At 41.3% G+C, this 576,716-nt stretch overlaps 20 protein-coding genes, 4 long non-coding RNA genes and 2 other non-coding genes across 38 annotated transcripts; 15 read left to right on the top strand and 11 right to left on the bottom strand.

The window, feature by feature from the left end:
- The first annotated feature begins 33,624 nt into the window (after positions 1-33,624).
- LOC145548890 (uncharacterized) lies at positions 33,625-72,402 on the top strand. Its single transcript, XM_081599968.1, has 17 exons — positions 33,625-33,635; positions 37,171-38,597; positions 38,677-38,746; positions 38,883-39,922; positions 40,359-40,414; positions 40,690-41,521; positions 49,714-49,723; positions 51,729-51,899; positions 55,818-55,934; positions 57,678-57,794; positions 62,586-62,738; positions 63,675-63,827; positions 64,746-64,898; positions 65,835-65,987; positions 68,211-68,363; positions 69,300-69,509; positions 72,300-72,402. Exons 1-17 carry the CDS (start codon positions 33,625-33,627, stop codon positions 72,400-72,402), a joined length of 4,929 nt encoding a protein of 1,642 aa, XP_081456094.1.
- Positions 72,403-111,398: 38,996 nt separating this feature from the next.
- Positions 111,399-191,440, top strand: LOC103480537 (scavenger receptor cysteine-rich type 1 protein M160-like). The gene is made up of 25 exons (XM_081599967.1): positions 111,399-111,417; positions 111,520-111,831; positions 112,925-113,236; positions 115,600-115,857; positions 124,571-124,882; positions 125,614-125,925; positions 126,946-127,257; positions 128,039-128,296; positions 134,249-134,560; positions 135,077-135,385; positions 136,031-136,339; positions 137,128-137,385; positions 150,226-150,537; positions 151,420-151,677; positions 155,272-155,583; positions 173,945-174,202; positions 174,588-174,845; positions 181,027-181,284; positions 181,920-182,177; positions 182,776-183,033; positions 186,357-186,614; positions 187,116-187,373; positions 188,130-188,387; positions 189,796-190,053; positions 190,548-191,440. Exons 1-25 carry the CDS (start codon positions 111,399-111,401, stop codon positions 190,622-190,624), a joined length of 6,564 nt encoding a protein of 2,187 aa, XP_081456093.1. The 3' UTR covers positions 190,625-191,440.
- A 360-nt stretch (positions 191,441-191,800) lies between these two features.
- Positions 191,801-199,203, top strand: LOC103480430 (claudin domain-containing protein 1). The gene is made up of 4 exons (XM_008435366.3): positions 191,801-192,564; positions 194,039-194,146; positions 194,272-194,409; positions 195,829-199,203. Exons 1-4 carry the CDS (start codon positions 192,273-192,275, stop codon positions 196,047-196,049), a joined length of 759 nt encoding a protein of 252 aa, XP_008433588.2. The 5' UTR covers positions 191,801-192,272; the 3' UTR covers positions 196,050-199,203.
- Positions 199,189-206,465, bottom strand: LOC103480428 (N-acyl-aromatic-L-amino acid amidohydrolase (carboxylate-forming) B-like). Its single transcript, XM_008435364.2, has 7 exons — positions 205,768-206,465; positions 205,360-205,601; positions 204,464-204,659; positions 203,260-203,353; positions 203,066-203,173; positions 200,988-201,100; positions 199,189-199,441 (listed from the first exon to the last, which is right to left on the bottom strand). Exons 2-7 carry the CDS (start codon positions 205,599-205,601, stop codon positions 199,196-199,198), a joined length of 999 nt encoding a protein of 332 aa, XP_008433586.2. The 5' UTR covers positions 205,768-206,465; the 3' UTR covers positions 199,189-199,195.
- A 1,259-nt stretch (positions 206,466-207,724) lies between these two features.
- LOC103480431 (oxysterol-binding protein 1-like) lies at positions 207,725-226,197 on the bottom strand. 2 transcript variants are annotated; one of them, XM_008435367.3, is made up of 17 exons: positions 225,862-226,197; positions 223,756-223,931; positions 222,725-222,933; positions 221,189-221,357; positions 220,915-221,026; positions 219,782-219,965; positions 219,078-219,195; positions 218,397-218,454; positions 218,111-218,275; positions 215,603-215,848; positions 215,152-215,272; positions 214,760-214,863; positions 211,453-211,548; positions 211,168-211,355; positions 209,602-209,837; positions 209,439-209,477; positions 207,725-209,336 (listed from the first exon to the last, which is right to left on the bottom strand). In XM_008435367.3, the coding sequence occupies exons 2-17, from the start codon at positions 223,890-223,892 to the stop codon at positions 209,194-209,196; spliced, it is 2,325 nt and encodes a 774-aa protein (XP_008433589.1). In that variant the 5' UTR covers positions 223,893-223,931; positions 225,862-226,197; the 3' UTR covers positions 207,725-209,193. The 2 variants fall into 2 exon arrangements, with proteins under 2 accessions (XP_008433589.1, XP_008433591.1); XM_008435369.3 differs by lacking the exon at positions 209,439-209,477.
- Positions 226,198-226,955: 758 nt separating this feature from the next.
- trnar-ucu (transfer RNA arginine (anticodon UCU)) lies at positions 226,956-227,043 on the bottom strand. Its single transcript is given in 2 exon segments — positions 226,956-226,991; positions 227,007-227,043. It is a non-coding gene; the product is annotated as a tRNA-Arg (tRNA).
- A 980-nt stretch (positions 227,044-228,023) lies between these two features.
- coro1b (coronin, actin binding protein, 1B) lies at positions 228,024-238,476 on the top strand. Of its 4 annotated transcripts, XM_081600121.1 has the most exons (13): positions 228,024-228,290; positions 228,419-228,586; positions 229,199-229,308; positions 230,959-231,164; positions 231,373-231,495; positions 232,531-232,660; positions 233,736-233,917; positions 234,056-234,175; positions 234,677-234,781; positions 234,856-235,001; positions 236,445-236,502; positions 236,611-236,955; positions 237,060-238,476. In XM_081600121.1, the coding sequence occupies exons 4-13, from the start codon at positions 230,961-230,963 to the stop codon at positions 237,180-237,182; spliced, it is 1,536 nt and encodes a 511-aa protein (XP_081456247.1). In that variant the 5' UTR covers positions 228,024-228,290; positions 228,419-228,586; positions 229,199-229,308; positions 230,959-230,960; the 3' UTR covers positions 237,183-238,476. The 4 variants fall into 4 exon arrangements, with proteins under 4 accessions (XP_081456247.1, XP_008433592.1, XP_008433594.1 ...); XM_008435370.3 differs by lacking the exon at positions 229,199-229,308; XM_008435372.3 differs by lacking the exon at positions 229,199-229,308 and having other exon boundaries at positions 228,401-228,586.
- A 124-nt stretch (positions 238,477-238,600) lies between these two features.
- LOC145548975 (uncharacterized) lies at positions 238,601-244,450 on the top strand. The gene is made up of 4 exons (XM_081600124.1): positions 238,601-240,548; positions 240,837-240,927; positions 241,128-241,276; positions 243,282-244,450. Exon 4 carries the CDS (start codon positions 243,286-243,288, stop codon positions 243,889-243,891), a length of 606 nt encoding a protein of 201 aa, XP_081456250.1. The 5' UTR covers positions 238,601-240,548; positions 240,837-240,927; positions 241,128-241,276; positions 243,282-243,285; the 3' UTR covers positions 243,892-244,450.
- Positions 244,451-244,888: 438 nt separating this feature from the next.
- Positions 244,889-244,960, top strand: trnaa-cgc (transfer RNA alanine (anticodon CGC)). Its single transcript has one exon. It is a non-coding gene; the product is annotated as a tRNA-Ala (tRNA).
- A 243-nt stretch (positions 244,961-245,203) lies between these two features.
- Positions 245,204-260,560, top strand: dtx4a (deltex 4, E3 ubiquitin ligase a). 2 transcript variants are annotated; one of them, XM_008435375.3, is made up of 9 exons: positions 245,204-245,637; positions 245,863-246,077; positions 248,866-250,051; positions 256,860-256,921; positions 257,519-257,680; positions 257,770-257,831; positions 258,470-258,790; positions 258,880-258,969; positions 259,056-260,560. In XM_008435375.3, the coding sequence occupies exons 2-9, from the start codon at positions 245,870-245,872 to the stop codon at positions 259,284-259,286; spliced, it is 2,322 nt and encodes a 773-aa protein (XP_008433597.1). In that variant the 5' UTR covers positions 245,204-245,637; positions 245,863-245,869; the 3' UTR covers positions 259,287-260,560. The 2 variants fall into 2 exon arrangements, with proteins under 2 accessions (XP_008433597.1, XP_008433598.1); XM_008435376.3 differs by lacking the exon at positions 245,204-245,637 and having other exon boundaries at positions 245,770-246,077.
- A 2,462-nt stretch (positions 260,561-263,022) lies between these two features.
- msantd1 (Myb/SANT-like DNA-binding domain containing 1) lies at positions 263,023-265,400 on the top strand. Of its 2 annotated transcripts, none has more exons than XM_008435378.3 (3): positions 263,023-263,707; positions 263,812-264,108; positions 264,769-265,400. In XM_008435378.3, the coding sequence occupies exons 1-3, from the start codon at positions 263,454-263,456 to the stop codon at positions 265,058-265,060; spliced, it is 843 nt and encodes a 280-aa protein (XP_008433600.1). In that variant the 5' UTR covers positions 263,023-263,453; the 3' UTR covers positions 265,061-265,400. The 2 variants fall into 2 exon arrangements, with proteins under 2 accessions (XP_008433600.1, XP_008433599.1); XM_008435377.3 differs by having other exon boundaries at positions 264,748-265,400.
- Positions 265,401-267,326: 1,926 nt separating this feature from the next.
- Positions 267,327-313,458, top strand: LOC103480437 (regulator of G-protein signaling 12-like). 4 transcript variants are annotated; one of them, XM_081600117.1, is made up of 18 exons: positions 267,327-267,549; positions 268,977-270,793; positions 271,908-272,000; positions 291,491-291,512; positions 294,874-295,043; positions 295,681-295,773; positions 296,604-296,747; positions 297,254-297,436; positions 297,561-297,711; positions 298,328-298,425; positions 298,623-298,814; positions 298,934-299,007; positions 299,090-299,216; positions 299,631-299,727; positions 301,385-301,443; positions 301,922-302,033; positions 302,239-302,802; positions 312,084-313,458. In XM_081600117.1, the coding sequence occupies exons 2-18, from the start codon at positions 269,033-269,035 to the stop codon at positions 312,362-312,364; spliced, it is 4,221 nt and encodes a 1,406-aa protein (XP_081456243.1). In that variant the 5' UTR covers positions 267,327-267,549; positions 268,977-269,032; the 3' UTR covers positions 312,365-313,458. The 4 variants fall into 4 exon arrangements, with proteins under 4 accessions (XP_081456243.1, XP_081456245.1, XP_081456244.1 ...); XM_081600119.1 differs by lacking the exons at positions 267,327-267,549; positions 268,977-270,793; positions 271,908-272,000 and adding an exon at positions 275,611-275,997; XM_081600118.1 differs by lacking the exons at positions 267,327-267,549; positions 268,977-270,793; positions 271,908-272,000 and adding an exon at positions 286,177-286,290.
- Positions 313,459-313,555: 97 nt separating this feature from the next.
- hgfac (HGF activator) lies at positions 313,556-330,221 on the top strand. 2 transcript variants are annotated; one of them, XR_014084919.1, is made up of 14 exons: positions 313,556-316,050; positions 316,161-316,215; positions 317,242-317,335; positions 318,979-319,040; positions 319,119-319,256; positions 320,251-320,382; positions 322,666-322,776; positions 323,019-323,193; positions 323,802-323,914; positions 326,786-327,050; positions 327,393-327,532; positions 328,042-328,182; positions 328,335-328,451; positions 329,863-329,991. XR_014084919.1 is itself a non-coding variant. In XM_008435388.3 (14 exons), the coding sequence occupies exons 1-14, from the start codon at positions 316,000-316,002 to the stop codon at positions 330,034-330,036; spliced, it is 1,794 nt and encodes a 597-aa protein (XP_008433610.1). In that variant the 5' UTR covers positions 315,629-315,999; the 3' UTR covers positions 330,037-330,221. The 2 variants fall into 2 exon arrangements, 1 of the variants encoding a protein (XP_008433610.1); XM_008435388.3 differs by having other exon boundaries at positions 315,629-316,050; positions 328,309-328,451; positions 329,863-330,221.
- Positions 319,157-323,456, bottom strand: LOC103480438 (uncharacterized). The gene is made up of 3 exons (XR_536091.3): positions 323,367-323,456; positions 323,117-323,212; positions 319,157-319,245 (listed from the first exon to the last, which is right to left on the bottom strand). It is a non-coding gene; the product is annotated as an uncharacterized LOC103480438 (long non-coding RNA).
- A 1,430-nt stretch (positions 330,222-331,651) lies between the features above and the next one.
- Positions 331,652-367,187, top strand: LOC103480440 (protein Dok-7). Of its 2 annotated transcripts, XM_008435389.3 has the most exons (13): positions 331,652-332,074; positions 332,202-332,247; positions 333,947-334,177; positions 336,344-336,544; positions 342,288-342,407; positions 345,276-345,374; positions 346,219-347,000; positions 349,663-349,711; positions 349,846-350,358; positions 351,666-351,754; positions 352,867-352,936; positions 362,036-362,215; positions 365,077-367,187. In XM_008435389.3, exons 1-13 carry the CDS (start codon positions 332,021-332,023, stop codon positions 365,211-365,213), a joined length of 2,571 nt encoding a protein of 856 aa, XP_008433611.2. In that variant the 5' UTR covers positions 331,652-332,020; the 3' UTR covers positions 365,214-367,187. The 2 variants fall into 2 exon arrangements, with proteins under 2 accessions (XP_008433611.2, XP_008433612.2); XM_008435390.3 differs by lacking the exon at positions 349,846-350,358 and having other exon boundaries at positions 331,656-332,074.
- A 25,868-nt stretch (positions 367,188-393,055) lies between these two features.
- On the bottom strand, positions 393,056-467,463 carry LOC108167224 (uncharacterized). The gene is made up of 5 exons (XR_001777593.2): positions 467,329-467,463; positions 414,586-414,668; positions 395,617-395,656; positions 395,449-395,517; positions 393,056-394,994 (listed from the first exon to the last, which is right to left on the bottom strand). It is a non-coding gene; the product is annotated as an uncharacterized LOC108167224 (long non-coding RNA).
- On the top strand, positions 398,504-402,956 carry LOC103480445 (alpha-2 adrenergic receptor-like). Its single transcript, XM_008435394.3, has one exon. The coding sequence runs from the start codon at positions 399,157-399,159 to the stop codon at positions 400,438-400,440; it is 1,284 nt and encodes a 427-aa protein (XP_008433616.1). The 5' UTR covers positions 398,504-399,156; the 3' UTR covers positions 400,441-402,956.
- On the bottom strand, positions 423,638-426,312 carry LOC145548704 (uncharacterized). The gene is made up of 2 exons (XR_014084709.1): positions 426,134-426,312; positions 423,638-425,257 (listed from the first exon to the last, which is right to left on the bottom strand). It is a non-coding gene; the product is annotated as an uncharacterized LOC145548704 (long non-coding RNA).
- LOC103480444 (uncharacterized) lies at positions 432,171-438,250 on the top strand. Its single transcript, XM_008435392.3, has 3 exons — positions 432,171-433,744; positions 435,812-436,006; positions 436,310-438,250. The coding sequence occupies exons 1-3, from the start codon at positions 433,549-433,551 to the stop codon at positions 436,732-436,734; spliced, it is 816 nt and encodes a 271-aa protein (XP_008433614.1). The 5' UTR covers positions 432,171-433,548; the 3' UTR covers positions 436,735-438,250.
- On the top strand, positions 438,592-440,491 carry LOC103480443 (uncharacterized). Its single transcript, XM_008435391.3, has 2 exons — positions 438,592-439,014; positions 439,168-440,491. Exons 1-2 carry the CDS (start codon positions 438,798-438,800, stop codon positions 439,707-439,709), a joined length of 759 nt encoding a protein of 252 aa, XP_008433613.1. The 5' UTR covers positions 438,592-438,797; the 3' UTR covers positions 439,710-440,491.
- Positions 467,464-469,598: 2,135 nt separating the features above from the next.
- LOC103480446 (carboxypeptidase Z) lies at positions 469,599-478,255 on the bottom strand. The gene is made up of 11 exons (XM_008435395.3): positions 478,064-478,255; positions 477,721-477,753; positions 476,510-476,884; positions 473,787-474,014; positions 473,484-473,710; positions 472,364-472,525; positions 472,088-472,246; positions 471,360-471,486; positions 471,026-471,165; positions 470,777-470,876; positions 469,599-470,004 (listed from the first exon to the last, which is right to left on the bottom strand). Exons 1-11 carry the CDS (start codon positions 478,134-478,136, stop codon positions 469,649-469,651), a joined length of 1,980 nt encoding a protein of 659 aa, XP_008433617.2. The 5' UTR covers positions 478,137-478,255; the 3' UTR covers positions 469,599-469,648.
- Positions 478,256-482,281: 4,026 nt separating this feature from the next.
- Positions 482,282-492,613, bottom strand: gpr78b (G protein-coupled receptor 78b). Its single transcript, XM_081599180.1, has 4 exons — positions 491,466-492,613; positions 490,226-491,363; positions 487,185-487,298; positions 482,282-485,366 (listed from the first exon to the last, which is right to left on the bottom strand). Exons 2-4 carry the CDS (start codon positions 490,894-490,896, stop codon positions 485,129-485,131), a joined length of 1,023 nt encoding a protein of 340 aa, XP_081455306.1. The 5' UTR covers positions 490,897-491,363; positions 491,466-492,613; the 3' UTR covers positions 482,282-485,128.
- A 3,630-nt stretch (positions 492,614-496,243) lies between these two features.
- Positions 496,244-499,039, bottom strand: LOC145548775 (uncharacterized). Its single transcript, XR_014084766.1, has 4 exons — positions 497,603-499,039; positions 497,291-497,428; positions 497,077-497,182; positions 496,244-496,985 (listed from the first exon to the last, which is right to left on the bottom strand). It is a non-coding gene; the product is annotated as an uncharacterized LOC145548775 (long non-coding RNA).
- Positions 499,040-528,297: 29,258 nt separating this feature from the next.
- trmt44 (tRNA methyltransferase 44 homolog) lies at positions 528,298-540,746 on the bottom strand. Of its 2 annotated transcripts, XM_017310251.2 has the most exons (12): positions 540,620-540,746; positions 540,132-540,530; positions 539,937-540,057; positions 539,393-539,612; positions 539,248-539,316; positions 538,939-539,046; positions 538,681-538,752; positions 537,663-537,769; positions 537,216-537,399; positions 534,879-535,218; positions 529,201-529,317; positions 528,298-528,639 (listed from the first exon to the last, which is right to left on the bottom strand). In XM_017310251.2, the coding sequence occupies exons 2-12, from the start codon at positions 540,484-540,486 to the stop codon at positions 528,425-528,427; spliced, it is 1,908 nt and encodes a 635-aa protein (XP_017165740.2). In that variant the 5' UTR covers positions 540,487-540,530; positions 540,620-540,746; the 3' UTR covers positions 528,298-528,424. The 2 variants fall into 2 exon arrangements, with proteins under 2 accessions (XP_017165740.2, XP_008433620.2); XM_008435398.3 differs by having other exon boundaries at positions 540,132-540,740.
- Positions 540,747-543,854: 3,108 nt separating this feature from the next.
- tnk1 (tyrosine kinase, non-receptor, 1) lies at positions 543,855-556,635 on the top strand. The gene is made up of 14 exons (XM_008435399.3): positions 543,855-544,254; positions 546,785-546,965; positions 548,281-548,351; positions 548,470-548,646; positions 548,728-548,880; positions 548,971-549,248; positions 550,181-550,307; positions 550,477-550,623; positions 550,745-550,839; positions 551,785-551,997; positions 553,862-553,926; positions 554,424-554,881; positions 554,981-555,076; positions 556,121-556,635. The coding sequence occupies exons 2-14, from the start codon at positions 546,803-546,805 to the stop codon at positions 556,295-556,297; spliced, it is 2,220 nt and encodes a 739-aa protein (XP_008433621.2). The 5' UTR covers positions 543,855-544,254; positions 546,785-546,802; the 3' UTR covers positions 556,298-556,635.
- Positions 556,636-557,980: 1,345 nt separating this feature from the next.
- LOC103480450 (phospholipid scramblase 1) lies at positions 557,981-575,215 on the bottom strand. The gene is made up of 8 exons (XM_008435401.3): positions 574,861-575,215; positions 574,270-574,355; positions 566,964-567,232; positions 565,924-565,966; positions 565,236-565,456; positions 560,519-560,680; positions 559,697-559,858; positions 557,981-559,602 (listed from the first exon to the last, which is right to left on the bottom strand). Exons 2-8 carry the CDS (start codon positions 574,280-574,282, stop codon positions 559,543-559,545), a joined length of 930 nt encoding a protein of 309 aa, XP_008433623.1. The 5' UTR covers positions 574,283-574,355; positions 574,861-575,215; the 3' UTR covers positions 557,981-559,542.
- Between the last annotated feature and the right edge of the window lie 1,501 nt (positions 575,216-576,716).

Raw genomic sequence — 576,716 nt, 5'->3', positions numbered from 1 at the left:
CACAACTACAGCAGCACCAACCACAACTACAGCAACTCCAACCACAACTACAGCAACACCAATCACAGCAACATCAGCTCCAACCACAACAACAGCTGCTCCAACCACAAATACAGCAACTCCAACCACAACTACAGCTGTCCCAACCACAACAGGTGCTCCATCTACAACAACAGCAACTCCAACCTCAACTACAGCTGTCTCAACCACATCCACAGCTGCACCAACCACCACAGCAGCTCCATCCACAACAACAGCTGTCCCAACCTCAACAACAGCAGCTCCAACCTCTATTACAGCTTTCCCAAGCACAACTACCGCAGCTGCAATCACAACAACAGCAGCACCAACGACAACAACAGCTCCAACCACAGCCACAGCTGGACCAACCACAACTACAGCAGCTCCAACCACAGCAACAGCGGCTCCATCCACAAATACAGCTGCTCCAACCACAACAGCAACTCCAACCCCAGCTGCTCCAACCACAACAACAGCTGTTCCAATCACAACAGCATCTCCAACCACAACCACAGCATCTCCAACCACAACAACAGCTGCTCCAATCACAATCACAGCTGCACCAACCACCACAGCAGCTACAACCACAGCTTCTCCTACCACAGCCACAGCTTCTCCATCCACAGCTGCTCCAACCACAGCTTCTCCAACCACAGCTGCTCCATCCACAATCACAGCAGCTCTAACCACAGCAGCTACAACCACAACCACAGCAGCTTCTACAACCACAACAACTACAACCACAACCACTGCAGCAACAACCACAACCACAGCCTATCAACCAGTCCCAGCTACTAACACAACTACGCCTACTACAACTGAATCTCCTGCTCCAGTTTATCATGTTGGAGTGGTTGTTTACGAACCATTTGATGAAGATCTCAAAGATGAAAAGAGCCAAAAATTTAAGGATTTTGCACAAAGAATCACAGCAGTAGTAAGTGCATCAGTAAAATGTATCATTATGGTCATATTATCAGACATTCATTTGAAATATTAAGTTATTCAGTTATACAATATTCTTATTGTTCTTATTCTTTTGTCCTACAGTATGACATGCTCTACAGGAAAGCTTTCGGAGCCCGCTTCATCCGTAGTTATGTCATTGCATTTAAGTAAGTTTACTTATTCCTTTATTTATTTTAAAAAAAATGTATATATGTTTTCCTAAACTTGTTTGTTTTTTATGATTATTTTGCAGAGTTTCTTTAGCATCCCGAATTCGAATGAATGTCACAGAAGCAGATGTTGGGGTGGAGTTTAACAAATCCACTCCACTTGTGGACCTCCCAAAGAACGAAGTAGTACAAAAAACATTAGCAGATGCTATAGATACATCCAATAATAACACTATCATGAATGTCCCATTTTCACCTGGTTCTGTCCAAGTAATAAGTAAGTATAATGTAGTTTAACACTACCCAGAAAAAGAGCAATGTAAGTTTTTATTTAAACAGCATTGTCTTTTTTCTTTTCTTTTTCTGGCAGGCTCACCTTTGCCAACCACACTGCCCACTACAAATTCTACAGTCACTACCATGGCTCCAAACTCAACTACAACTACTGCAGCTAAACCAACAACCAATACCACAACTACAACTACTGCAGTTAAACCAACAACCAATACCACAACTACAACTACTGCAGTTAAACCAACAACCAATACCACAACTACAACTACTGCAGCTAAACCAACAACCAAAACCACAACTACGACTACTGCAGCTAAACCAACAACCAATACCACAACTACAACTACTGCAGTTAAACCAACAACCAATACCACAACTACAACTACTGCAGTTAAACCAACAACCAATACCACAACTACGACTACTGCAGCTAAACCAACAACCAAAACCACAACTACAACTACTGCAGCTAAACCAACAACCAATACCACAACTACAACTACTGCAGCTAAACCAACAACCAATACCACAACTACAACTACTGCAGCTAAACCAACAACCAAAATAACTCCAACTGTGGAGTTAAGATTCACAAGGAAACTGACTTTTAGGTCTCGTGGCGAGACCTTCACCACTGACTTGCTGAACCCATCATCTGCTGCATTTAAAAGTCGAGCTGCACTTATAAAGTCATATGTAAGTCTTATTTCAGCTCATAGCAAAATATTTGTAAAAGAGCTTTAACAAACAACACTTTCAAGTTGATATTTGTTGTGAGACAGAACCATAAAGCCATATAAATATGTCTACATTATTTTGTATTGAAAAAATGAAAATTGAATGAAAGAAACAGATTTCTATACCACAGGGGGAGGGGGGGGGGAATTAGGGTTGTTAGAAAAATTTACACCTTACTCTGTATGGTGTAGATGTATTCCCCAATTTAGAATTAGAATATATTTTCCAGGTCCTGAAGGAGAAGTTGTTTATTTGTTGACAAGCTTCTCCCATCTGAAGTGTCAAATACGGGTAAATATAACCATGCATGATATAAAAATTTAAAATATATGCATGTGTGAAATTATGAGCTATTTAAAAGAAACTAATAAACAAAAAACAAATATACATGCTTGTATGGTGCATAAGTCCAGGGTAAATGTAAAATTAAAGTCGCTCAGAATTTGGTGTTATATAGTCTGATGGCACATTTAAAATATCAAATTATGATTCAGATTGTTTAATCTAAACCTTTAACCAACTTCTGTAGAACCTTGTCAGACAATTCTTTATTTAAATTAGGTGTATTTAAGAAATACACTTTATGCAGGGCAATAAATTGGTTAAAAAAATGTTTCTTCAGTTTGTGAATTCACATTTTCCTTTAGCAAAAGTTAGTAATATCTAATATCAGTGAAATACCACACGTACACATGAGGTCGTGCTGTATCATGATAAATTTTGCATGAACTAACATAAGAAAAATTTATATTTGATGTAATTTCAGGATTTCAGGATTTGGATACATATATATATATATATATATATATATATATATATATATATATATATATATATATATATATATATATATATATATATATAAACAACTTTATTATTTATAAATTACCACTTTAATTTACATAACAATATTTTCTTTGTCTTCCTGCAGCTTGAACCTCTCTTCCAGCGAGAGTTTTCTACGTTACGCGACTTCATTGTAACTTCATTCAGGTATGATTTGCAGGCGATTTTAAACATTGTTAAATATAAATGTGGACAAATTAACTGATATTCTGTTTCATTTTTAGCAACGGATCAATTATCAACAACATGAACCTTAAATTTTCAGCAGCGTCTGTACCTAGCAACATTCAAATTGCAGAGGTTTTGCTGAAAGCAGCTTCAAACGTCACAACTTTCAACATCGACACTGGTTCTATTCTTGTGGATGACACAGGTAAGCTAAATTACATTCAAATAAAAAGAAGTCAGCATTGCAATGATACAAAATCTGCAATATAACACTGGAGCTTTTTTCTTCAAATAAGGTCATGTGTTTCTTTTCCTCACTTCCAGGGGTTTCAAGTGGAGTAAGCCACAACATCAGCCTCATCACGGCACTCAGCTTGGTCCTGCTGTCATGGCTTCTTTCAAACCAGCAATAACGACTCTGCTGGTTTCCAGAGGAAGATGTGCTGGAAAATAACAATTCTTAGTGGTGCGAAGAAGGACATTCTAAAAATTCACTCATGACACTTTAAAACTTTAAAAACCTTTATTGAAACTTGATGCTGTGTAACAGTGATTGTGTTTATTTGAATTGTCAGGCCATTCAAGTTTGTTCGTATCAGTTCTTTCTTTCTTATTTATTTATGTAAACTTAATTATTATGGTAAAGTAATATAATTTATGATCTTTGAAAGGTAATATGAAGGTAATTAAGGATTATTTAGGTCAGAGACTGTTTAGGTAATCCTTAAGATTTCTCTCTCAATGAATATTGTATGGCTGTCTGATCAATGTCCTGTATGATTGTCTAGTTTTTCTTTTTCTTTTAGTTATATTTATCACACAAAAATATTCTGTATTCAGTATTCTGAAAGTATTTTACCTATTTTTTCCTGTGTATCGATCAGTATAATAAAGATAAATTATAAGATACAGCATTGGTCCTAGACTAAATTTATCAGAGGGTCCAAGGTGGGGCGATTGTTTGTTGTTTTTTTAATGTGGGCACAGAGCAAAAAAATGAAAGAAAAATCTTCATTTTATATATTATGTGAAGCTCCAGATTGCAGAGCACTGATCCAGAGGCGGTTTGAGGTTGAAATTCAACCTGGGGACTTGATTTGAAGAGGCCTTTTAACACAATCCACATTTAACATGTACGCATTTAATGACACAGTTAAAATAACAAAAGTTTATTAAACAAGCAGGTTATAAAAATTAAAGCAAATTTAATGGAACAAATAAACAACCTCTAAAGCTATACAGACCTATTTCAATCTGGAAAGACTCGGACGGAGAAAGAAAGCGATTAAAAGGTTTATTAACAAGTAAGTTCTTTGGCGTTCAGGCCCCGGCCGAGAACGTAGAGCTGGAAATGCGTTAAGTTTGATGGACATTCCTGATGCTGCATAGGAATTTTGTCCCCAATAAGTGAGGGCTGAGGCCGGTGCCGAAGCCCAGGTAGGAGAGGTTGCATTATGCAGGGTTTGCAGGGACCGAAGGAGGCAGCAATACAGTGAGGGCTTCAGTGAGGAGTTGTGAGGAAGATGTTGACTATGGTCACTATAAGGAGTAGGACTGATAGAGGCTAATATGGGACGCCGCGAGGCGTTGGATGATAGGATGCTAGTGAATGTAGGCTAGCATGTGACGCCGCTAAGCGTTGAATAGTGGGATGCTGATAGATGAAGGCCTGCTGGGGTGATGAGGTGATGCTATGAAATAATGTTTAGCAGGTGGAAGGTGCCGGCTGTGCATTACTAAAGCTCAATTTCAGTTAATTATAATGATTTACTTTTTAAAACTAATGGAAACGTGACATTCAAGATTAAAATGTTACATCAGACCAATAAAACAAATGTTAATGCAGAATTGTTGGTCTAATGACAAATATGTTCAATCTTACAAACGAGACTAAACATAATCCATATTCTAATTTATTGAATATGATTAAATTTGATCTAGGCACATGATATGCAATTAATTAATATAATTGACTCATTATCACCCATTGACTTTGACTCTTCTCCATTAAGTAACAACAGGTGAATTTTAAAACTTTTAAATGTCTTTTTGTTCTTCCTTCTATTTGTGTTCATGTTTCTTTTTACTCTGTTAGCAGAAAAATCTTCTGCTTTAGTGATGAACAAACCGATTCTCCTTGAGTTGCCGATGACCTTCAGTTCTGCTGATACTTAAACTTAAGCAATCTGAAGTCACTTGAGTTTAAGTATCTCCAGTTCATGAATGAGGGGAGAAATGGAGGGGGTAATTGATCAATTGTGCTGGGTCTGTAGTGATGTGGACTCGGTCCTGGTTTGTTAGTCTGAAGAGGGAGCTGACTCAAAAGGCCAAGCTCACAATTTACTGGTCGAGATACGGTCCAACCCTCCTCTGCACTTTTTCTGTCTGTAATCAGACATTAAAGTGACCTGAAACCATTCCTCCCTCCTGGGCACCTCCCCGGGCCGGGGGGAAACCCCCCCATAGCTCCGCCCCTGGTCTGGACTCTCCCTTAGAAACAGGTCCCTCCTCTGAGTCCCTCCTCGGTCATCCGGGAGGGACTCAGAGTAGAGCTGCTGCTTCTCCACATTGACACAAGCCAGTGGCGGAGGTTCTGGACACGTCCCACCAGGAGGAGACCCAGAAGTAGACCTAAGACACACTGAAGGGATGATGCGCCTCTGCTGGCTTCGAAACACCGATGGAAGGATGGAAAATGCTTTAGGAATGATTCACTGTACCTGACATACTTTTGAATGGAAACAACCAAAAACAACATCCTACTTCTGTTATTCATAATTCCAGTCATAGATCAGTCATTTTAATCTGGGGCTCAGTGGTCTTTTTATTAAATGCAGCTAACTGTGACGTGGCAAGATTATACCTGTCTGCATATGACGCATAGCAAAAGAAATCCAAGCATTTACTGATTTTAGTTTCCTCTTGGATTTTTCTTGTGGTTGAATGGATGTACTTGTTAAAACATTTTTCTATGCAGTTAAACGTCTAAATCAAACACGTGCGAATTGTAATTTCACACATAGTAATTAATAAAGAATTACACATTAAAGTTTATTGTAAAACGTTTGACTGTTCGTAAATGTATTTTACAATTACATTCTCAACGGACATTGGGGACTTTAACAATGGAACAATGTCGCTTTTTGACTCAGAATATTTTTAAAATACATTTCAAATAGTTTTGAATTTCTCATGTATGTTTTGTTACAGTGTGGCTCCACATGTTATGACATAACTTTTGTAAGACCTTACACAAAAAACAAGTTCTCATTTAAGGATGTGGACTTCTTGTGATCCCTTTTGTGAACCTTAGCACGGTTTGTTTTGAACCTGATCCGACCTGTCAAATAAGAATTTCACAAATTAACAATGGATTTCTGAACAATGTCTATTCCAAATTTGGATTCTCTAAAGCTCCAAGCATTGCACAACAGATGGCATTACAGCCACACCTCTGGCATTTTTTTCACACAATTTGCATTCAATAAATTTGCTGCGCATCATAGCAAAATTAAACTAAGCCAAAAAAATATATATTTTCACCGTTTTTATTCGCAACAATGTCTTATCTTTATATTTTGACATACACATCCACAAATAAAAGCAAAAACATCTGAATTGTTTACTTGGGTGGAATGAAGTAATATCACTGAGCTGAGTGTGGTATAGATGAAGGAAACTTGAAAACAAAGGGTAGTTGCACAGCCAGATTTTTTACCTCGCCACTCCTGAAATACCTATATTGTTTCAAAAGAAATTTCATATCTGCGTCATTCTTGTAATAACTTAGAGCTAATATATAAGGCAGAGCAAGCTCAAGAATAACAAGTTTCAGAAGCAGCAAGAGAGATTTTAGGAACCTTTGGATTGATTTACTGCTCTGGGTAAGTACATTTCAGAGTGTAACGTTAAGATTTAAAGGTTTAAATACAATAAACCTTTAAAACTGGCACTTTTTTTTTTGAAAGATTTGCCTTTTAGATCTGATTTATTGACAGATTTGTTTTTAGATATTTAGAGACTAGTTTCGAATTGAGGAATTTGTAAACATTTAAAACTAGTTTGCACTGATTCAAGGGCATTCCATATAATGAGTAAAATAGGCAAAAATTATGTCAAAGTTCCACCACATTAAGGAGTATCAAAACAGAATTTTATTTTTATATGTATTATCAAAATTACAGAATTTGGAAAAAAACATTTTTTTGTTGCTTTTTCTCACTTTTTCATAAAAACGGCTTTTGTTTAGAAGTCATGAGTACCTTTTCCCATTTTTTGTTAAATTCTTACTTTAGCAGTCATTCTAAAAGTATATTTAAAAAAAATATTTTGTGCTTTGTGGACCTTATAGTAACATCTTAAAATAGGTACCAAACAATATTCTAACATGTGGAGTTTATATTCACATTTTAGTTCAGATTAATCCCAGAGTTCAGCCCTCTCTGATCTGTATTGACCTGATATTGACCTGAATATGAATGTCAGTACAGTTCAATCTGGAAAGACTCAGACGGAGAAAAAGGAACAATTAAAATATTTAATGACAGGAATGAGTAACAATTCTTTGGCGCTCGGGCCCCGGCAGCTGACTTGAGCTGAGATTTTTTGTGAACTCAATGAACATCCCGATAACTGACTATGGATGCTCTCCTTCGGGGCCCGACACTGATGGTGGAGGTCAGGAAAGGGTGCTCTCCTGGAGAGCCGAAGGATGTGGGTGGAGAAGGGGCGGTGGTGGGTTGAACGCAGCTGGGAACCGGTTGACGGCTTGGGTGTGGATCTTTTATGCAGAGCTTGATTGATGATTAGACGCACCGGGTGAGGTCCAGCGCTGAGGTCGGAGATGAGCATGACTCTGATGGGCGAACGGAGGGGGCGGAGTATTCCAGCGTGAACTTTCGCTATTAGCTCCATTAGCAATTTTCAGATTGGCAAAAGAGGCTTTTTTCTTTCCTTTTTTTTTTTATGTCTCCGGATCTGTTTTGATCGTTGACTTGAATTTGACCACTTGGGCAGGATCATTATCTGAGCTCTCCATCCATTCGGAGAGATGAAGGCAGAATCACAGAGTACCAAAAATACCTGTCTCTTCATTCTTGTTCATTCTCCTGGAAACATTGTAACACTTTTTGCGTTGGCATATTTAACACCCCCATTTTTAAGACAGACCTTTCAAACTGTTTTACAAAATACCCCACTACAAATAGTGTTGAAAGAAAACCATATACGGAGATTGCAGACTTTATGAGTTTGTATCAAAGACAAAGATGGCCTTTATTAAAACCTACTCCATTATGTAGGATTCAATGCATGTTGGGATGAGTTGGAGGATATACATATATATATATATATATATATATATATATATATATATATATATATATATATATATATATATATATATATATATATATTTTTTTTTTTTTTTTTTTTTTTTTTTTTTTTTTAAAAAAAGCAAAATTAGAAGCCACATTCTAGATGCAATTTAACACGTGTAATTGAGAAATAAGCCAACCCAGAATAGCATCTTGTTATTCTTTATAGACAACTTTCAGATAATTAGCGCTTGAGGAACAGTTTTTTCAACTGACAGACAAGATTATAGCTCCAACTGTGTAAAAACCAATCAAAATTCATCTTTTGTAAAAAAAAAAAAAAAAAAAAAAAAGTTTTTACCTCTAATTCAGTTTTTTCTCAATAAAATTGGAACAAGATAGGTCTCAGTCCTGACATCCACCTTGTGGACTTTGGGAGTGAATAGCTCACTAATCAAAGAGTTGATGTAGCTCCATCAATTATAAATGGTAGAATTGATGGTTTAACAACTCACAACGCGTTGCAATCATCCCTGTTTTCCCTTGCCTGCAACAGGGAAAAAAATCAATTAGAATATAGTTAATTACTTATTTACTTATATGACATTATTTCTCTCTAAAACAAACACAGGACAGTGAAGAATAAATTTGGTTAAATTTGCCTGCAGGGTTCCAGTAGCGTTTCCAACTTCTGCTGTCTGTCCACTTCAGCTGTAATTGGTGTTGTGTGTGGTGAGGACATCCCTGAATTCCATCTGGATGGGAATATTTATTTTGTCCGTGTTCAGTTTATTGCTCCCGCGTTCAAAGTTGCCCTAACCGTTTCTTCATTTATCCAAAACATTGCCGAATGCACTGTTAAAAAGGGATACCGTGACAGGACGCCGGAGAAAGCTGCGAAACGCATTATATTTCTTGGCATTATCGGGTAACTGAACTGGCTTCATGAAAACGCCAGTTTCAGCAAAATGTCTTTAAAGTTTCCCGGCGACGTAACAGTCTCCATAGCATCAGCTGCATGTTTTAGCGCTCTCATAGCTTTTGTGTCTTTCTTGTGTGACCGCAAGAGCTTTGCTCAGACCCACGACACTGTTGTCGAAGACTGTTAGTTGAAAAAAAAATAATAATAATGAATTTAAAACACTGCCTCAATGCGAGCTAAACTTAATTATCAGCGCTATTCAAAACATTGCATATTTACATACAGGCCAGCTGCCCTCCCACCACTTTGTAAGTAATCAGAATTTTTTTTTCTTTTTCTTTCTTTCATTTTTTAAACATTTAAAGACGTGGTTCATCTTGCTCTTTGGTCTTTCCTAGCTGCTCAACACTTTAAATTATTTTTAGTTTTCCTCTTACAAACAGGTTCAACATGATATTCCTGTTGTAGACTGCTAACGATTACAAATGAGTACCGAGTTATTAAATACGCGTTATAGGCTATGTGATAATTTGAATAAAACTGGTAATATTTCAAATGAATAAATCAGTATTGTTTTCTCAAATCATTACTCAAAAATATATTAAATTGGGAATCAGAGCTAAATTTGATCCAAATGCATGGTAAATTCATCTATTATTTTTTTTCAAGTTATGTTACTAAAGTAGATTATGGAATCATTTTAACTGCTCCTGTGTCTAACAAAATCCTAAGAGCTGCACAGGACATCAGTGGCAGAATAGCCACAGATGAAAATGGGTTTTATGTTTTATTGTATCTGGTTGGTAATATGGAGAGATAAAAATAAATTAAAATTTTAAAGTACTGAACTGACACTTGTAGCCTTCCATACACAAGACTCGGTTCAAATTATTAATATTTTACGCTTCTGTGTGTGTGACACGTGTACATTTTTATCTAGTTTTGAACCTTCCTCTCACGGCTGAGGTTATACAGGAGTTTCTACATTTCATTCATACCTATTTTTAAGGTGCAGCAGTGAGGAGGAAACTGGTATCAATGTCAAGCGAGATCTAACTTTGAAACACTGCAGCCACTTGGTTACCAGTATCCAAACATTAACCATCAGATTCAGACCTGCTCTAATTATAACTCCCGCAAGTAAATGTGCACTGTAAGTCTCTCTGGCAGAAAGAGCATACCTATTTTTTTCTTTTTAATTTTGAATTATTTTTACCAATTGCTAATCCAAAGCTGCATGCGGCCATCATCTTTGCAGCTTACCGAAACTTACATAGTGAAACTGCTGGAGTTGAAAACCTACATAAGTGTTTTGAAAAATTACACTAAATACATCACCACATTTAGAATTGAATTTTAGAATATTATAAATTGTATGAAAGTCTCAAAAATTGCTGTAAATAATAATAAACCTTACTTATGACATTAATGTATTTAATAAAATGACTTGACAGCCTAAATTAAGCAAGCATTAGTATAGGTAAATACATATGCATAGGAAAGCAGGTATGTCTATTTCCAAGTCTGTCTGACTTGGAAATGTCTCTATGTTAAATGATATTAAGTACTGATGAAATATTTCCCTGATTCACTAATGTTTGAATGAGTTGTTTGTTTTGCCTAAAATTACAGCATTAAGATTGAAAAAGTATGGGTCCTGAAAAAGTGCTACCACTGCTACTAATACTAACAGGTACGTATAATATTACAAATTCAGTGCCTAAATACAACAGCATATGATGCAAAAATTGATTATTTAAAATGTTTCCACCCTAAAAAATAAACAGCTCAGAAGATGATGACTGCACAGACATCTACAAATCCTTCTTACATGACAAGTGATAATTCAGCAACAAACGAAGTGACACCAACGACAAGTACAGCAGCTCCAACCACAGCGAAGACTACTCCAGACACAAGGACAGCAGTTATTACCACAACATCAGACACAACTACAGAACCTCCCCCAACAACTGTAGTTGTTCCAGAAACTACAACAGCTATTACAGTACAAACTCCAGCTGTTCCAATTACAACCACACTCACTGTAACGACAACAAAAGTTGCTCCAACAACAACCACAGAAGATACATCCAAAACAACAGCAACTCTAACAACAGCAGCTCCCTCCACAACAGCTCCAACCACAACAACAGCTGCTCCAATCACAACAGCTGTTCCAACCACAACAGCACCTCCAACCACATCCACAGCAGCTCCAACCACAACTACAGCTCCTCCATCCACAACCACTAATGTTCCAACCACAACAACAGCAGCTCCAACCACAACTACAGCTGCTCCAACCACAACTACAGCTGCTCCAACCATAACCACAGCAACTCCAACCACAACTACAGCTGCTCCAACCACAACAACAGCAACTCCAACCACAACAACAGCATCTCCCACTACCACCACAGCAACTACAAAAACAACAACCACTAATGTTCCAACCACAACAACAGCAGCTCCAGCCATAACAACAGCACCTCCATCCACAACTACAGCTGCTCCAACCACAACAGTTGCTCCAACCACAACCACAGCAGCTGCAACCACAACCACAGGTGCACCAACCACAACTGCAGCAGCTCCAACCACAACCACTGCTGCTCTGACCACAACAACAGCGGCTCCAGCTACAACCACAGCGGCTCCAACCACAACAACAGCAGCTCCAACCATTACAACTTCAGCTCCAACCACAACTACAGCAATTGCAACCACAACCACAGCAGCTCCAACCATGACTACCGCTGTTCGGACTACAACAACAGCAGCTACAACCACAACAACAGCTACCCCAACCACAACAGTTACCCCAACCACAACTATAGCATCTAAAACAACTACAGCACCTTCAACCACAACTACAGCGGCTCCAACCACAACAACAGCTTCTCCTACCGTAACAACAACAGCTCCAACAACAGCTCCAACCACATCCACCGCTGCTCTAACCGTAACAACAGCTGCTCCAACAACAACAACAGCAGCTCCGACCACCACAACAGCAGTTCCATCCTCAACCATAGCAGCTCCAACACCGACTAACGCTGTACGGCCCACAACAACAGCTGCTCCAACTACGACAACTGCTGCTACAACCACAACCACTACGGCTCCAACCACAACAACAGCATCTCAATCCACAATAAGAGCTGTTCCAACCACAACTACAGCAGCTCCAACCACAACCACCACTGCTCCATCCGTAACAGCAACTCCAAAAGCAACAACAGCAGCTCCGACCAAAACCACTGCTGCTCCGACCACAACCACTGCTGCTCCATCTACAACAGCAGCTCCAACCACTACAACAGCAGCTCCAACCACAACCGCAGCAGCTCCAACCACAACAACAGCTGCTCTAACCACAACTAACCCTGCTCCAACCTCAACTACAGCTGCTCCAACCACATCCACAGCAGCTCCAACCACAACCACCGCTCCTCCGACCACAACAACAGCTGCTCCAACCTCAACAACAGCTGCTCCAACCACAACTGCAGCAGCTCCACCCACAACAACAGCAGCTCCAACTACAACAACAGCAGCTCCAACCACAACAACGGATGCTCCAACCACAACCACTGCTGCTCCGACCACAACATCAGCAGCTCCAACCATTACAACTTCAGCTCCAACCATAACTACAGCAGCTCCAACGACAACCACAGCAGCTCCATTCATGACTACCGCTTTTCGGACTACAACAACTGCAGCTGCAACCACAACCCCAGCGGCTCCAACCACAACCACAGTTCCTCAAACCACCACAACAACAGCGGCTCCAACCACAACTACAGTAGCTCCAACCGTAACAACAGCAGCTCCAACCACAACCACAGCTTCTCCAACCACAACCACAGCTTCTCCAACCACAACTACTGCGGCTCCAACCATAACAGCAGCAGCTCCAACAACAACAACAACAGCTCCAACCACAGCAGCTCCAACCACATCCACCGCTGCTTCAACCGTAACAACAGCAGGTCCAACAACAACAACAGCTGTCCCAACCACAACAACACCTGCTTCAACCACAAAAACGGTTTCTCTAACGACAACTACAGCAGGTCCAACCACAACAACGGCTGCTCCAACCACAACTACAGGTGCTGCAACCACAACAACAGCAACTCCAACCACAACAACAGCAACTCCAACCACAACAACAGAAGTTCCAACCACAAGTTCAGCAACTCCATCCACAACAACAGCTCCAACAACAAGTACAGCAACTCCAACCACAACAACAGCAGCTCCAACCACAACAGCAGCAGCTCCAGTCACAACTACTGCTCCTCCAACTACAACTACAGCAGCTCCAACCACAACAACTGCTCCAACCTCACCAACGGCTGCTCCCACCACAACCACTGGTGGTGCAACCACAACAACAGCAACTCCAACCACAACAACAGCTGCTCCAACCACAACTACAGCTGCTCCAACCGTAACAACAGCAGGTCAAACAACAACAGCTCTAACTACATCCACCGCTGCTCCAACCGTAACAACAGCAGCTCCATCCACAACAGCTGTTCCAATCACAACAACAGCTGCTCCAACCACCACCACAGGTGCTCCAACTGCGACAACTACTACCACAACTACAGCTGCTCCTACCACTACTACAGCAGCTCCAACCATAACAGCAACTCCAACAGCAACAACAGCAGCTCCGACAACAACCACCGCTGCTCCATCCACAACAGCAGCTCCAACCACTACACCAGCAGCTCCAACCACAGCTGCTCCAACCACAACAACAGTTGCTCCAACCACAACCACAGCAGCTGCAACCACAACCACAGGTGCACCAACCACAACTACAGCAGCTCCAACCACAACAGCAGCTCCAACCACAACCACTGCTGCTCTGACCACAACAACAGCGGCTCCAGCTACAACCACAGCGGCTCCAACCACAACTACATCAATTGCAACCACAACCATAGCAGCTCCAACCATGACTACCACTGTTCGGACTACAACAACAGCAGCTCCAACCTTAACAACAGCAGCTCCACCCACAACAACAGCAGCTCCAACCACAACAACAGCAGCTCCAACCACAACAACGGCTGCTCCAACCACAACCTCTGCTGCTCCGACCACAACATCAGCAGCTCCAACCATTACAACTTCAGCTCCAACCATAATTACAGCAGCTCCAACCACAACCACAGCAGCTTCATCCATGACTACCGCTTTTCGGACTACAACAACTGCAGCTGCAACCACAACCCCAGCAGCTCCAACCACAACCACAGTTCCTCAAACCACCACAACTACAGTGGCTCCAACCGTAACAACAGCAGCTCCAACCTCAACCACAGCTTCTCCAACCACAACTACTGTGGCTCCAACCATAACAACAGCAGCTCCAACAGCAACAACAACAGCTCCAACCACAGCAGCTCCAACCACATCCACCGCTGCTCCAACCGTAACAACAGCAGGTCCAACAACAACAACAGCTGTCCCAACCACAACAACACCTGCTTCAACCACAAAAACGGTTTCTCTAACGACAACTACAGCAGGTCCAACCACAACAACGGCTGCTCCAACCACAACTACAGGTGCTGCAACCACAACAACAGCAACTCCAACCACAACAACAGAAGCTCCAACCACAAGTTCAGCAACTCCATCCACAACAACAGCTCCAACAACAAGTACAGCAACTCCAACCACAACAACAGCAGCTCCAACCACAACAGCAGCAGTCTCAGTCACAACTACTGCTCCTCCAACTACAACTACAGCAGCTCCAACCACAACAACTGCTCCAACCTCACCAACGGCTGCTCCCACCACAACCACTGGTGGTGCAACCACAACAACAGCAACTCCAACCACAACAACAGCTGCTCCAACCACAACTACAGCTGCTCCAACAGTAACAACAGCAGGTCAAACAACAACAGCTTTAACTACATCCACCGCTGCTCCAACCGTAACAACAGCAGCTCCATCCACAACAGCAGCTGCTCCAACCACAACAGCTGTTCCAATCACAACAACAGCTGCTCCAACCACCACCACAGGTGCTCCAACTGCGACAGCTGCTTACCCAACCACAACCACAGCGGCTCCAACCGCAACAACACCATCTCAATCCACAACAACAGCTGCTCCAACCACAACTACAGCGGGTTCAACCCCAACGACAGCATCTACTACCACAACTACAGCTGCTCCTACCACTACTACAGCAGCTCCAACCATAACAGCAACTCCAACAGCAACAACAGCAGCTCCGACAACAACCACCGCTGCTCCATCCACAACAGCAGCTCCAACCACTACACCAGCAACTCCAACCAAAGCTGCTCCTACCACAACAACAGTTGCTCCAACCACAACCACAGAAGCAGCAACAACAACCACAGGTGCAACAACCACAACTACAGCAGCTCCAACCACAACAGCAGCTCCAACCACAACCACTGCTGCTCTGACCACAACAACAGCGGCTCCAGCTACAACCACAGCGGCTCCAACCACAACTACATCAATTGCAACCACAACCATAGCAGCTCCAACCATGACTACCACTGTACGGACTACAACAACAGCAGCTCCAACCACAACAGCTACCCCAAACACAACTATAGCATCTACAACAACTACAGCACCTTCAACCACATCCACCGCTGCTCTAACCGTAACAAAAGCTGCTCCGACCACAACCACTACGGCTCCATCCACGACTAACGCTTTACGGCCCACAACAACAGCTGCTCCAACTACGAAAACTGCTGCTCCAACCACAACCACTACGGCTCCAACCACAACCACCACTGCTCCATCCGTAACAACAACTTCAAAAGCAACAACAGCAGCTCCGACCACAACCACTGCTGCTCCGACCACAACCACAGCTTCTCCAACCACAACTACAGCGGCTCCAACCACAACTACAGCGGCTCCAACCGTAACAACAGCAGCTCCATCCACAACAGCAGCTCCAACCACTACAACAGCAGCTCCAACCACAACCGCAACAGCTCCAACCACAACAACAGCTGCTCCAACCACAACCACAGCAGCTCCAACCACAACAACAGCAGCTCCAACCATGACTACCGCTTTTCGTACTACAACAACTGCAGCTCCCACCACAACCCCAGCGGCTCCAACCACAACCACAGTTCCTCAAACCACCACAACTGCAGCGGCTCCAACCACAACCACAGCTTCTCCAACCTCAACCACAGCTTCTCCAACCACAACTACAGCGGCTCCAACCACAACTACAGCGGCTCCAACCGTAACAACAGCAGCTCCATCCACAACAGCAGCTCCAACCATATCCACCGCTGCTCCAACCTTAACAACAGCAGGTCCAACAACAACAACAGCTGTCCCAACCACAACAACGGCTGCTTCAACCACAAAAATGGTTTCTCTAACGACAACTACAGCAGGTCCAACCACAACAACGGCTGCTCCAACCACAACTACAGGTGCTGCAACCACAACAACAGCAACTCCAACCACAACAACAGAAGCTCCAATCACAAGTTCAGCAACTCCATCCACAACAGCAGCTCCAACAACAAGTACAGCAACTCCAACCACAACAACAGCAGCTCCAACCACAACAACAGCAGCTCCAATCACAACTACTGCTCCTCCAACTACAACTACAGCAGCTCCAACCACAACAACTGCTCCAACCTCAACAACGGCTGCTCCCACCACAACCACTGGTGGTGCAACCACAACAACAGCAACTCCAACCACAACAACAGTAGCTCCAACCACAACAGCAGCTCCAACCACAAGTACAGCAGCTCCAGTCAAAACAGCAGCTCCAACCACAACTACAGCTGCTCCAACCACAACAACAGCAGCTCCAACCACAACAACAGCAGCTCCAATCACAACTACTGCTCCTCCAACTACAACTACAGCAGCTCCAACCACAACAACAGCAGCTCCAACCACAAGTACAGCAGCTCCAGTCAAAACAGCAGCTCCAACCACAACTACAGCTGCTCCAACCACAACAACAGCAGCTGCAACCACATCTACAGCAGCTCCATCTACAACAACAGCAGTTCCAACCACTACAACAGCAGCTCCAATCACAACCGCAGCTGTTCCAACCACAACTACAGCGGCTCCAACCACAACCACTGCTACTCCGACCACAACCACTGCTGCTCCGACCACAACCACCGCTGCTCCATCTACAACAGCAGCTCCAACCACTACAACAGCAGTTCCAACCACAACCACAGCAGTTCCAACCACAACAACAGCTTCTCTAACCACAACCACAGCAGCTCCAACCACATCCACAGGTGCTCAATCCACACCTACAGCGGCTTCAGCCACAACAACAGCAGCTCCAACCTCAACTACAGCAGCTCCAACCACATCCACAGCAGCTCCACCCACAACCACCGCTCCTCCGACCACAACAACAGCTACTCCAACCTCAACAACAGCTGCTCCAACCACAACTGCAGTAGCTCCACCCACAACAACAGCAGCTCCAACAGTAACAACAGCAGCTCCAACCACAACCACAGCTTCTCCAACCTCAACCACAGCTTCTCCAACCACAACTACAGCGGCTCCAACCACAACTGCAGCGGCTCCAACCGTAACAACAGCAGCTGCAACAACAACAGCTCCAACCACAGCAGCTCCAACCACACCCACCGCTGCTCCAACCGTAACAACAGCAGGTCCAACAACAACAACAGCTGTCCCAAACACAACAACGGCTGCTTCAACCACAAAAATGGTTTCTCTAACGACAACTACAGCAGGTCCAACCACAAAAACGGCTGCTCCAACCACAACTACAGGTGATGCAACCACAACAACAGCAACTCCAACCACAACAACAGCAGCTCCAACCACAACAACAGAAGCTCCAACCACAAGTACAGCAACTCCAACCACAACAACAGCTCCTTCAACTACAACAACAGCAGCTCCAATCACAACTACTGCTCCTCCAACTACAACTACAGCAGCTCCAACCACAACAACTGCTCCAACCTCAACAACGGCTGCTCCCACCACAACCACTGGTGGTGCAACCACAACAACAGCAACTCCAACCACAACAACAGTAGCTCCAACCACAACAGCAGCTCCAACCACAAGGACAGCAGCTCCAGTCAAAACAGCAGCTCCAACCACAACTACAGCAGCTCCATCTACAACAACAGCAGTTCCAACCACAACCGCAGCTGTTCCAACCACAAATAGAGCGGCTCCAACCACAACCACCACTGCTCCAACCGTAACAGCAACTCCAAAAGCAACCACAGCAGTTCAAACTATAACCACAGGTGCTCAATCCACAACTACAGCAGCTCCAACCTCAACTACAGCAGCTCCAACCACATCCACAGCAGCTCCACCCACAACCACCGCTTCTCCGACCACAACAACAGCTACTCCAACCTCAACAACAGCTCCTTCAACTACAACAGCAGCTCCAATCACAAGTACAGCAACTCCAACCACAACAACAGCTCCTTCAACTACAACAACAGCAGCTCCAATCACAACTACTGCTCCTCCAACTACAACTACAGCAGCTCCAACCACAACAACTGCTCCTACCTCAACAACGGCTGCTCCCACCACAATCACTGGTGGTGCAACCACAACAACAGCAACTCCAACCACAACAACAGTAGCTCCAACCACAACAGCAGCTCCAACCACAACTACAGCTGCTCCAACCACATCTACAGCAGCTCCATCTACAACAACAGCAGTTCCAACCACTACAACAGCAGCTCCAACCACAACCGCAGCTGTTCCAACCACAAATACAGCGGCTCCAACCACAACCACCACTGCTCCAACCGTAACAGCAACTCCAAAAGCAACAACAGCAGCTCCGACCACAAACACTGCTACTCCGACCACAACCACTGCTGCTCCGACCACAACCACCGCTGCTCCATCTACAACAGCAGCTCCAACCACTACAACAGCAGTTCCAACCACAACCACAGCAGTTCCAACCATAACCACAGGTGCTCAATCCACACCTACAGCGGCATCGGCCACAACAACAGCAGCTCCAACCTCAACTACAGCAGCTCCAACCACATCCACAGCAGCTCCACCCACAACCACCGCTCCTCCGACCACAACAACAGCTACTCCAACCTCAACAACAGCTGCTCCAACCACAACTGCAGTAGCTCCACCCACAACAACAGCAGCTCCAACCGTAACAACAGCAGCTCCAACCACAACCACAGCTTCTCCAACCTCAACCACAACTTCTCCAACCACAACTACAGCGGCTCCAACCACCACTGCAGCGGCTCCAACCGTAACAACAGCAGCTGCAACAACAACAGCTCCAACCACAGCAGCTCCAACCACACCCACCGCTGCTCCAACCGTAACAACAGCAGGTCCAACAACAACAACAGCTGTCCCAAACACAACAATGGCTACTTCAACCACAACTACAGGTGATGCAACCACAACAACAGCAGCTCCAACCACAACAACAGCAACTCCAACCACAACAACAGCAGCTCCAACAACAAGTACAGCAACTCCAACCACAACAACCGCAGCTGCAACCACAACAACAGCAGCTCCAATCACAACTACTGCCCCTCCAACTACAACAACAGCAGCTCCAATCACAACTAATGCTCCTCCAACTACAACAACAGCAGCTCCAATAACAACTACTGCTCCTCCAACTACAACTACAGCAGCTCCAACCACAACAACTGCTCCAACCACAACAACGGCTGCTCCCACCACAACCACTGGTGGTTCAACCACAACAACAGCAGCTCCAACCACAACAACAGCAGCTCCAACCACATCTACAGCAGCTCCATCTACAACAACAGCAGATCCAACCACATCTACAGCAGCTCCATCTATAACAACAGCAGCTCCAACCACATCTACAGCAGCTCCATCTACAACAACAGCAGCTCCAACTACAATAACAGCAGCTCCAACCACAACAACTGCAGCTCCAACCACATCAACGGTACCTCGAACCACAACTACAGCAACTCCAACAACAGCCTTCCCAACCAGAACAACAGCTGCTCCAACCACAACAACGGTTTCTCCAACCACAACTACAGAAGGTCCAACCACAACAGCAGCTCCAACCACAACAGCAGCTTCAGTTAAAACAGCAGCTCCAACCACAACTACAGCAGCTCCAACTACAACAACAGCAGCTCCAACCCCAACAACTGCAGCTCCAACCCCAACAACTGCAGCTCACACCACATCAACGGTACCTCGAACCACAACTACAGCAACTCCAACAACAGCTGTCCCAACCAGAACAACAGCAGCTCCAACCACAACAACGGTTTCTACAACCACAACTACAGAAGGTCCAACCACAACAGCTGCTCCAACCACAACTACAAGTGCTGCAACCACAACAACTGCAACTCCAACCACAACAACAGCTTCAACCACAACAGCAGCTCCAACCATAACTACATCAACTCCAACCACAACAACAGCAGCTCCAACCACAACAACGGCTGCTCCAACAACAACAACAGCAGCTCCAACCACATCTACAGCAGCTCCAACTACAACAACAGCAGCTCCAACCCCAACAACTGCAGCTCAAACCACATCAACGGTACCTCGAACCACAACTACAGCAACTCCAACAACAGCTGTCCCAACCAGAACAACAGCAGCTCCAACCACAACAACGGTTTCTACAACCACAACTACAGAAGGTCCAACCACAACAGCTGCTCCAACCACAACTACAAGTGCTGCAACCACAACAATTGCAACTCCAACCACAACAACAGCTTCAACCACAACAGCAGCTCCAACCATAACTACATCAACTCCAACCACAACAACAGCAGCTCCAACCACAACAACGGCTACTCCAACAACAACAACTGCTGCTCCAACCACAACAACCGCTGCTCCAACCCCAACCACAGCTTCTCCAACCACATCTTCTGCTGCTCCAACCACATCTACAGCAGCTCCAACTACAGCAACGGCTGCTCCAACCACAACTACTGGTGCTGCAACCACAACAGCAATTCCAACCACAACAGCAGCTCCAACCACACCAACGGCTGCTCCAACAACAACGACAGCTCCAACAACAACGACTGCTCAAACCACAACAACAGCTGCTCCAACCACAACAACAGCTTCTCCAACCACAACAATGACTGCTCCAACCACAACAACTTCTGATCCAACCACAGCAACAGCATCTCAAACCACAACAACGGCTACTCCATCCACAACAACGACTGCTCAAACTACACCAACGGCTGTTCCAACCACAACAATGGCAGCTCCAACAACAACGGCAGCTCCAACAACGGCTGCTCCAACCTCAACAACTGCTGCTCCAACCACAACAACCGCTGCTCCAACCCCAACCACAGCTTCTCCAACCACATCTTCTGCTGCTCCAACCACATCTACAGCAGCTCCAACGACAGCAACGGCTGCTCCAACCACAACTACTGGTGCTGCAACCACAACAGCAATTCCAACCACAACAACAGCAGCTCCAACCACACCAACGGCTGCTCCAACAACAACGGCAGCTCCAACAACAACGACTGCTCACACCTCAACAACAGCAGCTCCAACTTCAACAACGGTTGCTCCAACCACAACAACAGCTTCTCCAACCACAACAATGACTGCTCCAACCACAACAACTTCTGATCCAACCACAGCAACAGCATCTCAAACCACAACAACGGCTACTCCATCCACAACGACTGCTCAAACTACACCAACGGCTGTTCCAACCACAACAATGGCAGCTCCAACAACAACGGCAGCTCCAACAACGGCTGCTCCAACCTCAACAACAGCAGCTCCAACCACAACAACTGCTACTCCAACCACAACGACTGCTCCAACCACAACGTCTGATCCAACCACAGCAACAGCATCTCCAACCACAACAACGACTGCTCCAACCACAAAAACTGCTACTCCAGCCACAACAACGACTGCTCCAACCACAACAACGTCTGATCCAACCACAACAACCGCATCTCCAACCACAACAACGGCTACTCCAACTTCCACAACGACTGCTCAGACCACAACAATGGCAGCTCCAACAACAACGGCAGCTCCAACAACAACGGCTGCTCCATCCTCAACAACGGTTGCTCCAACCACAACAACGACTGCTCCAACCACCACAACGGCTACTCCAACCACAACAACGACTGCTCAAACCACAACAACAGCTGCTCCAACCACAAACACAATTTCTACAACAGCAACAACTACCGTTGGCACAACTGAAATGAGAGTTGTCCGCCGGATCACCTTTAGGTCTCCTGATGATACCTTTTCCAGCGATCTTGAAATCAGTTCTTCAACTGCTTTCAACGAACGATCCCAACGTTTGTGGAATCGTGTAAGTTTTATTTTCTTAATCTCTCAATTTCTTCTACTTTTTTTAAAATCAGATAACATAATGTCTAACATTGGTATAACAGCAGTCCTCGTATTATGATCTTGTAGCAATAAGATCCTGCTTTAGAATTTAGATAGGCAAGGGAACCTTTTTTATCAAGACTAAGGAAGTATACATTATTGTTAGATGAATTAAAACATTCTTTAAAGAACATGACCATTTGTACCTCTTTTTTTTTGGCAAAACAAAATTTTGTAATAAGAAAATACAATGATCCTTTACCACTCAAATAATGTCATTGATGGTGTTAATTACATACTTTCTCAATGTTTTGAAATCAGATGGAAATCAGATGACAGCATGTTTTTACTACTTCAAATTCTGAGATATAACATTGTAAAACAAAAAGGAAATAATTAATTTCACTTCATATCCTTGCAGCTTTATGACCTCTACAGACGAGCATTTTCATCATTCTTGAGGTTGACAATTGTGTCATTCAGGTACTCACATAAAAAAAAGACATTTATGTATTCTAAATGAGACTTTTGAATAAATTTGTTTTTGTTTCTTTACATCTGCAGAAGAGGATCAGTTATCAACACGCTGGACCTTGAATTTCAGGCAACAAATTTACCTAGTGATCAAGATATAGAAAATGTTTTAATCAAAGAGGCACCAAGCATAACTGAATTCTCAGTGCAAGCGTCATCGGTTGTTGTTGATGGCAATGGTAAGCAAAGTAAAATACATCGATAAAAGTTTGTAATTCTGTGCATTACCAAAATTCTTGAAATTTAGAGTGATTCAATATTGCTTCACTAATGCTCATATCAAACTACAATCACAGTTCCTCAGACGACAACACTTTCTCCAACCACAACATCACTTGCTCCAACCACAACAGCTGCTCCGACCACAACAACAGTTGCTCCAACCACAACAGTTGCTTCGACCAGAACAGCTTCTCCAACCACAACCACAGCATCTCCGACGACAACAGCTGCTCCAAACACAACAACGGCTGCTCCTACATCATCAACAGTTTCTCCAAACACAACCACAGTGGCTCCAACCACAACCACAGCGAATCCAACCACAACAACACCTGTCCCAACTACAACAACAGGTGTCCCAATTACAACAACAGCGCCTCCAACCACATCAATGGCTGCTCCATCTACAACAACAGCAAGTCCAACCACAACTACAGCAAATCCAACCACAACAACTGCTCCAACCACAACGGCTGCTCCAACCAAAACAACAACGGCTGCTAGAACCATGACAACAGCTGCTCCAACCACAACCACAGTTGTCCCAACCACAACAGCAGCTCCAACCACTACAACAGCTGTCCCAACAACAACTACAGCAACTCCAACCACAATTACAGCAACTCCAACCACAACTACAGCAACTCCAACCACAACAACAGCTACTCCAACCCCAACAACAGCTGTCCCAACCACAACAAGAGGTGCTCCAACCACAACAGTGGCTGCTTCAACCACAACCAGCACGGCTCCAACCACAACCACTGCGGCTCCAACCACAACCACAGCGGCTCCAACCACAACAACAGCTGTCCCAACCACAACAAGAGGTGCTCCAACCACAACACTGGCTGCTTCAACCAAAACCAGCACGGCTCCAACCACAACCACCGCGGCTCCAACCACAACCACAGCGGCTCCAACCACAACAACAGCTCTCCCAACCACAACTACAGGTGCTCCAACCACAACAGCAGCGGCTGCTCCAACCACAACAACGGCTGCAACCACAACCACAGCGGTTCCAACAACAACAACAGCTGTCCCAACCACAGCATCGGCTGCTCGAACCACAACAACAGTAGCTCCAACCACAACCACAGCAGCTCCAACCACAACAACAGCTGTCCCAACCACAACATCGGCTGCTCCAACAACAACAACAGCTGCTCCACCCACAACAGCTGTCCCAACCACAACAGCTATCCCTACCACAACAAAAGCTGATCCAACCACGACAATACCTCTCGCAACAACAACAACGGCTGCTCCAGCCACAACACCGGGTTCTCCAGCCACAACAACAGCAGCTCCAACAACAACAGCAGCTGTGACCACAACCACTGCTACTACATCCACAACAGCAGCTCCAACCACTACCACAGCAGCTCCAACCACAACTAACGCTGCACGGCCCACATCAACAGCTGCTCCAACCACAACAACAGCTGTTCCAACCACAGCTTCTCCAACCACAACAGCACCTCCAACCACAACTACAGCAACTCCAACCACAACAACTATGGCTGCTGTATCCACGACAATGGCTGCTCCAACCACGACAACAGCTGCTCCAACCACAACAACAGCGGCTCCAACCATAACAACAGCATCTCCCACCACAACAACAGCTGTCCCAACCACAACTACAGGTGCTACAACCACAACCACAGCAGCTCCAACCACAACAACAACTGTCCCAACCACAACATCGGCTGCTCCAACAACAACAACAGCTGCTCCAACCACAACAGCTGTCCCAACCACAACAGCTATCCCTACCACAACAAAAGCTGATCCAACCACGACAATACCTCTCGCAACAACAACAACGGCTTCTCCAACCACAACACCGGGTTCTCCAGCCACAACAACAGAATCCGCAACCACAACAACAGCAGCTCCAACAACAACAGCAGCTCTGACCACAACCACTGCTGCTACATCCACAACAGCAGCTCCAACCACTACCACAGCAGCTCCAACCACAACTAACGCTGCACGGCCCACATCAACAGCTGCTCCAACCACAACAACAGCTGTTCCAACCACAGCTTCTCAAACCACAACAGCACCTCCAACCACAACTACAGCAACTCCAACCACAACAACTATGGCTGCTGTATCCACGACTATGGCTGCTCCAACCACGACAACAGCTGCTCCAACCACAACAACAGCGGCTCCAACCATAACAACAGCATCTCCCACCACAACAACAGCTGTCCCAACCACAACTACAGGTGCTAGAACCACAACAACAGCAGCTCCAACCACAACAACAGCTGTCCCAAGCACAACTACAGGTGCTCCAACCACAACAACGGCGGCTGCTCCAACTGCAACAGCGGCTGCACCAACCACAACAACGGCTGCTCCAACCACAACAACGGCTGCTCCAACCACAACAACACCTCCAACCACAACAACGGCTGCTCCAACCACAACAACACCTCCAACCACAACTACAGCAACTCCAACCACAACAACTATGGCTGCTGCATCCACGGCAACGGTTGCTCCAACCACGACAACAGCTGTCCCAACCACAACTACAGGTGCTACAACCACAACAACAGCAGCTCCAACCACAACAACAGCTGTCCCAAGCACAAATACAGGTGCTACAACCACAACAACAGCAGTTCCAACCACAGCAACGGCTGCTCCAACCACAATAGCTGCACCAACCACAACAACATTGGCGGCTCCAACCACATCAACAGTTGCTCCAACCGCAACCACCGCGTCTCCAACCACAACCACAGCGGCTCCAACCACAACAACAGCTGCTCAAACCACAACAACAGCTGCTCCAACAATAACCACAGCTGCTCAAACCACAACTACAGCTGTCCCAACCACAACAACAGCTGCTTCAACCACAACAACAGCTGCTCCAACAATAACCACAGCTGCTCAAACCACAACTACAGCTGTCCCAACCACAACAACAGCTACGTCAACCACAACAACAGCTGCTCCAACAACAACCACAGCTGCACTAACCACAACAACAGCTACTCCTACCACAACCACAGCGGCTCCAACCACAACAACACCTCTCCCAACCACAGCAACAGCTGCTCCAGCCACGACAACAGTTCCTCCAACCACAACAACGGCTGCTGCCATGACGACAACGGCTGCTTCATCCACCACAACGGCGGCTCAAGCCACAACAACAGCTGCTCCAACCACAAAAACGGCTTCTACAGCCACGACAACAGCTGCTCCAACCACAACAACGGCTGCTGCCATGACGACCACTGCTGCTCCATCCACAACAACGGCTGCTCCAGCCACAACAACACCTGCTCCAACCACAACAACGGCTGCTGCCATGACGACAACAGCTGCTCCATCCACAACAACAGCAGCTCCAACCACAACAACAGCTGCTTCAACCTCAACGGCTGCTCTGACCAGAACAACGGCTGCTCCAACCACATCAAAATTTGCTTCAACCACAACCACCGCGGCTCCAACCACAACCATAGCGGCTCCAACCACAACAACAGCTGTCCCAACCACATCATCGGCTGCTCAAACCACAACTACAGCTGCTCCAACCACAACCATAGCGGCTCCAACCACAACAACAGCTGTCCCAACCACATCATCGGCTGCTCAAACCTCAACTACAGCTGCTCCAACCACAACCACGGCGGCTCCAACCACAACAACAGCTGTCCCAACCACAACATCGGCTGCTCAAACCACAACAACAGCTGCTCCAACCACAACAGCTGTCCCAACCACAACAGCTATCCCTACCACAGCAAAAGCTAATCCAACCACGACAACACCTCTCGCTACAACAACAACGGCTGCTCCAACCACAACACCGGCTTCTCCAGCCACGACAACAGCATCCCCAATCACAACAACAGCTGCTACAACAACAACAGCAGTTCCAACAACAACAGCAGCAGCTCCAACCACAACAACAGCAGCTCCAACCACAACAACAGCTGCTCCAACAACAACAGCAGTTCCAACAACAACAACAGCAGCTCCAACCACATCCACAGCAGATCCACCCACAACTACAGCGGAACCAACCACATCCACAGCTACTCAAACCACAACGACAGCAGCTCCAACCAAAACAGCTACCCCAACTACAGCATCTAAAACAACTACAGCTGCTCCAACCACAACGAACCTTGCTCCAACCACAACAACAGCTGCTTCAATGACAACAGCACCTCCAACCACATCTACAGCAGCTCCACTCATGACAACAGCGGCTATAACCACAACAACAGCAGCTCCAACCACTACCACAGCAGCTCCAACCTCAACAACAGCTGTTCCAACCACAGCTTCTCCAACCACAACTACAACTGCTCCAACCACAACAACAGCTGCTCCAACCACAACAGCACCTCCAACCACAACTACAGCAACTCCAACCACAACAACTATGGCTTCTGCATCCACGACAACGGCTGCTCCAACCACGACAACAGCATCTCCCACCGCAACAACAGCTGTCCCAACCACAACTACAGGTGCTACAACCACAACAACAGCAGTTCCAACCACAACAACAGCTGCACCAACCACAACAACAGCAGCTCAAACCACAACAACAGCTGTCCCAACCACAATTACAGGTGCTCCAACCACAACAACGGCGGCTGCTCCAATCACAACAGGGGCTGCACCAACCACAACAACGGCTGCTCAAACCCCAACAACGGCTGCTCCAACCACAACAACGGCAGCTCCAACCACAATATTGGCTGCTCCAACCACATCAACAGTTGCTCCAACCGCAACCACCGCGGCTCCAACCACAACAACAGCTGTCCCAACCACAACATCGGATGCTCAAACCACAACTACAACTGCTCCAACCACAACAACAGCTGCTCCAACCACAACAGCACCTCCAACCACAACTACAGCAACTCCAACCACAACAACTATGGCTTCTGCATCCACGACAACGGCTGCTCCAACCACGACAACAGCATCTCCCACCGCAACAACAGCTGTCCCAACCACAACTACAGGTGCTACAACCACAACAACAGCAGTTCCAACCACAACAACAGCTGTCCCAACCACAACAACAGCTGCACCAACCACAACAACAGCAGCTCCAACCACAACAACAGCTGTCCCAACCACAATTACAGGTGCTCCAACCACAACAACGGCGGCTGCTCCAATCACAACACGGGCTGCACCAACCACAACAATGGCTGCTCAAACCCCAACAACGCCTGCTCCAACCACAACAACGGCAGCTCCAACCACAATATTGGCTGCTCCAACCACATCAACAGTTGCTCCAACCGCAACCACCGCGGCTCCAACCACAACAACAGCTGTCCCAACCACAAAATCGGATGCTCAAACCACAACTACAGCTGTCCCAACCACAACAACAGCAACTCCAACCACAACAACAGCTGTCCCAACCACAACCACAGATGCCCCAACTACAACAACAGCAGCTTCAACCACAACAACCACTTGTCAAACCACAACAACAGCAGCTCCAACCACAACAACATCGCCTCCAAACACATCTACGGCTGCTCCAGCCACAACCACCGCGACTCCAACCACAACCACAGCGGCTCCAACCACAACATCGGCTGCTAAAACCACAACTACAGCAGTCCCAACCACAACAACAGCGGCTCCAACCACAACAACAGCTGCTTCAACCACAACAACAGCTGCTCCAACAACAACCACAGCTGCACAAACCACAACAACAGCTACTCCTACCACTACCACAGCGGCATCAACCACAACAACACCTCTCCCAACCACCACTACAGGTGCTACAACCACAACAACAGCAGCTCCAACCACAACAACAGTTGTCCCAACCACATCATCGGCTGCTCAAACCACAACTACAGCTGCTCCAACCACAACCACCGCGGCTCCAACCACAACAACAGCTGTCCCAACCACAACATCGGATGCTCAAACCACAACTACAGCTGTCCCAACCACAACAACAGCGGCTCCAACCACAACAGCAGCTCCAACCACAACCATAGCTCTTCCAACCACAACAACAGCAACTCCAACCACAACAACAGCTGTCCCAACCACAACCACAGATGCCCCAACTACAACAACAGCTTATTCAACCACAACAACAGCTGCTCCAACAACAACCACAGCTGCACAAACCACAACAACAGCTACTCCTACCACTACCACAGTGGCACCAACCACAACAACACCTCTCCCAACCACAACTGAAGCTGCTACAACCACAACAACAGCAGCTCCAAACACAACAACTGCTGCTTCATCCACCACAATGGTGGCTCCAGCCACAACTACAGCTGCTCCAACCACAACAACGGCTGCTACAGCCACGACAACAGCTGCTCCAACCACAACAACGGCTGCTCCAGCCACGACAACAGCTGCTCCATCCACAACAACGGCTGCTCCAGCCACGACAACAGCTGCTCCAACCACAACAACGGCTGCTGCCATGACGACAACAGCTGCTCCATCCACAACAACAGAAGCTCCAACCACAGCAACAGCTGCTTCAACCACAACAGCGGCTGCTCCAACCTCAACGGCTGCTCTTACCAGAACAACGGGTGCTCCAACCACATCAACAGTTGCTCAAACCACAAACACCGTGGCTCCAACCACAACCACAGCGGCTCCAACAACAACAGCAGCAACTCCAACCACAACAACAGCAGTTCCAACCACAACAGCAGCTCCAACCACAACCATAGCGCTTCCAACCACAACAACAACAACTGGTCCAACCACAACAACTGCTGTCCCAACCACAGCAACAGCTGCTCCAGGCACGACAACAGTTGCTCCAACCAAAACAACTGCTGCTGCCATGACGACAACTGCTGCTTCATCCACCACAACAGCTGCTACAGCCACGACAACAGCTGCTCCAACCACAACAACGGCTGCTGCCATGACGACAACAGCTGCTCCATCCACAACAACGTCTGCTCCAGCCACGACAACAGCTGCTCCAACCACAACAACGGATGCTACAGCCACGACAACAGCTGCTCCAACCACAACAACGGCTGCTGCCATGACGACAACAGCTGCTCCATCCACAACAACGGCTGCTCCAGCCACGACAACAGCTGCTCCAACCACAACAACGGCTGCTGCCATGACGACAACAGCTGCACCATCCACAACAGCAGCTCCAACCACAACAGCAGGTGCTTCAACCACAACAACAGCGGCTGCTCCAACCTCAACGGCTGCTCTGACCAGAACAACGGGTGCTCCAACCACAACAACGGCTGCTCCAACCACATCAACAGTTGCTCCAACCACAAACACCGTGGCTCCAACCACAACCACAGCGGCTTCAACAACAGCAACTCCAACCACAACAACAGCAGCTCCAACCACAACCATAGCGCTTCCAACCACAACAACAGCAACTCCAACCACAACAACAGCTGTTCCAACCACAACCACAGATGCCCCAACAACAACAACAGCAGCTTCAACCATAACAACAACTGGTCCAACCACAACAACAGCAGCTCCAACCACAACAACATCGCCTCCAACCACATCAACGGCTGCTCCAGCCACAACAACAGCAACTCCAACCACAACTACAGCAAATCCAACCACAACAACTGCTCCAACCACAACGGCTGCTCCACCCAAAACAACAACAGCAGCTAGAACCATGACAACAGCTGCTCCTACCACAACAACGGTTGTCCCAACCACAACAGCTGCCCCAACCACAACAGCTGTCCTAACCACAACAACAGCAGTTCCAACCTCTACAACAGCTGTCCCAACCACAACTACAGCAACTCCAACCACAACTACAGCAACTCCAACCAAAACTACAAAAACTCCAACCCCAACAACAGCTGTCCCAACAACAACAGATGTCCCAACCACAGCAAGAGCTGCTCCAACCACAACAGCGGCTGCTCCAACCACAACCAGCGCGGCTCCAACCACAGCCACCGCGGCTCCAACCACAACCACAGCGGCTCCAACCACAACAACAGCTGTCTCAACCACGACAACATCTGCTCCATCCACAACAACACCAGCTAAAACCACAACAACAGCTGTCCCAACCACAACTACAGGTGCTCCAACCACAATAACAGCTGCTCCAACCACAACAGCAGCGGCTGCTCCAACTACAACAACAACAACCCCAACCTCAACAACAGCAACTCCAACCACAACTACAGCAACTCCAACCACAACAACAGCTGCTCCAACAACAACCACAGCTGCACAAACCACAACAACACCTCTCCCAACCACCACTACAGGTGCTACAACCACAACAACAGCTGCTCCATCCACAACAACAGCTGTCCCAACCACAACATCGGCTGTCGCAACCACAACAACATCGGCTCCAACCACAACAACTGCTCCAACCACAACAGCTGTCCCAACCACAACAACAGCAGTTCCAACCACAACAACAGCTGTCCCAACCACAACTACAGCAACTCCAACCACAACTACAGCAACTCCAACCACAACTACAAAAACTCCAACCCCAACAACAGCTGTCCCAACCACAACAACAGATGTCCCAACCACAACCAGCGCGGCTCCAACCACAACCACCGCGGCTCCAACCACAACCACAGCGGCTCCAACCACAACAACGGCTGTCTCTACCACAACAACACCAGCTAAAACCACAATAACAGCTGCTCCAACCACAACAGCAGCGGCTGCTCCAACTACAACAACAACAATCCCAACCACAACAGCATCTCCAACCACAACTACAGCTACTCCAACCACAACAACAATGGCTGCTCTTACCACGACAACGGGTGCTCCAACCACGACAACAGCTGCTCCAACCACAACAACAGCTGTCCCAACCACAACATCGGCTGCTCAAACCACAACTACAGCTGTCCCAACCGCAACAACGGCTGTCCCAACCACAACATCGGCTGCTCCCACGACGACAACAGCTGCTCCAATAACAACAACAGTTGTCCCAACCACAACATCGGCTGCTCAAACCAAAACTACAGCGGCTCCAACCACAACCATAGCGGCTCCAACCACAACAACAGCTCTCCCAACCACAACATTGGCTGCTCCAACCGCAACAACAGCTGTCCCAACCACAACAAGAGCTGCTCCAACCACAACAGCGGCTGCTCCCACCACAACCAGCGCGGCTCCAACCACAACCACCGTGGCTCCAACCACAATCACAGCGGCTCCAACTTCAACAACAGCAGCTAAAACCACAACAACTGCTGTCCCAACCCCGACAACATCTGCTCCATCCACAACAACAGCAGCTAAAACCACAACAACAGCTGTCCCAACCACAACTACAGGTGCTCCAACCACAATAAAAGCTGCTCCAACCACAACAGCAGTGGCTACTCCAACTACAACAACGGCTGCTCCAACTACAACAACGGCTACTCCAACCACATCAACTGTTGCTCCAGCCACAACAACAGCAACCCCAACAACAACAACAGCGACTCCGACCACAACTACAGCAACTCCAACCACTACAACAATGGCTGCTCCAACCACGACAACGGGTGCTTCAACCACGAGAACAGCTGCTCCATCCACATCAACAGCTGTCCCATCCGCATCAACGGCTGTCACAACCACAACAACAGCGGCTCCAATCACAACAACAGCGGCTCCAATCACAACAACAGCGGCTCCAACCACAACAAAAGCTGGTCCAACAACAACCACAGCTGCACCAATCACAACAACTGTTGTCCCAACCACAACATCGGCTGCTCAAACCAAAACTACAGCGGCTCCAACCACAACCATAGCGGCTCCAACCACAACAACAGCTGTCCCAACCACAACATTGACTGCTCCAACCACAACAACAGCTGTCCCAACCACAACAACGGCAGTCCCAACCACAACAACTGCTGCTCCTACCACAAACACAATTTCTACAACAGCAACAACTACCGTTGGCACAACTGAAATGAGAGTTGTCCGCCGGATGACCTTTAGGTCTCCTGATGATACCTTTTCCAGCGATCTTGAAATCAGTTCTTCAACTGCTTTCAACGAACGATCCCAACGTTTGTGGAATCGTGTAAGTTTTATTTTCTTAATCTCCCAATTTTTTCTACTTTTTTAAAATCAGATAACATTATGCTGCCTAACATTGGTATAACAGCTTCCTTGTATTATGATCTTGTAGCAATAAGATCCTGCTTTAGAATTTAGATAGGCAAGGCCAACCTTTTCATCAAGACTAAGGAAGTATAAAGTATTGTTAGATGAATTAAAACATTCTTTAAAGAACATAACCTCAGTTTTCTTTTGGCAAAACAAAATATTGTAATAAGAAAATACAATGATCCTTTACCACTCAAATAATGTCATTGATGGTGTTAATTACATACTTCCTCAATGTTTTGAAATCAGATGGAAATCAGATGACAGCATGTTTTTACTACTTCAAATTCTGAGATATAACATTTTAAAACATAAAGGAAATAATTAATTTCACATCATTTCCTTGCAGCTTTATGCCCTCTACAGACAAGCATTTTCATCATTCTTGAGATTGACAATTGTGTCATTCAGGTACTGAAATAAAAAAACACATTTATGTATTCTAAATGAGACATGTGTCTAAATTAGATTTTGTTTCTCTATATTTGCAGAAGAGGATCAGTTATCAACACGCTGGACCTTGAATTTCAAGCAACAAATCTTCCTAGTGATCAAGATATCGAAAATGTTTTAATAAATGAGGCACCAAACATAGCTGAATTCTCGGTGCAAGCGTCAACGGTTAGCATTGGAGAATATGGTAAGCAAAGTAAAATACATCCATAAAAGTTTGTAATTCTGTACATTACCAAAATTCTTGAAATTTAGAGTGATTCAATATTGCTTCACTAATGCTCATATCAAACTACAATCACAGTTCCTCCGACGACAACACTTTCTCCAACCACAACATCACTTGCTCCAACCACAAAAGCTGCTCCGACAACAACAACAGTTGCTCCAACCATAACAAGAGCTAAAACCACAACAGCTTCTCCAACCACAACAGTTGCTCCGACCACAACAGCAACTCCGACCACAACAACAGCAGCTCCAACTACAACAGCTGCTCCAACCACAACATCTTCTCCAACCACAACCACAGCAGCTCCAACCACAACAACAGCTGCTCCGACCACAACAGTTGCTCCAACCACAACAGCTTCTCCCACCACAACAGCTACTCCAACCACAACAACTGCAGCTCAAACCACAACAGTTGCTCCGACCACAACAACACTTTCTCCGACCACTACAACTTCTCCCACCACAACATCTTTTCCAACCACAACCACAGCAGCTCCAACCACAACAACAGCTGCTACAACCACAACGATTGCTCCAACCACAACAGCTTCTCCCACCACAACAGCTACTCCAACCACAACAACTGCAGCTCAAACCACAACAATTGCTCCGACCACAACAACACTTTCTCCGACCACTACAACTTCTCCCACCACAACATCTTTTCCAACCACAACCACAGCAGCTCCAACCACAACAACAGCTGCTCCGACCACAACAGCTGCTTCGACCACAACGATTGCTCCAACCACAACAGCTTCTCCCACCACAACAGCTACTCCAACCACAACAACTGCAGCTCAAACCACAACAGTTGCTCCGACCACAACAACACTTTCTCCGACCACTACAACTTCTCCCACCACAACATCTTTTCCAACCACAACCACAGCAGCTCCAACCACAACAACAGCTGCTCCGACCACAACAACTTCTCCCACCACAACATCTTTTCCAACCACAACCACAGCTGCTCCAACCACAACAACAGTTGCTCCGACCACAACAGTAACTCCAACCAGAACAGCTTCAACAACATCAACACCTGCTCCAACCACAACAGCTGCTCAAACCACAACTACAGCGGCTCCAACCACGACAGGTTCTTCGACCACAACAACAGCTTCTCTGACCACAACAACAGTTGCTCCTACCACAACAGCTTCAACAACATCAACACCTGCTCCAACCACAACAGCGGCTCAAACCACATCAGTTGCTCCAACCACAACAGCAGCTTCAACCATAACAACAACTGGTCCAACCACAACAACAGCCGCTCCAACAACAACAGCTTCTACGACCACAACAACAGCTGCTCCAACCACAACAGGTGCTCCAACCACAACAGCAGCTCAAACCACAACAGTTTCTCTGACCACAACAACACTTTCTCCGACCACTACAACTTCTCCCACCACAACAATTGCTCCAACCACAACCACAGCAGCTCCAACCACAACAACAGCTGCTCCGACCACAACAGCTGCTTCGACCACAACGATTGCTCCAACCACAACAGCTTCTCCCACCACAACAGGTACTCCAACCACAACAACTGCAGCTCAAACCACAACAGCTGCTTCGACCACAACAACACTTTCTCCGACCACTACAACTTCTCCCACCACAACATCTTTTCCAACCACAACCACAGCAGCTCCAACCACCACAACAGCTACTCCAACCACAACAACAGCAGCTCAAACCACAACAGCTGCTGCGACCACAACAACTTCTCCGACCACAACATCTTTTCCAACCACAACCACAGCTGCTCCAACCACAACAACAGCTGCTCCGACCACAACAGCTGCTCCGACCACAACAGTTGCTCCGACCACAACAACAGTTGCTGCGACCTCAACAGCAGCTCCAACCACAACAGCTTCATCAACCACAACACCTGCTCCAACCACAACAACAGTTGCTCCAAAATCAACAGGAGCTCAAACCACAACAGCTGCTCCAACCACTACAGCTTCTCCAACCACAACAACAGCTACTCCGACCACAACAGCTTCTCTGACCACAACAACTGTTGCTCCGATCACAACAGCTTCTCCGACCACAACAACAGTTGCTCCGACCACAGCAGCTTCTCCAACCACATCGATTGCTCCCACCACAACAGCGGCTCCAACCACAACAGCTTCTCTAACCACAACCACAGCAGCTCCAACCACAACAGCTTCTCCAACCACAACAACAGTTGCTCCGACCACAACCGCTGCTCCGACCACGACAGCTTCTTCGACCACAACAGTTTCTCCGACCACGACAGCTTCTCCGACCACAACAGTTTCTCCGACCACAACAACTTCTCCAACCACTACAGCTTCTCCAACCACAACAACAGCTACTCCGACCACAACAGCTTCTCTGACCACAACAACAGTTGCTCCGACCACAGCAGCTTCTCCAACCACATCAATTGCTCCCACCACAACAGCGGCTCCAACCACAACAGCTTCTCTAACCACAACCACAGCAGCTCCAACCACAACAGCTTCTCCAACCACAACAACAGTTGCTCCGACCACAACCGCTGCTCCGACCACGACAGCTTCTTCGACCACAACAGTTTCTCCGACCACGACAGCTTCTCCGACCACAACAGTTTCTCCGACCACAACAACTTCTCCAACCACTACAGCTTCTCCAACCACAACAACAGCTACTCCGACCACAACAGCTTCTCTGACCACAACAACAGTTGCTCCGACCACAGCAGCTTCTCCAACCACATCAATTGCTCCCACCACAACAGCGGCTCCAACCACAACAGCTTCTCTAACCACAACCACAGCAGCTCCAACCACAACAGCTTCTCCAACCACAACAACAGCTGCTCCGACCACAACCGCTGCTCCGACCTCAACGATTGCTCCAACCACAACAGCTTCTCCCACCACAACAGCTACTCCAACCACAACAGCTTCTCCAACGACATCAGCTTCACCGACCACAACAGCTTCTCTAATCACGACAACAGCAACTCCAACCACAACAACAGCAGCTCAAACCACAACAGCTTCCCCGACCACGACAGCTTCTTCGACCACAACAGTTTCTCTAACCACAACCACAGCAGCTCCAACCACAACAGCTTCTCCGATCACAACAGTTGCTCTAACCACAACAACAGCTGCTTCGACCACAACTGCTGCTCCGACCTCAACGATTGCTCCAACCACAACAGCTCCAACCACAACAACAGTTGGTCCCACCACATCATCGGCTCCAACCACAACAGCTTCTCTAACCACAACCACAGCAGCTCCAACCACAACAGCTTATCTAACCACAACCACAGCAGCTCCAACCACAACAGCTTCTCTAACCACAACCACAGCAGCTCCAACCACAACAGCTTCTCTAACCACAACCACAGCAGCTCCAACCACAACAGCTGCTCCAACAACATCAGCAACTCCAACCTCAACAGCAGCTCCAACCACAACAGCTGCCCCGACCACGACAGTTTCTCCGACCACGACAGCTTCTCCGACCACAACAGTTTCTCCGACCACAACAACTTCTCCCACCACAACATCTTCTCCAACCACAACCACAGCTGCTCCAACCACTACAGCTTCTCCAACCACAACAACAGCTACTCCGACCACAACAGCTTCTCTGACCACAACAACTGTTGCTCCGATCACAACAGCTTCTCCGACCACAACAACAGTTGCTCCGACCACAGCAGCTTCTCCAACCACATCAATTGCTCCCACCACAACAGCGGCTCCAACCACAACAGCTTCTCTAACCACAACCACAGCAGCTCCAACCACAACAGCTTCTCCAACCACAACAACAGCAGCTCCAACCACAACAGCTTCATCAACCACAACACCTGCTCTAACCACAACAACAGCTGCTCCGACCACAACCGCTGCTCCGACCTCAACGATTGCTCCAACCACAACAGCTTCTCCAACCACAGCAGCTACTCCAACCACAACAGCTTCTCCAACGACATCAGCTTCACCGACCACAACAGCTTCTCTAATCACGACAACAGCAACTCCAACCACAACAACAGCAGCTCAAACCACAACAGCTTCCCCGACCACGACAGCTTCTTCGACCACAACAGTTTCTCTAACCACAACCACAGCAGCTCCAACCACAACAGCTTCTCCGATCACAACAGTTGCTCCAACCACAACAACAGCTGCTCCGACCACAACTGCTGCTCCGACCTCAACGATTGCTCCAACCACAACAGCTCCAACCACAGAACAGTTGGTCCCACCACATCATCGGCTCCAACCACAACAGCTTCTCTAACCACAACCACAGCAGCTCCAACCACAACAGCTTATCTAACCACAACCACAGCAGCTCCAACCACAACAGCTTCTCTAACCACAACCACAGGAGCTCCAACCACAACAGCTTCTCTAACCACAACCACAGCAGCTCCAACCACAACAGCTTCTCCTATCACAACAGTTGCTCCAACCACAACAACAGCTGCTCCGACCACAACTGCTGCTCCAACCACAACCACAACAGCTCCAACCACAACAACAGTTGGTCCGACACCCACTGCTTCTCTGACCACAACAACAGCTGCTCCAACCACAACAGCTGCTCCAACAACATCAGCAACTCCAACCTCAACAGCAGCTCCAACCACAACAGCTTCAACAACCACAACAGCTACTCCAACCACAACAGCTTCTCCAACGACAACAGCCTCACCGACCACAACAGCTTCTCTAATCGCGACAACAGCAACTCCAACCACAACAACAGCAACTCAAACCACAACCACAGCAGCTCCAACCACAACAACAGTTGCTCCAACAACAGGAGCTCAAACCACAACAGCTTCTCCAACCACTACAGCTTCTCCAACCACAACGATTGCTCCAACCACAACAACAGCAGCTCCAACCACAACAGTTGCTATGACCACAACAGCTTCTCCGACCACAACAACCGTTGCTCCATCCACAACAGCTTCTCCAACCACAACAGCTACTCCAACCACAACAGCTTCTCCAACGACAACAGCTTCACCGACCACAACAGCTTCTCTAATCACGACAACAGCAACTCCTACCACAACAAAAGCAGCTCAAACCACAACAGCTGCCCCGACCACGACAGCTTCTTCGACCACAACAGTTTCTCCGACCACAACAACTTCTCCCACCACAACATCTTCTCTAACCACAACGACATCAGCTCCAACCACAACAACACTAGCTCAAACCACAACAGCTTCTCTAACCACAACCACAGCAGCTCCAACCACAACAGCTTCTCTAACCACAACCACAGCAGCTCCAACCACAACAGCTTCTCCGATCACAACAGTTGCTCCAACCACAACAACAGCTGCTCCGACCACAACTGCTGCTCCGACCTCAACGATTGCTCCAACCACAACAGCTCCAACCACAACAACAGTTGGTCCCACCACATCAGCGGCTCCAACCACAACAGCTTCTCTAACCACAACCACAGCAGCTCCAACCACAACAGCTTCTCTAACCACAACCACAGCAGCTCCAACCACAACTGCTGCTCCAACCTCAACGATTGCTCCAACCACAACCACAACAGCTCCAACCACAACAACAATTGGTCCGACACCCACTGCTTCTCTGACCACAACAACAGCTGCTCCAACCACAACAGCTGCTCCAACAACATCAGCAACTCCAACCTCAACAGCAGCTCCAACCACAACAGCTTCAACAACCACAACACCTGCTCCAACCACAACCACAGCAGCTCCAACCACAACAACAGTTGCTCCAACAACAGGAGCTCAAACCACAACATCTTCTCCAACCACTACAGCTTCTCCAACCACAACGATTGCTCCAACCACAACCACAGCAGCTCCAACCACAACAGTTGCTTCGACCACAACACCTGCTCCCACCACAACAACAGTTGCTCCAACCACAACAACAGTTGCTCCAACATCAACAGGAGCTCAAACCACAACAGCTGCTCCAACCACTACAGCTTCTCCAACAACAACATCAGCAACTCCAACCTCAACAGCAGCTCCAACCACAACAGCTTCAACAACCACAACACCTGCTCCAACCACAACCACAGCAGCTCCAACCACAACAACAGTTGCTCAAACAACAGGAGCTCAAACCACAACAGCTTCTCCAACCACTACAGCTTCTCCAACCACAACAACAGCTACTCCGACCACAACAGCTTCTCTGACCACAACAACAGTTGCTCCGACCACAGCAGCTTCTCCAACCACATCAATTGCTCCCACCACAACAGCGGCTCCAACCACAACAGCTTCTCTAACCACAACCACAGCAGCTCCAACCACAACAGCTTCTCCAACCACAACAACAGCTGCTCCGACCACAACCGCTGCTCCGACCTCAACGATTGCTCCAACCACAAAAGCTTCTCCCACCACAACAGCTACTCCAACCACAACAGCTTCTCCAACGACATCAGCTTCACCGACCACAACAGCTTCTCTAATCACGACAACAGCAACTCCAACCACAACAACAGCAGCTCAAACCACAACAGCTTCCCCGACCACGACAGCTTCTTCGACCACAACAGTTTCTCTAACCACAACCACAGCAGCTCCAACCACAACAGCTTCTCCGATCACAACAGTTGCTCTAACCACAACAACAGCTGCTTCGACCACAACTGCTGCTCCGACCTCAACGATTGCTCCAACCACAACAGCTCCAACCACAACAACAGTTGGTCCCACCACATCATCGGCTCCAACCACAACAGCTTCTCTAACCACAACCACAGCAGCTCCAACCACAACAGCTTCTCTAACCACAACCACAGCAGCTCCAACCACAACAGCTTCTCTAACCACAACCACAGCAGCTCCAACCACAACAGCTTCTCTAACCACAACCACAGCAGCTCCAACCACAACAGCTGCTCCAACAACATCAGCAACTCCAACCTCAACAGCAGCTCCAACCACAACAGCTGCCCCGACCACGACAGTTTCTCCGACCACGACAGCTTCTCCGACCACAACAGTTTCTCCGACCACAACAACTTCTCCCACCACAACATCTTCTCCAACCACAACCACAGCTGCTCCAACCACTACAGCTTCTCCAACCACAACAACAGCTACTCCGACCACAACAGCTTCTCTGACCACAACAACTGTTGCTCCGATCACAACAGCTTCTCCGACCACAACAACAGTTGCTCCGACCACAGCAGCTTCTCCAACCACATCAATTGCTCCCACCACAACAGCGGCTCCAACCACAACAGCTTCTCTAACCAAAACCACAGCAGCTCCAACCACAACAGCTTCTCCAACCACAACAACAGCAGCTCCAACCACAACAGCTTCATCAACCACAACACCTGCTCTAACCACAACAACAGCTGCTCCGACCACAACCGCTGCTCCGACCTCAACGATTGCTCCAACCACAACAGCTTCTCCAACCACAGCAGCTACTCCAACCACAACAGCTTCTCCAACGACATCAGCTTCACCGACCACAACAGCTTCTCTAATCACGACAACAGCAACTCCAACCACAACAACAGCAGCTCAAACCACAACAGCTTCCCCGACCACGACAGCTTCTTCGACCACAACAGTTTCTCTAACCACAACCACAGCAGCTCCAACCACAACAGCTTCTCCGATCACAACAGTTGCTCCAACCACAACAACAGCTGCTCCGACCACAACTGCTGCTCCGACCTCAACGATTGCTCCAACCACAACAGCTCCAACCACAAGAACAGTTGGTCCCACCACATCATCGGCTCCAACCACAACAGCTTCTCTAACCACAACCACAGCAGCTCCAACCACAACAGCTTATCTAACCACAACCACAGCAGCTCCAACCACAACAGCTTCTCTAACCACAACCACAGGAGCTCCAACCACAACAGCTTCTCTAACCACAACCACAGCAGCTCCAACCACAACAGCTTCTCCTATCACAACAGTTGCTCCAACCACAACAACAGCTGCTCCGACCACAACTGCTGCTCCAACCACAACCACAACAGCTCCAACCACAACAACAGTTGGTCCGACACCCACTGCTTCTCTGACCACAACAACAGCTGCTCCAACCACAACAGCTGCTCCAACAACATCAGCAACTCCAACCTCAACAGCAGCTCCAACCACAACAGCTTCAACAACCACAACAGCTACTCCAACCACAACAGCTTCTCCAACGACAACAGCCTCACCGACCACAACAGCTTCTCTAATCGCGACAACAGCAACTCCAACCACAACAACAGCAACTCAAACCACAACCACAGCAGCTCCAACCACAACAACAGTTGCTCCAACAACAGGAGCTCAAACCACAACAGCTTCTCCAACCACTACAGCTTCTCCAACCACAACGATTGCTCCAACCACAACAACAGCAGCTCCAACCACAACAGTTGCTATGACCACAACAGCTTCTCCGACCACAACAACCGTTGCTCCATCCACAACAGCTTCTCCAACCACAACAGCTACTCCAACCACAACAGCTTCTCCAACGACAACAGCTTCACCGACCACAACAGCTTCTCTAATCACGACAACAGCAACTCCTACCACAACAAAAGCAGCTCAAACCACAACAGCTGCCCCGACCACGACAGCTTCTTCGACCACAACAGTTTCTCCGACCACAACAACTTCTCCCACCACAACATCTTCTCTAACCACAACGACATCAGCTCCAACCACAACAACACTAGCTCAAACCACAACAGCTTCTCTAACCACAACCACAGCAGCTCCAACCACAACAGCTTCTCTAACCACAACCACAGCAGCTCCAACCACAACAGCTTCTCCGATCACAACAGTTGCTCCAACCACAACAACAGCTGCTCCGACCACAACTGCTGCTCCGACCTCAACGATTGCTCCAACCACAACAGCTCCAACCACAACAACAGTTGGTCCCACCACATCAGCGGCTCCAACCACAACAGCTTCTCTAACCACAACCACAGCAGCTCCAACCACAACAGCTTCTCTAACCACAACCACAGCAGCTCCAACCACAACTGCTGCTCCAACCTCAACGATTGCTCCAACCACAACCACAACAGCTCCAACCACAACAACAATTGGTCCGACACCCACTGCTTCTCTGACCACAACAACAGCTGCTCCAACCACAACAGCTGCTCCAACAACATCAGCAACTCCAACCTCAACAGCAGCTCCAACCACAACAGCTTCAACAACCACAACACCTGCTCCAACCACAACCACAGCAGCTCCAACCACAACAACAGTTGCTCCAACAACAGGAGCTCAAACCACAACATCTTCTCCAACCACTACAGCTTCTCCAACCACAACGATTGCTCCAACCACAACCACAGCAGCTCCAACCACAACAGTTGCTTCGACCACAACACCTGCTCCCACCACAACAACAGTTGCTCCAACCACAACAACAGTTGCTCCAACATCAACAGGAGCTCAAACCACAACAGCTGCTCCAACCACTACAGCTTCTCCAACAACAACATCAGCAACTCCAACCTCAACAGCAGCTCCAACCACAACAGCTTCAACAACCACAACACCTGCTACAACCACAACCACAGCAGCTCCAACCACAACAACAGTTGCTCCAACAACAGGAGCTCAAACCACAACAGCTTCTCCAACCACTACAGCTTCTCCAACCACAACAGTTGCTTCGACCACAACACCTGCTCCCACCACAACAACAGTTGCTCCAACATCAACAGGAGCTCCAACCACAACAGCTTCAACAACATCATCGCCTGCTCCAACCACAACAGGTGCTCAAACTACATTAGTTGCTTCAACCACAACAGCTTCTCCAACCACAACGATTGCTCCAACCACAACAGCTCCAACCACAACAACAGTTGGTCCGACAACATCTGCTTCTCTGACCACAACAACACCTGCTCCAACCACAATAGCTGCTCCAACAACAACATCAGCAACTCCAACCACAACAACTTTAACAACATCAACACCTGCTCCAACAACAACAGGAGCTCAAACCCCATCAGCTGCTCTAACCACTACAGCTTCTCCAACGACAACAATTGCTCCAACCACAACCTCAGCTGCTCCAACCACGACAGCTGCTCCAACCACAACAGCTTCTCCGACCACAACAGTTTCTCCGACCACAACAACGGCTCCAACCACAGCCACAGCTGCTCCAACCGCAACAGCATCTCCAACCACAACAACAGCTGCTCCAACCACGACAGCTTCTCCGACGACAACAACAGCTGGTCCAACCAAAACAACGGTTGCTCTGACCACAACGGTTTCTCCGACCAGAACAGGTGCTGCAACCACAACAGCAACTCCGACCACAACAGCTTCTCTGACCACAACAACTGTTGCTCCGATCACAACAGCTTCTCCAACCACAACAACAGTTGCTCCAACCACATCGATTGCTCCCACCACAACAGCGGCTCCAACCACAACAGTTTCTCTAACCACAACCACAGCAGCTCCAATCACAACAGCTTCTCCAACCACAACAACAGTTGCTCCAACCACAACAGCTTCTCTGATCACAACAACAGTTGCTCCAACCACAACAACAGCCGCTCCGACCACAACCGCTGCTCCGACCTCAACCATTGCTCCAACCACAACAGCTTCTCCAACCACAACAGCTACTCCAACCACAACAGCGTCTCCAACGACAACAGCCTCACCGACCACAACAGCTTCTCTAATCGCGACAACAGCAACTCCAACCACAACAACAGCAACTCAAACCACAACAGCTGCCCCGACCACGACAGCTTCTTCGACCACAACAGTTTCTCCGACCACGACAGCTTCTCCGACCACAACAGTTTCTCCAACCACAAAAACTTCTCCCACCACAACATCTTCTCCAACCACAACCACAGCAGCTCCAACCACGACAACAGCTGCTCCGACCACAACAGCAGCTCCGACCACAACAGCTTCAACAACCACAACAACAGCTTCTCCAACCACAACAGCTTCTCCCATCACAACAACAGCAGCTGAAACCACATCAGCTTCTCCGACCACAACAACTTCTCCCACCACAACCACAGCTGCTCCGACCACAACAGCTGCTCCGACCACAACAGCTTCTCCGACCACAACAACTGTTGCTCCGACGACAACAGTAGCTCCAACCATAACAGCTTCTACAACATCAACACCTGCTCCATCCACAACAGCTGCTCAAACCACAACTTCAGCTGCTCCAACCATAACAACGGTTGCTCCGACCACAACAACAGCTTCTCCAACCATAACAACGGTTGCTCCGACCACAACAACAGCTTCTCCGACCACAACAACTGTTGCTCCGACCACAACAGCAGCTCCAAGCACAACAGCTTCAACAACATCAACACCTGCTCAAACCACAACATCAGTTGCTCCAACCACAACAGCTTCTCCAACCACAACGATTGCTCCAACCACAACCACAACAGCTCTAACCACAGCTCTAACCACAACAGTTGGTCCGACAACAACTGCTTCTCTGACCACAACACCTGCTCCAACCACAACAGCTGCTCCAACAACAACATCAGCAACTCCAAACACAACAGCAGCTCCAACCACAACAGCTTCAACAACATCAACACCTCCTCCAACAACAACAGGAGCTCAAACCACAACAGCTGCTCCCACCACTACAGCTTCTCCAACCACAACCACAACAGCTCCAACCACAACAGCTTCTCCGACCACAACCACAGCAGCTCAAACCACAACAACATTTGCTTCGACCACAACAGCTTCTCTGACCACGACAGCTGCTCCAACCACAACAACAGTTGCTCCGACCACAACAGTAACTCCAACCAGAACAGCTTCAACAACATCAACACCTGCTCCAACCACAACAGCTGCTCAAAGCACAACTACAGCGGCTCCAACCACGACAGGTTCTTCGACCACAACAACAGCTTCTCTGACCACAACAACAGTTGCTCCAACCACAACAGCTTCAACAACATCAACACCTGCTACAACAACAACAGGAGGTCAAACCACAACAGCTGCTCCCACCACTACAGCTTCTCCAACCACAACAACTGCTCCAACCACAACCACAACAGCTCCAACCACAACAGCTTCTCCGACCACAACCACAGCAGCTCAAACCACAACATCTTCTCCGACCACAACAACTTCTCCCAGCACAACATCTTCTCCAACCACAACCACAGCAGCTCCACCCACAGCCACAGCTGCTCAAACCACAACAACATTTGCTTCGACCACAACAGCTTCTCTGACCACAACGACAGCTGCTCCAACCACAACAACAGTTGCTCCGACCACAACAGTAACTCCAACCAGAACAGCTTCAACAACATCAACACCTGCTCCAACCACAACAGCTGCTCAAAGCACAACTACAGCGGCTCCAACCACGACAGGTTCTTCGACCACAACAACAGCTTCTCTGACCACAACAACAGTTGCTCCAACCACAACAGCTTCAACAACATCAACACCTGCTACAACAACAACAGGAGGTCAAACCACAACAGCTGCTCCCACCACTACAGCTTCTCCAACCACAACAACTGCTCCAACCACAACCACAACAGCTCCAACCACAACATCTTCTCCGACCACAACAACTTCTCCCAGCACAACATCTTCTCCAACCACAACCACAGCAGCTCCACCCACAGCCACAGCTGCTCCAACCACAACAGCATCTCCATCCACAACAACAGCTGCTCCAACCACGACAGCTTCTCCGACGACAACAACAGCTGGTCCAACCAAAACAACGGTTGCTCTGACCACAACAGTTTCTCCGACCAGAACAGGTGCTGCAACCACAACAGCAACTCCGACCACAACAGCTTCTCTGACCACAACAACTGTTGCTCTGATCACAACAGCTTCTCCAACCACAACAACAGTTGCTCCAACCACATCAATTGCTCCCACCACAACAGCGGCTCCAACCACAACAGCTTCTCTAACCACAACCACAGCAGCTCCAACCACAACAGCTTCTCTAACCACAACCACAGCAGCTCCAACCACAACAGCTTCTCCAACCACAACAACAGTTGCTCCAACCACAACAGCTTCTCTGATCACAACAACAGTTGCTCCAACCACAACAACAGCTGCTCCGACCACAACCGCTGCTCCGACCTCAACGATTGCTCCAACCACAACAGCTTCTCTAATCACGACAACAGCAACTCCAACCACAACAACAGCAACTCAAACCACAACAGCTGCCCCAACCACGACAGCTTCTTCGACCACAACAGTTTCTCCGACCACGACAGCTTCTCCGACCACAACAGTTTCTCCGACCACAACAACTCCTCCCACCACAACATCTTCTACAACCACAACCACAGCAGCTCCAACCACAATAACAGCTGCTCCAACCACAACAGCAGCTCCGACCACAACAGCTTCAACAACCACAACAGCTGCTCCTACCACTACAGCTTCTCCAACCACAACAACAGCTTCTCCCAAAACAACAGCTTCTCCAATCACAACAACAGCAGCAGAAACCACAACAACAGCTGCTCCGACCACAACAGCTGCTCCGACCACAACAGCTTCTCCGACCACAACAACTGTTGCTCCAACCACAACAGCTTCTCTGATCACAACAACAGTTGCTCCAACCACAACAACAGCTGCTCCGACCACAACCGCTGCTCCGACCTCAACGATTGCTCCAACCACATCAGCTTCTCCAACCACAACAGCTGCTCCAACGACAACAGCTTCACCGACCACAACAGCTTCTCTAATCGCGACAACAGCAACTCCAACCACAACAACAGCAACTCAAACCACAACAGCTGCCCCGACCACGACAGCTTCTTCGACCACAACAGTTTCTCCGACCACGACAGCTTCTCCGACCACAACAGTTTCTCCGACCACAACAACTTCTCCCACCACAACATCTTCTACAACCACAACCACAGCAGCTCCAACCACAATAACAGCTGCTCCGACCACAACAGCAGCTCCGACCACAACAGCTTCAACAACCACAACAGCTGCTCCTACCACTACAGCTTCTCCAACCACAACAACAGCTTCTCCCACCACAACAGCTTCTCCAACCACAACAACAGCAGCTGAAACCACAAAAACAGCTGCTCCGACCACAACAGCTGCTCCGACCACAACAGCTTCTCCGACCACAACAACTGTTGCTCCGACCACAACAGTAGCTCCAACCATAACAGCTTCTACAACATCAACACCTGCTCCATCCACAACAGCTGCTCAAACCACAACTTCAGCTGCTCCAACCATAACAACGGTTGCTCCGACCACAACAACAGCTTCTCCAACCATAACCACGGTTGCTCCGACCACAACAACAGCTTCTCCGACCACAACAACTGTTGCTCCGACCACAACCACAACAGCTCTAACCACAACAACAGTTGGTCCGACAACAACTGCTTCTCTGACCACAACACCTGCTCCAACCACAACAGCTGCTCCAACAACAACATCAGCAACTCCAAACACAACAGCAGCTCCAACCACAACAGCTTCAACAACATCAACACCTGCTCCAACAACAACAGGCGCTCAAACCACAACAGCTGCTCCCACCACTACAGCTTCTCCAACCACAACCACAACAGCTCCAACCACAACAGCTTCTCCGACCACAACCACAGCAGCTCAAACCACAACAACATTTGCTTCGACCAAAACAGCTTCTCTGACCACAACGACAGCTGCTCCGACCACAACAGCAGCTCCAACCACAACAGCTGCTTCTACAACAACATCAGCAACTCCAACCACAACAGCAGCTCCAACCACAACAGCTTCAACAACATCAACACCTGCTACAACAACAACAGGAGGTCAAACCACATCAGCTGCTCCCACCACTACAGCTTCTCCAACCACAACAATTGCTCCAACCACAACCACAACAGCTCCAACCACAACAGCTTCTCCGACCACAACCACAGCAGCTCAAACCACAACAGCTTCTCCGATCACAACAACTTCTCCCAGCACAACATCTTCTCCAACCACAACCACAGCAGCTCCACCCACAGCCACAGCTGCTCCAACCACAACAGCATCTCCAACCACAACAACAGCTGCTCCAACCACGACATCTTCTCCGACGACAACAACAGCTGGTCCAACCAAAACAACGGTTGCTCTGACCACAACGGTTTCTCCGACCAGAACAGGTGCTGCAACCACAACAGCAACTCCGATCACAACAGCTTCTCCGACCACAACAACAGTTGCTCCTACCACATCAACTGCTCGAACCACAGCAGCTTCTCCAACCACATCGATTGCTCCTACCACAACAGCAACTCCATCCACAACAGCTTCTCTAACCACAACCACAGCCGCTCCAACCACAACAGCTTCTCCAACCACAACCACAGTTGCTCCGACCACAACAGCTTCTCTGATCACAACATCAGTTGCTCCAACCACAACAGCTGCTCCGACCACAACCGCTGCTCCGACCTCAACGATTGCTCCAACCACAAAAGCTTCTCCCACCACAACAGCTACTCCAACCACAACAGCTTCTCCAACGACAACAGCTTCACCGACCACAACAGCTTCTCTAATCGCAACAACAGCAACTCCAACCACAACAACAGCAACTCAAACCACAACAGCTGCCCCGACCACGACAGCTTCTTCGACCACAACAGTTTCTCCGACCACAACAACTTCTCCCACCACAACATCTTCTCCAACCACAACCACAGCAGCTCCAACCACAACAACAGCAGCTCCGACCACAACAGCTTCAACAACCACAACAGCTGCCCCTACCACTACAGCTTCTCCAACCACAACAACAGCTTCTCCAACCACAACAGCTTCTCCCATCACAACAACAGCAGCTGAAACCACATCAGCTTCTCCGACCACAACAACTTCTCCCACCACAACCACAGCAGCTCCAACCACAACAACAGCTGCTCCGACCACAACAGCTTCTCCGACCACAACAACTGTTGCTCCGACCACAACAGTAGCTCCAAGCACAACAGCTTCAACAACATCAACACCTGCTCAAACCACAACATCAGTTGCTCCAACCACAACAGCTTCTCCAACCACAACGATTGCTCCAACCACAACCACAACAGCTCTAACCACAACAACAGTTGGTCCAACCACAACAGCTGCTCCAACAACAACATCAGCAACTCCAAACACAACAGCAGCTCCAACCACAACAGCTTCAACAACATCAACACCTGCTCCAACAACAACAGGCGCTCAAACCACAACAGCTGCTCCCACCACTACAGCTTCTCCAACCACAACCACAACAGCTCCAACCACAACAGCTTCTCCAACCACAACCACAACCGCTCCAACCACAACAGCTTCTCCGACCACAACCACAGCAGCTCAAACCACAACAACATTTGCTTCGACCACTAAAGCTTCTCTGACCACAACGACAGCTGCTCCGACCACAACAGCAGCTCCAACCACAACAGCTGCTTCTACAACAACATCAGCAACTCCAACCACAACAGCAGCTCCAACCACAACAGCTTCAACAACATCAACACCTGCTACAACAACAACAGGAGGTCAAAGCACAACAGCTGCTCCCACCACTACAGCTTCTCCAACCACAACAATTGCTCCAACCACAACCACAACAGCTCCAAGCACAACAGCTTCTCCGACCACAACCACAGCAGCTCAAACCACAACAGCTTCTCCGACCACAACAACTTCTCCCAGCACAACATCTTCTCCAACCACAACAACAGCAGCTCCAACCACAACAACAGCTGCTCCGACCACAACAGCTGCTCCGACCACAACAGCTTCTCCGACCACATCAACTGTTGCTCCCACCACAACAGTCGCTCCAGCCATAACAGCTTCTACAACATCAGCACCTGCTCCATCCACAACAGCTGCTCAAACCACAACTACAACATCTCCAACCATAACAACAGCTGCTCCGACCACAACTGCTGCTCCGACCTCAACGATTGCTCCAACCACAACAGCTTCTCCGACCACAACCACAGCAGCTCAAACCACAACAGCTTCTCCGAACACAACAACTTCTCCCAGCACAACATCTTCTCCAACCACAACAACAGCAGCTCCAACCACAACAACAGCTGCTCCGACCACAACAGCTGCTCCGACCACAACAGCTTCTCCGACCACATCAACTGTTGCTCCCACCACAACAGTCGCTCCGGCCATAACAGCTTCTACAACATCAGCACCTGCTCCATCCACAACAGCTGCTCAAACCACAACTACAACGGCTCCAACCATAACAACAGCTGCTCCGACCACAACTGCTGCTCCGACCTCAACGATTGCTCCAACCACAACAGCTCCAACCACAACAACAGTTGGTCGCACCACAACAGCGGCTCCAACCACAACAGCTTCTCTAACCACAACCACAGCAGCTCCAACCACAACAGCTGCTCCAACAACATCAGCAACTCCAACCACAACTTCAGCTCCAACCACAACAGCTTCAACAACATCAACACCATCTCCAACAACAACCGGAGCTCAAACCACATCAGGTACTCTAACCACTACAGCTTCTCCAACGACAACAATTGCTCCAACCACAACCTCAGCTGCTCCAACCACAACAGCTGTTCCAACCACAACAGCTACTCCGACCACAACAACAGTTTCTCCGACCACAACGGCTCCAACCACAGCCACAGCTGCTCCAACCACAACAGTATCTCCAACCACAACAACAGCGGCTCCAACCACAACAGCTTCTCCAACCACAACAGCTACTCCGACCACAACAACAGTTTCTCCGACCACAACAACGGCTCCAACCACAGCCACAGCTGCTCCAACCACAACAGCATCTCCAACCACAACAACATTTGCTCCGACCACAACAGCAGCTCCAACCACAACAGCTTCAACAACATCAACACCTGCTCCAACAACAACAGGAGCTCAAACCACATCAGGTACTCTAACCACTACAGCTTCTCCAACAACAAGAATTGCTCCAACCACAACCTCAGCTGCTTCAACCACAACAGCTGCTCCAACCACAACAGCTACTCCAACCACAACAACAGTTTCTCCGACCACAACAACGGCTCCAACCACAACAACAGTTTCTCCGACCACAACGACGGCTCCAACCACAGCCAAAGCTGCTCCAACCACAACAGCATCTCCAACCAGAACAACAGCCGCTCCAACCACGACAGCTTCTACGACCACAACAACAGTTGGTCCCACCACAACAGCGGCTCCAACCACAACAGCTTCTCTAACCACAACCTCAGCAGCTCCAACCACAACAGCTGCTCGAACAACAACATCAGCAACTCCAACCACAACAGCAGCTCCAACCACAACAGCTTCAACAACATCAACACCTGCTCCAACAACAACAGGAGCTCAAACCACATCAGGTGCTCTAACCACTACAGCTTCTCCAACGACAACAATTGCTCCAACCACAACCTCAGCTGCTCCAACCACGACAGCTGCTGCAACCACAACAGCTACTCCGACCACAACAACGGCTCCAACCACAGCCACAGCTGCTCCAACCACAACAGCATCTTCAACCACAACAACAGCCGCTCCAACCACAACAGCTTCTCCGACGACAACAACAGCTGGTCCAACCAAAACAACGGTTGCTCTGACCACAACGGTTTCTCCGACCACAACAGGTGCTCCAACCACAACAGCAGCTCCAACCACAACAGCTTCATCAACCACAACACCTGCTCCAACTACAACAACAGTTGCTCCAACATCAACAGGAGCTCAAACCACAACAGCTGCTCCAACCACTACAGCTTCTCCAATCACAAAAACAGCAACTCCGACCACAACAGCTTCTCTGACCACAACAACTGTTGCTCCGATCACAACAGCGTCTCCGACCACAACAACAGTTGCTCCTACCACATCAACTGCTCCGACCACAGCAGCTTCTCCAACCACATCGATTGCTCCAATCACAACAGCAGCTCCAACCACAACAGCTTCTCCAACCACAACAACAGTTGCTCCGACCACAACAGCTTCTCTGATCACAACAGTTGCTCCAACCACAACAACAGTTGCTCCAACCACAACAACAGCTGCTCCGACTACAACCACTGCTCCGACCTCAATGATTGCTTTAACCACAACAGCTTCACCGACCACAACAACAGCAGCTCAAACCACAACAGCTGCTCCGACCACGACAGCTTCTCCGACCACAACAGTTTCTCCGACCACGATAACTTCTCCCACCACAACATCTTCTCCAACCACAACCACAGCAGCTCCAACCACAACAACAGCTGCTCTGTCCACAACAGCTGCTCCTACCACAACAGCTGCTCCTACCACAACAGTTTCTCTGACCACAACAACAGTTGCTCCGACCACAACAGCTTCAACAGCATCAACACCTGCTCCACCCACAACAGCTGCTCAAACCACAACATCAGCAACTCCAACCACAACAGCAGCTCCAACCACAACAGCTTCAACAACATCAACACCTGCTCCCACAACAACAGGAGCTCAAACCACATCAGGTGCTCTAACCACTACAGCTTCTATAACGACAACAATTGCTCCAACCACAACCTCAGCTGCTCCAACCACGACAGCTGCTGCAACCACAACAGCTACTCCGACCACAACAACGGCTCCAACCACAGCCACAGCTGCTCCAACCACAACAGCATCTTCAACCACAACAACAGCCGCTCCAACCACGACAGCTTCTCCGACGACAACAACAGCTGGTCCAACCAAAACAACGGTTGCTCTGACCACAACGGTTTCTCCGACAACAACAGGAGCTCAAACCACAACAGCTGCTCCAACCACTACAGCTTCTCCAATCACAAAAACAGCAACTCCGACCACAACAGCTTCTCTGACCACAACAACTGTTGCTCCGATCACAACAGCGTCTCCGACCACAACAACAGTTGCTCCTACCACATCAACTGCTCCGACCACAGCAGCTTCTCCAACCACATCGATTGCTCCAACCACAACAGCAGCTCCAACCACAACAGCTTCTCCAACCACAACAACAGTTGCTCCGACCACAACAGCTTCTCTGATCACAACAGTTGCTCCAACCACAACAACAGTTGCTCCAACCACAACAACAGCTGCTCCGACCACAACCGCTGCTCCGACCTCAACGATTGCTTTAACCACAACAGCTTCACCGACCACAACAGCTTCTCTAATCACGACAACAGCAACTCCAACCACAACAACAGCAGCTCAAACCACAACAGCTGCTCCGACCACGACAGCTTCTCCGACCACGATAACTTCTCCCACCACAACATCTTCTCCAACCACAACCACAGCAGCTCCAACCACAACAACAGCTGCTCCGACCACAACAGCTGCTCCTACCACAACAGTTTCTCCGACCACAACAACAGCTGGTCCAACCAAAACAACGGTTGCTCTGACCACAACGGTTTCTCCGACCACAACAAGTGCTCCAACCACAACAGCAGCTCCAACCACAACAGCTTCATCAACCACAACACCTGCTCCAACCACAACAACAGTTGCTCCAACATCAACAGGAGCTCAAACCACAACAGCTGCTCCAACCACTACAGCTTCTCCGACCACAACAACTGTTGCTCCTACCACATCAACTGCTCCGACGACAGCAGCTTCTCCAACCACATCGATTGCTCCAACCACAACAGCTTCTCTAACCACAACCACAGCAGCTTCAACCACAACAGCATCTTCAACCACAACAACAGCCGCTCAAACCACAACAGCTGCTCCGACCACGACAGCTTCTCCGACCACAACAGTTTCTCCGACAACGACAACTTCTCCCACCACAACATCTTCTCCAACCACAACCACAGCAGCTCCAACCACAACAACAGCTGCTCCGACCACAACAGCTGCTCCTACCACAACAGCTGCTCCTACCACAACAGTTTCTCTGACCACAACAACAGTTGCTCCGACCTCAACAGCTTCAACAGCATCAACAGCTGCTCCACCCACAACAGCTGCTCAAACCACAACATCAGCAACTCCAACCACAACAGCAGCTCCAACCACAACAGCTTCAACAACATCAACACCTGCTCCCACAACAACAGGAGCTCAAACCACATCAGGTGCTCTAACCACTACAGCTTCTATAACGACAACAATTGCTCCAACCACAACCTCAGCTGCTCCAACCACGACAGCTGCTGCAACCACAACAGCTACTCCGACCACAACAACGGCTCCAACCACAGCCACAGCTGCTCCAACCACAACAGCATCTTCAACCACAACAACAGCCGCTCCAACCACGACAGCTTCTCCGACGACAACAACAGCTGGTCCAACCAAAACAACGGTTGCTCTGACCACAACGGTTTCTCCGACCACAACAGGTGCTCCAACCACAACAGCAGCTCCAACCACAACAGCTTCATCAACCACAACACCTGCTCCAACCACAACAACAGTTGCTCCAACATCAACAGGAACTCAAACCACAACAGCTCCTCCAACCACTACAGCTTCTCCAATCACAACAACAGCAACTCCGACCACAACAGCTTCTCTGACCACAACAACTGTTGCTCCGATCACAACAGCTTCTCCGACCACAACAACAGTTGCTCCTACCACATCAACTGCTCCAACCACAGCAGCTTCTCCAACCACATCGATTGCTCCTACCACAACAGCAGCTCCAACCACAACAGCTTCTCCAACCACAACCACAGTTGCTCCGACCACAACAGCATCTCTGATCACAACAACAGTTGCTCCAACCACAACAACAGTTGCTCCAACCATAACAACAGCTGCTCCGACCACAACCGCTGCTCCGACCTCAACGATTGCTTTAACCACAACAGCTTCTCTAATCACGACAACAGCAGCTTCAACCACAACAGCTTCTCCAACCACAACAACAGCAGCTCCAACAACAACAACAGTTGCTCCATCCACAACAACAGCTGCTCCTACCACAACAGCTGCTCCTACCACAACAGTTTCTCCGACCACAACAACAGTTGCTCCGACCACAGCAGCTTCAACAGCATCAACACCTGCTCCACCCACAACAGCTGCTCAAACCACAACAGCTTCTCCGACCCCAAGAACAGTTTCTCCGACCACAACAGCAGCTCCAACCACGACAGCTGCTCCAACCACAACCACAGCAGCTCAAACCACAACCACAGCAGCTCCAACCACAACAACAGCTGCTCCGACCACAACAGCTGCTCCTACCACAACAGTTTCTCCGACCACAACAACAGCTGGTCCAACCAAAACAACGGTTGCTCTGATCACAACGGTTTCTCCGACCACAAGAAGTGCTCCAACCACAACAGCAGCTCCAACCACAACAACTTCATCAACCACAACACCTGCTCCAACCACAACAACAGTTGCTCCAACATCAACAGGAGCTCAAACCACAACAGCTGCTCCAACCACTACAGCTTCTCCGACCACAACAACTGTTGCTCCTACCACATCAACTGCTCCGACGACAGCAGCTTCTCCAACCACATCGATTGCTCCAACCACAACAGCTTCTCTAACCACAACCACAGCAGCTTCAACCACAACAGCATCTTCAACCACAACAACAGCCGCTCAAACCACAACAGCTGCTCCGACCACGACAGCTTCTCCGACCACAACAGTTTCTCCGACCACGACAACTTCTCCCACCACAACATCTTCTCCAACCACAACCACAGCAGCTCCAACCACAACAACAGCTGCTCCGTCCACAACAGCTGCTCCTACCACAACAGCTGCTCCTACCACAACAGTTTCTCTGACCACAACAACAGTTGCTCCGACCACAACAGCTTCAACAGCATCAACACCTGCTCCACCCACAACAGCTGCTCAAACCACAACATCAGCAACTCCAACCACAACAGCAGCTCCAACCACAACAGCTTCAACAACATCAACACCTGCTCCCACAACAACAGGAGCTCAAACCACATCAGGTGCTCTAACCACTACAGCTTCTATAACGACAACAATTGCTCCAACCACAACCTCAGCTGCTCCAACCACGACAGCTGCTGCAACCACAACAGCTACTCCGACCACAACAACGGCTCCAACCACAGCCACAGCTGCTCCAACCACAACAGCATCTTCAACCACAACAACAGCCGCTCCAACCACGACAGCTTCTCCGACGACAACAACAGGTGGTCCAACCAAAACAACGGTTGCTCTGACCACAACGGTTTCTCCGACCACAACAGGTGCTCCAACCACAACAGCAGCTCCAACCACAACAGCTTCATCAACCACAACACCTGCTCCAACCACAACAACAGTTGCTCCAACATCAACAGGAACTCAAACCACAACAGCTGCTCCAACCACTACAGCTTCTCCAATCACAACAACAGCAACTCCGACCACAACAGCTTCTCTGACCACAACAACTGTTGCTCCGATCACAACAGCTTCTCCGACCACAACAACAGTTGCTCCTACCACATCAACTGCTCCAACCACAGCAGCTTCTCCAACCACATCGATTGCTCCAACCACAACAGCAGCTCCAACCACAACAGCTTCTCCAACCACAACCACAGTTGCTCCGACCACAACAGCTTCTCTGATCACAACAACAGTTGCTCCAACCACAACAACAGTTGCTCCAACCACAACAACAGCTGCTCCGACCACAACCGCTGCTCCGACCTCAACGATTGCTTTAACCACAACAGCTTCTCTAACCACAACCACAGCAGCTTCAACCACAACAGCTTCTCCAACCACAACAACAGCAGCTCCAACAACAACAACAGTTGCTCCATCCACAACAACAGCTGCTCCTACCACAACAGCTGCTCCTACCACAACAGTTTCTCCGACCACAACAACAGTTGCTCCGACCACAGCAGCTTCAACAGCATCAACACCTGCTCCACCCACAACAGCTGCTCAAACCACAACAGCTTCTCCGACCCCAAGAACAGTTTCTCCGACCACAACAGCAGCTCCAACCACGACAGCTGCTCCAACCACAACCACAGCAGCTCAAACCACAACAACAGTTGCTTCGACCACAACAGCTTCTCTGACCACAACAACAGCCGCTCCAACCACAACAGGTGCTCCAACCACAACTGCAGCTCCGACCACAACAGCTACAACAACCACAACAGCTACTTTTACCACTACAGCTTCTCCAACCACAACAACAGTTTCTCCGACCACAACATCTTCTCTAACCACAACCACAGCAGCTCCAACCACAACAACAACTGCTCCGACCACAACAGCTGCTCCGACCACAACAGCTACTCCGACCACAACAACTGTTGCTCCGACCACAACAGCAGCTCCAACCACAACATCTTCCCCAATCACAACGATTGCTCCAACCACAACCACAACAGCTCCAACCACAACAACAGTTGGTCCGACAACAACTGCTTCTGTGACCACAACAACACCTGCTCCAACCACAACAGCTGCTCCAAACACAACATCAGCAACTCCAACCACAACCGCAGCTCCAGCCACAACAGGAGCTCAAACCACAACACCTGCTCCATCCACAACAGCTGCTCAAACCACAACTTCAGCGGCTCCAACCATAACAACAATTGCTCCAACCACAACCACAGCTGCTCCAACCACAACAGCATCTCCAACCACAACAACAGCCGCTCCAACCACGACAGCTTCTCCGACCACAACAATATTTGCTCCGACCACAACAGCGGCTCCAACCACAACAGCTTCTCTAACCACAACCACAGCAGCTCCAACCACAACAGCTGCTCCGACCACAACAACAGTTTCTCCGACCACAACAACGGCTCCAACCACAGCCACAGCTGCTCCAACCACGACAGCTTCTACGACCACAACAACAGTTGCTCCCACCACAACAGCGGCTCCAACCACAACAGCTTCTCTAACCACAACCACAGCAGCTCCAACCACATTAGCTGCTCCAACAACAACATCAACAACTCCAACCACAACAGCAGCTCCAACCACAACAGCTTCAACAACATCAACACCTGCTCCAACAACAACAGGAGCTCAAACCACATCAGGTGCTCTAACCACTACAGCTTCTCCAACGACAACAATTGCTCCAACCACAACCTCAGCTGCTCCAACCACAGCCACAGCTGCTCCAACCACAACAGCATTTTCAACCACAACAACAGCCGCACCAACCACGACAGGTTCTCCGACGACAACAACAGCTGGTCCAACCAAAACAACGGTTGCTCTGACCACAACGGTTTCTCCGACCACAACAGGTGCTCCAACCACAACAGCAGCTCCAACCACAACAGCTTCATCAACCACAACACCTGCTCCAACCACAACAACAGTTGCTCCAACATCAACAGGAGCTCAAACCACAACAGCTGCTCCAACCACTACAGCTTCTCCAATCACAACAACAGCAACTCCGACCACAACAGCTTCTCCGACCACAACAACAGTTGCTCCTACCACATCAACTGCTCCGACCACAGCAGCTTCTCCAACCACATCGATTGCTCCAACCACAACAGCAGCTCAAACCACAACTTCTGCGGCTCCAACCATAACAACAATTGCTCCAACCACAACCACAGCAGCTCCAACCACAACAGCTTCTCCGACCACATCAACTGTTGCTCCCACCACAACAGTAGCTCCAGCCATAACAGCTTCTACAACATCAGCACCTGCTCCATCCACAACAGCTGCTCAAACCACAACTACACTTTCTCCGACCACAACAACTTCTCCAGCCACAACATCTCCAACCACAACAACAGCAGCTCCAACCACAACAACAGCTGCTCCTACCACAACAGTTTCTCCGACCACAACAACAGTTGCTCCGACCACAACAGCTTCAACAGCATCAACACCTGCTCCACCCACAACAGCTGCTCAAACCACAACATCAGTTGCTCCAACCGCAACAGCTGCTCAAACCACAACAGCTTCTCTGACCCCAAGAACAGTTTCTCCAACCACAACAACTGCAGTTCCATCCACAACAGCTTCTCCAACCACAGCAGCTCCATCCACAACAACAGTTGCTTCGACCACAACAGCTTCTCCGACCACAACAACAGCCGCTCCAACCACAACAGGTGCTCCAACCACAACAGCAGCTCCAACCACAACAGCTTCAACAACCACAACAGTTGCTCCAACAACAACAGGAGCTCAAACCACAACAGCTGCTCCTACCACTACAGCTTCTCCAACCACAACAACACCTGCTCCAACCACAACAGCTGCTCCAACAGCAACATCAGCAACTCCAACCACAACAGCAGCTGCAACCACAACAGCTGCTCCAACAGCAACATCAGCAACTCCAACCACAACAGCAGCTCCGACCACAACAGCTTCAACAACATCAACACCTGCTCCAACAACAACAGGAGCTCAAACCACAACAGCTGCTCCAACCACTACAGCTTCTCCAACCACATCAATTGCTCCAACCACAACCACAGCAGCTCCAACCACAACAGCTTCTCCGACCACAACCACAGCAGCTCAAACCACAACAACAGTTGCTCCAACCACAGCCACAGCTGCTCCAAACACAACAGCATCTCCAACCACAACAACAACCGCTCCAACCACGACAGCTGCTCCGACCACAACAACAGCTGCCCCAACCACAACAACGGTTGCTCCGACCACAACAGGTACTCCAACCACAACAGTAGCTCCGACCACAACAGCTTCAACAACCACAATACCTGCTCCAACCACAGCCACAGCTGCTCCAACCACAACAGTATCTCCAACCACAACAACAGCCGCTCCAACCACGACAGCTTCTCCGACCACAATAACATTTGCTCAAACAACAACAGTATCTCCAACCACAACAACAGCTGCTCCAACCACTACAGCTTCTCTGACCACAACTGTTGCTCCAACCACAATAGCGTCTCCGACCTCAACAGCAGTTGCTCCGACCACAGCAATTTCTCCAACCACAACAGCTTCTCCCACCACAACTTCTTCTCCAACCACAACCACAGCAGCTCCAACCACAACAACAGCTGCTCCGACAACAACAGGTTCTCCGACCACAACAGTAGCTTCAACCATAACAGCTTCTACAACATCAACACCTGCTCCATCCATAACAGCTGCTCAAACCACAACTACAGCGTCTCCGACCTCAACAACAGTTGCTCCGACCACAGCAATTTCTCCAACCACAACAGCTTCTCCCACCACAACATCTTCTCCAACCACAACCACAGCAGCTCCAACCACAACAACAGCTGCTCCGACAACAACATCAGCAACTCCAACCACAACAGCAGCTCCAACCACAACAACTTCAACAACATCAACACCTGCTCCAACCACTACAGCTTCTCCAACAACAACATCAGCAACTCCAACCACATCAGCAGCTCCAACCACAACAACATCAACAACATCAACACCTGCTCCAACCACTACAGCTTCTCCAACCACAACAATTGCTCCAACCACAACCACAGCAGCTCCAACCACAACAGCTTCTCCGACCACAAGAACAGTTGGTCCGACCACAACAGCTACTCCGACCACAACAGCAGTTTCTCCAACGACAACAACTGCTCCAGCCACAACCACAACAGCTCAAACCACAACAACACCTGCTCCAACCACAACAGCATCTCCAACCAAAACAACAGCCGCTCCAACCACGACAGCTTCTCCGACCACAACTGCTGCTCCAACCACAACATCGGTTGCTCCGACCACACCAGCAGCTCCAACCACAACAACAGTTGCTCCAACATCAACAGGAGCTCAAACCACAACAGCTTCTCCAACCACAACAACAGCAACTCCGACCTCAGCAGCTTCTCTGACCACAACAACTGTTTCTCCGACCACAACAACTTCTCCGACCAGAACAACAGTTGCTCCGACCACAACAACTGCTCCAACCACAACAGCTTCTCCAACCACAACAGCTTCTCCCACCACAACATCTTCTCCAACCACAACCACAGCAGCTCCAACCACAACAACAGCTGCTCCGACAACAACAGGTTCTCCGACCACAACAGTAGCTTCAACCATAACAGCTTCTACAACATCAACACCTGCTCCATCCACAACAGCTGCTCAAACCACAACTACAGCGGCTCCAACCATAACAACGGTTGCTCCGACCACAACAACAGCAGCTACAACCACGTTAGGTTCTCCGACCACAACAACAGCTTCTCCGACCACAACAACTGTTGCTCCGACCACAACAGCTTCAACAACATCAACACCTGCTCAAACCACAACATCAGTTGCTCCAACCACAACAGCTTCTCCAACCACAACGATTGCTCCAACCACATCAGCTCCAACCACAACAACAGTTGGTCCGACAACATCTGCTTCTCTGACCACAACAACACCTGCTCCAACCACAACAGCTGCTCCAACAACAACATCAGCAACTCCAACCACAACAGCAGCTCCAACCACAACAGCTTCAACAACATCAACACCTGCTCCAACAACAACAGGAGCTCAAACAACAACAGCTGCTCCAACCACTACAGCTTCTCCAACCACAACAATTGCTCCAACCACAACCACAGCAGCTCCAACCACAACAGCTTCTCCGACCACAAGAACAGTTGGTCCGACCACAACAGCTACTCCGACCACAACAGCAGTTTCTCCGACGACAACAACTGCTCCAGCCACAACCACAACAGCTCAATCCACAACAACAGCTGCTCCAACCACAACAGCATCTCCAACCAAAACAACAGCCGCTCCAACCACAACAGCTGCAACAACATCAACACCTGGTCAAACCACAACATCGGTTGCTCCGACCACACCAGCAGCTCCAACCACAACAACAGTTGCTCCAACATCAACAGGAGCTCAAACCACAACAGCTTCTCCAACCACAACAACAGCAACTCCGACCTCAGCAGCTTCTCTGACCACAACAACTGTTGCTCCGACCACAACAACTTCTCCGACCAGAACAACAGTTGCTCCGACCACAACAACTGCTCCAACCACAACAGCTTCTCCAACCACAACAGCTTCTCCCACCACAACATCTTCTCCAACCACAACCACAGCAGCTCCAACCACAACAACAGCTGCTCCGACAACAACAGGTTCTCCGACCACAACAGTAGCTTCAACCATAACAGCTTCTACAACATCAACACCTGCTCCATCCACAACAGCTGCTCAAACCACAACTACAGCGGCTCCAACCATAACAACGGTTGCTCCGACCACAACAACAACAGCTACAACCACGTTAGGTTCTCCGACCACAACAACAGCTTCTCCGACCACAACAACTGTTGCTCCGACCACAACAGCTTCAACAACATCAACACCTGCTCAAACCACAACATCAGTTGCTCCAACCACAACAGCTTCTCCAACCACAACGATTGCTCCAACCACATCAGCTCCAACCACAACAACAGTTGGTCCGACAACATCTGCTTCTCTGACCACAACAACACCTGCTCCAACCACAACAGCTGCTCCAACAACAACATCAGCAACTCCAACCACAACAGCAGCTCCAACCACAACAGCTTCAACAACATCAACACCTGCTCCAACAACAACAGGAGCTCAAACAACAACAGCTACTCCAACCACTACAGCTTCTCCAACCACAACAATTGCTCCAACCACAACCACAGCAGCTCCAACCACAACAGCTTCTCCGACCACAAGAACAGTTGGTCCGACCACAACAGCTACTCCGACCACAACAGCAGTTTCTCCGACGACAACAACTGCTCCAGCCACAACTACAACAGCTCAATCCACAACAACAGCTGCTCCAACCACAACAGCATCTCCAACCAAAACAACAGCCGCTCCAACCACAACAGCTGCAACAACATCAACACCTGGTCAAACCACAACATCGGTTGCTCCGACCACACCAGCAGCTCCAACCACAACAACAGTTGCTCCAACATCAACAGGAGCTCAAACCACAACAGCTTCTCCAACCACAACAACAGCAACTCCGACCTCAGCAGCTTCTCTGACCACAACAACTGTTGCTCCGACCACAACAACTTCTCCGACCAGAACAACAGTTGCTCCGACCACAACAACTGCTCCAACCACAACAGCTTCTCCAACCACAACAGCTTCTCCCACCACAACCACAGCAGCTCCAACCACAACAACAGCTGCTCCGACAACAACAGGTTCTCCGACCACAACAGTAGCTTCAACCATAACAGCTTCTACAACATCAACACCTGCTCCATCCACAACAGCTGCTCAAACCACAACTACAGCGGCTCCAACCATAACAACGGTTGCTCCGACCACAACAACAGCAGCTACAACCACGTTAGGTTCTCCGACCACAACAACAGCTTCTCCGACCACAACAACTGTTGCTCCGACCACAACAGCTTCAACAACATCAACACCTGCTCAAACCACAACATCAGTTGCTCCAACCACAACAGCTTCTCCAACCACAACGATTGCTCCAACCACATCAGCTCCAACCACAACAACAGTTGGTCCGACAACATCTGCTTCTCTGACCACAACAACACCTGCTCCAACCACAACAGCTGCTCCAACAACAACATCAGCAACTCCAACCACAACAGCAGCTCCAACCACAACAGCTTCAACAACATCAACACCTGCTCCAACAACAACAGGAGCTCAAACAACAACAGCTGCTCCAACCACTACAGCTTCTCCAACCACAACAATTGCTCCAACCACAACCACAGCAGCTCCAACCACAACAGCTTCTCCGACCACAAGAACAGTTGGTCCGACCACAACAGCTACTCCGACCACAACAGCAGTTTCTCCGACGACAACAACTGCTCCAGCCACAACCACAACAGCTCAATCCACAACAACAGCTGCTCCAACCACAACAGCATCTCCAACCAAAACAACAGCCGCTCCAACCACGACAGCTTCTCCGACCACAACTGCTGCTCCAACCACAACATACGTTGCTCCGACCACACCAACAGCTCCAACCACAATAACAGTTGCTCCAACATCAACAGGAGCTCAAACCACAACAGCTTCTCCAACCACAACAACAGCAACTCCGACCTCAGCAGCTTCTCTGACCACAACAACTGTTGCTCCGACCACAACAACTTCTCCGACCAGAACAACAGTTGCTCCGACCACAACAACTGCTCCAACCACAACAGCTTCTCCAACCACAACAGCTTCTCCCACCACAACATCTTCTCCAACCACAACCACAGCAGCTCCAACCACAACAACAGCTGCTCCGACAACAACAGGTTCTCCGACCACAACAGTAGCTTCAACCATAACAGCTTCTACAACATCAACACCTGCTCCATCCACAACAGCTGCTCAAACCACAACTACAGCGGCTCCAACCATAACAACGGTTGCTCCGACCACAACAACAGCAGCTACAACCACGTTAGGTTCTCCGACCACAACAACAGCTTCTCCGACCACAACAACTGTTGCTCCGACCACAACAGCAGCTCCAACCACAACAGCTTCAACAACATCAACACCTGCTCAAACCACAACATCAGTTGCTCCAACCACAACAGCTTCTCCAACCACAACGATTGCTCCAACCACAACAGCTCCAACCACAACAACAGTTGGTCCGACAACATCTGCTTCTCTGACCACAACAACACCTGCTCCAACCAGAACAGCTTCTCTAACCACAACCACAGCAGCTCCAACCACAACAACAGTTGCTCCTACCACAACAACTGCTGCTCCGTCCACAACCGCTGCTCCGACCTCAATGACTGCTCCAACCACAACAGCTTCTCTAACCACATCAGCTTTTCCGAACACAACACCTGTTCCAACCACAACATCTTCTTCAACTTCAACAGCCGCTCCAACCACAACAAGAGCAGCTCCAACAACAACAGCTCCAACAACCACAACACCTGCTCCATCCACAACCACAGCAGCTCCAACCACAAAAGCTTCTCTGACCACAACCACAGCAGCTCCAACCACAACAGCTTCTCCAACCACAACAACAGTTGCTCCAACCACAACAAAGGCAAATCCGACCACAACAACAGCAACTCCAACCACAACAACAGGAGCTCCAACCATGACAGCGACTCCAACCCCAACATTTTTTCCAACCTCGACAACAGCAACTCCGACCACAACAAGAGCATCTCAAGCCACAACAGCTGCTCCAACCACAACCACAGCAGCTCCAACCACGACAGCTGCACCAAACACAACACCTGCTCCATCCGCAACAGTTGCTCCAACAAGAGGAGCTCAAACCACAACAGCTGCTCCAACCACAACAGCTTCTCCAACCACAACAGCTGCTCCACCCACAACAGCTTCTCTGACCACAACCACAGCAGCTCCAACCACAACAGCTTCTCCAACCACAATAGCAGCTCAAACCACAACATTTGCTTCGACCACAACAGCTTCTCCAACCGCAACAGCTTCTAAAACAACAGTTGCTCAAGCCACAACAACTTCTCCAACCACAACAACAGCAACTCCGACCACAACTACAGCAGCTCCAACCACAACAGCTGCTCCAACCACAACAGCTTCTCTAACCACAACAGCTGCTCCAACCACAACAACAGTTGCTCCGACCACAACAACAGTTGCTCCAACAACAACAGGAGCTCAAACCACAACAGCTGCTCCAACCACTACTGCTTCTCCACCCACAACCACAGCAGCTCCGAGCACAACAGCTTCTCCAACCACAACAACATCTTCTCCAACCACAACACCTGCTCCGACCACAACACCTGCTCCAACCACAACAACAGTTGCTCCAACAACAACAGGAGCTCAAACCACAACAGCTGCTCCAACCACTACTACTTCTCCAACCACAACAACAGCAACTCCGACCACAACAGATTCTCTGACCACAACAACTGTTGCTCCGACCACAACAACAGTTGTTCCGACTACAACAACTGCTCCAACCACAACAGCTTCTCCCACCATAACATCCACTCCAACCACAACAACAGTTGCTCCAACCACAACAGCTTCTCCAACCACAACAACAGGACCTCAAACCACAACAGCTGCTCCAACCACTACAGTTTCTCCAACCACAACGATTGCTCCAACCTCAACCACAGCAGCTCCAACCAGAACAACTTCTCTGACCACAACCACAACAGCTCCAACAACAACAGCAGCTCCAACCACAACAGCTTCAACAACCACAACACCTACTCCAATCACAACAACAGTTGCTCCAACAACCGGAGCTCATACCACAACAGCTGCTCCAACCACTACAGCTTCTACAACCACAACAACAGCAACTCCGACCACAACAACAGCTGCTTCGACCACAACAACTGCTCCAACAACAACAACTGCTCCAACCACAACCACAGCAGCTCCAACCACAACAACAGTTGCTCCAACATCAACAGGAGCTCAAACCACAACAGCTTCTCCAACCACAACAACAGCAACTCCGACCTCAGCAGCTTCTCTGACCACAACAACTGTTGCTCCGACCAGAACAACAGTTGCTCCGACCACAACAACTGCTCCAACCACAACAGCTTCTCCAACCACAACAGCTTCTCCCACCACAACATCTTCTCCAACCACAACCACAGCAGCTCCAACCACAACAACAGCTGCTCCGACAACAACAGGTTCTCCGACCACAACAGTAGCTTCAACCATAACAGCTTCTACAACATCAACACCTGCTCCATCCACAACAGCTGCTCAAACCACAACTACAGCGGCTCCAACCATAACAACGGTTGCTCCGACCACAACAACAGCAGCTACAACCACGTTAGGTTCTCCGACCACAACAACAGCTTCTCCGACCACAACAACTGTTGCTCCGACCACAACAGCAGCTCCAACCACAACAGCTGCAACAACATCAACACCTGCTCAAACCACAACATCAGTTTCTCCAACCACAACAGCTTCTCCAACCACAACAGCTCCAACCACAACAACAGTTGGTCCGACAACATCTGCTTCTCTGACCACAACAACAACTGCTCCAACCACAACAGCTTCTCTAACCACAACCACAGCAGCTCCAACCACAACAACAGTTGCTCCTACCACAACAAATGCTGCTCCGTCCACAACCGCTGCTCCGACCTCAATGACTGCTCCAACCACAACAGCTTCTCTAACCACATCAGCTTTTCCGAACACAACACCTGTTCCAACCACAACAGGAGCTCAAACAACAACAGCTGCTCCAACCACTACAGCTTCTCCAACCACAACAATTGCTCCAACCACAACCACAGCAGCTCCAACCACAACAGCTTCTCCGACCACAAGAACAGTTGGTCCGACCACAACAGCTACTCCGACCACAACAGCAGTTTCTCCGACGACAACAACTGCTCCAGCCACAACCACAACAGCTCAATCCACAACAACAGCTGCTCCAACCACAACAGCATCTCCAACCAAAACAACAGCCGCTCCAACCACGACAGCTTCTCCGACCACAACTGCTGCTCCAACCACAACATCCGTTGCTCCGACCACACCAGCAGCTCCAACCACAACAACAGTTGCTCCAACATCAACAGGAGCTCAAACCACAACAGCTTCTCCAACCACAACAACAGCAACTCCGACCTCAGCAGCTTCTCTGACCACAACAACTGTTGCTCCGACCACAACAACTTCTCCGACCAGAACAACAGTTGCTCCGACCACAACAACTGCTCCAACCACAACAGCTTCTCCAACCACAACAGCTTCTCCCACCACAACATCTTCTCCAACCACAACAACAGCTGCTCCGACAACAACAGGTTCTCCGACCACAACAGTAGCTTCAACCATAACAGCTTCTACAACATCAACACCTGCTCCATCCACAACAGCTGCTCAAACCACAACTACAGCGGCTCCAACCATAACAACGGTTGCTCCGACCACAACAACAGCAGCTACAACCACGTTAGGTTCTCCGACCACAACAACAGCTTCTCCGACCACAACAACTGTTGCTCCGACCACAACAGCAGCTCCAACCACAACAGCTGCAACAACCACAACGATTGCTCCAACCACAACAGCTCCAACCACAACAACAGTTGGTCCGACAACATCTGCTTCTCTGACCACAACAACAACTGCTCCAACCACAACAGCTTCTCTAACCACAACCACAGCAGCTCCAACCACAACAACAGTTGCTCCTACCACAACAACTGCTGCTCCGTCCACAACCGCTGCTCCGACCTCAATGACTGCTCCAACCACAACATCTTCATCAACTTCAACAGCCGCTCCAACCACAACAAGAGCAGCTCCAACCACAACAGCTCCAACAACCACAACACCTGCTCCATCCACAACCACAGCAGCTCCAACCACAAAAGCTTCTCTGACCACAACCACAGCAGCTCCAACCACAACAGCTTCTCCAACCACAACAACAGTTGCTCCAACCACAACAAAGGCAAATCCGACCACAACAACAGCAACTCCAACCACAACAACAGGAGCTCCAACCATGACAGCGACTCCAACCCCAACATTTTTTCCAACCTCGACAACAGCAACTCCGACCACAACAAGAGCATCTCAAGCCACAACAGCTGCTCCAACCACAACCACAGCAGCTCCAACCACGACAGCTGCACCAAACACAACACCTGCTCCATCCGCAACAGTTGCTCCAACAAGAGGAGCTCAAACCACAACAGCTGCTCCAACCACAACAGCTTCTCCAACCACAACAGCTGCTCCACCCACAACAGCTTCTCTGACCACAACCACAGCAGCTCCAACCACAACAGCTTCTCCAACCACAATAGCAGCTCAAACCACAACATTTGATTCGACCACAACAGCTTCTCCAACCGCAACAGCTTCTAAAACAACAGTTGCTCAAGCCACAACAACTTCTCCAACCACAACAACAGCAACTCCGACCACAACTACAGCAGCTCCAACCACGACAGCTGCACCAACCACAATGATTGCTCCAACCACAACAGCTTCTCTAACCACAACAGCTGCTCCAACCACAACAACAGTTGCTCCGACCACAACAACAGTTGTTCCAACAACAACAGGAGCTCAAACCACAACAGCTGCTCCAACCACTACTGCTTCTCCACCCACAACCACAGCAGCTCCGAGCACAACAGCTTCTCCAACCACAATAACATCTTCTCCAACCACAACAGCTGCTCCGACCACAACACCTGCTCCAACCACAACAACAGTTACTCCAACAACAACAGGAGCTCAAACCACAACAGCTGCTCCAACCACTACTACTTCTCCACCCACAACCACAGCAGCTCCGAGCACAACAGCTTCTCCAACCACAATAACATCTTCTCCAACAACAACAGCTGCTCCGACCACCACACCTGCTCCAACCACAACAACAGTTACTCCAACAACAACAGGAGCTCAAACCACAACAGCTGCTCCAACCACTACTACTTCTCCAACCACAACAACAGCAACTCCGACCACAACAGATTCTCTGACCACAACAACTGTTGCTCCGACCACAACAACAGTTGTTCCGACTACAACAACTGCTCCAACCACAACAGCTTTTCCCACCATAACATCCACTCCAACCACAACAACAGTTGCTCCAACCACAACAGCTTCTCCAACCACAACAACAGGACCTCAAACCACAACAGCTGCTCCAACCACTACAGTTTCTCCAACCACAACGATTGCTCCAACCTCAACCACAGCAGCTCCAACCAGAACAACTTCTCTGACCACAACCACAACAGCTCCAACAACAACAGCAGCTCCAACCACAACAGCTTCAACAACCACAACACCTACTCCAATCACAACAACAGTTGCTCCAACAACCGGAGCTCATACCACAACAGCTGCTCCAACCACTACAGCTTCTACAACCACAACAACAGCAACTCCGACCACAACAACAGCTGCTTCGACCACAACAACTGCTCCAACAACAACAACTGCTCCAACCACAACCACAGCAGCTCCAACCACAACAACAGCTGCTCCAAACACAACAGCTTCTCCGACCACAACAACTGCTCCAACCACAACAGCTTCAACAACATCAACACCTTCTCCAACTACAACAACTGCAACTCCGACCACAACAACTGGATCTCCAATCATGACAGCTGCTCCAACCACAACAGCTGCTCCGACCACAACAGTTGCTCTGACCTCAACAACAGCTGCTCCAACCGCAACAGCTTCTCCAACCACAACAACGGTTGCTTCTACCACAACAGCTTCTCCAACCACAGCAGCTCCAACCACGACAGCTGCACCAACCACAACAGCTTCTCCAATCACAACAGAAGCTCCAACCACAGGAGCACCAACCACAACAGGATCGCCAACCACAAAAACAGCTTCACCAACCACAACCACAGAAGCTCCATCCACAACAGCTCCTCCAACCACTACAGCTTCTCAAACCACAACAGCTGCTCCAACCACTACAGCTTCTCCAACCACAACAGCTGCTCCAAGCACAACAGCAGCTCCAACCACAACAGTTGCACCAATCACATCAGCTGCTCCAACAACAACAGCTTCTCCAACCACAAAATCTTCTCCAACCACAAGAGCTGCACCAACCACAACAACAGTTTCTCCATCCACAACAGCAGCTCCAAGTACAGCGACTCCAACCATAACAGCAGCTCCAACGACAACAGTTTCTCCAACCACAACATCAGCAGCTCCAACTACAACATCTTCTGCAACCACAACCACAGCTGCACCGACAACTACGGCAGTTTCCAAAACTACAGCTATTCCAACCACAACAACTGCATCGACCACAACCACATCAGCTCCATCCTCAACCACATCGGCTAAAACTACTACAGCAGTTTATGCTCCAAGCATCACAAATACAGCTGGCTCAAATACAACTACAAATCTGCAATCCACATCTGCTCCACCCACAACTGCAATTGCGCTGTCCACTAGCAAAGGTGCAACAGCCACTCCCAAAACGTCTCCAACTACATCCATAGAAACTCTGTCCACATCCTCAGTTTTTCCTGCAACAATATCAGCTTCATCAGTAACAAAAGCTTCTGGAGTTACAAGTCAAACTTCTCTTACAGAGACTACAGTGTCTCATAAAACATTCACAACTGCTCCAACTATAACCACATCTGCCATAGGTGGTCCAATCAAAACTTCAACTGCTCCAGCAGCAAGTACACCTGCTCTAATGACATCCACAGCTTTTCCTTTAACAACCACAGCTTCTCTGACCACAATGATTCCGTCAAACACAACAGTTTCATCTCCCACCACAGCTGCTCCGACACTGTCAGCTAAGCCAACCTTAATGTCATCTACTCAAATCCAAATCACAGCTCATCAAACGATTCCCGCTACTAAGGCATCTACAACGTCTACAACTGAATCTCCTGCTCCAGTTTATCATGTTGGAGTGGTTGTTTACGAACCATTTGATGAAGATCTCAAAGATGAAAAGAGCCAAAAATTTAAGGATTTTGCACAAAGGATCACAGCAGTAGTAAGTACCATAGTAAAATAGATCATTATGGTCATATTATCCGACCTTCAATTGAAATATTAAAATATTCAGTTATACAATATTCTTATCATGGTACTTAATCCTTTGTCCTACAGTATGACATGCTCTACAGGAAGGCTTTTGGAGCCCGCTTCATCCGTAGTTATGTCATTTCATTTAGGTAAGATTACCTATTTACTTAAAAAAAATAATAATAATGCATGTTTTCTTAAACTTGTTTGTTTTTTATATTTATATTGCAGAGTTTCTTTAGCAACCCGAATTCGAATGAATGTCACAGAAGTGGAAGTTGGCGTGGAGTTTAACAAATCCACTCCACTTGTGGACCTCCCAAGGAACGAAGTAGTACAAAAAACGTTAGCAGATGCTATAGATACAGCCAATAATAACACTATCATGAATGTCCCATTTTCACCTGGTTCTGTCCAAGTAATAAGTAAGTAAAATGTAGTCTATCACTACACAGAAACAGAGCAATGTAAGTTTTTATTTAAACAGCATTGTCTTTTTTCTTTTCTTTTTCTGGCAGGCTCACCTTTGCCAACCACACTGCCCACTACAAATTCTACAGTCACTACCATGGCTCCAAACTCAACTACATCTACTGCAGTTCGACCAACAACCAATACCACAACTACAACTACTGCAGCTAAACTAACAACCAAAACCACAACTACAACTACTGCAGTTAAACCAACAACCAAAACCACAACTACAACTACTGCAGTTAAACCAACAACCAAAACCACAACTACAACTACTGCAGCTAAACCAACAACCAAAACCACAACTACAACTACTGCAGCTAAACCAACAACCAAAATAACTCCAACTGTGGAGTTAAGATTCACAAGGAAACTGACTTTTAGGTCTCGTGGCGAGACCTTCACAACTGACTTGCTGAACCCATCATCTGCTGCATTTAAAAGTCGAGCTGCACTTATAAAGTCATATGTAAGTCTTATGTCAGCTGATAGTAAAATATTTGTAAAAGAGCTTTAACAAACAACACTTTCAAGTTGATATTTGTTGTGAGACAGAACCATAAAGCCATATAAATATGTCTACATTTTTTTCTATTGAAATGAAAGTAATCATTTTCTAAACCACAGGGGGCAAATTAGAGTTGTTAGAAAAAAATCTACACCTTGCCCTGTACGGTGTAGATTTATTCCCGGATTTAGAATTAGAATATAGAATATATTTGTTGACAAGCTTCTCCCATCTAAAGTGTCATGTACTGGTAAATATAACCATACATGATATAAAAATTAAAAATACATGCATAAGTGTGAAATTATGAGCAATTTAAAAAACAAATAAACAAAAGACAAATATGTATGCTTGCATGGAAATATCTGAATCTATAAATAAGTCCAGGGTAAATTTAAAAGTAAAGTCACTCAGAATTGGGTGTCATATGGTCTAATGGCACATTTAAAATATCCAATTATGATTCAAATTGTTTAGTTATACAATTAACCTTTAACCAACTTCTATAGAACCTTGTGGGTCAATTCTTCATTTAAATCAGGTGTATTTAAGAAATACACTTTATGCAGGGCAATAAATTGGTTAAAAAATGTTTCTTCAGTTTGTGTATTCACATTTTCCTTTAGCAAAAGTTAGTAATATCTAATATCAGTGAAATACCACACATACACATGAGGTCATGCTGTATCATGATTTTATTTTTGCCTTAACCAACATAGGAAAAAATGATATTTGATGTAATTTCAAGATTTGGATGAATGATTTATATAAAAATTACAACTTTAATTTACATAACAATATTTTCTTTGTCTTCCTGCAGCTTGAACCTCTCTTCCAGCGAGAGTTTTCTACATTACGTGATTTCATTGTAACTTCATTCAGGTATGATTTGCAGGTGATTTTAAGCATTGTTAAATATAAATGTGGACAAATTAACTGATATTTTGTTTCATTTTTAGCAACGGATCAATTATCAACAACATGAACCTTAAATTTTCAGCAGCGTCTGTACCTAGCAACATTCAAATTGCAGAGGTTTTGCTGAAAGCAGCTTCAAACGTCACAACTTTCAACATCGACACTGGTTCTATTCTTGTGGATGACACAGGTAAGCTAAATTACATTCAAATAAAAAGAAGTCAGCATTGCAATGATACAAAATCTGCAATATAGCAGAGGAGCTTTTTTTTTCAAATAAGGTCATGTGTTTCTTTTCCTCACTTGCAGCGGTTTCAAGTGGAGTAAGCCACAACATCAGCCTCATCACGGCACTCAGCTTGGTCCTGCTGTCATGGCTTCTTTCAAACCAGCAATAACGACTCTGCTGGTTTCCAGAGGAAGATGTGCTGGAAAATGACAATTCTTAGTGGTGCGAAGAAGGACATTCTAAAAATTCACTCATGACACTTTAAAACTTTAAAAACCTTTATTGAAACTTGATACTGTGTAACAGTGATTGTGTTTATTTGAATTGTCAGGTCATTCAAGTTTGTTCGTATCAGTTCTTTCTTATTTATTTATGTACACTTAATTATTATGGTAAAATAATATAATTTATGATCTTTGAAAGGTAACATGAAGGTAATTAAGGATTATTTAGGTCAGAGACTGTTTAGGTAATCCTTAAGATTTCTCTCTCAATGAATATTGTATGGCTGTCTGATCAATGTCCTGTATGATTGTCTAGTTTTTCTTTTTCTTTTAGTTATATTTATCACACAAAAATATTCTGTATTCAGTATTCTGAAAGTATTTTGCTTTTTTTTTCTGTATATCGATCAGTATAATAAAGATAAATTATAAGATACAGCATTGGTCCTAGACTAAATTTATCAGAGGGTCCAAGGTGGGGCGATTGTTTGTTGTTGTTTTTTAATATGGGCACAGAGCAAAAAAATGAAAGAAAATCTTCATTTTATATATTATGTGAAGCTCCAGATTGCAGAGCACTGATCCAGAGGCGGTTTGAGGTTGAAATTCAGCCTGGGGACTTGATTTGAAGAGGCCTTTTAACACAATCAACATTTAACATGTACGTATTTAATGACACAGTTAAAATAACAAAAGTTTATTAAACAAGCAGGTTATAAAAATTAAAGCAAATTTAATAGAACAAATAAACAACCTCCAAAGCTATACAGACCTATTTCAATCTGGAGAGACTCGGACGGAGAAAGAAAGCCATTAAAAGGTTTATTAACAAGTAAACCAACATGTTCTATGTTCTCGGCCGGGGCCTTTGACGTTCAGGCCCCGGCCGAGAACATAGAGCTGGAACTGCGATAAGCTTGATGGACATTCCTGATGCTGCATAGGAATGTTGTCCCCAATAAGTGAGGGCTGAGGCCGGGGCCAAAGCCCGGGTAGGAGAGGTTACATTATGCAGGGTTTGCAGGGACCGAAGGAGGCAGCAATACAGTGAGGGCTTCAGTGAGGAGTTGTGAGGAAGATGTTGACTAAGGAATAGGACTGATAGTGAACGTAGGCTAGCATGGGACGCCGCTAGGCGTTGAATAGTGGGATGCTGATAGATGAAGGCCAGCTGGGGTGATGAGGTGATGCTATGAAATAATGTTTAGCAGGTGGAAGGTGCTGGCTGTGCATTACTAAGATGGAGAGAAAATGATAAAAGAGGGAATAGGTTAAAAAGTAAGAAGATGACTTCCTGCTACTGGAGACAAGATGCTAGAGTTAAGATTAGCCTCACGGGGTGATGGTTGGAGGATGCGGACGAGAGATGAGATCATTCTGGAATGAAACCTGAAAATAAGGACAGAGGGACAAAATGGGGAAAGTTTGCATGACATTTACTGGAAAAGAGCATGGGCTTGGATGAGGTTGACCAACCACCACCAGTAAATGCACAGTGCTTACTGACACTGAAGGTAACTGCGAACACAGAAAAGAGATATGAATAATTATATGGAGAGGATGCTGAGGATGAAACGATGGAGCTGTTGGCGTGATGCTGAAGGGATACCCTGAAGACTGAAATCTAAAGGCTGCATGATGTCATATGTAGATTCTAGCTTCGAGGTTGCAAGGATGTGGGGGCTTGAAATGATAGACGAGCATAAAGAAATATAAATTCGGACTCAAATGGGAATGAAAGACTAAGAAAATATAGGGAATAAATTTCAGTGCGAGACATGAGATTGAGATTTGAAGTGTGTGACTTTGTCTAATAGCGGGACTGGGCTGCACGAAGGCTGAGAGGGACGGCTTATCAGCAAGGATGTTAGAATGACCAGGGCTGAAACGAGCAGAGATGATAACATGATTGATGCCGGTTGATTGCAGCAGGTAAGCGGAGGAGGCCATGGATGAAGGTCCTTATCAACTGGAGCTCGGTTGGTGGTTGGCCATGACGTGGCCAACCACCCCTGAACACACACACATGTAGGAAATACTCGCTGACCTGCTGTAGTCCTCCTGCTTGGTCATCACTGACCTCCTCCACACAGGAAATGTGTTAACATGCTACATTTGCATGTGTCCTGCACACCCATTTGGATTCGTCTCCCTAAATTTTTCAGCCCCACCCACCTCTTTCTCCTGTCTTTTTTAATTTGAATGTCACATTTAGTTGAGCAAAATCACACTCCTGCAAAAATGCATATTCACGTGATGCGTGAGGTTTTTTTTTTTTTTGGGCGGGGGGTCCGCCTGTGTCTGTTTTCTCTGTCACAACACCTGTAGAGGCTGAAGGCCAGCCTGAGAAAACTCTCTTCATTACACCCACTGAGGGATGATGATGTTACACATTCAGCTGAAGTTTTCCGACATGTTTGTTCTTATTTTCCCAGCAGAAATTGATGTCTAAGAGATAGCATTGGATGTAGAGCAACTACTGAAGGGGCCAAGTGAAAAGTGAAAAATGGGTTTCACTACAATGGGAGTCAATGCTAACTAAACTGAGTGGAAACCTTGTAATTCTCAATATTGAGCCACATCTTTGAACTTTGTCATATATACATTTGGCTTGATTCACAAATAACTGACCAGAAGATTATCCATCCATCCATCCATTGTCTTTACACCCTTGTCCCTTAGTGGGGTCGGGAGGTGCTGGTGCCCATCTCCAGCTAACGTCCCGGGCGAGAGGCGGGGTCACCCTGGACAGGTCGTCAGTCTGTCACAGGGCAGACCAGAGGATTATAAAACATTCAAATAGAGGCTTTTTTTTTTTTTTTTTACACGTAACTGCTTTGAATAATGGGTGTGGGCAGAAATATTTATTTTTGTTGAGAAAAACTTAGTATGATGTCATGAAAGCTTCAAAGCAATAGACATGATCCGTTCTCGGAATAGTTGAAAGAGGAATGCTATCCATCTGAGCCTGGAAATCAGGCTATTTAAAGATATTACATAAGTGAGGTTCCATAAAATTCCTGAAAAAAACTTTAATTTATGCTGCATAAAGCATAGGGTTAGTGACCATGTGACGGTGGATATCACAATAAAGAAAATTCTTCCTGAATTTCACATTTGAGTAAGTACTTTTGTCCACTTTTCTACCTCAATATTTGTGTGTTTATGTGTTTTTCCTTGATTATTTTTAGATTTGAATTTCCAAAGACTTTAGGATGTACTACATTATATATTATATTGAACTTTTTTTTTAATGCTGCTGTAGGAGGGAACGCTAATCATTTCTAAAACACAACTTCTCCAAGCTTCTACATTTTCAACGCAGGTAAAGCATATCAAATTGAAGAAGCCCAGTTATGGTGACACTAGCATGACTACAGTGAAGCTTGTTTTGGGGACGTTACTCTGCTACCCTAACACTTAACGCTAACTAAAATATTAACATGGAAATGTTGTGGGTATAAATAATAAAGTATTTTTTGTCATTCAAAAGAGGTTTTTCATTATTACCTGCTGATTACTGTTTATGTACATCTATGTACATCTCTTCCAGCATTTATGATCTGCCATTGCTTCTTCAGAGTAAATCTTGCTTTAAGAATGTCATCAACTTATTCTCTGATAATACAGTTTTTTCTTCGCCAATAGAAAAGGAATATTTAAAAAGATCTTAACATAAACTTTTATCTGGATTAGATCATGAAAAAATGTCTTGGGGAGAGAAATAAATCAGTTTCACTGGTGATCACCATAAAATACATGCATTTGTCTAACAGTCATAAGGCTGTTCTTCTGACTGTTCTCTAACAAAAGGTTAAAGAGGGACATGAAGAGGAAGTGTCCACTCTTTGCATAAGATGTACCATTCTAGCTGTTGTGTAACGTTTAAGCAAATGTGTCACATAGTTACACGGATCGGTTTCAGACAACATCCACAGCTGAAGCACTTTAGGTTGTTGACCGTCTTCTGTAGGAACGATTTGCTCTGTTTTCACTATACACTATACATTTTCATAACATAAAATATCAACTAATTTATTTATTGCTTTCCTTTTCTTTTAAAGTCAAGTTAAAATAGTTTAGATTTAGGGTTATGATCAGCATAAGTATGTTGTAAAATAAGATGTTAAGTTGTTGTTTGGAGGGCTATTTAAATATAAATATAAAAATAAATATAAATATAATGCAGGCTTGAAATGTTGCCAATGATGCAGCCATCTGAAAATTATGTTTACCAGAGCTTCTAGTTTTTCAAAGTCTGGGCAAAGTCAGAGTATTATCTTATCATTTTGCTGGTCTAGATACGTTTATTCTTTCCTATCAATTCCTATGAATTGAATTATTGAAACGAAGTGCCAATAATTCAAGGAGTAGGTTTAGCATTCATAACAACAGAAAATATATAGTCTTGTCTCTGTAAAGTCCTTATAAGTAACAGACTAACAAATATGTTACTGTATATACTTTGTCAAATAATTCAAATTAAATCTTAACTGACAGGGGTAGATTTTTTTTAAATATTCAGTAATTAATGTACAATGTAAATGTGTGTGCATAATTTCAGCAGATAAAAGTCTGTATTTGATTTTACAGATTCCACTGGAATCATAATGGATTTACAAGTCATTTTAAGTCTTCTGTTTCTAACAGGTGAGACGATTAAAGTGGATCTTTGAAATGTCTTAATTTATAGAAAGACAAACAGAAACAAGTAGTTATCACAAAGACTTTGAACTGATTCGTTGGATGGTGATTCATTACATTCAATTTGAAAATACTTCATTAATTCTAAAGGAAATTTAATGTTGTTTTAAGACATCTTACCCAAGTTTATTTAAAGAGTTATTGTTGATGTTTAGGGCTACGGACAGAAAAGCTCTCCTATAGTGATCTGAGTCACAGCATGTTGGAAGAAGCCTCAGGATGAAGACACTTTGTTGTCTGACAGGCAAAGAGTCTAATCTGATGACAGATTAGTGAGCTAGTGAGATTAGTGCCTTGAAAAAAGAAAGATCTAACAAAGGATGATGTTTTCATGCAGCACAGAAAAAATTATAAGTTTAGATTGATTAAAACAGCAGCAATGCCATACTGAGGAAATATACGATTTAAATTAGTGGAGGGTATTTAGAGTGATCTACATGCAATGAATATTAACTTCTTCCACCATTTAGTGAAGGAAAAAAAATTAGAATTTTTCTGCTATAAAATCCTTCACATAAAATGTATATTCAGCTGTCACTACAATAAGTTTTATTGCGTTACAGCTGCTCCTGCTGCACTTGCAGTTGCCAACTCTACATCTTCTCTTGAACCTACCAGTTCAACAACAGCCACAATTCCTCCAACATCCACATCAGTTCCCTCAGCAACAACAACAAACACAATTGCTCCCAGAACAACCAGAGTTGCTCCAACAGCTACAGCTGAACCTCTGACAACCGCAGCTTCTCCCACAACCACATCTGCTAATTCAACAACAACTTCTACTCCCACCATAATCACCACTGCATCTGTGACAACCACAGTTTCTCCAACAACTACAGCTGTTCTTCACACATCCGCTCTTGCACCAACAACCACAGTTGTACCTCAAATTACAACCCCTACCTATGCTCAAACAACTACGACTGGTCCTGCAACAACAACCACCACTATTCCTCCAGCAACAACTACAGCTGTTCCTCCAACAGTGACCACAGGTCCTCCAACAATTACAACTGTTAATCCTACCATAGCCACCACTGAACCAACAACCACAGTTTCTTCAACAACAACCACTTCAGCTGCTTCAACAACTACAGCTGTTCCTCTAAGAATTACTGCTGTTCCTCCTACCATTACCTCAATTTCATCTGCAACAACCACAGTTTCTCCTACAACCACAGTTGTTTCTGCAACTACAACAGTTCCTCCAACAGCTACCACTGGTCCTGCAACAGCAACCACAATTACGCCAACAACCACCATCCTTCCTCCAACAACTACAGCTGTTCTTCACACATCTGCCCTTGCACCAACAACCACAGTTGTGCCTCAAATTACAACCCCTACCTATGCTCAAACAACTACGACTGGTCCTGTAACAACAACCACCGCTATTCCTCCAGCAACAACTACAGCTGTTCCTCTAAGAATTACTACTGTTCCTCCTACCATTACCTCAATTTCATTTGCAACAACCACAGTTTCTCCTACAACCACAGTTGTTTCTGCAACTACAACAGTTCCTCCAACAGCTACCACTGGTCCTGCAACAACAACCATAAATGCTTCAACAGCAACACCACCTGCTTCAACAGCTCGTCTTTCACCACAAACAACCACAGTTGCTCCTACAACCACAAAAGTCACTCTAAAAGCAACCAGTGTCACTCAGTCAACTACAACTGGTGCAACATTAGCCACAATTCTGATAAAAACCACAAGTACATCCTCCACTGTTGCCCAACCAACTACCACTAAGAGAGCAACCACAGTTGCTCCAACCTCTACAATGAATGCCAGGACAACTACAGTTGCACAAACAACAGTTTCTACAACAACAACAGCAACAACTGCCCTTAACACTACTGCAAACGTTGCAAGTGGAGAAATTCACAGGATAAGTTTCAACACTGTATTCTGCATGGTGGTTTTGTCATCGTTACTATTGAGCCAGTATGAATATTAAGTGTTTCTATTACCTAAAAGGAAGATATTAATCAAAATGTATGTTGGTACAAATTGGCCTAGACTTTAGGAAGACTTTAGGAAGACTTTAGGAAGTATTGCTTTAGCTAATAGGCTGGAGATTAAGTTATATTTATGCAGAGCAAACATGAATATTAAGATCTATTCAGGTTGAATGGAAATCCAGCATCATTTCCAGCCTTTTATTTTTGTGAGGTTCGTAAGACATACATCACAGTATGTTGGTTTTCAATCATTTTATTGAATTTTTTTTAATGAAATACAAACTTGTATATTCAGTATATTTGCTTTTCTGTGGGAGACGTTATAAGATGTGTCACCAGTAGCTACACAATAATTATACATGAAAATGTCTCAGTGATAGTCTTCTGTTAACTGTGGCATGTCAAAAAGTCAGAGAAAAGTCATTTGTATTCTTAATGAAAATTGTGAAATATGCAGAAAAGTCAAATTTAATAACAGCTAAACAGATTTTTCCAATAGTACAATAAGTGTAAATCTTGATTGAATATTCACCAATGAAAAACATATTTTAAAACTATATGTTCATTACTATTTATTGTATTAACTTGGGATTTATTCATTAAAAGCTCAAAGGAAAAAAGACAACTAATTTCCCATGTTTCTGTCAAAATTTCTTTCAACCTTTCCAATCACTAATTAGTTTAAAACCAGCCCAAGGAGACAAATAAAAAAGTTACTTTTTTTGGATTCACTTAGACTTTAGACACCTCTTTCATTTCATTTTCCTTTTATTTATTTATTTAAAACAGGGACAATGTGCAAAAAAACAACAAGAAATGCTTTGCACCAGGATTTGGTTTCAGTCTGTTGTGCCTAAGCAGGTGAACTAATGAGCCAGTCTAAAATCATCATATTAAGCCATATTATAAAGGTTTTCTTATTACGTTTCATGCGGTTACTTAGAAATGTATTTGCATAACTTCCTGTGCACATGTAAAACGGTAAAAATAAAAAAATGTGTTCTGAACAGGGTGTGACTTTTGACAGGTGTTTGTGTCAAAAAGTGCGGTTTTGTTTTTGCATGATGGGAGTTGAGAGAGCTCAAAATTTTATTATCAAAGTGGTGGCATTTTTATTAATATGACTATGTTGACAGTCTATGAATGTGGTTGAATGTGGGGAAGTGAACTGGCACCAGTAACGATGTTTTGATGATGTCGCACTTTCCCACATAGGGCATTCATTCATTCACAGCTGGGTGACAGCACACAAAATAAGTTTTTAACACCCTTGACAGACACCACACATCTTCTTCATAAAGCTATCGTAAGGTTTTTATTTTAGTTATTTTTTAACCATTTCACACAGAATGAATTAATACATAAATAGATAAACAATATTTGATTTACTGTAACAGGAATTCCTCAGGAAAAACTCGCTGTGACTGATCAAATCAAACTTTATTGTCCTTTAGCTGTAAACAGCACAACAGAGAAAATGAATGTGTTTCTCCAGAGTCCAAATAGCTAAAAACATCCACACCCCCAACACACACACACACACACACACACACGCACACACACACCCACACACACACACGCACACACACACACACACACACACACACACACACACACACACACACACACACACACACACACACACACACACATCTCAAAGGCACAAAAGTGGCCATCACAACAGCAGCCTGTGACGTAACATGCCAAATAAAGTGACTGTAAAATATTAATTTAAAAATAAATTATAATGATTAATTTACATACATACTGCAGTACAAATATAAATGTTTAAGAAACACAACAGCTGGTATAAAATAGGAATGAATTGTTTCTTTTCACACCATCAGATTTGAACAAGTCAAAACAGAATGCAAAACACTGAATGCAAAGTAAAATGCAAAACTGCATCACTGTTTTGTTTTCAACAGACATAATTTTCCTATTGCTTTTGTTTGGATTTTAACTTCCCTGTTCTGTGTTTCTGACTTGACCACAGAAATTATAAAGCAGCAAAAGTAATTTTATGATCAACAATGAAATCATATAAGACTATATATATATAAAACAAACTGTTATATTGCTTTTTTTTGTTCAACTTTGTTTTCTAAAGTTTCTTAAGAAACATTAAATATTAAGTGTACAAATATTGTATAATAAAAAAATGAAGCATAGACATAAACACAAACTGGAAGACTTTCTTCAGCCTCTCCTGCATCATCCAATCACTGCGTCTTGCGCTTCTACCAGAGTCTATCAGCATCAAACTCCTAATAAACCTCAAACTCCTCCATCCACGGCTCCATCTGCTCACCAGCCAAGCTTCAATCCATCTCTTCTTCTTCTCCACCCTTGTCCTTCCATCTTCTTCAGACTTCCATCCTCTCCTTAGGCTCCTCCACCACTTTCCAGGTCCTGGATGGAAGACGTCTCTAATCCTCAACCTAAGCTGCTCATCCAAGCCTAAAGCAATTCACAGGGCCCATGTCTTCTGCTGGACGCCTTAACCTTAATTTCTGTCAATTAAAACTTTGTATTTGCAGCTTTTTATTTGTGTTACTCATCCAGTTATGCTTGGTTTTCCATTTACTTGACTTAGGAAATGTTTCTGTCAGGACTCTGGGTTCTTGGGTTGAGATCCAGTTGATAGTATAATCAAAGTCAGTAAAAAGTTATCTAAAAAAGAGTTTAAGCATTCCCATCTGGGTACATGGAAACATTGACTTTGCAGCAATCTGTCATTCTGAACAAGCAACTGGTGAAGGTGGAGATTAACCTTTCCCTTCATGAAGAAACTGAATGGTTAGTATGAGAGACAGAAAATTTAAAAAAGAAAATATACAAAGTTAATAATTACAAACAATCCACAAACAGAAAGCAGAAGGAGGATATGTCAGAGTGGGAAAAATTGTTGATATATCTTCAAGCAGCCGAAATGTATACAAAAATTACACCTAATCTAATCTATGTGAAGTATAAATGCTGTCAAAAATAAATATTTTATGCCGTGAGCTTCAAAGCCAAAAATGTGAGCACCTCATAGGCAACGACAGGGAGATCTACAAGGAAAACCAGAACATTGAATCTGGAGTTTCTGATCCTGAGCAAGCATCAGGTGACAGTGGGGACGACTATCTCAGTTTAACAGAAGAAAACCTCCAGCAGTTTGAGTCTGACAGGAGAGGAATCAGATGTTATGGGCCTCACATCTTTGTATGGAAACTGATCAACCACATGTGGTGATGAGAGTATGACCTGAAGACTATATTCAAATATTTTCAGGTGACTTGCAAGGAACTTGTTTGAATAATGGCTGTAGGGAGAAAGTTATTTTTGTCCAAGTTACACAGTGGGATATTATACTGGTGCAGCTGAGAATTTGACCATTGTTTCACTGGACAGAGAAGAATCTGAGCAAGGAAGCCGAGTGTCTATCGATTAAATAATTATTTCCAAATATTTGTTCACCAATGAGGTCTAGATAATGGAAATACTAATATAAAGACATTAGCATATGTCAAAAACATTTCAGCTTTCATTTTAGGTGAGTACTTTTGTTCATTTAGTTCCACACTGTACGTATTTTTGTCATGTTGTAAATGTTTATAACGATAATGCTCAAGTTTCAATTTTCATGTGTAACTGAAAAAAATTTAAATCTCCTAGTTAGAAATGCAGAAATGAGCTATTTGTTGTTAACATTTAACAAATCTTCATCAACATTGTTTTACTTTCACTCATAAACTGTTTAGATGAAATTATGGTAACAACAATAGTTAACTCTGGAACTGTGAATTATTGCAGATTGTAGTTAATTATATTTTTCAATTATAGTTAGTTAATTATAGACCAGAAGCTGCTCTTCTGGTTGTTGTTTTTGTCTTTTTTTTTTAAGCAAACATCTGCTCCCTCTCAATGTGACCTTTGTTCATAGTCATGCCATGATTCTGGGGTGCTAATGTTAGTCTTTTGATTATTTCCTTGTTAATCTACTTTATGTTTGAGTTTATAATTCACGTTAAATGTTTTCCCTTTGGTCCCAATGATCACTCTATGACCCTCTGTGAAGTCTGTACTCAGTCAAAGTGCAATAAGCATACAAAAAAATTGAGTTGGGACAGTACTCCTCTTGTTGAATACAGAGCAAAATTTGCTCTGAAGTCACACTTTTAAGGTATAATGAAACAAAAATTATTTCATTACTTTAGATTTGAATCAGATTTTTTTCTCAACATTCAGCTTGCTCAGTGAACATTACCATATTAATGCCTTTTAATTCAAAACGTCACATGCAGCGATGATTTGTGGGGGATACATTTTTCACCAAATTCAGCTCTGATGGGGGTAGAAACTAAAGAAGTAATGTCCAAATTTAGGCAAACAAGCTAAAGCCTCCAATGTGAAGGTGCTGAAAATTTTATTGTTTTACTCGATGGCCTCCTGTGTTACCCTCTCTTTCCCTAAAAATCGCAAACAAAGACAGATTCTGTAGTTGTAAAAATGTGAAATTATACATTTGAATCTATATTTAGAAGATTGATCAAAGTACCAAATAGGAGCAATACAACGGTCTCTCTGAATAATAAAAATATATTGAGTAATCAAAACTCCAAATTCAGTAAAATGGTTTATAAAACTATAGTAATTATTTTGATAGAGAAAATGAGAATGATTCCATATACCTTAATGTCAAACACATCTCCTATAATGTGAACTAAATTCCTGTGCAGACTAAATAATCAGGAAGATTAATCTACAGAAGAACCTCAGTTTATAAGTGAACATTTGTTTTTTTTATATTAGAGTGATCTACTCAAAGTTGCCAATTGTACTTTTCATAATAATGGTTTCATAAACACAAGGCATCAATTTATACACCAAGTAGGGGAACGTATATCCAAAATCTCATCCACCATGAATGAATGTCCTTGTTCTTCTTTTAATTTTGAACAGACCAAGCACGAAATCCAAACTTTTTGCACGCATGTTTTGCATGTCATTTGCATATCTGACTTCAAGGCAAACATGAAAATTTTAAATGAAGTATTTCTGTAACAGAGCCAAAACCAAAAAGCCTGAACCTCAAACAGCCTTTTGTTTGAAGGTATAAATAATACCTTTAGTATTTAACAGTGCAGATGGTTTAAATGTAAATGTTTTTCATAATGAAATCAAGAAAAATCAAGAATGTCTATTGAAGTATATGAGTCTTTCTTGATGTATTTATGACTAAGATTTGCATCAGGGTTAAATTAGCCATAGTTTTACTAAATAGACAAGTTTGCAAGTATTAGCAAAAGCTCAACAGCCAAACTGTCCGTATTCAAATTTTCCTGCTAATTTTGCACTCTAACAGGAACGCCTCTATTCTTAAATTGAAATAGATGGAACTAACGATCAAGTGTTGGATTTGCAACTTCAGGAAATGAAAGTTTAGAATGTTTGATTTTTCAGATTCCTGTACTGTCACAATGGAGTTTAAATGGATCACATTAATTCTCGTCACTCTAGCAGGTAAAGTATGTCAAGTTAAAGTAAAGTCTTTAAACATTTGTTCCTATTTCACAGAATACCTACAACCATTTATATTAATTACATGTCTTGTTTCTAAGTGGAGTTGTTTGTTCCAGCGAGTACAACCACAACACCACCAACTACATCTGATCCAACTACAACCGCAACACCACCAACTACATCTGATCCAACTACAACCGCAACACCACCAACTACATCTGATCCAACTACAACCGCAACACCACCAACTACATCTGATCCAACTACAGCCACAACACCACCAACTACATCTGTTCCAACCACAACCACAGTAGCAACAACCATAACCACAGCAGGTCCAACCACAACTACAGCTCCAACCACAACCACAGCTGCTCCAACCACAACCACAGCTGCTCCAACCACAACCACAGTAGCAACAACCATAACCACAGCAGCTCCAACCACAACAACTACAGCTCCAACCACAACCACAGCAGCTCCAACCACAACCACAGTAGCAACAACCATAACCACAGCAGCTCCAACCACAACAACTACAGCTCCAACCACAACCACAGTAGCAACAACCATAACCACAGCAGCTCCAAGCACAACTACAGCTCTAACCACAACCACAGCTGCTCCAACCACAACCACAACAGCTCCAACCACAACCACAGTAGCAACAACCATAACCACAGCAGCTCCAACCACAGTAGCAACAACCACAAGAGCTCCAACCACAACAACAGCTCCAACCACAACCACAGCTGCTCCAACCCTAACCACAACAGCTCCAACCACATCAGCTCCAACCACAACCACAGTAGCAACAACCATAACCACAGCAGCTCCAACCACAACAGCTCCAACCACAACCACAGCTGCTCCAATCCTAACTACAGCAGCTCCAACCACAACAGCTCCAACCACAACAACAGCTGCTCCAACCACAACAACAGCTCCAACCACAACCACAGCTGCTCCAACCCTAACCACAGCAGCTCCAACCACAACAGCTCCAACCACAACCACAGTAGCAACAACCATAACCACAGCAGCTCCAACCACAACAACAGCTCCAACCACAACCACAGCTGCTCCAATCCTAACCACAGCAGCTCCAACCACAACAGCTCCAAACACAACAACAGCTGCTCCAACCACAACCACAACAGCACCTACAACTGTGGAGTCAACAGTAACAAGGCGACTGACTTTTCGGACTACTGAGGAGACCTTCACAGCTGATTTACTGAACCTATCATCTACAGCATTTAGGAATCGAACTGCACTTTTAAAGTCCACTGTAAGTTTTATTTTACCTGGCAGCTGAATATTTGCATCACTATTTTTTTGCAGGAAATTGCCTTTAAATGTAAGTTTTTTGAGACATTACATGATTCCTCTCATCTATGATATATATGTGTGTTTGAGTATGTGTGTAAAAAATGGTTTTTAATAATACAAATATTTCAAACCTTGTGCTGAGTTTTGAACTTTAAAATTAGCCATTTATAAAAACCTTACATCTGTCTTCCTGCATGCAGATTGAACCACTCTACAAGAATAGGTTCCCTTCATTGCGTGGCTTCACTGTGATTTCATTCAGGTATAATTTGCAGAAAAATTTTGATTATTGTTAAATATAAATGTGCATTGATTGACTGATATTTTCTTATGCTTGCAGCAATGGGTCAATTGTCAACAACATTGATCTTGAATTTGTAACAGCATCTGTTCCGAATAAAACCCAAATTGTGGACGTTTTGGTCCAAGCAGTTCCAAACATCACCGTTTTCATTATCGACACGGGTTCGATTGTTGTGGATGTCACATGTAAGCCAAATTACATTCACATAAAAGAAAATATATTATGTAAATTATGCAAAGTTTGGTCAATCTCAGAGAAGCTTGATAAAATAATGTCCTGTGTCTCTTATTTGTTACCTTTGAGTCAAACTATTATTTTATGTATTTTGATCTTTGCTGGAAACTGAAAATATGATTCCTCTCATCTATGATATATATGTGTGTATATATATCACATTGTAATTAGTCAAGATGCATGATATTTGTACCAGGTAGGTATACTTGAAACAAAGACACAGTTCCAATTACAAATGATCATGACTAAATGCACACTTCTTTAAAATATGATTACATACAATTTCTACATGGATTTAGAGGAAGAATGCATGTTATGGCTTTTATCCAGGGGCTCATCGTCCAACTAATTCAGATGCAGTGAAAATTTAAATGCCTTTATGCTACTAAGTGTGAAAGGTGTTGCGGGTACATGGCATGGTGCATACAGTTGGGGGCCAGCAGCAGCCTATGGATTTAAAGTTACAAGGGGCCAGAATATTCTGAAAGGAGCAGAACTGACCAAACTGAAACCTCATCATCCAAGAATGATTTTATGCAAAAAAAAAACAAAGATGAAATGAGAATGTTTTGTATTTCCATAGATGTGTAATAACCTGTTCAAAGGAGTACAAAAGGAAGTTCAGTTATCTCTATGACTCACAGAAAGCTAGGAAAACAACAGTCTTGCTCATTCTGGTGTTAAATGGCTGAAAATATTCTGGTAATGCAAGAATATTTGTATTACCAGAATATTTTCTGGTAATACAAATATTATTGTATTTGTATTTGTTATTTGGTAATACAAATACTACCAAATACAAATAGTCGCCAAACTTGATGACTTTTTACTTCTCACCTCATTGTGTTTTTAGCTCCTGAAAATGCAGACGGCTTCAGAGCATCCAGTCAAGATGAGAGCAGCATCACTCTGCAGTGGAATAAAGTGAACAACTATACCAGCTTTGTTCTCCAGTTTAATGGCACAGAGACATTCATCAGAGCTCCAGATGGAGATGGACCAGTTAGCCACAAAGTTTCATCTCTCAGTTCTGGAACCAAATACACATTCACTCTCTTCTCTGAGTTTGAGAACATAAGAAGTGGAGAATCACAGATTACAGCGGCTACTGGTAAGATGTTTAATGTAATCCCTATGTAGCATTAATGCCTATCTGCACGGTTTTTTATTCACCACCAGTTATATACATGTAACAATTGCATATTAAATGTTGCTAGAGATTTTATATTTGTTTGAAATAATGTCAGAAATGACCCTATTGTTGTACCTTATTCCAGAGACAAAATGCCTATTTGTCATCAGCATTATTTCTAGCCCTTAGAGAGGAGCATTAACTGGTCAAGAGACCATAGTTTGGCATAATGTAAATATTCAAAATGCATTAAAAAAATATCAAAGAATCCTCTGTTTTCACAACAACAAAAACAAACAAATTTTGATATTGAATACAAAACATTTATCTACCACAAAGGGGAACACAAAATTACTTATGACAGTAAAAAGCTTCCTGTATTTTATTTTTATACATTTGAAATTACACTGCAAAGCATATGAATAAACTACTTCCCATCATGTTGTGTTTTCAGCTCCTGAAAATGCCAAAGGCTTCAGAGCATCCAGTCAAGATGAGAGCAGCATCACTCTGCAGTGGAATAAAATAAACAACAATATCAGCTTTGTTCTCCAGTTTAATGGCAGAGAGACATTCATCAGAGCACCAGATGGAGATGGACCAGTTAACCACACAGTGTCATCTCTCACTGCTGGAACCAAATACACATTCACTCTCTTCTCTGTGTTTTACAATGTCAGGAGCAGTGGAGTCAACGTTACCGCATCTACCAGTAAGATGTTCTTCATTACTAAACCACAAAGAAGGAATCTTTAAAAAGTACTAAAGATGTAAAGAGGTGCTTTTTGCAAATGCTCCTGCTCCTGTTAATCTAGTCTGATGCTTGGCCAACCAGCACTCCACCTCACAACCAACCATTAATGACCAATAAAAGGTTTACAGGCAGAAAAGGTTCAGTAAAACACAAGAAAAATCACAGACTTGTCAGTACTTTGGTAAGAAGGTTGTATTGTAAGAGACAAACACTTGTGGGAGACAGGAAGCCCAACACTGATTCCCTAAACATTGGTAAGGTGCACAGAAGGTCATGAATAGTTCTGCTGAACTGCTCACACTGCTCATTTCCAGCAGGATGTCAAGGAGTATGTAACTTTCTCAAGCCTAACAGGTTACAGAGCTGTTGAATTCACAAATCCAGATCCAAAATAATGTGGCTTGGATTACCAAACCTGAAGAAAGACTCAGTCAGCAACACCTGGGAAACAGTGGATGCTTTTTAATCCCAGGTTGATACAGCAACTGTGTCCTCACTAAATACATCAGTAATTATAAGACGTTTTCCCTACTCATTGTCCAACGTGGTCAAATCCATGGCAACAATGGATTTGATTGCCATTGGCCATTGGTGATGCCAATAGATGACTCATGAAAGTCTTTGAAGTTACATTTTTAGCAACCTGGCACCACTGACACTCTTGTACCCAACTGTACAGGAGGCAGTTTGTGACGTTTCCTGTCCTGATACAATGACTTGGTTTTGCCCTTTACTCATAATGTGCCAAATATTTCCTTCCAACAGTTGCTAATAAGAGGACATGAGAAAAACATATGGTATAGAGAGAAAGACCTCCATAAAGTTGCATATCAGGGATGTTGGACTAACAGTAAGATATATGCATAGATATGCATAGGCGTAAATCCTGGGACCTCGGGGGAGGGGGTTCCGGACCACCCAATCTTGGACAAGTCTATAATTGCCCTAATCAGAATCCCCAAAATAATTGAAGATTTGCATTTAAATAAATATCAATATGAAAAGGCAAAATAAACAAAAGATGAAATAAATCTGCCATTTATCTCAGAAAAAAATAAGAATACATTTTTAGTCCCCCGCCCCACCATTGTTAGAACAATGTGTCAGTGATGACTTTTTTGAGATTGAAAACGAACCAAAGGGAACACGACAGCCTACCATCATTCTTTTATTCTTCATTTACTCCAACAGACAAGCAGGTCACACTCAGAATGACAGGCAAAAGGTGAAACACAGACAAGAATCCCGCAACCCACAAAGACACCACTCAGACTTAAATAACCTGGAGAACAGGTCAGGGGAATAACTAGATAGTGGACACGGGTGACACACGAGGACTAAATTAACAGGGAGCCCTGGAAACCACATGGTACAAAATAAACACTGACATCAGACAGAAACACACACCTAAACATCAGAAACCCCCACAAAACTACTAACATCATGACACAATGGTTCAGTCCAAAGTGGAGGAGGACCAACAGCAGTGCTGAACGGCACAGGTACGGCAGAGCCGCTGAAGTGAAGAGCTGAACTGAGGGGTTTTTATTTGTGGCTCTACAGCACAAGTAAAAACCCCTCAGCTTCTAAATACTTAAAGCAAGAGACATGTAAACATTTTATTTACTTCCACTGCTCAGTGGGAAGAAACGCATAAATAATAAAAATCAGACTGCAGTTCATTATTTTCTTAACTTTTGCTGAATCATGATAAGCTGCCTTATTTGCAAAACCGCTATACTGCTTTCAGACTTTTTTTGTTAAAGGAAGCATCTCATTCATATTTAACTCTTTAACTTTTAGTTAAATTAGAAGAGTTTGGGATGGGAGGGAGGAGATGAGCAAGTGGACCAGCCCAGAGTGTGGGAACCAAGAACAGAAGAGAAAACAGATAGAAAAAACAAAGATATGCCTTTATTTCTCATTGTCTTCAACATAAAGCCCTTAAAACCCACAAAATAAAATCTGAATATTTTTCTATACCCTGGTGCTTTCAACGTTGAGTTTAAATTGTGATACCCCCCAGATATTCATTTCTATCTACTTGTTTGTTCTCAGTCACCCTGGACATGACAAAAACTAAAAAGGGCTTAAAACTAAAGCAACTTAACAAGATATTATTTAAATAGCCCATAACTTGTATTGGGAGACATTTCAATAAATCAATTTTTATGAGTTATTTTATTAAAAGGAGTCATTAAATCTAGGGCTGAAACGATTCCTCGAGTGATTCGAGTACCTCGATTATTAAAATTCCTCGAGGAAAATTGACCTGCCTCGAAGCTTCGTTAATTTATGTTTTATCATTTAGCGCACTGTGTTTCCGCCGGAACTTTATTTGCGTTGAGCGGAGCTCTGACTTCCGCCTCTGAGTTGTTGACGGAAGCTACGTGTTAGCGGCATAACGTCCAATCTTCAAGTTCGGCCCGCGGGGATTTTACTGATTGGTGATAATTCCGGGTTTTCGTCGTTTTTGTGGGACCAATAAACATACTTAAAATGACCGGCGCGATGCCGGGAGTTCGGCAGCTTTTCTGCTCCGGAGCTGCTGGTTGAACGGCGGGAAGAAGCTGAGGAGGATTTATACAGGTGAGCGGAGAGACTGAACACGGCGGGCGGCTGAGGGTTGATGCTTACAGGGTAAGAGCAGCTTTACGGACGAACCGCACAATAAACTTATATCATCCCGGTCTGAACAAACGGGAGGCGGAACATGGCTGGTAGATGAGTTTCTGAATGGAGGAGCCGTAAATATCCCATATTGCACCCCCGGTCTACAAAAAAGTAACTGGTAGGGAAGCTCAAATGTGGAAAAAATAGACTGATATTGATATCCGATAGTAACACTGGTGTTATGGAAGATTTACCAATATTTTATTTCATAATTGTTTTTATCCGATTACTCAATTAATCGTAAGAAAAATCTATAGATTACTCGATTACTAAAATAATCGTTTACAACAGCCCTAATTAAATCATTTGTATTTAGAACCTTAAATTTTTGTAAAGCTGCCCAAGTAAAAAAAAAAAAAAAAAAGTATGCTTTAGTATACTGAATTTTAACATGCTTTGATTGTTGTACTTAAACTGTACTATTTTGGAACAACTTTTTTGTGCTTAGTATACTTTAGTAGAATTTAAATGCTACTAAAGTAAATTAAATTACAACTTTTAGTATACTTAAGTACACTCAAAGTACTTTTTAGGAACAACTTAAAGTTGTACTTAGTATACTTTAAGTATACTTTTTTAAATGTACTATTCAAAAGAAATATTCCAAAAATATTCCATATTGAGTGTACTAATTCTAGCATAGAATTATATTAAAAATATACTTTTAGTATATTTTTAATATACTACTAATATATTGGTAATGTATTTAAATTACACTTATTTTTTATTTTTTATTTACTGCTACTGTTAATAAAGTACAATTTTAATTACTCATAAGTCTTTATTAGAAATGTGCCGATCAGGTTTTTTCCTGAAGATACCGATCACCCATGAGGGCCGATCACCGATACTGATCACATAATTATTTTATTTTTTTTTTTTTAATCATAAACACTACCGGTAACATTATGTGGAAAAAAGAACCATGAATTCACCTTAATTTAGACAAAAATTAGTTTTTAAATAACTTTTTCCAAGAAGAAAACTAAACAAAACCGGCATTCTGCAAATTGTACCGCTATCGGTAAGACTATAGTATTACCGTTACTAACATATGAACCTTCATATGTTATAAAGGCTCATATGTTATGAGCCTTCATAACATATGAAGGCTCTGAAGAGGCTAAATAATGCAAAGAGCCAAAATAAAACCTCTCAACATTGCCAAAAAAATTCAAGTATAAAACTTAACATTCAAAGGCAAATACAGGATCCATTACAATAAACAATCCTGAGTTACTGAATGAAAACTTCAGTTTTCATTTTCTAGCATAGCGGCTAGCTGATTACTGCTAGTTCTGAGTGGCTGTTTCTGACTGAGCGGAGTAATTATTCAGAGCAGGGAGGAGATCAATTATTTTTTTAGAGATTATCTGTCTCGTGTTAGGACAGCGAAAGTTTTAATACGTATGTAAAATTTATTTTTTTAGGTTAGATGCTGCAGCTTTAAACAGAGGTTCGGTGTGAGAGTCACTACCAGGTGGAGCAGAAGCGGCGCTCCATCTGTGAAATATTACTACCTGTAGCGCGTAGCAGCGGTTCAACAGCGAGAGCAGAAAGAGCGTCTTACATCGCAGCTCGAAGACTTAAATAATTTTGCGGGTTATTTGTTTAGCTTTCTGACCGTCAAGTATGGAGTGAAAATAGTCTCAAAATATCTGTGTGTGTGTAAAATGATTTGTGCGTGTGTAAAATGTTTTGTCCGTGCGTAACAAGATTTGTGCGTGTGTAAAAAGATTTGTGCGTGTGTAAAAAGATTTGTGCGTGTGTAAAAAGATTTGTGTGTGTGTAAAATTATCTATGTGTGCGTAATACTCGCTTTGTAAAACTTAAAAATAAAATAAACCTTCTCCTACGCCTATTCATGTTGAAAAAGTACACACAAATCACCTGGTACACACACACAAAACTGAATTTACACACAAGTCCGGTTACGAGTGCACAACTATTTTTGAGACTCATTTCACGCTTCGGGGAAGCTCCCAGATTTGTGTGTAGATGTTGCGTTTACATGCTAGTAAAAGCTGGGACATCTGAGTTTTACTTGGAGTCTAGTGTTTTTATCCTCTGAACGTTTCTCACTGTGCTTGTGCCGAAGTGGCAAATACATTAGTTCGCTGGAAAACAGTATATCTCAGCACTTCCTTGTAATATCCTAAAATTATTTAGGACATATTGTGCATTTTTGAACGGTACAGGAGACTAAGTGGTCTGAAAAACGACCACTGGGTGACGGAATGGTTCGCTGGCCGGAAAAATAGCCAGGCAAACCCAGAAGCAAGACGGAGCGTCCTGGTGGTCTGTCCTCTGAAGTAAGTAGGAGATAAACCTGCAGGCTTTGCCCTCCGATTATAATGAGACATGGAGTAATTATAAATTATTTCAGATTACATTTTATATGTCTGGTATTTTGACACTCTGCCCTCATGTTTCTGTTTGCGGGAGCTAATGTTTATGTAAGTCGGTCGTGGAGCAACATGCTGCTGTGGCTGCTGATGCAAGGGCCCTGAAGCTGAAGAACGATCACATGCTAAAGCAGCTTGGGGAAAACAGACAGCAAATGGTGCCACATCGGCTGGCAACGCAGCACTGGGTGACTGAGCACCAAGCTGAGGAAGACAGGAGAGAACAGGGCCTGTAGATGAACCAACAGCCCTGTTCATAGTAACCATTGGCCTCCTAAGGCTCGCAACATGGTTATCAAGGCGGCTCTGGACCTCAGCAGCAGTCCACTCCTCAACAGGTTTCAGCTGGAAGGAAAGAGCTAGACCAGGATCAGGACAGTGTTTGATGAACATTCAATCAATCAATCAAATTTTATTTGTGTAGCACATTTCAGCAGCAAGGCATTTCAAAGAGCTTTACATAACTAAAATAAAAACAGCACGTGGCATTAAATAAACAGTGAGAAAGATAAAAAAAAAAAAAGATAAAAACATTAAAACCCGCACCCCTTTAGGACTTCAGTTAAACGTCGTTTAACTGGGATTCTAACCCTCAGGGACTTTAGTCAAAAACACCGTTTGACAAGGACTCCAACCTCTAGGTTTTTAGTTGAAACTCCGTCAACTGGGACTCTAAACCCTGTAGAACTTTAGTTAAACGTCGTTTAACTGGGACGTTTTCCGGGGGGCTTTACATCATTAAAACGTAGAAAAGAAATAAAAAGAAATTAAAAACATTAAAGACATAAAAACATGGAAGACATCAAAACCCGCACTCTAACCCTAATTTAGCCATAAGCAACTATAAACAGGTGGGTTTTAAGTTAAGATTTAAAGGCACCCAGTGTTTCAGCTGTTTTACAGTTTTCTGGAAGTTTGTTCCAAATCTGTGGTGCATAGAAGCTGAATGCTGCTTCTCCTCGTTTGGTTCTGGTTCTGGGGATGCAGAGCAGACCAGAACCAGAAGATCTGAGGGGTCTAGACGGTTGATACAACAACAACAGATCTTTAATGTATTGTGGTGCTAAACCGTTCAGTGATTTATAAAGTAACAGTATTTTAAAGTCTATTCTCTGAGCTACAGGGAGCCAGTGTAGGGACTTTAAAACTGGTGTTATGTGCTCTATCTTCCTGGTTTTAGTGAGAACGCGAGCAGCAGCATTCTGGATCAGCTGCAGCTGTTTGATTGATTTATTAGTCAGACCTGTGAAGACGATGTTGCAGTAATCAATGCGGCTAAAGATAAACGCATGGATGAGTTTCTCTAGATCGCGCTGAGACATAAGTCCTCTAATCCTGGAGATGTTCTTCAGGTGATAGAATGCTGACTTTGTGACTGTCTTAATGTGGCTCTAAAGGTTCAGGTCAGAGTCCATCACTACTCCCACGTTTCGGGCCTGATCGCTGGTTTTTAGTTGTAATAACTGAAGCTGTGCATTGATTGTGGTTCGCTCCTCTTTAGGTCCAAAGATAATAACTTCAGTTTTGTTTCTATTCAGCTGGAGAAAGTTTTGGCACATCCACACATTGATCTGTTCTAAGCATCTATTCAGTGATTGGATGGGTTCACAGTCACCTGGTGACATCGTGATGTAGAGCTGTGTATCATCCGCATAATTGTGGTAGCACAATGGTAACATTGTAACAACTTCAGCTCCTGGATCCTCCACCTGCTTCCCTCTTCTACGCAAACACTCATCAGCGGCTTCAATAGACTTGTTCAGTCGAATCCAGTAGTCCATGGCTGTCTCCCCATCAGCAGGCAGGATGTTATAGAAGTCTCTCATTTGTAAACTGGAGAAGATCAGCTCTGGTTGTTGCTATCAAAAACAGTAGAAACCAACTTGTCACTACATGACTGAGGCTGGCAGCGAAGCGACATCTGAACCACATCTCTAGCTTTCCCTACAAGTCTGGATGTGATGATCTCACACATTTCTACAGGGTTCACACATCTTATTCTTGCCTTTAACCGGATTCTCTCGGTTACTTGAGCGCCAACACTGAGCCCACAAGCAGCAAAATGAGTAAGAAACAGATCAGATGTCTTTGGAAAGTTTCTTTGCAAAGGGGAAAGGGCCAGAGAAGAGACAGGAGAATGGATTTATCCCAGACCAGTAGGTGAGTCCCACATTACAAGCCCGCTCTGAGTAACATGCGGCGACCGGCTGCTAATGAGGCACAATGAAGCTTCAAGCTGCTTCACCACGTAGAGACCAAGCAGGCTGTGGATATCAGCAACACTTCGGGTGTCATTGTCTCTCGTCACTCCCAGATGGGACCGTCTCGTTACAGAGAAACAAGCTCATGGCTCCCGTTAGTCATTATCGTGAGTTAAAATGTTCACGAAAGTAAAATGTTCATTTTTGTGGCGCATCTACATATCAAAATAAGATACAAACGTTACCATAGCGACCAGAGGCAGAGACCCTTTTGGGCAGTGGTCGAGAGGAGATATAGAGCTTGTGAGTCTTAAAACTGGTTTAGATGGCAAGATTTAAGAATTGTCGGCCGATTATCCAAACCTCTGTGACCACAGAGCTGATAAAAGTACAACAGGTTCGATCAGTTCGTGTTTCCAAGGCAGGAGCAACACACCACACGAAGCGATTCCAGACACAAACATCGCGTTTCCAGAAGAAACTCCACAAAACTTCCAACATAGCATACGGAAATTTAGAATAACCAAACACGGATGACGACGTAGAACCAATAGTGATAGTTTGTGGACTCATTTTAAGAGATAAAAGTTGTAACAAAAAGAAAAGGCGGTGGATAAAAGACGACGGGAGCAGCCGCTCTATTTGCTGCACTATGATTTGGAGGTTTTTAACTGAATAAACATAAACATATAATAATGACCTTTACATATAATATTAAACATTTCCACATATAATCTCCAATATCCACCGGACTCTCAGTTGCGCGATATGTCAGCTGTTTGGGATTCCCCTCTGTTCTGACGTTACCGCGCTTTGTGATTGGTTACCTGTCACATTCAGCAGGTTGTATTTTCGTTCCCAGTCAGGGAAAACCCCACAGGCTGCGATAAAAGGGCCAAGACAACCCAAATTGGGTATATTCAGGATTTAGCAGGAACATCAACATCCAGAAGCCTTATCTGACGGTTCACGCCCCCCGACCCCCGGGCCGCAGCAAAATTTCCAAGTCTTGACCGGTCCGCGGTAATGAAAAGGTTGGGGACCACTGGTCTAGACCACCAAACCCGAGACCAAATCAAGACCAAGACCAACACCCTGCACTACATGACACAATAAAATTAAGTTTACCTATCCAAATTGCTTCTGAAATTGATCTGAAAGATCCACATTCCCATAAAAACACCTAGATATTAAATACTTAGGGCTGAAATAAATTTAACTAGTATCAATTCAAACTCTTCTTCATTCTGTTTTGCTTTCATCTCTGTGCCACAATCCAGAGGTCTCCTACCATCCCTAAAAAAATAACGCCCTGGGCGGTTGCCCAAACTGCCCATGTCAGAAACCACAACTGTCTGCACTATTTATTAAACAGCAATTAACGGTAAACAACGCTCAACTATGAACACTGTCCAAGGCGCAATAAGCAAGAAGTAAGTAACCAAGCAGAAGGAACACTGTGACTGTTTTCATCCTCCCTCCTGCTGCAATGTCTGCCACCATGACAGTTGACGAAAACAAAGAAAAGAGCAATTAGCATGCTCTGCGTTCTTATGTTCTTTTTTTATTTATTCGCCAATTTTATATATATATATTTTTTTTTATGAAATAAAATAATAGCTACTGCAGTGTATGCACGCAGAGCATTACAAGAACACAGAACGGCTCTCAGTGAGGCTTCAGTCCTATCAACCTTAGTAAAGATCCGTCCAGAAGAATAGGATCGTTTATGAATGTCATATTAGTATATTGCACTTTGGTCACAGCGTTGTCCCATATATGCGACACCTCAGTCAACACCTCCGCACAATAATTAAGCGCATGAGTGACAACTTTTTTTCATAGCAGTCAGTACAGCTAGCTTTGCTAGCATCACGTCCACATAGCTTACCTTTCTTTAAGCTTTCCTTCCAAGTGGCGCTAAAAGTTGGACAAAGTCCCCACCGTCTGTGAAAGCGAAGGGCTGCTGATTTTACATGTTGCCATGTAAAACCTTATGATTTATGCAGCGCTATTACTGACAATTAGACAAACATCTTCTTCCGCTCACTGGAAACCACTGCGCATGTCTGGAGCTACGCATGCGAGTAAAGGGGGAGGCGATGGGTGACAACAGAGACGTAAGTCATGTTATTGCTTGGATTTTACGGCGCCATTTTAAGTCCCCGAACTTCACATTCTAACGAAAAAAAGCGCAATGCGACTTGGATGTAACAAGTAACGTGATAGTTTTGTAGAAATGTAGTGAAGTAGAAAGTACAGATACTTACTGTAAAATGTAGTGGAGTAAAAGTAGAAAGTATCCATTATTAAATCTACTTAAGTAAAGTACAGATACACGAAAATTGTACTTAAGTACAGTAACGAAGTACTTGTACTTTATTACTTCCCACCACTGCAATTACATGGAAAGATTAATTACACAAGATGTTCAAGGTAATTCAAATATTTTGTTTTATTACCAATATTTTAAAATTGTCCAATTTTACTCACAACTTTATGAACTTTACATAAATTATCAGTTTACACATCTAAAGTGAACACATTTATTTTATCGTTTATTGACGCTCATCATCATTAATCTTCACTCATCACCTGCGCCGCCTAATCATGTGTTTCACATCATGTGTTGATTTTTTCACTGTTCAGCGTCGGATTCTCTGTTTTTATGCCATAATTCACATCTAGTTCGTCGCTCTGTTTTATGTCCCGCTTCTCCTGTTTCAGAGATTTGCGCAATGTGTGCATCGGTACCGCCCACGTTGAGAACCGCTATTCTATAGTATTAATTTCTCTGTATTTTATTTTGAAGGAGAACTTTGAGACAGCAGTGCATTGTGGGTAGCAGAGGCAGTTGCAGTTTGGAATACCTGTTCGCAGAGAGAAAGCCTACCTGTTAATTAGGGCTATATAAATAAATCGATTCGGCGATATATATCGATATTTTCCTCCCTGGGAAGGTATCGATTTTTCATCCGCGAGTATTGATCCGTTAAACCATAGGGGTCCATAGCCTTATAGCTCTTTTTAACGTCTAGTTTGTTACGGCGTAGCAGCAAGACTCCGCCTCCCTCAGTCTCACTTTCAACTTGAGCTTAAAGTGCACATTATAAACTACACACCAGTTTTTAAATTGTGTAAATAGGCCAAGTATAACCGGAGTTATGCTAAAATTAGTAAACCATATATTTCCGAATGTCAGAGAAATGTCAAAAGCGCCGCCATTCCCCGGCTTTTCCGATTATGTGAGAGGGACTGAGCTTCCAAACGTACGAAACGAAACATTAGATTCCTGTGTTTTTGGACATGTAAAATCTTCATTAAATAACGATGAGCAGTATTTTGTTGCTGAGAAACGAAGTAAAGTTGCGCAAGTAACCGAGAAAGAGAAGCGGAACGGAGAAGCGGAAAGGAGTAGCGGCGCGAACGGAGCAGCTGCAAAAGCAGTGAGATCGCGAAATTAATGCAAATTTCGACTGGTAGCATTCACTTCGTTATTAGTTTTTAGCTTAGCGGTTTCTGTTCTGTATATAAAGTATTACCTGAAGAATGAACATGGGTTGATAATATCCGAAGCGGGCGCGCAGCGGCGCTGTGTTTTGAGCAGGAAGACGAAGAGGAAAAAAAAAACCTAGCCGGAAACCGCGGCGCAGTGAGGATTTCCATGATAACAATGGGTGATCGATCATTTTTATTAGCAACAGACAGAGTATCAGAGACTGAGAGTACTATGAGATCCTGGCAGTCTGAGAGGCAGCTACTCAGAGATCCAAGCAGGGGAATAGCGGCGCTGCGTAGCTGCAGGGAGTCGATCACTACGGGGTGAGGCGGAGCCACTACTTTAGCAGAAGAAAGCAGCTTACAGCCACGGCTAACTCCGGGAGCCAAGGTAGAAAAGCCCTTTTCCCCATAGTCCAAAAGACTGCATTTGTGGCTGCATTTTTACTCCAAAATGCAGCCACAGTGTCCAAAAGAAAAAACATAAATGCAATCATTTGCATATTGAGAGTCTACAAAGTCTGATAATCTCCCCACTCTGCTCCTGGATTACCGTTTAAACTTTTGAGTTTTATGTCAAATCCACATGAATTAAATGACAGAAACTAATTCTCTCACTGCATCTTTGATTCATTTTGTCCAGCTGCAGACTGTTAGACTGTCCAATCAGAGTCAGGTATTGTGTAGTTGGTGCTGTTAATCAGTTTTCAGTTAAATAATTCAAGTCTATGGAACACAAAATGTCACTAAAATTACTCTGTCCTTCTAAAATCTTTCAGAAAATGGAAAAAAATGCACTGAATCGTATCGAATTGTATCGCTCAACAAATTTCGTGATACATATTGTATTGTGACCAGAATGTCGTAAATTGTATCGTATCGTGAAATTATTGTATCACTACACCCCTACTGTTAATGTATAAACTTCACCTCCTGTGTTGTCAATCTTTTCTTACACCTCCGAGAACAATGGCTGTAAATTCAATCTATGTTCTGTTTGGTGTTATATGTTTTGTTAGTTTATTTTGAAATTGTTTTCCAAAAGTGTTAATTCTAGAAAAGCCATATCCTGATTTGGTTTTTATTTACATAGCAACGGTTGCTATGCGACTGTTTCTTAACTGCAGTAAGGGGGCGTTTACACGACAACGATCCAACAAAAACGGCACTTTTGTTCCGTTTTTGTTGGATCGTTTACACGATAACGTTCTGATTATGATCTGTGTTTACACAGTAACGGTGCACATCGAAAACGTGTAATGCTCTCGCTGCGCCTAGTTGGTGCTAGGTTCTTTGAAACTTTGAAAGTGCGCATGTGTTTAAAAAAAAGTTGTACTTGAAGGCATGTGGATTTCCGTGAGAGAACACGCATTGTGTGCGTCTGATTAGGGCGCATGCAGTTGGAAAAAGTGGGATAACTTTGCCGAAAAACCTTGTTTGAGCTTTCACGGTGTCTGTAGCGGCCCCGGACTGGAAGCTGTTTATTGTTTTTACCTTGGAATGGCCAACAGTCTGTTATTCCTATATTAATTTGATAAAATAGGAGTTCCCGCACGTCCCATATCCGTGTCCTCTGTTACCTTTTTCAGCAGTTAAAACAGTTTAATCCGTCGCTAACAAGTCGTAACCTGTTTTTCCGAGCCGCCTTCAAACGCAACATGAACGCTGAGACGCTTGCACTGGGTTTACACCTGTGAGGCAGCGAAGGAGACCTGCTGCTGCTGCGCAGGTGTGTTAGAATCATGGCAGCAACCCAGCAAAACGTAAATAACTTGGCACAGTTTTGCCCCCGAACTAACCGACTGAGTTGAGTAAAGCTGTTGGATGCAGGTGATGATAGCTAAAAGATGACTAGCTGATATCAATACAGCATGTTAAGCTTGTTAACAAGTAGCCTGTAGGCTGCTGGTGTTGTTGTCTATGTTCAGCTACGTAGACTCATAGCCCCCCTCCCCCCAAAATAAGTCGATGCCCCTCCTGTTAAACTCGTCTGGAGCCGGGGCTGGTCCTGGTCCTTAATTCTCTAGATAATAGCGCTGAATAAGCAGCCTGTATTTTGCCATCTGGGCGGTGCGGAGCGGTGAAGAGACGCTGAGGGAACCGTATCTGATGGGGAAACAGTAACACCAGCATTGTGAGTAGTTTCTTCTTCTTCTGTGGATTGTAGGAAGCAGCTATGTTTTGCGTCATACTATGCATGAGCTGGGGATTCTCTGGAAGAAAAGATCCGTTTTCTAGGTTTACACGACAACGGAAAACGTTACGTTTCAGAAATATCGCACTCTGGAACCCGTTTTCAATCTGTGCCGTTGTTAGAGAAAACATTCGGTGGTTTCGTGTAAATGCGCACTACAAACGCAACAAAACTCTTCCGTTTTCCCCCGAAATCGTTGTCGTGTAAACGGGCCCCGTTTACACGACAACGATAAGGCTAATTCTATTCTGACACTAGAAGTTTATTCTGTGTATTTAGAGCTGACGCATATTTTATTTTTCTGTTTCTTATAGTTTCACTCAACCTTTCATTGAGCTTTTCCACACCACTGCTCAAAGTTGTAAGTGTCAAGAAAACGTAATAAAGGAGCAAGACGCTCAGCTTCCTGGCTCATGAAATAGAGTTTGGCTTGCTGTTGATCTATGTTAACATACACAGAGTATCTAATACGTAGTGATAACAGTACAGTGAAAAGCCATTCTCAGCAGTTGGTGGAAGATAAAACTTATGACACAGCGATGAAAATTTCCAAGCTTACAAATTTGTATTTGTGAACAAAGGGAGCTGAAACTCAAAGATTCAACTCAGCATCAGATTGTATCTGTGGTAACAAACCAATCTGACTATGAATATTGTTCTTTGAACTTCTACAAAGTAAACTTGCCAGCTCCTGCAAATCTTACATATAAATGTTAAATAATTTAAAGTCTTTTAATTTATGCTGAAACCATTATGTCAAATTTAGCAGCAATGATAATCTCAATAAACAAATGCTACATTTATATATCTGTGGTCTATGTTAAAATATTAGCATTGATGGGCCCCCTGAAGCTCTGGGGGGCCTGACGGAGCCGGTGACTTAATTTGGATTTAACAGATTTAATCCAGATTTAATTTGGATTTAACTAATTGATATTTATTTTAATTGTATTTTTTGATTAGTTGTTTTTACGACTAGTTGTGGGTTTATATAGCAGTTCACTGACGATGTTTTCCCATAACATATAATTACCCAGTGATATTTTTATTTTTATTGTCTACTTGACATCTTTTGAACCACCAGTGGACCGCCTCGGCGCCCTGGCTTAGCAAGTTTTCTGGGGAAAACCCTGCTACATATTGTTATATTTACATCACATTCCCAGGAGAGTACATTAGTAGCTAAGACTACTTTCTCTCTTTTTTTAGTCTCAGGTAGACTGGATGCTGTTTTTTCTTTGTTTTTTTTATTTTTATGGGATTTTTACGGGATTTCATTTGGGGGGATGCTACGGCGAACAGGTGGGTTTAGGGAGGTTTTAGGTTTACAGGGTTGTGTGCGTTACTTTGTTCTTTTCGTCCTTTTGTCTGTGTATGTCTGTTTTTTCAGGTGACCAGGGTGATTCTTGTTTACTCTTTTTTATTTTACTCTGACCTATGACTGATCTTCACTTGACACCAGCTACAGTGGAAGGATGAGAGATCCGTTTCACCAGCTTTAACTGCAGGGGGCTCAACAATCCTGTAAAGCGTAGTAAGGTACTACATCATATGCAACGTTTGGGAGCACATATAGCATTCCTTCAAGAGACATACGTTAAGAACATGGACCATGTGAAGCTGAAACGCAGCTGGATTAGTCAAGTTTATCATTCCTCTTTTAACACTAAATCCAGAGGAGTGGCTATTCTTATCAGTAAATCTGTCCCTTATGTGCACTCTCAAACCATTTCTGATTCTTGTGGTAAATACGTTATTATTACTGGTACCATTTGCAATATCCCAGTGGCGTTGGCCAATATATATGCTCCTAATTGTGATAACGAATACTTTTTCAAACATGTTTTCCAGTCACTTCCCGATCTGTCCACTTATCACTTAGAATTGGGAAGTGATTTTAACTGCTGGCTTGATCCTCAGCTGGATCGCTCGTCAACAAACATAACCGTGCCTTCGCGCTCATCCAAAATTATTAACTCCTTTATGTCCGAATTTAATGTTCATGATGCCTGGCGTTTTCTTCACCTCTCCCAGAAGGTTTACTCGTGTATAAATATAAATAAATATTAGATTTGACTCTTTCCCCATTGAGCGGCCACCGTGGAGGCTGGGCACCCATTTGCTATCAAATAAAAATTTATCTTTTGTGCCACGACAAATAGACTTTTTTTCCTAGAAAATAATAGAGGACCTGAGGTGTCGGCCTCAATACTCTGGGAGACACGTAAAGCCTTCATCAGAGGGGAAATTATCTCCTATCTAAAGTATGGAAACAAGCTGCGAAGAGAGAAAATTAGTACTTTGACACGCCACATTTCTCAAATTGACAACTTGTATGCAATATCACCTTCTCCCACTTTGTACCAGGATCGCCTTGTGTTGCAAGCTGAGCTTGATGGAGATAAGGCTGGTTCCTGGCTCACCAAATTCGACGTGTGTCAGCCTCCCGCCACGTTTCTCAGATCCAAACTACTCGGGGTGTCACAACTAACCCAATGGAAATTAATTTGGCCTTCAAGGATTTTTATAGGACATTATACTCCTCAGAATGTACTCCTGTAACCGATTTTTATGACTTTTTTAATGATTTGGAAATTCCTATCATCGGTCAGGATGTAGCTGACAATCTTGAGAGACCTATTGTCATCTCTGAATTCACTGAGGCTGTTAAGGCCCTACAGGGGGGTAAATGCCCAGGCCCTGATGGGTACCCTTGAGAGTTTTATAGGATATTTTGGGACAAGCTTTCTCCACTACTTTTATAAGTATACAATGAATCTTTGACTTCTGGGTGCCTATCTCAGACCCTTAATCAGGCAATTATTGCTTTACTTGCTAAAAATGGCAAAGACCCTCAACTCTGTTCTTCCTATCGCCCAATAAGTTTACTTAATGTTGACTTTAAATTGCTAGCAAAAACAATAGCACTGAGACTAGAAAAAGTGCTTCCTACTAGGTGGTTGGAATAGATCAGACTAGCTTTGTACAAAATAGAAACTCCTTTTCCAACATAAGACGACTCTTTAATGTAATATACAACCTTCTTGAGTACTTCTGTCAGTACTCACTGACAGAAGTACTGACAGTGAGTACTGTCAGTACTCACTGTCTGACTCACAGTCTGACTGAGTACTCAAGTACTTCTTGAGTACTTGAATACTCAAGAAGTACTCAAGTACTTCTTGAGTACTTCTGTCAGTACTCAATAAGTTGTGATATCTTTGGATGCCGAAAAGGCCTTCGACATAGTCGAGTGGCCATATTTATTCTACTCGATTAAGAAATTTGGCTTTGGAGATAATTATCTGTCTTGGATTAAATCACTTTATTCTGACCCATATGCATCGATTAGGACAAACGATACTCAATCTGGCTATTTTCGTCTCAGTCGCTCTACTCGCCAAGGCTGCCCGCTGAGTCCGCTATTATTTGCTTTGGCAATTGAACCCCTTGCAATAGCGCTTAGATGTAATGCAAGCATTATTGGTATTAAGAGGAATGACGTGGAAAACGAGGTTTCTCTATATGCTGATGATCTTCTTTTGTACATCTCTAATTTGAACATTTCTATTCCCGCTGTACTTGCCGCATTTGGTAAATTTGGGCAGCTGTCGGGCTATAAATTAAACCTCAGCAGAAGTGAATTATTCCCAGTTAATGCATTAGCTAAAAGTTACCCACTGCATACATTACCATTTAAGGTCGTAGACCAGAGCTTTACCTACTTAGGGATCCTGATTACATCCAAATACGAGGATTTTTTTAAAGCTAACTTTTCCCTTTGATCGTTGGTCGGTGGTCGGTGATCGTTGGTCGGTGCTTGGCCTCTCGTTGGTTGCTCGGGTTAACTCAATCAAAATGAACATCCTGCCGCGTTTTTCCTACCTATTTCAGTGCATCCCTATTTTTCTTTCACTGACCTTTTTTAGCAAACTTGATAGTATAATTATAAAATTTCTCTGGAATGGGAAGGCTCCTCGTATACATACTCAATTCTTACAAAGACCTAAAAGGCTTGGGGGAATGGCCTTGCCAAATTTTAGATATTATTATTGGGCCTCAAATATTAGCCTTTTTAGATATTGGCTCGATGCAGATGGCCCTTCTTCTCCAGCTTGGCTTGTTACGGAGGCCAAGTCTGTAAAACCTGTGTCCTTGGCAGCCTTACTACATTCACCATTACAGTCTTCAACTAAACCTTATACTTCTAATAAAATAGTCGATGCGTCCTTAAGGCTGTGGATGCAATTTAGACGGCAGTTTGGCTTGCAATCTCTTTCTGTCTATGCTCCTATAGCTTCAAATCATACCTTTCCGCCGTCTCTCTCAGATGGTATTTTCTTGTCGTGGCAGAAACTAGCAATTTCAACTTTTCATGATATGTATCTTGATAATACTTTTGCCTCGTTCCAACAAATCTCTGAGAAGTTTCATATCCCGCGCCACCAATTTTTTAGATACTTGCAAGTGCGCAGCTTTGTCCTCTCTACCTATTCAAATTTTCCCAACCTTCCCAGGGAGTCACCCTTAGATATTTTTCTAAAACCTCCTGTCAAACTGAAAGTGGCTATATCTTTTATTTACAATCAAATCACACTTCTACGTCCACAAACCTTTAATTCCTTTAGAGCACTTTGGGAGGAAGACCTTGGACAGGCCATTTCAGAGGATCTTTGGACACAAATCCTGTCATTAGTGCATAAGTCCTCTATTTGTGCCAGACATAATCTAATTCAATGCAAACTTGTGTATCGCACTTATTATACTAAAGCACATCTGGCTAAGTTTTATACCAACGTTTATCCTGCCTGTGATAGCTGCCAACATTCTCCAGCTAATTTGATCCACACTATCTGGCTTTGCCCTCGGCTTTTTAATTATTGGTCCAAAGTTTTTGCTATTCTGTCGGACATTTTCGACAAGAAATTGGAGCTTGACCCCTTGACTGCTTTGTTTGGAGTTGCACCTCCACAGTCCACCCTGTCCTCCTGTCAGAAATCCTCCTTGGCTTTCTTGACATTTTTGGTGCGGAAAGTGATTATAATGAAATGGAAGTCACCTCAACCTCCATCATATACACATTTGCTTCGAGATGCACTGTAATTCATTAAACTTGAGAAAATCCGTTTAAGTTTAAGAGGCTCTTCTATGAGATTTTTGGGTCTGTGGAGCCCCTTGCTAAGAACCCTTAGAAAGATTAATTTCCCTAATATTCCAGACTGGTAAGGTGGTACGTACGTAGCTGGTGTTTATTATTATTATTATCATTTTTATTATTATTATTATTATTATTATTATTATTATCTCTTTTACTTTCATCTTTTTTGAGTTAAGCTTGACGGATCTTTTGACAGAAGTATCCCCTAGCACCTGAATTAAAACAAAAAAATTTCTTGTTTTCTTGTCTTTGTGTATTTGTATGGGTTGAGGGAAAGAAATTTACATAGATCCATTTCATGCATCTCATGTATATGTGTGTATAATTGGGTGTGTTCTAGCCCAATTATGTTTGTATGTTAATGGTACAATGTTAACTATGTAACTACTGCCCTGCCTTTATACTGTACCTCATGTTAAAGCATAAATACATTTAAAAAAAAAAAAAAACTGCTTGTCTCTCATCACTCACAGATGGGACCGTCTCGTTGCAGAGAAATAAGCTTAGGGCTCCAATTAGTCGTTATAGTGAGTTAAAATTTTCACAAAAGTAAATTGTTCCTGGTGACTTTCTATCTTATTTTGAAGGGATATAGCGACCAGAGTCAGAGAGTGTTACGGCAATTGTCGAGAAGAGAAGAGTGGAGCCTGTGAGTCTTAAGACTGGTACACACTGGTCTGCCGATTTTCCAAACCTCTGTCACCACACACACTACAAGAGCCAAAAAAAGTTCAACAGATTCGATCGGTCCGTGTGTCCAGCCACACTGCAGGAGGAACACGCCACACACGAACCGATTCCACTCAAGAATATCCCAATTCCAGAAGAAAATTCAGTAAAACCCCCAACATACCATACGTGAATTTAGAATAATCAAACACGGATGACGATGTGGAAGCAGTAGTTGGAACAAAGGGCTTTAGAAGCCGTAGCCGTATCTCACCCAAACCCTAGGGCCGCAGCAAACTTGCCAAGTCTTGACCGGTCCGGTCCACGCTAATAAAAAGGTTGCGGACCACTGCAACAGAGGTTCAGTCAAAGATAAGAAAAGTCAGAGACTAAGGTCAGAGGAAGTATTGTAAGAGAAAAGCACTTGTGGGAGCCAGGAAGCCCAATCCTGATTCCCTAAACATTGGTAAGGTGCACAGAAGGTCATGAAGAGTTCTGCTGAACTGCTCACACTTCTCATTTCCAGCAGGATACAAAGGAGTACAAGATTTCTCAAGTTAAATACCGAGTAATAGATGTGAAAGTTTGGCAAAGTGACACCTTACTCTTGCAGTTTAGTTTTCCAGAGATTCTTTTATTCTCCAATAACTATGACTTCCAGATGTGTGAAATTGTTGATACTGTACTTTTAAAAGTGAGGTGAGCTAGGTCTAAGGCTCGTCTCTTATTGATGTTCAACTGATAGCCTAAAAACTGTAGAAATGTTTAACCAACACTAGAGCAGAAGGAAGCGATTTGGTTGGGATGGAGACATAAAGCAGGAGATCATCTGCATAGAGAGGGACCCTGTGCTTCACACCTACTCTCAAAATTGTAGATATATCTTTGCTACTGTGAAGGGAAGCATTCGCCACAGTAAGCACACATTTGGGGTAAACCTTCAGGAGCAGAGTAGAGAACATGAAAAGATTTTTAATGTTGATGTTAACAATGAAAGATATGGACTTCACATGAAGGTTCACTCCAGAACATATTAGGAAATTGTGCTCAAGTCACTTCTCTATCCGTGTCCTTCTTGGCATAAAACTTTCATTTTAAAGTTTCTCACTAGTCCAGCATAGCAATACAATTTATGATCTGAAGTTTATTTGTTCATATGACCAGGAGACTAATGCAGTCTGATTTATAAGGACATGAGTGGAATCTGTGAACGTACACTAGCAGAAAGTGACTGGATTTTTTTGTGTTTTAGAAGAACCAAAAGTCTTTAAATCACAGTTAAATATTAATATATGTTTCTTCTTCTGCTTCAAGGTCAGATCAGGTTAGCTGGTGCTGGATTACCTCGATGTTCTGGAAGAGTTGAAGTCTACCACAACAGCATCTGGGGAACAGTCTGTGATGATTATTGGGATTTAAACGATGCCATTGTGGTCTGTAGAGAGCTGGACTGTGGAACAGCACTGTACACTACCAGTACAGCCTTCTTTGGTCCAGGATCTGGACAGATCTGGCTTGATGACGTGTCGTGTTCTGGCTATGAAACTTCACTTACACAGTGTCAGCACAGAGAATATGGGATACATGACTGTGTACACTGGGAGGATGCTGGTGTCGTCTGTTCAGGTAAAACTAATTATTTAAAGGAAAAATGTTTTGCTCAAATGATTTAATTTTTATTTACATCCAAAACTTCAATGAACAAGAGGAAATAAATGGATTTGGTTTGAAAATTAGAAACTATTCAATTTGTTATGGAGTACTGAGAAAAGTTCAGTCTGGAAGACTCTAGTTGCACTTGCCTCATCAATCAGCGCCTCCCTCTCTGCAACCTGGACCTAGCAGCTCCGGTCCAAGCCTCGCTCCAGCCAATCATTGTTTGGGCTCCAGTTCAAAAGGAGCCCAAACAATGCCGGGTTTGGCAGAGGAGGCCAAACCCATGGCCTCCTCTGCTCACCAGCTGCGATTGACCCACCTCCGCCCCATCTCCACCTTCTGCTCCCGGCTCCCAGCTCGACGTCCCCGGCCGGGGCCTGAACGCCAAAGACTTTATTTTCATGTTCATTTTGTCATTAAACTCTATTAATCGCTTTCTTTCTCTGTTCGAGTCTCTCCAGATTGAAATAACATTTTTGTCAGTAACTTAATTTCCAGAGTGTCATCTTATGTAGAAGAATTACAGATATTTTCTTTAAATGTAAAGATTATTCACTATGTTTTATGATGATCATGAGAATATTGCATTAGATCAATTACAAAAAAAAACTTAATACAAAATGTGGACATAATAATAAGTATGTTTATTACCTGCTAAAAGATTGAGCCTAAGGTCTTCGGTGATTTGTTCAAGTGAAGAAATGTGTTAATCCTGGAAATTTAAAAAAAAAATTTCCTTGGTCCAGTTCGGAGTCGATTCCAAAGGACGACCTGTGTGTTAAGTTGGTCAACATCCATGCAACTTGCCAGTCATGACTCTTGCAATAAATCTATTTGTGACTTGTACACATACACATGCAAAAGGCATAAATTCCCAGCTATTTAATTTTACAAGGTTACAAAACTAAATTGTAAACCATACTGTCTGTTTTACAAATACAATCTATGAGTCAAAATTTTGATCATACATTTGCTGAAAGTAACTGGATTTTCTTGTGTTTTAGAAGATGCAATATTGTTTAAATCCAAACCAAATAATACAGTGTTTTTTTTTTCCTTCAAGGTCAGATCAAGTTAGCTGGTGCTGGATTACCTCGATGTTCTGGAAGAGTTGAAGTTTACCACAACAGTACCTGGGGAACAGTCTGTGATAATTTTTGGGATTTAAACGATGCCAATGTGGTCTGTAGAGAGTTGGGCTGTGGAACAGCAGTGAATGCTACCATTACAGCCTTCTTTGGTCAAGGAACTGGACAGATCTGGCTTGATGATGTGTCGTGTTCTGGCAATGAAACTTCACTTACACAGTGTCGGCACGGGGGATTTGGGGTACACAATTGTGGACACAGTCAGGATGCTGGTGTCATCTGTTCAGGTAAAATTTACATCTACTTCTAAAATAATTACATTTCTATTTACATTCAAAAAAACTCAGTAGCTACTTGATTGTGCTATAAAACAGAACTCTGGCTCAATTACTCTACTGGGATAATAGTACATTTATTTCTATTACATCAAGTAGGATTTCAAGAAGGACTTAAATAATTACAATTTCTTTGTGTTGTCAAACTGAACATTAGCAACTAAATCTTCAGGGAAAATAAGTCAATTCGACAATTTAGACACTCATTTGAAATGTACACTGCTCAAAAAAATAAAGGGAACACTCTAACACATCCTAGATCTGAATGAATGAAATATTATCATTGAATACTTTGTCCTGTACAAAGTTGAATGTGCTGACAACAAAATCACACAAAAATCATCAATGGAAATCAAATGTATTAACCAATGGAGGCCTGGATTTGGAGCCACACACAAAATTAAAGTGAAAAAACACACTACAGGCTGATCCAACTTTAATGTAATGTCCTTAAAACAAGTCAAAATGAGCCTCAGTATTGTGTGTGGCCTCCACGTGCCTGTATGACCTCCCTACAACGCCTGGGCATGCTCCTGATGAGGTGGCGGATGGTTTCCTGAGGGATCTCCTCCCAGACCTGGGCTAAAGCATCTGCCAACTCCTGGACAGTCTGTGGTGCAACGTGACGTTGGTGGATGGAGCGAGACATGATGTCCCAGATGTGCTCAATCGGATTCAGGTCTGGGGAACGGGCGGGCCAGTCCATAGCTTCAATGCCTTCATCTTGCAGGAACTGCTGACACACTCCAGCCACGTGAGGTCTAGCATTGTCCTGCATTAGGAGGAACCCAGGGCCAACCGCACCAGCATATGGTCTCACAAAGGGGTCTGAGGATCTCATCTTGGTACCTAATGGCAGTCAGGCTACCTCTGGTGAGCACATAGAGGGCTGTGCGGCCCTCCAAAGAAATGCCACCCCACACCATTACTGACCCACTGCCAAACCGGTCATGCTGAAGGATGTTGCAGGCAGCAGACCGCTCTCCACGGCGTCTCCAGACTCTGTCATGTCTGTCACATGTGCTCAGTGTAAACCTGCTTTCATCTGTGAAGAGCACAAGGCGCCAGTGGCGAATTTGCCAATCCTGGTGTTCTCTGGCAAATGCCAAGCGTCCTGCACGGTGTTGGGCTGTGAGCACAACCCCCATCTGTGGACGTCGGGCCCTCATACCATCCTCATGGAGTCGGTTTCTAACAGTTTGTGCAGACACATGCACATTTGTGGCCTGCTGGAGGTCATTTTGCTGGGCTCTGGCAGTGCTCCTCCTGCTTGCACAAAGGCGGAGGTAACAGTCCTGCTGCTGGGTTGTTGCCCTCCTACGGCCTCCTCCACGTCTCCTGGTGTACTGGCCTGTCTCCTGGTAGCGCCTCCAGCCTCTGGACACTATGCTGACAGACACAGCAAACCTTCTTGCCACAGCTCGCATTGATGTGCCATCCTGGATGAGCTGCACTACCTGAGCCACTTGTGTGGGTTGTAGAGTCAGTCTCACGCTACCACGAGTGTGAAAGCACCACCAACATTCAAAACTGACCAAAACATCAGCCAGACAGCATAGGTACTGAGAAGTGGTCTGTGGTCCCCACCTGCAGAACCACTCCTTTATTGAGTGTGTCTTGCTAATTGCCAATAATTTCCATCTGTTGTCTATTCCATTTGCACAACAACAGGGGAAATTGATTGTCAATCTGTGTTGCTTCCTAAGTGGACAGTTTGATTTCACAGAAGTTTGATTTACTTGGAGTTATATTGTGTTGTTTAAGTGTTCCCTTTATTTTTTTGAGCAGTGTACATACATCCATAATCTCCATTTTAAAGGAAGTGGATTCTTTAAATGTAGTGTTGAATTCCCATGTTCCACAGTATACACTTCATTGTTAGTTGTGCAGGAGTCTCCACTTCTGCTATTCATAGGTGTATGGTTGTATAATCGAGCATTTGTTTGCAGGCGTTTTTACTAGCGAATGTAAATGTAGAGTTGGGGGCCAGTAGTAGGCTATTTGGATTTAAAGTTACAAGAAGCCCTAAAACAACTCATTCTGAAACTCACCAAACTGAAATCTCATCATCCAAGAAGGATTTTGTGCAAAGAATTTAATGATCATGTTGTTTACAGCCATAGACATGTCCTAACTTGTACAGGGAATCATAAGGAAGTTTATCTACCTCTGACTCAAAGAAAGTTTAAAACAAAACTGTCTTGTTCAATCTTGCATTAAATAGCTGAAAATATTTTGGTAATACAAAGTGGCAAATGTACAATGTCAGACTAACCAACTTTTATAATTTTCTTCTAACCTCATTGTGTTTTTAGAGCTTGAAAATGCAGACGGCTTCAGAGCATCCAGTCAAGATGAGAGCAGCATCACTCTGCAGTGGAATAAAGTGAACAACAATATCAGCTTTGTTCTCCAGTTTAATGGCAGAGAGACATTCATCAGAGCTCCAGATGGAGATGGACCAGTGAACCACACAGTGTCATCTCTCAGTCCTGGAACCAAGTACACATTCACTCTCTTCTCTGTGTTTTACAATATCAGGAGCAGTGGAGTCAACATTACAGCTACTACACGTAAGGTGTTTTTCATTACCACAAAAAATTTACCTTTAAAAAGTACTAAAGATGTAATATAAAAAACAACCCTACTTGGTTGCAATGTAACAAAAATAACTGAACAGATTAAAATGAAGAGCATGTATCTCAACAGTGGTTCATGTGAGAATGTCCACAATCCCATATGATTTCTGGTAGTGAGCTGAATCATTAGGCTGTTAGGACCTGATAGACAACTGGGTTTCAGAGGTCCTGGATTTTATGACGGCTTCTATAGCTATGATCACGAAGGTAAGCCAACTGGGTCATTCAAATGCTCCTGCTCCTGTTGTAATCTAGTCTGATACATGACCAACCAGCACTTCGCCTCACAACCATTAACAACCAATAAAAAGTTTACAGGCAGCAGAGGTTCAGTCAAACATAAGAAAAATCAGAGACTAAGAGGTCAGAGGGTAGTATTGTAACAGAAAAGCACTTGTGGGAGGCAGGAAGCCCAATCCTGATTCCCTAAATCAGAGGTTCCCAAACTGTGGGGCGCGCCCCCTAGGGGGGCGCCATGCCATTGCAGTGGAAGCGGTATGGATGAATGAAAAAAACAACGATGTATGCGCTGGGGTTTTTACCTTAGATTGACCAAGTTTCTGTTATTCCTATGTCAATTTGATACAGTAGGGGCTTCTGCACTTTTCTGTGTCCCCTGTCACAGTTTTCTGCAGTTAAAACTGTATAAGCCGTTGTTAACACTTTGTAACCTGTTTTTCCGAGCTGCCTTTAAACACAGCATGAGCGATACGACGCTCGCGCTGGGTTTACACCTGTGTGGCAGTGACGGAGACCTGCTACTCAGGCGTGTGTTGGAATCATGGCAGCAAACCAGCAAAAACGTAAAGACCTTTTTACAGTTTTTCCTCCAAACTAACTGGGTTGAGTAAAGCTGTTGGATGCAGCAGTGACGTGCGTGAGATTCATAGCTATTGAGGCAATGACTTAATTATAATCAAATTTACAAATCTAGACCCCATGAGAAAATTTTGCGCATGCGGACAGTGCTGGAGGGCAAAAAGGCTATTCCTTTTACATGCCATCCATAGCCGCGCTCCCGCCGTAGAATAATTCCGTTAACGCAATCAAACTTGGACATAGATATTATAAATTTCGTGATGTGCTCCAAAGCAAAGGGAAAAATCGTTAAAACTGAACTTCTCTTAATTGGTACTAATTCAATACTAAGTAAACTTGATAATTTCTCCATCTCAGTTGATAACTCCTCCATTTTTCCCTCCCCTCAGGTTAAGAGTCTGGGTGTCGTCCTCAATAGCACCCTCTCTTTTGCCTCCCATGTCAATAATATCACTCGGTCAGCTTATTTTCATCTCCGAAATATTCGCCGTCTCTGTCCTTTTCTCACTCCGCACTCTACTGCTGTTCTGGTCCACAGTTTGGTCACATCTCGTTTAGACTATTGTAATTCTCTACTTTTTGGTCTGCCACAGAAAACTCTGCATAAATTACAATTGGTTCAAAATTCAGCTGCTCGTATCATTACACAGACCCCTTTAATTCATCACATCACACCTATTTTACAACAGCTCCATTGGCTTCCAATCACATATCGCATCAACTATAAAATACTTCTTCTAACTTTTAAAGTAGTTCACAACCTCACACCTTCATATCTCTCTGACTTACTTCACATTGCCACACCCACCCGCTCCCTCAGATCTTCTTCTGTCCATCTCACCGTCCCCCCTGCTCGTCTTGTCACTATGGGGAGCAGAGCATTCAGCCGCTCTGCTCCCAAACTCTGGAACTCACTCCCACCTGATCTCCGGAGCATCGAGTCTTTGCAATATTTTAAGTCCAAACTCAAAACCCATTTGTTTGAACTAGCATACAATCTTTAATTATATTTGTACTATCTTATAAATCTTGTTTGTGTTGTTTTATAATTTGCTTGTTTTTATGTCAAGGTGACCTTGGGTGTCCAGAAAGGCGCCTACAAATAAAATGTATTATTATTATTCTTATTAACTCAAAACCACGTCTCTCTTGCTCTCTGTATCAGCGCAGCTACAAGCAGACTCGTTGCCATAACTGACAACAACGCCACAAAAAATAAACACTCCGATATTTCCCACACAAAGAGCAGACAATTCAGTCTTTCGCAGTAGTATGGTTTTAGCAGGACCGTGCAGAGGCTACTAAAGGGGCAGGTGCTCAACAACAAAAAAAGGGCAATCTAACCGCATTCTAGGACAGAATATTAACAAAGCCACTCAGCTTTCAGAGTTTAATAAACAATGATAAATTACAAAAATGTCACATATACAATCAAAGCTAACGAACATCTCCATATAGAGCATAACACTATGCACATGTAAGATATTTTATTAGTAATTTCTTTCTGCAGGTCTATTTTGTTATAGGAAAGTATTGCGATATTCAAACCCGCAATTTAGCAAGATATGTAAATCAAAGCTGGACCACCAGACATATTTACTCTTTACAGAATTACACTATTAAAAATATAAACAAGGGCACAATGCAACCTTTTAGTGGACTGTAATCTACAAAAAGAGCTGCCTGTTTGCTGCAGTGGAAATTAAGACAGTCCATTCAGGAAAGCAGAGCTGAATCAAACTTTAACGTGGAACTGCAGAAAAAAAACAAAAGCAAATATTGAATTGTTAATGCATGTCACCATGAGAAAAGCCTACTGATATTTGCTTAAAAAAAACTTTTTAAAAAATTTAAATCACACATTTTTGACTCATAAAGTTAACTTTCTTTTTTGCAAAACAAACTTATTTGCGCTTGTCAGAAATCGTTTCTTGCTATTCTAAGTTTGTTTATGACTCAAAATTTTGCTTGTGATTCTCATATGACATCTTGAACAGGGCCTAAAATCCAAAGGGCCTAAAATCCAAACTATTTCAGATTTCCTTTTCTTCCTGATCCTGCCAGTTGTTTTCCTTGGCCCTGCTTTTGGAAATGGCCGCATAGCCAAAGGATTGAATGCCTGACCAGGAGACACCCCCGAGGTGCTTGGCTCATCTGGAGCACAGGACATGTTCACATCATTAACTGCAGAGGAACCAGAAGTAGTAGTCTCCAGGTGAGTTGGAGGAGAGGAGGCTGTCCCCAGGTGAGGAGAGGAGGCAATCCCCAGGTGAGTTGGAGGAGAGGAGGCTATCCCCAGATGAGTTGGTGGAGACTGTGGCTGGAAAGCTCCAGATGTCAGTGATGTACCTGGGTCGGGACGGTCAGTGACTTGTGAGGGTGCATAGTCACACTCCTCAAAAATGTCAGGATTGAAGGGCCAAATACCTGTGGATTGGAAACCGGCTTGAATGTTTTTCGGTGTTCCTGCTGCAGGCAGAGCGGTCTTCACAATACTTGGAATATCGTCATCGTCTTGGCAGGATTCATCTTCATCCAGGCATCACTTGCGGTTTTTCACAATTTTCTTAAATGGGCCGTAGACACTGCGATCCAGTGGCTGAAGTTTATGGCTACAAGGGAGGGGGGGGGAGGTAAGTAGCACTATTCCTTTTTCTTTGCAGAAATCAATAGCTTTAACAGATATATGTGAACAGTGATTATCCAGCAAAAGTAAAACCTTTTTCTCTGGGCTGACCTTTGTGTGTTTTGCAAAATGAGCAAGGAATAAGAGGAAGTCTTCCTCTTGCATCCATCCTGAGGCGTTACCACTTCCTGCACTCCCTGTTGGCCCACTCTGAATGAAGAGTTCCTTGTAACGTTTACGGGGGAATACAAAGAAGGGAGGAATTGCATTTCCCAGCGCTTGCACAGCGCATGCTACTGACACGAGCACACCTCTCTCACCTGATGTCATCGCACCCACCTGCTTGACACCACGACGAGCAACAACACGGTCTGGTGATTGGACTGTTGTTACACCAGTTTCATCTACATTCCATATATCGCTCCCGTCGAAGTTGTATCTCTCAATGACCTGTCCAAGGCTGTTGAAGAAACGTTCCACATTTTGGCGGTTAAAACTTGTGGCCCGTGTAAGGCTGGTTGCCTCAGGACTCCTTATTGAGTCCTGAGGCAACCAGGACTCAATAAGGAGTCCTGGTTGCCTCAGGACTCCTTAGGCCTGACTGCAGATGGCAGTCAGGCCCTGCCATCTGCTTCTCATCCCATGTTTGTGGGTGTTTGATGTTATATGTTACTGCCAGCTGATATGCAAACTTTCTGACCTAAAAGAAAGAGGAATAGAAAATCAGAATACATAGACACAAAAAGTTTTTAAATTTGTCTAGCACCTACGCTGGTATTCAATTCTTCTCTGGTCTCCAGTGACTAACCTGTCATATGCTTACCTCAAGTGGAGTCAGTCCATAATACAGGTCTGCTGCCTGAGTCAAATAGTCAGCCAACACTTCCTCCTGCACCTCAGAGAAGACTTTGTTGCTGCTCCAATAACCTACACTGGGAAGATCACTGGACCCCTGTTCTCTCAGCTTCTGCAGTGATTTGCAGTATCTGCTCAGTGTTACATGGCAGATCCCATGCGCCTTCGCAACTGATCTGACTGACTTGCTCTTCTTTGTGACCTCATCAGATGCCTTTTTTAAAACATCTGCAGGCACACCTCTATTAGTCTTTCGTATCCACTGCCTAGGCATTCTGTAAAATTATTAAAATGAAAATGTTCTTAGGTGTATGTAAGGGGATGGTTGTAACACTTTGTGAAATCTAGGACAGGGGGAGTAGTTTAACTGGCAAACCTGAAAAGCAGTAAATTATAACTGCAGCTAGGTAATTTCCCTGCGTGAAGCTGACACCCCACCCACGTCAAAAAATCCAGCAAATAGTCTGAATGGTTAGTGCTCCGTTTGTGCAGGTTTGTGCCGTTAAAATTTTCGTTTGTGCAGTTTAGGTTTCTGAGATATTAAACATTATTTTTTAGGTCATCTAGAGTTCACCATCCCCCCATATCTCTCCAAAACAAACCAAAGTGGGCTAGTTCGTTAGTGCTCTGTTTGTGCAGGTTTGTGCCGTTAAAATTTTCGTTTGTGCAGCTTTCGTCTTTGAGATATTAAAAGTTATAATTTTGGCCGATGACGTCATCATCCCCCCATATGCTCCAAAACAAACCAAAGTGGGCTAGTTCGTTAGTGCGCTGTTTGTGCAGGTTTGTGCCGTTAAAATTTTCGTTTGTGCAGTTTTGGTTTCTGAGATATTAAACATTATTTTTTAGGTCATCTAGAGTTCACCATCCCCCCATATCGCTCCAAAACAAACCAAAGTGGGCTAATTCGTTAGTGCTCCGTTTGTGCAGGTTTGTGCCGTTAAAATTTTCGTTTGTGCAGTTTTGGTTTCTGAGATATTCAAAGTTATAATTTTGGCTGATGACGTCATCATCCCCCCATATGCTCCAAAACAAACCAAAGTGGGCTAGTTCGTTAGTGCTCCGTTTGTGCAGGTTTGTGCCGTTAAAATTTTCGTTTGTGCAGTTTTGGTTTCTGAGATATTCAAAGTTATAATTTTGGCCGATGACGTCACCGTCACCCTATCATGTTCCAAATCAAACCTAAGTGTGGGCTACTTCTTTTAATTCTTCTGATTCTCAGCTGTTGTACAATGTGTACATTTTGTTTTGAACTTCAATAAAGAGAACAAGAAAAAATGTGTCTCATTTCAAGAAATGTTTTAAGATAGCAATGTTTTTTCACGAACGTAGCGTTCTCTCCACAATAATTGAATCCTGCTAATAAAGGACATGCAGCCTGACCCTAACGTAATGTGTATAACCTGTTCAACTGTGCTTTGATTTCGGAGGTGGTCTGAAGAATTATATTCACATTGTTGATGTACTGTCTGCTGATTAAGCAGCAAACGTGTAAAAAAAATTACATGAGCCTATAAAAGGCCTTCAACTAAACCTTATACTTCTAATAAAATAGTCGATGCGTCCTTAAGGCTGTGGATGCAATTTAGACGGCAGTTTGGCTTGCAATCTCTTTCTGTCTATGCTCCTATAGCTTCAAATCATACCTTTCCGCCGTCTCTCTCAGATGGTATTTTCTTGTCGTGGCAGAAACTAGCAATTTCAACTTTTCATGATATGTAACTTGATAATACTTTTGCCTCGTTCCAACAAATCTCTGAGAAGTTTCATATCCCGCGCCACCAATTTTTTAGATACTTGCAAGTGCGCAGCTTTGTCCTCTCTACCTATTCAAATTTTCCCAACCTTCCCAGGGAGTCACCCTTAGATATTTTTCTAAAACCTCCTGTCAAACTGAAAGTGGCTATATCTTTTATTTACAATCAAATCACACTTCTACGTCCACAAACCTTTAATTCCTTTAGAGCACTTTGGGAGGAAGACCTTGGACAGGCCATTTCAGAGGATCTTTGGACACAAATCCTGTCATTAGTGCATAAGTCCTCTATTTGTGCCAGACATAATCTAATTCAATGCAAACTTGTGTATCGCACTTATTATACTAAAGCACATCTGGCTAAGTTTTATACCAACGTTTATCCTGCCTGTGATAGCTGCCAACATTCTCCAGCTAATTTGATCCACACTATCTGGCTTTGCCCTCGGCTTTTTAATTATTGGTCCAAAGTTTTTGCTATTCTGTCGGACATTTTCGACAAGAAATTGGAGCTTGACCCCTTGACTGCTTTGTTTGGAGTTGCACCTCCACAGTCCACCCTGTCCTCCTGTCAGAAATCCTCCTTGGCTTTCTTGACATTTTTGGTGCGGAAAGTGATTATAATGAAATGGAAGTCACCTCAACCTCCATCATATACACATTTGCTTCGAGATGCACTGTAATTCATTAAACTTGAGAAAATCCGTTTAAGTTTAAGAGGCTCTTCTATGAGATTTTTGGGTCTGTGGAGCCCCTTGCTAAGAACCCTTAGAAAGATTAATTTCCCTAATATTCCAGACTGGTAAGGTGGTACGTACGTAGCTGGTGTTTATTATTATTATTATCATTTTTATTATTATTATTATTATTATTATTATTATTATTATTATTATCTCTTTTACTTTCATCTTTTTTGAGTTAAGCTTGACGGATCTTTTGACAGAAGTATCCCCTAGCACCTGAATTAAAACAAAAAAATTTCTTGTTTTCTTGTCTTTGTGTATTTGTATGGGTTGAGGGAAAGAAATTTACATAGATCCATTTCATGCATCTCATGTATATGTGTGTATAATTGGGTGTGTTCTAGCCCAATTATGTTTGTATGTTAATGGTACAATGCTAACTATGTAACTACTGCCCTGCCTTTATACTGTACCTCATGTTAAAGCATAAATACATTTTTGAAAAAAAAAAAATTGCCTCATCTCTCATCACTCACAGATGGGACCGTCTCGTTGTAGAGAAATAAGCTTAGGGCTCCAATTAGTCGTTATCGTGAGTTAAAATTTTCACAAAAGTAAATTGTTCCTGGTGCCTTTCTATCTTATTTTGAAGGGATATAGCGACCAGAGTCAGAGAGTGTTACGGCAATTGTCGAGAAGAGAAGAGTGGAACTTGTGAGTCTTAAGTCTGGTACACACTGGTCTGCCAATTTTCCAAACCTCTGTCACCACACACACAACAAGAGCCAAAAAAAAGTACAACAGATTCGATCGGTCCGTGTGTCCAGCCACACTGCAGGAGGAACACGCCACACACGAACCGATTCCACTCAAGAATATCCCAATTCCAGAAGAAAATTCAGTAAAACCCCCAACATACCATACGTGAATTTAGAATAATCAAACACGGATGACGATGTGGAAGCAGTAGTTGGAACAAAGGGCTTTAGAAGCCGTAGCCGTATCTCACCCAAACCCTAGGGCCGCAGCAAACTTGCCAAGTCTTGACCGGTCCGGTCCGGTCCACGCTAATAAAAAGGTTGCGGACCACTGCAACAGAGGTTCAGTCAAAGATAAGAAAAGTCAGAGACTAAGGTCAGAGGAAGTATTGTAAGAGAAAAGCACTTGTGGGAGCCAGGAAGCCCAATCCTGATTCCCTAAACATTGGTAAGGTGCACAGAAGGTCATGAAGAGTTCTGCTGAACTGCTCACACTTCTCATTTCCAGCAGGATACAAAGGAGTACAAGATTTCTCAAGTTAAATACCGAGTAATAGATGTGAAAGTTTGGCAAAGTGACGCCTAAACACTGTAGAAATGTTTAACCAACACTAGAGCAGAAGGAAGCGATTTGGTTGGGATGGAGACATAAAGCAGGAGATCATCTGCATAGAGAGGGACCCTGTGCTTCACACCTACTCTCAAAATTGTAGATATATCTTTGCTACTGTGAAGGGAAGCATTCGCCACAGTAAGCACACATTTGGGGTAAACCTTCAGGAGCAGAGTAGAGAACATGAAAAGATTTTTAATGTTGATGTTAACAATGAAAGATATGGACTTCACATGAAGGTTCACTCCAGAACATATTAGGAAATTGTGCTCAAGTCACTTCTCTATCCGTGTCCTTCTTGGCATAAAACTTTCATTTTAAAGTTTCTCACTAGTCCAGCATAGCAATACAATTTATGATCTGAAGTCTATTTGTTCATATGACCAGGAAACTAATGCAGTCTGATTTATAAGGACATGAGTGGAATCTGTGAACGTACACTAGCAGAAAGTGACTGGATTTTTTTGTGTTTTAGAAGAACCAAAAGTCTTTAAATCAAAGTTAAATATTAATATATGTTTCTTCTTCTGCTTCAAGGTCAGATCAGGTTAGCTGGTGTTGGATTACCTCGATGTTCTGGAAGAGTTGAAGTCTACCACAACAGCATCTGGGGAACAGTCTGTGATGATTATTGGGATTTAAACGATGCCAATGTGGTCTGTAGAGAGTTGGACTGTGGAACAGCAGTGAAAGCTACCAGTACAGCCTTCTTTGGTCAAGGAACAGGACAGATCTGGCTTGATGACGTGTCGTGTTCTGGCAATGAAGCTTCACTTACACAGTGTGGGCACAGAGGATTTGGGACACACAACTGTGGACACAGTCAGGATGCTGGTGTCATCTGTTCAGGTAAAACTAATTACCAGACTGGTATTTTCTGTAAATTTAAAGATTATTCACTATTTTTTCTGATGATGAGAACATTACAACTACAAATTCTATTTACAAGCACAAAACATATAAAACTTGGATTTTTGACTGGTACACATATACACGCAAAAGGCATACATGTCCAGCTATTTAATTTTACAAGGTTACAAAACTCAGTTGTAAACCATCCATTTTCTTACACCCTTGTCCCTCAGTGGGGACGGGAGGGTTGCTGGTAACTATCTCCAGCTAGTGTGCTGGGCGAGAGGTGGGTTCACCCTGGACAGGTCGCCAGTCTGTCGCAGGGCAATACAGAGACACACAGGACACACAACCATGCACACACACACTCACACCTAGGGGCAATTTGGAGAGGTCAATTCATGTGAAGTCATGTTTTTGGAGTGCGGGAGGAAACCGGAGTACCCGGAGAAAACCCACGCATGCACAGGGAGAACATGCAAACTCCATGCAGAAAGACTGGGGGCGGGAATCGAACCCAGAACCTTCTTGCTGCAAGGCAACAGCTCTACCAACTGCGCCACTGTGCAGCCCCAGTTGTAAACCATACTGTGTGTTTTACAAATACAATCTATGAGTCGAAATTTTGATCATAGAGTTGCTGAAAGTAACTAGATTTTCTTGTGTTTTAGAAGATGCAATATTGTTTAAATCCAAACCAAATAATACAGTGTTTCTTCTTCTTCAAGGTCAGATCAGGTTAGCTGGTATTGAATTACCTCGATGTTCTGGAAGAGTTGAAGTCTACCACAACAGCATCTGGGGAACAGTCTGTGATGATAATTGGGATTTAAACGATGCCAATGTGGTCTGTAGAGAGTTGGCCTGTGGAACGGCATTGTACGCTACCAGTACAGCCTTCTTTGGTCAAGGAGCAGGACAGATCTGGCTTGATGATGTGTCGTGTTCTGGCAATGAAACTTCACTTACACAGTGTCAGCACAGAGAATATGGGACACATGACTGTGGACACTGGGAGGATGCTGGTGTCGTCTGTTCAGGTAAAACTAATTATTATTTAAGGGAAAAATGTTTTGCTCAAATTATTTAATTTTTATTTACATCCAAAACTTCAATGAACACAAGGAAATAAATGGATTTGTTTTGAAAAGTAGAAGCTATTCAATGTGTTATAACATTTATTTCAGTAACTCCATTTCCAGAGTGTCATCTTATGTAGAAGAATTACAGATATTTTCTCTAAATTTAAAGATTATTCACTATTTTTTATGATGATGAGAATATTGCATAAGATCAATTACAAAAAAACTTAATACAAAATGTGGGCCTGATAATAAGTATGTTTATTACCTGCTAAAAGATTGAGCCTAAGGTCATCTGTGATTTGTTCAAGTGAAGAAATGTGTTAATCCTGGAAATTAAAAAAAAAAAATTCCTTGGTCCAGTTCCGAGTCGATTCCAAAGGACGACCTGTGTGTTGAGTTGGTCAACATCCATGCAACTTGCCAGTTTTGACTCTTGCAATAAATCTTCCTACCAAGCGTTAAGTCCATCTTGAGATCTTAAATCCTCTTGCGGTCTTGAGAGATGGGGTCTCCTAAGAGATTTTTTTACTCTGTGCGCGGTCCAGCACAGTTGCTCTGACCCTGCGTGTGCTTTTGCAAGATTTGGTCTGACAGGATGATGCTTCGCTTCCAAGATGTTCGACTGTAACATTTTCCTTACTCCTCTTTAGTGTTGCCCTAAGACCGTGGGAAGATCAAACCTTTTAGTTACAAGGTAGCAAAATGTATGAACAACTGCACAAAACAAGCACAAAACATATAAAACATGGATTTGTGACTTGTACACATACACATGCAAAAGGCATAAATTCCCAGCTATTTAATTTTACAAGGTTACAAAACTCAATTCAAAACTACACAGTCAGATTTGCAAATACAATCTATGAGTCAAAATTTTGATCATACATTTGCTGAAAGTAACTGGATTTTCTTGTGTTTTAAAAGATGTAATATTGTTTAAATTCGAGCCAAATAATACAATGTTTCTTCTTCAAGGTCAGATCAGGTTAGCTGGTGCTGGATTACCTCGATGTTCTGGAAGAGTTGAAGTCGACCACAACAGTACCTGGGGAACAGTCTGTGATAATTCTTGGGACTTAAACGATGCCAATGTGGTCTGTAGAGAGTTGGGCTGTGGAACAGCAGTGAATGCTACCATTACAGCCTTCTTTGGTCAAGGAACAGGACAGATCTGGCTTGATGACGTGTCGTGTTCTGGCAATGAAACTTCACTTACACAGTGTGGGCACAGAGGATTTGGGAAACACGACTGTGGACACAGTCAGGATGCTGGTGTCATCTGTTCAGGTAAAATTTACATCTACTTCTAAAATAATTACATTTCTATTTACATTCAAAAAAACTCAGTAGCTACTTGATTGTGCTATAAAACAGAACTCTGGCTCAATTACTCTACTGGGATAATAGTACATTTATTTCTATTACATCAAGTAGGATTTTAAGAAGGACTTAAGTACAATTTCTTTATGTTGTCAAGCTGAACTTTAGCAACCAAATCTTCAGGGAAAATAAGTCAATTTGACAATTTAGACACTCAATTGAAATGTACATACATCCATAATTTCCATTTTAAAGGAAGTGGATTATTTTAAATATAGAGCTGAATTCCCATGTTCCACAGTAGACAGTTCCTTGTTAGTTGTGCAGGAATCTCCACTTCTGCTTTTCATAGGTGTATGGTTGTTAAATCGAGCATTTGTTTGCAGGCGTTTTTACTAGCGAATGTAAATGTAGAGTTGGGGGCCAGTAGTAGGCTATTTGGATTTAAAGTTACAAGAAGCCCTAAAACAACTCATTCTGAAACTCACCAAACTGAAATCTCATCATCCTAGAAGGATTTTGTGCAAAGAATTTAATGATCATGTTGTTTACAGTTACATGTCCTGACCTGTACAGGGAATCATAAGGAAGTTCATCTACCTCTGATTCCAAGAAAGTTTCAAACAAAACTGTCTTGTTCAATCTTGCATTAAATAGCTGAAAATATTTTGGTAATACAAAGTGGCAAATGTACAATGTCAGACTAACCAACTTTTATAATTTTCTTCTAACCTCATTGTGTTTTTAGAGCTTGAAAATGCAGACGGCTTCAGAGCATCCAGTCAAGATGAGACCAGCATCACTCTGCAGTGGAATAAAGTGAACAACAATATCAGCTTTGTTCTCCAGTTTAATGGCAGAGAGACATTCATCAGAGCTCCAGATGGAGATGGACCAGTGAACCACACAGTGTCATCTCTCAGTCCTGGAACCACATACACATTCACTCTCTTCTCTGTGTTTTACAATATCAGGAGCAGTGGAGTCAACATTACAGCTACTACACGTAAGGTGTTTTTCATTACCACAAAAAATTTACCTTTAAAAAGTACTAAAGATGTAATATAAAAAACAACCCTACTTGGTTGCAATGTAACAAAAATAACTGAACAGATTAAAATGAAGAGCATGTATCTCAACAGTGGTTCATGTGAGAATGTCCACAATCCCATATGATTTCTGGTAGTGAGCTGAATCATTAGGCTGTTAGGACCTGATAGACAACTGGGTTTCAGAGGTCCTGGATTTTATGACGGCCTCTATAGCTATGATCACGAAGGTAAGCCAACTGGGTCATTCAAATGCTCCTGCTCCTGTTGTAATCTAGTCTGATACTTGACCAACCAGCGCTTCGCCTCACAACCATTAACAACCAATAAAAAGTTTACAGGCAGCAGAGGTTCAGTCAAATATAAGAAAAAGCAGAGACTAAGTGGTCAGAGGAAGTATTGTAACGGAAAAGCACTTGTGGGAGGCAGGAAGCCCAATCCTGATTCCCTAAACATTGGTAAGGTGCACAGAAGGTCATGAAGAGTTCTGCTGAACTGCTCACACTGCTAATTTCCAGCAGGACCCCAAGGAGTATGTAACTTTCTCAAGCCTAACAATAACTCCTAGACACTTCAAACCGGGAAGAGCAGAATAGCAGAATAATTTAGAACCATGATTGTGATTTGTGAAACCATTTTTCTGATTTGTGAAAACTCAATAAAGTTAGATTTTCACCATTTTTTTTTTTTTTTGCATCTGGATCACATTAGATCTGCTCTAATTAAATAACTACAACACTTAGACTCTTCAAACCTGCACTGGATTATTCTGCTCTACTAGAAGAATATTTAAAAACATGTTTGGAATTTGTGAAACCTTTATCTGATTTGTGAAACTTCAGTAAAGGGCGATTTTACCACTTTTTTGCATCTGGATCACACTAGAACTGTTCTACTTACATACATTACATACATAATGAGTTACAACAACATTTCATTTCCCATTGGGATTGATAAAGTGGTTTTGAATTAGAATTGAATTTGAAAAAAAACTGCATGGAACAAGTGTGAATAGTAATCTGATCTTTAGTGAAGTTTCACAAATCAGAAAAAGGTTTCACAAATCCCAAACATGGTTTCAAATATTCTGCTTTAGAGCAGAATAATGCAGTCCAAGTTTGAAGAGTCTATGAGTTGGATTTTAGGAACTTGAGCAATTCTGATGAGATCCACACACAAAAAAATGGTAAAATCGCCCTTTACTGAAGTTTCACAAATCAGATAAAAGTTTCACAAATCCCAAACATGGTTTTAAATATTCTTCTACTAGAGTAGGTTTGAAGTGTCTGGGTGTTGTATTTTTGGAATTAGAGCAGATCTTGTATGATCCAGATGCAACAAATGGTGAAAATCAAACGTTATTGAGTTTTCACAAGTCAGAAAAAAGGTTTCACAAATCACAAACATGGTTATAAATATTCTGCTCTTAGAGCAGAATAATTTAGTCCAGGTTTGAAGTGTCTAGGAGTTGTAGTTTTTAAACTAGGGTCGATTAAAAATGCGGAAGGTAATGAAAAATTAGGTGGAATCGCCCTTTAGCTACTTTAAGCTAGAAATGTAAACCAACTTCAGCTTCATATGTCTTTGGAAAGTTTATTTGCAAAGGGGAAAGAAACAGAGAAGAGACAGGAGAATGGATTTATCCCGGACCAGTAGGCGATTCCCACATTACTAGCCAAGCCGCTCTGTGTGACATGTGGCGACCGTGCTGCGGTATTAAAATCTGACAAGGTACCAACCCAGATATGATTGAAATAACATTAAATCAATGTCAGCCAGAAACATTGAATCAACGTTGAACGCTGACATTGAAACAACATTGAAAATGGACGGTGACTTGTATGTTGAATCAATATTAGGGTTTCAACTAGAGATGTGCCGATCAGGTTTTTTCCTGCCGATCACATAATTATTATTTTTTAATCATAAGCACAACCAGTTACATTATGTGGAAAAAAGAACCATAAATTCACCTTGATTTAGACAAAAACTTGTTTTAATACTTTTTTCCAAGAATAAACAAATCGGGCATTGTGCAAATTGTACTGCTATCTGTAATACTATCTTTAACAGACTGAAAACATATGAAGGCTCTGAAAAGGCTAACGCAAAAAAAGTCTAAATAAAACCTCTCAACATTGCCAAAGAAATTCAAGTATAAAACTTAACATTCGAAGGCAAAAACAGGATCCATTGCAATAAACAATCCTGAGTTACTGAATGAAAATTTCCTGATAGCATGGAGGCTAGCTGATTACTGTTAGTTCTGAGTGGCTCCCAGATAGCACAGAATGATTGAAATAACATTGAATCAATGTTGAACACTGACACTGAAACAACATTGAAAGTGGTCGGTGACTTGTATGTTGAATCAACATTAGGGTTTCAACCATAACTGACATATCAATGTTGATTCAAACTTTATCTGAACGTGGATCTGCATTCAGAGTTATGTTGATTCTACATTGAATAAAAGTTGATTCGCCACTCATTTGACTGTTGATTTGCATGCATATTTGTGTTAATTGTACACTGAAACAGGAATCAATGCTGATTCAACCTTAATCTGAACGTGGATCTCCATGCAGATTTATGTTAATTCTACATTGAATCAAAGTTGATTCAACACTCATTTGACCGTGGATCTGCATGCATATTTGTGTTTATTCTAAATTTAATCAGTTAGGAATCAATGTTGATTCAACCTTCATCTGAATGTTGCTCTACATGCAGATTTGGGTTGATTTTATATTGAAAGCTAAGGATTTATGTACATTTTTAGGTCTGATAGGTCTATATCATAACATACCACTACTGGTTTTAAACACACTATATTATTGGCAGATCATGGGTAAACTGAACAAAAGGGTAAAAATAACATGGTTTTGACATAACATTTTATTTAAGAAAAGAGGGACAGATCTTTAAACATATTTGACTCCTTTTTGACTGTCAGAATAACAATCTATTGTTCACAGAAGAACTGAGTCCATGAGGTTAAACTTTGTACTGTATGAACGGAAACAGTACTAGTTGTGGTAACCCCAGTTTGACTCTGTTTGGCGTCACTTTGATTACTTGTGATGTCTTCCTCTCATTCTGGCGTGTAATGAAGCCACTTCTTAACAGTTTTACTGCAGTCCTCAAGAGTCAGCTTTCAGTCAAACTGCAGAGCAACGGCTGAAAAACACAAAATAAAGTGTGAAAGGTGCCGGTTAGAAAGATGATAAACATTTGAAAAGTTCTGAAAGTCATTGAAAGATTAAACAGTGTACTGGTTACAGGTCTGAGAACAAATACAAACCATATAGTTCCCCATGTACACTCACTGTTAAATTAATATTTATCTTAATGTTTACGTATACAACTACATTTACCTATCAAGCTGCAGTCTAGTGTAGGATTTATGATTCTGCACCCATGTTAAAATGAGGGAATCAATATTTAAAATAAAGGCTGTTTATCAGAAAACCTAAAAATAAAACTCAGGGTTTATTTAACACACCAGAGACAGATAAATGGAGCAAAAGGTGATTTATACTGTAGTTGGAAAATTATTTATAATTTATACAGAATAAACTTCCATCAAATAGCTTGTTCAATCTTCCATCAACTACAAATATTTCCAAATAAGTTGATTAAATTTCTTTAAAAGTGTCTATATGCTGATAAAGATCCCACACAAGTAATAATAGCCCAGATCAGTTTAACCAGTTACCAACCCAAGAATCAACAGACTGAATTGGTCATTAGCAGGTTTAGTTCAGTGTTTCACCTGCCTTGCATGTTTTAAGTGTTTCCTTTCTCCCTCATGTGGATGGAATCTGTGGATGATTAACAACCATCTGCACTTCTTGATGGAAGCATATCTAAGCACGTCCCCAAGCACATCATAATAAAAAATGAAAAACAAGTGATTACTATCACAACAGTTTAATGCCTACCTGGAGCAGCCAGCCTTACACTTCCTTGTCCACCACATGCTCTCCCAGACCAAACAATAGGCCCCGCCCTATTTTAAAAACTCAAATCTCACAAAATCTCGGAGGACTTCATACTTAGACCTGGAGTGGTGGGTAGGATGAAAATAATACAAAATGAGACATGACCTCAATTATTAAAAATATCTGTTTTGCCCCAAAATAACCAGGATTAGTATGGGCACAAAACAATGCCCTTATTTTTCAATAAACACATTTAAGATCAAAGTAATATTGAAAAACTTACCATAAAACTGCTCAGAGGAGAATTCAATTCAGAAGCCAGTTGCAAACAAGCCAGCAGCAAAATGGCTGTTTGATTGGGACAAACCACTAGTGTAAAAAGGGGGAGTTGGACTGTACAACTCCTAGTAGAGACTTGTAGATGTTTTGTGTCAACACATTATGCACAGTCAGTAATAATATTTACAGACAAGTAAGAAAATGTACATAAAGGAATCACAACCCAATGTTCTCAACATGTAGTGCGTAATTTGAAACATGATTAACCCCCACTTAGTAATAAAATGTTCTGACCCAAAGCTCAAGGATGGGGGGAGGGAAGAAGGGATGAGGGGGAGTAAAGAGGGGAAGGCTGGGACGAGCAGGTGGGTGTGGGGAGCCTTGGGAGAGAGTAGGGGGAGATAAGAGGGTGATGAGGGGTGCAACAAACTGCACAGATTGCACACATGGAGGCCTCCCAGTCCCTGACGCAGCTCTCGCAGGCTTGATTCCCAGCCTTGTCAACCTTTGCTGCATATTTTCCCCCTTTTCTCATTGCCCCCTTTCTTGTCAATTAACTATCAAATAAAGGCCACTAGAGCCAAAAAAATCTTAAACAAAATAAAATGTGAAAATTTAAAACCCTCACCTAAAATTAAAATTGTTTCACCTGGAGCCCAAGGAGGAGGGGAGGAGAGTGGAAAGGGGGAGGAGATTGAGGGGTAGATGGGCCCAGGTGAGGGGTTGGTGGTGGAGGGAGAGAGGGGTGTGAAAACCAGCTTCCACTGATTGAACATTTAGATCACGAGTTCTTCCCCAAACCTTGTCCTCAAGGCAAACTGACCTGCATGTTTTCATTTCAGCAAAACCCCGTTAATCAGACATCAATTAAAATCATGTGTGCCGAATTAGGGAAATGCCTAAAACTTGCAGGGCTTGCAGGACCAGTGCTGAAACACACTGGATTCACTTTTACTTTACTTGAAATAATTAATGTTTGTATCCCTCGTCTGACACAATGACTCAGGCTAACCACATTAGCCACTGTGGCTCTGTGGGTAGAGCAGTTGTCTGGTGATCGGAAGGTTGACGGCTCAATTCCAGCTCCCTCCTGCCACATGTCAATGTGACCCCTGGGTGCTTTACCCCAACTGATCTGTGCATTAAGTCAATGTGACTCTAGTGTAAAGTGCTTTCAGTGGTCAAAATGACTGGAAAAATGCTTTGCAAGTTTATTTACCGTTTTTGAAGTAAACTAAATGATTTGAGTAAGACTGACTTAAATCTGTTATCTTAAACATTACATTTGTTAAAAATAAATTAACAAATTGAGTTGGATGATTATAATATATTGAATTGGTTAAACTTAAATTAAGTTGGAGAAAGGTGTATTTAATGTTAGAGTAAACAGTTTCAGTCGCCCCCCCCCCCCCCGCTCCTCCTGCTCAACAGTTTCCAGCAGCTGATGCACGTTAGGGGCTGATCCACCGTCATTTGTCGACTTCAACCAAAAATCAACGATTCTAACTATAATTCAACGTTGATTTAACATTGTGTGCTATCTGGGACTGATAGTCAGATCACCAGCTCGCTAAAGAGGGAATGAAGCCTTCAAACTGCTTGTCTCTCATCATTTATGTTTTAGAAGAAGGAAAAGTCTTTAAATCAAAGTTAAATATTAATATACGTTTCTTATTCTTCTTCAAGGTCAGATCAGGTTAGCTGGTATTGAATTACCTCGATGTTCTGGAAGAGTTGAAGTCTACCACAACAGCATCTGGGGAACTGTCTGTGATGATTATTGGGATTTAAACGATGCCAATGTGGTCTGTAGAGAGTTGGACTGTGGAACAGCACTGAATGCTACCATTACAGCCTTCTTTGGTAAAGGAACTGGACAGATCTGGCTTGATGACGTGTCGTGTTCTGGCTATGAAGCTTCACTTACACAGTGTCGGCACAGAGAATATGGGACACACAACTGTGGACACAGTCAGGATGCTGGTGTCATCTGTTCAGGTAAAACTAATTATTATTTAAGAGGAAAAAATGTTTTTGCTCAAATGATTTAATTTTTATTTACATCCAACACTTCAATGAACACAAGGAAATAAATTGATATGTTTTGAAAAGTAGATAATATCCGTTAAGTTATAAACATTTTTTCAGTAACTCAATTTCCAGAGTGTCATCTTATGTAGGAAAAATACCCTCAGACTGGTATTTTCTGTAAATTTAAAGATTATTCACTATTTTTTATGTTGATGAGAATATTACAACTACACATTCTATTTACAAGCACAAAACATATAAAACGTGGATTTGTGACACATATACATGCAAAAGAGGAAAATTCCCAGCTATTTTACAAGGTTACAAACTCAATTGTAAACCATACTGTGTGTTTTACAAATAAAATCTGAGTCGAAATTTTTATCAGACATTAACTGAAAGTAACTGGATTTTCTTGTGTTTTAGAAGATGCAATATTGTTTAAATACAAGACAAATAATACAGTGTTTCTTCTGCTTCAAGGTCAGATCAGGTTAGCTGGTGCTGGAACTCGATGTTCTGGAAGAGTTGAAGTCTACCACAACAGCATCTGGGGAACAGTCTGTGATGATTATTGGGATTTAAACGATGCCAATGTGGTCTGTAGAGAGTTGGGCTGTGGAACGGCATTGTACGCTACCAGTACAGCCTTCTTTGGTCAAGGAACTGGACAGATCTGGCTTGATGATGTGTCGTGTTCTGGCAATGAAACTTCACTTACACAGTGTCAGCACAGAGAATTTGGGACACATGACTGTGGACACTGGGAGGATGCTGGTGTCATCTGTTCAGGTAAAACTAATTATTATTTAAGGGAAAAATGTTTTGCTCAAATGATTTAATTTTTATTTACATCCAAAACTTCAATGAACACAAGAAAATAAATGGATTTGTTTTGAAAAGTAGAAACTATTCAATATGTTATAACATTTTTTTCAGTAACTTAATTCCAGAGTGTCATCTTATGTAGAAGAATTACAGATATTTTCTTTAAATTTAAAGATTATTCACTATGTTTTCTGATGATCATGATAATATTGCATTAGATCAATTACAAAAAAAACTTAATACAAAATGTGGACATTTTCCTTACTCCTCTTGAGTGTTGCCCTAAGACTGTGGGAAGATCAAAACTTTTAGTTACAAGGTAGCAAAATGTATGAACAACTGCACATTCTATTTACAAGCACAAAACATATAAAACGTGGATTTGTGACTTGTACACATACACATGCAAAAGGCATAAATTCCCAGCTATTTCATTTTACAAGATTACAAAACTCAATTGTAAACCATACTGTCTGTTTTACAAATACAATGTATGAGTCGAAATTTTGATCAGACATTAACTGAAAGTAACTGGATTTTCTTGTGTTTTAGAAGATGCAATATTGTTTAAATACAAGACAAATAATACAGTGTTTCTTCTGCTTCAAGGTCAGATCAGGTTAGCTGGTGCTGGAGCTCGATGTTCTGGAAGAGTTGAAGTTTACCACAACAGTACCTGGGGAACAGTCTGTGATGATTATTGGGATTTAAACGATGCCAATGTGGTCTGTAGAGAGTTGGGCTGTGGAACAGCAGTGAATGCTACCATTACAGCCTTCTTTGGTCAAGGAACAGGACAGATCTGGCTTGATGACGTGTCGTGTTCTGGCAATGAAACTTCACTTACACAGTGTGGGCACAGAGGATTTGGGAAACACGACTGTGGACACAGTCAGGATGCTGGTGTCGTCTGTTCAGGTAAAATTTACATCTACTTCTAAAATAATTACATTTCTATTTACATTCAAAAAAACTCAGTAGCTACTTGATTGTGCTATAAAACAGAACTCTGGCTCAATTACTCTACTGGGATAATAGTACATTTATTTCTATTACATCAAGTAGGATTTCAAGAAGGACTTAAATAAGTACAATTTCTTAATCCTGTCGGTCTGAACATTAGAAACAAAATCTTCAGGGAAAATAACAAGTCAATTTGACAATTTAGACACTCATTTGAAATGTACATACATCCATAATTTCCATTTTAAAGGAAGTGGATTATTTTGAATATAGAGCTGACTTCCCATGTTCCACAGTATACACTTCATTGTTAGTTGTGCAGGAGTCTCCACTTCTGCTATTCATAGGTGTATGGTTGTATAATCGAGCATTTGTTTGCAGGCGTTTTTACTAGCGAATGTAAATGTAGAGTTGGGGGCCAGTAGTAGGCTATTTGGACTTAAAGTTACAAGAAGCCCTAAAACAACTCATTCTGAAACTCACCAAACTGAAATCTCATCATCCTAGAAGGATTTTGTGCAAAGAATTTAATGATCATGTTGTTTACAGTTACATGTCCTGACCTGTACAAGGAATCATAAGGAAGTTCATCTACCTCTGATTCCAAGAAAGTTTAAAACAAAACTGTCTTGTTCAATCTTGCATTAAATAGCTGAAAATATTTTGGTAATACAAAGTGGCAAATGTACAATGTCAGACTAACCAACTTTTATAATTTTCTTCTAACCTCATTGTGTTTTTAGAGCTTAAAAATGCAGACGGCTTCAGAGCATCCAGTCAAGATGAGAGCAGCATCACTCTGCAGTGGAATAAAGTGAACAACAATATCAGCTTTGTTCTCCAGTTTAATGGCAGAGAGACATTCATCAGAGCTCCAGATGGAGATGGACCAGTGAACCACACAGTGTCATCTCTCAGTCCTGGAACCACATACACATTCACTCTCTTCTCTGTGTTTTACAATATCAGGAGCAGTGGAGTCAACATTACAGCTACTACACGTAAGGTGTTTTTCATTACCACAAAAAATTTACCTTTAAAAAGTACTAAAGATGCAATATAAAAAACAACCCTACTTGGTTGAAATGTAACAAAAATAACTGAACAGATTAAAATGAAGAGCATGTATCTCAACAGTGGTTCATGTGAGAATGTCCACAATCCCATATGATTTCTGGTAGTGAGCTGAATCATTAGGCTGTTAGGACCTGATAGACAACTGGGTTTCAGAGGTCCTGGATTTTATGACAGCCTCTATATCAGTGGTTCTTAACCTGGGTTCGATCGAACCCCAGGGGTTCGGTGAGTCGGTCTCAGGGGTTCGGCGGAGCCTCTGCCGCGGAGGTAAAGACACACTTGTGTAAAGTCGAGATGACACCAAGCTTTGCCATCACTTGCTCCCGAGGATCACGTTACATTGCTTAGCCAATCAGAGTTGCGGAAGAGCCCTGATTGAAGGAGTTCCACTCTCAGCATGGATTTGAACTTGTGTCTTTAATTACTTCAGCAAAGCTCAGTTTTTACCAAATTCTGTAGCTTTCGGTGTAGTTCTGAGGGGGCGTTTACACGACAACGATCCAACAAAAACGGCACTTTTGTTCCGTTTTTGTTGGATCGTTTACACGATAACGTTCTGATTACGATCTGTGTTTACACAGTAACGGTGCACATCGAAAACGTGTAATGCTCTCGCTGCGCCTAGTTGGTGCTAGGTTCTTTGAAACTTTGAAAGTGGGCATGTGTTTAAAAAAAAGTTGTACTTGAAGGCATGTGGATTTCCGTGAGAGAACACGCATTGTGTGCGTCTGATTAGGGCGCATGCAGTTGGAAAAAGTGGGATAACTTTGCCGAAAAACCTTTTTTGAGCTTTCACGGTGTCTGTAGCGGCCCGGACTGGAAGCTGTTTGTTTTTACCTTGGAATGGCCAACAGTCTGTTATTCCTATATCAATTTGATAAAATAGGAGTTCCCGCACGTCCCATATCCGTGTCCTCTGTTACCTTTTTCAGCAGTTAAAACAGTTTAATCCGTCGCTAACAAGTCGTAACCTGTTTTTCCGAGCCGCCTTCAAACGCAACATGAACGCTGAGACGCTCGCGCTGGGTTTACACCTGTGAGGCAGCGAAGGAGACCTGCTGCTGCTGCTGCGCAGGTGTGTTAGAATCATGGCAGCAACCCAGCAAAACGTAAATAACTTGGCACAGTTTTGCCCCCGAACTAACCGACTGAGTTGAGTAAAGCTGTTGGATGCAGGTGATGATAGCTAAAAGATGACTAGCTAATATCAATTCAGCACGTTAAGCTTGTTAACAAGTAGCCTGTAGGCTGCTGGTGTTGTTGTCTATGTTCAGCTACGTAGATTCATTTTGCCCCCCAAAATAAGTCGGTGCCCCCCTGTTAAACTCGTCTGGAGCCGGTCTTGTGAGAAATTCTGTTCCCCTGAGAAAATCTGTTCCCCCTGTGTCGGGAGCGCGCATAGCAGCCAGAGAAGTGGATCCGGCGGATCTGACCATATTCACGGCGCTTCTGATCGATTTCTCGGTAAAACCACTCATATGATCACGTCACTGTTGTAACTTTAAGTTTAATCGGCAGCTATCAAAATAAAAATACATACATAAATAAACGAGGTCTTGTGTGGAGGTCTTTTTACGCTGTTTTGTGTTATTTTAAACGCGAAGTGAATCGATCTTTTTTCAGCTTTTGTCTCGTAAGCCTGACAAATAAAAGTCAGTCAACAAACACAGGTTTCCAACACGTTGTGTGCATTTATAATTTTTCATTTCTCATAAAGGAGGAGGAGGGAAGCTGGCCGATAGCAGGGCAAAAAAATAAAGACTTCCTGAAAAGATCAGAGTGTAAACGTTTTGGTAAATCCCGTTGTAATGTAAAATATGACATTACTGGATTAAGGAAATGTCTAGTATGGTATCACACATAATATTTTTTGAGAATTTGGAAACAGGTGCTTTTTATTTCACAAAGGTATTGGAGGGGAAGAGGAGAGGATGGATATTTCAGCTGCCTGAAATAATGTGTTTGCCCTCTCTAAAATGGAAACAAATTAATTTACCTGCAAGTCTTTTGCTGTGTTTATTCCCCTTATGATAAATAAGAAATCCTGCAAGTTTGAAAACATTACGATCTGTGTTTACACAGTAACGGTGCACATCGAAAACGTGTAATGCTCTCGCTGCGCCTAGTTGGTGCTAGGTTCTTTGAAACTTTGAAAGTGCGCATGTGTTTAAAAAAAAGTTGTACTTGAAGGCTTGTGGATTTCTGTGAGAGAACACGCATTGTGTGCGTCTGATTAGGGCGCATGCAGTTGGAAAAAGTGGGATAACTTTGAGCTTTCACGGTGTCCGTAGCGGCCCGGACTGGAAGCTGTTTATTGTTTTTACCTTGGAATGGCCAACAGTCTGTTATTCCTATATCAATTTGATAAAAATAGGAGTTCCCGCACGTCCCATATCAGTGTCCTCTGTTACCTTTTTCAGCAGTTAAAACAGTTTAATCCGTTGCTAACAAGTCGTAACTTGTTTTTCCGAGCCGCCTTCAAACGCAACATGAAAGCTGAGACGCTCGCGCTGGGTTTACGGAGACCTGCTGCTGCTGCGCAGGTGTGTTAGAATCATGGCAGCAAACCAGCAAAACGTAAATAACTGCACAGTTTTTTTTTCCCGAACTAACCGACTGAGTTGAGTAAAGCTGTTGGATGCAGGTGATGTTAGCTAAAAGATGACTAGCTAAAATCAATTCAGCACGCTAAGCTTGTTAACAAGTAGCCTGTAGGCTGCTGATGTTGTTGTCTATGTTCAGCAACTTAGATTCATTTTGACCCCCAAAATAAGTCGATGCCCCTCCTGTTAAACTCTTCTGGAGCCGGGCTGGTCCGTAGTTCTCTACATAAGAGCGCTGAACAAGCAGCCGTGTATTTTGCCACCTGGGCGGTGCGGGGCGGTGAAGAGACGCTGAGGGAACCGTATCTGATGGGGAAACAGTAACACCAGCATTGTGAGTAGTTTCTTCTTCTTCTGTGGATTGTAGGAAGCAGCTATGTTTTGCGTCATACTATGCATGAGCTGGGGATTCTCTGGAAGAAAAGATCCGTTTTCTAGGTTTACACGACAACGTTTCAGAAACATCGCACTCTGGAACCCGTTTTCAATCTGTGCCGTTGTTAGAGAAAACATTCGATGGTTTCGTGTAAATGCGCACTACAAACGCAACAAAACTCTTCCGTTTTCCCCCGAAAATTGTTGTCGTGTAAACGGGGCCTGAATCTGCTCCTTAGGTCCATCTTTTTGGGGTTGCTTCTGCCTCTAGTGACGTGGGGGTGGTAACACAACTAATATAATTACATTACTAATTCAGAATACCGCAAAGTCTTCATTATTTATTATTAATTTTTCATTCTCTTAAGAATGTAGAGCTAATAAAATAATCTAAACGAGACCTTAAAGTGGTTCCAGTTTCTCAATGGCCAACCTGTTGAAACTGTGGCAAATTTTAAATACCTTGGGTCATTCCTGGACAGACAGCTCAACTTTGCTGAAAACAGACTATATTTTGAAGAACTGTTCTCAGAGACTCTACTTTTTAAGAAAACTTAGTGATCTTGGGGTGACCCAACTGGACTCTAATTGGGTCACCCCCGTGTCTTTATTTGGGGGAAAAAATCATTTTATTTATCATTGCAGAAGGGTTCAGTGAAACTGGTGGGTTCGGTATCTCAAAAAAGGTTAAGAACCACTGGACTATAGCTATGATCACGAAGGTAAGCCAACTGGGCCATTTGCAAAAGAGGTGGTTTTTCAAATGCTCCTGCTCCTGTTGTAATCTAGTCTGATGCTTGACCAACCAGCACTCCGCCTCACAACCATTAACGGCCAATGTTACGACTGGCTCAGGGTCGTAACAAAAAACATGAAACCATACCGTGGTTAAAGTGAATAAAAGTAAATGTTTATTAACAAAAACAACTATCAAAACAAAAGAAACTCAAAAGTGCAAAAGACGGGGAGCTGGGGCCTGGCAACTAACATTGCCTCTGCAGAGTGGACAGCTGAGGCGACAAACCACCAACGACCAGCAACCAGCGACGAGCCACCCAGCGCCGCTGAAAGACGGAGACAGCCAGGTTTAAGTATCCTGCACTCCAATCACCCGATCAGGGACACCTGCAAATGGGAGGAGCACAAAGAGGGACAACAAGACCAGCCTACAAGGCCCAGGGCCGCCACACCAATAAAAGGTTTACAGGCAGTAGAGGTTCAATCAAACAAGAAAAATCAGAGACTAAGTGGTCAGAGGAAGTATTGTAACAGAAAAACACTTGTGGGAGGCAGGAAGCCCAATCCTGATTCCCTAAACATTGGTAAGGTGCACAGAAGGTCATGAAGAGTTCTGCTGAACTTGCTAATTTCCAGCAGGATCCCAAGCAGTATGTAACTTTCTCAAGCCTAACAGGTTACAGAGTTGTTGAATTCACATGCTCTCAAATCCAAATCCAAAATAATGTGGCTTGGATTACCAAACCTGAAGAACTACTCAGCAACATCTGGGAAACAGTGGATGCTTTTTAGTCCCAGGTTGATACAGCAGATGTGTCTTCACCAAGTACATCAGTAATTATAAGACGTTGTCACTACTCATTTTCCAACGTGGTCAAATCCATGGCAACAATCTCAATTGGTCGTGACATCAATAGATGACTCATGAATGTGCTTGAAGTTACATTTTTTGCAACCTGGCACCACTGACACTTGTGTACCCAGCGGTTCCCAAACTTTTTCTCCTGGACCACCCCAGTGGTTTGTAAACATTTTCTGGGCCCCTCCTATGGATCACAAATAGCTGTCTTGTTGAACGACGTGTGTGTGTTGGTGGGGGGGTGGGGGGTCGACATTTTTGGGTGAAAACTGAATGTACATAGCTGAACATAGAAAACAACATCAGTAGCCTGCACACTACATGTTTAGCTTAAGGTGCTGTATTGATATTAGCTAGTCATTTTTTAGCTAACATTACCTGCATCCAGCAGCTTTATTCAACTCAGTCGGTTAGTTTGGGGGAAAAACTGAAAAGTTCTTTGCGTTTTGCTAGTTTGCTGACATGATTCTAACACACCTGTGTAGCTCCGCACAGCAGCAGCAGCAGGTCTCCTTCGCTGCCGCACAGGTGTAAACCCAGCGCGAGCGTCGTAGCGTTCATGTTGCGTTTAAAGGCGGCTCGGAAAAAGTTTACTACATGTTAACAACGGTTTTAAATACTGATAAAAGTGACAGAGGACACAGATATGGGAAGTGTGGAAGCCCCTACTGTATCAAGTTGACATAGGAATAACAGAGAGTTGGCCATTCTAAGGTAAAAACCCAGCGCATACAGCGTTCATGTTTTGTTTTGGGGTTTTTTCATCCAGACGGCTTCCCACAGTTTGGGAACCTCTGCTTGTATCCAACTGTACAGGAGGTAGTTTGTGACGTGTCCTGTCCTGATACAAGACTTGGTTTTACCCTTTACTCATAATGTGCCAAATATTTCCTTCCAACAGTTGCTAAGAAGAGGACATGAGAAAAACATATGGTAGAAAGAGACCTCATATGGTGGCATTTAATGAATAGAGGACTAACAGTAAGGTATATGGAAGACAGCTTAGCCTTTGAGTAATGAAACTGATGAACCACCTTAAAATGGTTCACTCATCCTCAGTTTGTTCCCGACAAATTGTACAAATTATATAATCTATAACCAGATCCCTAAAATGTATTTTACCACTTGTAAGCCATTAGCAAAATCCTAAATATAATACGAAAAATAGAAAATAGAAAATTATTTACTGGCCACTCAGACATTTCACCAGCCACTGATTTTTTTTCTTTCGATTACAAACCCTGCCTGTACAAGCAAATTATACAAAATATATGATTTATTCTTAACTCTATGAAAACCCATTTACTGACAGTAAATTTGCCATACATATGTACGTAGACATATGTATGGCATTAATTTAGCATAACAAAGTATGGACACCTTAACAGAGGTGTAAAGCAATAAGTTCCCTTGAAGTAACAGCAAATTTTAACTACACAACCCTAAAACTCTTGCTGTCATTTTCTATGTTGAACATTTGCACATTTTAGCTACAACTCCCCCAGATAATATTAAGATGTGTCTAGTGATTTTTAAAAACATTTTTAAATGGTTTCAGCTGTTTTCTAACTGTTCTGTTTCCCCTTACTTATTACGTTTTCTATTGAAATTCACAATTATTATTTTTACTAAAAGCATCTCAGAACGTGTTATTAATTCCACGGCCGTCATTATTCCTGTGTTATGTCAGAGTTTTTCTTACTACCTGCTAGCTTCCCAGATAGCACAGAATGATTGAAACATCATTGAATCAATGTCAGCCAGAAACATTGAATCAACATTGAACGCTGACATTGAAACAATAATGAAAGTGGTCGGTGACTTGAATGTTGAATCAACGTTAGGGTTTCAACCATAACTGACATATCAATGTTGATCCAACCATCGTCTGTATGTCAATTTACATGCATATTTGTGTTGATATTGCATTGAATCAGTTAGGAATCAACATTGATTCAACCTTCATCTGAATGTGGTTCTGCACACATATTTCTGTTTACATTAAATCAATGTTGATTCAACACTCATTTGACTGTGGATCTGCATGCATATTTGTGTTGATTCTACATTGAATCAGTCAGGAATCAATGTTGATTCAACCATCATCTGAACGTGGATCTGCATGCATATTTGTGTTGATTTTACATTGAATCAGTTACGAGTCAATGTTGATTCAACCTTCATCTGAATGTGGATCTGCACACATTTCTGTTGATTCTACATTGAATTAGTCAGGAATCAATGTTGATTCAACCATCATCTGAACGTGGATCTGCATGCATATTTGTGTTGATTTTATATTGAATCAGTTACGAGTCAATGTTGATTCAACCTTCATCTGAATGTGGATCTACATGCAGATTTGGGTTGATTTCATATTGAATGAAAGCTAAGGATTTATGTACATTTTTAGGTCTGATAGGTCTACATAACATACCACTAGAAGTTTCTTCACTGGTGTTAAACACTATATTATTGGCAGATCATGGGTAAACTGTACAAAAGTTTAAAAATGACAAGATAGGTTTGATATAACATTTTATTTAAGAAAAGAGGGACAGATCTTTAAACATATTTGACTCCTTTTTGACTGTCAGAATAACAATCTATTGTCCACAGAAGAACAGAGTCCATGAGGTTAAGCTTTGTACTGTATGAACCAGGGAAAAGGTACTAGTTGTGGTAACCCCAGTTTCACTCTGGTTGGCGTCACTGATTCCTTGCGATGTCTTCCTCTCATTCTGGCGTGTAATGAAGCCACTTCTTAACAGTTTTACTGCAGTCCTCAAGAGTCAGCTTTCAGTCAAACTGCAGAGCAACGGCTGAAAAACACAAAAATAAAAGTGAGGAAGGTGCCGGTTAGAAAGATGATAAACATTTGAAAAGTTCTGAAAGACATTGAAAGATTAAACAGTGTACTGGTTGTAGGTCTGAGAACAAATACAAACCATATAGTTCCTGTTAAGGAAGGAATTTTTTATACAATTAAATTTAGCAAAAAAATCTGGCTCTGATTCTTCCTGTTGATCCTGGGTTCTCTCGCGTGGCCACGTGTGGAGACAAACACAACAATGCGTGTGGACGTCACAGAATTATAGAATTTAATCCAATCAGAAGAAAGTATAAGATAGAACAGGAAACTGGAGAAACACAGATACAAACATTACCTGAGACAAGAAGACAGAAATATCAAGGACGTCCTTGGAGAAAGAGCTGGTGCAGAAGTAAAATAAATCAGCTTCTTCTGAATTGTTTTCCTTGTGCACAAACTTTTATACCTGTAGGCGTGTTTTCCTCTTTAATGTATTCAAATAAGGCGTATCTCTACTTGACCAACTGGAAGGCATCTCTGCCCCTTTTTGAATTTAGAAAGTGCCTGCAATTTGTTCACAAGACCAAAGACCTTTTGTTAAATAAAGTGGAAGCAGACTCTCCGAATTCATGGTGGTTTATGGCTTTCACAGATCAGTGTGAAAAGCTAGAACTTCCTACTGATTGTTTCCCAGACAAAGAGCAGATCAGAGATCTTGGCAAACCATCTACTTTAACTACAAGTAAAATAAAGATCAATAGGTCAGAATATGTTATAAATTTTAAAACTATTAGGCTATTTCAATCAAGTCATGATAAATTCTAAAACTAACATTTTAAATTTATTTTCTTAACACTATCCGGCCTCCTGCGGCTCTACAGCCATCTGGGCAAAGATAAACAGATGAAGGAACCTCATAGGTAGCTGTGAAATTCTGGTTTCTCTTCTGCTCTGCCAGGAACAAACCTTTAAAACTGTATTTTAATTCAATGAAAAGTTATCTCCAGAAACCCATTTGTTCTTCTGCACTCAGCATCTCCAAAGTTTAGTCCTGATATCAAACAAAAGCAATAGATAATATCAACAGAAAATAATGGAGTACAATTCCTGTTTTCTAACCTAATATAAAATTCAAAATAAGAATTAAGACATTCATTCACCATAAACCTAAGTATTTTTCTAATACTAAACAAAACATTTTCATTTGATTCTAATACAGTCAGAAATAATACAATTTCAAATACATTCATCATTAACTAAATTCTGAAACAAGAATACAATTTTCAGTCAAAGCATGTTATTAATAACTAAGAAAAATGTCTTACAAATTAAATGTTAGTGATTTAAAACATTTAATGTTATATTCAGTTGTTTTGCATCATGTCAGATGTTAGTTTTGGAAGACTTCTCATCCTGGTAACGTGAACCGACCAAAGTTCCCTTTCTCACAGTAATTCAAGTGATACTGTCCTCCATGGCTGCAGATGGTCATGCAATCATCTAACTCAGTTGTTCTGGAACAGAAGCATATCTAAGCGCGTCCCTCAGCACATCATAATAAAAAATGAAAAACAAGTGATTACTATCACAACAATTTAAAGCCTACCTGGAGCAGCCAGCCTCCTTGTCCACCACATGCTCTCTCAGACCAAACAATAGGCCCCGCCCCATTTTAAAAACTAAAATCTCACAAAATCTTGCAGGACTTCATACTTAGACCTGGAGCGGTGAGCAGGATGAAAATAATACAAAATGAGACATGACCTCAATTATTAAAAATATCTGTTTTGCCCCAAAATAACCAGGATTAGTATGGGCACAAAACAATGCCCTTATTTTTCAATAAACACATTTAAGATCAAAGTAATATTGAAAAACTTACCATAAAACTGCTCAGAGAAGATTTCAATTCAGAAGCCAGTTGCAAACAAACCAGCAGCAAAATGGCTGTTTGATTGGGACAAACCACTAGTGTAAAAAGGGGGAGTCGGACTGTACAACTCCTAGTAGAGACTTGTAGATGTTTTTGTGTCAACACATTATGCACAGTCAATAATAATATTTACAGACAAGTAAGAAAATGTACATAAAGGAATCACAACCCAATGTTCTCAACATGTAGTGCGTAATTTGAAACATGATTAACCCCCACTTAGTAATAAAATGTTCTGACCCAGAGCTCAAGGATGGGGGGAGGGCAGAAGGGATGAGAGGGAGGCCTTAGGGGTGGGCCATCCTGGTCCTCGAGGGCCGGTGTCCTGCAACTCTTTGAGGTCTCCCTGGTAGAACACACCTGGATCCAATAGCTGAATCACCTCCTCTGTTCAGACAGGTTCTCCAGAGTCCTGCTAACAACCTTATTATTTGACTCAGGTGTGTTGAAGTAGAGACACATCTAAAAGTTGCAGGAGACCAGCCCTCGAGGCCTGGAGTTACCCACCCCAGTCCCTGATGCAGCTGTCACAGGTTCAATTCCCGGCCTTGGCAACCTTCGCTGCATGTCTTCCCCCCTTTCTCATTACCCCCTTTCTTGTCAATTAACTATCAAATAAATGCCACTAGAGCCCAAAAAATCTGGTGTGAAAATAAAAAAAATAAAATAAAATGTGAAAATTTAAAACCCTCACCTAAAATTAAAATTGTTTCACCCGGAGCCCAAGGAGGAGGGGAGGAGAGTGGAAAGGGGAAGGAGATTGAGGGGTAGATGGGCCCAGGTGAGGGGTTGGTGGTGGAGGGAGAGAGGGGTGTGAAAACCAGCTTCCATTGATTGAACATTTAGATCACGAGTTCTTCCCCAAACCTTGTCCTCAAGGCAAACTGACCTGCGTGTTTTCATTTCAGCAAAACCCTGTTAATCAGACATCAATTAAAATCATGTGTGCCGAATTAGGGAAATGCCTAAAACATGCAGGGCTTGCAGGACCAGTGCTGAAACACACTGGATTCACTTTTTGTTGTGGATAGGTGTAGCACGGGATCACGTGGTGTTATTAGTGATTGTAGATCACCTGTTGCTCAGCTGGTGACTTCAGTGAGTGGGTGATAGGGGAGGTCTACCTTTTTGCTGACCGCTATGTTTTGTTTTTGATCACTGTTTAATTCTACGGATCCGTTTTTATGCTGCCTTTGAACACTGTTTGCTTTTTGGATATTGACAATAAAATCATTGCAACTGCAGCTTGGATTTACGTTTTGATCAGCTACCGCGTCAACAACCACCTCCCTACTCAGCCGCTCAGCGACTTTGTTTGGCAGTCGCTACACTTTTACTTTACTTGAAATAATTGTTTGTATCCCTCGTCTGACACAATGACTCAGTGCTTTCAGTGGTCAAAATGACTGGAAAAATGCTATGTACGTTTATTTACCATTTTTGAAGTAAACTAAATGATTTGAGTAAGACTGACTTAAATCTGTTATCTTAAACATACTTAATAAATTTGTTAAAAATAAATTAACAAATTGAGTTGGATGATTATAATATATTGAATTGGTTAAACTTAATAAATTAAGTTGGATAAATTTAATAAATTCAGTTGGATAAACTTAATTGAATTGCTTGTTACCTACAGAAGCAATTCAATTAAGTTGGTTCAACTATTTTCTTTTTAGAGTGTGTTTTATAGTTGATCCACCGTCATTTGTCGACTTCAACCAAAAATCAACCATTAATCAGACCTCGGCATTTCAGTCATCAGATTTCAACCACAAAACAACATTGATTCAATGACACAGTTTCAACGGTTTGATTGGATGGTTGTTTGATGGTTGATCCACCGTCATTTGTCAACTTCAACCAAAAATCAACGATTCTAACTATTTTTCAACGTTGATTTAACATCGTGTGCTCTCTGGGAAGCTTTCTCCACAGTAAGCACACATTTGGGGTAAACCTTCAGGAGCAGAGTAGAGAACATGAAAAGATTTCTAATGTTGATGTTAACAATGAAAGATATGGACTTCACATGAAGGTTCACTTCAGAACATATTAGGAAATTGTGCTCAAGTCACTTCTCTATCCATGTCCTTCTTGGCATAAAACTTTCATTTTAAAGTTTCTCACTAGTCCAGCATAGCAATACAATTTATGATCTGAAGTCTATTTGTTCATATGACCAGGAGACGAATGCTGTCTGATTTATAATGACATGAGTGGAATCTGTGAACGTACACCAGCAGAAAGTGACTGGATTTTTTTGTGTTTTAGAAGAACCAAAAGTCTTTAAATCACAGTTTTATATTTTAAATATGTTTCTTCTTCTGCTTCCAGATCAGATCAGGTTAGCTGGTGCTGGATTACCTCGATGTTCTGGAAGAGTTGAATTACTCACATACTGTAAATTTTAAAGATAATTCACTATTTTTTTATGATGATGAGAATATTACAACAACTACACATTCTATTTACAAGCAAAAAACGTATAAAACGTGGATTTTTGACTTGTACACATACACATTCAAAAGGGATAAATTCTCAGGCATTTAATTTTACAAGGTTACAAAACTCAATTTGAAACTATACAGTCTGTTTTACAAATACAATCTATGAGTATTGAGTATTGAGCTGGAAAAGGGTAGAGTGCCTTCTCCGGGTCAGGGGGGTCGTCCTGCCTCAAGTGGAGGAGTTTAAGTATCTGGGGATCTTGTTCACGAATGAGGGAAGAAGGGAGCGGGAGATCAACAGGCGGATTGGGGCAGTGTCTGCCGTGAAGCGGGCGCTGTACTGGTCCGTCGTGGTGAAGAGAGAGCTGAGCCAAAAAACGAAGCTCTCGATTTACCGGTCGATCTACGTTCCTACCCTCATCTGTGATCATGAGCTTTGGGTCATGACCGAAGGAACGAGATCACGGATACAAGCGGCCAAAATGGGTTTCCTCCGCAGGGTGGCTGGGCTCTCCCTTAGAGATGGGGTGAGAAGCTCGGTCATCCGGGAGGGACGCAGAGTAGGGCCACTTCTCCCCCACGTCGAGAGGAGACAGTTGAGGTGGCTTGGGTATCTGGTAAGGATGCCTCCTGGACGCCTCCCTGGTGAGGTGTTCTGGGCACATCCCACCAGGAGGAGGCCTCGGGGAAGACCCAGGACACGCTGGAGGGACTATGTCTCTTGGCTGGCCTGGGAACGCCTTGGGGTTCCCCCGGAGGAGCTGGAAGAAGTGGCTGGGGAGAGGGAAGTCTGGGCCTCCCTTATGAAGCTGCTGTCCCCGCGACCTGATCCCGGATAAGCGGAAGAAAATGGATGGATGGATGGATGGATGGAATCTATGAATGGGATTTGTGATCATACATTTGCTGAAAGTAACTGGATTTTCTTGTGTTTTAGAAGATGCAATATTGTTTAAATACAAGACCAATAATACAGTGTTTCTTCTTCTTCAAGGTCAGATCAGGTTAGCTGGTGCTGGATTACCTCGATGTTCTGGAAGAGTTGAAGTCTACCACAAAAGTACCTGGGGAACAGTCTGTGATGATTTTTGGGATTTAAACAATGCCAATGTGGTCTGTAGAGAGTTGGGCTGTGGAACAGCAGTGAATGCTACCAGTACAGCCTTCTTTGGTCAAGGAACTGGACAGATCTGGCTTGATGACGTGTCGTGTTCTGGCAATGAAACTTCACTTACACAGTGTGGGCACCGAGGATTTGAGAAACACGATTGTGGACACTGGGAGGATGCTGGTGTCATCTGTTCAAGTAAAATTTACTTTTACTTCAGAAAATTACAACATTCTTAAGATGAAATAATTTAATTTCTATTTGCATTAAAAAAAATCTAACATAAGGAAACAACTAATTTAAAAAAACACTCAGTAGCTACTTGATTGTGCTATAAAACAGAACTCTGGCTCAATTACTCTACTGGGATAATAGTACATTTATTTCTATTACATCAAGTAGGATTTCCAGAAGGACTTAAATAAGTACAATTTCTTAACGTTTTCAAATAGAACATTAGAAACAAAATCTCAAGGGAAAATAATAAGTCAAATTGACAATTTAGACACACATTTCAAATACATCCATAATTTCCATTTTAAAGGAAGTGGATTATTTAAATGTAGTGTTGAATTCCCATGTTCCACAGTAGACAGTTCCTTGTTAGTTGTGCAGGAGTCTCCACTTCTGCTACTCATAAACATATGGTTGCTAGAAATTTTATATTTGTCTTGAGCATCTGTTTGCAGGCGTTTTTACTTGCAAATGTAAATGTTGAGATTTTGGCCAGTAGGCAGCCAATTGATATGAAGTTACAAGAGGCCCTAAAACAACTCATTCTGAAAGGAGCAGAACTGACCAAACTGAAATCTCATCATCCAAGAAGGATTTTGTGCAAAAAAATGTAATGAGCATGTTGTGTATAGCCATAGACGTGTCCTAACCTGTTCAAGGAAGCATAATAGGCCACTTTTAAGGAAGTGTATTTACCTCTATGGCTCAAAGAAAGCTAAAAACAAAACTGTCTTGATCAATCTGGCATTAAGTAGCTAAACATACTCTGGTAGTAGAAAGTGACCAATGTACAATGTCAGACTTACCAACTTTTATAATTTTCTTCTAACCTCATTGTGTTTTTAGAGCTTGAAAATGCAGACGGCTTCAGAGCATCCAGTCAAGATGAGAGCAGCATCACTCTGCAGTGGAATAAAGTGAACAACAATATCAGCTTTGTTCTCCAGTTTAATGGCAGAGAGACATTCATCAGAGCTCCAGATGGAGATGGACCAGTGAACCACACAGTGTCATCTCTCACTGCTGAAACCAAGTACACATTCACTCTCTTCTCTGTGTTTTACAATATCAGGAGCAGTGGAGTCAACATTACAGCTACTACACGTAAGGTGTTTTTCATTACCACAAAAAATTTACCTTTAAAAAGTACTAAAGATGTAATATAAAAAACAACCCTACTTGGTTGCAATGTAACAAAAATAACTGAACAGATTAAAATGAAGAGCATGTATCTCAACAGTGGTTCATGTGAGAATGTCCACAATCCCATATGATTTCTGGTAGTGAGCTGAATCATTAGGCTGTTAGGACCTGGTAGACAACTGGGTTTCAGAGGTCCTGGATTTTATGACGGCCTCTATAGCTATGATCACGAAGGTAAGCCAACTGGGTCATTCAAATGCTCCTGCTCCTGTTGTAATCTAGTCTGATACATGACCAACCAGCACTTCGCCTCACAACCATTAACCAATAAAAGGTTTACAGACGGTAGAAGTTCAGTCAAACATAAGAAAAATCAGAGGCTTGTCAGCAGGGGTGAGGTATAGGGGCTGAAAGTTATGACAATTCTAAGGGCTCCTGACCAACATGGGGTCCTCCACAATTTAATTTTTGTTCATAGAAATGAAAAAATATTGCAGATATAAATCTAAAAGTATTACTGATTGCACTTTAAAAATCAGGTAACTTTGTTATTGAAGGTAAAGTTTAAACAGTAATGATTTATTGGTTAATGTCAAGTTGTCATAACAAAGACTTTTTGAATAATGTCAACTTTGTATTGAAAGTGTCATAATTTACCGAATGATGCTTTATGACAACAGTCATAAATATTCATGAAGGCTTATTCATGTTCATGACAGGTGTTATGTCATGTTTATGAAAGTGTCATGTCAGTCTTATTCAACCCCTTTCAAATAAAGTGTTACCGACTCAGTCTTATTGATATTCAATTGATAGCCCAAAAATCTGTAGAAATGATTAACACTACAGCAGAAGAAGGCAATTTGGTTGGGATGGAGACATAAAGCAGGAGATCATCTGCATACATTGACATGCTGTGCTGCACACTTTCTCTCACAATTATAGATATATCTTTGCTATTGTGAAGCAAAGCTTTTTTCTCAGTAAGCACATGTAACGCTCAAGAAAAGTTACTTCAAATACCCTTAATAGTAGATGACTAATAACATTACACATTAATAAGGGATGTTGGGCCTGATCAGAAGTTTCTGAATTTGTGGGAGCCTACGTGTGAGCAGCAACAGAGGAGAGCACACAATGTCAATGAAGAGTACAATTTAATATAATGAACATAGTGTGGATCCACATTTACAAATAAACAAAACGTGCATGCTTCTGAAAAAATAAAAAACACATCCATCCATGCATTTTCTGCTATTTTTTAGTCTTCTCAATTGGTTCACTCAGTCCTCTGGGCTGGACCTTGCCATCCAAGTTCTGGAGAGGTCTTGGGGTCTCTGGGCACTACAGGCCAAAGAGTGCACCATAACAAAAAATCTGACCTCAAACAAGCCCAGAGTAAAGCATCTTAAAATACAGGATGCTAAAAGCAATTAAGCTCAAGCTACAAATTAAATGGATCTGTTGTGGCCATTTATGTAATGTTTGCAACTTGTAATTTCTACTAATTTAGTTTTCTATTTTGGGAAGTTAGAATTTATTTAAGTTAAGTGTAGATCCAAAATCTCTAGTTAATTTGTATATTTGAATTGATTAGATTGTTGGTAACTGGTTAGACCCTCCCATTAATTTGAGTAATTAAAAACACACCGGGTGCTTGGTGGAGCCATTGTTTGGCAAATGTTTGGTGTGTGAATGGGAGGTTTTTTTGTAAATGATTTTTTGGACCACTTTCACTTTTGACTTTACACTTTTTGTACTTGAAGCGTCATATTAAGTCGTTTTTGACTAAGGTGTAGGACATTTTTGGTAATTATTTGGTCGCTAATTTTTACAAGAAATAAAAAATATTTTTTTTCAAACAAATTAAGTCGGAAGTGTGTTCAAATCAGAAACCACTTGTTGACACCCACGGCCTTTGTTGGAGTATTGTACAACAAGTTTTCCCATGTTGTACAACAATATTATTCAAGTTAATGCAATTAATTACCAAGACATTAGTAAAACTAAAGAAATTGAAGCACCATTGAAATATTAGAACATGTGCTAATAAAAAAATAAGTGCAATTACATAGAAAAAAATACACAATAATACAAAACCTTTCAATACTATTTCAATCTGGAGAGACTTAAACGGAGAAAGAAAGCGATTAAAAGAGTTTAATGACAAAATGAACAAGGAAATAAACAAAGTCCTTTGGCGTTCAGGCCCCGGCCGGGGACGTCGAGCTGGTCTTTGATAAGCTTGATGAACATTCCTGATGCAGCATAGGAATGTAGACCCCCCGGGGCCTGTACTGGCGGCGGCGGTCGGAGGAAGATGAGGCCTGAGAGCCGGGAGCAGAAGGTGGAGATGGGGCGGAGGTGGGTCAATCGCAGCTGGTGAGCAGAGGAGGCCATGGGTGAAGGTCCTTTTGAACTGGAGCCCAAACAATGATTGGCTGGAGCGAGGCTTGGACCGGAGCTGCTAGGTCCAGGTTGCAGAGAGGGAGGCAGGTGCAACTAGAGTCTTCCAGATTGAACTTTTGTCAAAACTACATTTCCATTTTATTAAATTAGATCAGACAGTTACTGAGAATTGTAAACTCGGCGAATTTACTGAGCCAACTGAACACGTGTAATCACTCACCGATGCTCCAATGCTACAGGACGTTACACAAGGATTTCCGGGCTTCAGCTGCTCACAGCGGAAGCTTTCTGAGATTTAATAGAAATGCACTTAGTATTTTGAAATGTATATTTTGCAGAGCCATTTTAACATTGTTTTTCTTACCGATTTCAAAGATTCTTCTTCGAATTTTACAAGACCTTGTAGGACCAACCATCAGCGCTGAGCTCTCAAGCATGTCTGATGCAATCTGAGCAAATTCTCGGCGAAGCAGTTAAAGGAAAGGGACAATCACCTTATTGGCTGATATGAAATCAGACTGACCCAGTTATTGGCTGTTTAACTTTAAGCTGTCACTAAAAACGATCACTGAAGGCGTATTTCACAGTTGTTAAACATTTGTAGCACTTTTTACATATATTTATGAACTTTACTATTACTTTTTAAATCTTATTGTATAATAGGACATGAAATCTATTTATACCTTTTAATCTCATTGTAGAAGAAGATATTAAATCAATATCTAATCACTTTTGCTTACATATTTAACATTGGGTTACACGCACATTTGGGGTATGCCTTCAGCAGCAGACAGGAAAAAATAAAAAGCTTTGATGTTAACGAAAGATATGGACTTCACATGAAGGTTCACTCCAGATCATATTAGGAAACTGTGTTCAAGTCACTTCCCTATCACGTCCTTCTTGGCATAAAACTTTCATAGGAATTACAGTTTCTCACTAGTCCAGCATAGTAACACAATTTATGATTTGAAGTCTATTTGTTCATATGACCAGGAAACTAATGCAGTCTGATTTACAAAGATAAAACATGAGTGGAATCTGTGAATGTACAGTAGAAGATGACTGGATTTTTGTGTGTGTGTGTTTTAGAAGATGAAAAAGTGTTTAAATCAAAGTTAAATAATATGTTTCTTCTTCTTCAAGGTCAGATCAGGTTAGCTGGTATTGAATTACCTCGATGTTCTGGAAGAGTTGAAGTCTACCACAAAAATATCTGGGGAACAGTCTGTGATGATTCTTGGGATTTAAACGATGCCAATGTGGTCTGTAGAGAGTTGGACTGTGGAACAGCAGTGAATGCTACCAGTACAGCCTTCTTTGGTCAAGGAACAGGACAGATCTGGCTTGGTAACGTGTCGTGTTCTGGCTATGAAGCTTCACTTACACAGTGTCGGCACGGAGGATTTGAGACACGCAACTGTGGACACAGTCAGAATGCTGGTGTCATCTGTTCAGGTAAAATTTACATCTACTTCTGAAAGAAATGAAACATTCTTTTGATGAAATAATTTAATTTCTATTTACATAAAAAAATTAACAAAAGGAAACAAATGTAATTTTTATGTAATACTCGGTATTACATAAAATACCGAGTACGCCTTGATCGTGCTATAAAACACAACTCACTGTGTGGCTCAGTTTGTAAAGTAGTTGGGTACAAGGGTCAGAGGGTGAACAGAAAAATCAGCATCAGGCACTGGTTTCAGTTTCTTCAGATGACATATTCTTCCTGACATCTCTCCTGAGCTGCTGCTTCTTCTCTTCTATTATGGCAGATCGCAAGTAACTTTAAAGTGCATACCGCCACCTACTGTACACAAGTGTGTAGCAACATTTCTTTACATCTATCAAATTCTATTTATTAATCTTGTTTTTATTTTATTTTTTATCTTAGCAATTTTCACAGCATATTCTTTACAGCATTTAAGTTTTATACAGCGCTGTCCACTTTAACATATAAAACCCTTACACGAAGCAAACAAAAAACAACCAAAAATAAATAAATCGCACACACACAAAAAAAAAAAGACAAATAAAAATGCAAAAATCTGTTCACTTTACAGCTAACTAAAAGTAGCAGAAGTTTAGTTACGATGGGGTACTCATCTTGAATGTTTCCATGTATTGTAAAAATGGCTGCCATGCCTTGACAAATTTAGCAGTTGAACCTGCCAATGTACATCTCATCTTTTCTAAATGCAAAAACCTCATGAGCACTGCAAGCCACCGTTCATGTGTAGGAGGGGCCTCCTGTTTCCACCTCAGAAGTACCAAACGTAATCAATGTAGCAAAAGCTACTGTGTTTGAATTATTCTTGGAAAGTAAAATATTTGGAGGTATGACTCCAAAAATTGCAGTTGGAGCAGAAGGTCAAATTTAACATGTAATTTCTGAGAAGTATTGAATATAGATGTCCAATAGGTAAATTTTGAACACGCCCAGAAAGTGTGAATAAGGGAACCGACTTCTGACTGCATCGGTTACACAAGGGATCAGTCCCTGATAAAACTAGCTAGCTTTTCTTAGAGATATGCAACCGGTGCAGGACTTGAACTGAAGGAGCCCATGTCTAGCGATTTAGAAGAGGAGTGTACTCTGTGAAGAATAGATTGCCAGAGCTCATCTCTTAATGTAACTGCAAGATCTTCTCCCAATTGATTTAATAATGGAAAGAGAAGGAGATGTAGATCTAGCAGTATAGTATAGATCTCTTTAATTACCCCCCTTTACAAATGTTATGCCTATGATTTATCAAGAGCTGTTTCCTCAGGTAATCAGGAAATGAGGATATCCATTCTTCACAAAATGCCGCAGTTGCAAATAGCGGAAAAAATGTGCATGTGGGATATTAAACTGTTCTATGAGTTGTGTAAACAATGCAAATATCCCATCAATGAAAAGGTGTTTAACTTTACTTAATCCATTTCTTTTCCAAATTTTAAAGGGAGAATCAGACATAGAAGGTGGGAACATATGATTTGAGCAGATAGGAGTTTTAATTGACATAAAGTGTAGCCCATATCTTTTCCTACAGTGCACCCGGATCCTCAGAGAGTTATATAACTCTCCCTTTAGTTATATAACTAAAGGGAGAGCAGAGGTCAGCAAAGCAGAGGCTAGTCTGGCCACAATTAGACGACTCAATGTGAAGCTAAGAAGGGGTATCTGTAGAAAAGTCACTAATCCAATATAGCATGTTTCGTATATTGCTGCCCAGTAATAAGACTAGAAATTTGGCCAAGCCAATCCACCCACAGGCCGAGGTCTCTGCATAAAATCTTTACGTATTCTGGGGTTCTTACTATTCCAAATAAAAGCAGAAACATGTTTATCTAGTATCACAAAGTATTTCTTTGGGATATAACATGGAATGCACTGAAATAAATAAAGGAACTTGGGCAATATGTTCATTTTTATAGAATTGACACGGCCTATTAACGATAGTGGCAAATTATTCCACCTTTGAAGATCTAATTTAGTATTTTCAAGAAGTGGTACAAAGTTCTTTTTAAAGAGATCTTTATATTTGTGAATAACTTAGACCCCTAGGTAAGTCACGTAATCTGATTTAACTTTTTTTTTTTTATACTCTTTATTTAACATTTTTCTTTATTACAATAGAACATACAACACACAGAACTTGGGGCGCTGATTTACAGTCGAGTAAAAGAAAACATTATAAGATGTTGCACTTAGTTACGCTTCTTTGCTCTTATATGCCAGCCATTTAGACCAGCGTTTGTAGTACACATGACCTTTTATATGTAAAAGATATGTCAGTTTCTCCATAGAGTGGATCTCTTCCACAGCTTCCCACCAATGGACCTGCTGGGGGAGGAGTTTCTGTAGCCAAGACTGTGTAATAGCTTTTTTGCTTGCAATTGATAAAATTTTAAAAAGGTATTCATCTTCTTTTTGAAACTCTTCTCCACTTATCAGCCCCAGCATAAAGATTCTGGGGTCTTTGGGGATGGCATACCCCAAAATTATCCCGATAGTCCGGCAGATTCCATCCCAATACGATGCCATCTCAGGGCAGGACCAAAATACATGAGAGTGATTGACATTCTGGTGGCCGCATTGTCTCCAACATTGCTGCACTTATCCTCTATATCTACTAGTAATTTCAGGCGTAATAAAGTATCTAATTAAGCACTTCCATCCAAATTCCTTCCATCTTTTAGAGCTGGTAGATGTCTGAAGAGTCACAGACATTGAAAGCCAATCACCGTCTGTAATCCTTACTCCCAGTTCCTTCTCCCATTTTGACTTAATATTCAAGGTGTTATTTCCATTCTGCTTCTGCAACCCCTTATATAATTTGGAAACTGTTTTGCATGGGAGGTGAGTATAGGCATTTGTGAAAGTTTGCACTATAATATTACCTTCTGGGGGGACACCTTTTTTCACTTTGGTGTTATAGAAATGTCTTACCTGAAAGTATTTAAATAAGTCTCTGTTCTCGAGATGAAATTCCCTTTTCAGTTGTTCAAATGTTTTAAAGATGTTACCCTCTACAAATTGGTTCAAAACTACAAGGCCTCTATCTTTCCAGTCTAAAAAGGAAGAGTCTAGTTCTCCTGGCTGAAAGTTTCGGTTACAAGAGGGCCACATCAGGAGTCCAATGACATCTGCCAATTTGTACTTGACAACTATTTCTTTCCAGATTAACAACGTGTCTTCAACTATACTATTCCCACTCTGGACCGAAACAATTTTACCTCCCAAGCGTGTTTGTGGTTGGGCCACAACCTGCCCAAGTTCAATCTGTTTCCATCCAGGATCCACTTTTGGGGAGCACCAGCAGACCATAAATCTCATTTGAGCTGCATAGTAGTAATCCCTCAGATTTGGAAGGGCCAGACCTCCCTGATCTCTATTAATTTGGAGTGTTTTAAATTTTATTCTTGGTCTGGACCCTGACCAAATAAATCTTGAGATCATCCTATCCCAGGCGTGGAAGTGTGTGTTTGATATACTAATAGGCAGTGACATAAAAAGATATAAGAATCGAGGAAGCAGATTCATCCTCACAATTTCCATTCTAGCTGTGAAATCTAACAGTAGCCGTGTCCAGGTTGCCAAATCTTTTTGTATGATTTCAATAAGTTTACCAAAGTTCAAATTAAATAACTCGTCCAAATCTCGGGATATAAACACTCCCAGGTATTTTAGTTTTTTTAGCATCCCAATTAAGTCCATAGGTTTTTCTTATAAGTTTACTAGGGGAGTAGTTAATTGTCAAAACCTGAGTTTTTGTGATGTTTAGACTGTAGCCTGACAGTTGACTAAACTCATTTAGAGCTGACATAAGTTTAGGGAGCGTTATATTTGGATTTTGGAGAATCTGATTTAACTTTTAAAGGAAAATTTATAAATGAAATCTTCCTGGCTTTAGAGTCTATACTAAATAATTAACTTTTATGCAAATTTAATTTGTAACCCGAAATAGTGCCAAATTGTTCAAATATAGTAAGAGCATGGGGAAGAGAGCACAAAGGGTCTGAGATATACAGCAGGAGGTCGTCAGCATATAAAGATATCTTGTGCTCCTGATCAGCTCTGTAGATGCCCATAACATTATCTTCTGCTCGCAACTTAATTGCCAACGGTTCAATTGCTAACGTAAATAAAAGAGGGAACAAAGGACACCCCTGTCTTGTCCCGCGGTGGAGTGGGAAGTAACAGGAATATAATGAATTTGTTCGAACACACGCCATAGGACAGGAGTAAAGTACCCAAGAAATGAAGTTAGGGCCAAATCCAAATTTAATATGTAAAACAGATAGTCCCACTCCACCCGGTCAAAAGCCTTTTCAGCGTCAAGTGATAAGGGGTTGCAGTTGATTCCGTGTGTAATATGTTAAAAAAAATCTACGCAAGAAAAGCCATGATTTTCCTTTACAAATCCTGTTTGATCAGAAGAGATATGAGGTAAACATCGTTCTAGTCTGAGAACCAGGATTTTAGACAATATTTTTAGATCCACATTTAAAAGCGAAATTGGACGATATGATGAACACTCAAGTGGATCCTTATTTGGCTTCAATAATAAAGAAATAGTAGCTTGACGAAGCGTTGGGGGAAGACATTGCTAGTTAAATGATTCAATAAACATATCTCGTAACAATGGAGACAAACTATCTTTAAAGGTCTTGAAAAATTCAACTGGGTAGCCATCTGGTCCCGGAGACTTTGCATTCTGCATTGAGTTAATTGCCAATTTAATTTCTTCTACCGTAATCTGTTCCTCCAGTTGATCCCTAAATGTAGAGTCTAAAGTTGGAATTGCCATATTTTCAAAAAATTTATCAAACAGTCCAGGCATTTTTAAAGATTCTGATTCATAAAGGTTAGAGTAAAACATTTTATAACTCTCATTTATTTTTTTGTGGATCTGTAGTGATCTGTCCAGATTGGGTTTTAATCTCAGGAATTAAACGTGCAGTTTCGGATCTACACAGCTGATGTGCCAAAATCCTAGATGCCTTCTCCCCATGCTCATACCACATCCCTCTAGACCAGTGTTTCTCAACCTTTTTTTGGCCAGCGCCCCCCTAGCCTTCATCCAGATCCCTCACCACCCCCACCAAAGAATTTGCAGGCTACTTTGCACTGACCATTATTTTATCATTAATATTACTATCACTATTGTAGATGTTTTGATTTGTATGCTTGTTTCTGTATTTATCATCAAAAATAATACAAATAATAATATAAAAATAATACAGGCGTCTACAAAAAATGCAATAAACATTCGAGTTAAAATTTGTAGTCCTAACAGCAGCCAATCATAGTGGAAAAAATATTCTTATTCTTTGCCATTTTCTAGTTGTTAAATATTCCACAAAATGACCAGATAAAAGATGTACAGCAATGCCAGTTTAAACTTTGATCTATTTGCAAAATGACTGAGCTCTGCAACATTAAACATGGATAGAACTGTAACTACATTAATCATAGCTCTTCTTCTCTTCAGTGTTTCTGTCAGTTTCTGGTGGTGCAGCTGCTGCCTTCAGGAGAATGGGACATCAGAGTATCATCCATAAAACTTCACCCACATGGCATTTATTGTACAAACCAGAGCTTTCAGTGGAAAAATAAAAGTTCCTTTTAATGCCGTACAAATATGAGACAGAAACATGAATAATATCTTTATATAGACCTGTCTATTGATTTATAGATTAATATAGTTTTACTGGACAGAAATTACAAAGAACAAATCTGGTTCAAATCCTAATGAGTCAAATTGAAAGTGTCATGGAGTCATCAGCCTCATGACATTAACACTGACATGAAAAATAATATTGAAGAAATAAATATATCAAATCTAATTAAAAACATAAATAAGTGATCAGTTCTTTACTGTTATGGTCTGTAAGATATATTTATTCTCAGTACTAGATGTGGTCTCAACAAACCCATGGCACTTCAACAATATTATTTAACTTTTTATCTGGAAATAGTGTCTGTTTATTCTTGCCATTCTGTCCTCTGTATTAATTATTGCTTGAAAGGTCTTGCCATACCAGTTTATTCCTCCGTATTTACTTTAGTTTCTTAGTTTATTCTTGCATTTTGTTCTTCATTCATTTCCATTTAGTTTCATTTGATTAGTATTATCCTCTCTTGGTTTAATGCTATGTTCACTTTAGTTTTTTTCCTGTTGCTAGATTTATTTTATCGTTTATTGATGCTCACCATCAGTAATCTTCACTCATCACCTGCTGCTCCATCTAATCGTCATGTGTTGATTTTTTCACTGTTCAGCGTCGGATTCTCTGTTTTTATGCCATAATTCACATCTAGTTCGTCGCTCCGTTTTATGTCCCGCTTCTCCTGTTTCAGAGTTTTGCGCAATGTGCGCGTCTTTTTCTTTTTTTTTTTTAAGCCCCTAAGGTGCAGGGCGGTCGGGAACCGTATCGATGGGGAAAAGGCAGACTGACACAAACCTTTTAAAACAACAGAAACAATTTCTGCATTCTGATTATTGAAATGTAAAAGTGCTGTGTTGTTCTATCACCCCGTTTCATACCGGACCACTTACAGCACCGGTGTTAACGCTATAAAATGAACGCCCTCTATTGTGGTATCACCCATGGAGGGATTTCTTGATTTCTTTATTTAAATGGGTTCATTTTTCAGAGGGATACACAGTGAGGGTATTGTGATTTTAGCTACCAGTAGCAGGAGAACAGAGCTGCGCCAAGAAGCTAACAGAAGCTAACAAACACTGAATAGAAGAAGAGCTGCCATCGATACAGTTGAAGTCAAGCATGTTTTAATGTTACACAATACAGTTTTACCAAGTTGCTCCAAGTCTAAACTGGTATTGTTGTGCATTTAAGGTGTAAAGTTTACCTTCGACCAAACGTCCCCCAAAGGCATCCCAGCGGCCCCCTTTTGTAAAAATGTCCGCCAGCACCCCCTGCCGTCCCCGGGGGGGCGGTACCGCCCACGTTGAGAACCGCTACTCTAGACTAAAGAATCATACGTTCAGACTGTTCAGTGGAAATTAAATTAAACTCAGTTTGCAAGGTTAGTCTTTGTTTATACAAATCCAGAAATGGAGTTATAGAGTGCTGTTTGTCTAGTTGTGAAATCAGATCAGTCAGTTCAGTAAAACGTTTTACCTTTTGTTTCTTGGTATGTGAGCATTAGGATATAATGTGACCACGTAAAAATGCTTTCAAGCTTTCCCAAACTGTACTAAAAGCTATGCCAGGTGAAATGTAAATTTTTAAGAAAAAATCTATTTGTTCAGAAATATATTATACAAATTCTTTATCTGACAAAAGAAGAGGATTGAATTGCCAAGAATACACAGAACGTTTGTCTGGAAAACTGAGTTCCAAAATAAGCGGGTTATGATCAGATATAACTATACTATCTTATCTACAAGTTTTAATATTAGGAAGCAGTTTTTTATCTACAAAAAAATAATCTATACGTGAATATGTTTGATGAACTGCAGAAAAAAAGGAATATTGTCGGGTATATGGGTATAAATATCGCCACACATTCACAGCACCGTAATCCTGTAAAAATGACTGTAAAACTACTGAAGACTTGGGAGTGAAACGTTTTTGGTCGAGGAACGATTCAACACTGAGTCCATGACAGTATTCATGTCTCCTCCGAATATCAGTTGGTGAGTATCGATTAGAAGAAGGGAGTGAATCAAGTTGTTGAAGAATTTAGAGTCGTCCAAGTTAGGGGCGCATATGTTTGCTAAAATAACAGGAGTGTTAAAAAGTGACCCAGTCACAATTACGTAACGGCCATTCGAGTCAGTCATTATATCCGACCCTATAAATGGAGTGTTTTTATTGACCAGAATTGTTGCGCCTCACGCTTTACCATTAAAACTAGAATGAAAAATTTGCCCAACCCAACTTCTAAGTCTTGAATGATCTATATCTTTAAGGTGCGTTTCTTGCAGAAATGCTATATGTACCTTAAGGCGGCAGAGATGAGAAAGTACCTTATTCCGTTTCACTGGATGATTCAATTCCTTTTAGCTAACAAAATTAACATGGCAACCATTACTTACAGAGGTAGAGGTATAGTCAGTGGAAGTCAACATTTACATACATGATGAGAGCAAATGGTCCAAATCACATTGATTAGTCTCGTCATTGGTGTACACTGTAAATTTGTAGTTAGCCAGCATCTGTGTAAATAATAAATGACATAAAGAGAACAAAAAGCACACACACAAAGCAAGAAAAACCCCAAAAAACATGTACCCACCCATCCCTTCACATTCAGTGTTGTCCCCAACTGAAAAACACAACATCCCCAAAGCCTCTCTGCTTTCTATAGGAACCATTCACCATAAACTCAACCACAGTCCCAAACAAAAGTAAAGGGAAAAAAATCTAAACTATAAATCACCCATTTACCCCAAAGCGCATTTGAGAAAGTCACAACATCAAACATTATATGTTTAAATGTATTTTTTTTTAAAGACAAGAACGAACTCCTAAAACAACTAAAATAACATAACATAGGGTGCGTCTATTTAACGTCCAACATTAACGTCTGGGCGGATCGTTTAGTACACAGTCCACTAATGCCGCTGTCCACTCGGCTGTCCCAGAAATACAAACAAACGCACCATCCGTACGCATCAGTCTGTAGAGATACAGGAGTATCGCTTAAAGTTTTTCAGTCAAATCGGAAAACCATCAGCTAAATAATTATATATATATAAACAACAACCAGAGACTAGAGACAAAGAGTCCTTCATTTAAAAATTAGCAACGTTTTAAGTAAAAGTCCCAGGTCTCACGAAATGTAAACAAATTAACAGTACCGTCTCGTATCCTTACAGCCTTTCCTGTACTGATCACTCAGGAGAGGGACCAAACTTGGATTCAATAAAGTTTTTCGCTCTCAGGAGAATAACACTTTTGTTTCGCCGTTGATGGAGATCCTAAAACGGGCAGAATAAATAAGACCATAGCGAACTCCGTCTTTTTTTCTGTAGTAGCTTCTTTACTTCGTTGAAGGCAGCCCGGCGTCTAGGCAGGTCGATGCTGTAGTCGGAAAAGATTGAAATCTGCTCCCCTCGAACTTGCCTTTCTGTCTGGCCAGTTGTTGTATCCGCTCCTTCTCCTGGTAGTAATGGATCCGCACAATAAATGCCCGCCGACGTTGTCCCTTCGGAGGCACCGCCGCTACCGCTCGATGAGCTCTGTCCAGGAATGGAGCCTTTTCCAGACCGCCGGGACCACCCAGTATGTCGAATAACAGGTCAGCAATGAATCTGGTGGGGTTCCCCTTCTCCATTCCTTCAGGTACTCCCAGTATGCGTAGGTTACAACGTCTTCCCCTATTTTCCAAGTCGTCTGTTTTTGCCAATAACTTTTTATATTGGTTGTTTAGGTCTGCATTGCAGGTTTCCACAACTTCCAAGCGTTTGTCCAAATTTTCCAGGTCCTCTTCATAATCACCCATTCTCTTTATGAATTCGTCAATAGCAGCTTGAATGGGTGAAACGGCTTTGGCAATTTCCTCTTTAAATTCTCCTCTTAGGTTTTCGTTTTCCTCTCGAATTACTTCTCCAACAATATCGCGGAATGTAAGCAGCATGATCTCGTCTATAGCCGCTTTGCTAGCAGCCTCCGGGTCAGGCGCGGACCTATGGGGGGGGGGGGCTGGGTGGGCGGCTAAAATCAAGACATACGCAACAGTTCATTAATACATGTTCTACAATACATGTTCTACGTGTTCTACATTTTCTTTCTCTCCACATCCTTCACATTTACCATTATTTTCCCTCCCTATTAAATATAAAATATCATTCAAATAGGTATGACCTACTCTTAATCTGATCATTATTATTTCTTCCCTTCTGTTTCTCTCATTAATATTTCTAATTACTACCGACTTTGTACTTTATATAATCTTCTCCCTTTCTTATTTTTCATTCTACCTTTTTTTTGTTGTTGCCATTTTTCAATTTCTTTACTCTTAATAAATGATTTTCCTTCCCCTTTCCCAAAAGGAATTATAATCGTTATTGCCACTTATAAAGCCCTTTTTGCTCATTTATCTGCCTTTTCATTTGCTTTAACCCTTTCATGAGCTGGTACCCAGCAGAACCAAACATCAATGCCACCCCTATATAATCTAAATAAACTATGCTGAATTTCTAATACTAAATCTTTCCTATTATGTCATCCTCCCTTAATACTTTCTAAGACTGTCTTAGAATCTGTGCATATCAGCACCCTGTCTGGTCAAACCTCCTCTACCCACTGTAAGTGTTGAATTGGGGTTAGGTTTGTAGGTATTTGCAGCTAACAAGATGGTGTATCGGTCAGGATACAGGAAGGAGGACATGAGACCAAAACATGCTGTAGCTGTGAGCTGGTTTATTTTGCCTCGATACTCAGTGTTGCCAGCAGTCTGCAATAACAATAAATTGCCATTAGGCTAATGTATTACAGCAATACAGGTTCAACTTATACAAACTCAGTGAAGCCCACAAATAGACAGTCTTTGGCCGAATTTAACATTAGAAGCACTTTGGCGCCATCATGTGGCCAGATAAAACTACACAATGGCAGCAACTGACGTAGGACGTCGTAATCGACCTCCTACTCTGATAAGGCCTGCTGAGGTATCCAGTTGAGGTGCCAAGGTGAGTAACCGACTTCTGGATGGAACAGGTTTTGCTTCAGCAAGCAAACGACACTCCTCTGGAAATGACTCCTGTTGAGCTCGTCTAAGGATGGCCTGTTCAGCAGCTTGATATTCCTCAGCATTAGGTAGAGAAGTTGAGATCGTTTGCTCTTGATGTTCCTTAACAATTACATCCAAGAGCTCCTGCCAGGTCTTGTACTCCATTCCATCCTGACAGGTAGGTGTGGAGGCACTGTTCCACAGAAGACAGTCTTTTGGAGCTCTGATTCCTCATTAATGGGCTCAGAGTTGGGCTTTTCTGGCCATGTGTCGGGACTGTGGAGCAGAAAGGGGGTTCCATCTGACCACCTGTTTGGCACGTTGAGTTCTGCTAGAGCCTTCCCTCTGGTAAGGTCATCAGCTGGATTACTTTTGGAATCTACATAGCGCAATGTACAGTTCCTGTCAACTCCTGTATCTCAGCTATCCTGGCTCCAACAAAGATTTTATTGCGACAGGACTGCGAGCTCAACCAGTTGAGGACAGTTGTCGAGTCCGACCACAGGACTGTTCTTCTGATAGTCAAGGTGAGTTTTCTTCAGGATACTGTTCAACTGTGCTGCCACTAAAGCTCCACAAAGTTCTAGACGAGAGATAGAGAGGGTCCGTTTTGGAGCTACACGGGAATGAGCTAGGATAAAGGTGAGGTGAACCTGACCGCTGCACTCTTCTGTCCACATGTAAGCCACAGCTCCATAAGCTTTCTCCGATGCATCTGCGAAGATGTGCACTTCACGGCTGTCCTCTTCTAAGTTGGCTTTGGTAGGAGCGTAAGCACGTGGGAAGGTAAGCTGAGGTAGAAACTTCAGCTCCGCCTCCCAGTCATTCCAAGCTTGAAGGAGTGTGGATGGAAGGTTTGAATCATCCCAACTATGTTTCTTATCCCACAACTGCCTGAGGAGGAGCTTGGCCCGGGTAGTGAAAGGTAACAGATAGCCTAAGGGGTCATACTGTGATGCTACAACTCTGTAGATGTTTTGAAGAGTTAGCACAGGGGTCCCCAAACTGCGGCCCGCGGGCCGAATCCGGCCCGCCTCCACATTTGGTCCGGCCCCCTGAACAATACCAGAAAGCATTTAGATTTTTTTTCATATATAGTATTTTCGGGACTACAAGCCGTTTATATGTAAATTTTTCTTCAACCACCAGGGGGCTCTTTAGCAGGAAGTGAATCATTGGAAGTCTGGTTACTTGCGCACCAACATTGAGCTCACAAGCAGCAAAATGAGTAGGAAACAGATCAGATGTCTTTGGAAAGTTTCTTTGCAAAGGGGAAAAGGCCCAGAGAAGAGACAGGAGAATGGATTTATCCCGGACCGGTAGGTGAGTCCCACATTACAAGCTGCTCTGCTTAACATGCGGCGACCGGCTGCTAATGAGGCAATGAAGCTTCAAGCTGCTTCGCCACATAGAGACCAAGCAGGCTGTTGATATAAGCAACACTTCGGGTGTTATTGTCTCCCATCACTCCCAGATGGAACCGTCTCGTTGCAGAGAAACAAGCTCAGGGCTCCCGTTAGTCAGTATTGTGAGTTAAAATTTTCACGAAAGTAAAATGTTCGTTTTTGTGGCGTATCTGTGGCGTATTTTTTTCTGTGAAGAATCCAGAGAGGGTTATTTGACTGTGCTTTCTGGAAAACAATGTATTTTTGCATTTAGGCACTCCTGCAATCGTCACACTTTTTCTGTTACAAACTGACTCCGGCCCCTCACCAGAGAAGGAAAAAGTCATGTGGCCCTCACAGGAAAACGTTTGGGGACCCCTGAGTTAGCATCTCATAGGACACAGATCTGTGCTTATAGCCCAAAGTGTCTGTATTCCAGTCCCAACTGAGCCCGAGTGTTGTCTCTGCAGATTTGGATTTGTCTTCTGCCAGCCACAGATCCAGACTTTGTGATCTCGCTTCGGGAGGCAAATGATTCACAACACTGGGATCATTACAAGCCCACTGACGTAACTCAAAGCCGGCTGATTTTAGCAGTTCCCTCAGTCGGTTTACAAGGATCTTGGCTTCTTTAGATGAACCAACACTCTGCAGACAGTTGTCTACGTAGAAACACTTCTCAATGGAGAATCTTAGGTTGTCATCGGGCTGGGTGTATTCTGTCACATGACGCAGTAGAGCGAATGTTGCACAGCAGGGGCTTCAGGTTGTCACAAAGGGCAGGACCTGCCACTAAAAGATTTTAGGAGGTTCATCCACCTTTAAATCTCGCCAAAGGAACTTCAATAGGGGGCGATCCTTCAGGAGGAGAAGTACTTGATGGAACATCCCTTTGATATCTCCACTCACAGCAATGGGATATTCACGGAACCTGACTAGGACTCCTAGTAAGGGGGCTCCAAGTGTGGGGCCAGGCAGCAGAAACTGATTCAGGGACTGTCCAAGGTATTTATGAGAGCAGTTGAAAACCAGGCGATTCTTCCCATTATGACTGACGAGATGATGGGGAATGTACCAGCTCTCTGTTGATGAGGTGCTTGGTGTTACTCTTTTACAGCTCCAGATTGAATCAACTTCTGGATTTCTGCTCTGTAGGCTTCAGCCTGACGGGAATCCTTTAATAGGCGTCTCTCTGTGCTTTGAAGCATGGCCATGACAGATTCCTTTGGTGCATTCAATTGTGGCATCTGTGCGTGGCGAAGGAGAGGCGTGGCATACCTCAGCACTCCATCCACCATTATGCGAACCGTTTGAGCTTCGATCAGAGCCACAGCTTGAAGATCCTTCTTTGACCGGGTCACTTCCTTCTCAGATGTGTAAGGTACTGCATCCATCTGCCAGAGCCACTCTACATGCTTAAATAACTCATCCGACTGGGAGGATGTGTATAAACATAGGGCAGGCTGGGTTGGCCACCCCATCAAAAGACTTGGCCCCTGAAGCGTCCACCCCAGTCGAGTATGGACAGCTGCTGGACTGCCAGGTGGGCCAAGCCGAACCGGTTCTATGGGGGTTATCAGATGCGGCTGGTCTGAACCAATAAGGAGTAGCGGCTCGGCTCGCTTCAACGCCGGCCCTGGGATCCCTTGCAGGTGTTTATACTTCCTCTGTAGCTGATCAATAGGATATGTATGATGAGCTAAGTTTAGGCAGTCAGCTGTGAATGCTCCCTCAATCTTGTGTTGCAACCCAGGATTGGTAGCTGCAGAGACACTGAAAGATACATTACGTCCACGTAGCATTTGAATATTGTAGCATACGGTGTGTAATGGAAGGTCCTCAGCGATGCCCGCCAGACCAAGGATTTTTGCAGCAGCCGGGAGCAGCATGGTCCTCTCGGAACTGTCATCCAGGATTGCAAAGGTATCTAGAGTGCGTTGCCCATAACTTAAAACCACAGGTACAATCTTAAGCAGGACACGATGGCCGACCCCATGTCAATCTAAGTAGAGGGAACCTGACGCTGAATTGGTAAGGCAACTTTCTTCCTTTTCAGCAACACCCATGTCGTTTCTTTCAGTTCTGGCATTTACCTCGTGAAGAGCTAGCAGGTGTTTTCCTTGGCAAAGGCTGCAGGATTTCTTCAGTGTGCACTGAGCAGCTAGGTGGTTTCGGGCACAACACCAGCATCGATTGTTAACTTGAATCCAGTTCTTTATTTCTTCTTTGGAGAGCTTAGCTACACCATCACATTGACTGAAATAATGTTCTGCGCTCTCACAGTAGGCACCATAGGCTTTGCTCTTAATCTTCCCTCTAGCTCTACTCTCCTTTGGTGGCAGCGAAGTGTTTTCTGAGGGTCCTTTCACATTGTGTAGGACTGTTACAGTCTGTTTGAAGGGATGGGCATCTGCCTTTCTGCAGGTCCGTTCTCTACTATCCTTCCCACCATCTTGGCTATCAAACCCTTGGCACCATGACTCATGACGAAGCCATTTAGATAAGTCATACAGGGTGTAGGTGGTGCCAGGTTGTTTGAACTAATATCGACGTAAGTCAGCTCTTTGCTCTGGAGGGAGCTTGCTTATCAGACGGGCAACGTGTGAGCCACAGTTCAGTTCTACTTCTCCCTCAAGTCCTAATGTTTGCAACAGACCAACTAGGGATTGCACCTGGAGAGAGAACCTTTGGAAGGCTACTATATCACCGCGCCTTATCTCTGGGCCATCTAAGACACTTGCTATTTTCCTTAAGGCGAGCTGATGTGGTTGTCCAAATTTATCATAGAGGGCAGCCATAGTGTCAGTATAAGGCTTTGGTGAGTTCAGGTAAGCGTCAGCTATTAGCCGAGCTTCATCAAACTTAAGATGGTCCACAAGTATTTGATACTTAAAGAGCTCAGTTGCATTAGGAGGGAGTAGGTTCTCCAGGGCCATCCGGAGCCTGGCAAACTCAGAAGGATCTGGATGAATAAACTTTTAAATTGTTGGTTTGGGCCCCCTATACACCAACTCAGCTGAAGGAGGTGGAGCTGAATTGTGCCAGTTTGACATCTCACACACTGTCCCTGTGACTGGAGTAGGGGAGTTAGCTGGAACAGGCTTTGGTTGCAACAGACCTGCATGACTTGGTGTCCAGCGTGAAGATGGCTCAAAATGTTGCGACGGAGCATGGAAGACGTTTCTTCTATGATTCTGAGCCTGGGGGATGCGTGTCAGCAGAAAAGATTTACGGGGCAAAGATGCTGTAATAGGAGGGGGGTAGTACTGTAAGCCATAATCTGAATGCTGTTCTTCAACCTTTAGTTGGGAGAATCCTGTGTGCAGCTCCTCTTCAGTTTCAGGCCACGGAGGTGGATCAGGCCACTCCTCCTCATCTTCATCTTTAATCGGCCTTGTGTTAGTGATGGTGTTGTACACCCTTTCTGAGCTGCTTATAGGGGGCTGATGAATGGTATATTTTGAGGAAGCCAGCTGAGCCATGTCCTCCTTCAGTGAGTGAGCAGCTTCAATCAGTGCTTTGATATCACTCCTCGCTTCTTTAAGTTCTCTCAGGCTCTCCTATAGAACTTCCTGTGATTTTAGTAGCTTCTCTCTTTCCACCTGTAAAGCTCTGAATTCTGTATGAGGTGGTTGGATGGAGGACTCCAGTCGGTTGTAGGGGGAAAATTCAGGTGAGAGGTCTTTATAGTCCCTCCTTTGTTCACTTCTCTCCAGCCGAGGAGAAGTATTATAGCAGGTCCCATCGCTATCACCGTAGTGAGATGGTGCATTGCTATACTGCGGTTGGTGTTCCACATGTCTTGGAAGAGGCGGTGGGGTTTCCCATTGTGGCATTTCCCTAATGGAATGATGTGTGTACTCAACTTCAAAGTCATCAAATCGGCTTGGTCAGCGTGTCGACCGCTTAGGTCTTACATCAGGAGGTGTCACTCTGTCTGGCTCCATCTTGAGAGCTGCCTCCGGCTCGAAGGACCAGTGTTGAATTGGGGTTAGGTTCGTAGGTATTTGCAGCTAACAAGATGGTGTATCGGTCAGGATACAGGAAGGAGGACATGAGACCAAAACTTGCTGTAGCTGTGAGCTGGTTTATTTTGCCTTGATACTCAGTGTTGCCAGCAGTCTGCAATAACAATAAATTGCCATTAGGCTAATGTATTACAGCAATACAGGTTCAACTTATACAAACTCAGTGAAGCCCACAAATAGACAGTCTTTGGCCGAATTTAACATAAGAAGCACTTTGGCGCCATCATGTGGCCAGATAAAACTACACAATGGCGGCAACTGACAGCGCGTGGCCCTTAATTACTCTAACGCGACAACTCGACGTAAAGCAGTAACAGATACGGCTGAAACGCACATATAACTGAATCTAGAGTGAACAAATAGAACGCTAAATGCGGTAACTTACTTTCTGTCATAAACTTAACACTCGGAGCATCACTTCTCAGGACTACACCGGGAATGCGGTCTCACGGTTGGAAAATGCAACAAACTGACCCGGAGGTATATTAGGTTGCCCTGGTGAGCGCTAGCTCAGTACTAACTCAGGCTTACGTCACTTCCTAGAATGACCTCTAAACCAATATTACAAAATAAAATACAGAAAAAATCAGAGCCTTTTATACAGTAAGCTTAATATAACTGCCCTCTCCTGAGCTTCTAAGAACTCACTGTTCTTATAGCCAATTGGCAACACACCTATGCTTGATTGGCCAAAGCCACAATGAAACAGGGCAAAACAAAATCTAAACAGGCAGTCACTAAAATTATGAATGTAATTTACAAACTCCTACATAATTAAATTGTCTGCAAAATAAACCACATAATACAAGATAACTCAAAAAGTTACTTAAAAGAAAAACAAACAAAGCAATACTCAAAAGAAAACCCCCTAATTGGTAGAACCCAGCAAGGTAATCAATGACATCATCCAGCCATTTAAGCAGAAAATACTGGGCCAGCCCCTCCCATACTCCTGCCCTGCGGCAGATCTACAAGGGACAAACAGTGGTGAGTAAAAAGGAAAACAAATACCATAAATATACCTTGAAACAAAAGAAACAAATTCAACCCATAGTCCAGAAGTGGTTGCTTTAACCTAAACATATAAATAGTGCAACATAGAGGGTATACAGTATAACCAACTATAGAAAGTAAGTGAACCAGAAATGAAAATAAGGGACAAGTAGTGAATACAAACTGAACCACTTTGTCACACAGTTACTCTACTGGAATAATTGTACATTTATTTATATTACATCAAGTTGGATTTCAAGAAGGACTTAAGTAGAATTTCTTAATATTGTCAAATAGAACATTAGAAACCAAATCTCCAGGGAAAATAAGCAAATTGGGAATTTAGACAATTTAGACACTCAATTCACATGTACATACATTCATAATTTCCATTTTAAAGGAAGTGGATTATTTTAAATGTAGTGTTGAATTCCCATGTTCCACAGTAGACGGTTCCTTGTTGGTTGTGCAGGAGTCTCCACTTCTGCAGTTTATAAATATATGGTTGTATAATTGAGCATCTCTTTGCAGGGATTTTTACTTGCAAATGTAAATGTAGAGTTGGGGGCCAGCAGCAGCTTATTTCTATTTAGTTACAAGAAGCCCTAAAACAACTCATTCTGAAACTGACCAAACTGAAATCTCATCATTTAAGAAGGATTTTGTGCAGAAAAATAGAATGAGCAAGTTGTGTATAGCCATAGACGTGTTCTAACCTATTTAATGAAGCATAATAGGCCACTTTTAAGGGAGTGTTGTGATGATCTGTGTTTTAAGTGTATTTATTTTTGAGTCCTGTTCCTGTCCTGTCTTCTCTGTTGATTGCATCCCAGGTGTGTCTCATTCCCTGATTACCCTCCTTGTGTGTTTATGTCCACCTATTGTCTTTGTTCTTTGTCGGGTCCTAGTTGTTCACCTCGTTTGTTCTGAGATCTGTTCTGTGTTTCCTCATGCTGTCTGTTTGGACTGTGTTTTTGGATTTACCATTAAATCTTAACCTTCATCATGACAACCTGGACTTACCAGCGTCTTACTCACTTCCATTACCCTCATGACAAGTGTATTTACCTCTATGACTCAAATAAAGTTAAATAAAAAACTGTCTTGTTCAATTTGGCATTAAGTAGCTAAAACATTTTGGTAATATAAAGTGACCAATGTACAATGTTAGATTTGCCAACTTTTATAATTTTCTTCTAACCTCATTGTGTTTTTAGAGCTTGAAAATGCAGACGGCTTCAGAGCATCTAGTCAGGATGAGAGCAGCATCACTCTGCAGTGGAATAAAGTGAACAACAATATCAGCTTTGTTCTCCAGTTTAATGGCAGAGAGACATTCATCAGAGCTCCAGATGGAGATGTACCAGTGAACCACACAGTGTCATCTCTCAGTCCTATAACCAAATACACATTCACTCTCTTCTCTGTGTTTGAGAATGTTAGAAGTAGAGGAGTAAACCTTACATCTGCCACTGGTAAGATGCTTCATGCGATCCTTACATAGTATTAATGCATATCTGTACAATTTTGTATTTGGTACTGGTGATATATGTGTAACAATTGAAATGTTGTCATGTGGTGTTTTCACAGTCCCAGTCTTTGGTCATGCAGTAAATCACAGGTTAATCAATGAATTTAGTTGTCTGTCAATCAAGTAACTTGCCCACCAGCAATATATGGTACACAATCAATGTTGCTCATAATACATGGTTTGGCACAGCTTGCACTACCCTGGTAGTTGTTCCTGCTAATGGAGATGAAGTTGTTTGGAGTGGAGTGGTGAAGAATTGTTAAAGCTTTTTCCATGGACAAGAGGCTTTAGAGATGTGAATGATATTCTTCTCATCATGTTGTTTTCAGCTCCTGAAAATGCAGACGGTTTCAGAGCATCCAGTCAAAATGAGACCAGCATCACTCTGCAGTGGAATAAAGTGAACAACTATACCAGCTTTGTTCTCCAGTTTAATGGCACAGAGACATTCATCAGAGCTCCAGATGGAGATGGACCAGTTAACCACACTGTGTCATCTCTCACTGCTGGAACCACATACACATTCACTCTCTTCTCTGAGTTTAAAAACATAAGAAGTGGAGGATCACAGATTACAGCGGCTACTGGTAAGATGTTTAATGTAATCCTTACTTAATGCATATCTGTACAGTTTTGTATTCAACAAGAGTGACATGTAACAATTACATCTTAAATGGTGCTAGAGTTTTTATATTTCTCAAATAATGTCAGAAATGACCCAAGTGTTGCACCTTATTCTAGAGACAAGATGGCTGTGTGCCATTAACACTATTTCTAACCTTTAGTGAGGAACATTAACTGGCCACATTATTATATTGTTTGGGATGACTTCAATATTCAAAAGGCATTGCAAAAAAAAAATTAAAGAATCCTCTGTTTTCGCTAGTCCTGTCGCGATGAACGGTAAATCAATTAATCGGACGATAAATTAAACCTATCTGCCTCATTTTAATTATTTTCTTTATCGTCTCTCTTCCGGCCATTTTTCTTTCTGTTGATGACACTGAATGAGAATAGGCTCAGCTCCGGTGCTCTCCACTGACCTTCCCCAACTCATTTCATTGGTCTAATGTGCAGCGCACATTACAGCACATTACACGAGTTGTCGGCCCATTTTCAAAATGTGAAAGACACATTAGCCGACAGAAATCCTAGGTATAACTGTTCGAACGGGTTCGTCGTGCCGTGTGGTGTCCAGCCACATGGGCAAAAAATAATGGCTACAAGTCCAGTTAACTCATTTTAAAACCAGGCATTAATCAATGCTTTACTAGAATCTACCTGTGATGCATGTGGCTAGAGTCAGCGTAAAGTCCTGACTGAATGAAAATCCTTATAACCTATTTATGTCACCAGGGGCGGATCTAGCAGAGTGGCAGTTGCCACCCCAAACGAGAGCCTCGCCACCCCTGTTGCCACCCCACCCCTGTTGCCACCCCAGCTAGCGACAATGAATTCAATAAATAGTTAAGGCAAATCGGACATTAAGTGCATGAAACTCTTTTTTTCCCGACAACATTGAATGCAATACAATGTAACCTGACACCTACTGCTAAGTAGCGGGAAGTGCGAGAGAAGGACAGAGCACGAGGCAGCAACATTGATAGATGTATATGTGACAGGACTGGACATTATGTGATTTATCATAAGTCACACATGCGCCATTGCTGTCCATTGAGGTCAGGATCACGCAAAGAATCAGAACAACGGACGCAATGTTTAGTATTTAATTCAACCATAGATAATGGTAATAAGGGCTTCAGATTTCACAGGTGAGGAAAACTTTTAATTTAAAAAAAAAGATTGAACAAGTGAGCAGTGGGTCAGGTATTCTAGTCTAACTGTTAGCCTGCTACTGACTTTGATAACCTTAACATGTGCTGTGCAATTCGGTGTGTTTTGGTTCCCTTGGCACTAAAACGGGTCAAGCCGCCCACCACGTCATCAGCAGAGCAGCTGTTTATTAAATCAGCTAATCAACCACCGCTGTGCTCAGGCAAAAACTTATTAATAATCCAAATATAGACATTAAGCCTGACAACATAATGTAACAGACTGAATGTTCTGTTTTAGTGTTTTTGCTACTTTTTTGTGTGGGAAATGTTTGTTTTTTGGTGTTGATTCCCATCCATCCATCCATCCATCCATTTTCTTCCGCTTATCCGGGGTCGGGTCGCGGGGGCAGCAGCTTCAGAAGGGAGGCCCAGACTTCCCTCTCCCCAGCCACTTCTTCCAGCTCCTCCGGGGGAATCCCAAGGCGTTCCCAGGCCAGCCGAGAGATGTAATCCCTCCAGCGTGTCCTGGGTCTTCCCAGAGGCCTCCTCCCGGTGGGACGTGCCCGGAACACCTCACCAGGGAGGCGTCCAGGAGGCATCCTTACCAGATGCCCGAGCCACCTCAACTGGCTCCTCTCGACGTGGAGGAGCAGCGGCTCTACTCTGAGTCCCTCCCGGATGACCGAGCTTCTCACCCTATCTCTAAGGGAGAGCCCAGCCACCCTGCGGAGGAAACCCATTTCGGCCGCTTGTACCCGTGATCTCGTTCTTTCGGTCATGACCCAAAGCTCATGACCATAGATGAGGGTGGGAACATAGATCGACCGGTAAATCGAGAGCTTCGCTTTTTGGCTCAGCTCTCTCTTCACCACGACGGACCGGTACAGCGCCCGCTTCACAGTAGACGCTGCCCCAATCCGCCTGTCGATCTCCCGCTCCCTTGTTCCCTCATTCGTGAACAAGATCCCCAGATACTTAAACTCCTCCACTTGAGGCAGGACGACCCCCCTGACCCGGAGAAGGCACTCTACCCTTTTCTGGCTCAAGACCATGGCCTCGGATTTGGAGGCACTGAGCCTCATCCCGGCCGCTTCACTCTCGGCTGCGAACCGCTCCAGTGAGAGCTGCAGATCACGTTCCGATGAAGCCAACAGGACCACATCATCCGCAAAAAGCAGAGATGCGATCCTAAGGCCACCAAAACGGATCCCCTCAACACCTCGGCTGCGCCTAGAAATTCTGTCCATAAAAGTAAGGAACAGAATCGGTGACAAAGGGCAGCCTTGGCGGAGTCCAACTCTCACCGGAAACGAGCCCGACTTACTGCCGGCAATGCGGACCAGACTCTGACACCGGTCATACAGGGACCTGACAGCCCGTATCAAAGGGCCCGGTACCCCATACTCCCGGAATACCCCCCACAGGGCCCCCCGAGGGACACGGTCAAACGCCTTCTCCAAGTCCACAAAACACATGTAGACTGGTTGGGCGAACTCCCATGCACCCTCCAGGACCCCGCTGAGGGTGTAGAGCTGGTCCAGTGTTCCACGACCAGGACGAAAACCACACTGCTCTTCCTGAATCCGAGGTTCGACTATCCGACGGACCCTCCTCTCCAGGACCCCTGAATAGACCTTACCAGGGAGGCTTAAGAGTGTGATCCCCCTGTAATTGGAGCACACCCTCCGGTCCCCCTTTTTAAACAGGGGACCACCACCCCAGTCTGCCAGTCCAGGGAACTGCCCCCGATGTCCATGCGATATTGCAGAGTCGCGTTAGCCAACACAACCCCGCAACATCCAGAGCCTTAAGGAACTCCGGGCGGATCTCATCCACCCCCGGGGCCCTGCCACCGAGGAGCTTTTTGACCACCTCGGCGACCTCGTCCCCAGAGATTGGAGAGCCCAGCCCAGAGTCCCAATGCTCAGCTTCCTCAACAGAAGGCATGTTGGTGGGATTGAGGAGGTAATCGAAGTATTCCGTCCACCGGCCCACAACGTCCCGAGTTGAGGTCAGCAGCGCACCATCCCCACTATAAACAGTGTTGGTGCTGCTCTGCTTCCCCGTCGTGAGACGCCGGATGGTGGACCAGAATCGCCTCGAAGCCGTACGGAAGTCTGTCTCCATGGCCTCTCCAAACTCCTCCCACGCCCGAGTTTTTGCCTCAGCGACAACCCGAGCCGCATGCCGTTTCACCCGCCGGTACCCATCAGCTGCTTCTGGAGTCCCACAGGCCAAAAAGGCCCGGTAGGACTCCTTCTTCAGCTTGACAGCATCCCTCACCGAAGGTGTCCACCAACGGGTTCGAGGGTTGCCGCCGCGACAGGCACCAACAACCTTGCGGCCGCAGCTCCGATAGGCCGCCTCAGCAATGGAGGTACGGAACATGGTCCACTCAGACTCAATGTCCCCCACCTCCCCCGGAACGTGTTCGAAGTTTTGCCGGAGATGAGAGTTGAAGCTCCGTCTCACAGGGGACTCCGCCAGACGTTCCCAGCAGACCCTCACTACACGTTTGGGCCTGCCAGGTCTGACCGGCTTCCTCCCCCACCACCGGAGCCAACTCGTCATCAGGTAGTGGTCAGTGGACAGCTCCGCACCTCTCTTCACCCAAGTGTCCAAGACACACGGCCGCAAATCCGATGAGACGATGACAAAATCAATCATCGAACTGCGGCCTAGGGCGTCCTGGTGCCAAGTGCACATATGGACGCCCTTATGCCTGAACATGGTGTTCGTGATGGACAATCCGTGACGAGCACAGAAGTCCAACAACAGAACACCGCTTGGGTTCAGATCGGGGGGGCCGTTCCTCCCAACCACTCCTCTCCAGGTCTCACTGTCATTGCCCATGTGAGCGTTGAAGTCTCCCAGTAGAACAAGGGAGTCCCCAGGAGGGGCACTCTCCAGTACCCCCTCTAAGGACTCCAAGAAGGGTGGGTAATCTGAACTGCCGTTCGGCCCGTAAGCACAAACAACAGTCAGAACCCGTCCCCCCACCCGTAGGCGGAGGGAGGCTACCCTCTCGTTCACCGGGGTGAACCCCAACGTACAGGCGCCCAAATGGGGGGCAACAAGTATGCCCACTCCAGCCCGGCGCCTCTCACCGTGGGCAACTCCAGAGTGGAAGTACGTCCAGCCCCTCTCAAGGAGACTGGTTCCAGAACCAGAGCCACGCGTCGAGGTGAGGCCGACTATTTCTAGCCGGAACCTCTCAGCCTTGCACACTAGCTCCGGCTCCTTCCCCACCAGAGATGTGATGTTCCACGTCCCAAGAGCCAGCTTCTGCAGCCGAGGATCAGACCGCCAGGGTCCCCTCCCTTGGCTGCCACCCATAGCACAATGCACCCGACCCCTTTGGCCCCTCGGACAGGTGGTGAGCCCATCGGAAGGGGGACCCACGTCTCCTCTTCGGGCTGAGCCCGGCCGGGCTCCGTGGGTAAAAGCCCGGCCACCAGGCGCTCGCCATCGTGCCCCACCTCCAGGCCTGGCTCCAGAGTGGGGCCCCGGTGACCCGCGTCCAGGCGAGGGAAAACGCAGTCCAAAGTTTGTATTCATCATAGGGGTCTTCATGGTGTTGATTCCCCTGATTGGTAATCTCTGCTCTATGTGCTCGTTGAGCTGTTGTCTGTCGGTTGCCAAGGCAACGGGTCCGCGTAAAGCCGACACACTGAGCGAGAAAAGGCAGAATAAAAGTTGTTGGAGCTATTTTTTCTTCATTTCATTATCCATTTGAATTTTGTTAATTTATTCTTACATTTCTATTTTTTTTATTATTTATAGAGTCTATTTGTAGGTTGATAATTGTTGATTTTATTTATTTTTTTGTTTTATTATTTTCTTATTTATTTTCTAAATTTAGACAGGAAGTAATGTGGGTCAGTCCACATAGATAAGTGCAGGGGCCTGGAGAAGGACCAGCAGGCATTTAGGTTCGGGGCCGATGGTTTTTAAGAGTGGTAGCATGAGAAGCATGAGTCCGCCCCTGTATGTCACGTTAACGAAGAACAGCTGAAAACTTACCGGGTTTATCAACTGCTGTAGCAATTTGGCTCCAACTCCTCCCCTTGTCATATCTATATTCTTTGCACGAAATGTTGAATAAACATTAATGATGCCACATATCTTCTCCAATGTCCGCTGGACTTTTATTGCGCTGTGTCACCTGTCAGCTGTTTGGGATTCCCCTCATAATTTCCTTCAGAAAGCAGAGGAGAATCCGCGCTTTCTGATTGGCTTCCTGTCACATTCAGCGTTAAGCTCCCAGTCGGGAAAAACCCCTGATTTAGATCGGAGCGGCCACGACGATCTACCGTAACCTACCACACACTACAGGACGATCGGTTAGATCGGCCAACGATCCAAGATTGTCATAAGGGGCAAAAAATGGTGTAGTGTGAACTGTTGCATTATGTAGTCGGATGTGCCCTTTTTCTCTATTTAAATCTAGTGATTACTGAAGAAGAGCAATATAGTATACAGACTTCATAATCTCCACTCTTTTGGTTGAATGCAGTCTTTATTTCCACTTTGGCTTTATGTTGTTTAGTTTTTATTCAAGTGCGTTTTTTGTTAATGGAGACAGAGAATCAATTTTATTTTTGTTTTTGGTTGTTTTATTTAATCAGTTCCAGTGTTACACATTATTTTCAAAAGAACACGTATCTATCAGGAAATCGCATGTATTATTAGTCATTTCCATTAAATCAGTGTCAAAAGGTCTCGAAACAATATTATCATTTATCGCAATAATTTTTTAGACAATTAATCCAGCAAAATTTGTTATTGTGACAGGCCTAGTTTTCGCAACAGAAAAAAACCTAATTCTGGTATTAAATTTTAAGAAATAGAAATGATCTTTAATCTATCACAAATAGGAAATTCAGGTATAATACCAAATGACTTATGACTAATTCCTGTGTTTTCTTTCTTTTTGTACAATGTCAGACTTGGCAACATGAATAATTTTCTTCCCATCATGTTGTGTTTTTAGCTCCTGAAAATGCAGACGGCTTCAGAGCATCTAGTCAGGATGAGAGCAGCATCACTCTGCAGTGGAATAAAGTGAACAACAATATCAGCTTTGTTCTCCAGTTTAATGGCAGAGAGACATTCATCAGAGCTCCAGATGGAGATGGACCAGTTAACCACACAGTTTCATCTATCAGTTCTGGAACCACATACACATTCACTCTCTTCTCTGTGTTTGAGAACATAAGAAGTGGAAAAGTACACATTACAGCGGCTACTGGTAAGATGTTTAACTTAAACCTTACTTAATGCATATTTGTACAGGTTTGTATTCAGCACCGATGATATGCGTGTAACATTTGCATCTTAAATGTTGCTGTAATTTTTATATTTGTCTGGAATAATGTCAGAAATTACCATATTGTTGTACCTTGTTCCTGGGACAAGATGTGTGTGTCAGTAGGAACAGGCCATGAACCTTATTTCTAGCCTTTAGTGAGGAGCATTAAGTGGTCATGACATTATTGTATTGTGGGATTACTCAAGCAAGTTTTAAATAATCAAGACATTTTCTAGAAAATATTAAAGAAGCTTCTGTTTTCACAACAGAAAAAAAAAATCTGGTATTAAATTTCAAAAAATGACCAAAAAACCCCGTATTTATACAAAAATGTGGGCCTGAAATAAGCGTATTTATTATCAGGTTAAAGATTGAGGCTAAGGTCTTATGTGGTCAGTTGAAAGAAGAGGAAAAAAAATTGGAATAAAATACAGAAAAGGACATGTGCTGCAATTGGGAAATTCAGGCGAATTGACTATAAAACAAAAAAAAAGCTTCCTGTATTATCCTTCATTTTGTACAATGTCAGACTTGGAAACATGAATAATTTTCTTCCCATCATGTTGTGATTTTAGCTCCTGAAAATGCAGTCGGCTTCAGAGCATCCAGTCAAGATGAGAGCAGCATCACTCTGCAGTGGAATAAAGTGAACAACAATATCAGCTTTGTTCTCCAGTTTAATGGCACAGAGACATTCATCAGAGCTCCAGATGGAGATGGACCAGGAAACCACACAGTGTCATCTCTCAGTCCTGTAACCAAATACACATTCACTCTCTTCTCTGTGTTTGAGAACATAAGGAGTGGAAAAGTACAGATTACAGCGGCTACTGGTAAGATATTTAACTTAATCCTTACTTAATGCACATCTGTACAGGTTTGTATTCAGCACCGATGATATGCGTGTAACATTTGCATCTTAAATGTTACTAGAGTTTTTAAGTTTGTTTGAAATTATGTCAGAAATTACCATATTGTTGTACCTTGTTCCTGGGACAAGATGTGTGTGTCAGTAGGAACAGGCCATGAATCTTATTTCTAGCCTTTAGTGAGGAGCATTAAGGTGATCATGACATTATTATATTGTGGGATTACTCAAGCAAGTTTTAAATATTCAAGGCATTTCAACAAAATATTAAAGAAGCCTCTCATAACAGAAAAAAATCAGGTATTAAATTTAGTAAAATGGCAAAAAAACCCCACCTTATTTATACAAAACTGTGGTCCGTTGAAAGAAGAGGAAAAAAAATTGAAATTAAATACTAAATACAAAAAAAGAAAAGGGCCTTTAATCTGCCACAAACGGCACATTCAGGCATAATACCAAATGACTTGACTGTAAAAATAAAAAGCTTCCTGTATTTTCCTTCATTTTGTACAGTGTCAGACTTAGAAACATGAATAATTTTCTTCCCATCATGTTGTTTTTAGCTCCTGAAAATGCAGTCGGCTTCAGAGCATCCAGTCAAGATGAGAGCAGCATCACTCTGCAGTGGAATAAAGTGAACAACAATATCAGCTTTGTTCTCCAGTTTAATAGCAGAGAGACATTCATCAGAGCACCAGATGGAGATGGACCAGTTAACCACACAGTTTCATCTCTCAGTCCTGTAACCAAATACACATTCACTCTCTTCTCTGTGTTTGAGAACATAAGAAGTGGAGGAGTACAGATTACCGCTGCTACTGGTAAGATGTTTAATGTAATTCCTGTGTAGTATTAAGGCAAATCTGTACAGTTTTGCACCGATGATGTGTAACATTTGCATCTTAAAAGTTGACAGAGATTTTAAGTTTGTTTGAAATAATGTCAGAAGTAACCATATTGAGCAAGTTACAAAAGTTCAAATGGATTTCAACAAATAAATCAAATTTTATTTGTATAGCACATTTCAGCAGCAAGGCATTTCATAGTGTTTTACATAATTAAAATAAAAACAGCATGTGACATTGAATAAACGGTAAGAGAGAGAAATTTTGAAAAAAAAAAGATTAAAAAAGATAAAAACGGTAAAACCCAAGCCCCTTTTAGGACTTCAGTTCAGTTGTTTAACTGGGACTCTAATCCTCAGGGATTTTAGTAAACACCATTAGATAAGGACTCCAACCTCTAGGTTTTTTGTTGAAACGCCGTCAACTGGGACTCTAAACCCCGTAGGACTTTAGTTAAACGTTGTTTAACTGGGACGTTTTCCGGGGGGCTTTACATCATTAAAACGGAAACAGTGAGAAAGAAATGAAAAGAAATTAAAAAGTAAAGGGAAAAAAATTCAAAACATCAAAGACATCAAAACCCACACTCTAACCCTAATTTAGCCATAAGCAACTCTAAACAGGTGGGTTTTAAATAGATTTTTAAAGGCACCCAATGTTTCAGCTGTTTTACAGTTTTCTGGAAGTTTGTTCCAAATTTGTGGTGCATAGAAGCTGAATGCTGCTTCTCCTCGTTTGGTTCTGATTCTGGGGATGCAGAGCAGACTAGAACCAGAAGATCTAAGGGGTCTATATGGTTGGTGCAGAAATAACAGATCTTTAATGTATTGTGGTGCTAAACCGTTCAGTGATTTATAAACTAACAGTATTTTAAAGTCTATTCTTTGAGCTACAGGGAGTCAGTGTAGGGACTTTAAAACTGGTGTTATGTGCTCTATCTTCCTGGTTTTAGTGAGAACGCGAGCAGCAGCATTCTGGATCAGCTGCAGCTGTTTGATTGATTTATTAGTCAGTCCTGTGAAGACGCTGTTGCAGTAATCAATGCGGCTAGAGATAAACGCATGGATGAGTTTCTCTAGATCGCGCTGAGACATAAGTCCTCTAATCCTGGAGATGTTCTTCGGGTGATAGAAGGCTGACTTTGTAACTGTCTTAATGTGGCTCTGAAGGTTCAGGTCAGAGTCCATTACTATTCCCAGGTTTCGGGCTGATCTCTGGTTTTCAGTTGTAATAACTGAAGCTGTGCATTGATTCTAGTTCGTTCCTCTTTAGGTCCAAAGATAATAACTTCAGTTTTGTTTCTGTTCAGTTTTGGCAGATCCACACACTGATCTGTTCTAAGCATGGGTTCAGAGCCACCTGGTGACATCGTGATGTAGAGCTGTTTGTCATCCGCATAGTTATGGTAGCTAATCTTATTTTATGTTATAACCGGAGCCAGTGGGAGCATATAAATATTGAAAAGAAGGGGTCCTAGGATTGAACCTTGGGGTACCCCACATGTGACCTTTGACCTCTCTGATGAGAAGTTTCGGATTGAAACAAAGAAATTAAGACATTAAGAAAATTGACAAAGTATTAAGGAAGTTTATTCCTTAATATCCATCCATCCATCCATCCATCCATCCATTTTCTTCCGCTTATCCGGGGTCGGGTCGCGGGGGCAGCAGCTTCAGAAGGGAGGCCCAGACTTCCCTCTACCCAGACGATGACAAAGTCGATCATCGAACTGCGTTCTGGTGCCAAGTGCACATATGGACGCCCTTATGCCTGAACATGGTGTTTGTGATGGACAATCCGTGACGAGCACAGAAGTCCAACAACAGAACACCACTCGAGTTCAGATCGGGGGGGTCGTTCCTCCCAACCACGTCGCTCCAGGTCTCACTGTCATTGCCCACGTAAGTGTTGAAGTCCCCCAGTAGAACAAGGGAAGTCCCCAGGTGGGGCACCCTCCAGTACCCCCTAAGGACTCCAAGAAGGGTGGGTAATCTGAATTGCTGTTCGGCCCGTAAGCACAGACAACAGTCAGAACCCGTCCCCCCACCCGTAGGCGGAGGGAGGCTACCCTCTCGTTCACCGGGGTGAACCCCAAAGTACAGGCGCCAAGATGGGGGGGCAACAAGTATGCCCACTCCTGCCCGGCGCCTCTCACCGTGGGCAACTCCAGAGTGGAAGTACGTCCAGCCCCTCTCAAGGAGACTGGTTCCAGAACCAGAGCCATGCGTCGAGGTGAGGCCGACTATTTCTAGCCGGAACCTCTCAGCCTCGCACAATAGCTCCGGTTCCTTCCCCACCAGAGAGGTGATGTTCCACGTCCCAAGAGCCAGCTACTGCAGTCGAGGATCAGACCGCCAGGGTCCCCTCCCTCGGCTGCCGCCCGTAACACAACGCACCCGACCCCTTTGGCCCCTCCGACAGGTGGTGAGCCCATTGGAAGGGGGACCCACATCTCCTCTTCGGGCTGAGCCCTGCCGGGCTACGTGGGTAAAAGCCTGACCACCAGGCGCTCGCCATCGTGCCCCACCTCCAGGCCTGGCTCCAGAGTGGGGCCCCGGTGACCCGCGTCCGGGCGAGGGAAAACAAAGTCCAACATTCGTCTCCATCATGGGGGACACTCAAACCCCTCCACCACGATAAGGTGGCAGCCCGAGGAGAGATTTATTTTGTCTGATTTCAAGACAAAATAAATATTCCTGCTGATTCTGGTATTAAATTTCTGGTATTATTTTTCTACTCTTGCAACCTGTTGCATTTAGATGATGCAGTCAAAAAAGATGTACCCCAATATTCAAACTATTTCTGGCCTCCCCCCCTATGGCTTACAAATAGCTGTCTGGTTGAACAAAGTGTGTTAGCGAAGGGGACAAGGGATGGGGGGGGATGTAAGAGGGAGGGGGTTATCTACTTTTTGGGGGGCAAAATGAATCCTAGCTAAACATGGACAACAGCACCAGTAGCCTACAAGCTACTTGTTAACAAGCTTAAGGTGATGTATTGATATTGGCTAGCTAGTCATCTTTTAGCTAACTTCACCTGTATCCAACAGCTTTACTCAACTGTCTGTTAGTTTGGGGAAAAAACTGAAAAGTTCTTTGCGTTTTGCTGGTTTGCTGCCATGATCCTAACACATCCTAACAATACATGGTTTGAAATGGCTTGACTACTCCTCTAGAGATTCCTGCTAATGGAGATGAAGCTGTTTCGAGTAGAGAGGTGAACAATTCTTTAAGCTTTTTCCATAGACAAGAGGCTTTAGTGACATGAATAAACTGTTTCCCATCATGTTGTGTTTATAGCTCCTGAAAATGCAGACGGCTTCAGAGCATCCAGTCAAGATGAGAGCAGCATCACTCTGCAGTGGAATAAAGTGAACAACAATATCAGCTTTGTTCTCCAGTTTAATGGCAGAGACACATTCATCGGAGCTCCAGATGGAGATGGACCAGTTAACCACACAGTTTCATCTCTCACTGCTGGAACCAAATACACATTCACTCTCTTCTCTGTGTTTGAGAACATGAGAAGTGGAGGAGTACACATTACAGGGGCTACTGGTAAGGTGTTTAATGTAATCCTTATGTAGTATTAATGCATAATACTACACGCATTAATACTAAATTAGTATTAGGAACCGGTGAAACACATGTAACATTTGCATTTTAAATGTTGCTAGATATTTTGTATTTGTTTGAAATGATGTTAAAAATGAGCCTTTTGTTGCACCTTAAATTTCTAAAGTTCAAGGGGATTTCAACCAAGTATTGAAGAAGTTTATGTAAATGATGCTGTCAAAATCTGTACACCAAAATTCACACATTAGCATTACTGAAAAGAAAAATCCAAACCCACACTACTTTTGGCTTGCCAGCCATCGTTGTATATTATATAATCAATGCTGATTGCAATACAGTTTGGCACATCTTGCACTACTAATGTGGTTCCTGCTACTAATGAAGCTGTTTGAGTAGAGTGGGGAAGAATTGTTAATGCTTTTTCCATAGACAAGAGGCTTTAGTGACATGAATAAACTGATTCCCATCATGTTGTGTTTTCAGCTCCTGAAAATGCAGACGGCTTCAAAGCATCCAGTCAAGATGAGACCAGCATCACTCTGCAGTGGAATAAAGTGAACAACTATACCAGCTTTGTTCTTCAGCTTAATTGCAGAGAGACATTCATCAGAGCTCCAGATGGAGATGGACCAGTTAACCACACAGTTTCATCTCTCAGTCCTGTAACCAAATACACATTCACTCTCTTCTCTGTGTTTGAGAACATAAGAAGTGGAGGATCACAACTTACAGCTGCCACTGGTAAGATGTTTAATGTAATTCTTGTGTAGTATTAAGACAAATCTGTACAGTTTTGTATTCAGCACCAACAATGTATAACATTGGCATCTTAAAGTTGCCAGAGATTATAAGTTTGTTTGAAATGTCAGAAGTGACCATATTAAACAAGTTACAAAAGTTCAAATGGATTTGAACAAAGTATTAAGGAAGTTTATATAAACGTCTGTTTAAGACAAAATAATTATTCCTGTTAATTCTGGTATTAAATTTCTGGTATTAGTTATTTTTCTACTCTTGCAACCTCTTGCATTTAGATGCAGTCAAAAGATGTACACCAATATTCACACATTGGCATTACTGAAAAGAAAAATCCAAATCCAAACTACTGCTACTATTAACTAGTAGTTTAGCTGCACCTTTTCTTGCTTTTTCATTTGCAGTTCAATAAATCATAAGAGACGTAAGAGACGTTCTACTGGTAGGATTGTGAAATCATGAAGTCATTCCACTTGAAAAGTTGAAATGCAGTAAATCACAAGTTAATCAATGAATTTAGTTTGCTGTCAATCAAATACCTTACCTGCCATCAATATATACATTATACAATCAATGTTGCTCACAATACATGGTTTGAAATGGCTTGACTACTCCAGTGATTCCTGCTAATGGAGATGAAGCTGTTTCGAGTAGAGCGGTGAAAAATTCTTTAAGCTTTTTCCATAGACAAGAGGCTTTAGTGACATGAATAAACTGTTTCCCATCATGTTGTGTTTATAGCTCCTGAAAATGCAGACGGCTTCAGAGCATCCAGTCAAGATGAGAGCAGCATCACTCTGCAGTGGAATAAAGTGAACAACAATATCAGCTTTGTTCTCCAGTTTAATGGCAGAGACACATTCATCGGAGCTCCAGATGGAGATGGACCAGTTAACCACACAGTTTCATCTCTCACTGCTGGAACCAAATACACATTCACTCTCTTCTCTGTGTTTGAGAACATGAGAAGTGGAGGAGTACACATTACAGGGGCTACTGGTAAGGTGTTTAACTTAATTCCTATGTAGTTTTAATGCATAATACTACATGCATTAATAATAAATTAGTATTGGGAACAGGTGAAATACATGTAACATTTGCATCTTAAATGTTGCTAGAGATTTTATATTTGTTTGAAATTATGTTAAAAATGACCCTATTCAATCAATCAAATTTTGTTTTTGTATAGCACATTTCAGCAGCAAGGCATTTCAAAGTGCTTTACATAATTAAAATAAAAACAGCATGTGACATTGAATAAGCAGTGAGAAAGAGATTTGAAAAAAAAAATAGATAAACATTAAAACCCACACCCCTTTTTAGGACTTCAGTTAAACGTCGTTTAACTGGGATTCTAACCCTCAGGGACTTTAGTCAAAAACACCGTTTGACAAGGACTCCAACCTCTAGGTTTTTAGTTGAAACACCGTCAACTGGGACTCTAAATCCCATAGAACTTTAGTTAAACGTCGTTTAACTGGGACTTGAAGTTTGTTCTTTACATCATTAAAACTTAGAAAAGAAATAAAAAAAAATTAAAAACATTAAAGACATAAAAACATGGAAGACATCAAAACCCGCACTCTAACCCTAATTTAGCCATAAGCAACTATAAACAGGTGGGTTTTAAATTGATTTTTAAAGGCACCCGGTGTTTCAGCTGTTTTACAGTTTTCTTGAAGTTTGTTCCAAATCTGTGGTGCATAGAAGTTGAATGCTGCTTCTCCTCGTTTGGTTCTGGTTCTGGGGATGCAGAGCAGACCAGAACCAGAAGATCTGAGGGGTCTAGATGGTTGGTACAACAACAACAGATCTTTAAGGTATTGTGGTGCTAAACCGTTCAGTGATTTATAAACTAACAACAGTATTTTAAAGTCTATTCTCTGAGCTACAGGGAGCCAGTGTAGGGACTTTAAAAACTGGTGTTATGTGCTCTATCTTCCTGGTTTTAGTGAGAACCCGAGCAGCACCTTAAGCAAGTTTCTAAAGTTCAAAGGGATTTCAACCAAGTATTGAAGAAGTTTATGTGAACCTCTGTTTTCAAGACAGAAAAATCATATTTCTGGTCACTTTGGTATTACCTTTCTGAAATTATTTTTCTACTTGTGAGACCTTTTGGATTTAGATGATGCTGTCAAAATCTGTACACCAAAATTCACACATTAGCATTACGGAAAAGAAAAATGCGAACCCAAAGTACTATTGGCTTGCCAGCCATCGTTATATATTATATAATCAATGTTGATTGCAATACACAGTTTGGCACATCTTGCACTACCAATGTAGTGGTTCCTGCTACTGATGAAGCTGTTTGGAGTAGAGTGGGGAAGAATTGTTAAAGCTTTTCCCAAAGACAAGAGGCTTTAGTGACATGAATAAACTGATTCCCATCATGTTGTGTTTTCAGCTCCTGAAAATGCAGACGGCTTCACAGTATCCAGTCAAGATGAGACCAGCATCACTCTGCAGTGGAATAAAGTGAACAACTATACCAGCTTTGTTCTTCAGCTTAATTGCAGAGAGACATTCATCAGAGCTCCAGATGGAGATGGACCAGTTAACCACACAGTATCATCTCTCACTGCTGGAACCAAATACACATTCACTCTCTTCTCTGTGTTTGAGAACATCAGGAGCATTGGAGTCAGCGTTACAGCATCTACCAGTAAGATGTTTTTCATTTTATACCACAAAGAAGGAATCTTTAAAAAGTCCTAAAGATATTCTATGAAAATATATAGAAATGCATCGATACATATTTGCTGTGCAATTAAACAAAAAAAGACAAACATCTGTTTCTGGACTTTTTAGGATGGGTTTTGAATCTGTTATCTGAAAAGAAAACGATTCTAAGCTAGTTGAATCTAAATTACTCCTTCTACAAGAAAACATTTTAATGTCCTAATTAAGTATAAAATAAGGTATACAAATGTCTTATTACTATGACATTTTCTTTTAAAGTCCTGAAATATTTATTTTATACCTTTTGCTTTTTCCTGCCTTGACTAATTACTAGAGATCTAACAGTGCAGATTTATTGCCATTTATTCGCAAGATTACTTACTTTAATTAACCAAAATTTACACTTTTTTTTACGTCCATGTTTGTTTAAAATTTGCTTCGATCTTGACATATTTTCTTCCATACTTGTTTTGACAGGTCCTAGGCCTACATCATCCAGGGTTTGCAAATGTACACTGGTATCTGATTCATGTGACCAAACTTCAAGATCTTAAATACACATATTACTCCTTGTGCTAAAGCCTAATGTCTATAAAAATGTAATTGTTGTGCTGTAATAATTGGATTTAAACATGTAATAATTATTTTACTTGCTACTGAGGGATTCACCTGGAAGGCATGCTTTAAGACATTTATGTCCTTGTCAAATATTAACTGTTTATGTGATTTTATGGTCTTTTCTGAGTTCAAAAAGAAAAAAAAACAACTGTGAATAAGTAACTTATTTCTTGAGATGCTTCTAAGCCTTGACTGCTATTAAGCTTATAATATTTATAAAGTTGTATTCAAAGTGTGCTTAAAATGGTGTGGCTACGTTTCATTTGAATTCTAAGTCTTTAAAATAAAAAATAAAAGTGATTGCAAAACTAAAGTGTGTTCTCTCATTTTGGTTTTCGTAGCTAAAATGAATCTGTTAGTGGGAAGTAGACGTAAAGGTGATCAACTATACTGTACGAGTTTCATCTTTCTCAAAAGTGGATCAGGTTTGGGCACATTCGTAAGTCTGGGAAAGGCTTTAAGTTTGTTTAGGTGAAGAGTCTCTTTGTTAGTCATTGTTCCTCTGTCACCATTAAATTCTATTTACCAGACACTGCCTATGGTAGCACAAAGAAATGCCAGGACTTACAGGACATAATGACCTAGAGCACAAAAGGGCCTTTCTGCGGGCCAGATATTAAAATGGGAATGACTAATAATAGGAACAACAATGGCAGTAAGAAAAATCAATCTGAGAACAAAAGCTGGTGTTTCAGAAAAGAATATAAAAAGACAGCAGATACAATCAAGAGTGATCTCACTGTGAAAGATCTTTATGCACTGAAGCCCAGCGATTTCAATATCACAGTCAATATGAGGGGTTCAGGTTTGGGAGTTTTTTCATCAGGAGAACTTTTCCCTTGCTCATTTAACTCTTAAATCAGTCAATTTAAATATTTGTGGAATACTTTTTGTCATATGACAGCATCTGAATAAAAGTTAAGTTCCCAATAAAAAAATAAAACTACAGCAGCTCCGTTCATTGAAAATTAAAACAGTTAAAAAATGAAAGTAATAACTGGATTCTGTGGGAAGTGGGAATTTATCCGTTTGTGGCGATCTGGTAAAAACAGATCGCCAGGGATTTTATTTTGGTATTGCCGCTGCATATACAATGAAAGGTTAACCGGAAGAGGAAAACGCAGAAATTATAGTGTGGACCCATCATCCTGGGTGCACCGAGCATCCTAAAAACAAACTCCTCGTGAAATCTGCCTTTATTATTATTATTATTTTTTTGGGGGGGGTATAACGCATTTTATTACTGAGGACTTATTCGCTGCTTCCGCTGAGGAGGGATCTGCTGTTGTTGCGGACTGTAGCTGCAGCAGGCCACCCACCATCTGTGGAAGTGGGACAGCGGAACAGATGGCGTGTCCAAGCCGAGCCGCAGGGCTGTGTCCAGCACCAGAGACGAGGTGCCATCATTAAAATAGCCCGCCTTTACCGTTTGTTTTATTTTTTTGCGCGACTTTCTCCTCCACCATAATCAGCCATGTTGCAGTGATTTGATGCAACCGGAGGACCGAAACGCGTCCCTGTACCGCCTGAGCTGAGACCAACCCCCGCCGACTTAATCCCCCTTTAAGTCCGTCTGGGTGAACAATGGTCGACAACCGCTACGCCACCGCTCTGGTCATCGCCTGCGTGCTGAGCCTCCTGGCCACCGTGTATCTGTCGGTGGCCGTCGGCACGCAGCACTGGTACCAGTACAGCAGCCCCACCGTGCGCGGCGAGGCCAACGTGTCCGAGCTGCGCTCCCTCTACGACGAGTTCATGACCGGGGAGTTCGACGAGAAGACCTACAGCGACACGCTGTTCCGCCTCAACGGGACCGTGGGGCTGTGGTGGCGGTGCGTGCTCGTCCCACCCGCTGCTCACTGGAACAGGGAGCCAGGTATGTGGCTGTGACCCTCCCACCCAGTAGCCCCAGTGTCCAGAGGCACACCTGCAGACATACCAGCTGCGCACCTTTCACCTGTCGCCGCAGGTGTGACTCACATCATCTGTTCTAACGAACTGAATTGCATGTGCCAAAAACCATGAGTCACTGCAGCTTGATGAAGGTTAGATGGGGTTAGGCCACATTCATTTCGTTTCAGTATCAGTTGTATTTTTTCCAAACTCTTTTAACAGGTGCCAGTTTTATTTGTTTTGTTTTTATTACACAACCGCTACGCCACTGCTGCGGTCATCGCCTGCGTGCCGAGCATCCTGGCCACCGTGTATCTGTGGGCACGCAGCACTGGTGCTGTTTCAGTAATAAGAGAAAGATGAATCTTTGTCTTTAAGTTTCTTTATTCAAAGGCAAAAGCGTTCGAAGACCCGTCTCACTGAGCGCAGTCAGGAGAAGAGGCCTGAACAGCACACATCACATCGTTATATAGTCACAGCCAGGCAAAGACCCATCAAGGTCTGACCTTATCTCTACTACCAGATGGACCACAGAGACAATCCTGACCCCGACCTCATGAGCCGTCCCTCACCTCTTGGAGATGATTTTATGGCAGGAAAGAGAACTGATAAGGATGTCAAGAGAAACCTCTAATTCTTCTTTGTCAGATACTCATGGGTTCAGGTCAAACAGGGTACAACCTACATTCTACATACATCAGTCCTTTAAGACAATCACCAGCTTAAGCGTTTTACCCAAGATGTCTTCAGGTCTCTTCTGCTATCACAGCTGTGGAAACATCTAAACATTACCTGGAAACTTCTTTAATGGAAAAACACATCTTACAGAAATACAAAACACAGCAGATATAATCAGTAAATAAATGATAAAAAAGTATCCATCAGTTCCATCAAAGATGAAATAAGGCTAAAAACGAAATTTTCTATTATAGCTCCAATTGTTACCCTACTAGAAAAGCATTAAGTATCAAATAGTTACAAAATACCAGACCAGACTCAAAAGCCACAATATGTGCATGTATAAGAGTTTTGGAATAAAAATATTCATCACAAACTACAGTTAAAAATCAAAATTTACCATTAATCAAATCTATGGCTCATGGTAAAGTGTAGTGATGTGCAATTAAGTTAATTTGCAAAGCGAAAGGCAGCAGCATACCTGTGGAGGCGAGCAGAGTTGGCAACGGTACATACCATTGGTGGATGAGCTATGAATAACTCAATAGAACTTAATTAACATCTGTAATGGAATCTCCCAACATGGCTGCAGTTTGTGTTTTCTCATTTATGACAGTTATTCCACTGATTTGACTGATTGATGGACAGATGCGTCATTTGTTTGCGACATTGTTGCATTTTTACACACCACGCCCAGTTTTGCAACAGTTTTTGCTAACTGAATTGTCTGACTTGTACTCAAAGTGAACAACTAAATCCATGGCGACTGCCTCTTTCAGATGCGAAGATGCTGCTGGAGTGTCGAAACTTCACTCTGCCGGAGCAGTTCACCCCTAAATACAAAGAGCCAGGGAACCACAACAGCGGAGAGGACATGCTCCGCACCTGTACGTTCAGAAGACACACACATAATAAAAATCACCCCGTTACATGACCGAAATGTGCATGACAATGAACATGTGCTTCTTTGTCAGTGTGGTTTATCAGTGACATTTTATCTCCTATAAAAAAGATTTGTGGAGGTGCCAATTTCTGCTGCCACTGGCGTCTCTGGGGCTGGTAGTGCTGGCGGGCCTGATTGGGTTTTGCGCCTGCCTTTGCAGAAGCCTCACTCCCACATTGGGCATCGGAGTTCTTCATCTCTTGGCTGGTAAGACCTGTTTCTCTGCATCTCAAGGCAGCAAACATTGCAGTCAGCAATTTACCACTCTAATTAAGATGTCAGCACAGACTATTCAAAGGGTGACCTACACATCAATGTTTTCTACTGACAATGTGCCAGGATGTACAGTACTGTAAAAAAGAAACTAATTAAAACATTTCTGCTTTAATTCACTTCCATGTAACCAAACCTTCTGGTACAGAGTTCTGAAGATCTCTTAAGGGTTTTTCATTGGGTTAGGATGTAGAATTGTGGCTCTCATGTACTTACAGTATATAGTTAACTTTTCTTGTACAAGCTTAGACATCAGTTTTGCTTGGGACTCAAAATGTATTAACAAAGTATATCCCCACACAAGTACACCACTGCCACCCTATATGGACCAACTCAAATCAACCTATAAACGTTTTTCTGATCCGTCACTGTCCAGTTTTGATGAGCCTGTGTGAATTGTACGTTTAGTTTTCCTAGTTTTAGCCCTCAGGATTGGCATCTGGTGGGCTCTCCTGCTGGCCCATCGGCTCACAGTTAGCATTCTGAGAATGTGTTCTCCATACATTGGAGCTAGAGAGTTTCATTTGAGCTTCTGCTGCCTGTCTCTCATCTTAAGCTAACTTTTCTGTACTCCTTTGACATCTACAAGGCGTCTAAGGCCATAAAAAATGTTTCTCACTAATCATCTGTATTTCGGTCCATTTCCTCCCCTCAGTGGGCGTAAATATTCCTCTGAGAAAGTAGGACCTACATGCAAAGACACTTCAATCCAATTTATTCCAGATTATAACACTTAGTTTGAACTTCAACGGTTTATCTTCACCTCATATAAATGCCTAATTCATTAAGTTTCAGGCCCTTTGACTAATTCACTAGTTTTATAATAACCAATTAGAAATGTGTATCTAATAAGGTGGCCAGACAAAGAAATGGAAAACATCTAAGTAAGCGCAAAGGAGCGTAAAACTGAGTAATTCATTGATTGGCTACAGTAAAATGTTGTGGTTTGGTAGTTTTATTTGGTGAGCAACATTGCAGTTCTCATAAGAGCCTCTTCAGACTTTCATCTAGGAAGTGACCTATTCCCTATATGAAGTCTAGTGCTTGTACAGCCTTTCCATTTCTGTACAAGCATAAATATAATGCAACATCATCGGTTGGAGCATGACTGACTGATTTGAGTTCAGTCACAGACGGTGAAATACCGTGGAGTCGTCTTGACAAAGAACCGTACAAAAAGCAACCCCAGAAAACAGGATCGTTGAGACAAACGCAAACAGTTTTTCCCCCGTACGTCAATTTGTATTGTCACGTTTCGGTTAACCGCTGCATAATTTTCTCAGGATTCATGTCAGAAACCGGATTAGCAAAGCAAACTCTTGACGGGTGTCTGTGTCGTCGTGCATTTTCCAGGTCTGTGCACCCTGGCCACAGTGTGCTGCTACCTGGCTGGGATGGACCTGCTCCACAGGGTGTCGATGCTTCCCGACAAGGTGGACGGCTCCCTCGGTTGGTCCCTTTACCTGGCCCTCATCTCCTCGCCCCTGCACATGATGGCTGCCGCGCTGCTGGTGTGGGCGGCGCGCAGTCACAGCCAGAACTACTACCGCATGACTGCCTACCGGGTGGCGTGAATATGTGGTTTTTATCCCACCTTATCTTTTAAAGGCTTGAGTAAAAACCCTACAGTATGCTGCTGCATTCATTTTTATTTTTCTATAGGGCTGCTGATGTGAAAAGATAAGTTGAGTGTAGCACCAAGTCCAGGTAAGAAATACAGAAAATTAGCTGATTTTTAAAAAATTTTGATTTGTTGGTAAAACCTCGAAATCAACAATATTAAAAAAATACCTGCCTGGATCTCTGGTTAAGCTTTAATATAATTTACTTCCACAGGAGTAAAAACAAGGTCTCCTCAACGCTTTTAAAAGTGACACCTTTTCTTTTATGTCTTCTGAAAAGCGACGACGCCAAATTCCACAAGTGTAGTTCACTGGTTTGCTACAGTCAGGCTATAGCAAAGCAAGGTGGAGGTTTGCTATGCTGCGGTTTGGCTGTGTGTCACAGCCAAACCGCAGTGTGTCACTTAATCTGCTGAAAAAATAATGAAGATCAAAAACATGTTAGACCCAAGTGCACCACCCAGCGCCATGTGAAATTAGGTCATGGGAGGAGGTTTCTGGGACATACGCCCTCCAAAACAAAGGCACGAAATAAATTATTTTTTTAAAGTTGGCATGCAAATTGTCCTGACCTAAATACCTTTAACATTTTAAGTTATTAAATAATCCATGTCACCACAAGACATTAAACATCCTCATACCCGATAGAGGAAGAGTGCCAAAAAATCAGGACATGGATGCCAGATTCAGGTTGTTCTTGTTGAGGACGTTTACGTGCTCCGTCTTCAGTCTTGGATTATTTCGGTTGTTGCTTTTGATCTTCAAATCAATTTATATTTATATTGCAGCAATTTACAACAATTATCATCTCAAAGCCCTTTATGCCGATCCAATTTCTAAGCAAAAATCGTAGTTATAATGGATTGCACTCGGGTTCAGTTTATAACGCTAATTGGCAAAATGTTGAGAAATCACAAATGATTGCTTTAAGTCACTGACTTTGCAGCAATCCCTCCTCCAGGGCAAGAAAGTGGGACATTGACTTTTACTTTGCAGCAATCCCTCGTATTGAGCAAGAAATTTGCTGAAGTGGAAAAGAACAGGCAGCCCCAACCACTAGCAGCAGCAAAGTGAAGCCATCGTGTGGCTTAAATTATAAAGTGAAAATTCATCTGCGTGTTTTAGTCATTTGGTTGAGATACAGAGAAGGATTCAACCTTCATGCAGCTTCTTTCAAGTCCTTTTGACACTTAAGTATTTTGTAAGCCAGCTGCTTCCTTCCGTGTGATCTTTGTACGGTGTTGATGGACGCTGCACGCCTCCAACGATCCTCATCTGATGAGGATCTGAGCAGAATGCTGTCTGTTCACTTCTCAGAGCCAAGTAGTGTTAACAATTTCAGGAAACAGACGCAAATTAAGATCCAGTCATCCATCTGAGCAGGTGCGCTTTAAATTGCTTTGTGTTTTTTTTTTTTTCTTTGTATAAATATTGTACATATCAAACAGGTTAAGGTGAATTTTAGAAGTGAATCAAAGAGGATTTTAAAGCTTTGAAAAATATCTAGCAGGAGGTTTTGGTCAGAAGTTTTACGTGCAGCACACTCCTTGCCATGAATGTCGTTTTGGGATTTAACGGTTAATTTAACAGTTTTTCTTGTTTCCAAGTTGGAATGATTACACAAAAAAGAATGTCAATAAGTAAAAACAAGAATTGGAAGCTCAGGTTTGAAATTATTGTGAATTTTTCTGTAATCCACCCATGGGGAAAAAAAGTACGCTCACAGTCTAAAACGTATACTATCCCCTGGAATATTTGGTAAAAGGTCACCTGGCAGATTGACCTTTAACCTTACACTTTTTGAAGTCATCACCTCCACCATATTCCAAGCTTTTAGGCGCAGCGCACAAATTTTCAGTCAAGCTGAGGAAGGCCTTCTACGTAGCTTTATGCTACCCAGTCTTGAAGGCTGCACAAAGCTTGTGGTTGATGTTCAGCTATCGAAGCAACATGCAAGCAAATGAATGTTTATTTTTAAGGCGATTTTTAAAATGTATTAAAGTCAATACAGTTCAGTCTTTTCAATCTGGAACCCAAGATTAATAAGGCTATAACGACTTCTTTAAAATCCGATTCAAAACGGATTTTATGTACGTCAGTATAGTGTTTTAGCGGTATGTTCTTAAGAGAGAAAAAAAAAAACAAAAGGTCATGAACTCTGAAGCGTATTCACATAATTTCTGCTATTTCACAATTGCTCCTGTGATCTCATTCAAAGTTACAGTGAAGAATGACAATTCAGTGGCTGTCTCAGAGTTATGAGACCACACCTGTTTGACAGACACACCTTATGTACTGAATGTTTCAAGCGAAACACAAAAACATTCGTGTTATCTTCTTCAGAGGCTTTTGACGCAGAATGCTTTGTCACTGAGAAGTGAAAGATTATTACTGCATCCATGTCAGTCCTGACCAAATGTCCACATTGATGGCTTTCTGTTTGTTATTTAACTGGTTTATTTATTTTTTATATATACAAAGTATGTCGTTTTGTTACTTTTCATGCACATTTGATCGGATTTTGTAGGGGGAAACTTTTCATTTGTGTCATTTAAAACCTTCTGTTTTGTCCATCTGGCTATTTTTGTGGTTTCGTTTCCTGCTTTGTGTTTGATGTTTCTTTGATCGCTAAAAATCGCTGCTGTGAACAGAAAGTCATCAGAAATAAGGGAGAGTATGTCCACCCCTTATTAATTATGAATGTACTTTAAGGCCATATGTGGAAAAACTGCTGAATTTGTTCTGCAATTTTACATTACTTTAATCATATCCTGAATATTCATGTAATTTTACATTGATAGATAAATATAAATATATATTTGGAGGAAATAGACACATTTGCTGGATGGGAACAGATGAGCATCGTTTTCCAAAGTTTCCTGACATTTCCGAATGGTTTGATAAACGTTCTGCTGAGTTGGATTGTATTTTACTCATCCAAACATCAAACACAAACGGCTCTTCTATCCCTGAATGATTTGTTGAAACATGTTTGTGAACCTAAAGTGAAACTGTTACTAGGTGTGTAAATATGTGTGCGCATATGCAAGGCTTGTACGTGTTGTCATTTCGATAAAAAAATAAAATAAAATAAATCTTCACTCTTCTTCCTCTGATGCAAAACTTTCCTCGCTCGCTCGCTCTTCCTCGTCCGTTTGCACACGGATAGAAGGGACGGTCACACGCCTCTTCCTGGCCAGGGACAGCGCGATGCCTTTCTCGTAGTAGGCGCATTCGTTGATGAAGAAAGCGTAGAGCGCTTCGTCGCCCTGGTATTTCAATGTTTCTCCTGAGAACGTCTGGAAGAGGGGCTCTCCGGGGCGGAGCAGGCAAAAGTCTCGGTCCTGTGAGAGAAAGCACTTTGAGGTTTTAAAACCGGAGTAAAGTGAAACCAAACATGAAAATGGAAATGTTTAAAGCTGAAAACAGTCGAAGCGTGCCGGTGAAGTATGAAAATGTCAACTGGAACATTTTCATACTTGGGTTAAATAAATTAACCCATATTTCCTGAAACAAATTCCTGGTTTTGTTGCAACAGCAAAACGTGACATAAAATCATGTAGAAAAACCCAACCTTTAATTGAGAGACATTTAGTCAGCAGTTGGAAAATCAAAAGCAAAGAACTGTTACACAATCCAATGACTAGAAATTTTCATTTCTGGAAGTTAAAATTTGGCAGAAACTTTTAAAAAATAATCTATGAACTGGTGCAGGAATGTGATGTGTCACAAAACGGTAATTTCTTCTTAAAATGGGAAAGACAAGAGCACATGTCATTCAGGTGAAGCAGCTGTGTGCTGAGCCTAAAAACTCAGCCATTTTCTACAAAAATAAAAATCTTTGTCTTTTTACAGACAAAGTAATATCACTTCATGTACTAAGTGAATCCAACAGCATAAACATTTATTTAGGTTGTTACATTGAGCTAGAGGTCTGAGTTGAGACTAATCTCAACCGAAACATGGTGACAATTTAAAGTTGGACACGTATTTTGAAAGAGAATAAAAGTTGCTAAACCTTAATTTAAAGCCTGCATCATGTTCAGAAATGTTAGTAGAGTTAAATCACGTTTTTATTTCATTTTTGTCAACCAACAGTTGTTTTTATGAGAAATGCTTTCACTCAGTCAGGCAGAGGCTGAACTTTCACTCATCACGTCTGCATCAATATTAGGCTTCATACGTTATATGAAAGCAATTAAATGTTTTTAATGTTGATGTTTTCCATTCTCGTTGCTTTTATACGTGAAGCTACCGAGATTTTATTAAATTTACAATAGAAGTTAACATTTCTCAAATTGCAGTTTTGCAAGCTCTTGCTTGCTTTTCTTTGGTTTAGCAAATTATTTCAAATAATTTATGAATCTTTGCTTGTTTTGTATTTAAAATAAACAATAACTTTTCTTGAATTTGCCAAATTTTTAAATCATGCTGAGTAATATTTAACTTTTTTTTTTTTTTGCTTCATGACACCTAGAATAAATAAGAAACTGGGACAAATGTCACTCTGGATACTTGAACGTGTTGTAAGCTCACTATGTAAACTAGAATCGATCAATAAAACATACTAATGCAATCACTTCATTGAAGCCATAAACATGTTTGTGAAGGAGATGGTTTATTTGCTACACTAACTAGCTCCTTCACAAGTAATAAGGTAGTTTTTAATTGAATTGCCTCATGAGCTGGGCCTCTGCAGCTCGTCAAACATTTATTATCTAATGACCTCTTAATGATAGTTATTTACCTCATTCGTTGCTTCATTGTTTATATCCCAACGCTTACTAAGAATTTTATGTCTGGTTTTATGGTTTTATCTCCAGGATAACTGGAAATGAGAGATTAATCGTTTGCATCAATTTGAATCTGGATGCTCAGAGAAGGCTGTACCTGGAGGCGTGGATGGATGGCTGCCGTAATGTTGCGAGTCTCGCCGTCTCTGGGATAATCTAAGTTTTTAACCATGGTGAACACGTCGACTGGTCCTCCCTCAAACACACAACCTGAAGATACAAGCAGGACAAAAAAACAAAACAGTTTAAATCACATGGAAGCTTTTAAAACAAACACGAGGTGCCGTTTTTGAACAAAAACACTTAATTTTGATATTAAGCTAGAAATTTTCTGAGGAAATTTAAATGGTGCCCGTCGGTTGGAACACAGCGTTCTCTTGCTAAAAATTAGCATCAATGCTAAAGTAAGCTACAATGTATTCAATAGAATGTGGAGAGTCACAAGCATGTTGAGTAACATGGACTTACTCCATTCAGTGAGTTAAATTAGTGTATAAGCTAAAATTAGCCAAAATGTTAACGTTAGCTTAAATGCTGCCAGTGGCATGTGAGGTATAACTAGCATGATGTCTTACATTGACCTCCTCCATTCAGCGTGCTAAATATGGCTAATAAACAAATTGCTAAAAAGTTTATTTTAAGGAGGTTACTGATAATGTGGACAGTAGCTACATTAGCAATGTCTGTGCTAATGTTAATGCACCGCCATCTGATTTTTACTTTCGGAAAACTAAAAATTTGATGTTTACTTCGTGGCACTTCGTTACCAGAAAACGCGCTCGTCTCTTAGCAACAGATTAACAACAAATATTGTTATTGTTCAAAAAACAAAAAGACTTTCTGCTCTTTTGAAATACTACTTATATTACTCTACTTACTACTTTACAATAATTGTGCAGTTGGTGAATTTTTCAGAAAACTGAAAATGTTTGTTTTTTTGTCATTGGTGTAAATAAATTATAAAATAGATATTCAACTCAAAAGAAAAAATCTGATTTATACTTCGCGGTAGTTCGTTACCAGAAAAAAACGCTAATCTTTTAGCACAAAATTAATTAAAGTTTATAAAATATAAGCTCTTTTGAAATACTGCTTATCTGCTTAGACACAAGAAATTTACAGCTGATAAATTTTGCAAATAAAAATCAGATGTTTACTTTGTGGCACTTGGTTACCAGGAAACTCGCTCATCTCTTAGCAACAGATTAACAACAAATACTGTTATCGCTCAAAAAATATAATATTTCTCTTCTGCTCTTTTGAAATACTAAAGAAATGTGCAGTTGGTGAATTTGGCAGGAAAGTAAAAAAAAAATTTTTTTCTGTCATTGATGGGACATAGGCCTATATCATAAAACAGACATTCAACACAAAAGTAAAAATCTGATTTATACTTTGTGGCTGTTCGTTACCAGAAAGAAAACAATCTCTTGACACCGAATTAATAACAAGTAACATAATTGTTTATAAAACACAAGCTCTTTTGAAATACTGCTTAGACACATGAAATTTATAGTTCACAAATTTTGCAAAAGTAAAAATCAGATGTTTAAGTCGTGGTACCTGGTTACCAGAAAACTCGCTCATCTCTTAGCAACAGATTAACAACAAATATTGTTATTGCTCAAAAAACATAAGATTTCTCTTCTGCTCTTTTGAAATACTAATTAACAAGAATTGTGCTGTTGGTGAATTTGGCAGGAAAGTGAAAATGTTTTGTTTTTTTGTCATTGGTGTAAGTAAATTATAAAACAGACATTCAATACAAAAAAAAGACAATATGATTTATACTTCGTGGCAGTTCGTTCCCAGAAACAAACACTAATCTTTTAACAACAAATTAGTTGTTTAGACCAATGAAATTTACAGTTGATATATTTTCTGAAAGTAAAAATCAGATGTTTACTTCGTGGCGCTTGGTCACCAGAAAACTCGCTCATCTCTTAGCAACAGATTAACAACAAAATATATTATAAAACAGATACTCTGCTGCAACAGGACTCCATGCAGCCTCTGGTCTCTCTATTATGCTTTGTTACTCTGTATGTCGAGTGAGCATCTAGTAATTAGTACTATTTAACTTTTCTTACCGATACTGCTTAATGGAGTACAATGTTGGGGTACTCTACCCACCTCCGCATACAGGTAACTGAGCCATGCTCACATTGGACTCACCTGAGTTAAAACAGCTGACCCAATCCCGCATGTGCTGCACGCCTTCTTTCATTGCTGTGTAAATGTTTGACTTGACACACCCATGAGGCTGAGGACCAATCTCCATGGCTACGCAAAGCAGGATTTACATGAAAATATCCTTTCAGTGGGATCAGATGCATTTATGTTAAAAACAGCAAAAGACAAAAACTCACCAAAGCCGTGTTTCCCAATGGAGTCGAGGGAATACGACTCTTTAGTGGAGACGTCAAAATGGATGAATCTCATTGGCGTATCCGGCATCTGCTTCTGACAGGAAGTAAGAATAAACCCAAAGTTATTACAAACAAACGATTTTCATGGAAATGGTTGTTCAAGTTTTCTGGAGCTTGTGTCTGTCCACTGGGATCATTTTGCGAATCTGATCCGATCTATCTAGGAATCATCACCCAGGCGTAAAAATATTGAAAAACTTGAGGCATGAACCAGAGTTGAGTGTACTCCTATCAGATAATGTAACAAAGAACCGGTTTGGAATTAATCTTTCTGCCCAATTACCGTCAGTCTGTCACAAAGGTACAATTTGTTCTTGTTTCTTCGGTTTCAAAGCAACTATGCACAACTGGCTTACAGAAAATACTGGTATCACTTGAACATTTACACACTTACTCTACAAACAACGTGACAAGCGCATTACAAAGAGAAACATCCAAGAGGTAATCCTCGAGAAGCTGCATGTGACAAATATTATTGTCACATTCTCTCAAGTGCACATCTCCAGCTGGCTCAGCTGCCTTCCTCTCCTGCAATTGGCCATGCAGCTTCTTGGCTGAAATAAATGGTTTTGTTATCTTTCATACATCACTGTTCTTATCCTCATCAGAAAACAAAGAAAAAAAACCCTCTGCTTTCAGAGTCCATGGAGCAAATCTACGCATACCTCCACTAGAGCACTTGAGTGCAGCCACTTTGGAAACTGTGACAGGTATTGACATTAGTAAGACCATTTCCAAAGAGATATTCGGGTAAAAACATCCTTAAAATGATGTTGTGTGTTGAGAAAAAAAAAAACAAAGCACAGGTTTAGGAAGAGCTGCAGAAGACGATTTAACTTTGGCTGATTTATGTCTCGGGTTTGCAACAAATTTTGTCCCATTTTTTTAAGACCTTCAGATACTGTTCATCTACTGTAGACAGTTTTTATTTCAGCTTGATGTGGTCTCTTTACACTTTGTCCACAGTTCTTACATTTTAAACAGACATGGTCAGGTCATGGCCAGGTGCTACGCAGAAAAACATTGAAACTACTTAAGATCTCTATTAAACGTTACAAGGCAGTCAGGACGCTCTCTGCCAGATCTCGACTAACACGTCCACTACTTCTACTCAGGTTGCCACTGAAAACTTAAAAGCATTTACCTGCAAGTGTCTGAATATGTGAAGACAGACCCAGTCACAGTCAGAATAAGCGATGAAGCACAGGCCCATGTTGGCGGTGGTGTTGTGGAGGTCACAGATGAGATCCACTGCCGCCCGGCTGCCTTTGGGACCGAGCAGGGTGTTCAGTTCACGGGCCCGGATGATCTCATAGGGGGCCCCATCTGATGCGGGGCCACTAGGACACAAACACTTTAGCCAATGGAGTGCTGTACTAACTTAATATATGATTTCATTTATTAAGGTTAAGGTGGAATCCAAATCAATCTGCTCACAGGTAAAAAAAAAAAAAAAGTAATTCCCTCTGAAATCTAATAACTGGTTGTTTCAACAAAGAAAACATTATTCTCTGCATAATTGTTTTTAATTCATCCATACTGGGGAGTTTTCTAACATACAAGCAAATGGCCTGTTCAAGGTCATGTCACATAATCGTAGTTTTTATGTTTGAGCCGTTCAGAGGTCGGCTTGTTTAGGGCATTTCGAATCGTTTCTCTTGCAGCAGGACCAAACTGAGGTTGAGCTTATCGCCTTAAACTGGTGCCTGGACTTTCTGTTTTGGGATTTCCCAATAAAAAGCCAAATTTATGGTTCTGCCAGTCTTGGCTTAGGCTGGTACCTCTGACACCCAACCAGAGATAAACAGAAGACAATGGATGAAAGGATAAATCTGTTCAGTCACAGTTTAACAAAAGGGTCAATTGCATCTTTTCACATTGACCCAAGCCAGTTTGAAGAACTTTTTCCCTCAACACAGTAAAAACTCAGTTTTGAACCTGCAGAGCTCCTCTGTGTGATATTTGAACTAGTTTGATGACCTGAAACATTGTGACTGTGACACAAGCGGATGGTTTTCTGCAACAAAAGCAGTGCCTCACTTGAGGGTTGCGTGGGTGAAGCAGCGGTTCAGGTCAGTGTCAACGTATCTGGTGCACTGCTGCATGGCCCGAGGGTTGGACAGCACCATCAGCACCGACGCGGGCCCCCCGTCCTCCTTTCTGTTCTCCGGCTTCAACATCTCTCGCACCAAGTACACTCCTGAGAGCTCGTTGCCGTGCGTGCCGCCACAAACTGCGACACGGGACAACCTGGGCAAACGCACCGGCTCATCTACCTGCATCTGACAGAGGAAACCAGAGTTAAAATAAGAGATCGAAGGGTGGCGCTTATGTTCTCATGTTTTATTCAGTGGGCATCGATGCGAAAAAGAAAAGGAAAAGCAGCCAATATGACACTAGGGTTGGACAATTGGTGCAAAACAAAAATATAGATTTGTGGAATCTTACCTTGGTTCTCAGGGCTGACGTTAACTGTGAGCACAAAAATGTCGCCTTTAAACCAAAGTAAACAAAAGTCACCACTGAGATTTACTTTAGCTTAAAGTTTCTTTGGAAAACACAGACATGGCTGAAATAGTGGTAAACTCGATAGGTTATTGACGAAATGAGTGAAAAGGAATCATGCAGCTCATCTTTCTCCACCTACCCCCTTCCTGTTACCTTTCTCTCCCTGCCATTTACCCACTCGCTCACCCTCTCCTGGACCTTTTATGTAGTTTCACTGATTCAGCATTCCCATCCCTCCCTCTCTACAAGGCTGCAGCCGCCCGTCATGGTCTCCATCAGCCTCTCGTCACACTGCACCGCTCTAGGGCAGGCAGGGTGTGTCCCTGACGGTGGAAACAGAGCATCCCTCTCTTCCTCTGGTCGCAAACAAATGAAGAGTTCAAGCCAAACCCCTCCCCTCCTGCCCTCCCCCCCGCTCACCGTTGTCTCTGCGCGCTCCGTGCATGGGATGGTAGGTTCCAGCGGGCTTTTCAGATAAACCTGCCAGCATGACACAGCAAGAGAACAGAGGCGCCTGTGGTGTGTGGAGTGGAAGGAACAGCTCTTCTAGCTGAGAGCAAAGCAGGACGGGTCAACTGGGGATTTGCAGCGTCCGATGCACAACTATTGGTAAAGATGCAGGGAGCAGCTTAAGATAAGTTTGGCTGAAAGACACCAGACATTACAAGACGTTTCAGACAAAGTAAAAGTTGCAACAACTATTAGCACCAGAAGTGATGCAGGTAAATAAAAACCAACACATTAAAAACAAAGTATATATATATATATATATATAGGCCTATATGGTTTTCTGCCCAATAAACGACATATATATATACATACATGTCGTTTACTGTTTTTAAAATCGGGATACTAAAATGTTAAGTCAGCGAGGTCTTGAGTTACAAATATGTGACACAGATGACCATTTTGCTTCAAAATGGGAAAGATGAGAGAAGATGCATTTCTAATATGGGTAAATGTGTCGCTATCTATAGACGGATAACGTTATAACAAAGCATAGAGCAGCATCCCTTGTTCAGTAATTTATTTTTTTCCCCTCCTCTGTGTATTTTTGTATGTATTTTTTTCTTGGAAAGTTTCCATGATGTCTTGGAACGTACCAATAAATAAAACACATTATTACTTTAATTATTATTACTATCCCAGCACAAGGCTATGGTGAGGTTAAGCTACAACTAGCATGTGTGTGAAGTAGCTGAGTACAACTAAAAGGTGTGATATTCTGCTCAATTAGTGCTGGAAATCTACTTAATTCAACCGTAAATATTGCCCATATTTTTTTGTAGCAAATATAAATTTGCTACAGTATTATAACTGTATTATAACTGTGGCAGTATTATAACTGTAAATATCAGTGTTAAATAAATTAGCAACAGTAATATTTGTTGAAGCAGAGGTATTTGCACTCCAGGTTATCCACATCTTTACAGGGATGAGAATATTTGTGAAGGTTAAGATGTGAATGAAAGGAAATTGAAAACTACAGTAAAACTAAAAATGAACCTAAGATAGTTACAGGAGTGTAGTTATATTTATTTTCAAATATTTCACATTTTAGGTATTGAGTTAATTGCATGTCCAGACGGCTTTCATGTGTAATGTTAATATTTTAAGATAGTACTCTTAATTTTAAGACACAAATATGATTTTGATATTTGTGTATACAAAGATCATGACTGAAATAATATTAAAAATATATATTCATTTAAACAGGTTCAAAAGCAAACAGCTTTTTCAAAAATATGTTTTGTATCGTTTTCTGTATTTCTATAAAATGCAGATTTACAAAAAATGCAGATGTACAAAAAGTATTAGAAATGTTTTTAGACTGCTGTGTAAAAGGTGGCAGGAAGGCTAACTATTAAAAGATCTGAAATAAACGAGCAGACAGAGGAAACATTTGACGTCGCAGTATTTATTACAGATTCTCTTTTGTGTTAATACAAAATACTGAACAATGTCAAGTCTCTACTCAGTCAAGTACAGAATTCCCTTTTTTTCTGAAAAATGAAGACAGTCCTCCCACATTACAAGAACCAAACATTTGGAAAAAAAAACCCTACAATTGTCCATACTATATTGTGAATTTATATACATTTATAAATTCATTGTTATTCGCCACGTCTGTGTTTGAACTCTTTATTTTTAAGTACACTTAAAATTTTTTGAAATTCACACACACATACATACGCACACACAAACGAGGAAACATTTCAACTCATATTTTTGGTGTTAAATTATACTTGCATATAAACAAACTCTCCATCAGACATACGGTGGGGTTGTGATGTTTACTTTTACCTCGAATGTTTGCTTTATTGTCATCGTTTGAGTCCCGTACTTGGTCAACCAATTCTTCTTCTGTATTTCCAATTCATCTGAAACTACATTTAATTTGCTTATGACAACAAATATCGGCATCTTGCGTGAGTGAATGAGACCGCCGTCATTTTCCAACATGTTTTTACATTTAACACCAAATAAATGCAGGTATTTTTGTTCATTTAGCTGCAACGACGGAGCAGATGAGAGCAGGTTGCTCTTTTTTAAGGCGATGAATGTTTAAACCTTGTAGCCGACTTATTTATTTTTCAGTCATATCTTCCTTTCAATCTTTTTTTTAAAAAAAAAACCTATCTATAAAATGTGACAGTGTTGATGGTCGATAAGTGTTCTGGATGGTAGAGTCTTTTCTCGAGCGCACTGTAATCCAGCCGCCATGTTTTTTTCTTTCGTTAATGGAAGAGCAGATAAGATGTCTTACCCACAAGCACACAAACAAGCAGACCTTCACTTCTTTACATTAAGACACTAAATCAGAGAAACAGAAACATTTTAAAGGCCACCAGTTGACATTTCAATGAAAGTGTAAGCATATTTTAATATAACTGTATATATTAGCCAGGTTTTACCCTCTTTTTTTTAGCGTTATTATCCGAGTAGATAGTTCTGTGGATCACTTTATCACACTGAAAGAAATCTCCTCTCCACCTGATTTGACTTGGGCACAGACTCGACAAATTTGGAAGCACTGCTTATTTCTTCAGACCGAGCCAACTCAGAAAACCCTCGACAATAATAAGAATTAAAAAAACAAAACATTCAATCCCAATCCTCCTGGATACGCCACAGCGAGAGGAAAACAAGTAGTTTGAGACTCGATTGGACACAGAAGACTAGATCCTTCAGTCTCTCTTGCGTCTCTGAAGCAGACAGTAGTGACCGTCCGGGATGGGGAGGGGGATCTCTTAGAACAGAGAGCCGCTGGAGGGGAGCAGCCGTCCGATCAGGGGACAAACGGGGCTTCGTGAAGCTGTCCGTCCAGCTCTGATGTGTGTCAGTCTCCGCAGAGAGCTTCACGGGTCAAAATATGTCCGGGCAACCCTCCCAGTTGCCGAGCTCCTTCGTTTCCCAGTAGCCTCCCTTATAGATGTGAACTTGCTCACCTGTGAATTGGTCCTCGCAGCTCTCGAACCAGAGCGCTTTGTAGGAGTCGTGCGGAGCGCCTGGAAGAGGGAGAACTCGTGAAAACATGCTTGGAAAACTTCACAGGCGGCGATTTAAGCGTAAGGAGAGGGGATGTTGGCAGATTAAAGAGGGATACTTGCTTTTCATGGAGTGATCAACAAAAGAGTCCTCATCGACAGCTTTTAGAAGAGAAAAGGGCGGGATCACAGAGATTTTGTTTTTACCTCATCAACTCCAGGATTTTCCCCAAGCAAGCCAAAAGAGGAACGCAAAACAAAGCGCGTGTGCCCCTTCTCCTCTTACCTTCCTCCGACTGGCTCGAGGCGCGCTGGCTCGCTGCTTCCCGCTCCCGCTCGCGCCGGGCGCTGCGCTGCTTCTCCTCCAGCCGCTGCTTCTCGCCGTTGGCCTCATCCCAACGGCCGTCCTCCATCAGGCGCTGGTCGGGCCTGCGGCGGCTGTCGGTGGGCGCCACCCCGTCTTCGGGCTCGTTCAGGGTCAGAGCCAGGGCGGTGAAGTAGTACATGGATTCGGCTCCGTCGCTGGAGAGAGAAGCAAACGCAGGGAGCAAAGTGAGTCGTACGTACGTCTGAAAAAAACTCACAAGGACAAAGACCTTTGGCTCATCGCGGCAAATTACACAAATGTGGGGATTTTCTAAAGTCCAATTTACTTTAAAGATGTTTAGAAAACATCTTAAAATTACAAATATTATAATAAAAAAAATTTGAAATCGAGAAAGTCACCATCAACTTTTACATTGTTTTTTAAAGCAGGTTTTAATAGGGCTTGAGTCACATCTTCTAAAATAAGAAGGAACTTCCATATTTTTTTTGATGCAGGATTGTGAAGCAATTCTTCTTGGAGAAATCCTGGATTTCAAGGCAGAGAGAAGAAAACATAAAACTGTTTAGACAATATGGACATTAGTTCAAGCAAAGTAGAAAAATCCGCGCAAGTTTTTAGAAATTAATATTTTTATCTGTTGGATAACCAAATGTGAAATTACGTCTGGAAAGCCAAACTTTATCCTGTTCTCCGTTTCGGCTCGTTAGCCAAATTACTACGCCGTGTGGTTTGACGGGTTCAACAGGACGCATCGTTACGCGAGATGCTGGAGTTTGTCTTTGACAACATAACAGGTATGTTTTGATTTTGTATTGCAGCCAGAAAAAACTCACAGCTCTCCTCCCTCTTTCACCAACTATTCTATGCGCAATTTGGGGCTGTGTGTGCTTCTTCATAGCCGGGATTCCTACTCCAGTGGTAGTCCGGCACCATACTGGTGTCTCGTTGTGTAATTACCTGTGTGTTGGGACACTCCATGGATGTTATTTTACAGCCAAGTTATTACAACGAGTTACTTAAAAAAAAGTTACTTGAAGCAACGTCACTCCGTTATGGAGTGATGAGGTTGCACATTATACAGCTCCATGTTTGTGTACACCACAAATCTGGAACAAATTTCTGGAACAGCCAAAACACTGAGTTTCTTCAAATCAAGGTTAGAAACCCACCTGTTTAGAGAGTTGCCTTTGATTAACTTAACTGGAACATTGTTTAACATATTTGATGGCATTTGACAGAATGTAATGTTCATTGCTGGTTTACTGCATCACGTTCTCATGGTGTAAAGCAGTTTTAAATGCCTCGCTGCTGAAATGTGCTGCACAATTGAACTCGTTTTAACTTGAGCGTTGATGAAAACTACTAACGTTTACGGGGTGACTGCTGGGTTTGTCGTTTGAGGGCTAAAGCGAGTGCTTGAACCGAAGGGTATGTAAACAACAGCGAAACAAACTGAAATGACCTTAAATAGTTATGCATAGCCTCTGGCCCTGCAGTAAAAACTCTGCAACCAAAACCACTTACGGCAAAGGGTTTCTCTTCCACAACTCTCTGGCTTTCAGGGTTTGATACACGGTCTTCTGTTTGCCCTCGGTGCCGTTCTCTCCCCCCCGACTGCTCTGCATGACCCGGGAGAACTCCATCTTCTCGTCCCACGTGCCCGACAGCACATAGTGGGCCTTTCCGTCCTTGTCCATCACCACTCCTGTCACCTACAAACGAGACACAGAAACACAGCTCAAAACCGGAAAAACAGGGGGAAAAAAAAGAAGAAATAAATATGTCAAGCCGTTTCCGCTTCTTTCTGACCTTTCTGGCTACGTCTCGTGAGAAGTAGCTGTAGGGAGCAAACTTCAGGTGGCACCGATCCCCTGTGGTGTGGTTCACTATGTCGATTTCTCCAGACTGCGAGGAAACAGGAGGAGTTTGAGGAGTTAAAATTGTTGGCATTAAAAAGATAGCCATCTGCATCATTTCATGAAGAGCTAATAACCGACTGTTAATATGTTAATATACACAACATTTGCTTTGCTGCAAATGTATAAAAAGCCAGATAAATTTATTGGCATTCCTAGTAAAGATGAGTGAAAATTCATAAGATAAATTAATCTTTTAAATAAGAAGCATAACTGTCCTATCTTAGGGGTACGATTTGTAAAAATAGCGTTTCTATGAATCATTAACTCCACTAAAATGTTAAAGATGCCCTTGTTGAAGCACTTGAACGTAAATGGCGTTGAAACTTGACGCCGAGTTCATTATGAAATCTACAAAGAGAAACCATGTCGCTATCAATCAACACTTCAAAGACTGCAGGACAAAAAATAACAAAAGCATTGACGCTGCATGTCAACTGTTGCAGCGCCTGCAATGGATTTGTCAACTTCTTGATAGAGAAAATTGAAAAAAATTAGACGGTCAGTCTGCACATCAACAGCACCGATGCTACGCATCAAACATAATAAATGTAGAGAAAATGGCAAAATTTCACCAATTCAATCATGAAAACTTTGAAGAAATTATAAATCAACCAAGATCCTCGTCCTGCTAACTCGATATCGTGCCTGTGATTGCATCTGATCCGATTGAAATGTGAAACTCATTCCTCTAGGCTGGTGCTTTCCCTCAGGCTTTATCAACAACAGTTGCCAAACCACCAACACTAAAACAATCTTGAAAAGTCACTTCTGCAGAATTACAGGCCAGTTTTTATTCTCTGGAACAAACTTTCAAGAAAACTGCAAAACGTTCAAAACACCGAGTTCCTTTAAATCCAGGTTAAAACCCCACCTGCTTAGAGCTGCCTTTGATTAATAACTGGAATACTGATCAATATATTTGATAATTGTGCTTGATGATGGCTACATTTGACAAAATATAATGCTTATACTGTGATAATTGGTTACTGTATTATATTTTTATCATGTTTCTATCAGTGCCCTGCTGCTGACATGTGCTGTTCAAATAAACCTGGCTTACTCATCCGTGGCTTCCTGTTTCACCTGGGTGTGAATATGACATACCACAAAGGTCCGATTCTCTTACTCACTCTGGCATGGGAAACAAGAGAGATGCCATTTAAATCAGAGACTCAGTAATAATTATTATTATTAGTCAAAAAATGGCTTACTTAGTTTGAGAGCAATTAAAGAACAATATCTGAAAAGTCTTAAACAACTGGAAGTGTAATAAACAAGTCTGGATGAGGACTCCATTTTTCATGCCACCAACTAGATAAGCAGGATAGTTAGGGAATCCAACATTCAAACGTCTCATAGGCTTACTGTTTGAGAACTACTGCAAAGAGCGACATCTAGTGGTCAGAGGTCTTAACAGCAGTCATTAGATGCCATCTACTTGTCTCATTTGAGTGATAAAATGAAGATTTCTCAATAACAACCATGTGGTTTCTTAAACGCTGTACTTTAGTCATATGAGACCAACACCTCCATCAGGCTTTTGTTTCAAAGGAGTAACAAGACATGATAAAAAATAAAATAAAAAAAGGTTTTAAAATAATCTCATTGTGCTGCAGTGTCTGTAATTTGATCACAGATTTGCTTTTTGGGCCATGTGAAAAATTTCCACCGCAGCTCAATGTTTCGATGCGTCCCTGATCAAACAGATCTGAATTAGGGGAACGAATCATTACCCAGACACCCTGAGGAGGCAATTCAGCCATTAGCCTCAGGTCTGCTGGAGCCGAGACGCATCATGGCTTTGTTTATCGTCTGATTAAACTGGCAAATAATCATCACTAGATAATTCCTAGATGTTAAGTTGACCCATTAATATGAAAAAGAAAAGCTAAAAATTATGACGCACCGAACCTTGGATACCACATCAATGATCTCAATATTTTTAGAACAATAGCTCATCTGCACAGACACCAAAGCAGTGACAGAACTTGTTCTTCCAGAAATTCCTTTTCATCTGCTCAGGCTGAGTGACGCGTTTTAGTTTTGTTTTTAAAATTTCCCATGGCAATATTAGAAACAGTGTGTGAGCAGCTTAATATTGAGATTTTCTTGTCCAAAAAAATAAAAGAGAAGCACTTCACAATGAGCTTGGTGTTAAAGGACGAATAGAGAAAAGCGCCTCATGGCCACTGCTAAGTGGAGTGAAAGATCTATCATGCTGTGGGCCTGTTTGTCTGCTAAAGGCCTTGGGGAACCTTGTGAAACAGCACAGCATGTTAAAATCTCTGGAATACCAAAATGGTAAAAGTCACGAGATGTGAAGGGTAATGATCACCCTGGGGGATAAATTGTGTCTTAAACAATTACAGATTTTACGGTCTACAAGTTACTCCGCATTATAAGTAAAAAAAAATGCATCGAGAGGAGTAGAAAAACATATACAAGTTGAACTGGAGTGTGAGTCGCATTTACTTAGAAATTGTCAAATGTCAGGCGGATCTTTTGTATGTTAATGATTTGATCTGGTGACACGCTGTGATCAGTTACCTACTTTTCAACAAACTCATGAAAACGACTCTGTTCTGCCGGTGAAGTGCACAGCAAAGTGGAGACGCATGTAATGTAAATCCGGGATGATAGCTAGGTGGTTGCTAGGCGGTTGCGTGGCAAGAAGCGACAAACACAAAGAAGATCCGCCAGCAATGTCATTTACATTCATTTCCCTGGCAACCACCTGGCACAACGCTCAAGGACCCATAAGGAGACTCATTCCTCCAGCTCTGGTGGACTTGCTTTCAGCCATGTCCGTCAGTATGAATTAAAATTTAACCCAACAGACAATAAAGGTGCAATGAAAAGAAAAACAAACATATGAGTCACACCTGATTAACCCAGGATTAGCAAAACTATACAAAAAAGTGTGATTTGTATTGCATATAATACTGTATGACTACGCGTCCTTTTCTTCTTTTGAAAGAAAAACGGAAGGTAACAAGTCAAGATATAATGTTAGGTAAAGGTTCTTCAACCCCAGCTTGATCAACTTCAAGCTAGAAATGTTTCCTAATGACTAATCAAAAACTGGTCCTGCAATAACGTGGCAATGTTTCAACTTATCAGGTCACTGGGTACAAGTTTATCTTATTTAATATCCAGGTTTTCTTCGTTTTATTTGCACCGGCACCGATCACTCTCACCTGATCAATCCACAGCTTTCCAACAATGATGTTGTGCACTGTGGTGGTAACCTTCTTCCATGTGTAGTGATTGTTGCTCTTCTCAAAGATGGCATGTATAGTGCCTGTGAGAGAAAACGCACGCAACAAAAAGAAAAACTGAATGTGCTAAAACAACAACTGGGTGATTGATAATACCTTGGAAAAACTAAACAAAACAAAACAAAAAAAACAGGCGTGTCAGAAACATTTTTTCCTAGCTATTATCAGCCTGCATAAAAAAAACATTTTGTCCATTTGTTTGTGAAGGCTTTCTAGGCTTTATTAACGCTGCAAAAATGCAGCGACTGAAACACGCCCTGTACTAACACAAAAACTCCAGGCACGTGTTTGACTCGCATATCATCTCTTACCTAAAGGCATGATTGACAGGTATTTGCCTCTGAACTTGCTTGCAACAGTAATCTCCTGCCTCAGAGTCCAGCCTCGGTCAGAGATAGCGTGGTGTGCCGCAGCAGGAGGGTGGTGACTCACCTGTGAAAAGAAAACATGAATAAATAGATGTAACAAAAGAAATTTGCTATGCCCATCCCTGCTGGGCTAAACGTACATCCAGTTCTTAAAAGAAATTCCTCTTAGGAAGATAATGACGACCAAAAAACTGCGCTAAAGAAACTCCCACGTGTACAAGTAAATATAAATCCAAACATTCATCTTCAATAAGATTAAAGGATTTGCACCTCCACTATTCTATTGCCTAAATGTAAATACACAAGCTCGTCTCCTCTCTCTTCCCGCTGTCATTATTTTCCCATCACTTCCTGAATCAAATCCCTTCTTTCCTTTTGTGCCGTTCTTCAGTACCTGCTCACAGAGGGAGCGGTAGCCGCTCTCTCTCCGGCGGTCCAGCTCGTACGTTTCCCCCAGCAGCGGGTTGAAGGGCTTCCCCGTGCGGTACACCGTCGTGGAGTAGGCGGATACGCAGAAGGCCGCAACGTAGCACATCTGCTCCAGGGAGCTGTGGCACTTGGCCGCCTTGTCCAGCAGCTCGTGATACTCGAGGTCCTCCGACAGCCGCTGCAGCATGGAGATCGGCTCGTTGAAGTTCACCTAGAAAGGAGGAATTTTTGCGCTTAAAGTCGTTTTAGGTGAATAATAAAAAAAAAAAAAAAAACAGAAAATTTGATACAATTAAAACGTTTGTTCCTTTAATTAATTCAATTTTTTAAAAAGTGAAACCTTTGATTTTATGTAGATGTGATTAACAGAATGACGTACTTCAAGTACAATAATGTACTTGAAGTACATTATTTGTACATTATTCGTTCTTGCTCAAAAATGTAAAGATTTTTAAATCCAGAAATGTTACATGATGGGATTAAGGGGTAGGGTGCTGTGTTTAAAGTGAGGATGGTAAACCACAAATAATCATCACAAAACAGCCTCTCATACATTAATAATTAAAAGTTTAGTGGATGGAAAAAGTGTGGTGGACAAAGAAGCACGAGCAACAGGGAGGATTGTAAAGCTAAGCTGAGCAAACAAATTGAGGAAGATTCTCGATGCTAAATAAAAGAGTTTCACGATCTCAATTCAGTCTGACGAGGCTCCAACCTGGATTTAATGTCCCTCAGTACAAGTACTGCAACTCTTAATCTCTTTTTAATAATATTAAGGTCCAGATTTGATTTTAGTCCATCTCATGTTGTGTCTTTTCAATGATTCACCACCAAAGGGATAAAGCAAATTCAGTCGCACAGTCAGATGTGAATGTTACTCATTATGGAGCCAACAGGAAATAAAGAGCCATGTCACCTGAATAAACCCAGGATAATATAACGCAAACATGGCCGGCGTGTCGACGTCAAGCAGCGACTGGGAAAAATCATTGCGTGCGAATCAGGCTCAGCACAGACGCAGTGGGCAGGTTGACTTCCTCTGAATAAGCGTAGAATAACCTATTCTATTCTGCAGCAGATCAGTCAGCGGAACGTCGCTCCACCAGTTTGGCAGACATGGGGAGGATCTGTGAACGGTGACACTGGAATTTAACAAGTCAACAACCGTTGCCAAGACATGCAAGAGGCCCGGCGGCGACCTTTGATCTGACTGGTTGAAATGTGTTATTGTTTTAACGATAAAAATGAAAGAGCTAAAAGATCACATTGCTGGTGCAATAATGCGTCAGGGCGTTCTGTTTACGCCTACAGAAAGTTGATTTTTAACTCTAGTTTGTTTTTATGGATTAAATGAATATTAAGTTTATTCACTTCAGTCTTTTTTAAACTGTTGACATTTCTTTCTCTTGATAAAAAAACAACAACTTTAAAACATAATATACTTGACCCAGTAGAAAATCAAAACAAGGGGGAAAAAAAACCTAACAAATGCACAAATTACAAAACTAAACAAAACAAAGCTTAAGTATAAACAAATACAATTATAGATTTCAGTGACAACTTAATTGTTTGAAAAAAATAACTGCTGTGAATAACAGCAATTTAGATTATTATACTTGTAAATAGGTACATCCACACAGTGCATATTAAAAGAATAAATTATGACAACCTTTGCTCTTCTTCTTCATTTAAACAGGAAATGTCCTAAACCCTTCAGGTCAGGGCTGGGTGATTATTTAATTTGATCAATTAATCAAATTTCTTGTCTTTGAAGATAACTTGAAGATTTGGTAGAAAAAAGAAAAAAGAAAAATCAGGATTTTTTTTTTCCACCAACTGCACTCCATATAACCCACTCAAGAACTGCCATCTTATTTGACATGTATGTTTTAAATCTCCTATTTATTTCAACTTTGAATTCACATCAACTCACAGAAGGAATGACTGAAACATTAGCAAGTTTCAAATGTTTTCTGTCATTTATCCCCCCAAGGAAAAACACGAGGAAAAAATACATGTTTAAAATTGGAAATTAAATTTGACATAAAACAATTGGGAGATGTTATTTTTAAGACATTTTTCCTCAGCTCTACTTTATGTTAATACTCGATAGCTAGATTACATTTCTTCACTTTTTTATTTTTGTTAAATGAGGCTTAATGATTTCAGAATGTCAGATTTAAATGATAAAATGCAGATTATGCAAAAATAACTGAACATCCTTTGAAAGGAGCGGCTATAAAAACTTGATATGGGTATTAATTTACGATGCCAACAATTAAACGAAACCGACTTCCTCCTCTCTGTTTATACAAGAACCAACAGCACTACCAGGTGGTTTCCCTTCTTGCACTTCACAAGGAAAATATTGCGACCGAGTATCACCTTTGTGGTTTTTCCTTAACTCTTAACAGCTGATTCGAGCCATGCCAGAAGCAGAAGTTCAGCTCATACAGTTGCCGTGGTTACTCACAGGCATGGGGATCTTGGACAGATCTTTGCCGATGCAGTTCTTCATGATGCTCCAGAGGTTCAGAGAGTAGTTGGGCTTGTCTGGGATGCGTGCTCGCCTCTTTTTCAGTGGCACCAGCTCCTGAGAGGGCGACTCCTGGTTCATCGCGAGAGGCTCCTCGTTGAGCTAAAATATGAAAAATTAAAAGGTTTGAATATCTGTGTTGGTGTCTCTGATTCAAATTCACTTTACATGGTGGTACAACGATACTAATCCAGGTGCATAAAGGAGCTGAAGTCGGACCTACCGACTGATCGTCTGCACACAAATCGGTGTTCAACCCGCTCGCGTTACTGCTTGAACGTCTGAAACGAGAGAGTTTTTCTGTCAGCACAGTTTCTGACTACTTTACCACATTAAGACGTAAATAAAGACCACAATAAGTTACATGGATTCTAAAGTAACATAAACATTTTTCCTTTTATGCCAAATAAGGGTAAAAAAAAAATTATAGACTCAAACTACTCCACAACAACTTTCCTTAAGGTTTAACATTATTTTAATTGATGTCAGAAAAAATGTTTTGCCAGATTTTATGCATCAACTAGAGAAACACTGATGCCCCACCCCAACATGTTGCTGGCTGAAAGAAGGCTGGTGAACTTTTTTCCTACTAATAAGATTAACACCATCACTAAGTTTTTTTTAATCATCAGTCTACCGATAGTAGTTAATGTGTTCTTATATTTTAGAAACATTTGCTTTTCTGTTATTTAAATCCATTTTAAATCAGCCATTTTGTCATAAACATTTGTATGAATGCAGCAGCGCTGTATTTTTGCTTAGAGTCTGTCAGACCATGAAATCTCATCTTCCCTGTTGTTCATCAATTATGTTAACAAGCAGGAAAAACACAAAGAAACCATTATGCAAATGCGTAAATATGTGAAATTAAAATATGGGCTCTTAAAGAGACAGTGACACTGACTTGTGGAACTGTGGGTCTGCAGGTACGGTTATAAACTCAGGGGCGTCCTCCATGGCATCAAAAAACTCGTTCTCATCGTCCTCGTCGCTCGCCTCACCTTTTCCTGGCCCAGCACCACCTGAGAAGCAACAACAGGCTCGTTTCCACTTTCACTTCTCACTGGAAACAGCTGAAACCTGAAACTTTGAATGAAAGTCGTGCCAACAGCTGTCATTATGGGAACCCGACTTTACACATCAATCATATTATTTTGCCTTTAAATTGTTGGAGAGGAGTTTCGAATTCGCACCAAGATGGATTTAAATCTCTGCAGGGTTTCCCCCAGAAAACTTGCTAAGCCCGGCGCGCTAGGCGCTAGGGCAGTCATCCAGCCGGCCGCCATGTTTTTGAGTTAAAAATGTTTAAAATTGACTGGAAATTTGAAAATATCACCTGATAGTTGTGCGTTATTGAAAGTCTGGAAGATTCATACCCAAACACCAACTATAAAGTCATAAAAAAGGCAATAATTTAAAAGAAACAACTAAAATAAATAAACAATGCTAAGCCTGGTGGGGGCTCAAGTAAAGCCTGGTTGCCCGCCAGGCTTATAATAAATACACTGTGGGGAAACCCTGCTCTGGTTTTCAAAAAACCCAAGTTCAAGAGGCTATGAGATGATTAGCAAGTTAGAGAAAGAGCTCTGGTTCACATTAGAGCTTTACCTTTATTGTCCACGATGGCGTGAGCCTGCGCGGCCCCTCTGAACGCTCGCTCCAGGTGGTTGTGCTGCTTGGCCAATTGCTCTAAGGCCTCCTCCAGCCGCACTCGCTGCTCTCGCTCAGCTTGCAAGGCTTTCTGCCACCGCTTGCTGTGACTCTGCGCCAGGGCCAGGAAGTCCCTGCAGGCCTGCAGCCGCCACGGACATACCAAGAGGGTTTTAATGTAAAAAAAAAAAAAAAAAAGGCAGAGGTGAGGAGAAGTTCTGCAATAAGTACTTTTCATCATACCAGGGCTGCAACTAACAATAATTCTATCGATTATTCCGATGATTAATCAGATAAAAGTGTGCAGATTTTTCAATTGCCCACTTAAGTCTTTTTAATACAACATTGCAAATGCATTAAAAGAAACAAATACAAATTAATTCCTTGTTAAAGAGGAAAATGAAAATTTTACTGACAAAAATGTAACACGCATGCCTTTTGTAGCAAAAAATGCATCTGCAGCTAAAAATATACAACTAGCAACAAGTGAAGAGCTCAGTCCTTTCAGACTCACTTAACGACGCAGTGTGGGACTAATCCGTTGACAATTTTTTTTTATTAATCGATTAATAATTGGATAGCTAAAGGTGCTTTTTTTTTTTTTTTTTTTTTACAAAACTTAAACCAGTGAAAGCGAAAACTGTCACTCCAGGACTTCGGGATAGAACATATTTAGTTTTTTTTTCTTTAATCTTGAATGCAAAATGTGTATATATTTCCAAACAGTTTTGGTTTCATTACTTCTCTGACTATGTTGATCTTTCATCGAATGTTATTTTTTCAAAGTCTAAATAACTCCAGGTAACGATTTAATGATTGCTAAATTAGTTGACCATCATTTCAAAAATCAATTCATCCCAATTAATTCGATTGATCATTTTCAGTCTTTGCAAAACCCAAAGCAATTGTTAGAAAAACCAGCTTTGTATATAAAATGCAGTGACAATGTCTGTTGCGCAACTCAAAGATGGACACTGTAAATCATGTCAGACTGTAAATCTCTGCTGTCAGGTAATTGTTATTGCTATGACTCACTTTCACTGCCAGTTTCTATTTACAATAGATACAAAGGCGGAGGAAGTGACACTTACGTTAATCATAGCGTTAGAGGTTATCCGAAACAGCGTGGCTCTTTCCGTCACCTGACGAATCTTATCCCCGGCCTCTCCGGTCAGCCGTAAACTGTCCAGCTCAGATAAAGACCTGAAATACGACGACGTCAAGAAAGATTTGCGAAATCCTGTATTTTATTTGACAATTAAGGCTGTGGAATGCTGCTCAGTCAGGAGTAGAACCGGACAAACAAGCCAGGCGGTCTGTGAGAGAGAGAGTTGCCTTCAGTGCGATGAGCTGCGTTAGACTGACCTCTGCAGGGCAGAGCCGTGCTTGGAGATCAGATCGTTGCAGGTGCTGAGATCCTCCACCTTACTGCCCAGCGTTCGGAGAGTGGACTGGACCTCCGAGTTCTGAGAGCCCCCACCCTGACCTCCGCCCCCGGGCAGGGACGACGGGGGGAAGTCGTCACCGGAGTCATCTGTTCACAATTAGAGCAAGAGGAACAAATACTAGATGAAAATGTGTTAAGAATGTAGATATATAAGGAAAGCTTTAAAGGGAAAGAAACTGAATATTTTTACTTGAGTGAAGTTCAGTGGTTGTACAATGATTGTTATAAAGACAAAAATTGAGAATTTAAAAGAGAAAGGCTTTTGCTTGTGACCACCAGGGGGAGCTATAAGCCCTGAAAGACATTTATTAAAGGGCAAAAGCTCATGACAGATCACAGTCCCAATAGTTTTAAAGCTATTTTAATAACTAGCACAAATAAACACACTTTTTGTTTGACTTGAAGGGACCTGGTCGATCTGTTATGACCTACTCTTAAACTTATATTTATATCTTTAAAGTGATGAGGTACAGATCATTTAAATATTGTACGGGAGGAATCTTCACTTGGATAATAGCTATATTTATTATATTTATCATATGACTTTTAATCCTTACACGTTATTGCAAAAAGATTCATAACATTTTCATATGTTTTTTTATGCCAAGTCACAAAGGTCAAAGTATTTCACAGTAATTTTCTGTGAAAGACACACATGGTAGTGGATAATTGTAAAGTGTAGGGAAATTGATTCATGATCTTTAAACATTTATCACATTTAAAAAAATCCAATATGTCGTATATTCAGTCCTCTTTATTGATGCTCCTAAACATCCGTGCCCAAACGGCAAAAAGAAAACCCAAGTAATTTATAATTTCTTTGACATAGAAAAATTTTTTATTTGTAAAGAGCTGAACTTTCTGACATAGAAACGGTGCAATCGTCAAGATGTACGCAGGAAGTTAAGTCACTCTAAAAGGGCAGCTGTGTGTGTAAATGCAGCATCTGATGCACACAAAGTTTATCTTTTCATCCCCATTTAATGTGCGGTTATTCGTTTTAATGTTGCCATTAAAGCCACATGTAGTTTTAAAACGTGATTCTACAAAATATAAATTTGGCTCAAACTTTGTTTTCTGTCTCACAACACAGGACGTTAAGAAGTGCTGGTGTGAGCCTCAGTTAAACTCTGAGGAGCCTGTATCACTTCAAAAGACTGAAACAGTTTGTTGTTGCATCCGATGCGTTTGCTATTGAGAGCCACTATTAACATGGTAACACCAGGAGGATTCACCAGATTAAGAGTTTAAAATCGGCTGGATTTCCAAAGCCGTCTATCCCTCGCACTAAATCCAGACGATCTGATCTGGAAACACACTGAGGGGCCGATGTAAACTGTTTAATTAATATTAAAACTTACCATATTTACAAGATAAAAGTCGCCCTCTTGATATGATTTTCACCACATCAAATATTTTTTTCTGGCCTGGATAAAAATGCATATTTGATGTACCTGATTCGGCTTGCATGCGGGCGGCCTTGGCTTTGGCCAGCTCCAGCGCAGTAATCCACCGCTGGCGCTCCACCTCGGAGCTGGCCTTCAGGTGATACGTCTGAGCCCCGCCGTTAGAGATGACAAAGTTGCAGGCGTCGTCCACGGAGATGACCGCTGTGGCCAAGTTGATTGTGCCCCGACACGTGTGACCCATCTCAGCCTGGGTCCTAATGATTTAAAAAAAAAACAACAAACAACATAAATCCTAATTTGGCTTTTAGACAAAAAAAATGCAACAACTATCATTTCAAACTCTAAGTCTGATATGATCAGACCTCAATTCAGATTTGCGAGTTGTAATTGTTAGATATTAGAGATGTTAAATTAGAACGTAAATAGGTGAAACAATGAGGATAAACGGATGTAATAAATAAGAAATTAGGCTATGTTGACACAGCAGGTCAACATAGCCTAATTGTTGAGGCTATTGTTGAGGATTTCAGCAAAAAATCGGATTTTTTGCTGAAATCCGATTTTCTTTTCTTTTTTTTTTACGCAGCTGTTCTGAATGATTTGACCGAAATCAGACTCGTGTAAACAAACAAACCACACAGCGAATGCACAGAAGAACGCAGACGCCACTCAGCGGTGCATCGTTTGCAGAATAATGGATGTCGACACCTACGGATCAATTTTCGACGGTATTGTCACAAGATCGTAAAACATGAAGGAAGCTTTAAAAATAGGAAGCACAACTAATAGCAACGTCCTTGTATAGAGCATTTACTGCAACTGTTTGGATGAGTAGTTGGACCAGAAGTGGCAGGATTGTTAAGTGATGACTTCTTCCACAAATTCATCGTTTTGGTTTTCAGCTTTACCGCATCTGGCTTCTTCTGCTGAAGAATTATGGAAGCGGCCCATATTGAGCTTTTTGGAGGGTGAAAAGATTGGAAAAGGTTGGACACGGGTTTCATCTGCCCGCTGTGTGACCGTGGCCTAAGATGACTGATGTTTTTCCTGACATGCTTTCTGCAAGGAAGCCTCACCTGTAGTATGATAGCAGGCCGTTGCTCAGAACGAACCACCTTCGCTGATAACCCTTGATGTAGTTTGTCCACTTGAAGACCCATCCTTTGTACGTGTCGCCGGCCGGGGTGGGAGTAGGGCTCTTCGGTTCTGACATCGCACCCCCCCGAAATCAGGTTCCAGATTTAAAATAAACCTTGAAAAGGAAGGTGTCCAAAAAGTAAAAAAAAAAAATTAAAATAAAATAAATTACAATCCTAAGATTAAAAATTTTCAACAGCAGTAACAGCAGCCAATAAGAGCGATTTGCTCTTAAAGAACATTTTCTTTCTCTGGAAGATTAACATGGTTTAACAGCCGTTATAGGTTTGTATGGGAGTAAGTTTCGAGCTGACTGGGACTTTTTTTTTTTCCCCCTCTTAGTAGTAGTCACATTTTTGTCATCCACATAAACGGGTTTAGTGCGAATGTGTGCATGTTTCACTTCTCTGTTTTTGGGATCGGGACAGACAGGTCAACAACCTCTCCATACGAGCAAAATGGAAGCAACTCATTTTTAAAATCTACCTTTCAAAAATGTTGGCACAGCTCAATTCGCCTCCTAGCCATTCTGCTTGTGTCACAGCTCTGTATAGATGCTTCTGATCAAATATGCACCTTCTTTGACAGCTGATGATTTAAAGGAAATAAAAATATCTATGTACATGACGTCTCTCGGAGTCATTTTTATCTAGATCAAAGGTCATAACTTCTCATATTTCATGGAGGTCGGCTGGTCCACACAACCACCAGGACCCAAAATAAATGTAAAAATATGTTGTAACATAAATACAAATATGTGGAGCACATTACACATTTTCCAACTGCCAAAAAAGGCAATTTGTCTTGTACAGGGCGCACGCTGAAATTGTTTTTAGGTGGGTTTTATTCTTAACACACTATCAGTAAATATTTGAAAGTGTTTGGTGATTATCAATGATGCTGAAATAATAATAATAATAATAATAATAATAATAATAATAAAAAGCTTTAATTCACTAGAAATATTTTGTAGTTTATCCAGACAATAGAAAAGACTTATTTTGCCATCAAAGAAAATGACCACAAAAAAACTTATCTGTGCATTTCTGAATATACTCCTCAATATTAAAGTAAACACAAGAAAACAATATTTTTATTATCATTTAAATGCATAAATAATCAAAACACTTAACCAGAGCAAGAAATGCATATGCAATATTTAAGTGCATGAGTATAGTGGGTTTGTTTAAGAGTGACAAACTGAAGCAGGGTTTTGATTGGAACTGCAACTAGTGCATCCAAAATGCAAATTTCTCTTAAGTAAAATTTGTCTAATTGGTTTTAATAGATGAGATTCAACAGGGAGGTGGACATTTTCATTCCAGGTCGCAGTCTATGACTGCACTTTCCTTATTTATCAAACATGCCATCAACTTGTTGTTGAGAAAACGTTCTACTTTTGTTATGGTAATAAACAGTTTTAGCTCTTATTCCAGTCTAGTTTACAACCTATAATATCTTAAAGTAGTTTTTATTTTCAGTTCCTGGTTGCTTTCGTTGATATTTGAATGTAGTATCACAGGTCGAAGGTCAACTAATGAATCAATACACGTTCACATCTGACCGTTCTTGCCCAGAAATGTAGTACTGAATTCAAGAGCACTTATTAATTAGCAAATAAAATCCAGCTTATAAATTAAATGAAGCCTGCCATTGATTTGTTTTGAATTATATAAATGATCTATCGATCTAGAGATTTTAAAACTGAATATTGCTCATTTTTAAGTCAAAATATGACAAATGCTAAGCTGGTGGAGGTCCATCGCCAACGAAAAGAAGTAAATGAACAGTGACACCACACTTTCGATGAAGTTGTTCAAGCAGAAACGAGCCTGACCTGCAAGGAGCTAGCCTGTCCTGACAGCAGATAAAAACTTTAAAATCTGCGCTGATATCCGCTCACAGCTAACAAGAGCTAAAGTCGGGAAACAACCTGACATGGTTCACCTGCTGACATTGAAACAATGCAGGCGAAATACAACGCTGGATATTAATTTGCTCAAAAAGTAGCTAGCTCTGAAATTCGCTGGCGGTTGAATGTTTACCTTGACGTGTCCAAAATGCCAGATGAGGAAACCAGACAGGCAGTGAAGTCACTGCTAGCTCTGACGCCCCATACGCTGCCAGGCTAGCCGAGCTAACTCAGGCTAATACGACTCGGCTAAAGCTGGAAATAATTCAGAGGACGTTGACGACGACAACGGTGTCACTGTCAGCAAATTGGCCTATGAAATGTGATCGCTGTCCTTCAGTAGTACTGTTTATAATGTTCACCGTACTGCTGCGTACGATGATAATTATCTAAAGCTAGCTGGCTACATCTAACTAGCCTAACATTAGCTTGTAAAAGACAGCCGGTGCAACTTCATTGAAGACCGTGTGGAAACGCTGCTACTTTCCCTCAAATTATCTCAATCACACAAGTTAATTTATGTACATAACTGATGTTTTTATGATGCACTGTGATCATAGATCTTACATTAAGCCACATATAAGCGGTCCTGTTAAAGTTTGAGTTTCTTTTCGGATTCTGTCACTATTACATTTTCAGCTCATTTCAAATTTTGTTTCACAAAACTCCCCAACTACTAAGCGGTAGCATTGGTTTAATCATTTCTTACGCAGTGCCAAACAAACAAAGTAACCCTAGTGATAAAAACATTGGTCATAAAGAATGTTCCTGTGGCAAACGATTTTAATTTACGAAGATATCTTCGTAAATTAGGAAGAAAACATTAATGAATAAATGACCAGATCTCATCTGTAATTCAATTCAGGTGAATTTTTATTTGTGAACAATTTGTATAAAACTTAATTTCTATACCTTTTGGATCTAAACCCTTATATGACAAAATACCTAAGCGATTGCTCGTAGACATTTATGGGAGTGATAAAACCATAATACTTTGTGACAGATTAACCGCAGTGGCAACGAGGCAAAGGGAATGTCATCGGTTCCCCACAAGGGAACGAATAGAGGCATAATCGGCACGACCATTTAATTTCGTACTAAATCTGTTTTTTGTTATAGATCTGTTACCAAAGTAAAGAATGTGTGTTTAAACTTATGCATATGAATATACAGCTAAAATAACATATTTAAAAGTAGTTTCTACTTTTCTGCTGTCTCGCCAAAAAGCGACTCCGGTGGGACTCGAACCCACAACCTTTGAATCACTTCGCCTTTGCCTAGAAGTCCAATGCGCTATCCATTGCGCCACGGAGCCACCTGTTGATACAGACGTACACTGCTGAATTTGAACGAAACCGAACAATTTCTCAGGAACAGTTTGTGGTTTTACAGAAAAAGTAGCTCCTGTTGTGTGTAACCTCCAAAAGAATTTCGGTGAGGACATCGCCTTCTGAATACAGATCTATATGGTGGTAAAGTAATCCCACATGTATTGCCAAAGTAATACACAGGGTGGCGCTAAAGCTCCACATAAACGAGTCATAATAATAACACGTAGTCCACGTCCACGGTGGTAAAATAAAATGTCACTTTGTAGTTCCTTTTTTTCTAATTGACAACTGTTGGGTTTTTTTTCGAAAAAAATTGTTTTCATTCACACGTGTGACAGCAAAACCTTTTCGATTTTCATCTATTTTTTCCCAACATTTGCGCGTCTTAGAGAGCTTTTTACGGCCGCGTTTTACCTCCGTGATGCATTCAAGTCATGTCCTATGCTGGATTATCAATGTTGACTAAAGAAAGTAATGATGTGTCCTCAACGTTGTTATGTTGATGACACTTTAATAATTATGTTATCTTAGCTGTATTATATAATTGACCCAGAAATAATAAGAAAAAAAGGTCAGCATGATAAATTAGCTAGTTTTAAAAAGTCCAACTTTTTATATTAAATTTAAGATCTTCTGGAAAATGTATAATATGTTCAGAAATTCCCTGACATTTCAGAGTACAGTCACAATAACTATAGACTTGATAAAACCCTGTGGACTGCAGTAACTCCCAAAATTTTTCTTTCTTTTCTTTCCCTTTTTCTATTTTTTTTTAATCTTTACTAAGGACCAGGATATTGTGTCTCTAATAAGTTTGAACTGATCTGAATTTTTTTCATAGTAATATTAAAAAGATGTATTAATTTTGTATATATTTTTTTTAATAGATCACGTAGTTTACCACTTAACTTGAATGCACTGTGAAGTCACAGCGCGGCCGTAATTCCCAGTGTAGACGCGCGGCCTGAGGGGGAAGGGGTGCAGGGACACATCCCAACACACAGGAAAGCCTATGGGAGATAAGTATCTTGTCCTCCCACCTAATCTTTGATGTGTCCTCCCAGGAGCGGAAGTGTCTGGGATTCCGCTCAATCCATCGCTCCAAAACCAGGCGTTTGCACAGGGAGAACGGAGCGTTTGCATCTCTTCCCAATAGAGGAGGCGGGGGGGTCTTTCAACGTCGCTGTGCACTATTTATTAGGCTTTACCAGCGCGGGACATGGTCTTTGAGGTTAGAACATTTTCTTTCCTGCAGCAGACTTTCAATAAAACCAAGCGGAGTGGCTTAGAATGCTTGAAATTTACAACAGAGGCATGTTCGCTCTTTTCTTCTTCATCCAGCGTCATGTTTTATTATAGGTCTGCGCAATAGCCACGGACGCCTGCCTGGACACGGGAGGGGATTAAGTTACTGCTGCTGGCGGCGGATTATTTTATTGGCCTCCTGTCACGCCTGCCACCAGCCTTTGGTGATCCTGTTTCTAATTAAGCACGATCGCTGAAGAAGAAGAAGAAAAAAAAAAACAGGTACGTTACTGTCCTCTAAAATATGGGAGCGTTCCTCTTTAAAAAAAACGTCTCACTATTGGTTTAACCACGCTGTGACGCCCATCCTTTGTTGCTCTTTCCCCTAGTCACTCTTTGCATGTCGAGATGCTGTGTATAAATACCTCGTTATTAAGAGAGGGCTACAATTGGGAAAAAAAATAATGAGAATTGATACAAGCTTGGTGATGTTGGAGTAAAACGCTTAGAATATGGTCTACATAGAGCGGGATATTGCAGGCTTTTGAAGCAATGGCATCCTCATTTGCAAATTATGCATAACAGTGCTTTGCATGAGTATTTATATCTCTTGAGCTTTTTTCTTTTTGCCACGTTACGGCCACAATTTGTTTTTCGTAGAATTTTTAATTGTGAAACGGAAAAATAAATGGGTTTTGCTGGAGTATTTAGGTCTTTACCGGTCTGTCTTCGCGGAATAGCTCAGACAGCAGGCAGATCGGTTGGAAGAGGGACGTCAACTTTAAATCTCGCCACAGCTTTTTGGGTGTAGGTCTAGGCTTTGACTAGGCCTTTGTAGAACATGCATATGCTTTGATGTAAACTGTCCCACTGAAGTTCTGGCTGTATGTTTAGGGTCCAGTCTGAAGAGACTCCGCTCTGGTCTCCAAAGCTTTTGCAGCTTCTGAAGCGCCACCACGCTTTTAATGTGTGAACCGGGGTGTTAAGGGTGCTGGTTTTTAAAAGTAGGTAAAAAAGTTCAAAGTTGTCGTCGTCTTCTTCGTGTTTGCTGTCCTTTTACATTCCCTATTGGAAATGAACAAATTCTCCCACCTGGTAGACGACCAAGAGTTGATGTAGTCTTCTATTTTCAGCCCTGTGTGTTCAAAGTTTGGGATATTGCTTTCAGATTTATCCATCCATCCATTGTCTATGCCTACTTTTCCTTACAAGGTTCAAAGTTGTTGTCCTCTTAACCCTCCCTGCACCGAGGGATTGGTGCAGGGGGGGTTCAGTAGTTATTGGGTAAGAAGTGGGGACCTCCATGGACAGGTTGAGTCCAAAATCTAACTCTCCATACCTTTTCTCCCTGACCTGTCTGCTGTGTTTCTTGGTCTTAATGATGTTGTTTGTTCTGTAATGTTTTTTTTTTTTTTAAACAAATCTCTGAGGCCTTCACAACATGCATTTACATCCAGATAAAACCATACACTGTCTACTCATGTGACTTCTGAAGGCAACTGGCTGCACTTGATTTTATTTAGGGGTATCAAACTAAAAAGATTTAACACAAATGTACACCTCGTCACTCCTAATTCTGCTCTACTTTGCGTCGACCCGTCACAGAAAAACCTAATGACATGAAAACCTTCCAGGTGTGTGTGTAGACTTCCTCCTTCCCGTGTGTTTTCATGTTGTGCCTTTGCTTCACGAGCCACACAGCATTAGCTGGACCTCAGCAGCTTCCACTGCCCAACCCCCCTCCCCCAGTTCTGCTTCCTCTGTCCCAGCATGTTTTGGTCCGCTCGTGCCGTTTTCGTCCACTCAGTCTTGACTGTACTTTTCCAGGACAAAGTCTAAGCACAAAAGAATTTGCCTGATGTTTTGACAGCCCTGTTTTCTCCCTCTTATAGACTTAAAACAAACAGACAGAGACGGAGACAGAGTTTCTTTCAAACACAGGCGTAAAACTCCGGTCCCTTGGTGTTCTGCAACTTTTTGATGTGCCTCAACTGAATCAAATAATTGGTAAATAATTAAAAGTTGAAGGATATCGGACCTTGAAGGACAGGAGTTTGACGCACGGGGCTTTAAAATGTTGCAAATTGTTCTAATTATATTTATTTTATTTTACAATAAGGATAGCCTATGTTATAAGCTTTAACCTTTAGTTAAGGTAAATGGACATTTTGGCCTTAACCCATTTCATAAATCTGCTTTCCTCTGCAAATAATAAAAAACACAGTTGAAATCTGATTTCTCTGCTTTCTTATCAAATATATTTAACATGTTGTCACTTCATTTTATACTAAATAGCATATAACAAAAGGAGACGGCATCTCTGGAGTATTTAGCTTTAGAAAGTATTAATTTAGATACACAACAATAGAGGCAAATACATAAAAACACAAAGTTTATTTGAAATCAATAGCAAATTAAAGTCATCGCCTTTAAAAATAAAACAAAAACAATTCTGAAGACCTATTTGCTTTTGTATAATATATATCTATATATTGCGAAAAAACATTTAATTCAAACATTTAGCAAGCTTGCATTCTGCTGACAGCGGAACAAAAACTGACGAGTAGATCACATTTCGTCAAATCAAATCACATAAATTAATGTCTCCACGTTTTTCCGCTCTAACAGTGTTTTCCTCATCCATCCGTCCGCAGGGATGTCGTTCCGTAGAGGTGTGGTCCGGCAGAGCAAGTTTCGCCACGTCTTCGCTCAGGCCTGGAAGGCCGAGCACTGCCTCGACGACGTCAGAGTGTCCCGGGTGACATGGGACGGCCCACTCTGCGCGGTCAACCCCAAGTTCATCGCGGTCATCATCGAAGCGGGGGGAGGAGGCGCCTTCCTCGTCGTTCCGATCGGCAAGGTCTGACCGTCTGCATTAGCGTCCCGTATCCGATAAAACCAGGGATCAATATGTTTCTTTCGAGCCAATGAGCTTCGCTCTGACATCACCCTTTGTATCCCACTAATGCACGCGAAGCACTTTTGCAGTCCAGACTGTACGGCAGTGTACTGTAACGCATGCGGCCTTTCAGGTCAGTGGAGTTGAGCTTTTTGTTTTCTCCAAACAGAGCGGCAGAATCGACCAGTCCTGCCCCACGGTCTGCGGACACGCGGCGCCTGTGTTGGACATCCAGTGGTGTCCCCATGACGACAACATCATCGCAAGTGCCTCAGAGGACTGCACAGTGAAGGCAAGCGTTGGTCACTTGGAGGTGGTTTGTGGCCCCTTAACCAGCTGGTTTCAGATCAACCACTGGCATGTTTTTTACTACCACGAGTTAACGGCCAGGTTTCAAGATTTACAGTTATTATTCTGGGCTTTTAGAGGCTTTCTTAGGAACTAGTTTTCCAGGATGCAACAAACAAACATTTTTAGAAACGAGGATTGTGCTGCAGAAGTTGGAATTTCTCGTCGCTTTGTTTCATCCTCACATTGTCAAAACCGTACATGCAGGCTCAAATGTATGCAGACAGTCGCCAAGTCTTGTAGTAAGTGACGTTTTAACTGCTAACTTGATGAGGGCAAGTTTGATGACAGTTGAGGCAAAGTCTGAGCTGTTTAGCCGGAAATCTTTTGGAGGATTCACAGCGAGACTTTCCAAACTGAAGAACGCAATGCAAACTGCCAAGTATGGTGGTGATTTACTTCATCTGCACTGTGTAAAATGGACGATAAAGCTCCAAAATCTTCAGCTCAAATCAAGAGCTAGAACTCTGAATACTCTTCCAATTCTTGTTTTGAAAATCCCTTCACGCTGGACGTTATATAATCACTCTAACCTGGAACAAGAGCAACTTTAATAAATTATTATGAGCCTCAAAGTCACATCACATTCATTCTCAGGACCAGTGTTTGTATAATTCTTGTAAAATCATAATAATTTCAATATAAGAAACTAGTAACTGTGTTACTAAAGGAAATATGTTTCTATTATTAGAATATTTAAAAAAAAACAACTGAGTAAGGGCAACAAAGAAATTAAATGGTTGATATATATAAAATAAGGGAGCAAAGTGAAACTGTTGCTCTAAAATGATGTTGCAAAGTAGAACAGTTGCACACAAAGCAAAATATTATCCACTTCCGCACGGGAAACAGATAAATGGTTTTATTTTTGCACACTGCTGGGTCTTGAGTGACTCAGCCTAATCGGGTCTGTGAGAGGGCAAGACGAGAAGCACTGCAGAGGTGCAGCATTACACAGAGTTTGTTGTGTCATTCGAAGGTGTGGCAGATCCCCGACGGCGGGCTGACCAGCCCGATGACTGACCCGATTGTGACCCTGGAGGGCCACAGTAAAAGAGTGGGAATCCTGGCTTGGCACCCTTGTGCCTTCAACATCCTACTGACTGCAGGTGGGATCATTTTTTACTGTCCAGTTCTCGTTAACCCTGGCTGAGAGCCCCGGATAAGGAAGTGTTTTTCCATTGCTTACTTGTAGGTTATTCATCAACCAATAGTGACTTTTCCTCCTCTCTGTGTATTGTAGCAACATAACTCCAGGTCCTCATCCAGCCATTGCTGAGGTTGTTTGAATTTTTGTGATTTGCGCACTAGCTACATTCTTGTAGCCATTTCTCAAAGGTTAACACAAGCCCGCCTTACGGGAAGAGTGTGTTCTCTTCTGCATTCTCCAGACTGAAACTATTTTATATTTGTCATATTTGGTTTTGTTGCAATTATAATAAACATACAATTGCTTAAGATAAGTATATTTGTCCACCCCAATTCTAGTAACAATATTATAAATGCAGAAGTATCCTACTGAAGTAAAGTAAGAACATTTCTAATAATCACGATTCAATGTAAAGGTTAGATTTTGCTCAGTTTTCTGTTGTAAGGTTGTTCTGCTGTAATCCAAACTTTTTCAAATGTATATTATTTTCTATCTTTTGTTAAATACAATTTATAAATGGACTTCTCTATATCTTTGCGCGAGTTCTGTAGAAAGTGAGAGTTGAGGAGCTGCTCTCCTCTTCCTGTTTGGTGTTCAGTGACGGCGGCGGTCAGGTCCAACGCTGCTGCATAATGAAGGCGGGGAATAGGATTTCCCTTCTTGGGGATTTATTAACACGTAGCGAGATTAAAGGAGAACGTAAATAACCCGGCGAATAATTACAGTTTCAAACGCATGCCGAAGCTGCCAGATTTCGTTTCGTTTGAAATCCGTCTGAGTAACTCAAGCTTTGGACATGGCGAGCTTCCTCTTTGCCTCGTTCGATTTGGTGGTTTCTGCTCTCATGTGTCTTATTTCAATTTTGCCTCCTTGATGAAATTCCAGCAATAGATTTAAAAAAAAAAAGGTTGAACTTTCATGCAAAATAATATCGTGTGTGTATATTTCATCACGATGCTTCAAAGACGAGAACTTTTACCTCGACTCCCCGTCTTTTGATTTTAAGCAAGCTTCTTTGTCGGCCGTCTGTCTAGGCTGCGATAACGTGGTTTTTGTGTGGAACGTGGGCACGGGCGAACTCGTGTACCAGCTCGCCGACGCCCATCCGGACCTGATCTACAGCGTCAGCTGGAATAAGGACGGCAGCGCCGTGTGCACTGTGTGCAAGGACAAGGCCCTGCGCATCATCGACCCACGCCGCGGCGCTGTCCTGAAGGTAGCATCACAGTTTTATGCATACATATATATATATATATATATATCTGTGTGTGTAGACATGTGGGAAACATTTGTATCATTACTCATGATGTGTGTGTGTGTGAGTCTGTTATCAGCCTCTCTTCCCTCCCAAAAGGTCAGAGAAAAGGTCCATGATGGTACAAGGCCCATGAGAGCCGTCTTCCTCGCCGATGGGAAAATTTTGACCACGGGCTTCAGCCGGATGAGTGAGAGGCAGCTCGCTTTGTGGGACGCAGTAAGTCTCCACCACAACAGCTTTCCGAAGCCGTTTACAAACTCAGTGGAGTTTCACAGCAGAAAATGTTGTTGTACAGGATAGCTTGCTAGCTGTTCAGACCCTTATGAAAGCATCCATCCATTCCTCTTGAACGTTTTTTTTTTCCCTAATTTTGTGACGGTATAACATCAAGCTACATTTTATTTAATTTTATTTTACATGATAGACCAACTCAGACCAACTCATAAGTTAGACGGAGATGGAAAATGATACATGGGTTTACTTTTTTATTATTATTATTTAATTAGGCGCATCTGTGTCAATGCTTTGTCGAAACACTTTTTGCTGCAATTACTGCTGGAAGTATTTTGGGGTATGTCTCTAACATCTAGAAGTCGCTACCCTTTCTTTCCTTTCATGCAAAACAACTCGGACTCCTGAGACTCGACAGAGAACATCTCTGCACTTTAATTTCTAATGTTCTCCTGTAACGCGTTCGATGTGTTTTTGTTTTTACAGAAAGATCTCTCTGAGCCAATGGCTGTACAAGAAATGGACACAAGTAACGGAGTTCTCCTTCCCTTTTATGACCCCGACACAAACATGGTGTACCTCTGTGGGAAGGTAACGGCTTTAAATGCAGAACGTAGCCTCGCACCCATTTTCAAGCAGGTGAGTTTGATTTCTCTCCATTTCAGGGTGACTGCACCATCCGGTACTTTGAAGTGACAGACGAGTCTCCCTACGTTCACTTCCTGAGTTTATACAGCAGTAAGGAGCCTCAGAGAGGCGCGGGGTTTCTCTGTAAAAGAGGCGTGGATGTCAACAAGTGTGAAATTGCCAGGTTAGCTCTTTAAATCTGCTTTTTTTTTGCTGTAATCATTTGGAATATTATGTTTAGAATATTCTGCAGAAACAGGTGAGTACATTTCACTAGAGGCATCAAACAAACAGCACGCTGCATCCGTGGCTCTACTGGTAAAGATTTCGTAAAAGGCATTAAAATGTTTAATCTTACTCCCATTTGACTGAAGTTCAAAGTAAAGTTGTTATCCTGACATGCCCCTCAGTGAACTGGTTAGCATGTGGTAGCATACTGTGGATGTTAAGGTGACTTGATGATGCAGACATGGCACCCTACGTTGAAGGTTTCTAACGGTGAGCATCCTGCACACTGTGCGTGGTTGCAGCTTGCAGCTTCAGTCCTCATCCAGCTTTTTTTTTTCTTTTTTTTTTTGCACATTTCTGATTGTTTTTCATTTTTTTTGTTATTGCTCTAACTGTTAATATGCCCATCTTTAGATGAGTAACTGTTCTTCTTTGTTAGTCTCCAACTTACCAGGTCAGTATCGATAACAAATTTTGCTGGATGATTAATTGCTCCAGAAGTTATCGCGATAAACGGTAATATTGTTGTTTTTGAGACAATTTTTTAAGTAATATAATGGTTATGGCAAGATAATAATGCAAGAATACATTCTCAAAGAGGAGCTTTCAATTCTAATGAACTGGAAGACATGTTAAATATCCAAAATAGATAAATAAAGCAACAAATAAAATGAATTCTGAAGTCTTGGTAAACAAAGCTGTCCTTCAAAATAAGGGCTGGCTCAGGCCAAAGCACCAAACTGAAGACTTTTATCCTCCAGTATTTGGCAGAAAGACAGAAAAATAAATCATGCCAATGGAAATTACTGAGTTTGTTTTAATTTATCATTAAATAAATTGACAGGCCTACTTAACTTTCATCTGCCATTTCTTATGTTAAAGATTTTATTACCCCAACTGACTGAATGTACTCAGATATTTAGATTGGATGTCAATAGGATTTAAAAAGAACAATTAAAATATGAAGTAATGTCACTCCAGTAAAAGAATACTTTATTTTAATGGTGGCACTAAATACAGTATATGGGAAGTTGTGTTACAAGGTTGTTTTTTTTTTCTTTATCCTGCTCGTTAAATTGGTTTGCATGCTTTCCTGCTGACTCTCATTGGTAGAGTCATGCTGTGGCCAACGTAAAATACAATCTTGGTCGCTCGCATTTTGATGCAAAAATACCGATATTGCGAAACGTCTCCGTGTGGTTTACAGTGTTCTGAGCAAAATTACGCTACAGTTATCACATCAAACTTCATCTGCTTCCTCAAAAATATTCAAAAGTTGACTTAAGGTGTATTTCTGCCAGTTCAAAGTACATATAGTTTCCACTCAACCTTTTTTCTACATCAAGATTGAACTATTAAGATTATTCAGTTCCGTTATTAATTTCCTGTCGACCTGCAGGTTCTACAAGCTGCATGAAAGGAAAGTGGAACCCATTTCTATGACTGTACCACGTAAAGTAAGTCGCACACACGCCCTTTAAAAGAATGTTACTTGGATTAATGTACAGAAGAGAGAAAAAAAACAAACACCTTTTCTCGCTATGTTTCAATTTTTGCCCCACCAGTCAGATCTCTTCCAGGGAGACCTTTACCCAGACACTGCAGGCCTGGAGCCGGCTCTGCTGGCAGACGAATGGATCGCGGGACAGGACGCGGCGCCCCTGCTCATCTCTCTGAGCGGAGGGTACGCGGCTCCTCCCTCCAAACACAGAGACACCCTCAGAAGCAAGCCCAAGCTCAGCTCTCAGGACTCCGGGGCCGGGGGCGCCGCCACGGCAGCAACCGTAGCGGCCACTCCCACACCTACGCCTACGCCTACCTCTGCCGCCAAGGAGGTGGAAGAAGAAACGCCGCAGCCACGGGCGACCGCGAGGGAGACGGATGGAAATACCGAGAGGCCGAGGAGAGAGGTAAAGATCCTTTCCTAATGGTTTAAACCGTCTGCACACCCACAGGCGGCCATCTTTATGCTCTCGTAACCTGCTTTCTGATTTGCTGCTCTCCTTTGTTTCAGGATGAAATGTTGAGCGAACTGTTAGCGGAGATGAAGGCCCTACGGGCGGTCGTGCTCGCTCAGAACCAGAGAATCGAGCTGCTGGAGAGGCAGCTCGCCCGGATCGAAGACGGCGACGTGTGAGGAGGCGTAAAACTCACCGCACTCCCGCAGAAGCGATAGACTGTAGCCTCACTAGTCTTAACAATACCTTCTTATTGCTTTGTGAGTGTAAAAAACTGTGTGTAAAGACTGTGAATCACAGTGGTTTCCAGCTGCTGTGATTAAGGCTGTACTTCCCAGATGATTTTTCTTTTTTAGTAAATAACAGTGTCATCTGCATAGAGTGAAATTTATAGCAAAACTAAAAGGATCTTGTAGCAGTTATTGGATCTTGCAACTTTGAGCTTTTTAAAAAAAATAAATAAAAAAAATAATGCTTTGATTCTGCAAGACTAGAGGAGTTACAACGATATGACTCTAAACTGACTGACTTTAACGCAAAAGTTCATAATAGGCGTAATGTGGAGCTCTGCTGACTCGGTTGAAGGTTGCCAATTTATAGCAAAGCATCTAATTACCTCCAATATGTGTGTTTTCCTGGCGGACATTCATAAACGTCACCTTTAGGGCTTATTATTCAGGTAGTTAGAGGTGCAAAAGTGTCGAGTCGCGGCTCAAAGTTCTACATGACTTGGGCTTTGTTCTCCCTCCGTTTTCTATAGTTTGCTCTGTTCAAATGTACGAACCCAAAATCTCAATGAACAAACAGTGAGAACCACGTGAGCGATGGGCGGTGAGAAAGTTGTGGAGTGTTTATGTGTAGTTTCATCCCGTGTTGTGGCAGTAAAGGAAACGGTCGAGCGCTGGTGATTTTGTGTGCTAAGAACAGCGGCTGTGTTTTATGGGTCCCTTTGAGGTTAAGCGTTTGATTGAAATTACACATACGCATTTATAGCAGTTTCAGTCAACAGCAATTTAACATGACACTATTTTTCCTTTTGGTTTCAGCAAAACACGTATCAATATGCACTTTTAGTTCCGTTTGTTTCGTTTTAGTCGTACTTTTGTGAATGTTCTTTATTTAGAGGCATTACTGTGTGTTTTACGTAGCAGTCAGTTGTATAATAACATTACATTCCAGTTGAGCCCTTTAATACTTTAATTCTAATTATGCACTGACCTCTTAACACTGCTACGAACAACGGGTTCGGCCAGACAACGGTGTAACGATTGACTCGACTTTGTTTCATGTTTTGTACGAAAAAGCCTTTCGGTTTACACTAATGTTCCCTTCGTGGTCAAGTGTTTGTGATCAGTTCTAGCTCTGATTACCCTTGAAAATACTGTGTTTGAGTGTGGTAATTGTTAAATAGATGATGAATGGACTTTGTTTTTAACCCAACTTGTCATTCTTAATAAAATATCCCATACAATATGTGTCTGGTTAAGAGAGTACAATATTATTCTTTAGCTTGTTGCCTCACTGCAGTTCATTTCACCTTAAAGCCGACTGAGTGCAAATAAACAGTAGCGTGCGCTGCCGTGATAAAGATAAACTTGAGAAGATTTTCTGGATTAAGTGGAATGTTATCTGCATCGAGTGAAATTTATAGAAAAAAACTGAAAGAGCTTGTTTTTTTTTTGCTACGAATTTGAGCTTTTAAAGTCAATGCTTTGAGTTTTCAGCATTATTTTGAGCTGATCCTGACATCCAAAGTGTGTTATTCTTCTTTCTCTGACATCTGCTTCATCTCTCTAGCGGTTATTTGATGGTGCTACTTGAACTTTTTCAAACAAATACTTGGATACTGCATAGATTAGAACAAAAAGGTAAAAAATTAACAACTTAGAATTTGATTATTTGTGCTGTCAAGTACTCATTACATTATTTCCTCTCATTTCCAGAAATAAATGTCACCACTATTCTGGTAATTTTAGCTCATAGTCTAGTCTCTGACTATTTGTGTATTTTGTGTTTTGGTTTTTCTTTCCATCTTTCTAATATGCTGCGTTCAAACTCATGAGTGAACATCTGTTGTTCACTCATAAATGAATTTTCTTTAAAAATCCAATTTGCCACTCTTAATAAATTGTCTGGTAAACCACATTTTAAGAAGAGAACATTAAAAAAACAACGTTTAGGTCCGATTTGGTTGTAGAGAGTAAAAGTTTGAAAGTTCAGTGGATCAAAAAGGGAAGTGAGCAAAGGCCAAATGGAAAAGTAAATTCTGGTGTTTGAAACCAAGTGTGTGTGTTCTGTATTTTTTTAAGAGGCTGGAAAGCATTATAAACAAAACTCTGTGGTCTGACAAGATGAAAACTTAGTCAACTGTGGAAAAACACTGAAACAGTTTTCAAGTTCCTTCATCCAATGTTTTAACGAAGAAAAGCTCTAGAGCTGACCTCAGACTAAAGTAACATTTCTAGAAATGAGTCCATTTGAAAGAATTCGAATTTGACTAAATGCTACAGATGCTTTGCTGTCTGTAATTTTAATGTATGCTGTTGAACTAAGAAGAATTTTTTTTACACGTGAACAACGCAGGAAATAATCAAAAACTATTAAAACCTCCACAAACTTTGCAGCCCTAAAGCACAATTCTTTCATGCTAAAATAGCTTTAAAAATTGTAGTGGCTTCAACAAAACTATCCGAATCTACATTTAGCTTTGTGTAATGATATTTAACAGGTGTGTACAGTGTGCAGTTAAGGTACAGATTTGGTTGGTGACATTGTTGCTAAGTGCACACGACGTGTGAGCCGGCCAGCAGAGCAGAAACAGGATGTGGCCAACTCGGTTCAGAAGCTCTGCACAATGTTTAAACTTTGCATACACTTGTAGAAGGCTCCAGTTATGCAGATGCAATATTTTTAAGAATTAAATCAGACACCAATTCAATCGCTGGTTCATACAGATTCAAGTTGCTCGGCTGGCATGTTTGTGCCCAACACCAGGGCTGAATTGACATTTGTCTCATGAACTCTGTTCTCCATTGTAGAGCTTCGTTGTTTGCCACAAAACCAGACTCAACAGGATGTACACTGTTCAATTTGAAAACCGTCAGTGAGTTTGCGAGATTTTTTTAATTTTTTTATATATCTTCCATGTCCTAAGGCATCTAACTGCACCTGTTCTGTCAACTTGTACTGATACAAGTCTGCCTTGAAAGAGAAAAAAAAATCACAAAGACATGTTCCTCTTTCTATAAATATTTGTGCATTTTCATATCTGTGCCTTCCACCACACCTCGCTGCAAGTTTGCCTTTAATCTGTGCTTGCACTCCCTCCCCCAGCCTCCACCCACTTCAAACGGTTTCAGCTAACCTTTTTTTTTTTTGTTTCTCATGTCATGCATCACGCTCTTCTTCTCTCCCTCTCATCTGCATGCATGCAGTGGCATTAGTCAAACACACCCTTACTGACATGTAAGCTAGTCTCAGCCTCGTCGCCAGTCTTCTGTCTTTGGCGCCACAAACTTTTGGTTTATCTCTCCTAAGCAACTTTGGTGAGTTTTCTTCATAGCTTTCTGTTTTTTTTTTCTTTTTTTCTTTTATATCTGCTGAAGTCTGTTTTTTTTTACATGCTGTTGATCTCAAGTGTTTAAGTTGTCAAACATGTGTCACTGTACAACTTAAAGCATTTCTACTACAGCTACTAGTTCTACTACTACGACTTATTTAGAGCATCTTTTTTAAAAATTGTTTATTACACAATGTCTCATTGTGATCATCTAAAGTTGAATGTTTTGTGCCACAGCAGACTGACTGAGGCTGCTCAATTATCACTTTGACAGGAAACCAGCAGCACTGAGAGCGATCTGCTCAGCTTCCTGTCTTTCAAGTCATTGCAGACGGCGCAAAGTGCTACAGAAATAGACGTCTTGAGTATGTACAATACTATTTGCTTTTTAATTGTTTGAAATGGGATATACAGCATTCATCATGTGCTGATATTGTTCACAAATAAGCTGATAATGCGATGCGGCAAATTAGTTAAGTATAAAATGTGGTTTATTAAAGTGATTACATTCACAAAGTGATTTCTAAACGATCCTTTGCTTTTGTAATTTTTCTATTTTCTATAGGCTGTAGATGTAAACATACAGATGGATTGTCAGATGAGAAGCTCCAGGTTCCCTTGAAACTACCCGGTTTTTTTTTTTGACTGCACACTTCAGCTGGAACAAAGGCACTTGAGATTTTTTTCACACTCAACTGAAGGTTTATCGCAAAGGTAAAGTATCTTGAACAATAACTTTTAGAGTCTATTGTCAGACCTGCACACATCCCATTGACAATCATCAATTGAAGTTCAATATTTGGATTTCATTCTGTTTTAAAACCATAAGTGTGCGCTACATAGGAAATAGTTTGGAAACTACTGAATAAGTTCATACGTTTTACATGGGAGGTAAATAAAAACCTGCAAATTCGACTTCATATGCAGAGCTGTGAAAATGTACGCGCCCCTCTCCGGACGTCTTCTGTTTTTGTTTTATTGTCACACCTAAGCGTCAGTGGTTTTGGATTTTATAACGAGTTACAACAAAACCGCCTAAGGTTGAAAAACTAGGGGGGGAAAAAGCAGCTCCTGATTTTACAAAACTCGTGTAAAACGTATCTTTGCTGTTGAGCACAACACCAAGACGCATTTTCTTGAAAGTTAAAAACTATTCAATGCAAAGTGGAAGCTGGTTTCATCAAACCAAGCTGCATGTAATTAATGATCCTCAGCTAACAAAAGCTTTCATAAACAGTTTAATAACATGCATTGTGCCTTGAAGAGGTTGTTTTATATTTTGGAAGGGAAAGTTTGGGAAAATGTTTTGAACCTTTAATATCATACCTGCAGTAAGTCTTTCTTATTATTTCATTTTTAATACGTTAATTTATCCCAGAGCGGCTAGCCAACTTATACAACTTATATAATTAACCTTCAAACCTCTTCATGTTTGCATTGGTAGGTTATTAACAGGGAAGCAAATAATTATTTACACTGAAAATGGAGGTAGGAGGCGGTGCGCCACCAGTAAACTTTCTATATGAAACACGTACTGGAATGAACACAAAGTGTTTCCAGTGAGGTAAAAAAAAAACAACAACAAAAAAACCCAGCTTCTCTGTCAATAACCATCCAATACGAACATGTTAACAATGAAACGTTGATAAAACAATGCTTGCATAGACTTCAATATGACTTTCTGAGGCTGAAGTTGCTTTAAGACGATTTGGTTTAGGCCAATATTGGACTAGCTTCAGCTTCTGGAGCCAATTAATCTACCTTCATTCAAAATCAGGGTAGTACAGGAGCTTTCTACTGCAGCTGGGATCTTAACTGCCTAAAACTTTTTGATATTAAAGAACATAGCCTGAAAAATGTCTGTCAAAATCAGCAGACAATGTTCCCAATGATTCTGTTTCTTTGCTCGTCATGAAATAGATATGTAGAATTTTTACCATCAGCATTACAGCTTTCACCATCATGCTCCACTTGATATGTATGAGAAACTTTATCAGAAATTGCTTTGGGTTTATCTCTGGACACTAAAACAAAAAAGAAAGGAGTAGGTAGAAAGATGGGGGAAAGGAAAAATAAGGGACAAGAGCAGAGGAGAGAATGAAGCACTGAAACAACACAAGTCAGCCCCCTGGTAGTCTGAATCTAGACCTGCAGAAAGAGAGAAAAAATTAAACTAAACTGAGAGATCACAACATGATATGTTTTAAAAACAGGACTCCTACGACAATCTTTCTTTAATCTAAACAGTTGCCTTTGCTTTCTTCAGCTCCCACCTTAGATTTAATTTATTTCACTTTAATTCTTAAATTGAAATTTTTTTTTTTGTCAAACCTAATCACAGCTACTTATTTTTTTATTTGTTTATGTACTACAATGGGTGCCACTGTTGCGGTCTCTCCTGTTTCAGAGGTGGACTGCATTTATATACAGCATATATATTTTTCATTCATTTATAATTTTGTACATATATCATTTTTGTATAACAAATATTTTATGTATTTTTACATCAACATGTTATGTACAGAAAAGCAGCACAGGTTACATGTAAAAAACTAAAACTTATTGCATAAATTTGACGGTGTTAATGTACTTCGTGGCTTAACTAGAATACGGTTAATGTCCTAGCCACAAACTTTCTTTTAAAAATCATAAGGAAGTTTATGCAACTTAAGTTTCATGGTTTTACTTATTCTAAATCTCCTTTTTCTCCTCGCCCCAGGAAAATGTCCACCGTTGTGATTCTTTCTTTCATCCTGGTGGCCCTAATTGTACTGCTGGTTTTCTGCTACAAGAAATTGAACAAGGAGGCAAATAACCAATACACAGTCCGGAACATAATATACAAGAAAGGTGGGGTAAGGGACCGGGTGAGGGCCACAGCACTGGCTGTGGAAACACGTCTTGGCATCCAGGTGTGGCCTCGCGGACACGGCGAAGAGGAAGAGATGGAGGAAATTCGGGACGAGGAGGGAGAAGTGGAGTCCGGAGACAGCCAGCACCAGAGTGACGGGAGCGGCACGGATGGAGAGGATGAACAAGAGGAGGATAGTGTGGACCACAGCGGTAGCACAAAGGAGAACGAAGGAGATGACTCAGATGCGGAGGGCTCAGAAGCAGGGGAGGAAGACAGGCTGATAGACAATAAACCAGAAGAGAATGAGGAGGTGGGGGGTAACAGTGAGGAAAAGCAGGAGTTAAAAGTAGAAGGTAAAGCAGAAGCAAGTGGTGGGACTGGATTGTTGATAGACCTGAAGCAGTTCTCTGGGAGTGCTATCTGGTCGGAGCAGAAAGAAGTTGAGAGTCAGGGCGGAGATGTGACTGCACTGTGAAAACGCAAGCAGAATTTATAAGGTGTAAAAATGGGCTATTTATAAAGAAAAAGATCACAATTTCAAGTAAGTCAGAGTGGAAGTCATACCATTTGAAAATAAAAATCAAATTTAGAAAACCGATGCCTTTAGTGTTGACACATAAGGGGAAAACACAAAGGCTGAATGAAGCTGTTATAAATATGCATTTAAATGGTTCTTGTAAAGTTTGTGTAAAGTTTCTCATTTTGGACATGAAACTATTTTTTTAGGAAACAAAAAGATATTTGTCAAACTTTTCAATATAAACGGGTTCAGAATATTTTCTCAGCTGAGTAGTGATTAACTCTCTTTGACTATATATATTGTAAAAAGCAACAGCTACTCAAAAGGTGAATATTTCATAGTAAAAATAAAGGCTTTTTGTTGCTGTATTAACACTTTGAAACAAGGTGTTAATATCCTCAACTGTCTGTGTCATATGCTCATGATGTCCATGTTGCTACAAAACAAAATAAACTACAAATTTAAATGTTTTTATTTCATAATTGAATTCTTTTTAAATAAACTTTTCAAAATATTTAAAGCTTTTGAATTTTTCTTGACCAATTTTTAAAATATACATATTTTCTAACCCTAACCCTCTACTGTGGTGTTCTTTTCATTAATACTTTTTAAAGCTATATTAACTTTAAAAATTTCTTACTTTTTATTTCAGAATATTTCTCTTTTTCTCCATTTGTTTTTGTAAATTCTTAATTTTAGAAAAGGTCTTTTTAAACATGCAAATTAATAATGCAATTTTGCAGGCCATTAAAAAAAATAACTACAAACAAATTTTGTGTTTATATTTTGTTATTTGTAGTAGTTATTTCGCCCCGATAGTATTCTCTGTGTCTGTCTTGCATCATTAAAAAAGATGTTAATAGTAAATAGTTTTTCTAGTAGCACTGGACGAAGACGGCAGACGTCATCATCACTACCTTCATATTGCAAAGTTGAAGCCGCGTCTTCCAATGGGGATGTAGCTCAGTGGTAGAGCGCATGCTTCGCATGTATGAGGTCCCGGGTTCAATCCCCGGCATCTCCACAACTTGGATTTTTTATTTTTTTCCCTTTCTTTCAGCTATTCATAATTTGTTATAATATATAATAAAATATGTCGCTACCATAGTATGCCACGGACAAATTTGTTTTTGCGACATAAAAACACCCATATCCAATATAAATATGACATCAGTTTCTGATTGGTAAGAGAGGCTCTTGCTAGATTCTGATTGGATACTGGGCGTTCTCTGAAGAGGATGATATTTATTTTATATGGAGCTACCGTATGGAGGTATAACAGATTAACTAATAGGAAAATCCTTAGTACAATTAAAACTACAGTATTAATTTAGCAAATGTTCTCAGTTCTCACACAATAATATTTGCAACAGTTCTGCAATTCCTCTTAACGGCGAAGACAATGGTCGTGGAAAATCAGGATGATCTACCGATACATAAACGTGCTTTTTCACAATCACAGTCAGAATATACCTGTGGCTTATTTATTTGGGCTGCTGCATTCAGTTTGCGTCTTCCTCTCTCACCCAAACTTGACTGTTCCAAAGAAATGATTTCAGCAGACGTCACTCATCTGCATAGGGAGTAAGATGCAACCATCCTGCGAGCAGGCTCCTCGGAACCTGAAAACCTCCGTGTCTCTTCCAGGGAAAAACACTGGGCCCGCCGATTGCTGCATACATCAGACTACAAACATGGAAGGTACACTTTGCACGGACTGTCATTCCGCGATGTGCGCTTATATCCGCATCCAGAGGACGCCTTCAGGTTGCAAGATGGATGCAAAGCCGCCTTGCACAAGGATGCACGTAGAGGAGGCTGCAGGGCGTCTTTAAATACCCCCACCGCTGCCAACACCTCTCGCGGTTCATTGTCGGCTCTTAATGCCCAGCTGTTATTGCGCTTATTTGTGTTTTGTGTCTGCAGGGGTAGGATGTTACTAGCATCCGCCGTGGTGGTATGGGAATGGCTGAACGAGCACGGACGCTGGCGGCCGTACAGCCCGGCTGTATGTCACCACATCGAGGCGGTCATCCGGAGCGACCCGCGGTGTGGTAGCGTGGTCCTCGGCCAAGTGGACTCTCGCCTCTCGCCCTACATCATCGATTTACATTCCATGCACCAGTTCCGACAAGACACAGGTGAGAGTCAGAGGGGAGCGACTTTGGGTGGAACAGTGACATGGAAGCGAAAGGCCTTTTCTTATTTATTCCCATTGTAACGCTCTTGTTTGGATTCCCTGGGAAAATTGTCTTGCATGGATTTGTCCTCTGATGATTTGATGCCTTGTTGGGTTTGTTTCCATATGATTTGCGTAACCGTACTCGTAAATAGCATTTTAATTCCACACATTGCTTTTTTTTTTATTTAGTGTTTTCTTTAAAATACTCAGTTAGTATTTACATCTGGGGCCCATGTGGGAACGAAATTGTGTGAAGAATGGGCCTCAAATGGGATTACATAACACCCTCGTGTTAATTTCAAACATTTAGCATTTGGCCTCTGAAAAGTTAATAATTTTTCACAAGTAAGTCGAACTTAATTTATGCATGTTTATGACACATCCATCCATTTTCTTTCACCCTTGTCCCTCAGTGGGGTTGGGAGGGTTGCTAGTGCCCATCTCCACTCTGGCTTGCTTGGGCGAGAGGCGGGGTTCACCCTGGACAGGTTGCCAGTCTGTTGCAGGGCAACACAGAGACACACAGGACAAGCAACCATGCACACACACACACACACTCACACCTAGGGACAATTTAGAGAGGCCAATTAACCTGACAGTCATGTTTTTTGGAATGTGGGAGGAAGCCGGAGTACCCGGAGAAAGCCCATGCTTGCACAGGGAGAACATGCAAACTCCATGCAGAAAGACCCCAGGCTGGGAATTGAACCCAGAGCCTTCTTGCTGCAAGGCAACAGCTCTACCAACTGCGCCACTGTGCAGCCCCCCATTAATTATAATGATTAGGAAAAAAGTTAACCAAAAACAGATTTTTGATAGGGAAATATTCTTCTGTGTCCATTCTTCTTCAAATTCACCGTAATGCGGACCGCTACAAGAGACTTCTCCTGCCAACATGCATCACTGTCTACAATTACTCTTTTGAAGAATTTCAGTCTGAGATGTGCCGATTTGAAAGGCCCATGTAAACAAAATCTAAAAGAATCTAATGTTGGAGATAAAAGCAACAGTAACGAGAGAAGTAATGTGTCAGATATGTATTTATTATCGACTTCAAAATCTGAAGTTTACAAACAGAATCAAGGAAGAAAAGGCAAGATGAGGTTGTCAAGGCGTCTGAAAGGAAAACTGACACATTTGAGTTAAGTGGAGGAAGGCCTGTGGCTGTATTTGGTCTAAAATGAGCAGTGTCATTGACCACAGCGAAACGTATTCTGTACCAACATGGACTGAAAGGCCACACGGTGAGAAGGAAGACATTACTTGAAAAGAAACATAGAAAAGCCAGACTGCAGTTTGCAAATCCACACAGAGACAAAGACAGTGTAAAAGATTCATGTGTTGCTAATTGTATCAGATTTCTTCAAAAATTATCCTAATTTCGGATCATAAAACTGTTTAGGATCACGTGCGTCACACTGTGATAGGAACAGAACAAGAACACAGGCTCACAGACACGTATGACGGAACTATTTTGTATTTTCAAACATTTCTACCTCACCAGCTCATCCATCTGTAACAAATCAAGGCCTTCAGCTAGTCACAATCCGGAACACTCAGCGTTGTTACCAGGGGCAACACGTTTGCCCAGATTCACAGCAAGTAAATAAAATCCTTGTTGATTTTTGTCAGGGCTACACTCTCCTTGTTCAGTGCAAATAGCAGTGCAGTAAATTGTGTCTACCTCCTGTCATACAACACCAGGCTGTTTGTTTAGTAGTCAGGAGAGATAACATCACTGCATGGACTCTTTTCAAGTGAGGATATGTGGAGTAGCTATGAGATGTCTGCATGTTACCTTTAGTTTAAGTAATTTGGGAGGCATTCTTATAAAGAAGAGAAAATAATAGCTGCTTTGGACAGCTTTTTCAGCATTTTATTTAAAAAAAAAGATCAATACTCAGAGGGATTTGTGGTTTTTTATCACATTTCTCTTGTTGAATCTATCAATATACAAATAAGAGGAATTTGAGAAAGTTCAGGTATTTACAACCAAGTGAACACATAATCCCCACAGAAAATGTCTCGAATCTCTAAGAGGAAGTTACGTCATTCAGGGCCAATGAAATGCCTTTTGTGGATTTTCTATTAATTGTAAAATGTTTAACCTTCAAATAATATTTTGCTTTTTGTTTGTTTTCCAAATGTCCACATATTGATCAATGTGTTCAATATTTGTTCCTTGAACACATTGAACTTTATGAGGTGACGATCAGCTACAAAGACTGTATCTTGTGTGAAAATACAAAGTCAAATAAAAAAAATGTATCAAAATACCTTCAGAAAACTATTGATCAAGACCGAGACTTTAAAAACATTCCAAGAACGTTTGGCTCCTTAGAAAGAAAGGCTGAAGGTACAAAGCTGTGAAATCTGTTAAATGACAACAGTCACTGTAATATCAAGGTGTAAAATATTACCTTGTTGCAATATTTGGTAGGATAAATATTGCAGGCACCATGGAATCAAGTTATCTTTAAAAATGTTATGTGTAGCCAGATGGACTTTTCACTTTCCATTCTACCTTCACTAGATATAGTTCTTAGCTCAGGTAGAGTTTTCATTCAAAAGATGGAAAAGAAAGAGAATAGTAAGCGAAAGAGGGTGATAACAATCAACTTCACCAATATTCAACCATAATATATACGGTGCAACACAGGTAGGGTTCATCCAACCGTGACAATTAGTAATAAATGATCTTCCTGACAGATACAGATCTACTACCTGTGGTGTGATTCTTGCTTCAGGTACCCTTCGACCTGTTCGACGTAGCTTCTACGATCCCACCACAGCACCAGGCCAAGGCTGGTTGTGGGAGTGGGAGAACGACGCTGGCAGTTGGACAGCATACGACACAGAGGTGGGCATCGCCATCCAGGCAGCTCGTGATCGTCAGCAGCCCTGGCTGGACCTGGCGCCGCTGGGGTTTTGCTACCTGATTGACTTTGAAAGCATGACCCAAATCAATGGGCAGACGCAGCGCTGCCGACGGATCCAGAGACGCGCCGATCTGGCATACCCACTGGTGTCTGGACCCTTACCCAGATCCCACCACGCATGGGGACCCGCGTCTATGCCCGGCTATGGAGGACTGCTCGGCGTTGACGTTTCCGGTGTAGGCATGGGGATGAGGATGAGCAGCGGTGGGATTGGGAATGGGAGCGCTTACCCAAGCGGGGCACTTCCCGCTTCGGCAATCACTTCTTTGGGACAACCCTGCGCCTGTCAGCAGTGTATGTTGGTGCTAAGTCTCAAAGCAGGAACAATGTCGACTGCCCACACTCTGGGCCGGAGACCACCGCAGACTAAGCTGCCCAGTCCCAAATTAAACAGCTACCCCATCCCAGGAAGTTCTTATTCTCTGACTCTGCCCCGGCCCCCGTCGCTGTCGTCAAGATCTCTCTCTCCTCACAGGACTTCTGGGTTTGGGGCGACTGGTGGTTACAATGTAACTGGTATGGGAGTTCCAGGAGGGATGGGGGTTATTGGTGCTGGTGGCATCGGCAGTAACACCTTCGGGTTTGGAAGTAGCTTCACACACTCTCTTTCCCTGCTCGGACCAGCTACTGCTGCCCTCTCCATCTCCTCAACTCGTCCCCCACCTCCTCCTCTCCCACCACCTCCTCCGCCACCTCCTCCACCCTCTACAGCTCCCATGTCGGCCTCCATCCCTCCGCCTCAAACCTCAGCCTCCTCCACCCTCTCCGTCTCCTTTTCGGCCCCCATGCAGCAAAACCCAGCCCCGGCTCTCATCTCAACAGCTGCCTCCACCTGCACGCCGTCGCCTTCTGCCCGTGTTCTCGGTCCAGTGTCTTCATCTGGTGCTGCTGCCTGCGCGGCCCCCTTGCCGCCGCGGTCTAGCCTCGCCGGTCTGAGTCGTCCTGCCCTGCAGCGCATCGCCATGGCTCAGTCGCGAGCACTTATCGCCTCCGGGTGAGTAGGAGAAACGTGCAATGCAACGAGGTTGTGCTATGTATGTAACTTATTGTTAGATGGATTGCTTTATGTGTTTCGGTATGTTTTCATGTACAATTTGGTTCTTCATGAACAAAATATTTGAGCCTTACTCCCACAAGCCAATTTGGTTTCCTTTTGCAGCTGTGTTTCCTAAAAACATTGCAACATACTTTTAACTGAGAATTGTATACAGTTTAAGTATATTAAATGTCATTTCATTTTTGGTCAAAATGCAATTTTGTTTATAGAAACACGCTGCCAGGAGTGAGTCTAGACTGCAGAAGTGTTTCTGGTAAATTAGTGAATCATGTGTAGCATGGCTAGCTATCAGCGTCAAGGTAGGTCGATGTGTTGCCATGTCGCAGTTTTACAAATGCCAACATTTTCCACTTTGTTGTTCCTAGGATTTAATGTCGTTTTACAAGATCCCTGATAAAGTGCGGTAGTGACCAACATTTTCTCAGACACTGTTTCTTAAAGCAGCACGAGCTACACCCCTGTTATTGTTGCTGCGCCCTGCCAGTAAGCTGGCCTTAAACAAGGCTACTGTACTTTTGTCCTTGCTTAAAACAAAGATAATTTTAGCAGAAAATCAGATACTTATATTCTGGTATTTAAAAGACACAACCTTTTTGTCACTGTCTTTTATCAATTCACACTAAACATTTTCTGTCTTAGGTCAGCAAGAATTACCTAAATTATTTCTATTTGGTAAATGGCAGAGGAAATTGAAAACACGAGTTATAGATACTTAAACTATTTACCCTTGTCGCTTCTGTATCGCTGAATCCTATTTAAGGCATAAGCAAATTCACTGGGATGTTCTTTTATAAAACTCACGAACTGTGAAGTTTCACAAGTTTCAAAAGTATTCCAGGTTTTTTTTTTAAAGTAAGCGATGCTGATTTAAAGTAGATGTTTTGTTTCCTGTGAAATGAGTTGCTCGTAACAAGAAAAACCCGTTTCTCAACTTTCCTGATAAAATTGTCGTATCGCAGCCGTATGTAAGCAGAAGATGTGTGTTTTAAAAGAATGCCTATGAATCATGATCGCAGCACAGACTGTATGTAAAAGTATAGTCTGTACCCTAGGAATAAAATTAGGCATTAAATTAGTATTCACAAAGCAGAATTCTGTTGACGGTGTTTTATTAGGTTAGTTGTCTGTGTATTAAAATTGAGGGAGCTCAGAGAAACAGCAGGTCATGTAAGGAATTACAATTAAAGGAATTCCCTGTTAATTAGTCCTTTGTACACAGCGTCTTGCATCGGTGCTCACTGGGATTTGTGAGAGTTTAATCTTTGAGACAAAGTTCAGCAGGCTTGTTCATATCCAGGCGAAAACAATGATGGCCATTCATGTTGAAGGAGCCGAGTTCACACAAGTGGTTTGCTCTCGTTTGCAATGCAAATGTTCCATAATGAAACCATTCAAAAAAAAATGCTTGAATAGAACCAAAGACAATAAAAAGGTTAAACACTAAATATAAAACCAGCATACGGTAAGGTTTGCAAGTAGATACTCATATTTAGGAAAATTAGCCTAAAAGCCTTTTTTTTTTTAATCAAAATTGTCTGGCCATCTCATGTGTCTCTCAGAATAAATTTTTTTTGTGCACCTAATATTTCTGTACAGCATAAGTTTTCAGTTAAATATAGCAAGGAGTGATTTAGGTGTGTCTTAATGTTTTTTGTTTGAGTTGTATTTATTTCAGTGTTCCTGGGCTTGGCTTGGCTGTGGGTCAAGGATTACCATTTACTCCACTTTCCCTGTCATTTTACACCAGTAGACAAAAATGTTTTGTACCTATTGACTTTATTTATGTACAAAATCTCAACACTGCTAAAGTTCTGAATCTATTCCCAGTCAGTGTGCAAAGGGCATTCCTACAGTCCAGTATTATTGATTATTGTTTGTCTGCTTCATCCCTTGACAACAGTTCACTGTTACATAACAGTAAAGTGGATTTGTGAAGAAAGCTGCACTGAGCAACAGACATAAATCCATAGAAAAGCAGTGTGTTCAATTGGGTTGCTTTCTACACAAAGAATGGACGTGGTTCTGCAGTTCATGAAGAAAGTAAACAATGACAAACAGTGTTCTGACTGTCTGTTTCCACCTGTTTGGAAAAAAAAAAAGTTGTTTTTCTGGATTTTATGCTGTATTCCATTGTCCAAGTGTCATCCATCCACCAGTCTATCCATCCATCGTCTGTGATGTTTCTAACTATCATATTTAAAACCTGACCACTGTAGAAATATTGGTCATAAATTCACAGTGAACTTCTGCGTGTAAAAAAAAAAAAGAAAAAAAAAAAGAATTTAAAACTTTGAAAATTTGAGTTGGGAACAGATGTCGTTTAAAAAAATAGGATGTATGATTTATTGTCCCAAACTTCCTTTTTCGCAGCTCAACTGTTAAAAAGGAATAACCCCGACCATCTTTGTAATAAGGTGATTTTCAGGTGTAAAGTGAAGGATGCCGCTATTGCCAAGTGCCAAAGCCAGGGGGCGCCAGTTAGTCGTCTCACTTTAGCATTACTGTTTTAAATCAATTACCCTGTTTTAGGCTCGTGCTGTTTGGGTTGTTTATGTTGACATTTCTGTTACCTCCATGTAATCTGATTTTAAATATAACCAAATGTTGTCTTCCACTCGAACATATTTATAAGTAATGTACAGCTGCAAAATTAAATGAAAATGGAGGGCAACAAATAAATTATTCAATTTCATTTCGGCATTCTTCAGATCCACGTCTTCTGCTCGTGGGTTTCTGCAAAGCAGTTGCCTCAGCTGCGATCATAAATGAGACACTACCTCATGCCGAGGATCATTCCCATGTGACCAAATCCAACTGTGGCCCGGCACAGTGACCCGACTTTCACGAAGCCTGGTATTACCCAAAACAGCCCTGATGTTCCACAGCCACAGAGCGGTTAAATACAAAATAAACATGGGGATTAACATTTTTTTACCTCAGATAATCTGTGAGTTTTGTGTCGGGCTCACTGTGTGGTGACCTGCGACTCTAATCGTTGCAGGTGAGAGTGTCCGCCTTCACAGCAGATGGCCGAACCTGCTGCTGCGGTAAAACCCAGTGGAACGTCACAGATAAAGGGCGATCCCGTCACTCCAGTATTCAGCACTCACTGCTTCTATTTCTCTATTTGTAGAACCTGAGATGGATGGAGAGGTTTTACTCTTTAAATCCACAGTTTGTATCATTTCAAAGCCTTAGTTGTTTCCAGGATGGTAGTACGGATCGTTGGAACATGTTTAAGTTTATTCTTTAGTAATAGTCCAACCCTCTCAATGTTCTCATTATTTTTAATATGATTAAATCAAGAGATTAACTTAAACACAAAGTTCAAAGTAACATTCTCTCTGGTTTTGAAATGTAAAAGGGATTGCATGCGCATAAATACTCCGCCTTACAGAAATATTCGTACCCCTGGATCTTTTTCACTTTTTGCTACTTTACAACCATAACTTACTAAGATTTGATTTCTAGAGGAGACTGGAAATATTGTGTCAACAAATCTAAATATACATAAAAACTCAGAAATGTCCATAAGACAAACTAAAATAAAGCATATGTGCAGATTTCCTTTTTGGACCGAGGAGCACACCCGTCCTTCTTAGGTGTGAATCTTACAAAGTGAGATTCACGCCTAAGGGTCACAGGCCTCAAATATAGAAAAGTAACACCACTGACTAAGCGAAACAAAATTATTTTAGTTATGTCTCTATTTCACAACAGGTTTGCTGTTGACTTGGAACACAATGAAACATAGCTTTCAAGTTCCATTGTATTTTGCTTAATAGTCAATAGGAAAAAAAACAACCTAAGTAATTGTTCTGCAAATGCAGTGAACTTCTGAAAATTTAAGTTTTCCAGTGCAAACCTTAAATGGGAATTTAGCGTCGTCTGCATTCGAAGTTGTTTTTACGTGGCTTCTTATCTTGTCACTTCTGGGCTGCAAACATACAGAAATTGAACAGTTCATATAAGATTGTCGAAATTAAAAACAATACAGGTAATAGGTTTACCGCAGTGGAGGCTCATTGTTGACCTGATGTAAGGAGATTCTGAACCAAAAATACCATCTTCTCCTTTCTCAAGAAATTAATTGCACATCAATTATCGAAATGATGTGTTATCTTTCAATGGACGGCATAATGTGTAACGCTTGGGAGCAGTGAGGTTGTTCTTTATTTGTTGTTGTTGTTTTACATACTAAACTCATTCCACTAATCACATTTTGATTTCACAGCACTACGGAGCGCAGCTCCTCTAATCTATTATGTCTGTGGTTGCCCTTGCTTGCATTGCTTGGAGTTAACTCGAGCAAAATGGACTGAAGGAGATCTTGATTCAATTCATAAGATCGGTGAATTAGGATTGGATGTATTGTAAAAACAAACTCCGTTTTAAATGTGGTTTGGTGGAGACACTACTGCAGTGAAATGAAACAGATGGTCTGTAAGTGAATCGTTTAAGTCTGGGGGGAATGGGGGATCTCCAGCGTCAAAGGTTATCACAGTGACGAAAGCTGCACCTGTTGCACACACTTTTGCTCTCTCGTTACGCCGTGTCTGACGTTCGTCCGTCGTTTGTCCCTCATTGGTTGTTCTGCTCCTGCTGCCAGAGTTTATCCCCTTCAGTTTGAGGTATGAGCTTTGCATCTGTAAAAAAAGCATCTGCTGCCACATACGGCAGCTTGTGCATTTGTCATCATCCACTGCTGCAGATGGAGGCTGCCCTAATGCCACAAGATTAGCTCAGGATCAAGGCAAACGTGACTAGGTGACATGCTTTTCCACCTCTTTTTATCTTCCTTTCCTTTCTCTGATTTCCTCGCCTCTTCTCTTAATGTTCCAATCATATCACTCACATCTTCCCTCCTGACACAAAAATGTGCTTTCTGGGTAACGTAAGGAAGGGGCACAAACTGAAGAAGTCAATAGACGCGTTGTTGGTAAACAGCGTTCAGTGACAGAGTGTAATCAGATTGACCTATACTGGAACTAAACACCACAGGGAGTTTTTTTCTTTTTTTTTCAAAATCAATGTTACATCAGTTAATTGGATGAAGCCATATTTTTTCCTCCAAGTATACTTCCAGGACAGGAACAAGGATCTCAAACACACTAGTTTAGGAATGATTTTATTCTTTTCGGACTCAGATCCGTTTGGACCTGCATGGAAACCAGTTCAGTGCTTTGAAATCAACACTTTTAAAATTAGCTCTAGTATTTCTGATGTGAAGAATGATAAAACATCCAGGAGTTATGCCAGAAGTATGTTAATGGTTACGAAAAGTGTAGGCTTGAGTGAAATATGTTGTACAGTATAACATTGATTATGTATGGAAAGTTGACCTTCCAAGACCAGGTCTAAAAGTCATTCCTGTTTTATGCTTTATCATCAATTCTCAATCAATCAATAAAAACAATCAAAAACATAATAGTTTGACTTCCATACCTATGATTACTTTATGCACATAAATTAAGACAGAAAGTTTTTAAACATTTCTAACGTTTAATCAAAATCAAAATGTATATTTTCTCCAGCAAACGTTTGTTTTTGACAGATTGCATAAAAACTATAGGGGACAGCTGAAGCATGAATTATGACACCTAAAAGAAAAAGCTACAGAAATTGAGGCAAATAGTACTCATTTTATGATTTCAGTCTAATATCTATGAGCCCCAGAAATATTTCACATTCAGTCTTCATTTATGGCAGTAAAATAAATCTACATCTGTGTCAATTTTGACATTGAATGCTGCTGCTTGAGCTTCTACCTGCCAGCCGTTCGGCCGCCTGGCAGAGTGACGTGATAATTCACAGGTAATCCCCTCCCAACGCTGCCAATCGCTGGCCTCTAAACAGAGTTCAATCAACAGATGGGAAGAGGTGGCTTAGCCCTTTAAAAGCAGGGGGGATAAGTAAGACAGCAGCACACAAGCGGAGGAAGAGTGCAGCAGAGACAGAGGTGGTTCACGTACCGCGTTAAAGAAAGAAAAACAGTCCCACGAGTGGACTTTTGTTGCTGGAACATCTCGACCCTTTGGTGCCATTGAAGCTAGGACGATGACTGTTATCAAGCATGGCAGACCGTAAGTACACACCTTAGACAGGACAGCTGGTGTTCCTCGCAGGCTGTGTGAGACACATTGCAGATTTGCGCGGATTTTTCACCTCGTATTGGGCAGACGCAGCGAGAGAGATGCTTATGTGGACTTATCATGCTTATGATGTAAATTAAACACAAATCAAAGCTGGAGATTCAGATTTTTTTTTTTTACTTAAAAGTTTGTCTCGCTTGTGATTGGCAAACGTTTAATCTGCTGATTAATGTCGCTCAGTACAAGATTTGTTTTTGGTTTTTATTAAATAATAAGCGGCATGGTTCATATATTAAGCCCTTTTCAGTAACATCTCAATAAGCCAAGGGTTTGATCAGACTGTTAAACCCTAAACAGTTTGAAGTGGTAAATCTGGATGAATTATAGGACAGTATGTCGAGTCCTGACACGCAGCATCTGCTCCTGTCTCCACATGACTCGGCAAAAAGCCTCTTAACCTGGTGACACGTATTGAACCGGAAGCGAGCATATGCTGCAGCCAGCTGCAGCTCTACCTGTTTACATGTGACTCATCAGAATCTGACGGCCTGGCCTTGTGCTGAGCTGACCCGGCCAGTCGGTCATGCGGCTTCCTTCTGTGGCAGCTGTGTGTCTGCGGATTAACAGAAGTATGTGTTTTTCTCGCGTTTCAGAGTGCCAACAGTTCCAGTAAAGAACCTGAATGGATCCAGCCCTGTGCATCCTGCCCTGGCAGGTAAAAATATACAAACAGCCTCATCAAAAACATTAAACTGCTTTGATTAAATAAATTAAAAAAAACTGTAGTAGTGGGATAATTATGAAGTGGATGGGCAAGTGGAAAGTTATTGTTAATAGAAACCTATATGAAGTTCCATAATGTTTGCTGATTGCCACAAAACACAGAGGGGACAAAGCAAATATACGAAAGGAGCTACGATCAGATGCAATGGAATGGGTTTGCTCAAAATATGGTTACATATTAAAGTGGCCTAGTCAAAGTCCAGATGTAAAGCCATATTATAATAGGAAGTAAGATGTGAAATTTGCTGGATTCAGTTGAATCTGTCCGGGAGAGAGTCTTTAGATGTGCAGAGCTGGAACGTACACCAAAACTATATTAACTCAAGGGAATTAATTACACAAATATGTCACAGTTATTGGAATTTTAATGGTAAATGTATACAATTTTCCATCCATTTCACAATTATAAACTACTTCAGACAAATAAGACGTACAAATGAAAAAAGGTCGAAGGTGCATCGCTACTTTTGCAAGGTACTGTATTTCGAAGGCAGGATAAATGTAACCTCGTTTCACTGGCTGTTCACAGGTATTACGGGCATCCTGATGAGTGCTGCGGGACTTCCTGTCTGCCTCACGCGCCCTCCTAAGCTGGTACTCCACCCCCCACCTGTCAGCAAGAGCGACATCAAACCTGTGCCTGGCTTGAGCCAGAGCTGCCGCAAAACCACAAAGAAGCAAGCCCGAAAAGGTGGGCCTCTCAGCTTGTGCTGCGGTGTTGTTTTTGACTGACAAAACCTATAATAAGCTTGGTCTATAATTGTTTTTTTTTTCTCACAGGCAAAACACCAGAGGAAGTGGTGAAGCGATACCTTCAGAAAGTCAGAAATCCTCCAGAGGAGGTGAGTTTGCCTTGTGTTGAACATGTATTTTTGGTTTGTTCTGACTTCGTGTAGTTTCCTTGTTTAAAAAGTAATAGAAGTTTGCCACAATTAGAGTAATTTTTAAGTCAGTGGCACGTTGAGTTGTTTTTAGGATTGCCCTGAGTTTAGCTCTATATATCTTCTCATTAACGTTCCGTCCCTTGCAAAGATGAGCATCCCTGATGCAGCCAGTACCATGTTTCATAGAGAGGATGATATATTTTGGGGGATTCCTCTCTGACATGTCTGGTGTATCCCCTACACCAAACATGTGCAAACTGTAAACAGAGAGCAGAGTCCACCTTTTCGTTGAATACCTAATCCCTAATAAAAACCTAATACCTAATAAAATTTACTGCAAATAATTTCTTTAAGAAGTACAAGTAGTAAGTTCACCTGGGTGTAATGTGACCTCAATGTCAGTACAGCTGTGCGCTGAGAGCCTCAGAGGTTTTACCAAACTCACAGCGTGATCAGGGAATACGGTTATGAATTCATAAAATACATTGAAATCTGTGATTGTAGAGTCACAAAATATCAAAATGTCTTCAGAAATAATGAAATGGACAAAGATGGATGGATTCATAATACAAACTTGACTCATCTTTCCTCGTCAGGACTGCACCATCTGCATGGAGGCCCTGGCAGGACCTTCGGGCTACAAGGGCCCCGGCGTGGGTGGCATCTCCCGGGCCGAGTCAGTGGGCCGTCTGGCACTGTGTGGTCACCAGTATCACCTCCAATGTCTTGTTGCCATGTACAACAACGGCAACAAGGACGGCAGCCTGCAGTGCCCCACTTGCAAGACCATCTACGGGGTCAAGACGGGCAACCAGCCCCCAGGCAAAATGGAGTACCACGTCATCCCCCACTCGCTGCCGGGACATCCCGACTGCAAAACCATCCGCATAATCTACAACATCCCGCCTGGCATTCAGGTGAGAGTTGGGACATAATTGAAAAGCAGAAATGTAAGCAGAAGAGGGGATTTTAGTGCTTATTACTTTGGGGATGTTGTGTACTTCAGGGCCCTGAGCACCCAAATCCAGGAAAGCCGTTCACAGCCCGTGGTTTCCCCAGACACTGTTATCTCCCCGACAGTGAGAAGGGTCGCAAGGTAAATAAACATGTCCTCTTCCTTATGACTTTACCAGCACAGTAATTACCCAGTGATCAAGTTTCACTTTTAATTTCCTCGCTCAGGTTCTGAGACTCCTCCTGGTAGCGTGGGACCGCAGGCTCATCTTCTCCGTAGGAACGTCCAGCACAACCGGCGAGTCCGACACGGTGATCTGGAATGAGGTGCACCACAAGACCGAATTCGGCTCCAACCTCACGGGCCACGGGTACCCCGACCCGGGCCACCTGGACAACGTGCTGGAGGAGCTGAGGGCTCAGGGCATCACCGAGGAGGAGTGCCTAACCAGAGACTGAGCGGACAGACGTTTGGAGCACAAACGGCCTGACATAATGAGACTGATGGCGGAGTTCTCTGAGCTATTTTCTGACGAAGAGAACAGATTGATTGTGAATTAACAGCTGTTCAAAGAAACTTTGCAGGAATAGTTTCAGCTCCTGACGACGGAGGCAGATTTCTTTTGCTGTTCTGATGCTGAAAACGCATCAAGGCCACAGGGCTTATACAAGTCCGCGGTAGTTTAAAAATGATCTGTCATTTCTTACTGAGAGACTTCGTAAGAGAGAGGCATGATGAGAATGTAACTGAGGTTATTTTTTATTATTATTATTTGTAATTTTTGACATGTTTACCACTGTTGCTGCTTTGCTGGACTCAGAGAGGAATTTAAATGAAGGTAAATGTTTTTTTATGTTTTTCAGTCTTAGTCAACAAAGCAAAACATTTTAACTTGAGTTAAATCAAATGGGATATCTGAGCATGGATATTTGCTGACCTCTAGTGACACTTTTTCAGAACTGCATTCCTTTTTTTGGTCTGATTTATAAATGTATTCTTATATATTACAAATACTTGATATATGATGTTGGCTACACTCATTCTTGTTTTTATATTTTATTTACCATTTTATTTCACTGTTTTATTGGCTCGGGCCAACGGTGTTGCTGGTGTACAAAAGACTTTTATTTTCTTCATGAACCTCAATTTTCAGGATTTTGTATTTGATAAGCTCACAAGTGAACATTCCCTAATTATTTGTTCCTCAATGTAGGTGTGCTTTTAAAAGCGTTCTGTGTTTTATTGTTCAGGACTAAAAGACCTTGATTCATTGATTACAGTCCCACGAGGAAGAGAGCAAATTCACCAAAAAGCTAGGATTTAAATTTTAGAACCCTCTGCCTGCCATCAGATTTGCACAGAGCTTTCTACTTAGCATCAGAAGAAAACAAGCACACCTGTAGTGCTTATTTGCATCTCATGGTTTTGTGTGTGTCCAAGACACAAACAAAAAACACCAGCCTTTAGTCACACTACAGAATGTGGTCAATGTTGTTTATTTTATTTATTTTTTTGTCATGTTCACTTTTTATCATAAGAAGGTGCAAAACGACTATCATGACGCAGATTCAGTTTTGGCCTAAGTCAGTTTGCATTGCGTGGACTGTTTTACTGTGAGGTATGTTGGAGGTATGTGTTGGGTTATACTAATGTGGGTCAACATTTATACTTTATGTTTGTATGTGTTTTACGTGCAGATTTGAATTAAACTGTTTTCTAAGAGAGCAAACTGGAGTCTGACGTGGTTTACCTTCATTTTTGTGCAAATATGAGTATGCTTAAGGAGATTAATTGCAAACACTTCCAGAATGGAAGTACTAGATATTTATGGAAGAAAGTTGATTTTGTATGTAACCCATTTCTTTGATTTTTTTAATATTCCCCCCCCCCCTTTGCTTTGGTTCTTCACCCTGCTAGTTAACCTTGTGATGACCCATTTTGAATTTTGGGGCAAAGGTTTGGAGATTTCCATTTAAAATGTCCTGGCACTATAACAAGATTCCATTGGTCTTTGGAAGAGCAATGGCATGATAATAGACCCTCCATTGTGCCTAACCTTGGGGATTAGGTCTTTTTACATGGTATTCATTAACCCAAAGCACCCCTGTAGTGTTTATTTGCAAAACATTAATCTTAGACTCATCTATGAAAGAGAGGCAGGACCACAGCAATACAGATTCTTTTCTGGTAAAACCCTATATGGGTTTTCAGACTTGTTGATTTGACCAAACTTAACCTTTCGTGTAAGCGTTCTTGTTGCAAGTTGTAAGTATTGTGCTAATAGCTATTGGCAATGAAAGGGCATATTAATGAATTTCTTTCAATTTTATACATTAAAGCAAACAAAAAGAACATGGTCACAAATATTTTTTTAGGCACTACCCTTGAATACTGGTGTAATAAGACACAAATATGAGAAATATTACCAAATAGTTCATATTGGTTTATGAGCATTCGATACGCATGGCACCTATAGTGGATACAAAATTTGGGGTTGTTGAGAGAGCTCAGACATATTCTGACTGCAGGAGGCGTTCTTGTTGTATTTCTGTAAGATCTGAGTGCAAAGAGAACGGGACAATCGCTAACGATAAAGCTGCTTATGGTGGGTCGGGGTTAGGAGAAGACCCCTTTAATCAAAACGCTTACCTGACTAAGCCATCAGAAATTCATTTAAATTTACTTTGCAAGATCGTTGCTTGACTTTTTTTAGGATGAGAATTTTCACATTTTATCATTCTTAGTTTATATAAACAAAGAAACAAACGTGGTAGTCTCTGCTAAATTAGTTGCTGTGCATGAAAAATGTAAAGTCTTGTACAGCAAATGGCTAGATTATGTAGATCATTCACAGTACTGACTACTTCCTCTCAGGATGAGCAGTTTATCTGCAGATTAGTCTGCCTTCTGGATTAGCTGGCGGGATTACTTCCACCTTAATGAATGAGGAATTTACAGAAGCAACTAAACACAATTATAAAGGTCCCCAGCCTTTGAAGAAGAGTCAGCTTTGGAAAAGAAACAAGTCACAGGATGAAAGGTGACAGTGACACGACAGAAACTGTGAGCGCTTCAGCACACGTAGGCCACTTCAGCGCCAGTTCCAGAAATGTTGTCGCCTTGATGATGATCCAGAACGCTTCACGCTGAAAACCTTTCAGATCAACTTTCCATTTCTCCTTTGTTTCTGCAGCGACAGAGCTTTGCTTTAAGTGGCAGATGTGATGCTTCAGTATGTGGAGGAGTAAAAAAAAAAAGAAAAAAGCCTACCAGGCCCGTCTGCTGGGTTAAAGAGAAGCAGATGGGTTAAAGGATCTAATCGGGCCACTCCTCGGTTAAGCCGGACCGACAGCAACTAGTGGCACTAATGTAGATGAAGTGATAACGGATGACTTCCATTACTGCATCGCTCTGTCTGCGCTCTTTTATGGTTTGGTGGGGGGGAGACAGCAAAGGAAGGGGGAAAAGAGCTGCAGAAAATGACACACTGGTGCGTATCTCAACATGAAGTAGAGGAAGAAACGGGAGGAACTGCAAAGAGAGAAATAAATGCATTATGAAAGAGTAGATTAAGGTGTGTGAGGATTTGCAGAAACCTCTAGGCAGGGGGGGAGGGGGTCTTCAACTGGTCAGACAAACCCCTCCTGCAGGGCGCTATTGTCCACCACCCACGGCTGTGCAAAGAAAGCTGATTACAAAGGACAGCAGGCTGTATTCCTCTGCAGTTGATCACCACATGTTGCCATTTTTGCCTGATGTCTCTCCCTGTAAATTCCAGCCTTTGGAGATTCACACTTTTCCCGAATGGCACGACTTGCTTCTCTTCTTCTTTTTTTTTCTTTCTTCTTCTCCTTTTCTTTTTTTGCGGATCTGAACTGTTTGTCTGCCTTGTCTTTCTGCACAAATCCAGATGCAGCAAAATCCGCCCTCCCCGCAGCTCCTCAAAACGGCTTGTCTATTATTAAAAGCTTTTAAATGGAGCAGCGTGTTGGCTGACTACCAAATCCATTGCCCTGTTGCCAAGGAAACAACACATTCGTGGCCGCTAGTCTTTTTTGCTCCTTTTTTTCCACCCCTCCCCTTCCCTTCCCTCGAGGCTCATATTTCAAGAGTGTCAGCAATCTGGTGTGCTCACACTGCTGCCTTTCAGCTAAAAGCTTTTTGTGCTGCCAGTGGAACAGAATGGAGGGCAAAAGAGAGAGCGGATGGGAGTGGTTAGCGAGGAGAGGGGGAGGGGGCTCGGAGGATAAAAAGGCCCTCTCTCACCGTTGCCAAGGCAACTTGATGTCACGGTGACATCACGCAGTATTAAAAGCTTTTAACCGGATTTCTCTCCTGCCTTAGGCCCCATTTTGAGTCCTCTTTCAGCTAGGCTAGGGGGAAGGGCAGAGGCAGGCAGGACGGCTGTGGCTGTGCATGCTCTCTCACATGTATCCCTCCTTCCCTGCAGACTCAGCCCAGCCCTTATAACAGTAAAAAGACTTTCAAATTCAAGCTCTAAAGCTCATATCTTTGCAAAAAAAAAAGAAAAAAAAAAGAAGAAAGAAAGACAGAAAAAAAGGAGAGAAACCCATAGCCAGCACAGGCCAAAAGAGAGACATAGAGAGAAGGAAGCCAACTCCAAAATGGCAGTGGACGATAGTTTCAGCTACCTGATGCCAGGCCACAGCGAGAAACACAGGCGGGCCCCGAACTGGACCGACGGCGAAATGAAGGCCCTCCTGTACGTGTGGGAGGAATTCCACAACGAGCTGAAAACCAGCAAGAGGAACGCCAAGGTTTACGAGAAGATGTCCCAGAGGTTTTTCCAGCTCACCGGAGAGCAGCGCTTCAAAGAGGAGATCAAGATGAAAATCACTAACATGTCCTTCCAGTTCAGGCAAGTGCTTCCATGTCCAGCAGCTGTGACTCCACAGGTCCAGATGTTGCACGACTAGTAAAAAAAAAAAAGTAATAATCTTTCCGCTTTCTTTGTTCTTACAGGCGACTGAAGGCCACAGCCAACGAATCGGGCGAGACGCCGGACTGGCCTTACTACAAGGCCATCGAGAAGATCCTCTCCAAGCCGCTGGAGAACGGCAGGGTGAACTCGCTGGAGTTTCAGGCCTCGGCCGCCGGTCCCTCCACTTCGTCCCAGTCCACAGACAACCCCTTGTCCCACCAGTCGGAGGAGGGCGTGATTGGATTCCTGCCAGAGTACACTGGCTCCTCAGATGAGATGGAGATAAAACAGGAGCTGGACTCTTTGAGTTCAGACAGCGAGCACATGCTGGGCTCCAGGTAACAGGACAACCAAACACCCGCGTACAAGCGTGCTTTTTTTATCTTAAGGCAACGCAACACGTTTTAGGCTCTTTCAACTATGCTGCTTGTAATTGCTTGTTACTTATATTCCATATTTGTTGCCTGACTGTTTTTTTTTTGTTTTTGTTTTTTTTAATGCTACAATTGAGAAAAATACACATTAGGACTTAGAATAACTGAAATAACTTTATCTATTTAAGTTTATATATATATATATATATATATATATATATATATATATATATATATATATATATATATATATATATATATATATATATATTTTTTTTTTTTTTTTTTTTTTTTTTTTTTTCTGGCAGACTTAGATTTAAAATGATTCTGACAGGAAGTGAGGCGGGCATCTCTCAATTTATACAAAACGATGAAAAAATGAGTATTAATTTTGGAAAAATAAATCAGAAAAATAGCAGTAGAGGCTATGCCCTCTCTTGGTGTTGCAACTCCTCTTACAACTGTATAACATTTTCTTGTATGTTTCCACTGTTATTTTGATGATTTGTCCTTTGGTGATGAGTCTTTAAACTTTAGCTGCTTTTATACTCAATTTTAGTTGAGTATAAAATTCCAATCTAAAATCGTTGTAAACCTTTATAGATGTTCCTCTCCGCTCCTCAGCTCCCACCCCGTCTCAGCCAGGAAGAGACGTGCCAAAAAGTACCTGTCCCTGAAGAGGAAGAAGCTGCAGGTCATGCAGGCCATGCTCCAGCAGCACAAGAAGTCCAGCCAGGCGATAGAGGAGACGTGCCGGGAGCTCCGACGATCCATGCACCAACAGAATCTGCTGCAGGTCCAGTGTCTGCAGCTGCAGGAGAGGATGATGAACCTCCTGGAGAAAATGATACAGCTCCCCAGCTCAGCGTCAGCGGTTTGGAGTCAGAGCGGGGCAAAAGATCCAGGGAAACCGTGAAAGGGGCAGGGAAAAAAAAAAAAAAATCACGGAATCTCCCAACGCTCATAGGAAAAGCAGGTTCTTTCATTCCGTATCTCACTTGCATTATTACATACAAATTAGACAATAACTGTTATCACACCACAGATAAGGACTACCAAAAAAAGATACTTTCACCAACTCTGTGGGGGTGCCTGAAAACAATGATTAAAAGAACTAAAAGGACTTTCCTTAAATTTTAGCATCCACTGTATGTTGGGTTACAATGTAGTTAGTCTTTTTTTTAGCTTAGAACTAGTTGTGTAAAATATTTCTCAATTACATGCCAAGTATCCAATTAAAATAACTATAAACAGTCTTTTGAAATCCTGCCTTTTTGTTCGCTGTGGCCTTTGTAATTACATATCAGGATTGTCCTTTAGCAACACAAGCTAATTTGCAACACCATGAGGCAGAAATTGAATTCACCGGCATTGAAGGAAGCGCTTTGAGAAAAGAAGAACCAACAATTCTTTTTGGTGTCAAGATTTGTTTTCAAATCTTTTGAAAATGCGATTTCGGTGGGAAATTCCTCCTTGCAAACATCAGATTAGATATAATTACAGTTAGCCTTGATGCCTCAACATTACACAGCGGTGTCTCACTTAGATCGCTGAGTACAGCAGAGGTGTTTTGTTTGATTAAAGCTTTCATGGCGCTGCTTATTCAAACAGTCTGCTAAGTCAATTTTTTTCTATTTTTGTCCATTTTTTTTCTCTTTTGCTTTGAAAGGAACCGCTAAACATGACGTTTTTCATTGATTCATATAAATATAAATTAATAATATTCATACTCTGTGGTGTTAACACTTAGTATGATCTCCCTTTGGCACTGGTACAACACTCAATTGTCTCCTAAAACATTTTACATGTTTGTAGTGGTTCACTGTGTAGAGTACCCTACACATTTGGTTTGGTTCAGTTTGTGACAGACGCAACTGCCCTTTCATGCTGACCCCAAAACTTGGATTGCAAAAGAACCTATGTGTGGTCATAATATCAGTTTTACTCGAATTGCACGTTTGCTTGTCTTTTCAGTTGTATAGAACCTCCAAAGAGACATCTGACAATCATAAATAAAGGAAACAACTTAAACTTAAAACTTAAAAAAACTTTTTTAAAAAGCATACTTTTTTTCATCTTATTTGTTTGATATAAAACATCAATGCTGCTAGTGCTTTTGTGAAAAATAACTATGGATTTTTATTTATTTATTTATTTTACAAATTGCTTCAAATCAAAGTACATTTTTTTCAAATATTTTTAAAAATGGGATTGTATTGCTCTGCTGTATTGTATTGCTTATAATTAGGGATTCCAAAACCTACTAAAAGGAAGAAAAAATTAAAATAAAATAAAACAAAATTTGCATCTTGGGAAAGACATTCAGAATATCCAGCTGTTGTTCAAGAAACTTTTACAGAGTGCTGCCAGAGATTTTGAAGTGAGTGTAAAATCCAAAAACTTTCTAGCTGTTGGATTTGAAGTGTGAAAGATGACATGCTTAGTGATCCCTTGTAATGCGCCCCAGTTTTAGCTTATTCTTCAGAGTATATTAAGTCTGTGTTACTTAAAAAGCAGCAGTGTTTTTACTCTAAAAGAGAGCTATGATATCTGTGCCCACCCCCACACACACTATAATGAATGGAGCCAAGTATATCAGCAGGCCTGGTTGACTGATAACTCTGATATCACATGACATTTGTTCAAATAAGCACTGTCCCTCCCTTCTTTACAAGTAGGAGCGTAAGCTGCACTGCACATGTGTAGAAAAACAATGTGTGCAACCGTTGAAGCCCTTTGACCACTCAGGTATTATTTTCACAACACTCGTGGTGTTAGTGTGGAGCAAAGCTGGGACTACTAGCATGAAAAATACATGCGACAGGATTATAAAACATCCAGGTAACACATATGATTTTATTTATTGTTTTAATTAGGAAAATAACTTACCCTTATTTCTGCATTGTGAACTTTATAGAAATGTACTCCTTCGTTACGTTTACTGAGGTTTGCCGCAGAATTCAGAGTAACTTTTACTACGTTTATTAAGTTCTGATAGAAATGACGCTGAAATACAATCCCTATTTTAAAACGTGATCAAATTCAGAGCAAAATTAACATTTTCAACTGCCGCCTGTGTCAGCCAATAGCGTCGCTCCACTCGTTTGAATATTGAATGTGACAGCCATGGTGATTGGGCAAAGGGAAGCGTCACGTGTTCGAGAGACGTTACGCTGTCATGGTTACAGTGAAAGACGCTTTGTGATTTTCACGAGGGAGGAGGTGCTGTTGCGAGTAGCCATATGGACCCCGGAATCACTGCAGGACAATGTTGTAAATAGTGTAAAAAGAAGTAAATCGAAGGAAAACATGGACGTTTGGCATTAGTTTCGTAAACTAAAGGAGTTATTTCAAGGAGTGCGCATAAATTCTAGGGTTTATTGAAACTTTTTAACGCTGAAACAGGTAAGCCATTACGTTTTTTGTCCTGTACAGGTTTTCGTTAAAGCGTGAAAGTAATGAAATTGTGATGCTTTAAGGCTTTCTTTGTAGTAAGAGAGAAACATATGACTGCCATTTTGCCTAAGTTCAACTCTGTCCTTTTGTGGTAAGTTGGGATATTTAAAAATTAACAGTGGTTTGCTGAACCAAAGTGTATGTTTGTCATTAAAGTGCTGGTGAGTAAAAAGCCAGCTGGCGCTCTGTTTAGTGGGAGGGGGGCGGGCAAGGGCCAGGGAGGTAGGGGTGAAGCAGGGCGAGTAATACAAGCTGTTTGGGCATGAAAGATCCACCTGTTACATCTCTGACAGATAATTGGTAAAGCAAGATTGATTCAAATTTTGTTAGCTTTTATTTAGCAAGCAAATTGAAGCATGAAATTAGATTAAGCTAGATGTGGGTACACGTGAGTAAGTTATTTTACATGTTTTAAAAACAGATTTTTGAACCAAGGGTCCAAACAAAAAATTATGTACTAAAATAAGGTGTTTCTAGAAATTTGTGCATATTTATTTTAGTCTGAGATCTATATAAATTTAACTCATGCCTTTTTTTTTTAATGGGAAAGACAAGATGGCATGCCATTCAATTAAGGTGGATGTGTTATTATTAAATTGTCTTTATGCTTTAATATATTGTGAACTAACGGAGTTCCCACATAGTGTTGAAATATATGGAACTTGCTTTAATATTTTCTTTGTCGTTGTTGGACACAAAAACAAAGCGTGTCCTACTTTCGATACATTTAGAATACATAGCAATGAAAGCAGTCTGAAATTCACCTCAGTGGTTTCTGCCATCATGATTTGCTGCAGAACTTTCTCTTTCTGCCATGTCGGTGTGGTCTAACTACTGTTCTTTTAACTTTAAAGTTGTAAAGTATGTTTCCAGATGTATCTCTAGCAACATTTAGGGACTTTGGTTTCAGTTTGTGTCCCTTTCTATATATTTATTTGACACAATAATCTCTTCTCTGAACGGTTTGGAATATTGTTTTTTTTGTCTTAGCCATATTTCTAGTATGCAGTGAAATGTCAGTTCAGGTATGTTAAGGTGTTCTGTCTCACACATGTTGTGCCATGTGATTGGTTGCACCGGGTTTACAAGTATGTACTTTTACAGAGGGTTGAATAATGTTGAGATTACAGTAGTCATTGTAAGTCATATTTAGTGATGGATAAAATTATTGTAATACTTGTTTTATTTGACCATATGAATAAATTTCAATGAGGATTGAATAAATATAGGTGCAGCAGCTTTAGCGATTTTCTGCTAGTATTAATCTTTTTTCTCTTTTTATTTTTAGCAAATTGATTAAAATGTTTGGACTTGGGGGTGGTAAGTGCTTAAATTGTGAAATCTAAGGTGTTTTTTTCCTCTTCATCTGATTGCAGGATGACAACAATACAGTAGTGGTGACAATCTCAAGGTTTTCTGTTTGAGACTTAAAATGAGGATCCAAGGGCAGCCTGAGGGTGCGAGGAGGCGTCTGGATATGAACGCAACTGGTGAACTCCGGGACGTGGAGGTCATCCGCGGTCGGGCTGGATATGGTTTTACTATTACAGGACAGAAACCGTGTCTGCTGAGCGGCATCATGGAGGGCAGTCCTGCTTTTGTGGTGGGACTCAGACAAGGAGATCGAATCATGGCGATCAATGGAGCCGACGTTTCCGCCGCTTCTCACGAAACTGTTGTGCAGCTGATCGGTGGCTGCAAAGGACCCCTGCATATGGTGGTGCTCTCAGAACGACGAATAATGGGGAACCCCATCCTCAATGATGCCAAGTTTGGGTTTGAGCAAAAAAGTAGTGTTTTCCAGAAGCCGGGTGTCCTCCGCGCTGTATCGCATGACTCAAGCAGACCGTCCTTTGATCCTAACAACGGTGTCACCGCTAAACAGAGGCCAGTTTCAGAGCCCGACATGTCGCTGTGGACACAACAATTCAATGTTTTGTCTGGAAAGAAAAAGGAGGAAACGCCCATGGTTAAAGACACAGATTCTGTTTTTACAGACACCGAAGAAGTCAATCCAGACTGGAGTGTTTTAAACATGACTTTAGTGGTGGGCTACCTTAGCTCCACCGAGCTGATTCTGAACACTGGTGACTCTGAGGACGACTGTTTAAAGGCCATTAGGGAGAGAATCCGACAGCTGGGCACAGAGCAAGATACCCACACCCTTGTGATGATGAAGGTCATGTTTGATTGCATTCGACTGTGTGACGACGCAGGAGCCATTTTGGCGGCGTTCCCTGCTGAGAACCTTGTCTTAGGAGCCGTTTGTGCTGAGGACCCACGTTTCTTCTGCCTGGTCACCACTGCACACATTATCAATGGCCGGGTACCAGATGATGGTCCTCTTCGGGCATCCTGCCACGTGTTCTTCATTGACCCAGAGCTAGGAAACCACAAGGATCACATAGGGATTGCTTGCCGGTTTGGCTTTAACTGTACGCCAGATCCAGACTCTTTGGGCTGCCTCGAGTTCCCTCAGACTCCCCCAGACGTGCTACACTTTGTAACAGTCCTATATAGCGACCTGGGGGAGGCGGTGGAAAGACTTCGAGCTAAACTGGACATGGAGGCTCAGCAGACCGACAGCACCAGCAAACTAGGCAGTGCTAGCAGCAACGGGGACAGCGGGATTGAAAATTCTTCCCCCCCTGAGGAGAGAGCGGACAGGGATTTCCCTTCTGATATCCCAAATCTTTCTGGGACCCACCTCCCAAGCTGTCCATGGGATTATCCCTCGACTGAGGTCGTCACCCCTGTAAATCCCATCAAGAATGGCCAAAAACTTGAGCCAGAGAACAGTGCCAGCCCACATTCCCTTTCAGAGTCACTACCTGGCCCGGATTCTCTCACAAGCTTCTACGGAGGTCCCCCACCCAGGCTGGAGTTTCATTTCAAGCCCCCACCTCCTCCGTTACCCTTGAGTAAAAAACCAAACTTTCTGGCTTATCCCTTAAGAAGCAGCCAGAGGTGGCTTTCGAAGTCAAAATGGCCTAAAGCCCTAAGCAGCGACTCTGTAAATCAGGAGACATCCACCAACATAAACTCCACCACAAATAACCCTCCGTCTGCAGTGAATCAGGTGCACTCAGACAGGTACCACTCCACAGTGGCCATGATGCCTCCTAGAGAGGAATGGACCAAGAGGTTTCTCGAACAAAGACAGAAACAGCGGGCAGATGGCAGCTACAGAAATGTAAGATATCGCACTATTTTCTCTTCACACTTTTCAATACAGATGAAATATTTAGCTTTAGTTACAAATAAGCGGATGTGTTTATATAAACTGCTGGTTTAAAGTGGCTGATTTTTAATTTCATCTTGATAGATCTTCTAAAACACAGATACTTTTTCAAAAATGTGTAAATGTTGACTGTTAACCGTGATGTGTAGGGGAAAAAAACTTCGATTATTATTTTTTTTCCTCCTTGTTGGTTTTGCCTTTGACCACAAGATGTCCCCATATATTCACATAGCTCCGGAAACAAGCTTCCCCTCTGGGAAACAGCAATGCACTTAAACAGATCCACTGGAGTGATTTCTCACTCTCACTCTCTCTCTCTCTCTCTCTCTCTCTCTCTCTCTCTCTCCAGCCGCACAAAGGGCTCCAATTAGGCCCCATGGTGAGAAATGTGTGTTCATTTAAAAAAAAAAAAGAAGAAAAAAACTACTCAAAAGTATGTGTGTTGGATAGGTTTGGATTCAAATGGCATCCTTTTTTTTTTTTAGATCGCATCACTGTATTTATTATGGTAATTTTCAAACTCAGAGCTAGATTGTGTGCCCCTGCTGCGATGTTAGATCTGAAAGAAGACAACTTTAGACAGGAAGCTGAGCAAATTACAGGGTAGAGCCCGTTTCATACATTGGTAATTATCTGCAATTCTTAAACTCTAGTTTAAACATCAGTCACAACCTCTGCTTTCATAATAATTGGCTGGAGTGTGGAAAAAAAGTTAGAACTCATTATCTTTTAAGGTAGTTCTGCCTCAGATGGACCGACTGGCTTTGATGGGATTTAAAATGTGTGATCTGTGCATGTGGATGAGACTTAAAAGTAATTTCTTACTTCTAGTTTACTTGAACATTTAGAGGAGTAACTCTGGTATTTCGCAATTGCATACTAAAACTGCAGACATGCAACTTATTACATTTTTTTTTTTTTTGCAAGTAGTTAAACACTGTTTCAAACTTGATATGTGTGTGATTAATCTAATACTGGTAAACTTGCTTCCAAATGGGGGAAAGTATGGTGCTCATTTAAACAGTACAGCAATTTGTGTTTTCTTTTCAACCTTCTCCTCTGATAGGGATCCAGGTTTTGGGGCATGGGTGTTGCCCGCGCCTCCAAGCGTCGTTCTTCCAAACGTCTCAGCATGGCACGATCTCTGGATGATCTTGAGGTAGGCAATCTTAATTGTTTATCTTCTTTTTTTTTTTTTTTTTTTTTTTACAGTAATATTTACTTAGGAATGCACTGATACGAAAATTTGGGTCACTATTGATATCTGATGTTAATATTGCTTGTCTAACCTACCTTCTTGAAACACATAGACAAATGACAACAAGATAGAAACAAACATCAGTTGTTAATATTGGCCCAGTTTTACGTTGTATGTTTAAAACAAATGACTAACATTGTACAATATTGATTTTATTGCCAATGTATTATGCATCACAAACATTTACAGTGAAAGAGAGACCTGCATTGCATAGTGCGGTCACAGTTTCAGATGTACGCACAGAGGCTGAAACATTAGTATTTATTGTTTATAACTCAGTTTATAAAGGAGAAAAACTCCTGAAACATGACATTGTGATAGACACTGATAAATGCTAGTGTCCTCCTGAAAACGTTCTTAGCAGCAGCAAGATAAGAGTTTATTAAAGACTCTAGTTGTGTCTATTAAGTTAGATAGCTTTAGAAAAATAAGCCTGTCTTGTGGAAAATGCTGTCGGGACAGAGTATTAGACATGTTAGCATCCAGTTACATAATTTATGAGTGAGTTAAGTGAGGCACAATCCCAAAACCAATCAGGCAATATAATTCTGATGAAGTGTAATTTGTCGGAATTGCAAGTGCCTGATATTGATTTTAAAGTATCAGATGGAGATTGGACGTCTGCAAATGCATATGTTGAAATGACTTCACTAAGCGATGAGTTATTTTAGTACTCAAATTTAGAGATTTGCTCAAATCACTTCTTCACCTGTGCTTGACCGGAAAAAAATTGAGTTTTTTTTTTTTGTCTTTTAATGTGGACTTTCAACCGAAACGTCACGCTTTTTGCTGCACCCTCAGTTCTCTCTAACCTTTCATTTCCGTTGCCTTGAACTCTGTTTGGTGCTCCACTCGTAGAGAGAGGTGGCTCACAAAGTGGTCTTTGTGTGAGTCAGAGGCATGGACCTGTTTGTTTGGTCTTGCTAATGAGCCCTGCTGCACATTCTGAATTTTGTGCTTACGTTGTCTCATATTAATGACACTTAACAACTCGCTCTCCCCCCTCTCCTTCCCTCTGCGAGCCTGCATTACTGATTCATATTCGCCTGCAGTTTACCTAATATGACCATTTTAAATGCACATGAAGAAAACAGAAAAACAAACCAAATGATTGCATGCTGTATTGTATAAATATGCATGAGTCATACACTCTGAGAGGGAGACCATAAACCTGCTTGTCAGATTTGCCTCAACACACACTGAACAGAGCTGTAGTTTTAAAGCTCCATCGTTAGAGCAGGTTTGACCCAGATGTGAAAATAACATTGCGTCTTTTGTTAGTAATTCACTATCCCGGTCAGTTTCATTTGCCGTCATCTTCCATGCATGTTTCAAGTATGTTGTGATGAGTTATGCATCTAAAGAGTTTTGAAAGTAGGCTGATGAGTGGTTATCACCCTGCTCAGTATTTTTATCTTCTTGATTGGGTTTAAATATATTTATTTCCTTTGGCTTCCAAGAAGTTGCAATTTGCTGCACATCAATCAATAGTGAAATTGCTTCTGAGTATCTTCGAGCAACTGATGTAGTGCTTTTCCTGGAATCATTATCTAGCTATAAGATTATGCCCTGGTGAATATAAATTGAGAGACTGTTAGTGGTTGAATAACATAATCCCTGCTTGTGTTGCTCTATCTTCTCTTCCCTATACCTTTAGTTTGCTTTGTTCACCAGTTTTATACCAGTGGTACATGTTCTTAACATCTTTCTGCCATGACAACTTGTCCTCTTCCATGGGTAGGACTAATCCACCATAAAAGTTTGAGATGGTAAGTGGATAGAGATTGTACACTTTTGTTTAGCTATGGGAAGTAAAATAAGTTTGGATATCTTTGTGCTTTCAGCTGCTTGTTCCTTCCTGGAAGATGGAAATTATTAGACTTCATAAGAGAATGGAAAGTGTAAAAGGAAGTTCATATGCAGCCTGGAAAAGTTGTGAAAACATAAATAGAATTTGATTTGATGTTCTATGTTTCATATCAAACATAGTTTTGAAATATCTAAATATTTGAAGTGTTGATGTGTTTTTCTTTTCTGGATAAGCATGGAAACACCAAGTATGGAAGTAATATTTGCATTTCAAGATTTCATTCCCTATCCAATTGTCATCCATCCACCCATCTTCCTTACAATCAGAAATATTTAAGGTTTCCTGTGGAAATGCTTTTCATAAATATTGGAAGATTGAGTCTTGAACGTATGGAATTATGATCTGAAGAACATGCCAAAAACAATGTTTCCGGCATGTTTCAATCTTAGTTAAAAGTTTTTATCTTGTAAAAAAAATATATACTTTTTAGTGGATTACAAAAACTCCACAATATATTCTCCTTGCAAATTATTTTGTATCAACTCCTGTTTGAAAAACACTCTGCATGATGTGCTATCATTTTCTGTGATTTATTGAACTCATAATCACAGTTCCCTCTTTTCTTTTTTTCTTTTTTTCATCCACGAAAAATCAATCAATAAGCACATGTTCAGTTTCTGGCATTTTGGTCGTCCATCTTCAGCCAAGGCTCACTCCTATGGAGAAAAGTTTAGTGGATTTCTTTAAGATGCACCAGTTGGAGAACTTTTGATTTACTATTTTTGATTTTTTTTTTTTTAACTCCTGACTTAAGATTTAGCGCAGGATCCTGTGGAGACCTTGCATCTCAACCTTAAACTGAAGCCATCAGGATGTTGTGAATGACAAGGTCAGCATAAATTCATGATAACGTCTGAATTAGTGCATGCATCTGGACTCACAAGGACATTTTGCTCCTCGTTACCTTCCACGGCAGACCTTTCTGGCCCTGGTTAGCCTTGATGCACGTAAACGAGAACAGAACAAACTGGTTCTGGTGGTCTTTTTTTTACTGGTTGGTGTGGCAATGGTTTGTTTAAGAAGAGTGAACTAATTCCCTTTGTTTTAATATGGCTGCTGCAAACAAGCCACAGTGTACTGCACATATGATCTGTTTGTGTTTGTTGTGCGTTTCTCTCTCAGTAGCAGGAGAAGCGGCTGATATTCCATGTCTGTTTTTGTCTGATTTGTTTTCCCCCCCCCTATAGCTCCGAGCACAGTGTTAGTCAGATCCTCTTTATGTTTGGGCATGTCAAAGAATGTTCTGCTTTGTATATTCTTGTCTTATTACCTTTCAGAGCTTGTCAGGCAGATGTCTCCGCATCCTACTATAGAGCTCCGATTTCAGGAGCGCATTTTCTCTTCGCAACCCCAAAACAGATGCTTGCACTCAGCAGATGACTGTGTGTTCAGCTCAGCGGAGATGACACCATTAGTCGGCTGCTCTGTCTGTGTTCACGCTGACTCTGCTCTGTCTTCGAAGGTGTTTTATAGCTGCATATGAAAACATCTGTTAATGTGAACTGCTAGAAAAAGCACACCGTTATCACCCTGCTGCGAGATCCGGGGCAATTTTTTTTTGCTCTTTGAGTGTCTCCTCTTAGGTGTGGAGGCATTAGCAGCACTTGTTTGCATGCCTGGAAGTAACATATCTATCTTGTGGGCGTAGCAGAGAATGCATGCGGACGCAGAGACAGTGAGGGAGGTAAATACAGAGGGGAGAGGGGACGAATTCACAGCAGAGAGGGAGAGAGAAAGACAGAGAGGGAGGGAGGAAGAGGAACCGGCATCAGAGGAAAGAGAGAGGGAGCTTTTGAACTCCCAGTAGCTGTCAGGATTTTCAGGCTCCTCTCCACGCGCTCGCCTCCTCCTCCCCCGTTCAGCTTCGTCTCTCTGCACTGCGAAGCGCACAGGCTCTCGCACACACGCTCAGTCGACATCCAGCGGATGGACTCTTTTACACGCACCAGCCGCAGGGACCAGCGCTGAAAACGAGCCAGACGCACGCACACGGGGCTATACATGGAGCAAACTTTAACTCTCAACTCTGTAAGTCGTCATATCTTCAGCTCTTTCTCATTCAGGCTGTCCGCCGATGCCATTTTCATCTTCCACACTTTTCCTTCTTGGGGCTCTGTGTGGCTCCTGTTGTAGCAGCATACAGTGGTTAGCTTGTGTGGTCTGTCAGAGGAATGTTTTGACCAGTGCCAGCTGAACTCCCATGTGTTGTATGATACACACACTGTGCTGCTGTATGAAGAAGCAGGATGTGCTGCCGCTTTATACACCAGGATCCAAGCTGACTTTCATTTAAGATCCTGAGACTTAAAGACGCTTATAAGTTTTTATGAGCCAGGCTTATGCTTATTAAATGCAGGGCCCTTTTGAATGAAGTGCGCTCTGCTGCACTTGCCCTGAGAAATGACCCAGTTCGCAGACGGCTGGCAGCACCAAGACAAGTTCCATTCAGTGTGAAGGACACAGAGATGCAGAGGTTGTTGCTGTCAGATAGGATTAAATTTGCTGTGACATTTAGTCGCTTTGTTTTGGGCTGTGATCACGTTGCAGCCACAGTTACGTTTGAACTTGAAGTGGTTGCCTGTGGTTCTACCTTACCCATATTTGGTTTGTGTAGGCATGTCCCTACTTTAATTGGCCAGCTTAGCAGAACTACACTCTGAAAGACCTAACCTATGAAATTGATGTGAACGTGTAGAAAAATTTACTTACTTTTTTGGGGTGGATTTAAGTCAATTTTTAGATTCGAGTTGAAATGGAGAACATTTAACAGCTAAAAGACAATTGAATAAACCAGGCAAATTCCAAAGAAATTTAATTACAATATTGTTAACAAGTTAATTTGTTTTAATAACTTTATTCTTTAAATGAAACGTATGAGCCTCCACTGATCACATATTCTAATTTGTTACAAATGACTACACATGGCCAATTTTGTCCATAGCATCTTGTCTTACCGATTAGCACAATAGTGGATTATCTTTAGAGATTAGCTGTGTTTCCTTTGGAGAATATTATATCCATAAATGTGTTCTCACTCCCTCAGAGCCTGAACGAACTTCATAACTGATAACGCATAGAAAACACAGTTCCCTTTTCAACAGCGTCTTAAGTTTCTGTACTTCCTCTGACTTCATTTACTGAAAGAGTAATAAAGTTTTCGTGTGTATATGAACAACTTCACATACAAATATTTTTTCTTGCCAAAAACAGCAAGGTTGTAAGTGTGTGTTGTTGTTTTTTTTTAACAATGCCTGCCTGAGCTTGCTAGCAGCTGTAACCTTAGCATTAGCTCAGTATTGGCTGAAGCATTATGCAAACCTTTGTAGATCTGTTCTAACAAGATTACATGTGAACATATAAGACAAAAATAAAACTTTTTTCCCCTGACAACCAACCCCAACAGGGATTCGCTGATCAATAACTTTTAAAAGCTTCCTCACAGAGTCAAGGAGCTGAGTTTGTTTGCAAGATTGACTTTAGCATCGGTGCAGTGGCTATACCAGATAAGGCCATATACAAACTTAATTTTTTGTGACACACAGAAACATTTTCAATCACAAGTCTTTCCACAGATTTTAGATTACATCGACCCCACTGCGCTGGGCACCCTAAAAAAAATGAGAATAAGGGTTGAATGAGCGATTATATTTACACACAGACAAACATGGTAAGTTTTTGTAAAAAGATTATGCCAGCCAATTAGTGGCACTGTAACACGGCCACAAACTTAGAATTCTGCCATGTTTGTAATTTGTCAGAGTGAGGCTCATGCGGGGGACAGAGAGAGATGACGCTACAACGTCATCGTTCCAAAAGAGACGGGGCTCTCAGACACACACTGAAACGTGAAACTGCTGTTTTGACGTTTTTCCACTCCGGCAACTGTTTTCAAAAATGATTGTTTCTAAACTCACATAACACCGAATCCATGAGGACACATAGCGGATACACCTAGTCTTATCTGAAAAGAGCCGAAGTCTTTCCACATGGAGAAAGACTTTGTTGAATTATTTAACTGAGTAATATTTAATATCCTCCAAAAAGCTTTTTTATTTTCAGTATACTGTAGCAATTAGGTCACGTAATGATTGATCACTCCTTGGGTTTTAAAGAGCTTTAAGGACTTGAAGTAATAATATACACTGTATTAACAAAAATTAAGCTTGTTTTGTTTGCTGATGTTTGATTTTGCACCTCATTATATTAATACTTGCCTTCATCTTGTTTCGATTTGGGTAATTGTGTATTCTTTGGGATTAGCGGTAGATTCTGGCCAACAAGACACTTTTATCTCTCTTGACATCACAAGGCCAGCTCTGGGAGGGGGGCAGTTTTGCTCATGAAGTGTCCCCAAGGCTAGCATTATGGGATGACATTTTCAAAATGTCTCCATTGTTGTCCCCTTTTCCACTTTCCTCTTCCCTTGAATATATATATATATTGCATAAACCTGCTCAGTTGTTATCCAGACCCACCAAACTGGAAGGAAAAAAACAAAACAATAATGCATCATGAGTTGGTTAGATGGTATTTAACTGTCCAGGTGCTCAGTGTATGAGTATGCTACATTCAGTAATCAGCTCAACAGATGTGGATGTGGTTTTGCTGAGCTTGCAGTTTGACCAAACCATAGCCACGGAAAATACTCACTATCTCTAGATGGAGACAAGCTGCTTCTCCATTCTTGGCTCATTTCTCACCATTGCCATGACATCATTTATCGACACTCAGGATTTTTTTTCCCCCGTTAACAACACTGCCCTTCATACTCACTCATCCTGCTGATTCCTCCTTGTGACCCAGAACTGTAGCTTCTCCAAGTGATTCATCTTCACCGTCTGTTTACCTTCCTCATTAGTACTTCTGTAATAGTTCTACTGCCAAGGGTGTGGAGGTTGCTCAATGTGTTTAGAAGGCCTTTTATTGGATTCCTGTTAACAGTGTAGACATGTCTGACATGCCATACACTGCTGACATTTTTTTTTCTTCTTCTTCTTTTTAATGCCAAAACATGTTTGCTTCAAATGCTTCTGCCTTGTGCAGAGTTGAGGGGATGGCTGATTGGCTTCAGGACAAGATGCTGCAGAATGAGCTCCAAGGTTATGTCTACTTCATAGTGTGGGAGTCATAAACTTGGATAGTTCAGACAGCAGCTTGGCCCAGAAGCACTGACACACACTTTCCTCTGTAACATCTTCCCTCTTGTAGCTTAAATAAAAAAGGTCTTGGTAATGTGCTCCCTTGTCATTCCCTGTCATCCGTTTCTCACAACACATACCATGTGTGACCACATCCTTCTCAGATGTAATACAAATTAGCTGAAATGCAGCTATGTAATGCTACATTACACCTAACCCTAACATAGCCTGTTACCCTCAAACCTTTGTGACCCAAGATGGCGCTCTTTCATTTGTCAGTATCATCTTCATTTATAATACACTTCAACACACAGATGTTGCTCAAAAGTCCTGCACAGGAACCACAATAAAAGTAACCTCAAGAGCAACAAAAAGGAGGGACATCAAACCAGATGATTAAAACAAACTAGCAAAATAAAAATGTTGGACAATAAATATATTTCAGTCGGACTCAAATGTTGGGCTCTGTTTAATTTGAAAGCCAGAAGTGAAACTTTAAAAGCATAACTCTATAGACTGTGAGCAGCTCCTGTTTAGAACAGCCACAGATGAGGCATGATTACCTCAGCTTGAGCTCGGTGTTGAAGATCTAAAATAGTTTAAAATATACCTGGAATATGACGGGCCAAAGCTGCTGTCCAAAAGCAAGCTTGCTCAATGCAGGGTGGCAAAATGAACTTAAAGTTACAGAGTGAGAGAGAAGAGACCCCACTGTGTCACCTCTTATTTATAGCCCAGGAAAACAAAAAGTCACAGATTACTACATAAGTGTTCCTTGGTATTTTGACGCATTTTAAATAGTAGAGCGCAACTTACAGAAATGCACCTTTTACATTTTATATTACAGAATAATTAGTAGTGTCAATACGAGTGACCCTGGTGGTTTTGTTAAAAGCAATTATTTCATTATATGGATTTTTCCCCAGTCGAATGAATATGCCTAAACAGTACTGCATTTGCGACTACGTTAAAGATCATAGTTTTTAAGTATTTTTTACTCACTTTTTCCAGAGTGCCAACAAGAGAGTACGGCAATAAAAATCTGTTGTTCTTTCGTCTTTTCTTCCCCCTGAAATTTGGCCACTCTACCTCAAGCACTGAAAAAGCAAAGTTAAACAGAAACATTTTAGTGGAACAACTCAAGATTTCCTCCGCGACCAAAATCATTTGGCAGCAAGCTCACTCAGACTTGCACTGCAAGTAAACAGTAATAACAGTTCTTGGTAACACTACGGCAACAAACAGTAAATATTTCAGGATGCCGATACTGCTTCATATCATGCGCCTCATCAAAGCACAACAAATGCACCCGCGATTATCAAAACATTCTACACCAAGTTTTATTTAGTCCAGTGGAAAACGGTGAGGATGGGGTGGGGGGCTAAAAAAGAGCTAATTATAAGTGTCGGGTTCAGGTTGGAAAGTCCATTTCTGCGGGGGTTTGAGAAAGGGGACAACAAGGGTGTGGTGGCATCTCATGTGGTTTATCCACTTCAGACCCTCCAGGCTCTTGCCAGCACAGTCCTTTCTCTGCCATAATAAATTGTGGTGGGAGGGGTCGTGATGAGTGCTTTTTCTTCCCCCCTGAAGTTACTCTGTTTGTGTAGTGAAGTTCCACTTTGCCTTTTGTTTCTTACTCGTTTTGTGTGTCACGCTACCTTCAATATGCTTGCCTAGCAGCATGCAGAGATCCTATAGAGCTGGATTTGTATTTGAGTTTTTAAGATTTCGAGTCTGACGCTACAGGCTATGCAAGTACAGGCAGAGGTATTCGGGGGGTGGGGGGGGTTTAAGGATCAAACCCTACATTGAGGTGAGACTGAGAAGTTCTGATACGGGCTAAAGCTTTGTGTTACCAACCCTGCAGCAAACTGAGGAGCAAAAAGAAAAGACTTCACCTCTCCTTTTGTTGAATAGCAACCACAGCTCTCATTGTCAGCCTTTTTCTTTTTTTTTTTATCATTTCATCTGTTTTTATTCTGACTTTCCCTATTGAAGGAATTGTTCTATTCTATTATTTTCAGCAACAAGTGCCTAACGCTCTTCGCAAATTATGATAATTCCAGTTTAATCCGGACAAAGAGGAAGAGCTTTAACCATCTGCTGTGCCAAACCTGGGCGAGTTGGGAAACAGGCAGTAGATTAGTGACGATCGGAAGGATTAAGAGCTGAAACATAGTGACGTCGGCCTGTGTTTGCATGCAAATCGTCCATGCACCTCTGTGAGCAACCCATTTGCTCACAGGAGGGATTACAGTGAAAAGCCATGTCTCCCTATGCAAGTCTGGAGTGTTTACATGGGTCATGGTCAAGCGCCAGACATGGGCGCTCAGCTCCTTTAAGGTACTTTAAAGAGGATCTGTGCAGGAAGGCAATTAGCTTAGATGAGTTTCTCAGGTAATCTGATACAATGAGTGATGTATACCACAATGCCACTTTTTCCTCAAATCTTTTCATTGCCTCCTCTCATATTGTGAATATTAGTAACCCCGATCAAAAATGGGTGTATTATTGGAACCAACCTTTTTTTTCCTCACAGTCATACCCCCAAAATCACAATTTCACAGTTTGAGTTTAAAGATAAATTATTGAAGTCTTTTTTTTTTACAAAAACAGAACATTTACTGGTTAATAATGTATTGATATAATGAGACAAACATAGATAGCAATATTACTTAGTGGATGTGCTATCTGAAAATTATTGATTTATTATTCTCTGGACAGATGAGACCACAATCGAGCTTTTTAGTTTAATTGCTAAGCATTATGTGTGGTGGAAAACAAACACTGGTTGTTACCTTGAACACACCATCCCCATGATGGTTGGGGATGCTTTTCTTCAACAAGGGCAGGGAATCTGGTCATCGTTAATGTGAAGATTGATAAAGCTAAACAATGTTCAATACTCAAAGAAATATGGGGTCAGGGGTGGCCCCATATTTCTTTGAGTATTGAACTCAAAGAAATACTCAAAGACTCAGTCAAAGTTCAGACCTCAGTCTAATACATATCTTGAACAAAATTTGATATTGATGCTCACTGAACTCACCATTGAATCTGACTGAATCTAAGCACACTTAATATTTACTATTTTGTGTTGATCTACCACATTAAATCCTAAGAAACACATGTTTGATTGTAATCTAAGAAAATGCTAAAAAAAGAAAAAAAAATAGAACACACTTTTCAGGTACGCTAGGGTTGTAAGGCTAATCAGATGCATACTTGCTTGTTATGTTTGATTTGCCCAGATTAAAAAGAACACACACAAAAAAAACCCAATAAATCTGACTGTCTATCAAATCAAATTCATTTTCATTGAATTTGGTGTTCATGATAGATAATTAATTATTTAATCTATGATTAAATATTGTCATCGAGAGCTTCAAAAGTCCCCAACCCTCTACATTTCCTTTGCTTCCTCTCAATCCTTGCATGATCTGGGAAGAAATGTGTCTTCCATTTTATCAGTTACCGCGCCCTCGCTCTCCCTCGCGCCAGAGGAAGTTGGCTCTTTCTTGTTGTTTTTTTTCCTGGGGGTAGATTATCTGCTTCCACAGATAGCAAACCTTGATTATTTTCAGCCTTTTTGCAGTCAGGACTGCTCGGCGGAGCACTTACCATGCAATTAAGCCTTGTGACAAGCGCTAACTATCGATGCCAGGAACCCTGTCTGGAACTGTTTCACGAATCGATTGAATCAAGCCGAGCCTCTGCGCTCGCTTTTTTTATGTTCTGTCACAAGCACCAAGGAGTAAAGTTATAAAGTTGCTTTGCTGCCGGCGTTCTGTCGAGACAACGTTTGCCACTGTTGGACGTATCACCTTGCAGCAGTCGGCTTTCTGTGTGACGGAGGTCAGAGGGCAAAATCAGACCTGCAGGGCGGAAATGGGCCGCTCTGTGTCTGGAGATTCATGTTACTACAGTTATTGATGACTCAGCTCACTACTGGGTTCAGCTTCCAATTACTACATGACAGGCGTTATCGTCACATGAAAGCATTTTCAATCCCTTTCTGTGTCACAATACTGAGCTCTCGCCTCAAGAACACAGTGGGATCATTAGACTCAGAGCTTTCCGGAGCACCAGGAGCTGTTCTAGTGCAATTCATAATTATAAAGTCTTCCAGCTGCAGCTAGGGCGCATCAAAGGCATTGTAATTGACTTTGTAAATTTGTGGCTGCTTACAGAGGGGAAATCCTGAAAGTAATAGAAAATTTCAGCTCAGCTTCTTTTGCTTCAACGCATCAAGTTGGAGGGCTGCTAGGAGGCTATGTTTTGACCAAAAATACGAAATCTTCTCTTTCGTCAGAACAAGACTGCAGCAGTTTTTCAGTGTTAATTTTTGTTGGCTAAAGAGCTTAAAGAACTTCAGCTGCTGGGTGATGTGTTGCTATCTTGCAAGAAGTTGTGTTCTCTTATCAAATATGGGGGGGAAAAAATGGATTTGCACATTTCTGCTCGGCTTGTTTTTACAGCAAAACGGAAGGTCTCTGAGACGATCTCTGTGTGGGTGGTTCTGCTTTGAAACTGCTGTGCCATTTAAAGATATGCAGGATGACACAGTGACTCCTCAGCATTTGCACTTTAATACATTTTGAGTTGAAATCCCGTTGGCCGCAGCCGATCGTGACTATGAGGAAGGACGCTCGCTGTTCTATTCATGGCGCGGCTACACACACACGCACATTAAACTGTCTGCGGCCCTTATCTTTCATTGAAACATTGTGGAGGTGTGAAGACTTCCAAGCGTAGGAAACATTGATGATTGAGTCAAGCACATTTCTTTTTTTGTGTAGACACAGGAATCTTAAGGGCTGCGCATGGACAGTTTAAAAAGTACTCTGCTTGTTCTTGTCGGGGAATTCACATACCGAAATATACAGCAGTCTTCACATGTATTGATCACCTGATAAAAATGTGTGAAAGCCTTTAGAAAAACAACAACAACCACCTTGAGAAATTTAGAAAAAAAACAAAAAACCTGCAGCTTAATTTTAGTATATTTAATCATGGTAAAAGAAGTCCTGATTTAAGAAGTAACAATTTTTTTTTTTTTTTTTTTTTTGCAGTCACCAGTGCAGTCAATTTAGTATGACTGGAACTAAAAATGAGCTTTCTATCTATTTTTCAAACTTAAAACATGAAAATTAGAGATTTTCAGACTAAATAAAATACTTAAAATGCATCCTTTAATGAATCAAACAGTGTCAATAAATACTATTTCCTTTCATTTTAGGACATAAAACTACAAGCTTAAAGCAGCAGAATGTAACTTTTATATTAAAGAAAATGTGGCGTAGGGGAACTAACAACGCCTCCAGTCCTTGACATGGTCGTCAAGGATTTGAGTCCCGGCCCGTTGACTTTTCCAACATGTCTTCACCCTGTCTCCAATCTAGTGTGAAATTAAGGCCACCAAATGGATTCTTAAAAAGTGTCTTTTTACATATTTGTTAAAATTATCATTATTATTATTATGTCTTGATGGTATAATATGAAACGGATCACCTTTTAACCAGGGTGTCTAAACAGAAGCTAAACTTTGGGGTCTGAATTAATTTAATAGACATAAAGGACAAAGTTGTGATTGATAGAGGATACCATGAAAGTTATCCCATAAAACTTTTTTTTCTTCTTTATATGAAAATTTTTCTGAGGAATTGGATGTCACAGCCTTAAAGATTCACTGTAAAGCCAATCTTTTACTATGTCTTTTATTTACAGCGCCGCAAAGAGGGTGATTGACATCGCTAAGACCCGCCTCCTGGCTCTGATTGGTTGTTTCTAATTAGCACTGGGAGAAGGCAGAGGAAGGAGCTTGGTTTACTTTCACGGATTATCTGTCTCATACCATACTGTCACAACATAGTGACAGTTTCAACAAATATGTAAAAAAAATATTTTTACAAAAGTTACATACTGCAGCTTTATGTAATCTACCTGTAACTGAGATATAAATGTATATTAGCAATGGAAAACGATCTAGTCTGGTTGGTTTGCAATTAAAAGGTCACTGTAAAAACACATCTCTTGATTTAAAAGCTTGTTTTTTCATTTTAATTGTCCTCATTAACGGTCGTAATTCATGTCCTTCCTCCGTCTCGAATCGCTTCTCTTTCTACAAATTTTTTTTACCCGCATCAACTCCTGAGATCGACAAGGCACTGCACGCTTCTGGCCATAAATGCAGCCATTTTCCAAAGCTGTGGTAAAACCTAATCATCTTAGGAATAAACACCGTCTTTGCAAAGCTGTTAATAAATACTCTATCTCATATAGTTTTTACATGTTCAACAAGTTCAGCGTCTCATCCTAAACCCCACGGGGCCTATTTCAAAATGAGACTGCTCCCCGTGCAGATTTTGAGGAAATGTGGTGGCAGAGTCCTGCTGTGGAGTGAATGATTTATTTCCGAATAAATATGTGTATATATTTAGATCTCGCCGCTACATGTGCTCAACTGCGAGCAGAAAGCACTAATTGACACGACTTTCTGATGGGCTTGCAGGAGGGAAGCTCTGCGACGGTGGATAACGAGGCTCGAGTTCAGCTTGTGATCCTACCTAACTTTCATTTAGATTGAACAAAAATTCATGTGGTCTCAATTTAAACTGACTCAGTGTTTTCTGCTCCCTTTGAGAGCGCCCCGACTGGAGACAAAGGAGCAAGCGGGGGCAAGCCACTCCGCTTTTTCTAAATAATGAGTGTGGATTTTGCGCCCGGGAATAAATGGGGGGGTTAATTTTCCCGATTCCTTCATGCCACTTTTGACAGAGACCGTGTGTATTGTGAGGCAGGTTACCATAGCAACAGCTGCAAAGTAAGAAAAGCTTTCGTTCCCTCTTCGAAAGTACCCTCGAACTCCCTCCTTCCCCCTGTTCTGATTTTTCTTTCTTTCTTTTTCTTTTTTTCCATCCAGTACCTTGTCAAGTCTCTTCCTCTTTCACCCTCCCTTTCTTCCCCCTTTCTCCAACTTGTACAGACATGGTTTGCTGAGTTTTTGGGTGGGGAATGTTCAGGTATGCATTAGCACATGCACACACACACACACCCACGCACACACACACACATGCACACACACATACAGAGGTCCTGCCTGTATGCCTCTAGTGTAACAGACCAGGGAACAATGAGTCTCAAAAAGAGACTTTCCTTCAAGAGGAGCTGGAACTTCAACACTGTAAGTAAACAGTAGGCTCCCCGACTGAGCCTCCTCTTCCTCTAAAGCTCGAAGAAAGGAGACTCCTTTTGTTCAGTCAGCTGTTTTTCTCATTAATCTCCGTCTCTGTCGCTCGTCTCTTTCTCTGCCCAACTTAAAACAGCTGTCTGTGTCGGCTTGGACCTGCGGTTGTTAGCGGCGTGTTAGAATCAGCCTCGGCTTGAGTCAAAGTTTAGTTTTGAAATGTCTGAGTACATCAAAGTGTGCGAAAACAGGTATAGGTAATGGGTAAATAGCCCAAAGTCTTAAAGATAATAGAAGTCTCTTTTGAAACATCTGAGATACCCCGTGAGGGAGTGGTGCTCGTGCACTTAATGTTTCCAAGATTTTCTCAACAATTTGTGTACTTTTTCCTTTCCACTCGTTTCATACTTTTGCCACCTTTTGTCTCTGAGTGATGCCCTACACTAATACACCTTGTGGTGTGTTTACGATTCTGGCTATACGGTGGGAAGATCACAGAGAAACCTCCCCTAACCAAAAGCCAAGTCACGGGCTTTTCAGATCTAGCATGTTATCCGTTTATTTGACCTCTGAAGAGTCTAGCTGGAAGGTTGGACATTTAAACTACTGTCTTATGTAAATGTTGCAGAGCCACCCACACTGAGAAGTTTGTTATTAGAGGTGCCAACTGTGGAAGAGAACATATGGACAAGTGGTGACTGTCTACGCGGATCATCGCTTTAGTCAAAATACAGACTAACCAGTTAAAAAAAACAACAACCTTTTTTTCACTCCTTACTCAATACAAATAAAACTTTGTGATTTCTTATGCAGCTATCACTGCCATTAAGTGATCTGCTGACTTTACAGGGTCCTGATTATTTTGCCCCTTCCTATTTAAAGGTTTGGTCCTGTCTGCTTTGAGAGATTTTGCAATGACAATTTCCTCCCCGGAAATGGGACACTTTGTACCTGCTTTGACTACTGGCAGTAATTGTCTGTCATCTACTCATTGTCTTCTGTAAGAAAATGTTGTGTTATGAGTAAAATTTTCCAGCAGAAGGTCACTTAAAATTGTTATATTTTCATCAGGGTTCATAATGTATAACAGTAAATAGTAATTGAGTATAATACAAAGATCGAAGATAATTAAATGTCTTATGAAAGACAAATGAGAGAGGAACCCTGTAGATAGTATTTTAAAGTGCTCAACACTCATACACAATGGTTCAAGTGAAATGGTATGAAGTGGTTTGTTTACAGGTACTAACTGGAAATATTAGGAAGTGAAATGACAAATTGACTTTGAGAATTATAATTTTTTTGCGACAACTTCCCATACTTTCTCAAATTTAAAGTTTGACATCTTCAAAGTGCATCTTTTCATGTTAGAAATTCAGTGTTTTCTCCTCAAGCTTTTTTATTATTACCATTATTATTTGTGATTTTAGGTTCATGTTTTGGGTTGTTAACTTGTTGGGGGACCAGAAGCTGCTGCTGAGACTGGACAGTACAGAACAATACATTTCAACCCAGGAAACTTCACTTTCTGAGATGCACAGATTCAAGGTTCCTTTAGCCAGATGCAGCCCCTGTTTTGTGTCTTTCTTGGGTCTCCTATCTTTTTCTGTCAGACAGTGACATCCATTGATGATGGCTTTCAATGGTTCAATGTTTCTCTATTATTTGATTGTCATTCCCATTAGCTTTGAGTTTCATTTCACAAGACTTGGAGGCTGGGTTCTTATTGCAATATTCTTGATATAAAATCTTAACTTTTTATATCAATGATCTTCTTTCCAAGCTCCTCAGATATATTCCCCCCCTTTCTGCATCTGGCCTTTGGTAAGAGTAAGGTAATATTTTAGTAACATCAAAGTGGGTAGCAAAATCCAAGGCTATGTTTGTTCCTTTTAAATAGGTTTTTTAAATAGCTGCTAAAAGCTCGGGGGTGCATAGGAAACTAATTGGGGTTAAGTAGCTTCAAACATGACAATAATGCAAGGATTAATTGTCTCTTTAGGGGGAGGATCTGGAACCTCATTTGGCTCTGTAGACCTTTCACATTTATCTTAATAAATTTGGTGAAAAATGATGTAGAATGAACAACGCTTTTTAAGTATAGCATTTTATTCAGTTTAGTTTTTTCATGGAACAAGTTAATTAAATTTCCACAAATGAATTACACTAAATGGGCCAGCAAATTAAAAAAAAAATCTACTTCTCCTTCAGTAGGTTGTGTTTTTACACAATCACACACAGATATGAACATCTCGGAAGAAAATGTATCCATCCTCTTTTCACTAAAGTTTTATTTTTCTTGATTTAAAAACCTAGAAATAGAAATGAAGTGACTGATCTTTAAAACGACAACAATTATCCTATTATAAATATTTCTATGTTAGCACTTAGCACTCCTAGCATAGTCAAAACAACAGTCTGAGTATCCTTTCATAAAATGTATATCACTACACCCCGAAATTTCTAAATGACTGCCAACAGCACCAGATATGTCATATTTTATAAGAGACAAAAGTTGAAAGCTCCAAATACTGAAACAGAATAACTTTACTTTGGTCACCCTGCCTGTTATGTTCTGAAAGTATTGCTCTCTCTCAGCCTTATCATGTCTCCCAAAACTTAGTAACGATTTGCATAGCTTTTTAAATCTCTGCAATTCCTCATAGTTAACATTAAGCTGTTTTTTTCAGTTTCCACATCCACACCAAACAGTGTTGGTATCAGCCTGATCTGGTAGCACTGAGTTGTAACGCTTTCACTGATTAGTAAAATATTATACCTTTTGACCACCAATCAGCACTGATAGAATAGGACGATACCAATTAGGATATCTTTGTAAAAATAAACAATACACAACTTATTTTTACAAAAATATTGGTTTGCTTTTTACATACAAAAGAAATCCTGGTACATATTATTGCCTCCTATGAACTTTTAAATCAATTTTCAGGAGAAATGAAGCATTTTCTTATGCTGAAAGGGGTAAAGCTAAGCCAACGCTAATCAAATAGCTAGCACAGCCAAGTTTCCATAGAAGCTAAACTTTATTTGTTGTCAGCCGTTCGATCTTTTAGCCTTATTTTATGCCTCTGGCATGAGTACAGCTGCAACAATGAGACATTGCATCAACTCCATGTGTCAGAACGGCGTGATTAACTGGAACTCTCCCACTCTTCTCTGAGCAACCTCTACTCTTGCACAAAGTAGGTATTTATCATATTTGTCAGCCATACATTTTCTGTTATAGGCCCTTGACCCTGGAGGCATTTCTAACTGCTAAAACACCACCTCATAATTTCAGCGTTTAACCTGTGGACCTTTTGCTCGGCCAAAACCAAAGTTGACATCATGCTGTGTGACAAGATGTCTGCCCTGTTCTCCAGAGTGAACTCTGCCCGTGTGGAGTCAGAGCATGAGGTTTTGCCATTTTTAGATCCAGAGGGACAAACAGATGTAGTGGGTGCTCTCTTTCTTTTTTTTTTTTCCTCTCTCTCTCTCCTCTTTCTGCTTCTCTCTTCTGTTTCGGGGTGTTCTTCATGTTGGTCCTCCCCTCCTGTGATTATTGAACACATGCTTAGCCACCACAGAAGAAGCGGTTTTTAGGGTGTTGACGATTGTAAGGGTGGATTCAGCAGCACGGTTGTAAAAGAGGCTGTGACACGCAATTAGTGGTTTGGTGGTCTGTGTCTGATTGAGATTTTACATGTGGCCGGTCCTGGAATAGAACCGAACGTCATCTCCCCCCCTGTGTGCTTTCAGAAGGCCAGTTGGGTCTACACAGAAGTTCACGTGAAATCGTTTTAGTATTTAGTTGTCAAATTAGCTCTCCGACAGCTTTCGCTTTACTTCTTCTTTTTTTTTCTTAACATCCCAGCTCTTAAAAAATTATTTAAAGGCTAAATATCTGTGTTCCTCATAAAGCCTGTAAAAGAAAAAAACCTTGTTTGTGCATTTTCTCAGCTTTGCATATTCTCACTTTGAAGTGGAAGATCAGAAAATACCCCACTGCAAATAGTCTCTCCGTTTTCAGATTGTGTCCTCCAACGCACCAGTCCTTTGCGAGCGTTCTTGAACCGAGTCCCAGGATATTCTTCCCAGCATTTAAATATAATGGTGAAAACAGCTTGACAGTTTGGGCTTAGAATGTTCCTCAGCTTGCTCTGCACACACTCAAAGAAAATTACATAAGTGAGTATACTGTTAACATTGTCCTTTGTTTTTAGAATATCACAAAACCAAAGCTTATTTCCTTTTAAGTGTTGTTAACTGGAAGTAGAAAGATTTTAATCAGAGCAAATTCATGTCGCAACATTCGCGGTTAAGTGCTGCCGCGTCATGCTTTTGCCCTCAGTAACACATTACAAGTATCTACAAACGTTTGATTTTAACGTCAATGCAGAAATGCTTATAACTTGACAGCTCGGAAGCCTAATCCCCAATTCTTGACGGGCTGCGAATGTGTGAAGGTGTGATTTTTGCAGCAAGCCTTTTCGCTGGAATACTTTCTGATGCAGGAATAACACCTCCGCTGACGTGCGAAAACGACTTCAGTTTACAGTTATACAACGCCGAAGGACCCAGAAAACAGAAAGAGGAGCTAGAAAAACTTCTACGCTAAAGGAAAAGAGCAAAAATGACCGTGTGGATGTTGGTTTTCGAAACAGTCATGCAAGTAATTATGGAGGATTCAACGTTTGGCTGCCATGGCTACCTTGTGCGATTGCTCAGGGGCACGGGTCACTCACTCCCTGCATTAGCAAGTAAAAAGAGGGCCATTGCACCCACTGATGGCCTCTCAAGTAGACAGCCTTGATGGGTCCTTGTCGTTGTGACTGCGTTGAGAAGGAATGCACTGCAAAGAGGGGAGGGAAAGGGTGGGTACTGTGTGTGTGTGGGGGTGTGTGCGTGCGTGCGTGCGTGCGTGCGTGCGTGCGTGCGTGCGTGCGTGCGTGCGTGCGTGTGTGTGTGTGTGTGTGTGTCATGGAGGCCAAAGGTCCTCCCACGAACAAACGAGCGGGCTGGTGGAAGGTGCAGACTCACACTTCCAGAAAGCAAACCAGGGAAAACGCACACCTCAAAGCAGCTGGTTGTGATGCCAGAGGAAACTCTACCAGCAGATCAGGCTTCAGTCTCTTCTCTTAGCACTGTGGGTCATGAGGGCAGCCTCTCATTCATGTCTCTCTTTGTTCTCTTTCAGTCTGCAGCTTCTTCAGATGGTGGTGAGTACAACTTACTTTTTCTATGTAAAAATCAATCCAATGTAAATCCTAAGCTCTCCTTTTAATCTATCCATTTTTTTTACTAACTCAGTAAAACTCTTGCAGCCTCACCAGCATTCTGTGTTTTGTTCATTTGCAAAGTACAAAATTATAAAAAAACTTTAAAAAAAACTAAAAAAAAAAAAAAACGGCCTAATAAATGTCCCTCTCTGGGGATGGTGTGTTCACTGCAGGCAGTATGCCTCATTAACAAAGGATGTTTGTTGAGGGTGTTTGGGGTTGCTGTCGGGTTAGCGCCCATGCTGTCTGGTCGTCGTTTTTTATAGCGCTTTTGGCAGCACTCTCAAGTCTGCAGCAAAGAGTTCAGCTGAGCTCCTTTTGTTACTGCTGATGTGGCTCAGACCCTCTTTAAAGTTGTAAGGAAGATCCCACAGCTTTGGTCATGTTGCATTAGAGCAATAGTTTGGGTTCTCTGAAGATATTCTCTCTAAAGTTGACAAAATTAGTTTCTTTACTTAATGTAGACAGATGCAATAGCTCAGCAAGAAGGTAGAAAAATGAAGAAATACTCTGAGAAGTGGAACGCTAACAGCTGCTATGATGTGTTAATGAATTTTAGCTACTCAAAACAAACATAAACTTGAAATATTGATATCTATGGGGCGAGGCGTGGGACAGTCTGAGATTGTCACACCATAGTAACCTTGAGTAAAAATACCACAGTATCAGTTATTACACAAAGAAATTGCATAACATGATTAAAAAACAGCTTGTGAATCATCTTATAGCTTTGCAGCTGTAGATTAACAGTGGAGTAGCATTGATAAGGGAAACATCCTGGACCCATTCAGTTTTCACATATTGGGACTGGAGATCTTTCAATCTGCAACATTTTTTATGCTTTTATTTCAGACACCTTACTGACACTGAAACTTGAATCAATTGCACCAATTTGAGTTTGGTTTAAATGGCTAAAATCAGTCAAAAACAATGGTTTACTGAGTGATTAACTGTTAGTTTTTACTGCTCCTGGGATTTATTCACCTAAGCTAGAAACTCACAGCGTAATGACATCTTTCTACATGTATGGGGTTAATGCTGTAAAAAAAGAAAAAATTTTGCTGAAACTACAATAAAAAAGATTTCAGTCTGTTTAGTAAACTCGAGCAAATGACTTGTCAGCTATACTTAAACAGCCGCTCTCAGTAACACAGTCTAACAGATGGTTTTATGGTGTTGAAATAAATAAACCCACACCAAGTTTCTGTATGTAGTTTTAAAAACACTCCTACTGAGTCAAAGGAACTCGCACTAAGAGTGGGTTTAAAAGGTCACACTGAGGCCTTAGTCATACTCTCTGATCTCGGCTACTATTTATGGTGGTTGTTTTTTTGTTTTTTTTTTAACATTTTTTTTATTTCACAAGGTCATAGATGAACTGTACCTATTTGTAAATCCTTCCCACTCATGCTTGCGTATTAGCAGCATGAAGACATGCATAGCTGCAACTTAAAAAAAAAACAAACAAGTGTGTTTTTGAGACCAGGCATAAACCTAATTCCTGTTGTCCGTGGCGACCAGTTAACTGCTCAGAATGAGAACGACTGTGCATCTGTAACCAGCTCCGCTGTGACCTTTTTGTTTTCACTGAGCACCCCTTGTTTGGTCTGCCCACAGCTCTCAAGTGGCCATCTGCCATCATGATAGCAGGTACTGCTCAGGCTAAGGTGCTACTTTAGTCGCCCACCAGTTGCTAAATAGTTGCCCGCTCTTACTCCTTGTGTCCCTGTAATCAGCCACAACCCCCGCCCCACTCTCTGCTCCTTTTATGATGCTCTCTTTTTGTCTCTCCGTCCCTATAGCAACATCTGCTGTTTCTTTTACTTTATATTTTTCATTAGTCCACTCTAAACATTTCGGTTCTGCCACAAAATTGACCAGCAGGACAGCAACTGCGAACCTCAGTGTGCAATTTTGAAGAAATCCTTGCTTATAATGAAGCCGTGGTTTAAGTACTTATATAGTTTTAGTCTGTTGTTGTACAGGAAACTATATAAGCAATAGAAACAGTCAGAAAAGGGTTGGCCATTTAGCACCCTCCACAATTATTGCCACAACTCGTAGAGCTGTGTAGAAAAGGCTTAAAATATGTAGTTGCTATGACGACTTGGTGACCCTAAGATGCTACTTCGTCCTGCGATCAGCTTTGGAAGTTTTTTTATTATTATTATTATTGTTATTTCCCTTACCATCTTTTTTATAGAATGTAATGGTCATCATTCAGCCTCATTTGTTCTAGTTGTTTAAAAATGTTTTAATTATTAACATGTTTACTGTTTCCCATCTTATCTGTCTTACTTGAATGGCATTTTTTTTTTTTTTTGTCTCCCATTTTTTAGCGTTATGGGCCTCTTTGTCAGGTCATGTTTATGGTGAACTATTTATACTCAAATTTCAGATTTTGTGAGTTCTGGTTGGAAATAACACCCCTTGAAAACTGTAATCACAGTGAGGGAAAGTGAAAGAAGTATGTTGTTTTCTTCTTGTGTTGCTGATAGTAGCACCCCAACAATTAGCAAACCACACTGCTCCTCAGACTCACAATTACATGTGTTTCGTACCTGTGTGGCACAATTCGCAGATCCAAGCTGTGACTCCAAACTAAAATTGCACCCTAGAAAAAAGGGAAATCTTAGAAAATTACTATCCCGATCTCCTACAAAAACCTACAAATTTCAGTTGCATTTATTTTAAAGTTGCTCGATATACCAAATTTCAACTGCCATCTAAATATCTATGTGTACAATGTCATAGACAGGACTGCTTGGATAAAGTGTTCATATAAGTGCCATTTATGTAAATTCTGGTCTATATTATTTCTGGGCGTTTTGATAGGAAAAAGTCAGAAAATTGTGGATTACATGTTATTGTTGTGGTTATTATTGTGGATTATTGTTATCCCAATAATCTGTAATAGTACTGCAAAGATACATATGTTCTCAATATCATGCAGACCTCATTTTGTTTATAGAAATAGCTGTGGTTGATTTAATCAAAAACTGTTTCCAGAACCAGTATTTCTTTACTTGCTGAAATAAATGTGCTCAAATTCAAGGTTGGATTTTCTTAAATATTCCATGGGATGTAAAAAAAGATTTTATTTAAAGGCTTTTTAACACGTCTTCATCAAGGATGTGAAGGTTTGCGCACGGAGCTGTATGCTCTGTCTAATCGTCATGGGAAAAAATGACTATTCTTTTTTTACATTTTATTTCCTTGACTGTGTGTAATAACACTCAAGGGTTTTAAGTAAATAACATTTTTCAGTTTCCTCTTCCCTGTTACATTTTTCTTCTTGCAGACTACAGTGGAATCCAGCTGCAGGGATGCTGCAGTCATAGCAGCCTGACCAGCAATGGCAGTCTTCCAGGGGCCGGCGGCCATCGGGGGTCCGCAGATCATCGGGTGGCCGGCTGGTCCACCTGCTTCGAGCGGCTTCTCCAGGACCCCGTGGGTGTGCGTTACTTCTCGGTAAGTCGATGTAAAGTTTCTCTCTGACCGAATTGAAGACGTTTTCCCAAAGTTTTCTGGGACAGATTATGCTGTAAAAGAGTGTGAGAAAACGTTTTTATTGGTTCTTTTGTTCTTTGTGGAGAAAAATTGTCCAGAATTGTGGCTGTAAAGATTCAACCATTCTGGCTTGTATGAGTCCTTGAGGAATTGGTTAGTTATGAATTTATACCTTGGGGGTTTGCACTTGCTTTAGCCAAAGTCGGAGCCAACAGTGTTCATATCTACATAGTCATGCATTGTGTGCTGGGATTTGCAAATGGTTCCAGTTCAGAATAGTTGATCAGAAGTCATCCTTTTAAGCAGAGCCACCTTTGTTGTACTGTACTCTGTCCTCCCACACTAAAGATGTTTCGTTGAACGCAGCCCATGACACCTTCAGAAAGCTCGGCGATAAGTGCTGGCTTCAGAGATCCACCTCCTTCCACACTGATCAGCTTCTCTCGCCCACGCCATCCTGCGCCCACACTTACAATACACCAGTCTTCACCCAGTAATTTCTGCCCTCACTAATGGTCTCAACAGCAACAGCTCTGGGTGAGACAAGAAAACAATCGGCTGCTTCCGATTATATAAAACCTCTGGTTTGCCTCCACAGGAATTTCTCAAGAAAGAGTTCAGTGAGGAGAATATCTTGTTCTGGCAGGCCTGCGAATACTTCAGTCATGTCCCTGCAACAGACAAAAAGCAGGTAAGAGCAGCTACAGATGAAACCAGATGGTGCTTATTAAAGGGGGAAAATTTGATGTGATCCCTCCACACTTATTGGCACCACTGACAAAGATCTTTTATAGAAGTTACAGGGCAGGAGATTTATATTTCTTTGTACAGTTTTCACTTAATTACTACTCTGAATATGTTGGGGTTGTTTGTTTTTTTCCAGTAAATTGCCTGAGTCTGAACATGCCATTTAACAATTAACCAATTACCAAATCGGTTGACAATGATTTCAGAAATCATAATTGATCCAATAGATTTTTTTCTTCCCTTTTCCACTTTTTGAAGTTCATCAGTTAGCTTCTAGTAGGTACTTCAAGATTTCCTGTCTCACTGGGCTGTAAATATGATGAGACACAAAGACTTTACGCTTAGCCGCTATTCAAAATGGGAAAGCTAAAAAAAAAATTAAAATAAAAATAGCGCTATGGAAAAGAAATTGTATTTTCAGATCATTTTTACATTTCTGCATCTTCATTTCCCATTTGTCTGTCTGTCCTCCGTGTGTTTTGAGTTGATATTTTAAAAATCTTTATGTAGAGCCCAAACTTAGTAGATAAATACTAAGTTTTAAAAATGATCATTAAATGATCATTTTTAAAAGACAAAGGACTTGCTGTTTAAAAACTAAAAATCTGGACCTACAAAAGTGCAGGAAGATTGTATTACCAGTAAATCTCCTAAATTCACTGTTGGAGAATTGCAGCGAAAAGTGTTTTCTTGGACATTGCCAGGTTTTGTCTCCAATATTTAAATACGCTCGTGTGACGCTTCGGCTAACCTCACCAACTCTGCCGCCTGCAGCTGTCCCAGAGAGCGGGGGAGATCTACAACAGCTTCCTGTCCAGCAAGGCCACCATGCCAGTGAACATCGACAGCCAGGCCCAGCTGGCGGACGACGTCCTCACCTCACCTCAGCCTGAAATGTTCAAAACCCAGCAGCTACAGGTACTAGAACCCCTGCGTGCTCAACGTCGGCCGTGTTGTTTGACGGAGTCAGCTGTTGGTAGCGAAGGCATCTTCTGGAAAGCATTAATACAGGAGGGATTCCTTGTGTTTTCGGGGGTTTGCTCTCATCTAGCCTCAATTCGCTTTGTGGAAGCATATTGAGGTTTTTTTTTCCTCTCTTTTTTTTCGGTGGCCATCTGGGTTTGTTTACAGAAAGGCTCAGAGGCTTTACCAGAGAGATAAACACAAACTGGCATACACCCACAGAGAATCCAACACACATTATGCAGACAGGGAGCCATAGACATGCAGTCAAAGATCTGTGTATTTCCAGCTAGTAGATTAGCATGATTAAGTTTGGACGCTTAAGACTGCTGTCATAACATCAGCTGGAACTGCATGTCATTACTGGGACTGCCTCTCTTCTTTGTTCTTCTTGTCTTCACACTCTGGATATTATTAGACTCCAAATGTTCAATTTCACTCTGTTCTTCGTGTGTCCTTAGATCTTTAACCTGATGAAGTTCGACAGCTACTCGCGTTTCCTGAAGTCCTCCCTCTACCTGGAGTGTCTGCGCGCTGAGGAGGACGGTCAGCCGCTGCCGGACCCCTACCAGATCCCCTGTAGCCCCGCGCCCTCCAAACACAGCGCCAGCTCTGACCGCTCCACCCTCTCCACTCCCAAAAAGGTAGCAATTTTTTATTCTTTTTTTAACTCGAACTCTATAAGTACAAGTGTCATTTTTGGCATCTTCTGCACATGTCCACAGTCAAGGGTAAAATGTGATTTTTGTGTTTTTTCCACACACACAGGACATCAGAAAGCAGAGGTCAGGGAAGTCATTAAATGAAGACACCAAGGACGAGAGCGCAGATAAGAAGCGCGGCATCTTCTTCTCCTGGTCTCGCAACAGGAGCTTTGGAAAGGGACCAAAGAAGAAAGACATCGGAGACATTAATCTGGGTGGGAATTAGTGACCGTTGTGCTCTGATTGCTGAAACCCTTAGCATTCTTAATTCTTGAGCTACGGCTAACTGTTCATTTAACCCTTGCTGCAGACTCAGCAAAAGTATTCATACCACTTGACCTTAAAACTACAATTACAGCTTTAACCGTTTTTATTGGTGCTTTATCTGATTTACCAGCAAAAAGTCCTTTTACCCGAGTTTGCAACAAAACAACCGCAACATAATGCTGCCAACCCTGTGCTTAAAATTTGGGAATGCAATGTTCACCCTTTTTATTTAAACATAAAGTTGCTGTAAACCAACATAATCCTTTGAACTGATATTAACGTTGTTATTTCTCTTCCTTTACATTTTTTTCTGTTTTCTTTGAATTTTTTCAAGATGGCACAAAAGGAAAATTCCCTAAAATACATCAATACTGCATCAGAAGCTCATGAAGCTATGATCTCGTCAATTGAACTTTAAAAATTGTTTAAAGTTATCTTAGCACATGCAAACTTCTGAAATTCAAAACAAAACCAATAACCTTTTGAATTATCCTGCCATTTGTTTGGTGGGGAACCACTGTTATAAACCTGAAGGCGTTTTCTCCGTCCTCTGTTGTCCTGCAGACTTCTGGGGCAGTAACGGTCGGCGAGAGTCCCAGGGCTCCCTGTCGTCGAGCGCCAGTCTGGAGATCCCCAATTCTGTCTCTGCTGCCAAAATGGAGGTAAGTTCCCTCTGGTCAGATCGCCATGGAAACAGAGCCTGAAATACCACAATTTAATCGTAATAGGCGAGAATTTTATCTTTTTTTAAAAAATTTTTTATTGCAATTTGTTTAAGCCCACACACTGTTTTTTTCTTGAGCAATATAAACAAAGGTGAGCGTTAAATCGCCTGGTTTCATGAATCCCGTGTCCTCAGTCTGACAATCGCCACTCAGTCGGCGCGTGGGAGCGCTCGTCCAGACACTGCAGCGTGCTGCTGCCCGACGGCTCCTGCTCCTCCATCACCCTGCGGCCCGGCGCGTCCATCAGAGAGGTCCTCCAAGACCTGTGTCGCAACATCTGCGTCAACATTGCTGCCGTGGATCTGTTCCTCGTGGGAGGAGAGAAGGTTAGGAAAGATTTTCTTTAACTTATTAAGATAGATAAGCCTTTTTCCTAATCTAATCTGGGTAGACAAATATAAACAGAGTCCAATCCAACAGGATGTTTTGCATTTCCTTCCTCTAGCCTCTGGTTTTGGATCAGGACTGCATGACTCTGTGCTCGCGAGACCTAAGGCTGGAGAAGCGTACTTTGTTTCGGTATGAAACTTTCACTCAATTCCCGTCTCGTTTCTGCTTCAGCTGCCGTCCTCTGTAACTCTCGCCGTGTGTTTACTTTTAGGTTGGACCTGGTGCCGATTAATCGCTCCGTGGGTCTTAAAGCCAAACCCACGAAACCAGTCACGGAGGTGCTCCGTCCCGTGGTGGCCAAATACGGCCTGAATCTCAGTGATCTCGTGGCCAAAATAGTGAGTTCTCCCCGGTGGCGACAATGCTTTAATGCTTTGAGACACAGCAGCCTGTGCAATAAGGGTGGAGTATCATGGTCAGAGGGGGGGCAAGGGAGGGAGACGACCACATCCTTTTCCATCTCTACATGGTGGTTAGAGCTCTGACTCAGCCCAGCATGTGAAGATGGAGCAGCAGGGCTACAATTAAGAATGACGACACCCCTCAAACATGCCGACTCTTTGGCCCACTCATTAACCTCCGTCAGGTTTATTTTAGTCCTGCGGGCTTCCAGGCATTATAACTGCATTCATGCAGCAGACCAAAGCTGAAAGAGGGCTTATAAATAAATCACAGACGACCATCAGCCACATTCTGAGAGGTATTTACCGAGCAACAGGTGAAGAAGCTAACACGCTGTGTTTTGTTATTAGAGCGGAGAGACGGAGCCGCTGGATTTGGGGGCCCCCATATCGAGTTTGGACGGCCTGCGTGTCGTGCTGGAGCGGGCAGACCCATGTTCAGGGAAAGGTGAGTCACCCGACACGAGTTCCTCCTTAAAATACCTCCAAACAGTCCGACGCTTTTAAATTGATTTTCAAATCGTCGCATTTTGTGCACCCAACAGTGCCTTGTGTTTTCAAATTTGTTTTTTTTTTGTTTGTTTTTTTCGGTTTAAAAAAAAACAAAAAAGGAAGGAAAAATTTGCTTGTAGTATTTGTGCTGAAATCACCTTACTGAAAAAATGCGGTGTAGATTCGCAGAGGAAAAAAAGTACCCCGCAGTATGATGCTGCCACTAGAATGTTTCAATGGCATTGTCAGGGTTGGTGGTTAGTTTTCATTTTAGAGCATTTTGTATCTTAGACAGAAAAAAAATCTCTTTTGACCAGAGTATCTTCATTGATCAAATCATGAAGGTTATTTTATTGTTTTTCTTCCAACAATGCCTTTCTGCTAGCCACTCTTCCATAAGGTCTGGATTAGTGGAGGGCACAACAAACATTTGTCTCCCACCTGAGCTGTGGAGCTTTGCAGCTCCTCGAAAGTAACCTTGGGGCTCTTTGCTGCTTTCTAATTCTTGTTCTCTTTACATGGCTTATCTGTTTAGGAGGATATTTTAATTTTCTTCTGGATATTTTATTTAATGAGTGTATTTCCTGCAGGCTTGCTCAACAAAGTATCTTTTAATGAGTTCCTGTGAGTGATTCTATGTTGTATTTATGTTTTTATTTCATAATTTAACGAGATAAAACTATTTGATGAGAAATGATGTACAAATCTTTGTGTCACCTCTGGTGTCAGACAATTACAGTAGGGCTGTAACTCACAATTCTTCTTTTGATTATTTTGATGATTAACCAGATTCAGGGGCATTCTGCATGCAGTATTAGAAATATATTCAAAATACAAATAAGCAAATTATCCCTTTTCTAAATAAGAAAATAAACATTTTATTGTCTAAACTTGTAGCAAAAGTTACAAATGCAGCTAAAAAAAATACTAATTACTTCTGGCCATCAGTATCATGTAGGGGAGATGTGTTTTTTTTTTTTTTAATAATTAGATAGCAAAAGGCTCTTAATAGAAGTTTTTTTTTTTTTACCAAATTTGAACCAGGTGAAGCTAAAACTATGTCGTTTTACTATTTAGACAGTTTTATTTTATCTTTAATCCATAAGTTTTATATTTTTTGTGAAGCTTTGGCTTAATTACTGCTCTGAGCATGTTGCTCTTTTAGCAAATGGCCCTTTTTGAGTTTATAGACTCCAGTTAACAATTAATTTATTACTAAATTAGTTGAGGATTTTTATGTTGCCAATCGCTGGCCTATTGATTCAATCGCTGATTGGTCAGCCTGTTTATGTGTGATTGGTTCATTTGAAGTTTTTTTTCTCTGTAGTTCTTTTTTTTTCTCTGAACACAAACTGTGTGTGGCTCTACCAAGACAGTTATTTCTTAGCACTTCAAGTGCCGCTGGAGTCCTCATCGCAGCAGATTTTTCATCCTCTTAATGCAAATGTAAAACATTCTGAAAATCATTTTCCTTCCTCCGAGACAAAACGTTAAGAAGTCCGAGCGAGGCACTGTACGGTTTTACAGAATAAGATCCGTCTCAAGTGTCCACTGCTTCTGCCTCTCTCCAACCTGATGAATTTTAATGTCTTCTCTCCATGTTTGTCGAATAGAAAAATCCAAGTCTTCCTCCCTAAAAGGCCACCCTCCGACCAGGAGCTTTTCTGCTGCAGTGAGTACTAGAGACACGTTTTACCTTTGCACACGTCTAGTGAAACGGGTCCTGTGGCGGTGTCGTTTTGTCCTCTTTCTACTGCTGTGCTGCTTCTGCCACGTTCATCGTTACTTCAGGGTTTCCCCAATTTGTCTTCATTAACATTCACTTGATGCTGATCTGTCAGTGTTTTCTTTTCTTTTATTCTCCACTCTTAATCAGTCTATTGCTGATGCGCTCATTCACGTTCTCCCCGCTTTAAAAAACTGCGTCAACGAAAAGAAGACAACGTTTAGATCAGTAAAGACACGAAGCCGACAGAGGGATGAGATCGGCTATTGAACGGGGGTCGAGTAAATCAGGACTCTGCTCAGTAAAGTGCTTAGCAGCTCGTGCTTAGCTTCCCTCTTGCGACCACACCTTCTCCACCCCACCCAAACCCCACCCCTTCCCCTCCATCCCCTAACAGAGTGCATTGTTATTGTTGCATCTGCAGGGAGATGAGAGGTCAGCACCAAAGGACATTTCTGTGAGAGCGGCTGGACCAGCCTCAGCACTCCCAGGGGAAAAGAGAAAACAGAAAAAGATAAATATAGATGAAGCTGAAGGTAAATGCCCCCCCCTTGTTCTTGATTTCTCTCGTCTTTTATTTTTAACCTTTGGTGGACTTCTGTGCTTTGCTTTTGCCTCTGGACTAACTGACAAGGATGTGTGTCTGACGGGGAGGTGGCTACGGCGCTTTTACAGACCAGCTAACGTCTCTCTGGTCCGTTTGGAAAAGCCAAAGTGACGGAAAATTTGTCGTCTTTCTAGAATTCTTTGAGCTGCTAAGCCGAGCCCAGAGCACCCGAGCCAACGACCAGCGCGGACTCCTGAAAAAAGAAGACCTGGTGCTTCCAGACTTCCTGCGCCTGACTCCACCCACCTCCTCCTGCTCCGCCTCCTCCGACCTGGCCTGTTCCACCCCGGCCTCCCTGAAGCCGAGCCGAGAGAACGGCGTGCCGCCGCGCGGGTCCCTCACGGCCGCTCTGCGCTCGGAGAGCCTGGACTCCTCCCTCAGCTCCAGCGCCAACGGACACTTGGCGTCCAGGCGGTGCCTGCTGCCTCCCCCCCGCCACTCCACGTTCGGCACCCACCTCTCCCCCATCCCCCGGCCCCCTGACTCCCGGCCGAGTCTCCGCACGGTGGAGGAGGACGCCCACGCCGACCTGACCCTCGTGGGCGAGGGCGACATCAGCAGCCCCAACAGTACTCTCTTACCCCCTTCGCCTCCATCCTTCCCGTCCCTGGAGAGCATCCTCCCTGAGGCCAACTTCACCCCACCGACACCCTGCCCCCCATCCCAAGACACAGGTGGAGAGGGAAAGTCCAGTTCAGGTATTTCTACAAATCAGTAATAAACCAGTGCTGCGTGAGTGTGTCTGTGTGTGTGTGTGTGAGTGTGTATGTGTGTGCAGTTGTGTTCAAATTAATAACAGTGTGTTTAGTTTAATGATTCGTGAACCCTGTATATTATATTACAATTTACAGGATGAATAATAAATAATAATTAATTGATAAATCTGTTTTCACTCTACGGAAAGCGGAGAAAAAGAATATTTAAATAAAATGGAACTTCACAAAATCAAGCATCGACCGTAAAAATTTAAAATGATTGCGGACGCAGCTTCATCCACCAAACTAATTTTAGTTTTATATCTGGTGTTCAAATATGTTTCACCTAGAGTCGACCTTTCTTCTTGCACGTCCGGCCAGATTTTCAAGCCCACTTTACAGTCTGATTTGCTTTTATTGGTGAAGTCTCAGAAACGGCATGCTTAATGCCACCTCATAGGTTTTAAAGTTCTGGGTTTGGGCTGGCTGCTAATAAATGTTAATGCTGTTGGTCTGAGACCAAGACCTGTGCCAAACCTTCCTTGTTGTTTCAACAAGAAACAAGGCCACCAATTGTCACTGTATTTCCTCCTCAGCATAACGCAACATGAACTCTCCAAGTGTTTGTTTTTTTTGACATATCCAGACTGATCCGTGATCTGTAGTTTGTGATGGACACGGTCTGCTCTGGCTTGAATTCAGCTCTTTGGGGTCAAGTTCCTCAAAACACGAAAGGATGACCTTGATTTGATCAGCCAATAAAATGCTGCATCATTTCTCTTTAGGCTAGTTTAGGGTTTAGTTAAAAGTTGTTGCTTTTTTTTCAATGTTGGGACTTTGCAGGAGCCTCATGTCTGTAGCTTTGCCTCACATTGCAATCTGTATTTGTTTCAGTATCCACAAGCAACTTTACATCTTCTTTGATCACTCTGGATGTAGCAGTGGCTGTTATTTAATCAATTTAAATGGTAGTTTTTCCAGTTTTCACGTCGCCCTGCTAAAGCTAAGCAGCTCTGCAGCCGTACCATTTTGCCACTTCTTTAAATGTTTCCTCCTCTCCAGTGAAACATTATGACAGAATTTTTTCTTCTATCTGCAACATTTTCAGCCTTTGCTCTTAAATAAAAGCCTCTTATTTGACTCCCGTTTGTTCAATGAATGGCTGTCCTCACCGATTGAACTCCACACCGCTGTTGTACGAAAACACTCTTTAAATTAATGATTCGGTTGCACAGAATGTCGCTCTACTGCTCATAGCCTCGCTTTCTATGTAGAAAACATTTATTCAACTAAGAACCGTGATTCATTTGGTTCATGAAGTTGGACTGATATTGCTTTGAATACAACTGTACTTGCATGCGTGTGTATAGTGTGGTCACAATAGTACCGCTGTTATGGCAAAACTCCTTCTATACCGACTGACGCACTTTAATGACAAATTGATGTTGACTCCCTCAATTTGCCTGATCCGTTTAACTCGACGTCTATTTGTGTGTGAGTGTGTGTGCGCGTGTGTGTGTGTGTGAGATCCTTATAACACTCCTGTAAATAGTGATGTGTGTATATTTTCTCCCGTGAGTGACGTTTACCTGAAAAAGTCCCGTGCTGCAAACGTTTGGGGTTGAACATGTGACTGGGATTTTTTCCCCCCACCCAGCTGGATATATTTCCACTTTGTTTTATAGTTTCGGGTGCATGCAAATGTGATTTGTTTACAGGTCTTATGATTTATTAAAACAAACAAACAAAAGAAAAAGAAATACATACAGGTTTTCTGATCAGTATTTGTTGTACAATCAATGTTGTACTGAAGAGTAGAGCTGAGACCAGCTGCACAACTGAAAGTGGTGATTTTTAGCTGCGATAGTAATCAGGAGCCATGAAACTGCAGATCCTGAACAGCCGTTACAAACAAATGCTGTGTTCCTCTCCATCCCACCACTTCTAGTTAAGAGCAACTCAACAATGTCACCGTCAGAGTTTTTTTTTTTTTTTATCTTTTTCTAAAATTTCTTTTCCTTCACAACTCCTTTAAATGAAGTGAGTCACCAAACTTTTGTCGGCTCACGTTGCAGCAATCTGAGCAGTAGGAAAACAGTCATCGGTCAGTGACATTGTTGAAGTGCCCGTCATTCCTTATCTGGCTCGCTTTCCTCCTCTAGGTGCCTGTTGTAGATAATCACTGCCAATAAACTCTGTACCTGTGACTGAATAGATCTAATAAATGTCAGAATTGGAAATCACTCTCGTCCTGTCTTTTTACACGTTCGTGAGATCAGTTTTCTCTCCCAGCAGCCCCCGCTGCCGCCTCCTCTCTCCGCCTCCGCATGCCTTTTCCAGTTTCCCCCTTTAGCTCTGTCTCATTTTCATCTTGTGCCGTTCTCCTCATTAGCTCCCACTCCTTTGTGTACTTTCCCCTGCGCGCACCCGTTGAGCGCTGGCGTCGCTCGAGCGGCGTGATTTTTGCCCGGATCGTTCGCTGTGGCCTGTTTGTTCAGTCTTTTGTTTGCTTGATCTGCTTTCTCGTTGTGTGGTAATATTTATTTTTCGTCGGGATCGCTGCTGTGTTGTGTGTGGCTTAACAGTGCTTTGCAAAAGTATTCATAATCCTCTTTTGCATTGTGCCGTGTGTTTTAGAGTGATCTTATGTGATAGATCAACACAAAGGAAGGAAAATGATGTGTGGTTTTCATTATTTTATTTTTTTTTTGTCAAACAAAAACCTCAAATTGTGATCGGCATTTGAGCCTAACCCCCTTTATTCTGATACCCAACAAGTTAGAAGTTACCTATTTAGTAAAAAGAGTCTACCTGTATATTTTACTAATCCAGCTGCTCTGAGAGGTTTTTCAGCGAACACTGGCGAACAAGCGCGTCGTAAAGACCAAGGAACACAGCAGGTCAGGGAGGAAGTGGTGGAGACGTTTAAAGCAGAGCTAGATTGTGAAATGAGATCTCACGCCTTGAGAAGAATTTGGCAAATCCTCCAAGACATGGCAACCCACCTAAGCTGACAAGGAAAGCATTTTATCAGACGGTTCTGGTAACTCTGAATAAACCGCAGAGATCCACAGCCGAGGTGGGATAATCTGTTGATGGGGCAATTATCGCATGCGCAATCCACAAATCTGGTCTTTCTGGAAATGTGGCAAGAAGAAAGAAAAGCTAAAAGTTTCCACAAGGCATGGAGAGGAAGACGGTGCTCTGCCCTGGTGGGATGAAAATTCAGCTTGTTGGTTCCATTCAAAACATTATGTGATTTAAAAACAAAAAAAAACAAAAAAAACACCACACCCAACTGTAAAACGTGGTGGTGACATCATCATGCTGCAGGGAAGTTTTAGTTTTTGTTTATATATATATATATATATATATATATATATATATATATATATATATATATATAATACCAATAACTGACAAACCATGCAGGAAAAGAAAGTCTGTAAGAACAGGCTAGACTTGACCCATCATCCTCATGGTCATGGTGGTGGCAATCGCCAGAAGAAAACCTGTGAGAGGTTGCAAAGAATTTGAGACGGAGGTTCAACATGCAACCAGAGCTGCAATGAAATGGTTTAGATCAGAGGTTGCCAAGCTCTAGTCCTCAAAGGCTTGGCCTCTTGCAGCTTTTAGATTCGACCCTGAGTCAGCACACCTGAACCCAGAGGTTGAATGACCTTCTGAGCATGCAGCCGTCTCCTACAGAGCCCTACAAATGACCTAATTATTAAATATAGGTATGTTGAAGCAGAGGTGTTTAGATCAAAGCATATTTATGTGTTGGAATGACCTAGTCAAAGTCCAGACGTGAAATCTGTTAAGAATCTCTAAAGCAACTACAGTATAAATGCACCCCACACCTATAATATTTTACTTGCTAAACATTTTGAAAACCAAGTTATCTCCCTTTGTGTCGACCTGCCACATAAGCCCTCCAGACTATATGGAGGTTTCCAGTTTTAAGGAGATGAAATATGAAAAAGCTCCAGGACTATGAATACTTTTGGGCTCTATTGTACTTTTGATATTCTGGATCGGAGAAGTTTGCACTTTTTGTCAACTTTCTGCTTCACTGCTTGCTTGGTTTATGTGTTGAGATCAAGAAGGGGAACGATTTTGTTGTTGTTGTTGTTGTCTTCTCCTTGTACTGCTTCATTTGTGCTTGTTTTTAGAGTTTTTACAGCGAAACGGTTGATTATATCGAAGGCTGCTTCCACAGTAAATGTGTACAGACATCCAGTTGGGATCAACGTCTCTTCATGAGATCTAAACAAAACAAAAAACAAACCGAAAATGATGACGAGGAAGGATGGCACAGTCTGATCTCTGGTCGCTGAGCGCATCAGACCGATTCTTCCCACCACCGGGAGCCATGGTAACCTTATCCTCGGATTGACTGCGCTACAGATAGATACTGTCACTACTGCTTCTCATCCATCTCCTTCCTCTCTCTCTCTCTCTCCTTTTTTTTTTTTCTTTCCCACCAGCCAAAATAGAAACACGGCTATGATTCAGTAAAGCCACCTCGCTGCTGGAAAACGCGGAATAGCAACAAGTTTAGCACGCCTCTGCTTTTTCCCACTTTTTGCAGACTTTATGGAGTTGTTGCATTTGTATTCAGGTGGCAAGTCGTGCCGGTCGGACTTCACGGTATGTTTTAAAAATAAAAGACTTATTCCGAATGCATCCAGAGAGAGGGGGAGGGGGAGAACATTTTCCTATGCATCAGTTCCTGCTTATTTTGTGCATTACTGACGCCCTCTGCTGCTCTCACGGAAGTGCCCCCGTCACTTCCACACGTGTGATGAAACGCTGACGGAAGTACAGCGGAGATGGATAAAAGTATTCTTCGGCGCCATGCCGCAAGCGTGTCTAATTATTAAAAAGCTCCGAACTGGGCAGCAATTTCTGCTGCAATAAAGCAAAAAGCAATGGGGCCTAAAGTGCAAAGGCATCCTAAGTGTTTCCAGCCTGCCATGCGGTTTGATTGCATTAACTTGGCCTGCAAGGTGCAAATTATCCCTCATTGAATAGTTAAAATTAAACTCTGAGGGGGATCTGGTCTCAATCCAGAGAGTGGGAGCCGCTCTGTTGGTGGTATGGAGGACGTCCACAAGGGGGCGACATTACACAGTCTAAAGTCCTTCATTGAGCACAGAGCTACTCAGACTTCTGTATTTTTGTATCTTAGGTCACTAAGCAGTCGTTTATCATCGGCGCAGATTAACCATTCATCCTTTTGCTTACTTTTACAATTGTGTTTAAGCCACATAACACGTACACACCAACTGTTGTAAAGGTATTAATTCAGCAGAACATGTAGAAATAACAAGATTATCCCCATTTACGCTTCAAAATGTAGGGTGCTAACCCTTAAATGGTTTTTATTAAACTTGAAAAGTGAACCATGTTTCTTGAGTTAAAGACAAAACCTTAATTAATAATAACCTGTTAGAAGTAGAGGGAGTTTTTTTGTTTTAGATTTCAAAAAAATCTATTAAATTATATTATTCTCGAAAACTTTTATTTTTATTTATTGCAAAAAAATTTCACTATGAGCTATATTCCAAGCAATAAAAAAGGAAACCAAAGTTGCAATTTAAAGTAGCCTCTATTGAGCAAACTTCAATAAAGGCAAGAAATAAGAAATAATCTTGAAAAGCCTGAACTTCAAATGAGTAATACTCTGTTTGCCTTACGCCCTTAAGAGCCTGGGATTTATAAATGAGTATTTATTAGTCTGTAAGTTTCATTAGTAAAAATAAATGCAGTTGAAACTAGACCTGTACATTAACACATCTTACATTGGTTTGAAAAAAAATTGTCCACCTATCCCCCTTTTCTTTTTTTTTAATTTAAAATCAAACATATTTTGACATCAGACAGCAACAATCTGAGTTCATTAAAATGAATCATTTATAAAGTGAAGATTATACTTCATAGGAGGAAAAAAAAACACTATCCAAACTAACATTGGTTTGTGTGAAAAGTAGGGAAGTTTAAAAAAGCTGTTACTAAATGACTCAGAGTATACATGTTGCTGATAATTGCAGGTGGTAGTAGCGGCTGGCCTCGGCTTCCCTGGTCGGAACCAAGTCACAGGAAAATTTGGCACATTTCTGTTATTGAGTCATAAATTGGTGCATCACTTAGACTTAAGGCTTCCTTCTGACTGCTTTCCAAAGCCAGGTCTTTGTTTCAGCGGTGTGCTTCGAGGCGTAGCGTGACTCCAGTTTTCCTCAGGCTCTTTCATGGTCCTCCTCCTCCTCCTGTCGTCCCCGGCGACACAGCTCAGAGCCGACAGGCGCTGACCCCGGGCCAGCCTCATTATCCATCTGACAGTCAGAGGCACAGATCTCTGGCAGCGGGCCTCGGTGCAGACTGTTCCTGGGTCTGTTCCAGCCCCGCTGCTGCCATGAGGGCAGGAGGCACCGGCTGTGTTGAAACCCTTATTGTTTTAACAGTTTGACGGTCGAAGCATCGAAAACTTAAATCTAAACCATGCCAGATGATGACGCGTTGCACAGAGGGAGGCGTCACTATGCGGACAGAAGTAAGATAAACAAGAATCCTCCATGCTGTCTCGACTCTCTTAACTCGGAACAAGCACTGCAACTGCAGGAGGGCTTCGCGCCATCCGTGTGGCCGAAAGAGACGGGAAGTAACACCAAAAGCACAGTTGTAAATCTATTGGTTTTGCTGATTGTTCTCCGGTCTGTCATCCAGAATAATCAATTATTTTGAAAGTTTATTCACATATTTACAGCCCGGTGGCAAAATTACATTTGCTGATCATTGACATGAATGGTATAATTACCCAAATACGTACGTACTCCCCCACTGATACTTGGATAAATATTCTCTCTATATATATATATATATATATATATTTTTTTTTTTTTTAGAATTTGAATGTTGAATATTCTGGAGTTTAGACCCCCCACTCCCCCAAAAAATAAATCGTAATCTGCATAAACCGTTTCCTAAAACGGTTTATTGCTTAGCTGAAATTATTGTTGGAAACAATTTTTTTCCCCCCACTAATATTTTACAAGAAAACCATCAGAACTTAGTTCAGATTATATCCTCAACTACATTCTTCTTTTTATTTATTTATTTTTTTTAAACTGCAACGGATGTGAGAACCGCCATCTGTTTTTGTTTGCCTTCCATTTCGGCATCAATAATTTAGAGCTATGGACGCCCTCCAATTCATCACACGTGTCGCCCAGCAGCTCTGCGCGCCGCCGACGTGAAGGTTTAAGATGGCAAAAGCCGTATAAAGGAAGCCGAGAACTTTTACTTGTCCCCGAAAGTCCAGCTCAGCCGCAACCCTTCGTCTTCTTTCACAACTTCTTGAATTCTCCTGGAAGTTCAGGAAGGGTCACTCACCCGCTTTCGCTTCACGTCGACGTTTTTCCAGAAAGGGGGAAGCGGAGCGCCGGCTCGCAGGATTTGTTTACGGCCACGCAGAGAACATGAATGAATCACAGCCTGCAGCTCTGTGGCGAAGTGCCCCGGTTTGAGCCCCGTGTTTAGAGTCTGTGTGCGGCCACGCCGTGGAAGGCCTCATCGCTCATCACAAAACTTCAGGCTCCACCTGTAGAAGGGTTGGGGAGGCAGCTCAATGCAGGAGGATGTTTCCTTTATCGTTATCTTTCATTTTCATGAGGTCAAGTCGGGTGAATTAGACATAAAAACGCTGATTGCAAACACACTGTGTGACATCAAAGCGGTGAGTCATCGCTGTGTCCGTCTTCATTCAGTTCCCTCCCGGTCTTGAGCAAGTCGGAGCAGAAGTACTTGCGCCGTCGGCCGTGTCGTGAAAGAGGCCGATGGAGCAACGAGATAACACAGGAGCATAAAAGTATCAAAGTGAAGTGATGATTAAAGCTAAGAAGACTGGGAGAGAAAAAAAAAACAAAAACAAATGATGAGATTCTTCTTAACCGATCTGAAGTTATGAAGCGTGACTCAGAGGGAATGAGCTCAAAGTGTGACTGGGCCTTTTAAAAACATTTTCTAAATTTACCTTTGCTCTACATTTCTGAGCTTAATAAAGCAATATTCTTTTACTTCTGTTCACATCAACTCACGGTGTTCGAAAGTTTTAACAAATGAAAATCTGTAAAGTGCAGATCCAGCATCAGCTGCAGTTACAGCGTCAGGTGTTTTGAGGCGTTTTTTTTTTGTTTGTTTTTTTAACCAGTTTTGGACAGACAGATACTCGTTTGGCAGCTCTTTTTGAAAACGAGCTCGGTAGACAGACTCACAAGAGAGTCTTCCTGAACACCAGTTTTCAAAATCATGCCAGAGATTCCCAACTGTTTTCAATCCGGACTTTAACTAGGTCAATCTAACAGATGAATATGACCTAAACCATTACACTGTAACCTTGAAGATGAACTTCAGCAATAGTCTGAAGCTTTGTGCAGCCTGTAACTGTTTTTTTTATTTTATTTTTTTAAATAATGCGTCGTCCATTTTCCTATTAGCACTAGCTTCTCTGTCACGGCTGAAGGTTAGATTAGATTACACACATCTGGATTTCATTCATTGGATTGTACTGTATTTCAAATTCACTCTACGTTTAGATTTGTGTTCAGTTCTGTCTTCGCTGCTGCTTTAAATCTTTATTTTTATTATGTTGTTAGATGTGCGTGACTCAGTGACAATAGGCTGTTTGAACAAACTGTTCTATGAGTACAACTACTTGGATTCATTTGGAAAAGCAGTCAGTGGGAAGGCTAGCTGCTGTTAGCATTTAGTACTTTGAGATGGGATAGCGTCATTTTTACTAAAGGAGGCTGTGTGTAAGAATGAGTTCAACATCAGCAAAACTGCAGCTATGGTTAAGTTTAGATGCAAAGCAGCCGTATTAGATTATACCAGTCAAATCTTGTCCATTCGTTTTCTCAACCCAGGAACTGGACATTTCAATCAAGCCGGCTCCTTTAAGTAAAGATGTATGAACAGGAGTCTAGTTCTTTTGGTTTGTAACGTATGGCGACAAACTAAGTGCCTGAAGCTGTGAGGAAAACTGTAAATGCAGCAGTGGTAGCTGTTGTAGAAGAATCAACACTGTAGACCAGCATCCCCTTTGAGCAGTGTTCACTCTGCTCAAAGGGGCAACTTTTTTGAAAGCAAAGAAGTTGCTTTCAACTTTTTTGGAAGTTTTTATTCTCCGGTGATCCTCAAAGACTCGGATATTTTGCCCTTTTTCTTTTAAATAAAAAAAAAAACAAAAACTCATCCTCATTATATTTCTCTCCTGTGCACAGAGAGAAGGAAAGAAACACCCCACGGCACCAAATCACCCGCTGACAGAGCAGATGCTGCGCAGGAGGTGATGGATGTGGAGGGGGTCCACCTAGAAGAAGCCCGAAACGTGGAGGCGTCCCAGGGCGACGACTCGGAGCTCAGCCTCAGCTTCCAGGGCTACGTCGCCGAGCTGCGGCAGTGCCAGAGCAAAATGAGGAGCACCCAGATGCCTCAGAACGGCCGAAACCCCACAGAGGGCAAAGACTGCCAGTCAGACCTGTACAAGGCCACGATTGTCTGAAGGGAACGACCTCACACACACACACACACACAGTCACACACTACTGCACTTTTTAAGCCTGAGGCACTGATGTCTGATGTGTTAAACTGTAAACTGCATGTAAAGATGTCGTTCTCTTTCTTTGACACGACTCTCACGACGACAGATGTAGTTGTGGTTAAGAACTTTACAAACGCTCACCAGCGGCATGGATTGCAACAATTTGGGAGTTTCTGATCATTTATTCGAATGAACTTTAAAGCGCTTTCATTTACGCTTGAAACGACACGTCACAAGCTTGAAACTGTAGCCCGCTAAAAATCTAAATGACACAAAGCAGCCTGAATATGTAAGAGTAGTAGTGGGAACATAAAGCCTGAATTATCCCTAAGCATGTAGTGGATCTGTCCATTATTAACATGCGGTTTATTTGTGGAAAAGAGAAAATGATTGTGTCACGATTATCGTACCTCGGAAAGCCGAACGCTTCAAACTGATCCTTAAAAACAAAATCATTTTGGCATTCACGCCCTGTCCTGAGTGCAAACCTCTCACTGGAACTGTGGATTTCTTTAAGATTGCAAATATTGTTGTTAAGTTTTAGTAGTGTAATTTTTAGAGAGTGACACGTTATTATTTTTTTGTTTTGTATAGTTCAATTACGTGAAATGTAACTATATTTTTAGCCATGTTGGAGTTTAAAAAAAAACACCAAAAAAAAAAAAACAGAAAAAACAATACATTCTTGAAACTTACCTTTTGAGTAGTATTTTCTATTACAGTACGAATGTTGTTGGTTGTACATGACTGACTCTTGAACTATTTTTCTTTCTGTCTAATGGAGCTGATCTTGTTTCGATGTTTCAGTTTGACTTTCAGATGGATTCATGTAAAGCCGCTGGCATCTGGAGAACAACGGCAGAGCGCCCGCTGTTTTCCCGATCAAACAGCGGGCGAAGCACAATTTACGAGTAATTTCTTGTTAAATGGTCTTCCTTTGTTACAGTAATACCTGACACAGTACCTCTATTGTCTGTATTTTCTGCTTCTGTGGTTTTGAGATTGTCTAAATTGTCGAATGATTAAAAAGCCTTCATGGTGACAGTTTCAGCAAACTGACATTCTTGCCTTTTGTGGGAAAAGTCCTGTTCGGCTTTGACCCAAAGTGTTGCTGTTACCCACTGAAAGTCTCCTATTTGACTCTTTTGTTTTTTTTTTTGTCGGTATGTTTAATTTGCTAAATCAGGCAGTGCTGTAAATTATTAATGGTACCGTTTCCTTTGTTGAGCCGGCTTTCTCCCACTGGAGGGATCGAGGGATAAACCGTCCAGCCTCCTCTTTGTGTTTCCAGCTCAGCATCTGGAGAGCGATTATTACAGCTGGTGAAAATTACAGGTTTGATTGTGGGACCGGGTAGTTTGTCTTGATGCAACATGTCAGAGCTGGAATCCCGACAACACGCGAAGCTTAAAAGATCAGACTGGCTCTTTGCTCTCATGCCACTTTATCTCAAAGGGTTAGTTATTAATGAGGTCCTTATTGGAGCGGTAACTCCTTCCAGATGTTAAATACAGCCTTAAATCGGACTTTCTCTTTCCTGAAAGAAGAGCATGACGGAACACGTTGACCCAGCTGAGGAGATTTGCCTGCAAATATTGCTTTCACCGTGACTCAAACTTTTCTCCTTTCCCCCCTTCGATTGCTGCAGAGCCGTGGCATGATACGTGTTTTGGTGTTTTATTTTGCAGCAAGACGCACGTAAGGAATCTTTTTTAAAAAATCAACTGCAAATCTCTGTTCTCACCCATATAGCAAATGTTTGGTGTCTCCTGCGAAGTGTGCCAGTGGTAGAATGACACGACAGGAAATGATCTACATGTGGCAGTCGCTAATTTTTAAACTCTTAGCTTCCTTTACCTCTCGGTCCAATGCACTATTGTTACTGCAATGTAATTGGTTGCAGTTGTGTCCCTTAGATGGAATCGGATGGGTTTCTATGGAAGAAGAGATCAAGATATAAAGCACATCCACCTTAAGAGATATAACTCTTTTATTCCATTGACTTAAACATTATAAAACTTATAAAGTGACGTTTGTTTTAGCACTAATTGTCCTGTCAGAAATAAGTCTTAACAGCGCTACTTACTTTATCTCCTGTAACATTTTCCTTAGATCCCCTCTGATCCAGAGTAAATCACGACTATAAATAGCCTCGAATCACCCAACATGAACGCCGAAGCATTCAAAAGTGCTCGGAAATGAGGAAACTGTACATTAAAAAAAACACACACACGGTTGGCATGGAGACGCCGTCGGGGTGTGATCGCATGTAGAAACGCTCAGGTGTTTCCAGCCACGTCCTTTCACCGCATCAAGATGTGACATGTACCGCAGCTCTCCGATGTTAGCGCCGTAATGTTTTCTGTCAACACACGCTGCTCGTCTCTTTCGGTTTCCCGACACGTTTTACGTTTCAAACCACACAGTGTTGCTGCGTCGCATTTATACATGAAGTGGCCACCGTTTCTACATCTAACCAACACCACTTTCAACTTATTCAGTAGAGCTGCAGGCGTTACGCGTTAACACTGAATTTAGATGCAATCTAGAATAAACACGCTCCCACCACACTGCGTTATTGTCGACGCTCCCGAGTACATTCAAAGTATTTTTCCAACTCAGAAGTTTGAATTTCTGAGTTCTGACAACAAATGAAACACTTGCGCTTTAAGATAGGATATTTAAACAAAGAATAAAATATTTAGAGGAGAATAAATGCTGCTTTTGATCATGCTGCCTCCTTTTTTAAGCAAGATGTTCACCTGTAAGATAAATATAAAATATGCATTTAAGTCACATAGTTTAAGGGCAATGGTACCAAACACTAATGAAGTGTATTCAAACTTTTAACAACTATAATAAAAAAAAGTGCCTTTAAAATGATCTTGCTCGTTATACTGGCATTTTGCAAATATAATTTTTTTTTTTTTGGGAAACCCAAATTGACCTAAAATAGGAGAAATTTATTCTGATTTTACGTCAGACGATATTAAAAAAACAAACAAATGAAATCATGGGTCTTTTTATACAGTGTAATAAGTAAACTTCTGCTTTCACTTGTAACTGTAACGCAATTACACAATTTCCTCGGTTTCAGTAGCAAATTATATGTGTTTTATTTTGTAAATAAATAATTCACCCACGGCAACCAGTAACTCATCCACCCTTGTATAATCAATAATTAATAAAAAATAAGGTTGATTTTCTTTCCTTTTTTTTTTTTTTTTTTTTTTTTTGGGCGGGTGTGTACGGCAGTGCTCCCGCCGCCCGCGTCCTCACCTCTGCTCTCCGCCTCTGGGTGGAAAGTTTTGCCCTCTCTTCCCAGCCGATTAGCTTCAGTGATGAGCCGTGGGCGGCTGCAGAGAAGTAACAGAGGGAACACCAACCTGGATACGGGATGCGTTTGACTTAGATCAGGCTAATGACGCAACGGGTTTACTCATCGCAGCCTAAAACGGTGAGGTACAGGACGCTACTTGCAGGGATTCCCGGGTCTCCTATGACCGAGAGCTGGCTGAAGCTGACAGATATAACGTGACAGCTTCACGGACTTCAGGAAATTAGCCTCTCTGGAACGCCAGATGTGAACTTTCAGCATGGGATACGTCAGGCTGGCTTTTCTCTTACTCGCTTTCAGTGGAGGAGCGGTAAGTTTTCTCGTGGTTTTTTTTTTTTTTTTTTTGCGTGCGGATATAACAACAACAACAACAAAAAATCGAATAGCAAATAATTAATGTTTCATTCCACTGATTTTCAGAGCATGTTGGTGTTTGGATCTGAAATTGTTTTCTCCACAGCGCCGACCAAGAAAGGTAGGCTTTCTGTTTCAGTTGTGGTGATCAGAGTCAGAGCAAATGTTTGGAAATGAAGTGTAAGTTCTCTGGAAAGGAAGTGCTATTAAATTTTGGGAAGAGAAGTACAAATATAGTGTTTATCCAGAGGTGGGCCAGATAGAAGCCAAGTAAAAAAATAAAACGTAATAGAGAATAAGACTAAAATATTATATTTGGAGTCTACTTAACGGAGTAATTGTTTGATCTTAATATCTAATTATACAGAGAAAGATATAGAATATTTCCCAAATTCTGGTATTTAAAAAAGTTTTTTTTTTTTTAAGTGTGTCAATACCATGTTTGAGTACATGTTTGTACTCAATTTTCTTTTAGGTTTCCCATTTTTATCTTTACTTTTTAAAGTTTTTTAAACTGTTGTAGTCAGAGTTTGGGAGAGTCTCCCCCCCCCCCAAAAAAATTTGGATTTACTTCTGTATATTTTTGCTCAAGTAAAAAGTATCAGTCTTAAAAGTATTTTGTAAAAAGTCTACTTGACTTAACTGATCATGACATCTGATTTAATATTTAAACATGATGTCATAAGACATATAATAAAATGAAGTTATGTGTACAAAAAAAATAAATGACATGGTTGCAAAATAACAAATTCACTTGTCCTGATCAGGAAAAAAACTTCTCACCAACTTTAGTAGAATAGCACATTTCTCTGTTCTTGAGCAGGATGTACAGCCTGTTCGTGATGACACACTTTAACTTTTTGCATATCTGCAATCATTTGAGTTAAGTGTGCATGAAGGGCTGCGAGTCCTGAGGAGACCATTTGATCCAGTGTGTTTCTGGCTGCATGTTTAGGGAAATTTTCCAGCTGGAAGGTGAAACCCTGCCCCAGTCTTAAACATTTCCCACCTGAGTTTCTGATCTCTGCAGCTCCTCCTACTTAAACGAGTTTGAATATGTTTTTTTGCCAGGCATCAGTGTTTCCTCCGTGTGAACAGACTGAAAGCCGCTTTTTTTTTTTTCCTTCGGTTTTGGTTCTCCTCTCAGTTCTTACCACATCTGGCCAAGAATGCAAGTTCCCTTTTCGTCAGGGCGGATGGCTCCATCACCGCTGCATCACCAGCTCCAGCTCCAAACCATGGTGAGTCCCCAGTACACCTGCAGTGGTTGATCTGCGACAAGCTTAAGCCTCCCTTCTCTCAGACTGTTTTCTCTTGTCAACCGTTTAGCGGGCTAGCATGGCGATTTGCTGAATGACCACTGATGCAGTTTGTAACTCGAGCGGCGCAGTCACACCTATTTACAGCTGGCTGTGCTTGGGGATTCATGCAGCAGTGTCATCACAGCAGAGGATGAAGTAATCTGCCCCCCCAAAAGGGAGACTTGCATAATTCCCCAGTTGCAGAATTGTTGGCGGGACTCATCGTGTCATCATGTCTTCATTACTCTTGAATTATCTCCGTCGGTTGTGTTAAAAGGTAGCTGAAGATAAACACAGACACTTCCTCTAAAACTGTGATAGCAGCTGAGGTTTATACCACATTTAGTATTTCTGGCAGTTCATCCTCGGGGTGTATAAACAGCTGCCACGATAAAATCGTAATGAAGCTTTTTTTCTTTTTTTTTTTATGACTTCAAGTTGTAACGTCTTCCTTTTTTATTATTATTTTTGGAAGAAACAACCCAAGACATGCTGAATATCTTTCCAGTTGCCGTCACCTGGAGTCGAGACAGGAAGGGTGGATGCCAACAAGTTCCAGCAACCTATACGCAATTATATATGGCCCAACAACACTTGTCCACCTACACCTAAAGTTTTTGCAATAAGACCCCACATGTCTCTGTGATGAGCTCACGGGCCCAGTGGTGTTGCAGCAGGTTTGCAGTTCTGCGCTGTAAATTCACTGAGAGGTGACAAGATGAGTGGGTGGTTGAAGAATGCAGAAAGCTTTTAAAACGAGACCCAGATTTCATTTATCGAACGAATGAAGCCAAACCAAGATGCGCCTGTACTGAAAACATTCCCGAGCCTAATAACCGGTTGTGTCACTCATTGTTTGGGCCGCTTTCCTTCAGCCACTTTGGAGAGTTTTTGAGCGACTTGTTTAAGGTCTCAACTAGATTTAGCTCTGGACTTTGACTAGTCCACCTCAGAATCTTCATTTTAGTTGGGTTTTTTTAGTCATCCAGGTAGAAAACGCAGGGTTCCATTAATTTACAGCAATTTGTCCAGATCTGGATCCCCACACTGATCATCACACCCCCACCAACGTGTTTTCCTGTAAGGAAAATGTTGTTGGTTTCAGGGCGGACGTAATGTGACGTAGACTTTCCAAAAAGCACGACTTTTGTCTCAACTGTCCACAGAATTTTCCCCCAAAGGTTTTGTTGATCATCTAGATATTTCTTGGCTCCATTTGGTGGCTTTCATGTTGAAAATCATCCATAGGATATATTTTCTGCTTTGTCTCTGTGTTACCATTGAATCATCAACATTGGCCTTAACACAGGAGAGTAAATCTTCATCAGTGCTGACAGAGTGTCTGCACAGCATAGCATGAGATTGAATAACATTATTACTTGCTCATTGCTGTTGGATTTGAGTATCCAGCAGCATATTTACACACTTAACAAAAATAGCTGCAGGGCAATATGTAAGAGAAAACAAGTGTTTCACAACAATATGCACAAATCAATCAAAACTCGTGAATTCATCAGCATCTGTGCATTTTACTAATTTTTGCTGAACTTAAATGAAGCGTCGTCCTGTTTCTTCTGTCGTAGGTGCTCCCTCACACACAACTTTGACCGGGACAGACAGTGGGGCTTCTGTGCTCAGTCTGTTGGTGAGTGTCCTTTTTGTAATCGGAGTGGAGGTTTCACTCACTTCCTCCGTTAAAATGTTATTTTTCTTCCTTTTCCAGGTGCGCCTCGCAGAGAAATCGATCCCTGTCGCTGGAGGAATCCCTGTCAGAACGGAGGCGTCTGCACAGCGATCCCGCAAACGGGATCTTTTCACTGCTCGTGTCCCGATAACTTCACCGGGAGACACTGCGAGGAAAGTTAGTCAGCGCTCATGTTTTCTGCTATGGTTGGCTTAATGCTCAGCAACGAAAATGATTCAATTCTCATAGACTTCTAAGCATTTTGTTATCTTTAAACCACAAACTGCAGAGTATTTCACTGGAATTTTCTGGGACAGGCCGACACAAAGCAGTGGAAACGGTGACGTGACAGGAGAAATGACACAATAGTGTCGACATTTAATAAAAAAACATTATCTGTGTTCATTTGTAGACAGCTCACATAAATCAAAGCATTGTGGAACCAGCCTTTGCAGCCACATTGTGTTTTCTACCCAGAGCAGAAAGATTAATTTTGGTCTTATTTAGCCTGAGCAACTCGGTGACAAGATGCAAACACGACTACTGGCTTTCTGTCAGCATTGGCTTTCTTCTTGGCACTCTTCCATAAAGGCCAGAATTGTAAAATGTAAAAGTGCTGCTTATTTATTGGTTTACATATTTTTTAGTTATGAAGACACAGAAAAACGTGTTGCTTTTTTTTCCATTTCACGATTTTTCACTACTTTGTGTTGGTATCGCATAAAATATCCCCAAAATTACATCGAAGTTTCTGGTTGCAACGTGAAAAACTGTAAAAAAAAAAAAAAAAAAAAAAGTCCTAGGAGAATGAAGAATGAAGGCTCTTGTGGAAGACTATTACATAGAAAGGAAATTTAATTTTAATGTTCCTTTTTTCCCCATTTATTTCATAAGCTTTGCACAAAATAAAATCATTGCATTCATTCTGGTTTTTAACATACTTTTGATTGCAAGCCAGCAATTTGAGAGAAATTAGAGTGTTTACTTAGTTCTGACTCACTTGTTACTAACGTTTCCTCATTTCTAACACATGCAGTCAATGCAAAAACAGCAAAAAAAAAAAAAAAAAACCTCAGCCTCTTAGCATGCATTTCGCACAGCTCATCCATCCTCGCTACGCTCCATTGAGCCCTTTAATCTCCTCTCACGTTTCCACCCGCTGCCTTTTCAGAGAAGTGCTATGAAGCCTCGCACCTGCGGCGCTATGACATCGGAGAGTCTTGGGGACGAATTCACCTCCGTAACGTGGAACAGTGCACGTGTGAGGCGGGGGAAGTCAGCTGTCAAAGCGTCCACTACACAAGTAAGATACGCTTTCTGCCTTTGCTGCCGTGCCTCGAGCGCGTCCTGTTTGTTGCTCCGCTGCCTCCTTTTGTTGGCTGGTTGAGAAGCGAAACCCCAGGGATGGGAGGTTGCGCTGACCTCAGCGGTGTTTTCCCTCTCTGACAACCTGTGACTTCTTTGATTGTGTCTACATTGAAGCGTACGGAGACAAGCGTACAGAAAAAACAGCTCGAAACAAACTGCTGCGTCGAATGAAAAGGATCACCTTCCCTCTTATTCTGAAGAGAATGTTTTTTCTTCTTCTTTTTTCAAACAACCTTCTCGGCAGAAGCAGCCCTTCCCTTTCTTTGATCGCAGCTCCATAGCTACAGGAGTAACCTTGCCTTTGAATAAAAGGCAGATTATGTGACTCACAGTGACTCAGGGTAGGTGTTATATAGAACACACCCCGCGGGTCCTCGCTGAGCTTTTTATCTTAGCAGAGGGATGTTCGTGGGAATTTGACAGATTTTCTCGCATGAAGAAGAGATCATCACTGGAGCGTTTTATACTCTCCCATGTGGTCCTCTTCTTTTTTTTTTTTTTTTGTCATTATGGTATGGGCTTAAATTACATCAGTTCTGCCCAGAATAAAAGAAAAATCTGTTGACGCAAAGAAGAAAACAGCTTAATATTAAACTCAGTCTGAATACAGAGGCAAAAAGGAGGCAACAGATCATAAGAAGGCCGAGAAAAGGTTGGTTGTAAAATAGTATAATAACAGTGGGATATGGATGGATCGCTCATCATTATTACTCATCATTACTGCTTAATAATGATGAGTAAGGCCGCTACAACTACTGAAAATCCAAAATCCATCTGTCTATCATCTTGCCTGCTCAGCTGAAACCTGAAAGTTCTTGTACGCAGTCATTAACATCCTCCTCAAAGATCGCAAGCCCATAAATGGCTATTGCGGAAGAAGTTGGGCGTTCGCTATCGAAGCATGTTAACGGAAGACTGAGTGGAAGGAAAAAGTGCGGTTGAAACAGTTGCCCAGGCAGCAGGTGAACCCCATTCAAGAGTTTCAGGAACTCCTACACACACAGACGCGTCCAGGACGTGGAGGTCTCGCTTTGCTTTTGTTAGGCCACTCTTGAACCGGAGACGTTGGGCTGAATGGCTGTTGAAAGAGCCATGAGATGGGTTTGTTTGCCAGAGGCGGCAAGGAGAGGAGCCAGTTTCCCTCCCCCTCCCCCGGCCAGGACGTGATTCACGAGAAGCTCACATTGATTAACTGCTAGGGAGGTCCCTCAGCAGCAGAAAAGACGTTACTCAAAAGTTACTCTTCTCCCGCCTGAGCCACACCTACTTCAGATTTCCTAGTGTCACACAACGGCGTCAGGATTCCAGGAAATAGTGGAGAGCGAGCTGCAAGAACTCCCAAACTCTTTTTAGATCATTGCAAATACTGCACTTTATGTGGACATCAATGTAAGCCTCATTTTACAAACTCATTCCCATTTTTGGCCATATTATCGCCACCATGTCCTCAAGGACCAGTTTTATGAGTTTATTGAGAAAAGCTATTAAACAGTTGAAATATTAATAAAAAGATGTTTCTGCATTCAATAAGTTCTTCTTAAAATGAAATAATATGGAACATCTTTTCACATTGATCAGTCCCTCTGGGATTTTGTGATTTATGATGTGTTTTGCACTTTTTCACATTCAAGAAACAGACTTTGTGGCGCTAATTTAGAAATATTTCTAAGGAATCCTTCCATCCATCCATTTTCTTTACACCCTCGTCCCTTAGTGTGGTCAGGAGGGGTGCTGGTGTCTATCTCCAGCTAACGTTCCGGGCGAGAGGCGGGGTCACCCTGGACAGGTCACCAGTCTGTCGCAGGGCAACACAGAGACACACAGGATGAACAACCATTCACACACACACCTAGGGACAATTTAGACAAACCAATTAACCTGACAGTCATGGGAGAATATGCAAACTCCATGCAGAAAGACCGGGGCCGGGAATCAAACCCAGAACCTTCTTGCTGCAAGGCAACAGCTCTACCAACTGCGCCACTGTGCAGCCCATTTCTAAGGAATTTTTGCAATATTTGCACTTATGCATGACGGTGAATGTGACTTTTTGTTACTCGGACTTTAACTTGACATCAAGTAAGGCTGAGGCCGGATTTGTTGAACAAACTGGATAAGATGGAAGAGCTGCTCCACCGGTGAACAGCTCTAGGATGCTCTTGCTTCACTTCTCTGTTTATGCCATTTATAGGTGATGTGATATTCTGTGTGTTTTCAGAGTGTCGCAGAAACCCTTGTAAAAACCAGGGAATATGTCGGCTGATCACGTCCACCGGAAAGGAAGTGTGTTACTGCAGAAACGGTTACGGTGGACCCGACTGCAGCCTCGGTAAGTAACCGTAGCATGAGTCCGTTTCACTCAAAAACGTAACAAAATTACCCCCCTTCTAGGTGCTGCTTGCATCTAGAATAGAAGATAAGTGTTTCAATGTTCTGGTTTTTCACGGATACACGAATGTTGTGTTAATTATAGTGACATTTTCTCTCAGCTGACTTTAGCTTTTGCTGGAATAAATCTGTCCAGACTGATTTCGCTTCGTGTGTCTCTGCCTGTGGCGTGTGTTCGTGCAGTGCCGGAGACTAAATGCTACAAAAGCAGGGGCACGGGCTACAGAGGAGTGGCGGGCACCGCCGAGTCCGGCGCCCGGTGTCTGCCCTGGAACTCCGACCTGCTCTTCGACGAGCTCCACCTCGGCACGGTGAACGCGTCGGCCCTCAAAGGTCTCGGGGAGCACGCCTTCTGCAGGTGTGTGCATGCTGGTGTCCTGCACCCAGAAATGAAAAATAATAAGAGAAGTCGGCGGTCTTATCAGGAAAACCAGACTCGCTTTTTATATTTCCTATAAATTCTAATTTAAAGCAGAAATTTCCAGCTTTCTTTTAAAAGCCCTGTGCTAGCAAAAGCGGCTCGCTCCTTACCTCCATTGCTCGTCGCCCGAGTGGATGAGGCCACACACTGTGTTTTACTCGGAAGCATAAACATCTACCGTGAGCGTTTGAGAAGCATACGGTAAAAAAAAAAAAAGAAGAAAAAAAGGTTTTATCACTGACACAGTTGCTCTGTGTCCGGTTCCCACTGTTTTTCTTTAGCCTTTCTTGTTGCCATGACTACCTCTCAGCAATTCAGTACACCAACATCAAACGGTACGTGTTGAAAAAACGTTCCAGACGTCCAAGAGACCATTTTAAAAATCGGTAAAGAAAGCTTTTTAGGCTGCATTCTGCTAACAAGAAAGAAAATTATTAAAAGACCTAACAACAATTTTTTTGTTTTATGTGTGTTTACCCTGAAAAACCGATGTGAGAGGGTCGGCCTCTGTGTTGCGTAACCCGCTGCATCTGTGTTGTGCACAGAAACCCAGATGGGGACGTGAAGCCGTGGTGCTACACAGTAACTGACAGCGCCATCTCCTGGGAATACTGCAGCGTCCCCTCCTGCGTGACGCCAGATTGGCAACAGCTGACAGGTACAGAGGAAACGGCGATTGCTGAATTACAAAAAGCGGGCCTTTTTTGTGTGTAAGGCTTGGACATCAACATGATGTCGAAAACAGGAAGAAATGCTCAGAGAAAATGAGAAAGAAAGCGCATTTCATGACAAGCAAGATGTAGAATCCTTGAGAAACGTTGATAAGTCAAAAAAACGATACAAAACTTCTACCTCGGCTGACGGAAAGTAATTTGGTGGACAAGCATAACGTGGATGGTCTGTTTATCCATAACAGCCTTTGAGTCTGATGACCATCCCTTCTAATTCCACCTCTTTAGTTTGGCCTTAACATGGTTCAGCATTTGAGGATATTTATTCAAAACATAACTTTAAGTTATTCACAGATGTGCCTATTCAGATATCTTTTCGTACAGCGCATCGAAAGAAAATGCAGGTTATAAGACCAGTGATGTTCCTCAGTGCTGTATCCCCAAACACAGGCGGTTCTGGACATCCGGCAAACAGGATTCCCTTGGACCAAATTTTTAAATTTTTACCTTCACTGAGTTAGAAATTAAAGTGTCGCTCTTGTAGCTTCACCCGTATCGAGATAGGATCACGTTTTCCATCTGTCGTATACGGGGTCTGTAATAAGCTCTTTGGCTCACTTAATATGCTAAATGATTAAATACTGTCCTGTTTATATTGTTTCTTAATTTTCTTCCCCTCTAAAAACAAAACAAACACCGGTAGACCCACCGTTGCCCCCAAGAGAGGCAGAAAGGAAAGCTGTAGAGTTTAGCTACTGCAGAAGTGCGAACATGGTTTAAACTGTGTGTTTCGATTAATATTGAGACATGTCTGCTGTCTGAACTGTTAAAATAAGGAGTTAAGAGCATCTTTAGAGGGAATCTCTAAAATACATGGTCCCTAACCATCATGGGGGTTAAAATAATGAACCATAAGCCATATTCGACATGGTTGATGTAAGAATCATTAAATCCCATCCGTCCATCGTCTTTACAAAGCTGTCGTGGGTGAGAGGCCGAACTGTTAAATTTGACCAAAGACGCAAATTGATCTCACACACTTGAAGTGCACCATAATGTAGCAAAAATCAACACAGAAAGGAAAATGCTCAAAGCAGACCTAAATCGTTGAAAAAAAAAGAACAAAATTGCTGTGCAAAGATGCACAATGACCCAAAACAACCCTCAGAATCAGAATTTAATTTCTCTTGAGAAAAAGTATGTTTCAACAACTTCTTGTTTAACACAGAAGATGTGAACTTGTGGCTAGTTGCTTTATCATAGCAAGGCAAATATCTGCCTTGAATTAGTTTGAATTAGTCTTAACCTTTTCTTCAAAAATGTAATATCATTTCACCCACACACTTTCATTTTACCATCCCAAGGCATTCAGGTCCCTCTGTATCCCGACTCTTGATTCATCAACCCGGTGACACTTTGTCGCTTGAGAATAAGCCCGGCGCTCCATCATGCACCCAGCCGTTTGATTAAAGACCTTGGCGTTTTCCGATCTGAAAGAGAAAAACTGAAAGCGCACTGAGCGCCGCTAATCTCCACCGAGCCGCGCCGCAATCAAAAGCAAGAGTTTATCTAAGGAGCTTTTCCTCGAACCTGGGCTAAGCCAGATACCGCAGGGCAAGAATGAGGCATGACTCACCCCGAATCAACACGTCATGTCAGGTGCAGCTGAATGTTTATGAGCCGAGTGGGATCTGGCACAGTCGGCGCACCGTCGCGATGCCAGTAGTATGCACAGAATTCACAAGCTTCTCCCGTCTGCCGGAGCCGCTCTCCAGCAGACGATTTGCATAGAGAGAGAGGAGGCTTTGTCTCTCTTGGAGGACGCTTGTGGCAGGAAGGAGGCCAGGAACGTCACTGGGAAGGAAACTACCAGTAGAGCTGTGAAGACCTTTCAGATCTTCAATGTAATAATTTAAATCAAAGATAAAGAAAGTAAAAAAATATATAATACATCTTTTTTTTATGAGGATTTCATCTGTTAATGTAAAATGACCTGCTAAAGGTTCTATCACAGCATTTAAATCAGGCTTTAAGTTTGTACTTTGACTAGGCCACTCTGAAACTTCATTTTATTGTTGTGATTTGGCTCATTGTCCCACTTTGCAATCCAAGTCTGCTTCAGCTTAATATCACAGCTGGTTTTCTGATTCAGATTTCTCGTCTCTCCTCGGGAGGCTCACTAGTGTCTCCATCTTTTATGCATTTATGGATAATGACTCACTGTGGTTCACTGAAGTCCCAAAACCTGAGAAGTGACCTCATTTGTTGGGATCAGGGAATAACTTGATGCTGTTTTTACAAAGCTTTTAGCTCATCTTAAGTTGTCGACTGTATAAATAGTGAAACTCCACTTTGCAGAAAAGGTGCTCAGGGTTTCCCCTGGTGTATTATAAGCCTGGCGGGCCAACAGGCTTTACTTGCATCCCCACCAGGCTAAGCATCGTTTATGTATTTTAGTTTTTTTCATGTTTACCTTTTTTGAGACCCTGTAGTTGTTGTTAATAATGTCTTCCAAAAATACACAATCACCCAATGATATTTTAATCATTGGGTAATCATCTTTAAACATTTTTAAACTCAAAAATCAACGTCCCTCGTGCCCCCAACACCAGGTTTAGCAAGTTTTCTGGGGGGAAACCCTAGTGCTTAATTAAAAAGTAATTACTTTTCACATAGTTGTTGGCTAGTTTGGATGACTTTTGTCTGTTGATCGTCAACTGAAAACCACAGTTTGCATTTAATTTGATATTTGTTAGATGATCCGAGGCATTAGTTTATTTAGAGAACTACAGGAACAGCTGCGTCTTGTTGCTTGGAATATTTATTTGCTTTAACCTTTTTTTTTCCTTTTTTTCCAGCTGCTTCTCGACGGATTATCCCATTCAACGCCCTGCCTAACATCAAAAAGCCCAGCTCCTCCAAACGAGTCGGAAATCCTGTGTGCGGGGTAAAACACAAAAAGAGGTTAGCGGTTGCCAGGGGTCGGATATTTGGAGGAAACGCAGCCCTGCCGGGAACTCATCCGTGGATGGCAGCCATTTATATCGGCCAGTCTGATTTCTGCGGCGGCAGTCTGATCTCCTCCTGCTGGGTCCTCTCTGCTGCTCACTGCTTCTTCAGCAAGTATGCAGTGCAGTTCAGCTGCACTACTTATTAAATATAGACTGAAAAATATATGTTTTTTTTTTTTATCTAGATATTTTTAACAGAATGTGAAAAATAAAGCATTATATTCTGCAAAGTGTTTTAGAGGTCTGTTGATGGGGATTTCGTTTTCTTAATCCAAGAGCTTCAGAGTCACAAAACTTCTTCCTAAATTCACGCTGGAGATCATTCTTCTCAGTGGGGCGCTTTTGTGATGATCTGGTTTCAGACAGACAAGCTCATTTGCATATGGAAAATATATTATTTTATAGTGACCCTGTGTTGCTAACAGCTGATTTAAACTGATTTTTCCCCCTGCAGCCCTCTGAAGACTCAGCTGCGGGTGGTTCTCGGTCAGCACCACTTCAACACCACCGGTCCCAACACTCGGACTTTTGAGGTGGAGGACTACGTCTTCCACAAACGCTTCTCCATTTTTAACCCGACGCTTCACGACATCGGTAAGCAGCCTTGCATCATTGGTGACCTGGAAAAGTTCCTCCTTCTTCCATCCAATAATCAAATAAAATGTAGGAAATAAACTAATTTTCGGAGCGTGATTAAACGCAGCGCAGTCCAACAAACAGCTTGTAAAACGGTCTCCCCGTGCTCTGCAATAAGCGCCAACTTATTTTTCTTTTATTTTTTGACGTCTGCTTGTATGCCGCCCCTCTTCATAACCCCCTGAGCGACTGCCCATCGTCCAGTATTAAAAGCTGCCTCTGTCAGCAAGGATTCAGTTACAAATGTCCCAGTGAGTCACTCTAGTTTGAACAAACGCCGTCCTTGTTTAGAAACACTCAAATGAGTTAAGACCCCCGCTCTGCGTTCAGAGCCGTGCGTCACTCAGCAGCTGTGCTTTTTACTGCCGGGCGTTGCCCCCGGAGTCCTCGAGTCTCCCACTTTCTTCAGCTTTCTAACCCATTTTGTAAGCTCATGTTTGTGTTTTTTTTTTCTCTCTTTCTCTAAGTTCTAATCAAGCTGAAAAAGCAGGACGGGCGGTGCGTGAGGAGAACCCCGTTCATCAGGCCCATCTGCCTCCCAGAAAAGAGCTTGAAGTTTCCCGCAGGCTACTGCTGCGCGATCAGCGGCTGGGGACGCATGCGTGAAAGTGAGTGGAATCGGCACTAAAGAGGAGTTTATTAACTTTATTATTATTATTATTTTTTTTTTTATTTTATTTTTTTTTTTTGTCTTCTACATAATTAATGAACTGTTTGTGGTTTCGACTTTACAGAGGCAAATGGTTACTCTACTCTGCAGGAGGCAGGAGTCAGGCTGGTTTCTCATGACATCTGCAAGCGGCCACAAGTGTACGGGAACCACGTCACCGACGACATGATCTGCGCAGGGCTCAGTGGATGCGTGGACGCGTGCCAGGTAGGCAGTGCATTCAGACGAGCGGGGTGATTAGGAGGGTTGAAGCCTCCACTCTGAGTCGGGCCTGCAGGGATTGTTGGGCACATTGTGAGGAAAAACCATAAAAAGTTTTAGTAAATGGTTACAGTCTGATCAAAAGTATCCATGCCACGTTTTCCACATTTTGCCACACTGCAGAATTAGCTTGAATCTGACTATTCGAGCTAATGTGCAATGTGCTTTACAGGGATTTAGAAATGGTTTCCAAACAAAATCTGGAAAAAAAAACAGTGTGGTGAACATTTCTATTTAGCACCACCTAAATAAAAATCAGTGTAAGTTGCCTTAATAAATTCGCCGTGTTTTGATTCACTCTGATTATTTTTGCCACATGTTCTCAGTGTGACTCAGATCTGGACTTCATTCATGCTCATTTATGTCTTTGAGCTAAAACGTGGCCGTCCTGCAGGTGACAAAATCAACAAGTTAAAATAGAGTTGCACAATTTCCAAGGAATATTTCACAGCAACAATAAGCGGAAAGTTTTAGACCATCACGGCGAACACGCTACATGAACTTCAGCATTTCAGGCAATGAAGATGTTCATCAGGTGAGGGCATCAACGCCAGTTAAAGTCTATTTAACACAGGCTAGATTTATGTGACTGATATGCGGCGCATGAATGCATCACACTAAAATCTGACATTCCAACAAATATATCATCCAAGCATTCCTGTGCAATCGCAATATTGCACACACTAATATGCGATGATGGCTGCAATTCCATATTTTGTGCAGATTAAGGTCGAGAGCACCTCCAGGGCCTCATTTTGTATTGTTTAAGTGCCGAGTAAAGAGGCAACGCAATAAACAGGCAATATGGTCTAACACAGTTCAGAAAAAAAAGAAAAAACATTCACATTTTATTTTATCTTGTTTTGGAGGAATTGAACTGAAACATTTTATATGTGTGATTTTCTTCGTTGAATTATTAAATTCAGGGTAAACTAATAAAAATTGACTTCAATCCCCCTCGAGTACAGGAAGTGATGCTTCATCATGATGTATTTTGGGAAATATAAACTCCAAGCTTGACCTCTTGCTTCGGTTTTGGTTAAAAACGTCTGCTTTCTAATTAAACGTAGCAGCACATGAGATGTCAGCGGGGGATTCTTTGGACAGAAGTGGAAGTTTTTGAGGCTTCTCGCAGATTTACATGCATCTTCACCGACAAACCAGCCACTTGAAGCATTTAAACTCCATCCTCTCACAGCGAACGTCAGAGCCGACTGTTTATACCTCGCTGGCGGAGAGCAATTTTTAGTGATGCATCGGGTTTCAAGTGTGTGACTCAGTTGTTTGCATGCGAGAGCTTTGATCGGTGCATGCATGTTTACACGCGTGAGCTATGTCCACTTATGTGCTTCCTCAGGGCGACTCTGGAGGCCCGCTGGCTTGTGCGAAGGGTGATGTCAGTTTCCTGTACGGGATCATCAGCTGGGGCGAGGGCTGCGACCAGCCGGGAAAACCTGGAGTTTACACCAGAGTGGTCAATTATCTCGACTGGATCCATTCCGTGATTAAACGGAAAAACGGGAAAACATGACAGTGTGTCACCTGGACTATCAGCTCGATATCTTACTTGTATGTTTTTATGTTATTTTTGGAAGTAAATAGAAAAATATATATATATATTTTTTAACTGTGAAATACGTTGTGACTGAATATGTTTTAAATTACTTGACAAACCGTGAGTCTTTAAGACCAATAAAAAATGTACTTTAAACAAAACAGTTGCATCGAAACATGTTTTTATCTGCACGACGGCAATGAAAATCTTCTCTGATTACCCGTATTTTAAAAGCTGAAGTTGAATTTCCTCCCATTTTTTTGTTGAACCTATGAAAACATTTTGATCAACTTAAAATTTAAGAGTCCTTGAAGAAACCGTGAAACAGGAGGTGAAAGTCATGTTTTTTAAAAAAAAATGGAATTTAAACTCGATGGACAGAGAGGTGTAAGTCCAAAAAAAAACCAAAAAACACAAACTTAGGTAAATAATAGAAAATGACAATATTGGGATCAAAGGTCAAAGTAGCCGTCCTCTTTTACTCAAACTGACAAGAAGAACAAAAACAAACAGATCTACCTAAATAAGACAAATGGGAAACTTAAACACTGGCTGATCAGCGCACACAAAACACAAAAAGGGGGAACACACACAAACTGAACTGAACCAATAGCGTAAGAAAATCTCATTTCTCCTCCTCGCCGTTTTGGTACGAACCAGTCTGCTCTGTCCTTGCTCTGCCCCTTTTCCACCTCTTCGATTCCCCCTGATGGACTGGAACAGATGGCACCCAAGTAACAAAAAAACAGGGATTAAATCAAGTCAATCACATAGCAGAGTGTGACAGATTAGGGAAGAAGTTGTGGAGAAGATAATATTAGGTTAAATAACAATATTCCAGCGTATATAAATGTCTTCAGCCATAGTGCTCCACATGAGCATTTTGAGCAAGGAGAGCATCACTCAGAAAAAACATCTATCAGGTCTGGTAAATCGGCAAGAACTGCAGAGATTGACACCTGAAAAGAGGACAGCTATTATTCATGCACTTCATAAATCCCGGCTTTTTGGAAGAGGAGAAATTAATTGTAATTTATGATTTACAGTTTACTGCAGTTTACCATTCAAACTGCAGGTCTTTGACGTTATATTTAGACTCCACAGTGGAACAGCCTGTCGCCCTGAAAAGTCCATCAGAAGAAGACGGGACATCTCGTCACCACAGGACCCACCGGTGGGCCCTGCTTGGACGTCTCCTCCTCTGCAGGGCCCAAGCCAATTAAAATTCTTGAAATTGTCTGAAATCTTAGGGAGAGAAGAATGCAGTGCAGTCCTTGCAAACAAGCTAGTCGAGTCCCCTCTGACGGGACAAGCATGAAGACCATAGGAAACATGTTCAGGTGGTTTCCTGGTCACATCTTGGTTCTCCTGTTGGTTGTTTCCTAATAAACCCATCACCTCTCACAACATCAGTGTCTCTTCCTCAATCCTGTCCACCAACAACCTTCGAACGTGAAGAAGACCTCGTTCAGAAGAGAACCGCAGCGCCCTCCAGTCTGAGCTTCTCCTTTCAGCAGGACAAAACAGGACGGAGGTGGCCGGAAGCAGCATCCACTGGTGTTGTCTTCACTGTCACTTAAAAGTCCAAATGAAATACGTCGAAATCTTCTGGTTGCATTCTGACAACCTTTTAATGTGAATGGGACTGAAAGCACTCAGCTATTTGTGAATCATGTGGTAGCTTGTCTCCACCAGTGCTCCCAGCAGCAGCAGCAGGTGGCTCAGCCCAGTCCAGGTGGCAGCCAGGAGTTTAACACCGGCTGTTGGAGCCCTGAAGGACGGACGGACGACAGACACCAGGCCCCGGTCATGGCATTCCTCCCCCCGCCTCCCCTCCTCCACGTGCCCCCCTTGCTGTGGGTGGAGGGGGAGGTGGGGGCATAGCGACCAGCGCAGCTATTTTGAAAGTGACCCCTCATTCAGGCAGCGACTCTGCAGCTGTCAGGAACCATGACTGAAGATGACGGATTCTGTTGTCGTGGAGGGATACGCCAGACTCAGAGATGGGAAAAAGGTGCTCGGGTTTTTTGTTTTGTTTTTGTTTTTTTTGTTGTTATCTTTATTCGCTCCAGGGAGAAAAAAAAAATCTCAATAACTTCCGCAAACACGCTTGTGTAAAACTTTCTGTTTTTCTTTCGCAGTGGAGGACTAGGTGGCTCGTGTTTCGTAAGCCGTCGCCTGTAGCAGGTAAGAAACCACTGATGTGTTTACTGCGCGCTTTGGAGCGCTTCTCACACCTGTGCGCATGTTTATTTGGAGAAAAACAGTCGTTTTGGACTTGAGCCGTAATTTACGGGCATGTGTAGCTTTTTCAAACGTTAGCAGTTTGAGCCTGTAAGTTTTTGGTAATGTCACGTCTTTCTAATATGCAGAAAACACAAAACACTTGAGCTAGGCGGCGGTGGAAGGATGATGGTTTGGCGTATAAAAGCTAGGAAAATCAAAGTTTGTATTCACCAAACACAATACATTTAAATTTATTGTCAAAATTACAGCACGAGGCGTTCGCAGATTTGAATATATATTTGTTTACCTTAAAGTGCCTCAAGGTGAAATTTGTTGTGAATTGGTGCTAAACCGAATTATGCTAATTTAGCTGAAATTGTGGTTTGTTTGTTTTTAAAGCGTCCCCTCTTAAGGCTGTGCTCATTTTGCTTGTTTGAGTTAGAAAAATAAACAGGGCTCTCACAGTTATGATATTGACTTGGAGTAAGAAGGACCCGGGTAAATTGTTCTAGCAGGTTTATTAGTCGCCTAAAATCCTGCAAGAATATGTGGATATAGACAAAGCATTGATGGAAAAATTCAAAATCACAATATAAAAAATCTAATGTGGTTGACTTGTGAAACTTGTCATCATTTTTAAACAATTTCTCAACATTTCACACTGCAGGATTGTTGCTGCATTACTGCTCAGCTCAATGCTTAATACAATTTTCCTGACTTTTAAACTTTTAAAATGTGACATGGTCTTTAATGAAACAAAGTAGTTTAATTTGATTCCTGTGCAGCAGATTAAAGCTCTTTGGGTGTCATGTGGGACGTCTCAGTGCAGGGTGTGTGTGTGTGTGTGTGTGTGTGTGTGTGTGTGTGTGTGTGTGTGTGTGTGTGTGTGTGCAGGGTATGTAGAGCTGCACAGCTTAACATACTGCACAGGTTGAGTGGTGCTCCTCCTCAGATCTTTGATGTCAGTGTTGTTACAGCTGTCTGCACTAATGCCTTGTCTTTCTAAGTGTGTGTTAGTATGCGTGTGTGCGTGTGTGTGCGCGCGTGTGTGTGTGTGTACGTGAAGGACAGCAAAATGCGGACGCACTGCTGTTTTGTTGGTTGACACTGAGTTGTTCTTGAAAGGTGTCAACAGACTGGAGGACACGCCAGCGGCTACTGTCGGTCAGAATATGGAGTCAGAGTAGAAATACAAATATATGTTGTGTTTCAGGGGAGAAAACGTCTTGAATTACAAATACTTCTCATCAATTATTTGATAAAAATGCCATCAGTATGTGAAAAACAAGTCTGCTCTTTCTGTCCGTCTCCGTAAGTGTTGAGTTTGCTGCTCAAATCAAATCCAGCATCCAAGCATCAGCGACGGTTAAAACAGACAAATATGTCATATTTGTAATAAGAGATTCTTTCTCTCATTATTTTAGTATTTCAAGAATATGAAAATGAATACATTCAATAATTGTACCTGAAAAGAAGAAAAGCTTTGTCTGCTTTAATGTCAAACAGTGTTATTTTATTAAATTTTTTATCTGGTGCGTGTAAATCTTGTTTCAACTGTTTTGAACTAAAATAAGTCGTTTAGACGTGTGTACCTCTAACCTACTGTATTTATTTATTTTTTACCTCATCCTGTGTGAAACTCTTTGTCTCTCTGCTCCAGACTGCCTCGTTTTAGTGGTTTTCAAAGACAAATCAGACAAACTCCAGAGCAACAAGGAGAGGGCGAGCGTCACCTTGGAGGAGATCTGTGGCCTGGAAGCTGGACCTTGGTATGAAGGCGTGGCGTTTACTCTGACCGTCCTCTGCCTGAACCAGGTCGCGCTGCTGGGCTTTGACAGCAGGGAGGCCATGCAGGCGTGGGAGCTCCGCCTGCGCTACGGCCTCGGAGAGGGTGAGGACCAACGGTCTCCAAAACATTTGGTTGTTCCTTCTCTCTAGTGAAATCACAGAACTTTGGCAGCTTCAGTTTCAGATCGCCATTCAAGGAAACGTATACATTTGTGAGCGTGAAAATCTTTGATCTGATTTGATCAGACTTTAGAAATCTAAAAAGACTTAAATAAGAACTGGGGGTGTAACGATGCACAAAAATCACTGTTTTGTTTGTACTTCTGTTTTAAAGTCTCTCTTAAGGCCTTGGTTCTCTGCAGTCAAAGGAAACAAACAAAAAGTGGCATTCGTAAAACTCGTTGAAGATTTGTTTATTTTTTTTATTAACGAAGGAAGAGCAGGTACAGCCACTGACCGGGTTCTGTAGTGTTTTTAGAATCAGCTTGCCATTTTTTTAGGCGAGTAATTCAGCTACGTGCAGAGGGTGCTCTGTAATGAAATTTCTTTTAAAATACTTTGTCAAATTAAGCCACTTATTTGGTTTCTTCTGAGTTTATTTAGTAGAGGAGCTACGTGAAGCTAAATTCATGTTGGCTTTTTTTGCTTAACTTCACAAATGATCAGAAAGGCATATTTTAGAGGATTATAAAACCTGAAATTAGAATCGGATAATCGAACAACTGAACCAGTGTTGAGCAGAAATAATGGACAAATAACAAAGTCAGTTATCTGTATTTAAATGAGTACGTCATAAAATTGTTTTACCAGTGAACAGTCACACTTAAATGTGTGTGAAAGCACATTTAAGACACCCTACAGTCTTCTGATTAAACTTAATATCAAATAATAACAAACTAAACGCAGTACAAGTGAATGTTTCCATTGTGGTGATTTGTGACTTGAAGTTCTTGTATTCAGACCATCTATTATAGAACTTATGACAACTTGTCTTTGTGTAATGAGCATTTCTGGCATTGCGGTGAGACTCACTGCCGTGTAACCCTGTGGAGCTATTATATAACCTACATAGAAACTAATAATAGCTTTGAACTGTTCATCAGTTGGCAGCTGAATTGTAAATATGTCTCTGATGATAGTCCTGTTGGAGGCGACTTTGCAAACGATGCCAGAGAGAAATTACGTCACAGCTGTTCCTCTAAGTTTTGGTGCTTTGTCAGATTGCGATCGCTGCTTATTTTAAATAGGTAAAACTTTATTTCGACAGCAACTTTCAATTGTAGCAAAGCGGCTCACAGTAAAAATGGGCTTAAAATTTGTTGAAATGCAACGTAAACGAGAACAGAGTCGATAAGCCGGCAGACGTCTGTCATAGAAACTTAAACTAGTTAAAACGACTCTGAAGGATTTATCAGACCGCATGACCGCAACACGGCTCTGAAAGTGAAGACTGAGATTTTAAAATTCATTTTAAAAGGTTTTAAAGGTCCAGGAGAAAACAAAATAGAACTTCAAGTAAAGCCATTTCTGTGGAGCGGCTTTTATAAAAAGGCCAGGCTAAAATTTGTTAAACGTCTCCCGTTTCTCAAAAAAAAAAAGATAAAAGAAAAAAAATGAGCTGTTCTGTCACTACCTTTTCAAAAGCCTTTGACATAAAAAGGATCTTGGCCTGTAATTTAATAATTTTTAAACCGTGTAGGATCAAAATTGCATCCTTTTCTTTTTTCCAGTAACGGCTCAACAACAGCATGCTTAAAAGTGCTACACTTGTTAAAAGTGAAAGTATTGAACGTTTCTACAGAGTCTGTGTGTGTTTGAGGCCTTCTGCTTAATGCCACGGAGTGGAAATTATCCAAACCTGCACAGATGTCCCCTGCCAGCCGTTCCTCCGCCGTGTTGGCCGAGGGCCAGCGCGTCTGGCCCTTCAGTCGCCTTGTGTGCCGCCGTATGAATCTCTCTCAGCCTGAGTGACGATGAGAAGCCGCTGGCCAACTCTTTGTTATCGTCACCAACGTTAATCTCATCTGTTTGTCTCGGGTTCCTTATTAATCCTGCACCTGTGGAAAGCTGCAGAAACTTTGGGCTGGAGAAGCACAAGCTTGTTAATCAGTTTGCTCTGCTCCTCCGCTCGGAAACGATTTTCCACTTCAGATTTTTATTTTTTTTTCCTCTGATTTTCTTGCGCGCATTATTCACGTCCAAGACGTTGGACAGCTGATTAAAGTTTTGCATCCGTCACTGCTCCGTCTAAGCTTCTCCGTCTGCTCAGTTCACAGATTCGGCGTCGGGGTTTTACCAGGGACCAAGCTGGAGAGCGGACCTGCCACTCTCCACCTGTGCAACAACCTTCTGGCCCTCGTCCGGGACTTTCCTCCCGTCATCATTGGCCACTGGAACCTGCCGGACCTGCGCAGATACGGACCGGTGCCGAATGGATTTGTGTTTGAAGGGGGAACAAGATGTGGATACTGTAAGTAGATTTCCATACAACTCTGGGCTTAAAGAAGCCTTCAAGGCTGCAGTCAGGGGAGCTTTGTTATTTTCTTAATAATACAAACATTCTCTTGTTAATTCACTGACGAAGATGTGTCGAGCTTTTTTTTTTTTTTTTTTTCCAAAGTTTCCTGTAGAAGTGTTAACTTCAAGTTGGGGATTTTTTTCTGCTATTAGTTGTGTGAAGTACAATTCGTCCAGCGTTGAGAAATGATTGAAGTAACACAACAAAGCATGCGCTCTGCTTTTTATGATTTGGTTATTAAAACCATGTGGATAAGGATATAAAATATAAAGGTTAATCGGATGTTTCTCTCTTCTTGTCAAATCTGAGTTCTCTGAACTTTAGTGGAGGATTTTTGGCTTTTTGGAGACTTTTTTTTTTCTTCTTCTTGTCCACCTGGTCTCCCTCAGGCAGACACATTAACCAAGACAGCCTTCAGATGGATTTTATTATGAACTAGAATTTATTAGAGTACATCCACAGATTTCTCCTTAAGAAAACATTTTTAAAGTGATTGTTTTGTAGCTTTTTGTTTGAGAAATCTACGTTGGTAACTTTTGTTTTCATGTGCTATTTTTTGTTTTTTGTTTTTTCTCAGTGGTTTGAGCTTCAATTCAAAATTCAGAAAGTGTTTTACTTGTTAGTTAGATTTGATTTCTGTCATTTTTCTTTGATTACCACAACATGATGTGCAGCTCTGTGTGTCGAAGTTGTAGCTCATTGCAGTGACTCCTCAATGTTTCTCTTGACTGACGTTCAGAACAACTTCAGCTTCATTATTCCAAACATAGATTGTATTATTGTTTAATTATTTAGGTATTTTAAATGAAGAACTCACATTTTAATAGATTAGAGCTTTCGGCCTGAAAACAGGCAGCATCAATGACCTTTTAGCCTGTGAAGAATCTTTGGGGAACGTAAGAGTCCCCACTCCAAACTTTTATTTTAGAAACTACACGTCTATTCAAAATATCTTTTTCCTTGTTGAGAAATCAATTTTAATGTGCAAACCAATGCCTTGTTCTCTAAATATGGAGAAAATGTTTCAAAAATGATTCAAAATGCATGATTCAGGGTTTCCCCCAGTGTATTATAAGCCTGGCGGGCCACCAGGCTCTACTTGTGCCCCAACCAGGCTGAGCATTGCTATTTTTTTTTATATGTCTTTTTAAAATGTTTGCATTTTTAAGACTTTGTAGTTGGTATTCAGGTATTAATCTTTCAATATTTCAATAATACATAATTATCAAGGGATATTTTCAAATTTCCTGTCACCTTTAAACATTTTTTGACTCAAAAAGACGACGGACCGCTGGACGAATGACCACCCTCGCACCCAACCACTGGGCTTAGCAGGTTTTCTGGGGGAAACTTGATGAATACTTGTACTTTAAATCTCCCTAAAAGAGACTGGAACGAACTCTGACTATGTTGTATGGCCAGGTTTGCCCTGCAGCATGATGCTTTAGAGGTGCCAGGTTATGTATTGCACTGCAGTCCTTCATCCCTGGTGCGTTTGAGGCTTCGGAGCCTCGGGCTCAACAAGCTCAGAGGATGAAGAAGGGGGATCGAGATGAGAGAGTCTCGGCTCAGCTGACAAAAGACGGACGGACGGATAAATCCAAACTAACCAAAAACAAAGATGTTTGGTTGTTGGCGAATTTACCTGCATGGTTCTGCAAAGCAAAGAATTGACTTAAAGCAGCTAGGAATGGGAGTGAAGAAACATACGACAACATTAGACATTTTCTTTTACGAAGCAATCTAATGTAGGACCATCAATTCCAACATTAAAAAAAATGTGAATATGAGGCGAATGGTGAAACTTTCCAGCAACAGATCCACATAAAATAAACCCACCAGGCGCTGCTTTTACCTTCACTCACAAAACAACAAGCACAATCTGGTAATGTAATCTATGGGTACAGTTTATCCGCAGCAGCTCAGGGACGAGTGAAGCTGAAGCTTCTTCTTTTGGAAGCTCACTAAGCTGTTGTCTGTGTCCTCTCTGCTCCTTTGTGGGAAATGTGAGCCGAGCCGCTCTGCCAGAACCTCTCAAGGTTCTGCTCAGTGTTTTCTGCTAACAATGGTTGTTCAGCTTAGCGCTTCAATGAAAGCAGCAAAAGATTCATTTTCACTTGACTTCAAGTTTTGTATTCATGTTCTATTAAACGCAAATTTAGATCAAAGTAGTTTAATTTCTCAAATTACCGTAAGCTTCATTTACATGAGTTAGATTTTTAGCTTTAATTGTTAATTCTCTTTAATCTTAGACAATAATGTTCAGCATCTTTACTGCCGTAAGCTGAAATATTTCATCTTAATAGGTCAACACATTAATAAGTGATGAGAATAATCTTTGACTGCCTGGTTATTTTCCAAATAATGCCAGTGATTGATTTAAAGCAGGTGAAATTATAATTATTTTTATGAATAGTTGATCATATTGCATCTAGAAATATACCGCAGACTTTTTTTTTCAGCTCTGTGAATTACATTTGCCTCAGTAGAGGAAACGCGTCTTCAAGCTCAACTTAATTTTTTCGCTCTAAAATAAACTTTCTTAGGTTTCATCAGAATTATTTAATTATGTTCAAGGGATTTATCTATGTCAGAAATTTACACAAGAACTCAAATACACTTTTCCAGGAAACACAGCTTGTAATAAAATATATAACCTTGGTGAACAGTGTGCTGGATTAACATCTATTATCATTAATAATTAGCAATAAAATTATACTCTGTGTATTCTACAACCTGCTGCCTGCGTCTCTTTGGCGCATTGTGGCGCTTTGTGGTGCTTTTTGTTCTGTTTCCACGTTTTCTCTTGGACAATTTCCGTAAACCATATCATTCTGTGCATAATGCAGAAACAGGAGTGTATGCTCACTCTTATGAAAATTTCCAGATTGATCAGTTTTGCGGTGAGAGTGGTTCAAAACCCACACCGGGTCTCAGGTGATCAGAGGAAATGAAGTTATGTTGCAGAATCATTTCGATTAGACCTAATGAGCGATTTAGAGAAACAAACTTCCATTCGATTCTCTAAATCACATCTATAACCTCTGGCTACAGCAGCTTTGCTAGACGCTTTGAGAGACACGTGTACTGGTTTAATCTTTTACCAGTTCACTAGCTTGGCTTGCTAAATGATAAATGGACTGGACTCAAAGTGCTTTTAAACTCCCAGTTAAATTTTTCCTTAGCAGCTTCGGATTTAGTCTCTTGTCCAAGAACACTTCAAGCTGCTGGGATCACACTCACTACCTCGCATTTCTTTAGTTGGTTGAAATGGACAAATAAAAGCCTTCATCTTCCTAAATCCACTGAGATTCTGTTGCAGGACTTGATAATTTATCAAATCCTTCAAATCTGATAAAGGTTTACAAAAACGAGTGAGCAAAAAATAAAATAAAGCTGATGTTGACTTACACCAACAGGTGAACCTCAGTAGGCTGAATTGCAAAGGCATGACACACTTTTCAGATTTTTAACATAGAGCTAAGAATCATGTACTTTTGCTGCTGCTAACAGAAACTCTTGGCTCTTGACTGCCTGTGAAGATCCAAGCGAAGCTCACACCTCCTACCTCCTGAACCGGTTTAATAAGTTCTGCTGCTTTTTATAGAGGCAGTGTTTTTGTCACTTGTTGAAGCAGAGACCAGAAGGGTCCACTTGAGTTTCTGTTTTGCTTGTTTTTACTCTGAATAACGCGAGCCAAATAAACTCTGCCACCTGTGCTTTGTGGTTATTTTGCACTCTAGCTTTTTGGCGGCGCACCTGACGCTCTTCGTCTGCTAATAAAAGTTCGACTTGTGGGCGTACAGTCGCCAGTTTCAGGTTTCATAAACAGCTAGTTCGCTCGTCTGGACGAGACACGTCTTGATTAGATAACACAACAGCGAGTGACCTGCAGATTCTCAGTTTCAGATGGCGCAGACATTCGAGCAGACTTCACTGCTGACCTTTGACCTCTGCGGCTTTGGAAATACGATTTACAGGGGTGGTCTTGAGGAATGGCGCGACCTCTTTTTTTATTGTTTGTGTCTTGAAGCGGACCGGCAGCTGTACAGTCAGAGATGTTGAAGACCTTTGACCTTACGAAGGTTTTTGTTTTCTTTGAGGCTCAGAGCTGAAAGACAGGCGTTTTGGTCTCAGTCTGCAGCATTTCTTCTGATGTTAAACTTAACGGTGACGTGCTGAGTTTAAGGATTGTCACCTCTGAGCTCTTAGTGGCAACTTAGCAGTGAAACCTATGTCAGCTTTGAGGTTTATTATTCATCTTCAGACCATCTGTGTGTCTGAAATGGACTCAATAACTGGAGCCATGGTGTACAATTTGCCTCTGGATTATTTGGAAAGTATAAACTATTAATTTAAAACATTTTTTTAAACATCTTCAACATTTAGCAGCGTCTCATAAAGGCCTTAGCTGAAATTTAACAACTTTAAATCCTGGTAAAGACCACATTATTTTCCTTGTTGGAATGCTGCAGATGGTTATGGGTGCGTTTTTGTTTTTATCTGATACGAGAAATTCTCTTGCTGTTTTGGAGTGGAACGCAGGACCTGAAGCGGAGAGGAGGCAGGAAGTTAAAAAATAAACTATTTACTTTAGCAAAAATCTAAAACTGAAAACTCACGAGAACCAAAAGTCAGGAAGAATAATGAGGACCAGAGGAGATGCAGGAGGAAACACTGAAATATATTTAACCTGGAGATTACTGAACAGGGAGTCTGGTTAGAAACACGGGTGCAGAAACGTTTGACAGAATTCACGGGAAACATGGGAAACAATTACAGAAACGTAAACAAACCAGAGACTCAGCCCAACATAGGACATGATCAAGATTCAAACAAAACTGTAGACCAGAGAACACAGAGGAAACAAATATAGTAAAGACAGTTTTTCACTAACGATTGCCACAAAGAGCTGAAAATACAGTTGACGAACAAAAGTTAAGAACAAGGAATCTTAAAACTGAACATCACGACACTTGCTATGTTTGACTTCACCGACTTTTAGGTTATGGTGGACATTTTACCAACCGTGTGATCTTTACATTTTTGCCCATAAGTTTTACAGTATTTAAAGCAGAACCTCATGAAGATATTAGCATGGTTTATTAGCCAACTGATAGATATCAGCATGGTTTATTAGCCAATTGATGGATATTAGCATGGTTTATTAGCCAACTGATGGATATTAGCATGGTTTATTAGCCTACTGATAGATATCAGCATGGTTTATTAGCCAACTGACGGATATTAGCATGGTTTATTAGCCAACTGATAGATATCAGCATGGTTTATTAGCCAACTGATGGATATTAGCATGGTTTATTAGCCAACTGATGGATATTAGCATGGTTTATTAGCCAACTGATGGATATCAGCATGGTTTATTAGCCAACTGATAGATATCAGCATGGTTTATTAGCCAACTGATAGATATCAGCATGGTTTATTAGCCAACTGATAGATATCAGCATGGTTTATTAGCCAACTGATGGATATTAGCATGGTTTATTAGCCAACTGATGGATATTAGCATGGTTTATTAGCCAACTGATAGATATCAGCATGGTTTATTAGCCAACTGATGGATATTAGCATGGTTTATTAGCCAACTGATGGATATTAGCATGGTTTATTAGCCAACTGATGTTATTTTTTTATTTTTAAAACTTCTACTGACGATGTCCACTTTCTACAGGGGCTGGTGTTTTTCTTCTGGCGTCTGCGGAGGGCGAGCAGATCAGCTTTCTGTTCGACTGCATCGTTAGAGGCATCTGCCCCAGCAGAGGTCCATTCGGACTGCGGCCCGTTTTGCCAGGTAAGTACTGCAAAACGTTTCACCCTCCTAAGCTCAAAAAGACACGAGAAAAAAAACTTGTTGATAAATAACACAGGGAGTTTTTAGATTCCAAGACAAGAGTACAAAAAAGAGGCAACGCAAGCAGAGCCTGATACTCATTTGCCGCGTTTCATGCAAAGATCAATCTGAGCTGCCGTGCTGCTCACCGGGAGTGAAACGATTTCTGCAAAATAAGTTGGTGGATTCAAGACTCCTCGACTAAGATGTCTTTTATCCAATTTGATAATCCTTGATAATCCTGACTGTGAGTCAGTCAGTAATTCAGACAACATCTGACTTAAAGTGTTTTGAAGTGAATGGAAATTCTTTGGGCCACCTTAAATGTAACACGCAGACAAAGATTTTCCTCCAGCTTCTCTGCAGATACAAGGGGAACCAACACTGAACTAAGAACAAAAAGTCACTTCAGTTAATTGCCAACTTGAGCAGCAATTATTTTCTTTTATCGGGAGTTGGAAACAGAAAACCCAGACCTATGGGTCTGGGTTTAAAAAATATATTTTTTAAAGCAGAAAAAATATATTTAGAAATATATTTTTTCTGCTTTAATTATTAGACAATGGTTTGCAACCACAGTTTTTTTCTATTTAAAAACTTTTATATGTGAAATTTAGTCAGTCTGAAGTTTACGTACTCGTCTTACATACCTACTGAGTGCAGAACACTGATGACCTCTGTCCTGTAAGAAACTTTGCCATGTTTTTACTTCCCTCAGTGCTACCTGCAGAGGTCTGTGCATGTTCCAGTTTTCACTCATCTCGCCGCCCAATCGCAGGTTGAGCTCATTTTCCTATTATTAGAGTGCGAAGAGCAATAAATAGCAGGGACGATGTCGGAGAGGGGCCTTAGGGGTCAAAGTCACAGTTCACACAAGCAGAGAAGCCAAAGCCTCCTAATCACTCCGAGCATGTGTGTAACCTCATCCTCCGGATTCCTCTGCTGCCTCGTCTGATCAGTCGACCAGCGCTCGACTCTCCCTGCTGATGTTTTTGTCACTTTTTATGGTTCTACCATCATAAATCTTCTCCGTGGCGAACAGTTATGCGTCTTGTTTTCACTTTTGGTTCGCCGTGTTGTCGTCCTGGTCGGCTGACAGTTTTGATTAACTGCTGTAATGACGCTGGGTTCGCTTGTCGCTCTGAGCTGCTATGTCAGCCTCTATATCATAAACTCTATTAGCTCTCTGATCTGCGTTCTTCATTTAAGATTTATTAAGTTTGAAAAATTAATAAGAGATGTAAAAGCAGGTTAACTTAAAGATGAATAGCATTGTGGATTCCTTTATTAAACTTTCATGCGATTTGTCGTTCCTGTAGACACAGGAACGTTTTCAGTTTGTTTAACGTGAGCTTTGAAAGAAAATTTTTTTAAAAAGAGGAGTTCTTATTAAGAGGCTTTGCAAAAGTACTTCGTTTCATAGTCCAAAATTAAAATTTACTTGGTCTTTCTAGATTTGCCCCTCGGTGTGGATGTGTGTCCTATTGTGGTCTGGCGACGCATCCATGGAAATGGGTGGAAAGGAAAAAGCACAATGTTCTAAAAAGGTCTTTAAAAAGTCTTAAAACGGTGTCATCTATGTGTTCAGCCAGCTTTACTTATTTACTCTTACATAAAATCCAGGGAAACCACCTAAATAAATCACCCAATTAGTCAAAACATTACACTTTTGTGTGTTTTTTTTAAAAATTTTTTATCCCAAAATGGAGATGTTCCTCTCAAAACGACCCGTGTTTTGGCAAAACAAAACTTATGTTTTCTTGTACAGTCAGAGCAAAAATGATTATTGATTACTGCAGGTCACATTGCATTGTCTGGCACATTTATTTATTGCTGTTTTGATGTTGATCAATGCGATCGTTGCTTAAATGAGAATCAGCTGTTTGATTTACTCGATGCGTTGATTTGCCAAATCACTTTGTTTCATTTACGAAATATCATTTAAGTTCTACGTCACTCACTGTAGTGAGATAAATGTAGTTGTTGTTTTTTGTAGAAGTTTTTTTAAAACAATTTTACACAATCGTTGACTTGCTAGTTTTTAGGTAAAGTTTCACTTCTTGCCATTATGTTTTTTTGTGTATTGTCACAGAGACTCTGAGTACTGGATTGCGTTGCACTTTGCTGCAAAACAAACTTGTTGCTCTCGTCTTGTAACATATTAACTAAATATTGTCATCTTCCTCATATGATGGCCTAAGTCAGTTTTTTTTTTTTTTGCAAAAAGTAATTTAAGTAAACAAATCACCGCCTTATTTTTGCCGAGATGATTTAGTCAAAAACGGACGTAGGCCATTATTTTAGGAAGTTGAGCGACATTTAAAATAAACAACAACTTGACTTTAATAACACTAACGAGTAGCGCTCCACTTTTAATGAAGCGCCCGCTCTAACATAGTAGTGGAAATGCTGCCAAATTTGCTTTTCAGAGTCATATTTAGTCTCAATGTGTCTTTTCGTTGGATTATGGAATTTCACGCGGAGTAAAAATTTTTTTTCTTTTTAGCGAAACACAATCTCACATTTACTAAAAACTTTGCTCAGAAGATCAAACAGAAATCAGACCTCTGAATCAATTCGGCGTCAGAGTTGACCTTGGCGATTCGAGGTACATTGGATCCTTGCCCGGCTCCAAGAATCTTACCACCAGCAGCAGCAGCAAAAAGAGCCACGTGGCAGTGCTATAAATAAACCCTGTACTGGTGCACAAACATTGCAATGCTAGACCCCTTTTTCCAGGCCCAGCCAAAGCTTTGGGATTCTCACAGTTTAAGCTTACATCACACCTTTCTTCTATATCCATCCTGAAGATTTTTTTTGTTTTTGCAGAACTCAACTCAGGCCAAACAAATTCAGAGGAGAAGCTGAACCTGGAGACCCAGGAGCTGGAGAAGCGACTGAGCATGCTCTCTCGTGGGAGCAGCACAGGTGGGATCCTCCAACCCGGGGCAGTCAAAGTCCACTCCTCCAGTGTCCTGCAACTTTGTGATGTGTGTCCCCTGTCCAACAGAGCCAAATCAAATGGCTGAATCAACATTATCTATCTAGTTACTTAATTCAGCTGGACACTGGAGTTTGACACTTGCGCTTTAAGCCTGTCAAGAACGGAAACTTAAATCAAAATGCTGATCAAACTTTCACGTCTTCACTGTAAATGTTACTTTTAGGACTGTCAACATTAACGAATGGAATTCATCTAAAACTTACATTTCATCACATAAAGCAGATTCATCTGCATTAGATATTTTGACCTGCAACCTCTCTCCTGAGCTTTCCTCTGTCTTGCACTGCGGTCAGCAATGCAGAGTCACAAACACGAGTCAAAGGATGAGTGAGGAGAATCAGACAGTGGCAAATTTCGCTTTAAAACAAACACAGTCACAGATGTTTGGATAAAACCAGAGGTAGAGTGCACATGTTGCAGTGATGAATTATCCTCCCACCGAAGATCGAGCAGTTTACAGTTAACATTTCTAAATTAACGTTTGAAGCAAAACGTCCTGAATACGAAAACCTGGAAATCAGAATCTCCAGACATGTTTGGTTTGACACGGTAAATAGTTTCTGTTAAAACATTTTCTGAAAAGGTGCAATTTTACATTTCAGGCTCACGAACTGGAGCATAGTGATTAATCACAGAGCTAGAGTGATTAATTCGATTTTTTAAATCTACTGACAGCACTAGTTAAGTTGGTTAAACGTAAGCATATCATATTATGGTGCTTTAATTTGCTTTATGAAATGTTAAACATATTTTTTTTTTTCTTGGCAGTCTCATCCACGTATTTCCCATCTGCCGGGGGAGACGACCGCAGCATATCTGGCTCCTCTGACGCGTCCGACACCAGCCAGTCAGACTGCAGCATCGGCAGCAGGCTGGCCATTTGGTCCGAACCCGCCTCAAACGCCACCGGAAGCGCCTGCCACGCTGGCGCCAAGGCGGAGCTGCAGACTGCAGAGAAGCTGTCAGCCGGCCAGGGAGGCGGCGGCCGACCTTCGGCCAAGCCGCCCCGGCAGCTCCAGGACATCGGCCGACAGAGCTCTTCGGACAGCGGCATCGCCACCGGCAGCCACTCGTCCTACTCTGGGAGCTTCTCCTCGTACACGGGCAGCCTGGACATCGCCCCTGGGGAGGACTTTGGCTCCGTGTTCGGCTTACCCCCACAGCTGGCTCAGGAGCTAAGCCCATGCAGTTGCCCCACTGCTCCTGGACAGGAGTACCAGGTGCCAACGTCGCTTGTTGGGCATCTCTATGACTCTCCCAGGAGGGTGTTGCATGAAGCGAGTGGGGGCGACAAAGACTGTGAGCCCTTTAAATCACCTGAAGACCACCCCGTTCCTTCAGACTGCCCAGCGGAGTCCGATTTGGGGGGCGCTGCTGAGGTTCAGTCAGAGGCGACGGACGGACAGTCAGATCCTGCACACGCACAGGGCCCTTCAAGTGACGGCGGGAAAACAAAGGCGCTGCCCTCTAGTGGCTCCTCTCACAGCTGCGGCTCCCTCTCTGCCTCCAAAACTGTAGTGGCCATCTGCTCAGTGTGTGGTGGGTTCAAGGTAAGAAAAACTGATCGTTTCTCCTTTTGATTTGTCAGGCGGCCTCAGCTCACGTGTTTGCTTTGTCAGCAGCGTCTCGTCTGCTCTGTGGATTACTGTAACACTGACCTTTGCGGTTTCAAAGCTGCGTTTTGGTGGCAGAACCAGGAACAAACCCACGGCCCATCTGTCCATTCAGCTTCACACCGTCATCGTTCAGAGCAGGTCTTTACGCCGAGCCGCCCAGCGAAGTCTTTTCTTTCTGCTTCTGTTGGTGCGTCTTTTATATTTGAAGCATTTAGGTGGATTTCTGCGTGAGCTTTGTGAAGGGTTTTGCTTTTGGTTAAAACTAAATGTTGTCTTTATTTTTCAGATTTGTATGATTATGCCGTCACCTGAGATGATGTGTAGTCCTGCTTCATAATTATTGTTTTTGGAGCTGAAAATGCAGTAATTCATCTCATTTATCAACTTCTTATTTTTTTTCAGCTTTTGTATTTTAATAATTTGTTTTCAGGGCGGGTAGAAATCAAACCTCAGAAATTATGAATGTGACATAATCCCTTAATTATATATGTAATTTATGTGGTTGTTTGCTGGTTTTGTAAGGTTTCTCACTGTCTGATCGAAACAGACTAGCAACTTCCTTTTAACATGCACCGGCTGCGTTGTAAGGTACAGATGATTACTCAGGACCCTTTCTTGGCTTCTGGACTCTCTTAAGTCTTTGTGGCACAGATTAAATGTGTCGATAACATTCCTTATACGTCGTGGTCCATGTTGTCGCTTGTTAGCTGAATATCCAACAAATTAAAATCCCCCATTTAGATAAAATCAAGATTCATAGAACCAGGAAACATCTTTCCGGTTTCATATTGTCCAGTTTGGTTGATTGTGAGTTATTTTTAGCCTCAACGTCCTGTTGTTGGCTGACAAGGAGTGGCATCATATGTGGTCTGATGCTTTCACCTGATTTAAGGTTGGTAACCTTGGTAACCTTGATTGTAAAGGGTCGTTATTTGAGCAACTCCTGCCTTTCTGTCATCTCATACCGGTCTGTCCGATCTCCTGTGACATCAGTGAGGCATTTTCATCCACATAGCGGCCAGATGCTTGAATTTTTATTTTTATTTTTTCTGTTTTGCACCTTTTCAAGCAAACCTGCGGGATTGGTGTGTGTCAAAATACTAGTGGAGCAGCAGTTTCTGAAATATTGAGACAAGCTCAGCAATTCAAAGTCACTTAAAGCCTCTCTCACTGACAGATTAAAGTTCAGTTTCAGCTTTGTTTTACAGATGCCTAGATTCATTGATCTGATGCCGTGTGATTGACCTATTTGCTATTTCTGCTAACAAGCAATCGAACAATTGAACCTAAAAAAGTGACAGTTTTGAACTAATTAGATGACTGTACCCATCGAATGAGTAATTTTCAACAATACATTGAAAATTAATGTTCCTACTTGAACTATAACAGTTTCTTCATATAATAGTTATAGAAGAAACTATAGTTATAGAAGAAACTGTTCCCACCAGAAACCAGAAACTGGTACGTGGTTGTCAGAGCTTCCCAAGAAACTGGTGGGCTTACTGGTGTAACTTAAACAGGAAAGCTGGAGAGTTGGGAAACTGCAAACTTCAAAAACACAACACTGGCAGCTCATTTTGAATATTTTAGATTTGCAATCTGACATAAACTAAATCCAGCCACTTTGAAGGACTAAAGCCACTCAAACTATGAAGGAAACAGTCTAGATCACATATGTCAAAGTCAAGGCCCGCGGGCCACATCCGGCCCGCAAATCAATTATCTATGGCCCCTGAATGATATTTAATTACTATGAGAACCGGCCCGCAAGCCAGAGCCGCCCGCTCGTGTTTTGCCTGCAAACACTACATTTCCCATAATGCAACGGTAGCCCGCGAAGTGACTACAGCGCGCCCAAACGGCTTCATTATTCATCAGCTCAGAGCCTCACCCCGAACATTGATGAACTTGTACAAAAGATGAGACACCTCCAAGTATCAGGCTCAGCCTCAGACAAGTGAGCATCACAGAGCAGTAACGTATTTTCAGTTTATAAGTTTCAGTTAAATTTTTACATTTGTTTCTACAAGACGTGATTTTTCTTTGAATGAAGTATTGTTTTGTCTGTGTGCCATATATTTTTGTATTTTATTTTATTTTTTTGTATTTATTTTTCAGTTGAATGGATTCAGGTAAAATTGAAGAGCCATGAGAAAGAATACAACTGATTTGATTTATTTTTTTACTTTACTATTTGAAAGCAGTGATCGGTAGGATCATAGAGCAGCACAGTAATGCATTTTCAGTTTATAATGCATGCACTTTGATTTATGCATTTATCTTGATATTAAGAAACATATTTTGTTTTTAAAAACAATTAAATTTGTTGCTGTTTGCCTCTTGAAAAATGTTTTCCCTTGAAGTTACTGACAGAGCCATAACAAAATATTGCTTTATTCATTTAATCGTTAAATAATACACTCTGTTAGGTCTTGGTTCAATAGGCTATGTGCAATCATTTCAATATGTTTTAATAAACATTAAACCAGTCCGGCCCTCGGCTTGTAGCAAATTTGTTTTTTTGGCCCTCTGTGTATTTGACTTTGACATCCCTGGTCTAGATGAATTATAATGTCACATTTTCACTGTTTCACAGGGTAACCCCTACATCCAGATGAGTTCTTCAGGAATACCAACCTTACCGGGTAAGAAAAGATCTCCTTAAAGCTTTTTTTCAAACATAGTGCATGTGTTGTTTCTTGCATGAGCAGAAGCATCGATGCATGCTGGGAAAACTCAGTAACCCGTCGGCCATGCACTGTCATGCACACCACTGCAGTGAAGAATACTCTGGACATGTCCCGGGCCTCTGCTGCACGCTCGACGGAGCCGCCGAGAGTGCAGCCGGGCGGCGATGAGTCGCCGCCGCCGCCAAAGAGAGGAGAAAGAAAAATAGCCGACCTCTTATCTGATCCGCTCAGCTTCCCGAGTGCGGGCGGCCAGCCGCAAACTGCAAACCCGTACGAGTCAATGAGCCCCACTCCGGCAAATGAGCTCATTCTGGCACAAGCTGCGCCGCCGTGGGGCTCCCAGCAGGACAAAAGAGCTGTCGTTTATGAAAACTGTTTGAAGTGTCGAGGAGAGCTCTGCCAACCTCCGCTGCAGGTCGCGCCTGCTAAAATGCCCCGCAGCAGGGGCGTCCATGGTTGTCAGAGCTTCCCAACTGGACCGTGCCTGAAGAAAAGCCAGGCCAGTGACAGAACTGCTGATGAGGAGCTGCTTCATGAACTCCTCAGGGGCGTTGAAGAGCGGCGTCGGCCGGAAGATGTAAATGACTCGACAGGAAGTGGAGGTAAGAGAGACGACCCTCCCGGTGTCCTTTGCGCCTCTGGTCCTCTGAAGTGGATCTTCTCATCATCCCTTTTTTCACCTCTTCTTCTTTCTGCCAGCTTTTGTTTAATCAAATAAGTTTTTACTCTTTGCACTGGTTGATGTTTGCCTCTTTTGTCATTTCCAACTTATCTCACCTGAACCTATAAAGACCTATAAACCTATAAAGACTGAGGAATTAGATTATTTATATTGGCTGCATGTTCTTCTAGTAAACTTTTTTTTCATGTTTTATGAACTAATGAATAAGGTTGTTGACTTTGTAGAGCTTATGCAGGATTATGAAGTGCAGTTCAACCAATAACCTACATCAAAATATGCATAAATTACCGTTATTAATATTCTTTGGTTAAAACGTGTTGAGGATATGTCGGACCACCACTAAATGATGTTCAGACTGTTTTGAAAATGTGGTTTTGATTAATAGTTACTTATATTCTCAGAAGGCCTTTCAGTTTTTCCTTTGAACTTTAGATGCTTTTTCTTTTCATTTTCGACACAGTCCTAAGTCATATCCATCCACGACATCATGTTGCGCTGCGTGTGCTTATTAAATGATGGAAGTCAAATGACAGGATGAGAGGAATCAGGTCTGAAAGACTGAACTGAGGTTTGATCTATGAATCTTTCAAAATCACCTTGTCGGCGCTCAAATATTATTTTGTAATTGATTATGGAAACAGATTGTAACTGTGTCGTGTGTAGGTAATTATGTATCAGAAACAAGAAAACACGAATACTTCCATCACTTCTGTTAGTTTGTGTCATCCATCAGTCCACATGGACTCAAATTTAAACACTTTCTTTACTTTTTAATGTGTCTCCAAATGATCAAGGTCAAAGTAAAAATGTGCTTGTGAAAGAAAGCAAAACTAAACCTTTAACAGCATGTGGGTGGAAATGATTTTTGTTCTTTACATGGTCAGATTCATCTCTACAGGTGTGTTTGGCTTTACGTGTTTTCACAGTGTGTGAATGTTGGTTTACGAAACGGACTAAACAAAGTATAAAGCTTGTTTTTAGTATTATTGTGTATTGTAATTAAAATAACCAAAGACCTTTTAAAATGCATCTTAATTGTAGTAAAAAACTGAATTGCATTCTCTCTTTGAATGGCACTTATTGGCTATTAAGATTACACATATGTGTGTCTCGTTTGTAAATAAGGCATATGAATAATTTGTTCTAAGAGAAATTATAACTTCCATGCTCTACGTTAAAGTCAACACTCAGAGTCACGTAAACAAACATCTTCTTCTGTCCAACCAGAGAAAAAGCTCAACAGTAAAGAAGAACGACGCAGAGCTGATCCTGCTTATGAGGTCATGGAGAGTCGGATGCCGGAGAAACACCCAGAGGTTCGTGGACACGACGCTGTGATCCGCTTCACACAGTCAGCTTTTCACACACACGTAACTTTATTTAAACCAGCAAACTGGACGTCATGCTAGTTCACAAGTCCCGAATCTCGGACTCAAGAAATAAAACTGAATCTTTCAGCGTTTTTTTGTTTTCAGTCTTGCTAATTTAATTTTATTCCAAACATAAAATGAGAAACTAAAATCACTGGATTGTTAGTTGTTTTTTTGTGGACATTTGGTTTATGTGACGATTAGTTTCAGTAATTTCAACTAGTAAAGCACAATGCACGTTTCCTAAAGTGTGTGTTACTCTTTGGTATTAACATTAATGTTCTTACTTGAGTTGGTTTTCAGACGTTCATCTAAGCAAAAACAATATTTTTAGCGTTTTTAAAATTTTGTTTGTGTAAAACCTACATTAACAACCTAAATGACTCATGAAATGACAAACAAGTGCGTTCATTTTTCTTATCATTCTAAAAACATTCCCATTTACTTCCCACCCGGAATGTCAGAGAAAATAAAAATCTGATTATGAGCTGCTTGGGATTGAAATGAGACCTTTCAATCCCAAGCAGCTCATAATCAGATTTTATTTTTTTTTTAAACCAGTGGAAACATTGGCAATCGCCATTCAGCGATTATAAGAAGGGTTTAATTGCTGTGATGCCGACAAATGTTATGACGTCATGACTTTCATAAAACACTGTGATAAAAACACGTTTTATGATCTAGTAGTGAGCTCAGATAGAAACTGTTCACTAAATATGTCACATCTTACGTTCCAGCCGTGATTGTAATGGTGGCCGCATGAAGTCTGTGGTCTTTAATCAGTTTTCCCAGCAGCGTTGCTGTCGGGTGTCTGGGATTACATGGCTGAGTTCTGAGAGTCGCAGCGTCTAGGATAATAACACCTCAGACTGGGTTCCCACAAACGAGACGAGGTCCGAGTTCTCAGTAAATCCTGCTCAGTCCATAAATCCTCCTGACATGTCCACTGAATAGGGTTAAAAAAGTAGAAAATCACACTTACGTAATGAAATTCATGCATTTGGTATGGCCACTCACTGCAAATTACGTTTGAGAGTTCTCACTTTTCTGTATTCCAGGCTGAAGAGAAGAGCAAATACGAGCTGATGGGCAGCTACGGCCAGCAGAGGCTCCTCCAAGAGGCTGAAGGTGAGCGGAAACGGCTTCATTTTGGTCGCCACGTCCAGGCCGGTTTTGATTTAACTTGCTTAAACATTTACAATTTCACTGAGTCTGACTTACTTAGGTTTCCTTAAATAACTGCAAGCCACTTTGTTGATAGTGAAATAAATGGATGAGTCACCCACTTGAATCAAGATTGCTTTGACGCTTCACCTGTCGCTTGGTGTGCGAGAATTGAAATGAGTCTATTAAAATAACTCAGTCTGTAGAAGCAGACTAACAGATGGCATAACGTCCCTGAGGAGGGAGGAACATCCACGCTGTAATTCACTTCATTCAGGCAAATGGACCGAGTGGACTGATGAACATTGTTTTTACAAATTGTTTTCCACGTGTGGAGCAGAGCAACGCGTAACACGCCAGCTGTCGGGGGAAATAGTTTTAATGGAAAACGGATGAACACAAACGTAGTGGGTGTGGCTCGTCTAAACGCGTTAAAATTTGAGCCTTAAAGTTTTTGTTTATTTCTGTAAGCTTTGAAAGTGCGGCTAGAAAATTGTTGCTTGTACCCAAAACTGTTCTTGTTTGCAGAGAAAAAATTTCCCGTTTTAACATTCAGTCAAGTTAAGGGTCATAAACGACGTTTAACTCGACGTTTAGTGTAAGAAATCACAAGTGTTACCAACTCAGGAACCCTTTCACAGAAACCTATTGCTGTTTTCTGAAAAAAAAACAACCGCACTGAGAAATTGTTTTGTGACAGGAATCGACTCATTTTCAACTTTCAGAGCGGAGACTGGTTGGTTGGAAACATCAGATCTCCATTTTATTTCCCAGCCGGTCTCTCCTAGCGCATCAGAACTGTGATGTCGTTATCAGGACGGCAAGTTTCCCACGTTTTTCCTTCTTATGTAACCGTGGCCGTCATGACCAAACACCTGAAATGTAACGTAACCAGATCACAGGACACATTTCTTTAAATAAAAGGTTTACATTTGGAATCTACGTTGTGGCTTTTTGATCTTGCTTTTTGAATAATAATAATAAAATAATAATCTATTAGGGTCACATCTCTTCCATCACTATTTTGGCTTAGATTTTGATTTGCATGTTTAGATGTCTTTTATGCCTTATGCAACGCTTAAAAGTTATCTATTTTATTTTCTCAAAGTACTCCCTGCAATAGGTGGAGGAGGGGAAGCTCGTCTTGGAAATAATGCAACCAGACTTTGCATCTGTGACTTTTTTTCTCTTAACTTCCCACCAGACAGCAGCTCATGTCAGTTCTTAAAATATCTTGACGATTTATTTGAGCCAAATTGACGAGCTCAAAATGAAATTGACAAAAAGCAAAGCGTGGTGTAAAAATGACAAAGGGAGTTGCTAAAATTAACCGAATGATTCATGGATGGTAAAAATTAGAATCCTGGATTGTTGGCCATCTTTTTCCAAATAAGGAGGAAAAAAAGGTTTGAAATATTCTGGCAACGAGGCGGCTTTCTTTCTTACATTTCTTACAGAATTAACATTTGCGATTTTTTTGACAACAGCGACTCTTCATTTCAAAGCTGCCAAGAACCTTTCAGTCAAAATCCCAAATTGTTTCCCTCCGGCTTCAAACACGGCCTCACAAATGTCTTGAAATGGATTTTTGTTCTCCCAAGTTGCCCGTTTCATTGCTCTTAAAATAAATGTTGACAAATGGTGACTGATTTGTTTGTCTTGGAAACTTCTGGGCTTCTACCAGATTTTCAGCAGTTTAAATTTAAAACTGAGACAATACAAATACTTGCTTTGTAGTCATCCATACAGTACATACATCTTTTTCGTAGTACTTTGGAGTATATTGTGTACATTATACAACATGTTTGTTTCTCTTCTTTTATGTAGCTCAAAATAAACCAATCAAATCTCATTCCGGGATTTACTTGCTGCCAACGGCGCCACAGCGATAACGTTTGAAGAGTATATCTCCTTTCCTATTGGTATCGGGTTTTTGATTTCATTTTAATTAAAGTTAAAACTTTGGTTGATGTCTTTTCAAGGTTTAAAAGCAATTTAAATTTGAGTTTTAAGTGCTTCAACCAGCCAAAACTGAAAGTTTCTGCTTTTGTTATAGTTTGGAAATATTTTTGCTGGTTTTCATTTTAGATTCAAAGAAAACAAAAACGTAGTATTTGTGACTAACGGCCTTTCAAACTCAAGTGTACTTCTGGGCTGAACATTTTTAGCATTTTCATTTGAACTCGGCAAACATATATATTTTTTAGAAACAGTAATGTAACATTTATCAGCCGGTATTTCTCTGGGTGAAAAACTGCAACGACATTTGAGTTGTTTTTCATCTGGAGTTTTACCTGCATTTCACCTCAGACGCCCTGATGTTGTCTCTACAGACGTTTACTTATGTTAAGTTTTTTGAGTAAGACAGAACAACAAACATGAGCTCCAATTGTTCTCCAAGAACGTTTACGCTAGCCGTTTCTTTTAGCTGAAGTCAAGATGTCCGTCTTTGGAAGAGTTTCAGCAGTTTTGTTGTAGTTGTGGAGTCTGTGCAAATAGGGAGCTTATTACAAACAGAGGAGGAAGAAATGTTTCAAAGCCCACATAAATCCTCACAGCTCCAGTTAATCTACTCATGAAGCCGTGTTGACATCTTTATTCTAAATTTGTATAAATTTAATTAAAAAATGATTCGACAAGCTGGCGTTTCACTTTCTTCAAAGAGCGCCACCCACACGCCAGTCGCATCAGTCAGTTAAATGAATTTCAATTGAAGCAAGTTGACTGAAGATTGTTTTGTATTCAGTAACAAAAGACTGTTAATGATGTCTGATCACATTTTAATAATTGGAACATTGTAGGATGTAAATGACTTCGTTAATGTCTTAGTAAATATCACAGAGCAGTATTTTAGGCTTATTAGTCAAAGTTGCATAGTGTTAGAAAAGCATCAGCGTCCAGCTCTATGTTCATAATACCTTATAAATATGACTACACAACCTTGCAGGAATATTCACAACTTTTTCCACATTTTATAATGTTATGGCCAAAACCCTTGATATAATGTGTCAGGATTTTATGCAATAGACTGAAAAAGTAGGGCAAAACTTCAAAGTGGAAAGGAAAAGATGTGCGGGTGTTTTCAGATGAAAATTGGTAGATGTACGTAACCCCTTTTAATCCGGTTTCTCTAAACGTGTGGTGCAAACCTGCCAAGACACGGCGGACCACCTCAACTGAGAGGCGGGGCAAAAATCAGAGAATAAGCAAAGAGGACCGTGGCGACTCTGTGGGAGCTGCAGAGATTCACAGTTCAGCCGGAAGAACAACTGTGTTCATAAGGGAACAATTAGCTGTTCACTCCATTAATGGACACAGCAAATATCTAGCAGGGTGTGTTCCAGTCAGATGTGAACCAACTTTAACCTACATGCAAAACACTTTATATGACTTAAAAACTAAAGCTTTAATTCTTTGCTTTTATTCAGCACGGAGGGGAAACTGGACAAACTTTTCAGGTTTTTCTTTGTGGTCACTGAAACCACAAATCATTTCCCTTCTATGTCATAAATAAACTCCACTTGGTTTGGTTCTGTCACAGAAAATCCTAAAAAAATGTGGAGCTTGTGTTTGTAAACTTGATAACTTTACAACAGATGTGACATAAACACTGTTCTTTATCTCCTACTGACCCAAGTTATCCTGTGAAGTGATTTTTTATTCATTTTTAAAAATGTAAAAATGCTCTAAGAATTTAGCATTGATTTCATCAGTGATTTTCCTGTAGATGTTAATTTGAATAGTTGCCAAGCCAAAGTTAATACTGTTACTATGGCACATGGTTTGCACTTGGAGGTCACCGGGATTTAAAGCAGCCGAGTTTGTGTATATTTTAATGTAATTCAGAGTTCGCCACCTGCCGCTGTCGTGACGTATCCGAGGACCTCTTCTGTCGCTATCTGCATTTTATGTAACACCGGGAACTTCGGTTGCATAACAGCCTCTCGTACAGAAAGCAACCAGAAGTGCGACCGAACGAGTGCAGGGATGTGTAGCGGTGCTGCTGCGCTGACGTGAGGTGAGAGGACAGTTGTCAGCGGACGTTTGGCCACTTTAAGCTTCCCACGCGCTCACACACACACACACACACACGGCTTCAGTCCGACGCATACCTGCTCCGAGAAGCCACAGCAGCTGCCACGGTCTCTCACCGAACCCATCAGTCATGTTCGGGTACCTTCTCACGCACACACACTCGGCGGCAGCCTCCATGTCATCTTCCTCATTATCCTGCCTCAGCAGGCAGTTAATGGGCCAGGATGAGCAGGAGGTGCTCAGGCCCGCTGGCGCAGGTTTGTACCAGGAAGCAGAATTGCAAATTGGGGTTTATTTATTTTTTTGTCTGATTAAAGGTTAAACTTAAAAAAAAAAAATTGCTGTTCGTGAATAGAGAAGCAGGTTGGATTGTTGGATTCAGCTGTAAATTTTAAATAGGTTTTGACCCGGTTATTGCATTTTTAACTTTTGTCTTACTGAAGTGAATAAAGCCATCACATTAAATGTTAAACTGATTATTCTGACACATTTTTTTTTTTACCCTGTTGAGTTTTGAATTTTTATAGATTTTGAACCTTCGCAAGCTTAATAAAATATCATCATATTCGAGATGGCCTAATTTCACCGCTTGCAAACTTTTAGAGTGCAGAGTTTGTCAGAGTGTAGTGATGAGTTTTTCATTTGCTTCTTCGTAAACTACATGTGGAAATGATAATTATTTGATGAGTTGCCTTCATTTAGCCAGGAATCAGTATTCAGACTGAACACGTGGCGGGATCCTGATTAGATAACTCCACGCTCTCCCCAAATGGTGACCCATGAAAAAGTGTAGAGCTCAACTGTGGTGCAGTCACATAATGAATGTAAAACAGTTTTTAGTTATCTGGTCTGGTCTTGTCACTACTGACTGCTGCATTGGTACAACGGCCAAACCTGGTGCAGTGATCGCCTGGTGGGCCCTCTCTCAGAACTGAATATTTTAATCAATCAAATACAATAATATGCATTAATGGCCACAGTGGGAACCATTTTAGCACAACCACAGAGGCTAAAACACATGTTTCTCCTTATCTCCACTTGGAGGGTAAAAGGAAAATGAAAGCCGCTCCTGGATTGGCTGTTTTGCAAACGGCAGCTTTTAACGTGCCACTTGTTGCATCTTGGTATTTCAGTTTCTTAAGGTGCATTTTCGTTTGAAATTTATTTTTACATATGATCTACACAAAGACTCACATCAAAGCAAAATCTCCGCAAATAATTTGGTGTCGAGCTCCACAAAAAAACAAACAAAAAAAAATCCACAAATGGGTGAATCTGTGACTACTGAACTGCTAGAAAAGAAGATGACAGGAGATGCTTAAACTAGGTCGTTATTTTATTGTAAATAGTTGGCAAACTTGCGAAACATGACAAAAACAAGCATACAAAATAACGCAGAGATGCTTTATTTTGGTATTTATATCCAAATAAGAAAATTATTCTTATTTTGTGCAGCCTTGGCTGCATCTGACAGAGAGCAGTGTCACATTAGAGATGGGAGACCAACTGGAAGTCAGGCCTGTCCAACGCGTCTTCCTTCCTTCTCTGTCTGCAGGGTTTTCACCGCTGAGCTCCAGCAGGTTCAGCCTCCAACGTTTCCCCCCGGAGGCTCTGCAAAGTCTGTTATGAAAAAAGCCCCCCAGCCACAGTGCTGTGGGCAAACCCAATGTTCTAATGACGGCCATTATAAAACACCACACTTCTGCGACGGCTGGCTTGCTGTCTGATCAATTAGGTTAGACGTTGCCAAAGGCTGCACCCACCGAGATTCTGCTAGCGTCTAATGGCCTCTCACTGATCGTAAGTGTCCCCCTGGGGTTGATGCTCCTCAGCTGTGGGTAATGGCCACTGCTTGATGCCATTTAGGAAGAGTCCCTGAAATAGAAGGATTCACCTTTGTCTGTCTTCTTTGTCAACACAAACTGTGTTTTATCCATCCGGAGCGCAAAAGGTCAGGCGGGGTGAATCGACACACATTTCAGTTGGTATCTGTAGAAACGCTAGATCTTTCTCCGGGCAATCACAAGACGTGTGCGCGCTCCTTATTGAGAGTATTTTGTACAATTCAGGCGTTTCAAACACTTCCAGACTGCAGCTCCTAAGCCTGCAGATACCGTCTACAACCAGTTGTGAAATAGTAGCACCATAACAGGATGCATCAATGCAGTAAGTCCAGATCAGGATTTTTTTTTTCACAGACACTTGTTGTTGCATACCAAGTGGTTGCAAGTTAGTTACAAAGTGGTAGAGCATGGAAAATCGCAGAGCAGTTTGATCAACAACTTTCTGCAGCCATTAGTTACAGACTTTTAAATATACGTTGTCCTCATCTTCGCTCCGAAATCGCACACAGAGCGCATCGCAGAATGGGTTTCCATGGGTGAGCAGCTGCATCGACATGTGATATAAAACGCATCTTAAATCTTGAGCCGTGGAGACGCTGAATCACGGATTGGGTTTGGCAGTTGCCAGCTGAATGAGACCTGATGAATGGCTGCATTGCATCAGGTGTTAAGTTTGTTGCAGGGAGGCTTATGGTAACTCTTTTTCAGGAGTTTGGTTCAGATCCTCAGTTTCAAGGAAAGGACATCATAGTGCTTCGACATACCAAGACATTTTGGAGAACGTTGTGGGTAAAGTTAGCCTCTACCTGTTCCAACATGCAGCGGTGCACAAAGCAAAGCCCATAAGACATGGACGAGCAACTCTGGGGTGAATTAGGGTGGAGACTGCGAGCCAACATCAGAGTTTGACCTCATTGTTGCACTTCTGGAAGAAAGGTCGGATGTTCTGATGAAAACTCTCCCTAAGTCTTGTGGACAAATTTAACATCACTTTAAACACTTTGGGAAAACACTAAAGTTCATACGTGTGTCTAAGCAAACTAATTAATTATTTTGGAAATGTAATACAGGCAACACCTGTCTTTCTTTACTGTAAGTTGATTACAACAGTTTCTTCAAGCTTCAAATAGTAATTCACAGATGTATAAAGATACTCCGACCTGAGCATTTTCTGTTTTAATGTTCCTGTGGCTTAAAGTGGGAGGATCATCTTTTTCAGGAGCCACTTCTGCCTCCTGGTGATTCTGCTGTACTGTCAGCAAGTTGAAAGAAAAAAGTAGAAGACGACTACTATAATTTTTCTAACTCTGAAAAAACTCCAACGTGGCTTTTGGAAAAGTTCACAGAAAAGGTAAAACACTTAAAAAAAAAAAAATTGGCCTTAGTTATAAAATAGGGGAACAAAGTGAGGAAGAGAAAGAAGGTATAATTATGCACCCACAAAAATCCAGTTGATTAAAAGAGCGTGATTATTATCTAATTGACATTTTGGTGTTTAGGTCCTACACTGTGTGTAACAGCACTTTGAACTTAGCACAATGGGAAAAACACCAACGTGGCTTCTTTAGTTGAAATTGAGGAATAATTTTGGATGAGAGGGAAACAAAGAACAATAGAAGAAGTTTACTTCTTTAAACATGCGTTCATTTAATCTAAATTTCTATGTGTAGTTATGCTGAATCTTTCCCTGCACTTAGTCGTTTAAACCTTAATGCTTTCCTTCCTTTTTTTCTTTTATGTGATGTTAACTTACATCAAAAAGGTTAAACTTGGTTGCATATGTGAACCGTAGTAAGTTTGATCCAAAAAGCTTCCTTATGTTTCTCTTATTTGCATTAGAGACAAAAACGTTTTGTCTTTTTAAAGGACGTTGTCCTGTTTATGGATGAATTTGCCGAGAAACATAATCGACGTGCAAAAATGTCCACTTTCACCGCTCAAGCATAAAACTGCAACCACAAAAATGTAAAGTGACTAACACACATCCTCTCTCTCTCTCTCCGTCATGGCCTCAGTCAGTAGGTGGGACACAGTGGACAGGTAGTGAATGTTGTGTTGCTGCGTTCGAAGCAGAAGAAACTGGAGAGTTTAATTATTTGAGTGAGTTTTGACAATTGCTCTCTCGCGATGGCTTGACTTTAGGAACTGCCTCAGACTGTTCCTAAAACTGCAGCCTGTGTGAGGTTTCTCCTCGTCTGCAGCGGTAAAAAAAAAATTAATTGGCCCGAGAAGGGAACGGTGGAGAACCTCTGACGGGTTGAATCATGTATGTGCTGAGTGAGATCAGGTGGGTGTGGTCCCATCTGCTGTCACTCAGACTGCTGAAGAACTTCAAGCTGATTCAGAGTAAAATATTTCTGAAGCATAAAAGCTGCCAGTAATAATCTCAACTTCACGCTCCTTTGTTGAGCCTGGCCTTTAGACGCCTTCCCACTTCAACCCATCCGTCATTCGCCATAAATCACGCTGACGACAACTCGCTTTAGGCAACGTGGCGATGTGATTTCTGTTTGACAGAAGAGAGCCGTTCAGTTCAAATGGATTGAGGGAACGTTTTGGCTTTTTGTTCTGCCAACTGAATATGAGCGAACAGATTTGGGCCCCTCTTATTTCCCTCTTCTCATCCGAACTCGGTATTAGCAGAGAAAGTGACCGTGGGCCTTGTTTCCAACAGCTTGGATCTTGGATAAGAAGCAATGACGGAGTCGACAAATGACTAAATGGTGTAATTAAAAGGAAAATAATTTGGTCAGGTTTACTAATTATGCATAATTAGCCTCCAGAGCAAAATGAACAATGCAACAGGGAATACAGTGTTCCTGTATGATTGCAGAGCCGTCAGCAGCTTCTGTGTCGGCGTTGATCAGACGTTTGTATTTACATAACTCCAAACAACATGAGTTGGTCGTTAAGTGCTGAAGTCTCAAGAGCCTCTCAGCCTCCAGGGGAGCCCAGCTTTTGATTACGTTTGCGACGACAAAATGAGTAAGACGCACCCCGTTGCATTAGCATGACATTTTGCCAGTGTAAAAAAAAAAAGAGGTACTTGAGTGTAATGAGACGAACAGCAGAAAAAAAAAAAATCAAGTCGCATCCTGGATTTGGTTTCTTCGATCGAAACGAGAGAAATAAACACAGAAAACGAAGCAGCCGCCTGATTTTTAGTTTGCTTTTGTACTTGCAGGGGCAGCGTTTGTTTTCCCTCCGGAGGCTGCGCTTCCCGAGAGGCCCCGGAGCGAAAGCGTCACGTACGTGAATATTCCCGTCAGCCCGACGTCTAAGAAACAACTCAACTACATGGAGCTGGAGCTGCAGGAGCCGGGCCACAGCGCCAGAGGGACCGTCGCACATCTGCCGTCTCAGAGTAAGAATTTACTGGGAGTGACATCTGCTAAATGAGAGGCCTCATCTTCAGTCCCCGGAGCGTCTCTGGTTTGGTTTCTGAGCGTCCGCCTTGTGTTAAGGAAACGATTCAGCCCGTAGGATGGTGGATGACTTTTCATCAGCAGATCACAGTCTGTTTATTCTTCAGTAAATCCTTTGTGGGTTTTAAAAGTAAATCTTTGTGATGATCAAAGGGAAATTTAGTTTTTTTGTTTTTTTTTGTCAATATAAGCTTACTTAACTGGTTTAATCTAGTATTCAAATTCATGGTTACAAAGGCTGTTGCTAATAACTACAGTGGCTTCTCTCTAAATAGTTTTTTTTTTTTTTTTAACCCATAAAAAAAAACTGAGGAGAACGCAGCTGAAAAGTTATTAACACCGAGCTTGAAAAAGAAACACAAACCAGGAGGAAGTCGTGATTTCCGGAGGGAATTTACCCAATGAGCAGGGAAAATGAGCTCCGACAACATCCGGGTCCACAGGATGTTAATCTGATGAGACTGCAGTCTCTCTCAGGTGGAGGCGCCGTCCTCTTCTGGCCTGAGGTCGCTGCTAAGAAGCAGAGCGGTGCTGGTTTCTCCTGGTGCTGCTTTCAGGATGCACATGAGATTCAGGACTGAGGGATACACCTGAACGTCGTCTCTGAGGGGGAAAAAAAATACAAAAACTTGATGAAATGTGGATTATAATTAGAGCACAGTACAATCCAGACAAAAACATTCATGGTATCGTAACGTATTGATCGGGTCTTGGTTCTTTAGAGAGAAGAATATAAACAATCATCATTGTACATGAATGTTTTTCCAGAGTAAAAGGTTTACCCAGTCGAGCTTTGCCACATTTATTCTTTTGAAAAACATTTAGTAACCTATTAGTTATTGTTTAAATCTGGCTAAAGAGCTATGGACTGAATTTCTAAATTTTCCAAAATAACCTAATTTATATAAGAAACATTTCTGACATATTCACAGGCATTCAGACAACATACTAATGTTTAGTCAAGAGAGGAGTCCAGGAGCAAAGCAGTTAAATGTGAGAGAAAAGGTCAGATTTGGTGTGTCCATGAACTTTACACCGAGGTATAAAAAAATATAGAAGCGAGTGTTTGAAGCGCTGAACCTCCATGTCGTTTTTTTTCCACAAAGCTTTCCCCGTTTCTGATCACCCTCTGTGTGCAGCCGCTTTTTCAAATCAGGCATTTTCTCCTCAAACCCAGCAGACCGCTCCGAAAGAGCCCGCTTACAATAATGTCAAGGCTGCACCAGGGCAGGATAAAGAGTCGCATGAATCATCGGTGACTCGGTTCGGTCCCATCAGCGTCGCCGCCGCAAGACTCCCACCGGAACTTTTCCCGAAAGACGTCGAAGTCCTGGTGACCGGAGACGGAGCAGCGAGCCGTAATTCACCGGCGGGTTCGGTCTTATCGTCGCTGCCTTCGAGAACACGAGAAGGGTGGGAGGTCAGAGGTCAGCGTCTTGATGGCGGCGTTGCAGTTTATCTCTTATTAATCTGTCACCCGGGAGGAAGGGCATCCTGCCTCACCACCGAGAGGCCCTCGGGTCGCAGCTGTGAGTTCGCCCTCTCTAATGGGATCGTCCTACCAGGACCGCTGATGGCCGGAAGAAGCCGGGTTGAATTTCTTTCACTTTCTGAGAGACGATAAAACACGACCGAGGTGCAGAACAGCAGCCATTTGCATTAATATTGAGTCTAAATGTGACTGGTGCAACTCTATAAAATGGTTTATATCCCAATTTAAAGAGATCTATTTACGGAAGTAACTCTGAAAGTTGTCATAATGATTCATTACATACATACATGTTTAATTTGTTTATTTCTGTTAGCTTTGGTAACGGAAATAAACAAGATGTTGCTTTTCAGAAAATGTGAATTTTATGTAAGACGAATGAAAAGAAGCACGTTTGGCAGTAATTGTATTAATAAAGATATGAAAGACAAAGTGTCGAGGAAATTCAGCTGAATTATTTGCATATTTTCTCTGATTTATGTGGAAGCTTGATCCAGTTTGCGCAAAAGGAGAAATTTAAAGACCAAGAAGATCCTGCAGCTTATAATTCCTTATATAATGTTTGTACTGCTCCAAAATCTGTTGACCGACTATTTTTTAATTAATTATCAGATGAACTAAAACTACCAGCAGCAAAAGGATGTAAATATTCTGCAGAAAAGACCAGGAAAAAGAACCCCAACTTTTTTTTTTTTATTTCTACTTGATGATTTTGTCGCATCCGAGTTCAATCCAGACAGACATTTTCCCTGAGCCTGGCTTTAGAAGCAGCCCTCTCCTACCAGTTCACAAACAGCTTAAGGCATTACGGTTTGCATTGTTCATGACATCTATGTGATCTCTTTTATTAGAACTGAACTCAACTTTAAGCAGGTTTAAGCAGGCGCACACATCAAAGGCTCAGGCATTGAGTAATCACATTCAGCGCCACGCACACGGCTGATTAAAGCCAAATGTGTTTCTTGTTGTTTTTAAAAACACTGTGACGCAAGACGTTCTGCGGCTATATACGGGTGTAGATTAAAGGAAAGCTGCTTTTTTTTTTTTTTTCTCTGAATTTCCTGGCTGATGCATCTGCAGGTAACTTCTTTGGGAAGTCTTTTGATTTTGGCTTAGACACACAGCTCATCCAATTCAGGTGAATATTTTACTGTTAGGTTTTGTTTATTACCTTCTCATTGCGCTCCACTAGCTCAGACGAGTTAGTCGGTGAAGTACTGAACTTTTTCTGAGTTTAGACCCTTGAAAAGACATTTTCTCGATGAATTCCAGATGTCAATCTTGTTTCTCCTGCAATTCTTATTTTGACAGGAAAGAGCTCCACCAGGTATGCTCAGATCGACATCACCGCGACGGAGATGGCCCACAGAGTCGGCGCGCAGCACGCCCTGGGCAGGCAGGAGGGCCTGCACAGCCTGGAGCTGAGGAGAAAGGGAACGCCGCACTGACTCCGTGCTTCGGATTCGCTGCGTCGGGACTGTATCCGCCGGAGATGTGAAGAACTTGATGGGAGCGTTTTGGTTTTCTGTTCTCTTTACAGTTTCTAAGCACAGACTGGGTTCACACATGCTGGAATCCAAGAACAAGGGGTGTTCACGTTGTTAGGCCAGGCTTTTGCTTCTGTAATCGATCAAGAAGCCGTGATAACCGCGGTTGTGCGGTTTTGCATGAAGCCACGCGCGACGCTTCCACCTCGTCCCCTCAGAAAGTCGGTTGCCTCACTAAATGGCACTGCGCCAACTAAAAGGAGGAGAGCACCGACCCAGAGATGAGTCACAGCCCAAATGCCTCCCCCTCGCTCAGCTGCATCTCAGCGCCATCTTGGACCGTGCCACATTTTTAATCATCGTTTGGGAAAAACAACAGAGATGAAGCAAGAGGTGATTATTCCATGAGGTAGTTGTAAATTGCGTTGTGCTAAGCCGCTCGGATTTGGCCTAAAGCCGTCCATCCAGTCTTACTCAGAGCGCTGAGCAGGAGAAAGTAAATGGCGAGTTACGGTGAGGATCTGTAATTGTTCCACGTTTCTCCGCTACGCCGGCTGACCTGCGTTGGCCTGCTGTGACTAACAGATGCTGTTTGTTGTTTGAACAGAACCTGAGTGCTGCTTTCTTTGTGGGATTTACTGTGGGGAAACTATTTATGGCTTCTGCATAGGCGAGAGAAAACAATGTTTGGAGATTTTCTTTAGAGATTTTTAAATGATTGTTTTGTGTCCTTTTACGTTTTCCTCGTTTCTTGTGCGGCACATCGGTAAACCTCAGCAGAGGGTTGTTTCCGTCTCATATTCTGCTGCGTCTCACCTGCAGTTGACTTCAACAAGACGTTTATTTCATTTGATACACAAGTAAAGATATATGGAGAATGTATAATTTGTGCTTTCTAGGTAAAATTCTCTTTTTTTAGTAAGTTATTTATTGCTACAACTTTGTGTGTTTTTTCAGTGTTTACAGTTGCAGTGAAAAAATTTCCATGCATCCATTAGGGGCCTTAATTCATGTTTTATATGTTTAATGGTTGATTTGATGATAATGGCACAGCATGCCTCTGCCCCCACCATGCTTTATAGCTGGTGCAGCATTGTTGGGTGTGAAAATCTCTCCCCGACTCATCCGAGCTCACCCATTAACACCGAGACCAAATCCTTTGAGTGTCACATTTCTCTCTCCAGAAGTAACTGATCTCATTCATGTAGGCGGCTGCACATTTTAGTCTTTCTTGAAGGTGTAAATTTTGGAGCCTCAGCTTCTTTTTTTGGTTGCTACTTTGTGGGCAGAGATACATTTGATCCTGTATTTTCTACTTCTTTGCAGCCTTGTGGCGCGTTCCTGAATTAACTAATCTCCTTCCATCTGAGCGTGTTGTTTTCGTCTTTGTCCAAGCTTTCCTGAAAGTCAGTAAAATAATCTTTAACTGGATAAAAAATAGATATTTGGTTTGTGCCCCATGGTTCATAATATTCATGCTCTATACCAGACCAGAACTATGCAGTCAAACTCAAAAAATAGATTTACCGTAATCCTGAACTCTTTCATCAAAAATACTTCTTATAAGTTAAAATGTAAAGATGAACTCACATGTCTGACAGGGACATTGTAGTTTTCATTGTAATTTCTCTGCAGAAAATGTTTTCATCTGAAACGTCTGAGTATAAAATATGCAAGATGCGCTGGAATACGAAATATGCTTTTTCAAAAGGACAGACAAAAGCCAGAGTTTCAGATTTATTGCTTTCAGACGATCAGTGTCGTAAGAGGTTAGTGTCTTCTGTCTCTGGTTTTACTTTCCTCAACTAACACGTATTTTTATTGGTGGTTGATTATTACAGTTTGATAATCATGTAATGCAGTAAGAACAAAAACTGAATCACACTCATTTCAAAAAAATATGTAAATTGTAAATAAAATGGGATAAATATTAAACCTTTCAAAGTCTGTGTTAATTTTATTTTGATTGCTGGATTCAAGCCGTTAAACCATCTCCCATCAGCAGCTGGAAGTGGGATAACCTGAACAGATCAACTTTAGGAAAGGTAATAAAAAACAAAGAAACAAACTGAAAAAGTGTAAATGTCGAAAACTTACAGAAAAGATAATCTGGACAACTTGTCAGCAACTTAGAGCTGGAGTTTTTAGAAGTGGCTCATGACTAAGTACTGCTGAACAATTTAATTGCAGTACTGTTCAATATACAATTTATTCACAGAAACATTGTCTCAAAAAATCATTTTAATTAAATCTTGCATAAATCATGCATGGTCCTAGTTATCAGTAACAGTACAATGAGATCAATTCATTATTCAAATTGGTTAAAAAGTTTCTATCTAAGGAAAGCCAGCAGGTTGCACTAAGTTATTGACTTGCAGCATTTCCTCCTCCTGGATGAGCTGAAACCACGTTTTCATACTCTGATATAAATATAACGTGTTCCACAAACTGCATTCAGGTTTTTTGTGTGTTTTTTCCTCTTGACAAGGTCTGCTGATTTTGTTCTGGGATTAATTTCCACATTTCATCTCCAGACAAAAACCCGTTTTCTTCCTCAACTGTGTGATTGTTGGACCTTCCCATGTTATTTTCACTGCCTAATAATTGCTTGATAATGAATGTGACAACTTCAGACATCACATGGAAATTGAACCAGACCTATGAACGTCCACCATACTCCATCCAACAACAAAAAAACAACCAATAACGACAGAGGACTAACAATTTCTCCTCCGCCCCAAAGTTAATTTACAATCAACTGGTAGAAGTTTAAAATGTATTGTTGTCTATTTTAATGACACAACTTGCTGCACATCTATCAAGTCACTTTGGTGGTAAAACAGTAAAACATCTAGTGCTGCTTTGTGTAAGTATTTAAACATAAACTGTTGATATTCAACACACAGAGCTGTGACCACTCACTGGCGCACCAATACTCATTAAAGAGCAATTGTTGAATTGAACAACCAAAATCAACTCATGCAGCATCATTATTCACATTGGCTTACCGTACAAGCACATAAATCACGGGTTGTTGAATCGACTAACCTTGGACCAAACCACACAGGGCGACGTGCTGCGAGTGTTTCTTAGAAACTCATTTACTTGAGAAAGTGTGACTGAGCGTCTCTGTGGCCACATATTGATTTAAATAAAGAAACAGAAATGAAGATTGAAAATTCAATAAGAGAGCGCGCAGTGAGTGTTTGTGAGGGAAGCAGCACGGCTTTAGTCCCTGCTGCGGTTTGTATAAAAAAGCAAAGAACATACAGGAGAGCGCCATCTGTTCATCACACTCACAGGTAGCAGATATAAAGACCTGTGAGACTTACTGGTGTTACATAAACACATTCAATTGAATTTAAATTGCCTTCCAAGGGGCACTGAGCACAAAACTACAGGAAAAAAGTTCACATTTTAACAAAAAAAAGAAAAACGCAAAAAAAAAAAAAAAAAAATTGGTCATAGGAACACCACTCATTTTTTCCACATCACTTTTGGAAAAAAAGCACAAATTCATTGCATCATAAACTAATCACAGTTTAAAATCTATGATTTATATTTGACCGATTGTGAGTATTGAGGGCTTTGCAAATATTCTGACCTCTGGCATGAAATGCTGACCAAGCATCAAACATTGTGGAGCACAAAGTTATTTCTGTTTCCTCCTGTCAAAAATCTTTTCTGGAGCTCTTGAAATGATTCAATCACTTTTATTCAGTTACACTCTGAATTATAATTTGCCTAATAAAAGTAGGGAAGTAATGATTGTGGTGACTGCATTTGGTCTCAGCTTCAAGTCTTCCCAGTGGATCAGTTTGAGTCTTTACTAGCAGCCGCTCAGCAAGGAACAATTTGCTCCAGTGCCTTTGGCTGAATCTGTGAAAATAACTCAACATAAAACATCATTTGTTGGGCAACATCCTGGAACATCTACAAGATTAAAACTTTGAAAGACACTTCAGAAAGTCTGGAGAGCTACTCCAAATTAAATTGGAGGTGAAATAATGAGAGGTGCTTTTATCTTTTAGATCCTCATCTTTGTCAGTACCACTTTAAAATCTTTAGTAATTGAAAGTTCAAATACTTGATTTATTTTTGTGGTGGAAAACAAACTGCTTTGCACAGCAGACTTTATGTTGAGTCCCTGAAGATAAAGGATAAAACATTCAAGGTTTTTCGGGACTAAGTTGAGTTTGGCTCTGAAGTTAAAATGCTCTTTGACTGCCGACATGAGGCTCAGCTCAGAAAAATGCAACACTTTTTAGCAAAAAGCCTGCTCTGTCCACAGGTCAGAGGTTTCATGACACTGGCTGTCCATTGCTCACTGCTCTGACCCCAGCTGAACATTTTTGATTGGAACTGAATGTGAGCATCCTGAGGATTTCATGTGGAAAAAAAGCAAACAAAAAAAAAAAAAAAACACAGAACAATTTTTTACAAATCATCATAAATTCACACAAAAGCGCTAACGAGCCGGCACCTTTCGACCTCGGTTGTTTTCCTCTCGTTTGAAAATGCAGCCGAGAGTTTTAATTCTGTCATTCAGAGCTGAAGTCAAATGAACTAACTTATCCTTCAAATGTTCTTCTCTCGTAGGAGACAGACACTCCTTATGAGAACAACTGTATTATCCGTCCATCCTTCGTCTGTTCCTCCCAAACCTCAGAGTTACAGGGAGGCTGGCGCCGATCTTAGTGGTTGCTGGGCGAGAGGCGTGTTTACTTCATGCACAGAACATTGCAAGAACACATATAAATATGTATGCATCTGTATCTATACTCAACAAAAAGAAGCTCTTTTTTACCCCACTTTTTGACATTAAATTACACTCAACTTTGTCTCATGTCACTGAAAACTACCCCAATTATTTCTATTTGCTTAAATGCCAGAATAGTGGAAAAGAAAATTTTTATTGCTTTCTTCAAGAGTTTACATGCCCTCATACTTCACTGTGCAGTTGAACAATTTGAGGAAGCTCCAATCATGTTGTCACGACTGACATCTGACTAAAAACTCCTGGAGGAAGCCAAAGGAGATTTCCTTTGACTTGAGTGCTAACATGTCAAGAAGAGAACTGTGGACCTCAACAAGTCAGGTTTACTGTGTAAACACGGTGTTAATGTCCAGCCGTCGTAGATTGGCTTTGTGTTGCAAATGATCAACTAGTTTTGGTGTAAATTTTGCACGTCGGCCTCAAAACACACATAATAAAGACCCGGTGAAGCTGGTTGGAGATGGGAGTCCTAATAGTGGCTGCTTACATTTTAATATCTGGTTTCCACCCCAAATACGATCTGGTTTAAGTCTGTATGTCTGGCGGGAGCCAGGAGTGAACTACAGAAACACGTTGCCACCAGTGCAGAGCTTGGAGCATCAGTTATTGACTTCATCAGCTGAAAAGTGGGTCATTCTGTCACTTTAACCAGAATTAATGGTTTAGATTCAGTCTGACTGTCACAGGAATATTACAGGCCGGTGTTTTTATTCTGCTGCGCCTTTTGGGATCAAACAACAAAAGGCCACACATACATTTGGTTCGTCTCATTGTGCTGGTTCAGTCATGTGAAACCTCCTTTCTCTGCCTCCTAAGAAAATTACGTCTGCCGAATAAGTAATTGGTACTTGCTAATCAAACTGTTCGCTCTGCTTTGTCAGTCTTGCACACACTTGTCAGAAAATAAATTCAAACATCTCAGTCAGCTTAATTATTCATGCAAGGTCACTTTCCCCTCGCTCGCATGTTCACACGTCATGGCCGAGGCTGCCGCCGTCTTCACAGAGGAACTAATGACTTTCAGGATTATTAATTATGTAGGAACCACGAGAAACGGTTGGATTCAAGATACCAAAAGGCACTCAGGAAATTTCCACACTGAAGTGCTTTAATATTGCTTCAAGAAAATTAAATACATCACTGCCTGCTCAGAGGAGAGAAATTTGGGCCCAAGAGAAAGTCCAGCCATCAGCGACTGTTAAATTACCATAAGTTGATGTTTTACACTTAAAGAGATTAGTTTGCTTTATAAACTTCAGTGAAAAGGTGCATTAAGCAGGACCAATAATCACAAGTTGTGATTACTATAGTTCCTTCATTCAAAGAGAATAGAAAGCATTTGTGTGTTTTGCCTCATACAGATAATGGATCTGTGAATCTTCATTGCAAGTCATTTAAAGCCACTGTATTTCTTTTCATTTATGACCCTGGAAAAGCGTTTCCAGTGACGCTGCGGCCACTCCATCTTTTCTTTTTACTCGGAGTCGCTGCTGTGTCGAGGATTATTGTTGCTGATGACCCAGTTTAATGTTGCAGCTGTCAGATTATTTCCTTCCAAAGGAACATGCTAAATGAGTTCTTCATTTAAAAAAAATTGGAAGAAAAGAAACACAATTTTCATGTATGGAACTAAATCTCTCCCACATTTTGATACAAAAGGGTCCACATAAGGAAATATAAATATATATTTATTCTAATCAGTAAGACACATTTAAGTGTCTAAATTTGCTATATTTCTCAGTTAAACAAAGTTTATTGTCAAAATAATAAATTAAATGCACAGTGCAGATTTTATGAAACTGTTTTCAGTCCCTGGTACATCCAGTCCTGCATTACTAGTGCGAATCTGTTCTGCATTTTCAAGGTTGAGTACAAACCAACTCTGAACATCATCTGCTAACGGCAACAATGTGATCCTGATTGAGCTGAATTGGACCTCCTCCATCTTTACGCCTCAACTTTGAATTCCCACTTAAATGTATGAACTCATCAGCGATGCGCAGCAGATTGGATGACAAGGCGCGTATTCAAGCTCTGTCCACCAGAGCGCTTTGAAATCAGCCATTTGTAAGACGACTGTTTACATTGTAGATCGTTCTTCCCAGACGACTGAACTGCGGAGAACGACTCCACAAGGCGTCAGGCTGCGGTTTCCTCACTCACGACACACAGATGCTTAAAGCCTTGTGCTTTCTAAGTAAATGTTATGCATCCCCAAATAGCGGCTGATTAGTTTATCTGTCGGAGGTGATTTGTTGCAAATGGTCAAAGCCTGCAGGGTTCAGTAGCATTTCCAAACGCCAACCCAATAAACTCGAGCCACTGACCTTTTGGTTCTGGTCGTTGGCCCTGTTCAGCCCAACTCAATTACAACTACTAATGTCTCACAAAAACACACAAAGAGGCTCTTACAGTCGTTGCCCACGAGGCATCTGAAGAGGATGTGCCTTCATCCGTTTTTTGTTTTTTTTTCTACCTCCCTACACAGTCTTCATTCTCACTGTTCAGATGCCTGACGGCCTCATGATTTCTGCGCTTGTGTTCAGATTCAAATGTGCTCGGTGGAAAATAAGGGAGTGTAATTTGCAGTACTTGCACTCCGGTCTCATAAGCTAGTCCAGTGTTCCAGACGGTCAACATGGCGAAAGGGGCAGCTGGAGATTGTAAGCATCAGTATTATCCGGCTTACTAACGTTCAACCCTCATGCATCATAGATGCTGTGGTACCTCTTATCATCTGCTCTTCCTCACCCCCTCATCATCATGTTCTGCTCCTGGTAAGTGCAGGACGCTGGAGGAAGTGAGGAAACGTCCAGTCTTTACACATCCAAAAACTAAGATTTTTGGCAAAAAAATAAAAATGCCTAAGAGAATCAGATTGGATTTAAATCATTTACAAAACAAAGTAAGTGACTACTTACCAACAGAGACATTCTTACTGCTGAAAGTGATCAGAAGCTAAAAACAATGTCTGGGTGAGATGGTCCCGTGGGGCTTGATTGTTACAGCAGAGAGCACATTAGGGTGTAATTAGTCCGGCTGACATATTTGATGTGTCGTTTCTCAGTCTTACATCATCAGTAGAAGCGCCCACAGGCCATGTTTTCATTTGGTTCACAGCTTCAGGACACAGGATGGGGAATATTGTACCCATGACATATCTGAACAATCGACCTCGCAACGCGACATGTGTCAAGCTGACCAACGGCTCCCGTGGCATTGTTGTTTTGTTTTTTTTTAACAACTGAGCGATTCTTTTAGTTAAATAATAATAATAATAATTAAAAAAAAGCTCCATCTCTGACCTCTCTGCGGAAACGCCGAGCCGCTGCAGCGAGCTTTGTTTCGGGGTGAGTTGCATAATGTGCCAAACGGGGTGCTGACATTTATTTGTTAGCCATTGAGGAACGGGAAATGAAACCCAAACATGCTGGCCCTGCGCTCATTTAACGAACAATGCTTGGGAAGGAGGAACAACAAAAACACTGAAGTGGCTCAGAGGAAAACAACAATCCACCGAGAAATAAAAATCTTTGGGACACACTTCCGTTTTAGATTTTAACTGCTGATTTTCATCTGTTTGTTGTCAAAAAGGATACATTTCATCCCTCTTTAAAATGTAATTAAGATACGTCAAATTACATTAACGCCCATGATTTAATTAATGTTGTAACTTATCAATATGTTTCTAGAGAATGGGTACTTTTTGTCAGGGAGCCGCATTTATTACTATAAAAAGAATATTTAGAGGACTTCTGTGTATTTCACCACTTGACAATTAAAACCATAGAATCATGGATTACATTTGTTACGAAATGACCAATTAAAACCACAGAACTAACAACCAGAACTACTCTCGTTGTTCCCCAGGCAGCTAACGACACAAGAAATTTTGGCAAAGAGAAATGATTTTATGGTCCAATTCTAACTCACAGTGGAGAGAAAACTGAGGAACGTCAGCCAATGTCCAGCTAAGCTTATTTGTAGATGTGTTGTTTTTTTTTCTTCTCCAGTCTCCGTCCAGGACAAATAAATAAATCTTTTCTTCACAAGACATGTCGTTATAAAAGAAGAGCAAAACCGTAGCACAGTTGCTCTCTTACCGTGAAACAAGAAGCGTGTGTATTCACAGGGTATTTCTGAGTTTGGATGCTCTCGCCATGCGTGTGACTTTTCCAGATACTTCGACTGAATGCGAGGAGGATTTGACTAATAATAAAGAACCACGAGAAAACGAAGACGGAGGAGGAGGACATAAGAGGCTACTCAAACTTAGTAGTTTAAACACAACAAGAAAGATATTTTGTATTTTAATTCACGGTGTAAAATTATGGAACGAGTTAAATGAGGAGTTAAAACAAAGTCAAAATGTAATATGATTTAAATGGAAATATAAGGAGGTCATTTTCACAAGATAGAGAAATATGAGTCAGAGTTAGCACTAATGTGTATATGTAAGCTGAGGCTAACGCATATGAGTGTGTGAGGGTATGGATATAACTATATATAGACGTGTGTGTTTATCTGAGTCCATGGCTAAAAAAACAACAAAAAACAGGTAAAATGGAAAATGAATTAATTATGTGTTTTTCTTTATCATTATTATTTGATTTATTCATGAGGGTCCATTTGAAAACATGTTATGAGTTTATGGGGTAGGAGTTCATAAGTTTCTTTCTTCTTCCTTTTCAAGCATATTAAGATTTTTGTGGTAAAAAAAAAATTAAACATGCATCTTTTGCATTCCTTATTCATGCCTGTCATTTTATACCTCCATCATTTTCTAAATAAATAAAACAGTGGGGTGAGTGAAACAAATCCGTCTGCCATGTGAAAAGCTGTGTTGGTGTTGCTACACAGCGTGTCCCTTTTTCTTTTTCTTTACAAAGTTTAAAGGAAACGGCAGCATGAAACGAGCAGTGCTGCAGTCGCCGGGTCTCTTCTCCTACGGGATCACAAACACTGATGTGGTGAGGTGACTGGAAATGTTCTGCAGCACCATTAGGAGCGAGACCTGAGCAGAGGTGCTTCTATTGTGCTACATTAGATGTGACACACACTCACTGAACGGGGGAAACGCAACGTCATCCGTCTCTCTAAAGCGGACCGGGAGGACTGCTGGACCTGTATAGTCAAATCACCCGTCAAGGTACCGAGATACTCGCTGTGAGGGCCATCGCATCCCAGTCGTATGAAACTTTTTTTTTTAGCATGCCCCTGGTATCATTAAAGTGTGGTCATGTAAAAGCAAATAAATACTCCTCCAGAGTTTTGTGACTTTATGAGAAAATACATTGTGCCGCCTCCGACGGGGGAGTTCTTTAGCTTAACGTCTTCTGGAGAGGCCTCCCAGCACATCTGTGTGGAGCAGAAACGTGGACTTTGATCGGCTCTCCGAGGCAGAACCAGATGAGACGAGACGCCCTCGTCACACGCCCAGGAAGCCTCGACAGTTTGGAAGTGAGTCACAAGATTTCAGCAGCGTGGGCCGTGAAAACGGGAGAGCTGTCGTTTAGCAAAGATGTTTGCACGATTATCTCCGTTTGATGAGTAAATGTGAAGTGTGTGTGGCCACTGTGAGGTTCCTCGGCTGATCCGAACGTGAAATGATTGCACTTTGACCCGACGGTGAGCTCTTTGATGAGCGATGCGAGTTTTTCCACTTTGGGCTCTTAGGCTCTCCTCTAAACCTGAGTTGTTGTTTTTTAATCCAGTGTGTGCGCCTTGCACAAAATTATCCGTCAGCAGAACATGTATTATTTACAATAACATCACCATGTTTGACTTTGAGTTTGATGTTCTGAAATGCTGCGTTAGCAACCGGATAAAAGTCTCAACTTTTGCCTTTTCCCTTCAACGTCTTTGTAACACTTTTTCCATTTCCGTCTCAGCAAAGCGGAAGCATTCCAATTTACTGAATAGGACTGCAAGTGATATCTTAGTTTGCTCCAATTCTCTGAGCCGTACTTGCAAATCCATAATTACTGTTAAAACAACGTTGCACAATGAAAATTCATTGCAGTTCTTGTGTTGATGTTATTTAAACCTAATCTTATTCAAACAAATTAATCTGAAATGGTTCCACGGTCTTCCTGCTCTTCTTGGTGTTCTTCTCCCCTGAACACAAAAGGGTGAGTGGGAGTTGTCGCAGCATGCCACCTCTAACAGATTTTACACAATGGACCTACGCAAGCAGCACTGCACCTCTTGCAATCTGTAATGAATGCTCTCATGAATAATTGGCTCACATATATTTCAATGCAGGCGGGGGAATTGACACGGCTTTGTTGATGAAGGGTAATGGCTGCTCCCTTTAAGTAGGTGTAATGATGTGTGGTGGAAGAAAAAAAACAAAACAAAAAAAAACAGCTGATGATGAGACGCGTACATTCTGTTGTGATTAGCCGTCACCGCCCATATGTAGTGGGTGAATTGTATGAAATTTTGACTGTTCCCATTGATTTCCATTTAAATGTACCCGTGTCTTACACAGGTTGTGTTAATCAGCCAGCAGCTGTTTTACACCGTGCAGCAACTCGATGGCGTTCAATGGCGACACTTTGAACACTCGGCTGCTCAGTAGTAGCAATCAATGTGTGTGACGCCATCGTTACGTCACGACATTCTTACAGTAGTTAATCTTAAAACTGCTTCCAATAAAGCTTACTGATTAACACAACTCTGGCATACAGCGTTTAGATTTATGCTAAAAGACAGTGTTCATTTATCAGAAGAGGAATAATTAAAAATCTTTTGACTCGTTTTATTTTCTCTTCTGCCCGGATTCATTGAAGTCGTCATTGTATCAGCTGATCCATAAAGACAAGACAAATTGTTTTTCCAAGTCCAAAACATAAACAACATTTATTAGACAAACAACTAATAAAAGAGACAGAACTCAATAAAATTACAAACCAGCATCCAATTCAATATTTACCTCACTCGACAGACAATCCACACACCGCGACAAAACGTTACGGGGAACCATTTCACCGCCGCACCGTTCCCCGGAGATAGCGTCACGGGTAACCCCGGAGCGATCTGAAGTTAAAAGTTCCGGGTCCCATACTTTTAAAGGGAGGGCGTATTTCCCTTCTCTGCTGTATTCAAATTAGGGGGCTGTCCTTAGCTAGGTTCATCTAGTTAACTATGTTCCAGTAAAAACCTGTTTCTATGATCAAAGAAGTGTTATTTTCTTTGGAATAAAGACATGTGTTTTATGACCCTGTCCTGAGAGGAAGCTCTACCCTGTTGGCAGGACCAGATTGTTTTACACCAGCTGTAAAATCTTATCAAAATGGTCAAAGGATCACTATTACAACTGCCAAGCATGGTGGTGGTACAGTGATCACCTCCAATGAACAGCAAGATGGTTGACACTGGGAGACCTTTGGGTGTCCAAACAACACAATAATAATAAAAAAAACACATTAAACAATGGTTTTGGAAAAGATCAAATAGGCCAGCATGGCATTGGAGTTGTTGTTTCGGCAGTGAAAATTGAAAGAGTGGGAATCAGTTGGACGAGACTCTGCATGAGTAGTTTTGTTCGAGAGTGTGTTCCCGTGGTTTTAATCTTGCTTTGACTAATACTCTAAATTATTCTCACTAAATGGGCCTGAATGCTCTAAAAGGGAAAAATGAATAAATAAAAACACGTCAGCACATTAGAATCAAACCTGGAGCAACATGACAACCACAAAAAGGATAATTAACCAGTATCAAAAGTTCTTAACTAAAAAGGTAAACTATTAACAGAAACAAAAAAAAAATCAGCAAGACTGAGTGAGACTCTCTGAGTTTTTGGCAGATGTACACTCGAGGAAAATACCCGAAGCTATGAGGAGCTCCTGTTCAGAGAGCGAGAAATATGGCAAGAAAGAGAGCAAAGGGAAACAAAGTCATTATAAAGTAATTATCAGACCTAGCAGTGTAATTACGAAACCAGGCTTCAGGCACATCGAAGTCACTTACTCTGCTCTGCAATCAGCAATACGGGAACAACAACATCACCAAGTATGGAGTGCCAAAGTAAAAAAAAAGAAAAAAAAAGGGAAATCCAGTACAGCTATGAGTGTCATGAGTAAAACACACAGTGACACAAAGACCAGACTGCAAACTCTGGTGGTTGCTTGCTGGTTTGCATTTGTAAAGGAAAAACCACAGGCTTGCTGGCTGGTTTGGTAATGGATCGAAAGTGAGGACAGAATCAATATGGCCGCCCCCACTTTGGGCTGAAAAACCTTTACCGGGAAGGAGCAACCCCACCACAGGTGGCCCGACAAACTCCCATCAGACACTGGGAATCTTTCCGGGCAGCGAGAGCAAAAACTGAAATAAATGCCCAGCAAAGCGATGCCAAGGTGCATGTTTATTCTCCTCTGAAAAATCACAAATTCGGCGGTGCTTGAAGCGAGGCTCAATCAAAACCCCCAACAGACTCAATTAGGAGAGATCTGCAAATTTATTGTCACGTTTAATCTTTTGTTAACTCAGCAGCAGAGACCATGAGATGACATGGAGGGAAGGCGTTTCCATTGTGAGCTTTTTTCAAATAGCTTCGGGTGGACACTGTGTACCTCCCTTGTTGTTTTAAATGCACTAAATAAAAACATAAAGAATTGAGGAGAGTGAATTTAAATTCATACCACAGTTTCAATATTCATTCATTTTAAAAAAATAAAATAAAAATAACGTTTTGTTTTCCCTACATCAGCGCTGAACTGTCTGACAAAATCATAAAAAAAATACACTGAGGTTTGTGGCTGTAATGCGAAAAACTGAAAAATGGATAAATACATTTGTGAAAGCAGGAAGATGTTTTTTTTTTAAATTACCTTGAAATCATAACAGATTTATGTGCTGGTATTGTCAATGCTGTGAGAAAATAGAAAGAGGCTTCAGATTTTGAAAAATAAATTCTCTAATTCAAGTTTCTGGTATTTTAAGGGTGTCATAATTTGACGCTCTAAAGCAGCAGAGCCTTCAAACCGGCTGCCACGATAGAAAACTGGGGACGCACATGAAGCACAAACTCTTTTAGAAAAAAATAAAATAAAAAAATCCCTCCTGCCTCTCATTTAACCCGGCCCGTCTCTCTACAGTCCTTGAAGCAAACCGGAAAACAAACAGAGTTGAAGCAGGAGACCTCGGGGAAACTCAAAATCCTTCTGCTGGAAGACTTTTTGTCATGCTCGAGTAAGCAAAAAATAAAGAAAAAAAAATAACAGGCTTATTGGGATGTGATTTAGGAAAAGCATCCATTTCCACTATTGTAAAAATGTGCTAAACAATAAATTGATGACCCCTTTATGTTATGTAGCAATGATTAATAGCTCCAGCCTTACAACAGTGCAGATTTATAGATGAGATATGTTTATGTTTCGCTGTTGACATCTGTGTTATTTTACATTATAGTTATGAATCTTTGGAGAAAAAAAATGTTGACTCTGTTGAAAGTCAGCAAAGAGCAGATGGACACTTGCCCTCCGTGTGAGAGAGCAAGAAAAGCTCTCAACTTGATCCTCAGGCTTAGTGATGGGACTTATTTTTGCCTGGACATGGCCTGGCACTTCAATCTTACTGCTGCTGATACCAAGGAGGATTTGGGAAATCCTGAAGGGAAAACACACTTGCAACTGAATCTATTTAGAAAGTAATGGAAAGTAAGATTGTGTTTGAGGTGGCGAGAGTGTGCATTGTGATGGAGAAAGGTTATACTTTTGATTTGAGATCAATGTCACCCCTTCTGTCAATTTCATCCTGGTTTATCCAAATGATGACTTAAAGGGCCGGTGTCATGTATCTTCCAGGCACATGGTGCCATTTTTATAGCAAAATCAATGGCAGTTGTTATAAAAATGCAATGTATAACAACATAACTTAAAGGAGAACTGACTTAGCAATTTGAGCCTTTGAAATTGAGCGTCTATGTCTTTAAGAAGCTCCTGCTCTTTCCGACACTCTGCCTATAGCACATCATCACAACAATACTCCTTGAGAAGAAGCTTGTGCGATAAGCTCAGCAGATTTGCAGTTCCACCAGGTGTTTGCTAACAGCTGCTGCCGCTAGTCTGGAGGAGCTGAGGGAGGAACGCTCTGTGAGGCGGAAACTTGGCAAAGGAGGAGCTTTGTGGGACAAGGCAGCGCTTATTGGGAGCAAGTATTTCTGCATCCCTGAGTGGTTGCCATTGGAGATTCAAAGATTTCTTAAACATGTGTGAAATACTCAAACTGCTCAAGTATTTTTTTTTATGTCAGAATAACATTACAATATGATCAAAATCTCAAAAAAGTCAGTTTTACATAATGCTCCTCTTTATAAAGATAATCCTTTAAAACACCAGTCAGTAAACCACTTATTTCTTTTACCTTGTCTTTAAACTTTTTGTAATTTTTGTGTAACTTTCTCTTTCCTGCATATTCGGCAGCTTACTAGCGAGTTTCCCCTCTCAAAAGGCTGATGAAGAGAAACTCTTTATCAAAAACCTCAGAGAGAGAAAGAGGGATAAGAATTCCACTTCAGTCAATCCCTAAATTTCAACGAATCTGCAAACAAATTAGATTTTTTTTTTTTTCCCACTTCTCAAAAAACTGATGTACATTTAACTTTGTCAATAGTCCCAGTGGACTCACTTGGTCTTTTCACAGCACCGTTTGTGTACCAGCATTTCCAACACGAGTTGCTCCAAAATGTTACAAACATTCACTGACATTTCCGAGAGTCAACAACAGTTTCCGTTCCTGACCCTGGCCTTTGCCTGACTTGACATTTAGGCTGCGCCTGATTGGCTGAACCGTTACGCGCTCTACCTTCCCACTCTTTCAATTAGCAGCCCCCCTCCCCTGGTGAACAGGGTTAAGGCTTTTATGCATCTTTCATAAAAGAAATTTGCCCGTATGCGTAGCCTTCAGCTGTTCCCAGCGATGGATGCGTGACACAGCCCCGCTTACCAGGATTCACAAAATATACTGTGTGCAGGCAGCAGTAATAAAATCTGCTGTGGCTCATCAACGACTTTGATTTTAATTAGATTTAGAGAAGGTGAAATGCATTCTGAGCACAATGTTTGATGATTCATAACAGGCCTAATCAAATAATAATCAACTGAGTGGGTCCCGCTTATCAGGCCTGCAGGCAAGTGGAATAAATTTGTTGTCAAGGAGCTTTCATCAGCCCATCTCTTCAATCTTACCAGAAAAACCTTGATTGACACAGGTCTTTAATTCAGCCTAGATGCATTCAGCGCCACATGCGGGGTTCTTTCTAACTTCTCCATTCATCCCCTTATCAGAAGCAGAGGTGGAACAAGATACCCGCAGGTATTTGTTTTGCCTTGCTCTACATGGGCAGATACCACTGCTCTCCAGTCTGCAGCAAATCAGATTGTCACCTATTTATGTCTGATAAAAAAAACAAAAAAAAACAGTATCAGACAAACCAATCAGATCACATTTCTTGCATATTGTTTCTTGCTTTGCCTTAATAGATTGAAGAGAATCAAGAAACCCAACTTTGCTTTCAGGATTTAAGATTGAACATAACTTGGTTTGGAGTCCAGAGAGAGAGGAACCGTTGAGACGCCCACAAGGCGTCAGGTACTTCAAACTGATTTAGTATCTATGAAAACCTGAAAAAGTCCAATCAACAAATGATTCTCTGAATCCTAAGTGAGTGCAGAGTTAAAAACTAAAATGCATTCAGGACAACGCAATGTCGTTTTCCTAAGCACAACAGCTTGATCAACACGAGGATTTTACTCGGGTGTTCACCTGAATAATAAACTCGGGTTTGTGTGTGGCGTGTTGCTCCTGCCGTGAGGCTGAACCCCAAACCAGCTAAACCTGACGGGTTTTTTTTTTTTATTGTAAAGTGTGCGGCATTTAAAAAAATGACGGACAATTTTAAAGTATTGCCATCTGAAACAGGCATAAGGAGACTGACGTCTTGTAGGTGCGGGATCGATCCTGAAGACTTTCTTTGACTCGGTGCAGGTGAAACTAATTACACCCACAACATCTAACAACTATTGCGACAAAGTATTATTGTTGTAATTCTGCACAATTTTTTATTCTTGATAAAATTTTTTTTTTTGCTATCCGTTTGCTTTCATTTATCCTACATGGCATCTATAAATGATTTCAGTGTTTGTTTCTCATCCCTCAACAGTGGTTAATGTTGTCCTTCATTAAAATGATCCACTGGTGTGGGGGGAGGGAGGGGGTCTTGGTGGAATTGCCTCCCCATCATAAATTTATTTGCAATCTGGAGTCCATTAACAGACCTTTTAACCCGATCTCCAGTGATAAATTGTCAGTGACTCAACAGCAATCAAAGTGTAATTTAACACATCCTGCAGCCTCAGAGGAACAATGTGCTGACGCCAGGCAACAAAATGAAAAATCTGCCTGGCGTCATTGTGCGAGTGAAACTTGCTGAAGCAAGTTTTTTATTTATTTTTTATTTTTTTTAGGAATGTTGCCGGGGAGTTTGTCCATGAGCTCTTCACAACTTTTCTGCTTGCTGAATTGCTGCTGCAGGGTGATAGAGAACTGAAGCATTAGAGGGAGTGACTCATTATTTCGTTTTAATGCAGTGTGAGACATTATTTACACAGACGGCAGCATGATGTGTAGCATGGATGACCCACTCACAGCTCAGTGAACTGATGAGAGCCACTACAACTGTCAAGGAAGAATTTTTATATTACTGTTAAATTTAGCAAAACTCTGGCTCTGATACTTCCTTTTGATCCCGGGTTTTCTCGCGTGGCCACGTGCGGGGACAAAAACACAACAATGCGTGTTGACGTCACAGAATTACAGGATTTAATCCAATCAGAAGAAAATATAAGACAGTACAGGAAACTAAAGAAAGACAGATACAAACATTGTTACCTGAGACAAGAAGACAAAGAAATATCAAGGACGTCCTTGGAGAAAGAGCTGGTGCAGAAGTAAAATAAATCAGCTTTTTTCTGAATTGTTTCCCTTGTGCACAAACTTTTATACCTGTAGGTGTGTTTACCTCTTTAATGTATTCAAATAAGGCGTATCTCTACTTGACCAATTGGAAGACATCTCTGGCCCTGTTAAATTTTAGAAAAAGTCCCGCAGTTTGGTCGCAAGATCAAACACCTTTTGTTAAATAAGGTGGAAGCAGACTCTCCGAATTCATGGTGGTTTATGGCTTTCACAGATCAGTGTGAAAAGCTGGAACTTCCTACTGATTGTTTCCCAACAGACAAAGAGCAGATCAGAAGATCTTGGCAAACCATCTGCTTTAACTACAGTAAAATATATCAATAGGTCAGAATATGTTATAAATTTTAAAACTATAATTATGGTATTTCAATCAAGTCATGATAAATTCTAAAACTAACTTATTTTAAATTTATTTTCTTAACACTATCCGGCCTCCCGTGGCTCTACAGCCATCTGGGCAAAGAGAAACAGATGCAGGAACCTCACAGGTAGCTGTGAAATTCTGGTTTCTCTTCTGCTCTGCCAGGAACAAACCTTTAATACTTTATTTTTAATTCAATGTAAAGTTCTCCAAAAACCCAATTTGTTCTTCTGCACTCAGCATCTCCAAAGTTTAGTTCTGATATCAAACCAAAAGCAATAGATAATAAACAGAAAATAATGAAGTACAATTCCTGTTTCTAATTAGGAATTAGAAACAAATAAGAATTAAGACATTCATTCACCATAAACCTAAGTATTTTCTAATACTAAACAAATCATTTTCATGTGATTCTAATATAGTCAGAAATAATACAATTTCAAATACATTCATCATTAACTAAATTAATTCTAAAACAAGATAATAGAATTTTTAGTCAAAACATGTTATTAATAACTAAGAAAAATGTCTTACAAATTAAATGTTAGTGATTTAAAACATTTTATGTTATATTCAGTTTTTGCACCATGTCAGATGTTGGTTTTAGAAGACTTCTCATCCTGGTTACGTGAACCAACCAAAGTTCCCTTTCTCAGAATAATTCAAGTGTTAAAGTCCTACACCTTCCTGCATATGTTAATTTATGACCTCCTGTCTTTAATGATAAGACCCCAGGGGTCTGAGCCGAAATTCTCTTGCAGATTCCTCTATTCTCCTTTGTATTTTAAATACTTAACCGAGCAATAGTTCTTTGGGTTTTAAATCACTAACACAAACCTGTTCAAACTTAAGAAATTCGTTCTAAAAGGTTTAAACTGTGTTAAACACTCAAAATAATAATTTTTCTCAACACAACGCAGGCCGCCTCGTTCCAGAGTCGACACGCAGATGCAGAGATTCTCCATATCTTATTTGTTTCAAGCTTCACACTTTGAAAGTGTTATATAAGCTTCCTACAGGAGGAAGAAGGTGCTATAAAAAGCCTAGCAGTATATGAATTTACAGTCAGATTCATATAATATACGTATGTGAGGCTGATTGGTCAGATTAAAAATACCTCTTTTTAATTAAATTTTTTTAGGTGATCAATTGTAATTTTCTCCAAATACAAAGTTGTTGTTTGAAAAATACATCAGTAGTATTGTTCTTTAGGGGTTATCTGATGTCACAATATTGTTTTTTACCTGCCAGAGTCGTCTACAGTAGAAGGAGGGACCGGGTCAGTCGGCATGCTTTTTTGTCTGTCAGCCATATTGGATTTAACAAAAATCATTTCTTGCTTTTGCAGCTGATGGCCAGTAGTTTATAATGTATTTTATGATGCATTAGTGTCCACGTCAGTGGTCTGTGTGCATTTCTAACATAAAAATCCACAAGAAGCACAAGAAAATGGCTTTTAGATAGCTGTCCACTGTAGTGACCAATACGCATGAAATGTGATTTTTCTTTATTGGTTTGATGTAATATTCTAATCTTAAATGTTGTGTTTTCATTATATGCGAGTGGAAAATAACAACTAATTGACAGAAATAAAGGCTTGAAACAGTAAGTTTGTAATTAATCTACATAACATGCTTCACTTGAACTCCTTAGTAATTTTCTTACTGATTGCATACTTTTACATCTTATAGTTGTTTTAATTTTTTTATTTAGATTTTTTTTAAATGTTGTATTCAGGTTTGAAGTGGACAACACAAAGGAACATGGTTTTAGATCGTCTCTCATAAATGTTTGTTCTTGCTGTTGTCTTCTGTAACCTGCCAGCCTAACTCATCCTCTAACGCATGCAGGATTCAGCAGAGACATTAACACCGACCAGCTTATTATTTGATGTGTCATTTACTGAGTGCTAAGAGAAAACGTGCTGCTTTTCAGCTCCACTGCTAAGCAGTAACAACAATTGCTAGCAAAAAAATAAAAAATAAAAATCCTAGACGAGTGATGCCATCTAGAAAAAATACTCCAGAGCAAGTATTTACATTTTTTCTGTTCTGGAAATTATGCAAGATTCAAAGCCATTCTAGACCCCCCAGCCAAGAAAATATATTAGTGCGTGTTTTGATTATTGTGTGGAAGAGGACAACAACGCTTTCACAGATCTGCATTCACACAGAATAAAACCTACAGCATAAGGACATGAGAGCAAAATGACTGGTAGGAAGATATGATGAGGTAGACCCTCGCTCTGCTCTCCTTTCCCCCTGCAGATAGTCGTTGACACTTTTATTTTATTATTTGAGATAGTTACTGGCATACAAGGCAGCTGCTTTTCACCAGGCTCTGTGTGTCGGATGGTCTGATTAGCTCCAGTATCAGAGCTGCAGCGGTCCTGCAGTATCACAAGCTGCTGTGTCTCACATCGACTCATGTAACAACATAGGGCTATCTCTATGTTGGCCTCTTAAAATAGTATCCAGATAATATTCACACCTTTCTGCAAGTACCAGAAGCCCCTTCCTAAGAAAAATATTTTCCTTCCTGATGCCATCTGTAGCAGCTTTTGTTGCTCTGCTCCTGGCCATCTCTACTCATGCTAGCTGTTTAGCTAGCTGCCACTGGTAAAGCTAAAAGGACAGAAATAGAATCAGAAATAGATGTAAGAAGATTCTTTTCAAGAAATCTGTATGTCCTTCTGATGCAAATAATGTGATTATTTATTTTTGTTTCATGTTTTAGAGGGCTGAATTTATTGGTATCCTTTTCGCACAGCTTTTCAGCTCCGTTCTGTAGCTATGCGTTAGCTTCCTCTGCTAGCTTACGTTGGGTTTATCAAAGCTCCGATTTATGCTCTGGCATAAATTGTAAAAACATCACATGGCCATTTGGTTCCTCAAAATTGTCTACTTCTGTTGTTGGTATCAATTAACCAATAACAGAATCTAAAAAAAATAAGATGAAATAAAATAAAAAAATATTCACAGATGCACTTACAAAACAAATCAAATCGATCAATATATTTTTGCCTATTCTTTTTCTGTATCAATAACAACCATTTAACAGGAACTTCACGTGTTTTTTTTATTCTGTGAAATTAAACATCATGTCCTGAAAGAAACAATAACTAAAAAAATCTATTCTGAATTCTTTCCTTCTGAAAGGTTTGTGAGTTGTCAGTCAAGGACACCTCAGAACAGCAGATATTTTCAATGAAAGTTATAAAAAATATATAATTTTATCTCCTTATTCTCTCAACTAGAAAATCCAACAACTGATCTGCGTTTCTATTACGTCCTGCAAAATAGAGCAAATGATACAGAAAATGCCACCGTCTGAGGAATCCTTTACGTTCTTGCATCAGTGTATTGCTTGTGCATCCTGACTCATCCTTCAGAAACGACGCTTTAGTTTTGTTTGATAGCATTAGTGAACATTCATCGTAAATTAATTATCACATCTGGTCTAATGTCTTTGAATGAAAAGAGCAAACAACCAATTGAAATACGGAGAAAAAAACCCCTCATGAATACATTCATCAGCACTCAACCTGTTGAATGTTAAAATGCTTAAACTGTTCGACTTCAGAACAAAGACAAGCTATTAACTGATGTGCATATGAGGAACCTATTCAGATTTCTCATGCTTTGCTGACTGAATAAATAGAAAGAAAACTATTACAAAGCAAGAAGCCGACACACGGTCCAGCAGAGGTTTGGTTTTCTGTGACACGCCAGTCCACCGCTTGAGGTTGTTTCTCTGTGGAAATACGTTATACACACACACACACACACACACACACACACACACACAAAACAACCTGTAACTTACAGTTATAATTTAAAATCTGAGTTTATAAATCTAAGAAAATGTGTGAAAATAACTTTTGTTGTAGTACGGTAATACCCTGAACATTTTGGCGCCTTATGATGAAGGGTTCTGATATATTTTCTTAAGTGTTGGCACAATATGGCTAAACCAGTGAGCGGTGCGGTTATAGTGGTTTTATGTGCCATTATACACAAGATATTTGATGAAACAAACGCAATCGGCTTGTGAGCTGCTGTTTACTGTAATAGCTAGAGCTAACACCGTTAGCTCTAACACAAAAGCCAAACAAATCCAGTGAGCAACGTCTGTGTGGACCAAAACAACTTGATGAGTCGGAGCGTATCGGGCGAGTTTATTAGAGACGATAGAGAGGCAGCAGTAGGTCCATTCAGTCAGAGCTTGAAGCTGATTGGTACACTAGTGTTTCACATCAGTCGATGTTGATGATTATTGATTAGTTTTTCTGTTTGTTTGTTTTAATTATCTGAAATACAGTCAAACTAGTGACTTTCGTTTTTTATCCACTGTTTTCTCCTTTCCATCCCGATCTTTTTTATTTTTAAGAAGTTAAAAGTCACAGGCGATGAAACTTGAAACTATTGCTGCTGGGCAAGTTACTCGACAGGTTGTTGCTAGGTAACCTGTATCACCAATTAGGTGATTCAAATAAACAGGAAGTTGCAGCAGTGACATCTCTTCTAAGTCAAACACCCAGATGTGTTAGAGTGACAAAATAATATGCACTTGCAAAGCTTGCATATAAAATTAAAGCCTCTGTTTTTCATATCTAACTCCAATAACAGCCTCTTCACTCTCTGGATAACAGCAGCTACAGTACACCAACAACAGGCATAAGAAATTAGATTCATTCACTCATAAAAAAAACAAAAAAACATCCAATCTGAGAAAATTGAATGGTGTTTAAAGTATAACAAAGCTCAAAATTATTTGCTTTTGTGGTACTTGAATTAGGACCAAATCGTAGAAAATGAATCTATTTCAGTTTTAATGTAAGACTGAAGTTTTTGTATCTTCAACCAATCAGCATTTTAATGGTGGCATAAACTCTCCCTATAAGCTTCATAAGAGCAAAGCGTCGATGCCATTCTGGATCATCATTAAACATCTATTTGACAATGCCAAACTTTATACCGTTTAATGAGACAACGCACATCTCATTACTTTGCAGCTGCCAGGCAGCCTGCGTGCATATTACAGTCACTGATCAATGAGTTCATCACAAGAGTATCGTGGACTGTTCTCTCAGTCGGCTCCGAACTATTGATGCCTTTTCTAACCGCATTCAGCTCAAGACATGAATGAGTGAAAAAATTGCGTTTATAACTTGGATTGTAGAGATATTGTATCGTCGTTGCTTAAGGAAATAAAAATAAACGACTTGCATCTTTTTTCTTGCTCTTTTAGGTTTAAAATGCGAAATAAACTCTTTGCCAAAGACTTGTTGTTTGACCTTTAAAAGGCTTTCCTGTGCAAAAAAAAGGTGAAAACTTTAGCATATCTGCTTGTTTGCAAAACATATGCTGACCATCAGAAAGCTCACAGACTTATTTTTTGCTTTCTGGGAGGAAAATAAGCAAATGTAACAACTTACAATTCGTAATGCAATTAATTAAACCACAACCTGATTCTGCTGCTTTTGAATATATATTTAGTATGTTGGAAAAACAAGCGCAAACTCGTATGCAAAAATATCTGGGGTAGAAGAAGGTATTAATATGATCAGAGAAGACATTGCCTGTCAAAAATAATAGTTAATCGATTTTGTTTATGTTGTCTATTCAGACAACTCAAGAATACTTTGTATTGTAAAAAAATATGCAGCTCATGTTTGTCATTTTGTTCAGATGCAGACAGTAACACTCGCCGTCGGCCTCCGTTCTGTTGGCAGAGCCGACTCTGAGCTCAGCGCTGAAAGGGAAACTTTGAAGCGACTGCTGGTGCAACACAGATGCTTTTCAGACAGGCTCTCCGAATATGAAAGCTCCAACAGTCGGCCCAGCATCTGCTCCTGAAAGCCGAGAAGAAAACGACTCGACGCTGTGTGGCCGGTTGGAATAGCGATGCGATCAGAGCAGACACAGGGAACGTAACCCGCATTAGATGAGCTCAGGTGTCAGGTTAGTGTCAGTCCCTTGGATCACGTTATCAGTTCGTATTCAACGACGAAACATGGATGGATTTTTATCTTTGCATAAAACCAAACTGGACATAAAGGCATGGTTTCTTGTCATTTCGCCTCTATTTCATAAATAAAATGGGACTGTTGATCATTTTAAATGTTGACACCTCAAGCTCGCAAACCTGATTTGCATTTTAAACTTTGACATTTTAAACTTTATTGCCCCCCCTTTACTCAAATGAAGGTAGTTAACCTCACGAGACTGAAACAGGCTGAGGGTCACACATTAGACAAAACAGCATAACATCCATTAGAAGAACCTCATTCATCAGCCACTCATCTGGAAAGGATTAGGTTTTGAGAGCAGGAAGCCATTATTACAGCTTCTTCACGACAGATTTTAGTCATATCAACACAGTCGTGTGTACCTTCATGTAAATTAAATTGTGTTTTTAGCATTTTTTTTAATTAGCTTCCTTGTTTCAGGAGTCAGGGGAAAAAAATGTTCAGAGCAAACTCAAAAATGTCTTTTGTTTTTCTTGTTTGCAAAATGTTAAACAGACGTGTTTAACAATATATGGTGAAAATACTAAAAAACAAAAATGGATCCGGCTAAGAAATAATAACAGGACACTTCAATCTCAACATGGATAAATAAGCCGCCTTTATTTATTTGCTGCATTGTGATTCGAGAGGGGCAGGTTATGAAAGATTGCTCCAGTTTCTGCTCTCTCTTTCTATTTATGACATGTTTACGTAAAATCAAATTCATCACAACTTCAGTCAAAACTGATTATTCAACAATAAGGAAGAGAATGGGTAAAAAAATAAATAAAAAGAAGAAAAAAAACGACATCACTGGGAGAGTTTCCAAGTAAGAATCAATGAGGACCTTAAAGAATACAAGAATATTTAACCAAAACTTCATTTTGGTTAAATATTGCGTCATCTGACTGAAAGGTGAAACATTCTGGTGTGCAACCAACGCAGAAGTTTAAAAACAAAAACATAATACCGACATTCAGTGGTGCTAATAATGCGATGACGTGGGGCTTTTTCGCTTCTTCAAGATTTGTCATTATTGAAGGAATCATGATTCTTCTCTGTGTGGAAGTGAAAACATGCGGCCATCAGAATGTGATCTTCAGACACACCTTGAATATTCATGGGACGGGTCTCCACCTTTCTGACAAACCAGAATGTGATTCGATATCATTCAAATGCATCGTCACAGTCACCTTCTCAAGGCCAATTACAGGAATTGCTCAAAATTATTACCTGACCAATGACTCTAAAAGTGGCATCTGACCTTTTTATTTGGAGCTGAATTAAAGAACTACATCGATGTTTGTAAGGAATAAAAAGTACGTTGGATTATCTTAAGCTGCAAATTAAAAAAAATGTCTTGATGTATCAAACCGTAATTGAATTAGAACAGAGCAGAGATATGTAAAAATGTAGTCTGATATTGCAAATTTGCATTGCTGCTTTACCAAATTTTTACTAATGTAGCCGATTTGCCTGCGCAATATCTACATTATGTCATTTCAGGCAACCAAATTGTTCTGCTCTAATTACAAATTGTTTCAAAGACAGTGTGTGATTTACTGACAATGTACTCAATTTATGATGAAAGGGAATTCTTAGCTGTCTTAAAATATTGCTAAATCCAAAGAATGGTTTAGTCGTGTGAGCTGAAAGTAAACACCTCACATATTTATGCAGAAGGAGCGTGGAGAGGACAGAAATTTTGCAAGAAATGCCCCCGATTCGCATTCACTGATTTCGGTCTACAGAAACAAAAATAGCTTAAAACCTACAAAAACACATTTATCAGAAGAAGTACAAATTGAAGCTGGACATAGAAAGAACAGCTCCCACTGAAACAAACACAAAAAAGAAATTTTTTAACATCATGAAAGGTGACAACACAGATCAGAGTACCGAACTGAAGAAGGCCATGGCGCTTCTGAAAAAGACGTCAGCAGAGAAGGAGAGGAATCTAGAGGAAGAACTAAAGAAACTGAAAGTCATACCAGGAGCTAAACACCAGTTTTCAAACGTCTGTTAAAGACCTGGTTCAGCAAGCAGAGTTGTTAGAGAATAAGTTAAGAGACGAAGGAGAAACTCATGCTGCAGTGCTGAAGATAAAACTGAGAATTTATGCAGCACTCGAAGCTGAAAACGAAGCTCTTCGTCAACAGTTGTCATCCCAGGAAACCACCACCAGAGAGACAGAGACATGTCTGCAGAGAGAGCTGGTCCAAGTCAAAGAGGGAAATCTGGAAATGACCAACAAATTCGAAAAGGATGTTTTAACCTTGAAAGAACGGGTGAGTACACTGGAGCGGGAGCTCAGAGATGACAAAGAGTCTCATGCCGAGTTGATGGGAATCAACAAAATGCTTTATACAGAGCTACAGCTGAGAATGAAGTTCTTTGTCAGAAAATGGCTTCAGTTCAAGACGCTTCTGTAGAGGCAGAACGATGCATCCAGAAAGAGCTTCAACAAGTGAAAGATGTGAGTCTGGAAATGGTACAGAAGTACGAAGTTGACATTTTAGCACTAAGAGAGGAAATACAAATAATGGAGCAGGAGCACAGAGATGAGCGATATCGGCACGCTGAAGTTGAGATACGGAACGGGAAGAGAGCCAAATTCCTCCATGCCGAGAAAAACATTTTACAGAAGGAACTGGATGAGGTAAAACGCAAGTTGTTTTTAGATGAAGTGAAGCATAAAGAAGCTCTGGATGCATCGACGGCCGAAATCGAACGTCAACATGCACTGAACCATCAGCTCTCTGAGGAGATAAAAGAGAAAGATCCAGAGATTGCTGAAGCAAAGGCTCCCCTCCCAGTAAAAAAGACGTTTTTTAAAAAGTTTCGACATGCCCTGGGATTGAGGAAACCCGAAAGTTGGAAGAGAAGGGAGGGTGAAGAAACGTGTAACACGTGTGAATGCTAGGAGCCAAAACCATGAAGCTTCTCGCTATAATGGATGGATGGATTGATAAAAATTAGCAATTCACTAGCAAGATAGAAGTTTAAAGATTTATTGAAGAAAGGATGAAGGAATGAGGGGATGAGTGGATGCAAGAATGAAGGGACAAAGGGATGAAAGGACAAAGGGATGAAAGGATTGAGTTTAGAGATTTAAAAAAGAAGGCATGATGCACAGTGGCGCAGTTGGTAGAGCTGTTGCCTTGCAGCAAGAAGGTCCTGCGTTTGATTCCCAGGGTCTTTCTGCATGGAGTTTGCATGTTCTCCCTGTGCATGGTGGGTTCTCTCCGGGAACTCCGGCTTCCTCCCACATGTCCAAAAACATGACTGCTAGGTTAATTGGTCTGTCTAAATTGCCCCTAGGTGTGAGTGTGTGTGTGCATGGTTGTGTGTCCTGTGTGTCTCTGTGTTGCCCTGCGACGGACTGGCAACCTGTCCAGGGTGACCCCACCTCTCGCCCGGAACGTTAGCTGGAGATGGGCACCAGCAACCCTCCCGACCCCACTGAGGGACAAGGATGAAAGAAAATGGATATATATATATATATATATATATATATATATATATATATATATATATATACTGCTCAAAAAAATAAAGGGAACACTTAAACAACACAATATAACTCCAAGTAAATCAAACTTCTGTGAAATCAAACTGTCCACTTAGGAAGCAACACTGATTGACCCGACGAGGGTCCCCGTTGTCAATCAGTGTTGCTTCCTAAGTGGACAGTTTGATTTCACAGAAGTTTGATTTACTTGGAGTTATATTGTGTTGTTTAAGTGTTCCCTTTATTTTTTTGAGCAGTTATATGCACACACTCAGGGGTGAAAGTAGTTTTAAAGTTTTAAACTGTCAAAAACATGACCTGTCACGGACATAAAAAAGTCTTTATGAATGTTTATGACAGTTGTCATGAAGTGTCGTTCAGTAAATAATGACACTTTTAATGCAAAGTTGCTCTAAAAGTTGCATTAAAAGTACATTAAAAGTGCCAACTTTGCATGATTTTATAATAATTTAATGCAAACCTTTTGTCGTTTAAAATCACCCGTGGCAACCGCTCGTTCCTCGTGCCGAGCACAGATGACGTTTAAAACATTTAGTCCAATACGATATCAGGTTTTCAGGCTTGATATTTATTTTTACAATCATTAATAAGCCTCTCATGAACACAGCGGTGGTTGATTAGTCAATTTTAAACTCCTGCTCTGCTATTTTGATAATGGAACCAAAACGCACAGAATTGCGCAACACCTTGTTGAAACAATAATTATTGGGATTATTATTTTTGTTGGGTCATTAATTTAAACACGTTTTGCTGACTTTTTTTGTTGTTGTTCTTTAATAAAGTTATGAACGTTTTGATAAGGAGTCAGAGGAGGACGTGCTGCTCTCAGCCTCCTGGCGGCGATCAGTTTGTCACCTAATGCCGAGATCGACTCAAAACCTTCCGCGATCGACGTGTTGGGTTGCTCTAGCAAAGAACAGTTCAGAAACAATATGAAATGGGGTGGAGGGGGCGATTTATTAACTGATTAAGTCGTGTTTTAGATTGTTCTTGAAAAACTAATCACTCACAGCTGCACAGTGAACCCATTGATTTTTTACAGCTGACAGCCGCTCCTCTCTCTTGCAGGTACTGCGTAACCCCGCTAAATCTTTTAGGGGTACGCAGTACCCTACCCTACCCCTCTACTTTCACCCCTGGATAAGGGTGTGAGAAAATGGATGGAAGGGATGAAATTAGATAATTACATATAATTAGAGGTGTGATCTGGATGTGGCCCTGCTTCTGAACTTCAGTTAACATATTAACTTAAATGGACCACACCACAAAGATATAAGTTAAAATATTTATTAAAGAAGGCCATGATGCACAGTGGTTGGTAGACCTGTTGCCTTGCAGTAAGAAGGTTCTTGCTGCAAGGCAACAGTCAGGACGGCGTCTGACTCGCTCTTTTTACTATTTTTTTCGTATTATTTTTCTTTTCATCAACTTATTTTATCATGGTGCAGTTTTTTTAAGTGCTATATAAATAAATTTAACATTGACATTTCACAGCTGTGAAAACGCACCAAATGAGTAACTCAAGTTGTGTCCCGCAGATTCTAGCTCCAAATCCTTATTTTGCTCTTTATTTCCACCACATGTGAGTCCAGTAAAGCAGGATGGATTGTAATCAGCCTCCATCGTCTGTATTTTTAGCAGCAGCTCTGCTATCTCCTCTGAGACGGACATACTCCTAGTACATGTGTGGTATCTCTTTTCAACAAAACTGTCACAAACTTTCAGGTCTTTAAATGCATCTTCATATTTTTCGCCTGAATTATGAGTCAAAACTGTCATCAAATAATAAATTGCTCCTCTCCCAAAAGTTTTTTCCAACCACTGCAGCCCTGATTTGTATTGACTCACATGGTGGCCATACGAGATCAGTAAAAGAAAGGCATTGATTCCCTTATCTAGAGTTATTTCTTTAATGTCTCGCAGGCCAATTAGGTTAATAACAGATATGTGTCGACCACACAAGTCGTACAGCTTGGATGAAAACTCTGTGTGCTCATCTTGGTTAATTAAGATGTTTTTTGTTCCAGTCTCAACTGAACTTGTGTCACCAAATAATACAATGATGAGATCAGCATCAGCTAAAACAAGAAAAAAAAAGACTAGATTTGTACCACAGTTATGAAAATAGCAAATTCCAAATGTTGGGATTACAGTGCATCTGGAAAGTATTGGCTTCAGTTTTTCCACATTTTGTTATGTTATTTTCTTATTCCAAATTGTATTAAGATAACCTTTTTCCACAAAATTATACACAGAAATTCTTCTAGCATGATGTTCATACGGCCGGCCTGCTGCAGGAAGAGTCCTGGTGATTTCAAACTTACATCACTTACCAGTGATGGAGGCCTACAGATTAGTGCCTCCAAACAATTCGGTCACCACATTGTCATTATTGGGTATTTGTTTGTAGACTTTTGAGGAAAAAAGATTGATTTCAGACAACTGTATGAAAAAATATACATACAAAATGTGAAAAAAGTGAAGCGCTGTGAATAATTTCCAGATTCTCTGTAATGAGTGAAACAGACTTACTTTTACTTTTATCGACGTCTGTGGCTGCACTTGCTGCCATTGATCTATCGTATCCTGCTGCAGATCAGTCTGTAAATTACATTTACACATTTCTTTTCACTATTCTGTTAATTCTATTAAACTTAAATGAAATATAGTGGTTAAAATAATTCACTGGAATAATCTTACCTCTCTCTTAGGGTGTGGCAGAGCTACTGCTGGCCTCTACCTGTGAAAGAAAATGAAATATAGCTGTGTGGGTTTGAGCAGATGATTATAAAAAATCCACCTGTCTTATTTTCCACGGTTCAACCCAAAGAGGGCAGCACTGAGTCAGATATAACAAAATGTTGCAAATTTAAACAAGTTCACACAAAAACGTCACAATTTGTAAAGAAACATCAAGACAGGAGCGTTAAGGTCCTATTTATATGATTTACCTTTAAAAAAGAAAAAAGTTGCTTTGGGGTTGGTTGATCTTTGAAGAGGTATGTATCAGGATGAACCTTAATGTGTCAAATAGGCTTCCAAACCAAAGAACCCGAAGCCATGAGGTGTGTATCACATGATCCAAGATCTCAGACCTGCTCTCCAGATTCTTCTTCTGGATTAGTTACTGCCAACTAACCCAACTATCTACACCATCTGCAACCGAGCCTTTCAGAAGAGCCTCTGCAAGCCATGGAAAAGCACCAGCAATTTCTGCACCAAAGGAGTAAAATGTTACGACTCTTGGATGTTTGGGTTTGGCTTCTATTGTGTTTGTGTTGTTTCTTAAGAGGTTTAGCCACGTTCTGTTCAGGTCCCCGTATTCATTAAGATCTCTCCACATTGGTTCAATCCCTTTGCATTTCGGTTTCTGTATTTATTCTCGTGTTCTGCTCTTTGCACATTTGGATTTAGTTGTATTCGATCAGTGGGATTCTTTCTCGCCGTTTCTTCGAGCATCGTTCAGCTCCCTAGTGTTAATTATTCATCTTTCCTCCAGTCTACCTGTTCCCCCTCTCTCTTCCTTTCTCTACTTCCTCTTTGTCATTGACCACCTGCCTCTCTCAACAATCACACTGTATTTAAGCCTCTTATAGTTTCTGGCTCGTTTTTATTGCCGGCTTCTCTTTTTACTATCCCCGTCTCCCTTGTGTTCTGCAAGTCTTCTTATTAAAATTCTCATTTTTACCAGAGTTCTGCGCTCGGGTCCTCTTTAAACCTCATGACATTAAGAGCCATTTTGGCAAAAAAGTTAAAGGAAAAAGGAGGTTTTAACATGGAGCACCGGTGGATCGGGGGTTCAAATAAAGAGGCAGAGTTTCTGTGATATTTTATTGTTGTGCAATAAAGCTGGCAAACCAATAAAAACTTCCTAACTCACACTCCTTTATTTTGCATGAAATGAAAAAATATCTTACGGGAAAAGTCGAATCAAAATGACGTTATGGGCCACAAACAGCATTTCCTGCATAGAATAATGTATTTCCCCCGCATATACGCATCTGTAACAAAAACATCATTCCTCAAAGGAATATGATCCGAGTCCATACATCATCTGAGCTTTCTACGTACATCTTCAGCCAGGTATGAGTCAGCACCTTTTTCCACAGTAAGTCTTAGCGTTTATCCTGAAAGACACAAAGAGCCTCTGGTAGATCCCCCCGCCCCCAAAAAAGAAGCTAATAGCGATCAAGAAAAGTCCATAAAAGCACCATTAGAGGTTAAACTTCTTACAATCAGATGGATTGTGTGCATGGAGAGAAAAACGTATCGGCGCCTTTACACCCTCTGGTAACAATCAACAAGGAGAGATGAGCACAATATGGAGAGTAACAACCGGAAACCAGTGCAACTTATAATGTTTTGAAACTTTCATTGGCTTGACTGGCATTGCTATTCAGGAGGTGCACACCAATGCAAAACAAAAGGCAGCAGGTTCAAAAAAAGAAGGAGAGAAAAACGCAGTAACTCTGCTGTGTTGCTGTTTGGAAAACAATGAGGGAAATGTTCGTGACATGAGACCTAACCTATAGCTGGGAAGCATCAACCTGTTTTTAAGAAACGTACAGTCGGGTCTGAAGCAGGTATTAAACATACTTTTAACATTTCTACATTACTCATGTGCTTAATTGTTTGTCTTTTATAATATTCTGATTGTAAGTGTCATGTTTTCATTGTCTGTAAGCAGAAAAGGATCATAACGAACAAAAATAAAGGCTTTAAAACATCAATCTGTGTTTAATTTATATGGTGTGTTTTTATATCATACACTTCTTGGCAACTCTAGCATGGATTGTGTGTGTGGGGGAGGTGGGGAGAGGAGAATCCCATGCTAAAAAAAAAAAAGTTTCTAATTAAATTAATTGTGGCACAATTATTGGCATCTCCATTTGAGCTAAATCTAATAAATGGTATTGTCAGGAAAAAGTTGGAAGTTGATAATACCAATTTAAAATATAAATAAATACTTACAAACTATGATATGGACTTGAAAAAGAATTATTTTTTTCACAAATAAAGTTTACAAATGACAAAGAATCAACTAAAAAAGCAAAAGTTACATTTTATTGTAAAGCGCATATAAGAGCTGAAAGAATAAATAATTCAATAAATGACTCAAAAAGTACAAGTAAATGTAAAAACATATAAATAAAAAAATAATGAAATAACGGGAAAAAAAAGGATTGCAAGAGTAAGTAAACAACTAAATAAATCTTAACCCGATGATCGAACAGAACAGATGCTGATGACAGCCGGGATCTTCAGCCTGCCGGATATAAAACAGATGCTGCACATCCTCCAAAACATCTCACCACATCTGAAAAGAAAAACAAAAACAAACAGGCGCTCCGCCGTGTGAGCGCGGCTGATCCATCTGATCCATGTGAATGTGCGCAACGGGGGCTGAAAAGCGCCGATCTGTCTTCCTGCTCCTGTTTTTTTTCTTTTTTCTTTTTTACGCAGCGACGCCGCGAGCCTCTCTCACCTTGATGATCTCCCATCATCTCCTCCCTCCCTAAAAAAACAAAACAACCGGCTCCAGCGAAAAGCTCCAGGACCTCCAGTCCTCATCTCGGCCTGAGTAAGACTCTGTCTAAAGTCTTACTCCCGCTGACTTTGGCAAGATCGGCTCTCTGAGGGGAAACACTTGGTTTTGAGCGCTGCAACACTGACCTCCAGTGAAGTGGATGCTTGTTGTAAGAAAAAGAGGAGATCTGCTTCTGGGGATTTGTTAAGAGTGTGGCTGTTTTTACAGTTATTATTAGCGTTCATGTAAAATTTTGGACATGTTTTTTTTTTTAGTTAAAATGTGCAATTTGAGGGAAATTTAGCGTTTATTTCGTGTCACAAACGGGAAATCAATGTGCGGAGGGAGGGGCGGCGGCTGAGGTTTTTTTTTTTTTTTTATGAGAACACATGGGGCATTATTGGGAGCGAGAGCGCACCGTGCTGCAGGAGGCAGAGCTGCGGCTGGACGCTGCTCAGCGCCTCACGAGCCGGAGGAGGCATGGCACGCGCTGCACGCGTCCTCCAACATGCAGCGGACACGTCCTCTCAACGCGCGTTATCCTCCGATGAGGCGGACAGTCAGAGCTGCACGCTGCGCCCTAACCGGGGGTCTACTGGCGCGCGCCTGTCTCGTCAGATTTGGTAGACCTGCGTCGGAGCCGTGCGTTACTGATGGACTCCCGTGTTGCTAGAGGAGCTGGACGGTGAGTTGATCCCGACCGTTCACCCAGCATGGAGTCGCAGAACGCCAGCGGGATGGACGCGTTCACGGTGGTCCAGCTGAATTCCTCCTGGAGCCCCGACAGCGGCTACTCTCTGGCCGCGATAGCCGGCATCGCCGCTCTCGTAAGTTTTCTGATTCTTTTCACCGTAGTTGGGAACATTCTGGTGGTCATCGCCGTGCTAACGAGCAGGGCGCTGAAAGCCCCCCAGAACCTGTTCCTGGTGTCTCTGGCCACCGCGGACGTCCTGGTCGCCACTCTGGTGATGCCCTTCTCTCTGGCCAATGAACTCATGGGCTACTGGTATTTCGGGAAAGTTTGGTGCGGCATCTATCTGGCTTTGGACGTGCTGTTCTGCACCTCCTCCATCGTGCACCTGTGCGCAATCAGCCTGGACCGGTACTGGTCCGTTACGCAGGCTGTCGAGTACAACTTGAAGCGGACTCCGAAGCGCATCAAGTGCATCATCCTGATCGTGTGGCTGATCTCTGCCTTCATCTCCTCCCCTCCGCTCATGTCTGTCGACAGCAACAAGGAGCTCGGCTCTCAGCCTCAGTGCGAGCTGAACGACGACACCTGGTACATCCTCTCCTCCAGCACTGCCTCCTTCTTCGCGCCCTGCTTGATAATGATCCTGGTGTACATCAGGATATACCAGGTGGCCAAAACCAGAACCAGGAGTGTGTCGGGGAAGAACCCCAGACCGGATGGCGTCACACAAACTGAGAACGGACTGAGCAAGCCGTCTTCGCCTTTCCACGGGGAGGGGGAGAACGGCCACTGCCAGTGCCCTCCCACACCCAGCCAACGCACAGTCACCACGGGTCCACAGACTGAGGAGGCCGACATGGAGGAGAGCTCCTCCTCTGAGGGCAAAGGTCACAAACCCCACTCCCAGAGAGCCCCTGTGGGTGGCCAGAAGAAAAGCTCTCTCCCAATTCGCATCTCCGGGGTCAGCAACAAGTCCGTGGACCTCTTCGTCTCCAGGAGGAAGTGTCGCCGGAGCTCGTTCGCCAGGAAGAAGGTCTCCCAGGCGCGAGAGAAGAGGTTTACGTTCGTCCTGGCTGTGGTCATGGGGGTGTTCGTGGTGTGCTGGTTCCCCTTTTTCTTCAGCTACAGCCTGTACGGGATTTGCGGAGACTCGTGTAAGATCCCCCTCCCGCTGTTCAAGTTCTTCTTCTGGATCGGCTACTGCAACAGTTCCCTCAACCCGGCCATTTACACCATCTTCAACCGGGACTTCAGGCGTGCCTTTCAGAAAATCCTCTGCAAGTCGTGGAAGAAGTCCTTCTAGGCCTGAAAGGGAAAACCTGATGGATTGTGTTTTGCTCTTCGTTAAATCTTATTGTCCAGTATCGCGTCTTTCATGGAAGTGCACACCCTGAACTGGCTGCAGGAGCGACATGCTGTATATTTTCATCACTCTTAACAGAACTTCCTGATCTGATTATTGAGTGGAGCCGTCCTTTATGTCTGAGCTGTAATGCTGTAGAGGGGTATTTTCAATACAACCCCACCACCACCCCACCCCTCTAAATCCAGAAAAGATAACATTATGTGGCAGCTAAAAGGTAAAATAAGTAGATAACAAGCCACAAGTCATTTTCAGTTTGTGCTTTTGTTTTGGAGCTCCCCCATTTTTGCCTATTGTTATTAAATCATCCCAACAGTTTTATTCAAGGCTTTAATTAAGGAGTGCAAAAATGCATGAAGGAAGCACAAAGTGATTATCCTCATTAAGACAGCGACACTTTAAAGAACAACTTGACGTTTTGGGAAGTGTAGTTTATAACTTAGTGTCTGATAAATGAGGTATAACCAGTGGTCAAGTGTGTTGCAAGAAAAATAGAAGCAACAGGTTGTTTTGTTTTAGCATTAACCAGATTCCCATATGTTACACAATTTGGTCAATCTGAGGAAAGTGTTAAAACAATTTGTCAATTTGTCATTACAGGGATGTTGGATTTTGTTGTGAAGTAACAAGTGGGGTCAATCCCTAATGTTAAGCTTCATGTTTTGAACAGCAAATGAGGTTTACTGTGCTAAGAAATGCTTGTTGAAAAAGCCTTTCCATCACATGCTGTTTTTTTCTAATATATGACTAAATAAATCTAAAACCTTCTCAAGAGAGCAGATAATACCTCTACAAATGGAAAAAGTTTAAAGGACTAATCTCACATTTTTTTTGATGGGAGGTTCTGTGAAGATGTTATTAGCAGACAATATCTTACCTGCATTAAACAATTCTCCTTCAGTCTTCGGTTATTTTAAATCTAAATAATCAGGATGAAGCAGCTGAGACTTTTAAGACGACCACGATCTCAAAAATGTCACAACAACCTACAGCGCAGTTATTTACAACAGAGCAAATCATTATTTACAGTAAAAAGAGATGTGGAAGTAAAGATTTGTAAATATTTCTAACTTTTACACTGCTGCACTTTAATGTCACACAGTTGCACTTTATTCTTTTTCGCAGTGTATTTTGTCCAAGGAGATTATTGGCGGCGCCAACCTCTGTTTCTTACATGTAGATATTTGTCGTTGCAAGTAGAAGTGAAATCTAATGAAAGCGTGGCGGCTCAAGGGTCAACAAAATGCACCTTTTAAGAATTTATTTGATGTTTTTGAGATTGATGTTAATCAAAGACGGCAAAACTTTGGTGTAGGACAGCCATCTATGACTCCAGGCCTCATTTTATTCAGGGACACGTCTAAAAGTTGCAGGACTTTGGCTTTAACTTTAGCTTCACTTCAGCTTCCAGAACTAATTATTCTGTATTTATGCCACATAAAGACAACAGGAGAGGCATCTACTGAAGGTAGTCGATAGATAACCTTTCAACAGAACCTGCTTTCAAAACCCTCATACTTTCACACCTTAGTAACATTAAAGTTCAGTTTTAATTCTGAAACTGAATTCATGTTTACATGGACCTGATTGGCAGTTTTGAATATGCCAACTTATATACACAGCTTCAGCTCTTTCTTGTTGACTCTTTCTTAAAAATGAAACTTGGTTGTCATTTTGGAAGCGTAACCAAACCTTGATTGCTCCTCTTTGTTAAAATGATTCAAATTAAATGATGAAAACTAAGTTTGCACACTCTTAAAAACTGCTGGGCCATTTCGCTAATCCAGTTCTTGTGTGAGACGCCACACTCTGCTGGCATTTTAACCACCACATATTGCACAACGGGACTAATGTGTAAGGTTTTTTTTGTGTGTGTGTGCATAGAAACCATAATCTTAAATTTTAAAGGTATTCCTTTTGCTATCCAGTTTCCTCCAAACTGTTGACGTTGGCAACAGTTTGCCAACGTCAAACTGTTGAATTTTTCATGATTCCTGCTGTAAACATACTTTAAAACTGCAATGGTCAGGCTGGGGGGCCTTGAGTGTTGTCACGGCGATACATCACCCTGACTGATGATGACATTAACATAATACGTTAGTCTCCGACACTGAAATATGCTCTGTGTTTAGCTTTGAGAGGCACTGACCATTATGTTCACTTGGATATAATAAAATGTTTTTATGACGCGCAATCAAGGTCATAACTTTCACAATGACCCTAAACTGCTAAGAAACATAAATTTACTTTGAAGGTATTTTATTTAAGAAAAAAAAAAAAAAACTACCTCTGTTATTTTCTGCTGCTTCTGGATTTGGCAAAGTGCAGTACATATCCTTATTCTGCTTAATCTGTTTGCTGTTGTGCAAAAATAAAAGATAGATAACCCATAATGTCACCTGGTGTGATACTGAAACATGCACAGTAGTGGTGAATAAATTGCTTGGAAAATGCTAGCATGACTTTATTTCTTGTTTATATAGAGGGGATGTGGTTACGCTACATTTCTTCCCAAGGTTTACCCAGACAAGACGTGATATTGGGCAAACCAAAAGTGAGATGCCCAGAAGAAATCCCGATCAGACGTCTACATCACCACAGCGTACTCATTTCTACGAGGGGAAACGGGCGCTCTTCACCGAGCTATTCCCCGATGACGCAGCTCTTCATCTTACAACTCGAGCTTAGGCCAGTCGTACCACTGGGCTCGTCTGTCCAGCTGCTTTGATTCTGAATCTCGTCCTTTCAGCCGAGGTCCATATCTCGTGACTGTGTGTTTTGCACATTAAGACGCGTTTATAGTTAATATCAAGGCAAAAATCAGATATTTGGTGGTCAGGTTGACGTCCAGGGCGACAGCGGTAGGGTAGAAATAGGGGCAGTGAGGTGTAGGGTAGATGTATTCTTACCCCCTGTTTTTTTGTTGCCGTATGTTTGTTGTTGGTTTCTTTTTTAATCCCCAACAACATCATAGCTCTGTCTGCAGATATGCGGAGTTAGTTCAGGTATTTGAACTCGGTCAAAGTCCCCCCACGAAGACGTCAGATATTGGGAACTCTTCTGAGTGCAAGAAAAAAACAAATCAAGGATGGGTGGATAAATGTAACTGCATGGTCTGCTGTTACATGAAAGCAAAACACTGACTCAACCAGGCCTAGTTGACATAAAACTGACTTAACAAAGAAGGCATTCGGTTTCTGTTACGGAGTGCCGCCATATGTGTCGGTGACCTTTCGGCGCAACAGGTTTGATGTCGGTTCTGGCTGCACCATAATCCAATATTCCCCGGAGCCCCTGTGGGCCAGAATGAGGAGAAACTGAATTCCCCACTCAAAAACGCCACGTTTTCGTCCTGTGGGTGAGCGCGCATGTACGCAGCTAAGAGCCATTTGTAACGGATTACGATCCCATCTGCTGTTGTTCCAACTGCTATTCGCAGCCACCGGAGATTCATGTCCAAAAAATCTACAAAAATAAAACCGCTCCTCGCCACGTGTAATTGTGACGGGTGGGAAGTGTGATAGGAGACAGCAGGGAAATCTGTCGCCGTTTTTTGTAACCAAAAAGCTTTTGATGCTTTTTCTTTCTATTCTTTTTTGCATGAGCCTACCCCGCTGTGAGGACGGAAGCTGCAAGTGGTGCAAAGTAATGAAATTTATTGATTACTCTTGAACACCTGAAGAAACAAAAAAGAAGAAAAAATTATTTGCAAGGCTAACAGAGATGATTTAAAATACCCTCTCAGTAAGAACACCGTTTGTCCACTTTATGAACATGGATCTCAGATTCGAACTATCAACTGGATTCTCCAAAATGCTAACGGTTTAAAGGGGTATGCTGTAAAATTTTGGATTAGGACTCCAGAGTTTTTCTTTTCCATTTTGGCTCAACATCCAAATGAAAAAAAGTAAGGAAAGTTAGGTTGTTCTAGCGAGTAAATTTACCAGATGGAAAGAAATGATAAAGAAACCCGCTTGGGATCCCTGTTTTGAAAAACATTAACTCCAAAAATATATCTCGAAGTTACTTTGTAACCAAGTAAAAATTCACGAGTATTGAGTGGAAGCCATGCCTGTTCGCAAATCTTACAACTTCAAACAGCTGAGAACAACATCTATTGTAATAGCGAGTACGTTCTGGATGGAGGGCTAGATTTCAGATGTATTTGCTTCAGGTACAGGTACACAAACAAAGTGAGCCGTTTTTCCTTCGAGACGTTTCATACCTGACGTGTCTATGAGTTTGAGCTTTTAGAACTGTGGCTTTCTGTCTCAGGCAGATCTGAAATGTAATCTGAGTAAAATAAAGAGTTTGTTTTCAAGAAACGTCATAGCTGGTGGTGAACCTGTAATGTGTTGATACAGCTGTTGGTTTTGGATTATTACCCAATTATTATTGGATGCTATGTAGGTTTGCATGGCATTTAGAAGAGAAAAAGGTCAACAGCTTAAGAGATCCTCCACTTTACTTTACTAACGCCATGACTAAGGTAGTAACCCACTTGTATGTCATTGATTTACATCACGTCCTCCTATGATGTTTGTGGCTGTAAAGAATAACCTGACATCTAGGTATAGCTCAGAGCTAAAGACAAACCTCTTGTTAATTTTTATCAAACTGCACTCAGTTATGTTTTAATTGTATGTAAAAAAGCAGCTTTTTTCTCCTTGTTTTCCACCCAAACAAACATTTCGAAAGGTAGACATGAAGGTTTCTATGAAGATTTAGTGACCTGGAGATGCCACACTTTGCTGCCCTTGACTGTGTGACAAACTCTGGACCTCTGACCTTCTTCCTCACTGTGCGGGTAAAGAGATAAATACCGTATTTTTCAGACTATATGCAGCTACTTTCCCCCCCAAGTTTTGAACCATGCAAATTATAGTCCGGTGCAGCTTATCTGCTGATTTTTCTTCAACCACCAGAGGGCTCTCTAGCAGGAAGTCAAAATTTGAAATCAAAGAAGAAAGTGGTGATTTTCACTTAGAACAAGCACATGCTAGCAGCAGGTACGACGGAGAAATGTCTTCAAACTCATATGATGTAGCTTTTACGTTGAAGTACAGATCGATAGCCGCTGCACGTAAGCTTGGCGTGAACGAATCCTTGGTTCAGACGCCCTTGTGGAAAACCGAGAGCTGGTGGCAATACCACCAGCTAAAGCCCGGTGCGGCTTATACATGTACGTTTCCAGTTTTTTTGTTTTTTTTTTTAAAACTTTGTGGGTGCGGCTTATAGTTAGGTGCGCTCTATAGTCCAGAAAATACGGTATGTATTCTTGAAACAGGAACCTGTAAGCCAATAATTGTGCAAGTTTTGATTTGGTGCGAATAATCATTTAGCATAAGTGCTTGAAAATAAATGTACTTAAATTAAAAGTGGGATTATTCTAGAGTTTCCAGATGAGATTTTCTACTATAATAAACATTGAAGATGTCAGGGCTTTTTTTTCACAAAGTGCACAGGGCACCATGTGAGGGAGTTGGCATCTGGCTTTTATAGAAAGCATGTTTTATTGGTATATTATATATATGCAGCTATTCAAGATGCGTCTGAAGAAGCAATTTAGGTTCTCCTTCTCATTACTAAAGGAAGTAAATTTTGGTGAAAGGCGGAAATCCTCGGAGTCTTGTGGATATGATGCTGCCACACATGACTGGCTTCAATTTTCTGTGGAGCTTCAGAACCCAAGAGGGAAAAATATGAGCAGGCAGTTATGAGGCCGCCACAGCAGGACCACCGTCAGGCAGAGGGTTAGCCCTTCACACAAATAAATAAAAATACAAACTACATTTTGCTTTAAAAAACACAACAAATGATAGGAGACTGCCTCAGATAAATATGACGAACTGACAACCTGTTCAGGACGGATTGGAGATGTGACAGAGGTACTAGCCTACGTTCAGTACCTCCGTCACACGCTACGCTGCTCCAGCCACACATGAACACAGGATTTGACATGGAAGTTGTTAGTGACGTAATATGCTGAAGGCTTTACGAGCTCTGTGGCTCCTAATACTCTGTCGGAGCAGATTTTATTTATTTTTTTTTTAGCAATTTGCAGCCTGAACTGGAAGCCATTGTTTGCTGTCGTGTCAAACGGATTGGAAATGATAAGACTGACTCAGCTGGAAGCCAAATGAAGTTGTCTGATTTTCTTTACAGCTGAAATTAGCGTTTCATTTTTTTTATTTTTTATAACAACTCCTGCAACAGCTGTAATTTGAGCAAAAAGGTTAGCTCACAATCAATCAAACTGATATCAAATAAGGTGTTTTTGTCATCTGAAACCTGAAGTGAGTTTGTGTTACTCCCTTAATTATACAGTGTCTGAGAAAGAATTCACCATTTTTTCCCCGTTTTGCCTTTTTCTCATGTTTCAGTTCATTAATCTAGTTTTAATGCTCGACAAAGAGAACTTGAGTAAATACAAAAAGCGCTTTCTAAATTCAGGTGTCATTTATCAACAAAAAAAAATTATAATTCCTTCGCTCTATTTTGGTTTAGTTTTACCTGCCTGACGTGAAGAATCAAGCAATCACTTACAAGATGAATTAGGCTGAAAGATCATAAACGCAACTTATTTTGACCTAAATAAATTTAATAGCAGCTAAGAAACAAAGCCACTGATATCAGTTAGTGTTAAAAAGCCATTGAAGTGGTTTTGAGACGACAGTGAACCACAGTAAGAGCCATAATCCACAAATAAGAGAAAATATGGAATGATGGCAAACCTTCTCAGAAATGTCTGGGGTAGCAAGGTTACCTCATGGACATATTGGGTCGTCCAGGAGTTTACAAGAAGCCGGAACATCTAAAGCACCACAGACTTCAGCTGCTTACATTAAGATTCATGAATCAACTAGGAGAGACTTGGCAAAGTTCACAGCCAAAACCTCTGCTGACCAAGAACAACATGCAAACCCAACTCAAGACCTCGAGGGAAATTTTTTTCTGTGGACTTATGAGACAAAAGTGGAACTTTTTAAAAGGTAAGTGTGTCCCTTTATATCTGGTGTAAAATTATCACATTTCACAAAAAGAGTATTAAACCCACAGTCAAACCTGGTTGCGGTTGTTTGATGGTCTGAGGCTGTTTGCTGCTCCAGGATGGAAACAACGTGTTGTATCTGCTGACTTTTGCTCTCAACAATCTGCTGTCAGGATTCCCGTTCAAAGACACTCGCAAGTTCACCCGTGAATTTCTTCAAAGAAAACCAGTGTTTTGTACTGGTCCAGTCAAAGTAAAGACTTAAATCTACTTGAGATGACGTGAGGCAACTTCCAACAGGCCAGTAATGGTTAAAAAAAAGGTCCAATTTGAAAGAAATAAAGCATTAAAAAAAAAAAAAAGTATGCCACATGACGCACATACACCATCCATTCTTCCCTCCTAGGTCGGTTGTTTTTTCTTGTTGGTGTTTATATAGGTTGTCTTAGTCGAATATTAAAATTTGCCTGATTATTCAAAACATTGAGATGTGAAGAAAAGCCCAGAGCATTCTGTGAACGGGGCTATACTGTAATTTCTTCATCATAGAGACATAATCATCGAACCACGCACAATAAGCCAGAGGGTCTTCAAACAAATCTAGTGGAAAGATCTAAACACATGAATAATTAAAAGGGTTCAGTACACAGCATACCCTGTAGTAACGTTACAGGAAACATCAAAGGAAGATAGATATTTTGTTTATATGTTGTTGAATAAAAGAGAGAAAACTTATGTCCAGATTTACTCAATTATTTTCCTACAGAAGCTAAAATTGGACGTTCGCTTCTGTAATAAAACGGCCTCTTACGTTTGTCCTCTAAATGTGAAGGGGACGACGGATGTAAATATTTGTAAGTTTTCCTCTACGTTCAAATTTTGGAAGGTGGCAAAAAGTACGATTATGTAACAGCAGTCAGAAGTTTAAAATGATTATTAGAACTGAAGAAGAAGAAAATGGGTCACATTCTTACAGCTGGCTTTTTATTCAACCTTCATGTCTTTTTGGAAAACACTTCAGCAACATTCTCAGAACCATCATGTACTTTTGCCTTGTTTTCATTGACAGGCCACAGATTTTAATGAGCGACAGAGGAACACGCAGATCCTTAAACACCCCTTTAGTCACTTTTATTGTTTTGTTTGTGCACGGAGAGTAAAGCAGCCTCAGGGAAGCCATAAAGCCGAACAAAGAATCTGATCAGCCAGAGGAACCTTTTCTTCCAGACATGTAGCTGCTCCAGTGTAACTACAGCTGCTTTTCTATGTCATTTTTTTATCCAGTGTAAAAATTCTAATTATGGCTTAGATTTTAACCCAGGGGCAATGTTGCAAATTTAGATGTAATTACACCTAATAATTAAGAAAAATAGATTACATTTGTTTTCGTTTAGCGTTTCTGCTTCGTGTGGTAAAAACAGAGTCTTGCTGTGAAATGACGAACAACTATGGACGTCCGGTTGGTGTTATTAAAAATCTGCTCTATGCTTCAAACTTTTTAACTAGATTTGTTGTTGAGGGAATTGGACTTTCACTCCAGCTCCGGGCCGTGCAGAGACCACTAAAGGGGCAGGTGCTCAATAAAAAAAAAGGACACATCTAACCACATTCTAGGACAGAATATTAACAGCCTCTCAGCTTTCAGAGTTTAATAAACAATGATAAATTACAAAATTGTGAAATATACAATCAAAGCTAAGGAAAATCTCTTCAAAGAGCATACAGCTATGCCTATATAAGATATTTTATTAGTCATTTCTTTCTGCAGGTCTATTTTGTTATAGGAAAGTTTTGCAATATTCAAACCCGCAATTTAGCAAGATATGTAAATCAGAGCTGGATCAGAATTACACTATTAAAAATATAAACAAGGGCACAATGCAACCTTTTAGTGGACTGTAATCTATAAAACAGAGCTGCCTGTTTGCTGCAGTGGAGATGAAGATGGTCCATTCAGGAAAGCAGAGCTGCATCAAACTTTAAGGTGGAACTGCAGAAAAAACAAAAAACAAAAGCAAAAATGTAATTGTTAATGCATGTGACCATGAGAAAAACCTACTGAGTTTTGCTTAAAAAACCTGTTTTAACATTAAAATCACACATTTTTGTCTCATGAAGTGAAAAGATTATTTGCTAAACAAACTTCTTTGCACTTGTCATAAATCTTTTCTTGCTCTTCTGAGTTTTTGTTTGTGACTCAAAGTTTTGCTTGTGATTCTCACATGAGGTCTTGAGCAGGGCCCAAAATCACAACAAAAGATTTGATGTGTCCAAATAAAAGTTTATGTTTGGCAAATAACTAAGTTCACAAGACAAAAATGAGTTATTTAATTTTAAAAAAAAGTTTTTTAAACAAAACTTAGTTTTAAAAAAAGAAATCATTACAATTCCAAAAGTTTTGATTACAATTTGATTTTACTTAACTGAGGCAAATTTTATTTTTTTCATTGAATAATTGGGAAACATTTTTAACTTCATACTGTGGTAGCCAGACCCTAAACTTACTTAAAGTCTGGGTTGAGTTTTTTCCCTTTCATTAATGACACTTTTATTACATTCATTATATCTATCATGGTAATTCAGGGTGAGTTCTTTTTAATTCTAAATGAATATCCTTGTTGGACTTTTATTTAAGTGTTATTCTCCTTCAACATACATTTACCTAACGCCAGAATAAATTAAATGTACATTATGCAGCAAAGGAAATTAGAAGATCGGACACATATCCATTATGGAGATGATCGGTTTTGGACGGGCGATGTGCCCTTATTGCATAAGCGATACTAAAGAATGACTGATATCATTAACAATACAGGGTAGAAGCTTTTCAGTTATCTTGCTTTGCTAGCAAAGTCGTTAGCTATCAGCTAGCTAATAGCACACCAACAACAGCCTAATGTCTGTATGGTAAAAATACTGAATCGATAGATAAGAGCAGTTTCTCCTCACCTGGCTGTCTCCTCCCGCTCAGTAGTTCTTCAGAGAAAGGCAGACGCAGAGGCCTGTCAGTGTCTGTTGTATTTCATTACCTCTCTGCTTAAACCTCGACTCCGAGCTGAAGCAGAAACGATACTTCAACGTTTTCTGTCATCTGACAAGCAGCAAGTCTACTCCACTTTATTCACCAAAAACGTTTTAATTCAACAAAAACTGTTCTGTAATCTGGAACGTTCGCTACGTTGAGCTCCAGTTAGCCGCCTTACCTCACTGTGCGAGATAAGTGAGATATCTCGCACAGTAATATGCGAGATATCACTCGCATATCCCCGTGCGACAAATGATGCACGGGGCTTTTACCCGTGCGTCATTTGTCACGGGTAAAAGGTCAAAGGTAACAAGGTGACCGGTGGGCTTATTTTGTTGTACAAAAATAAATAAATAAATAATTTTAGTACATGTTATGTGTCAGAAGAGGGCTTAGAAAATAATAATACCAAAAAAATAAAAAATTGACCAAAAGGGCACTTGGGGGCAAGGAGCAAAAGGGGCAGGTGCTCAAGCACCCCCAACCCCCCCCCAAACCCTCCCTGCACATGCCTGCTCCAGCTGCAACGAGAAATTCCCATAAATTAAAAAAAGGGGAAAAAAAAGCCTCTGTGGGGCTTTTCTCATCTGAAAACATGCTCTACTTTAAAGCGTGTCCCCTGAGCCCGACGCCTCATTAGGTCCAAACACAGCCGTCGGTCCGCCACAAGAGCTTATTCCCAGGCTGCCGACGGTTGTGTGCCACCAGTTTCCAATGAAAATGTGGATTATAAAATCAATTCATTACTCCACATTTTCAGACGTTTGTAACTGTGTTTTTAGCCACTAGAGGGCAGTGCAAAAGAGCATTAAATAAAAAAAAAAAAGTTTTCTGTCCAGATCTTAAAGCTGTTACCTCCTGCATATTTACATACACTGTAAAATACAAACATAACATTTTCTTAACATAATTTGATATGAAATTACCGACTTCAGGCCAGCAATGATTATCTAAATTTTTCTATTTGCTACTTGGCAGCATGACAAGAGATGATTCTTTTGATTTGGCTACATTTGTTAAAATTTTTTTACATATATAAAAAAAAAATAGGTGAAATGTTTTGTGTTTTCTCATGAGAGCTTGCTGGTATTTTGGCTCATTCCTCCTGACAGGACTGGTGTAAATGAGTCGGGTTCGTAGGTCGCCAAACACCTTTTTCAAGCTCTACTCAGATTTCTGTACAAATGAGATCTTCCTCACAAACTGTCTTCAGAGTTGAAGTTATCTGGGCCTCTTCTGTGCACCATTGGCTTTATCCACACTCCAGATCTTCAGTCGCATTCAAGTCGGGTGATTGACTGGCTCGGCTGTGTGTTGGGGATCATTATCTTACAGAAATATTCGTCCTCGTTTCATCTTCTGATTCTTATCGATAGTGTCCCGGTTCATTTCTCCTTTCATCATGATGTCTACGGGTTCATCATGCAGTGAAAACAGCTTCACTGGTGTTTTGGATGCATTTTCATTCCCCCTTCCAAACATGGAGCGTGCCAATACAACCAAAGAAGTATATTATGTTTTGAATGTCCAACTATCTCACTGTTTTGTCTAAATGTTCTGCAGGAAGCTTTAAATGACCTTCAGCATTTTTGTTCTTCTTTCCAACAGTGGAGACTTGTCCCATCACAGTAGTGCAATGTTCTTATTTTTATGGGGGGAAAAAATCTACCTGCTGATTCCGACTCTTGCTAAAGCTTTCGGAAACGTCGCGACGTGCACCTGGTTACGGTGCCAGGTAACCAGGTGCATGTAGCGCATATTCCGGATGCAACCTCATCCGGAATATGAGGTTGCATATTCCGGATTATGATCCTGTTTACATGGATGCTTTTACTTTCCCGTTGCAGTAAAGAAGCCCTTTCACTCATCCGTCTGTAGCTGCTGCAGAAAAAATAAAACTTTTAAAGGTATTCAAAATCAGTTGGATGAATATTTGTGATCGCCTCTAGAGTTTCTGCTGCATCCTCCTAGATTTTAACTTCCTCCTGCAAGCTTGCCAAGTTCACACTGTGGGCTCCACCTGTTCGCGTCCCTGAATGGATCCCGCGTTTCTCGATTCGTGACATCTGCGATCATGGCAGGAGCCTTTTGATGTCTGAGGCCTGATGTTTATGCCTTTTGAATCCACCTGACAGAAAGGAGGCACTAGCCAAGAAGCATTTGGAAGAAAACGAACTTGTCCCGATATGTTTGTGATGAACGCGCTGCGAGGATTTGATAAATCAGACCGAATAAAAGCTGCTGCTGATTTAGATTCCCTCTGGCTTTTTAAGCAAAGAGGGGAAATTATATTCAGACGTAATGATATGTCCAATTTTCTCCATCTTTAAACAAGCCTTAAAGAATACTATAATTACACATCAAATGCAATTTGAACAGAGACCCCCGTAAAGGAAGCTCTCGCTACAACACCCTGCAGGCTGGGAGTGCATATGGAAGGAATTGGCCCTGTTGTTAGTGGCTGCATGAAAGCAAAAGTGAAAACCCCCGAGGCCATCCGGCGGTTGGTATTCCACTGCTTCCTAATTACTTGGCAGGCTGAAACTTTGCAGACAGCGCAGGCGAGACCAATGAATCCTTTAATCATAGCCAACAAAACCAAGGGAAGCTTACAAACCTCAAATTCCTACAAGGATACTCAGAGCTCAGCTCAGTAATGTATTCAGTAGCTAATTAATGTGTAAATGTATGTTTTATAGCTATATAACTAGACAGAAAATCATGATTTCATGTCGTCATGCACTTTTTATCATGGGGTTTCCTCTTCCTCTACAGGATATCCCAGTTTCTCCAGCAAATGCAGGAAGTGATACTGATGGGATCAGGTTTTTACATTTAAATTGCTGTTTAAATGGGTTAGCAATCATCTTGGGGTTTAAAAATATGATTGTATTGTAGATAAGTAGTTATGTGTGAATTACATTCATGTATTTTAAGGACTTTGAACTCATACGGAGGTACTTGAAGTAAAAAAAACAAAAAAAACAACTTGGTATTCAGATTATGAACAAAAACATTGGTCCGTGGGAAAAAGAGACGAGAACAAAGAGTGCAGTGCGTTCATGCCTCAAAGTTGAACATTTCTGAGTTTCAAGGTTAAAACATCAATAGAAGCACGAGGAAAATTGGTGCTTTCTCTTTAGCACTCACTTCAAAATCCAACATGGCTGCTAAGAAGGACAATTGCAGTAATAAACCATTTATTTGAACTCCTGATGAGATTTGCAGACTTTGAAGTAAGCCGGAGTTTCTCGTTTTCATCATTTCTTACCTCCACTCCAATGTGCCAGCCATGACACAAAGCAGCAGCTGCGATTTATTTGCTCTTTAAAATCAAATTTCTTTACGGATATGTTTTTAAAAAAGCTTAAAAGCATTTAACTCGTTGCTAGCAGTTTGTGTTGCAAATAATAACTAGCATTGTGACTTAGCACAACAATGCACCAGTGTAGTGTAGCATTTGTAGTGAAAAGTTAACATTTATGATCTTCATTTAGGAACATTAGCCTTTCCAAGATGGAAAGGTTTAGATGTGTCACCAGAAATTCCCTCCAAAATGGCTGCCACAAGACATAATCAAAGCACCAGTGTTAAACTGCCCATCTAATATTTACTAAGTACATATTTCTGCAAGTCAATTACATTCAGATATGTTACATACATCTGTTAGGCCACAGGCAAGCCGCTGTGAAAATTGTTGTAAATTCCGGCTTCGAGTGGAGCATCTTGGGTATTTTGAGTGTCGCTGAACACTGATGTACCTCTGTCACTAACCAGCTGCTGGAGACAGCCAGCCCTCTTTCATGAATACATTTATCAAATGTATAAGAAAAACTGCTTGAAAGAAAGAAAAAACGTTAACATTGAAAAAAAAAAAGTAATTTAACTCAGTGGTCCTCAGAGAATCTACTCCCCTTACATTTTCTTCGATCTTCAAATCAAAGTGCGCCTCTGATGTGTGTATGGTTCACCTCTATTAGATGAAACAACATTCTGAGCAAAACATGCCTTTTGTCTGGGATTTCACATTTCTTCTGCTGTCTCTGGAGAGCTGCTGTTATATCTGTACCTGTCTAAGTTGTGACTGTTGCCTCTGCAAATCTTCTCTCCTCACTGCAAAGGTCAAACGAGGAGGATAAGTGGAGTTTCACCCTAAAAAAAAACACACACAAAATGCCCAAGATTACAAAATAACCTTTGGTTTGTCTAAAACACGAATGATACAGTTTTAAATGAGCGATCTTCAACATAACTCAGAATTTAGGTCTCTAAAAACCATCATCCTATAGGAAACTACATGTATTTCATTACCACATCCATTATTTAAAGCCAACAGAGTTTTTGTGAGGGCAGGAGGAGTGCTAAATAATTCAATAGCACAGATAAGAGCAAATCAAGGTCTTGGTTGGATGTGCTGATTGAATTAAACCTGGGTGCCATGACAGCTGTTTCAAAGTGCACTGCTGTGGAGTCGGTAAAGGTTTGCAGATTTTACTCTCTGAAGAAAAAGCAAATGCAGCATCTTTGGCATCAAATGATCCAGCAGAGCAAACCAGAGGCAAACAGATGTGCAATGTCTTCAAAAGTAATATATTCTACTAAGGAGTGGAGAGGAGAGGTGTGTTTATGTATTTTTCAAGATTTTTCTTGATCTTCTTCTGGTACTTTTTTTAAATTTCTGTTTCAAATAAAAAAAACATTTTTAGAGCATCGTGCATCGTGAAAGCTGTTTGACAGTGGGACTACTCAAATTACTCAAAGACTGGATACATCCTCTAAATCAAGATGAGTTTTTGTAGACCAAATGGAAGGAGAGCAAACAAACGAAGTGGCAGAGCTGAAAATCAAAAACCTAACTCTGTGTGTTTGTGTGTGTTTAGAGAGAGAGGGATAATTGACACCGAGTACAGCAAGAGAAAAACAAGAGGGCTTACATTATATGTCAGTAACAACAGATGGTGTGATTCTCCCAGAGGTTGGTGTCTCTAGTTACATTTACTTTAGTAACCTTTAGATATTTTTACTGCACTTCTACTCGAGTAACTTTATTTTAAAGTACTGGTAACAAATGGCTACATCTGGTTCCTGAGTGTGTTAACTTAAAGAAGCGGAGCTGTAATCCATAGTTTGGGTGTCTTTTATTGCCAGTATGACCAAGATAATAAAAGGAGTATTACTTTTTGTGTAAACACGAAATGGTTAGGTGTAGCCTTGCTGCAAATGCTACTCTAACGTCGTCAGCAGCTGGATTTTTTTTTTTTACTGTACTACAATTTTATTTAAGGACAACGCAAAAATAAGTGTACCAAGTACACCACTTCAAACTCTTACAGCCCGAATGTATTTATAGTGGTATGAAAACGTAAATTGTTTTGAGTTTGGATGTATTTAGTTCTCTGAAGAACAATTTAAAAGACAAGCTAAGTAGAAGAAAATGATAATATATGTGATAATTCCCTGTGAAATTGGACTGTTTTTGAATGCATCAGCTCAGTCATGTTCAGTAATGTAACAACTGTCCTTAAATCTGCAAAACTGAACCGTCTTTTAAGCCATCTGTGTCTGGGTAAATAAGTTTTTTTTTTCCATGTATAAGGAAATGATTTTTCTCAACGAGGAAAACAACAGCTGGAGGCAGTGAAAACGAACAAGCCTCACCCAAACGCCACGCGGACTCTGATTTTAAACATCTTGATCTGGAAGCTCACTCGCAAATTGCTATGAAAGAGTTTTTTCTCTTGCAAGGGAAAAGCATATTTTATTTCTTTCTCCTTTCCCACAAGAACTTAGTGACAGCTGATGCAGCCCATCTGAAGGACCTCTCTCATTAGATAGGCTTTGAAGAGGGAAAACATGCCGCATGCTAAAGAGCTCCATCTCTTTTGTAATGAATTAAGCTGCACATCAAGCAGCACTTCTGAATGCAGCCTGAGCCCCAGACGTGAACTCTTCACATCTCCAGCCAACCGTGCATGATTGCCACTGACTTGTTTTTGTCTTCATTTGCAAGCTGGGCACCCTTTTAATTCCTCTGAGTTTAGATGCAGATAATCAGCCTCCAGACTGCTCTGTTTGTCTTCAGTGACAGCTCGGGGCTTTCTCTGCTGGCTGTACATTTGATCCTACCACCGTGCTGCCGGACAGCACTGAACTAAGGCCACGGACTTTCATAAAGTTAAAGATTCTTGAGAGAATAGATCTACGTCTTGACACGATGGCAAATAGTTTTTGCCACGAGCTGCAACCATCGGTATTTTAGTTTCTGTTGTCATCAACCCACTAATTGTCTTCAACTTTTCTAAGATCAGATTGTAGGAGGAAAAAGTCAAGGACTGAAACAAAAGGGATACAGAGTCATTCCGGGGGAAAACCTGGAACTTGCAGGTGTTCAGAAAACCCCAGGCTGCTGGTTTCACCACCTCTCCAACCAACCACAGTTTGTCACCATGGACGACTCCCATTTTACCCCTAGACTAGTGTCCCTCAAGGTTTGGTTCTTGGCCATCTTCTGTTTACCATCTGGTCAGATCGTACACTGCCAAGGTCTCTGCTTCGAGACATTTCTTTCTATGCTGATGATACACAGTTGTGTCTCAGTACCAAATCCTCCACTCAGCTTCCGCCACTGTCAGTGAATTTAAACCATAATTATCATCTCACTTACTCAACTTTAGCCAACAAAAATGGTTGTGAATATTACAATCTTCAGAAAAAGGTCTACTTTATGTCCCTCGCTGCAACCTGTACAGGTTTCAGTTCAAACCTTAAGGGCGACACCCCACGTCTCCCATCTGAGCCCCTAAATGCAATAATACTGAACTCTTCCTTCAGCAACGCCTTCAGCCTTTGTTACCTACTCTGTAAAGTTTACTGGAGTTTCTTGAGAGGTGTTATTATTGTGGATGAGAGTGGTGCTCAGCTCACACAGGATAAGCATCATTTGCCCTATAAAACCTTTTCTACAAGTCTGAGTTCAGCCACCCAGTGAAGGAAGCTCATTTCAGGCGCTGTGTCTCTTTCTTCCTATCGCGGTCTTTATCTCGTGACCATAGACCAGAGCAACGTCAGCATTACTGCAAAGAAGGTCACAGTTTATTCATCTTCTGCTCCATCCTGACATTGTAAATAAGCCACCAAGGCACTTGAACTCCTCCAGGCTGACACTGACCCCTGACCAGGAGGTTTTCCCTTTATTGAGTTTCCCAGTTATTAGCTGTTGGATTTTCCTGAGGGTGTAAAACTGATCTGGGGCAGGAATAAATAACAGAGTTAAATATACTGTACGTAAAACAAGGTGATGATGCGAACCTGTAAAGTCTAACACATTATTCCTCTGTGATTTATTCACCAGGTAACACTGTAGTATATTTTACTTCCATAGTAAGACACAGACTTAATAATATTGAACAATAGCATTAATAATATACTCCCAATGACTTCCTAGCAGCACTGTGGTTTCTCTACATCCCGGTTCTGAACGTTACTTTGTGCTCCTGATAGTTTCTCTTTTGAACTCGGAACAAACTGTGGTTGAGTCAACCCAAAGAGAGTGTAACACTGCCATCTAGTGGTTGCAATGAGTTGTTACATTTTCATCTGTTTATCATACCCAGCGCCATTGGCGCCATCAACGGTAACTTTATATGCCAAAGCAAGCTGTAAAAATAATTTACATAATCATATGTTTTAATGCAACCTGACGTTAAATGTATGCCTCTTTCCCCAGAAACCACAAAATAAAGTCATGAAAAAATTGCGTTATGTTGTATGAATCAGTCTTTCTTCCAAACGAAAATATGAAACTTGAACTTAAATTACATCTTCCGTTTAAAAATGTGCTCTTTGCTGCCCTCAGCTGGTCAAATCTGCACATGTAATCTCTTATAACTGTAATTGGAGAAGTCAATATCAAGTTTTTGATGAAAGATATTCTGTCAAATAGACTTTTGACTTTGTGTTTCTTTACGTTCACACCTTTCAGTCATGAACTCGTGTGACGTTCACAGCTGATATAAATTAACACTAATGTTGAAAGGATTTCCAGAACCATATTGATGCAAACCTAAGTTGTTTTTTTTCTTTTCTTTTTACACCCACGGATGGCGTTTTGTCCAACAAAACAAAAGTAAACAGCATATTTATTTAGAGTTTTGGAAACGGCATCATGAACCGCGACTGTAAAACAGGAAGAGCACGACGCACTTGTAGCACTTCAACAAAACTTGTGTGGGTTTCTGTTTGACCTCTGACCTGTTCTGACAAAGATGCTGAGAAGAAAAAAAAAACGTCTCGGTCACATCGAAAAGTAACGCCTTTCATCGCCATTTTTACTACAAATAATAATAATAATAATAATAATAATAATAATAATAATAATAATAAAATTTATTATTATTATTATTAATGATCATCATCATCCTCGGTGATTATTGACTTTATTACAGCGATATATGTTGAGCTCAAACTTTAGAAATTACATCTACGACTCGTAGTTGATTCTACGACTTTTTTACTCTTAAAGTATCTATTTTCGAAGAAATTTGCGCAACTTTTATGCAGCCTACATTTAATTTCTTACTTAAAAAATGAAACGCTTCTTAAAGACCAAGAACGTAAAAGGTAGTTGGGGAGGCGTCATAATTTCCTTTTAGCCTGGCTTCGCTGTTTGGTAGCAGATATGAGTTTTTAGGTTAAATGGCCCTTCACTTTTTTTTTTATTATTTGTTTTTGCTGCTGTTTTATTTTAAATTCCCACATCTCACATAGCGCTTAATTTTTTCTTTTAAAGTTTAGCAAGTTTGTGTTTATTTTTTTGTACATCGGATTAATCTGCAGGTTATTTTGTCCATCAAGTTAGATCTCGAGTTTTCTTTTCTTTTCTTTTTTTAAATCTAATTCTCATTTTCTCTCGCTCTTTCTCGCTTTCTTTCTCTTTCCTTCTTGTTTTTTTGTTTATTTTTTTTGACCCGTCATCGATCAAGATTTTGCTTTCAGCCTAATTTTTTATCTAAAAAAAAAAAATCTGCGGTTTTTTTTTATCTTAAAAAAAATCCCGCAGCAAAGTTCGCAAAAACAGACAGAAACATGTTGTTGAGTAACTTTTGCGATTTGAGCAAAGTGATACATGTCCAACTATGTCAAATTCAATGAAATATTTAGAAAAGAAAATTACCGCTAATCTTACATTTTCTTAATCAGAAAAAATTATAATAAAACACTTTAGCATTTTCTCTCCGCGCTCTTTGAGCCGTTTCCAGCTTATCATGAACAAAAATGTGATGTTGCAGATAAATTCATCGAATATTGTAAGAAAAAAATAAAATAAAATAACGTCTCGGTGTGACCGGGTTGGAGGTTGTGGGTTGGATTCCCAGCAGGGCAGCGGCAGCAGCGGGGTCTTGCGTGACAAGAAGGAGGAAAACAGGACGAGTTTCCTGGAGAAATGTGTCCTGAGGGCAGCTGAGCTTTATGGACTCTTTCATCTTTCATGTATGTTTAATCAGGAGGTTGTCAGAAACCAGCAGCCCGCGATCAAAGACTAGAAACTATTAATTATTATTATTATTCAACTATTGCATTTTATAATTGATGCTATTTATTTAAAGTCGTGTTGTTTTTGTATTTTACCATGGAGACTATTATTATTATTATTATTATCATTGTTAGTATTATTATTACTATTATTAGGGTGAACAATTCCTTTCTTGGAAATGAACTGATTTGAATTTTAGTTTAGTCCGCAATTTTAAAGACTTTCCACTGAAAAGTTTCACTGGATTATTTTTGTTTGATTTTATTGTTGTTTTTGTTCAGTTTTTTTTTTTTACCAGTTTTTTTTGTATGTTGCTCTCAAAGACTATTTTCTTCACTCCAATATGAGGTTTTAAATAATCTAGCCTTAGTTTTATTTATATATTTACTTTTTTATTTATCTAAAATTGACTTTGAATGTCTTTTTTTTCTGACTGCATCTTTAAAGAGAAAGTTTCCATTTTGTTCTCTGCCTCTTTGTTTCGACCCGCCACATTTTTCTTTCAATTTAAAAGCAGGAGCAAACACTCACAAAACACTACATGGATAAAACGTCACTAAATGTCCTTCCTTCAAACTTCCCCCACGACGACGTTCATCTCAGCATAGTGACTAAAAGAAGAGTCCTGCAGCTCGCAGTGATCCTTCAGGGTCCATGATTTATTGAGAAATATGGACGCTGTGTGTGTAAGCTAATATGACAGAAGTGCTTTGACCTCGGGGGGAGGGAGGAGACCGGAGCAGCTCCTTGAGTGTTCTAGGCTCGGTTCTCACGCGATTTCTCGATCAGAGGGGTCTTCAGCTCCGTGTCCCCGCTGTTGCTCTCTGTTGTAGCGGGATTTAATAAAGTTCATCTGCTAAGACCGAGTCCACCGAGGGAAATAGTGGATGCAAAAATCGGGAATGGGAGCTCTATTTTGGGGACTTAAAATGCTTCAGATGCGAGTTTTTCATCAAGAGGTCTTTCCGTATTCTTGACCTTCTGACCCTCTTTTTCTGGCCCAGCTGCAGACGTCAGGGAAGCCGATGTTTTCTCATTGATCTGATGGTCCGCAAACCTTCTTATTGTTGTTGTTCTCCGTCAGAAGTGCTCCTTTATTACCAACCCACGGGGATGAAACCTGCTTCCTGTGCACGCACACTCCACTCCTGACTATTCCCACGTGACTCCTGATCACTTCCACCGTACATGGAGTTGTGTTTTCTACAGACGGACATGGGAATCGCATAGAAGCACGATTCTAGTCGATACAAACGGCTTCAAGCACAATGTGAGCTCAAAACAGCAGGCATTTCCCCTCCTTTGTGCCGAACTGACAGCACGGTTCTAACGGGGTTAATTTGGAGTCCAGGGGTTAAACAAACAGGCATTAATAGTTTGTTTAGACAAATCTATTGTATCTTTATGTCGTAAAAGGGTTCAAATTTGGCAAATCACAAACAGGACAGGCAACATCGGTCTTGTAGAAGTTCTTCTGATGTTTTTGCAGTAAAACAAGCAGCTCTCAGCGTGAATAAGCCTCATGGTGCAGTGAGGTGAGAGCTAATGGGGATTAGGCAGAACAAGTATGTGTCGGTCTCAGTGGCTGTGGTCTGCAGCGTTTTCTCAGTCTTTCTGAGCAGGTTTAAAACGCACCTTAGACTCGGGTTTTCTGTTAAGCAACAGCAAAAACCAGAAGGTCTGTATCTACAAGCAAATCTGAGAGGAGGAAAATTCTGCTTTTTTTTTTTTTTTAAGAAGAAATATCAAGCAAAGAGAGTGGAGGCTCCAGAAAGAGGCTGATAAACCAGACAGATCTGTCATTATGAGTCCACTCTGTGCTCCATGTGGCATAAAAAGGACCCTTCTGGTCGAGTGACTCTGTTAAGACGTCTGGACCTCGCTGACCTCGTACACTCTTGTCATTCTGGGACGTGGCGTTGACCTCAACAGCTAGTATCGGCATAGAAGTCCATTAAAAAGGCACAAATGATGACATAATATGATCATTTCTAGATTTCCAGAAACAAAATATGTGGTTTAACCGAGGATGAGAGAGACACAAATCACCAGCAACATTAACTGTGGTCAATGTTTTTATCATTTATTAACTTGTTCTTTTGTACAAAACTGTGAAAAAAAAAAAATTAATTAAAAAAAAAGACTACACACCTAATGCTCGTTCTTCAAGTCTTTTTCTTTAGAGAAAAAGAGATCTCATACTGATTTCATACATGGTAATTGTAGTTGTAATTTATTTATGTGTGCAGTCATTACAAAGTGATCAACATGTAGTTTTTTTTCCAGCTCTTTTATGCAGATTGAAATGTTGTTTCTGTTCAATATTTTTTTTGCTTGTTTAGGAGGTGCTGAATGAGCAAAGGGCAAATAGATTGCTCCACCTGTGTTGCTTGGATTATTTTTTTTTAAATTGCTGTTTTAAACATTACTATGTGAATATTATGCATTGACATATCACTTATTGTTTGTTTTTTTATTATTATTTATCATGAACTCTTTCTGGCTGCAGTTTGAACAACCTTCACCTGCTGCTTTTTAAAAAAAATAAAAATAAATTTATCTACACACCATTGTTAAATGCTGTATTTTTATAATTTTAGAGGGGAAAAATAGTAATTTCAAACCTTTTCCACCTTCAATGTGGCATGCATTGTGTACAATTCATCTATTAGAAGGAAATATCTCTAATAAATTGGTCTGATCACATGTATTACAACTTTACGTTGCTGAACCAACTTATTAAACTCCAGCGTTCACTGAATGTCAGCAGATTAACAACGAATTAAAACTGAGACACACCATTTGCTCAGTTTCATCCTTTAGTTGGATATTTCAGTGATTTATTTATTTTTTTTAACTGTATTTTGTTTTTATGGTTTAAAGCTCTTTGAACTGCCTTGCTGCTAAATGTGCTGTATGAAATAAACTTGGAAAAAAAAAAAAACCTAGCCAAAGCCAGAGTTTTCAGAGATACCATGCAGGGTTTTAAGGCGTGGAAGCCTTGAACTTTGAACCTTCAATCCAAAAGGCTCAAACATTTTGAAATGTCAGTCAGTTTCAACCCAAAACCTTCTGCTGGTGTCTGCTGGAGAAGAGTGTTAAATGTTAGCGGCTAACATTTAACATAAAAATACAGAGGGAGGAACGTAATGTTTCTTTTTTAAGTTAAATGTCCAAGTTATGGTTATTTATTTAGGGTAGAGGCAAAATACAAAGAAAACATTGACCCTGGATGATGAAGCTATACCCATTTAGAAAAAACACAACTTCTCAAGAGTGAGTTTGCGAGTTTGGCCTGAAAGATCTCCAGGTCATTACTTGTAAATATTTCCCTCAGCTTTTCTGTGCTCTGCAGGAAATTAGAAACGTATCAGACACCGAATGTAAACCATTCTGTGCACACAAATTTCCTCCAGCTCAGTGGAGGTGTTAAACTACAAACAACCAGGCTATTAGATTCATATGCGATTACTGCAAAGAGGATTTCACAAAGTAACTTCCGGAGTGCAGCAGAGAACTACAGGAACATTTTGGGTAGAAAACAAACTGTTGGTCTCTTTCTCGCCGATAAGATTTTTATTTATTTTGCTCATTCTGTTTATTTCACCAATATCCACCATGAGTAACGGGTTGTGTGTTGGTTTTCTATGAAAAGTGAGCAAGCAGTCGATCAACACAGCAAAACCGTGCAACCTGGAATGTTCTGAGCTTCTGAGCATTTCTCGTTTCTCTTTTTTTTAAACTCTGCTGCCCACAGATGAAAGTAAAGCTTTTCAAAATGTTAAAATCCGATTACAACTCCACGCACACGGTGGCATTTCACTCCACTTTTCACAGCTCCTGAGATGACTAAACATTCCCCACCTTCAGGAACGCTCGCAGTCGGTCCGTCTACGGGCTTTAAGGCTCAAACTCCAGATAATTTCCCCATGAACAATCAACGGTCTGGAGTCTCTGGGAGTGATCCGCTAACCGTGGCCAAATACTTCTGTGTCAGTTTTGTCAGAGCAGGACGGGGAAAATGTTCTGACCTGGAAGGTTAAGTTATTGTTGGGCTTTGAAACTCATCACCGATTGGTTCATTAAGTCTGTCGGAGGCAGAGCTCAGTCACAAAAACCACGTGACAAAAATAAACAAACAAGCAAGCTGGAAATAACTTTGGGCTATAAATTTTCACTGTGACATTGTATAAAAGAATGTCTTCATATCCCTTTACTTAATGACAAAATTTATGATTATTATGATTAGGATTATTTAAGTTAACGACCTGTGCAATAATATATGCCTATTTCTTATACTTAACAATTTGGGGGGTTAAATTTGAGCATTAGTAATATATTTTTTTCTCATTGTCATGATTATTGTTTCTATTATTTTGATTCTTCTCACACACACACACACACACACACGCACACACACACACACAGACGAGTTTACATGTGTCGTGGGGACTACCAATTTTATCATCACTTGTGGGGACTAGACTTTCTAGTGGTTCTAAAAATCCATAAAAAATATTTTATACTATTTATACCTATATTAACCTAAACACAGCTTAAGATAACTCAATTTCAAAAGTAGAGTCATCAACCTGTCTGAGCCATGCTATATGGGGACTCATGAAATTCCGAAAAAACATGTCAGATGGGGACCAGATTTACATATTATTTGCATAATTTACACTAACTTACCTCGTGGGGACCGTTGTTCCATTTCCTGACATATACGGTCAGCCATTTTAGATTTCAACAAAATGATCAATAACTTATCACCAATATCATGAAATGATTACAGGAGAACAAAGCTTTGCAGAACACCTTTTTTATTTAACTTGTCAAAAGAACACATTGTACAGGCATTTCTGACCCTCAATGTTGCATTTGATTCAATTAGTTTTGTTATTCAAGTCTTTAAATCCAAGTCTGCAGCATCTAAATCCTGGGACAGGAATACAGAAGGTATCCAAAATGTTGAATCTTTGGTAATATTCACTAATCTAGCAAAGCTGCCACTGAGAATCAAAATTATATTGATTTAAACAGAATAATAAGCCAAAAAATGTTAAGTATGTTGCTAAATCTGACACAACTACCAGTTTAGAAGCTCTCTCCTCTTCAGGGTCTCATCAATGTTTCTCTGAGTGCCTGAAGAGAGTGACGGAATACTGGAATCCATTTCTGTTGGTTCCAAACTTGCACTGGTCAATGTCTGAAATATTTTAAAAAGACTTATTTGTATATAAACATGTACAACCAAGTGCTTGCTTCAATAACAACTAATTCCTTGAACAAATACAGTGACATTTTTATAATGAAGTTAAAAATGATGACTAGAAATTGTGAATTAAAGCCCTAAAACATATTAAACACTGTGTCAATGAAATAATTCAAATCTTCTACATTTTTCAGGTGCTGCATCTGGTTTTTGTGTGTTACAAACACCTCAGACATGACTTATGGGGACCCAACACACCTCAGACATGACTTATGGGGACCCAACACACCTCAGACATGACTTATGGGGACCCAACACACCTCAGACATGACTTATGGGGACCGAACACACAGTTAGTTACAAGTCCTCCTGGGGATCAACTTTGTACCAGCATCTAACACACTTGGTAACACTGGTTAATGTGTGTTGTGGGGACTCCGTAAATGTCCAAAGGAGAGCTTTTGCTAGTCAATTTGGAAACTACAACACTGGAATAAGTCTTAGTCAGATGTAGCACTGCAACTGCACTTTGACATACAGGACATTCAACTGTTTGCTGTATTAGTTCTAAGGACTTGTGGCCATAAAATGTCAGTCAGCCACACCGCATGTCAACACAACACATTGCAAAGGCACTTCTGACCCTCAATGTTACTTTTGATTCAATTAGTTTTGTTATTCAAGTCTTTAAATCCAAGTCTGCAGCATCTAAAACCTGAGACAGGAATATAATAGGTGTCTAAAATGTTGAATCTTTGGTAATATTCACTAATCTAGCAAAGCTGCCACTGAGAATCAGAATTATAATGATTTCAACTGAATAATAAGCCAAACAATGTTAAGTATGGAGCTAAATCTGAAGATAGCTACCTGTTTAGAAGCTCTGTCCTCTTCAAGGTCCCATAAATTCTTCTCTGAGTGCCAGAAGAGAGTGACGGAATACTGGGATCCATTTCTGTTGGTTCCAAACTTGCACTGGTCAATGTCTGAAATATTTTAAAAAGACTTATTTGTATGTAAACATGTACAATCAAGTGCTTGCTTCAATAAAAACTAATTTCTTGAACAAATACAGTGACATTTTTAAAATGAAGTTAAAAATGATGATTAGAAATAGTGAATTAAAGCCCTAAAACCCTAAAACATATTAAACACTGTGTCAATGAAATAATTCAAATCTTATACATTTTTCAGGTGCTGCATCTGGTTTTTGTGTGTTACAAACACCTCAGACATGACTTATGGGGACCCAACACACAGTTAGTTACAAGTCCTTCTGGGGATCAACTTTGTACCAGCATCTAACACGCTTGGTAACAATGGTTAATGTGTGTTGTGGGGACTCCGTAAATGTCCAAAGGAGAGCTTTTGCTAGCCAATTTGGAAACTACAACACTGGAATAAGTCTTAGTCAGATGTAGCACTGCAACTGCACTTTGACATACAGGACATTCAACTGTTTGCTGTATTAGTTCTAAGGACTTGTGGCCATAAAATGTCAGTCAGCCACACCGCATGTCAACACAACACATTGCACAGGCACTTCTGACCCTCAATGTTACTTTTGATTCAATTAGTTTTGTTATTCAAGTCTTTAAATCCAAGTCTGCAGCATCTAAAACCTGAGACAGGAATATAATAGGTGTCTAAAATGTTGAATCTTTGGTAATATTCACTAATCTAGCAAAGCTGCCACTGAGAATCAGAATTATAATGATTTCAACTGAATAATAAGCCAAACAATGTTAAGTATGGAGCTAAATCTGAAGATAGCTACCTGTTTAGAAGCTCTGTCCTCTTCAAGGTCCCATAAATTCTTCTGAGTGCCTGAAGAGAGTGACGGAAGACTGGAATCCATTTCTGTTGGTTCCACACTTGCAGTGGTCAATGTCTGTAATATTTTAAAAAGACTTATTTGCATGTAAACATGTACAATCAAGTGCTTGCTTCAATTAAAACTAATTTCTTGAACAAATACAGTGACATTTTTAAAATGAAGTTAAAATGATTAGAAATAGTGAATTAAAGCCCTAAAACATATTAAACACTGTGTCAATGAAATAATTCAAATCTTCTACATTTTTCAGGTGCTGCATCTGGTTTTTGTGTGTTACAAACACCTCAGACATGACTTATGGGGACCCAACACACCTCAGACATGACTTATGGGGACCCAACACACAGTTAGTTACAAGTCCTTCTGGGGATCAACTTAGTACCAGCATCTAACACACTTGGTAACAATGGTTAATGTGTGTTGTGGGGACTCCGTAAATGTCCAAAGGAGAGCTTTTGCTAGCCAATTTGGAAACTACAACAGTGGAATAAGTCTTAGTCAGATGTAGCACTGCAACTGCACTTTGACATACAGGACATTCAACTGTTTGCTGTATTAGTTCTAAGGACTTGTGGCCATAAAATGTCAGTCAGCCACACCGCATGTCAACACAACACATTGCACAGGCACTTCTGACCCTCAATGTTACTTTTGATTCAATTAGTTTTGTTATTCAAGTCTTTAAATCCAAGTCTGCAGCATCTAAAACCTGAGACAGGAATATAATAGGTGTCTAAAATGTTGAATCTTTGGTAATATTCACTAATCTAGCAAAGCTGCCACTGAGAATCAAAATTATAATGATTTCAACTGAATAATAAGCCAAACAATGTTAAGTATTGAGCTAAATCTGAAGATGGCTACCTGTTTAGAAGCTCTGTCCTCTTCAAGGTCTCATAAATTTTTCTCTTGAGTGCCTGAAGAGAGTGATGGAAGACTGGAATCCATTTCTGTTGGTTCCACACTTCCAGTGGTCATTGTCTGAAATATTTTAAAAAGACTTATTTGTATGTAAACATGTACAACCAAGTGCTTGCTTCAATAAAAACTAATTTCTTGAACAAATACAGTGACATGTTTAAAATGAAGTTAAAAATGATGATTAGAAATTGTGAATTAAAGCCCTAAAACATATTAAACACTGTCAATGAAATAATTCAAATCTTCTACATTTTTCAGGTGCTGCATCTGTTCAATATATTAGAAAAAGCTGCATTTCTAATCTTAAAACCAGCGGTCAGACACTGTCATGCATGCTAGCTAAAAATCATCTTGTAAAAAGCACACCGCGAACACATTTCATTGCAACTTAGTTGTCCAGACAGTCAACCGTCATGGTGGCGCCAGGGACAGATTCAATCGTTGATTTCAAGTAATGGCATGTTACCAGATGCACATTGAATATAAGGGAAGTGTAATATCTCATCATTTCAAATATTACAATTTGCCTTCGCGCTATTATTCACAAATAGCTTACCTTCAGCTCACGGTTCGATGGCAGGGAGGATGCAGAGTTCTTCTTCTTCTTCTTGTTGTTGTTGTCGGTTGGCAACAAATTGTTAGTAGCATTACCGCCAAAAGCTGCAGAGTTCCCTGTCCCGCTCATTCAAAAACGCGTCTGACGCATGTGCGACTTTGGAGCACCGGACTTAAGATTCGGGGGTATATTTTACTCTATTTTCCAATGTAATGGTTTTTACTGTTAACGAATGGGTAGCATATGTAAAATTTACCCATTATTTTATAATTCCTTGGCTAAATAAAAAAAATATTAAATTTTATATTATTTTTTTAGATCATATTTACCACTCTCCAAAATCACTTTTTTCAGTGTAGATAAAAATCTAGGCGGACCTTCCAAATTAGCCATTTTGGAACAATTTGTGCCATTTGAACTTTCTTAGTTTTTATTTCTGTAGGTTCTGTTTTAATCATTTATTCTTTTCATATAATACATTATTATATATCATAAATAAGTAATTAAATCTAAATTATTTTGGGGGGTTCTTTTGAAAAGTCCACATTGCATTCATTCATAAAAAGAGAAAAAATAGACAAATTGTAATAGACTGAAAATGGAACAGATTAACTCACAATAACACTTCAAATAGAATTATATGACAATGAAAATGCAAATAGCAATGACAACTAAGTTGTCAAAATGATATGATCACAAGAAAAACTAATATATCTCATAATTACATTACAATAACTGTGCTCTGCGCTCTCTGCGTAAAACCTCCCAATTCCCCATTCATTTTTTCAAAACTACACGGGGCAGTTTCTCAGGAACACATTGGTCAATTTTGACGATTGACATGTCGTTCGAACCGTCAGAGCCAATAGAATCTGAAAACGTTGACATTAATACGGAAACTAAAGTCATTCACCAATTACAGCAAAAAAAGGCATGTGTTATGGCTACTCTTGCATCACATAAAGTTCCAGAAAACAAAAATGCCAGAGTAGTTCCTTAGGAGGTTTTCGACTCACTCAAAAACAATAAAAAAGACCTTTCCTTCTATCATGTCTTCATGTGCACTAGTCAAAGGTGTTAATTGTAACCTGCCAAATGACAGAGGGGCTTAAAAAATAACCAAATATTCAGTTTGGTTATTTTTAAAAATTATATATAAATTCCCTTCTCACCCTCTGCGGGTGGTCTGTTTCATCCTCTGAGCTCGGGTCCTCTACCAGAGGCCTGGGAGCTTGAGGTTCTCCTCCAGTATCTTGCATGTGCCTAGAACTGCACATTTCTGGACTGAGATGTCTGATGTTGTTCCTGGGATCTGTTTGAGCCACTGCTCCAGTTTGGGGGTGACTGTCTGCCCCGAGGGCCCCGATGACCACAGGCACCACTGTGGTCTTCATCTTCCAGGTCTTTTCCAGTTCCTCCCTGAGGCCCTGGTATTTCTCCAGTTTCTCATGCTCCTTTTTCCTGATGTTGTAGTCGCTTGGTATTACTACATCCACCACAACGGCTTTCCTCAGTTCTTTATCCACCACCACAATGTCCGGTTGGTTTGTCTTGTCTGTCTGGATCTGGAAGTCCCACAGGATCTTAGCTCGGTCATTCTCCACCACCTTTGGGGGTGTTCCCCACTTTGATCTCGGGGCTTCCAGTCCATATTCTGCACAGATGTTTCTGTACACTTTGCCCTCTACTTGGTTATGTTGTTCCATGTACGCTTTCCCTGCCAGCATCTTGCACCCTGCTGTTATGTGCTGGCCTGTCTCAGGGGCCTCCTTGCACAACTTACACCTTGGGTCTTGTCTGGTGTGGTAGATCTGAGCCTCTATTGCTCTGCTGTTTAGGGCCTGTATCATCCAGTGCATAATACACTGGACAATGCACTGGACAATGCAGTGCATAACATACAGCGCATTGGATTATGCACTGCATAATACCCAGTGCATTGTCCAGTGTATTATGCACTGCAAGGCAAGACAAGGCAACTTTATTTATAACATTTTTCAGCCAGAGACAATTCAAAGTGCTTGTACAAAACAGGTAAAGGTTAAAAACAACATACAAGAAAAAAAATCAAGCAAATTAAAAATAGACAAAGTAAACATTAGAATTTCAAATATAGTGAATGAATGGAAATTCTTTAAAAATAAGATTTTAAGAATAGGCAACTTCAAATAAAAGGTATTTAACCTTGTTTTAAATAAACTCAAAGTAGGGGCAGACTTATAGACTTGGAGCAGGAAGTTTATTCCATAGAGCTGGAACATAAAAACTGGCATCCTGCATGTTTTAGTTCTCTCCCTGGTTTAACACACCTGGTTCAAATGATGGCTCATTAGAGGCCTACAAAGAACATTAACATACTGAACAGGTTGTTACTATCACCAGGGAGAGAACTAAAACATGCAGGATGCTGGCCCTCGAGGACTGACTTTGGGCACCCCTGCCCTATGTAATCAGCAGGTGCAGAAAAAGCATTTCGCCAGCAGAAATATGGATAAAAACAGGACAGGTCCAGACCGATATAGCCCACAATGGGAGTGTTAGTTTGCGCTTTAAAAGAAACCAGACTTTTTATATTTAGAGTTTTTAGAGCTCTCAATATTTTTTTCGTTTATCTTCAGTTTCATACATTTCAGTTCAGTTCACAGCTTAACATGTTGGTCAAAACAAGAAGAGGGAGAATCTCCCCCTCATCTGAACCACCTGGCTTTTAAAGGATTGGCTCCCACCAGGATTAATTAGAGGGGTGGAGACATTCATATTTTCAGAAATAAAGAACAAACATATGCACTAAACTATTCCTAAAAAGTGTCTACAGAGTTACCATTAACTCAAACAAAACTAGAAACAAAAACAATCTGGGCCCAAACAAAATCCAAAATACATCTCTCTCCCCTCTCAGAAAATGGATTTTTCCAATGAGGCTGATTGGAAACACCAGGTCCTTGTCAGCCTTGCTCATGGGCACGCTACCATCGCAACACAGGACCAGGTGACCTCAAAGAGATGAGAAAAATTATTAAAACGAGTAAATAAATCCAACCACCTCCCAAAACAATACATTTACCCAAATAAACCAGAATATACAAAACACACAAAAACAGCACCAATTATTAATCAATTCAAACAATTAACCGCATTTTTGTATTTTTCTCTTTTTTAGGCAGACAATATAAATACATATGAACAATTCTTGATGATGGGTAGTTCCACAGTATCAAAAGTCTAAACACTGAATCAGTGGAGTCAATCATTGTAGAAAAAATGTCTGTTTTCATTTACAGTTGTGGATTGTATCTTCTAAGTTGATATTGTGATTTAAACCAAATGATTTCAAGTTCTTTCCATAACCTTCCTTATGGGGACCAGGAAGAAGGCAGAACCCAACCATATTTGGAAAAGTGTGTGAATTCCAATGAGGTGCAGTACCACTCTGAAACCTTATGGGGGCAGCATCGAGTCACACACACACACACAAAGTGACGGAAAAACATGTGTTATGGGCCATTTCTAAAACTTCACCAGCACCTTTAAAATGGCTTATAAAACGATTTTAAAATGATTTCCCTTATGGGGACTTTGTGTCAGGTCCCCACGAGGGAGTAAGTCCCCATGACGTGAGTGTGTAAACAGATTGAAGTCCCCATGAGGTGATAAAAACTAGAACACACACACACACACACACACACACACACACACACGCACACACACGCACACACACACTGTAAAAAATACGGAACACAAACAGAGCTGTCAAGACGACTTAATTAAGAAAGAAGGAAGGAAAAAAGAAAGATCATAAGACAAAAAGAAAGAGAAAATGAAAAAGAAAAAATACAATCACACACTGGTTAGAATAAGTACAAAAGTGAATACAATATTTATCTATCTATCATATTTCAATAGGCTTGTTTGTCAGATTAAAAGTGACTTTTGGGGAAAAAAACAAAAACAAAAACTTTGAAGTTGGTACCAGGAAAACATTTCATCAAGCAAACATTTATAGTAAAGAAAAAATATTTTTAGGAGTCAAATGTCTCATCTTGAATTTCGTTAGTTGTAAATAAATATAAAAAAACATCATAATTGACACAAAAATGCATCAAAATAACTGTGTGTGACCTTCACAATACGTTTCATATCATATTTCTGTATGTTGAAGCAACAAACAAACACGTCACATATGTGACGTTTTGTTGTTTTTCCTGTCCGAAGAAAGATACATACAACACTCAAAGCGGAAGTTTAACATAAAATATGTTAAATTTTAAAATAGATGTTTTCGCTTTAGCAGCTTTATTGTCAACCAAATATCGAAACAGTCTCCAGGACTGATCAATAAAAAGGTTTTCTGGGCCCTCGGCTGCTTTGACATTTTTCCTGCCGTCTTCACCTGTTGTGTGCAATTACGTTTTCTGAGGGGGGGGGGAGACAACAAAGGAGAAGTGGAAAAATTACCACTGGAACAAAAACAAGCTTCCCTTGTTCCTAAAAATCACTTTTAGAAAGACTATAAAATGAAGGCGTGCATGCACAGATGCGACCAATAGGCGGTACTGTGCCATTCCTCGGGTCGCTCTCTCCATCTCCAGCCCTGAGGACATCACCGTCTCTCTGCGTGCCTTTCCTCCTAATTGACCTAAATCCAGTTTCTCTGCTGTCCCTGACGGCGGACTATCACACAGCCTGCGAGATAAGCTACGAGGAAACAACGCTGTGGAGCTTTTCGCTCTCTCTCTCTCTTCCTCTCTCTCTCTTGGAGTAATACCTCTGCCTTTCTGTCCTCAGATCAACCCCAACGCGAGTTTTGCGCCTGGACGGGACCTCTTGTAGTGCGTCGCGATGATTTACGTGGAGCAGAAAGAACTGACGCCTCTCCCAGGAAGGATTTTATAATATTCTCATCCGCGGGATTTTTATTTTTATTTTTTTAAGGTGCAAAAACCAGCTGGATCCATAAGCGCAAAAGTCGAAATGTTAGACGATAAGGCGCCGAGATCCCAACTCGGTGCTCCGTCTTTTTACATCGAGAATCTGCTGCGGACATCCGGCGCGGATTCCTCGGCCGGAGAGAGAGTGGAGACCTCCGGGTTCAAAGTTTGGGGGGCTGCGCCCTTCCCGGTGGTCAGCAGGGTGCTGGAAACGGGACGGCCGCTTCAGAAAACCGCAGGTGAGTTCCCATCTTGCGCCTTTCTTTGCTGGCTCGAAAAAGCTGCACTATAAAAATGACTTTTGGAGGATATTAAATTCTGTCCATTAAAATTACAATTTTGTAGTAGCCAGTAAGAATAAATCAGCTACTTTTATGTTGGTAACACGCCTTACCTCCACCGTTTAGTTTGTTATTTTTTAGCAGAAGATGTCGGTTCAGTCAGCTATAGCTATTGTCGTTCATTGTGTGCTGTGTCCAGAGAACAGCAGAGACGCCTCCAGAAGGTTTTCAGAGGGGTGACCAGATGAGGTGCCTCGGCTAAAATCTAGGAGCTGGCACACCAAGACCAGATGAGAAAACAGAATTTCAGCAGTTTTATAACAATGTGGCTAAACAGAGGGAGGCGTGGCCTGGAGTGAGTGGGCATTTATGAAGTTTTGTCAACGTAAATATTGCACCTCATAAATAAAGCATCTGTGCCGTTAAATTAATGTTAATAGAAAGATTGACAAGAGTAGCAGGTGCCTCCACTTCTCCCGTCCCACGGTTTCTATTCTTCTGTGTCATTTTCTTTACTTTTGTATTGTATTTTTATTTTCAATGTTTGATTTACAGTTGAACTGGGTTAAATTGAAAACAACTAATTTTCCCTCTAAAGTAAATAAAGTATTCCAAATTTGATAATGAGTGAATATATCAACTCAGAAAAATGTGTTGTGACTGAGAAACCTTCTAAAAGGTGGGATTGTATCAAGCTAGTTTATTGATAGCGCTAATGCTAATGTCACTTGCAAGCTAACCTTCTTAACCCCGAGTTTAAGATGATTTAGTTAGTGCGTTTGCATAGGAAATTTTTGGTACAAAAATTGTACACATGCCACTTTCTCATAATAAATTCAAAAGGTTTATTACTGTACCCCGCCTCTTGCCCAATGGCTGCTGGAGTCAGACACAAGCCCCCCTCACGACCCGGCAAGTACAAGTGTTTTAGATAACGGATGGATAATAGATAGCTTATTACTATTTCTCTCTATTTTAATGCCGTCATCACATAATATTCATGATTTTGGTCTCTTTTTAATGTAAAACAACTAAAATGAATATAGATGTCTTTAAAATGTTTGAATTAACAAGTAATATTTTAAAATTCCAGTTGTTTTTTTTTTACATCACTTTTTTATTTGTCTTAATCAGTGTAATAAAGGTTAAGTGTCCTAGATAGAAGAGCTGATTGTTTTCATTAGAGACAATCATGGATAATTGTATCCGGGGCGATGGCAACAGTGAAAATTGTCCAGTTTAGACAACATTTGTGTTATAATAAGATAATGAAATTACCCATCACCTCACCTTTATAATGTTTAGAGCTTAGTTTGCGACACATGACCTGGATAACCCTTTTCTGAAAGCTTCTCCACGAATCAACAACCCAACTCTCCAATTAGTCGCTTCCATTTAGGCCAGTTGGCAAGGAGAAAATAAAACTTAAACAATGTTTGATTGTTTCTGAGGACAAATAGCTTAATGTACAAACACTAAGGCTAAAAGGCTCCTAAATAAATTAGTTTAATTTCTACTTTTTAAGCACTCTTGGCTATTTTTACATTTCTGAACTTTACTCACTCAAGAAAAATGGTTCAGTTTTTATTAGTTTTACTTGTACAAAATGACAACTGCCTGAGGGTTAAGTAGCTAAGTAGCTTAGCTTTTGGATCTAGTCCAACTTTACCATTTGCTACGTTGCTAAAGGGGGATACAAACTTCAGAATTTGCTCCAAAGAGAAATTTTTTTATCAACCGCAAATCGTATGACAATTTGTAATGAGACCAAAAAGATTTGAGTTAAATTATAATCAACATGTTCAGGTAGGATCTGTTATCAAAAATAAAAATAGACAAGTTTTAAGAATCTGACCATCATGGGACATTACATTTTTGAACCAGATGTAGATTATTTTAATAGATAAAGCTACCAGATTTTTTATTTTATCGTGTGTCTGCTCTAATATTAGGCCGGTGTTTTTCTCAGGTGAAAATGTTGTTTTGAGGTAATGACTTTTTCTTTTCTCTGATTTTTCTCCACAGATCTTTATGGGTCCAGCGTCACAGATAAATGGGGGGTCCATGCAAGACGGAGACGAGGGGATTGCCAAGTTTTACCAGATTCAGCGGAGGAGAGCGACGAGTCAGAGGAGAAGAGAGACGATAGTTTAACAAACGACCAAGAGGAAGAAACTGTGCAGTCTTCCTGCATCCTCGGGGAGGATAATTGTGATACAGGTCAGTTATGACCACAATGTGAACAATCTCTCTCTCCTTTTTTTTGAGAAGGAATTGAATTTGTCATAACTTACGAAAACGATTTTCTGATGCTTCAAACACTGAAAAATTGTCTTCTTTTTGGCAATTTTGTTCAACTTTTTCAAAATTGCTGACGTATCTTTTAAAAGTCCACCTGATTGAACCTGGTGCATAAAGTCTCCGGGTCCAAAAGGCTATGATACATTACAGGCTGATATACTGGTTCTCACAACAAAAAACCCCAACTATGACAAAACAAACAAAATCTCTTTCTGCTCACAGGTGAGGTCAAAATGCTGCGGAAGAAGAAGACGCGCACCGTCTTCAGCCGTACCCAGGTCTTCCAGCTGGAGTCCACCTTCGACCTGAAGCGCTACCTGAGCAGCACCGAGCGAGCCGGGCTGGCCGCCTCGCTGCAGCTCACGGAGACTCAGGTCAAGATCTGGTTTCAAAACCGCAGGAACAAGTGGAAACGCCAGATCACCGCCGACATAGAGAGCGGTGGAGCCGTCGTACCTTACGCCGCCCACAGGGTCGTCAGAGTCCCCGTGGTGTACCGAGAGAACATTGGCACGCCTCTGACTCTGGGCGGCCTGTCTCAGGTGTCGCCGCCAGTTATTGGGGTCTCGGATCCCACCTGCCCACTGACCGGACACCTCACCCACCAATTGATGTTTATGTCACCACCGATGACAGGACTGGTATGATGTAAGGAGCTTTGGACGTAAAGAGACGCTATTAGCAATTCTAACACACTAATTTAGATGCTCTGATTTTTATTTTTTAACTATTTCTCTTGGAAAAAGGCGAAGGGAGCCTGGTTCTCAGCCCAGGGCAGCATTCCGTCATGGGACGGCACCAGTGGTACAAATAACAATTCTGTCATTTACACCTCAACTGAGTTTTCTGTTGGATATTTTTGTGTCCCATTAAGGCTTACTCAGCGTTGAGAACCGTGTCAGCAGATATACAGGACTAAAGTAAATTTATAGAGCTACTGAATATCGATATTCTCCATTTTTGTAAGGAATCTGGAATCTTTGAACCATCTGAACTATAAGATAAATATATATTTAACTGGAATAATCCTTGGTGAACAGGGATTATTTTGCTTTTATGTCAGTATTACCACAGACATCTTCTAATGGGAACTCCCAGCAGGATTATGCCCCCCCCCTCAAACTTAATCTCAAACTGGCTTCTTCAAGATTATGATAAATTCACTGTATTACTATGGCTTTCACAGTCTTAAGATCTTAATACGATAGAAGTATTTTAAGAAAAAGATTTATGTTGTAGATGTGCAGCACTCTGACAATTATCTAAGATGGCTGGTGAATACTGTAATGTAGTTTCTTTTACTAATACTATTACTATTCACACTTCAGATCATGATGTTTTTTATATAACCTGATGAAAATACATTATGGTCTTTTTCAATGATGGTTTCATTTATTAAAAGGGTCAAAACTTACTCAGATCAACCTGGGAAAACATTTTTTTTTCCACTTTAAATCATAAATCAACTATGACGATCAACGGTTTTAGAAGCCGATTTCTATTTTACCAGCCACATACGCTTGATTGAATATTTAACTTAGGCTAAAATATCTCAAAAAGCAACTATCAATCTCACCTCTGACTGTCTAAGGAAAAAGAAAAAGTAAAAGTTTTGTAGTGACCTAGTCCAAGTCAGGACTAGTCAAAGTTACAACTTGAACCTATTTGAGATTGCATGATCATAAACACGTCGTTTGTGCTTAAAAAACAACAATTGTGGCTTATTACTAACAATTCTGTGAAAAAGGTTGACTAAAACACAGTAAAAGATATTTTATTACCTTTCTAGGGACAGCTACTGTTTCCTTATTAAATACAATCATCAGTGGAGTTTGTTTGGCTTTCATAATTAAAGCAAAAATAAATTAACTGGGAAATCATTTTTCATAGCGCATTGGGAGGCCAGTTTAAGTCATACAAACCTTCCAACATAATCTCCCAAATTTCTTCATCGCTTAAAATGCTTACTATGTAATCACTATCAATCAGTTACAAAAGCACATTTTACTATATGAGTTTTCACAACAATAATTGTAATCACGACTCACACCTATTATTTTTTTATTTATTTTATTTTTTACGTATTTTGTTATTTAAGAAGATTTTCATACAGACCTTTGTACACTTTTTGAGTCACAAATGTGAATAAAATGTATGCACCAAGATGCACAACAGCTTCCATGTGTTTTGGATGAGTGTGTATGAACCAATATGAGCATAAACTGAACTGAAATTCAGATGAAGGAGTTCAGAGTTCAGATCTGCACGGTTCTTAAAAAAAAAACAGAACACCTTGACGCCTTGAACTCATTTTTAGATTATCCGAAAAAAAAAATAATAATCCTGTCAAAATTTCAGTTTGAGTTTTGAAAAATCTTGAACAACACAATTTAATGTCAATGGTGCCTTTAATTACCAAGACTGAGCTCTGAGTTCAATCTAATCTGAATTTAATTTGCACTATTCGACAGGAAACAACACATTTATTTTTATGGCTTAAAAAAAAAAAAAATGTTTTAGGCTACAATATGGCGACCCGACGTGAACGCTGATCCCGCCTCTCGTCTGCTCCCTCAACTCCACCAATCAGGAGCTGCTGATCCCGCACCCTTCCGGGATCACCGGCTCCTGCGCGTGCCAGTCTCAGCGGTGGAAGGGGAGCGATGCGGCTCGGAGACTCCGAGTGCGGAACCCAGCAGGAGCGCATGAGATGCCCGAGAATATGAGCAAAGAGGACGGGCCGAGTCGGAGCGCATGTTTCACATTCACCATAGACAGCATCTTAAACCTGAAGCAGCGGCAAGACGGCGCGAGTTTGGACGCCTTGAAGGAGCAGAGGGACACTGAGAGTAGGAGTGATTTTCAGAGGAGATGCGAGGAGCTGTGGGACGTCCCGAAGAAGGATGACAGCGAGTCAGACGAGACAGGTGACTCCCAATATTTCTCTACTTTTAATAAATAAAATAACGAACAGGCTTTTTTTTTTTTTTAGCAACATAATTTATGCATTAAAGCATGAAAGCGCACTTTTATTTAATCTGTAAAGGGTGTAAAGAGTATTTCGTCACCTCTCTACACAGTGAATCCCACAGTCCATTCAGCGGAGCGAGGGGAGAGCGCCGCGCCGCTCACCGCTGCCTCCTCTCCGGAGGCGCAAGGCGCGCACGGCCCCGAGCCGCAGCAGCAGCAGCAGCAGCAGCAGCAGTCCGCCGCCGACACCAAAGCCGCGGTCAAGAAGAAGACCCGCACCATCTTCTCCAAGAGGCAGATCTTCCAGCTGGAGGCCACCTTCGACATGAAGCGCTACCTGAGCAGCTCGGAGAGGGCGTGCCTCGCCAGCTCGCTGCAGCTCACGGAGACCCAGGTGAAGATCTGGTTCCAGAACCGCCGCAACAAGCTCAAAAGACAGCTGTCCACGGACATGGAGGGCCCGCTGGCCGCGGAACACTTCGCCGAGGCGGGGAAAAACACGCAGCTACCGAGTTTTTACAAAGACAGCAGCCTGCTGGGCGGATGTTTGTTACCCATGCCTTTCCCCGTCGTGTATCCGACCGCGAACGCCGCGCCTTACATCTACTTCTCCAACTCTGCCAAATATTTTGGCCTGTTTGACGGAGACTGAGTGGGGTTTTTTTCTTGGACACTACAGGAGACAATCATCTGCGATCAGTTTATTATATTGTTATTATTATTTTAATTAAATCTCCGGCCTGGTTCAAAGGATTTCTCATCAACAAGTCCCAAACATGCATGTGCCACTTTTTTCTTTTCATTATTATTATTATTATTATTATTATTATCATCATCATCATCATCGCTGTTGTTGGAGTTCATCATCTTCACAGTAAAGGAGCATGTATCAAATCTCATTTGATCGAATGTACCAAGTAATACATCATCTTTGTTACCCCGCAATAATACTTCACTGCGTGCGTGTGTGTGTGTGTGTGTGTGTGTGTGTGTGTGTGTGTGTGTGTGTGTGTGTGCGTGTGTGTGTGTGTGTGTGTGAGCGCGCTTCTGATTTTGTGTATTTATACAAGGCCTTATTGTTTGTGTTAAGTTTCTGTTCACTTTACATTTGATAAGACTGTTAAACTGTGAACGCAGTTCTAATCATGACAAAGAATTTTGCAATAAAATGTGGAATATATGCAATCCATACCATCGCCGCTGTTTGAACGGAAAACCCGCCTGGCTGCACATTTACAAGTATGTGCAGACGGACTTGTTGCAGAAGAAAGTTTTTTTTTTTGTTTTTTGTTTTCCCCACTCTTTCCAAGGGGAACCAGTGCATAAGTACTCAAAGTAAACCCGACAAAAATATATATATTTTTTACACACCTAACGTTTCTACTATATTGTGTTTGTTACAGCTTAAGTCAGCGTGAGGCTGAGAAAGCCAAACATAAATCCCATGGTCTCATTTTAATTTTTGACAACGTAAAAAAAAGTTACATTTTATTTTAACTGTCAGGTTTTTGGCAACAGTTACTGTATTGTTTAAACTCATTCATTTAGATTAAAACATCCAAGAGATAAAACAGCAAAAAAAATTTATTTTAAAGTTACAAAGTGACTAGGTAAGGTTAAAAGAGCTGCTTTCTTTGTAATTATAAAGTTTTTAAGATTAAAGGAAAAACTTCCACTTGCAAATATTATAAGTGGCAAAGTTCTTGTTTTTCCTACATCTATTGTGAAGCAGTTTAGACTGAAATATTCACAATCACTGTTAATTAAATGGAGGTGGTGCTAAGTGAGCTGTGTCCAAGTATGAGAAATGAAATAAGGTTATGATAATCATTACTAGAAAACATCTTTAATCTGAATCTCTAAATTGAACCCTTTTTTAACAGTTCCCCATAAAAATTTGAGTTTATTTTTTTGGAGCTGAAGAAATAATTAAAAGGCACTTTTCCCTCTGTGATAAACTCCATGTGCATACTGTGGAGTTAATTATGTTTATAGGGTTTTGGCAGAATATAAAACTGTACACTGGAACATAAAAACTTACACAAACGGCGCTCTCTCTCTCTCACACACAGTGATCTGAGGTCAATTAGACTCCAAAGGGCTAATATATTCTGGAGTTTAAGTGAGTTTGTGTGTAATGCTGCCACACATTCGTGAGCAGGAACTGGCACAGAAAAACAAACTCTTCCTTGTGTTGTTGGTTCGAAAACACTGAGGGAAGCGGGCGAAATGTGTGTTTTAAGCAGACTCACCACGATGCTTCTGCACAGATTTTTTTTTTTCCTCTTTCTCTAAAGAGGCCGGGGCGAGCCGCACTTTACTCGGCGTTTCCGGGTCACTTGTCCCTTCAGTGCTGGAGCCTCTCGCTGCTTTCTCCCTGTCACAGCCATTCAAGGCCCCGTCACTGTTAACCTGCTCATTCACCCACTTAGTGTGCCTGCAGATCGCTTGTTGTTTCTGCTGAATTCCTGTCTTTTTTACCTTTTGCTGTGTGCGCTTGCATCCTTTGCCCAAAAAAGAAGAAAAAACCCCCCCAAAAGAACAAAGTTTTTGTTTTCTAATGTCAAACCGAGGCTCATTTTTGAGTTTGAACTGTAAAAAATAAGTTAAAAAGTCATAGATATTGTTTTACTCCACTCAATTTCTTTCTTTTTTCTTTCCTTTGCATTAATCTATGCTAGAATATTTACTTTAAGACCCTTGATGAAGCCATTTAAACTAAACGCCAGACAACTATTAGCAAGAAGGAATATTTAACTAATAGGCTTACGAATCAGCTTTCCTACAATCCGGCCGTTTGCTCTTAAAATTTTAACTTTGCTCAGTTTCAGATGAAAAGCATAACTTTGGGTTAATTTGTTAATGTAGGCTGGGGTTCATTTTTCTCCATAATTATCAACATCCACAATACAGATGTACAGAGGGACCCCATGTTAATTTATTTTCATTTATTTATTGATTTAGTAGAATAATCTAAATCACACTAAAGAACTTAGCAAAATATCAACTTTAAAAACTGAGAACAAATACTAAGCGGCGAACATAAAACATTAAATGTGTTTAATGGATTCATTTGGTGTCATCACTATGAAATAAACTTAGCAGATCTATTTTTATCATGTAGACTTTTGCTTTTCCTCAAGTTGCTAAGAAATTCGTGATTTTCTATTTTTGCTCAATAAAATGCAATACAGACACTCATTTCCTACTCAAAAGGGAGAAGACAAGGGAACATTCAAGTGAGGCAGACGCCCCGGACAAGAGCAAGCTACTCGCTCGGTGTTGATACCGTTCATAGTGAAGAGGTGAAAAAAGGTTTTTTAAAAAAAGGTTTCTTTTTAGAAAACTGCAGCAAAGAGGAACTTAGTGTCACCTAGCATCTATAAACAGAAACATTTAATGACTTTTATTAACATTTTTACTAGGGGTGCCAGTAATTATGGATCATGCTTTGACTATCAAAGGATAATGGGACAATATGCTTGGATTAGTGTAAACTTAAAGAGCCACAGATAGAACCAAGAGGAACTCAAATGTAGAATATTACCTTTCACAACATTTTGAACCAAATATAATTTCTGCCTCGGAGGTGAAAAATAGAAATCCGTTTCTGATCCGTAGCGTTATACAAAGAAATATTAATTTAAACCGAACTGGAAAGTATAAACCGGACAGTAGACTCAGGAAAGAAAAGAAAACAAAACAGGCTAAATATTAATGAGATCAATGATTAAGATTTTTTTCTTATTCAAATATTAGTTGTATTGTAAAAGAGTTACTTCTGTGTGTGTGTGTGCGTGTGTGTGCGTATTCTAAAAATAATTTGGTGGGCATATATCCAAAGAAATCCCATAAATAAATATTTTAATTTAAATTAATGTTTTTCAGCAGTGAAGTTACACTTAGCACGTCTGATGATATTTTTATAAAGCTGTAATTACAAGTAAGTTTAAAGTTTCTGTACATACTTTGGTTTTATTGTTGTTGTAAGTCTGGTAAGAATGATACAGTGTATTAAGGGATTATATGAACAGAACAGCTCAGTGTGGGCGATAGTGTGTCTTCAGAGTTGATGAGTGGGTGTGTGTGTGTGTGTGTGTGTGTGTGTGTGTGTGTGTGTGTGTGTGTGTGTGTGTGTGTGTGTGTGTGTGTGAGAGAGAGAGAGGATGGCTGGTGTGGATGCTCCGGTGGTGTTTACAGTCGCCAGACTTCCTGACTCTCCCTCTGTCGGACGCTTGTGAACGCAGCGTTGGCTCTTTGCGTCTCAGCACTCTCTCTCATCTGCAACCACAAGGTTCAAATGACCCCAGCGGCTGCGAGCAGTCTGCCCCGAGCCAGACTGAAACCCCACAGCCTCATCTGTCACAGGCGAAAAAAGATCCATTAAAATCTAGACCTGGTAAGACAGACAGCCAAGGCGCGTGTAGTCGGTGTGCGCTCATTTGGAGAAATCGATCAGTGGGGGGGGAAAGAAAAAATTGTGATGTAGTTTAATACGAGCATTTGACTAAATGCCATACGGAGGAGCAGATATGTTTTTTTTAAAGACAAGTAAAGATCTGGACTGATCTGTAACTTAAGAGTGTCTTCTTCCATGTTTCCCAACTCCAACCAGGAGCTACATGAACACATGGTTCTCATTTTGTGTGAACTGTACGGACGGAGAGCACTGTTGTGTAAAATCTAACATCACAACTTGCAAATAACTAACATTTCATCTTATTGTACTTTTTTTTTCTCAAAGTAGCTTAAGCTAAATCAGATTTGACAGAAATCATCTGTGAGAACTGATTTTTCAAGTACCACAAGGGATTCTCAATTCTATTTAGGGCTCGACTTTGACTAGACCTTTCTAACACCTGATTGTTCTGCTTAAATATGAACTATTTAAGCAGTTTATATCCTGCTTAAATAGGATATTTAAGCAGGATAAATATCCTGCTTAAATGGTTGGAACTGCTTTCCAACCATTTTCAGCTTTAGCAGCTTTCAAAAGGTTTTTGCTGAGTCCCGTACATTGTTGGTGCCAACCTGGACGTCTTCTGACTTTCTTTAACAAGAATTTTCTTTTTCCCACTCACCCATCAAGGCCAGATTTTATATAGTATAAAACAATATCCATTCTATATGCTTCTGTGGGACATGGATTTCTATGGACTTTGATGCTAATACAGGAACTTGAACTGCAGTTTGGATTTGAAACAGCGGTCTCCTCATCATCAGTTTCCCCTGAACTCAGCTGTGATAGTCGCCAAGAATTTTTCCTTCAATAAAGTTCTCTTGGAAATCTTTGAGGCGTTCGCAGAACAGAGATTATATTACACACATGAGAACTCCGTTCACTGAATAGGTGAGAGCTTGACGCCATTAGTTGTACTGGACTTTGTTAAAGGAAATAAAATTAAAAAAAAGTGAACTACGCACAAAAGCACACCACCCTTTTCTAAATTAACTTCTTACATGCAAATGGTACTAAATTGTTACAAAATAGAAAACATATTTCATTCAACTGTCTCTAATTTAAAATCCCTGTAAAATACATTAAAATTTATGGTTGCAACAATGAAAACTGAAAAAAACAATTTTTACTGATATGAATGCTTTTAAAGTTTGAAAACATTGAAAACAATGATATTCATACAAGAGTTATTAAGCTCCGTCTGGTAATTATTCGACTGAGCTTTTCATATAAATCATTGGTCCCGTTCTTAACAGGATGCGAGTGTTCGGACGGTTGCTGATGAGCCACGCAGCTACGGCCTCGTAGCAGGAAAGTAAAAACAACGAGGCTGTTTGGCCGGGGGCTTTCTGCATGCTTTCTCAGATGGGATTTGTGATGACTGGCAATTACTGTTTATGACGCCTCAAGAAAGATTGGATCAGGTCCAGCTACTAAACTGTCATGACTCAACTTAACGATGTGCGAGACTGAGCCTTAATTGCTGTAACAGACTATTAAAGGTTGTTAAGTAAAAACTGCACACAGGCTGCGCACGTGCTGGACGGTTGACAAAAACTATATTGTGAGGATGTGGCCACTCTAAATTTCTCTTATTTGTCAGCGGTGTTGTGGATGATTATTTGTGTGGCGTCTCTCTGTCCAGGATGCATCCCGCCTCTCGTTCAATGACCACTGGGCTAAATTTATGCCCAAAAGGTGAGAAAAAAAAACCCCAGCAAGCCGGTTAAATTTAGAGATTTTACCAACCGGTGGTGTTTAATAATCTGTAAAAACCCCACATAAAAGAAAGATAAATACAAAATGCAGTTTTCAATTTATGACTTCATTTGCATTGGGGGAAAAAAAAAAAGCTATTCAAACCCACTTGGCCCTTTGTGAAAACGTAATTGCTGAAAACCATGAATTGTAATTAACCACATTTCTTGAAAAGATGAGTTGTAATTTCACTGATCACACCTGATCAGGCCTGATTCCTGCCAGACCCGTAAAATCAAGCAACAAAACTAGACAATATGGAGCAGAGTAAAAGACCAGAGTGGTCGCAAGTGATATTATGGGTTGTCTTAAACTTTAGAAACTCAGATATTCACTTAAACTCCTGAACTCCTTTCTTAGGGGTATTTCTATCCAGTTGAAACCTTCAGTAATGTAACTATAACACAAGACAAGGCAGATCTTTGGCTGAAAAGAACAACACTATAATTTTGGTAGTGATAGTGGTTTATTATTTTTTGCTTTATTTTAAATTTGTATCATATTACCTTTCTTGCAGGGCTAAAATCATATTAGTCTTTCTTTTTCATTCTCTCTGTTAATGTGCAAAAAGTTAAAATTACATGTAAAATCCAATAAAAAAAAGTTTTTAATTGGAAAGGGGAAAAAGTGACACATCACTTCCTGTTCTAAAGACAAAGTTACTGACATCCGTCAGTTTTGGAAAGAAAGGGTCACAAAGCCATTTCTAAGGCTAACCTCAGAGAAAGCCATTACCCACAACGGAGAAACCATTAAACTGTGGCAAACTGCTGCTGGTCAGCCAAACTTACTCCAAGAGAACATGGACGACCAAAGAACGCAGACCATCTAAAGCACCACAGGCCGATAGGGTCAAAGTTCATGATTAAACAATAGCCAAGAGACTGGATCAAAATAGCATCCTGTCGTTTTTCTGGGTAATCTCTTGACCCACATGCGAAAAGTTTTCATCTGATCCGATCCCATCCGCGCCTGAAAACTCTTTAGCTGTGACTAAGCTCTGCTTCGGTGGTTTGTTCAAAGGGCTCAGTGACGCTGCGCTTTACAACATAAACAACACCCCATTCATTATGACCCGTAACTGGATAGCAACTGCTGGGACCAGGACCGTCCCACCAGGCTTTCAAAGGGCTTATTGATCCATTAATTCCTTCGGCTTTAGTGGTCTGCAGTGACATGGTGCCTCTGCAAATTGAATAGGGGCTCAGGGATTACAATGACTAGATCTGATGAAAAGGTCTTGCACGAGTGGCAACGACACAAATAAAGCCAAAGGTTATACATCTTCCTCCTCTAGGAAGTCCTTCCCTGCATCAAGAAATCTCTGGCTCAGCTCCAATAGCCCCTATTAGCTAAGATGTCAGAGCAGCAGACTGTGACGAAAAGGCAAATACCTTCTTGGAGGAGCAGGAAGTCCAATGAAAAGTCAAGAAAAAGAATGTAGTGTTCTGCTTAATTACTATAGCTGTTTCCGTAATTCATAATTATTCTACATGGATAAACTCACTTTGCTCATTTCTAAACTGATAGGTAACACTTTATTTGACGGGGTGTGCATAAAACTGACATGACACTGTCATAAACGTGACCCGTCATGAAGATGAAGGAGTCTTCATCAGTGTTTACGACTGTTGTCATAAAGTGTCATTCGGTAAATTATGACACTTTTAATGTAAAGTTGACCATTTTAATGGACTTTTAGTACAAGTTTTAATGCAACTCCTTCATCTTCATGACGGGTGTTATGTCACGTTTATGACAGTGTCATGTCAGTCTTATGCACACCACGTCAAATGAAGTGCTGCCAAATTATTTTACATATTATATAGTTATTTGTAACTAGAAACTGAACGGCATTGAAGTAAGGTTGACATTTAATACTGATATTAAATGTTAAACCTCCTTTTTTTGGACCAACAAAAGAGAAAAACCTGAACCAAAGAGTTAGGAAATTGTAAACCCTTTTATAAATAAAGACAAAAGTCAGAGATAGTTTTTCGAACCTACAATAATGTGTAATATTCTGCTTTGTTTTATTAAAATATTGCCTTTTTAAGTTGACTTACTGATTTTGCCCTGCAGTGGATAAGGTTTAAGCACCACTACTCCAATTTAATCCTAAATATTATACAATAAAGTCAAATATATTTATTCATATGTAACTGTATATAGCTACTGAAAAGTAGAGCAGGAAGAAAAGGTCCATTGTATCTCATATCAGACCAACATGGCACCTTTTGGTACTGGATGAGTCCAGACGTCTCCAGGGAAGTAACATGTTGTGATGTCCCTCTGTATGACAACAGGTCATATCTTTGTGGCCTCTGAGATGAAAAGCTCTGACCTAGAAGGTCAGAGCTCTGGTCCATCATGTCATCTGATCCCCCCCGTCCAAAAGTCTGCGCTGAGGAAACCCAGTGGTAATAAGAGAGAAAGTGGCATATCAGCAGGGACAAGTTACTTAATTAGCAGAGTGAGGATAATTTTTGATGTCCCGGTGAAAGACTCGGGGCATATGGAGCGGCCCTCGTCTTTAAGATCCTTCTACATGTTCTGAACAAAAAGACACACGAAAATCAATAGTACAAGTTGGAGGAAGAAGATACTCGAGACTAATGGACATTGGGATTCGCAGCTGATGGGTACAAAGGGATGAAATTCATATTGATACGCACATCAGAGGCCAATGGGCTCCGACGGGGTGAGAGGAGGTCACAGGTTGCTTTGACAGCCTTCCCGTCCTAATGGAAAACTATCGACTGAATTGGGAAGAAGCTGCAGGGACTGACGTGGCGGAGGGAGGCACAGAGTCGCTGAACCCTCGCACCAAACTGAAAGGGTCCGTCTGAGGGGGGCTTCTGCACCTTTTATATCTGTGAATACAGACCTATCAGTTTCCCACCAGTCCTGTGGGATTCTTGTTCCTGATCAATACTGTAATCGATCGTGCCTTTTTACTGCTGGGGACCAAGAACGTACGTGTTGAAAATTTATAATAAAAGATTTTCTACTGCTTTGTCGTCAAATGTTGCAACTGGACTAAAGTCACAAATTCATGTGGTCAGGCTTAAAGCATCATGTTATATTTCAATGTACAGTTATTATAATTGTACTACAATGATCAAGTAAAATTCAACGAATTACTATAAAAAGTTCATTTATTTTCATCATTTCAAAATCTTAAGTGCATATGGAGTCACGGAACTAATTTTTAGCATCTTCTAATGCAGAAATGCTTTTGAGAGTCATGGAGAAGTCGTTCATCGACACCGTCCACATAGAGGACGAGTCACAAAAGATGCCAAACTGAAGAAGAATATAAATGTATAAACAGAAAGTTGAGTGGAAGGAGAACGTGCACTAAAAACTAAGAACTTGTGCAAGTAACAGGAGTAACAACAGCCTTGTGAAGCAAAACCAGTTCAAGATTTTGTGAGATTGACTGAAGCTGAATCTCACACAGTTGATTTAAATGAAATATTTCACATTATGAATATGATTTTAACTTTGAGAGGTGAAGGAATGAAAAAAAAACTTGTGATATGTTCATGTATTGAGATGCATCTGTGTATATATTTAGACATTCCTACTGCAAATTCCGTTTTTAAACAGAAAAGGTGACTGAAAATGTCAGTTTGTGTTTGTAGTGTGTGCAAATATTGTCAATTTGCCATAAAGTTATATTTAAAAACTGAACTATTTGTGTTGAATATGCGTAAAAAGTGCAGATTTGTAATGAAATACTGGAATCAAAGGGTTAATTGACAGCTGGTGTATTTCCTGTTGAATCCCCCCCACACCCCCAATCTTCTAGGCAATTAGCAACAGGACGATAACACGACCACACACTTTTCCACCACAGAGCTCCAACAATTCATGCTTCAAACATTTTTTTTCCCCCATCTTCTTCTTGTGAATTATCAGCATGTGCTTCTGGTTTGGCTCTGCCTAAGGCCAGAGCAGCTGTGCATCACTCAGCTTATCCAGTGTGACAGCCTGAAATTACAAGTACAACAGCTCAGTGCTGGGAATTTATCATCTGTAAACACACATATCACTGAACAATCAGTGACTGAGCAGCACAACACGGGCTGAGCTGCAGCTGATGCAGCAAAAAGGACAACTACTCCCTGAGCAGAGATCACTGGATTGTGGGCTAATAGCCCGAGTGGCGGGGTGCCAGGTACACACACCTGAGGCTCCTCACCAGCTTGTGTCATCGATGCAGTTCAGCTGTTACACACAGCACCCAGAGGATGATGGGAGCCATTAACTAACAGCTGCTGACAATATCTGCTGAAAAGCGCAAACACAGTAATAGAGTATTTTGTGAATTTATCCACAATAAATTTACTGGTGCTCAGAAAATTATTAATAAAAAAAAAAACTACTACAGTATTTAATAAGCTCATGTCTCGCTCCTGTTGACAATGCTTTCATGTGGAGCGGTTAGCTGAAATGCTAGGCTAGGCTAATCCTAGCTTGTTCATTTTGTTTTGATAGCACTATTTGGCTTCTTCCAAATTTCTGTGAATTTGGGTGGATAACATTTAGAGGAAAAGTTTTTTTCTTTGACACATGAGCTTAGTTTTAACGTTGCGATCATAAATGTAATCGACTGTGAGTTGAGCTGCAGCAGCCAATACAATCCATCATTCACTGTGAATAACGTGCATGAACAATGACGAAGTTTTGGGAGCTGTGCTTCCAAGACATAGATGATGCATCCATGTGTTTACTCTGATACAGCAATCATTATCAAAGGTTGATAGCTAAGGCAGAGTTGTTTATTTTAAGAAGCAGAATCAGAAAGCCTTGAACTCTTACATTCACAAAAAAAAAAAGAAAAAATCAAAAATGTTTCCTTAGGTTTGAAGAAACTTCCCCGTTCATCCCCTAAAAGTCTCTGATTAAGCAAAACAACCAAAGAAAAATCATTCACAATTATCACACTTGTTCTTCCAAAGACAGACTAATAACTGGTTTCTGTCCAAGTAGGAGTCTGTGATGCAGCAGCACTGCCTCAGTGCCAGAGCTCTGACCCGTTCACCAGCTCTCTGGCTCTCATCAGAGTCCCAAGTGTAACACAATTTGTAACAGTTCAACTATTTTGGTTCAACCACTCAGCTGAAACAAACCCAGAGACTCGGAGATACACAGATGGCGCGGCTACAGCGCTTAGTTAACCGCTGCATGACAGACACTTTGCCACGTGGATGCTATGAAATTGAAAGCAGACATTTAAGTGACAAAAATAAAGAGCAAACTGCGACATCCATGGATGTGCCCTTAAAGGCGTTTGATGACTGCTTCCTTCTTGCCAACAAGAGGATCCATAGTGACAGCAGCTGGAGGGATCTGATGTTCAAAAGGCACATGCTGCCTGTCAAACGTCATCCACTCCCGTGTTACCATGACCGCCAACTAGCTGAGATGAATGATGTCACAACTCCTGATCACCTCAGATAATATAACACCTTAAGATATCGGATAAAGATTACATTTTATGTAGTCTGTAAAATATTTCTTTCCGTTATTAACAACTACTGACTGCTGCTTATTTAAAGTAAAACTAGTGCTACCTGCTGTCTCTAAAGCTGGAGAAATTGAAACGCTCCTACTATTCTCTGAATCTTGGCTTCAGAAGGAGCAGAGTGGACCAGATCTCTGTCCTCTCAGAGAGATTTGCTGTCTGGTTTATGTGCATTTATGTATTTTGTGAATCTGGAAAAGGCTCATTCGTGTCTCTCGAGACATTTTGTGGAGGGAGCTGCATGAGTATCGGTTGACATGGATGCTTTCTGGAGCTGTCTGGTCCCAAAGAAAGAACCAAAGTGGAGCTTGAACTCTTCCAGAGGCCCTACACAGGAGAACGCATGCAAGGAGAATTGATTTATTGAAGAGAAGTCAAGGCACACAACTCATGGCTCTGCTGTGGAAAGAGACGGTGGTGTCAGAGAAAGGATGGTGATTGGCACAGTTTGATCACATGGGACTTTTCCAGCACTTCCCTTCAGTCTTTAGGGGACTACTCCAATAGCGCAGCAGAAGCTGACAATGACAGCTGTCAGCGACAGAGGCAGGAGACGTACTTCAAATACACAGTTCAGAGCACTGAGAGACTTCGCAGTTAAAGCAAGTACCGATCCAAAATCAAGATACACAGACAACAAACAAGCAATGTCAAACCCAGAAAAGCAGATGGCAATAAAGGGATTGTAAGTGAATAGGTGCCGAAGAATCACAGGACGGATCGATATCCAGATACCCTAAAGGCGGTCGAGGTCTCTCGTAGGCAAGGTGAGATTAACTTGGACTTGATTTGTAAGTGGAAAACAAATTGGAGCAAGAAAAGATCACTAAACATCTACAGGTACAAGGTTGTTGATAATCTGGCAGAGAGGTTATGTAGAGTTGTACACAGGTGAGAGAGAGAAACATCTAAGCATGGCCCAGGTGGGCTGGGAAAGGCTAAGAGAGTCTTTACATGAATAATGGTGAGAGGATGTGGAGTGAGAGCACAAACTAAACACAGGCAGAAATGTATCAGGGCACGGATTTAATCTTGACTAAACAAATTAAAGATTCGACTAAAGTAAAACACTTTCATCAGCTTGGATTTGAAGTGGCAACAAAATACAGCTGATCAGCAGAAACAGAAGAGTCAAGCCTGTCTATCAAGCATCACAAAGTTACAAGGGTTTTTATCAGAAGATTAAAACTAAAGGAGTTCATCGAAGGAGTTTTCCACTTTAATTGTGTTTGCAGAGCAAAGTGCTCTTAAAAACAGGTGAGAGGTGAAGGGAACTGACAGGATGTTTGTTCTGAAACCAAACAACTCCTGGTAAAAACCTGTGCCTAATGGCCACCATGTCCCCTGGTGTTCACGAGGAGATGCGGCTCGGAGAGAGTGAGAGATGCTTTCAGCTATACATTATTTACATCTAAACTTCCTCAAACCCTGGAAAGGATAAAACTGAGTTTATTTTATTTATTTCCCAAATCCACAAATAGATTGTTGCAAATTGCTTGTCATCAAACATGCATGACTTGCATCAAACGGCGGTCATACAGTTATCGTTGCCCTGAAAAGCATCGGTATTTATCACCAGAATGAGTTTGAACAGATGTTATCAGTGCCTTGCAAAAATATTCACACCCCTCAAACAGCAACAAGGTATTTAGCCTTTGTTTTTAATCAAAGTCCTGCATGACGAGGGCTCCTGATTAATGTGTTCAGTTCACGTTGCCATTTCATATCTGTTAGTTACCTCCATTTCTATAAAGATTGTGAGTATTTTTGATCAATTACAGTTAAATAAACATAAAAATGCTTAAATCATTTTAACAATTTCACTTTGTATTATTTTCCCTATTTTATGCATTTCACCCAATCACTGTGGTTCTGATTTTACGTCAGTGAAATATGTCAGATTATAATTATGGATTAAACCAAAATAACTCGGTGACCTCCTGCAGTCACAGTTACAGTTAATATTACAGTCATATTTATTCATTCACTGAATGTCAATGCGAGTACAAGAGGTCCCCCGGACGAGAAGGAAATGATGTGTGGTTGGTTGGTAGGAAGAGTCCGATCCAAAAGAACCGAAGCTGCAGAAATGACACGATGGAAAAACTATTTCTCTGAACTTAGGTCCGAACACAGAAACTTTGTAGACTTCACCCTTCAGAAAACATTTTCACTAAACGAAACATCATGGAATAAAATCTTTACAACTGTGTGACTGGCTTATGCTTAAATTGTTCAATATTTTACCAAAATATAAGGTTATAGAGAGAAAACCTGTGGGACCAGACTTACCCAAAAACAACTTAAACACAAAAAAAGAGAACCCAACCTCTGCTTTACATCCGTGCTTTGAATCCACATACAGTCACAGGAAACTTTATCAATTTGTTTGTTCAGAATTGGACCCGCATTTATGTTCAAAATGGTCTTCTTCCTGCCATAGCTGTAGATTTTGGCCCATGTCGGGATGCTAGCATCGCACAATTACTGCAAATCTCCAGAGTAATTACGCCCCCTCCATCTAAAAAAAAAAAAAAAACATTTGAGAAGACCACACCCTTGTGACATGAACAGAAGGACTTAGTCAGCAACAATATTCAGGTAAGCTGTGATGTTTAAATTATGCTCATTTGGCAGTGAAGGATCCAAAGTGGGCAAAGAAAATAAATCCTCCACGATGCATCTTGTCTTCAGCAAACTGAAGACAAGATGCATGGTTTAATGTTGTTTGTGCCAACTTTTGAGCTTATCACCTGAAAGCTGGAGCTGGACCAGACAATGTCTTCCCAGTCTGTTATTATTCACCTTTAAGTGAGCCAGTGCAAACAACAGCTCCAGTTTCCTCATTTTAGCTGACAGTGGTGGCATCCAGTGTGGTCTTCTGCTGCTCTACGGATATTTTATCTCTTTTTGGATCGCTCTCTGTAAGCCCAAGAGATTGTTGTGCATGGAAATCCCTTTAAATCAGCAGATTCTAGAATAATAATGCCAGGTCGCACCTGGCACCAACAACCAGGCTACATTGAATGCCGTCTTTACCACGTTTCGATCCCTGGAAGCTTTGAGATGCTGCCTTGTTGATCAGCTGATCAGACTTTTTGTATTAACAAGCAACAAAAAGGTGCATTTAATGGGTGCCCAGTGAGTGTACATAGATAATTTATGTATGCATTTTATATTTTTTTCTTATATGCAGCACACATGACATTTAGAACAAGCAAAAATAAATAGAAAACAAGTCGATCCGCAATTCCGTCCCCCTCTCTCCCATCCTGTCGTCTGAAGCGCTCTCTCAAAATGCTCGGAGATTGGAAGGGAAGTGGCTGAACAGATTGTTATGTCACCATTAGGGAGCTGTAATAAAGTCATATCTCTCTTGCATTTTGCATGACTGCAGGGAACTCCACTCTCGCCTGTCTGCTCCGCTCACATCAGCCTCCTTTAAGTGGAGCAGTTCTGGGCTGCAGGTTTTTGCCTCGTTGCTGCCAAAGAGTGTCTGTGCCAGATAGTGTTGCGTGATTACACTCAGCCGTGCACGATGTTGTGGACGGCATTATAGCTGGAGAATAAAATGTCTCAGGCCTCATTAAACACCCACACATTTGGAAATTAGAAACCTGTTGTTCGTCATTTGAAAAGAAGCAGAAAGTCACAGAAAGAAAAAAAAACACCAAAAGCACGTGAGATGCACGTCGACGAGAGTTTAATAGCGAAATACGCACAGATCATGAAAATATTTACTGGGGGGGAAAAAAAAGGGACATTCTAGGTTTGTTTGGTAAAATGATTTTCTTAATTGTTTTATGACGGGAAGAAATATAATCTCACTGCTAGTGTGTGTCGCAGAGTTTTGGAAATTACAGTGATCCTGATAACCCGTGACAATCAAGTGCATAAAATGTATCGCGTTTCCTCTGAGCTGTGAAACACCAAAGCTGCTCTGACAGATTTTTCGCCGAGAGCCGATGCAAATGTTTTCTGCTGTACGTGTTAACCCTACTGTAAAAGACTGTCAAGCTGATGCCGTCCACATTCTCAAGCTCTGCTATGCAAACATCAACCAAACTCATTAATATTTACTGACCAATACTAAATGCTGCATTTTATTTGTGAGCAAACTGTTATAAAGGACTGGATGCCAACATTTGTGGCGTAAGTTGTTTACTGCGACCGTGCCCAGTTGGGGTTTTGGTTACACAAATTAAAAATCGTATTATTACTTCAAAACGCAAATACAAAACACTTAATAGGTCCAATCGGTACATAAAAAGAAAATCCATTATTTCAAATGTATTTAAATAAATTTAGAAATGGAGGTAATCTCTCTTGAGTGCCTCTCTCAACCTTTTTAAGAAGGAGTTCAGTTTTAATATGAAATAAAAGCAGCTGGAGGTCAGCTCCAATCCTACAGCTTCTCAAGAAAAGACAATGATTTGATCTTGGGCTCCAAATCCAAGATTTTAATCGACTAATAGCACCTTTAGTGTCTTTCTTGTTACGTAAATGACGATACCAAATGCTTGAAAATATTCACAGCATAAGTCAGTTAAATTGTTTCTGTTATTCAAAGTTCAGGAAAAACGAGCTTAGTGTACATTTAGCTTGAGACGTGGCATTTCAGACTATGACTAAGTTAATAGGCACTTGTGCTCAAACTGATGCCATGCCCTTACTATTAAATATAAAAACAGCGTCATCAGCATATATCTGGATATCTGCAGTGTTCTCTCACGTTCAGTGTGATATTACCTGTGCTCTTAAGATAAACGGTAGCGACATGCAAGTTTCAAAAACTGCTGTCAGAGCCTCCAAAACAAAATCAGAATGCGCTCAGTTCTGATCAATAGGTTAGTAACTTAGCTGTAACTTTGTATTATTAATCCATTTCTTTTCGTTTTGTTTGCAACTGATTTGAATCCTGTGCTCTCAGATATAGACCCAGCTTCAAATCCTTTTCATACGAGTCCCGAAACAGAAAATAAAGTATCTCCTAAAAACTTCTGAATCTTACTCCTAAAACATGATTTTTTTGCCCTTAAGTTATCAACCTTCCATCTGTGCAATATAGATTTTCTTAAGGTTAAGAGTTCATGATTAAAAAAAAATAACCCGATTTTCAAGATCCCATCTCTGTGATCTCAAGAAACTTGTTGAAGGATTTCATTAGCAGCCGTCCTAGGGGGAGAACAGCACTGCAGCCCCGCTCCTTCTTGCGTCTCTCTGGGTTTGATTTGAGCCTAAACGGCCACAGGATACAACTCTGAGGGCATTAGCATTCTCTGCAATCACCCAGCAAAATTTCAGATCACTCTAGTTTAAAGTGACAAGTGCTTAAGCTACAGTACAAGGGGGTAAAAAACAACCGCCGCCTGCTAACTACAAACAGATTATGTAAGGAACAATGCTCCGCTCTCGGGCTTTCATCTGGAGACGTCCGTTTCTTACACTATTTCTCAACACTATACGGTTACACCTTCCAGGTATAACGCCATCGTGCTCTTGAAGCACCTTGACTTTATGGTCAAGTTCAATAAAGTTTACAGAAACTGGGCAACGGTCGGGTAGGGTTTGCAGAAAATTTTTTCTAGCAGAATCTGAAGCGCAGAACCCCAGCATTAAAATTACTGGTTTAAATATCTCAGACTAAAAACCAGTGACGATCCGTTTTGCTCTGGACTGTGTTGTATAGTGTTCGACATCTTATTCAGCTGATATCAGTGGATGTGAAAAATAAACACGAGTGCATTTTCCGTTTTAGCTGCAGGGAGATAAAGCCGCGGCGAAACACGATACAGCACACGAGCCGACTTGCGCCGTGAAAGATCAGTGCTCATAACACATGATACAGATTAACTTCGGAGCAACCCGGGTGCCTGTTAACACCGCTGTTTGATCTCAATGGCACAAATTGATCCAAGGTGAAGAAATTGTTGCCTAATTATGATTGATGATGACAAGAAGAGGAAATGTTTTGTGCCCTTTAAGCTTCGCAGTAGGAGATTTGGGAAGCTGTGAAATTATAGAGGCCACAAATAGAACTTTTTACTAAATAAGACAAAGACAGAGATGAACTCAAGTTGAGTGTTTACTCTCAGGGACTGTGGTCCGAACGTCTTCTGCAACATAATAGTGTCGTAAAGGTCATGCATTGTTGAAATATTTTAAATTGAGGACTAAGATGGGCTTTGTTTATCTTAACTTTGATTTACCAACTTTAGATTGACTCGAGTTGAACTTAAAAACTTATTTGTTGCATTTGCAAGTTCTTGCTTTGACATTTCAAGATGAAATGTTCATATTAATCAGATTTCCAATCTAGATTATACACTCCTCATACTTTCATGGCTGATGGGTTGTCTTCTGCTAACAGAGTTTCTAAACAATGTTCATAGTTAAACTTTCAGAACATGCAATAATGTTCGACTACATACACAGGATCCTCCACGTTTAGTGATACTGTAAGTAAAACGGTAAATTCATCTTTTATTACAGTAGTATTATCCCCTGCAGAAATTTTTTTAAATGATCCAAACTTTTAGAATGTCTATTTAGTGGGGAAAAAAATCCTACTGCAACAATTAATTGTGGTTGTTTGTTGGTTTTACATGTGCTGTTTGCATCACTAAGAAGTCCTAATTCTTAGGGTTGATCACATTTATAATTTGATCAGAGACTCTATGAACGTAATTGCTTACTAATCCATGACTTCCTGTTTCAGTGTGGTATAAATATGACTATTGTAGACGAGGGGACTTTTAGTAACTTTCCACACAAAGTGTGAGTAGAGAGTAAGAAGATCAGCGGGTTGGATTCTGAAAGAAACATTTTACAAGCGTCTGGTTGAATATTAACACAGAGCGACTATTTCTTACAAAATATTGTGACATGCATATTAAAATCTACAAGAGTTGGAGTTTGTATGTTATATTTCCAGAGCCCATCATACTTTGCGTGAAGGTTGCTTTTGTCTTCTGGTCCAGCATATTACACATAAACAAACACACTTTTGTAGAGTAAATATGAGTTTACATACCAAGAAGAATATAATGACACCTTTATTGTTCATAGACTGACGATGTGAAGAAATAGACTCATACTAGACATGCAATTCTACTAGAACAGACACTAAAATAACATTTTATTCAATCATGACATAATATTTTACAGGCTTTACTTAGAGCTCATTTGTTGAATATTTACTTATTTTGAAGAGGTAAATTTCTGCTGAAGGCAAAAAATGCCATCAGAGTTTTTAGCAACCATGAGTCAATGACTGGGGCAGCCTACTATATAATCTACTGGGAGACCCCATTTATAATCTACATTCACCATACTCGATGGGAGAGGGCCCACTTTCTCCAGCTCTCATCAGACGTGATATAGACTTGAATCTTTTACGTCATATTCTGCCTCCCATCTGGGCCGCCGTCCCCCAAGCCCCCCCCATAGCTCCACCCCTGGGAATCACGCTAAAATGACAAGTTGGGTTTGTTTGACTGAACGTGGCACGTACTGAGGAGTCATGTTTGAATAATCCCACACACAAAAACAATTACGGCACCTGCGTGTTTGCTGCTTTCTTTGTCACAGCTCCAGCTGTTTTAAATGTTTTAGTTATTTCTCTTAGGGTAGATCTGAGCAAGTTTAACTGATTTATTATTATCCTAATCGGAGTTGTGAAGATCAGTGCAAATTTGTGTTACTTGCAACATTTTGAGGAAATGTTGAGGTATAACTATAACTAAGAGTCATATTAATACCACACTGAAACAGGAAGTCATGGATTAGTAAGCAATTATGTTCATAGTCTCTGATCAAATTAGAGATTTGATCAACCGTAAGAATTAGAACTTCTTAGTGATGAAAACAGCAAATGTAAAACCAAGAAACAACCACAATTAATTGTGGTACTCGCCAGGCTAATAAAGTAACTGAAGGGAGCGCATTGAGAATATGACACCATTCCCATCGACAAAAAATATCGTCTTTGTTTCAAGGACGTCTTTCTACTTGTACGATCTGAATACGCAATACTTCTGGTTCGAGAGTCAAAGACCTCAGTGATTTTACATGGAAATGTAATCTATCTATATTATTACATGCAACATAAACATGAACTGAGCAAAGAAAATCTTTTATTTTTTCTGAGCGGTTGAATCAGTAACATAAATTTCTAACGTATTTACATTTCTACAGAGCTGATTTTATTTTATGTTTTAAGCAAGTAAAACTGACTGTTTCCCCACGAGATCAAAGCCTTCACCCTCCACCAACAGCCTCAGTCGAGCAGGAAGGATCCACCCCCCCACCCCCCCGACTCCGTGTCTACAATAACTCCCTAAATAAAGAATCTGCAATCTGCTCTCGTTACACTCAGTGCACCTTTTACTTCCCCGTTAGCCAGGGGGGGATGACCAAATGCATTTCATATGCGAGCTTCGCGCTTCACTGCCTCCTGAGCGCAGGACTGAATCATGTTCCACTTTAGAGACGATAATTTTACATTTTTAATGACTCGCTGCTGGGTTAAGAAAGCGAGGGCGGCTTACAGGGGGAGACGTGATGCTCTGGAAACCCTCTTAGTCCTGGAGAGCAACTGGAGGAGGGGAGCTGAATAATTGTGGAGATGCTTTTGGGAACTACTTATAAAAATGTTGAATAGATAGAAATGGATCCGTAAAGGGATGGGTAGGTTAGCGAATTGTGAATTTTACACAAATATTTTAATTGTTGCACTGCTCCAGTGTGCACTGGCCACTGTGAAATCCAGTTAGAGATTCCTCAATTTCACGGCTGATTACCGCGATGCCAGGATTATCTCTCGTTATTTTAAGGCAAATAATAGAAGATTACGACTTAATGGGATCAGTGAAATCAGCTGGAAGAGACCGGGGGCCCTCCACCACGGCAAAATCAGCAAATCGCAGTTCAAGCCAGGGAGAATTGTGAACCGCTAAGGTGAAATAGTTCACCAGAGCTCCATAACCGAGGGGAGTATTTGACACGCACATTTTGGACGCATTAAGAGTTCATTACAGCTGGTAAAACTTCTGTAACCTCTTAAGCCGAGGTTGCGACCAATTTATGTGAACACCTTTTGGAGAGATTCAAAGTTGCACAGAGCCGCTGTCGGACACTGAGGTTTCTATCTATAAGTTAAGCAGGTTATAGCTCTCAAATCCTGTCCATTTTTTTAAGTAATTAGCTTATGCTCTGTACTGCCATATCCATAAGTGCAGCTCCTTTTGAAGAAACCAGGGCAAGAAAACAAGAGCCCAGGCTTCCCCGGGGTCAGTGCCCACTGCAGCCTGGATTATAGCACCAAAGGAATCCTGGGAAGCGTGTATTGATTTGGCCTGACACTTGCTGCCACATTTAGCTCGGCCGCTGCTGACTCGCAAGGGCTTCAAGCAGTTATCTGCCATATCCTCTACTATCTTTAAAGAGCACTGAAAAATTACCCTCGTGCCACGGGAGATTTTTCATCACATAATTAGCTCAGTGCACCTAACCGCAGAGCTCCTTTGACTATAAATACAGGCTTAAAGTTCATGTGCGCAGGACTACGTGTAATTAACTTGTTAGCATGAGCGTGCTGTGATGGAAACACTGACCTTTCTGAGCTGCATTTGTGTTACAGATTGTGCGGGAGCTTTGTTTGCAAGGTTATTTGATATCTGCTGAGAGCAAGAAGAAATAGATAGTACAAGTGGTTCCAAAGCAAGATTTTTTTTTTACTTTTTTACATTGACTGTAATTCAGGTAATGTGGCTAACAATTTCCATGTACTTCAAGGCAAAAAAAAAAAACAAATATAAAATCTGAGTTTCATTGACTTCCTTTTACCTTAAAATGTCACCTGATATTCTTGGATCAATAATATCCTCTTCTCAACATGAACTATGTTGGTTAAAAGTAATTTTAAGGTATGATATTAAAACATGTGTGCTGTAAAATGCGAACTGAACTTTATATTTGAACACAAAACTGATAAAGAATCAGTGGCACATACACATCAAAACACTGTGACTTAACGTTTAAAGCTGATAGGCATTTATACAAAATGACCCATTGTCCATTACCAGTAACGTTACATGTGAGAGATGTACAAGAGAACCGAACATGGTGAACACAACGTAACCATAGTAACAGAAAGATGACAGGTTTTTTTTTTTGGTTAGCTGATAGTTCAGGTTTCCAGTAAATCTTAAATTTCCTTTATCAAACTTAAGAGCAGTCTACTCTTGGTAAGATACAGACAGATGATATTTTCTCTCCAGAGTCTTGTGTTTTTTTAACAGGAATCATCATCGGACCAAAATGTCTTTAAAGGAATCTCATCCTTTCTAGAAACCCTAAGTAGCTGTTATAGTTTTCCATCTAGTTTGCCGTTTATACTGATTTTATTTTTTAAGGTTTTATTGGCTCTAGTGGCCTTTGTTTGATAGTTAATTGACAGGAAAGTTGGTAACAAGAGATGGGGAAAGACATGCGGTAAAGGTCGCCAGGCCGGGAATCGAACCTGCGACAGCCGCGTCAATGACTAAGGGCTGTGCTTAAGCCCTGTGCCACCACAGCACCCGTTTATACTGATTTACTCACAAGAATGTGTTAAAGCACAAGTCTAAGTCTACAGAAGTGACAGAAATGTCAGAAAATCTGAGGTCACGTCTCTTCTTTGAAGTGTGTGCGTCACTTTCTGTGCTCTCAGGTTCTGTAGAGCGTATTTTATCACATTTAAGGTGTGGGATTCACAGCATTCTGCTCCGCTCAACCTGGGTACTTTACTTCTATTGTTGTGTCATCGTCTTGATTTATTTTACTTTTTTACTTGGTCAAATAATTGTACTCAAATTAATCAGAATCTGTGAGCTAAATGGTGGGACCAAGTACTTCGTCATACCTCTTTTTAGAAAATAGTCACCAAGTACGCAGTGTATTTGCATATAATTGTGTATGTGTGGTAAGTAATAGGGTGTAGCAATTACACTTACAAATGTGTAAGTATTACGTTTGTTTTTCTCATCATCATCAACAACAAGCAATGTTATTTTGAGTCATTGCTTTGATATTTGAGTTGCAATTTTGTAAATACTGCAGTACTTTGCATACATGCTGTATAGAAGCTGTGGTACCGATACCTCAAACTTATTTGGCAAGATAAAGATAAGCGTCCTGGGTTCAAGGTGATCACACTTTAGAGCAGTGTTTCTCAACCTTTTTTGGGCCAGCGCCCCCCTAGCCTTTATCCAGGTCCCTCACCGCCCCCCACCAAAGAATTTGTAGGCTACTTTGCACTGACAATTATTTTATCATTAATGTTACTATCATTATTGTAGATGTTTTTGAATTGACGCACCAATTATGTTTTCCCGTACACTTCAGCGCGCCTTACGATCCTTCACCTCGCGCACATAACGGGGTAAATGTAGCGAGTTTTGCCCTAAACGTACCGGCGTCTGGAGGGGGGGGTTGGGAGGGAACGTATGTTTCTACGCTCCTTCGTGGGGGGGGTGCCGATTTATGTTTTCACATCCACCTGAATAATGTGTAGTTGCGCCCCTGCCCATGGCACTTCAACAATATTTTACCTTTTATCTGGAAATAGTGTCTGTTTATTATTGCCATACAGTCCTGTGTATTAATTATTGCTTGAAATGTCTTGCCATACCAGTTTATTCCTCCGTATTTACTTTAATTTCTTAGTTTATTCTTGCATTTTGTTCTTCATTCATTTCCATTTAGTTTCCTTTAACTAGTTTTATCCTCTCTTGGTTTATTGCCATGTCCACTTTAGTTTCTCTCCTGTTGCTACATTTATTTTATCGTTTATTGACCATCAGTAATCTTCACTCATCACCTGCTGCACCGCCTAATCAACACATGATGTGTTTCACATTATGTGTTGATTTTTCACTGTTCAGCGTCGGATTCTCTGTTTTTATGCCATAATTCACAACTAGTTCGTCGCTCCGTTTTATGTCCCGCTTCTCCTGTTTCAGAGTTTTGCGCAATGTGCGTGTCTTTTTTTTTTTTTTTAACTACCTAAGGTGCAGGGCGGTCGGGAAGCATATCAATGGGGAAAAGGCAGGCTGATATAAACCTTTTAAAACAACGGAAACAATTTCGGTATTCGGATTATTGAAATTTTAAAAGTGCTGTGTTGTTCCATCACCCCCGTTTCATACCGGACCATGTTAGCGCTATAAAATGAACGCTCTCTATCGTAGTATCACCCATGGAGGGATTTCTTTATTTAAATGGGTTCATTTTTTAGAGGGATACACAGTGAGGTGATTTTAGTAATTGCATGTTTATAAGAGCGATTTTCTGTTGTCATTCCATGGAAGCGGGCAGCTTTCAAACGGAAATAAAAGCTTTTTTTATATAAATTGCTGCTTTGACATGATCACAGAACTGCTAAAACATATGTAGCCTACATAAATACCAGACAAAGTGAATCACAGCAGCGTCATCAGCCGGTGTAACGCTGAACTGATGCGGAGCTGCGCCATGAAGCTACAAACACTGAATAGAAGAAGAGCTTCTTATAGCCAAGCATGATTTAATGTTACACAATACAGTTTTACCAAGTTGCTCAAAGTCTAAACTGGTATTGTTGTGGATTTAAGGTGTAAAGTTTAACTTCGACCAAACGCCCCCCAAAGGCATCCCAGTGTCCCCCTTTTGTAAAAATGTCCGCCAGCGCCCCCTGAATACCCCCTGGGGGGGCGGTACTGCCCACGTTGAGAACTTGAAGTTAAATTAGTAGAAAGACATTGTTTTTCTATGGCATCGTGTGTTTTTACACCTCTGAAATAAAGCTCAGATACACAATAGTGTGATGGGGGTATTAGCTTTTGGTGTCACACTTTAATGCACAGTGTCACAAGCAAATTTAACTTTTATCATGCCCTATGGTGTCACTGCTACTCGGCTGTAATCATCTCATCATCCAGTGTGGTTGTTCTGTGTGTTTCCAGAGTAGATAAAGGGAAATCATCCAAGGTTTCCCCCCCTACGGCGCGCCCTCTGGCCTTTAATGACCGAACGCCATCATATTTTACTTAAGACATTTAAACCGTGCTTTAATTTGGCCCTTTATTCTACAAACTGAAAGGCTAAAATTGTTGTGGGGTTGTCTGTTTTTTTGGGGAGGGGCGGGGGAGGTTCTCGTGCAACTGCCAGTTTTGTAATTGTTGGGGTAAATGTGGTAACGTCATAAAGTATCTTCTTCTGTATTTGTGTCAGCTTCAAATGCACTTGTGGGAGCTTGCCAGATGAAATGGGCAAAGACAGCTTCACAACCGCCAGGGGTGTTATTCTAAGATCGGGCTGGAATCAGAAGTTTTGTCGGTTTCAGTTAACCAGGGCGCTGCTAAATGGCTTAAGCCAAGCATCAGTGCACCCAGCAAAGGCTCTGAGATATATTGCTGCATGACAGCTAAAGTAGCTGGGCGCATCACGAACATGTACCCAGCCTTAAGAGCCCTAAGGCTTTCTCTTCTTCATGACTGACTTCTAAAGTGTTTCATCCCTGGGACACGGCAATAATGTGCATTAAGATCAAGAACACTTATTTCAATGGTGCTTTATGTTTTATTCTGCCCGTGAATTTGGCTGTGTCTAGTCTGTGTGTTGCTGAGAACAGCTCACAAGGGGAGGATTTTTTCAGGAGAGATCTGACTCCAAGTATGTTGACACTAGCCGACAATAACCTTTTGCCGCCAGAAAGGAATTTGAAAGAAACATCTATTGATTTTTCTTTTCTAAATAAGCTGGAATTAAACAAACTATTTAGTTTACAAAATTGCAAAAACAAAAGTATGTTCCTCCTTGTTTTGAATGTAGTTCTTTGCTATATACGCCCTGACCAAGATTGTCTTACTTCAGGTCTGTGGCTGATGTCCCAGATGCTGTTCTTGTCCAAAACCTTTCGAAGTTGTGGCTCAAAGGTTGTAGTGTGGCGTCTTCAGATTTCTTCCAATGGGTTTTAGGACAACTTTATCAGGCCTGGATGTTTTCTTCAGAGGAAAAACTATTTTGTTTTCAGCTGAAAACATGAGATTTTTGTCACTTGTAAATCATAACCAGTCTTGCAATGCCACTGTTATTCAGTATTCTTTTAAATTGTTGCTGCCTCCTGACTGATATCTTTGTACAACAATTTAAAATTTTTTTATCTTTGGACCTTATTTGAAAACTGTGAAAGCGAGCCACACCAGCTGAAACTAACAAATGTTGCACTTTTGGTTCCCAGTCGAACCCATTCTATCCAGACTACCAGGTGTTTTCTTTTGATTGAAAAACAGCTTAATGGCAAGAAGGTTCCTCATAACAGATAACAGTAGTTAAATAGTTTGAAACTCATCTGGTTCGCTATAAAATACACACTCAGTCATATTTCTGTCCAGCAAATGTTTTTCAGCCTAGTCAGGACAGATGAAACCTATGCCGTCCTGCCTCAGATTGTCACTGTAATTTGCTGTTGTAAGGCTAGTAGACCATAGCAGAAATCCATCATAAGAGATGAAACAAGAAGAAAACAGAGACAGGATTCCTCATCTGAGGTCGGATTAAAAAATAAAATAAAAAAAAAAACCTTTGACTGTCATCCACAGAAACCCCAAACAAGATAAAGATAAAATCAAACACCAGAAAGCTTCACACGTCAAAAATCCATTAGCTGGTAAACCTGTGGTCATCCTGTTACCTTTTGAACCAATTGACTTCCACAGATAAATATCTGATGTACTGTATTTATCTCATGCTGTGGTTATATATCCCAGCACTATTACGTGGTATCACCTTAACCCCAGTGGGTTCGCTCCCGTCTCAGCTGACGGGTTCTCTATGAAAACGCTTGGTGGGATTCTGTACACACTTGCGCTCGACTGCTCAGATTATCGTTGCCTCATGAGCAAGTTTGTTCAGGCTCTGTAACAAAGGAAGTGGCTTATTATCACCCTCTGGAGGAGCTGTGCTCTCACGTACCATTATGAAACCGCTTCTGCCTAACGAGCAAACTGAAATGAACTTGACGTTGAGCCGTTTTAGAAATTAAAAGCTCTTTGCAGCTATGGGGGATTTTAAAGGGCCAAATGAGACTGCTTTACAAGGTCAGTAAAAATATTTTTTTTTAAATGACAAAAAAGAAGTTTGCTGAAGGACATAAGCGAGAAAATCTGACTAATTCCTCATGGTTTTTATTAAATCTTTCTAATATGTTATTTTGGATTTAACTGGTACAAAGCTTCCTATTTTTAACTTTTGTCCCTCTAATGTTTTCTACCTTTTACTTGCTTGATTTTATGACTTTTTTAAAATAATTTATTTTGTTTACCGGGCTGCTTAACAGCAACATTTTTTTTACTGAGAAGGTTAAATGGTAAGCGATGAGTTTGGGAAATAGGATTTCCTTAGTAGATCTCAAATTATTGATATTTGGTGATTTTTAATTACTTTCTTCAGTGGCCACCTCTCAATCAATCAAATACAGGAAATGATCTACATTGTAATGAGTATAAACTGCCATGCAAGTCCAACACAAAGCAGGTAAAATACTCTCTGTTTCCTAAGCTGCAGCCAGGGGGCGCCAACTCTCCATTGACTGCAAATGCATAAAATTGAGAGAAAACTGTTTTGGGCGCAACTGGCAGATAAGTTATTTGCTCAAAACAATCACTCTTTCCTTGACGTGGTGCCGAACAGGTAAGGTCAAATTGGCTCATGCTTTTCTTGGAGACCATGCAATGGAACAGCATCTCTCTACTAGAATAATAAGGCTTGGAGCTAACGGAGGAATTTTAAAAAAGTGATTAAATGTGGTTCTAATATCGTACTTAACATATTATCCACTATGAGAAACTCAGTTATCGATCGTTGCCCTCACAACGTCCAGGAATTGACATGATGCCGCCTGTCAATCATTCTAGGGGATTGTCAGAAACTTTACCAATCGCCGGTCGCAAATTGTCCCGAAGTACACGCCCTTGATGAGGAGCCGAACCTGACGCGGTTCATCATCACGAGCTGCAGTGATACAGGGAAATAATAGGAAATCATGAACTAATTTTGTCAGTGGGGAACATACAAGAGTCGTTACCAAGATTATGTAGAGGACGAAATACAATTTATTACATGTCCAACATCCAAACAGTGTCTGGATTAATGCAAGCAATGGATGAAGGGCCTGTAGCCGAACTCATGTCCAGTTGAATATAACTGTGGTAGACCAACTACCACGTGTTCGTCTGCACGAAGGTAACTGGTAAACATCCCTTTTTTTATATATATATTTGTCATAATGACACATATTGATAGTCAAATCAAATATCAATAAGTAAAGGTAGTAGTTATGCTTGATTTTATGTGTGTAAGTTCCAATGGTAGCTCTATGGCAGCATGAGAACATGATGCAGTAACTGCTGTACTATCATTTAAGCGCGTTTTTATTATGTACATTTTTTAGCAATTTCTAAAGGCAGATTTTCAGAAACTGGTATTTAAGTCATTACTCACCTGTTTTGTACGTGCAAACTGCTTCAGACAGCGTTCACATCCACTGAGACTATCCCCCTCATCATTCTTCCTCTAGCTGCGAAAGACTTGGGCTTTAACATTGATTTCTTCGTTGTTTCCCGCAAACAACCTTACAGACCTGATGCAGGCAAGTTGGAGAATTTTCTTGCCTGTCGTCTTTTCCTTAGTGTTGGCTGATAAGGCAAAAATTACTCATAAACTGTCTCGGGGAAACTCATTAAGTTCTTCTTCTTCTGTGTGTTTTTGTGTTTTATTGGCGGGTGGCAAAACAACTTAGGGTGTACATACCGCCACCTACCGGACTGGAGCGTGGACGTCAACGATAGAGGGAATTCATCAATACATACATCAGTGATGTGAGTGTATCTATAAATATATATATATAAATTCCCTTCTCACCCTCCGCGGGTGGTCTGTTTCATCCTCTGAGCTCGGGTCCTCTACCAGAGGCCTGGGAGCTTGAGGGTTCAGCGCAGTATCTTGGCTGTGCCTAGAACTGCACATTTCTGGACTGAGATGTCTGATGTTGTTCCTGGGATCTGTTTGAGCCACTGCTCCAGTTTGGGGGTGACTGCCCCAAGGGCCCCGATGACCACAGGCACCAGGTCTTTTCCAGTTCCTCCCTGAGGCCCTGGTATTTCTCCAATTTCTCATGCTCCTTTTTCCTGATGTTGTAGTCACTTGGTATTGCTACATCCACCACAACGGCTTTCCTCTGTTCTTTATCCACCACCACAATGTCCGGTTGGTTCGCCATTACCATCTTGTCTGTCTGGATCTGGAAGTCCCACAGGATCTTAGCTCGGTCATTCTCCACCACTTTTGGGGGAGTCCTATTGATATTGATGTTGTTCATCTCTAAGCATTCAATGATCCAAGTGTGTATATATATGTATACAATTTGAATGTTCTCAATGAACTCGTGTGGGCATTAACTTGGGCTGTTTTAGAAACGGTGACCAAGAGTCATATTTGCTTGTGGAAAATGCTGAGTGAGATATATTGAATATTATCCCACACCACTGTATGAAGCTACATTTGCTGAAAGCTATATATTAAAATTAACAAGAATAAAGGCTTTTTAATCTATGTAGTCTTTCACAAAATGAATTGAGTTACTAAAAAAAAATTGCTTTTCAATAATATTTATATTTGTTGAAGGGTATGTACGTTAGAATATGTTAACTGATATTTTTTAAATAACATTCACTGACATTCACGTTTACACTGACTGTGCTGTCTAAAGGAATAATGGCTTAAAACTGTTTCCTCTTTGCAGAAAACACACAGTTATATTTCTGTGTAAGATGAGGGACATAAATGCAGCAGAGGTGACACTGATTTACAGCCACTGGGAAGTCTTTATCGTAATTCCACTAATTGAAATGTAAGTTTGCATAAAGCTGCAGTCATTTGCAAAGAAAGATTGTTGGCGTTATGTGATACAGCGCCAGCACTAATTACTTAATTTCTTGTAAGTGGGAGTCTCCTGTCTGCTAGTGGACTGATCACATTTGTGTGTTCACTGACTAGTTATGTGTCTTGTTAGTCTATTTTTCAAAGATCAAATAATATTCACCAGACTTTATCTTTGTGTGATTTTATGTCAGGTGTTGCATTTCATGTCGAAAATGACATTTTACTGTCAGGATTTTGAACCAAGAGTTCATTCATTTCTTTTCTCAGAAACCTTACTTTGTTTCGTACAAACACTAAAAGAACCTAAAATCTAAATGACACACATGACTTTCAGTTCATAATGAATTAGTCATGGAGAGTGCTGCATATAAGACTTTATTGTAATCATTAGTTGATGGTACTTGTTATACTAGAAATATTAGTAATAGTATATTAGAATTATGTCATTACCTTACAGCAAATTCGCGATCTCGTAACAAAATGGGAGAGAAGTTGCAAATTAGTACATTTGTTCTGTGTTGACCAAAGCAAGAGTTTGGAGCAAGTTTGGCCTAAAGAAGACTCTGCTGCCCTCTGGTGGCAGCTGCTTTAACTTTTTATGCTAAAAGCCATGTTACAACCACAAACTATGGTGGACTTTAAAGTCTGTCGTGTTGTGAACCAAAACAAAACAGCAAATATTTGTGATTAAATCAAGTTTTAAATTATGCAAATTACCAAAAGCCATTTTATTTATACGACAAAAGCTTGTGAAGGTGCTTAGAAAAACATTCAGAAAAAACCACGGCCTAATTGTACTTGTACATTTGCATGCATTACACCATTTAAAAAAAAAAAAAAGGCAAGTTCACTGCTTTGTTTTTTTTCTCTTTTTAAAGCTCTAATGGTGTTTCAGCAGCCAGGTGGGGACAGGCCCCCCAAGTGAGGCAAAGTAGCTCCACCACCATGGTTTCTCCGCTCTCTCCTCACGTTGCCGGTTCACGTCGGCCATCATGGTGTACTGGTTGTACTGGTTGTACGGGTCGAATCGGTCGTAGCTGCTCGAGGACAAGACCCTTTCCTCCTCCTCCATGCCAGGGTCTAGAGGAGCTTTCTGCAGCACAAAGTCCACCCGGCCCGCAGACTGCATGCGAGTCGGCAAATGGACTTTCTTTGTAGCGCGGGCGTAGCCGGTCGCCGAGGCGGTGACGATGTGGATGCCCGGGGTGAGAAGCCGCCAGTAGTCTCCATTTTCAGCTGGGCAGGAACAAAAACGGTCGGTATGATTATTTTGAAGCTTAGCTTATACTTACTTTGAAGGGACTACAATAAAGTTTCAGGGCAAAAATATCTCTACAGAGTCAGAGGAGCGATATTGTGCAATTTAATACTGAAGGATTACTTTAAAATGATTAAAAGCATCAATGTCACGTGTTAAAATATGAAGTAAGCTGAACTAAAAGTAAGGTGGAGAATAAAAATAAGTAAATGAGCTGAAAGTAATTCTGAGTTCATTGAAAATAAATGAATAAATAATGTTTATAGCAACACTTTCGCATTGAACTTTCTCACATTTTGTCACATCCCTATCACAAATATCAACATATTCCGTTTTGATCTTCTGGTTTAGACCAACACAAAGTTGTGCGTAATTGTAAAGTGGAAAGAAAGAAATACATGGACTTTTGCACTCAGCCTTCTTTACAACGATGCTCCTAAATGAAATCCGGCGTGGTCAGCTGCTTTCAGAGGTCACAAAGTGGTGACAGAGGTCACCTTTGCAGCATCTGAGGTACAGTGTGACAGAAAAGTAGCACAAAACATGGCGGTGGCAGCATCATGCGGTAGGGATGGGATGGTAAACCAACCATGAATAACGAACTACCAACTGGTGTTGATTTAACACTTAAAATGAAATCCCAATAAATTGTCCAAGTTAATGTTTGAAATGTGACAGAATGTGTGAAGGTTCTTATATGCATATTGTGTTTTATCGTTAACTCATTGCGTATCCTCCAGGTATATTTACCTGTGGTGATGTCGTGCCGTATTCCTCTGACTGATATTCTCGCACCTTTTATTCCTTTTCCCTCTTCATCTTTTACAAACCCTTTGATCCCTCTGTGAGTCTGGTCAGTGAAAACAACAACAAAATTAATGTTTTCCTCCTTTGGTTTTGTTTTTGTCCATTTCTAATGAAAGGATTGCATCTACAAATGTATCTGTGGTCAGCTCAGGTTCGGTAGGTTTACCCAAAGCTATAAAAGAAAAATCTCACCGCCTCAATGAAGGCAATCAAAGCTTCTTGGTTGTCCTGCCAGCTGAGGAACAGTTCTTCTTCAGGAGGGAATTTATCACATCCGAGAGACACGGTCACCTCGAAACAGTTGGAGTGAAGGTAGTTGAAGTCTTGCATACCTGGTCATAGACGAAGCAAACAGCTTTAATCTTATTTCTTATAATATCAAATCACCTTGCAGGATCCTCCTTTCTTGCCCCACAAAGCGATGGATCATGGCTGGTCTTATAGTGACCTCTACAGGGCTCCAGGCGGAATTACAGTTTCACATCACCAGATTGGTTTAGGAATGCTTTTTTTTTTTTTTACTCACCGCCTGAAATGCTGCCCCACTGCGCTCCGTTAATGACTCCTTTCTGGCTGCCGTCGTGGGATGATCCACATTCTCTGGGTGTTGCTGTGTTTGAGTCTGCATAAGTTCTCGCGAGAAGTTTGAAAACCTTTAAATCAGACGCAAATGATGCAAAATTGACCTCAAGCAAACGTAGCTGAGTAAACTATGCTACCCATCTGTCACTGGACTATAAATTTAGCTCTCTACCAGGAAAACCTTGAGAGAGAACCAAAGTTGTTGCCATGCAGACCGAAAGTGTAAATTTGAAAGTAGTTCTTTGCCACAAATATTGGGTTTTAAAATAAAAGGAAAAAACTAATTCCATTCTGATTTTATTTATCTACAGCAATAGACATGGAATACTTTAACAAAGGAAACAAAAATAGTCTGATAGCAGAAAACAATTCTGTAAATGACATTAGATGTCTTATCTAATATATAAAGAGGTCTCATTTGCATTAAGAATTTCTTCTGTTTTTTTATTTTTTATTTTGGGGTCAATTATTTTAAACTGTTATCAATAGCAAGAACAAGATATGGGTCACTGTAGTCTACACACAGGGCCAGATGAGTCTGGATAGCTTTTTTACTTTAGTAAATGAAATCATCCCTTCAAAACAACTTTTTTGTATTTCTAGGTTATCTTCGTCTGACGTGAAAAAGTTTTGTGAAGCATTTAAAATCTGTGATTCACGGAACCCGCCTACCTTATCGTCAGGTGTGGGGGAGAACATGTTCTGCCCACGCGGGTGTTTGGACAGATCGTAGGGGTAGGAGACCATCCGGTCGCCGCTGTGGAAGCTGGCGGAGAGCACAAACGGGACGGAGCGGATCCACTTCATGACCGCATACGTCTCCGGTGCAACCTGACGACCGGCATTTAGAGACTCTCTTTCAGATGTCAGTTCAGTTCATCTTCTCCAAAGTGACAAAAAGACTTTGCAGCAGTTCTGTCTTTTAGACAACGAAGAGTCATTCTGTACCTTACCAAACCAGTAATTGTCTGGGATGGAGATGTGGTCGGTGCGGAAGCCCTTCTGTCTGCGTCTTCTGTAAACGACGGTCGTCAGGTCAGGAAAGTTCCTGTTCAGGTCGATGTTCTGGGCGTTGTTTCGGCCGACGTTCCCATAGCCATACCTGTCACCCTGTAGATTAAAAGAGTAAGTGTTTTATATATATATATATATATATATATATATATATATAATTCTAGAAAACGAACGGAACGGATCAATTTTACTTTTGGGTGTTTAAATGTGCAGAAAATGTTTCAGTGAACAATTCTTAGGAAACTGACTTGAGCTTCTAGGCTATGATCCCATCATGCTGTCATAAAGATTTAACTTTTGAAATTAAATAACCCTTTACTCTTTATCTTCCCTGGACTGTTTGTCACCTGAGTTTAAACAATGTGGGAGAGTTGGTTGCTCTTTATGTAAATGAGTCTGCCTGCCACGTCTCCTCAATGTTAGAATGCTGATGGTAATAACAACAACCTGTGAACTGAATGGATGACCAACAGCTCTAGAGCAGGACTAACGGGCTAGTTAATGTCGGCAAAGTCAGGATTTAGACAGCCATTACAATGGCATCTCGAGAATTAAGAGAAAAAGCAGCCAAAGAAAGCAGTGATTTCATATTATGTCACAGCGGTAACTGTCTAAAACACAAGTAAAATCACTGTAGTCAAAAGGAGTGCATTAATTGTATTCAGCATTCAGGGAAGCAACTTGCAGAAGGAAGAAAGCTGAAAAACATAAATGATGTGAAAGTCAACAATTTTCTGAAATAAAACTATGATTTGTAACTTCTTTCCCTGCAGACTTGTTGTTTGACAAAGTTAAATCCAAAGCTTAACTGTAGCGAGTCTTAAACATATTTACTGGACGCAGATTCAACATTCACCTGTGGAAGATAAGTGAAGAACTGAAGCTGCAACTTCAACTATAACCAGATGTTGCTTAAAAGCATTAACTTCTGTTAATTTTCACAGCAATCACATTGTGAAACTAAGTAAAAGTCTCTTTAAGCTTCTGAGGAAACATGTGACAGACGTTTGGTGAATAAAGCCGGTGCAGCGTAGCCCCCTTCTCAAGGCGTCACCTCATCATCGCTGTAGTTACTGTCAGCGTCCCCAGACACGGCCACCTCGTATCCGTCAGGGTTCATGGAGGGCAGGATGTGGATGCGGGTGTTGTTGATGAGCGTCTGGATGCGCTCGTTTCCCTGCAGATACTCTGAACACAGGTACTGAGCCAGGTAGATCAGCAGCTGCCCACCCAGGGGTTCGTTCCCATGCACGTTGCCAACGAGTTTCATCTCAGGCTCGACTAGGTAAGGGCAACGTTTAATATTAAGCATTAATATGACACAAAGAAGTGCTGCGTGAATCGGAGCTGCACTCACGCAGCTGATGTTCTCCGGGACTGCTTGAGAACTCGATCACCAGCAGCTCCCGGCCCTCCATGCTGCGGCCGATGCTGTACGTCCTGGAGATGTCCGAGCATTGATTCTCGGTCTTCTTCAGGATGTCAATCCTTTGGGAGCTAGAGTGATAGGTGAACTGGATCGGTGCAGCAGCCTGTTGGGGTTGAGGAGCCTCCAGGTTCTGAGCTGCTTCATCTTCTTGCTCCACTGTGAAGAAATGTCACAGAAATGGCGGTTTGCTAAGAGAGACGTTATCTGTCCAACCTGTCTTGTCTAATGCTTAAAGCATTTTTTTGATTATTTTTATATCAAATATTAGTTAGCTTCAAATAGCCTTTGTGGTTAGTAGACGCCAACTAACCACTAGGGCTAGTTTGCTAGCCGTTAGTTGAAGCTGTTGAGCTAATCAAGCAGCCTTTCTCAAGCTGTGGTTTGAGAAAGGCTAGTGGTCCACGAGGTACTGCATGTACACGACCGTTTATTTGCCATGAGGTGAGCTCAAAGTGCGACGCTACAGTTAGCTTACCAAAGGTAAGCGGTTTCAGAAAACTGCTCTATGGTTAGTTCAATGTCTCCCAGCATTTGCTTGATTTAGTCTTCTGGTTTATTGTGTTCAAAAAAGATGAAACATGTCCGCCTTTTAAACCACCTTTTAAACCTAATGGAGCTCAAAGTGACTGGTTTCCTCTGCCATGTTTCAAAAAGCAGTAAAAATCCAACAACACTAATTTTAGTTTTTAGCTTTTTTTTTGGTCAGGTTCAACACATTTATCTTTATAATCTGTTAATAGCTGTTGACTCTGCACACAGAGTTATTTTCCCGTCTTTGTTTTGAGCTGAAAGAGAGGCAGCGCTGCAGCTCAGAGTCACAGAAGAGCATAAGTTTATATGAAGTTGCTTAGTGAAGACATCTGGCTAACACACACATCAACTCAGCTCAAAACACCGTCCAGCTGGATCGCTTTCTGTCCTCCCTGAATCCTACTGGGAGAGATCGTCTTGTCGTTTTCATGTTTTATTCGTAGCTCAGTTTAACGTGGAGTCACTCAATTCCATTTTCTCAGGATTTGTTTTAATCCAAGCCACAGATTTCTAATTTTAAAAACTCTTCGCTAAAGATAACGAGGAGTTTTTTTAGCTGCCACATTTCAGAGTCATGTGCGAAGCAGATGACTGTGTGAACTCTTGGGATGCGTTCACAGGCATCAGGAAATGATTCAAACCTCCAGTCACTTTATGGTTATAGAACTGGATCGTGCAGTAGAATGAGATGCGTTGTTCCCGAAGGAAACAGAAAAACACTTCTTTCTTTTTAAATGCTGAGCAAAGGTCTATTCCCACCAATCATATGAAGCCCGAGCTGATTTTATGACTCTATTTTGACACGATGAAGAGAATTATTGGTAAAAAGGATATCGTTTATTTTGAAAAGTGGATATTGTCACCAGAGGAGTTAAAAAAATAAAAGAATGATAATTCATATTAACGAGACTGCCAAACAATAGCAATAAAAATGAGATAAATCAGCAGGAAATCAATTGAATTCTTAGGCACGTTTTAGCTCCAACCGAAGACTTCAATGCATTTAATTGGCATTGAATGTGGGAAACAAAAACAAAATGGCGCAGAATTGTGAAGTGAAGATCTAAAGGCTGTTTTATTTCTGGGCCTGTGGGTGAGCTTAAAAAAACAAGAGATTCAGGCAGATCACAAGACTGTGTGGAGAAAAATACACAATCTATGAGAAATACACAGAAAAATGCTCTCAAACAGCATGTTAAAACAAAAAATATATATACATTTGAATTACTATAGCTGAACAGAATACCAAGGGAACTGTTTAATCCCATATAAAATCTCATTGCAGTAGCACAGTCTCAGATTATCAGATTAATATGGGTTACTGTCCTGCCATACTTGTCACATTTTTTTTAAAGTGTACCCAAATTAAAGGTTGTTAGTAAAGGTTAATAAATGTTTTCACGTCTTTATCTTTCATTATGACATTACGCTACTGCAAACAAGGTTTGATAAAAGTTTTCTGACTTTTCATGGATTCCTACAAAGGGTGATAATAAATGTGGCAGGCAAAGCAAGCAGGCCACACTAATGAAAACCTTTTAAAAAATTAAACAAAAAAGTCAAGCAGCATGTTGCTGCATGTTTTCTTTAGAAACTGACCACACGTGTTTCCTAATTCTCACCATACTTGGAGAAAGTTTTTTAAATTAGGCAGATAAACTCAAAAAAAACAACAACAAAAAAAAAAAAAGTCCACCGACAGAGACTCTGCTTCTGGCTCACGGTGTTGATGCTTTCACGATAACGTAATGTTCGTCCTCCGTGCGTTCGGCAGCATGCCAATACGGCCCAAAAGCTGTTCTATCTCCTGAAAATGCTGAAAACATCACACAGGAGGGATCTCACTGATCCATACCTTCCTTTGTGTCGCAGCTGTTCAGAACGTTTTCATTATTTTCTAATAATAAAAGTGAGACAAACTCATGGTTTTCTATTTATGGTCCCTGCAATTCATCTGGCATGAGCAGAACACAAGTAAATAAACGAACGAGGCTGCAGTTTAAGATTTTCTCCCCAATCTTTGACAAGCGGAAAAGCCACAATAAATAATCTTTTTTTTTTTTTAAGCATTTAAAGCTTGTTTCTGGCCGTACCCGAAATATACTAAATCCTTTTATTACCTTTGAGACCCTCCAGCGGGTCGTAACATCCCTCCTGGTCACTCACAAAGAAGCGATCGCAGTCCAGGAAGTACGGCCAGGCCATCTGGATCCCCTCAAAAGCATGACTGCATCTCTTGTGCGCTGCCTCGCAGGCGCTGCGGCAGGGCCTCAGCGCCTTGCTCCCCTCGCAGCGGGGGGCCAGGACCGAGCAGCCCAGCATCCGGATCTCGGGGTTGCACTGTCCGCCCAGCAGCTGCTCGACCACGCTGATGAGGAGGTACTCCACGCCGGTTTCCGCGTCCCTGCGGGTGCTGTGGCCGACGATGTTGGGGAACATGGTGCGGGTGTAGGGCATGTCGTCGCAGTAGGACAGCAGTATGTCTGTGCATTTGGCTGTGATGGAAAGGAAGAAAAAAAATCAGATTAGGGATATTTATCTATAAATCACAAAATGAGTTATAGATAAATCATCTTTATTTGAACGTCCGCATTTTTCCACATCTTCCCGCTCTTCAATGGATTACCACATATTTTCCTTCCACTAAACTTTCCATTAATACTCCACCTTGAAGCCAGAGTTCATTTGTTATATCATTAATGCACATTTCAACATGCATTGTGCAAACAAAGTGACCCATAATGCAGTACAACTTTAACAGGAGATTTCATATGTAAACTTCACAAAACACTTGTATGCAGCTTGATTATTGGTGTCGGACAAATCGCACGTCTTATGTTGCGTTCAAGTTCTGCTGAGAGACAAGATAAAGATTAGTGTCTGTCGGTTTCATTTTTGAAAGGTCCATTATGCGTCTCTATTTGTCATGGTGTGCTATCCTCAATCATCTGCTCCTAAATATTTCCATTATCTGTGGAAATTAGGATCTGAATATTTCATGCCTCCATCGATCATCTAAAAATACTCAACCGGATCAGACTCCGTTAGCACTCCGTGGCGTTATGGGATTTACGATCCTGTTTGTGACGGAAATCAAGTGATATAAAGAAGCCCTGCAGAACTGCTTTTGTTCATCAGAGGTGGATTTTTTTTATTTTTTTATTTTACTTTCCTGTGTCTTTGTACATTTGGTTTCAAGATCAGAAGCGCGACACGCTGTCATTAAAAATTCAAACATCCCTGCGACTTTCTGGGCTGCGATAAAACGAGGAGAAGATGACGAACAGTCCGTGCATGACGACTTTCTTCCTTCAAGCCGGAGGGTACTTACGCTTTTCTTCCGCTGCTGCTGCCTTGCACTGTCCTGCAAAACACACCCAATTTGATCAGTGACCGCTAGGTGGCAGAGTGGTTCCTGTGAATGCAATAAACTGGATCGTAAACTCGAGCTCAGCTCTTTAGTAGACCAAAAAAAAAAAAAAAAACGCCACACAGCCCGTCTGGAAAAGCTCACTTATATGTTAAAATGAGTTGAAATGAATTATGCATGGATTCAAATCAAATTGATTTTTAAAATGGAAAAGTCTCCAAACGAGCATCTGTCGGGAAGTTTCACTCGCATCGTGTCCAAATGCGACAGAGACTGTCCTGGGAATGAGGATGAGAAAGTTTACCTCTGATCCGCGGGTCGCATCGCGGCACGGCTCCGCATAAAGGCACCAGCATCTGCAGCAGAACCAGCAGCATTTCTTCCCCCCACTACGCTGTTAGAACCCCGCTCCGTTCTGTGGCAGCTCGCTTACACACGCAGACAGACACACACACAGCAGAGGGTGTGTTTTTCACTCGGACTGCGTGAACTTCCCAAACAAGCCAGACATTCCGATGAACTTCCACGACAGAGGCTAAGCAGTGGAGCTGCGAGAGGAAATATGACTGAGCCGAAGTGAAAATGTATGGCAACTCAAATTGTCACAAATTTCGTTTTTATGTGTTATGCACCATGGCGATCTGTCATGTTTTAATTTAAAGGGAAAGCACCGTTATTATGCTTTCTACTATTCAAGCCAAGTCAAAATGTCAGAGAAAGGTTTTAACTGCACAACCCGTTTTTTATGTTTAATCCGTGTGAGTGAAGTGGTTAAATCAATATTTGCTTTAAGGCATATTTTAAAGTTATCGAAAAAGAATGTAAAGAAGAATAAAAAGAAAATGACCTACTGGGGATGTGACATCACTGTGGACAAATTTGGTCAAACTTTCAGGTTTTCTAGTATGAAATAATTCCACGCTCTCTCAGTCAGTTGCATAAAATTGCTGTCCGACCTTTGACTAGGCCACACAAAAACTATGATTTCCAGGTGTTCTTTGGATTATTTTCTTGCTGCTCAACTCAAAGTCACAAACTAGCGGGACACCCGTCAAGTTTCTCTGTTTTCTCATCAGTACACCGAATATTTTCTAAAAAGTCTTGGGGATCATCAGGTTTTTTTTTTTATTCGTTTGTTTTTTTTTATATAAATATGAGTCAGGACTTTTAAGGTCATAAGCAGTGATTTGGGACTTGAAACTTTCTTAATGCTGAATCTTGAACCCTGACTGTTTTTGAGGTCTGCAGGACTTCAGTTGCTTTGGTTCCTTTTGTGACTTCCTGGATGAGTTTTTGATGGACATTTTTACTCCTCACAAGGTTCAGCTCTGTTTAACATCTTATTGGTGCTGAAATGTCTATTTCATTGGGGATTTTGTAAGACTCAAAAGATTAAAATGTCGGAGTCGCATGTCTTTTCTTCTCTGGAAATGCTCAAGTATCGGACTAAAATTTTGTGATAAATCGTCAAAGCGTCAACGCATTAGTTAACACTCAGAAAGCCCGAATATCTACTGATTACAATTATCTAGAGAGGTCATACAGACATCAGGCTTTCAGGAAACACGAGGCAAAATTCAGTTTGTTCGGACAACACTATATTTTCTAACAAGTCTAAATCCAGAAGAGGAACACACCTAACGCTGTGTGAAAGTTGCAGTATTAGTTTTCTTTCTAGGTGTGATTTTCTCAGATTATTCCCATATCAGGTGGACTGTTGTTTTACATCCCAATCAAAGCAGAAGTGCTTGATGGTTTGCTACTGTTCAGGCAGAAACAAAAGCGCCAGGATGTCAAGCAAACAGAGCCGTTTAGCAGTGAAAGACTTTGCATAAGAGTAATTATATTTTTTTTTTCTAGAGTGAGACACGGTTATTATCAGCAGACCTGATTACCACCCACTTCAGTTCATGTGAGCATCAGCGGAGCAGCTTTGCTTTGCCTCGCAATGATTTCTGGAAAATCCCAGATATGATGGCACGCTGTAATAGCTTTTCTTTTTTCTTTTTTTGAGTGAACGTGTTATACCTTTTCAACTAATTATAAGGTCTCCTCTTCAAGCTGAGCAGACCTGATTAGCATAATGGCAGAGTGAATATTCAAAAGGGTTCGAGGCAGGAGGGCAGGCAGGCGAGAAGGAGGTTGGTACAGATGTAGAGCAAGGGGTAAAAAAAAAAAAAAAAAAAAACTGCTGCATCCTTCATCTACATCAGGAATATTGATTAGATCCTTAGCATGTTGATGCATTATGCAAATTACACCCTAACCCAGAAACTGAATGTAAGTGAAACCTAACAGTTGAGACCTTGTAATCATGCGTGTGTGTGTGCGTGTGTGTGTGGTACTGCTGAGGGAAAAGAGGTGTGGATCTGTGAGAAAAGGCTGAGTCACTCGTGAAAGAAAAAAAGTATTCACACCTTTTGTTGCACGACTAAAAGTCGGAAAAGTTCAGCGCCCATTTGAACACACTTTGAACTTTGAAGAACTACATGCTCAGCTGCAGTTAAAGCTGCAGGACGTTTCAGGTACATCTCTACCGACTTAGCACTACTAACAGTCTGTCTTTATCTTTCACTCTTCTGTGCAAAACAGCTCAAGAGGATGGAAAGTGTCTGTGGGGCAACAATTTCAAGCCTCAACCGAATTTAAACTCAGACTTTGACTGGGTCATTTTAACATAAACATGCTTTTAATCTGAAACCTTCCATTGTAGTGAGCGTTCTATGTTTATTCTAAAAAAAAAAACTAAAAAAAAACTTCCACTTCTGTTTCAAATCTTTTGTAGAATCCAGAATCGCCTTGTGTTTTAGCTCCAGCCATCGTCCAACTAACCCTGACCTGATATTGAGGAAGGCCGTTCTTACAGCATTAAGCCGCCTCCACCACCACGTTTCACTGTGAGGACGGTGAGTTCAGGGTTAGTTTCCCTCCTCACACGGAGTTTGTCAGGTTCGGTCTCATCTATCTGAGACCGAACTAGATCTGTTAGATGAGCTCTAGCTAGATCCCGACCAGATGTAAACATCTCTTCATGTCTTTCTTCCACAGCAGCTTTTTCAGACGAGGACAGAGTGGAAAATAAGGTGCGTGAGGATGAGAGCTTAAAATCTCCACAGCTTTATTCTGCAGAAGTTTGTTATTGTTGACCAGCAAGCGAGGAGAGACTTCTTTATTCGGTTGTAACTCACGCTCCAAGCATTTGTCCCCTCCGTCGCTCTAAACGATGAGTGGTTACAGCACGTATGTCGCCACGCATGCATCTTCTGTTTTAATTACCAGCTTCTCCTTTATCAGCCTCCGACGATCGGGGTTAATTATGATGTGTTAAAATAGCCGAGCTCTGGCTCCGTTTTAACCAAGTCACTTTTCAGCACAAAACACATGAATTCAGAGGCTTTTGAGTGTTTGAGTACTGATCCTCCTTCACTCAACGCTGAGAATAATTAAAGCCAGTCTGGTTGGCATGTGATTAAGCCAGATCCATTAGTGAGTTAGCATGAACTAACTGAGGAGAAGAACTTTGACCAAACTTTTTAATTAGTCTTGGGAATATGCATAATATTGGAGTGGAAGTTTCTCTTTTGCAGCTATTTTTATGTCTTCGGCATTACAAAGAGGACTAAATGGAACCAACAGGAAGACATGAATGACTCTGCAGCATATTCCAGAGAGACTTATAAGTCATATTTCTCTACTTCAATCTTTTTCCTTTTGGGAAAAATTCAATTTTAGACATGGGATAATGCGTTTGGGGAACTAGCCCTGTCATCTCACTTCCATTTCAAATGACTAAATGTAGACATTTCTAAATTAAATCTTAAAATACAATATAGCTTCCAAACTTACTTTAGTTGCCCAGTACAGATGCATTCAAAAAAAAAAGTTTATTCATGTTTTAGTAGCACAGCTTCTTTTTTTTTATCCAGCCTTCAGTTTTAGGCCATTTGAAATATTACTGTTACTAAATTTAAAAAAAACATTAATTTCAAAAATAGTGAAACCACTACAATTAATAGATGAAACTAAAGGATTTTATTTCATTTACGCTTTACTGTCTGAACTTCAACAAAATTGTGTTGGAACTTGAAATTAGTAATCGTCGACTTCCTGTTTTCTCTTTGCATAACTTAAACTCTAAAAGAGACCAACGTCTGTTTTCCACTCTTCAAAATGGTAAAGACAAGACAACAATTCAGTATATTTAGATAAATATATGTGTTGGTCTTCATAATCCTTCAAAAAAACAAACAAAAAAAACTACTTACCTAAAACTGCTGCAGTTTGGTGATCAGAGAAAACACCTGAAACTGTGGGAAACAAGTTTGTCTGAGAACCAAACATCAGGATGGTTAGAGGGGTAAAAACAGAGGGAAATGTTGGGGTCACTAAGTCTCCATTGCAACTATTAGACTCTCTTTATATTCTAAATAGATCTAAATATCTATTAATATTTTATATTTTAAGGCTTTTCAGATGAGTGCGACACTCACTGATTCAAACATTCGACCCCATTGATGACAGCTTTACAATCAACATCTTTTATTGCACGTAGTCTAATAATCACTCTGTCAGAGAACAGCAAGTGGCTCACAGGAGGGAAAAGACTCGTGTGGGCAAATCGCGTCTAATTCAACGTATTTTCTCCTATCGAAGCAGCTGTCGTAAAAGTATAACAGTGGTTGAAAAAAAAAAAAAAAAAGGTCACATATTCATATAAACTTGGCACAAACACTGAACAGTGTAATTCAAAGCACTTAGAGACCATGGCTGTGCTACATGGAGTCTGTCCTCGACAGTCTAGACGAAAAGCTGCTCCTGTACAGTGCGGCGCGAAACACTTCAGCACACTCGGCTCGCGTCGACGTCCGCAGGAACCGGTCGAATGGCAGAGAAAAACAACAACAGAGGCTGCTAGTACAAACACGTCTCGGTTAGAAGAGGGTTATCTAGTACATTCAGCTGCTAACTGGCTCTTTGGAGGGCGAGTCTGGCGATGTGCAGGAGTTTCTCACTGTCAACGAAGTCCATGTAAAGAATCAAACTGAGGCTGATTTTAATTTTGGGAGACGTTCCCGCCGCATCGTCTTTCAGCACGCTTTTCAAAAACTCAGATCAGATAATCTCAGCGTACCTTCTGAGATTATCTGATCAATTTTTTGGTTGTTGTTGTTGTTTCTGATTACACAGATTTTGAGGAATGGCGGGAAACTCAAACAAGCCGCGAAAAAACTTCACACCACTGGAGAACTCCTCGACATTTACAGCGCCTTGCAAAACCTTTTCACATTTTGTCTCATTCAGACCCAAAAATTCAACATCCATGAAAGTTTTTAAGTAATAATATACCAAAACAAAGCTGCGCATCATTGTGAAGTGGAAGGAAACGTATTCCCAGTGTGAGAAATGGAAAAGAAGGCTTAGGTCGAACGTCTCACTGAGTTCTGATCAGTCCGTCATGTGAAAGTAAGGAAATGGTGGCACAGCTGCAAACTAACCCCCGACAAAGCTGTCCACCTAACCTGACAGTTAATTAGAGGAGCAGCCAGCTCAGACAGGAGAACCTGTTGACAAGATAATCAGTAGTTACACACTTCAGAGCTCTGGTTCTTATGGAAGCGGTTGCTGAACGAAAGCGGTTTGTAACAAGGGAAGTATGAGACACAGCAAACGTGTGGAAGAAGATGCTCTGATTGGATGAAGACAACAGTTGTTTTACGGCTGGGTATGGAGGAGACTAACAATTCACATTACACACTGTCACAGAGGTGGCGGCAGCATTATTCTGTGCAAGAAAACTGTTCAGTGGCTGCAGAGGAATTAAAACTGGGGTCAAAGTTTAACTTCCGGCATCACAACACACAGACAGAGCTGCAGCGGAATGGTTTTGATAAAAGTATGCGCATGTTTTAGAATGGCCTAGTCAAAGCCCAGATGTAAATCCAATTAAGAATCTACGGCAAGGCTGGGCAATTATGTCCACACGTTCTCAAGCTGACAGAGCTTGGGCTATTAAGAATTTTCAAAAATTTCCAGATGTCTAGAAGGACTTGCAGCTGTCTGAGGGTTTGTATCGACTCAGAGGACCGAAAAACAAAAGCAAGCCACACACTTCAGATTCAGGAAAATAAAACTGCGTGTTATTTTCCTTCCATTTTACAGATTTTCACAGCTTTGGGTTGTTTCATCTCAAATTGTTTCATTGTCATTGTAACATGGCAATAGAGCAAAAAACTCACAGAGAGTGAATATTTTTGCAAGTAACTGCGCAGTTTCATGATGTATGGGAATAATTATGGAGATCCAAGGAAATCAAAATTATTACTTTATGCTTATAAACCTGCTGTTAATTTGATTCATCTGGTTAAATGTAAAAATTTTCCACTGCTTAAAAGACCTGGACATCAACTGTGGAGAAGGTAAAAGATAAAAAATAAAAAAAAAATCAGAAAACATACTGAGTCACTTTTTTTTTTTTTTACACATGAACCATTGGGCTTTTAGGGATCCAGAGGTAGATTAGTGTGCAAACCTATCATTAAACATTTCTCCCCTTTTGTTCTCTCTGTTGGTCTTCAGCCACTCTGATGCGGCCCAAAATAGACGGGCTGTGTGGAAACTGTAAGGTACTGCCAGACAAAATAACACCTTTCATATTTCTGCCTTCTTGCGGAACTTGTTGACAGTAACAAAAATATAAACTATCACCAGGCTCATCCTGCAAAACAGCTTCTGTCTCCTGCAAGCGCAGAAGTTTTAGGAAATGTCCTCGGACAAAGTGCATCAATATTCAGAGACCGACGAGACGACGCGAAGCGTTCTAGCGCAGACGAGTCGTTGCGTGTCCCGGTGGGTCCTCTGGAGGTTTCCGGGAGAGCGAACTTGTCCAGGGTAATGAAAACAATAAGATGGCTGGTTGGTTCAGCACTGAAAAGCTTCTTCTTACACGTCGCTGACTCCAGTGTCTTGTCTTTCAGTTTGAAATAACCTGAATCTGTGACGTCCAGAGGGTGGGGGATTGGTTGGTTTTCGTTTGTTGTGGCTGATGAATCACAGACCCTGCTGTTTACCAGAACCATCCACCTGAAACTCGCCTGTCTCCCCTACATCATATCTCCACCCGTCCATCCTCCCACTCATCCTTGCCTTTCCATTCCTCTCCACCCACTACCTTTTCTTTTTTTTTTTTTGCTCCTTCTTCACCCTCCACCCACAATCTGTCCCCTCCATCTCCCCTCCCTGACAATCCCCTGTAGTCTCCGTCTCCTCCGCCCGCCCACCTCCTTCCTCATGAGCCAACCTGTTTTTGGGGCTCGCTCTCTCGCTCTGCTGGAGAGCATCTGTCACGTCCAAATCCGTCACATTTTTGCCATTAGCTGATCCGCTGAAGACAGTAGTCGTTCTCCGTGTCCAAAGAGCTGTTGTGGCCCGACGAAGGGTAAAGGTCGCGGCGCAGCAGCTTGTTGACGACCGTTACCAGGACCTTTTTGTACTGCTGGCGCAGCAGCGAGTAGGCAAACGGGTCGGACGCAGCCTTGCTGTACGTCAGGCACTTACTGACGATGCCCCAGTGTCGGTTGACGTCCACGAAGGGGAGAAGCTCGGCCAGCCTGAGGAGAGAGAAGGTGTGCCACTGATCAGAGACGCAGACCCGACCGTGCTCGTCTATCAATACAGTAAATATGAGCTATAAAATATGACGCAATAAAGCAACAATGGCTAATAAATAAAATGATTAAACATGCACCATAAAAAGCCATGATCTCCCACACAACTGGATCCCAATTTCCCCCCACAAAAAACAAAAAAAACGATTCTATCCAGATCGTTTTCTCCGCTTGCTCTGATGTTGTGCCACTAAAATGAAATTGGATCATACGGGCGCAATTGGGTTGGAGATTATTGCAATTTACCAGCCCACGGCTGATCCAGATGAGACATTTAGGCCCCAGCTGGAGGCTTCCACGGGGTCAGGGGGTCAAGTTATGCGCTTCAACAAGTCAGCCGGGAATCGTTCCCTGATAACGTCTCATCCTCTTGCCGGAAACGTCAACCTCATGGATTTTCAACACCACATCTGGAGAAACATGCTTTATGTTTCAGTGTTTTGAATTACACCATTAATGGGGTTCTCTTGAGATGGGCATTGTGGCTTTCTGCCCAGGGAGATATATCCAGCGGGGTCCTTCAGAAAAATATACCTGCTGTTGTGATGCAGCAGGTATCTTCATTTGCACATCCATTCAGAGGGAATCGTTACATTGTTATCTAAGGAGTCTGCTCTCCACCTGATCAACTATAATCTGACACACTTTGATTGCTCAAACCTAAATTTGGTTGTTCTACAGTGAACAGAGATTCTTTAAAAGCCAAAGTGGCATTGGTGAAGCATTTAATCTAACTGTGAAATCTGACAAAGATCCTCATCAATGCTTCGTCTGCATTAGCACCGAGTCAGATTGAGACAAGTGTGAATAGTACATCTCGATGAACTTTTACTGAATTATTCCACACTGTTTATAGATGTTTTATAAGACATACATGGGTTTTATTTGTTGGGGGGAAAAAGGCAGAGAAACCAAAACCAAATCATCTACCAGTTCAGTAAAGATCAGGTCATGACCCTCAGGAACATCAGAGGGTCATGACCGTCTGATGCTCCTGTTTGACCCCCTGTGATCTGTAGAAACTCTAATTTAAAACATGCTTACATGTTTAATTCTGCAGGGAAATTTACATGCTTTTGTTTTGAAAAAACATGTTTTTGAATCTTTTTTTTTTTTCTAGATGACTCTTATCTCTGTTTGGGTCTGTTTTAGTCAATGTTAGTAGCATTGCAAAGAACTGTTCAGATTAACACTGCTGCATGAAAGTTCAAGGTTCAAATCCAGGAGTTTAGAGCGTTTTCCCAGTGAATGTTTTCGTTCTCTCTGGGTGCTCTGGCTTCCTCCCACACTTCAAAAACATGCATGTTAAGTCAATTAGGTCCTCAGAAATGTCTGTGGCGGTTTGTCCTTTGTGTCTTTGTTGATTCAAATTATTATCCAGTTAATAATTGATTGCTCTCTGTGTTGTGACTGTACCCCATTTCCCTTTTATTTATCCACTTTTTGTTGTTTAAATAGGCTTTGTCTGATGTGTCTGGTTGTCTAGGGCCTAATTCATGCAACAACCACCACTTTACAATCCAGTTTGATGACATATGAGTGTGAGCTGCAGAATTTCACCTAATGTGGCAGATCTGTTTGTCTGTCGGTCTCTGCAGTGAGACGACGACTAACTAACGAAGATATTCAGACTAAATCAAGGTAGCTGTTCGAGCTGCAGCCTATTAACTTACATGAGTTGGGTTGTTCATTTTTAAAGCTCTCACACAGGGGTTTTGCACTAAGTTAAATAATGTATGAATTCCCATCGGGTCGTCTTACCTTGTAATTACATAAGGAGCAAAGCAGATGATAAATGAGCCGATGAAGATGCTGATCTTCTTTGTGGCTCTCTGCTTTCGCCTCTTCTGCTCAGCTAAACACCTTTGTTTGACGCTGCAAACAGCAAAGAGAGGAATTAAGTCCAAAAGACCCACAAATCAACAGATAAACGAATAGAAGAGCATTCAGGTGTCATATACGGAGGTACAAAAGTGTAACAGTTCAATAAAAATGGTACTGTTACAGAAAGACTCAGTTAAATATAGTGTGTCGATCCAACATAGCCACATTCTAATGAATAAATAACTAGGTATTCAAAATTGTTTTTATGTAATACTATGGAGGTCCAAAGGTGCCACAAATGAGCAAATAAATACATTTGAATATACTTAATTGACTCCCAAATGGGCCACTATTCAATACATGAATGAAAAGTCCAAATGTTAGAGTGAGTGAGTGAGTGAGTGAGTGAGTGAGTGAGTGAGTGAGTGAGTGAGTGAGTGAGTGAGTGAGTGAGTGAGTGAGTGAGTGAGTGAGTGAGTGAGTGAGTGAGTGAGTGAGTGAGTGAATGAAGGAATGAATGAAATTCACTATGAAATAGAAATACTGAGGTAGCTGACTTGCATTTCTTAAGAAATGCACTATATCTATCATCTATCGATCATTGATGTATTTCTAAATTAAATGTAATTATGTCCATATCAACTTTAATAATGACTATTATTTAAGTAATAATCTATTACAAGGTGATAATTATTGGCAATCGCTATTTAAATATGGAAACGATAATGAAATGATTAATTTTAAAATAAATTCAGTAACTGTAAAATAAAATATGTACAATTATTAAAGCACAAAATGTTTCAATATTCCTGTAACGGACAGAGTAGAGTTTTGGGGGGTTTCTGACTAAACTAAATCCATCCATCCATCCATCCATTTTTTGCCTCTTATCCGGGGTCGGGTCGCGGGGGCAGCAGCTTCAGAAGGGAGGCCCAGACTTCCCTCTCCCCAGCCACTTCTTCCAGCTCCTCTGGGGGAACCCCAAGGCGTTCACAGGCCAGCCGAGAGACATAATCCCTCCAGCGTGTCCTGGGTCTTCCCCGAGACCTCCTCCCGGTGGGACGTGCCCAGAACACCTCACCAGGGAGGCGTCCAGGAGGCATCCTGACCAGATGCCCGAGCCACCTCAACTGGCTCCTCTCAACGTGTTGGAGCAACCCATTTCGGCCGCTTGTATCCGTGATCTCGTTCTTTCGGTCATGACCCAAAGCTCATGATCATAGATGAGGGTGGGAACGTAGATCGACCGGTAAATCGAGAGCTTCGCTTTTTGGCTCAGCTCTCTCTTCACCACAACGGACCGGTACAGCGCCCGCTTCACAGTAGACGCTGCCCCAATCCGCCTGTCAATCTCCCGCTCCCTTCTTTCCTCATTCGTGAACAAGATCCCCAGATACTTAAACTCCTCCACTTGAGGCAGGACGACCCCCCTGACCCGGAGAAGGCACTCTACCCTTTTCCGGCTCAAGACTAAATCCACTGACTCTCTAATATAGATGGTAACTCATGTTGTTCTTTTTGTTTTAGTTTTTAGCGGTTTCTTCTTCTACTGCTACAGTAACTGAGACGGAGAACAGGCACAAGGGGGAGCCAAGCAGAGGATGTGCGGTGCCCGTCTTATCTGCAATTATTGCGTGACATCATCTGAGTTCTGCGGCCATGTGAGTGGTGCCTGTGAGGTTTGTTTTGTGTCAAAGTGAGTGACCGAGCCAAAGAAACCCAGCAGAGTCTGGATGCAACAGAAAGAGAAAACCAAAATTTCCCAGAAAATTCTCACTTATATCTTGAACAAGAAATTATTTTAAATGAAATATTGACATAAAAATCTAGTGCAGTTTTATTAAATATAATTTTAATAAATAGTTCTGTGTAATTTTAAACTTAATACTCCAAATGAGTGATTAAATCCCACATTCATCATGAAACTGTTTGCTGTTTTTAGTCTTGATGTATTACATTTCATATTTTATGGTTAAACTGTCTTGATTGAAGCTGCACAGTGGTGCAGTTTGTAGAGCTGTTGCCTTGCAGCAAGAAGGTTCTGGGTTCGATTCCCGGCCCCGGTCTTACTGCATGGAGTTTGCATGTTCTCCCTGTGCATGCGTGGGTTTTCTCCGGGTACTCCGGTTTCCTCCCACAGTCCAAAAACATGACTCTCAGGTTAATTGGTCTGTCTAAATTGCCCCTAGCTGTGAGTGTGTGTGTGCATGGTTGTTTGTCCTGTGTGTCTCTGTGTTGCCCTGCGACAGACTGGCAACCTGTCCAGGGTGACCCCACCTCTCACCCGGAACGTTAGCTGGAGATAGGCACCAGCAAAATAAATACATTATATGTACTATTCTCAATGTATCAGAGTAGGTATTAGCTTTTTATTTATTTATTAGTTTAGTATTTACTGTTTATAATGCCTAATTAATAAGTAACTGATAGCTATCCTGTATACATACATTTATGTATTTATTCATCGCAGTTTTTGACCTTCATTTAAGCATTATGGATAAATTTATTTATTTCATATATTATCTTTTTAATAAATAGCATTTTAAATACTTATTTAATTTGATTTAGCTGTTAAATTAGATTTGATTACCTTCATTTTCACTGTAATATGAAATATACAATAAAATTATGAGTTTTGCTCTAAATGAGGTGATTTGAAAACATCAAATACACACAAAAACCACACCTACCTACAACCCCAGATTCAAACAATCAACACCCACGAAGTTGAAGAAATAAAATGATCGAAATGATGCTGGTACATGGATCACAAATATTTGTAAAAAAAAAACAAAACAAAAAAAAAACCAGAACAATCACTTCGATGTTGATTACACAAACAAGGTAGCATAATTCAAAATGATTGAATGCGGGGTTATTTATTAAATTGTGGCACTTCTGGCGAGCCATACTTGTCACATTTTAGTAAAAGCCTTCGGATAAACAAGTCTGAACGAATAAAAAGTTAGAAGCGTCACCTTGGGTGGATGTCGACCAGCAGAAACAGAGTCTGCATGGTGATGATGTCGATCCTCTTGCAGTGAAACCTGGCGACTTTCAGCACTTTCAGGTAGGTGAAGCACAGGATGAGCAGCGACAGCACGAAGCTGGTGGCGTGGAAAACCACGGTGAAAACCGTGAACTTAACTTTGTCGCTGCCTCCCCCGCTGGGCTGCAGCGTGCAGGACGCGTACACGTCGCTGTAGTCCACCCAGGAGAGGAGCAGCGCCGTCAGGGAGAAGGTGAAGGAGTGCAGCCAGGAGTAGCCCACCATGATCACCGCGTCCTTGTAGCGCATCTTGGTGGCGTAGCTGAGCGGGAAGACCACCGCGATCCAGCGGTCAATGCTGAGCGCGGCCATGCTCAGCATGGTGTTCGCAGTCAGGAAAGTCTCCAGGAAGCTCACCGTGTGGCAGACGCAGTCCCCGAAGGGCTTCTGGTTCCTGACGACCCCCAGCAGGGTGGCCGGCATGTTGAGCACCGTGATGAGGATGTTGCAGAAGGACAAGTTCATGGTGAAGACGCCGGGCACCTGCCGGCGGATCTCGGTGCTGTGGACGAAACATAGCAGCACCAGCAAGTTTGACAGCAGAGACACGACCGCGACCACGACGATGAACAGAGCGCAGAGAACGTCAGCAAAGTCCATGTCTCTCACAGCAGAGAAATGAAACAAATAATAATTATAATCCCCTCTTAGGTTACCTGCGCCCGCTGGCTGCGAACAAGTACCTAAAATCAGCCATCATCATCATCATCATCAGCCGCCGCTCATGTCTCCGGAAAGAATCCCAAATTAAATTCACTTAAGATCCCGGCGCGTCCGCGCGTCCTCTCCAACTTCCCAGGGCGCTATCCAGCGTGCTGAAGGCAGCCAGCATCTCCCACATCACACTTTCCATCTAGTTCCCATTAACACCCCGACTTCAGAGCAGAGAGAGGAGCTGTGGCAGAGGGAGGCGAGGCGAGGCGAGGCGAGGCGAGGCGAGGCGAGGCGAGGCGAGGCGAGGCATGCCTCTCAGCGGCAGCAGGCGGCCCACTCGTTCAGATCTGGTGGGGGGGGGGGGGACTGGAAGGACCCGGGTGGTGAACAGATCGTCCAGTGAAGTGAGTGACCTACATAGCACGTGAAGAAACGGCGATCACAGCCAGAGGCACGAGAGCCACTGTTTGTTTTTTTCGTCTGCAAAATAAGAAAAAAAAAATCTCAACTCTTACCTCCAAGAGAGTAACAACGTTTCTCACTTTTTAGTTCCCAAACATAACAGAAAACCCTACAACACGTGAGGAGTGATTCAAGTTTCAGCTGCCTGAATATTAGCAGGCAGGATGAAGAGAAACAGAACAATGTGCTGCTGCTGCTTAACCGGAGACCAGTTTGGCACCAGATGCGCGCACTCTGCGATCTGGCGCAGGCTAACGGATCGTTTCCCCGTAGACACAAAGTGCGCCATTATTTATGCCTGCAATGTAAAAATATTAGAGGATCTGAAAAACTGCAAGTTGGAGTTGCACACTTGTTCTTTTTGTCTGGTTTCAAAGCAACAACAGCAGCTTGTTTTTGTCTTGTTTTCCTTACACATGGGAAATGAGGAGGAGTCAAACCTTTAAGGAATTTCCTTACTGAAAAAAAAATATACAGATTTTCAACCTTAACAATAAACTATAGGGATTTTTATCGATATAATTGAAGCTGAATGTTAATCCTTTGTGCGTAAAGTGCAAACATATTTAGCATGTAACTTGATGCTGTTATTCAAATTGAAAGATCCTTTGGTTTAAAAACTGATGAGAACAAAATGTCCAGGGCTTCATGAAGTCTCAGGGGAGCATATGATCATCTGGAAACTGAACATGTTTATTTAGAGGGTCTGAAGCAAATATGCAGTCTAAAAAGTAAAAGAGTTTTTTCATCTTATGTAAACCAAAGACATAACTTCTAAACACTATTGCACTATAAGAACGATTTTTGTAGAATATCAAACATAACACATTTTATATCAAGAAAATAGCTACCTTATTTTGGTAGCAAATCCTGTGAAAATATTTTAATTACAATTAAGCCAAGGGCGCTCATTCACTCAGCTATGAACTGCATTTATCGTGTGAAAAGCCTAACAGACAACAATTAGGCTGGTGTTACTGTCGGTTGTGTAGTGAGTAAGCTAACTTAGATTTGCAGTCAAGAAAATTTCTGCTTAAGACTTAATATTTAAGTGGAAAACCAGGTTTAGCTTAGTTAGCTACAGTGCTAATGCTAAAGCTAAGCTTGCTAGCAAGCTATACTTCTTAACTCTGATGCCGTCGTTGCCAATTAATAGAATATCTGTGGTTGACAGGGAAAAAGTTGTGAATGTCTTATTATTTTTAATCCATCCATCCATCCATCCATCCATCCATCCATCCATCCATCCATCCATCCATCCAGTGATAACAAACAACTTTGTTGCTCTAAACCTGAATCATTCATTACCAAATGAACAGCAGGTCTCAGCTGTAGTTGTCAGGAAAGGTGTAGATGGCACCTTGTTGGAAATTTTAAAAATCTTTATCCAGATTTTAGCAGCTGTAGAACCGATGCTGAAAAATCAAACTTTCAAGCCAATCGAACTTGGGATTCAACAACCTCAGTAAGTCATTTTCACTCAAACCAAATTTACTCAGAGCTGAAAACTGAAAACTTGAGTTGTCATAGAAATGATTTGCATGCCACCTTGTCAGGAATGGTGACGTTAATTTACTGCTATGGTACCATTTTTTTTATACTTAATTTTAGACCTCTTCTTGTTTTAATTTAATCATGAAGCAAAATCTCTATTTTGTTTACTTTATCTAGTCTTTTGTTTCTTTTCCAGTGCTGCTTTACTTAGAGATTATTTCACTACTTCTCTGTGCACCCTAACCCACACTTCGTCCTTTACAGCACATTCAGGTACATAAAAAAAAAATCTGCTTAGTAGTAAAGAAAAGAAGCAAAAAAAAAAACAAAAAGACACACACGCTATCCAATTCTATAAAATATTAAAGGATAAATTTGCAGCCCCGTCCTGGTTGGAAGCCACCCGTGTTGTCGGTGAAAGCGCCGCGTTTCAGAGACGCTTTCTACCGAGTCATGTTCAACTCCAGAGACGCTCATGCAGACAATGACTCAGAGGGGTCAGACACAGCCTGCAGGGGGTTTTCTGTATCATTTTTATTATTTATTTTTATCATGTTATTTCAATTCTCATCCGCTTGTCACGCCCACTTGCTTTTATTTTGCTTCCTACATTTTATTTATGTAAGAGTGATACAAAGTGGGAGGGAGTTCACTTTCCTCTGAATTTAGTGTCGATTTCATACACTTTCTTGGCACCTTTGGTAAAAACGATAATGACGCAGATTTATTTTTAACCACAGTTCTCACCGAGAACGCCGGCAGGATAAATTTGGCTTGTTGTCCGGTTTTGTTTGCCACCGATTCTTGCTCTGACTGCAGATATATATCCATGTTGAAAGCGGTATCTCTTTTCACGTAGCCATCTGCTACTATAATGGCATGGTTTCTGTCTTTCCCATTTTGAAGAGTGGCTAACTTCTTATAACTTTAACTGTTTTATCACGGCTTGATAAAGCGACGACGGCACGGAGCTCCACGCATCTTTCTGCGGCTCTTTCGGGGTGTTCTTGTGTTCATATGCAGGAATCAGACATTTAGGGAGAATAAAGCAGAAGTGGGAAATGTCAGCTCCCTATAAACAAATGAACTAATGCCTGGGAGAGAGCTGCAGCTGGGCTCCCAGGAGGGAGGTGCACAGCTATTTATAGTCCTGATGAGGTGTCACCTCAGATATAACTCCTGGCACCACTGTATTACCTAACTGACAGATAAGGCGGGAGCGCTGATCGCAGGCAGACCCATAGCAACAGATGACTTCAGCTTTCAGAGAATAGTTTTACATGTGTTGATGTGTTTGTTTTTTGGGGGGGATGTTACTCCAATAAGCCTCAGCCTATAACAGGTGCATTAGTAAGAAACATAATTTTTTTTATTTTGTCAAATCAAACTTAAATCAGACCAAACCTGTCCTGCTTTAGGTAAGTTGGGATGCACAATTTTTTTTTTCTATTTCTTGAATCCTCATGAAAAAAATCATGTTTCATGATTTACACAATCATGAAAAATTGTAAAAAAAAAAAAAAAAAAAAAAATAAATAAATAAATAATAATCAGGAAGAGAATTATTGAACACCAAATGGCTGATTTTGGAGTCCAAAACAAGCTTTTTCTTAAAATGTTCAGGCATTTCTCAAAGTATTCATTTAGTAAAAAAAAAAAATAAAAAATTATATTTTGTTTTACAGTCCCACACAAGTGGAGGGATGCAGTTTCTGTAGTAAAAACCGATGCCACAGAAATCTTCTCTCCACTTCACAACAAACCGCCTCTCCGAAAGCTTCCAGATTTGCAACGCAGCTCAAGGTGTTACGTAACAACACCTTGACCTTTTCTAAAACCCACACCTGATCACCTGTGGACAGCGAGGAAACAGCCTGGGCTGCTCAGAGACAGGATGATCTCAGCACAGTTGTGAAATCGCCCTGCAGCCCCACGGTTACCTGGGATGTCACTCGCATCTCGCTGGTTTGCTTCACCTTTTTTTTTCCTTCTTGAAGTTCACTGCTTCCAAGGTATCCCCAGAGCCCAGAGCAGCGCCCGGGGACAGACAGGCAGGAAGGAGAGAGCGACAGAGGATTTCAGGTCATGCATTAGATAACTCAGTGGGTGGTGTGTCTCCTCTCTTCCCCTATTCTCAGTACTAGATACAGTACAGGAAAGCATAATGCCGCTAGACACATTCCTGGAAGAAGGAGCCTCGAGTCCTTGGTGCTCTTCTAGGTGTGTATTCAGGGAATAAAATATTCTGTTTAGACGGGGTGTTCTGCATGTCTTCTTTCCACACACACCACCGTTTTCTTCAGGTGAAATCGTTGCCTTCATGATACAAGAGGAACATGAACATTTACATATATGTTCTCCCCTAAAATGCCCTTTATTTTTCAAATTGAGTAGTGAATCAAATGGCTGAATTAGCTCCTCAGCATGTCTTCAAATTGTGCAAATGCCTCGTACATCTCATCTGTCAGACCGTAAAAACACTCAATCGTGTTTTTGGTCTAGTTTTTCGCATAAATATCTTATTACACTTGAAATAAGACAAATCAAACTTACAAGTAACTTTTCAGCAAGATATATGAGCTTAAGTTAACAATTCCTTAAAAAATGAAGAAGAAGAAAAAAGTACCAATTCCACTGGGAGGCTATTTCACTTATTACATGGGAAAATGTTCTGCTATAAGTGAAATAATCTGCCAGTGGAACCAGTACTTTATGTTTGTGTCCATTTACATTGCGGACACAAGACAAATAGTAAACAGTAGTTTTACTTTCATTCAACGCGGAGAATCTACGGTCGGCGGCGGCAGGTTAGCAGCTAGCTTCCTGTGTCGGTACCGCTTCTCGTGTCAGCATAGACGGGATACGTACTCTCTAGCGCATGCGCACAATGCGATGTGCGACCCAGAATATAAGGGTCACAATTTGTAATGTACACGAAGAGATTGTGTTCATAGGACTTAGCAATCGTACGTGAAAAAAAGTATACTTTAGTATACTAAGTTTTAACATACTTTAGTATACTTTTATCGATGTACTTAAACTGTACTATTTTGGAACAACTAATTTTGTGCTTAGTATACTTTAGTAGTATTTAAATAGTATTAAATTACAACTAATAGTATATTTTAGTATGCTATACATACTTTTTTGGAACAACTTCAAGTGTACTTAGTGTACTTAAAGTATACTTTTTAAATATATTTCAGAGATTTATTATTATATTTTGATATAATTATATTTTGAGTGTAATAATTCTGTCTCAGAATTATATTAAAAATATATATTTAATATACTTCAAATATATTTTAAATATACTATTAATATATTAGTAATGTATTTAAATTAGGGCTGCACAGCTGTTGCCTTGCAACAAGAAGGTTCTGGGTTCAATTCCCGGCCCGGGTCTTTCTGCATGGAGTTTGCATATTCTCCCTGTGCATGCGTGGGTTTTCTCCGGGTACTCCGGTTTCCTCCCACAGTCCAAAAACATGACTGTCAGGTTAATTGGCCTTTCCAAATTGTCCCTAGGTGTGTGTGTGCATGGTTGTGTGTCTCTGTGTTGCCCTGCGACAGACTGGCGACCTGTCCAGGGTGAACCCCGCCTCTCGCCCGGAACGTTAGCTGGAGATAGGCACCAGCAACCCTCCCGACCCCACTGACGGACAAGGGTGTCAAGAAAATGGATGGATGGATGGTATTTAAATTACACTTAATTTTTATTTTTGATTTCCTGCTATTGATAATAAACTACAATTTTAATTACTTGTGAAAGTCCTAATATTCCTACGTACCTATTTTGTAAATGACATGCATAACTACACTGCAGTACTTACATTGTTTTAGGCTACAATTACATGGAAAGAATAATTACACAAGATGCCCATGTAATTCAAATATTTTTTATATAATCGACATTTTAAAATTGACCAATTTTACTCACAACTTTATGAACTTTACATAAATGATTAGTTTACACATCAAAAGTGAACACAATGAACATGAAAATTTAAGTGTGACAATAAAACATGACAGTGAGGATCAACGACAGAACATTCCCGTTCACTGCACCTTACAGAAACCTACAAAAAAAGAACAATAGAGCAATTAAACAGAGAAAACATTTGTATTTAAAGAGAACAGAAAAATGGCAAATAAAAAAATAATACTTACAATTTTAAGACGTTGTGGACTCGCCATGTATGTGACATCATAAGAACTGATGATGATTGGGACCAGATGCCTGAGGTGGAAAAACATTTCTGGGTGTTTTCTTTGCCTGTTTATGTTAGAAGTAGAAAAAAATAGTCAGCAATGTCATAGAATCAGTTGATGTTGGCATTAACTATGAAGCTGTTTTAAGTGTGGACTTAAGGAGACAAACTACCTTAAAATCTTTCCATCCATGATCTGAACACACTGATCCTTGCAGGGTGGTGAGGGGGGCTGGTGGTGCCCATCTCCAGCAGCCATCAGATGAGAGGCGGAGTTCACCCTGGACAGGTCACCAGTCCATCACTGGGCCCTGAAAGTCATCAACAAATACAATGTATGTCTTCTTGTTAGATTAACAAGAAGAGAAAAATTCTGTACAGTTATCTTTAAATCAAATCATGTTTATTAAGCACTTAGTGTTGGTAACACAGCAGTTTTTGTTGTTGAAAATGTAGCTAGCTCCTCATTGAAAAAACAAACTTACATCATGAAGACGATGTGGAGGTTCATCCTCAGAGCTGGTTGTTGATCTGGTGGAGTCAGAGCTTCTTCTGAGACAGAAAGTCTTTAGGTTTCCTAACACCTGATTTCTCTGGCTTCCTCTTTCATCTTCATTTGATTAGTTAGACTGCAAACATATGTTGAAGATAAAATCATTGGTGAACGAGTTAGAACAACATCAACCTCACAATATCAAAGTCTCTCTGTCTTATGGAGCTTAATTAAAACCAGGTTAGTTTATGAATAAAAAGTATAAGTCGCAACAAACAGCCTCCATGCAGTTATAACATGAAGCTGAATGATTGCTATAGTAATAATCATACAAGTCACAATAAAATTGCTAAATTATTTAAGAAACCAACGTAAGTTATACATCTTTACTGCACTGTTTATAATTAAATGAAGATAATTAATAAGCAAACCAGTGGTGGGAAGTAACGACGTACAAGTACTTCGTTACTGTACTTAAGTACAATTTTCGTGTATCTGTACTTTACTTAAGTAGATTTAATAATGGATACTTTCTACTTTTACTCCACTACATTTTACAGAAAATATCTGTACTTTCTACTTCACTACATTTCTACAAAACTGTCGCGTTACTCGTTACATCCAAGTCGCATTGTGTTTTTTTTCTGTTAAAATGTGAAGTTCAGGGATTTAAGGTGGCGCCGTAAAATCCGAGCAATAACGTGACTTACGTGTATGTTGTCACTCATCGCCTCCACCTTTACTCGCACGCGGAGCTCCAAGACATGCGCAGTGGTTTTCTCTGAGCGTCAGTAATGTAATAGTACAGAAGCGCTGCATAAATCATAAGATATGGCGACATGTAAAATCAGCAGCGCTTCGCTTTCACAGACGGTGGGACTTTGTCCAATTTTTAACGTCACTTGGAAGGAAAACTTAAAGAAAGGTAAGATCTGTGGACGTGATGCTAGCAAAGCTAGCTGTATTGACTGAGACACATGTTGCATCTGCGATGACTGACATGTCGCAGATATGGGACAACGCTGTGACCAAAGTGCAATATTGTAATATGACATTCATGGACGATCCGATTCTTCTGGACGGATCTTGACTAAGTCCTACAGTACTGAAGCCTTAGTGAGAGCCGTTCTTTGTTCTTGTAATGCTCTGTGTACACTGCAGCAGCTATTTTATTTCATTAAAATATCTTTATATTTAATTGGTGAATAAATAAAACAAGAACATAAGAACACAGAGCATGCTCATTGCTCTTTGTTTTCGTCACCTGTCATGGTGGAAGACATTGCAGCAGGAGGGAGGATGAGAACAGTCACCTTCTGCTTGGTTACTTCTTGCTTATTGGGCCTTGGACAGTGTTCATAGTTGAGCGTTGTTAATTGCTATGTTTAATGGTGCAGACAATTATTATTTCTGACATTGGCAATATGGGCAACCGCACAGGGCATTATTTTTTTAGGGATGGCAGGAGACCTCTGTGTATTGTGGCACAGAGATGAAAGCAAAACAGAATGAAGAAGAGTTTGAATTGTCACTGGTTAGATTTATTTCAGCTCTAAGTATTTAATATCTAGGTGGGAAAGTGAATCTTTCAGATCAATTTGAGAAGCAGTTTTGATAGGTGCACTAAATTTTATTGTCATGTAGCGCGGGGTGCTGGTTTTGATTTGGTCTTTGGTTTGGTGGTCTAGACTACAACTCTGCTACGAGGCTACTTGGTTCCATGTCCTCCTCTGCCAGTTGGATTTCTTTCAAAATAAATGTGTGGCAAAAAAAGTGAAGTTCATGTTATGTTAGGACAAGAGACAAGATGTTTCCATCCCTGAAATTATGATGAATGGAATCATATATCTAAATCTAAACTATGTTACAGAGTAAACGGAATAAAAACATGCTTTATCTGTGGCATATGATCATATGATCAGTACACTTAATGATATTAGTGATTAGGCATTGCATTCAGCAAGTACTTTTACTTTTAATACTTAAGTATTTTTAAAAACCAGTACTTCTTTACTTTTACTTAAGTAAAATGTTAATGTGGTACTTTGACTTTTACTTGAGTACATTTTCGTCTGTGTATTTGTACTTTTACTTAAGTACATTTTTTGAGTACTTTCTCCACCACTGAAGCAAACTTACCACCAGCTAGCAACACTTAGCAGCCTTCATCCCTCCGGGCTCCTTTTGTGACACACATTTCATTTCCATCGGTTGTTCCCGTTGTGTTGTCGTCTAACTCAGACTAGGATGTCACCAGCTTGAATTTACCAAAGTTAGTAACTATTGTCAAGGCCCTCTCTACTTTCAAGGCATTATGCGAGTAAAAATGGCGAATTTGAACAGCGTCCGTTATCTTCCCTGCTTCAAGTTTTTTCTTCTCTTTGGAGCGTTTTTTTAAATAAATGAAAGTGTGCAATACCGCCACCATCTGGTCTGGAGTATGAACTGGAGCTAATGCCATTGATAAGATTTTACATCACACATCTGAAAATGGATTGGATACTTTCTTAAAAATTACATCATGATTATCCTTTTTTTATTGTATGCAATTTTAATAAATAGTAAAAGATTATTAAGACACTTAAAAATTCATACATATTCATTCATATTTTGTTCACTTAAAAGTATACTTTTATTTAATATATTAAAAGTGTATTTTGGTACAATTATGTTTAAGTGTGTTTAAAGTACTAATTTCGAAATTGGTACAAGTGTATTTTTAGTATACTTCAGATATACTTATAGGTAGTACACTTAATACTTAGTATAGTTAAAGTGTACTTTAACAAATTTAAGAACGTTTGAAGTATACTAAAGTATACTTTTTTTTTCACCTGGGATAAAGCTGATTTGACGCCCAATATATTAAGGTAATTTTAAATTATTTGAATTGGACTGTGTTTACAATTCTCTAAAATCCTTTCTAACAGTGTGTCTAAAACCCTTTCCAAAAAAAAAAAAAAAACGAATTTAATTGAAAGGGTGAAATAAAAGTAAACGTTTACTCTTCGTGTGTAGTGAGAGAGCCACCACTCACAATGAAATCTGATTGGTTCAGCATTTAGCAGTGAAAAGCTTGCTTTTACAACTATTGACAATCCATTTAGGATACACAAATCTTTACAACTCAAGATTCAGGCCATAAATGCCCCACCGGAAACTAAGCAAACACTTCTCCTTCACTCCTTCCTCTCTGCCCTCCAGGTGTGCACACTTTATAAATAGTCACGTCAGTCTGCTGGTTTGCAGTTAGCAGGAAAGCAATAAAACTCAGCCACCTGACCTCTGCTCCTGTTCTTGTCGGAAAATCGCAATAGTAGGTCAGCTAAATCTCCACGCCTGGCTGTCTAACAGTTTGCTCAATTTAACCAATTAGTTTACATTTTAAACAATTACTTTCTTCTGCAAGCTGCGTCAGATTTAAAGTAATAAAGTTGTATTTATTTTTTTAATCTTTGGATAATATGTGAACAGACATTTTTTTTGACAGGGAACTTTGTTTTTATATAACATTTTGAAAATTGCGACATTTATGCAGCTTCCCCAGAGGTGCTCACTGCTGTCACCTGTAAAAACAGACCTGTCACCGCATTTGACACCTCACACTGATAAAACTACTTGGAAGTGTTAAAGCGCTGCCACTCAGATGCCTCCACATTGTGCATCCAAAATCATATAAAATAATGTGATGCATGTTGTCGTTTCATTTGTTTTACAAGAGTAGTGCATATGAATGATTACTGGCACTGGAATGCACAACATAAGCCTGTGAATTGGTTTTAGCTGCCATGCAAAGACTCAAGCATTCATCAGTCCTCACTGAGGTTCTCTGCTCATTAGTGGTGTCAACTTTCGGCGTCATGATGCAAGATGAAACGATTGTTTCTGCATTTAGTGTTTTCAGCTCAGCAGCGCTGCGTGCTAGGAAGCAGCGGCTGAAGGCTGAGGAGACGTGGGCGAGCTGTGAATGGCAGCTCGGGTTCTGTTTGGAGGGGTAGTGCTGCTGTGACAGATGGACCTCCTCCACACCTCTTAGTGTATGACAACATAGCTGAAGCACCATGCAGAGATAAAACTGAGCTCGAACATCTGCCGTCTGTCCGTCCGTGTGTGTGTGTGTGTGTGTGCAGGTTTATTTTTAAAGGTAGAGGTGGTAACGGGGGGCAACGGATGGTGGTCATAATCTGGCAAATTCTTATTAATTTTTTTATTTCTGAAAAAGAAATAAAAAAAGCAGTGTTGCATTTTTCTGTTTTCTGTCCCAACTGTGACAAAGTCCTCTTGAGACACGGTGCCATGAAAAGTTCAATCTTCTCCTGCTGTTGCTTCTTAAATCTTTTAGGTCGTCATAGATAAACGTAAGAGAAAAGAAAAGTTTGCAAAAAAAAAAAAATTAATATCATTCCAAAAGCAATCAATCCTTAAACCTAATACCTGGCTGGGTCCAAAAACCAAGTCTTTGTAATAACAGGCAGTAAGTAATTATCATTGTGTTGGAGGAATGTTGACCTACTCTTTCTTACACAGTTGTTCCAATTCATCCAGATTTCTTTATATTTCCTGCCAAGCAGCCAGACTTTCTTATGATCTTTTAATAAACACTTCTTTAGGGTTTTTTTTATGCTTTCTGAGGGCTTTGGTTTATTCTGTATTCATGTTCAGCCCAGTTCCTCTCAACGTACCGTCACTCCAAATAGGGCAACCTTTGCTAAGTGGACAAGTATAGAAAAAAAAAGAGATGCCAGGTTTTTTTTAAGTATCTACTGCAAATTTACAGCATCTAAGAGATAACAAGAAATAAATAAAACATTAAGCAGCTCCTGAGAGACGCTTCATTTTCCAGTTGATCATCAAACTAAAATAAATAAATAAATTTTAAAAAATCAGATTTGACTAAAAAGTTTAAGAGTTTAGCCTATCCTCTCTTCAAAACTAGCAAAACTGGAGAACAGAAGAAGGGTGGATGTCTATTGATGTCTGGACATAAAATGGCTACTCACCTAAAAGTCAAATCAAACAAAAAAGGTTTCATTAATCCAAAAAGAAATGAATTGTTGTTGTAATTTATATTGTTCATGTCTCTTCAAAGAGTTGTTTGATGGAAGGCTCTCCTGTAGCAGCCAGTGTTACAGCATCCTCTGACTGAAGTCATTCTGCTGCTGTATAACATTCTTATGAAGTTGGGCAGATTATGCTCAGGGTTTTCTACAATGTTCTTCATTTTATAATTTACCCACATCTACAGTTAGGTAAATAATCAAAAAGTTTATAAAAGCTGTAACTGGCTTGTCTGGCACTCAGTGAGGAAGAAGGTAAGGAAAACAAAAACAAAAAAAGTCTCACACTTTTCTGTGTGTGATTATGCTGCTGTAATAAAAATCTTTACTGGGTGTGCTAATTAATCGTGAAGGGACGCTGTTTGGCAGCCATATTTAAATCCAGAATAGCCCTCATAAACTGATTTTTGGCTCTACTTTTATTACTGTCACGCCAAGTTTAATACCTTCTGCTGTAAGTATTGGACAATTCTGATCGCTGTCTGTTTCAATATTATATGTCGATATCTGATTGACCAATTCATAAGTCTGAGTTAAAAGGTTTACCAAACATTTAATCGATAGTTATCTTGCACAGCAACTGGACTGAAAATGAGCTGAAAAAGTAGCCATGGAAAAAACAAAAACCTCAAGAAATGTGGAAAAATGACAGACGATTCAAAACTTTTGCGCAGTTTTAAACTGGAAACCCTGCATTACCTACAGACATTACAGCCTGAGTTATGCACTCATTGAGGCATAATGCTCTCCGTCTATCCAATAATTAATCTAGATCACCGGTTACTAACTGGTTTATGATTTGAGGGAAAATACAGCAAAATCATATTGCAAATAAAAAGCCTCTCTCAAGCTGCTGCTTACACAGCAGCAGCCTAATATAAACACTGATTGACTGATTCAGCACAGTCTGTTTGTGTTCGGGCTCACATTCATGTAATAAAGGGCACAAATCATCCTCATAAACCTCCTGTGGCTTAAAAAAAAAAAAGAGCTGCCAGTAGAAGCTTTTTTAGCTGTGGGTAGCTTCATTGTGCAGATACTGCCATCTGATATGATATGTTATTGAAAATTGAGGCTCGGCGGTGTGGGTTGGCAAACAAAAGGAGCATGAAATAGCTTTCATGAAGCGGCGCGCAGCTGCCACAGGTAGAGCAGGAGGACCGAGAATGAGTCATGTTCCCATAGCAGCAGCGCCTGAGTCCGAGTCTTTATCGCACCATCTTTGGCAGCGCAGAGACACACACGGAGATCCCTATTGAAATCAAACCAAACTATAAAGCAGCTCCCATTAAACGCAAAATTATAGTTAATGTGGATATAGGTTATGGTTTTTTATTTATTTCCAGTGGGTTTGGGTGACAACAGTTTGTCAGATTAGTCAAATTATTAGCAATGCATTTAATCTTGGCGTGCCGTCCTAATGTCTTCATGTCTTAGCCGCCTTTCCCACCCCCGGATGGCCCTACTTTGATCCACACGAGCAAACAGAGTGGCTTCTGTCACAGCAGGCGCCCAAAGCTCTGCCAAATCGTTTGCTTTGTTCACATTGAGCCCTCTTTTATCCAGACACCAAACGGAGGGGACAGCGAGATAGCAGGGGCAAGGAACAGAAAGGGAAAGAGATTGCTCTGGCCCACTCAGGACACATTTGAAAAGGACTCCTTTGGTGTTTAATTGATGACCCAGTGGGGAGTGCCTCGCCCACTTATCGATTTCTTAATCCGTCCTTTTCATTCAGTCAAAGATTTTCTTTGTAAAGCTTTCAAGGCAGATTCCTTCGCAAATGAGCATTTTTGATGACTTGCACGGCGGTTTAGCGTCGAGACATTCTGCTCCCTCGAGTGTTTGACTTGGATTTTAAGAACATTCCCTTGATTCGGACCATATGGTGAGACGCACATCGTAACGGCAGAAGGATCATGGTCGCAGACAGAAACTGGCAGACAGAGGAGAGATCCAGGAAAATTGTGGGTATTGCAGGGCGGCACTAGCGGAGACTGTAACCTGAGTCCGAGTTGAATGGACTGACAGTGAGCATCTGAGGCACACCAAGCAGGAGCACAGCGTTCATTATTGTTAGGTGACAGGAGGGCTTTGAAGCCAGTCGAAGCTCCGGTGGGCAGACAGGGCAGGCCAGCTGGCTCGTGAAGGCGCATTATGTCTTCTGCTGCAAACTGGGAAAAGAGCCTCATAAAAATGTGCTGCTGAAGAAAACGCTGCTTAACAGACCCATTAAAGGGAGCAGTTATGAACAGCCAAGATCTTTAACAATGGTGGCAAAGCTGCTCTCCAGGGTTATTGTGGCACTGCGTGGACAGGCATTCAGTTTAGTTAAGCTAATATTGCATGGTTTTTAAACCGTACTCCGTTTGGTTGCGTATGGGTTTGTAGCTCCCAACGGTATTACTCTTTTCCATGTCCAAAAGGAAGTAAAAGATAACTGAGAAAACAGACAAAATGTGCCAGAGAGTGATTACATCACAAACTCTGGAATCAAAACATCATGGCATCCTAAGATGAAGTATTAAGTCTGCAGCTCCAATGTGAGTTCATAGGGTGTAGACTGGTTAAAAAGAGGGAAATGGAAGAGAAACAGCACGAGCAATTTGTCACAGTTTTGTTATGAGACTGCTTGTAAAATAATGGACTGAACTTATAGCACTTTTCCACTAATCTTGACAACTCAAAGCGCTTTCCACTAGAGTCACATTCACCCATTCACACTCACAAACATTTATACACCAATATGCAAATCAGTAGGCAATTTGGGGCTAAGTGCCTTTCACAGGGACACATCGACATGTGGCAGGAGGAAGCTGGAATCAAACCAACAACCTTCCAATCACAAGACGACTACTCTACCCACAGAGCCACAGCCACAAATTCTAACAGCATTTAGACGCTGAAATCTTTGCTCCAATTCTGACCAGCATTCTTACATTGGTGTGAACAGGAGTCAACACTTCCTTATTGCCAAACATTTGCCACCAGAATACTTCAGAGTGCTGTGCCATGCGCTGAAGGAGCCAGAGAAAGTCTCGCATTTCTACACAGTCCATGTTAATGCATAGAAGTCTATTTACAGTTTCCACTCACGTTTTGTTTGGCAAAGGATTTTCTTAGCATAGAAAGTCCTATGCTAAGATTTTCTTATCTTAGCATAGGTTAAGCTATCTCTGTAAAAAAAGCTCATACATAAATATTTTAGTTCAAACACCAAATATGCCTTAATGTGCAATGATTAGCAAAGTAGAAACCATCTCAGAATTACTGTAGAAGGTAATATCTGCAGTTTCCTTCATCTCGGCCCCTGTTAATTTGGCCAATCAGTGCCAAGGAAAATGAACGGCACCCTGGATTGATTGCTCTGCAACTGCCAGCCTTTTCAAGTATCGTAGATATTTCAGCTTCCCAAGCTACATTTTCTTTCAAAATTCAAATGTTCTATGAAAAAAATCTGTGAATTGGCAGGTTTTTCACAAATGGTTCAGAGTTACGTTCCATGTAAAATCTGCAAATACTGAAGCACCACTTCGCAGAGGTACATCTTATGGAAAAGTTTCAACTGCAATCAAATTCCCCTTTGTTCCTTTGGCTCAGACAATAGTACCGCTGAATCTCCAAACTGTTCCCACAAAGTACGAGGCCTGAAATGATCCAGAATATCTTGGTATACTGGATCATAAGGAGTTATTCCCCTGCAAAATAAGAGGCCAACTTCTGGAAAACATCCCCACACCATAATCTCCTCTGCTCCAAACTCCACACGGTGCAGTCAGGTGAGTGCTGTTCCTCTGTCAGTGAGTTAACCTGAAGCCCACATGAAGGCTGGAGGTCTGCAGATACTTACCCTACCATTTTTTTGGCTCAGTTACTGTCATTCCCAGTCGCTTCCTCTTTCACGACTGCAGTTCTTGCACAGATGGCATCGTGCCATGGTGCCACGCTGGAATGCTCGAGCACCTGAGAGTGACAGGTTCTTCCACAATGTTTGCAGAAGCAGCCTGGTGCTGGTTCCTATCCAGGATGGATCACTGAATTCCATGAACTGGAAGATGAGAGAATACTTTTGGCAGCATCGTGCTTATTTTTCACTACCTTAACCTCTTGTGGCTTTTGGTCATAGTAAACACTGCTAAGTCCATCTAGTGACTCATTTGCTCCCCAGCTTTTTTCACTTTTCTTCATGAGGCATGACAAACAGAAACAGACCCAAACCATTAAAAGTAGCCTTTTGCTCCATCTTTCCATCTCAAAGTGCATCAGTTCTAAACATCCTCTGCTAACCATTTGAATCGACTTTATAAAAAGAAAAAAAAACTCCCCGAGAATAGGTTTTCTCTATGAACATCTGCTTTAGCCATTTGTTAAGACATATTTCAGGCTTGGATGCTCTAAAAGGTGCGGACCACACAGTGGTGACTCATGCTAAATAAATTGGATGAATCACGAAGGGCTTAGCAGGGAAATAGTAACCCTGCACTGTGTTAGGACATCTACGTTATGTTTTCTGCTGCTGCCAAGGCACACACCCAAGAAACATTTAAAGAATTACAGAGGCAACATTATGTAAAATTGACTTGTTGAACTTTACATCATGTTGTAATGTTATTCCCTCATCAAAATCAGACCTGGAGTGTTGCTTTAATCTCCCATGGGAACAATTCAGCTATGCAAAATGCCTGGCTGGACCGAGGCACAGCTCCTCCTTTTGAGGTGTAGCTCCTCCTCTTTTTGAGGCATAGCTCCTCCTCTTTTTGAGACACAGCAACTCCTCTTTTTGAGGCACATTTCCTCCTCTTTTTGAGACATAGCTCCTCCTCTTTTTGAGACATAGCTCCTCCTCTTTTTGAGGCATAGCAAAAAGGCACAGCTCTTCCTTCTAGCTTCCATCTTACAGAGCACCTCTCACATGAAACTCCCCCACTCAGCTCCTCCAGACCAGTGGCAGCAAATAGCTGCTATAAAATGTCACTACGCTGCTGGGAAACACAGTGCTGCCCCTTCAAATGGTGCAAGGAGAACTTTTAAATGAATGTGTTGGGTGTACAACAAGGGTGCAAACTAAAAACATGAAGATAAGTAATGAGAAAATGTTCCCCATCATTCACAACTAACATCAACATCATGGGAAACGTGCTTCGAGGATAAGTTGCCACAGCTAAGGCAGTGTTAGTATGAAGAAATCCTCAAGTGTGATTTTTCATGTGTGTCTACAGTTTCTCATATAGTCCATAAATAACAGTGTGATTTTAAAAAGGCGACACGGGGGAGGATAAGATTATATAACTTTTAATTGTCCCCAGCTGTGTAAGATATTTGAAAACATAAGATGGGGATACTGAAGATGTTGAGCTCCTTTGTCGGCATATCCTTTGTCTTTTTCTTTGTTCTCTTTGGACTATGGGTTTATTGAAAATGGGAACAGCAGCAACTTAGGACATATGAAAACAATAATGTGGTAAAAGCAGAAAAGAGGAGAGTTGTTCAAAACTAAAAAGACTCATTGCTGTGAAAGTCCTAAGATCGTTTATGTTTCTATTTGGCATCAGTTGACATTGCTGGTGCTGCCTATCTGAGCACTGTTGTTGGTAGATTGGCCAAGATTTCCTTCACTGTCGCCATGTTTTCTGTTGTGTGACACTTACAATTCAAAATGCAGCACAAGGAAAACAAGATGACACTGACAGAAATGGTAGTATATGGAGGAATTTTACTGCCATAGTTAAAGAGCTTACATTTCTTATTTGAAAGCAAAATGTCATCTCTTTGCACTCAAAATGTCTGAACTTATTCAAATGCCCTATGTTCTCTGTCAGATTTTTTCTTTGTGAGTCGGACCCATTCATATATTTAGAAGGAGAATAAAATGGGCCTTAAGTGTAAGTCAAACAACATTATGTATTTTATTTCAAAAAGTGTTTTTAGACAGCTGAATCATTTATTGAGGAAAATAAATTAATTGCATACGTTCACGAGCTTCTATTATCAGACGCTAACATAATTTACTTTCACTGTAAAAAAAATAAAATAAAGATTCTTATTTCAGTGCTTCAGAGACAATAAACTGCTCAGACCTTTCCAAGCTGAGCTCATCATTAATTCAGCTAAACTAGCTCTGATTTAATAGATTAGGAAGCTCTGAAGCACCAATTAATCAATATGCTAGCAGCACACCAGGTCCAAATATCGCATCCTGCCGAGTCCAGACTCATTCTCCTGCTCTGACAGATGCCATTACTTTTTCAGAGGGACATATTCAGTATTAACGAGTGTTATGTAACTCCAATCAGGACCGTAAAGCAAGGCTTTGAGAAACCTCCACACCAGCCAGCAATTTCTCGTTAATCTTTAATTAGGCGTAAGGCGTAGGATTGATTCGCCCGTTCTATTTTCAGATGATGTCGCCTGTTTGTTCCCCTCCGAGGGAAGAAAAACGACGTCTGAAAGCGAAGCGAGGGCCACCAAACATCCCTGTCAAAACACGACTGGCAAACCAAACGCTGGCTTTGATTGTGAACACGTGCGGTAGATTAAATACCAATCTTCAGCGAAGCCTTTTGTCATGTTAGTGATCAAATCAGCTGCTTAAATGAGAGTCACAAAGATATTTAAAAGTCATTGGAAAACTGAGAACGGCTTGTAGAACCACAGTGTTTTGGTTGACACAAATGTACAAAACCACAACCCTCCATACACCAAACTACCTTTTTTAGATTAACTTTAAGCTCAAAACTGGATTCAAATATCTTTCTCAACGCTTTAAAAAAATCTTAATTTTTCTGTTTTGGGTTGTTTCTTTCATGGGCTGGGATGCCAAAGTGAGGGAAAAGAAAGACCTGAGTGAAGTTGGCCCCCCCACCTGCTTCAAATCAGACAAAATTGGTGTCAAACATTAGTGCTACGTTTGTGCTGGTTTGTGCAGCAAAAATTTTCATTTGTGCCGCTATCATTTTAAAGATATAAAGAAAGTTTTATAAAATATATATTTATAAAAGTTGAGGGGCTGGTTGACCTTTTGACCTTTACACTTTCATTAATATCTTCAAAGCCAAAGCAGCACAAACAAAAATTTTTGCTGCACAAACCAGCACAAACGTAGCCGAGTTGATTGACACCCATTTTGTCTGGTTTGAAGACAGTGGGGCGGGGGTAGAGGGGGTGACCTTGGATGACCTCTAGAAACATTTCTTTATATCTTTAAAATGATAGCGGCACAAACGAAAATTTTTGCTGCACAAACCAGCACAAACGTTTGACACCAATTTTGTCTGATTTGAAGAAGGTGAGGGGGCCAACTTCACTCAGGTAAAAGAAAGATCTCTGCTTTGCATTTCATTGGCCATTAGCTCTGCGGCCTCACAGCTGGAACATACCTGGACAAAACGAAGTGGGTGTAGCTGGAGCATGGCTGGATGTTTGTCTTCTCCGACTCTGCAGCAGCAAAGTTTTGGAGTTGCACAACAGTCTTGTTACTATTTTAAAATTAGCTGGGGACAACCGTGACCTAAATTTGCTGTCTTGTTACCCTTTTGCAAGAAGCGTGCATCATTTATTCAGGGTTTATAAAGCTAATGCTATAAAAACACATTTAGGCCAGCATCCATCTAAGTACCAGTCACAGTGACGGGACTGAAAAAGTCTCGGCTTCGCTTGACTGCAGCTTTGCTCTGCACGTTTAAGCTCATCGTGGGAGTTTTTTGTTGTTTCCTTCTTGTTCTGCTTCAAGGAGACGCGTGTTTTCAGTTGCGTGGCATTTCGGTCCGGTCTGAACTAAAGACAGTCAGCTGTTGTGCGTTTGGACCCGGCCTCTGCGGCGTTAAATCAGGGGCCTGTTGGCTTTTAATTGACAACACACATCTGCTCGCTGTAGCGTCAGTGGCTTTCTCCTGATCGTATCAGAACAACTAAGTGTGGCTGTCAAAACACAACGGCCCTGCAGACGCAGCTGCTTTTGTGCCATCTGGGTCACGTTGGCCCGTCGCCCATGGCAACTTCTCCGTCTCCCAGGTCTACCTTTGTCCTTACTCCTATTCTCAGTTGGCATTAAGGCTGCTGGGCTGCTCTTATGCTGGTCAAATTAATTTCTTTTTTTTTTCTCTCTCTCTCATTCATTTAGCTTGTGAAGGCAAGTCATGTCACCTCACAAGGACAGCAGGCTGACGGGACTTCAGCAAACTTCAGAATAATTGGTTAAAGGTGTCATGTCACATGGGAAGGAAGTTATATTGACTCATTTCTGCTTGACACAGGCTTAAAAAAAACCTGATTCACTTTTTACTCATGTGAGTGAAATGAAAGGTCTAAAGCCTTAAATGAAAATTTGCATCTTCTGTCGTTAGACTCAAACAGATATTAGAGCAATCCTGGGCGATCACACTTTTAATTTTTTATTTTTTATCATGTTATTTTATAAATGCGGTAGTTTGTGCAGATAACAGCAGTTATCGACCCCCTAATTGAAATAATTCAACAGCATAAAAGTAGAGGCACTTTAAAACTCAAATAAATTACTGTTGCTCAGGTCAGAGAAACATGTTTCCATGACGACTGCTGGGGGATTTACGACATGCTGTCTAGAGTAAGTGGCTGGAAAAATCTCTCTAGATGGACGTGGAGTGGAAAACAAAACACATCTACCGTTCAGTACAGCAGAGGCTCTGTGATGCTGTGGGCTCTCCGCTGGCTGCTGCACTGACTGTCATTGAGTTCTGCACGGACTGCCTGAAAGGCGATGAGGTCTCAAATTAAGACATAAAGTTGGTTAAGTGAAGCGATTTTTAACAAGATCAGCGCACAGAATCTTGAGATTTTGAAAACAGTCCATCTGGATGTTTATTTATTTCTTATTTATCTTTAATAAATATGTCGCATTTACTTTAAAAAAGTAAAGATTGTGGAAACTCGGGAAGCATTGGGTGTCACTCTTTTGAGTTTTTTATTTTACAGTATCTTAACCGTCCCACTCGCTGGGTATGTTGGAAATCTAACGTTGAGTCCTTGACTAGTTTTAAAAAATGGAAATGTCTACTTTAAGGAACAGTTTTAAGTCATTTAACCTTTTCCTAACCAAGAGGATCGTGAGGCTGCTTTACTTAAGCGCCATGATCTCTTGACAAAATGTAAAAAAAAAAAAATCCTCAACACCTTGACTGAAAGACAAAGAATAAATTCTAAAAATGTTTGTTAGATTTATGGAACAGAAACATGTTTGTAAAAGATAATTTCCTAATGTACAACATTTCCAGTTTTTACAACCTGAGATCATTCTAAGCATTTCCTGCACGTCTTTTCCACCGTTTCCAACATCTGAACTGCAAATTTAGACGAACTGGGATTTAATCTTACCTGCGTAAAAACATTGCCTCTGCCGGATCCAGCTCCTCTACATCCCAACACTTGTTACCAGGTAACCCAGAGGACTCAGCTGCTGGTGCCTCAGCATTTACATGTGTGACTCACTCATTGTTAATGGTGACTCACGCATCTGTCAAGTGTATAATTTGCACCCTTACTAGAAAGTGTGAATTTGTGGGGGTTGTTTTGGAGTTATATAAATATCTCCCCCCCCAAGCGAGGTAGAACCACCGCATTTAAAGCTGTGAATGTGTAACACCTTCTGACTGACGACGCAATGGAAACAGAACCCGTGGTTGTGCTCCGAGGTGGTGTGAAAGCAGAACCTAGTCAATAAGACAAATTCCACTTGTCTTAGCCAAATGTTACCGATTGTGACAGTGAAGCTAAACCTATGAGGGGCCGTTTAGGACAAAATCTATGTTTTGTCTCTCACACACTACGAAAAACTCACGCACACTTGCGTATACACACTACTAAAATGTCACACGCATACAAAATTTATCTTTCTCGCACACATACACTTTACTAACATGTCGCACACGCAGGCAAATTTTATCTTAGTGGCACACATACACTGTACTAACATCTCGCACACGCACACAAAATACTACAATTGCGCACATACACACTACTAAAACATCACACACACAAACAATTTTTTTTTATCTTAGTGACAACACTAAGATTGCACATATAAATTAATAAAATAAAGACTCATTACTTTGTGTGTGAGGGACATTTTTTGTACGTGTGAGAGGTGTCACGGAAGAGGCAGGGCATAATTTGGGGATCAGATCGCGCATGCGTTATACCACAGTGAAGTTGGCTTCAGGTTAGATATTGGAGCTCCACGGTGCAAGCGGCGTTTAGCTCAAGGTTAATCCGATTTGTGAACGCTAATTTCGGCCAGCCATTCTCTACCGCTCCCTCCACAAGGGCTTGTCGGTTCACTTAGGGCGTGTTGAGACGCTTTACCAAGGTCGAGAAAGAGTCACACGCTGTTGGACAAAGGCCATAGTAAAAAAGTTACATGTTTGATTCTGTTAGACACCAAGGTCCATTTCTCACAAAAAAGAAACGTTTTCCCAGGTCACAGAGACATGGTGTGATTTGAGGGAGTGTTTTCAGTCCATATAATCAGCTAACCTCCTCTTTCTCCTGAGACGCTGCACAGACTTTTTTAGGTTCTATTCTCGGATGTAATGGTTAAAGCGTCTCCTTTCAGCGCTGAAAGTGAATAGAATAAGTAAAGTCTGAATGCTTTTCTTGGCTGATTTTATGCTCCGTGTGTCAATACAAATTATGATTCATTGATCGGGATTTCCATTCCCAACAGTTGGTAGCAGAAGATGGTTTTGTGTTCACACATGAGCGGAGATTGGACTCGCCAGACGCCGATACGTTTAGGGCAAAACTCGCTACATTTACCCCGTTATGTGCGCGAGGTGAAGGTGTACGGGAAAACATAATCGGTGCGCCGATTCTAAACATCTACAATAATGATAGTAACATTAATAATAAAATAATTGTCAGTGCACAGTAGCCTACAAATTCTTTGGTGGGGGGCGGTGAGGGACCTGGATAAAGGCTAGGGGGGCGCTGGGCCGAAAAAGGTTGAGAAACACTGGCTTAGAGGGCCTAGCTTTCTTACTGAGACTAGAAAAGAATCTTTAGAACAAGATTCCTTTGAGTTTGTTGAGCCAAACATGGATGTTGAAGTCCGTCCCCAAATCTCCACTCTAAAAACACAGGCTTCTCTTACTGCTTGGTTCCCATCGCTTTTCTAAGTTCTCTTCCTGGCAAGCTTTGAGACGTGCCATTGCTACTCTTCTTCATGTTGCAAACAGCTTTCATACGGTCACAGAAAACAGACAGTGTAAAGGGTGGCACTTATGTCAGAAAGCAGGCACACCCGACCAGCTCAATCTATCAGAGGATGTCATTATTCGGACTGTGCAGGAGGAGGCATATGCTGAAGAATTGGCCTGTCTCAAAAACGGTCAAGTGATCTCACGAGGAAGTCCTCTTAAGGCCCTGGATCCCTTTATTGGTGATCACAACATCCTAAGGGTAGGTGGTCGGATGAGACATGGAGAAATTTCTCTGGAAGACAAACACCCCAAGATCATTCCTGGTTACACCCATATTGCTACACTGATGGTCCGATATTACCATGAACAAACCCTGCACCAAGGCCGTCACTTCACCGAGGGTGCGATTCGTGCAGCAGGTATCTGGATTATTGGTATGAAGAGACTGGTTAGCAATGTCATTTATCATTGCGTCACATGTCGGAAGCTCCGTGGTGTCCCTCAACAACAAAAGATGGCCGACCTGCCAGCAGATCGTCTCTCCATGGACCCTCCATTTACTTATATTGGATTGGATGTGTTTGGCCCGTGGAATGTTGTTGCAAGACGTACAAGGGGTGGTCTCGCTCATAGTAAAAGATGGGCTGTGATATTCACTTGCATGGCTGTTAGAGCAGTTCACATTGAGGTCATCGAGTCTTTAGACACCTCCTGCTTTATCAATGCCCTCAGGAGATTTCTGGCCATTCGAGGTCCTGTGAAACAGATCCGATCGGACAGAGGCACAAATTTTGTGAGTGCATCAGCAGACCTAAAGATCCCATCTAATATTGACTCCAAATCTGTTGAGAAGTATTTGGCATACAGAGGCTGCTCATGGGTCTTTAACCCCCCACATGCATCTCATATGGGTGGCTCATGGAAAAGGTTAATTGGCATAGCCAGAAGAATCCTGGATTCAATGTTTCTGCAAGTTGGGACATCAAGTTCGACACATGAGGTGCTTACTACACTGATGGCAGAAGTGGTAGCAATTATCAATTCAAGGCCTCTCCTACCAGTGTCTACTGATCCAAGTGACCCAGTTATACTCACCCCAGCTACCCTCCTAACTCAAAAGATGGGTGTTCCATCAGTTCCACCTGAAGACCCTAATGTTAAGGACCTCTGTAAGCAGCAATGGCGCCAGGTCCAGCATCTGACCCAAACTTTATGGAGCAAATGGAGACGACAGTATTTGTCGACATTGCAGCCAAGAAGGAAGTGGCACAACAATCAGACGAATCTGGAGACTGGGAGCATTGTGCTTCTAAGAGACCAGCAACTCAAGAGGAATGAATGGCCCCTGGGAATTATTACTCGAGTTCTCTCCAGTCAAGACAACAAGGTCCGCAAAGCAGAGGTCAGGGTGTCAAAGCAGGATGGAACTAAAGTATTTCTGAAACCAGTGATGGAGCTCGTTCTTCTCATACCGCCAACCTAGAACTGTACTGTTTCAGAAGTTTAGAAGTGTTTATTCAATGTTGATAGTGGCATTTATCTATGCCAGACGGGGAGTGTGCTGTTAGTGTTGTTGTTGTAAGTGCTACTTTAGCACCCCCAGCAGGTGATTTTGTAAATAGCCAGAACAGTGACATCACAGGAAGTAGAAATCAATGGATGTTTACATGGTGCTTGATGACTGACTGTAGTCCACGTGCATCTGCCTCTATCCTTCGCCTTTCGTGGTATCGTCTGTATGTATACTGTTTATTATCTACTTATGTTTAGTTCTTTCACTATATTTTACTGTAACAAAAATAGTACATGTTGTAATTGTATTTTTGTTGTATTTTATTTCAGTTTCACACTTTCTACATTATTAAACCTGTGGACAAAGAGAACTGTCTTCAGTGTGTTAATGGAAGAAAGGTGATGAACCTTGCTGCCGGTCCTCTTCTTCGTAGAGCGAAGTGGGAAAGACAGTACAGTCAGTGTAGAAGAGTCCATCGCTGGACAGCAGGAGTCAGTTGACACAACAAAGAAAGAACAGCCCTCTAAGTCTGAGGAACAGCCACCAAAGAGGAGGCGTAACAAGATGAAGGTGAAAATGATACCGTGGTCCTTGTGGTTGGAGAAATATGGCCCCGCTGAACTAAGGACCCCAGCTAAAAGTACTGAAACGGAAGACGATTCACTGGTTACCGAACAGGAATCGATCAAAAAGGGGAGAAACATCCATCTCTGGGAAAACCCATGGACAACATCCAAACTGGAAACTTAACTGAGGTTCCTGTTAATCAAACAGAAAAAAATGTTCAAGGAGAGGGTTTAATTGAAATTGAGAATTTGCCCCACTCTACAGAAAAGACAAGGCAAGGAAAATGCTTGTGTGAAGCCAAATGTAAGGAGTCTGAATTGGCACATATGGAAGTACAAAAATCCTTAATGAAACAGCTCGATGACATATTCGATATAAATCAGAAACTAAATGCTAAACTTAAACAGATGAAAGATCTGATGAACAAATTACTCTCAAAGAGAAGACAGAGGAAGAGTACTATGGTTTCAGTTCAGACTCAGAGCGAATCACAAGACACCTCACCAGTTTACCAATGTGTGTCAGTCCAAACGGAGATGGATGTGCCTGGAACTAGATGTCACTTGAAACCAGTTGGTCAATCAATATCAACGCAAACGGAGATGGATGTGGTGGAGAACAGATTTCACTTGGAACCAGTTTATAAAACCATTTCAACTCAAACCGAGTTGTTTTTACTGCTTAGAAAACAACCTTCTGAAACACAAATGAACAGACAACAGGATCGTCAGACAAAAGTATTCAAGAGATCTACAGTTGAGAACAGCATAGAGTCAGCAACAAGAGATGCATCTGAACTGAACGTTTTCAGTAATGAAAACATTTCTGGTGACAACATTGAAAAAGAACTTTCAGTAAAGGAAATAGTTGGAGACCAGGCAGAGACCATCAAAAACGAGATTCACATGAATGAAACAGCCATCGGTGAAGTACTGCATGTGATAGAAGAAACGGTCTCCATAGAACAACAAAATGGAGACCACCAGGATGAGAAAAGGCGTTCAGAGAAATCTAAGTGTAAGATCAAGAGAAAGGCAGCAACGAGAGATGCATTTGAACTGGAGAGCCTCTGTAAGAAGGCAAAGGTAGAACAAGAAGTTTCTAAAGTAGAAACAATAGGGGATCAGATAGCCTTTGTTAAAAACGAGATTCACATGAATGAAACAGCCATCGGTGAAGTACTACAGGTGATAGAAAAAGAAACGGTCTCCATAACACAACAAAATGGAGACCACAAGGATGAAAAAAGGCATTCAAAGAAATCTAAACGCAAGATCAAAAGAAAGGCAGCAACGAGAGATGCATCTGAACTGAAAGCTGTCAGTAATGAAACAATTTCTGGTCACAACATTGAAAAAGAAGTTTCACTACTGTTAATAGTTGGAGACCAGACAGAGACCATCGAAAACGAACTTCGTTCGAAGGCGTTCAAAGAAATCTGAGTGTATGATCAAGAGAAAAGCAGCGACAAGAGATGCATCTGAACTGGAGAGCCTCTGTAAGAAGGCAAAGATAGAACAAGACGTTTCTACAGTAGAAACAATTGGGAATCAAACAGCCTTCGTTAAAAATGAGATTCATACAATAGAAACGGAGATATCTAAAGAACAGCAGGTCACTGAAGAAAAAACTAAACTGGAAACTGTTGTAAACCCGATTGAGTCAGATCAACACTTCGTCCCAATCAGTGAGACAACAAATCCTGATTCGGAAAAAATATCTGACATCCCCCAGATTGCTCCTGAACAAGCTGAGACAATAGTTGGGACAGTTTCAGAAGACGTAACACGTGAAGTTAATGTTGTTTCCACAGAGGAGGAGTGTGGTCTAATGGAAAATCAGGAAACATCGCTTCCACAAACAAAGGTTACATTAAACAAAGATGAAGCCCAAACACCACCTCAGGAATTAGAACTGCAATCAGCTGATGAGTCTGCTGAGGAAAACAATATTTCTGAAGGAGAAGGGAACCCCAAGCAAAAGACATCACTGTGGAAGCAAATAAAAAAGCCTCTAACAGTGTTTCTCAACCTTTTTCGGCCCAGCGCCCTCCTAGTCTTTATCCAGGTCCCTCACCGCCCCCCACCAAAACATTTGTAGGCTACTGTGCACTGACAATTTTTTATTATTAATGTTACTATCATTATTGTAGATGTTTAGAATCGGCGCACCAATGATGTTTTCCCATACACTTCAGCGCGCCTTAGGCTTCTTCACCTCGTGCACAATACGTTTAGTTTTGCCCTAAACGTATCGGCGTCTGGCGGATACGTTTAGGGCAGTGTTTTTCAGCCTTTTTTGAGTCAAGGTACATTATTTTAATTGAAAAAATTTCGAGGCACACCACCAACAAAAAATGTAAACAAAGATACCTTGTATCCGCCTATATTACATATATAGTCACTCTTATCAAAGTCTCTTGAATAGGAATCAAACACAAACATGTATTTTTATCACATTTTACATTTCTTATTTCAAATTGCACTGAACATGTCCACTTCAAAAATACACCTGAACAAAACCACAGCACTGTGGTTTTAAATTTAAAGAAGTTGTAGAACATTTCAAAGTGTTTTACAAACTAATCCACAAGCATTCTTATAGCCAGAATACAGAAAATAATTCTTTTTCTGAAAGAAGCAATAATATTTGGGAAACATTTCACTTCATATTCACTGTTACAGTATGAAGAGTTGCATGTACAAAATGTCAATATCTGTATATTTTACCCACCTAGTGTGAAACCTGTGCATGTTTGGATGAATACAGCTGATTTCCTGGCAGAAATTGAAGAAAGATGAAGCTCTTCCTCAACAACTCCGTTTCTCTCTGTTTTTAGTTTTTATAGTAGCCAGACTTGAGAAGCTCACTTCACACAGACATGTTGTGGGAAATGGACCCATGTTCTTTCCAACTACTGCTGAGCTTCTCTGTCTTCGAGTCTCGTCACAGTCTTGCTAGATATGATGCTCTCACCGCTACCTGTAACATTAATGCATCACTAATTCTCTTGTTTAAATGTAAAATGCTCTGTACCTACTGCCATCTAGTGGTAAGAATATTACATGATTACCCCGCTAGTCATTGCAACAGCAGACACTCAAAGATGGCATTATTTGCAGATAATTCATTTTCAAAAAATCTTTTAAAACCAATTACCATATTTTTCGGACTATAGAGCGCACGATACTAGCACCTTAATTTTTTTTTTGGGAGGGGGGGGGGGAATGGAAGCTGCTCTCGGTTTTCCATAAGGACCCAGCAGAGGGCTGCGTCCTAATAAATCTGCTGTAAGGACGCAGCACTCCGTCTCCAAAGCCGAACCATGGTTTCGTTCACACCGAGCTTAAGTGCAGCGGCTCTATTTCCCTCCTGTAGTGCCAGATCGACAGCCCTCAACTTAAAAGCTGCATATGAGTTTGAAAACATTTCTTCGTCGTGACTGCTGCTAGCATGTGGTTGTTCTAAATGAAAATTAGCATGTTCTTCTTTTGATTTACAATTTTGACTTCTGATAATTCACCTTCCTGCTAGAGAGCCCCCTGGTGGTTGAAGAAAAATCCACAGAAAAGCTGCACCGGGCTACAATCCGCATGGTTCAAAGCTTAGAAAAAAGTAGCAGTTTATAGTCCAGAAACATGGATTATATCTTTATATAGACCTGTCTATTGATTTATAGATTAATAGTTTTACTGGATAGAAATGACAAAGAACAAATCTGGTTCTTAATCAAATCCTAATGAGTCAAATTGAAAGGGTCATGGAGTCATCAGCCTCATGACATTAACACTGACATGAGAAATCATATTGAAGAAATAAATATATCAAATCTAATTAAAAACATAATAAGTGATCAGTTCTTTACTGTTATGGTCTGTAAGATATATTCTCTGTACTAGATGTGGTCTCAACAAACCCATGACACTTCAACAATATTATTTAACTTTTTATCTGGAAATAGTGTCTGTTTATTCTTGCCATTCTGTCCTCTGTATTAATTATTGCTCGAAATATCTTGCCATACCAGTTTATTCTTCTGTATTTACTTGAGTTTCTTAGTTTATTCTTGCATTTTGTTCTTCATTCATTTCCATTTAGTTTCCTTTGATTAGTATTGTTCTCTCTTGGTTTAATGCTATGTTCACTTTAGTTTCTTTCCTGTTGCTAGATTTATTTGATCATTTATTGACGTTCACCGTCAGTAATTTTCACTCATCACTTGCTGCGCCGCCTAATCGTCATGTGTTTCACATCATGTGTTGATTTTTTTCAATGTTCAGTGTCTGATTCTCTGTTTTGATGCCATAATTCACATCTAGTTCGTCGCTCCGTTTTATGTCCCGCTTCTCCTGTTTCAGAGTTTTGCGCAATGTGTGCGTCCTTTTTTTTTTAAGCCGCTAAGGTGCAGGGCGGTCGGGAAGCGTATCGATCCCCATCGATGCAGCACATATAGGCTATACTGCATTCTGATTATTGAAATTTAAAAGTGCTGTGTTGTTCTATCACACCCGTTTCATACCGGACCACTTACAGCTCCGCAGTGGTGGAGAAAGTACTCAAAAAATTTACTTAAGTAAAAGTACAAATACACAGTCAAAAATGTACTTACGTAAAAGTCAAAACATTTTACTTAAGTAAAAGTAAAAAAGTCCTGGCTTTTAAAAATACTTAAGTATTAAAAGTAAAAGTACTCGCTGAATGCATTACCTAATCGCTAATATCATTAAGTGTGCCGATCGTATTTAATTTTAATACATCAGAAATGTGCCATTTTAATTAACACTACCACAGATTAAACATGTTCTTATTGTGTTTATTCTCTGTAACAGTTTAGACTTAGATATGTGATTCTATGAATCATAATTTCAGGGATGGAAACATTTTGTCTCCTCTCCTAACATAGCATGAACTTCATTAGTCACATTTATTTAGAAAGAAATCCAACTGAAAGGGGATGTAAAGAAGGTGCGGGCGGGGTGGAGGACATGCAACCAAGGAGCCATGTAGCAGAGTTGTAGTCAAGACCACCGAACCCAAGACCAGCGCCCCGCGCTAAATGACACAATAACATTAAGTTTACCTATCAAAATTGGTTTTCAGATTGATCTGAAAGATCCACATTCCCATAAAAACACCTAGATATTAAATACTTAAGAGCTGAAATATATTTAACCAGTATCAATTAAAACTCACTTCATTCTGTTTTGCTTTCATCGCTGTGCTACAATCCGCAGAGGTCTCCTGCTATCCCTAGAAAAATAACGCCCTGGGCGGTTGCCCATATTGCATATGTCAGAAACCACAACTGAAACATCGCAATTAACGGTAAATAAAGTTCAACTATGAACACTGTCCAACGGCGCAACAAGTAACTAAGCAGAATGAGCACCGTGACTGTTTTCATCCTCCCTCCCACTGCGATGTTTGCCACCATGACAGGAGACGAAATCAATCAATGAGCAATGAGCATGCTCTGTGTTCATACGTTCAACTTTTACTTATTCAGCGATTAAATGAATGTCTATATATATATATAGCTACCGCAGTGTACACAAGAACAAAGAACGGCTCTCAGTGAGGCTTCAGTCCTTAGGACTTAGTAAAGATCCGTCCAGAAGAACCGGTTCGTTCCTGAATGTCATATCACTATATTGCAGACTTTGGTCACAGCGTTGTCCCATATCTGCGACACCTCAGTCAAAACCTCCACACAATAATTCAGCGCATGAGTGACAACTTTTTTTCATCGCAGATGCAACATGTGTCTCTGTACAGCTAGCTTTGCTAGCACAGATCTTACCTTTCTTTAAGCTTTCCTTCCAAGTGACGCTAAAAGTTGGACGAAGTCCCACCGTCTGTGAAAGCGAAGCGCTGCTGATTTTACATGTCGCCATATCAATTTATGCAGCGCTATTATATTATAAACAAACATCTCCTCCCGCTCAGAGGAAACCGCTGCGCATGTCTGGAGCTCAGAGTGCGAGTAAAGGTGGAGGCGATGGGTGACAACAGACACTACGTCACGTTATTGCTCGGATTTTACGGCGCCACCTTAAATCCCTGAACTTCACATTTTAACGGAAGAAAAGAGCAACGCGACTTGGATGTAACGAGTAACGCGACACTTTTGTAGAAATGTAGTGAAGTAGAAAGTACAGATACTTACTGTAAAATGTAGTGGAGTAAAAGTAGAAAGTCCCCATTATTAAATCTACTTAAGTAAAGTACAGATACACGAAAACTGTACTTAAGTACAGTAACAAAGTACTTGTACTTCGTTATTTCCCACCACTGCAGCTCCGGTGTTAACGCTATAAAATGAACGCTTTCTATCGAGGTATCATCCATGGAGGGATTTCTTTATTTAAATGGGTTCATTTTTCAGAGGGATACTCAGTGAGGGTATCGTGATTTTAGCTACCAGTAGCAGGAGAACGGAGCTGCGCCAAGAAGCTAACAGAAGCTAACAAACACTGAATAGAAGAAGAGCTGCCATCGATACAGTTGTAGCCAAGCTGTTACACAAGACAGTTTTACCAAGTTGCTCAAAGACTAAACTGGCATTGTTGTGCTTTTAGGGTGTAAAGTTTACCTTCGACTAAACGCCCCCCAAAGGCATCCCAGCGCCCCCCTTTTGTAAAAATGTCCGCCAGCGCCCCCTGCCGTCCTCTGAACGCCCCCTGGGGGGCGGTACCGCCCACGTTGAGAACCGCTAGAATAGGAGAGCTGCCGTCGATACAGTTGCAGCCAAGCATGATTTAATGTTACACCAGTGGCGCAACTACACATTATTCAGGTGGATGCGAAGACATTGATCGCCCCCCTCCTCCTCCAGGCGACGATACGTGAAGGGTAAAACTCGCTACATTCACCTCGTTATGTGCGCGAGGTGAAGGACCGTAAGGCGCGCTGAAGTGAAAACATCATCGGCGCGCCGCCCCCTCCAGACGCAGTTTTGACGCCCCCTCTGGTGCTGCACCCCTATGCGTTGCATACCCTGCATACCCACTTTTTGCGCCACTCTGTGTGCGACAAAAATACAATTTGCGTGCGTGTGTGACATTTTAGTAGTGCGTCTACGCAATTTGAGTTTTGTTTTGTTTTGTTTTTTTTTGAGTGTGCGTGAGATTTTTTTGTGTGCGAGAGACAAAACATAGATTTTGTCCTGGTCCGAGTTCGCAGTCAAACACTTTAACTAAGGGAAGTTTCATGATTCAGACAAACTCGCAGGATGCTGCATGTGTGCGGGTGCTCTTAGCTGCGCCCTCATTTGAACTGAGTGCGAGTCTGATGGTGAGCTGATTGAGCGCCGCGGCACAGCAGATGTGTGGGTCACATATTTCCGGATCTGGGCTCTGAACTGGGGCCTGGCAGCTTCACCCCGTGGCATTACACGAGGCTCAACTTTTTTTTTTAATTTCAAATGAAGTGCGTGTTCAATGAGAAAATGTCAAACAGAACATTTTCGAACAAACGCCCCCTCCTCCTCCTCCTCCTCCTCCTCCTCCTCCTCGTCCTCCTCCTCCTCCTCACGGTGGGGGCGGAGGGCAGCGCCAGCTACAGACCTTCATTAGTGGTGCAATGCCTTGAAGTAATATCCATAGGACGTAATTATTACGTTTTTGTATATAATTGGGTTTTCTTATCTAATATTTGGTTTTAACAGGGGGGTTTTTTTCTATCTTTTTATGCAAGCGGAGTATTTCCCGTCCATGTTTTCATAGACCAACATTTTTAGTCAGTGTTCTTCAAAATGTATCTTAAACTCTGTCAGATTGAATGGAAAGTATTTTCTAGCAATTTTCAAGTCTTAGCAGAAATTCTCAGTTGAATTCAGGTGTGGAGTTTGGCTACTTTAACACAGTCTAATCTAATTCATCTAAATGAATTTACTTTAGCACTGGCTGCCTGCGCAGAGTTGCTTTCCTGCTAGAAGATGAACCTCAAACAGGTTTTCCTCCAGGTCTGATCTAAACTAATTTACACTGTGCTGAAGAAAAGCTCTCTCCCACAGCATGACAGACCGCTACCATGTTTCGCCATGTTTGGCACGAAGGTCAAAAAGCAACATTTTGTTCTCCTCTCTTCTTCAAAACTGCTGTGACTTCACCGCCAGAGCTGCGAATCTCCGCAGCTCCTCCAGAGAGATCGTGAGCTTCTTGGCTGCTTTTCCAAAAGCCAAGATTAAATCATACAGGCCGACTTGATTTGCGAGAAAGCAACCGTTTGACACCAGTTTCTGTTTTAGATTTTCATTGGCAAGTAAACCTGAAAACCAGATTGTGTTGGTCTGTCAAAATCCCAATTAAACTGGGAAGAAAAAAAAAATCGCGACTTAAATGCGTCTCCGGCGCCCCGTTATCGTCTCGGTTCTCCACGAGCGCAAATGTCAGCGCTACACAAACATCCCTCTAGCTAGAAAATGCAGCGATATGATAAAAGCGGGGGGGAAGAAAGCCGGTTTTCTGAGGCAGCGTCAGTCAGCAGAATTCATGGCTGTGACAGCTGTCAGCGTCAGGGGGTCCAACACGGTTTTCTTTTCTCGGGGAAACTTCTGTTCCTGCAGAATGTCTTGAAGAGGCTGTGTTACGCGGAGCCCCGCGGTGTCACAATGAATAAAGCATGGAGGCGAACGCAGGGAAAAGTTGTTGGTTTGAGCAGACAGATGCAGCCACTTCTCCCCTGACCCAGATTTCAGACACGTTGAGTAATCGGGTCTTAAAACGTTCTCCTCCCTCCGTTTCGTGCGCGTTTACCGTCGCCTCGTTTATTCCCGGCACTGATGGACAAGGTCCAGAAATGCTGGCGGGGAGCAGACGTAGACCTATATATGGATAAGATTTCCTACCCAAACATTGGACAAAAATAAAACATGTGAAGCAGCAGATGTGGGAGAAATATGTCCCCGGCGCTGCATCAAGCTGTTCCACTTTTTAAGGAAACCATTTGTTGACACGGTTCTCATAGTTTTGACACAGAAACAGGGACACGGTTTTGCAGAGCAGAAACTTGTTGGACTTGTGCAGCTCCTTCTGCCACATGTTCCTAATCCACATACAAATACCTCCATATTTACTTACTGCTCCCCCATGTTTATGATCCTTATTTATGCAGCAAACGTCACGGTTAGAAAATAAAACTCAGTTCAGAAACATTTATTCAGCGGGCAATTGTGAATTGTATTATTAATTTATTTTTCTTTTTAGTCTCTAAACCGCTTTTGTGCAACACTCAGAGTCACACCACATTATTATTTATCATAATTAATCATTCTTTTAGGACGAATGTAACAGTTTTTTAATCGACCAGGTTGGGATTTTTATGCCTGTTTTTATTGGAAAGGGCTTTCTGACTTTTTGCCCTTTGAGAGAAATAAAATTAACTCATTGCATTTTTTAATTTATTCTACTTATTTACATTGATTAAAGGAACTTTTAATGGAAACCCATGATTCCCTGTTTATCTGGGAAGTAAAAGTAATGAGGCAAAGAAGTTAATTTCTCTGTTACTGTTTAAAACGGGAAAGACAAGTGAAAATACAATTTATGCAATTTTATTAGACTTGCCTAAACTTGCCTCTGTCTATAGTCTGATCAATAATAGATGATTAATACAGCTGGATGGTGATCAAATTTCCATTGCAACTAATAAATGCTATTTATGGGCCAACTAGTTGTTTGGAAATGATGCCAGAAATAAGTCTTTTCTGACCTACCATCACAAATGTAAACATGCAGCTACTGTTGAATCCCCAGAGAGAAATTGCCAAAAAGGCAGTTGAGACATGATTGCTGTATTAAGATGGGTATAAATCACTTTTGGCATGTCATTTATGAAATTAAAAATATATATATCTCTAAGGCTAATGTTTTATTTAATCTGTTTTTATCTTTTGAAAAACTGACGTCTCATTTTGTGTCAAAAACAAACTTCTTGTTCAGAAAAAAATTATCTTCAATACAAAATCTATCAGAAGTATGAATAATTTTGTATCAAATTAAGAAACTGGAACTGCTCCCTCATGTTGAGGACCCTTAATTGAACTTTTAATCATCTTGAAAACAGCTGCAAAACGTCTTCCTCACATTGTGGTAACCGGGTTCGAGACGCACCAGAACGATTCTTTGTTTTTTTCAAAGGTCAATAAAAAACATAACCACAGTTAAAATAAGTCAGGTGAAATAAATCTTAAAATGACATTTGATCAAATTCTAGCCACTGAAAAACGTGATTAAAGAAACTAAGACATTTTTTCCGCTGTCAAAACTCTCCAGCAGCATCTAGCTAGAAGACGTTATTTGTGTTTAAAAGGCCAAAGGTCCTGTGTTTTCAGTCCCTTTTTCCTGAAACTCCCCAGATTTTGACGTTTCTATTAGCCCAAATTCTTCGACGCACTGCAGCTGTGGACGCTGGCAGATGGAAGAACTCGTAATGTGCTGGGAAACGTTTCCCTTTCTGTTGTCGTCGTTGTTATTGGCACGGCGCAGCATTCTTTGGATGGGTGAGCCGCGGCTCTCATGTGATTCGTTTACATGCGGACCAGGGAGACTCCCTGTGTGGGAATACAGAGTGGGTGGTTCTGTTTTTAATCCGGGGAGCAGAGCGGGGCGCGTTCAGAGGGAGAGCGACGTAAATCAGAGGGCTGGAGGAAAATGACCAGAGCACCTCTGCTCTTCAGCGACGTCAGAACCTTCTGCAGATTAATCTGGGGCACCAAGGTCGGTGATTGGCCTGGAGCAGGAGGAGTATTTGCTTCCAGAAATAATAGTTGTGACTTGATTTAAACAGGCTATTAGGAAGCAAACATGATTGTGAATGCACCAAAGAAGAGGCACTGGTTATGAAACCATGACGACATCGATTCAGCTCGCAGTTAAAGTCGGGTAATTCATGTCCAAAGAGCTAAAGATCACAGAAAATGTTTCTCATCATTATTACTTCATGCATTAAATCTTTCCTAGAGTCTCTGCTTTTCCATTGCTGATAAAAACAAACAAAAAAAAAAAAACAAATCTGAATGATGAAATCACATTGGAGTTACAGCAAGTGGAAAGGTTTTCTGCCGTTATCCAGGTTTCTCTCTGTCATTTGGACGTTCAGGGAAACAGCAGAAACAAAATGTCAACATCCGCAGTGAAGCCGCCGTATGACCCGGATGGTGACGTTACCATGACACCGGCGGCTTCAGGTTCAACCTCGACCTGCAGCTGAACAAGTCAAACGCCTTCTGGAGTTTCAGAGTCAGATGAGGAAAACGTCGAGCTATCTGGCCATAATCAGAACAGAGACGTTTGGGAGTGTCCAGGTTTTCAAACCAAACGCTGAACCGCCTGTTGAGCACGGTGGAGGCTGCATGATCATGTGTGCCACTGAACAAAGTGGATGAAATAATGGAGGAGGAGGAAAAGCACCACCTTCTGATTGGATGTTGAAGCAGTTCAAACTTGTTTATCCACTTCCTGTTAATAATTTATGTTTGGGTTTTTTCTGCAGCAGAAAAAAATTATAAAATAGAAACAAGAATCCATCATGTTATCTAGAAATGCATGAGAAAAGTTCTAGAAAAGTTTGATTCAGGGCCGTGATGGCCTAGTTACGGTTTAAAGGCTTAGAGTTTTGCCCCCGATTATCTAATTTTCTTATATAATTTAGGGAAATGCTTTTGTAAATCCATCTGCAGAACTCCAACCCATCTAGTTTCAAGACATGTGAAAGTATTTCTGCTGCAGTGACTATGATAAAAGCCTTAGTGGGATAATAAATATTTCTCTTCTTTTGGCTTGAGCTACTGAATTTTTGTAACATACAGGTTTGCTTTGAAATGCTAAATCTGTCTCAGTCTGGAACTCCGATGTTACACAGATAAAGTTGGAGCTGTTTGTGCCAGTGATATGGGTATTTTCTGTCACATAAGCAAACAGAGCAGCTCTCTGTGCGCTGCCCTGCCGCAGACACCGGGCGCGTTCGCAGCGCCGCTGACATTTGAGCCGAGCGCAGAAAGAGAACTGGCGGCGAGCGCCCGTCGAGAGGGGACGACACGCGGCTCACCCCTCGGCTCCTGCCAACAAATAATTCATGGCCCTAACATTTACTTTGTTCAAATGCGGCGCGGCCTTTATCCGCCGCCCTGTCTGTGAACCTCAAAGTACATGTCTGAGGTGAATAAAAAGTCCAGGCGAAGCCCGGACGTGAATGCTGACGGTGCGGAGGGGGCTTTTAAAGTTTTAACGCGGGTGAAAAAAGTTGGAGAAGCCGCTCCGTGTGCTGAATGATGAGAACATAAAGCTGATGACCTTTAAGCTGCATGTTGTGTTCAAACACTCCTGAAGTTTACTTATAGAAAACCGTAATGGAAATGATTCAATTAAACCAACGGAAGCTCATTTTAAGCTCCAACAGAACCCTTTAATTTATTTTGTCATTAACTAAATAGTCTTTAACTTGATAATCGTTCAACATTTCCAATTCAGCTAAAAACAACAGATTTAAAGGAGACACTAGTCCTGTCAAAGCTTCTTTAGCTTCTTTAGAGGCCTTGTTGAAGGTCGAAGGTCATCCAATCCGTGGGCGAAGGTGCAGTTTTGCTCCTGCAGGGGGCAGCCCTGGGGGTGGTGAGCATGAAACCAGCAGAGACGAGTTTTCAGGGCACCAGGTACGGCGGGCCTCCTCCGGCTTTCCGCCCCGTCCCTCCAGTCTCTGATGCGGACCGTTCCTCCTTCCACTGCGGGAAAAAAAAGAAAAAGGGACGAGACGGGCAGATTTACGACCTTTCAAAATAAAATATGACTCCAGAACGTTCCTAAAACAGCAGACGAGTTCTCCCAGACGCCTGGGAGGAAACAGCTGTTGTGTTTTCTGCATCCAGAAGACAGTAAGAGGTCAGGCTCAAAATTCACAGCTGAACCGTCGTTACATGAGGCGAGGAGGAGACAAGACGGGAAAATATTCTAAAAGGGCTGGAGTACCATCAACAATAACAGAACCATTATTAAAACCACCCATGCATGTAGTTAATAATCATTTCAAATTTGGAGTCGTTTCTCCGCCGTTAGCACAACGAGCAGCATTGACCCTCCTCCTGGCTCTGATTGGTTGTTTTTGGTCGGGAGCGCTGCATTTGTTTTTTTCGGCAATAGTTCAGGGAGGAGGTGGAGGATCTTTTCACAAATAAGTTACAGTTTTAACAAATATGAAAAATATATATATATATATATATATATTCTTTACAAAAGGTAGATCCAGCAGCTTCAACATCAACAGGAGGTTTTCGCCCTAAAAGTACCTCTGAAGACTTGGTGGTTGTTCTTGAGCAGCGTCTGGAGGCCTCCACACTCGTTCTTCAGGAGCTGCAGCGTCTCCTGCTGCAGCAGCGCAGCCACCTCCCTCACAGAGAGGCTACCTGAGGAGGACCGAGGAGGAACAGGGAGAGGCTGAAAGATTTTGGGAGACAAAGGAGCAAAATGACGTCCGTCAACGTGACATTCGGAAAAGCGTTAGCGGCTTCCTTCGGGCGCGTACGGGGAATATGATATAAAAAGCCGAGGACGCAGCTGAGCGAGTTGATGTCCCCTGTCGCTCCCGAGAGAATCGGAGCTTCTGTTGGAAATCCTCTCAGCGAAACGGTGTGATCAATGGTTTATGTGGAGAGAAAACGAAAACAGCTGTTTGTTTTTTTTAACACTTTCAGGCATATGAAGCCTGTTTAGTAACGTATGTCACAGAGACCAGCATGAATTTCACCTCCGCTTCTCCAAAAAGGAGTTTACAACTCAGACGTGAACCTTAACGACGGCACAGGAAACAGAGAAAACGTAGCGCTGAAAGCTCCGAGTTCAACAGATTATGAGGAGATGAGCGCTTCATTTATAGGCTCTCTAACAGGAGCAGTTTTTTTTTTATTATTATTATTATTTTGTATTTTTGGCGTTGCCCTTTTCTCCACCCCTGAGAGAATTCAATCAGAGCTGACCTTTGGTTTCAACAAATGAAAATCCCTCTCGTCTTCTCTCTGACATATAGGGGAGGCACACGCCACTTGATTCTGTAACTATGGTTGACCTTAATCTGGAGACAAGTTAATCAGCTCTTTTCGTTTTTTGTTTAACCAAATCCACGATAGCAGCTCAAACAAAACCAAAAAAAAAAAACAACAAGATTACCAGATAACAAAACTTGACAATAAATCTACAACCTAAATCTTCAGGAGGAAGGATTTGAAAATTATTTGCCACCAAAGGCAAAAACGCACCGTCATTACGACGCGTCGTAAACACGGTCGGTCAGACAATCCCCGAGACGCGAAACGAGGTCAGCTCAGCCGAACACAGAGCGTGAAACTCTGCAGACTGTCTTCCTGCAGACGCCACAGAGCAGCTCCAGGTTTAATATAATATCAATACGCTGCTTAGAGCTGGCCTTTACTGGCTGCGGCCCTAATGGGGATTAATGGGAAGAGGCCAGTATTGACACACTGGATTCTGCTTGGACTACGAACAGGTGCAGACGATTATTAATGGCTCGCTTGGACTTGCTTAAGGTTCACCGTCCCTCGGGTAAAAGCTGGCCGAGATGCGTTAGCACGCACACTGATGACCGGTTTGTTTTGCTGCTCAGACCAATCAGGCCTCATGCTGAGTGCTAAAAAATGGCTCTGGTAAGTTATGCACTCGGCTTTAACGTCTTCAATCAAACTGAACAACATGACTCCAAGAGACTTATTAAAAGGATCAAATAAGAAAATGGATATTTATCCAAAACCCTTCTGAGACAAATTTTTTAAAAAGTTCAGATATTGCGATTTTGGAGACCTGAACAGGACAGGAATGACTTAAAACTGCCAACATGGCCGTCATAAATCTCACCAACAATTACCGTTAGGGCGAAAAAACAATCAGCCATCGAGACTCAAAGCTGGCACAAGAAGGTTTTCTTATTTCTAACAATCAGACTGTGTTCAAAACTTACTCATTTATAGAGCTTATAGGAGGGACGAAATAAATCTTCATAAAATATGTTCATCTCAAGCCAAGAAGGAAAACTCATTAAGACTCATTAAACACACACTGGGATTCATCTCAAGAATTTCCCTCTGGTAGCATTGATCATTATGGCATAAAGCTAATCGAAAACCAAAATCTGTCTTTAAGAAAACTAAAATATTTCAGAGTTCCAAAAAAAGAAGAACATTTTAAATGGACCCGTTGTGTTAAGGTCCAAAGTCCTCTTTTCAGATGATCCTTACTTTGCATTTGGTTGGGATATGAAGATCCCGAAGTCTGGTGGAAAAGAGTGAAGACGAGCAGGAGCCAAACGGCCTAGAAAATCATGTTCTAGAATGACTTGGCGACAGAGTATAAAGGTCATCTGCCTTTCAATCAATAACAATCAGCATAACTTTCTCATTTCTGTCTCCTTTACCGTTTTTACATGAAACTGTTTGAATAACCAGTCATGTATAAAGCATGTTAAGCAAAATAATAGAAATCAGATGTAATCCCTTTCAGTTATGTCTCATAGATCAACATGTTTTTTAGTAGAGAAACCTGCATCCAGTTGGCTTTTTTTGTGCTCCGAGACATTTTTCTGCCTGAAAAATTACAGATAAAGACAAAATAGACACCAGCTAATCCAGCACAGTCCACTGTAATCGTGTAAACAACTTAGTCCATTAGAACATAATCACTTTTGAGGAAAACAGCTGAAAATCACGGTTTGATTTGTCTGATTTGATCGGCTTTGTTGTCGTTTCTTCTGCAATGGGCTCAATTCTCCGGTTCTGATTGCAATCAGAGACGCGATGCAGGCGAGGACGCTTGATTGCTGCATTTGCAAATAGGAGCCATCTTGTCTGCCTGGAAGCCAAAGACATCACACTCCTCACACTTGATTCACAGGTCAATCAGGTAGCATTCTCTTCAAGAATGCCAATGAGTGTACCGATGCAGCAGGAGCTAAAATCCCCACATGCTGACGGTTTCCAATCTGCATTCCCACACGCTTGAACCAAGTTCTTGATGGCTGCTCAAAAAGACGTTTCCGACTCGGACTGTCAGAAATATTGCTTCTAATTTCTGTTTCCAAACCGGCTCTGAACGCCGGTACTATTGGAGAAGCACAAATAAAAGCAGCAAACGTTAAAAGTCTTTCCGTCTTTTGTTTTCTCTTCATGCTCTTTGTAAGAAGAGAAAACAAATGATCCAAGGTGTTCACTAGTTAAACACCCACACATGGAAGCAGGTTTTGTGAGCACAACAACAGTGTTTATTAATTTATTTACTGTACCTATGAAATCCTTCCAGAACAGCCTGTTCGACGTTCACCCCTCGTTCTCAGCGTGATTACATAACAGCGTGAGTCGGGTCGGCTCTGCAGCACGCATGAATTAATCATTCGGTCCAGAGTTACACTAACCACCTTCACTAATTAGCAGGAGGGTTTATTTAAAGTTAGCTCACAGATTATCCATTTTAATCTATATGCCACACACCTCTAGGCTGACTGGCTTTAAGGGACGAGTACGAAATGGGAACAATAAGGAAAATTGGTTTTTACCCCTTAATGTGTCCAGTTTACGACTTTTTGTTTTTGCTGCCAATGAGATGCTAAATTAATTAGAGACTATTATTTTGAATATTGCGCCAACAGTTGGGGTAAATTTGGGAATGATGCCAATTACATTCTCTGGGCAATTAAGGAATAAAACAAACTTTTCAATCTCACCATGATGATTATTTTAGGATGCTCTCATTGCTCTAACAAGACTTTGAAACTGAGTCAAAATGCTTTTGAACACCCATTGAGTTTTTCATCATTAAGGCTGTTTTTCCTATATGAGATCAATGTTAGCGATATTTAAACCACATGGTTTCAAATACAGATAAAAGCTGAAATAAATATATTTACTGAAATAAATATTCACCTTACTGTCCTGGAAGGCTTTTTTCCTCCTCTTAGGATTTAAAAAAAATATTGAATTATGAAATAAGCCACATTTGTGGTATTCACACCTTGGCTGCATTTTCAATGAGTATGAAGCTAAATAGCGTCTTCAGTCCACAGGAAAACTCCACAACTATGATCTGATTCTTCTTTGTAACAACCTTTGTGGCATCAGATGATGACAATTTTTTTTTCCAATACAAGTCCAAATTTATATTGAATTGATTTAGGATTTCTACACATTTTCCAGGCCAATTTCCACTCTTCTCCAGCACAATCAAGTTTGAGACGGAGAGCAACCTGGCAGTAGTCGGATCGGTTTTTCTTCATTTCTGGATATTTATCATGCAAGTAATAGGGGAAGAAATACAAATAATCCTCCAAACTCTGCTCAAGTTCTTTTTTCCACATGTACCCAGACATGAGAAATATTCAAATCAAATCCTAAATGCTCCCCAGTGCGTAGGAAGCATGAATTTATGCAATAGTATACACACACCACCCAACCACTGGTGCAGTAATGCAGCATTGTTACACAGTGCAGTTTGTTCCTGCTGATTTAGAAGTTACATGCGAGTGTTTTTATTTTATTTATTTATTTTACATACCCTGATACTAGAAAACCTACATCAAAATTAACTGGAAGCAAACAATCACTAAAAACACCAGAAACGACTCCGTGGAAGTATTAAAAAATGCACATATTTGTTTGAGGGCGCGTGGGAACAAAAGGAAACCAAACCCCGCAGGCCTTCGGCCAACACTCACTAAAGCCTGGTTCATCCTGAATTTACTCTTTGTTCTTACGCAGCAAATAACCGCTGGAAAGCCTCCGCACAAACGCGCCCTCATGCATAAATCATCGACGCTGGTGCATTATTCATTCAGTCACAGTCTCCCTTTTTAATCCCCTCTCCATCTTATGTACAGCACCATTCATTTCCACACTTACAAACTAGCTGAGAATTTGCTGCTTAAATCATACCAGTCTCGGTAAAAGAGAGGAGGGGTGGGGTGTCTACTAAGGTGATGTGTGGGTGGCGTGTGAGCTAAACTTTCTGCGCTCCGCTCTCTGAAGCGTGCAGCGCAGGAAGGGGCGGGCGGAGGCCGAGATAAAGAGTTCAAAGCAGCGGACCCCCCCTCCCTCCTCCCTCGATGGGGTGGTGACAAGCGAAAAGAGGCGACTCCCACGAAGCCGCAAGAGGCATTATTTAAGGTAGCGACATGAGGGACGCGGCGCTGTTTTTAGCATTTTAATAGATACACGCAGCAGCGGAGACGCGGTGATGAAAAACAGATGCTAAAACCTTCTCTGGCACTATAAAGACGAGTCTGCTTAAACACAACATGACATTCGGCGTCACTTACAGACTGGAACGCATCGCTAGGTTAAATTAGGAGCATTAAACCGACCAATCAGGAACCTCGTTGCATTTACTGTGTGTATCCCGCCGCCAGCTCTTTTTATTGACGGTCTTTAAAGGTTTTACTTGAGAATTTGGCCGCACTTTTTATGGAAAAGAGGTGATTTAATTTCACTTAACACCAAAACTTAAACTTGTTTCACTCATGACACAAAATAAAAACAAATATGTGTGTTTTTTGGTTTTGTTGGGGGTTTTTTAGCAGAGGGAAAACTCGGGTTTAGCAAGAAGCATCTAACATTGTTTCCTTATTTCAAGCTGAAAAACGTTTGAGGGTTTTCTTGTACAGTGAGTCTCAACGAGACTAAGATCTGGGATTCGAGGCAGCCATTTTGGGAATTCCAATTTTTTTTATATCCAGGCAGGCCTTGGTGAATCTAAATGTATGTTTGGGGGTCAGTTTTGTTTTAAGGTCCACTTCTGTTTTAGCTTTATTTGTTTGTTTTTGGCTTTGCACAATGACAAAAAAAATTGAGTAAAGTTTCTTCCCCTGTCAATTTTAAACGACGGCACAAGCTGTTTGAGCGACATTTTCCGGTTGCCGTATTGCTACTTAGGGTTACATCATCAAGTGGTTGTCACTGTTGTCTTTGTTTACCTCCTTTGTTCCAGTCGCCGCTGGACGTTCCCTCCGACATTCCCAGCAGAGCCTCTGCAACCTTCAGGACGACTCCGTCCACAACGTCCCGCGGTAGCGCCGCGCAGTTTCGAACCGTTTCCGCGCCGTTTCTGGGCCGGAAGCCGTCTCCCCACGTGCTCCCCGAGGTGTCGTCACACTCAGCGCTACCATGGCAACAATCCCTGCTTTTCCTGACGTCTGACCTTTGAACTGCTGCTCCTGTGGAAGTCTGGCGGCTCTGGATATAACTCGTCCTTCTTTGGTCAATTTCGGCCTCGTCGGACTGCTTGTAGGTCCTCGACGTTCCCACCAGACACACCTGCAGGAAAGGAGCCGGACGTCAGCGCGGATTATAGGTGCAGAAGGGTATGGAGTCATGGCTAAAACAATAAATAAATAAAACAAATGTTTTAAATAGTGTTAAAACAACTTTTGGAAGGTATTTTTGGGGGGCGGGGAAGGGGGCGGGGAACACACAAGTTTTACCTTTTCTGACAAAAAAAAAACAACAGAAATGCAAAAGGCTCACAGTACAGGTTCAAACATCAACATTACAATTTTATAACGGTGAAAATTACAACGGATCTAAACCGTCTGGTTTAAATTTCAGGCTTTTAATGCCTCCTTTTGGATAAAGCTTTTAGACCGTGGCTGTTGACAGACCTCCTGTGAAGAACCCTGGTGCGTTCATGTGTCATTACTGCATGTATAAATAAATAAATTAGCATTTTTCACTCCCATCAGAGCCATGCAGCTCAAAACGCTATTGTCGAATTTCTCTCGATGTCGATGAAAACTGAAAGGTCGTTCTGTTACATCAGACAAATAGAAACTTGGATACATTTATTTGAATGCCGTATTGAACGCTTATATTCAACATTTAAAAATAAGCCTCATGTGTCCTTGCGAATGTTTTGTTTCAGTTGTACTAAAGCCCCGGCAGGTCTGTGTTATTTCTAATAAATGTGATCCTTGAATGATGCTGAACAACATGCTAAAATTTGCTTCTGGATATCTTGAAGCTGGGAAAAAAAATCATTTTAGCGCTTTTTTGGCATCTTAACGTCTCTAAAGATGTATAACACTTTGACAAATAAAGGTTAGAGCATCGTAAACCAAATCCTGAGTTTTTATTTCTACATATACCTAAAACATTTTTGATTTCCATGCTTTACTTGGCACTTACGACTCAGTTTCAGGACAAGAGACGCAATTTAACTTGATCTGGAAGTCATCTAGAAATCAACGGGTAGTACAATGTCTGTTTAATAGTATCTGAATGATTCAATCATCAAGTCAAAAAGCACTTATGTGCCGATTGAATTTTGCCAAATCAATAAAGCGAATTGTTATAAATTTGTAAAAGCAACAGCATTTATGACGTGTTAATAGTCCTTCGCTCATTCATAAAATGGAAAAGGGAGAAACATTTTCATTCTTGTCCAGACGAGGAAAATAATTAAAGCAACGTTCACACTTTTCAAGAAGAACGTGAAAGTTTTGAATCTTTTCTTCGTTTCCGTATATTTTGTTTGTAAAAAGTCAAACGGGAACAGCAGAGACTCTGTGACCTGAACAAACCAATTCCTGGTGCAGTTCTCCCACAGCAGCTGGAAGGAAATTTGAAGAGCATGGCACTGCTTTAATGTTAACCCACATTTCTTTCATTACTCTCTTTCTTTCCCATTATCACAATATTCTCACCACTCAAACCGAGTTGGTATGAAAGGCAGTCAGAGTCCTGAGATGTGACTAAATGTACGACTGAAAGGCAGAGTTTTAATGGCATGTGAGACATTACAGCCAATCAAAACTTTATCCAATCAGACCTTCGGTATTACGACGACTTGTCCAGATATTGTGCAGGTTTATAAGCAGTGATTCTTGGAGGTTTAAGTTTTACCTCCTAAATGTGCGCCAGCTTAGAGAAACACCGATTTTATTGTAGACTTATGAAGATTAGCATGCTCTCTCGTGTTTCCCATTTTGAAGAGTGAGTAAGAGAAATGGGCGTCCATTGAATGTCCTATTTACACCTTGGGAAACAGGAACTCACTGATTAAAAGTTCTGAACTGTAGGAATTGTTAGATTCCACAATAATAATTTTGGCAGCAGTGAAAAATGATTCATTAAGGTGTTTAACGGCTGGATTTCCCTACATTTTTCATTTTGGAAAATGAGCTGCAACTCTAAATGCTTCTCGCCAGAACCGCATCTGACGCTTTGAGCCCTTTGCTGACGTTTGCATCGCCACCTTCCTGAACCCGAGGAGAATCATGAAACTACGAGGCTGCTTCCAGTCTCGTCACACCTACACGTTTTGTGGAGGGTATTCTCAGGCAGTCTTCCTCTGTGTCGAAGCCGCAGACTTGGCTGACCTCTGCGATGAAGTCGATGTACTCTTTGTACTGAGACTTCCTACACTGGCGCCTCTGGTACTTCCCATAGAAGTCGAAGAAACAGCAGGGGAGGACAAAGAAACGGCAGGAGTAAGACGACCTGCAGTTTGAGAGAGAAAAGGTTTTCATAAAACATCTACACGAATTTTCAGAGAAACGAAAAGTCCTCGTCTTGCTCAGAAGGTGGAAAAAGTGATGCTGCGTTTAGAGGCGACTCAAAACGAGGCTCGACAGAGCCACCAAGTGGCCGCTTCGACACAAGACACCCGTATCAACAACCTCACACGTCGCCGTCTGTCCATAATGTTATTCCGAGAGATCAGCTGGCACTTCTGAGTGTGATTGTGTTTGCTGATGACTCGCCTGGCCGCAATGACGGGGATCCATGGCGTGAGCTCGTCCGAATGGTTCCCAATCAACCAGTCCGTACCCGGGAATAAGAAGCTCTCGCTGGGAGTAATTGCCTTTTCCTAAAATAGCAAAACCAGCGGGGGAAGTTGCAAATTGGTATGATTTCATTCAGAATAACTTAGTGGAAAACATCCAAAAAGAAACTTTTTTCCCCCCACCCTCTTAATTAAGCTTGTTAAATCTCTCTTCATGTGGATTCTGCCAATTTTCTCTCGGACGGATCGGACAGTTCAGGCTATTTCCCCATCAACATTTCCAAGAGCACACCGCCTCATCAGTCATTTAAATAATGTGAGTGGGAGGATGGAAGTGTGATTTTTTTTGGTTGTTTTTTGCGGCAGGTCTTTCTGAAAATGTTTTCATGTTTATATGAATTTGAAATAAGCAACATGCCAGATTCTGAAACGAGTATTTTTGTTGAAGTTGCTTCAAGAAAATCTGTGCATTCACAGAGACGGCACATAAAAACTTTAGGAAAACATCTGAATAATAAACAGCTGGTTTAATTTTGGATTTATTATTTTTTGTATCATTTTTAATATCTGAAGACTTAGATGTGCAGCAATTGTGGCTGTTTACTGGACTGCTGCAATAATGATGAAAATAACATGTTAACTTTAATTCCATTTCAAAATTTCAAGCAGTTTATACTCAAATTTTCTCCTTGTTTACACAATTTGTAAAGATGTATGAATATAAAAACGATTTCAAAAACAAGTTGATATTCATTTAGAAACAGCAATACCAATGTTTCAACTCAGGAAGAGTTCAGAAATCCATATTTGGTTCAATAACCATGAGGTTTTTGATGGGGCTCTGTGCAGTGGGCTCTTAATTTCCAGAGCTGTATGCATGTTTTTATTTATTTTTTTGCTCTGGGTCGATGTCATCTCGTTTTTTTCACGAGACGACGCCACAAAGTGAAAAACCTGAACATGAATCCTGCTTTCTTCAGGCTCGTCTTTCTCACCTCCAGCTCAGTCCGAGGCCCGTACATGTCCCAGATCCTCCTCCTGCGGACGTCGATGCCCCTCCCCGGGTGCTGCAACATGAGGTGTCACTTTATGATCACACTCTCGCTGTTACAAGACACTTAATTTACAGCTGCCACTGTTTGTTGTGTAGCATCAGGAGACGGGATTAAATGAAAACGTCCACAGAAATCTACTGAGAAGACATTCCTGTGTTATTTTAGTCGCCGATTTAAAAGAAGCACCTCGTAACTCACCCCTTCGTTGGTCAGTATGTGAACCAGGAGTCCGTTTCCACAGCCGAGGTCCACGAAGGACTGTGGGTCAGTCAGACTTTTCGCCGCTCGCTCCTCGGCCCACAGCACCTGCAGTCAAGAGTTGCGTTGGTTCGATATCAGGAGAACCTAAACAGTCACGAACTGATGGGCTCAGCTTTGGACACGGAACAAAGCGCTGCCTCTGCTAATCCTTCTTATTTAATCAAAGACTAAAACATCCTCATTTAACCTGTGCAATCCTGACTGTATTAGCTTTAAAGCAGCAATAAAGAGCAGCTCCGAACCCACCAGGAGATAAGTAGCGATGGCGACATCCTCATACACAAACTTCTCAGGGTCTGTGACCTCAGGCCAAACCTAAAAGCAGAAAGCGCATGAGAACCCTCGGTGGATGAAAAGCTCAGACGGCACCAGAGCCTCGGCCTCTCCCCACCTTGACCATGCTCTTGTACTTCTCCTTCAGCTGCTGGTACGTGAGGCTGTACTTCTCCACCGGCAGCAGAGACAGCGTGCTCTTGAACTCGCTGCTCTTGCACTCCGCGGCCCAGCGCGCCAGTTTAGGCAGCAGATCTGAGGACAGCCAGGGCAGCTTGGGATACGCCACGCCGTCAGAGAGCCAGCCGTCCGACGTCAACACGTGCAGCTCCAACGCCCTGCAGGTAAACGAGCAGATACAGCTGAAATGAGACGCTTACATACAAAAAAAAAAAGACACTTTTTTTTTTCTCTCTCTCTCTGGAGTTAAATCGGAATAAACTTTTCTTGCTTTAGGTCTGTTAGAATCACCAAAATGATTTATATTTTCTAATCAAAATAAGAGATACGAAGAGAAAGAATACGTCAGAGATTTATCTTCAACAGGGAAAATTAAAAAATACACTTTAAAAGAGAGTGGTCCTTAAAAAACTGTGTATATGATAGATGGTTATGGTTCCTAAAACCTGTTGTTTTTTCAAATTATTCAGATTTGAACTCACCATTGCTCACAGCCCTTACTGCAGAGCCTGAGTTGATAAATGTTGCACTTCTTTAAGGTCACCCTCCCCGCTGCAGAGTCCTCCTCAAAAGGAAGAAAGGTGACAAGTTGTCTGTCAGAGTCTGCAGGAAACGGATCAGATCAGAACACCACAGGTGACACGAAACTACAACTCCAGCTCAAAATGAGCCCTTACCTTTTAACACAACTTCTTTCTGCTGCTTTGCACCGTAACAGTTGACTTTGGGAATGAAGGTCCTGACCGTGGAGGACCAGGGCTTGTCCTTCTGGTGGGTGTGTGCAGGCGAGTCTCCGCTGCAGAGGAACTGAAACACATCCTGGAGCAGTTCTTCTTCTTCTTCTTTATCATTATTATCCAGCAGCTTCCTCAGGTCGTCTGAGTCCACATCTCTGCTCTCCGTCTCCGTAGCTCCGCAAAGACGCTTGTTGACAACATGAGGCTTCTTCACCCACACCTCCACCGCTGACCAGAAGCCTTCAGGAAGACTTTTACACCCGGATGGAAACTCAGCCTCTGAAAGTTTGGGCATTTTCTGCTGCAGACCACTGCGACTCACATGTTAAGAGCAATAGACTGAAGCAGCGAGAGTCGTCAGGTGCCCTGATTCAGATAATTAATAATAAAATAAAATATAATAAAACGATTGTGGAGTATAATCTTACCAAAGGAAGCTCTGTTGTATTTAATTAATCCCTTCTGTTTGTTAAAAAAGCAACATTTCTGTCTTTCTGTGCCGAGCTCAGGTTGAGTTGTCGCTTTATGATGACGCGACAAAATGCATTATCTCCTAAAGCCCACTAGAGGGCGTCATTTATCTCAGAGCGAATGCACATGGCAGACTGCTAATTATAATAAGAATAATAAATTTGATTTATAATGCCTATATTTATATATTTTCTACATATATTCCCAATTTGCATTTACTTTTCTACACAAGGGAAAGTGAAACGAGAAGCAAGAAATTACTCAAGTAACGTAAATGTAATGTAAAAAAAAGTACCATGGGGTAAGTTTGTAGTTTCCTAAAAGTGTTTCGTTTCTCTGGTCACTGGAGGCAAAGAGACTTCAAAATGGTTTTGCAACCCTTCACAGACTGATAGGTGTCAGTGAGTTTGTTTCTCATTCCTTCTTGAATTCCTTTACATTCCAGATTGAAGCTTTACTTTGAGACGGCTTATGGCCTACTTCCTGTTGGCAGTCAGGTTCTACGTAAGCGATATGCTGATAACACGTATCTGAGAGAAATCAGGTGTAAGTGTGGTTGATGAAAATAGATATAATAATGGTTAAGCACAGTTTGAATAGGGTAGCAATTATTTTAAACAATGTCATGTCATAATTCTGGTCATAGTGCTTCATCTAGAACACATAATGAACTCCATTTTTTATTTATTTAATTGATTTTAAATAATGTTTTCCTTATATCTTTTATTAAATGTTTCATATTTACAAATTATATACACTATTTATCTTCCCTTTTAGGCAAACTGAGCTGTACTTGAAAGTAATGAGTACTAAGTGCATGAATCCTGTTGCAAAACACCATAGAGACACCTGTGTGGATCTGTCTTAATACAGGATTAAACCTTTGCTATTATACATTTTATTGCTTGAGAGGCATAGATTTCTCTTTAAAACTTGATCAACACTTTCTCTGTATCTTCATCTTATTACTGTTTCCGTATTCTCACTACTGATTACAGATCATGATAATGTCATATTCCCAGTGGGACCACAGCCCATCCTGGAGGCAGATTTTGTTCTTCTCTTTATTTTTCTTGGCTGTGTGCTTTAGGTAAAGTCAGGGAGGTTTCATGTCTCTTTCTTTGGAACAGCTGTAACCTTCGAGAAATATTTCCTGAGCTGGTTTCACCATGTCACTCATGAAACTCGGCATTTCGTTCACGGTGAGCTGACTCTGCGGGATAAAAGAGTTCAAACACGATTACACGCTCTCCTCTTAGCTACACGGACTTTCAAATGCACCACAGCTGGTTTTATTCTGAACATATGTCAAATTCTGAAGCTTGCATGTTTTGTTATCCGTTTTTTTTTTTTTTTTTTTAAATAGGTTTAATTTTTAACATATTTATAATTTCACACGATCATGTCTGTTTGTCATTGATTCTGCAGCTCATTTGGTTGTTCATAAAATGCATGACAGACGTGAAAACAGATCATTGAGGCCATTCTTGTTTGGACTGCAGCTCCACTGACGTTGTTTGTGTGTTTTAGGGACTTCTGTCGAAGAGCAGGGAGTTGTGTTGGAGAGACACTGTACCAGGAAGTTGCTCCTGCCTGTGCATAAATCAAATCCTGCTGAACTTGTTTGGCAACAGACATGGCAGAAAGAGAGGGAGGCTGAAAACTATTTGCTTTCGACTCTCGGACTCATTGCTGATGGCAAATTTTTCTCTTTGTCTCAGTCTAATTAAACAAAGAATAAGCAGCTATTACAATAGTAAACTTCCAAAATGAGTCAGATTTAGATGTAATAGTAAAAGTAAGTCACATGACAGATAAAACAAGCAACACAAAAACCAACCCATTGCAATAATAGTCTGTAAACCGGATGCAAATAACAAAAGCTCGGATTCTTATGGCCAAGAAACTCATTTGAAGGAGATTTTGGATCACAATCATCTTTTTTTAACCTGATCTCATTTTCTTTAAAGTGCTGAAGATGACAGACTGAACACTGTGAAGTGGAGTTGCGTTCAGAGTTTGGCTTTGAGGATCTTTCTCTGGTTTCACTATTGTCATTTTCACGTGCTTCATTACAAATGCCTGAACAGTGAAGAAACGTTTTGTTGTTATATGAGAATATTCCTTTAAACTGTAAAAGATAATAATTACCCAAGGCAACACATTATAAATCGACTAAAAGGAACAAACATTTGCTAGAACTTTTTTTTAAATTGTTAGCTGCAATCTAAAAGTCCTTGGCACAACATTATTGTGCGTGAAGTGAAGGAAAAGACAAAATTGGATCAACCTACAATGGCTAAGAGAGGATTTAGTTTGCCGGAACTATTTGTTGTGTCACAAACTAGTTTCTAGAGAATCTAAAGTAGAAAAACCAGTTCAGTAAATTAAAGATTACTGACTACTAAAATGAGTCCATCTATTTTTTCTCTAACTAATGCAATATCCAAGGTTAACTACACAAGAAAACCTTTATTAGTCACGTGTTAATGAACAAAGGCTTTTTACATGGTTACTAACTGAAATTAGTTGATTACAACTAACAAAAAAAGTAACTAACTAAAGCTTGATCTATAGCTGCTTATTTTAGTTATTTATTTATTTATTTTGAACAGACGGAAAAATAAAAAGAGAAAAAATATAAATCATAATAATAAGACAAATAGGTCAATTAAGATGCGATTTTAGACAGTTTGTTCAAAAAGCAGCTTAGTAGCTGAATGAGTATCCATTAACCTAATTAAAATTTTATAAAAAATTGTGTTTTCTGGTTACGTATTACGTCAACTAGCTAATGTTAGATGGTACTGTTTTAACAGATAAAACGATAACTGGAAGGAGATGTACAGTTGTTTTCGTATAGCTGGATATTAAACGTGTAATAGTACACTAAATTATCCTTGTAAGGCGCTAACTTATTGAAACACAAACTTGACAAAATTGCAGCCTTCTAAGAGGGGATAAATCCCAGAGGGTAAATAAAAAATAAACTAAAGTCTTATTGTTAACACAGCAGCTAAATAGCCAATAGGAACATTTAATAGTAAATAAATAAAAGTATTCAGCACAATAAAAGTCGAACTGGCTGCATTTATTAAAACAGTTTCGTTTAAAATCGCTTGTTTACATTTGGCGGTCCAGCTGACTCGGTGTTACGACGACTCAACCTGCGGTCAGCTCCGGTGAGAAAACTCCGGAAGGGGCGTGGCCAGGTGAGAGACCGAGGAGGGGCGGAGCAAGTCCCTGAAAACACGCAGGTAGATCACAAGTACGCTCTGTGCCTCCTATAGTTCCGCAGAAAACCCATAAAACCCACGGACTGTATAGATATACTTCCTCGGTAGAAACAGCCTATGCTGGAGCTTTTCGCCTGGGTGAAATGTTTTAAAGACATTTAGTGCTCGACCAGGATTTGGATCGGGATTTTAAAAAAAATTTTTTTTACTTTTTTTTTCAGAGTCTTCAGTGGAACTTGTTGGAGGTTTCGATTCCGACATGATTCACCTGTTTCTGTTTTTGTGTGGTTGAAGACAGAGTCGTCGAGTGGAGGAGGAGAAGGAACATTTTTCATTATTATTATTTATTTTCAACGGTAAGGAAACCTAATAATGTAACTATTCATACTTTAGCATGAACCATGGCGGTATTGGAATAGATACGACTTTAAAAGAGTAATTCGTAAAGTGCATTGGAGTAGCAGGTTAACTTTTCTTTATCACTTTAAATTTGATCAAATGCCATGTCAGTGTCTGCTGTTTGAAACGTGTGCATTCTTATATGTATTTATCCATCTTTATTTGTATTTTTCTTTTATTTATGTGTCTTATTTACTGTCTCGGGTCTGAGAATTAGATTGCTAGCTGTCTAACGATGGCCTAAATCATGGAATGAAATAATGCCATGCATGAGCCAAGCCTCTCTATGTGGGTTAATCTTCACGTGAATCAGCGAAATAAACAAATGATTTAGTTGGATATACGTCACTTGATTGGTCAAGATCACATAGTAAGACCTGTGTCATTAACAGGTTCTTTAGGTAGATTTTATTTTTAAGCCACATTTGAGTCATTAAGTAAATAACTAAGCTCATGGTCACACATGCCATGAGGTAGTGAGGGTGTCCAGTAGCTGAACGGGTTAAACATTCAACCCTCTGTGCACAAAAAGAGTGATGATCACAAACCTCTCAGTTCAGCAGGATGCATCTTTTTTCTTTTTTTTTATTAAGTTTTTAATATGAATTTAAACGCTGGAAATGATTTCCCTTCCTCAGTATTTGCAGACTGATTAAGTTTGGGAGTTGTCCCCGTAAAATTGAGCACAAGTCTCAGCTTGTGGGTTTCTGTACTTGAATTGTTCATTTTGAGCAGCCTTGACAGTCTGCCTGCCTGCTGCAGAGATTAATTATTTTTTTTTCCCCCAGTGAGGCTGACAGAGTTAAAGCTGAAGCTCACTGACTGAAACCTGCAGATAAGAAGTCAGTATTCAGTAACTTCAAAACTGGGAGGCTTGCACAACGTCACTTCAACTTCCTGCTTATCGATATTTACTGTAACAATGGCTAAGAAGAAACTGGAAATGAAGCATAAGGTTAATACCAAGTCACGCTGCCGTCTTTGTGCCCTTTTGACACTCTGTGTTACTTCAGAGTGTTAAATAGATGCAATCTATGCAGGATCCGGTCAAACTGGTGACTCTGAACCACAGACAGGCCGACATGTCCGCCTCCTAGTAGGTTCAAACGAAGAAAAGCCTCTGAACTTAAATATTACAAAAAGGGAAGAAAATGTTTCCGTGTTCAGCATACATTTCTTTAATTTATTTGGAAAAGGTAATTTACTTCTATCGCCGAATTCAAAAAGTGAAGCTCGTGTAACTTGATTACACACATGCATACTTCAAGCCTGCATTAATGCTACCTATGACGAATAACCTACATTTTTTGTTCATCGTAAAAAAAAATCGGCTGTTACATAAGACCAACAACTTACAATAATTATAAAGGAATGTTACATAACAGCCTACGGCGTGATGGAGACGGCTGCTGGCCTCAGTGTTCTCCAGGCAGTCAGTGACGCCCTACACAAAGAGCGCAAAACACAGAAAGTCGCTGCTAAAGAAGCTGGCTGTCCACAGAGCGCTGTGTCAAAGCACGTAATATTGGCAGGGTGCTGGAGTCGGTGCTTTGAAAGACTCCGCAGACAGAAACAATCACAACATGGGCGACGTGGTTTTCTCTGCTCCCAAACCAGAGGAAACATCAGAAGCGTCTTTGGCGAAGGTGCTTGGCTGCTACTGAGTGGCTTAACATCATCGTTTTTGGATTAAAGTAAATAGTTGTGTGAGGGTCTTGTGCAGTTTCCACAGTCAGTGGGGATTTGTGATGCTGTGTTGGCTATCAAGACCATCACTGCCAAAAATATCAACATCTGGTTTAATGACCATGGCGTATCTGGGACTGATGGCCCACAAAACTGACCTGAACCCCATAAATCTCTCAGATATTGTCAAGAGGAAGATGAGAAACACCAGAACCAACAATGACAACCGCCTCCATTCTGCACCGCATTGATACAGTAATTCATGCACAAGGAGCCTTTACCATCGGTTGTACACACACCGTACGGCACATGGACAGACTTTTCATTAAACCAACATTTAGAAAAATTAGCTTTGATTGTTTTTATGTAATATTAAAACTTTCCAAGTAACAGAATTTCACATTTTCTTCAGCTGTTGGGCAGAATAATCAGAATTAACAGGAAAAATAACATTTGAATTAATTCAATAAATTCATGTTTAATCAATGTTCTGATTTATTAGGGTGCACTGCTACACTCTTATGCTTCCAGACGAACTGTTTGGACTTTGCACTCAGACTGAAGCTGAAAAATACTCCCCCCACCTCAAGAGCTTTTTGTTAGGTTTCCACGGCAACGTCACGAAGCGAGACCTCGAGGGAAGTTTAATCAAACAGGGTCGATTGTCGAGGAGAATCGCTGTCACAAAACGCGTTTTTCTAATCGGTTGTTTTTGGTCGTGATGCAGAAGATTCAGTGGAAGGAACCGCATGACCAGAAGTGTGAATTTTTGAGTGTTTTTATCTGCCTTCCTGCCTGCAGGCTTGTCTGGGCCAGGACATGCTGATGGACCAGGACACTCAGTGGCTGCACCAGCTGCTGGCTGAGGTCCAGCTGGAGAAGTTCTACGTTCGCGTCCGAGACGGCCTCAACATTACCCGCGTGGAGCACTTCAACTATGTCAAGGAGTCGGACCTGGAGCACATCGGAATCAGCAAGCCAGGTGGGGCTTTCAGCTTTCACGCCGGGTGGAAACTCTTGGTCTTTAAGTACGACTAAAAATGTCTTCTTTTGCTCGAGAATCTGTAGAAATGAGAGTTTGAAATACTCATTGTACTAAAGTGCGTTTTGATTACCCTCCTATATGTTTGTCGCATGACAGTATTTATTTAATGACTACTGTGGCATTGTGTGTGGCAAAAGATCCATTTTCAGACGTAGCTGAGTTCATATCGTCCATGAAACACTTTAAAACTTCAAAAAGTTGTACGTTTCTATTTAATGCTGCAACATGCTGTTCCCTTGTTTAGTGCAAAGCATGTTGCATGAAAAATATGCAACATTTGCAATGTTAATGTTTTGAAACCAGCCAGATTAGCAGTAGCCAAGGGCTAAGAGGGGGAACACCTTCAACAAAGAAATATAGAGATTTTTTTGTAAAGGCTCTGATTTGATCCCTGAAATAACATCAAAACCTCCTTTCATGACCTTAAATTATTGTTGCAACAATGTTAACGATTGCTTCTCATGTTTTTGAAATAAATATACATGGATCATGTTATGTATCTTGTTTTAAATTTGATGAATCTCACACGGGCATAAGCCTATTTTTGACGAAGAGTTATTCACCCACTTGTTTGTGTGTATGCCAATATTTATGAGGTTTTTTTTCTATTGTATTATAAAGCAGTGAAGCGTTACATATCCAGGGTTTCCCCCAGGAAACTTGCTAACTAACCCCGGTGCTCGGGGCGCTCAGCAGTCATTCATCCAGTCGCTCGCTGGGTTTATGTGTTAAAAAATATCACTTGATAGTTATGCATTATTGGAAGACTAGAAGATCAATGCCTGAACACGAGCTATAAAGTCTTTAAAAAAGGCAATAATAAAAAAAAAAATTTAATTAACAATGCTAAGCCTGGTGGGGAAACAAGTAAAGCCTGGTGGCCTGCCAGGCTTATAATACACTGAAGGAAACCCTGCATACTTAATGTAATATTTTTCTACTTAGATGGTTTCCTTTTTTTGCTTATATCAAATTTTTGTTAGTTATTTCAAATACTTTCTCATGTTGACATTAATCCAGATTCCTAACAACAAGCAGGCAGTGTGGCTGTCCTGATGAAACCTCAGCACTACAAACAGCTGAATGAAGCTGAAAGCTTACAGCTTCATGTTGGCCTGCTCCCAGATGTACGGCGATCCCCAGAACATGTTGTCCCTCTTCCAAAAATACAGAGATCAAGCTAAAAGAGTCAAAGATGAACTGCAACCACACACCTAGCAACACTGACAGCTTTACCTGCTTTGTTTTGCAGCACAAAGGCGATTATGGGAAGCCCTGAAACGCTACAAGACGGCTTCACGCTCACGGGGATGGATTCCCAGGGTCTGTTAGCAATCTTTGCTGAACTTTTGTTTCATTATTATTATTATTATTTCAAAGCGATGCTCATGTTTGAACTGTGGTGGGGAGTTTCTAAATACAAGCGCGTTGACTCACACAGATGTTCAACAGTCGAGACGGAGGGGAACAGTCCGGCCCAGTCGGCCCAGTTCAGCCACAGGAGAGAACTGCGCCTCGTCTGATCCAGGACAGTGAGCTGATTCTGGGGGAGAAGTTGGGCTCGGGGTCCTTTGGGGTGGTGAAGAGGGGAGAGTGGCACACACCGACAGGCAGAGTGGTAAGAGGAGATCTGATTGTGTGAACGTTAGTGGGTAGCGTGATGTTGCGTGTGACCTGTGTGTATTTTATGAATCCTCAGCTCCCTGTGGCTGTCAAATCCCTGAGGAGCAGCAGGTCCACACAGGCCGACACACTCACAGACTTCCTGCAGGAAGTCACCACCATGCAGTCCCTGGACCACCCCAACATCATCCGGCTCTACGGCGTGGTCCTCACGCAGCCGCTCAAGATGGTGAGCTGATAGTTCAGATTTTGGAAAATTCCCACCTGTTTTCCAGCGCCGCGATGCACACCATCCTGTTTTTGGTTTTCCCCCGCTTAGGTAACAGAGCTGGCTGTTCTGGGCTCATTATTCGACACCCTGCGGGCACGGCAGTTCGAGTACCCGCTGCTGCGCCTATGGCTCTTTGCCACCCAGATTGCGGCAGGTATGGACTACCTGGAGACCCGGAGATTCATCCACAGGGACTTGGCTGCCAGAAACGTGCTGCTGTCCTCCAGGGAGGCAGTGAAGATCGGAGACTTCGGTCTGATGCGGGGCCTGAGTCAGGAGGCGGACCATTACATCATGGGAGCACACAGAAGGATCCCGTTTGCATGGTTAGTCGACCGGACGCTTTGACTTTTGACGTCCAGAGTGCCGAAATCAAGCTTATGAAAGCAAAGGAAAGTTGAGTGGAAGAAAAATCAGCTGTTTGAAAAGTATATAAGCAACCTGCACAATTGCAGATGATTACAAGCAGGACTGGGCAATATTCATATCAGTCAATATCGATAATTATTCATTGTTTTTTTTTTGTTTTAAACACCTGAAATACAGCCAAACGAGTGACATGACATTTCCTGTTTTATTCACATTTTCCTCTCGAGCTGCTCCACTCATTTTTATTTTTATTAAGCAGTTATGAGGCGCAATGGTGAAACCATAAACTTCTGCCACGCAAGACAGGCAACAGGTTGTTGCTAAGTAACCAAAGAGTAAGCGAGTTGTTGCTAGGTAACCAAACAGCGAGTGAGTTCGTTGATGCCGCCAACGTTGCTTCGACCCCTAACAAACTCCAAGCTACTTAGCGTGACGCTCTCACAGTCACTGACATATTAGCTGACTTTGTAGATGCTAATTTTGTTTTCCAGCAGGGCTGGGTGTCTGCTCACATAGTTAGAGGCACCAGCATGTCTCTTATATAAAAATAAAAAAAATCAGCAAACTGACCTGGAGAACACAGAGAATCTATGGGAGACCTCAGACTCAACAAGGCCAGCAACCTGGAGAGCCACCGAGTGCATGTCCTGTACAGGAAGCGTAGCCATGGTTACGGCAAGGGCTGATGGGAGTCCAAATTATCTAGCGAACAAACAGTACATGTACATACTACAGTTTTTAATGTGCTGACTTTGGACGTAAATTGCTGTAAGGCAGTCAATTAGGATGTTATTTAGCTGTAAGCCACACTCTGCTAAAATAACAGAAACGGACGTTTAAAATCAGCCACTGTGCGTGTAATGACAACAGCAACAACCCTTTTCTCTAGGTGTGCCCCCGAAAGTCTCCGAATCGGCTCCTTTTCCCATGCCTCTGACGTCTGGACGTTTGGTATCACCATGTGGGAAATGTTCACCTACTGCGACGAGCCTTGGTTTGGTCTCTCAGGCAGACAGGTACGGGCTTGCAGCACCATCCAAAGTGTTGTTTTGATGTTTTCGTAGAGCCGGCCAACGTGTTCGCCGACACGTTTGGAATGCGCCTCCACCCTTCGCGCGCCGCTTGTCGCCTCTCTGACTCAGTGCTGTGGTATCACAGCAGACTAACTCCTCTCTTTTGGTCCAGATATTGTTGCGTGTGGAGCAGGAAGGTGAGCGACTGGAGAAGCCGGCAGACTGTCCCCAGGAGCTGTACGTCGTCATGAGGAAGTGTTGGGCCGTCAACCCCGCCGACAGGCCCAACTTTGCCGATCTCATTGCAATGCTGGCAGAGGTCGGTCCTCAGCGATGACATCTCATCTCTTTCCACCAGATAACCCAGTCAGCATCTTGAAATGCTGCTTTGGTTACACTCGAACGTCACGTGTAATGTTTTTTTGCGTCTTCGCTTCCAGGCTAAGCCGGCACAGTTCCAAGCAACGAGAGAATATTCAGAGCCCAGAAAACTTTCTCTCGCTCCGAACGACACTGTGACGGTCATAGACCACGGGTGAGTGAGAACGAGAGGAAGAGTGGGATTAGAGAGAGAGGAAAAAAAAACCTTGACACAGTCAGTCTTTGTTGTTTTAAACGGGGGATTTGATTCCGCTTTCTCTCTGAAGTGCATTCCAGCGGTAATCTCACACTCCTCGAATGCATTCGGCTTTGTTTGTTGAACGAGTCGAGCAGCTTCCCTGCGGCAGAGCTTTTATATGCCGTGGTGAATCTGTAGTCTGCGCTTTATTTGTTTTTATTGGTCTTTTGTCTTTTGCAAAAAACTTCCTAAAAAACTATATATACAAACATTACATAGATCGAAAAAAGAAACTGTTTGAAAAGCAGGAGAGACTCTAGTGGACTCATGAATCATTGGATGCTGTCGAATTAAGATAACTGTGAAAACAATAAGGAGGGATCTAATTTGGCCTGATTCTCTCTGGAAACCTCTGAAACTAAACCCGGTTAAAGCATCAGAGCTCCGGTTTGATGCACGTAAGTCAATGAAGGTCAATGTCTGAGTAGAAACCACTATAAAAGCCTCTCATTTTTCATAAATGTACATTTTTAGACAACAGTATATTAAAGCCCGCATTCCTTTTTGCCATTCTTATCCAGACATACTCAATAATTTTGAATTTTGTTAGTTTTTTTTTAAAGGTCTAAATTGGCTTTTTGGCGAATTTAAGACTTTCTGCTTGCTGAATTACATTAAATTAGTTGCAATATATTTTTAAAGTATTTATAGAAAGTTTGTAAGTAGACACACAGTTTGAATTACACTCCTGTCTGATTGAGACATTTAAGATGAAGATACATTGTGTCACTTTTAATGAAAGAACCTAAAAATATGAAACAGACACTGCAAGTTCCCTCGCATTATTTTCCTCTGCTGATCACCGAGGTTCACTTTTTTTGTCTTTTTAAGCAGATTTCCTCCTCTTCTCTGTGTTTGCAGACTGGAAATGAGCGAATGGCGTGGCCAGAATCAGAGGACGCTCGTCATCGGCCTGTTTCCCGCCAGCCTGATGATGCCCACCATCACTGTGGGGCCCAGTCCGCCTTCTGGCGGCTCCATCATCTCCAACCCGGTGAAGGGCAGCCTGCAGCACATGGGGCACGGAGACATCCACCCTGACCGCAGCTGGGGCTCACCTGAGGGGCCGGAAGAGTCAGTAATTCACTCATTTTTCCGTCTCAGACTGGATATATTTAGTTCAGTTGTTGTTTCTGTGAAGTCCTTCCTCATAATCGCTAGTTAGAGAGAAATGTAACAGTTTGTTTCCTCGTAGCCGTCCTCATATTCCAGCACAGCTGAGCTGACAGTATCTAGAGCAGTGGTTCTTAACCTTTTTTGAGGTACCGAACCCACCAGTTTCATATGCGCATTCACTGAACCCTTCTGTAGTGATAAATAAAATATGATTTTTTCCCCCCCAAATTCAAGACATAGGGGTGACCCAACTACAGTCTAGTTGGGTCACCCCATGATCACTAAGTTTTCTTAAAAGGTAGAGTCTCTGAGAACAGTTCTTCAAAATATAGTCAGTGTTTTCAGCAAAGTTGAGCTGACAGTCCAGGAATGAACCAAGGTATTTAAAATTTGCCACAGTTTCAACAGGTTGGCCATCGAGAGAAACTGGAACCACTTTAAGGTCTTGTTTAGATTATTTTATTAGCTCTCCATTCTTAAGAGAATGAAAAATTAATAATAAATAATAAAGACTTTGCGGTATTCTGATTTAGTAATGTAATTATATTAGTTGTGTTACCACCCTCACGCCACTAGAGGCAGTAGCAACCCCGAAAAGATGCGACTAAGGAGCAGATTCAGAAGTTCACCGAAAGCTACAGAATTTGGTAAAAACTGTGAGTTTTGCTGAAGTAATTAAAGACACAAGTTCAAATCCATGCTGAGAGTGGAACTCCTTCAATCAGTGCTCCTCCGCAGCTCTGATTGGCTAAGCAATATAACGTGATCCTCTGGAGCAAGTGATGGCAAAGCGGGGCGTCATCACGACTTTACACAAGTGTGTCTTTACCTCTGCGGCAGAGGCTCCGCCGAACCCCTGAGACCGACTCACCGAACCCCTGGGGTTCGATCGAACCCAGGTTAAGAACCACTGATCTAGAGCCATGCTGCATGTCGAGCCAATCGTCGACTGCGATCAGCGTGGCTGACAGACAAAGGGGAACTTCCCCGGCTGTAAAGTGACTCAGTAGTTGGACCAAGTTGTATCTAAAACGTCATTTGACTCGTACAATAATGACTTATTTTTGTTTACATTCAAGAGAAGACTTCAGTCACATGCATACTGCAGCTGTTTCTGGGGAAATCTGTATTTGTTTGTGAATCATTTCAAAAAGTGAAATCTGTCCTTTTTATTGATTCTTTACAGAGACTGAAATATTTCAAGACTTTATTTGTGGTATTTGTGAAGTTAATTGCTTATGGCACTGAATTGAAAAGTTTGTTCCTCAGAAAATGTTTCATTGGTCTCAGTATGTTTTTGTGAAATTTGTTTACTTATTTGTATATATTTTTTAAAATACAAAAATTTTCACATCATTTTTATTTTTATTTTTCATCATTTACATCATTTTAGGACTTCATATATAATTAACGGCCAGTTATCTAACACTTAGCTGACCTTTTGGCCAAATTAAATTTTTTTGGATGACTACTCATTATTTTTACTTATGTAAAAATTTTCTGAAGACGTCTGAGTCTGCGAACAATGCTGCCATGAACTCTTTGAAATTCCTGTAGATTTTTTAATAGAAACCCGGCTGTTTCTGCGATTTATATTTGGGTTTCATTGGATGAAAAAGCAAAAATGCGTTTTTCTTCCAACATACTATTTATTTCCCCCTCATTGGTTGGATTTTCTATATTTTCCTCTGTGATTTTATGAAAATTCAGGCAAATATGAATTTATTTTGAGGTTTTTACACTTCTCTATCAGGAGGGTTGATAAAAACGGAGGAGGCCGTTGACTATCAGTTTAGCATGTTTATTGTTCTCATGCCTGCAGCAAAAGCGGCTGGAGGATGGGAACTGGCAGGGAGCGGGAGGCAACCAACCTGCAGAAAATGGCAGGTAAGAGCTACAAATAAACTGAGCTGGGAATCGCTGCTGCATTAGAGAAAAAACAATCAATTCTTTATGTATTTAAACTTTAAATATATTAATTCTTTTAAATGAGGGGTTTATTTAAAACATGGTGTTTTTGGTAAAACACTTTTTTAATGTTAAAACTCTTATATGTTCCATATCTGCTGGTTTTAAAGGAAACTATATTCTTGGAGAGTATTCATCAAGCCACTCTGCCCCCTGTTGGTTTAATTCAGTAACTTTTTTTGCCATCAGACTTTAGATTAGAGTTAAGTTATGCTTTTCTGCAGTAAAGCTGAGCTACGTTTTCATTTAAATGTCGGGGCAAATGTGAGCCCAGTGGAAAGTGCTGTACGACTTTTCAAATTCAGACTATTTACCATATTTAATGCTGCTTCTGTGAAAAATCTGCCACTCTTTACTTACGTTAAACTATCTATCTAAAACGTTTCTGTTAAATATTCATGTCTCTGTACTCTCAGGTATGTCTCAGAGCCTGGAGTCGGTCCTAAGTGGCCGCCGCCCCAAGCCTCAGACCACAGGGCCTCTCAGAGTGGATCAACAGGGCCGGCTCATGGCCCCCGCCATGATCGCCCAGAGCGTGATGGTCCAGAAGGATCTGCGGCGCTTCAGTGAGGCCAACCTCCCTGCCCCTCCCCGGCCACCGCTGCCCAACCTGGCTCGCGTGAACCCGAGGAACCAGAGGAAGCTCCTGGCTCAGGCGCCGGCGCCCTCACCCTGGTCTTCACAAATGGTCCTGTCCCCGCCGCCGCAGCAGACACAACCCCCGGTTCAGTTCCCTCCTCAGCAGGGCAACCTGGTTAAAATGTCCCAGATGGCGCGTTCAACGCCGCAGCTGGATGACGACCAAAAGGAGAGACCGAGGGACAGAGAGAAATCGTCTTATACGCAAAACACAAAGGAGAGTCTTGTTGCACAGGTAAGAGAGAACTTTCTGATTGGTTACAGTGTTTTTTTTTTCTTCTTGTGAGTTAAACCTCAGTGCTTGGATGTTAAAGCTGTTTGCGGCTCTGCCCAGGTGATGGAGGCGGTGCACGGCGTGACCACTGAAGAGGTGCAAAGTGCGCTTCAGTGTAACGACTGGAATCCAGTCCGGGCTCAGCAGCAGCTCAAGGTGAGACGAGAAACTGACAAAGAATGCAGTCGAGTACAAATATGCTGGCAAACATGTACAACAGGCCTTAGCATAAAACTAATACTGTTTCTGTACATTATTATCAGCTTAATCTCAAACTATTACTAATTTGAGTAAGTTTTGTCAGGGGGAAATGAATCCTGTGTTAAGATGTTTTCTTGCAGAGGCCACCAGATTTTTAAAAAATATATTATTATTAAAAAATCATCCTGGTATTTAAAAGTTTATAATACCTTTTATTTTAATGAGGTTGGCCTTTGATGCGACTGCCTCACTGATCCTCCAGCAGAAATAACAGTGGGCATGAGGTGCTTGTTGTTTGTGCGCACGGTTCCAGTTAAAAGAAAGATTAGCATTTAGCATCACATTTCTATTTGCTAAGCTAGTTACTCCCAAACAACCAGTTGACATATCTATGGTCTTTAATTGTTGCTGGGAGTTAGATACGGTTTCAAACTGAACTTCGGATGTTTTACAGCACCATCCTTTACATTTCTACTTTGAACCAGCGCTCCTTTTACCTGAGTGCATTTTTTAGCAGCTCTATCCACCTTCGTGTAACACGTCTATATATTTCTCTTCCTCCTCAACGTGCATTGTGACGGGATAAACGTCACAATGCACGTCTTTCACGTCTTTCACGTCTGAGTTTTAGTTGTTTTACACTGTATTCGCTGCTTTGTCTCGATGTGGGAAAGCTCAGGTGTGTAGATATTTCCTCGTTTCTGGTTCATGAAAATCCGCAAGCCTGACTTGAGTGGCGTGTTCTCGTCTTTCTCACTTTGAAGAAATGGACCTCTGTGTCGCATTGTATTTATAAATCAAAATTGCTTTTGTTCTGAATATAAAAGTATGAAACCATGCTTAGTGAGCAAAAGGCACACTTGATGCCCTTCTAATGCCGCCCTGGGCGACTGTCAAAATGGCCCACTGAATGCTAATGCAGACGCTCAAGAACCCCACTCGTGAAATCCAAATGAAACCGTGAAGCTGAACGTTTAAGTTTTGTTTCTGTCTCCTCAGGTCGAGCAGCTCTACTCGCTCAGCCTCTGCTCCGCAGACATGTGTGTGAAGATCCTGACCAAACACCAGTGGAACCTGGAGCACGCCAGCAGATACCTTCTGCGGGTGACCCGGGAGGACAGGCTCGGCACCGGAGAGAGGGACCGGCCTCAGGTTAGCGCAGAGAGACGGGTCTGAAGAGATTCGCAGATGTCCGACTGGCTGAAGCCGGACTTCGTCAGCAACACGTGGCTTCACAGAGACCCGCTGCGGCGCCAGGCGCTGCCAGAACCAGCTGCTTTACGACGGGAGCAGGACTCAGCCCATCAAAGCAGAAACATGAAGGTTTTCAAACAGGATTTACCAGAGACTAAAAACCTCCAACTACTGTTTTGTTTTGTATTTTTTTTTACTGTTTTTGTTCTCATTGTGCCATTATTTAGCACGTTTGCTTTTTTATGTGGATGAATTTATGTGTGAATGTAGTGTTAGACATGCTTTTGTGCTTTTGTTGAATAAAATGAACCAGTCTACAATTTCTGTCTTAAATAACCTTTATTTTTCATAATTATATAATAAATGCATTTTAACAATTGATCAGAAACTGTTGTCTGGTAGCAGAGTCTATATTTTATTTTTCCCACATTTCATTTCAATTTAGGTTTCCACCTGGGAAAATTTTTTTTTTTCCAGTAAAATATAGTCTCCATACTCCATTAAGTAAACAGCCTTTAGGATCACCTAGACCACAGGTGCCAAACTCGAGGCTCGTGAGCCAAATCCAGCCCACTGTTGCCATCTATGTGGCCCTAAACACTCGGGAGGGCAACATAAATAGAACCTTCAAGATAAGTTGTGTGCTTAAATATCATTTAAATATAATTTAATCAATATATATAAAAACACTGCTCAAAAAAATAAAGGGAACATGTAGACAGCACAATATAACTCCAGTTAAATCAAACTTCTGTGAAATCAAACTGTCCACTTAGGAAGCAACACACAATTAGCAAGACACACCAAGATATTTATGGGTCTGCAGGACCTCCACCTCCACCGCAAATCACCCGTAAGACCAGCCTCGGTTTATTATTTTAGCACCTCTGGAGTCTGTTTCTGAATTATTTGATGCTACACAAAACACAATGCTGCTTTCTTGAAGCCTTTTCATCAGTTCACTTTGACTTTATCCTCCATGGCTGTTAAACTGTAAGAAGATGCCAAGACAAGATTTCTTGACATTTTGACAACTCACAAGACCTTTTAGACCCCCGTAACAAGCGATTGTTTAACCAAGCGACTGTTTATTTCTAAAGCACAGAAACATTATTAGGCCTGAAAAGTGACAGCTGATTTCTAACTACTTGTTTTCCACCCAAAAATGTGAAATTTGGGGATTTGAAAACTCCCAAATTATTTCCAAAATTGTCTGCAACTTAAATTATTATTTGGACACGGAATGATTTGCTGTGTTTTTTTCAGAAACATGTCCGGACATGTTCATGTAAGGGGTGTGACTGTTGTGAGAGAAACACGTTGAGTAAAAGACCGATAAAAAAAAAAACAGCACTTTCACAAGCTTCCAGGTGGGGGAGCTGTAGCACAACTAGTAACACCATTTTTTTTCTCCTTCGTTTTTTTCTTCTTTTGTTGTCCCTAAAGTAGGACGTGCATTTTATGTTTCCGTCAGCATCTTCACTGTAGATAAAGACAAACATTACCAACGTGCCCTCCGACTTTGGACCTATTCCTAAGAAAAAACGATTGTGGTTTCCTTTGAGACAAAAGTGGAAGCAGAAGTTGCACACACAGATCAAAGTCTTCGATCCCACCCCTCTGTCTTCATGCACAAATAACACCAGACCAACAATGACACAAATGCAGGTTTAAAGTAACATCGGTTTAATTTATGACTTTTTCATCCGTAAAAAAAATACAAAAAAAATTACAGATTAAAGACAGAAAGGAAAGTACAACTTCTGCCACTTGTATGTTACAAAAGCATGCGCTGCAAATGAAACCGAGGATCTGCACTGTACACGCTTTGACTTCTTTGGAGATGAGATTACTGGCACATTGGAAAGGGAAATAAATGTTAACAGTGAGCTTCAGTGGCAAAAGGAAAAAAAAAAAAGAAGTAGTTCACGGGGTCACGCCCGTGTTATCTTCACGAGCACAACCACTAGGAGTAGTGAATGAAAAGCAGATCATTTACATTCATCAAACAACCTGTTTTTTTCTATAAACAACGTAAACCACCATAAGGCGAGATCTCACACAGGTTCATTCAGAGTGTTGTTTTTTTTTTTCCAACTACGACAAAACACCATGAGGTCACGAACCACAACTTCTTTTTCTCTTTTTCTTTAGCTTCCCATTCGTGCCGCACAACAATTTGTCGTCATCCTGTTTTATTCACTTTTACACCGTGCAACCACAGGGAAACTGAGGGAAACTTGCAGGGTAAAGTTCAGCTGCTCGAGCCGTTTCCATGGCAAACACTAAACGGGCACGTTATCGCTCACTTTACAGTCTGCAGTTTTATCTCGCGCCACAGCCTGTAGACTGAAGGTGGTGAAGCAAACAAGGGAAATGACCGCTTCGGTAAATCCCATCAGCATGCAAAGACTCGAGGTTTCTTTTCTTTTTTTAAATCAGACTAGCAAAAAGACAACTTCCTTATCTGGCTAAATGATGCAAACTTTGAAAAGTAGCTTCACATAAAAACCAAACCTAAGAAGTGATACCGAGGTCTTTTTTGGCTTTCCTCTATGTTGCTTTGGTTAAACAGTAGCTAAACTAATAAAGGGAAAGTGAGCAGGTAGATTGGTTATAACATTCTACATTAGACTACAACACGTATTTACAGGATAGCATCTGTGTAAGTAACCTACATTAAAAAAAAGGTCAATTAAAAAAAATTGTTAGTTCTATGAATATTGGATCATAACTGAACCAAACTTGCAGAGCTGAAGTGATTTGTATAAAATGCAGACAATGGCATCAGTGACATGCTGCCATGACTTTAAAGACAAAGTGATTAATATACGCCTTCTGCATCCAAAAGGATATTGCACTTACACCATGTCTAATATGAATGCTTCATGAGCATGACAACAATATCACTTATTGTAAAATATATATTGACAAATTTCAACAAGAAAAAGCACAAAGAGAGAGAGATGGCAGCAGAAAGCACATTCAACAACAGTATGCTGAGCTGAGTAGAAGACAGGTGGAGTATATATATATATATATATATATAATCACAAATTAAATGAACATGTAAAAACTCTACGGAGTGTGGGGAACATCAACATGCTTCCAAGTAAGATCAAATTGGACTGAAGCCAATTTGTTCTTGCTTTATAAATGAACGCTGGAACGTCTGTTGAAGAAACCAAGACAGGCGCTGGACAACCGGGGTGGACTCAGGCACTCGGTTATGAAAACACAGAGCTGCGTTGGTTAGCCTCTCCCACTTTCTCGAAGAACATGAAGTCCTGCGGATGAGCCACGACAGAAAAATAAACGCCCCGTTAAGCAAGATCTCACGAGATAACAATCGGACACCGTCACTAAGATTGAGGAACTCACAATGAGGAAGCAGGCGCCCATGAGGACAGCCTTCATCTTTACGTCCAGGTCTATCGGGAACTGGATGCCAAAGTTGTCCGTGTCTGTGAAGACTTCCTTCAAGAGGCCACTCCACTGCTTGCTGATGCGACCAATGGACTGTCCGCCATCTTTACCCTTCAGCTACCCGGCAATGACGAAACACAGAACATACAGGCTCACAAAGGTGTCTTAAAACTACCTTCCTGCAGTTATATCTTTGAAAACAAAGCACATCAGATGTGAAAATATATTTAATAATATGGTCATCATTGTAATATTTGGTTTATTTTTTTACCATTTATATTTTATAACCAGGCAAGTAAAAGCACAAAAAAATCTAACCTATTTATTGAGTTCAGAAATAAATAAATGTTTCTCACTTCTGACTATAATAATTACAGAAATCGCTCACTTTAAATCTCTCAAGAGGAAAAAAATGATTGGGCCGGGAGCGTAACTCTGAGGGACACCAAACAACTCAACAGCAATTGATTGAAGTAGTTTAGTTACAATGTAAAGGGACATTTTTAGAGATCTTGGACTTGTCTAGAAGATCTGCAGAAACTACTGTGAATACATACTGCATGCTTATTGCATTACTGTGAATTTTCAATCAAATTAAAATGTTTTAAAAACAAACTAACCGTTATTCCTCATGTATTAAATAAACAGCATCCTACAGAACAAATCCAAACATAACCAAAAACCCTCATCTGTAAAGTCTGGCCAGACCGAGTTCAATGTGAGCTTATAGAACATTCACAGCTCAAACTGCTCCTCCGAGGACAGATGGGAGTTCACCTCAAAGTTGACGTCCCCACAGCAGTTGCAGGCGAAGCAGGGCCCCTCCAGTTTCAGCAGCGTCTGTCCGTCTGGTCCCTGGATGGAGAACTTTGGCAGGAAAGGATGCCAGTCCTGTTTGATGAACCCTACGGTGGTTCCCGGCGGCGCCTGGACCTCCATCTGCGGGCCGAACACAAACATTACAAGGTTTCCCCTAGAAAACCTGCTAAGCCTAGTGGTTGGTTGCTAGTCATTCATTCAGCAGCTCATTGAGTTTTTGAGTTGAAAAATGTTTAAAGTTGACAAGAAATTTGAAAATATCACTTGATAATTATGTTATTGAAAGATTGAAGATTAATACCTGAACACCAACTATAAAGTCTTAAAAAAATGCAAAGATTTTAAAAAGACTTAAATAAATAAGCAATGCTTAGCCTAGTGGGGGCACAAGTAAAGCCTGGTGGCCAGCCAGGCTTACAATACACTGGGGGAAACCCTGCATTAGCCCCACGGAGTTAGAAGGCCATTCACCTTGGCACCGAAGACTATATATAAAAAAATCACGGGGTCAGAAGGCTTCTGACGAAGTGCAGCAGGAATGATAATTGAAGCTGTGACGCCGCCATTGTGACACATAGAGGTAATAAATCTCACATGGTTCCTGGCTGGGGAGTGCACAGAGCGCCGTTGTGTGTGAGGGCATCGATTTGGGCATAGGCGAGTGAGAACGGAGAGCCAACGACAGGATTAAACGGGGTAAAGATGGCAGAGGATCGGGAATTAACAAGGAGACAGTTATGATGAATGAAAGGTCCATTCAGACTCCTAACAAACCTCCCCCGACTGGAACAGCCTGAGCAGAAAGGAGACGAGATGAAAGGCACAGGCCTAATTTACTTCTGGTTACATCTAGATGTGCAAATAGAGTTACATTCATTTCATTATAACATCTCAAATAAAAGTTCAGTAAGCGATCAGATGCACCACCATCACCAGTCACATTTAAAGATCAACATCATGTCATATAGTAAAAAGCGAACGTGATGCTGTAGTTAAACATTTTATGCATTACACATACCATTCCAACAAAGCTTTATTGTTCTTTTAAATCCCCTCTGCAGTCCAGTAATATAGGACACAACCAGTATAAACCAGAACTCCCTTCATTGCTGCTATCAGCCTCATTGCAGCCTCCCTGACCAGCCGCTCTCTTCTCTTCATCAGTTTTGGAGAAATGTCCCGTTTTTGCAGAGCCGCCATTGCTCCACCTTTTATTCAAGCTTAGAGGTTACCTTTATCATGCTGGCTTACACCAATGTGTTGAGAAACATGAAGTTAATCTATTTAGTAAGTCAACATTAGCTAATAAGCTAATGTTAGCTTAAATGCTATCATCCGCTGCGCCGTGGTGCCTGGCTGGGGGCACCACTTTTCTGTACTTTTCTCCTAATTGATACATTTGTACAATGATTTTATCAAGTCAAGAAACCTCTTCTGTGACAGTTAAACTTTAAGTAAAGATCCACAACAAAGAATCAATGCCAGAGTTCAGGAAAGTATTCGTTTAAAGGTTAGCACAATAATTTCTTTATTCATAATTTTGTCCTCTAAAATATTTGTTTTCTAGCTAAATAATGCAGACCATGTGTGTTATTAAAGCTAGAAAAAAAAGCTTTCAAATTATTTATATTTGCCTCATGTTGCATCACAAAAACCTGTATTGGTATCATCTTGGTAAATGTTTTCTCTAAACATTTCAATATCCACTGCATCTTTCTTACGGAGAAAATTGCTTTAATACAAGTTTTTCTCTTTATGCGAGTAAAACTATCTGAAATGTAGTAGGCAATGTAGCTACATCTGCATCAGCTTTCTCAACTTATTATTTATTGCTCATGTCAACATTTAACAGACAATGGAAGAGCAGTTCAATAAAAAAAGCTAGATGCTTTTATTGATTTTTAGATGATTAATTCTTCTCCTCTGATTTAATCAAGACATAAATTCCAGTGCTAATAATTTTAATTTACATTCAAGGTTTCCTCCAGTGTATGATAAGCCTGGCGGGCAACCAGGCTTTACTTGTGCCCCCACCACCAGGCTATAAGCATTGCTTATTTATTTAAGTCTTTTTAGAATGTTTACATTTTTGAAGACTTTATAGTTGGTGTTCAGGTGTTAATCTTCCATTCTTTCAATTACACATGATTATCAAGTGATATTTTAAAATTTACTGTCAACTTTAAACATTTTTAACTCCAGAACACGACGAGTTCAGCAAGTTTTCTGGGGGAAACCTTGATATTATTAGTTCACTTGCTTATGATTTGTCTCCCCATCTTATTTCTGGCACACACATTCAAATTATACAACTTGTAAACATGTCACACACAAAGATGCACGATCAATCAGGTACCAGAACTAGATATATTTTCAGCTACTTTGACCTTAACTGGTCACCGGCCGGTAAACAATTCAGCAGTTTTTTTCCCCTATTTAGCCAATGCATCGTAAATCAGGTAGCAAGAACACAACAGGTAGCAAGAGCACAACATGTTATCTGGCTTTTGCCAGAAGCTTCAACCTTCAAGTTTAGATATTTAATAAGAAACACACTGCATTTAGAAAAGCCTGGCAGCTTTTGGGACATTTCAGACGAAACGTAATGCTTCTGGGTGCCACAGACAGAAACTAAGCTTTTAAAATTGCTGCAAAGTTACAAACCACAGATTTCAAAACAGCACTGACCAGAAAGCAGGTGCTGCTGGTAGAGCTATAAGTAGATTGACACTCTGAAAAAGGTTGGATGAGCTAAAGGCGGCAGACAGCTGGAGAAACACTGGAAGCAACAAACAGCAGCAGCCGCCACGCTGCACGACTCTTCAAAGAACTGCTCTGGCATTGCGCGACGTTCGACTCAGGTCGTCTTATGAACAATCGCCAATTTAACCTCGAACCAAAACAATTTCTCTACAAATTGTGCTTTGAACAGATTTAACAGGTTTTGTAACTCATTTCTTTTCCCACACCACCTTTCCACCCCGCCGTCCCAAATCACATCTGGACCCGGGGTTTCAGACTCGACTCCAAATCATATCTACCCGTCTTTCCTCTTGTCGCAATTACTTCATCATGTTTGCTTATCAAGTTTATTCCTAATTGTTTCTCTTCTCGAATCGCTTTTTAACTGCCCTTGATTTCTTTTATGCTCCTAATCATTTAATTTAGAAAGTTTTATTGATGTATGCGGCTGCTTTCTAAGCTTTACGGTACCATTCCTGCATCTTTAACTTATCCCATTTATTAACTTCTTCTTGTGCTGAATGGATCAACTAGTTAACACGTGTAACTATAAAACTAGTGACAATAAAATAGACCCACTTAAAAAAAAAACAATATAGGGACATTTATTAAAGTTTTGGATTAGACATGTGCTTGTGTGAGATTCTCCCAGTATTATACGACGGTCTTAATTATCCTGATACTGTATCATACGAGTGATATAATTTAGATACCACTTTTAACACAAGCTTATCTAAAGCATAAAAGCATAAACAATAATTAAAGCCAGAAATTCACATACACCAGAAACATAAAGACAAAATCGTTCACTTTCTGACACTGAATCAAACTAAACTTTCCTGTTTCCGGTCAGTTGCGGAACCAACGTTATTTCTAATGGCCAAATACCTGAATAATGGGAGAAAAAAAGTTTCTTTTGATTCCTTTCTTCAGTCAGAAGTTTCTGAATCTAGATTACAACATCTGTGTTAAATGAAGACAGACCTGTGGGTGTACTTCAACTATTCTCCATTCTTATTTGCAGTGAATGGTGCCTGAAGGTTCATCTGTTCAATAAGCAGCATGGGAAAGTTGATCATATCATTTAGTCAAAAGACCGGATCAGTTTCATCACAAAGCCACCGTGATCCCAATCACATGAAAAATATGCGGCTCGAGCCAAAGAGGTGCACAACCTGCAAACCCGACTCTGTTACAGCAATTCTGCCAGGATGAATGGGCCGGAGTTACAGCAAACATATTATGAGAGGTTTCTGGAAGGAAACCCAAAACGTTTGACCCAAATCATGTCGTTCAAGAAGCAGTTCTACCAAAAACATGAAAAAAATTGTGTTAAGAGCCGAATTTGGAAAATAAATAAATAAATCTCTAATCATTCTGGACTTCAGAAAAAAGTAATACTTTTGCACTTCAAACAAACCTGGAATAGGAGAAGTTTAGTCCATTTTTTTGTCAAAATTAAAAAGGTTTGGTATCTTTTTATACAGTGGATAAATATCTGGTTTCTCCTCTAGCAGCTTTAACAATGTGATCCAGTCCTGTTCTTATTTTAATGTTGATACAAAGATTTAAGGAAAACGCTACAATAAACACCCACTAGACTGCAGGATTATTCAGGCGCTTTCTGAATAAATGTAAAGCCTATTTTTGTGCCAAATTGGATGCTGAATCTTTAGTAAATGAGAAAAAAAACTTGAAACAGCAGCAGACGGAGAAGGGCAGTTCTGTGCTACTTTAGCAGATTAAAACTCTTGCCACTCCTTTTTCTCTATCACTAAACCAATCCATAAGCATTCAGGGCGTGTCATAAACTTTCCCCTGGAACAATACAGGACGAGGTGGGGAAAATATCTACGATATGGGGGCCATTAGTAACTTCTATTAGTAAAGTCTTGAACCGTGTTCAGCCAACAGATATGAATTTAGGACAGACCTCCTGCAGGCAGCAGGGACACCAGCAGGAGACGCATCGGAAGGGCCGGATGAGGCGGATGACCTCCCGGTCCATGTTGTCCTTGATCTTCATGTCGAAGCTGCGCAGAGAGCCGCAGCAGTTCCTGGTGCAGCAGTCGTTCTTCTCCTTGGCCTTGTAGATCTTCTGGCCCAGACTGTTTTTGATCTCGTACTGGTTGTTCGTCTCAAACCCAATGAAAGCTGTGGGGGGGAGCGGGGAGGTTAAAACACTTCAGATAAAGATGCTTAAAATTGATCTTTCGTTGCAGTAAAATGCAGAAAAATCCTGGTTTTAATTTGATTATGTTCAGTCCAGAAAGTCTATTATTACTTAAAACGTTTTTGTTTGCTGCTTAATAAAGTTAAAAAAAAGTGTCTACTTTTTTTGTGTTCCCCTAAATGGAAACATGCCAAAAACAAAAGCATAGAAAACTTGAACTGTCCAAATAAAATAGGTTCAAATCCACAACAAAACTGGTTCATCAGGCACAAAATTCACCATCTCCAGTCGACATCTCAGTCCTTGTGATCCCACAGGAAACATTTTTGTAAAAACAAAATATTTCTCAGCATTCGTTTCTCCTCCCACACAATCAATGCTCTCAAATTAGAGGTTTTACTTTCTACATATGTCAGTGTGGAAAAAAAACTACATGAATAAAATGTACCTTCCAGGAGCTCAACTTTCTGATGGATCAGGATCTGGTCGATCTAAAATAGAATAAATGATAGATAAGAAACAGATAAACAAATCAGTATATTTAAAAATATTTTCAGCAAAGAGCAGAACTTAAAAAACAACACAAGCCAATCTTACAGTCACGTGTAAGATTATTTATTTTTTTTACCATTTCATCCAAGCCCGCAGCTTCTTGGAGAACTGTGAAACTGTACAAAAAGGAAATCTGCTGACTTCATGTTTTTCTTGGTACATTGTTCAAAGCTCAAAAGGCCAACAGGATAAAGTTTATATCTTGGACAGGACTGTTTTAAAGGGGTGGCATTATGCATTTTTCAGGCACATATTTTCATTTCACAACACACTCAAGTAACTATGTTACCTTAAGCTGCTATGAAAATGCTGTACTACTCAGAAGAAATGTGAAGGGTTGAAATTGGCCTCTGTCGCTTTAAGAATCTCACACTCTTTCCAACCCTCTCCCTTCAGCACGTCGTCACAACAGTACTCCACCATTATGCCATTTACAATCACTCTTAGAAGCATTGTTCTGAGAAATGGTTTGTATGATGAGCTTAGCAGAATCAAAGCAACACTCCAGGTATGTGTTTGATGACAGAACAACAATATGACATGACGCAAAGCTCAAAAAAAGTCAATTTGACATGAAGGCCTTCAATGAAAAGTTGAAGTGAGTTTATTCATGAGGCTTTAATAAGTTCTGTATCACCTCCGTTGAAGGAAAATAAGTTAAAAGAAAAAACATTTTAGCAGTGTTAAAAAGTTACAGGAATCATGTGCCACATGAGTGGATAAGAAGTGCGATAAGGCATGTTGAGTTTTTCACCACACCGGCAGAAACCCACAGCTGTTTGCTCACCACCAGAAAGGAAGAAACAATCATTAGAAGTGTTTTTTTTAAAAAAAAAACATTAGAGAACCCAGACCGATCCAGAGCGCCACGTCTGATTACAATGGCAGATATTACAGAATTTAGTTCATCAGATGTTTCCTCCTTTTCAGGCCTACCTGTGTTAGGTACTCGAGCCCGGGCGGGACGCCGACTGCAGCCGGAGCTGGAGACATTGCCATTGGCTGGCCACCGTAGTCCGGTCCTGGACCTGGAGCAGGGCCCGGTTGATACATGACAGGAGGCTGGCCCTGGTTGTAGCCCATGTTGAAGCCTGCTGGGGGAGCCTGACTGGGGTCTCCAGGATATCCCCCAGCCGGGACGGGGTAAGGGGGCGCGGACTGGCCGGGTTGTGGGTAAGGAGGATGGTTCGGAGAGCCTGGATAACCTACGGTGAAACACACACGTTCATCTTATACCGGGTCAAAACTGGATGCACTGGTTTTCTCAGTGAAAAGGTCATCTGCTGCATATTTCTGCATGTTTCCCCAGAATTGTCTATGACAAAAGAAGTCCAGAACTGTGACATGAAACGAGAACAAATAAAAGCAAATCTTAGAAGAATGTATCCCCCTGAGTCAATCTATTTTAGAGACCATTCTTGTCCAGCTCTCTTTACAAAAAAGCTCGAGCTCAAGATGGCGATCATCTGTTAGACATTACAGTTCAGGCCCTGCCACAGATTTTAATTGAATCTAGGTCTGCACCGTGACTGGGGCATTCCAACTTCCTCTGGTTGTACGTTTAGAGTCGTTCTCCTTCTGGAAGGTGAACTATGACCCCAGTCAGTCCGCCAAGATGGTGCTCTGCCACCATCTCAAAGGTGGCAGAGCACCTTTGAGATGCTCTGCCACCCAAACATCAATTTGAGGGTAAAACTAAAAAAAGGAGATTTGAAAACCACAATGCAAACCACTAGAAGAATAAAGCGGCTTATTGGTTTCTTATCTGGTGATTTGATGACATGCCACGTCCGGGCTTCTTCGTTTTCTTATCCAAAAGTCACGATGAGAGACTTTATTGAACAACAAACGGTGACTGGCCCGCGGTTGTGTGCGAGAGCCTCTATGCATCTGTTTATTCTGGATTGAGTTACTTCTCCCTGGATTCGATTATCCACTGAGCCGCAGAGCAAGCAGGAACATTTTACAGGAAGTAAACACCCAGCATGTGAAGAGTCATGGTTAAAAAAATAAAATAAAAACACCCACTTTCAGTTGTACGTCTCTACCTAAATGGAAAAAATATGAATGTCCTGGTTTATAATGGGGGGTAAATGTGACTCAAATCTTAACAGATGCCGCAGCATCATTTACTAAGCAAAAAAAAAAAGAAGGCAGCCAGAACAGAAGAGCTGTGTTTGATAAACAAAGTATATCATGATTTGTTCTCACATATTTGTGGAGGAATTGTGGCCTACTCCTCTTTCCAACACGGCCTCAGTTCACTGAGGTTAGCAGCGTTTCTGCACGGCTCGCCACAGCCGTTCAGCAGGTTGAGGTCTGGATTTTAACCCCTTAACTCCCTCCTCCCTCAAAATGCTTGCATGTCTGTTAATGGATCCATGAGGAAACTGGTGTCGTCGTGTCAGCTAAGAGGTTTAACTGAATTATTGCAGAACATTTTTTCCTTTCTGTGTCAGCCATTTTGAAATACACTGCTCCAGTTGGACAAAGCTACAACTGGTTAAACCAGTGTTTCTCAACCTTTTTTGGGTCAGTGCCCCCCTAGCCTTTATCCAGGTCCCTCACCGCCCCCCACCAAAGATTTTGTAGGCTACTTTGCACTGACCATTATGTCATCATTAATGTTACTGACTATTATTTTATTATTAATATTACCATCACTATTGTAGATGTTTTGATTTTTATGCTTGCTTCTGTATTTATCATCAAAAATAATTTCAAAGAACAAAAAAGCCATGTGAATAGAAATTATTTTCACAGGTGTCTATGAAAAATGCAATGAACATTCAACTTAAAATCGGTAACAGCAGCCAATCAGAGAGGAAAAAATACTCTTATTCTTTGCCATTTTCTAGTTGTTCTTCTCTTCAGTGTTTGTCGGTTTCTGTCGGTTTCTGTCAGCTCTGTGCTGCCTTCAGGAGAATGGGACATCAGAGTATCATCCATAAAACTTCACCCACATGGCATTTATTGTGCAAACCAGAGCTTTCAGTGGAAAAACAAAAGTTCCAGGTTCTTTTAATGCCATACAAATATGAGACAGAAACATGGATTATATTTTTATATAGACCTGACTATTGATTTATAGATTAATAGTTTTACTGGACAGAAATTACAAAGAACAAATCTGGTTCAAATCCTAATGAGTCAAATTGAAAATGTCATGGAGTCATCAGCCTCATGACATTAACACTGACATGAAAAATAATATTGAAGAAATAAATATATCAAATCTAATAAAAAACATAATAAGTGATCAGTTCTTTACTGTTATGGTCTGAAAGATATATTTATTCTCAGTACTAGATGTGGTCTCAACAAACCCACGACACTTCAACAATATTATTTTACCTTTTATCTGGAAATAGTATCCGTTTATTCTTGCCATACTGTCCTCTGTATTAATTATTGCTCAAAAGGTCTTGCCATACCAATTTATTCCTCTGTATTTACTTTAGTTTATTCTTGCATTTTGTTCTTCATTCATTTCCATTTATTTTCATTTGATTATTATTCTCTCTTTGTTTATTGCTCTGTGCATTTTAGTTTCTTTCCTGTTGCGAGATTTATTTTATCGTTTATTGATGCTCACCATCAGTAATCTTCACTCATCACCTGCTGCGCCGCCTAATCAACACATGATGTGTTTTGCATCATGAAACACATCATGTGTTGATTTTTCACTGTTCAGCGTCGGATTCTGTTTTTATGCCATAATTCACATCTAGTTCATCGCTCCGTTTTATGTCCCGCTTCTCCTGTTTCAGAGTTTTGCGCAATGAACAGGTCATTTGTTTTCTTAAGCCCCTAAGGTGCGCAGCGTTCGGGAAACGTATCGATGGGGAAAAGGCAGACTGACATAAACCTTTTAAAACAACGGAAACAATTTCTGCATTCTGATTATTGAAATTTAAAAGTGCTGTGTTGTTCCATCACCCCCGTTTCATACCGGACCACTTACAGCACCGGTGTTAACGCTATAAAATGAACGCTCTCTATCGTGGCATCACCCATTGAGGGATTTCTTTATTTAAATGGGTTCATTTTTCAGAGGGATACAAAGTCAGGGTATTGTAATTTTAGTAATTACATGTTTATAAGAGCTATTTTCTGTTGTCCTTTCATAGAAACGGGCAGCATCCAGATGGACAATAAAACTCTTTTTAATACAAGTTGCTGCTTTGACATGATCACAGAACTACACATCACAGCAACGTCATCAGCCGGTGTAATGCTGAGCTGATGCGGTGAAGCTACTAGCAGGAGCGGAGCTAAGAAGCTACAAACACTGAATAGAAGAAGAGTTGCCATCGATACAGTTGCAGCCAAGCATGTTTTAATGTTACACAATACAGTTTTGCCAAGTTGCTGACAGTCTAAAGTGGTATTGTTGTGATTGTAAGGTGTAAAGTTTACCTTCAACCAAACGCCCCCCAAAGGAATCCCAGCGCCCCCCTTTTGTAAAAATGTCCGCCAGCGCCCCCTGCCGTCCTCTGAATGCCCCCCGGGGGGCGGTACCGCCCACGTTGAGAACCGCTAGGTTAAACGTAACCTCTGAATTTACCTTTATAGTAATTGGGACATAGGTCACATTTACCACAATAACCACACGCGCAAAACAGGCCGAGATCTTTACCACATCACTCTTAACCAGTAGGACCAGGAGGAGCAGCTGGTGTATTGTCTTTGGTTTTCTGCAACTAAGGCTCTCTGCGTTATGAACAAACGTTGTTCAAGAAGTCCTGTTGATCATTCAGATGCAACTCTGTGAACCAACTTCATGTTGCCATATTATTTTAGAGAGAAAATGCTTTCAAAGCCTGCACAGTCGCAGACTGAACTAACTTTGGAGCGAATCTGAAGAGACGTCTTCTCCTGAAAATATTTGTAAATGTCTTAAATGACTTTAAGCAGAATGGACATCACTTTAAATGAAAGAAACCTACAAATGTCAACCTTTCTAGACTTATGGGTAGCAGCAGTTGCTTTTTGAAGAGCCTAACTGATCTCTTTCCAACTTTGCATTATGTTTACAGACACCTGCAGGCTATGCCCCGACCAACCAAACACTACCAGAACCTTAATGAGCAGCACCCACCAGATAATATACCCTCTGACTTGCCCATAACCGCTCTATAAAAAGTGCAACAACTCCATAACGACCTGCATCTGTGCATGAACTCCCCCAGCTTGAAGCTCTTTGTGTTTTTTTTGTTTGTTTTTTTACCACAACCAACTCACCATTAATGCCTTCAGCCTCTTAATGGGAGCCAAACTGGTTTTGATGTCGGCAGAATGTGTCATGTTGTTCAAAGAGACCATCGGTCTAACGATCCTGCCTTTCTCACCGCAAGCCAAATGACTGCACTTTACCGCAGAGAGACGAGCAAAACCCAAGAATTTACGAGACAGCCCCAGCATGGCGATGAGAAACATTGTCACACTGGACTCACTGTTCTGATTTACAAATGTATTTCTATCCGGTTATGAAAAGGCCACGAGGTTTAAAAACACATTTTTATATTTGAACTGCAGACATCTGCATCAGTTTGACCACTAACCGCTCCTGTCTCTTTAACGCGTTATGGTCTCAGTGAAACGATAAAACAAAATTTTGTCAGATAATTGTTTTTTTAATTATTGGTCATTAAATTTACATAAGATGGAAATTTCTCTTCAGTACCTGGCAGGAAGAGATCATACAGATAAACACCAAAGTCCACAGTAAAATGAGCCAATTTAAATAAAACTACATGTACACACAGATTAATTTGCAGATCCATAAAAGCTATTGAAAAACAATGTTTCTCAATGAGAGGAAGAAAGTACTGTTTAACCATTGTGAAAGTTACAGGTGAAAGACTTCATAACATATATGGCTTTTCTCTGCAAAAACTGAACTTTAAAGGTTTTCCCAAACAGAAGAAACTGAAACAACAAATGGAGATGATGAGAAAAGACATTTCTGAAGTGCGGACTACTTGTATAATTCATAAAGTGAAAGTTGGTTTGGATCCATAATCTTACTGACCTTGTTGTTCACCCGATTCACTTTGTTTCAATGTCTAAGCTAGAGGTGTTGTATTAAATGAAAGAACAAGCTCAGTAAATGACCTTTAAATCTTGGTCAACGTGTTTACTGATTAACTTTTTAAGATCGTTATCAACTTTGTGTGCAATTTTCATCTTTTACAAAGATTTGACCTGCCAAGACCCATTTTAGCATATTTGGATTTCTTGTTAAGTACAAGAGCATTTTCAGATATGAAAACAGTTTTTAAAATATTCTTTTTCTGACCTTCCTGTCGTACGTGATCATTAATTATATAATTAGGAGAAGGGGAAACGCAGCAGTGTGTGAGAAAACGGTTTGATTTGGAGTTCCCATTTCAAAATGTCTCCAGTGCCTCAGTGATTAGCACAGCTGGCATCACGAAAACAAAACAGTGGACCACAACCATCCAGAAAAAGCTTGAATCCAGGAATTCTTGAAATGCGTCTAAAAACGCTTGAAAATCACTATTTTTACAAAAAGCTTTCAAAAGTGATGGAAACTTTTTGATTGGCCAATGTGATGAGGAGGGTTAAGGTCAGCCCAGCTCAGTAACATGTCTGACTCTGGAGCTGAGGTAGTCACAGGCCTAAGGAATGACAGGCTCGCAGCGTCTGTGGGACTCGCAGCACCACTTCCTTGATGTTGCGAGGAAGTCAGGACGAAGTGATGTAGTGTTGATTTGTGCAATCATCCAGCCGCAGGAGTGCCAACAAGACCCAAGCATGCTAAACGGAGTTCATCCAGCATTACGGTTTTGAAAATAAAGATAAGGGGGAGACCTCCAGTGCAGATTGTATGCCGAGGACTCAGAGGTGGCTCGACTTAACGATTTCATGAGGTAAACTAAAAATTCAAAGAGTCTGTCTGCTGTGTCATGACCTTAAACAAGCTGCTCATACTCCAAAGCCCCTTCACTGTGGCCGAATTTTAAAAAGATCTGCAACAAACAAGAGGGCCCATTTTTTCCCCCACAGTGCTTTAAAACACTCGTTGCCAATTATCACAAAGACTTGATCCCAATTATTCCTGCCATGTAGATTGGGAAAGCCCTTCCCTCAAATTAAATCATTTCATTTATTTATTTTTTTACAGTTGCCAACCAGTCAAAGGTGTGTAGACAATAGGTGGCTGATTTTTACAGCATAATCTGCAGTAAGGAAATGTGGTAATCATGCGTACATTATGGTTCGATCAGTGTTGGTGTTAAGAAACAGCTCAGATAAAGGTATAATACTAATTTAACATTTTCTCTAAAAATTGTTACACATCAAAATTAATTAAAATACTTAACTATAACAAAAAATAAAGCCCTTCCACAAAAAGAGATTTGATTAGAAGTATAAAATAAGAGTTGGGAAGCAACAGAATGGAAACGTAAGGGTACAAAATTGCGTTATGAATTTGCAAAATTGTGAATCCATTTTCAGGATCTCCATCTTTTCTTCCTACCCGTGACATTTACTATCCCAACCAATGGAGCAAGATTATTGCATTTCCTCTGCTTTGCCTAGAACAGAGATGGGCCATCAGCTCCAATTCTGATATTTGACATTTACTCGTTGTTTAGACACTGATGTGACTCACATCTAGCCAAACTGGTTTTCTGTAATCCTGGTATTCGGCTCCAATGGCGAGCTTAATCCAACCAGCTGAAGGTCATGGGCCTCCAATTTGTTTTAGCTCTCGCATAGGAAGGGAAGTAAGAAATCTGTCCCACCTCTTTTTCACATTCCTTCACCCCCTTTCCAGGAAGCACAAGATTTGCATCTGCTTGAAAGTGAGGCGGACCGTACTAGCAGACGAAAGGAACTACAGGCAGGCACACGTAACGCCTACAAAACCTTTTAAGCAACGAGGGCGGAGCCCGCAGGACCAACACCAGAGATATTATCACGCTAGCATCTTAGGAACAAGTTTCAGATGTCGCCATCTTTCAGGAACAAAAGCCACGTGAAGGATCGAGGGAGGAGGACCGGCTCATGATTCATTGTTTTCTATGGAAAATCTGGGTTAGGCAAGAGTTGATGGAAAATTAAAAAGGCAAGTCAAACAATGTCACAATAGCTAACCGATGTGATAATAGGAGAAACCAAAGATGAAGGAAGTGCTCCAGAGGTCAGTGTCAGTTTTCATGACTGCAAAGTGGAAAATTGTAATCACCACTTGATGTTTATTATAACTTACCTGGAGCAGACATTGTGATTGGTGGAAAAATGGAGGAAGAAATGAGGTCACACTTCCCAAATCCCTCCCAGGGTTTCCTTGGAAAACTGAGGGAGGAAGAAAAAGGAGAGAAAGGATAAGGGGAGTTATGACTAAAAGCTGAAACCGTGGGAAAGCGAGGAGGGGAATACAGAACAGAAAAAATGTACAAAGTACAGCAACAAGTTAACAACCACAGCCTAACTGGACCTAAATCCAGCAAGCAAGAAGCAAGGCAACTCATGATGAAACGAAACTCCAATGTTTAAAGGAATAATCCTTTAATTTTTTTTTTCCAAGCTGCAGGCTGGAACAGCAAAGCTTGCAAAGTAAAAGTGGGTGTGTCGTGTTTAACCAGATACATCTGTCTGGGAACTCCAACATGCACTGAAATCTACCTAGAACTTGTTTATAACATATTCAAGAACATTATTTCTAATCTAGAACATGCAGTCCTGCTGTGGCCCGTTTCTCCCAGTCCTGTTCAAACTAAGCAGCTAAAAACACATAAAAGCTTCCGATAGACGTCTTAAGTACTGATTTGACTTTCAAAAAAGATGCAAAGCAACTTACGCGTCGATTTAAATCAAAAAGAAAGAGTAGAAAAGCAGGTGGTCGGTTCCAAAGTGGTACTTTCAGTCCTTTGCCCAATCTGTTTGTCGTTGCTGCTGCTGCTGCTGCTGCTGCTACAGTCTCTCCTCCTCTTTTTTCTCTCCTCCCCTTCCCCTAAGAGAGGTTTCTTTGAGCGTCCTTGTAGGGAGGCAACCCGTCATGGCACAAACATGAACATGGGCGTGAACCAGTCACATTCGAGTTAAAATCATGTTTGAATTATGTATGACGACCCAGTCAACCCACGGGTGAAAGGTGGAAATGTGTTGCTTGTAAGTTATTCACGTCAAGTTCAACTCGACGAATAAACAGACAGGCATTAAAAATGGTGCGACTTATACCTAGTTTCTAGTGCGTACATGTAGCTGGCATTACGGTACTTTCAAAATAAAAGCATAATTTCGCCTTCCTAAAATAAAGGCCGAAGTCGTTTGCCGAAAGTGATTTTGGCACCCAAAAAATTTACTTTGGCCATTATTTTAGGAAGGTGACCATATTGTTTTTACATAATCTGACTTTGACATTTAGAACAATAAATAAACGAGAATTAAAAATCAACATTATGACAGGTGAGGCCGACACTGAATTGGGTGGAAAAGAGAATCATTAACAAACGATTATTTTAATAATCAGTCCTTTATTTTTTTAACTCCATTATCTATTTTGTAGCTACTAAAACTAATTTAAAAAATACAAGGGTGTCCTAGAGTGGAGTTTCAAAATTTCATTCTGACTTAAAAAAAAAAAGAACAACATCAAAATGTTGCTTTTCTTGTGGGCGTCTCAGGGTGTTCAGCTTTAAATGGCGCCCTATTTCATTCGGCGATGTGCATGTCCGTTTCCACACATTTATCTGAAACCAAATTTAAAAATGTATAACGTTAAAATTCTCAAAAGTTATGCCTGCCATCTTAGTTTGTTTATATATTTATTTAGTTCTTGTTAATTTATTGACAAGATATAAGATATAAGATATAAGTTTGTTTACTTATATCTTATTTTACTTTTTATTAAAATCAATGGCAAGTTTTGGCCAAAAATAACCTTCGTTTCGTTTTTAATACCTTCATGTATTACTGTGAATTTATTTTTAAAAAGTATGTATTTATTTGTTTGTTAGATTTTTTTTTAATTTTTTTTTTATTTTTGCTAAAATTACTGTAAAGTTGTTCCACCCAACGAAAACCCAGTTTTACTTTGAAAGCAGAGTTGTTCCCGTAATACCATGTATATGGATGCATGATAAATAAACCAGGAGGTGGAGGTGGCCTTCTCGCACAAATTGAATGCAGCTGCAGGGAGCAGCTGTCTCATCTGTCTGTCACATTGCTAGAACAGCCACTAGAGGTCACCAAAACTTCAGAAAGCAGAAATTCAAATCTTCCTCATTCTGTGGTTATTATGGGACCTTGTCGATCCTGATCCGATTGAACCATCATGTCAACATGTAGATTAATGGCTGTCCCATTACTTAAAGTTGGACTGTAAGTGAAACTTCTGGTTCTCTTTCACCTCTAAGGTTACTGACTTAACTATATTCGCAAATATGACATGGATTCCAAAACTAACCAGGCGGACGGATCATAACCAAAAGGCCATCATAGACTATGGCCTTTTGGTTATGATCAAGAGGAACGAGTGTATTTTAATAATTTTTGACACTATATCTCATACATTTGAGGTACAACAAATAAGTTTCAGCAGCATTGTCTTCAGTGCTAAGATCCCACAACATGTATTACCAGTTCAGAGAAATAAGTAAGCCTTCTTAACTATTGTCAACACAGTTTAGGTTCCAAAATAAAAACTTTAAGTCA

This window comes from Poecilia reticulata, chromosome 18 (genome assembly GCF_904066995.2).
Source record: "Poecilia reticulata chromosome 18, P_reticulata-male-v2, whole genome shotgun sequence".
Taxonomy (NCBI): Eukaryota; Metazoa; Chordata; class Actinopteri; order Cyprinodontiformes; family Poeciliidae; genus Poecilia; species Poecilia reticulata.
The sequence above is the reverse complement of the archived record's forward strand: the minus strand, read 5'-3'. Positions and strand labels throughout refer to the sequence as shown.

Coding starts and splice junctions, on each gene's coding strand:
- trmt44 (XM_017310251.2), bottom strand. CDS start 540,486: ATGCCCAAACTTTCAGAGGCTGAGTTTCCATCCGGGTGTAAAAGTCTT. Junction 540,058..540,131: donor GAAAGAAGTTGTGTTAAAAG/GTAAGGGCTCAT, acceptor CGTTTCCTGCAG/ACTCTGACAGACAACTTGTC. Junction 528,640..529,200: donor CAACCACCAAGTCTTCAGAG/GTACTTTTAGGG, acceptor TTTTTCCCGCAG/TGGAAGGAGGAACGGTCCGC.
- LOC103480444 (XM_008435392.3), top strand. CDS start 433,549: ATGTTAGACGATAAGGCGCCGAGATCCCAACTCGGTGCTCCGTCTTTT. Junction 433,745..435,811: donor GCCGCTTCAGAAAACCGCAG/GTGAGTTCCCAT, acceptor TTTTCTCCACAG/ATCTTTATGGGTCCAGCGTC. Junction 436,007..436,309: donor GGAGGATAATTGTGATACAG/GTCAGTTATGAC, acceptor TTCTGCTCACAG/GTGAGGTCAAAATGCTGCGG.
- LOC103480431 (XM_008435367.3), bottom strand. CDS start 223,892: ATGTCAGAACCGAAGAGCCCTACTCCCACCCCGGCCGGCGACACGTAC. Junction 215,273..215,602: donor ACCGCTCCCTCTGTGAGCAG/GTACTGAAGAAC, acceptor TTCTTTTCACAG/GTGAGTCACCACCCTCCTGC. Junction 209,838..211,167: donor TGGAAGAGAAACCCTTTGCC/GTAAGTGGTTTT, acceptor TTCTCTCTCCAG/CGACGGAGCCGAATCCATGT.
- LOC103480440 (XM_008435389.3), top strand. CDS start 332,021: ATGACGGATTCTGTTGTCGTGGAGGGATACGCCAGACTCAGAGATGGG. Junction 347,001..349,662: donor CAGTGTGTGGTGGGTTCAAG/GTAAGAAAAACT, acceptor ACTGTTTCACAG/GGTAACCCCTACATCCAGAT. Junction 349,712..349,845: donor AGGAATACCAACCTTACCGG/GTAAGAAAAGAT, acceptor ACACCACTGCAG/TGAAGAATACTCTGGACATG.
- LOC145548975 (XM_081600124.1), top strand. CDS start 243,286: ATGTCCACCGTTGTGATTCTTTCTTTCATCCTGGTGGCCCTAATTGTA.
- hgfac (XM_008435388.3), top strand. CDS start 316,000: ATGGGATACGTCAGGCTGGCTTTTCTCTTACTCGCTTTCAGTGGAGGA. Junction 322,777..323,018: donor TGGACCCGACTGCAGCCTCG/GTAAGTAACCGT, acceptor GTGTTCGTGCAG/TGCCGGAGACTAAATGCTAC. Junction 323,194..323,801: donor GGGGAGCACGCCTTCTGCAG/GTGTGTGCATGC, acceptor TGTTGTGCACAG/AAACCCAGATGGGGACGTGA.
- LOC103480450 (XM_008435401.3), bottom strand. Junction 559,859..560,518: donor GTGGGGACGTCAACTTTGAG/GTGAACTCCCAT, acceptor ATTGCCGGGTAG/CTGAAGGGTAAAGATGGCGG. Junction 559,603..559,696: donor TGGGCGCCTGCTTCCTCATT/GTGAGTTCCTCA, acceptor GCTCATCCGCAG/GACTTCATGTTCTTCGAGAA.
- LOC103480437 (XM_081600117.1), top strand. CDS start 269,033: ATGAGGATCCAAGGGCAGCCTGAGGGTGCGAGGAGGCGTCTGGATATG. Junction 295,044..295,680: donor TGGGTGTGCGTTACTTCTCG/GTAAGTCGATGT, acceptor TTGCCTCCACAG/GAATTTCTCAAGAAAGAGTT. Junction 295,774..296,603: donor CTGCAACAGACAAAAAGCAG/GTAAGAGCAGCT, acceptor TGCCGCCTGCAG/CTGTCCCAGAGAGCGGGGGA.
- LOC103480430 (XM_008435366.3), top strand. CDS start 192,273: ATGGTCGACAACCGCTACGCCACCGCTCTGGTCATCGCCTGCGTGCTG. Junction 192,565..194,038: donor TCACTGGAACAGGGAGCCAG/GTATGTGGCTGT, acceptor TGCCTCTTTCAG/ATGCGAAGATGCTGCTGGAG. Junction 194,147..194,271: donor AGAGGACATGCTCCGCACCT/GTACGTTCAGAA, acceptor CCTATAAAAAAG/ATTTGTGGAGGTGCCAATTT.
- LOC103480443 (XM_008435391.3), top strand. CDS start 438,798: ATGCCCGAGAATATGAGCAAAGAGGACGGGCCGAGTCGGAGCGCATGT. Junction 439,015..439,167: donor CAGCGAGTCAGACGAGACAG/GTGACTCCCAAT, acceptor CTCTCTACACAG/TGAATCCCACAGTCCATTCA.
- msantd1 (XM_008435377.3), top strand. CDS start 263,454: ATGGCAGTGGACGATAGTTTCAGCTACCTGATGCCAGGCCACAGCGAG. Junction 263,708..263,811: donor AACATGTCCTTCCAGTTCAG/GCAAGTGCTTCC, acceptor TTGTTCTTACAG/GCGACTGAAGGCCACAGCCA. Junction 264,109..264,747: donor GAGCACATGCTGGGCTCCAG/GTAACAGGACAA, acceptor AAACCTTTATAG/ATGTTCCTCTCCGCTCCTCA.
- gpr78b (XM_081599180.1), bottom strand. CDS start 490,896: ATGGACTTTGCTGACGTTCTCTGCGCTCTGTTCATCGTCGTGGTCGCG. Junction 487,299..490,225: donor CTGGTCGACATCCACCCAAG/GTGACGCTTCTA, acceptor TGCTGTTTGCAG/CGTCAAACAAAGGTGTTTAG. Junction 485,367..487,184: donor GCTCCTTATGTAATTACAAG/GTAAGACGACCC, acceptor CTCTCTCCTCAG/GCTGGCCGAGCTTCTCCCCT.
- LOC103480537 (XM_081599967.1), top strand. Junction 124,883..125,613: donor TGCTGGTGTCATCTGTTCAG/GTAAAACTAATT, acceptor TTCTTCTTCAAG/GTCAGATCAGGTTAGCTGGT. Junction 186,615..187,115: donor ACACATTACAGGGGCTACTG/GTAAGGTGTTTA, acceptor TTGTGTTTTCAG/CTCCTGAAAATGCAGACGGC.
- coro1b (XM_008435370.3), top strand. CDS start 230,961: ATGTCGTTCCGTAGAGGTGTGGTCCGGCAGAGCAAGTTTCGCCACGTC. Junction 233,918..234,055: donor GCCGCGGCGCTGTCCTGAAG/GTAGCATCACAG, acceptor CCCTCCCAAAAG/GTCAGAGAAAAGGTCCATGA. Junction 234,176..234,676: donor AGCTCGCTTTGTGGGACGCA/GTAAGTCTCCAC, acceptor TTGTTTTTACAG/AAAGATCTCTCTGAGCCAAT.
- LOC103480428 (XM_008435364.2), bottom strand. CDS start 205,601: ATGCAGGTAGATGAGCCGGTGCGTTTGCCCAGGTTGTCCCGTGTCGCA. Junction 203,354..204,463: donor ACATATTCAGACACTTGCAG/GTAAATGCTTTT, acceptor ACTTCCTGTCAG/AAGCAGATGCCGGATACGCC. Junction 201,101..203,065: donor GGTCAGCTGTTTTAACTCAG/GTGAGTCCAATG, acceptor TTGTATCTTCAG/GTTGTGTGTTTGAGGGAGGA.
- LOC103480446 (XM_008435395.3), bottom strand. CDS start 478,136: ATGCTGCTGGTTCTGCTGCAGATGCTGGTGCCTTTATGCGGAGCCGTG. Junction 476,885..477,720: donor AGCAGCAGCGGAAGAAAAGC/GTAAGTACCCTC, acceptor TTTCCATCACAG/CCAAATGCACAGACATACTG. Junction 474,015..476,509: donor CCCGCTGGAGGGTCTCAAAG/GTAATAAAAGGA, acceptor ATTTCTTCACAG/TGGAGCAAGAAGATGAAGCA.
- dtx4a (XM_008435375.3), top strand. CDS start 245,870: ATGTTACTAGCATCCGCCGTGGTGGTATGGGAATGGCTGAACGAGCAC. Junction 256,922..257,518: donor TGTGCATCCTGCCCTGGCAG/GTAAAAATATAC, acceptor GGCTGTTCACAG/GTATTACGGGCATCCTGATG. Junction 257,681..257,769: donor AAAGAAGCAAGCCCGAAAAG/GTGGGCCTCTCA, acceptor TTTTTCTCACAG/GCAAAACACCAGAGGAAGTG.
- LOC103480445 (XM_008435394.3), top strand. CDS start 399,157: ATGGAGTCGCAGAACGCCAGCGGGATGGACGCGTTCACGGTGGTCCAG.
- LOC145548890 (XM_081599968.1), top strand. Junction 51,900..55,817: donor TCCAACCACAACAACAGTTG/GTCGCACCACAA, acceptor CAACCACAACAG/CATCTTCAACCACAACAACA. Junction 55,935..57,677: donor GGTTTCTCCGACCACAACAG/GTGCTCCAACCA, acceptor CAACCACAACAG/CATCTTCAACCACAACAACA.
- tnk1 (XM_008435399.3), top strand. CDS start 546,803: ATGCTGATGGACCAGGACACTCAGTGGCTGCACCAGCTGCTGGCTGAG. Junction 549,249..550,180: donor AGAAGGATCCCGTTTGCATG/GTTAGTCGACCG, acceptor CCTTTTCTCTAG/GTGTGCCCCCGAAAGTCTCC. Junction 551,998..553,861: donor TCACCTGAGGGGCCGGAAGA/GTCAGTAATTCA, acceptor TCATGCCTGCAG/CAAAAGCGGCTGGAGGATGG.